The sequence below is a fragment of the Rousettus aegyptiacus genome, unplaced genomic scaffold (genome assembly GCF_014176215.1).
Source record: "Rousettus aegyptiacus isolate mRouAeg1 unplaced genomic scaffold, mRouAeg1.p scaffold_m13_p_13, whole genome shotgun sequence".
Lineage (NCBI taxonomy): Eukaryota > Metazoa > Chordata > Mammalia > Chiroptera > Pteropodidae > Rousettus > Rousettus aegyptiacus.
In genome coordinates this window covers 18797522-19364616 of record NW_023416288.1, presented here as the reverse complement: position 1 = coordinate 19364616, position 567095 = coordinate 18797522, and the positions used below count along the sequence as shown (strand labels likewise).

At 35.9% G+C, this 567095-nt stretch overlaps 7 protein-coding genes and 3 pseudogenes across 27 annotated transcripts; 6 read left to right on the top strand and 4 right to left on the bottom strand.

The window, feature by feature from the left end:
• The first annotated feature begins 44059 nt into the window (after window positions 1-44059).
• PDK4 (pyruvate dehydrogenase kinase 4) lies at window positions 44060-56142 on the top strand. The gene is made up of 11 exons (XM_016131464.2): window positions 44060-44446; window positions 45401-45542; window positions 46704-46775; window positions 46936-47120; window positions 47276-47362; window positions 47777-47854; window positions 49664-49740; window positions 51521-51619; window positions 51792-51902; window positions 52209-52322; window positions 53450-56142. Exons 1-11 carry the CDS (start codon window positions 44332-44334, stop codon window positions 53591-53593), a joined length of 1224 nt encoding a protein of 407 aa, XP_015986950.2. The 5' UTR covers window positions 44060-44331; the 3' UTR covers window positions 53594-56142.
• Window positions 56143-58111: 1969 nt separating this feature from the next.
• On the top strand, window positions 58112-58230 carry LOC118611069 (annotated as a pseudogene).
• A 27031-nt stretch (window positions 58231-85261) lies between these two features.
• ASB4 (ankyrin repeat and SOCS box containing 4) lies at window positions 85262-138176 on the bottom strand. The gene is made up of 5 exons (XM_016131466.2): window positions 137925-138176; window positions 128371-128670; window positions 95421-95911; window positions 89162-89275; window positions 85262-87703 (listed from the first exon to the last, which is right to left on the bottom strand). Exons 1-5 carry the CDS (start codon window positions 138109-138111, stop codon window positions 87515-87517), a joined length of 1281 nt encoding a protein of 426 aa, XP_015986952.1. The 5' UTR covers window positions 138112-138176; the 3' UTR covers window positions 85262-87514.
• A 23692-nt stretch (window positions 138177-161868) lies between these two features.
• Window positions 161869-218927, bottom strand: LOC107503328. The gene is made up of 6 exons (XM_036231056.1): window positions 218760-218927; window positions 217626-217737; window positions 213882-214007; window positions 190360-190443; window positions 181404-181538; window positions 161869-163428 (listed from the first exon to the last, which is right to left on the bottom strand). The coding sequence occupies exon 6, from the start codon at window positions 162751-162753 to the stop codon at window positions 161869-161871; it is 885 nt and encodes a 294-aa protein (XP_036086949.1). The 5' UTR covers window positions 162754-163428; window positions 181404-181538; window positions 190360-190443; window positions 213882-214007; window positions 217626-217737; window positions 218760-218927.
• LOC107507376 (serum paraoxonase/arylesterase 2) lies at window positions 186402-212306 on the top strand. 2 transcript variants are annotated; one of them, XM_036230367.1, is made up of 9 exons: window positions 186402-186542; window positions 194206-194276; window positions 200322-200377; window positions 204443-204608; window positions 205144-205270; window positions 206719-206919; window positions 209311-209392; window positions 210134-210262; window positions 210893-211478. In XM_036230367.1, exons 1-9 carry the CDS (start codon window positions 186469-186471, stop codon window positions 211049-211051), a joined length of 1065 nt encoding a protein of 354 aa, XP_036086260.1. In that variant the 5' UTR covers window positions 186402-186468; the 3' UTR covers window positions 211052-211478. The 2 variants fall into 2 exon arrangements, with proteins under 2 accessions (XP_036086260.1, XP_036086261.1); XM_036230368.1 differs by lacking the exon at window positions 210134-210262 and having other exon boundaries at window positions 210893-212306.
• A 279-nt stretch (window positions 218928-219206) lies between the features above and the next one.
• On the top strand, window positions 219207-245624 carry LOC107518821 (serum paraoxonase/lactonase 3). Of its 5 annotated transcripts, XM_036230373.1 has the most exons (10): window positions 219326-219437; window positions 220852-220925; window positions 224439-224494; window positions 224756-224809; window positions 228737-228902; window positions 233693-233819; window positions 237061-237261; window positions 238285-238366; window positions 238653-238781; window positions 242179-245624. In XM_036230373.1, the coding sequence occupies exons 5-10, from the start codon at window positions 228755-228757 to the stop codon at window positions 242335-242337; spliced, it is 846 nt and encodes a 281-aa protein (XP_036086266.1). In that variant the 5' UTR covers window positions 219326-219437; window positions 220852-220925; window positions 224439-224494; window positions 224756-224809; window positions 228737-228754; the 3' UTR covers window positions 242338-245624. The 5 variants fall into 5 exon arrangements, with proteins under 5 accessions (XP_036086263.1, XP_036086262.1, XP_036086266.1 ...); XM_036230370.1 differs by lacking the exon at window positions 224756-224809 and having other exon boundaries at window positions 219207-219358; window positions 220855-220925; XM_036230369.1 differs by lacking the exon at window positions 224756-224809 and having other exon boundaries at window positions 219207-219358.
• An 11520-nt stretch (window positions 245625-257144) lies between these two features.
• Window positions 257145-281112, top strand: PON1 (paraoxonase 1). Its single transcript, XM_016160862.2, has 9 exons — window positions 257145-257252; window positions 263882-263952; window positions 265406-265461; window positions 266656-266824; window positions 269666-269789; window positions 272612-272812; window positions 274112-274193; window positions 278037-278165; window positions 280708-281112. Exons 1-9 carry the CDS (start codon window positions 257179-257181, stop codon window positions 280864-280866), a joined length of 1065 nt encoding a protein of 354 aa, XP_016016348.2. The 5' UTR covers window positions 257145-257178; the 3' UTR covers window positions 280867-281112.
• A 1973-nt stretch (window positions 281113-283085) lies between these two features.
• Window positions 283086-541171, bottom strand: PPP1R9A (protein phosphatase 1 regulatory subunit 9A). 16 transcript variants are annotated; one of them, XM_036230363.1, is made up of 23 exons: window positions 541080-541171; window positions 537291-538915; window positions 403294-403426; window positions 397478-397598; window positions 389591-389695; window positions 374029-374164; window positions 370366-370428; window positions 369304-369369; window positions 352020-352175; window positions 338612-338665; window positions 335854-336083; window positions 334300-334396; window positions 334032-334203; window positions 318216-318373; window positions 317404-317701; window positions 306429-306515; window positions 305919-306006; window positions 305737-305820; window positions 294991-295189; window positions 292861-292980; window positions 291952-291975; window positions 290749-290931; window positions 283086-289386 (listed from the first exon to the last, which is right to left on the bottom strand). In XM_036230363.1, exons 2-23 carry the CDS (start codon window positions 538683-538685, stop codon window positions 289177-289179), a joined length of 4179 nt encoding a protein of 1392 aa, XP_036086256.1. In that variant the 5' UTR covers window positions 538686-538915; window positions 541080-541171; the 3' UTR covers window positions 283086-289176. The 16 variants fall into 16 exon arrangements, with proteins under 16 accessions (XP_036086256.1, XP_036086255.1, XP_036086257.1 ...); XM_036230362.1 differs by lacking the exon at window positions 541080-541171 and adding an exon at window positions 540186-540391 and having other exon boundaries at window positions 305731-305820; XM_036230364.1 differs by lacking the exon at window positions 291952-291975 and having other exon boundaries at window positions 305731-305820.
• Window positions 428475-428593, top strand: LOC118610906 (annotated as a pseudogene).
• Window positions 541172-566122: 24951 nt separating the features above from the next.
• LOC107518810 lies at window positions 566123-566677 on the bottom strand (annotated as a pseudogene).
• Between the last annotated feature and the right edge of the window lie 418 nt (window positions 566678-567095).

The window sequence follows — 567095 nt, the reverse complement described above, 5'->3', positions numbered from 1 at the left end:
TAAAAGTAGTTATGGCCATGCTTTTATTCTTGTGTGATGTGGTTACCTTTCTTTTAATTTGCTCAGAATTGTACAATTGGTGGAGAAAGTCTAGAATCTCCTCTATTTCAAACTGGAAGAACTCTTGGATGTATATTTAATGGTCATCTAGGGTGTTTGCAGTGTTGTATAAGCTTTTAGAGCATGTTTCTTAGCAAAATAAAACCAAAATCACTGAATCAAAGGCCTGAGTTTGATTCACAGTTATGGCTAATGAGGTATATGATACTGAGCAAGATTTTAACCTACTTTCAACCTTATTTTTCTTTCTATAAAACTAAAATAAAACTATGCCCTTCCTAATTTATTAAGACGCCATAGGGATTAAAGTATATTTCATAAAAAAACTCTTTATAAAGTGCAATATGGCATGCATATATAAAGTATTACTTTCTCTTAGAGAATGGTAAAAATGAAACAAGAACAAGGAATTCTTTGGGAACTATTGGTGTTATGCATCATTTAATAATAGGTTGGTTTTATTTCCCAAATTACTTTCTTTTGTTGTTCTGCTACTACCTTATTCAGCCCCTTAAGGGAAGATGTGCATGCTGTGAACAGAATTATGTACGGCCTGTTTTGTAATGCAAGTGAGAGCTCTATCTTCTGATTGCAACATTATAATCTCCCATTATAGCATGCCCTGTAAGTCATGCTGCAGACAGATGACAGGGCTGGATCCTCAGGTAATCTGTGACACTCTTCATAACAAGGTTACGCCACTCTGTTCTCAATGTGATGAGGAAAGGGGTGTCTTTAGCACACATGGTGCAACATTTCCATTAGACAGTTAGATATAATGATCAATAAAAGAAGATCTATTTCTGTTCTGTGAAGAAGCTTCTAAAAGGGGCACAATGAGCAAGACGTACATTGAACAAAATAGTAGACTGAGAACCACAGATGACATCAAACTAATTATTAAATAATATCTTACACTTGTACGGTGTTTTGGTGAAAAAAAAATAGAGCCTTCTCCTGAAAGATTTTATTAGATATTCCCAACATCCTCAAGGGACAGGTAGGCAAGTTATACTTATTCTGTTTTTACAGGTATTTAGAAGGATTAAATGATTTGCCCAATCTTATAGATATTTTCTGATTTCTACTATAGTTCTCTAACATTTCTGATTGTGTTGCCTTATTAAATTTTTGTCTTACTTTATCAAATGAAGTTTGTGACTAGATGAAGGTAATGTAAAGTGAAAGGAGAGACAAGAAGAAAATAGTAAAATAGTGTTCTTCAAAGTGCATAAAATTGTAATGTATTATTTACACATTGGTTTTGGAATGATCACCTAAAGTCGGTTTATGGCTTCCACTAGATATTTTTCTGTCATTAAAATTCATTTCATTTTGATCATTTTACTACAATCTGTATATAGGTACCTTAAGATGCTTTGAAATAAAAAGTATTAATTGCTTTTTTAAATGATTCACCGATAATCTGGATGCCTACTACCACAGTGTCGTACATCCCTCCATGTCATAACCCATGCTACTGTCTATGCCACTCCTACCCATTAACTAAATAATAAATCCATCATGCATGTGTCAAAAATTTATAATTAGTCTAGGTTCCTCATAAAAATTATCTTTTTCATCACTTGAGGAAACCTTAGGTTTTTCAACAGAGAAGGATCTCTTCAACTAGAGACCTGAACATTCTGGGAAACAGTGGTTTAAAAGTGTTGAATGAAAAAAAATTCAATGAATGAGAATAATATAATTCATAACTCTGGGACTCCTAAAACTAGACTAGGGGGGTGAGGATATGACAGGTTTTTTGTTTTGTTTCGTTTTTTGTTTTCTTTTAATCAGTCTCTGCTTTTTTCACACCTGGTATGGGACAAGTGCTTGGTAATTGTTTGCTGATGGTTGGTTAGATGAACAGATAAATTAAAGGTGACACACTCCAGGTGCATCTTAAATTTCTTTTGCACTTTTCAGCCCCATAATTGGCCCTGCAGGCCGATCTTGGGCATAATCATCAACAATTATCATTCTTTTTCACTACGCCTTTTATTTACCTTCCTGGCTCATTGACTCACACAAAAGCAATAAAGAAGATGGTAGCATTTATTAATTACAGTATAATTTATGTAACATCTTTATGACATACACAGGGTAGACATTGTAATCAATACCCCTTCAAAAATTATGAAACTGAAGCTCAGAGAAAACAGTGCAGCCAAGAATTTGGTCTAAGTTACCTGAATACACATCCTGATCTTTTCTATCAGATACTTCTCTGCTATCTCAGTCCTAGGATCCAGCTCTGTGCTTACTTAATTTATCTGCTAGTAGTTATATCATAACTAATGATGGGGTTTTCAGATTTAATGCTCCCAAGAGACCCTTAAAAATCAGGAAAATGGTAAAAAAATTTTTAAAAATTCGAAACTCAAAAAAAAAAAAAAGAATTCTAAAGGACAAAGGACAAATTAAAAGGGTAGATGTGTTTGGCCAGGGAAGCCCACCCAGTGCTTCATATTCTCAAAGTACTTTGTTGATTAACTTCTGTACTCTTGCATGTAAGGATGGGAGACAAAAACAAAACAAAACAAAATTGTATTTATCTGTTAATGTCGTGTGAAACGTCTAACCCCAGCCCCACATAGACATCCTTCAAAATGTTCTCAATAACACTTAATTTCAGAGGATCTTAATATACCAAAATTACATTTCTTTAGTTAATTTCTTTGCTTGTTTAAAAGTGTACTCTAATTTGAATTAAGTTTTTGCCCTGAAAACATGATCTACTCTAAATTTCAGCATTTTCTGTGCTTATAGAGTACCGTTGATAAAGGCCACTGGAAAAGGGTTTGGATTTATTTTTGTTTATTTTATTTCTTGCTTACTAGAGTCTCTCTTCATTTCATTTTTACTTCAAGGCAAGGTCACCCTGACTTTAAACTTGAATTTGGATTATAAAATCCTCAGGCAACACTAGGCATTATACTAGTTAACAAACAATATTCATTTAGTGCAGAAGTCATCTGCTCCCCACCCCGAAAAGGAAGGAGTAAGAAATTGGCAAAGATTTGAAAAGTGTGCTTCAACCAGTAATATGAGACATGCTTAAAGATAATTTTCTAGGTTTACATTCTTATGTTATGATACTAAAATATGGTTTTTAATATTTCAATATCTGTATTTTAATATAATTTGTGTTCTTTGTAGCCCTATGTGTTTTACTTTATGCATTTGAATATATTTTTATGAATAGGTGTCTGTCTCATATTGTTAAAGAGTCCGTGGCACAAAATAGGTTAATAACTCTTGCTTTACATGCTGGGGTCAAAAAGAAAAAAATAGCTCATTTTTCACACACTTACAGACATTTAGTAGCATAGACACAAAGGGATTATTTGTTGTGGTGGTGCAAAATTACTTTAAAATAGGTGGAGAAGAAATACAATGTAGAGATATAATGTATGTAAACTTAGTTTGCAGACCATAAAAGGGTTATGTAAATAATGGTGCTATTGTTATTACTATTAACAATATTAAAGTGCAAATAATAATATTTACTACTTCTCAAAAGCCATTCTTTCCCAAGCTTTATGAAGTTGCTAGTATTTAACTTCAGTGGAAAGAAAATTTAAGTTTATTTCATCTTTATTCAGAATAGAAATTGAATTATGAACTAGATATGAGCTAGTTCATATCTTTCTTCCCTATATAAGGCTTTTTTTTCCTTTCAAAGAAAGGGATTTGCAAATATTAATATGGTAATTTCCTCATTTCAATTCTGTGTTCCATATTCTGGTCTCTAGGAAAAAATGAAGAATCTAGAAAAGTATCATGTAATAATGTTTCTTTATTTTAAAAAATGATATTTTTAAAAACATGTATTTCTCTATTCTTACAATTTTCTCTCCCATATAAAGGTATCACATTTTAAAGTCACTGACTTAATTTTTTTCTACCCTCATTTCAAAATATGTTATGAAAGGAGACATAAATATCACTCTAGCCGAGAGACATTTCAAGGAGGAAATAGAAGAGTTGGGGAACTCTCTAAATTAATCTACAAATTTAATACAATCTATCCGAATTCCATTTGGATTCTTTGCAGAACTTGACCAGCTCATATTAAACGTCAGATAAAATTCAAGGAAACCAGAATAGTCAAAATAATCTTGAAAAAGAAAAACAAAGTTGGAGGGCTTATAATTCCCAGCTTCCAAACTTATTGTAGAGGAACAATAATCAAGACAGTATAGCACTGGAACAAGTATAGATATAAAGATCAATGGAATAGAATTAAGAGGTCAGAAATAAACCCATTTATCTATGGCAAATTTTCAACAAAGATGCTAATACCATTCAATAGGGAAAAAACTTTTTCCCAACAAATGATGCAGGACACCTGGATAGTCACATACAAAAGAATGAAGTTCAATCCTTACCTCATACCACATTAAAAAAAATAAATAAATAACTCCCTCAAAAAAAAAAAAAGAACTCTTAGAAGAAAGCATAGATGTTAAGTATAAATTTTTATGGCCTTGGGTTTGGCAATAGATTCTTAGATGTGACACGAAAAGCACAAGCAACAAAAAGAAAAATTGTTATTTGGACTTAATCAAAATTAAAAACTTTTATGCCTCTAACAACCTCGTTAAGAAATTGAAAACACAACTCAAGGAATGGTAAAACATATTTGCAAATTACATATCTAATAAGGTACTCATATATATACTATATAAAGAGCCCTACAACTTAATAATAAAAAGAAAACCCAAGTAAAAACTGGGTCTGAGTGTGGTGGACTGAAAACAGAAGAATTGGCTGAAGAATTGTAGAAAAACAATTCACCCCCCAAATGAGCCTCCAAAGCCTGAATTCCCTTTCCCTCAACCTCAGCAGAACATTGGACACTTCTACTTTTGTGAGAAGAACCAGAATACTGTAGATATGGAACTCCAGGTATAAATGAGGACAAGAATAAGGCTCTAGAACTGAACAGAAGTCTAGAAAGCTTGCTGGATTCTCAGAATACTGGCAATCAGGTTTGTACCCTCGAGCAGGAAATTAGCTTTCTCCCTGGAAAACCTGACAAACCCAAGAGAGAATTTGAGATAACCTCTCAAAATAGTCAGATTTTTGCTTAAGTGGAGTCCACTAGTCAGTAAGCTCATTCTTTCACATAGAAATACTAATCCTGGGGAGTTGGGGGAGGAGGGGTCCAACCAAAATGATGTACATCATAGAGGCCCTGTTCATCCCTCTGGCAACCAAATCAAAGTTGTGATGGAAACACGGAGCAACGGCAATGAAAAATCACCAGGGATCTAGATAAACAAGCCATACAACTAGGGAGAAATTCAAAAAAGCACCCTGCATTATCAGAAGGTAGAACGGGGAGAGGATGCAAGGCTGCCCAGTCTCCAGCAGCTGAGTGAGAAGGAGGCAGCGGCAGCAGCAGAAGCAGATGCCTCTTAAAGGGGCCACATCCATGAGCAGATTTTCATGGTGATGGACCTGCTCACTCTGAGCACCAGCGCCGATTTGGCTGTGTGCAAGGGGCACCAGGATGAATTACAGGGAAACATTGACAGAGTGTGGGCCAAGGCGATACTCATTGAGTACATAAGTGCCAGCAGTATCCATTATTCCCTGTTGATCTTTCCCCCTTACCAGTGCACTGGACACTGGGCAGACATAGCCGTGATGTCATCAAACTGACAACAGAGGTCGCTCCGCCCAGAGGATTCCCTGAAACTCTGCCTCCCCCAATTCACGGCTCCACCTAAGTCACACCCAGGTGTATTCTGTCAGTCAGGTGCCCCTTGCTGAGCAGCTCTTAGACTTACATTGGAGGCAGCTGACCTCAGTGTGCCCTTTCGAGGCAACTATAAGCACAGCATCTGTGGATTGCTTGCTGAATCTTAACAGGTGGTCCCAGAGGAGCAGAGGCTTTGGCTAAATTTGGCCTACTGCTGAACCTCTCTCAGGACTGTGCCACCTACTCACAAATCCACACTAATAAGACTGGGAGACTTAAGAGCTTTGCTTAGTACATAGAAACAGATACAGAATGGCAGCCAAAATGGGAAGACAAAGAAGCAGAAACCACATGAGAGAACAGAACAGAGATTCGGATAGAATGGAGTCAAGTAATCTAACAGATGCAGAGTTCAAAACACTGGTTATAAAGATGCTCAATGAACTCTCGGTTAAATTCAGTGAGAATTTCAACAAAGAGATAAAAAACCTAGAACTGGAAATGGAAATTATAAAAGGGAATCAGTCTGAAATGGAGAACACATTATCTGAGATGAGAAGTATATTAAATGGAATAAGCAAAGGAACAAACAGCGTGAATAAAGAAAGGATCAAATGCCCTATCTAGAAGACAGGAAAGCCAAGGACACTCAATCAGAATGGCAAGAGATAAGATGACAAAACTATAAAAATCATTTAAATAGCATATGGGATACTAATAAAGGTCCAAATAGCCATCTGATCAGTGTAACTGAAGAAAATAAAGATGTTGAACAGATGTTTGAAGAAATAATGATGGAAAACTTCCCTAACCTGGTGAAGGAAATGGACATAAAACCCAGGAAGCTCAGAAAATCCAAAAACCAGGGATCCAAAGAGGCCCACACCAAGACACATCGTAAGTCAAATGCCAAAGTTTAAATACAATGAAAGAATATTAAAAGCAGCAACAGAAAAACAGATAGTTACTTAGAAGGGGAAACCCATAAGACTGGCAGCTGATTTCTCAAAAGAAACTATGCAGGACAGAAGGGTTTGGCAAAAAATATTCGACAGCATGCAGACTCAGGATCTACAACCAAGAATAATTTATCCAGCAAAGCTATCATTTAAAGTTGAAGAACAGATAGAGCTTCCCAGACAAAAATAAGCTAAAGGAATTTATCACCACTAAGCCAGTAGCACAGGAAATGTTGGAGGTATTTCTTTAAGAAGAAAAAAACATGTATCAAAAACAGGAATAAAGAATGGTAACAACTACATTCCTATCAATAAGTACCTTAAATGAAAAGAATTAAGTGCTCCAACCAAAAGATAGAATAGCTGAAAGGATAAGAAAACAAGACCCCTACATATGCTGTCTACGAGAGACTCACTTCAGATTAAAAGACACACATAGACTAAAAGGAAGAGGATGGAAAAAGATATTGCTTTGATGGACCTAGAAGGTATTTAAGTCAGAGAGAGAAAGATAGCACTATATGATTTCACTTATTGGCAGAATCTAAGGAATATAAAGAACAAACCAATCAAAAACACACTCACAAATATAATGGATAATTTGGTGACAAACAGAGGGGAGGGGTGTTTGCGGGGCTGGGATAATGGGGTGAGGGGTTAAAGAAGTACAAATCAGTAGCTGATGGATGGTCATGGGGATGGGGAGCACGGCATAGGGAATGCAATTATCATAAATATGTTGGCTAGGCGGAGGGTCAGGGGAGGGAGAGAGCAATTGAGGGGATTGCGTTATAAACTATATAGATGTCTAACCAATGTACTATATACTTGAAATTAATTAAAATAAATAAAAGGAATTGTAATCATCAATTAGCTTTTTAGTAACTTGCTCCAAAATATATAAATCTAGGATCATCATGTATTTGAGGAAAATCTTTACTATGAACAATTATACACAAAAAAACTTCACAGTTATACACAAAACAACTATAAGTAATAAGCTTAAAGACATAAGAGGTAATATTTATCTATGAAATAAGAATAATATGCTTTAAAAAGGAAAATTCAACAAATAAGAAATTAGCCATGGAAATTCCAAAAAGATGGACAGAATAGAAATTTTAAAAAGTTCATTAGAAGCTTTGGAAGATAAAGATACAGATGGCTCTTAAAAAGTTTAATTGGAAAGATAAAGGTGTGGAAAATAGAGAGAAAATAAAATTAGAGTGTCAATTCACAATGTTTGAACTTCAATTACTAGAAACTCCATGATATGACACTATCAAAAAATAATAGAAGAAAATTCTCAAAGACAAAGGTCATGACTTGGCAAATTGAAAGGACTCATCTTGCACAATGGATAAAAAAAGGTACATCATTATGAAATTTTAGAACACTATTTTAGAACACTGAGAGAAAATCAAGAACAAAGAAAATGAGACCCAAGAACCAGAGGAATTGCACACAAGAAAGAGATGAAGAAAAGTTTCAGGATGATTGTGCAGATGACCACTAATCCACATTGGAAGAGGAAAGGGAGGTTTTCTTGGGATATCTTTAAGAAAAGAAAATGAACTTAACAGCAGCCAATGTGTGTGCCATATTTAGAAGAGTTTCAAAGTTCTGTCTGATAAAATTTGTGGCTGAATTAATAACAGATGCATTAAAAAAATAAGCGAATGTTTAAAAAGACAATCATTAACCACAGAGAAAGTACAAGTAAAAACATTACAGCATATGGTTCAGCTGTTATAATATTTACATATATGTTAAAATGTAAATGATCTAACCAGAATCATGTAAGCAAAGTAGGAGAAGGGGAAAATGGAAAGGGAGGAAACATCACAGCACTATTTGCAAGCCATATGTGTAATGCTCATTGACAAATGAATGGACAAAGAAAATATGGTGTATGCATACAATGGAATATTATTTGGCCTTAAAAAAGAAGGAAATCCTGCCATATGCAACAACATGAATGAAACTGGAGGACAATATGCTAAGTGAAATAAGCCACGGAAGGACAGATACTGCATGATACCTACCACTTATATGGGACATCTAAAGGAGGCAGTCTCATAGAAGGAGAAAGTAGAATGGTGGTTGACAGGTTTGGGGGAGGAGGAAATGAGAAGTTGCTATTCAATAGCTATAAGGTTTCAGGAATGCAAGATGAATAAGTTCCAGGGATCTGCTGTATATCATGTGCCTGTAGTTAACTATTGTACTTCATAATTAAAGATTTGTTAAGAAGGTAGATCTCATGTTTTGTGTTCTTACCACACCAATAACGATAACAAAGCAATAATAATAATAATAACTGCTTTAAAATAAGGTTATCATTAAGAATGAGGTCGTATGATTTGTATAATGGAAGATATTATTATTACTATTACTCTCTGACTTAATAATTTATCTTTATTTATTTGTCTCACTGATAAAATACTCACATCTTCTCTGCTGTTTGTCCTGTATAGACCAGTAATTCAGGTAAGTGGCTTCTATGGTTTTGGTAAAAAGATAAGTCTGAGTCTGCTTCTGCTTTTGCATTAGCCTTGAAGTTACCTCAAAGATTGACTGAGGAGGCATTGGGTAGACCAATCCCACCCCCAAAATATAAATCTCAGAAGATAGAAACTGCAGACAGAAGGAAAAGTGTTTGATTAGAATGATTTAAACAAGTGACAGAATGTCACATTTTGCTATGAATCAACACATTTTAAGAAGAAAGAAAAATAGGAGAGGCGAGTAACACAGGCAAGTCCTCATCATCCTTACATGGAAGTCAGTATATAAGTCTAAAACCGAAAAATAAAAAGCAGCAGTATAGGAGTGGCTTTTTTTTTAAAATATGATATATTATCAGTGGGTAGAAGGATAAAATTAAGTAGCTGTTTATAGAAAGATTTTTCTTTCAAAGGGAAGAATAAAGAATGGTTTCATGGAGGACATGTCTTTCTTAAATTTTTTTTGGTTCAAGAAACAGAATCTCAGCTGACTTGACAAAGCAAAAAATATATATATATATATATGTGTATATATATATATATTATATATGTGTGTGTGTGTGTGTGTGTGTGTGTGTGTGTGTGTGTGTGTGTGTGTGTGTGTGTTGGGGGTGGGGGGTTATTACAAGGATACAAGGGTAGTTCCTGGAACCTAAGTGTGGAAAGTACCAAGGAGTCAAATGAGGGAGTGGAAATGGAAATCTGGTGCCAAATGAAATAGAGGTGATTCTATCTAGCCATTCAGAGTCACCAGGTCTGCAATCTTTGCTTTTCTCTGTGAATCTACATTTATTTCTATTTATGAAATAGCTTTGTCTACATCTGCACATGGTGGCTGCAGAAGGACATCCTCTGCTCCAAAGCCACACCATCCAGGTCCAAGGAGGACCTCCGGAAACTACTAAAACTCTGAATTCCCATTTCAAATAACCAGAAGAACGGTTCTGGGTGTCTCAACTTTGGTTAGGTGTCAATTCTGGTTATAGTAGATTGGTAAGGGTAGAGGGTCATGTATAACAAAGCAGCTGAAGCCACTTTGTGGGCAGGGAGTAAATTCCAAGAAGGAAGGGTAAACGCTAGGCAGAAAAACTAACAGTGTTCAAAACATATTTTCAGGATAGTTAAGTTTGGGGTAAAAGAGATCTGAGAAAAGTATTCTAGGCAGAGGAAAGAATTAAAGCAAAGCAAGCAGATGTGGGTCCTGTCTGGATACCAACATGTATATGATTTTGTTTTGCTCACAGGGGAAGGGTGAGGGAATGCAATGCAGAATAAGGTTGGACACATAGATTCAACGAGCTGCAGATGAATTGCACTCTTCATCTTTGCCTGGTTAAAGTAGTCAGGGTTCTCTTTGTCCTTTTCTGATGATTGCTGTGTTCTGTACTGATAGATTGCTTAGAGGATTTGAAAACCAACCTGTTCAGACCTGTCTGCAAAGCTTAGGGAGGTAAAGTAGTGAAAGGTTTACATGAGCACCCAATCTGTCTCCTACGTAAGACTGACTGTACAAGAGAATATTTAATATCTTAAATCCTCAATCAAACTGGTCTCATAATTATTTTTCCAAGTGGAAAAATAAGTTTCTACCCAAATTTATACTTAAGCATATGAAGTACTTACGAGAGAAAGGTGATTTTCAGATGTCCAGTTTAATATTGAATCCCGATTGCCATTGCTTGACAGAGGAAATTATTTTATAAAAGAGTAGAAACATTTCCTGGAAAGATACAAAGGCAAATATATATATATATATATATTTATATATATTTATATATATATATATATATATATATATATAAAACAAGATTCTTTGACAGAACAAATAAAATGGACAAATATCCCCAAAGATAGTTTTTTGAAAAGGTGAAAAGGCACTAATAAACAACAGTAAAAATAAAAAATGATGCTTCAGGAATTAAAAAAGATAATAAGTAGCAATTATTAACAATTTTATGTGATGCATTTTAAAACTCAGATAAAATGCATAAACCTTTAGAAAAAAAAATCACTTACCAAAATTTACTTAGGAAGAAATGGTAAATATAAGCAGTCATACAACAATAAAAAACTTGAATCAGTAGTTTAAAATATTCTTACATAAAAACCAGGTCCAGACAGTGTTGTCAGCATTATCCAACAAATAGTCAAGGAAGAAATAAGTTTGCAAACATAAAAGGAAAAATAATTTTAATCTCATACAAACTACCTCAGTGTATAGAAGAACGGGCTATCTCTACACCCCTTTATTAAGTGAGAATAACTTTAATACAAAATTCAGTGAAGCATGAGAACAAAATTACAGATCAATTTTCTCATGAACACAGATACAAAAATTAGAATATTAACAACCACAACTTATTTGGGCAGAAATATGGCAGAGTGAGAGATGCCTCCAGATATCTCCACTTGAAACAACAATAAGCTGAACATTCAAACTCAACAAAAAATGCCCAAACTGCACACCAGCACGTCTGAGTGTGGGATCTGGGCATAAGAGCTACCACATGTCAGAACCCCTGGTGTCGGGTGGCGGGGGGGTGGACTGGGAGAAACAAAGAAGCTGCCTCTGGCAGCTGGAGCTCCATGCAGGCAGAGGGGGAGGAGAGAAGGTGTGGGAACTTCCCTGAACAGCCCTGCCTAGGACTGCTGTGAGTTCACGGCACTGGGCAGAAGGGCCCAGTAATCAGAGCAGAAGACAGAAAAGTGGGACAGGACCAAAAAGAAACAACAGTGATTTTTACCAGCCTCAGTTGCAAAACCGAGGCTGAGTTGCAGCCCCTACTCCCAAACCAGAGGGCTCCTCCTCCCATACCCTCCGAGACCAATCACCACGGAGCACTAGGGGAATCTGAGCAAATGCTACCAAGACCGTCACTGACACTGACAGGGACTGAAATTGAGAGCAGTGAGTGTGATTAAATATCTACCAGAAAAATTTTTAAAAGGCATTTTAAGGCTTTATATAAAGCAGGGATCAAAGATACTTAGACTTCACCTATTGGAAATCAAAAGAAAAGCACCTTCTTTGCATCAGGCTAAAGTGAGAACTTTATATAATAAACCTTCTTTCTTGAAAAACAGCAGAATACATTTCCATTAATGCCCAGGCAAAGAAGTAGTCCATTAAACGCCATGAACAACCAAGGTGACAAGGCATCTCAGAGAGAAAGAGAAAAATCGCCAGAAAATAAACTTACAGACATAGAAATATGCAATTTAAATGACAGAGACTTCAGGGTGGCACTTCTGGAAAAACTCAATGAGTTCCAAAATGAGTCATATCGACAATTTCAGGAATTAAAAAAACAACTAGATGAGCAAAGCAAGGAGATTGAAGCCCACAAAAAGAACAGAATAGATCTTCTGGAGATAAAAAACACACTGCAAGAGTTGAAAAATGAAATAGCAAGCTTGAGAAATAGTCGACCAAATGGAGGAAAGGATTAGTGATAGGGAAGACAGAAATCTTGAACTAAATCAGAAGGAAGAAGAGAGAAACCAAAGAATGAAAAATAATGAAAGAGAAATTCAAGAACTAGCTGATACCATCAGGAGAGGAAACATAAGAATAATGGACATTATTGAAGGTGAGGAAAAGCAGCAGGGACTAGAAAGCATTTTCAGACAAATAGTGGATGAGAATTTCCCAAATCTAAGGAATGAGCTGGAGCTTGGGATTCAAGAAGTCAACAGAACACCCAATTATCTCAAGCCAAAAAGGCCTTCACCGAGACTCACTGTATTAAAGTTATCAAAAATCTACAACAAAGATAGAATTCTCAAGGCAGCCAGGGAGGAAAAAAACGGTAACTTATAAAGGTAAACCCATTAGATTATCCTTGGACTTCTCAGTGCAAACCTTACAAACCAGAAAGGAATGGAATCAAATATTCAAACTACTAAGCGAAAGAAACTACCAGCCTCGAATAATGTATCCATCTAAGCTCTCCTTTAGATATGAAGGAGAAATTAAGAACTTTTCAGACATACTAAAACTGAGGGAATTCTCCACTATAAGGCCTGCACTATAGGAAATACTGAAAGGGATCAGTTCACCTAAAACAAAATGACAAAAAAACAATAAAACATAATTAGGAGTAAAGTTACTATCAGGCAAATAGAAGCAGAGGAGTGCAACCCTTACTAAGAACAGGATATTATAAGTTTAAATAATAAGAAGAGAATTCTTATAGATAGTAATGAATGTTCAGCATACATAGAAACAAATTGAGATAACAATGACTGAAAAGAGGAGGATTCAAAGATCCAAATCTGCAAAGGGGAAAGGAGATAAGGCACATGCAGAAGAAAATGGACGACTGTATATATATATAACTACCTTTTTCATATTTGTAATGGCAACCACACACCATAGAGTCTGAATCGAAGTATACAATATAAAACAAGAAGAATCAGAGGCAAACCCCACAAAACTCAACCAAAATAAACTAGAAATCAACTGCAAAAAAGAAATCAGGAAGAACCACAAAAACATGGAGATTAAACAACATGCTACTATAGAATAACTGGGTCAGTGAAGAAATAAAAAGAAAGATCAAGAGATACATAGAAACAAATGATAATGATAATACAACATATCAAAACTTTTGGGACATGGCAAAAGTGGTCATAAGAGGAAAGTTCACTCATTATATGCTTATCCCCAAAAACAAGAATGAGCCCAAATAAACAACCTAATGCTTCATCTTAAAAAAACTAGAAAAGGATGAACAAATGAAGCCTAAAGTCAGCAGAAGGAAAGAAATAATCAAAATTAGAGCAGAAATAAATGAAATTGAAAACAAAAACAAAAACCAATAGAAAAAATAAATACAACAAAGAGCTAGTTCTTTGAGGAGGTTAATAAAATTGACAAACCCCTGGCTAGACTCACTACAGAAAAAAGAGAAGGGACACAAATAAACAAAATCAGGGATGAAAGAGGGGAAGTTACAACTGACTTGCAGAAATACAAAGGATCATGCAAGAATACTATGAAAAAGTATATGATACCAAATTTAATAACCTAGAAGAAATAAACCAGTACTTAGAAAAATACAATCTTCCTAGAATGAATCAAGAATATCTGAAAAATCTAAATAGACCAATCACCAGTATGGAAATTGAAACAATCATCAGCAATCTACCAAAAAGTAAAAGTCCAGGACCAGATGGCTTCAACAGTGAATTCTACCAAACATTCAAAAAAAAATGTAATACCTATTCTCCTCAAACTCTTCCGAATAATCGAAAAGGAGGCAATACTTCCCAGCTCATTTTATGAGGACACTATTACTCTGATACCAAAATCTGGTAAAGATAACACAAAAAAAGAAAACTACAGACAAATATCTCTCATGAACAGAGATGCGAAAATCCTAAATAAGATACTAGCGAATCGAACACAGCAACATATTAAAAAGATTATACACCACGACCAAGTGGGGTTCATCCCAGAGGCACAGGGATGGTTCAACATATGCAAATCAATTAATGTGATACACCACATAAACAAATTAAAAAATATGAATTATATGATCATATCAATAGACACAGAAAAAGCCTTCGACATGGTACAGCACCCATTTATGACCAAAACTCTTAACAAAATTGGTATAGAAGGAAAGTGCCTTAACATAATAAAGGCCGTCTATAACAAACCCTCAGCCAACATTATACTTAATGGTGAAAAATTAAAAGCCTTCCCTCTAAGATCAGGAACAAGGCAAGGCTGTCCACTATTGCCACTGTTATTCAATATAACATTGGAGGTCCTAGCGAGTGCAATCAGGCAAGAGAAAGATATAAAAGGCATCCAAATAGGAAACAAAGAAGTCAAACTGTCACTGTTTGCAGATGACATGATTCTCTAAATAAAAAACTCTAAAGGCTCCACAAGAACACTACTAGAAACAATAAGCAAATACAATAAAGTCTCTGGTTACAAAATCAATGTTTAAAAATGCATAGCATTCCTATACTCTAATAATGAAGTGTCAGAAAAAGAAGTAAAAAAATAATTCCTTTTGCAATTGCAACAACAAAAAAAATAAAATACCTAGGAATAAATCTAATAAAATATGTGAAGGACCTATATAATGAAAACTATAAGACCCTATTAAAAGAAACCGAAGAAGATACAAAGAAATGGAGATTTCATGTTTTTGGATTAGAAGAATCAACATAGTTAAAATAACCTTATGACCTAAAGCATTATACAGATTTAATGCAATCCCCATCAAAATCCCATTGCCATTTTTTAAAGAAATAGAACAAAAAGTTATCAGATTCGTATGGAAGTACAGAAAACTCTAAGTTGCCAAAGCCATCCTGAGAAAAAAGGATGAGGCTGGAGGCATCACTCTGTCTGACTTCAAATTATACTACAAAGCAACAATAATTAAAACAGCATTGTATTGGCAGCAAAACAGACACATGGACCAATGGAAAGAATTAAGAGTCCAGAAGTAAACTCATATTTATATGAACAAATAATTTTCAACAAAAAAGCCAAAAACATACAGTGGAGAAAAGAAAGCCTCTTCAATAAATGGTGCTGGGAAAACTAGAAAGCCACCTGCTAAAGAATGAAACTAGACTGTTGTCTAGCACCACACACCAAAATTAACTCAAAATGAATTAAGGACCTAAATTTAAGACCCAAAACAATAAAATTCATAGAAGAAAACATAGGAACTAAAAGCAAAGGAAGTAAAAACTAAAATAAAAGAATGGGACTACATCAAACTAAAAAGCTTCTGCTCAGCAAAAGAAATTATCAACAAGGTAAAGAGAGAACCATCTGAATGGGAAAATATATTTGCAAGCAACACCTCAAATAAGGGCAAAATATACAAAGAACTCATACGACTCAATAACAACAACAACAAAAAAACAAATGATCTAATCAAAAAATGGGCAGAGGACCTGAACAGACACTTCTCCCTAGAGGACATACAAATGGCCAACAAATGTATGAAAAGATGCTCAACATTGCTAGCTATTAGGGAAATGTAAATCAAAACTACAATGAGATACCATCTCACACCTGTTAGAAAAGCTATAATCAACAGGACAAGTAATAACAAATGTTGGAATGTTGAAGAGGATGTGGAGAAATAGGAACCCTCATACACTGCTGGTGGGACTGCAAATTGGTACAGCCACTATGGAAAACGGTATGGAGGTTCCTCGAAAAACTAAGAATTGATCTACCATATGATCCAGCAAACCCTCCACTGGGTATTTACCCCAAAGACTTGAAAACCCATATCTGAAAAGACATTTGCACATTGATGTTCACAGCAGCACTATTCACAGTGGCCAGAACATGGAAGCAATCAAAGTGTCCTACCATAGATGACTGGCTAAAGAAGCTGTGGGACATATATACAATGGAATATTACTCAGCCATAAGAAGAGATGAAATACTACCATTTGAGACAACATAAATGGACCTCGAGATAATCATGCTAAACAAAATAAGCCAGACTGAAAAAGCTGAAAATCACATAATATCACTTACATGTGGGATATAAACCTAAAAGCAACAAGTGAACAGGACAAACAAACAGATACTCATGGACATGGACTATAGACTAGTGGTAACCAGAGGATAGGGGATGGGGGAGGAGAGGGGAGGTAGATGAGTTAATAGAGGTCAAATACATGGTGACAGAAACAAATCTTACAATGGAAGGTGAACACATAATGTAATATATATATGCCTTACTGTTCAATTGTTCACCTGAAACTCACTGGATTTTGTTAACAAATGTTACCATAAAAAATGAATGAATTAATTTTTAAAAAGTTATATTACTTTTAGTTTTTTTTTTTTTTTAAAGTTAATGATTATTTACACCTATAGCACCTGGTCTTCCTAGGTGATCTCCCATCCAAGTACTAACCAGGCCTGACCTTGCTTAACTTCTGAGATCAGCTATCCAGCTAGTTCAGGGTGACATGGCTATAGATTATGGACCATGGCTCCACTGGGATATGAACCCAGGACCTTCTACATGTAAAGCAGACGTGCTAACCGCTACATTATGGAACCACATACTACTTTTAGGCTTTTTGTAACATGTACCAAAACTTAAACCCGATACTACTATGTGGTTAATATGGTAGAAGTTTATTATTATTTTGTTGGGTTTGGCAAATAAATTTATATTTTATTTTTAAAAAATTGTTCAAGAAATCTATGAAGAAAATTATAAAATGATTGAAAGACAAAGAAAACCTATATATACATCATATATATCGATAAGAGGACTTGATAACCATAGAAACACCAATTCTCCCCAAACTAATTGATAATTTCAATGATATTCCTATCAAAATCCCAACAAACACTTTGTTGTATTTGACAAGCTGATTTAAAAATTTACATGGGAGAGCAAAGGGCCAAGAAGAAGAAGAAAAGAAGGTACTTACTTTATCGCATACTTAGAATTATTATAAAGACATGATAATTAAGACAGAGAGTTCTTGTCAAAGGAAAAAATAGAAAGTACAAAAACAGATCTACTCATATGTGGATCTTTGATATATGACAGAAGGTGTATATATAGAAGGTCATTGAAGAAAGAGTGTACGTTTCAAAAAGTTATCTTGGCACACCTGGGTATGTACAGCTGAAAAAAGTGTTCCTATCACACACTATATTTAAAAAATAATTCCATTAATGTCAACTGAGAAAGACAAAGCTAATTACATATTATCTCTATACAGGGAAAAATTTCTTAAAAAAACAGAAAACATAAAGCAAAAGTTAAATGCTATCATTTCATTCAAAATATATAAACATAATGAAGGAAAATACAAAAACTGAGAAAAGATTTTTAACACATAAAACTGAAAAAGATTAATATATAATGCATGTTTAAAACAATCAAAACCAAACCCAAAACCCCTCCAACCCTCCTGCGAATCATTTAAAAAAAAAACTACAATTCTATAATAAAGGGTAAAATCTTGAATATAAACTTCATAGATGAATAAATACAGGAAAGATGCTCATTTATTAGAAATGATGAAGTATGAATTCGAAGTACAATGAAATAATATCATATCCACAATAGAAATTCAAGTCTGGCAACATTACATGCTAGTGAAGACGTGGAAAAGGATGGATTTTATACTGCTGATAGGAGTATCAATAGTTGTTACAACTGTTTAGAATACAATATGTATTTTTCTACTATAATTGAAATGTGTATACCCCACAAACCAGGAGTTAACTCCTGGAAATCCATATTTATATGCATCTAGAGAAATACCCAAGAATGTACATAGTAGCACCTTTTACTATCTCGACAAATTTTGAGTAACTCACATGCGCATCAACAATAGCACAGATAAATAAGTTTTATGTTACTTCAGTAGATTACTATGCCCTAGTGAAATTTAATGAACTTCAGCTACATAAAGCAACATAATATTTTTTAAAAATTTGATTGAAAATATATATGGCATGATCCCATTTATATAAAGCTAATACGTTATTTAGAGATTCAAGGAAAAGGTAATGCTATTATGGAAAAAGTGAAATTATAAACCCAAAATGCTGGATCATAGTTATTTGAGAAAGGAAATAAGACACACGAAAAACTAACATTCTTGGCAATGTTCTGTTTTTTACTTAGAGGATAAGTGACTGTTGATTGTATTTATCCTTTATAACTTATATAAATTCTATAAATATATTTATATTTACTGAACATCTCATTTAAAAAACTTAAAAAAATTGTTTAAGTATATCAAGCAAAATAACAACTTTTCAACACTCTACCTACCATAGCACTGTCTGAGAGAGTTTGTGCCCTGGTCCTGGAACTCAACCAGCCAAAGCCTGTGACAGCAAAATCCCAAATGCAAAAACAAAGGCATTAAACCACTGTAGTCTGTCATACCCATTCGCCTCATCTAATTTCTCTTGTTTCAAATCTTTTTTGCCAATCCATCTCGCAATTATAAATTTAACATCCCACGTAGATTTGCCTACAGGGAGAGAGGATACCAATCAATAGACATGAGTCATTGGAGAACCTGATGTCTCCAATCCTCATTGTAATATAAAGCTGGCATTTTAGCTGATATTTCAAGTTCTGTAAACATCCTCAGGGACAATCTACGGCTGCTGAAGAGAAGATGGAGAGATGAATCATTCCAAAGACAAGTGGAGAGGAGAGCTGAGAAGGAGGCAGAGAGGCAGAAGGAAAAAGGTGTCATCCAAAGCTAAAATTCAGATGCCATCAATGAGAGACTTTTTTATAGGGGCACTTAAACTGATTTCAGGCTGAAATCTGAGTGTTTACGAGACAAGTATACAACTTATAAAGTATAAAGTATCAAATATACTTTATAATTTGCAAAGCAAGTATACAACTTACAAAGTATTAAGTACCATCATGGAAGACAGCATCCTGTAGTAGAAAAAGCAAATGTTTTAAGCATCAAATTTGACTCAAATATTGGCTTCTTCACGCACAAGGACCCTGAGTCTCAGTATATTTGCCTGAATATAAAGATAATAATACTGGTGATGATTAAAGATAATATACTGCAGCTATTCTCAAAGGAGTTTGGTAACATTGAGGAGCTTGGGTTCTGATGCCAGACTCCAGCCTGGTTCTGGCTCTGCCACCTTCAAGTTAATATTCATTTTTATCATCTATGAAATGAGGTGATGAAACCTACCTTGGGGATGTCATGAGACTTAGAGATAGTAAGTCCAATATTGACACTTAGAAGTGTTTAACAGAAGTTACAAAATATTATTGTTCCTGGATGCTGATTCTCTATTTTAAAAAGCAAGATCAGAGGTGACTGGAACATGGAGCCAGAGAGGCTCTAGGGACAAGGAGAAGGTACAGAATCAACAAAATGCCATTGGCATGAGCTGAGGCAGGTGGGCAGAGAGGAGGAGCAGTAGTCAATAGCCACATGGGGCTGGTTACGGTTAAAGTAGGTGGCAATTAGGAAAGAGACCGGCCTTGGGCTGCTCTGGTCATAGGCATCAGGGACTCAGATATGGCGACTTTTATCCAAAGATAGACCCCTATTAACTGGAAAGGAGAGGAGAAAGTAGCAGTACAGCCAGTCCATCGCAGAGAAACATGAGCAGAGATGGGGAATCAGGATAAGAACTCTGAATTAAATGTAGTTGAGAGGCAGATAAGATGGGGACTTTGATGGAAATGTGGCATACGTCATGATGTTAATCACAATTTAAAGAGGGAGGCCACAAGATCACAGCAAAGTCACGGTAAAGTCGGCTTTGGCTTCTTGAATGTTCTAGCCAGGCTGAAGAGCAGTCATATGCTGCTTAACTACATACATTCTGAGAAGTGGGTCATTAAGCAACTTTGTCCTTGTGCAAGCAGCATAAAGTGCACTTACACAAACCTAGATGGTATGGCCTACTACACACCAATGTTATACGGTATAACCTATTGTCCCTAAGTAACAAGCCTGTATAGCATGCTACTGTACAAAACAACATGAAATTCAACCTAGCACAAGAGAAATTGATGCAACCAAGTGACAAGGTGAATACAAGATGTATGAGGCTGCTGCCAGCGTAACATTGTTTACTGCTTTACAGCAAATTTTTTTTTGTAAGTAGAAAGAGTACATTCTAAAATAATGATAAAAAGTGTAATATATTAAACACATAAACCAGTATCATAGTCATTTTTTATCATTATCAAGCATTATGTACTATATATAATTTGTGTGTTATACTTTTATACTACTGGCAGTGCAGTAAGTTTGTTTACATCAGCATCACCACAAACTTGTGAGAAAGGTGCCACACTATATGTTATAACAACTACGATGTCACTAGGTAATAGGAAATTTTCAGCTCCATCATAATCTTATGGGAAAGTCCTCATATATGTGGTCTGTTGACCAAACCATGGTTATGTAGCACATGATTGTAATTATTCTCTCCTCTGAGAAAGGAATGTTTAGGAACTCTGGGCTGACCTGGAGCATAGTGTTTTCTCTATTCGCCTACCCTGTGGGTATAAGTTAATGTATGTTATCTGGTGCACTATACTGGGTACTTCTCGCATGACAGAAAATACTTATATGTTTTACAGGAAGAAACTTGTTCATAGCTAGAGCAAATTTCACCATGATAATCCAATGCAATATGCCTGTTTATACATTGCTTTCTCTCTGTTCTCACAAGTAACATCAACCTATCTTTGAGACAGGTAAGAGTACTATCTTAAAGTTGCTATAACATCATTTTCTGATGAGGACTTTTATATTTAATCTAAATGATACCTAGTCTGTTGGTATAATCACTAATTATGGGAAGAAAAACATGTCATACCAGAGGTAAAATGGATAAGCATGCAATACCTGACAGCCCTACCTCACAAGATTGTTAAGAAGATAAGATACCGGAGGTTGAAGACTGTGAACTGCTGTGCAGTAAGGTAAGGTGGAAGATCTGACAATGAAATGATAGCAAAGGCACTAAAATTCATTTAAAAAGAAGTCTTAATATCTGATATAGGAAACTTATTTTTTTTTGAGAAAAAATATATGAAAGTCTAAATACAAAGTATGGTTAGAGATCTACACAGAAATTTTATTAAGAAGAGCTCAGCCTCATTTTACAAAGTATAGCTACTTTCCCGAACTATTCTCTTTCTTAGAAAAAAAAAAAAAGTAAACTTAATATACATATATATAAGAAATAATAATACCTTCTTCAAAATAATTAAAACATTAGGAGCAGTGAAAACAGTCTTTCAAATAAGCCACGTTTACAAATCTCTGGATTGTTTAGGGAAACTGAAATTCTTTGAGAGTTCACATTCATATTCGCTTTTTTTTAAATTAAAGTATATTTGACATACAATTTATGAGTTTCAGGTGTACATAGTTAATCAACATTTATGTACTGCATAATTTTGTATCAATATTCATGTATCCATATTTTCTTAACTAAGAGAATAATGTTGACAGGCATATATCAATATAATTTTATTAACAATGATTGATTTAAATGTGAATTTCAAAAGTAAATAAATGCCAGTGATTCAGCTCTCCATGTCATTTATTAAGATTGATTGTTCCAGGCTTCTTATGATTCAGATGGAATGTTGGAACAGAGACCACTACACCATAACAAACAAGATAGATGAAAATCTCAGAGGCTGGCAGTTGACCTAATCCAAAAAAAGAAAAAGAAAAAAAAACATCTTCTGGTTCCACTGGTTGTTGCCAAGTCTCAGTAAAGGGCTAAGAATAAATATAGTACAAGAACAGAAAGGGGTCTGCTTGTCTTTCTGTTTGTGACTATTCAAGTAGATGAGTGAAAAAACTGTGAGCTGATCTCAGCCGATGGCTTAGAAGTCATCAGATTACTGACATCAATGCTCAGAATAGGACATGCTGTAGAAGCAGGAGTTCGTTACAAGACAAAGGGGAAAAGTAGACAGTGTGACCTGAAGAAGAGAATGAGGCTTGAGGCACTGTGTCAGGTCACTGAGGTAGGAAGAACACATAACTATACAAATAGTCCCAACCAGTGAGGCCCTGCTTGGACTCCAGTACGGTGGATTTTTCTGAAAGGGGATTGCATAAGAACTTAGTGGATGTTAAGAGGCACGTAGCAGCATCATATTCATATCAGAAGAGCAATGATCTATGTGTTCTCTGAGCCTTCGGCTAGGTACATTGTGTAATTTATAGACTTGTTTCTCTAAAGTCTGGCTAACAGTTAACCATTTCATCTCATTTAAGCTATATATTGAACATATTGTGATTTTTTTAAAGGCAAAAATCCATGTTTCATAATTGTCAGTGACTCTAGATTAGATATAACTAACTGCAACATGGTTCCACAACATTGATACACCGAATAGTTTTTTGCTCCTCACCCAGGGTCTATCATTCAGTTTTCCTTTCTTCTGTTGTCTTTTTCTGGATTTGGTATAAGCATAAAAATGGCCTCCTGAAATGGATTAGAAATTGTTCCCTCCTCTTCTATTTTTTGGAAGAGTTTATGAAGAATTGGTATTAATTCTTTAAATTTTAGGCTGAATCCACTAGGCCTGAAATTGTCCAGGCCTGGACCTTTTTGTGCATAATATTTTGATTACTAATTAAATTTCTTTTATTGTTATAAGTCTATTCGGGTTTTGTATTTCTTGTTGAGTTGGTTTTGGTAGTTTGTGCCTTTGTAAGGATTGGTCTGCTAGTCCAAGTTATCTAATTTATTGGTATATCAATGTTCATATTTTTTCCTTTCGTCATCTTTTATTTCTGTAAGGTTGGTAGTCATCTTCACACTTTTATTCCTGATTTTAATAAGTCAAAGCCCCTCTTTTATTCCTTGGTCAATCTAGCCTAAATTTTGTCAATTTTGTTCATTTTTTAAAGCACCAACTTTATTTCATTGATTTTTCTCTATTTTTTTTTATTATCTATTTCATTAATTTCTACTGTAATCTTTATTACAGGGAAAAAATGAGAAGAGAAGCATAAGCTATTTTGTTTCATAAACTAGTCTTATGAATAAAAATAAGCAAAGCTTCAAACTCATGTTATAGGAAACTAATTATTGCTTCAAACCATTCCTTAGATCCTCAAGTTCAAGTGCCTACTATAGGAGTCAGTTTATGTGTATAAGAATCTGGAATCCAAAGTCTGGGAGGAAGATCAAAAAATGTCACCCTCTGATATGCTCCTCATCGAAATCACCACATAATGAAACCAGGTAATCTTCTGCACAGGGAGCCTCCACTGTTTTCTCCCTCCCTAAAGTAAGTTTGTAAATGCTGTACTAATCAGACTAAGGTGCATTCCAGTTAAACAAAGGACTAAAGCAATCGTTCCCAAACCTCTCACCACTATTATGACTTCTAAAAATTTATTTCATATGTTTTACCGTCATGTCGGCAGGGTCTTTAAAAGAAAAGATTTTTGTCTATCAAATAAGCTGCATATGTATTAATAAGTAGTAACAAATTAATAAGTAGTAAATTAATATGTAGCAATAAGTAGTTTGTTCTGCCCATATTACGGTCAATGTTAATCTAAATACAAATGATTCAGTAGCAGCAAAGTTCATGATAGCATTATGAAATCACAGAAATTGCTATTAAGACTATAAGGCTTACAAACAAGAATAAGTAAGAATCTAATTCCTTAGAACATAGAATTCTTGGTTGCTTAATATTGACTGTTGCCGTGGCAGGATTCAACCCATTCAAGTCAACTTGTGCTCTCAGAATCAAATATGGCTCAACACTCTTGTCCCCAGAACCCTTACGATGTCATCAATGGCCAAATTAAACCAGAATTACAGTAACTTGGTTTTTGTAATATGGTAAACACACTGTTTAGAAGCTTTAGTCAGTTCCATGGTTCCCAAACTGTGTGCCAAGGCAGGCCAGGGTACTGCAACAAATTCACATGAGCACTGCAAGTTATTTTACATTTTCTAGGGAAACATAACAACATCTTTCAGATACCACAAAAACTATTACTATCAAGTTGTGTGGATGTAAATATTGAATAAGCAGAACTGTTAGGAATTTCTTTGAACTTAGGAACGCTATGAAAAAATTACCAAGTTGCTGTGAACTGAGAAAGTGTTGCAACCTCCGGATTATCTATTTTAGTTTTCCCCACAATCTTATTAAGAATAACTGCATGGGTTTCATTCGCCTTTTGAAGGATTAAAAAGAACTTCAAGAATTTTTCTGGCCTCATGGTCCTAACTTGATAGCTGGTAGACTAAGATCAGCAGAGCAAAAGTATATAGTATTGATGAATGCATTCTTCATGGTGAAACTATCATGGTGATACAGTACCTCCTGCCCTTGATCACATTTCCCAAAGAAATTTTCTAGAGGTAGATAATGAGCAAAAAGGGTCATTAACTTGTTGTGTCCCATTTGGGGAGATACTTCATTCATTCAATAAAAATTGATTCAGTAAATATTGTGTCTCAGACATGGTTGAACAAAACAAAGAGGTTCTAACTAATCTTTTAAAATAATCAGAATACTTAAACGCTCACAATAATGTCAGATAACTGTAAGTGCCCAGAGGAAACATAAAAGAGGGGATTTATTGTGTCAGAGGAGTACGGCACACTATTTTTAAAAGGATGGTCTGAGAAAGCCTCCAATAAGTTATCATTTAAGTAGAAATCTGAATGAAGAAGGAGAGAGCCACATATGTAATTGGAGAATGAGAATTCTAGGCAGAGGGTTCCAGCAGGCACAAAGGTTAAGAGCACACTTGGCATTCTAGATGTGAGTTTGTGTCTTTTAAGTTTGAGTTTTTCGAATTGAACTCTCAGATATTGGTTAACTTATAATATTAATTTTGTGAACCTTAAAAAGCCAACCGTCAAATTCACGCATGCCTCAGTGATTTGACTAAGATGCACATAACCCATTAGGCTTAGTAGAAAGAATTTTTTTATTTTTTTTAAATAACATCTTTACTATAGTAAGTTTCAGAACTGAATCTGAAGGATGGAAATGAATATTCCAATTCGTTAAGGCACTTTGGAAAAGACTTGTGATATCTTACCTGTTACATCATTTTTGTGAGTGGTAAGGTTAAAGGTGAATAATACTTTTTTCTTTGCATATGTTGTATTATTTATATTTTACTGAGTAATTTTCACTAATTAAGAAAAACATCAAAGCAATTTTTATACTCATTTTAAAAAACAGGTTATGGACAATACTATATATGTATTGGACAATACCCAAATCCTGTTTTTATATAAAAATGTAAAATGCATATATGTTACTGTGGGTATTTTTTTTTTTGGCGGGGTAAGGGAGAAGGTTGGTGTCTATATAGATATATATGTATACAAAAAGAAAACACATTTAGAAAAGCAGAGACCAAAATGTTAATGGTGATTATATCTGAATGGCTAAATTTAGGGTGGTTTGTAAAAACCATTTTTGTATCATATTTTGTTATTGAAGCATAACATACATAAATTCACAGGTGAGTTAATTATCCCATATAACTACCCCTGTAATCACCAACCAAGTAACAAAATAGAACTTGCCAGCACCCCAAAAGCCCCTCATGCCCTTCCTTCCATCCCTCATACTTTGACTTTTAGCACTAAAGTTTAGTTTTGACTGATTTTGATATTGAGATAAATGGAATCATATCATATGTACAGCTTAGGGTTTAGCTTCTTTTATAAAGCCTGTTTTTGTCAGTTTCATCAATTACATGTTTTGGGGAGTTGAATCATGCACAATTGTCCCAATTCTTATCCATAGTATCAGCGCACATTACTTTCAAATAACTTTATCTTTTGTCAAGCACATTCACATAGATGCGCATTTTAGTCTCACAGAACTCAATGAAGCAAGTATTCTTCTATCATTATCCTGTTTTTTGAGGTGAGAAAAAAGAGGCACGGGGAGACTATGCAAGTTGCCAATGCAAGTTGTCATGAATCATAGTTGGAGAGAGGAAGGATTCCAAGCTCCTACCTCTGAGTCTAGACCTCTTAACCACCAGCTAGAGAAAAATGTGCACAGCTACTGTCCTCTCACATATGAAGAATACAGCTCGACCTTCTGTGGTATAGTGTGACCTCCAATAGATTCTTTTGATTTAGAAAGCATGAATTGCCTATATGGCTAAGGGGGAAACACTGTGAAATTTCCCTTGCCCTAGATTGAATAAAGAAAAGAAAAATTTGGCTAACCTTAGCCTCTGAGTATGTGTGTTCCTATCCTCTTCCTGCCCAAGGATTGTAGTACACAGAATATATCATAATCTTTGCTCTTGCTAATCTCCTGCCTCTCTTCCCTTCCAATCCTCCTTCCTTCCTTCCTTGCCTTCTTCCTTCTTTCCTTCCTTCCATCAAATGCTTATTGAAAGTCTACCATGCACCGTCCATTATTTTGGTATTTTCCATTCAGCAGTAAATAAAACAGACATGGCTCTAGCCTGCTTGAAACTTACAGACTAGCAAACTAGGGTCATTTGTACACAACAACAACTAAAAAATCCCAAGTCTGATAAGTATTAAACTCTTGTGCAGTGAACCTGGCCCAAATTAAGAGGTAAATGTTTGATCAATGAATCAATGTTTGAATGAATAAACAAATGAAGAGATGGATTGACTGACCTTTAAAATTTTATAACTCGAAGAATCTTATCATAGCAGGATAATTAAATTTTTTTTCTAATTCCCATTTTCTATTGCTATATTGCTGTGAGTGAAAAATGTTGAGGAAGTATTAGGCTAAATCTGTCAGTCAAAAAACTTCATAAGAAAATCAATTAAGTAGCTCAAAATCATTTCTGTACTTTCAGAAAAAAAAAAGCAGTTGCCTGATGATATTTTTAATTGAATTCAGAAGCTATTACCTACAAGAACCTTTAATTTATTCTTACCCAGTCAATCGAAAACAATTTAAGCAAAGCAGAATCTGTTTTCTTCTAAGTTGCAACTGAGCTGAAAGCTGTCATGCCAAGTTTCACCCAGTGTGAATTTCAGCAGCTGAATGATAAACACCAGTAAAAGAAACCCTTTTCTAGAATGCCAGCAGGATTGCATTAACCAAGTTTATACTAGCAGGCAACAATCTAAGAAAACCAATATTCTGTTGCTAATTGCCCATCTAAAAGGCTAGAAAGGAAATTATGGAAAGATGCAATCTTCTTAATAATTCTCCCATTACCCCATCCTGAATCATCTTTACCCATGAAAGAATGAACATAGTAGTTTCAGAGAATCTCAATTCTCATTAAAGTGAGGAAAGAGAGATTGCCTCCCTAAAGAATGAGTTTAGGTATTCTATGCAAAAGCCTTACCCCCATATAGTAATTTACAAATGCAGTGGGTGAAAGTAACAGGGAGAGAAGATTTCTAGATGCTGAAGTTGTGGGAGCCATGGACCCCAAATTCATGTCCATAGCTGTCAACCATATTGCAAACTTGCCTCCACTGGTTCCTCTTTATATTCATCATAGGTAAACAAGACAGAAAAGCTTACAATCTATTGTGGGTCAGATGAGAAACAGGTATACAAAGAAACAAGATCATCAAAGATAATTGTGCCTTGAAGAAAATTTCCAACATGGTGATAGAGAGTAACTTGAGAAGCCTCATTTAACATGGTGTTTAAGAAAAGACTTTTCAGAATATTCTTCTGACCTAAGGTTTTACATGTTATAAATGTTCTATTATTTTTAAATCTGGCTTAACCATGCTCCTGTCATATTAGTTGCTGTAGACCACCAACAACTGGAAGCTTACTCTCTTTTCCAGACAACTCATGATGAATTTGTGAACAGGGAGGGAAAGGCAGTGGGCGAGGGAAGGGGGGAGGGAGGGTAGTCTTAATACAGAGGCTGAAATGAGCCAACACAATAATACAAGGATTCCCTCTACTTCCTTTATGACCCTGAGGTAGGCAAACATTCTGTAGAAAGGCTAAAAAAGCAAGAATGTCAAAGAAAAAACTGAAAACTTTAATTTCATCGACATTCAAAACTTCTGCTTTTAGAAAGACACCATTTAAGAAATGAAAAGGCAGACTATAGATGGGAGGAGAAAGCATCAAATATATATATATACACACACACATATATATATATATATATCTTCAAGATCTTATGTGTGTGAATACAATATATATGTGTATATAAAAATATGTATATGTATATATGTAACATACAGGACATATGTGTGTATTGTATGTCATATATATCGGGAAAAAGACACACCTAGAACATATGAAGAACTCTTAGATATCGATAAGAAGATAAACAACACCACTTTTAAATGGACAAAATGTCTGTACAGGAATTACAAATGGTCAATAGAACATGAAAAGATATTCAACACCATTAGCCATCAGAGAAGTACAAATTAAAACCACAATGAGATAGCACTTCACACCCACTCGAATGGCTAGGATGAAAAAGAGTAACCATACTAAATGTTAGTGAGAATGTAGAAAAACTGAAACACTGCTGGTGTACAAACAAACTTGTATACGATAATCATAAAAGTTTTATTTTTAATAGCTAACAACTAGAAACAGTTCTACTGTCTATCACAGACAAATGGATAAGCAAGTATATCCACAGAGTGGAATACTACTCAGCAATAAAATAAATGGACTACTAATACCTAAAACAGTGTAGATAAATCTCAAAAAACATCCCGAGTAATATCAGCCAGATGCAAATGTATATGCTGTATGATACCATCTATATGAGTCTAGAAAAAAAGGAAATCTAATCTCTAGTGATAAAAAACAGATCAGCAGTTGCCTACAGCCAGGGGTCAGAGTAGACTGTAAAATGGCACAAGGGCAATTTTGGGGATGATTAAAATATTCTGCATCTTAACTGTAGTGATGGTTACACAGAGGTATACGTTTGTCAAAACAATTAAAATGTACACTTAAAAGAATTACATTTTGTTGTATGTAAATAATAATAAAGTTGACTTAACTCAGTAATGTTGATTTTTAAAAACTAGCTTCTTTCTCAAAGTGATTTTAATGTTTGCTTGTAGCACATTATACATTACCATAATTATGGTTCTGAAAGTCCTATAGTAAATAAATATTTATTTATGCCATCCTTTCTTAACTTATTTGATCTAGGACTACCTAGTGGAACACAATTTGGGAAATGCTACATTAGTCGATCAATGTCAATATGGAGGAAAGTTTCTTAGAATTTTTAATCATCAATATGTATTTTAAATCTTAAAAATTGTGAGTTAGTGTGTAGCATTCTCCACATGTATTTCAGATACATCTTGCAAAATTGGTGCTCTATTACATTTCTTCTAAAAACAGTTTTCTAAGTTTCTTCCAAAGAGCTTGGTTCCTGACTATATTCTTACAGACAACATGGCCAACTGGAAAGTATGGGTTGTCATATTTTCAGATGACACATGTTAGTTGAAAAAAAAAAAGATAAGCAATGCTATAGAATTTGAATTCATTGAAATCTGTTTAGGCGAAGTTGATGAGATTTTTTAAGAACTCTATTTGGTTTGAGCATTCAGTTAGTTAAGAGTAGCTGTTTTGAGGGGGACAGAGGTTTTAGAGTTTTAACTAACAATAAACTCAATAAAAAAATAAGGTTGCAGCATCAAAATTCAAACCTAGACTTCACTATTAAGTGAATAGTATCAAGAACAGTAAGAAGAGAGGTGTAGCTGACCACTGTAAATCTATGATGGTGAAAGGTCTGAGAATGATGGCAGAGGAAGAACATTCAAAGTCTGAGAAAAAAACACACAGGCATAATAGTTATTTACCTCCAAGTATGTGGGGAAATTTGATGGCATTTAATTCAGGCATCTTGATTGTCACCTTCTAGGCCTATTCTTCAAAGCTCTAATGGCGCCTCAGTTGAACTACTTCAATTAAAATTAAAATTTATTCATAAACCCACAAAATGCAGGTTCAGAAAGGATGGAGAAAGCTCTGAGACAAAGCAGCCAGAAGCCCAGCAGGGGTCATGCACAAAAGAAATCTGTTACTGTCACTATTGATAAATGACCAGCACCTGCCCTTATGTTCTTGCAGTTACAGCACTCATTCAAGAATCAAAACTCCATTCAAGAACATTCAATGAGTTAGATCAAAATCATGCCTAGTCCTAGCTGAATTTATTTTGAGGTTTTCCAGAGAAAAGAGCTAGTAACAACGAGATGGCTATTGGTTTGGGACATTGTAAGGATGTCTCTGCCTGGAAAAAGAGTTTATAATAAATGAACTCTTATCAAAAACTCTTTCTCAATATGGGAAAGGCAACAATTACTCAGACTCATTCAGTGAGAACTTCAAAATCGATAATGGGTAAACAAGAAAATTTTAGATGTGAAATGCACCTTAAAGTTCATCTACAATAACACTTAATCTTTATTGACATGAAAACTGAGGCCTAGAGAGATTAAATGATTTTTTTTAGGGGTTGTCAATAAATAAGCACAAAAATAAAAAATGTCACACAGAACCCAGGATCTCCATGTCTTCAATCAATTCTTCTCTGCCATAAAATACTGCTTCCTTTTTCAACCAAGCAATCTCACTTAGTGATAGAAATATAACATTTACTGAGATTCTCAAGTCTACCCCCTGTTGTTAACAGAATTAGGGTGAACACAGGACACCGTGGTCACATGGGGAGAGGGGAGGAGGTTGAGGTGGGAGGTGGAGACAAGATGAAAAATCCATCCAAAGCAAAATGAATTTACTTTTCTGATGTGACCTCTCATTTACCAACATGTCCTTGGTTTTGACGCTAATCTTCCCTGCTAATTAAAGTTTCAGTGTTTAAGGAAAAACAATGGTGTTGACTACTCGAAAGACCTTAGGAAAATGTCACTGAGAAGGCAAATTATTTTTCTTCTGCTTGGTAAACTTTCTGACTGATGAAAAATCAATACTTCACCAATTCTTTCTGCAGGTGTTGTTTGTCTGACATGTCTCCTATGTCACCTGGAAACAACAGTTTAAACAGTACTTTAATGGGAAAAATTGCCCATAGCTCATTTGGCACTGCCGAAAATGGATTTGTAGCTGATTCGTGACTGATAAGATGTTTGCTTGAAACATTTTTTGAAGAACAAATCCATTATTCGTTTTCCAAAGTCCATGGAGAAATTAGCTTTAACTATTCTTTCGTTGCCAGAATGTAGCACATTTTCCTTCTTGAGCAAGAAAGATAAACACTACCAGTCACTGAAAGCAATTCTTTCATAAATCAAAATATTGAAACTAGTAAATTAAACCATTAGACAGTTTTCTCTAAAGGAAAGAGTACATATATTAATTTTTCTACCTCAATGTAGAGGGGGGAAAAAAAAGGTTTCCTTACACGCTGTGTTGAGATACCAAGATACAATGAAGAAATCTCAGTCATTCAGAGAGGTATATTTCTAATAACTCTATGGCCTCCCACTTCCTTTCAGATTGATGCTGAGTATAGATTCTGCTCCCATCATGAAACATAGCATACATTCACAGCCAAGGAAGCAGTAGAACCCAGAAACATTTGTTTAAAAGAAAATCAAGATAAAAATAGGAACGAAGAGGAAAGGACATTAAAAGAAAGAGAACCGATCCAAAAATTGAAGCCCCTCATTATTATTCTTTCTGTATTAATTTCTGGGTTTGTTCTCTAATAATAGCAACTCAGTGGTCTTCTATCCTGTTGCACAGCATCTCCAGTAGAGATGCCCCTTCCTCTCAGAGTCTGAATCCTACAGTTCAGCTGATTCTAGACATTATTGGTGACGGCCTGTTTCCCACCCTATAATAACAGATCAGAAGGGCTCTTGTGGCTCCCTTCTAGCTAGCTCAGGTTTCCCTGAGTGGAGATTGCATGGGGCTAGATTCCATCCAGACTTGTAAGCAACTGCCTTCTTTCTCATTTGAATTTCACTATTGAATTGACTCAGGATATTTGCTGGCCATGACTGCCCTTGATATCCCTGATGTTTCAAGAGGAAATAAATGCTCCTACGGAACTAATTCTGGGAACCATCTGGGAGGGACATTGTTTGCACAACACTTTTCAAAATAATGTCATGGCAGGCTTCCCAATTCACAGCCAGAGCATCTTGTGGAATGAGAAAAACTGTTTAAAAAGCCAACAACTGCTTTGAATTAGAACACTACTGTGGATCCTCAGGGCAGCAAAGCTTTTATTTATAGACTCTAGAGCAGATTCCTCTTACATCATAATCCAGATAGATCTGAAACAAAAGCTTGCCAACTGCTCCCCACCAAAAAAATCTCATGCATCACAAGCACACCTTATTCTTTATTTGATTTCATTTTTATTGCTGCCTGTGCCCCATTAAACTGATTTCATGGCGCAATAATTGACCAAGACCCACAATCTAAAAAGCACTGCTCTAGAATATGTAGAACTTCTTTGCCTAATCTGGAGTCATTTAGAACAGCCATGTTTTAAAGATTCTAAAGCAATGCTGCACATTAGACCACCTGAGATGCTCTATAAAAATTATGATGCCTGGGTCAACTAGAGATTCTGATTCAGTTGGTACCAAACATCAGTCATTTGTAAGAGCACTCGGGGTAATTCTAATGCATGGCCAGGATGAGGAATTATTGCTGTAGTCTAAAGCAACTAATAAGAAAACAGACAAGTTCCTTTATTTCAATACACTTTTAAAAAGAATCTCTCCTTGTAAAGTTATTTTACATTGTATAAATTTGCCAGTCAACAGGTTGTTTATCACTTTGCTGTATTCAGTATAGGATATTTAAAGTACTTCACAATCTTTGTTTTTCCACTTCACAGCAGAATTCTTAAAGGCCAGGAAGCCCTCGGGCTTGGCCTCTTGCCTTGGACACAAGGACCAGGGTGTATTATTACAGAGCTGCCTCTAGTCTGAGTGACCTTTCCCCTAGTGAGCTGTATTTCCATGAACAGAAACTAGATGTCTGAGAGCTGACGCATGGAAAGTGACTGCTGCTTCATAGCAGTTACCCTTCACCTACTTAACTTCCCTTGTTGACTCCCAAGGGCCAGGTGGTGCAGCCTCAGCTGTGAGTATAGGAGTGACCTTTCACCTACTTAGCTGGCTAGAGGCTCATGTCTGCTTACAGCTTCTGCAAGACTGGTTATGTGCCTTGTTCTTGAAAACTGGGTGAGGCAGAGAGTAACTTCATTTTTTTTAAAACAAGAAATGAATCTATGAATTAGTGCCATAGCTAAAGAAAACAATCCCTTTGTTCTAGTACACAGTACATTTTGAGGTGCCTATTTGTTGAAAGAAGGCGTGAGGCAACTCTACTGTCAAAGGGCGAAAGAAAGAACACAGAAGGGGAGCCCCACGCCCTTCCTCTTTAGACTCAGCACCAAACTATTAAAACAAATTCCCCTTCCCAATCAAGTATATAAACATGTCACTCAAACTCAGCACTGTCAGATCCTCAAGCTTATTTTCAAAACAAAAAGACTCTTGATGGGCACTCAGTTGCTTTCATATCTCTACTATGTATGGTGCCAGATGGATACTAGACTAATTGGGGGGATCACGTTGTAAATTATATAAATGTCTAGCCACTATACTGTACAACTAAAACTAATGTAAAATAATATTGAATGCCAAATGTAATTGAGAAATAAAAATAATAAAGATTACATTATAACTAATACGTGGTCATAGTGAAACACTTGGAAAATACCGAAAATTATCGATAAGAGAATTAAAATGATCCATAATTTCATTACTTAAAAAAAAAAATGAAAGGACTAAATGAAAAGGAGTGTGTATCTGTGTTATTACTGTTAAAGGTGAAAACAGTCTAGTTTTCTCTGGTAAAATCTAACCAATGACTACAGAAAAACATCAGTAGCCTTGAAGAAACAAGTGCCTGATTTGGGCCAGAGGACAAATAGGGATTCTTAGTTCTAAAGTGTCAGAAAGTCTAATGTAGAAAAGCCTTTAGAATTCCCAGGCCCTAGAAGAGTATGGCAAAGATTTTTGTTTAAACTGAGATTTAGAAAACCCATATTTTCTAGTAGCTCTGTGACTTAGGTGACTTAATATTCCTCTGCCTCAGTTTTCCCTTTGCAAGTGCAAACACTGGATTAAGTTAATGACATTCATGTTCGCTGTTGACAATCCTACTAAGAGGCAGTTCTTACCAATGGAAAGGGGAGGGTGGAGGCGGGGGTGCTCAGCAATCCAGAACTGTGAGGCTGCTTGGACGACCAGCTTAGGAGTGACAAGAGGTTGCACCTCCCAAACCTGATTAACTGAGCCACTGATCTCTAGAGTGCTGTGTCGAGAAGAATCCTGAGGCCAGACCAGACCAAATAGGAAAGGACGTTATCATTTCTTGGTGGTGGTGCCAACCACACTTGGAGAGGATGGAACTAACCACTTGCACAATATGTACTTGCTTAAATTAGTATTTTCAAGCAAACAGAAAATTTTAGTGTGCTCTCTGGGTATCTGTCCATTCACTGCTAAGTACACATGCATCGATTGAATTCACCAGGTAGTAAGGAATGTTTGTATAACTGACTAAATTTTTCTATTTTTAAGTGGATATTCAGTGGGATGTTGAAACAGTTTGACTGCCTTCTGCACTGGGTTAAGCAAAGAAATCACAGAAGGAAGTGACCTCTAAGATTTGTCTTTCAGATGACCTAGTACTGATTGTGTTGCTTTTATTACTTGGAACACCAGGAAAGATTGTCTAAAGCAGCTAGTCAATGCTACACAAACCAAGGCTGGACTTTAGCAAAACTTGGAGGTTTTCAAGTTTTTTATTTGGAGATTTTTATTTGGACTGGGTGTGTGTGTTTGGCTGGTGGGGGGTGAGGAGAGGAGCATGGAGAAAAGAAATGTCCTGTTTGAGAATCTCAGAAAATGTAGGAAATGATTACCAATCAGAGAAAAGGTACATGCCACAGAACAGGAAACAAAGTTTCAGTTAACGGTAGCTCAAGGTCAGTCCACTGAAGACAAAGAGCAGAAATGATAAGGGAGAAAAAGAGCTGAATGTGGGCTCCCAGGTCCGGAGTCTCCAAGCTTCTTGATATACCCCAGGGGTTAGAAATAGAAGGCAGGAGAGCAACTGACCCAATTCCCTGTCCTAAATCTGGTTTCCAGTTCGGTCAATAGCTTATTTTGAACAGATATCTGCCAAATTCTTCTGCCTGTTCTTTTGCTACATCTAATTTCATTTCAACTCTTCAATAACATTTATTTATTTTCCTTATGATTAAGAAGTAACACATTTCATTGTTTAACATTTGGAAAAGCACAAAAAAAAGCAAATATAAATACTGATAATTCTACCATGTGAAAATAACTAGTATGAACATTTTGAGATGTTTTCTTTATATATATTTTGTACATATAATATTCAAAGTATTAACCATGTATGTTTCTGCCAACATTTCTTATAAAACCATGATGCCCTCCCTCATTTGGGCAGCTGGATCATGGCTCACAGAAGAAGCCAAAAATACTTACATAAGTTTGGGAAATCTGCTTTAATGAGGAACTGAGATACATGTTTTCTTTTTTCTCAGATCTATAAAACCTATGTATGGTTTTTATGATCCATGCATTAACCTCTCTTGGGGTTTATCTGAGCTGTTGTCAAGTTTAGTTTAACTTCTATTCTCTCCTCCACCCCCAAAACCAGAGAATCTTTTCTAGTTTGAGAGGCACTAGTGGAAAGCTTGAGGTGATTTATTGCATATTTACTGTGCTTCAAATCCCTTCAAGGCCTATGCCTTTGAAATTCATTTTCTGCATCAAGACCCTGGGAACATAGCAAGAGTAGAAATGGCTGCATGGAAGATTAGGCAGACAGGCCAGAATCAGCCTTCTAGAGTTTCCCCCAGCCCAATGTGGTACAGTCACTACAGAGGGACAGATATGAAGCTATGGTCCAGTATGAAATGCTGCCTATGTACCTAAGAGCAGACGGAGGTCACAGAGAGAGAAATAGACCCAAGTAGATCTTTTGGATGGGGATAAGGGATGATGAAGCAGCACTTTATGTTAACTAACAATCTAGGACCAGATTTAATGAGAAACATCTCGGTAGATGCTAGGATGGCTAGATGACACCAAGCACTAGATGTCCACCTGCCTTGATATTTTGGGCCTGTATGAGCTCCTGGGGATATGGATGCAATCCTGAGAGAGAGAATGGAAAAATCTCACATTAACCAAAGGGACTTAGAATAGATATTAAACTGGTTTACATACGGTAAAGCGAAAGAAAATGTTTCAACACTTGCACACTTGGTATTTATGGACTGAAATTTGTACTCACTCAGTATATTTAAAATGGCTTAACTAGGGCTGGTTCACCCAGTGAGTGAGAGACAGAGAAGAGACAGAGAGACAGAGAGATAGAGACAGAAAGAGATAGAGACAGAAAGAGAGAGAGACAGAGGGAGAGAGAGAGAGATAGGGAGTTTTCCCAAGAGCATAATTATGATGTTGGACCATGGAGTCCACACTGGATAAGAGAAGAGAAAATATAAGATGGATGAAGGAAGGCAAATGGGAGTCCCAGTGAGTCTGAGGTATTGTGCTTGAGATAATAATTGAGTCTAATGCTCTAGGAGCATGTGAAGTGATATGGTGGGAATGGGATGATATTTTGAATGTGATGGTATTATTTTTGAAGACAAGTTCTAGGATGTGATCATGGAGACAGCTAGCTGTAGGTAGATATTGATAATGTGAAGAGATTTCTAAATTGAAGGGTGAAAGTGCAGATGGATGATTCACAGTAGTGTTGAAATCAATAAGAATGATGACAGGAATCATACTGGTAAGGAAGTAACCAAATACTTCATAAAGGACAGCAATAAAGAGGTATTGTGTAATATCTTGTTTTCCTGTGATTTTTAAAGGAGAATGAAAGAGTAATGTTTTGAATGCACAGAGGTCACAAATAATGTGTGAAAGGCAGAGTACACCTATCTCACCTTCAGGCCATGAAATACTTTGAGTTGAGATGAAAAGCCACCTATATGTAAGAGGTTGTATGAGACATGATGTCCTCAAGATATGGCAAGAATATAAATGGAATATTCAGAGAAGAAGTTAGGGCTTTAGGAAGTTTCAAGACAAATGCTGAGTTCCAGGAGGCCAAATGGAAGTGTTTATAAAAGGGCAAAAAGAGTGAGAGAGAGAGACTAGGTCAGATTGGGAGAATCCACAAAACAATCTGGAGAAGAAACTAGTCAAAGATGGATGAACTGAGGGGAATAATTCTCAGGTCGTACCTGAGTTAAATTGGCACTCGAAGCAAACTGGACTGGGCACTAGAAGCAAGCTGGGAGCCATGACAATACAGCATGGAGCCCAAAGGGCCATTTAGATGGACTATGCAGAACCAAACGGCTGCTGTTCGCTCCTGCATCTAGAAGTGTTATGACAACCTGGGGTAGAGGGATCCCACTAGAACATAAGGTTTAGGGAAGGCCTGGGTGCTTATTATCTCCTGTAGTGCTACCGTGTGATAAATAGGGGGGAAAAATCTCACAAGGAAAATAAAGATGCTTGTTCATTTATTACTGAGACAGAAGCAGTAGAAGAATATGAAGTAGATAAAGGTGAGAATGAAAGAAGTAATGAAGCAGGGGATCTAGGGTGGCTAGGGAAGAAATGGAAAACAGAAAATGAATGACATCATTAGCAAAAGGGATGGTGAAGGCAGAAGATTTACATGAGTGCCACAACAGGATTAAAAAGAGTGAAGGAATGAGCCAAATGGAAAAAGAAGAGATGGTGTGTTCCGATCAGGCAAAGGGAACTGATCTTCATGTTTTCAGAGATGAGGTGGTCCTCACTGATAATCAGGCATGTGAAGTGGCCATGGAAATGGGTAACAGAAATGTAGTAGGTGTCAAGGTCACTGGGATTAAAGAATTCAAGGAACTATGAGGATGGAAAGTTAAATAATTCATTCATCTGATCTTTGAAATTGCTTAGGATTGTACTGCTTTCTAGCTCAATTCTACCTTTTAATTTAATGACGGTAGGCCAAGATACCCATGGCCAGACCATCACTCACTTCATGGCATTTATATCTAGAAATATCCTTTCCACCTTACCCCCCGCAGACCTCCCACTGCCCAATCCTTTGCACTCTGACAAAGCAGTCACACGGGACCACCTGAACTGGCAGTAGCATAGTTAGCAACAGCAGTGACCTAGTTCCTAGCTGCCTCAGCACACTGTTGCTTCATCCTGTAATTCCATGGGAGAAGAAAGACATAAGGGCAAGTAAGTCCTGAGAAACAACATTTCTCAGAGTGGTGTATTTCATACACTTTCATTGGTCAAGAACTGTTACTGGCTCTAGCGTATAAAGCACTGAGACCCGCACCATGGAGAATATAATGTGGAAGTATAAAGCAAGAAGTGAGACTTCCTCCTTCCACACACCTCCAATATCACAACTGAGAGTTTGGCATGGTCCGTGTCATGCCAAACAATTAAAAAATATAGAGGATAATTTTCTAACATATACACTATCAGTCTAGATTCTCTAGTAAGCAGATGCTGAGATCAGAATACAAGAGAGTTTAGGGTTTCTTTGTTTTTTTTTTTTTATTGTTGTTGTTGTTTGTTTTAAATGTTTGGTAAAAACGAAAGCACGCATTCACCCCATCAATGGCTGTATAACATGTACCTGGAGCCATATTAATCTGCTATAGCAAAAATACCATGTCAAGCACAACAGTTGCCATCATGGCTAACGCTCCATTGGTTTGTAGTAGTCTACAGTCTTTCTCAACCCAATCCTCATAGATGAATTCAGTGAAGATATGATGGAACCACCATCGTTCTTACCAGGATATCATATTGTTTTACATTTGCTATCCTAGTCAGAGGCAGTTTCAGAGGCTTATAGTTGGCGTTCCCCACTATGACAACTAATGCTATTAGCCAGGTATGTAAATCTCAGTTATATACACATTCAAGAACCACAGAAATGACCTCTATGTAGGACTCTTACAATATAGGACTTCCGTAATGAAAAATGTTTGCTCTGGAACTCCCAACTGGGTTGCCTGAGGGATGGCTGGTGAAAGCTTAGCGGTGGGGAAGCAGTATTGAGTAGGGGAATCTTCTAGATTGTGGTGCATGTATGCTACCTGTGAAAGGAAATGGGACATAGGAAGCAGAACTGAAGAGTGTGGCCTCAGTTCAAACACTGCGTGGATCTCCAAGGTGGCGCAGCTGGATGCTGTCAACTCACTGTGTTCCTCACAACTCACAGACACTATTTTAGTGTATGGGTGTATCATTTATTTATTCATTTCCTCAAGAGTAGACAAGTCGTTTTCAAATATTTGTTTTTACAGGCAATACTGCAATGGACGATCTCGTACATATATCTTTACGCTCTCTGTTGGTAAAACTGTAAGTTTATAGAGGTGGAATAACTGAAATAATGAGGTACCTATTCTTTACATTTTTATAGGTTCTTCCAATTGCTTTCCAAAAAATTTGCCAATTTTATACTCCTAGAAATAGTATAGGAGAGTGTTCATTTCCCTAGGACATGCCAACACAAGATGCTTTTAGCCTTTTTTGTTACTTGCCAATCGTTATTTGCTGGTCTGATGGTGGAACAATTATATCTCGTTATCTTATTACTTTTTATTTTCCTACTCTCTCATTAGTTTGAGTATGTTTCCATATGTTTATTATGCATTCGATTATCTTCTTTAGTTAACATTTCATTTCCTTTGCTCACCTCTCATTTTGTTAAAGCAAACATTGAACATAATTGGGAAGAGTGGTAGGCCTGTATTTGGAGCTGAGATAAAAATTCTTTCCACAAAAAGTCAAGATGTGTTACCTTTAGCGTTCACTAGCTTTTTTTCTGATGACATTAGAACTACAGATGCAAAAAAGAATGAACTATTTTGTTTTGGTGTTGCTTTAAAGAGGGGAAGGATTTTGACTCTGATAAGTGTAAGGAGGCCAAGAATGAAAACAAAGGCTATTCCAGAAAGAAGTATTGTGCACAGGACAAAAGTGATATATAGCTGTAGGCCAGTAGGAGAGGGGAGCCTTATAAAGAGAAACTGGGGAGAGACTCTCCCCCATCTATCTTCACTTCTCAACAACAGCTTAATAGCCTTCGAGTTCTCACTTTCCCTTCACAAATAATGACAGCCACGACTATTTCCCCAGTGGTTTCTCCTTAACTCTAAGTGTTCCTAAACAAACTCATCATTTGTCTTCCTCCCTTCTCATGCCTACCCACCAAATCTAAGGTAGTTCTAGCCCCCTATAGTCTTCATGTGTATTTTCTTCGTAGCCCTTGTCCTAATTTAACATATATGCTTATCATCCATTTGCTTTTTGTAACACCTATTTCCCCAACAAGTCGATACTCTCCATGAGGCAACGGACGATGACTACTTTGTTCCCTGATGAAATAGGAATTTCTTAAACAATTGTTTGTATGTCCCATATTTTGTAAATATTTTCTCCAAGTCTGCTGATCATTTTTTAACTATAAATATTCTATAGTAAAATCTGTTTACCTTTCCATCACGACTTTTGAAGTCCTGTGATATATATTTCTAATTGCTTCCTTGGGATATGTTCCTAGAGGTGAAAAAGTTGAATAATCTCTTTAGGGTTTTTAATGCATTTTTTCAAATTGGACATGCCCACCCCTCTAGCAAAAGTGCAACCTGCATTTTCTAAGCTTTACCAGTGGCCTTGTTAGGTTTTGCGAGGCAAGCTGTATAGAATTCATTTAATATTAAGTAAACATGTCCCTCAAAATTTCAGAAATTGAATGTCTCAAGCAGAGATGCTGTACTCAGCACTGAGTACAAGTGGAAAACTTAGGTATTCCTCCCTGACCACTAGCACCAAATCATTTGATAGTCCTCTCATGGTTTATCTTTATGCACAGATTTGTCCATACCCATCGCCCCCAAATAATTCTCTTTGCTTTATTTCTGTAGCAACTGGATCATTTCCAAGATTTGTGGTCAGCCTGAAAATAAAAATGTCATTCTCTTTCCAGGTTACTCTCTAATCATGGTACAGGTTTTCCCTGGTATTCAAAAGTAAAGTGTTCCTATGAATCCTTCATATGCTGACATGGCAGAAAGCAAAGAAGCGATTACCATTAATTTATATGGAAAAATCTTTAAGCATTCCCAGACCCAGATAATAACCTACCAAATCATACCAAATAATTACATCCACAAACATCCAGTTTTACACTAAGTGTAACACCTTTACAAGCTTTCTTAGGCTTTTATGGTACCTTAGCACACATCTTACTAACAGATGCACAGAATAAATTGAGACAACGCACAGATGTTCACAGACACAGTTCAAAGCTATGGCAGCTTGATACTGAGATGCTGAATTTAGTTCCCAGGGAAGGAGCTTGGTGGTGCCACTTGCATTGCTCTGGATAGTGTTGCCTCCATGAAGCTTGCTGCAAAACAAACACTGAATGTTACTTTTGCTTTTCTCCCTTTTTCATAAAAGCAAAAATACTCTGGATTTCTTTCAGTTAAGGAAAAAACGTATAGGCCTTTTGTGAAAGGGAAGTGGCATAACAAACTTTTGAAAAGCGGGGAATGCCTGTGATACATAGTGTCTTAGCCAACTGGGTAAAGAACTTGACCTGACTGTTCCAGTTCAGCTACCGTAAATGTTGCCACTTATAACAACAGTTCCTATCAGAGAGAAATGACATTACAGAATGTAATGCTCTGTGAGAGTAACCTGATAAGTAGTTTTGGTTGGGATGACATGGAGAAAAAAGTTTGGTGACCTCAGTTCATGTTTAACCTTTAGCCATCTTTGTGAACATCATAAGATTTCACATGATCCTTAATCATTGCACACATTCAGGCGAATAGTGCTGGCTGAGTGCTCAATGGGATTTTCTTAAATTAGAACTGCTTGTAACGTATCATTTCCATTGACTTCCTGGGACAGATTAAAGAGTACAATTCTTTATAATATATATTTTTGCCTCTTCCAGATCCCATACACATGGTAAGAAAAAGCAAATACATACTTTCCTATTATTTCTGTTCTTAGGATGTAATCCAGGAAAAGAAAGAGATTTTTACCTTAAATTTATTTGCTTCATCGGAGAGTTTTATTTAATCTTTTGGCTTCTGGAACACATATTTTTTTCTTTATTGGGCTATGAGAATTTGTAACAAAGGATTCAGAATACAAAAAATGTAAATCATAGTGGTATCAAGAACCATCTCTAAATGGAGATGAAATTTGGAACTTTCCCTGTGCTTCCCCAACTGCTTAAGTCTGGCAACAAAGCAGGATAGGAATCACAAAGATGCAACAGACATGGTCCCAACCCTGATCTCTTTCAGGGGAGGAGGTTTTCAGAGAGGTACAAGATAAGAACATAAGTAGCTACGATATAATGTCATAAGTGACAAAGGCTATATTCGAAGGTCCGAGTGAGGAGAAACATCAGGGAAAAGATCTCTTGCAGCACATCGTTTATGCTGAACATTTAAGGATAGAAAAGAATGCTCTTGGCAAAGATTTGGATTAAGGACATTTCATACAGGGGAACTGAGCAAGCGAATTCTGTGATGTAGGAAAAAAGGTGAGTCAAATTTATCTTTTTAAATTTTGTTTTTAATTAACAGAGTTAAACCTCATGGAGAGAATATATTACCGGAGAAAAACAAAGTGATGGCCTTTTATCGCCGAAAGAAAGAAATTGTGTATTTGGGGCAGCTTCTCAAGATGTAGCAGAGAACTTGTGATTCCTAACTCGTGCAATTCCTAACTTGTGCTGTTGTTTTTTTTAAGGCTGTTTATTCTTCTCGACTGTCCAATGGCAGAGAAGCTCATACTTTTGAACACAGCTGATTGGCTACTGTAAAAGCCCCGCTCTGAGGGAGGACCAATGAGCTCCCGGAAAGCAGATTCTTGGAAATAGTTCCTGGCCCGAATGCATGACATTGAGACAGCCTCACACTTGTAAAAACGGAAGAATTTGGGTTGGCCTCCAACCCACGCGATCCCGGGCGCTGTCTCAAGTGACTGATCTGGAGCCCACCTACCTCCAGATGTCCGCATTGACCTCCTCCTATCCTCTTTACCTGTCACGACCTCGGGCACTTGCGCCAGGCCACTGGGCAGGGTCCGCCGCCGGGGGGCGGGGCCCAAAGTTCTGCATCTGAGCCAACTGGCGCAGTCCCAGGCTCAGGACGCGTCTCCAAGTCCCAGTGACTCCTCCCTGGTGGAGATGGGGGGAGCTTGCCGGGAAACACATAAAACCGCAGGAGGCAGCCGGTGGTGGCATGATGAGCACTTGAGTCTCAAGCCACTCACAGCTCTTCTAACTCACTGCCGGACTCCTCTACTTCGAAGCACCCCTGAACTTCAGCCTAGACCCGGGTGTACGAGCTCTACAGCACACCTGCCCTCCTCGTCCCCGCGCGCCCCGCTCTTCCTCGATTCCAGGTTCTGCTCCTCGCAGCGTTAGTGCTCAAGCCAGCCCCAGCTGCTGCTTGGCCGGTGGACATCAAGATGAAGGTGGCCCGCTTCGTGATGCGCAGCGCGAGCTCGCTGATTCCCCGCGAGGTCGAGCATTTCTCGCGCTACAGCCCGTCTCCTCTGTCCATGAAGCAGCTGCTGGACTTCGGTGAGCCGGGACGTAGGGCCCGGGCGGGAGCGCTGAGACTGGGGCAGGGGCACTGCCTTAATTTTCATTCCCGGTGCAGGGAGGGCTAGCTAGGTTCAGTGCTTAAAACTAACCAGAGTCTGCTTTCCTGCTAAACCCTGGAGCCTCGATGCCAGCACACTTTGCCTTTTCCTAGATCTACCTTCTTTCTGACAGTCTGTGCTTACAGGTCGAAGTCACTTGCAGCTCCGCTGATACTGGACGATTTGAGCTCATCTTTCCTCTTCTTTCTGACCAAAGCTTCCATCAAAATACGTTTTTGTTTTCAGTCAGCATTTAACAAGAAACAAGAAACTTTATCCCCTCGTGGCATAGTACTTCTTGAAGATTTCTAATATAAAAGTAGTCTCAAATTAATTGAGATTTTATCCTTTAACCACCCTCTACAGGATACATCTGCATTTCTAACAAATTTCTTCACCATTATAGTTTTCCATATATTTGCATTACTGCTGAAAATATTTACGAGCTTTCTGCAGTAACTTTAGAAGGAAAATTTCAAGGATTTAAATGTGATATTATTTATCACTAGTCGGGAAACATCACGACTAACACCCACGCTGGTTATCTTCTACTCCAATTTCATATCTAGAACTCTGTGAAAGATGTCTCATTGACATTGTGATGTTGACTGAACCCTGCACTCTTTTATGACTACTAAGAGCTGTGGGACATTCTGACTTCTTGGAAATGAATCCCTTTTAAAAAGAAAAAACAAGAATTCTCATACTGATCACTTAAAAAAAGGCAATGAAGAAGATTCTCTTGAATTATCTACAGACAGTAATCCAACTGAGGGTGGAAGTAATGTTATAATAATGTGTGTATTCAATATCATCAGATAGTTAATGCTATTGAAATAGACCATTTAGACATACTTGTTTCCAAAAACTAAATAAATTCTATTTATTATAGGTTCAGAAAATGCATGTGAAAGAACTTCTTTTGCATTTTTGCGACAAGAATTGCCTGTGAGGCTCGCCAATATTCTGAAGGAAATTGATATTCTCCCTGATCAATTAATAAATACTGCTTCAGTACAGTTAGTTAAAAGCTGGTAAGTAGTAAAGCATTCTGAAATGGTCTCTGATTTTAAGACAGTTATATAAATACGAATTCTAATATATTACCATCAAAATTAGAGAACAGGTGGTATGAATAGAAAATACTTTTTAAAGGTGTAAAGAACTTTATTAATTTATGGTAAGTTATTTTCAGGGCAGTTGTTAAGCTGGAAATGGACATTTTTACCTTGAAAAAGTATATACTTTAATATTTTTACTTCTAGAAGAAATATGAAAAATAATAGTTACAATTTTAGTCATATATTTTTAATAATAAAAGTTTGATATTGCATAAAGAATCCTATCTTAGAAGTAGATATGAATGACTACTATTTAGAGAGAGCCTAATCTTTGTTATACACAGATCAATTAACTGAGGAGGTGCTGGGTTCAAATCTTGCTTTTGTCTCTTCTTAGTTGTGGAATCCTTGGTAAGTATCAGTATCTTAAATTCTCTGTTCCTCAAGTCCCCCATCTGATACTGAAGAGAATGAAATATATGCCTCAACAGAATATTTGAGTGTAATTATATGATGTAATCCATTAAAGAGCACTTAGAAAAGTGCTTGGCACACAGTCAGCATTTAGTGTCACTTATTATCATCTCATTTTATAAATAGGATACTAAAGCTTCTAGAAAGTAGATAAACCAAAGGAGCAGATTTTCAGAGAACAGAGCCAGGATATGCACTGAAGTGGATATGCACCAGAGCTTCACCCTAATCCATTGACTGTACAGCTTTTTGTTCGTTGATTCAAGAAATATATGTGTTAAGTATATTCAACCCATAGTATTTACTGCTGCTTTTGAGACTTATATATGAATGAAGCAGGAAAAAATAAAAGCCATTCTTAAAAAGTTGTTTTAAACAACTTTTGCTATAAAAAATAAGAACGTTTAACAAACAAAACAGAAAACCAAATACAGATCTAAAATAGTTATAGAAAAATTAATTTTAAGTTAGAAAGTTAAAGAGTAAAGTTGTAGCTTTTCTTTTTTTAGGACATACTGTTTTCCAAATGTTTTGGAGTTTTAATTTTAAACATAACACGTATTTTGTCTTTTCAAATCGTTTGAAAAAGACATTCTATTTTTAGTTACTTGTATCTGACTGTTCAATTTTAAAACTTAAAGCACACCCGTTGCTTTATAGGTATATCCAGAGCCTGATGGATTTGGTGGAATTCCACGAGAGAAGCCCAGAAGACCAAAAAGTGTTATCAGAGTAAGTTCTATGCATTAGAATAAGTATCTAAATCCTATTTTTTCCAGACATAATTCTATGTTAAGGGATACATACACTTATGATACACTTATAATCTAAGGAATATAAGTGAATGAAATTTATTTGAACTTTCACTAACTGTAAATGTATTTTGGCTTAGTTTTGTAGATACTCTCATCAAAGTTAGAAATAGACACCATAATGTTGTTCCTACAATGGCACAAGGAATCATAGAATTTAAAGATGGCTGTACAGTTGACCCAATCACCAATCAAAATCTTCAGTATTTCTTGGATCGATTTTACATGAACCGTATTTCTACACGGATGCTAATGAACCAGCACAGTAAGTTAGTTCATCATGGTCATAACATATAGAGATGGGTGTAGAATACTCTTACTAGATATTTCACTATTTGTTAGGTCACATTCTTCATCAATGGTAGTTCTAATCATTATTATTCTAATTTTTATACCAATATTTTTTGTATTTTTCAACAGTTCTCATATTTAGCGACTCACAGACAGGAAACCCAAGCCACATCGGAAGCATTGATCCACAATGTGATGTAGTAGCAGTGGTCCAAGGTAATTTCTAGATTTTTACGTTTCCTTTATTGAGAATATACACTACGTGATTGACATATAGTCAAGGTGACTCTGTGAATAAATTTACATCCAAAGTGTTCCCTTTATATTTTTTAAATAATATCATGAAGGGAAAGGGTCATGAGTACATTTATAATGTTACAAAAAATCCAAACCTATAGCTAATGTGCCATATTTCTATGTTGTATTTGATCTCTGAAGTATGCATGCATATTGTTGGTATAGGTATAACTTAAACAGTGTCATACGTTTTTCTTCAATAAAATATTAAAAAGATATTTTTATGTACATAAACTTATACTCTAATGCACATTTTAGATAAAGAGTAATGTACACGCTGAAGATCACTTGGCACAACTTTATTTCATTATTATGAAAAAACTTGTATTCCAGATGCCTTTGAGTGTTCGAGGATGCTTTGTGATCAGTATTATTTAACATCTCCAGAATTAAAGCTCACACAAGTGAATGGTAAGCTATAAATAAAATATATTTTAATCTATGAAAAATTTAGTGTTCTCCTGGTATAATTACTTCTTGTAAATACAATGCAACTTTTGTGTTTCATTTTTCCCTTCTAAACTTGCCCAGAATTTGTACTTTTTTTTTTGAAGCCAAGTTCTCTTTATCTCAACTGGAAAGTTCCAATTGAGCATATTCAGTTGACAATTCATAAGGAACAGTTTGAACAAATAATTCGGAATTTAGAGTAAGTAACTAAGTTACACTATCTTAGATCAAAGAAAAATTGCTTACTACAGAATATGGGGGTAAGCAGAATTGGAGGCGGGGCAGAAGTAGGAGGAACCTCTTAGTAGTGGAGATACCATCCTAAAGAGGTTATCCACAAGATCTGGAAACAAAAATACTTTAAATTGCACTATAAGAAATAAGCCAGTTGCAGAAAGACAAATACTGCATGATTCCACTTATATAAAGCAGCTAAAATAGTCAGACTCATAGAAGCAGAGAGTAGAATGGTGGTTGCCAGAGTCCGGGGAGAGGGGAAACAAGGAGTCCCTATTTAATGGGTATAAAATTTCACTTACACAAAATTAGTAACTTCTAGAGCTCTGCGGTACAGCATTGTGCCTATGGTTAACAATACTGTAGTGTACACTTAAATATATAAGAAGGTAGATCTCATGTTGAATGTTCTTACCAAAACTTTCTTTAAAATCCACTATAAGTATATACCATTTCTGAAGCAGAACATACTCTTAACAGCCTTGACCTGAAAAGATGGTCTTCCCATATTGCTTGAAGTGATTGCATGACAAATGCAAGGCACTATTTTTATCTTATCCCATAGTTGCTTCTTAAAACAAGACAGTATACTGTAATTGAAATAACATTCTCCTTTCATTTCAAAGTAAACATCTTTTCCAAGTAATCATTATACACGAACAATGTTTGTTGGTGGTAAGAGTTAAAATCAAGTTCAAATTAAGAGTAGCCTAACTCATGGATTAGAGATGTGCAAGTGTAGCTGATTGCTAAACTGAAAATAAGAGTACAAATAAAGATTGAAAAAGATCTCTAAGCATTAACAGCATTGTCGCTTAATACTTGTAGATAAACTGTTTGAACCATTTGATGAAATAAAGAGGGGATCAAGCCAAACTTTGTATTTTCTGATTCAAACTTTGCCAAGGCCTGGGGCACCAAAGAATAATACTTTTATTTTTCTTTTCAAACGGTACTATGGGGTTTTTATTTCTCTGTTTTCTTTAGCCTCATGGTGAAATTTAAGTATATTTAGCCTGTTAGATTTAATGTTTGGGTGATAAAGACAGGAATAATCAGATGTGTTGTTTTCCCATGTATTATTGTGTAATTTCCATGTGTTACTTCAGTTTCAGGATGAAAATTATAGCTAGCATTAATTTTGATGTTATGCTGTAGACACATTTTTCTTCTTTCTTATGATGCATACAATTATAACTTTGAGATCGTCCAGTACAAAAGTTTTGGAAACAGAAACAAATAATCCATGTAATCTAATTTATGGCACCCCCATTGCACACTTCATCTGACTCACGGATTTGTAGAGAAATGCAAAAATTAATCATAGTGCACGAGTCAGCAACTGTAGTAGCATTTTGAAAATAAACCAGTTGTGTTTGCTGTTTAAGAGGGAAGGTTCTAGGATAGGATTTTGGGGTGAGTAGGATGAGGAGTATTCCTGTTTAAGTCCAAAATATTAATGCAATAGATATGGAAGTTTGTTTTAATTAAATATTTGTTTACCAATTCTAATGAGTTGAATTTTTTTTCTAGGAAAATTTCCAGGGCAACCGATCCACATCGTGTATGTTCCTTCTCACCTTCATCATATGCTCTTCGAACTATTCAAGGTATGACACTTCACAATAACTGCAGTTTTTCTGTTTTTAATCTACTGGTTACATTTCTATTTCCTTTATCATTTCTGGCTAAACAGGAGCCTCACTATTTTCTCCCAAGCATGCTTCTGTGCTCCTAACAGGAGAGTAGAATTTATGTTTGAAAGGGTACATAGAGTCCCTTGTAGCATCAATATGTATTTGAGAGTACACAGTATGATTCACGATGTCTCAATGCTCCCTATTCCCATTATTTTATCAGATGCCCAACAAAGCACTATTCATTCATTCATTTGTTAGGGAACGTCATGAGTGAATGCTTCAGGAATTGAGAGTTTGTTCCTTCCACCCCCACAGGCTGGTCGAATTCCAAATCCAGAGATTCAGGTCCAGAATTACTGTAGGTGGCAGAGCCCCAACCTGAGTCTAGAATATACTCAGAGGACAGTCTGTTCCTTCAACGATCTACTTTAATGTGCTTATGAATCACCTGGGTGTTTTGTTAAAAGGCAAATTCTGATTCAGTGGGTCTGGAGTGAGACCCGAGATTCGAATTTCTAATAGCTTATAGGTGATGCTGCTAGTCCAGTCCACATTCCATGGCAAGACTTCGGGGTAGTGTTTTTTAAACTTTCATGTGTGCTTTAGAATCACCTGGAGGGCTTGTTCAAACACAGATTCTTAGGCTCTCCCAAGGAGATTTTGATTTTCTAGGTCTGAGAATTTTCAGTTCTAACAAGCTATCAGAAGATGCAGATGTTAGCAGTCTGAGGTAGCCAGGTGTTAAAATCAAATCCTATCCTGAGTTCTAAGACCAGACTATAATTCTTCACTTTCACCAAAAGATAGAGAAATGCCTGAAGCTTTGTGATGATCCCAGGAATCCTTTGGACTGGGGAGGAAGAAGTCTAAAAAAAGTGAAATCTGCTTCTAATTCTGATGTAACTCTTCTCCAAACATACTGTTTCCTAACTCACTCTAATGTTAGTGTAATGAGGTAGTGATTATACTACAAACATCTGATCTATTTTATTTCACTTAATATTAGAACTTAATATTTAATAAAAACCAGAAAGCAGATAACCTACTAGAAGAAGGTTAGAGAAGAAAATGGGTAAAATAACTAAAACTGTATTTGTATGAGATTCGCCCAGTTATTTGAAAACTTGTTTGGGTTTCTTCTCTTTTAAAGGACAAAAAATACTTTTTTATTAATTTGATTTATTTTTAAATTGAGTGGTTCAACTTACAGAGCTATTTTGCCATCGCTGGTAAAAGTTAAGGTGATAATCACATGCAAATTGAAATTTAATTTAAAATTATTTAGTATCCTTTTAAATAGTAAGAACTTTTTTTCCCAGCAAATTTTATAAAAGCCAATAAATTGGTTCAATGATTCACTGTTCATTTGTTATGTGATAGTCTTTGGTGTTTGGATGTAAAATGTAATGGAAAGACAGAAAAGAGAGTGTCAGGAAATGGACTATAAAAACCAATTTCTGCATTTAAATTAAGCTTACAAATAAGAACTTAACAACTAGCAGAATTGTTTTTCCATTAGACATTATTCCCATGAGCTACATTACATGGTAAATGAATATTTTTCATTATACATCCTGTATGACACATTCATAAATAACTATTTACAGAGCTGTTTTAACTACTAAATTAAAAAAATATGTAAGTATTTTGAATTGCCCTCTGTGCTGCTTTTATTTTAAACATAAAAACTAGTTATTTATTGTCCTTCATTCTTTTGACATTGAATTCCTTATGGTTTTGTTTCCTTTAGAATGCAATGAGGGCAACAGTTGAACATCAAGAAAACCAGCCTTCCCTTACACCAATTGAGGTGATTGTTGTCTTGGGGAAAGAAGATCTTACAATTAAGGTAACCATTCTCTATTTTTCTTTTGCGCCTCTCTTGAGATAATTAGAGGGTCAATAATAATAAAGCTCTCTGCTTTGAACAATAGTTCAAAGTCACATTTTGACATTTTTTTCTGTAGACAAATGTACATTGTTTATAATGTGTAGCTCTGATGACTTGTTTGTTTGTTTAGATTTCCGACAGAGGAGGTGGAGTCCCCCTGAGGATCATCGACCGCCTCTTTAGTTATACATATTCCACTGCACCGACGCCTGTGATGGATAATTCCCGGAACGCTCCTTTGGTAAGAAGCATTGTAGGGCTAAGTTCACCCCAGCCACCTCGTTCTAAAGGTCAAATTAACGATTACAAGGAAATATTTAGGCAAGTTATTCAATTTAGTTAAATTGGGCAACATGGGGGATATGAGAAAGAATGATAAAGCAGACTAAAAATGGTGAAACAATTCAAAGGCTCTCTAATTGGAAGCAGAAGACGCTTGCCTAGGTTCCAGGACATCAGTATCAGGCAGGATAATAACTCCCTCCTACATTTTGTATTCCAGTGGTCTTGGTTGCCTCTTTACCAATAACCGATCTTTCCCTTCTAGGCTGGTTTTGGTTATGGCTTGCCGATTTCTCGTCTCTATGCCAAGTACTTTCAGGGAGATCTGAATCTCTACTCTTTATCAGGATATGGAACAGATGCGATCATTTACTTAAAGGTATCCTTTGAATTCAATAGAAAAAATCATATATCTGAAAAAATTGCTTCTTTTACAAGCCCCGAGTTCTATGGCCTATAATGAATACCCCAAACTGAGTTAAATGCAAGTCATTCTGTTTTCTCTTTGGTGTGTGTATATATACTATTTAATGTGTAACCTACCGAAAAGGAAGTGGAGCCAGGCTACCTGTGTCACTGAATTGTCACAAAATTGTTGCCCAATATGCACTTTAGTTTCAGATGCTGATGTGAATTTTTTTTAAACTCCTTTGAGGTCTGCGAGAATAGCCTTTCTTTTGTTTTACTTAAATTTGTGGGAAATATGTGCTAACAATACTCTAGCCTCAAAAACAACTGCTATCAAGATACTAAAGACTTTAAGCTGACCCTGTTAAAAATTCAGGGAAAGGAAAGCTGACTGCTCACAAGTTGTCACTGGGATGCTTAGCATTTCCTGTTTAAACTTTAAAGCTTTTTCTATTTCTGATAAAGTCTGTTTATCATTTGCCAACTATTTCAACTGACAATATATTTACAGATATCAGCAACTAAAATGTTAAGCTTCTCGGTTCCCATTCTTTGCCAAGGAATGATTTGTCAAATGATCTTTGGCCATCTGAAGTAATTAATGCATTTATTTCTTAAATGAACCAAAGTCTTCAAACAACTGGGAAAGATTAATAGATTTGGTATTTATAGTATCAGATTTTAATAGATTGGTAGTATCAGATTAGGAATCTTACTTTATCACAGATACAAGGGTTTTACTTGGAAAGAATAACTTTCATATTCAACTCTATCATATCAGTAATATCCAAACAAGGGACATGTGTAAATATTGAACACAAATTCTATTCCCTAACTTATAATTGTAGAAATACTATTTCATCTGCTATAGGATAGAGATAATATTTATTTTTTATTTTTCTTTTTTACAGTGCCTAACATACTGTGGGCTTTAATGTGCTCTTATTACTAAATCAATTAAAAGAATGTATTTGAATGTTTGACTACTTAGCTCTAAATTTATATTGAATAATATAATATATTGAATAATCTCTTCAAGTATCAATTATATCGTAAATAATTTCTTTGGTTTGACTTTTTTCCTCCTTCTCCTTTCAGGCGTTGTCTTCTGAGTCTGTAGAAAAACTCCCAGTCTTTAATAAATCAGCTTTCAAACATTATCAGATGAGCAATGAGGCCGACGACTGGTGCGTCCCAAGTAAGGAACCAAAGAACCTGGCGAATGGAAAAGTGGCTGTGTGAAGAGAGACACTCAGGACACTTTAAGGGATCAAAGTGGGTCTACAGCAGTGCTGCTTCCTGAATGTTTGCATGTGAACTCTCGTTCCCTCGAAAACAAACAACAGCAACAAAAACTCCTTGACAGGATACTGAAGGAAGAGGAACAAAACTCAGTTCTGTGACCCAGGAAAGCACAGTGCGGGAAAATAGGAGTTAACAGCTAGCCAGCTCTTTATTCTTTTAGCTTAGAATAATGCTTGGGTTTATATCAAATCCTAAGGAAGACAGAAGCTTCAATATCTTCTTTTCTCTTTATCAACAAGAATGGGAAAGGGAGTGAAGTGAAGATATAGGCTAGCGGTTGCAATAGACTGATATTTTAGACCTCCGGTTGACGTTATATTAGTATTTATTGATTATCAACTGTCAATTATAACAGCATTTTCAAAGGAGTAAGGCTTAGTTTATACTGTATGATTAGACATGAATGTAAATGTACATTTCGTGTAAATTTATATGCTCTCGAGAGGAAAAACTGGTGACTAAAATAGCATTTACTTTGAAAGAGAAAATGAGTTCAAACGTTTTATTCAAAGTTGCAGTCAACGCACTGAGCCTATGTAAAAACTCAGAAGAAAGCCTTTTCTGATAGATGCGGGGCCTTGATTATGCTGCATTCCCTGTTCACACTTCACATAATAAGTGAACACTTATTGCCAGGTGCCTAGTCTCTGATGAATTTTAAAATATGCACTGAATTCAGGATGTTGGTGGTTAGAGGGATTGCCAAAGTGATAGCAAAAATATCTTTTACCTTGTTTTGTTAATAAATGAAACAGTAAATTGGAAAAGCTAATGTTTGAGCAAGAAATTATACATTCAGAACCTAACTCAGTAGAAAGAGCTGTTCTCTACCCTGCAGTGGCGGTAATACAAAGGCATCCATTTTCTAGGCTTAAAAAGATGTAAGTTTGATATGCTAAATTATACTCTCTACACTCCAGCATTAACGTGTCTGTAAAAAAATTCTATTTAACAAATTGTTCAAGAACACTAGAATTTAAATACTTCTTGGAGTATTTTTAACAAGTAGCCTAGGAGTAAGAGGATTTCATGCCAGGATGTTTTCATTTGTGAATCATTGAGATTAAGCGCTAATGAATGAAAACTAATGCACATGGAACATTAGGGAGTTCAGGTATAATATGCAGGTTGACAGGGTCGTTGAGTACATTACTCTTAGAGAAGGAATAAGGAAAAAAAAACAAGAAAGGAAGGAAGGCTAGCTGGGAGGAAGGAAAGACGGAAGGAGGGAGAGTGAAAAGCAGGGAAGCAGAAGGCGGGTATCTTGCTTTATTCCCCACAAGTTATTTCAAGAAATGATCCACATTTTCATGGATATATTATTAGCAAGAAGATGAATTGGTGTCTTTCAAAACAGTATGACTTAATCAAATGGCTCTCTCACTCCTATGAGATATTAGCCTTTAGTGAAATAATAAACTCATCTGTGTCAAATTGACATTGAAACTGGGATGTAGAAAAAAAAGGCTTTTCTGCATTGGAAAATAATCAGTACTGTTTATGTGTTGAACTTAACATTTTTGTTTATAATTTTTTCATGGCCTAGTGTTTTGGTGCTTCTGGGAGTGGCCATAGAAGTCTCAAGCTATTTGTGAATTTCATTGTCAGATTTTATCATCAGAAGTCCTAGATAGTGACTTCTTCATGGTGGGATTCTGGCTTATGCATTTATTGATTATATAAAATGATTTGCAATAGGTTATTTGACTTTTCAGTTTTTATTAAAATTTAAATTTTTTGTGTGTGTAAATAATTGTATTTACCAAAGATTTAAAGCAGTCGATTAATTAACCCAACACTGTGAAATATCTTTAAAACACTAGAGGAAAAGAAATGTTGGTACCTCAATAGCATCAACTGTGTAAATGGAGTTCTGTAAAATAGAAATAGTCTACGTTGGTTTTTGTGAAATTTATGGAGGAGTTTTAAGATTCTAGTGAATGGATACTAAACATTCAGACCCACTTAAATTATTAATGTATAAATTGTGTTTTTGCCTCCAGGCTTTGTACAGAGAAATGTGATAATTTTTATAATAAATATTTTATTATAATAGTAGACATAGTCTTTTAAATTTTTTTTCTCAAATTAATGACGAAGTACTAAGAAGGATTTAAGGTAAAGGTTTTCCTCACTTTACATTCAAGCCTAATTTACATATTGGGTATAGCCTTTAAAAAGCGTTGAAAGCAACTTAAAATCCTAATTTTTAAACAAAATTTAAGTACTTTCTGGTGGTCCATAAATTTCTAATCTTCCTTTGCTTCCTCGTGTATACTCCAATACTACATAGTATAGTGTGTGTTTATCCACATGAATATATTCAGTAATCATTTTTACAGTGCACATTCTCAATACTTTTTGGTACTTTTTTTTAAAGTGTCACTTAAGGACTTTATTTACATAACCAAAACAATGGAGTACCAAAATAATTACCTAGATAAATTAGGTTTCCAAGCAACTTCTGGATTAAATAATATGAAAAATAATAAAAATGGGACAGAAATTAAGTGGTGACATGTTTTATCTTTGCTATCTTAATACTTTCTTTGCTAATTTAATCTTACTTTATCTTCAGACAACATCCTTTTTCCCACCTTCATAATGCCCTTATTTGTAAAATTTTGCAAATAAAAAAAGGAGGGGGAAGGGAGGTTGGAAGGAAAGAAGAAAGAGGGAAATTAGAATAAAATTAGTAGAATGAATTTTCCATAACTAAATTCTAACATCTTGTCAGAATATTGTATTTGAATAAAAAAATGCCATAAATCTGGGGCATTAAATCCTAAACAAACCTCTGCTAAAGCTTTCATCAAGGACTTTCTCTTTTATTTGATTTCTTGTCATGGAAGTACTGTACTATGTGTCTATGTGCACGCATGTAAACACACATTTTTTACCTTCAGACATCTGCACACACATGTAAACGTGTACATTCACACAAGACTTAGCAGTAAATTTCCTTGGATTAAGCTGCTTGGAAGGTAGGGAGTTCCTGCACTCCATTGGCTCAGAACCTTCATATTTCCATAAAAACTTCAAGACTTCATTCAAGTCCCACAAATATATCTTTTCGACAAAGTTAATGTGTGCACCCCAAAGGATACTAATTTTCAAAGTCAAGCAGGCTGAATATTCATCAAAAATATCCATGTACAGGTTTCTCCTAAATCTCAAACTTGGGTAGAAATAGTAGGAGAATTTGATCTTAGCTACAATGACATATGGAAAGAGGTAGAGATCATTGTGAGCTTGTAGCTCGGGCATTGACCTTGATAATCTCTTTATATATTTCCTTACTATACTTTCTGGTTCTGTACATACACTTAGTTGTGTAACAATAGTACAAATTACATGGAATCTTCAGGTCACTTTGGTCTGTCCCCTTGAAAGAAATGAGGGACTTTTATAATTTCACAGAAGCTTGTTGGAAGAAGTCCCTAAGCCCCCCAACATGAACACTTAGAGCAGTATGCTTCTATCTCCATTAGCATTCCATTCATACATAGCTTTTTTGGATTTTTCACTTTTTACCTTACATCATGAATACTTAGGCACTCAACAAACATTAATAAATACATGAATAACACATAAATAAACTTTCTATAGAATAGAATCCTTGGATTTCAAGGCAGATTGAAACTCTGTGTTAAATCAACAAACATCAAATTTTATAATATTTTATGCTTTAAATGGTATACAAGGAGTTTTACAATATTTTAGAAACTCTGAAATACTTTTCCAAACTGGTTAGATTGCAACTGATCTTTTCTTCTCCATTAGTGCCTTTGGCCATTGAAAATTATCACATATTTCAAAAGAAAGTGATGGGTAAAAGTTATTAGAAATAAGAAAATTTCTTGAGCAAATAGGTCAGTTTTTCAGATTTTATGACTTTTCTTCCTTCTTGTTTACCTTGGACTCAGATGAAAAAAATATTACCATTCATATTTCATGGCTGCTTAATAGAAATGAGCAACTGTCTTTTAATGAGATTTTTCAGTTCCTACCCAAGTGCAAATAAACATTTAATGCCACTCAAAACCAACAGAAATGTCAATAACCTTGAAAATATGTTGAGTTTATTAAATGATGTGAAAATAATGTTTTAGCGATAAATCCAGCAACAAAATAATAAAGTTTTTCAACAAATTATGAGACATCATTTTCATATTTACTGCTACCATTTAGTATAATGAAAATAACACTAGACGGGTCATCAAATGATGCAATAGAGCTAGAAATTATTTGTTAGCATACAGTTTTTATAAATGTAAAAGGATGGTTTAATCTCTCAGACAATAGCCTATTGAATGGTAAAGTCTTGAATTTTTAAATCAATTCCATTAAAATTATTCCTTTTAATGTGTTTCTAGCCCCAAAATACACTTTGATACCTGATAGAGTTGCCTTTAATTCAGTCTTTTAAATTCATTTTTAAGAATAACAAAATTTATCTACAGCCATGCCACCCTGAACACGCCCAATCTTGTCTGATCTCAGAAGTTAAGCAGGGTCAGGCCCGGTTAGTACTTGGATGGGAGACCACCTAGGAATTCTGGGTGCTATAGGCTTTAAAAAATAATAATAAAATAACACAAAATAAAATCATAAAGAATTACAAAATTTGTATGAAATTATAAATTTGTCATCTGAAAGTAAAATAAAAATTTGAAAACAAAAAAGAAAAACCTTATACCACATTTTTAGACATTCTCTTTACTTGTTTGAGTTTCAGCTTTCTCTTCTACCTAAATGAGATCTAGTTGTTTAAGGAAGGCACTTCTAATTCTAAAGTTTTTGAATCTGATGATTCTTTACTGAATACCCAGCCTCCAATTTCTCTTCAGTTCAAACTATCACTATCCAGCTCAAAATCTTTTGCTGGCTTCCTGGTGTTTAAGAATCTGATATTTACAGTTTTCGACATCATCAAACTTACAACCTATATCTTTCATTACTGAACTGGTCAGTACATTGTCTTCTAAATCTGGAACAAATATCTTCCCTTTTGCTTATTGTACATATGCTTGCTTGAAATGCCCTACCTCTTTTCTGTGTGTGTGTGTGTGTGTGTGTGTGTGTGTGTGTGTGTGTTTTCTTCCTTATATGCTGCTTAGCCTTCTAGGCTCAACTGAGGTTCTACCTCCACAGATGGGCGTCCCACTTCAAAGTGATCTTTCTCTCAACTTCCTACTCTAAACTCTCTCACAGTCAGGACCATTTTAATATTCATCACATAATTCCTAAGGATGCTAGTTAAATATTATGGAGAGATATAATGTCCAGAAACCCAATAGATTGTGTTCTCTGCAATCCAGGATCATGAATTATACATATTTACATAAAAACCATGATGTTAAGCTTGTCTTATGTATGGTAGACACTGAACAACATTTCTTGATTAATATATTTTTGATGAGTTGGGAAGACAGAGAACATTAATTGAATAATTTCTAAATGAGCAAATTATTCTATAGATCTAAAACTAAAGCAACCTATTTTAATATTTTTTAATTGCCCACATCATTTCTTTTCAATCTAGGAAAGAGTCATGTTTATTTTCAGATTAATCATAGCTGTAATAAATACATAAAAACTAAATTAAATATTTTCTTTCTGTCTTAAATCTAGGTGTTGCCCTCGTGGAGCTTAGAGTCCTAATGAGGGTTAAAGAGACACAAACATGTGAGAGTTGAATCATGACCAAAGATTTTAATAGCAGTTCAAATTAACAATGGAGGAGATGCCATAATTTCTAATATACATAGCCAGGCAAATGCACTATCATTAATTACTGTAGAAATTTAAAGAAGAAAAAGTGGCTTCAGGCTGAAGTGAATATGGAGAAAAAGGATGGCTTATGTGAGGAAATGGGAAGAAGACCATGAAGAAAGTGCCTGGGGAGAGCATGGGAAGGGCAAGTTGGAACTTAACTGAAGGTAGTTAGAATGTTTGCATGTGGTTACCTAGGGTATCAAGGAACCTTTTACTAGGATAGTAAAAGGATCAAAACAGTTTGTTCGCTAAAATCTTAAGATCATGTGCTTCACTGTCAGTTTATTTACAAAATACAGTGCAGCAATCAGCACGATTTTCTGAAATGAGAAATTAATTTAATATTCAAATAACTAAAGAGAGTGGTAAGTTGATTGATGAGTGAAAACAGTAGATTTTTACCTGAGTGTCACAGTCATCAGATTTGTGCTCTAGAGCCAGACTGACTAGGTTTCTATCCCAGCTCTGCCACTTAATAGCCATGGGAAGTTACATAATCTCTCTTTACTTGAGTTTTCTGATCTCTGAAATGAGGATAATATTATAGCATTTTCCTTATAGGGATGCTGAAAACATTAAAATGAGTCAATATATATAAAGCATGTATAATAGTCCTTGACACATAATAAAATTTATCTAGATAGTAGCTATTTTATCAATAATCTTATTTAACTATTAGATACTGAATCCTTATATTAAGTTTCTATATAAATAAATTGATAAAAATAAAAATAAAGTACCTTTCTTCAGATATGAATTCATACAGTGTGAGCATGAAATAGCAATGATGATAATAAATTATTCCCACATACTCTATTACTCAATCATGACACCACGGTTAGATTTTTAGGGGGTCAAAGTATGGTCTGTGACCCGAAACGGCTGAGCAAGGCTGAAACCTGTTTAGTCAGAAATCAAACCCAGCCCTTGACCTCTTTGGTAATACCGTCCAAGTAAAAGCTGGCTGAATGGTGGTGCCATGTGTTATCTAATGAGATTTATTAACTCTTTTTAGGTCCCTCTGAAGACACTGCACAAGGCTGAACTTCCCTGAACACCAAGGAAAAGCTAGCTCACTACACATTATAAATCGATACACTGAAGGCCCAATACAACACTTTGCCCAAAGTGTGCTCTTGGTACTTGTTTATTAAATGGATGAAAAGAGACTTAAGCTATTAAAGTAACAATTAGGTTTCAGTTGTTTCCTAGGCAGCCTCTTTGCCCTTCTAAATATCATATTTCACCTTGTGAAAGCAGACCTCCAAATGATAACAAAAACAAGTACAAAACATGAATTTTTAAAAGCCTTTGAAAACAGTTCCCTGGCTTGTTGAAAAGTAGAGAATATTTTCTTATTTTTTTTTTTAAAGAATGCCTGACAATAGTTCTTTCTTTGTAGCTAAAAATATATCTGTATTTTCAGTCGTACAGCATCAGATGTGATTCTTATTTTAGGGATAAAACTTGCCACTGAACTCGAAAAAAATGATTTTTTAAACAAAGATAATATGTAGGCTATAATGTTAACTTGATTTTTTTAAACTATAGTTTTCATTGGACAAAAAATATTTATGTCATGTATTAGAATATAAATTGGTTTCACTAGACTTCTCTTTCTTAACCCTTTTAAAATCGAATACTAAGTAGGCAAAAAAAATTCTATACAACTTATTATATGACAGGTATTTTTCTAAGGATTTAACATTAATTAATTAATTTTTTCCTTATAAATGAGACATTATATTATTAACTCCTCTGCATAAATGAACTGTTATTCTCAAATCTATGATATAGTTATTCTACCCTGTTGTAGAAAAATCAGTCTGGTGAGAAACCAAACGCCACTTGGAGAGTTGGAGAACTCAGTTTTATTACACTGGCGGTCCCAGAAGAGATAGCACTCTGAAGATCTGGGCCCTGAGCTCAGGGGTAACCTTACTTTTACAGGGCTTATCCGCATAGTTACAATTGGCATAGGCCGATTGGCTCATGGGATTCTCATACAGGAATTTATGCAACACATCCGTTATGCAGATGAAACAAGCAAAGGGGAGGGTGAGTCTTTAGTCGATCTTGAGGTCACCCTGCCCTTTGGCCTAGGTGGCAACCATGTCTACAGAAGTAGAACAAAGAGCTGATTACAAGGTTAGCCATTTGAGTAGAAAATTCCTCTTCACTCATTTTACAAGTGGGACACTGAGCCATAAAGAATCTAGTAAGCTGCCTCTATCAAGAGACAGAGCTGAGATTTAATTCAAGGTACTGTATACTCCAGAACCTTTGGTTTTAGGAAACAGTCCTTTGAGGAATGCACTTAGGACAGCAACAAATCGTGGTCGTGCAAATGAGTAACTCATAACTCATCTACAGGGGAGAGGGACTCTGCCACTGGCCTCATTGACACTGAGCCTAACCAACCAGCTTCAGGCCCCTGGATTTTTTCAGACAATATCAGCAGAAGGCCCATCTACTTGCAGAGGCATCTGAAGCTTGCATTGTTATGCAAACCCTCACTTTCTACTAACTGGTACTTAACTATTCTTCAGGCATTGAGGCTGTGGACGGAAAAAGGGGTTCTATGGAAAGTAACCTCACTGGGTGATCTGATCATAAAATTGTAACTGGGCAGATCATGATAAGTATTCATACTTTAAGTCAAAGTATGACTCAAGCAAGCCTTGTCCATTGTTTCTGAGCATCTAGTTTAATGCTTCTGAAATGATTCCTTTCAGATCCTTATTCTGAAGGGTGACCACCCTAAGAGAGCACAGAATCTCATTAACTATCCTGCAATCCAGTCCTTGCTTTGCTCTTTCCCACCTTTGTGCAATCTTCCTTACATCCCTACATTTCAAATGAATAAAAGAAGCTGAAAGGCCGTTAATATTTGGAACATTTGAGATTTTTCTCCCTGGCATATGTCATCAGTTTCGCTCAAATAAACTCTTACGGAAATTATCTAGAGGTTTGGACATTTCGTACACTGATAAGGCAATTCATTAACTTATTCAACAAGCAATCAACAAAACTTTCTTAAGCACTGCATGCTGCAGGAATGTAATGAATCGCAAGGATTTCTACGCTCAAGGACATTATAGTCTATTTGTGGATGTAGAAATTAAATTTGTATATATCGATATGTTTTGATATCTATATTGATTCACATTATCCTGAGAGTTAGCTACAATATTTCTGGGCCAAGGAGAAACTCTTTGTACTTACTTGTAGTAAAAACTGCATCAGTTCCCTTGGCCCCAATTTTTTCTGTTTCTTGGGTGATGCAATGAGAGCCAGATGTCATCTTATACTTACTGAATTCTATACTACAGATAAAGAACTCACCCCCAAAATCTGAGAGTTAATATAGAAGAGGGATGGCTGTCTTCCCTTTCTTCCTTCATGAGACACTGAGAGAAAACTTTGTTCCCTAGTCTATACAAACTCTCTACTGGGAGAAAATAGGAAGGATCCTATGTTCTTACTCTTTGGAATATAAGACAAGTTCCTCTGACTTGACAACTCTTGGACAGTCTTCAGGCTTCAGGGTCTTATCATCTTTTGAAACACATACTTCCAGAGAGTCAAGTCTCTTACTATCTATTCAGTTATCTTTAAATTTAAAGATCTGTCCTTTAACCCAGGTGCCCACAGAATCTGCCCTGGAAGACCAAACTATGCAGACATAAAAATATTCATAATTATAAATCTAATGACCATGACAAGTGAAACATTCAGAATGCTATGGAAGGGCAAAATAAGCTTTAATCTGCTCTATAGTAGGGAGGTGAGTCATAGAAGATATCCTTGAAGAGTGACCTCTAACCTGAGGCATGGAGAAGAAATCAGGCTAGTCAGCAAAATCCAGGGCTAGTGGTGATGGGGTAAGTGGAGTGCCGCACAGCACAGAGAGGGCAGCCTGTGGGATGATTAGGGCAGGTAACTAAATGGTGTTTCAGTGACATGGAACAAAGGCTGTGTGACTGAAATCTGGAGTAGAAGTGAAACTGGTAGCTAATGAAATCGGAGATGTAAGTAGAGACCAAACCATGAAAGGCTTAGTAAACTTCTCTCATCTCTTTTACATTCATGGCAATAAGAATTCATGAAAAGTTTTTAGGTGGAGGTAATGGCATGATTTCTGGTCATTTAAAAAAAATCAGTTGAAGCTACATCACGTTGAATGAATTTGATAGAAAACAGAAAAATCAGAGTGGGGGCAGTTAGCAGCAGTACCTTTGTGGCAGTAAGTATAAAGAAATGTAGTCAGATTTGAGAAATGTATGGGAGCTGAAGTAAATAGAGTTTGGTAATTGATTCGATGAGAAAGAAAAAATGGAGTATTGCCATAATCCCAAATTGAAGTATGTGGCTGGATGGTTATCCTATTCACTGAGAAGTAGATACCTTGAGGACAGGCAGGTTTCAAGATGGAGGTTATAAAGTTTGTTATTTTCACGTTGGCTTGAAGTACTTATGAAGCATCCAGATGGGCAAATCAAAGAGGCAATGAGATATGTGCAAGGTAAAATTCAGAAGAGAGATCTGACTTAGGATCTAAATTTGGGAATGGTCAACATAAAGATGGTAACAGAAGCCCAGGGAAATGGGTTCAAGAAGGACTTTGAGGTGAAAAGCAAAGGAAATATAGGAACCAAAGTATTTGTATTTAGCAAGCTGAGTGGAGGAATGAGAGGCTATGCAAGAGGTAAGAGAAAAATCAGAAGGATCCACGAAAAGAGAATGTTTCAAGCAGGAAGGTGGGGTCAGTGATGTGAATTAGACCACCTTTCTTCCCAGCAAAACCCCTGCAATTCTTTCCCATTTTTTATTTTTATTTTTGGAATAAAATCATAACTATTTGCTGTGTTTTCAAGATCTTGCCCTTATCTCCCTCTTCAAATTGATCTCCTACCACTCTTCCCTGACTTTCTACTCCAGCCACACTGGCTTTCTTGCTGTTCCCATGTTGGCCAAGTTTGTTCCCACCTTTGCATGTTTCTTCAGTCTCTGCTCTTCATTGAGTCCCTTCAAGAGGAAAAGATAACACCACTTTTCCCAGGACGTTGACCAGGCCCAGTTTTGTTCAGATGCTTTCTTCGGAATCAGTCAATGTAAACAGGGAGGTGGAAAATTTCAATTATCCAAAGCTGGGTCATATGCCTACCCACAGGGCTAGAGGAATAAGGTGTGGTGACTGTTGACCCAGTATGAACCATATAGACTGAGCAGGATAACATGAAATGGGTAGAGACATTTCCCCCAAAGGAAAGGATGGTGGCAAACCAAAAGAATGTTGCTACAGCAGGAAAGGCCGAGGACAGAGTAGGGGGTGGGGAGGAAGGTGGGCACTGGAAGGAGTGTTAGGCGCTAGGGGAACAGAGTAAGTTGTCAGTACATCATATTTTTGGTTATGAAGCTTATTTGTAAAGAAGGAGAAAGATGAGAGGGTCAGAGATTTGAGGACAGAGAATAGCTTTGAAACAATAGCAGAAAGTAGGAGGGTAAACTGGTAAGAGAATATATAGCAATGTCAATGGGAAGAATCTGTCATTGTGTGATTTTTTTCCCCCCCATAATGTATTGAATAGTCTGGATTAAGGGGTCAGTAAACTTTTTTTTTTTTTTGTAAAGGGCCAGATAGCAAATATTTTAGGTTTTGTGGACCATATATGATTTCTCTCACATGTTTTTTTTTTTACTTTTTTCTTTTTTAACAGCTCTTTAAAAATGTAAACCATTCTTATCTTCCTAATTGGGCTGTAGTTTTCTAACCTTGGTCTACAGGCAGAGAAAACATGGATGGTTACAATCATCACAGGTTGTGGATCTGTCTAATATGTAAGATGAATATAAAAATAATAAAGTTCAGAGCGTTGTGAACAAAATAATTAAAACTTAGAGTCCACTGGACATTGAAGTCACCAATCATTCATTCCTTATAAATAAATTCATTTAACTTTGGTTAGGTGTCTGTCTTATGCCAAACACAAAGCTAAGTTTTAGGGATATGATGGTAACCAAAACAGGCCTTCAAGGACTTAGAGTCTAGCGGGCAGAGGTTAATTTAAAAATAATACAAATATTAGTATAATTATACTTTGATCAGTGTAGAGTGTGCACAAAATTTCAACACAAGAAATTATAGAAATATAATATTCTTCTATTCTTCCAAGTCCAATTTAACCTGCTCTGAGTGTCTACGCATGTCAGACCGCTACCCTAAATCATTATGACTTACTCTCCCTTGATGGTTGTAAAACAGTCTAGGAGTCTTTCAAAGTCCAAAACAGTCAACTATGGTTCTTTGGCTTTTAAATTACACAGGTAACTACTATGTATCTGTTCCCCAAAGCTGAATGATGACTGTAGAAGAGAGAAAGAGGATGGAAGAGACCTCTGCCTGCTGTGCAAAGTTGGAACCTGTAGATCTTTGTTGGTGATCTCATAGAAATTTCCTGTGTATAGATACCTAGATCACTGAAGAAATCATCACCTCTACTGAATCTGCCTAAGGAGTCAGCTCTTTCTATCTCAAAAATTTCTGTTCCTTGTTTCCATTCCATCCACTCTTGTACAGTGTCAGAGGACTACAATCAATAGTCAAATATTTCTTAAACAAAAAAACAAGAGGAAGGAACAACACTATGCTCACAAATTTTTGATAACTTAGGTGAAAGTGACCAATTTCTTGAAAAACAAAAATTACCAAAACTCACACGAGGAGGAATAGATAACCTGGATAGCCTATATCCAATAAAGAAATAGAATTGCTTATTAATAACTTTCCAAAAAAAATGCACCAAGTACAGATGACTGCACTGGTGCATTTTACCAAACATTTAAGAAGGAAATCACACCAATTGTCAAACATCTCTACCAGAAGATAGAAGTAGAGGGAACACTTTCTAATTCATTTCATGAAGGCAGAATTGCCTTATAAACAAAACCAATCAGATAAAAAGGTTATAAGAAAAGAAAAAAGACTAATATCTTTCATGAGCATAAATGCAAAAATCAACAAAATATTACCAAGTTGAATCCAATTATGCAAAAAAAGAATTACATACCACAGTCAAGTGACATTACTCCAGATATGCAAAGCTGGTACAACATTCAAAAATCAATGTATTCTACCATACCAACAAGCTAAAGGAAAATAACTATGTAATTACACTAACTGATTGAAGAACAAAGTCGAAGGTTTCAAACTAACTGATTTCAAGACTCTAAAGACTCTAAAGCTATAGTACACAAGACAGTGAGGTATTGGTGAAAAGAAAGTACAGACACGTAGATCAATGGATCAGAATAGAGAGCCCCCAAAATAGCCTGATTGCCTTTGTCCGCCCAGGAGAAGGGATTGGTAGGCATTCATAGCAGCTTGATTCTTCATATAAGGATATTTTGTGCTGAGTCTTTGCTGCAGCACTCTACAGAGAAGTGAAAAGGGGGTCGCTAAAATTGAATGTTGATTTATTATGCTTTATTATATGCCCAGGACTGTGAGAGATATAAAGGAAGCTTAAAAATTATAACACAGCTTATATGTTCTTAAAAAATGAGAAAGCACAGTAATAATAGTACTTAGCTAGCACTGGATAGTGTTACGCTAAATAAGTAGTAACAATAAGAAAGTGAACATGTAATAGAGATAGATGTCATCAGGGCAGCTTCCTACTTGATGCTTTAAAATTTTATTTCCAGTTTGTTGGTTTATATCTTAACATGGAAAATTGATGAGGGATCCCTCCCTAAGAATTCAAATGACTAAAAGCTGAAAGCCAACACCTGTAAAATTAGAGGGTTAGAGAATTAATGAAGACTGGGGAACAACTTAAAACAGTTTCCCCAATGGACAGAGATTTATCTTGTCACACAGTTTTTATCTGTACTAAAGATAATGCAGGAACAAACAGATTTGTTTAGAAAAATGGTTTCAAGGGGAACCCAAAAAGAATTTTCTTATAGTAAGTGATTAACCTTCATAATTAAGAGACACTCAAATTTACCCAGGCATGACTCACAGTTTGATGAGATGGACATCAGAAAAACAGATTTCACAGGATGAAGCCACAGGTAATGAAGTCAAATCAGGAGTAAGGACACACAGGCAGGAGAAAATACAATTTCGAAATTTTGAGTATGGGACGTTTTCTGTCACTCTGATTTGTTTATCTAGCTCCATTCCCACCAAATATATTTTTTGAAGATTAATATTAAAAAATGCTATGACTTTAACTTTCTTTAAAAATATATATATCTCGATGTGCTACAACTTTAACTCTTAAGCCTTGGGTCCCATGTGTGCTGCTCCGGAACTCCCGTCGAAGACAACCATGAAGGTCCCTCCTCCCCGTGTGTGTTTCCAGGGGCTTCAGTCAAACAGTACCACAGCTGGGTGGCTTCAGCCACAGAAATTTATTGTCTCACAGTTATGAAGTCTAAAATTAATGTGTTGAAAAACTGATTCGTCTGAAGAGATGTGAGAGAGAATTTATTCTATGCCTCTCTCCTAGCTTCTGGAGACTCTTTGGCTGGTAGATGACTTTCTCCCTGTGTCTTCACATTCTCTCTCCCTGTGTTCACAGTTTCCTTTTTGATATGGACAAGTCATATTGGATTAGGGCCCACTCTAATGACCTCATCTTAACTTGATCATCTACAAAAATTTTATTTCTAAACAAGGTGACATGCACAGGTACTGGGAGTTAAGACTTCAATCAATATTTTTTGGAGGGGACACTGTTCAACCCATAACACTCACCATCATCCACCTCAACACTCACCAGAATGCAACTTTGGTGCCAAGAGAGTGCTTCTTAGGTAGAGCAAATCCAAGTGTGGGAAAGTGTTAGATGGAACAGAAACAGAAAGTTGCTGACAACAAATTCAATTTTTAAAACACAGGTGAATTGAAACTGGTGGATATCTATGGACTATCAAACCTCATGAGTTTGAAAAGTCTGCACCAAATTTTACCTGAAGTCTACAGACCTAAAATACTATCACTGCTATTTTGATACTTCTCTTTTACTGTTCCCATTTTCTTTGCAAGCCCTAGATGTGACTTTTAAAAAATTCTTTATTTAAAATATAGTATGAGGAAATTGGTCTTAATTCAACATAAGATTTTGTTTATCTTGGGGAAAAAGTCTGTTGCTTTAAAAGAAAATCTTGTTAAAGGTTTAGCTTTCTTTTTCACCCCCCAAAAGAGAAAGAAAATCACTATATTTATCAAAACTATGCTTCTAGGAAGGTAATGTAATTAAACCTAATTTATAGGAAACAACCAAAAGCAAGGAAAACATTGGACTCTTTAGAAAGTTTTACAAAACTTTATATACTTACATAAAGAAAACTTCAGAACTTAGTCCACTTCCGTCTTTTTGCCAGAAAAGGAAGGCATGAGAGTTGACATTGATTTTGCAAAAAAAGGAACCAAAGACATTTCCTCTTTATCAACCCACACTCATTTCTCCTCAAAATCTAGCTCAAAATATCACCCTCCACAGAAACCCATACTTCACTCATCATTTCATTACTCCTTATCCAACCTCATTGACTATTCATTCCTGAATGTTTTCTGTGACTATACTAATCTGAAGCTGTATATGGCTTCCCCCCTCCCTCAAGCTGTCTCTTTTCAAAGATGTATTTTCTCTGTTGCATTTAATAACAGAGCTCTACAATGAGAAAGTGTCCAGCATGGATGTGGTGGCAGAGATGAGATGTACTTCCACTCTCTGACCCTTTCCTGTGTTACAGAGACAACCACAGGCTCCAAATGGCATCACTCATGCTAAAGCCCACACACAAAACCTGGGTTTAATACTTAACCTAACTGTCAACTCCCCAGAAGTGTAATATTACCAGTGTAGAATTTTCTGGTCCACACTAGTGAGGTACTCTGTCACGTGGGCCCTCTCCATCCCTCCAGGGGAAGAGGATGCAACCTGAATGGTAAAGACTCCTGCCAGCCCCTTCCCACAAGTAACATGACCAAGATGAAAAAAAATCCTTTCTTTACATTTGTTAATAGCTCTTTGCCCAACTCTGCTTCCTATAAAAAATATTTCATTTTGGAAAATCCCTTGGACTATCTCTCTACCTGGCAAATTAGATGCTGCTCGATTCATGAATCACTTAATAAAGCCAATTAGATCTCCAAATTTACTTGGTTGGCTATTTATTTATTTATTTATTTATTTACAACTGCCGCCATCGGCATTTCTTCCAAGCCCACTTTACTAAAGCAGTCTCAGGCTTCCCAGGGCCAATGTGCTGCACCTCCCTCTGGGAGTCCTCCCTGCAATCAGACTTTCTCTCCTTGTATGTAGTTCTCTTTCCACTGTCCAGCCTCACAAAACAGTGGACTTGGTCTGGGTCCCATGCTTAACTACTTGGCTGATAAATAATTTATGCCAAGTCTTTAGTAACTAAAGAGGAAATACCTTGGATGTACTCAAATATTTAAAGATATCCTATAAATAGTACCTTAAATCAATATGGACTTACTCTAAAAATGGAATTTAGACACTATAGTAGCTTAATGGAGAAAAACTTTCAGAGCAAGACGATTTTAGTTAGTGGTTCAGTATCTGTTTTCGACATTGAAGAACTCCAGTACAATATACCATTGATTGTTAAGGACCGAAGCAACGATATTTTTGTTGGTATTGAGGAGTAGCAGTTTGCCAATCTAAAATATGCTTGTTTGGAACATCGATTATTTTAAGCTGGTTATTTTTTAAGAAAGGGTAGACTCAGAAAGAACCTTTGGCCCTCACCCTAACTACCCAAAAGGATTTAGATAGAGAACCAGCTCCAGGAAGAAAGTTATTGTCATAGATAATGCATCAACCTAAGAATTGTTCCAACCTATAGAGGTTTTTTAATAAGAGTTTATTTGAGCCATACTGATGACATATGCTGGGAAGCAAGATCTCAAATGCTCCAGAGACTAGCAGTTTTGGTTTCTTTTGTGCATTTGAAATTAAGGAGGGAATGTAAGGAAGATTACATGAAGGTGGGAGAAAAGCAAAGTTGGTATTGGATTACAGGATAGTTAAGATTATGTGTGTTCTCATGCTTTAGAAGGAGAGGTCTGAAAGGAGGCATTTCAAACTTGTGTTCATCTAAATGTACATCAATGTGGACAGCACTTGCTTAAAGCGAAGATAAGCATTTCACTAAAGAAATTATAGGCCTGGGGCATGACTACCCATGGTGACCTGGTTAGGAACTTATGATCAGATTACTCTGTGAGGCTACTTTCCATAAAACCTCTTTTGCTTCCATGATAACTGTAGTTAAATATGAACTAAGTGTGGCAGACAGAGAGGAACCTAGCAAGTCTGTTAGACTCCTCTCTGCGTCCCATTGTTTCTTGTATGCTTGGCAAGAATTTGTTTACCAAGAAATTATTCACCCCGGTTCGCTCCTTCTGATCTACCTGTAAATTGGACTTTTTCTTTGAAGTTCAAACTATTCCCTCCTTTCACCTTAGCTCAAGATGGCATACAAGCCTCAATGGCCCGCTTTGTCCTAGGCCCCATATTTTTATGAAACTCCCATATGTACACCTGTAATAAATTTGATCATTTTGGGGGGATGGCTCCATAGTGTAGTGGTTAGCATGTCTGCTTTGCACGCAGAAGGTCCTGGGTTCACGCCCCAGGAAGACCCACAGACCATACCCCAGGTGTGCAAGGCCCTGGGTGCACACCATGAGCGAGTAGGAGGAGACACCCCACCTTCAGAAATCCAGTTCTTAAGGGGAAACGGCAACATCCATAAGTCGGGAATGGAAGTGGGGGCAGGGGGGAATCAAAGAGGGGAGGAAAGTAATTTGGTTATTTCTGCAATTTATCTCATGTCGATTTGATTATTAGACCAGCCCAAAGAACTATGAGGAAAAGGAAGGGAAACTTCCCCTCCCCCACAGTGTGATACCGTTATTTCAATATTTTAAAAATCTGAAATCTGAAATATTTATGCTTTGAGCAGTACCTAGACAGTTAAATTTCTACAGGAGGCTTTATAATCTCTCAAGGTATCTGTGCTAGCAAGTGAAAAAGACTGGAACACTAACCCAGATTTTCCAAAATCAAATTCACTCCAGTTCTGCTTGTTAAAGAAGATTTCTTTTTTCTTTTTTCTTTTTAGCGGCCCCGAATATGTAAAATAGGAAAGCAACCTTAAAAGAGACTGCTAAAAAACAAAGGCTCAGTCTTACCCTCCAGATATCTGCATTTCTGACAGGGTCAGGTTGATAGGGAAAACAATCAGTGTCTAGTGGTGGAAACTTCTTATCTGTGGGATTGATTTGTTTTGTGTGTTTGAACAAAGGCTGTTTTCATAGAAGAAACTGAGAAACGGGCATCTTGCAAATTGACTGCTGAGCCTTCAAAACAAAAACTACCAATAAAAATATTGAAGTCTTTAATAAAAATAAAAATTTCTAAAAGATTGCTTTTATATTATCACTGAGACATGAGATTTGTAGTTAAAAGATTCAGAGAAAGATATTTGAGTTCAGTTTATATTTATTTCTTCACTATTTCTCTGAGTATAAAATATGCAAAAGTTTTTCTAGTAGTTGGAAAAATTTGCCCAAATACTAGAATTACCATCAAAGATCACGCTATTGATGCACATTTTTCTTAAGATCATACTTGCAAAAAAACTCAAATAATTGAATTTGTTTTCAATTTTCAAGATTGATTTTCTTCATTTTATGTAATGTTATTCCTTTTTTCCTGCCATTAATTCAAATTCGAATGATGATAGTATATATTTAGTATTTATGTTTTTAAAATTTAAGTTTCATTCAGTGTTTGTAATATACATTTATATAGTTTAAATGCAAAATATTCCAAATATTTAGTTCTGCTAATTAAAAATGTTTTTGAATCCAAACAATGTTTTAAACTACGAGTATTAATATCAGGATAGCAATACATTATGAAATAAATACAAAAATACCAGTATGTCATTCTGCTCAATAGTGCCATGATTTTCTATGGCTTGTCTTAATAATGCTGCATAAATGACCACCAGCTCTAGTTGGCTGCATATGCAAATGAATATTCAGTGTATTTATTTATTTATTTATTTTTTTGATGCTCCCTCTCCAATGCCTCTCTTCTTCTTGGGGATGTCTTCTGACCTTGCAACCTTGGAAAGGGGAAAACAGGTATTTCTCGAGCATCAAGTGGATGCCTAGCACTGTGCTACATGCTTTACATAATCATCTCGTTTAATTTTCCCAATTATTCAGTGTAGTATTTGTCACAATCTCCATTTTATACTTAAGGAAATAAACGCTAAGCAGGTCGAATAACACATGAAATATTACATTGCCGGGAGCAGTCTGGCTCCTTTGTGTCAAGTCTGGTAACCTCTTCCTTTATTTATTTATTTATTTATTTTTTTGGTTTTAATAATTTTATTTTTCAATTACAGCTGGCATGCGATATTATATCAGTTTCTAGTGTATAACATGGTGATTTATACAACATTTATGTAGCTTATGAAGTGATCACCCCAACACAACTAGTACCCCCCCCACTTCCTCCTATCTCATGCCACCAGGACTCTTGGTTTCCTCTGTGTACTGAGCCTGCAGCAATTGCTTTGTTTACGTACTTACACAAGATTTTTTGTTTTTAAGAACTTAAAGAAAATATTCTTCCAATAATTCAGTAGTATTTAATCTTTAACTAAATTGGAAGTGAGAAGAGAAGACCTTTATAATCTTCTTAATCACTGTTGGGGGGTGGGGTTGGGCGATGTCTACAAAATGACAAAAAAAGGCAAACACCGATAACAGCAAAAAGAATATGGTGAAACTGTCCAGAAAATATTCTGAGAAGCCCTTCATGAGGAAAAAAGAAACTTGATGATGTAATGAGCACATTATGCTTTTTCTTAAACCAAAGACACAAACAAAACATCTTATTTGTTATTGTAGTGTATGTAGATATTTTCTGAATATTTATTCTCTTTAGATGACTAAGAATAATATCTTCCATTTGTGGAGCACCAAGTGTTTACAAGTATTTTCAATTTGTCAGCATTTTATTGAACACTGTGAACTCAGCAGGGTTCAAACTCCACAGGATTTTTTTAAAATCACTTCTTTAAAACATACTCCATCAAATCTCCCCTTTCTGAGACTTTATGGCATCTCCAACAGGTGCCAGTTTTCTGACCTTTTCAGTTGTAAAAGATATACTCCAGCGCCATCCGCTCTAGTTTTTCATCAAATTTAAATGTCTCTCTCCTTCCCTAGACCGAGGGACAAACTGAGGCATTGGTGTGGCAAAGAGATGAGGCTTTTATTAAAGCTTCCCCTATCCCCTGCATCTTCTGGACCCCTTTCTATGAAGAGGACAGAGAGACAGAATTCACAAAGGAAGAAGAAATGCTTTTACTTATCAGCTGCTGTTGCGATCTCTGACCTCTTCCATAGCAGCCATCCAAATGCCACCCCTCTTGGGAGACAGCTGATGATCCTCTAGAAGGCCCTTTTAGGGGCCTGTTTGCTACATGGCCACTTCTCATAGGAAATCAGCTCTAGTGGACCTTTTCCAATTTCTCTCAGCCCCTATCCAGATATAATCCACCCTACAGAATTGCTGAGATCTCTTCTCTTAGTGAGTCACAGGTTAGAATGGGGTTTTTTCACAATAATTTAGGTCTTCCGTGGTGTCCACTTGATCTACAAAAGACTCATATGTTTTTTTTCTTGCCAGATAATGGAGTGTGTCTTATTCCCCAATTGCTCATTTTCTCTACCCTGAGTTCTTTCCCCGAATCTCTTTCCCACTGCTCAAATCAGCACAAAGCGCAGGTCAGCAAGGCCATTGCATAAATAAGTAGCCAACCGAAAAATGAAATTCCAGGGTCCACTTCTTGCCACGCCTCCCTCTATCTCTGCAAATCATTTATTCAGGATTTCCCATTGGCTTAATTTAGAAAGAGCACCCACCAAGAGTGGAAGGAAAAGACAGAAATTTCTTCTGAGGCTGAAGATTTATAATTCAATCTTTCCCCTAAGATTAAATTAGAGTAGAGGGTGATAACTGGGGCAGCAGAATGAATTTATCTCTTAATAAATTGCAATCATCTATTTATCCTCGACTTTAGGACTAAGTTGCCAATTCTGAGACAATAAGAAAAGTCCCATTCTGAATCCGATCACACGGACAGTGCATATGTACCCTACGACACTCTGCAAGATAGATAGTGTTATACTTAAGAAAGTGAAGCACAAAGAACGATTACTGTTATTTTATAAGGGCAGGAGAATTTCTATTAACTCATGTCATGTTTGGCCTCTAACAGGGCTTAAGAAATATTTATTGAATAAGTAAATAATATGAGTGACGAGCCCAAGATCGTGCATTGGAAATGTGAAATAGCATTCAAACTCAATTCTTTTTGACTGACAATATCTCTCTAAATGAAGTGTCATCCTCACACTAACATTGATTATAGCCACAATCCAGCGTTAACGGCTCCTTCAGTCTGACTCAGATATATCTTTCAGTGAAATATCTAATTTCTCTCCCAATATTAGAATCTAGTTCCATGAGGTTTCAAGCCAAAATCATGTGAAACCAATGATCAGGTCCCAAGCCCAGAATAAGTTTACCCTGCCTGGACTTGGCTTTCTATATTTTGCAGTTGCGTATGGTAGGTGAAATCTCTCCATGGCAGAATCTTTAACATTTATACTGATCATTCTCCCCTGAGCTTTTCTATTTTCAGTTGCTTAATAAACAAGAAGGATCTATGTGACATCTCTTAATTACTATAGGTTCTCAACTTCAGTGTGACAAAGGCTGGTTAGTTAGTTATAGGGACCTTAAACTCAAAGAGTATTATAATGGATGGATGGATGGATAAATGATTGGATGGGCTAATTGATTACATTTTAAGTAGTTAACACCATGTAAATGAATCTTGGTTAATGTCAATTTCATAAACCAAAAAAAGCAGTTGAATCTTAGAAACTTAAAGAACTAATGTAAACAGTTTTCAGACAAGAAGCTGTACCCTATACAAATACAGGGAATATATGAAAGACTCACTTAAAATATTTATTTAAAAACTGACACTTGATTCTTACAAGTGTTATTATAGAAGAAGAAATACTTTTAAATATTTGATTTTAGAGCTGAGCCCAGATAAAGACACCAAAGATTTAGGATATCTAGGGAAAGAATGGAGAGATCTCTAGTATTTCTGAGAGAAGATTTGTCTGCACTGTCTGAATTCCAAGTAACCTTTGCATTCCTTGCCAAAGCTAGAGCAGAGGGCTAACTTGGAAGGGCAGGAACTCAGACTCTGCCTAACTCTGTTTGAAATGGGAAAGCTTACTGGTTATTTTCCTTGGGTGCTGCCTCCAAGGACCATGGCCTGAGTCTCTGAGATGCAAAACAAATAAACATAGAAGGAACATATTTGCATTTGGTTGTATAGATAGCTTGATTACAGTTGTCCATAATACGTAAGGTTCTAATTGTCTGTAATATGTAGTGTTCTCTAGAAATCATTTAAAAACTAACCGAGGAGTTGAGAAGTGCAGGGGGAAAGTCTGTATGCTTGGTCTAGAAGGCTGGTGCAGTAAGGAGGGGCCATGGCAACCCAGCACCACACAATGTTCCCTGCTGAGGCGTGAGAGAGGCCTTGGTGTCTATTCTTGGCATTAGTCTAACTCTTTCATAAGTTTCTGGCAATCTTCCAGAAAGAACAGCATATTCCCTGCTGTTTTTTAAAGGGCTTCAAAAACATGTTTGTATGTGCAGCCCAGTAGGCAGGGCCTGGCTTAGTCACTCCCTGTCGCCTACTGCCTCTCTCTCTGGAGTGTCAGGAGGAAGTCTTTGGCTTAGTCCTGTTGCGTAAGTCCTCGCAAGCTGGACTGGCTCCAGGGTCCAGGCTGGGCCATTGCTGGTGTTTCTGTGATGCCCCTATAATCGGTGCAGAGATCAAGTTTTAGGAAACTTGAATGTTTCTGCAGACCGTGGTCCAAAAAAATATCTGTTGCAAAGAGTAAATATAGATTGAGTTTCAGCCAACCTTCTGTTATGGTTACAAAGACCTTCTTTGGAAATTTGCACCTGTTTTCCAGGGTTAGATCTTCTGCTCAGCTTGATTACTCACTTGTGGGAGCTAAGATAACACAGATTAACATCAGTTCTGGGTACTGCCAGCTTGAAGGGACTGACTCACTCTCTGCTCCCCACACTACCTTTTCAGAAGAGTGAAATTAGAACAGCAGGAGAGATTAGTCAGCCTGGTTTACGAGGCTTCTGTGGGAGCTGCTGAGATTTCCAATAAACAGAAAAGGGGTTATCAGAATGACCACGAGCTGCTGGGCCCTGTGGGCATGCAACCTAGGTCAGCTTGTCTGGACTCCAATAATCAAAATATTGCAGAGTAGCTTAGTGACAAACTTAGAGATAATAAAATTTCATCATTACAGACCTATTCTTATGGACAAGGTAAGGACATTTAAAAAATGGGGCCCACCATAGAACTTTCTGAAATCAAACTAGTGGATTTTCTCCATCTTCAAATATGTCCAGCACTTTCTCTATACACTCTTAACACACCTCTCTCAGTATGGGCTTGCACTGTGGTTTACTGAATGTGCAGTCTTATACATTCACCTAACCCCTAATATCTCTCTCCTGAGTGTTATAATTTACTGGACTTCTCCATCCTGCTGTCTCATAAGCCCCACAAACTCAACATATTCAAAATTAATACAGTATAGTATAGTGAGTTCAAAAGCCAACAAAACAAAACACATGGGTTTCTGTGTGAGAGAGATCGAGTTTGATTTCTATCTATACCTCTTAATTAGCTGTGTGATCTTTGACACGGGCATAACCTCTCTGATTCAGTTTAATTATTAATAAAATAAAGATAAAAGTATTTTCCTCATGTGATTGTAGTGAAAATTAAATGGGATTAAACAATAAAATAATTAGCACCATTATAATTGCCACATTACATTTGCCATAAATAATAGTTAAAAGGATGATGTAACACATTTAATGGTGAGTACAATATTTAATTGGTCAACCTACTATTATCATAGTCAGAACACAAAACACAGAATTTGAGAAGCCCAGAATAGAGCGGCAATTTTGACAGTAACTAGGTGACCTTGGTCAAGACAAATAACTTTTCTGATCCTGATTTCTTCATATATAAAATAAGGATGGTACTAGTAGCTGCAAATTGTTGGCTGCTATGTGTCAGGCGTTATGCTCAGCACTTTATAAGCATTGTAAATAATTACACAAAGATTTAACAATCATGTTAGACTAATCACTAATGAGAGATGATATAATATTTATTCATTTATTTAATAGTTACATTTTAAGCGACTATTAAATCTAGGAGTTGAGATGTAAAATGGAAAAATTGCAAAATATTTGAATAGGCAGTCTACCAAAAAAGACATAGAAATACCCAATAAGCACATTAAAAGCTGTTTAATATTTTTAGTCCTCAGGGAAATGCAAATCAAAACCAAAAAGACATATCACTACACGCCCATCGAAATAGCTAAAAATCAAAAGACTGACACCACTAAATTATTGACAAAAATGTGCAGCAACCACAACTCTCATATATTGCTGATGGAAGGGGAAAAATGTTTAGCAATTTGGAAAACTGCTGAAGATTTGGTGTCAACTACCTGGCATTCCTTTATAACATTAAATGTATGCCTACTGATGGACTTTTCTATTCCACTCTTAGATATTTACCCAAGCAAAATGGTAACACATCCACAATAAGAATTAAGCAAGAATGTTTATAACAAGTTTGTCCATTGTATTAGTCAGGTCTCCAAAGACACAGAACCAGTAGGGTGTATATATATTATACATAAAAAGAAAAGTATACATAGAGAGAAAGATTTATTTTCAGGAAATGGCTCATGAGATTGTAGGGGCTGGCAATTCTGAAATCTACAGGGCAAACTGTAGACCCAGAGAAGAGTTAATGTTTTAGTCATGAGTCTAGAGGAAATCTGGAGGTGTGACTCCTTCTTTCTTTGGGAACCTCAGTTTTTCTCTCATAGGGCCTTCAATTGATTGGGTGAGGCCCACCTATATTATGGAGGATAATCTGCCTCCATAATATGAAGTGTTATGAGTTTGAACCAGCTCAAAGTCTATTGATTTAAATGTTGATCACTTCTAAAAAATACCTTCACAGTACCATCTATATTTGTTTTTGACACATAAAATTAACCATCAAATTCATTATTACCCGAAACTGGAAATACTCAAATGTCTATCAACAGAATGGACAAACATATTGTGGTATAGCCATTCCAAGGAACATTACTAAGCAATAAAGAGGTGCAAACTACTGATACATGCAAAAATATGAATGACTCTCCAAAATATTATGTTAAGAGAAAGAAATCAGAACACAAAAGAGTATAGCATGTATAATTTCACTTCTATGAAGTTCAAGAACAAGTAAATCTCACTCCAGTAATAAAAAAAGTACAGCATTGCCTATGAGAGATGGGATTTCCTGGAAAGAGGCAGAAAGAAATATTCCGGGGTAATAAATCAGTTCTTTATGTTTATTAGAATATTGATTACACAGGTATATACATTTGTAAATATTTATTCAATTATATATTTAAAAGTTGTTTATTTTGCTGTATGTAAATTTTACCTTGCTAAAAAGCCTAAGAGATTATAGTTCCTTCTTTTAAGGAGGTGATATGCTAGTTAGGGAGATATAGGCAGGCAGATATTTACAACACGCTATGATGAGTGAGGTACTTAACCTAATTAGCTTATTAATGCTTATAGAGGAATAGGTGGTGAGTGGGCACTAGTATATCTTAAAGCAAACTAGATGTGTTAATATGTAGTTCAGAGTGAGAATCAGTGCTTATCAGTACCCCATGAGGGCTGGGACTTTGCTATTATTTACCTTTGAATCCCCAGTTCTTGGTACAGGGTTCAGCTCAACAAACATGTGTTGAATAATTCTTTGTTTTCTAAAAGAAAGAAAGAGAGAGGGAGAGAGGAAGGGAAGGAGGGAGGGAAGAAGGAAGAAAGAAACTTATGCCATCATCTGCCTTTTAATTCTTGCAGTTTTTTCTTTACATAATGCCTGACTGACCACGAGGCTGTGAGAACCTTGAGGCTAGATCCCAGAGATTACAAATGGATTTAATCTTGCCTATCAACTCTAAACACTTGACAGTGACAGTTTAGACACTGTGTTGAGGACTGTGAGGCTGAGTCTGAGTCCAACAGGAAGGAATACCTTGATTGGTCAGTATTGCCTGTCATAGGCGTGAGAAGTGAGATGCTGTACTTTTGCCACCCCAAGAGAGTTTCAATTCAAGCACCATGTCATATCTAAATATAGAGGCAGTACATGTTAAATGTATCAGTTATCCTTGTCCCAAGGCAGAAAAAAATATTTAAGAATTATTGAAAAACAAAATATCGACACATTGCAGGAGGGCCTATCTTGATTTGTTTTGTTGTGTCCAGTGTTTACCAATGGCAGAGTTCCTCCTACGAGCTGAAACACACACTGACAGCATATCATTGACTAGCGACATCCATGCATTCTCCTGACATGTGTTTGCTAGATATGTATATGTCTAAGGTTTTCTGGAATGTGTATACCTACCAGTCACTTACAGAAATCTAGAATTTAGCTGGAAAAATCAAGCAAGATAGGACTAAATAGTAATCACCGTTTATTAAAAGTTAGCCATACACTTGACATTGTATTCAGCCTGCTCAAGATATTTATTTACTCTGCCATCAACTTTACAATGAGGCACTTATTATCCTTTGTCACAAAGGGGGAAACTATCTCAGAGGAACTAAGTGACAGAGAGGAAGTGGAACTCTGACATAGCTGACTTTGCTTGTTCATCTGTGTGACCCGGAAGGAGATAGTATAGGACCCAGAGAGAAACTAACTACATTTTTTTCCCTTCCAGATTGTGTAACCATAGGATAGAAACCTGTGGTTCTAATATCTCTTCCTGATTCCTGGATCTCTTTCCGACAAAGGTCATAGCAGCTTGTTTGAAGGTGAAACCAGGAAGTTGATGAAAGTAGCCCACAGAATACATTTTTGCCTTCCTTGAGCTTTCCAGCTCAATTCCTTTCAAGACCGCATTTTGGAATTGAGAGCTGCCAGTAGCAGTTCCACAGCTCTGATTCACGGCTGGCAGAAAATTGTCCTATACTATCTCCTTCAGGCTAAACTGCCGAGAGTGGAGAACCATTAATGAAGTCAGCTTGGAATAGTTTGCTTCAGAGAGTTTGTGCCACAGAAAAATTCTTGTAGTTAAAATGCAATCAAAAACAAGACATTTCTCTGTCCCGTGCACACGAATGTCTTAGAAACTCTGTATGTTTACGTAATCCCTCACACAGCAGACATCTGTACCACCTGAGCATTTATTGAGGTTCAACTACGTACAAGACACTGCTTTAGATGCTTTAGTATCATTCATTTAGTTCTCCAAAGACCCTGTAAACCAGATAGTTAATCACTACTATCCAAATAAATAAAATGACATTTGGGCTAAGAAATTGGCCCAAGTTCACATAGATATTAAGTGGCACAATTGGGATTAAAATCCTAACGATTAAATTCCCAAGTCCATATTTTTTCCCCTGCGCCACACTGCATTGTTTTGCAGTTTTCCGTGATGTATCTTTATTGGAGAACTAGTCAAAGGTTATTTAGAAACAATTTACTGCTGCTGCCTAAGCTTTCCCTAATGGACCATCCTAAGAAGAAGCATGTCATTGTTCCTCTGACTTTAGCAGTATTGGGGTCCCCAGACTCCTGTAAGGCTGCCATTATGTCAATGCTTGTGTAAACAGTTTATCACTTGAACACCGCTCTGGCGAGAATTGTGAGTAGTCCTGGAACTCCAGATTTTGCCTCTGTTTCTTCATCCCCTAATGTCTGGAAGAAAGATTTTTTTTTTCACACAACTAAAAACTTCTTTTGATATTTAAAAAATGTTCTAGTAAATCATCCCACACGATTGGAGCGTTTTACATGAGAAGAAGAGGGTTAATTAATGCCATGTTTCGATATCTTTTTCACATCTAAATCTTCAGAATTGTATTTTGTATTCAGATTTTTTTTTTTTTTGCATAGAAGATAAGTTGAGGACAATGGTAAAGGCCATTGTCTGTATTAAGCATTATGAAGATGCTCTAAAAATTATATAATACCATACGAAGTACATTATATAGTTGCATCATTTTTACTACTGTAAAAGTTATAGCCTTGGAAAAAAGAGTAATTATGATGATAATAATAATAATAATATTCCATTGGTTCCCATGGTGCTTCCCAGCCCTGCCAACCTTATCTTCTATTCTCTGAAACAAATGTTCATCTTCTACTTCATCTTCTTCAATCAAGCATGTCTAATTGGTGATGGAGAATATTTGTATATTCTAGCTACAACCTTTCACTGAGGCTACTCATTTACCTTAAATGCCACCCCTTCCACTATTCTACTCTTTTCAAATTATAACCCAAATCCTACCTTTCTTAAGGTCACAGCTCAAGTCCACCTGCCTGATCACTGGTCCACAGTGACCTTTATCTTTCTTCAATGCCAATGGTGCTTATATTACCCAGGCTCTTGCTGACTTGGTACAGTCTCGTGTGTGTTTGTGCATCTGTCAAGATCCCTAGAGAAAATTAATTGCATGCTCAACAGGGGTGATTGAAGAGAATGTTATCACAGAGCACTTATAGAAATACAGGTAGCAAGGAATGATAAAATACCTGGGACAAAGGTAACAGGAGGAAGCCTTGACTATACGTAGGTCTGAGGGGACAAATGGAGGAAGCAGTTACTATAACCCAGAGAGAATAAGCAGCGTAGGAGAAGGGCTCCGAATAGGAGCCGTGGCCCTGGGGAAGTAGTTCAGACACTATCAAGAGGAGGTCCAGTGGGAAGCAGCCAAGAAGCGTCTCAATCTCTGTCTCCTGTCCTTCAGTCCCAGCTGATCTTACAAAGACTAAATTAACAAGGGGCCTGAGGGCAGGAGTACAGCTGATGCAGCCCATGGAAGTCATCCTGCCAGGATCCAGGGCAGGGGAGAGAGTTTGTGTTTAGAAGGGCAGTTCAATGTGTATGGTTTGCTTTCTGAATCAATTGATCGTAATCTCCATTGGTTCCCACCTCTTGTCAACCAAACACTGACTTTCAGGTTTCCCCAAACATGGAATGGGGCAGTGAGTAAACGTCTTCCCTTGTGACTCTGGGCAATGTCTGGACTCCTTGACTTTGAAAAGGTCCCCTGGTATTTATGTTTTACTTCGTTCTAAGATTGCCTCGCAAGTTCTATGATGATAATTTTGTTTTGCTGATTCCTCTGTGCTTCATAAGCACTAAGAATGAACCCACTGGTGTTTTTAATTTAGGAAGTACATGGTGGCATCTTTATTTTATTCCCTTGGCTGGATTAGCATATATTTGCATAGTTGTTATCCATTATCTTTGAAGTATACCTATATCTGAGAAAACCAATTACTCAAAAGAAATTTAAGCACACCTGATCCAGTGAGTGTTGTTAAAAGGAAAAAGATAGAAATCAACTGCTTCTTGGAAGATGTTTTTGCATATTTCATGCATTGCTTTTCACTAGTGACAGGTGTGACTAAAAATATGAAGAAGAGGAATTATCACTGAAATATAAGTTTTGAAAGGGATTTTTAATCAAAAGATGTATAACAGGTTGACAGAAAAATAGCTCAGTTAGAGTGTATCTAATTTTTAAAAAAACTGTATACTTTCTTACTTCTTAGTAAAACAAATAAACAAAAGCTTTCATCTACTGAAAGTGAATCTTGAATTGACTTGATATCAACACTTCTTCCTTCCACATTTTGCAGATAACTACACATTTATTAGTACTGAATAAATTCTTGAAAATGAAAGAATAATTGATTGAAATTCCCCAACTTCCCTTATTCATTCGCTCTAACGTGAAATAACCCTCACTGCCAAGAATCTCATTGTTTATACTCCTCCTGTTAAAAGTTAAGCTCTTCCTATTCTTTCCCTCACTGAAGATGGAAACAATGGATCAGCCCTCTCTGTCCACATGATAAATCTTCAAGTGACTCCATAGCCTTCAAGAAACAGTAAAAGGAGTCACTACATCCTTGATAAATCCACTTATAAGAGGGCAAATTGCAAAAATTAATCAATTTGCCTGTTTGCTATTTCTTCAACATCAATGTTATTTCCACCTCCATCCCCTATTTCAAAAAGTCCAGGAAGGTCAGGGACCTGGTTTGATTTGTTCTTCCATTCATTCCTAGCTGCTAGCAAAGTACCTGGCACATGATAGGAATTTAACAAATATTTCCAAAAGTGAACAGAAATTGATTATGTATCACCTTCAGCTATAGCTTCGTGCTACAAACATATTACCCCACGGGTAGAAACCTCTTCCTAAATAATAATGATTATGACAATAACAAGGATAATAATAATAATAATAATAATAATAATAATAATAATAATATACTTACTGAATGTCATGCTCTGTTCTACATGCTTTAATATATTAACAGTTTAATCCTCTAACAAGGTTCAGGACAGACTACCTCCACATATGGCACATGGCATACTATTTTAAGCTGAAAGAGTATGAGAAAGCAGCAGAAGCAGGGAGGTCACGCTGACACCATCCCTTTATCCTCTGGAACAGATCATAATACCTTCCTGCCCTCCCTGTACCTGGAGGAAAGGGGCATCCTTATCATCTAAGACAAAGGGATATCAAGAAAAATTCTAACAAACAGGCCTCAGATTCCCCCAGTTTACTACAATTACCTCGTACTCCTTAACCTATCCCATTTCTACATGACTGCCTACTCATCATCAAACCTAGCATTAAAATACTCAAGTCTAACTTTTTTTGAGATCTTTGTTTCCCTATGAAGACTCCTGTGTCACATAAAAATTTATATTAAATGAATTTGTATGCTTTTCTCATGTAAGGTCTTTGTCAGTTTAATTTTCGGACCCAGCCAGGGATCCTAAGAGGGTCAAGGAAAACGGTTTCTTTCCCACACCTCAAAACAATCATATAAAAGTCTTGAGGTAGATACCATTATTATTCCCATTTTACAACTAAAGAAACTGAGGCATGAAGCAAAGTTGTCATTTTCTCTAGATAATAGGTCAAATAAGGTTGAGAGGCAGAATATAAATCCATATAGACAGGTACTAGAGCCAAAATTCTTAACATCTAACTGTAAAGCATCTATTTAGACTCCTCAAGAAAGTGACAATGAATTCCTTACAGCTATTAGCTACAGTGTCTGTGCTTCAAGGAAACTGAGTGAATAACTGGATTCTTTTTAAAAAGTTTCCAATATGTGTCAGTTTAAAACTTTGTGAAGTTTTCACTGTCAGTTGAGTAACAAAAATGTAAGGCTCACTTGTTTTTTTCCCACACTGATAATCCACTGCAAATGATTTGTTATTTTCTTTATCCCTACAAACAACTTTTGACTGCTGTGTTTTTTATTAGAGGCCACTGGGTTCAGGATAGCTGGACAAAGTGGCAATGTAACACTAGATGATTAAAAAAATAGAACACAAGTGTCTAGATCTTGAGAAGGGGAGAAAACTGAATAGGTGGTCTCATATCAAAGATGCATCCACGTATAGCTTACAGAGAGTTTTTTTTTCCCAGGCCATTAAATGACTAGAAAGTAACAAAGGCATCGTGAGGATATGATTTCCTCGTTGCTGTTTCCCAGAATTGTGTGAATGGTGAGAATGCAGGGAAATGAAAAACCCAGGAGAAAAGAGATGGTGATAGGCAGAAGAGAATAATGACTCAGGACAATCGCTTTATTGTTATTAAAATGCTCTTGTTCTTACTGCAATAGCCTGCGTTCTGAGTTTACTTTTTGCTTTTTTTTTTTTGAAAGTATTATTTATTTCCAGGCACATCACCTCATTCTCTTTTTCTTTATAAAGGTTGAAGAAAGCAATTCCAAGTGTAGAGTTTGTCAGCCTAACTGTTGAAAAGTCAGTTAAGGAAAAATCTTCTCAGTAAATAAACAACTCAGGAAGATGAAAGATGACAGAAGAGCTTTATTTAAGTTATCTGAATAAAAGTTCAAAGATGAGGAAAAATAACCTTAAATCCATGAATAAACAATTCAAAACAAATAGTCATGTATTATATCCTAGATTAACACAAAATGTTTAAACACAAGCAAGCAGACTGAGAAACAATATTTCCTCATGCATGGAACACCCTCTCTCCTTGTTCTCAGCATCGATTTTATTACCTAAATTGTTGCATCACGAATTTTTCTGCCAGAATTTTCCTGAAGGTGGAGGGTAGTATGTACCTCTGCTCAGCATTCCAGTATGTGTTTTCACGACTTGATGTAAGCAACCTATTTTTGAAGGACCATGTTTTATATAACGGTTCATACAAATTCAGCTTTCTATTCCATAATATAGATCTTGTTTTAATGTAAAATATTTTCCTGAAAATTTCCAATAAAACTGATACTTCGAAAAGATTATTGTATACAACTATGATTTTTTCCTATGTGGCACCAGGAACACAAGAATCCCAGTTTAGAAGCACATTCTAAGTGGAATATTTGACATCATCTCTACTCAAAATTCAGGCTTCTAAAGTTAAATAGGCTAGAGAACCATGCAAATAAAAGAAACCTGTTCACAACTGGCAAAGAGATTTGTTTCTGCTTAATTACTTCTGCTCTGACATCTAAAAAACAATACCAAGTGATTAGCAAGAACAAAAGAGTGAAGCAAGTTGGCCTCCTAAACCACGAGGTCCAGTGGTTAATCATCTATATTTTTCTTTTTGCAAACCCTAACAAACCTAACACATATATCTTTACATTTTTTAAAAACTTTTACCATTTTCCAAAAAGTCTTTTTATTTGCTCTCTGTAGCCAGCCATCGCTAGCAAAGCGCTCCTCATTTTCTTGGTAAAATGCTCTGAAATGTCATCAGTCAGTCTGTTACTAAAAAGACCAACGTGATCAACTGAAAGGTCTTTCCCTTCACACTAAACAGGAAATCATACTAAAATAAAACAATATCTAGATATGCGGAGAAACTTAAAGTGACAAAATTTCCACTCAGGGCAGCAGGAGACCCCTCTACCTCATGCAGTCCCTTCACTCTTTACCTTCATACTTAAAAGAAAACCACACTTCATGTCAAAAACATGACTTTGAAAGACAAGCACTAAGAACGAGTCTGCACCTGTACTCTTGCCCCTGACATTTGACATGGCAGCTTCCTGCTTGTATGTCCGGATCCTCTGCTAGATAGTGAGGTCCTGGAGTGCAGGAGTCCTTGCTTTGGACTCACCATTGCATCTCCAGTCTCTGGCTCAATGAGAGTGTGTGGAAATGTCCACTTTTGACCCTTAAGTGGACTGGTCTTAGTTTTTCATTTCTAAGTTGACTCAAAGATCTTGTTTTGACTACGCTTATGAGTTTTCTTCACTAAAAATAAGTCAAGGAGCTCTGTGTGGGGATGTGGGTTTGCAAAACTACCAACAGGAATTTTTGCTAAGTAGGAATGGGGGGAAGATACCAAGATTAAGAGACCAATCAGAAAGCCTACTATTTTGCCCACTGAACGGTAATGTAAACTTATCACTGATAGGGAGATTGTCTGTGAGAAACTCTGGGTCCCATTTCAAATGAGATACTACATGAAAATGTTTACAAAAATATAACAGGCACCTAGTAATATATAATAGTTATTATTGTTATGTCAGTACTTTCTGGACACATTCTTGTCTTTGTGACTACTTTCACGTTACTTTGTATTTATTTCCCCTCACCACAAAACCCTAGAATTATTGGCACAGTATTTGTAAAGTGTTTTGAAATCCCTGAAATGTTATAATCAACCCAAGTACCATTTTATTTATGCAAACTGTGTCTACCCAAAGAGTCCGCTTAAATATCTGAGATTAGGAACTTCTGTCTCATAAGGCTTAATAAATGATTCCCTCTGGCTCTAAAAGCAAGTACTTTTTCAATGACAATGGGAGGGAAAGCAAAGGAATTACTCTGTGACATCTGTTGTGCAACGTTCTTCGAATGGCGCATCTCGATAAATGCATGAGAGTCCTTGGAGAGTTACTGCACACGCTGAAGAGAGAGTGGTAGAAATCCCAGTGTCTCTGAAAAGGCAGGGAAGACTAGTGAAAGTGAGAAAAGCCTCATTGTTTACATCTGTAGAAATCTACAATGATGAATTTAGGCCCAATTTTATACACAATGGCAGCTTTCTAGGATCTCTGACAGTAAGACAAATTAAACTTGAAATTGAGATGGGGAACTGAGGGGATGGTAGGTAAGGAGAGAAGAGACAGGAGAAGATATAATACTCTACGCTATAATTTAGAACTAGGAAATGAGATAAGATACACTTATGTGAACTGCCTGGACCAGTGTCAACCAAGATAGCAATTTTAAATTAATCTAAATATTATTGTAAGTCCTTTATGCGCCTATTTTAACACGTAATGAAGCTACAGCAACCTTTAAAAGGTAAGGTGGCTAATAAGTAGCAGAATGAGATTGTACCTAAACCGTTGTCCTCCAAGCTTAATGAGCTTTGCACTCTGTACCTGATATCCCTCCGAGTGTTTAAGACAGCCTGTAACTGCTCAGATCAAGAACAGGAGGCTGGGCAGAAGAACTGCTTTACAAAGGCAGCAAAGTCCATACGTAGAGTGAGGACTCAGCTTTGCCAACAGCTTTTCTGTGTGACCCATCACAAGGTTTTTAATGCAGTTGACCCTGATTCCAGTTTAGTCGCCTTCCTTTCCTTTGCTACCAGACAAGCAGCTCCAGCCACAGACTTGCTTCTTTAAATTTTCTTGTCATGAGTTAACACATCAGTTCCATTTTTCCCTTGAAACTTCAGGTTAGAAGCACTGACCCCCTGTGCAGTCAAAAATCTGTGTACAACACTTGACCTCCCCAAAATTTAACTAATTAAAGCCTAATATTTACCGGAAGCCTTAGTGATAACATAAACAGTCAATTAACACATATTCTGTATGTTATATGTATTACATACCATGTTATTACAATAAAGTAAACTAGAGAAAAGAAAATATTATTAAGAAAATCATAGGACAAGAAAATGCATTTACAGTACTATATTATATTCATTGATACATAAGTTTATACCATCTGTTTACAAGATGAAAATAATCTGTGCATAAATGGGCCCTTGCAATTCAACCTGTGCGGTTAAAGGGTCGACTGTACTCAATATTCTGCCTACTAACAGCTTCAAGATATTTAAAAGCGAATAAAATAATCTTCATGAAACACTTTAATCTTCTGGTAAAATTGCTATACGAGCAATCTCAAATGTTACTGTCGTTTAATTTATCTAAATTGAGAGAAAGAAAGTAAAGCTGCCAGCTCTATGTAATTGTTTGACTTGCCCTTAAATGGAGAAATCCCCTAAGGTACTTTCAAACGTTATGTACTTGGTGCGTCTGTATACTCTCATGCCTCCACTTTCACCAAAACCAAATTTTTAAATTAGAATTTTCTGTACTTCCACTGCAGTCTGGAAATATGTTATAGCGAAAACCAGACAAAGAGAATGGTTTCTTTACCTCCAGGTCATCATCCGGGATAGCCCTTTTCCACTTCACGTTCCACCTGATGTGTTCATAGGCGTTGACTACAACTTCAATTGCTTTGGGATAAGAATGGCAAGCCTGAATCACCTGCAGAGAAAGCACAGGGTTTCATTTGTTTAATGCACATATATGATGAATTAATTCCGTTCACAGAGACATCAAAAATTATGGACCTATTAGGCTCATTGGAGCCCGGAAATGCTTTTGAGAAGTCTCAGTGCCTTTGAGTATTCAAACACACTGCTGGCTCCCATGGGGATTGGAAGGATTAATAAAATCAGACTAATTTCCATCACCATCCAGGAGCAAGTGGAAAAAAAAGATGCTAATGAAGAAGGTGGAAGCCAGATGAAATGCATGCCCTGCTGTAGAGCCTTCACACTTCTCCAGCAGCTTCATCCTCCACCAGAATACCTCCAGCTTCTTCCTGCCAACATGGCCCTATTTCTAGAAGTTCTTTGAGTGTGGCCTATTTTCATTTCAAAGTGACTCAGCTGGCTCTCCACTGTGACCCACAACTAGTCCACAGGGAACCTGAACCTTTATCCCATCATCAGCAAAAGTACTCTTGGATTCCAGTTTAGTCACCTTTCTTTCCTTTGCTACCAGACAAGCAGCTCCAGCCACAGATTTGCTTCTTTAAATTTTCTTGTCTTGAGTTAACACATCAGTTCCATTTTTCCCTTGAAACTTCAGAAAACACATCAAGCTCTCTGCAGAGTTCTCTAAAAGCTTCTCTCACTGGGCATCAGATAAGGAGGAAGCTCCCCCTCCCTCTCACCAAGCTTTAGAAGGAAGGCATGCGTCTGCATTTAACTTTCTCCAAGGAAATGTTCTTCCTGATTTCCAGTCCTTCTCAAGTTTAACCTATTGTCATTGGGCAAAAGGTCAAAAACTGGTTTTCCCTACCTCCTGCTGTGGGATCTATGAAGAATCAGCATTTCTGATTCTACAGAAAATTTAACTCAGAGGATTCGAGGCTAGGCATATGGTTTAGGTGTCTGCTAGGAAACCGACAGCACAGGTAATTTGTCTCTAGGTATTTCTTACCACCTTTTCTCGCCAACACCACTGCAAACACAGAGGAGGTGTACCTAAAAGTTGCTCTTCTCTTACAATATATTTCCTACTTCTCAACAACTAGGGTTTCCAGATTTAGGAAATCGTAACGCAGGTTGCCAGGTTAAATTTGAATTTCAGATAGACAACAAACTATTTTTAGTATGAGTATGTCCCCAATACTGCATGGGACATATTTGTACTAAAAATTACCTATAATTTATCTGAAATTCAGATTTAACTGAGCATACTGTATTTTATCTGGCAACTCTATTCCCAGCTCTTACTCAGAGATAGTTCAGATTAAGTTACAGAAACAGGAAATAACTCATTCCTAGTTTAGTAGCCTAATTTCACACTTGGCACTTCAATTTGTACCTGGTATACTCCCATATATCACAAGAAGATAACTTCTTAACTTTCTTTCATTAGGGTAAAAAAAAAAAAAAAAAAAAAAAAACAGAAAAAATCAAGTCATTCTTAACCTCCAATCTTTACATGTATAAAATGCAAAGCTTCCACTGTTGTCATGAGGTTTTGCTGACACTGATTACTAAGTTTTCTGCTGACAGAAAACAGGTCTTACAGCGTGAAAGCTCCTTTATCCTGACAACTTCCCAGTTACCTTCACTGGCATGTCGGACTTCTTCTGGAACTAAAATCGCTGGACACATCTTCTTCAAGTCTCAGTAATTCTTTCACAAGGCAAAAACAACAACAAAAACAAGACCCTTAAGAAATAGCAAACTCTGAATTATCACTAGTTGCTGACTACAGGACCTCTGACCATTAAAGGAGAAAGAATCCAGAAGGGAGAAACTTCTGCTTCTTTGGACTGGCCTGAGAAACTGAAGATGCCCGTTAACTTCACTTGCTGTGTGACTCTTGGGCCTCAATACTCCCTTCACGGAAGAACAATTAAACAAAAAAAGCTCTTTCTACAGTGGTGGCAACTGGAGAGGCCCTGAGATACTTTCCCTCATTGGACCCCCTAAAAACATAGATTATAAACAGATTCAAGATAAATTTCTTTGCTACCCTTCCAAAGCAAGTGGCACCTGTAAGCCACTTCAGCAGAGAAATTCTAAAGCTACCTCTGCCCTTATAATTATATTGATATGTTTGTGTGTAGAAAAGTACTTAATAATCAAAAAGAGTTCTTGTACCCTAGGCCTTGTATACCGCCTTGTTCAACAGCGGACATCATCACCACCATCCCCAACCCCCACATACCTTTCCCTTCCCTCGAAAAATGGCTTTCTTGTCCTACAAAAAAATACCCAGACTCCCTGGAGTGTCACTTCCTTCTGAATTAGGCTGAGAGAGGAAAAAAAAAAAATCAAATGTTCTTTTGTATCCTGGAAAGCAATTGTAGACCCTATAATTCTTTTTCTCCCCTTATGTAATTTATACATTGGCTTTCAGTGAAACACACCCTCTACAAATGTGCTTTGTATTTGGAAGACAGCATCTTCAGCTCTGACCTTGTTCTTTGTAAATAAGGAAACCGAATTCCCCATCCATAAAAGAACAAATCACTTTATCTTCTGGATAAATGAGGCAGTCATTTACTTGTAGTAAAGATGACTTTCACTTTGGAAAGTCTGGTTGTGGAGTAGTTGTTTTAAATCACTGTGAAGCGTCTGCATAGTAAATTGAATAGTTTTTCTTTAGTTTTCCTTCGGAAGGAGACCAGTTCTCTTACTCTGTTGGGCAGCAACATATGTTGATAATACCAGCCATCCACCACGGTCACTTTTTTTGGTATGTGGCCAAACAGGAGGAACTCAGAGGAGCAAAACAGAACTGAATAGGAACATGCTAACGGGGGATAAAGTATTCCTTGGGACACATAATTGTCAGCCTATTTTACCGGCTAATAGAGCCACCAAATTAAGACTAGCAGAAGACACTCTTACTGTAGACTAAGAGTACATTCTGGTAGGAGAAGGGAAGGAGACACTTTGTTGAGCAGCACTACTGGGCTCAATGCTTGACATGCCTTATTTACATATTCTTAAAGAGGTTTTTTTTTTTTTTTTTTTTTTTAACCTTCACTTTTCAGATGAGCCAGTTGGGATGTGAGAGATCGAGGAACTTGTTCAAAAATCACACAGTAAAAGGCCGAGCTGAAACTCATAGCCTGGTTCCTAAGCCATCATCCCTAACCCTCCTTGCTGCTTCCTCTTAGGAACTGCTTTTGTGGAAAAGACCTGAGACCTTCCTCATAGTCATAGGACTTCTTATTGGAAAACAGCAATTCCGTTTAAAGCCTCTTGAAAGGGAATGAGGAGAGGTCTTTTCAGTTACTTTTGCAGAGACGTTTCATCCACAGTCAACTGGAAATGAGTTTCAGAATAAAACTCAGCAGTTAGTCTCCAGACAGCCTCACGCATTGTCTCTCCTGACCGGAAGGGTCGCTATGGTAAGTAAAACCCAGGAGCACTGACTCTGCCACTCAGCAGATATAGATAAAAGTACTAGTACACCCATGTGTTTAACGCATCTGGCTTTGCATACCACTGTGGAGACCCCCGCATTTGTCTCTCTGGCCAGGACCTTTCCCAGAACACCGGATTCACGTCAGACTGCCTGCTTGATATCTCCACCCGGATGACTAGTAGGCATCTCTAGCTTAATGAAACCCCTGATCTTCTCTTTAAAATTAGTGTCACCTGCCTTGTTCCTATCTCAGGAAAGGACCCCTGATTCTTTCCATTCCTTTGGCAAAAATCCTTAAAGTTATCCTTGGTTCGTCTCCTCTTATAGCCTACAAATAATCTATCAGCAAAACTCACTGACTCCCTCTTCAGAATATGCCCCAAATCTGACCACTTACCACCTACCATTTCCACTGTTGGTCTAAGCCGCCCTCATTTTAGGTTTAGATTATTGCAATACCTTTGCCCCACTAGAGTTATTTTTCAAAAGACTGTCAAAAATATCTTTGAGGAATATAAATCAGACTTTTATTTCCCAATTCAAAATCCTTCAATGACTTCCTCTCTCATTCAAAGTAAAAAACCAAGGAAATGACCACGGCCTGCAAGGTTATATATGGTCTGCAAACCACCCTCGTATACACCTCTCTGACTTCTCTTTCTCCTTGCTCCACTCTGGCTTCCTGCTCTTCCTCAAATACGCTTAGCTCTCTCCTGCCTCAGGATCTTTGCACCTGCTTTTCCTTACAATTAGAATGTTCTCTCCCCCATTCAGATTTTCATTCACATCACTCGTTCCTTCATGTCCTTATTTTTCTCTAATCAACCTTTGTAAAATAGCAAATATACAAACACTCAATAAAAGGACATTCTCTTATTTTATTTACCTTGCTTTACTTTTCTACACAGCACCTAGCAGATCAGAGTATATTTATTTTGTTCTTCCTGTCTCTCACTAGAGAGTGTATTACCAGAAGGCCTTTGTTGTTGTCGTTGTTATTGCTCTAGCTCCAGCTAGAACAGTGCCTGGCTCATAGTAGGTGCTCAGTAAAAATTTTATAAATAAATAAATGAATGAACTTGACCATTTACTCCCTGTGACTTTAGGAAAATATCTTAATGCTGTTATCTTTTAAATGACGATAATGCCAGTGCTTACCTCAAAAGTTATTCTAAAAATAAAATGAAATAATCTGTATAAAGCCTATTTAGAGCGCAACAAAGTATATTATTGTAACATTACAACTTATTATCCTAGACCTCCTCATCATAATCATTTGGAATTCTCTATAAAAACTTTATAAATTTCCAGGATATTATGAGTATTACATATAATTCTAAGGAGGAGAATGGCAATCTTCCATGAAAACACTGACAGCCAAAGACCCCTTGCTGAGATCATAGGATTCATTGAACTTGTCATATTCACATCTAAATGATCTCTGGGTTATCCATCTGGAATTTGCCCTGACTGAGTACACACCCCTTAAATTCTTTAGTAGAACTTTTCTTCCAACTGAGCCTCACGCTGTCAGGACTTCAGACTAGTTCCTGTTATTTTACCAAAGTAGAAGGTAGAATGTAGCTGTGAATTTAGGAAAACTATCAACTAGCTTTCTGTGGCCCTACATTAATTAGCTGGTTTAGACCTGAAACTCCTTTACTTCATATTAATTAATATTTTTGGAGTAGGATCCTAGGTATGGTGTTATTTGATTTAAGGTGAAATGCATTTTGATTTTCAAATTAATCACTATCATCAACCTAATGCAAAACTCTCTTTCATGTGCCGATAGCACCTTTTATTTTTCTACCCATCACTTACCATGGCATATTTAAATTATCTTTTTATGTGTTAATCTCTCCTACCAGAGTCTAAGCTACCCAAGGGCAGGTACCATGTCTTAGTCATATTGGTATTGTTAGCATCTGTTCTCTGATAGCCCATTAGAGACTGTCAATAACTTCTGTTAAAAATAAAGACTGTGCAGTGTGATATTGCAAGAATAGAGACTAGTACCAAATGCTCTAAAGCTGAATGTTGGCACTGCCACTGTGTGAGATCAGGCAAGTTACTTAACTGCTCTGTGTCTCGGTTTCTTCCTCTGTAGAATAGAGATAATAATATTATTCACTTCATAGGATTGTTACAAGGATTAAATGAATTAAATTAAGAAATATAAAATGCTTATAACTGTGTGCTTCATTAGTCGAATTCCTTACATGTAATAAATATAATTATTAGTACTTCATAGATGTTACCTTTCAATAAGCTAGAAAATTGAGTCGTACTTTCACATCAACTAATTTCAAAGCAAGCTCGAGCATCTTTAGATCAGATATTCTACTCAAGAGATGGCAAGTGTGTGCCTGTCTGACATCACTCCCCTCACCTGGTAGTGACTAAAGGTGACCTTCTGACTTCTCAACGCAGTCCCTCAGGAAGTCACTCCTACTTCACTGGTGTTCATACAGGGCATGGAAAAATTATCTGCCATTCATTCTTGTTCTCATTGCCCACTCTCCACCCCTGATTTCAAACAAACTTGGACTAGGACAAGATAGCTAGAGTTATAAGTGTAAATGGAAGGTCACATAGAACAGCAAAAGCAGTTCGCCCAAAGAGTCAAGCCTCAAATAACTCAAGTTACTTGGAGATTTCAGACCTTTGAGTCTCCATTACTCTGCCGTCTGCACAGTTCTCCAATTGGCACCTTGGGACACGGCCTCACCTTATGGAACTGTGGAGGGTATATTCGAGCAGCCCCATGGTTCAACAGTAGCTGGTAGCAGATCTCAGGCTGGGCCGCAGGTCGCACAGAGGTGACCTTCAGCACGTACTGGATGGCTGCACAACCATTGATATCCATGAGATTGGCTTCAGCGCCAGCTTCCAGCATCATGTGCATAAGCACATGGTCACAATTCCAGGCTGCCTTGTGGAGCGGAGATTTAAAGTCATCATCCCTGGCGTTGACTTCAGCATGGTAGTCGAGCAGCATGCGGCAGATGAGGTGGTGCTCCCGGCTGTACTCCTGCTCTTTAAAGCGGAGGGCCCAGTAGGTTGCAATAGCCAAAGGAGTCTCCATGTGCGCGTTCACACTGTCCACTATGGCCCCGTGCTCAACATAGAAGGCCACCAGCTCCGAGAGGCCGAAGTGGGCAGCTGTGTGCAAAGGCGTCTCCTCATCCTGGTTGTTGGTCTTCATGTTCACATTCGCTCCTAAAAAGGGATATTGAGGAAGTCAATTATTTAAACTTATTTTGCCATTACACCCAAGGTTCATTAAACAGGATTTTCCCTTTTAACTTGTGATTGCCACACGTTATTCTTCTTCCAGCTTCCATTTGTGGTCCCCATTGAAGCCACTCCTTTGAAACAACAGTGCCATCTCCTGGACAACCAGCCAATGTACCGGGGTGGGGGGTGGGCGGGGGTGGGGGGCGAGCGGAAGAGCACGCTGGAAGGCTGCCGCATTGTTGAGTTTTTGTCCTTACCCCCCGGTGGATCAGAAAATATAAAGTAGTTCTTATAACTAATAGCTTTTATCAATAAAATAGCAAATATCATCAGTTTCTTTGGTCACAAAATCATGTTTTTCTTCTCTTTCAAAGCAAGAAAACCTGAAAGCAAACTTTAGTTGTATGAAAGTTGCCCATGCCCTCTGAAAACTGACAATATTAGAGCCACATAAGTCGGTGAGGGTCTCTTGGAACACGATCATAGAAAAAGCAAAAATCACAAACACTTTGACCACCAAACTAGACTAAGTATCATGCTTTGCATTGAAAGGGATGGAAGCTAGTATAATAGAAATAAATACCCATTGAAAGACAATGATTTTGAGACTGTAACATATTCGATTTACAGTTAACAATGGGTATCAGGAATATAAAATTTTAATGCTTTGAAAACTCCTTAAAATTATTTAATCCCACCCACTTATCTAACACACCAAGGAACTGAAGTGAATTTTATATTTCTGATAGGGAATGTTAAGTATCAGAATGGTCAACCTGAGAAGCCAAAATTTTCCTTCTCTGAGTAATTTAATGGGATGAACAAAATGACCCCTGGGGCGGGGGGTGGGGCGGGGCGGGGCGGCTACTCTATTATCAATTCTACTGGAAATTTATATAGCTACTTCAAGTATAAATCTGTTAGAGACTCTTTATTATGATAACAATGATGATGATAATGATGATGATGATGCCAGCAACAAATATTTATTACTCACTTAACATGTGCAACATTCTGAACTAAATGATTTTCATATATAGTCTCATCGAATCTTCCTAGTAATTCTTCACAGGACATGCAATTTTTACCCTAATTTTGTAGATGAAATTTGCACTTAAGCTAATAACTACACCAAGCTAAGAAGCACTAGATCGAAGGTTGGAAAGCAGACGGCCTGGCTTCATACTCTCTTACTACTGTGCTACTCTACCTCATTAGTCTTCTAGGAGAAAATTTTTCTGTGTTTTACTCTCTTTCAATATTTGAAAACCTGAAAGTAGTTTAGGAACAATGTTACATTTCGTCAATTCAAAAAATCTGTTCACCACGTACTGCTTCTTTATGCCCCCTTTTTATGGCGTCCTCTGATCGTTTGGAATGTATTTGTGAAAGGCAGCACTCCTAAAAGCATACTCAGTATCCTATACAAAATCATTCCCCACCCCTCAGCCCCAGGGAGGTCTCCACAAGTACATCGCTCTGTAAACTCTCCGACTGTCCGTGCCTTCGCTTGCAGAAAGCAAGGTTATAACGAAAGAAAGTCATTCACGCAGCCGTCTGTTTCTGTGCTGTCAAAAGTTCCGGGTCAGGTCTCCTTTCAGATCAGCCCTTCTTTTCCCTGGAGTGAAACACAATAAATAAAAACGTTTCCCCAGAAGCCACAGGCAGGGTGCTTCAAATGCTGGAGAGTTTCCAGTAAGAAAGGGAACCAAAGGGCCAGGATGAAATTTTACAGGCCAACTTGGAACAAACTACATTCTTTATCTTTTTTTAACGTACTTGGACATTTACAATTGACTCTTGAACTCTTGATATGACTATACATGCTGTGCAGTTTCCTTTTCCGAATAGAAGATCCTTATTTTTATAGTAGTTGTCTTTCAGCGCTGTTACATATCCAAGGAATACATAAAATAGGATGATTTGACTACATTTTTATTTTAGATTATGTGATTTATTCAAGAAATTAGAGACCAGGAAATTTTTTTAAAATATTTTTTAACGCAGAAATACAATGTATTCATTCCCTAGAGCTGTCGTAATAAAGTACCACAAACCACCAGGTGGCTTAAAACAACAGAAATTTAGTCACAGTTCTGGAGACTGGAAATTTGAAATCGAGATGGTGGCTGAGTTGGCACCTTTTGAGGGCTTTGAGGGTGAAACTGTCTCATGCCTCTCTCCTAGTTGCTGGTGTTGGTAGGCAATCCTTGGTGTTCCTCGGCTTGGGGATGTGTCACTCCAAGGTCAGCCTCCATCTTCACACTGCGTTCTGTGTCTCTGTGCCTTCACATGGCTGTCTTATGTGTCTTTATATAGGACACAGGTCATACGACAATAGGGGTCCATCTTGCTCCTATTCATCTTAACTAATTACACCTGCAACAACCCTATTTTCAAACAAGGTCACATATTGAAGTATTGGGGATTAGGACTTCAACATATTTCCTTTTTTGGAGGGGCGAGGGAGAGGATAGAATTCAACTCATAATGTATAAGATGGATTACATGATATATAAAAATATCTATGTGCAGTTTAAAAAATACTGTAAAGCCATCACCCATGTAATCATATCCCAGGTGAAGAAATCAAACATTCCCTGACCCAGAGAAGCCCTCCATTTTCTTATATACCCTTCTACACCACAACTCCTCCATCCTGCTGATTATTCTGATTATTATAATTATGTCCTTGCATTTCTTTATAGTTTTACCACCTTTGTATATATCTCTAAACAAGATAGTTTAGTTTCATTTATTTTTGAGTTTTATATAAATGAAATAATAAACATGTATTCTTTTATAACTTGCTTCTTTCATTCAACATTATGTTTGTGAAAATAATCTATGTTATGATATTTAGCTCTCCTTTGTTCATTTTATTGTGTTCAGCCTCATAGCACAAGTAATCCACAATTCATCCATTCTACTGGTGATTGGGATTTCCGGTTTCAGGCTATTTTATACACTGCTGCCATGAGCATTCTCATAGATTCTTGTACCCTGGTGCTCATGTGGAAGGGTTTCTCTGGGTTCTACATCTATGAGCGGAATTGCCAGGTAATCAGGTTTACATATCTTCACCCTCCTTAGATGGTGTCAAACAGAAGGTGTTGTACCAGATTCCCCTCCCAAAAACCATGCCTGAGGGTTCTTATGGTGCCACATTTAAGACAACATTTGGTACTTTCAGGCTATTTAATTTTAGTCAACTTAACAGGCATGTTGTGAGATCTTGTTGTGTTTGAAAAGTTTGTTTTCCTAATTGACAATTAGATTAGCTACATTTTAATATTTTTTTTGCCCAACGTTGCCTTTTTCTTTTTACTATTACAAGTACTTCCATGTTGTTATATAATTATTTTAAATACTACTTTCAAATAACTAATACCATTCTATTGAGGAAGTTTACCCTGTAGCTGCTTGTGAAGATTTTTTCTCAAAGTTTTGATTTTATAACTAATGCTACAATTAATAAGATTTATACATAAATTTTAGGCTTATTTCCTTGCCACAAATTCCCCCAAAATAGTCATTAAGCTGAAACATAAACTATAGTAAGGGCCTTTATGAACAATTACCAAAAGTTATATTTATATCTCTCATTGACATGGAAGAGTGCTATTTCCCTCACCAGTGTGTCGTTATACGTTAAAAAAAAATTTTTTTTTTTTTTGCTAATTTGGAAGTAAAAAACGGCCTTTAAAAAAAATCCAACAGAGACTCCTGGACACAGACAACAGTTTAGTGGTTACCGGAGGGAAAGAGGGGAGAGGGAAGATAAATAAGGTTAAAGGGGGTCAAATATATGGCGATGGAAGGAAATTTAACTTTAGGTGGTGAACAAAATGCAATATACATATGACATATTATTGAACTGTACACTTGAAACCTATACAATTTTATTATCCAATGTTACCCCAATAAATTTAATTTAAAAAATTAAACTTAAAAAAGAATTTAAAAAAATCAGAATTCATTTGATTGTTAGAATTTGAATATTTTATTTTTAATTATTAACTAGTAGTATTTCTTCTTTGGTTAATTGCCGGAAGTTTGTCCTTTTATACACTGAAGCCTTTCTGCTTTGTTTACATTTATGTGAGCCCTTCATTAAACTATAGTATAAGCCTGTGCTATCATAATTGCTGTACATTTTTAAATCGGTTTATTTTGACTTTTCTTAAATACACTGATGTTAACTTTAGAAAGTCAAATTCAAAACAAACGAGGTTTTTTTTTTTTTAAGTATTAGAATGACCTGCTCCTCTCAGAGATTGCATAATTATCCAGATAAATCATAATTTAGTTTTTTAATAGATTTGAAAAACGTTTAACATTTTGGTGTAGACATCAATTTAGGAAGACTTCACATTCTTACAATGTAGAGTCTTTCCAGGCAGAAACATGGTTTCTTTCTCTAAAAGTTTTTCTCTATATTCTGTAAACTATAGTACCCCAAAATATGCAACAAATTCTCATTCTACAGGAGCAGGGTAAATTATTTCTGAGGTTAGGCAACTCTTAATAAGAAAAGGCTTTCACAACCTTCTAATTTATGCAAGACAGTCTCCAGAAGTAGTCTGGAATGACAGCAAATGGGACAGATAAAAATTTCAATTTTCACTGCTTGATAAAGACCGAGGACTTTTCAGATTTCATCTGTGGACAAAGGAAACAGAGATTTGCATGCACTTAGGAATGGGACAAAGATGGGAGATAGGATGAGAATTTGAACAGAAGAAAATGGGAGCTGGCCATAAGAAGTGGTGCCTCACCTGTCAGGCCAGGCCCAAGGGACAATATAATCCTGAAACCAGGATTACTGAGGGACATAGGACCAGTCAATATTAAATGTTTTCTGTCCTCCCATAGTGTATGATAATATCCTTTCATTCCTCTCAAACAGATAGAATCAATTTCATGAATCCTAGTTAGGAGAACTCACATTTCTTCATTTTTTCCCCAACAAAATTGAACTGCCTCCAAATGCCCATGGTTAAGTCGACTGATCATCGGTGCTCAGCCATTGTTGTGGCTCCATCTGCTGGGCTTTTTTACTCCCTACAGGCTATGAGCCGGCCCTCAGAGCCATCCACAACTCCCCCAAGTTCTGTCACCTCAAAAGCTCCATGATAATGGGAGCAGGAAGAGGTCTCTGCTACTGCACCTTCCCAGATGGTGAGGGACTCTGCATCCCCCATTGCATATCTCTGAACCAGCCCCAGCCTTCCTCCCTGTCCAAATGCACTTGATTTCTTGAAGATCTTGGGTGTGAGTGGGGAGATCAGCGGAGAGGTAGAGGATGAGGCCAGACCAGCACTTCTCAACTCTTTCAGACATGCCTTTCCTATTCTCCAGTAAAATCCATAGATAATAACATCTACCTTCACACATAATCTTTTAAAAGCAACTATAGTGCCTAGCTAACAAGTATAGGCAAATGAAAATAATTTCTAATAATTACCACTGCATAGTTATGATTGCTACAAGTAACAAAAATCAATTACATTGATTGAGTGTAAAATTCAATATGTCAATGACTAGCCTAGATGACATTATGTAGTGATTTGCTTGAATCATGTATAAAATCCTAACGGCTACCTATTTGAACTTACACAGATATCTTGTATTGTAATTCAAATACAACAAACATCATTGCCATAATACATGATATTCTGCAATGAGAAAAAAATTTGGTAAATTCTGCGTAAATCCAAGTCTAATTTTGCCTTGATATATACCATAAGTTGCATTTCTAGAAATTCCCATATTTATTTACAATTCAAAAGTATTTTGTTTATATTTAAAATGGAGGTAGGTTAGAAATCTAGTATTTCTACATCTGAATATCTATTATTACAGTAACATCAAATCTTAGATTTTTTTTACAAATGATGAAATAATTCGAACATATAGAAAAACTCAGAAAATATTATAACAGACATCTATATAGACATCTATATACCACTACCCATGTTTGACAGATACTATTTTTTGCCATATTTGTTTTAGTTTTCCTTTTTCCAAGATAAAATTTTACAGTAAAAACCTTACCCGGTTCTCCTTTCTTCCCTCCCTTTCATTCTCCACAGAGATAATTACTAAGTTGATTTTTGCCATTCCTCATAAACTTTTGTTCTTTAATGACTCATATGTTCATCCATAAACAATATGTATATGATTATTTCGTGTTCTTAAAATCTATTCAAGTGCTATCACACTTTTACAACCTATTTTGATCAGTCATTATGGTTTTGAATGGAGAGCTGATTTTTTTTTCCATTTTAACTGCTGAATAGAATTACATTGTATAATTAAACTATAGTTTAGCCATTTCTCTACTAAAGATAGTTGTTTTAGTTTTTCATAGTAACAAATACCTTTTAAATTGTGTAGGCATTTCTTAAAAGAGAGAAATAGAATTACTGGGTAGTAGTCTATGAACATTTTCAATTATATTGAATTATATTCATCAGCGGTTATATCAATTTATATCTCCATCAGTATAGTTTAAAGGTTCAACATTATTTCCAACACTTGATGCTGCCAAAAAGTTAATGTATGCCAATTAGATAATATGAAAATGGTATTCTGATTTAGTTTGCATTCCTCTGGTTCCAAGTGAATTTGATTGTTCTCATATGTTTACATACAACAAGATTTCCACTTGTATGAATTGTCTGTTCATAACCTCTGCCCATATTTCATTGGGTTATTTGTGTTTTTCTCATTTATTTTTTTGGGATATAAATAAAATCATTATGGAGAAAATGATAAAAACTTTATTAAAGGTAAAGAACTTAAATTTAAATAAATGGCAAGTTTTGTTATATTCATGGATAGAAAGATTCAATATTGTAAGGATGGCGATTTTTCCTGAATTAATCTATAAATTTAATTCAATTAAAACATTGTTTTCACAGAATTTTCAGAAATCAAAGAGCAAATCAATTTAGGGGAAAAAAGTGAAAAGAATGAGAAGGAAAGAAGAGATGACAAAGAAGGGGCGCTTACCCTGCCAGATAGCCAAGCAAACTGTAATCAAAGCATTGTGGTGCTGATGCATGCAGAGACAACTAGGCCAATGAAATATACTGTAGAGCCTAGAAACAAACTTACTTACAAAAAACATCTGTAATGACAGATGGGGCAGTACCAATCAGTGGAGAAATAATGAAGGATTTAATAAAAGTATTGGAACCAAAGACTGGCAGTGTGGTAAAAGTATAAATTAGATCGTGTGTGTGTGTGTGTGTGTGTGTGTGTGTGTGTGTGTGTGTGTAAAATTTCAAATAAATAAAAGGCAAATGAAAAGCTAAATAATGAACTTCCAAAATAAAAGTGTAGGGATTGGGATTGGAGGAGAGTGAGCAGTCATCCATATTCAGTTGCCATGTTTACAGAATACCCTTTCAGTTTACTAACCTCCAGGACTTCTAGATCCATTAGATCCAAACCTTCTATTAGATCTAAAACATTAGGGTGCTATCTTCTTGAATTTCCCACTTCTTGGACTTTCCCTCCACCAATCTACCTCATTTGTATCTCTCCGATAAACCCCAGTGTGTAGACAATGTTGCTGTTTTTCACTGTGCTCAGTCTTTCAGAGGCTGGAAAAGGCAGAGATCTGCTGAACAGCTGCTAATGTTTTTAGTTTCTGCTTTCCTTGTGTGTATCTTCCTTAAATATTCTGCATTTCAGAGCCCACCACCTCTGTCAGGGAGACACTCCCTAGATTTAAATTATTCCTTGACTCAGGAATGCACTGTGGTCTTCAACCTAATGTCCCAACATAAATGTCACTGGGGATTGGGTTGTCGTAGTTCTACATTTAAAGTGTTCCTTTATCTCTTATCTTCAGTCCAGCCCCTTTCACTTTGTGGGTTAGAAGAGGAAAAATGAGGACTTTTACCACATTTTCTGGTTTCCCTAGAGGTTTAACCTTTCCATACACCTTTGGTCCTAACTAGCCTAACATCGAACTTTTCATTTATTCTTTGAAATGTTCTCATCTCAAGACTCATGCATTTTCTCTGCAAATATTCTGTTTCTATACTGTGTTAGTATATAGAGACGACAGTGTATAAAATGATCAAGATCCCTGATATCAAATAATTTACATATAAGTTGAAAGATAGAAAATAAACACGTGAGTAAATATATGACAAGATAATTTCAGATAGTGATAGATATAATGAAGAAAATAAAACAGGTCGTAATGATAGTGACCATTAGGGCTGGCTACTGAGTAACCAACTTCTGACCCAAGGAGCCATGAATATCTGGGAGAAAAGCATTAAAGCCAAGGGAACAGCAAGTATGAAGGCCCAAATGGGGAAATAAGCTTGGCATGTTCGAGGAACAGAAAGAAAGAGGAAGAAAGATAGAAGATAAAGGTGAAGGTAAAAACATAACGTTGGACGTTTTAGGCCATATAAGAAGTTTGGGTTTTATTCTTTCCCCTTAAGAGTAATTGAAGTAAACTTTTGCAATTGAGCAGCTACGTGTCTTTAAACAGCACTGCCCACATGAGTGGGAACCAAAATATAAGGGAAATTACATTATCTATTTTCTTGAATAACTGTTTTTATAGCCTTTTTTAATACCATATTTTCCTCTTGGATTAACTTACATTGATACTTTGACATTATTTTTATTAAATAATAAAGCAAATGTTAAAATAATAAAAAGTACAAAAGAACTCGGTTGATAGTTATCCAGAATAAATGTATTTACAAAGACAACTCTTTTAACTATGTTTATTTTAGATCCTTTGGCAGTTACCTCTGTTCCAGCTAATTTACTTATTAAACTATTTATTATTAAATTTAGATAGTATTTTTTACTTTCTGATATCAAAGACAAGTTTTTATTTTTCCTAATCTTTCTTCCTCTTAATATTTGATAGCTTCATGTTTCAATTCTTCTGTCGAAATATTAAATTAAAACTTTCTTATACTTAAGTCTCTATCCATAAATTTATTATATCATCTCTTGCTAGCTGTCTTATAAAATAAGGACATCTCCAAGCTATTTTTCTCCTTTACTTCTACATCTCATTTCTGACAACTGAAATTTACGTTATCAAAGTTAAAATCATTATGTTTAGTCCTGTAACCTCAATCTAGTCTTCCATGGTTTGTCAGGGTTAATTATAAAAGTTTTTCAACCAATAAACAGTATTTAAATTATTACAACTTGGAAGTGAAGGTCATTTTGGCCTCTAACTAGAAATGCAGAAATACGGGCCATCCTGTGAGGCAGCAATCCTTGGTCAGGCTGGCTTCACACATGGCTCCTCACCTAGAAGGGCCCCACACTTGGATTAATGCTTTGCATTTTCATTTTGAAATTCCTAAGAATATATTTTAACAAGAAGCCTCACGTTTTCATTTTGCACTGGGCCCCATGAATTAAGCAGCCTGTTCTTCCCCCAACCTACACAGGAAAGACTAAATTAAATCCTGGTAGCCAGTGCATGATATATTATGAATGCCCTGCGCAAGTTGTTTTAATTAACTACCCACCACCAAAGAAAGGAGAAATAGTGCATTTGTAGCTGCACTGAAAAGTCTACCGTTGCCTAAAAGGTGCTATCTCAGTTAGAGCAAGCTGGGGTGCTGCAGTGGTGAGTGGATCCAGTGCTCAAGTGGGAAACATGGCTGAATACGTGGACAGCGTGTGTCCCTGTAGCACTTAATGGAAAACCGGAAACTCATCCCATTGTTTCTCTTATCTATCATTTCCTCCCTACTTCCCCAAATTTATTAATTTAATCTAGGGTTGATAATCTTTTTGTGTTTATTTCCAAAAATAATAAAAGGGATCTTTCTAAAACAATTTTGACTACTACATTTGATTTTCTAAACTACAGTTATTTTCATTTATTTCTAGGCGCTAATCAGGTTGCAGTGCTATAAATATCTGCTATCTTCAGAAGATGGCCAAGCTAGATTCTAGAAGAAGGACCTTTCCTGCTCTTCTTGTTTCTTCTCCCTTCCCCTTGCATCAAATCTGTAGGGGTTGGAAACCACCATCAGTGAGACAGATAAGAAGTAGTAGAAGTGCCAAGAGCAGAAGGAGAGTATGTACCCTACCTCAGTTGTACACTGTCAGTCTGCAGCAGATCAGCAAGAGGAGAGGGGGGCATCCTCAGTTTTAAACTGAGCTTGAATTATTAGCCCCAGATAATCACTCTTTGAACCGAGACTGACCTGTGAGACTTAAAGTGACTATGTATCTTTTCTTACCTAAGAGTTACCTGAGAAAATTATGGACCCACCTGAGTTTTCCTCCCATTGTAGGGGAGAAACTAGATCCTTTGAATAATTTAAAGAAACACTGAAAAATAAAAATAAAATTGTTTTATGAATACATTCCACATATTTTGCATGATCCAGTTAACAATCACGTGTGTCCAGTAAATTTTTTAGTCAGGCCACCTTTTGGGAAATTTCATAAGAACGCAAATACCTGAGACTATTTTTCCTTTGTCGTCCTATGTTAAAAATAATATTTAAAGAGTGTAGAATTATTAGGTAGTTTTCTCCATGATAATCTGTAAGTTTGATCTATTCTTTTCTAATACTGAACATTATGAAGAAAGGGAAGCTCACCAAATTTTGAGTTCTTTTACAGGTAATCTACTTATTATTTGTTCACCTGTTTGTATACTTTTATTATTTTTATTGCTGAAAATTTGATACGTAATTAAAGAAATATCTAATCTTATATATATACATTTATTTTTATTTATTTTAGCCAGGAACTAAACCTACCCATTCCATCTCCACATTAATGCATTTTTTTTTTTAGGCAAAATATCTTTTCTTCTACCCTGTTTTAAAATATTGGTCATATTTTGAAAGAAAGCAATTTTTTTTATATATCGAAAACTATAAAACCTCTTTTTGCTTAAAATTTTCATTGCCCACCAATTATCGAGTTATGGTCATTGATAAGAAATTTCCTCTCACAATTTTTTAAACCCCAATTCTCAAATGCATGTGTAAAAATACTCATAGATTTCTTTTTAACACCACCTTAAAAAATTACACTTTTATGAGATAAAACACAAGACAGGTGAAGAGTTTTTAGTCTCCTTGATTATAGTGGTCCCTAATATGTGTGAGAACATACAGAAACATGGATTATTATCATGGGTTATAATGGTAAGAATTCGAGAAGGAATTTAGCTCAATTTATTAACTTCAGGTAGAAGTTTATAATCCTCATTAGCTATTTGTTTTGTCAGAGATGTCTTCATCCTCATCAGCTTGAACTTACCTGCTTCAGTTCAAAACCACGTTTGTATAGGCTTTTGTGTAGGTAAAAGACAGCACATTTGTTCAGTGTTTCTTTATGAAAATATTAATAATGTCTGCTATTTTTCAAGTGTTCACTAGGAGTTTTACACACATTGTCTCAGTTGTTATTAACAGTGAGCATTCTTTAGGAACATCTATTATTCAAAGATTAGATGTTTTTCATATTCAGGGCTTTTCATTTTCTGTGTGTTCTGGGATTGTTTCTCAAGTCTGCTTCTTTGACAAGGATGCAATTTTGTGCAGTGTCAAGTTTGTTATTAACTGTCACCAAAGCATATTTTCAGTTGGCTGCTTTGTTCTAGTTTCAATTTTGCCCTTTTAATCTACAATCTATGGCAAATATATTTTCCTCTATATTATATAGCCTTGTCTTAAATGAAATCTTAAATTAAATACCATTTTCTCTAAGGCCCCATTTCTCTAATACATTCTCCTGGGTCTGGAGTTGAGAACTACCTTCTTTTAGATCAGCAATGGTGCATCTGAACCATTACATTTTCACTCTTGTGTACAACCCCTCATTCGTTAAGGTTTGTGTCACCCATTGAGATTACTCTTTATCCCTTCCTATCTACAATCTCAAACTCCCAGTCATCCTCCTGCTTTTGCTGAAGACACAGGTGTGCGACTCAGTCTTTTCTGTTTTTACTTCCATCCTGACATCATTTTCCAAAACCTGCAGATGGCCCATCTAACATATTTGCACTAACAATTCCTAAATCTTCTGGGGCAGACGGCACTACCATTACCAAATATCTTGATGCTGCTACAAGTAAGGGCTCGCTGCCCAATGTGTGTAGAAACCAATATTATAACACCAACCTTGGAGGAAATAAAAATAGCTTATATTGTGAGGTCCACTGGCAAGGAAACAAGAGACAAGGCACAAATTTGTCTCCCCCAACCAAGGATCAGGGTAAGATTTATGAGAGATTTCAGCACCGGATCTTCCTGGACAGTGGATTCTTCTCTTTTGAAAGGGTTCCCATGCTCGGGTTCCAGTCATGCCTCCGATATTTGGTTCCTTGGTGGGGAGTAGTTAAGGGTTCACAAGTGTTACTCCTAAATGGGGTATCCAAGGTTTAAACTTTGGTTCATGTCTGTTAGAAACAGAATAGGACCAATTTGAGCTGGTTCTGCTCTTATAATCCTTGCAGTGACTTTCCTGTTGAAGGCTTATACATCCTCACCCTGTTGAACCCAGTTGGAATTACTGGTTCTAGTTGCCCAGTTTTATCGCTAGCCTTCCCCTTAGCTAGGTTACTGAACTCTTCCTTGATTGCTAATATATTCTTAATTTTCCTTAAGCAAAGATTTAATCGGGATAGACTTAAATAATGCTGTTGTAAGAACACTCGAATGTCAGTGGTTTAATGCAATAAGCTTATTTTTCACTCTCATAGTCCACTGTAGTTCCAGAACCAATGTTCTCCATTTGATCTCTCAGGAATCCAAGCTACCTTGGTCTGTGACTTCACCACCTCTACCTGAGTTTTCCTCCACTATCACAACACCATTGGGAAAACATACTTTAAAAATCCTACATGGATTTTTCATTGCCTAAGCTGAAAGTGACTCTTACTTCTTTTGTTCACATGACATCAGGCAAAAGAGTCATATGATCCCACTAAACTGCAAGGGGACTAAATTAGAAAGTGTGGTTGGTCTTTCATGAGCCTGGAGAGGAAAACAATTAGATATTGATGAACACTAGTTATTTCTACCACAGCTGAATTGAGTTTCTGTGGGTTGCAGTAAAACAAACAAAAATGCTGACTGATTCAATGTCTACCTTTACCTTCTCCCCTTTTTTTAGAGAAGAGGGGTCTCCCCCTGAATTCAAGGCCAATACCACCATCTTTGTAATTGATCACGTGCCCAGCCATTGAATGTTGCTCCACAAATATTACCTTTACTATATATCCACCTTTTCTCTTCTCATCAACTTTTTGCTCCCATGTTATAAGTATACATACACGTCTTCCAACTTTTAACAACTATTCTTCCTTTGTAATTACCCTCCAATTTCTTTTGATGTTTTTTAGCTAAACTTCATTATATGAATGATTATATATCTGGTAAGAGACTTGTATCTAGAGTATGTAACTGTTACAACTCAATAATAAAAAGAAATAACCCAATTTTAACATGAGCATAGTATACGAATAGACATCTCTACAAAGAAGAAATATTAACAGTCACATGAAAAGATGCTCAATATTATTAGCCATCAGAGAAATGGGAGAAAAAAAGAACATAGTTTGATACCACCTTATACCCACTGGGATGGCAATGATCAAAAAGATAGATAATAACAAGGATGTGGAGAAATAGGAATCCTCCTACACTAGTGGTGGAAATGTAAAATGGTGCATTCACTTTGGAAACTTTATGGCAGTTCCTCAGTAAGTTAAACACAAGGTTACTATATGCCCCAGCACAGCAATTCCACTCCTGGGTATACTATGTCCAATAGAAATGAAAACCTATGTACACACAAACATTTGTACATGAATGTTCATAGCAGCATTATTTGTAATAACTAAAATATGAAAACAATGCAAACACCCATTAACTGGATGAACAATGTGTGTGTCACTACAATGAAATATTATTCAGCAATAAAAATGAGTGAAATATAAACACATTATTTCATTTCCTCATTTCAAAAAACATTGAAAACAATATGTTGAGTGAAAAAAGTCAGATACTGAAGGTTACATGTTGTAAGACTCCATTTATACAAAAGTCCAGAATAGATGAGTCCATGGAGACAGAAAGATTAGTGGTTGCCCAGGGCTAAGGGGCTGGGGAGCAGAGGCTGGAGGAAAATGGAGGGTGATTGCTAAAGGATATATATTTCTTGTTGCGGATAAAATGTTTTCAAATTAACTGTGGTGGTAGCTGCATAACTCTGTGAAAATATTAAAAACCATTGAATTGCACACTTTAAATCAGTGAATTGTATATAAGTGAATTATATCACAATAAAGCTGCTAAGAAATATGTAACCGACCTTGAGCTGGCCCCCCGGCTTCAGACCTATATGTACAACTACATTCCCGTCAAATCCATCTAGGGGTCTATTGAGCACTAAAATTTAACATGTCCCTAACTAAACTCTTTTCCTTTTTAATCCTGTCACTCATATAAGCTGTATTTCAATAAATAGCACCATTATGGCCTGAGCAAATCAAACTGAAAGTAAAAAATTCAACTTTCATTTCTAATTCTTCTTCATTCCCTGGTCCCTTCTCATCAATCACCAAGTCTTGGCACTATTACTTCTTGTTCTATTACAACTACCTAGTTCGTGCATTTGCATTTCTGCCATAGGCTCTTATACTCTCCAATTCATCATCTATAATTCTAAGAATAATATATTTAAATGCATATTTAAATATGTTACTTTAAAAATTATAGATGATGAATATTATCTCTCTTAAAATCCTGTGAGATCTTTCCATTTGTATGATACAGTCTAAGCTTTATATCATAAGAGACAAGGACGCCAGGGCTTCTATCTTACTGTCTTTTGTCTAACATTTTGCTTTAATTACTGAGCATCCTGTAGTTCTGTGCAAACACCCATATGCCTTTGCTTATGTTGTTTCCTTGACCTGCTATGACCTTAATTTCTTCTTTGACTGGTTAACTTCACTAATCTTCAAGGTCCACTGCCCTGTCTTCCAGAAAACCTTCCTTTACCCCAAGACTGTGCTACTTGTCTCTTCACTGTAAAAATTTTATTATCTCACTCTAGTAAATAACATATTTGGGTGTCTGCTTTCTCATTTAAAAATCTTTGAGAATAAATGCTTTTTCTATGTATATTAGTGTTCCTGGCGCTTGGTACATTTATTCATTTAACATATATTTATTGAGGTTCTACTATTTACCACTACTGTTCTAAGCTCTGGGAATACCATAGTAAATAAGAAGATAAAAAATATCCCTAACTTCATGGAATTTACATGCTAATGAAGAAGATTGATGAAAAAGTTAATTCATATACATACACATATACAAAATTTACAGGTCTTGATGTGTTATGAAGAAAAATAAAGCTGGGTAAAGTAATGGAGAATAATGAAGGAAGAAAATGACATTTTTAATGTAAAAGTTTTTTGAGAATGTGACATGTGTGCAACAAGGAAGTAAACCATCCGAACAGCAGGGGGAAGACTTTCCTGGCAAAAGAAACAGCAAGAGAAAAGGCTTGGAGGCAGGTCGGAACAAGCTGGACGTGTTCAGAAAAACGCAAAGAAGGCAAGCATCAACAGAGGTGAGTAGCAGAGGGAGTGGTAGGAAATAGCACTGGAGGAGCAAGCAGGGGTCAGACAGCGTCGGGCTCAGAGGTCACGGAGAGACTTTGGACCATTCTAAGTGAGAGAAGCAGCACCGAGGAGGGAAATGATTGAATTTAGTTTTTTAAAAATTTTTAAAAAATTTTTATAGTAAAGATCCTTCATGTTGGCTGTGTGCAGGGTAGACTATAAATAAGGGAAGTATGACAGCAAAAAATTATCGGAAGTCTGCTATTGCAGTCCAGGAGGAAGTAATGTGTTTTCAGTGTAGGGGGTTTGAGTCGTCCAACTGGAGAGGTGGCACCAACAGGTATTGTGGGGTGTGAGGTGTGAGGGAAGGTGAGGAATACAGATGCCTCCTAGGCTTTTGGCTTGAGCAACCGGAAAAACAGAATTGTCATTTATTAAGATGGAGAACAGGAAAGCCAGGACAGGAAACACAGTTCTAGTTTGAACATGGTCAGTTTGAGTGAAGTTGGGTTATATGTAGTGAGATAGATGAGCTGGAGTTCAGAGGAGAGAGTCAGGCTGGGAGGCACAAATCTGGGACCAGGCACCATTTGGTGATGGTTGAAGCTATGGCACCAGATAAGATTATGCAGGTGATTTTAGAAGGGAAAAGTGTGTCTTCAACTGAGACCTGGGGCCTGCCAGTGTTTAAACATGGAAAAGAGAAATAAATTCAGGCAACAAGACTTTAGAAAGGGCCAGTGAAGGACTAGAAGAATAGCTTGGCTATAAATGCTTATTAAACCAAGCCATCTTTCATATAGTCTGTTCTCATAACAAATTTCTTCTTTAACAGCTACCTGTATTTTTTAAAACACATTGAAAACATGAAGTAAATATCAGAAACTATTTCCTTCTGTCTCCTGAAGCAAATCTTTTTCATATCAAAGCTTATCTGTCAACTCCACAGAATATTGCTTCTTATCCATTGGGATACAGTCTTTTTCTCATAGAATCCATGTTTATTTTTATGTTTAATTTTAATTTATTCGACCTTAAGGTAAAACTATCTTTCTAGATGTGAACAATTCCAATGCTGGCACTAAGCTCAGTCACCTTATACTTATTTTATTTTTTATCTTTTTCATTCCAAAAAAAATTGATTAAAATTTAGTAAAGTAACCATAGATAAGACTGAATAACTCAGACTTTGGAAAATGTACTATTATATTTCTTTGCGCTTATCTCGTTGGGTTCATAAAGTCAGACCACATCTTATGATTGGGATGATGTTTGTGCTGAAGGAAATGAATGCTACTATTGTCATTCAACTGAAAAAAAAAATCAACCCTGAGAAGTTTCTTAGCTTTTTTTTTTTTTTTTTTTTTTGAGACCACCTAGGAGCAAAATTCCATCTTTTCTGGACTCAGAACAAGGGGAGGCCTAAATAGCCTAGAGGCAGAGGTGAATGGTCCTAGCCTGGTGGAGGCAGGACTGGAATAAGACAGGGAGACGATAAAGTATAAATTGGAGAGATACTCCCATTCCTGAGGCAAAATGAGAGGGGGGCAGTAGGTTAGCAGAAATCAATTACATGAGAAGAAATTAGTCATGCCAGAGTTGGCCTGCCCTTTTCAGTGGCGGCAGCACCACAAAGCAATGGTGATGAAGCCCATCTCTGGGGCCACCTGCATCCTGGACCATGAGTGAAAATTCCTTTAGTCCAGAGGGAACACCTGGATTCTTTCTATATCTAGTGGCTTATCGTAAAAACTATTGCTTGAATTAAAGTAAGTCCTTGCTGGGGATTCATATCATGAAAGTAGACTTAGGGGGAAAGACTTCCTGTTAATACAATCTGTAGAGGATTAGCATCGTTTAACCCAAGGGTACATGTGTGATATTGCCTATATACAAGCTGGTGAAACTAGAGTTATAACTACATAAAGGTTTAAGATAGTCTCTAAATGGAAGAGGGAAATTATTTCCTTTGGCTCCCTTTGCATTTCTGCCTTTATCTCAACCCATAATCTGCTTAGGTTTCATTGAGGCCATGTCCCCTTTAAACTTTGGATGGAATTAAGCAGAGGGCTTCCAAATTTTTTGTCTGTTTCTTGCAGAAAGGCAGCGTCAGAATCATCCTCTCCTGAGCTGCCCGGGTAACATTTCTTCCCTGTGGGCCAGTGTATTTTTCATAGTCTCCCAGTTGGAGTTCCTTTTATCATCTTTATACTTGAAAGCTCTGTAAGACAGGTAGTGACTAATCATCTGAGGATACAGGATCTTCTCTAATTCCTGACATGTTGCATGCTGTGAATTGTATTCTCAATGGATATAGATTGATAAAGCAGTTAAGAGGAGAGAGAATTTGTGCACGCCAGAGCTAGACACTGAACAATGAAATCAATCTCTTTCATTAACTCTTGGGGAGGGCATCTGTCCTGTTTGAAGAAGGTATAGTATGTGGCATCTCACCAAAAATGTATATCTCAATTCTTCCTCTTTGATAACATAATAAATAGAAATTTCTCCCATTTTTTGGTTTATAGTTTGTTCATATAGTTTACATAGCTGTTGCAAAAGGTTTTGGGTGGTTTTTTTGGAGGGGGGGGTAAGTTTTAATGTATTTTTCTAGATATTTAACAATAAGTAGGTCTATACTAGCCCAGAAGAATCCTGTTATGACAAAGAAGTCATAATATTGGTGAGACAGTCATTTGAAGCCTAGATGAAGGAGGAAAAGAAATGAAACTAGGAGAGGTTGGAAGACCTGGATAAAAAGGGGTATAAGGAACAAGAGTCACTATGACATCAAAGAAGTGGTAAGGAGCAACTGAGGGAATTATGGTTGAAAAGATAGGAAGTGAAAATATTGGCCCAAGATATAATCATATGAGTTGATGGTTGACCTGAAAGTTGTTAGAGGAGGTCAGGAGCTGTGAGGTTAAGTTTGGATTAGTAATCTATGTCAAATTGAAATTCATCCTGAATGATAGACATAAGGGAATAAACCAAATTCAAGAGACGGATGACCAAGTCCCTAGCAGGAAATGACTAAAATTATAGTAGATGACTATGTTTGTAATGGGAAGAAAATGAGTGTATTAGTTTCTTATTGCTGTTGTAACAAATTACCACAATTTTAGTGACCTAAAACAGCACAAATTTATTATCTTATAGTTTTTTAGGTCAGAAGTCCAACATAGGTCTTGGTGAGTCTGATGGTTAATTTTATATGACAACTTGGTTGGGCCACGGTGCCCAGATATTTGGTCAAACATTCTTCTGAATATTTCTGTGAAGGTGTTTTTTGTTTTGTTTTGTTTTGTTTTGTTTTAGGTGAGATTAACATTTAAGTCAGTGGACTTGAATAAAGCAGGTTACTCTCCAAAATGTAGGTGGGCCTTATCTAATCAGTTGAAGGTCTGAATGAAATGAAGATGGACCTCCATTGAACAAGAAAGAATTCTGTCAGCAGACTGCCTTTGACTTGAACTGCAAACTCTTCCCTGGGTAGCCTACTTGTTTATGCTGCAGATTTTAGACTCGTACTTCCATTATCTCATGAGACGAGTTCTTAAAACATCTCTGTCTCTCTGTTTCTCTCTGTCGGTTCAGTGTTTTTGGAAAACACTAATATAGTGACCTAAGGTCAAGAGTCAGGGAGACTGTGATCTTTCTAGAGTCTCTTTAGGAGAATCGGTTTTTTGCGTTGTTCAGCTTCTAGAGGCTATCCACATTTCTTGGCTCTTTGCCTCCTTCTCCCACCTTCAGAACCAGCACCGGTGGGTAGGGTCTTTTTCATATAAAATCTTTCTGACCTTTTTTCCATTGTTATATTTCCTCTGACTACAGCCAAAAAGAAAAAAAAAAGATTCTCCAATTTTAAGGAAATGGGCTAACTTGGATAATCCAAGATCATCTCCGCATCTCAAGGTCCTTAATTTAATTACATGTGTAAAATCCCTTTTGCCATATAAGGCAACATATTCATAGATTTCAATTAAAGTGTGGGCATTTTTGGAGGGTTGTTATTCTGCTTACTATAGGGAGATAGAATTTGCCCTCAGATGGGGAGCTGGAGGAATAATTGACATACACAGAGTTAAATGCAGTTCTTGCTGGACCAAATGTGAATTCCATTTCTAGCTATAAGCCCCAATTTCATTCTTCTAAACCAATATTTCCCCAAGTCTGTTCTGTGGCATATTAGTAATGTAAGATGTATCAAAAAAAAAGGCGCTATGGTTAAATAAATTTGTAGATTCTTTGTATCTTTGTATATTTACGATTCGCATAAACATATTAAACATTCTGAGAAGTCCTACGGTGCAGAAATCTGTCTAATTTAACATGCGTTTTCCCAAACTTATTTGACCAAAGAATTACTCTCTTTTTATACCAGAATCAGCACTGAATTTAATGGATGTTGGGAAATGCATTCTAGACAATCCAAACATTGACAGTGGGTAAGGAACCACACATGGAGATACATGAGCCCTTGTTTTAGTTCCCTAAAATCAGCTTGTATTATCATCAATATTCCCATTTAGTAAATGAGGCTGAGATTCAGAGAGGTTAAATCTTGCCCTCACTCATGTAGATAGTGAATGGAGAAGGGGAGTGGTCAGAATTTGAACTTAGGCAATCTCACTCAATTACCTTATGCTGTTAAGCACTATACTTGAATTTATCTTTCATCCATATTTGAGCACCTTGGGTCAAATACCACCCCTGATCTAATAGGCTGTGGTGAAGAAGGATTGATCCAGTGTTACAGAACATAACCTGAACTTTCCTTTCATCGGAGACTGTGAACGAGGCAGTTCTAGAAGGAGCTGAGTGAATGGCAGGTTTATTGACTGATACACTCAGTCTACAAAGGAGACGAGATTCACAGAACAGGGCAACAGGGTAGTCTGAAGACAAGTTACCTAACCGGCTGGATTCTAAGGAGCAATGAGAGGCAGCACCACCTAGTGGGAAAAGCTAAGCTCTGCATCGAGGTCCATCCATTCAAAACGGGTCTTACTACCAGGCAATTTGTCTACAGCTCAGTGATTTTTAACCTGCAAATGGGAATAACAGTATTAACTTCATAGGATAGTTGAGAGTATTAAAAGAGAATATGGATAAAGTGCCAGGCATGTAATAGAAATACCATATCCGGTTGTTATTATTTTAAATTATCAAGAACAAGCATAGCTTTTCTAGGGCTCTTATTCAATTTTTTCCTTTTGCCCCGACTCATGTTAATTCAACTTTGCTTTAAGAAATGAATTTTCTTCCTGCCTGTATTACGCAGTTCTTTAGTTGCTGTTTCCTTCTTAACTAGAGTGTCTTCGAGGGCTGCCGGTCTTCTAAGGCTGCTGGTGACCAATGCAAAAGTATGCTCTGGAGCCTTCCCAGAAGTACTTAGCTATCTGTGGCTCTAAGTGGGCTGGACTAATACCTCTTTTGACTGCTAGGGAGATGTTTTAGCTCAGGAAAAAGAGGGGTCCACTCTGCTTCTGTTCTCATTAGTTTTCTAATTAGTAGAAACTTCAGGAAGCTGGATTATGCTTAATTCTTAGCCTCCAATACTGGCGCTTTTGCCATGTCCAAGATTTGTGGGTTTTCTTGGTTAGTTTAATGGAAAATGGAGATGGCGGCCTCAGGCACTTATTCAATTTACCCATATTACCTCTAAATTTGGGCCCTTGAGTCTCCCTCTAAAATTATTTAGATTATCTTCCATAAATTATTACTTATGGAAATTACAAAGAAAACACTTGCATTTTTGTTTATAAATCTGATATCTTTTGCTAAATGGTATTTAAATTGTTCAAGGGATAATAAGACCCAGGCTCCTCTGAGTAAGAAACAAATTTGATAGATGCTGATAGGAAAAAAAAAAAAAAAACAAGTAGTGTAGGCTCAAGAAAATTTCATCCTTCAATTTCTGGTTTCCGAGGCTTCTAGTTATAAAACAATGATAACACACCCAGACTGAAAACTCACAGGGCAAGTCACATATGGCCTTTGATCAGAGAATTGAAAGCAGAGAGAGCCAATTGGAAAAGGAAACGGATATTGACTGAGGAAGAGAAGGCTGTAATTAACACCTTCCGGCTGGCTTCAGAATTGCCTGGACAACAGCAAGCAACTCAAATTTAAAAAAAAACAGGCCTAAGATAGTCATATAGATGAGACCAAAACAATTAGTATTTGGATTTAAAAAAATTGTTAACAGCTACATTTAGTGACAAGGATATTTAACTTGCACCTAATGGCTTCTATTTATTTTAAACCTTGTTATATCACATTGTTAGAGGTAGAAATTAGAAATTGATCAAAGTGTTGCTTTTAATTAAAGAGTTTAATTTTAAGGGAAATGACTTAATGGATTTTTAATATATCATTTTCAATCACTCAGCTGCATCTTTGTTAGAGCAATCTAAAAAGCCCAAATAAAAGCATTATACTTAGAAGGAAAATGTCAGCTTCTGTGTTGAGGGTCTGCTTTGCAACTCCAAACCTTCTATGTACTAGGAAATGGCAAAGTGGGGATAAATGATTGCTTTGGTGGCACCCATTTTGAAGGAAGCATTGACAATTTTTCACATATTTTAATTAAACAAAATTCTAATACACCCAGAAGTCTTCTCATAATTTTTTTCAAGAAAAACCTTTCAAAACATTTTATGATTATGATTTTTTTTAAGCAAATGGAATTCTAATACAGCATTTAAACTTCTTTCCTCAATAGCCACTATTATCTTAGCACGAACTTTTTCTCTAATTTTTTAATTAGCCAGATGTCTCAGAGGGATAAGCAGTGTACAATATTCAGCAAGCCACAGTGGGACAATCATGAACTCAAACCAGATAGAATTGGGTCTGCTTGAATGCCACCAAATGTGTGAACTGGGGCCTGATTTAACTACTCTGAGGCTTCTGATTCCTCATCTATAAAATAAAGAGAATAATATGTACCTCACATGGTTGCTGCAAGGATTAAATGAGACATTTTATTTTAAAATACCTGACACTTCACATCATAGATGCTTATTATACGTTACTTTCCTTTCGATTTTCCCCTTCATATGCATATATACTGGCAACATCAATTTCTTTTGTATGGAAAGCCCATGCCGTTAACTTTATTAGGCTAGATTTTCCATTAAGCATTTATCCTTATTCATTAGCTAGGAGGACTGACACACAAAGATATTAAATTATTTACTCAAGTTTAATGAATGAAATTGAAAACCTTTTTTCCCTGTTTAACATGAATGTGCCCTTTTCAGTATGCAGAGCTTTGTTGCATTTATTCAGAAGCTATCACTAAGTGCTTAGTTTGGAACACAGGATTAATGAGCCTGGAGACAGGGTGTTCGTCACCATGGCAACCAAACTAGCTTTGCCCTGTTCCAAGCTCAAAGAACCAATGGGAATGCGGGATGCTTAACTCTGGCCTGCAGTATATAGCTGGGTGTTCTTTTTCATATAACCAACTCCCCATTGCTGCTTCCAATTACTCCCTAATTCTCTTGAAAAAAGAAAAAGAACACCCTTGCTTCTTTGGGACTTCGCTTTTTCACCTGTACCACCTAATCTCCTTCCTGAATACATTTATTTCCCCAACAGTTTCCGAAGATTTTGACACCTGACTCACATTATCCTTTGCTACGCAAATTCTGGGTGACTAACAAACACAGAGTCAACCACCCAGTGCTCTGGTCACTCAATGTCTGGATGTCATTTTCTCCAGTGACTTTCACCTCCTCTCTGACATGGTGATTGCCCCCTACAGTCATACCCGAACTGAGTCCTTACCTTTAATTGATCTGTCTCTAGAAATTATGAACTCTTGCGTTCGAGTCTCTGACTGTAACTGCCTATCTTTGCATCTTGCTTCCATTGGAACCCCTCTCTGTGTTCTCTTTGTCCATTAGATGTACCTTACTTTCCTTTCCTGTTTATCTAGCTTAGTTTCGTACTCCATCATTTCAATATATCTTTTGCCAAAACCTGAAATGACCTCCAACTCTTCATTTCACTTACTTGGTGTTATGAATGAACCCAATGATCTGCTGTCTCAGTGCCTGCACCCAAGCAGCGGGGAGCTAGCTGTATGGCGACAATCCCACAACAAGCGAGGTGCCATCTGTAGAAGACTGGTACCACCACAAAGTCAAACACAAACACTCAACTGCTCAGCAATCCACTGTTTCTCTGCTTAACTTATTGTCCCACTCTTTATAATAATTATTGCAAACCCTTTTCACATCTCAATTCTTAAACCCCTCTCCCTCTCTCTTTATGCTCAAATCACTTCTAATTTTATATAGACAATACCTTTTGGATGGAAACATCTTTGAAGTTTTACTACCACACGTATTAACTCCCATCCTCTTCTGCCTCCAAGTACATTCACTAGAACAGGTATTTTCCTCTGTAGAGTCGGTCCCTCTATAAACTTCTCATAATCCTCACACTATAAATTTTCTTTCCTTTATCCTCTATCGTCAATGTCTGCTCCACTAGTAGGTTTGTCAATAGTTTCTGTCATCTAATAGAGAAACAATTCTCAACCTAATCCCCCTTTCATCAACCCTCTTGCCTCCTCTTCACGAATACTCTTTAAAAACATGTTTACATTCCTAAACAACCTTATTTTTAGTTAGCCATCCCCTCCATTCTGATTTCCGTACCCATCATGCAACAGATTGCTACAATCTCCAAGTCCTTCCATGTCACTAAATCTAACAGAAACTTTTTAAATCTCAACTTACTAAATTTCTCAGTAGTATTTGACATGTCTGACTTCTTCCTCCTTCCTGACATATTCTCTTCATATGATAAAAGAGACAATGAGTGCAATAAACCATAACCTGAGAGTCATTTTTCCAGTAATCGTGATGGAATTGCTCTGATTTAACACCTCCTCCCTAGCTCTAGCACTTGTTTTCAATTGAACTTTCAATAAAGTTTCAACAACAGTGACAAAGGCTGGTGGGAGTGAGCAATGTTAATTTCTTACAGGATTGGTTCAATGATTAATGTTACTTTCTTATAAAAATACGTTTGATAAGTAAGTAAGTAAATAAATAAGTGTTCAATAATCGACAACCAATACTATATACTATGTACTGGACCATGTTTAGCAAACTCTGGTCTCATGAAATTTATAGTTCAGCAAGAAAGGCAACAGTAATCAAGAAATTAAACTAAGAAAATAGTAAGTGCCACACAGGAAAAGTACAATGTGCTATGAGAATACAGAATAACTTAAGGCCCTAACTTAGTTTAAGGGAATTCAAAAAGACAGATCTTTGGAACTGATGTCTAGACTAAGGCCTTAAGTAGGAGTAGAAGTTAGCTTAGCCAAGAGGTGTGGGCAAAGCATTCTAGACAGCATTTGCACTACATTTGCCTTCTTAGCCCTTTCCCCCAACTTGGCACCAAGAATACTAGCAATTGGTAGACTTTTTTTTTTTTTTTTTTTTGAGAATCTCACCAGTGTAAGAAAAAAGATCTAAGGGTACTATGTCAGGGATACCTCAAGCTAAGGTCCAGCCAGGTCGCCTATAGTGAAGCTAGTACTCAGCTAACCCCGCCCATACAAATCAGCTGTTAGTCACCCAGTCTTAAATATCAATAGATAGCCAGGATTATAAAACAGCAAAGGAAAGCTTAGATAGTAGAGAGAGATGAGAGAGAGAGAGAGAGAGAGAGAGAGAGAGAGAGAGAGAGAGAGAGAGAGAAAGAGAGAGAGAGAGAATCCAGAGTAAATTTTCCAGAAAGTAAAGTATAAAGAAAATGTAGAATAGAAGAAACATTATAAGGCTTTAGAGGAGCAGTATAAAAGGTATAATATCTAAATAATAGCAATTCAAGAAAGAGGGCATACAGGAAACAGAAGAAAAGAATTCATACAGGAAATAATTCAGTAACATTTCCCAGAACTGATAGACATGCACATTTGGGGGTTGAAAGGACCCAGTACAATGGGTGCAAATAAGCCCACCAAGGCAGATCATCATGGAATTTTCAGAACACCAAAGACAAAATGAAAATTCTAATTTTCCCCAACCCTACCCCAGGGAAAGATGATAGGTCACTTAGAAAGAATGAAGAAATAAAATGGCTTCTGATTTTTCAGCAACAGTACTGGAAACTGGCAAACAATGGAGCAATGCCTTCATCATTCTAAAGGAAAATGATTATCAATCTAGAATTCTATGCCAAGTCAGAGTAGAATATAAATGCTCTCTGGGGTATAGGTACTTTCTTATACCTTTTTTCAGAAAAAGGATGCACTTATCCCAAACAGGCATGAAACTGAGATATATAAAAACCTAGGATCCAGGAAACAGGAAATTCAACATGGAGGAGAGGCAAAGAGAATCTCCAGTTGGGTGGGGAATGGAGATTCCAGGGTGACAGTAGTTGGAGCAGGTCTGGAGGCTTTTGAGTAGGTCCAGAGGGACTTATGTAAGAAAATAAGACTGATGAAATACCTATTGAATTGAAATATTTTCAGAAAGGATTAAAAGTTGGGGGGTGGGGTACATAGAAAATTAAAGCAAAAAAGTAAAACTAAAACAATTAACTCTAGGGAAAACAAAGATTGTGCAAAGAAGGAAAGGTGCCCTAGTTAACAGTGTAATGTAACTGCATCGTGAGAATGGAGGACAGAGAGGTATCTGGACGGGGACAGGCGGAGGGAGGAAGAGAGCCAGCTTTTCGTCTTCCATTATGATGAATCAATAGATGATTAGAAAACTGCTTATGTCGCTACTTATTCTCTTCAATTTTATGAATAAAGAAATGGTAGGGGTTTTTTTTAGCAATATGGAGATAAATATCAAACTAATCAGCTAAAATAAATGAAAGTGATTGCCTTTGAGGAGGGAGTAATCAAGAACTGAGTATTTCATAATAAATCTTGAATATGGTATCTTCTTAATGTCTTTTAACCAATTTTTATATTTCTTCCACTCTTTTGTTGAATATATTTTGTAGGCCCCTTAACTTTCTTACGATATAAATATATCTTTTGTTACATTATAATTTCTTGCCACTTGTTTCTGATATATAGAAATGCAATTGATTTTTGTATATTGATCTCAAGTGCTTTACCTCTGCAGAACTCAATTACAGATTCTCAACATATGACCTTAGATTTTCTGGAGGTTTTCATGTAGATAAACATATTGTGTGAATTAATGGCAGTGTCACTTCCTTCTTTCCGATCTTCATACACCTTATTTATTCTTATTTTCTCTTTGTGCTGGCCAGGACCTCCAGGACAGAACTGAAGAGATGTGGCAAGGGCAGCAAACTTGTTTCACTTCTAATTCTAAAGGGGATGTTTCTAAAATTTTACCACTAAGTGAAGCATCAACTGTACAAAGCACTGCTTAAGGCAATGCCTCCGAAAGTGTACTATGAATTCATGTGGGGCATTCTTTACCACACTGGAGTAAATGATGCCTGACTGGATATAAGAAATGACCTGCAAATGAACTTCAAGTCTACTCATTTCAATGCTTCTAGAAGCAGCGACCAGAAGACAGAACATTTTAGCGTCATTCTTTGCCATTTGAGCGAAGAGGGTCTCTGGGCAGATGGAGATCAAGAATTTTCTCGTTATTTACTGTTTCTATTACTTTTTATGCGCAACAAATGATTTTGCCATATTTTATAGTGACAAATCAATTTTATAGTGATATAAAGTTTCCTTTAAAATTAAATTTAGTAAGTAATGTCAATTTGAAGAAAATTAATTTTGCATTGTACAGGTGGTGTTAAGAGTACATTGGATGGGGCAAACATTTGTTTGCAAATGACTAGGACGATTAGATTTGTGCTTTTACAATGTATAACATACAACTGGAAAGATGGAAAGTGATGGGCTGGTAAGACAGATAGATGTCTGTCAAGCAAGCACATCTATATCTTGACTAACACAAAGTCCAGGGACATCTTGCCTTACAACGTTTGCATCATGGAATAGAAACTTTCTTAACATGTGAGTAACTTGTATCACTGTCACAGCAAGAAGCTGGGGACAGTTTTTCAAAAGGCATGGTCTCCTTTACATTGCCCTCATGCTACATTCAGCTAGAAAACATTTGAATTTTTATGGTTTTCCTGCAGTAACAGATGTTCCTCCAACTGTCAAGATTTGCTTCATACAGAGTAAAGCAAGCAGCTTTTATTTTCCTCTGTCGAAAGAAAATAGGTAGAAATAATATGCTGCTTTTCAGCCAGCTAAACCTGACCTGACTCTCTTTATTTGTAGGAAAATGCAGGATTCACAGAGAGGACATTTTCATTGCGGTAAATAAGCCATCTCAACTGATGAACACTATTATTCTAATACCAAGGGGAACAAAGGCCAGAGGATGCGGGGCATTAAGTAGAAAGGCCAACAGAAAATTAGCAGACACAATCCAGCATGGGGACAAAGCAGACTCTGCAACATTGAAAAAAACAGAGGAGAATCCTTTAAGAGAAAATTGCATGCACTTCTTTGGCCTCAATTAGCCTTTTCCACAAAGAGCACTTTTCCACGAAGAGCCCATTAAATAGCAAATGAAATTACATTGGTTTTCAGTTACCATGGCATTGGTTTTTCCTCTAATGGACTTCTCTGGTCCCAAGTTTAATGTTAGCCTGACTTATTTTCCTTGTCTGTAGGCTGTGTTGATTTTCTCTGTCCAGCCCTGTAGTGATGTATGTGACTTCTCCTAAAAGTGTCTACCACATAATCCAAGAGAGAGAAAACTCATCTCTTGGCTATCTCCACAGAGACCAAGAGGATAAAACTGACCAACAGCAGGATTTCATTAACCATGAACAGTTTCGATTTATTAGATGGCCGTAGTTCCCATCCATGTACTCAGGGCTCCTGGAGCCATTCCCAGATCAATCAGAAACCATTTACTGAGTACTTCCGATGTGCTAAGCATTGTCCAAAAGGCTGAATAATGAAAATTCAAAAGAAAGGATACAAGATGCTGTAGTCTTCTAGAGTTTCCAAACTAGGAGACCCTACTCCAAGCACTTACCTTCTCCTTTTCTCTATTTATCCATCCACAAAATGGGTAAGAGTTACCACCAATTATCTGGTTCACAATTTTGTTTTGTTTTTGAAATGTTTGCCAGGTACCACTCATAAAACCATTTCTTATCCTAGGAGTTAGGATCTAAACTAAAAAATTTCCTTTCTCAAGTTGATTTATTATAGCTGAGATTAGCTATGTCGAGTTTGACTCTGATAATTTGGATATTATTTTCCAATATGCATCATCATATATATTTTTTAGAAAAATAAGTTTATGCACTTCATACTTTCTTCTATAAACTTTTTAAAAACATCTTTCCATGTTAGTGAACATTCAATGTCTGTATGGTGTGGAGGTAACACAGTTTAAAATTTCTCTATTAGATATGTAAATATTTTTCAGTTTTTCAGTAATATAAATGACTCTCTGAGAACGAAAATCAGACAGTTTTTTTCTGTAACATGAAAATGTCTTCTTTCTTTCTCACAAGTTACTTCTTTGAATGTGTAACCTCAAAAAAAAGCTTGGAGATAATATCCAAAATCTGAATTTGAGGCCTTATGTAAACCACAGACCTGAGCCTAAAGTTCCAGAATTAGTCTCTAATCCTGGCGATGGACTTCCTGAGTTAAAGGAGGTTTCGAGCTTTTGATATAACTGTCCCAGGTGTGCCCATTAATGTTCCATTGAGAGTATGAAAGCATTTCCCTACGTGTTGTCAACATATGTGCTATCATCTTTCGTATCTTTATTAATGTAATAAACTATAACATAGCACTATTATTTTAATTGAAGTTTTACACATTACTAATGCAGGTGATCATTGTTACTGTCACCTTATACCATTCTAATCTGGCTTCGACACCCACCATTTCACCAAAACTATTTTTGTCACTTAATCTAATGAATATCTAATTAAATCTCTCAGTAGCTATTAGTACAACTGACACTCTCTCCTTGAACCACCTCTTTCTTAGTCCCTATGATGCCAAAGATGCTCTTGGGTTTTCTCCAATTTCAATTTTCAATCTATTTTACTCTCATTTCTTGGCTCTTTTCCATTCTGTTATTGTTTAAATGTAAGGATTTATCAGGGCTTGACCCTAGGTTCTCTTTTCTCTCTCTACACTATTTATACAGGTGATTACATTGATTTCTTCAACTTCGAATACAATCTACAGGCCAATAATTCCAAAACTTACAGTTTTAGTCCACAGCTCTTTTCTGAAACCAATATTTTTATGACAAGCACTCACTTCTAGATTAGAACTGATCCATGTACTCAGGGGTCCTGGAACCATTCCCAGATCAGTAAGAGACCATTTATTGAGTATTTCCAATGTGTCAAGCATTGTCATAATATAAAGACTTAATATAAAGCTACAGCAATTAAGGCAGTGGAGCATTAGCAATTATATAGATGGATGAATGGATGGATGGATGGATAGATAGATAGATAGATAGGTAGGTAGATAGATAGATAGATAAATAGATAGATAGATAGATGATAGAGTGATCCCATACATATTTGGCCAATTGATGTTTGACAAAGATGAAAGGTAATTCTATGGTGAAAGAATATTCTTTTCAATAAATGATGTCAAAATAATTGGACATCTAAATGCAAAAAAAGATGAACCTCAACCCTTACCTCATGCTATGTACAAACTATAACTCAAGATAAATAAATCAAAGACATAAAAGTAAAACCTGAAATTATAACACTTTAAAAAGAAAAGATAAAACAAAAGCTTTGTTTCTTGAATTAGTCAAAGGTTTCTTAGCTAGAACACAAAAAGCTCAACCTATAAGAAGTAAAAATTGATTCACTTTTAAGAAAATGAAAAGCCAAAGAATGAATGAAAATATTTGCAAACTATATATTTGATAATAGGATAGTATCCAAAATATATAAAGAACTCTCACAAATCAATAAGAAAAAAAGAACAATTTTCTTTTTAAAAAAGAAGCAAAATATATGAAGAGACATTTCACCAAAGTGAATAAACATCTGGCAAATAAATAAGACAAAAACACTCAATAATCCTGGTTTTTGGAGGATTCAAATTAAAATCATAATGAGATACTATTATATACCTACTAGAATGGCTGGAATAATTTTTTTAATCTGACATTACCAAGTTCTGGTAAGGATAGAGAGCAAATAGAAATCTTATATATTGCTGGTGAAAATGAAAAAAAAAAATGGTGCAACCACTTTGGAAAACAGTTTGGTAGTTTCTTATAAATTAACTGGGGAATGGATAAACTATGTTACATCTACACAAGGAATCTACTCAGCAATAGGAGGTCTAATTTACTGGTCAATAGCAACCACTTAGATGAATCTCAAATGCATTATGCTAAATGGGAGGAACAAGACTCAAAAGGCTATATAGTGTATAATTTAATTTATATGGCATTCTGAAAAAGACAAAACTATAGGGATAGAAAGCAGATCTGTGGTTGCTGGGAGTGGGGGCTGAGGGGATAAAAATGAGGGATTAACTATGAAAGGCATCAAGGAATTTTTTGAGATGATTGTGGTGATGGTTTCACAACTACATGTTTCTAAAACACAGTGAATTTTACTGTGTGTAAACTATATTTCTGTAAAATGACTTTAAAAACTGATATAAAGATCTTTCCCACATACATGCTTCTTCCTTAAGTTTCCCTACTGTAAAAAAAGAAAAGAAAAAAAAATGGCCGCACTATCCACTCATTTTCTAAAGCTGGAAACCTACAATTATGCTTGAAACTTCCTTTTGCTTTACCCCATCCTTCTCCAAATCACATATTACATATTAAAAACTCATCTTCTATCCAAGTTTGCCCATTAATGCTAATCATCATCCCTGATCAACTATGCTACTGCAATAACTTTTCAGATGGTCTCCCAGCTTTTATTCTTGGCCTCCTCCAACCCAATTTCTATATAAATTCGGAATGATAATTTTAAATTAAAATTAAATCATGTCATTTTCTTGCTTAAAACTTTTCAGTGGCCTCATTTTTAAAGCCCATACCTTGGCCTCCAGCCGGTCCCGTATGGTCTAAAATGTCCAGTGTCATCATGTGACACTCCCTTCTACCCTCCAATCCTTCCCACCCTACCCCACAACCATGATTCTCGCCTCACTGGCCTTCTTCCATTTGTTGAATATTCCAAATTGTTTTCTCTCCTAGCAACTTTGCACTTGCTCTTCCCTAAACCTAGACTCTCCTTTTTTCTAATGGCCAGTAACATCTCATTATAAAGGTTTGGCTTACATATCTTATCTTTAGAGAAATCATATACATTTTATAACAGGTCACTCATAACATTCTCTTTCATAGTGTTTTTGCTCCTTTCCCAATTTGCAATTTTATATTTATGAATTTATTTTGTTAATATTTATCTCACTTACTAGAGTATAAGCTCCTTGAAGGCAGAGACTATTTTCTCTTTTTCACTTACCTAACATATTACCTGACATGTCATAAGAGTGAAATAAATATTTGTTAAATGTGTAAATTAACAGGCCTCCTCAATTAAAAAATAATAATATGATTCCAATGAGCTCATCACTGAATGACCTAGGTCAATATAACATTATCTATCTATCTATCTATCTATCTATCTATCTATCTATCTATCTATCACCTATCTGTCTGTCTATCATCTGTATGTGTATTTTGGAAGCCCCCTGGATTATGCTTGATGCATGGGGATACCTACAACCTTGAAATAAGTAAGTATTCAAAACCATGAGTATGCAAGTGGATGACAGTGTCGGTCACCCAGAAAAGCTTACCTCTCCAAACCAACTGCTTGGCACAGAGAATGGAGCTTGGAGTTGTACAAAAGTGTAAAGCTGTGTGTCCACTTAAGGAGTAGCAATTGAGCTTTGCTCCATGGTCACAAAGGATCTTAACACAATCCAAGTTGGCCATTTCACAAGCCACATGAAGAGGGGTTTTCCCATTGGGTCTACAGTTGATGGTAGCATTGTGGTCCAGCAGCACCAGGAGACACTCCACATGACCAAACAAGACAGAGAGATGCAGGCCTGTTGCCCATGAAGACTTTAATTTATAACTAGGCAACCAATAACCTGAAAAAAAGAAAGAGAAAGAACTTTTAACTTCTTGGCCTAAGATTTTTGTGTTTTATGACAATTTTTACAAAGTATATTTTACTTTGGTCACATGTATAAAATTGGAGGAGGGAATATTTTAGAGGTTGTAAACTAGTAGCTGATGGGAGTACAAATGTTTAGTTAAGTATTGTATTTGATTGTACATAAATGGGACAGGTGCTCTTGAGATCTTACTGTCTCTACTAGTCTATATTATATTGTTCTTTTATTTACTTTATCTTCCTGGCTCTCCCAAGCATTTGAGTTTGAGACTTTCATTTATGCAATTGAACATTATTTTATATGGTGAGTTACATGAGGCTCATATTAAAGAATATTTTTAAACTTCTGATCAGTGTCTTGAATGATGCCAAAGGTGTTCAACAAGCTTATCACATTTATTCCATCACAGTTCTTATTTCTCTGTAGTTGCAATTGTTGTCAATCTAAGGTGTGAATATACTCGATGTCTTCAAAAAATTTGTCAAGCTAAGATTTTATTTGCCTGTTTGTTAGTTTATACAATACTCTTTTTTCAAAGAAGACTTTGAGGCAACTCACAAATTTTACATTAGACTTTTTAATTATCTAGAAAATAAGGGCAAGTAAGAAAATAAGGTAGGAAAATAAAAGAAGGTCAAGGGTAAGATAGATACACAAAATACATACTCTGGCTAATACACTAGAACTGGGTTGAAATTTGCCTTTGAACATTCTAACAGGAAATAAACAGGAAACATGATATATTACACAATTAACTATGCCTACAAGCTATACACAAATTAGTTGGTCAGGAGAAGCATAGTTGTTCCTAGAACTGAGATCTTAAATAAAGTTTTCCCATTTGTTGTTGAAAATATTTTTTTCCTCTCTCTCTCTCTCTCATCTCCCCTATTTCCTTCTGAGCTCTGACTTCTACACACTGAACCAGTCTTGTTTATCCAAGTCTTCAATGATTGCCATATTTGACAAGCTATAACAAAAATAACTTTATAAACCTTCTTTCAATGTCAATACCCAAAGCCTGGCACTGAGCTCACTATGAGTAGGAAATGGAAAATAGGTGCAGAAAGATAAAATATTGATGACAAACTAAAGATGCAGAGATAGCTCAACAGCTTAGAAGAGACTCTAGAGGTAAAACAACAAAATAAATTTTTAAAGTGTATAAATCAGAGGTTTGCTTTGAGGTTATAAAAATTCCACTATATAAGTACAAAGTAAGCAAGATATAGTTTAATGGTAATTTATTTGAGAAAAGACCTGAGGATTTGAGTTGGCAGTAATCTCAAAGAGAGCCAAGAGTGGGATGGAGCTGCCAAAAAGTTAATACACTCTTAAGCTACATTAATAAAAGTTCAGTGCCCAGAATAAGAGAAGTAAAAGTTGTATTCTTCACTGATTAGATGAGGTCAGAATAAATCTAGAATGTTGCAAATATTTGTAGGCACCAATGGTGATTATCGGGAGGGAACTCAGAGGATGATGACCACATTAACAGCGATTCTGGTGATCAGGTATCAACATTATCTCATTTAAGTGAAAAGCATTATACATGTGCCACTCCGGGGTGTCTATCTGACAAGGATAATCACTCATGTGTGAAATGCCCTATGAGGGACACTGTATTGCACAACTCCCAAGAATACCATTGCATTGAACTCTGTGAAGTATATGGAATTCCCAGGAGTTATGAATCCTGGCAACCTGGCCTGTGGAAAGAGCATGCCCTACACTACAGCATTATTCTTAATGGTTAACAGTTAGAAACAACTTCGATCTCTATCAATAAGAGCCTGTATAAATAAATATGGTACATCCATACAATCAAATACTATAGAGCCATTATAAAGAAGGGAGCAGCTCTATGTATACTGATAAGGAAAAAATCTCAACATATATTATTGAAAGAGAGAAGCAGGGAGCTGAGCGGAATGCATAATATGCTATCATATGTGAATATATTTACAAATACCCAGAACAAGAAACTGATTATAGTGGTCACCTCCAAGAACTGGGGGCTGGGGGACGAGGAGATAGATTTACTTGTCCTTGAATGCCCCTTTTTGAGCTTTAAAATTTAGTACCTTGCACATATATTATTATTTATAAAAATAAGTAAAATTGAATTATTGTCCCTCTGTCCACAGGGGAAAAATAATTTAAAGAGGCCATTTATAGGGTCATGCACAATGCTCATTAATCCTGAGGGAATGAATGAACCCAACCCAAAGTTTATTTTTTGCAGCCTATCCTCTAACCTAGACAGACAGACGGACAGAAAGACAGAGACATGCACACACACTTAAATTCCTTCATCCCTTTAGAATTATCGGGTTATTTTGCTTTCTCTTCCTCTCAACCTTTCCACTCTCCAAATCTGTTGTTTGTTTCCAAATTAATCCAAAGTTAATCCATACTAAGGTCTAATGGCCCACAGATGGTTTAAAGTGTGACCCTTGTAAAATCATCTGAACTTATGTAGAAATCTATATTCAGTAAATAGAATTAAATTCTAAGATACTAATTCGAGATTGTAGGCATAGAAAAGGGAAAGTATTTGGTGATATGGACTTTTCCTGGCAGAGACAAATAGTATCACAGATAGCCTGGCTGGGAGTATAAATCTCATGCATGTAACATGTGTGTGCACGCACACATAAGTAGAAATGCACACACAATATTTATAATATATGTGTATATATCCATTTACACATCTCTATTTAGCTATATACATTGAATCTGTGTTCCAAGCAGAGTTGTTAAGCTATATGCAACATACTTTTGATAATGAATGAATCACATTTAACACCAATATTTAAACAGTCATTTTAATACTCAAACTTTCTCAACAAGCAATTTGCAAAGACAGTCTCTTCTGTCTTGCTAAGAAGCTGGTTCCAGATCTGAAAACCCGAGTGTGTTTTGCCCGCCGATTAGCAGCAAATATTAAGCAGCTCTATGCAGCCCCTGATTGGAAACTCATGCGTGCTTCTGCAATGGGAAGAAAAATGATCTCAGAAAGGAAGCAGCAGAGAGCTGATTAAGAAAACACCATTTTGATGTAAAATCAAAGACACATGGAATGTTAACACTGGAGGGAAGATTATCCAGTCCAAGTCTTTCATTTTCCAGATGAGAAAACTGCCACTTTTTCAGCCTGCTAAAGCCATAAGTCTCCTGCCTTAGTCCAAGCTAATGGACTCAGGATATCTGCAATGCGGGGTTTCCATCTGTCTTTGTCTTTGTAAAAGCAGAGTAGGTTTGGCACCAATCCTGCTTCACAAATCACGAGAAAGAAAGGAAGATCCCCCAATTCACCTATAACATGTTACATTTCTGATATAAACATGCATTTGCTCATTGATTTTTAAAATTCCTCCTAAATTCCAAATAGCACCTAGAGAATCTTTCCTGCTCATTTATTATATGAATCAGCAGTCATCCTTGGCCTCTCAGTCAATCTCATTTTCGTCTCCTGTAATCATAATAATTAACTGGTAAATCAGGCTGAAAGAGTGAGTGCTACGTCCTGGAATTCGGCCAACCCCTGAATGGAATTGTGCCTACATCTCACCTCACCTAGAGGGGAATGTGTGTAGGTGGGTAGAAGCAACACACCTTGTCTGGTGCTCCTAGAGACTTGAATGAAGAAACAGCAAGAGGACAGAGTGGCGGATATAGATCAGGGTCTGCTAAAGTGTATCTTGAAGCTGGGTTGCAGAACTTTGGTGATGGTATGGGAGAAAAGGGTTCTGGATAATTCAATCCTGAGCATAGCAGGGAAGCCTGTTGCAGAGAGAGGAGCAGTCCATAGCCCAGAGGCTCCCGCATATAACCACCATCTTAAAATAAGGCTGCGGCCACAGGTCACTGTGTACTAAGTGTAGATATGAGCAAGAGTGTCCTTTCACCGTGCCTGAGGTAGAGCCATCTTCAAACACCACACTCATGTAGCTCCTATTAACATACTGTGTTTATGCTAATATGTCAAGAGATCTGAATCTGTCTTTCAAAATAAAACCACCAACAGTCATGGCATGACAGAAATACGATTAACTTATCAGGCAGATTCATTTTTTACACTCTCCCTTCTTTCTACAGCAGAATTGTCCCAGAACTTTAGAACCTAGATGTGATGTATTTTTCACATAGGTCTCTCAGAGGGCCACCTCTGCTCACTTCTGCAGAGGCCAGCTCCCCTTTCACTCTGTGTTCAGACTACACAAAGGATGGGATGAAGCAGAACCTGAGAACAAAGCCCTTGTGGGTGGAGAGTGAAGAAGCCGCTAATGTAAACCACTCACACTCTCTCCAGGTCTCCTTCCTTTTGCAGTGACGGCTCCTTGCAGAAGACCTCTGCTTGAGCAAGGAGCTTCACTGAAAAGAAGAGAAGAGAAGAGAAGAGGAGAGGAGAGGAGAGGAGAGGAGAGGAGAGGAGAGGAGAGGAGAGGAGAGGAGAGGAGAGGAGAGGAGAGGAGAGGAGAGAAGAGAAGAGAAGAGAAGAGAAGAGAAGAGAAGAGAAGAGAAGAGAAGAGAAGAGAAGAGAAGAGAAGAGAAGAGAAAACACAGATTCTTTCTTCTACGCAGAAATCCCACATAAAACTCTCAAATCCAAGCCACGTCAATGTGGATTTATCCTATCTACAGTTACTTTTTACCTTCCCATGACCATGACACATAATTTGTGTATATAATTTCCCCTTCATAACTTTGGAGATTATCAGCATGCACAGGATTTAGAAAGGATGTTGACAAAGCTGTTACTTTACAAATGAGGATAAATATCTTGCAGAGATTAAGTAGCATAAAGTGCCCATGGTTGCATAACTGGTACACACATGTCAACTCAAACTCTGGTCTCCCCCAAATCTTTAAGTAGCTGTTGATGATCTGAAGGCTATATGCAGTTCACTTTCAAACCAATATCGCTTGTAGGCAAAAGTTCTAAAGGAATTTTAGAAGTTTTACCCTTATAAAAATACGCAGACTAATTTTGTGTGTGTGTTTGTTTTAAATTGGAAACCAAAGAGAGATGTCTAAGTAGCTGAGTAGAAAGCCCCCTGGCTCAGGAAATCTGGTCAAGGGCAATGTCCTTGGGCCAGCTTTTGGAAGAAGGAGTGATCCTGCTCCAGTGTTTGTGGGGATGTACATATCTCTAGTAAACCTTCAGCTAAGCCTAGGCTTTGCAACAGTTATCAGCTATAATGTTATCTGAGTCCAAAGAACCCACACCCGAGAAGCCTCTGTTTTTACAGTCAAAGGTTACACACATTGCTCATGGCTGGATTAGCAGACATTTGCTCTGCCCGCGTCCATGTATTTACTCAGTCCTGGAGGATTATAGACTGCAGCACAATTCTTGGCTATTTGTTAATAGCTAATATTTTCAGGATAAATCTCAGAGTTTTCCCAGGAGAAGAAAAATAAGTAAGGTTGACATGTAAAATCAAAAAAAAAAAACCCTAAAATGATAATAAATAAGCATGAGAGCCAGTTTCTGGCAAAGAGGAAAATTAGGCGAAAAAGAGGTTATTCACTGAGAGTGGAAATAAGAGCTTTCAAGATATTTCGATGGCAGGTGCTACCTAGTAAAGGAAATAAAGTACTTGCCAGAAAGTTTTCCAGTGCAATCCTTCATTGGTTATTTTAATTAAAAATATGACTAGCAACAAAAGAACCTGTGGCTCCGGGCCATAAACAAGGTACTTAAAGTACATTACATTGATTAAAAAAAAGTCTCTGATTAACCTCGTTGAAGAGGGAATTTCATTTCAAAGAGGTAAATGTGATATTCTGCCCATATCGATAACAAGAGAAGACTCACACATCTGAAGGAGAATCGAGGTATGTAGTTCAAAAATCCTGTGGAAACAGTTTTATGGTTATTCATGGTGTTAATATGTTTTTTTGGAAACTCTGCTTTCTTTCTAAATACTACATGCTTGGCTCTCCAAACTTTATATCATCGACATCCCTGGACTATTCAACTATTTGTTGCATTTGACAGTTAAAAGGTTTTTCCCATATTTAACGTTTCCTCATGTCATTCCCATTTCAAAGCGTTTGTCTGGTAGATATAATTTTGCTTACTTGTTTTTGATTTTAAGACCCATACCTCTGCCATTTTCTAGATCTCCTGAATTCCAATTAGAATGTTTTTTTTTAACATTTGCTTTCCAAAGTGTGAGAGGTTTTTTAAATTAATAAAATATGATTTTTATCTGAACATTTGATTATTAAGTTTAAAATAACTTTAAAAGAATAAAGTGAGATTTCTCTAACTTGAAGAATCATTATTAGATGCTAGACTAGGCAGGACCCACAGTTGGAACCTGGAAGCTGGTTTCTAAATCTGCCTGTATCACACGTGTAAGAGAATCTGTTCAATGAGATTGGGAAGCAGAAGTGAATTTCCAGATGCCCTATTCTACCTTTCTCACAAAATCTATATTTTATATTTGCTTAGGAGGTCAACTTTTGATTATTGGTGTACCAATTAGATTGTGGATTTGGGGAGCAATGTTAAGATCCCAAGTTGATTTCTTCATCAATAAAGTTCTGGGTTGCCTTTCCAAAAATTATAAACTGACTGTTATACTGGTTAGACATACTATCTTCAGGGGAAAAAGTGCAGTCACTCTTAGAAATCCTGTAAAAAGTGCTATGATATGTCCTAAAAAAGTAAAAATGCTTTGGGATTAATTGTATCACTGTTGATTTTCTGTGGGACAATCAAATGTTGAATATTGATTACACTATTAATTACACAAGAAAATTTAAAGGACCCTTGGTATCTGTTATAGGTTTTATACATTGTCTTGCTTATTAAGCCAGAAATTACTGAAATCTGAATATTGCCACACTTTAAAAGCAAACAGATGATGTTCTAATTCTTCATCTGGGTGCTGGTTACACAGGTTTGTTTATTTTGTGAAAATTAATCAAGCTGCACACTTAGGATTTGTACACTTTTCTGGGTTGAGCTTTTCAAAAGTGCTTTAAAAAATCCAAAACTAATGCACAACGATTCAACGTACAAGAAATCCACTGTAATTTTAAAAAGCCTCACAAAGTTAAATCCAGCCACATACCCTTCAAGGCCACATAAAAAAGAGATCTCATTCCTTAAAATTATTCAAAAAGAAACTACCTCACACTAACTAACTAACTAACTTATTGTAGCCTCCTCAGCTGTTCCCTAGGAATTCCTTTGTGACTAAAGAAATTGATATAACCCCTTAGGTCTATTTTGCTTGGCTAGCAACCAAGATTCTATTTATTACTTCCATTCCTAATTGAAATACCAAAAGATTTGATAATTAGTCTGGAAGACATGTAAAAAAGTTTGTGGAAACTTTGAAGAAAGATGAGGCTTTAATCCAGGTTAAAATTGAAGAGACAGGTTCTTATACCCATTTTCACATCAAACAGAGAGCAAGTGTAATTACTCTCTATACACACGTGTATATAATTTCCTCCATAAACCCTAAAGATATGACCACAAATCTTATTATTTCTGTGCATACATCCACTTGGCATGCAAAAGAATGGAACTGTTCCTTTCCTTTCCCAGAGGGTGTAATTTGCTGTCTCCTTAATTGAAAGCCACATCCACAGTCTTAATACTATGAACACACCCATTAGCATGAATGAAAATTTAGCTCCGGGAGGACCATAGGAGTCAACTCAAATTGACAGAAAGAATTTAAAGCACATTTTCTTCTCAGTCAGTGGGGATGACACCATAGGAAGCAAGAGAAACAATACTCTTCTTCTCTAGAGCCTGCCACTGAAACTTCCTTTCTCACAGCCTCAGGACCTTTGCATGCTCAGGAGATGAGAAAAGGTAGTCTTAACAATGCAGGGTCAAATAAATTACCCATTGACTTGGACCTAAGTTATTTTACATTGGGCACAAATATAAATTTTTAAAAACCTTAAAAACATACTTAGCATTCAGAGTGTTTCACTGAAAAAAATCCATACAATGAAAGAAACCTAATTATACTGTATATACACTCTTTTAACAGAGCCCCCATCAACTATTTTTTAAAAAACAGACCTTTTCTTGATCTTCCAATCGAAATAGCAATGTTAACTTATTATAAAATCTTCAAGTTTTAAAAATGCAACAACTGGTCTCAATTATTTCATTCTTCCTTGAGAACTCAAAATCAGAATATAGTAAATGAATGTAGAAATATATACCATTAGCATTAGTTTCTGAAAAATGATGGTGCCAGTGATTTATATATGAATGGAAAGTATTTTAAACATAAAAAAGAATCGCTCTCTCCCTCTAAATGTCATACACAAGACCTTATCATCTCTTTTGTTTAAACAGAAGTGATGTTGAACATGGTGTTTGTTTGCAGTCCGCTCACCAGATGGCCTCGCTACTCAAGTTCCCCCGTTAACTAGCTGATTTGGGAAATCAGAATCTGCACTCTTCTAATTTATTTCTGATTCATTAAGCATGTATTCTAGAAAATCCCTTGATAAAAAGAAAATCAGTTTTAATTTTTGTTATCCTTAGTTTTTTTTTTTGAGGCAGATAATCTGTGTTAAGTATATCTACAATTTTGATCTATTATTCAAGGGGAAAAAATTAACTTTTTGGTTTTTCTGTTTTCAGCTTTTCTGCCTGAACTGAAAACTCATTAAAATGATGAGGACCATTAAGGTGCATCAAGACACAGCCTTACCCATTCATTAACCCTCCAAATGGGGGCAAAAATCCCCTTGTTCATACAGATGAACATAAAGATGTTATATCTTTAAGTGGCTGTGTTAACAGAGAGTTATTAGCCTGTCCCCAAGCTGGTCACACCATCTGGATTAGATCTGAGCCTCATGATTAGCCACAATATAGAGATATTTTCTTTACTCTATGTCATTATAGGCAGAAGAACAGTTAGAAAGAGAAGGAAAGTGCATTGCTAAATGTGATTGTCCAGAATTTCAAATTCTAGGCACAAGGATAGAGAAAAGAAAAAAAGAGAGAGAGAAAAGAAAATAAAAAAAAATATATGTATGTGTGTGTGTGTATCAACCCATGATGAGGTCTAGCTTAAAAAGAAAGAAAAGATTAAATTAGAAATATTTTTAAAATACATATTTAAAGAAACAATTAAAGCTACTGGTTTCGAGTGGGTGACTGATGTCGTGCACTAAAAAAAAATAAATAAATTTTCTATCAATTTTACCAATTATACTTATAACTTTACCTTGTTTGTAAGATGCCAAAACCATATTCTCATCTTCAACTTCAAAAACTGTGTCCACATCTATTTGCCTTTGGATTAAAATGGCCTTCAATTTTCCGAAGTCATTTGACTTCAGAGCTTCAAGGAAATTTCTCTTAACTATCTTGGCAGCTGCAGATTTAGTGATAGGGGTAGCGGTGCCGTCCATGCTTCCTCTTCCTCTGGAAGCTTTGTTGTGATTTATCAGGAGAGTGGCACCAAGCAAACAGGCACATGCTGGAGAGCCCACAAACTGTCGGCTAATTTTATCCCAAAGTTATGCTGATCCGTTCTATTTATATAAGGATCATTTCAAACTTCAAAATATCCTTCTTGGCTGTCACTGCGTTTTCAAGTCTTTTAAACTAGTTCTATACTAACTGATTCGTTGAATAATATATCCTGCCAATATGAAGGAAAACCCTCACAGTACATATCAGAGAATGAAATACCACTGTTAATTCTTATATGAGCAAAGTAATAATGTAAGATTTAAAAGCTCTTAATGCTTTTTTTTTGTCCTCGGTAAAAACATCTGGTGCCCAACTGGAGACCCAGGGTCTTGCTTTGATTAACCAATAGCCAAAAATAAAAATTTGTTACAGTTGCTGATACATGTGCTTCTGAAAACCTATAGTAATTTTGTAATATGAGCCTGTAAAATCAAGCATGGTCACACATATTCGAAAACAAACGGAAGGTTTTCAAGTGACCTAGACTTGAAAACTTTCAATGTCATTAAAGAAAGGGGGTGGGATGATGGTGGCAGGGAACTGTTTTAGTAAAAAGAGACTAAAGAGATGAAACAGCTAAATTTAGTGAAGAAATAAACTTTATTTAATCATGTAGTTTTTAAATCAGTTAGAAAACACTATATTGGGACAATTGTGGAAATACAAATATGGACTAGATATTAATTGATACTATAGAATTATTGTTAATTTTTAAATGTGTAACAAACGTATCATGGTTATGTAGACAAATATGACACATTTGAGGTAAATTGTCACGATGTCTTAAACTTCTTTTCAAATAGTTCAGAAATATAAATATAAATGTGTTTACATATATACACATAAATATATACATATAAAAACATGTGTGTGTAAATAGAGACGGAAAAAGCAAACTTGGCAAAAAGTTAAAAGTTGGAAAATCTAATGATTACTAATAATTATTAATATTAGATTAACATTTACATAATTCTGTTAATATTAATATAATGTTAATCATTAATATTAATCTAATATTAATCATTGATATTAGATTAATAATCTAATATTAATATTATTCTTAATATTAGATTATTCTTCTTTTGGCTTTTCTATAAATTTGAAAATTTTCCAAAGAAACCATTAAAAATTAGAAAAATGATGATAGTAATTTGAATGCAAAAAATTACATTTTATATATTGTTGGTGGGAGTAAAACTGGTGCATACTTTCAGCAGAATAATTTAGCAACATGAATTTAAAAAAAAGCCTTGAAATGATAATAATATTTGATTCTTAGAATTTACCTAAGGATATAAACATGGATGCAAACCATAACATCATTTTTCAACTTATTTTGTTGATGTGTAACATAAATACAAGAAAGTAGACAGTGACAAGTATACGGCTTGTCGAATTTTTACAATGCGAACACCGTTGTAACCAACCCTGAGGTTAAACCATAGAATACAGTGCTGTCCCCTTATTTGTGGCAGATACATCCTAAGACTTTCAGTGGATACCTGAAACTGTGGATAGTACTGAACCCTATATAAAGTATGTTTTTTCTATATATACGTACCTATGATAAACTTTAATTTGTAAATTAGGTACAGTAAGAGATTAACAACAATTACTAATACTAAAATAGAACAATTATAACAATGTACTGTAACAAAACTCATGTGAATGTGTTCTCGCTCTCTCTCACAATATCTGGTAACTGAGAAGGCCACTAAGTGATTCATGGGCAGGAATAGCATACTGTGCGGATACTCAGGACAAAGGGATGAGTCTCGTGCTGGGCAGGATGGAGCAAGGTGGCAAGAGATTTCATCACACTACTCAGAATGGTGAGCAATTTAAAACTTATGAATTGTTTATTTCTGGAATTTTCTATTTAATATTTTCAGACTGTGTCTGACCATGGGTAACTGCAAGCCTGAAAAGCAAAACTGCAGATAAAGTATTCTTGAAACCCCCTGTATGTCTCCTTCCAATCAAAATACACACCTGACCCCCAGCGATAACCATTATTTTGACTTCTCACACTGTAGGTGAGTTTTGCTTGTGTTTTTAATGTTTAAAATATTTTGTTAATACTCTTAATTTTTAAATCTTGAGGAGATAGAATTTCAAGCTTAACATAGTATAAAATATTTGTCTACAAAAGAAAACAATGGATAAATGAATAAAAGTGTGTGAATAATTACATTTTTATATAGTAACTAATAGTAAAAAAAACTAGAAGCAATCTAAAAGACTAACAGTAGAAAATTTGATAAGTAAATTAAGGCATATGCATATAGTAGAACATCTTTCAGTCATTATGACAAGGTATGTCTATATTTATTTAAAAATATCTGTGAGATAAGCAATTATAAAAATGAAAGAGTATGTATAGTATAAATATATATTTAAATGTCTATATATAGTCTATAAATATATATTTGTATATACTTATATAATTTGTATATGCTTATCTGATTTGTATTTGTTTATATAATATACAAATGTATAAATATATGTACTATATGTACAGACAGGAAGAAAAGTCTGCAAGCATCTATTCTCAAATATTATCAGCTTTTATCTCCTAGTGGTGAGATTATATCTGATTTCTTTTTTACCTCTTTCTTATCTTCCAAATTCATCTTCTGAATACAATGAGAAAATATTACAATTGTGATAAAAAAGTATTTCTGTATTAAACATTAATAAGGATACCTTATTAACTCAGAATAGCTATAGATTTACAAATCTCATGAAGGAGCTAAATCATTCTCATGTTCTCAGTGCCCAGTGTAAACGAGTAAGTAAATAATGAATGAATAAAGAAATATTCATTTTTATTTACGATGTCTTTAGCACTATTCTTGGTGGTAAATAAGAAGACATCATTTCTCTGAAGTCCACATAGGTAATTCAAGTAGACATATAGCATTTATTGATATGTTTTATCCATTTTTGACAAAACTAAGAGAAAAAAGGCATTCTCGGTAGAGGAAACAAAGAGATCCAGGATGATGTTTCATTATTGGAGGCTAATTAGTGCTAGAAAGGCCACTAAAATTGACTTTACTCAAAATGAAGACGACATTTCACAAAATGGGGAGGAGTGATTCTTTTTTAACTCTCTTGAAAAATAAAAGCAAAAATTACAGATTTTTTTTGTTTACTATTTAACAACATTTAGATTGATGGCAACTGTATATAATTTATAGAACCACACAATAAGATGTTTGTTATTTTCTGAGGAAGATAATTTTTCTGATCCAATTTCACAATAATATGAAGTAATATCCTTTACCTTTTGAATGACTTTGGTCAAACTAATGTAGAAAGGATCATATATACAAAAGTGCTCAAGAGCTTCACCAGTTTTGCCAATGGCCTCTCTTCATCCTTTGATATTTCAGTGATATTTGAACTCAACGTCTAGAGTTCCCACTGAAACACTAATGAAATCCTCATGTTTTCGAACTTTTCTTTCTTAATTATTAACATAAATAACCTTGCCAAATCCTCATTAGTAAATGGTTTTGTAAGTGATTTGGGGAGTTTGCCAACATTTTAATCAACATCATGAAGTCTTACCTCTTTCGTAAATTTTACCATTTCACTTTGTGATGAACATCAGATAATCAGAGTGAGATATGGACTCAACAGTGAAAGATATGTTCTCATATTTGAATTTGTCATTTTATGACCTTAGGGACTGAGATAATGAACAATCAGTTAATAGTCCCCATCATTCTCCACAGTCATAAAATTTTAAATCTAACCCTACCATTTTAAATGAAACATTTTCTGCTTTCAAAAATATACAAATTAATTGAGGCAAAGGGAGGCAAATACTGATAAATATTAAGAAGAAAATACCAGATTTATTTAATTAAATCACACCTGCTGGCTCACAAAGCAGTCCATTCCATTATTGAAAATTAGACTCCAAAGTTTCTTTATTACATTGAACCAAAATTTGCCTATTCATAATTTCTTCCCATTGGTCTAATTATGAACATGCAATCATACATTTATTTCAGACTCATCCTTGATGAAGGTCTTTCTCACATTCAAAAACAGTGTCATATCTCTCAAATTACATTTTTCCCCCTCAAATAGTGTTAACTGTTCACTATTTGGGGTGTTTTTCAGAATACTTTTGTCCTGCCTGCTCCCCTCTGAATCCTCTCTAGTTTATTGATGAACGCTCCTCTTAAATTTTGGTGTTCGACCGTAAATATGGTGGATGATACTAGGGACATTCTGCTTTTGTTGAAATTATATCAGGATTCTTAGGGGGCACTTTGAAAGTCTGCCTCATGTTAAAATTGTTATTCCTTCGATAAATACCTATTGAGCACCTACCATATGCCAGACACTTATTCTGAGCCCTGGAGATACAGCAGTAAACCAAATAGACAAAACAGACAAAACTCCTGACCATGTGGAACTTAGTATGTTGATGAATTTAAGTGGTAATGGAAGTCCTCAGATCTTTCCATCTTCTGTACAGTGGAATTTGTCACTAAGTTGTAATTCACCGAATTTTATACAAAAATAATATAGTTTGTTTATATCCAATTAATTGATCTGATCCTCCTTATGTGTTCTCTACCTTACTTATTGTCAAAGGAAAGGACAATTTAATTTTAATACAACCTAATATATTTAGTCTTATCCAAATATTTGGATAAAATTCTCTATTTTTGAGAGTTCTGACCTCACTTCTAAAATGGTTCCTGGAAATATGAGATATGTATAGAAGTAATATTCAAAATTCTAATATTTAACAACTAATATCAATTACAAGGGACTTTGGCCATAAATAACCAGTATGGCCAAAGAAGTGTTTACCAGAAATATCAGTCAGGAGTAATAATGCAACTTATATGACCTCATGAGGAAAGAGGGGGTCCTCAGATGGACTCATTGTCCTCTGGGCCCTCCCTGATCTTCATGGCAGAGTGGCTGAGTGGCTCCTTTGAATTGGACCTATGTGGCTGTATTCAAATTTCTGGCTCCCACCAATGGAGCATGTGTTCCTGGTCATTTGCCTCCAGTTTTGATATCTTCAAACACTGCAGCCCCTTGGCTATGTTAGGCCAATGTGTACTCAGAAACTGTGTCCTTCCCCACACTCACAGAAAAGCCATGAAGAACCAGTAGCTTGCCATAGCTGCCTTCCTGCCATCTTTTTAGGGCAGAATAGACATGGACTTAAGCTGGGGCTAGAGTTCTCCAAGGGGTCCACATTCTCCTTGATACTGGACCTCTAATCTCGGTGTCCTCAGACCTTCTCACCCATACTTGATTGCTTCTAAGTTCCTTCTCCCCTTTCTCGCTCTACCAAATTTCAACCCTGGAAGAAGTGTGTGAACAAGGATGAGAACATGCCCCTCAGCCGACCTATATCTCCTTTCATAATTTCTCAAGACTTCCAGTCTTCCTGACTAGAAGGGCCTAGTTTGAGACTTTTTACTTCCTCTTTAACGTTTCCTTTTTCTCCCTGGGTCAGCAAGCTTGTTGAGTTCTCCGTGGGAGGAAGAGTTGCCATCTTTGCATTGTGGAAGGAACTCCCAGATCCCGATCCTTGAGGCATGATCCCTGGTATAAAGGAGATACAGTGATTTAGAAAAATCTTCATTTTCTTAATGCCTGATTTTCACAACTATTTTCTTTCTAAAACTCAACATTGACATATAAACCTGATAAACAGCATATTTGCCCTGGGATACTCCCATATTTTCTTTCCTTGGGTTGATAAACCTCAAGACTTGGCCCTGAAGGCCAAAGGCTACAAGGGAAATGATTTAAGAATGAAATGGAAAAGCATTGCTTTAATATTTAGAAACATATTTATAATTTTACCTTAAAGAGAGGACTTTAATTTTTCTCACAGAAGCTATTTCGGTCTCATCTCAAAATTATAAAAATAAATAAATCTAAACTTCATGGAATAATTTGAGAAAACAGCAAATTTCCATGAAGAAATATATAAAATTGAGAAACTTATTTGTATTATTGTGCTAAAAACTCAATTATCGACCAATTTATCTGAGCAGCAGAGGATAAAACTAAGATTATTATTTGTATTTACAAAACAAATAGCAGCTTAATTAAATTGCCCATCAAAGTCATTCTAATATATAGGAAGTAGTTTGACCAATGCTAATAAAACAGATTTGAGCCCTACCTGCATTATCCAGACCACTGCTTCAACACACCATCTCTCTGGGCCTCGGAGGCCAAATTACACAGTGGCCATGTTTCACGCTGTCTATTCAGGACTGTCAGAAATTTCTTAAAAATGAAAATTCTCCATCCTGAAAGATGACTTTTTTTATTAGTATTTCACGACATGCCCACGACAGTGTCCTCTGTTCTTGGAACAAAATGAAGAGCTTTCTGACAAAGTGATGACGTTGTGGCAAGTGGCCTGTAAGATCCTCTTGTACTCTCTGGGGACCGTGGAGGAGGCACAGGCATAGAAGCCTGGTTGCTTGTTTTCTTGATTTCTGTGCTCAACACAGTCTAACCACTTGGAATATTTTCTCTGGAACACAAATAGTTTTGTAAACCCTTGTGGCATTTAAACATGGATTTGATGCTAGTAAGCCAACAATTATTTATCAAATAATGCAACCACAGAATAGAAATCAGAAGCCAAGGTTTCTAAAATGTTGCAAAAGTGTCTCGTAACAACAGGAAACCTCAGGCCTCCCTGACCTCTGCAGCAGATGAATTAGGATATCCTTGACATCATCTCACAGAAATGGTTGATAAAGTGGTCTGACGTCCCTTTCTTCAAGCTTTTGTACTTAACTCTGTCATGTAGCATCTTACTTATTACATGTCGTCTTATTTTGTTTGGTGTTGTTTTACTTTAGTGTTAATGCTTTGTATAAAAATAATTTGGGTTGTAGGTAACACCAACGACTGTAACTGACTTGAATGATAAAGATTTATTGGTTCACGGAATGGATTATTCTAGTTATAACATAGGTTTCAAGACGGCTCTGATCCAAGGGTATACCATGTCAACAGGGCCCTGCCAGGTTGGTGGTACCATTAGTAGCATAATTATAATTGTTATTATTTCTAGTTTAAAGGTTAGAACAACTAAGAACCAAGGACTGTGATTTATACAAGGTCACAGGCCAGATAAGTAACAGATCTAAGATTCAAGCCTACATCTTGAGAGTTCAAACCAATGAGCAAAGGCTTTTTATATGGTTTCATTTAGGTTAATAACAGAATTATATTATGCTCACTGAGTAACCTAGGAAAATAAATGTGCTTACATTTATCACTTCATTCAATAAATATGAATTGGAAACTTACCATGAGCCAGACATTATATTAGCTGTCTTTTGCTACATAACAAATAACCTCAAAATGTATTTGCTGAAAGCAATAATAATGACTTATTTCTCATGGTTTCTGTGGGACAAGAATTCAGACAGGACACTATGGGAAAGGCTAGTGGTCTCTGCTACACAATATGTGAGGTCTCAGCTGAAAGATTTAAAGGCTAGTATTTAGAACTTCTTTCCAAATTGTTTGGTCACTTGACTAACAAATTTGGTGCTGGCTGTTTGGTTCCTGCCTGTGTACTCTATAAAGCTGCTTGAGTGTCCTCATGATATGGCAGCTGGCTTCACTCAGAATGAAAAATCCAGAAGAGTGAGTTAGAAGCTGCAATGCCTTTTATTACCTAGCCTAGGAAGTCATACACCATCATTTCCACCATATTCTGTTGGTCACACTGAGCAGCCCTGATTCAGTATAAGATGGGGATAAAAGAAAAGCATGAATACAAAGAAATGAGTATCATTAGAATCCATCTTAGCTATCACTGCTGCTTTTTTCTCTGCAGATAAATGAAGAAAAATCTACCTTTATGAAGCTTGTATACTAGTGGAGAGGCTGTGGGGAATCAGATTATTAAAAAAAAAAAAAGACAATAAATATATAATTTGTCAGGTGGTAATACATGCCACAGAGAAAAGTGAATTAGGGAAGGTCTAGGGTTGCAAACAGCCTGTAAGTCAGTCACCCTTTGTACAGATTGGAAAAAAAGTGTTCTCCTTAAGCCAATATATAAGATGAAGCATCCTTCACTTCTAGCCTGGTCCTGGCTCAGTAAAGCTTAGGAGTGGAACTTATCAATATCCATTTATTTCATTTCTTCTAGTTCTTGAGCCCAAGGCCAATTCTTTCAAAGTTAAACCTAGAACAGCATCTTTATGTTTGCTGTGTGTCCAGTCTGATACATAGTAGTTTCTCAAAAATAACTTATAATTGATGATAGTTTTATATTTTCCATAGATAAGCAGTAAAATGCACATTTAATTTTATTTGTGGTTATTCAATATTAAAGTGGAGCAAATACAAAAAATTTCCAAACCATTAATATTAAGGTCAATTAGTTAGTCTCTAAGCCCACTGTATCACCCTTCGTATTGGGACACGGCCATAGGATTGTAACAGAGAATTAGCAACCCACTACAATTAGAACTATATTTTTATAACAATGTAGATCAATGCTGTGTGTTAAGAATACTATTTGGTAAGACTAATTCCCACATTTGTAAGAGTCAAATGAAATAATGTGTATAAAAATGCTTTGTACATTATAAAACATTCCAGAAGCATTGCAAGACTACCGTTGCTGCCTTGCTGCTGTTCATAACAGCGGGCTAATAGAACAGCACAACGTTCCTGAGAAAGACTAGATGGTGTTTCTGGAAAGGACCATTGCACTGGGAACCCACATGGTGTTCCTGCTCTCTTGATAATAATTGTGTGTTTCAAATAATTCAAAATATCTCTCGGTGACTCAGTTTTTTTTAAAGCAAAATGAGACCTACTGTACCCACTCTTCAGACTTTAGTATTTGTTTTGTTTTGTTTTTCCTCTTCCGGATATTGGCAAAGCTCGATAGTGTTTACAAAAGCAGAAGTCCTTGCTATGATTTTCTGAAAGTGGCTGCCTATCGCCCTTACTCACAGACAGGCTCAGGTTCCGTCTTCTACCAGTTGGGGGCGCTAGAAGAACTCGCAAACCTCTTCCAGTTCTAAAGTTCTGCAAGTTTATATTGGTGGTAATTACAAACCGGAAGTGTGTGTTTAGCATAAAATCTGTTTTTAAAAATCCCACAAATGGCTGAAATGGTTGCTTTGTATAGCAACAGTGCCCAGAGTCCTATTCGAGCACATCTTCCCTGAGAACTCTCCTGCGGCTTGTTATCTCTCTCTTTGGCATGCGGAAGCAATTCTTGCAACTAAAATCAGCGAACAAACTAGCTGTCTTTCAGGTCAGAGTAATTAAACTCAATTTAGAGTGAATCTCTCTGAGCTTTTCTGGAGCATCATGTTACATTGTTCTTTCAATTGTTCCCTGTGTGGGTGGCGGACGACAGCATGGCTGAATTGACTCAAGTAATAACCAAATACTGGTCCACCTGAATTGTGACAGACTATACATTTGATGTCATCGTTGACTGTGAAAGACAAGGTTTCTTGAGATAAAACATCTCTGCGCACACAGGGGCGGGGGTCTCAGGGGTGGGGCGAGGGGAAGGAGGGGGAGGCATTAACTCTGTGCTCCAGGTCTCCTAGCAACTGACCTGTATTTACATGCCCTTCTATCGCAGTTTAAACATCAACGCCAGCTTGTATTTCCATTCCTCACCTTTCACAAAATCAGCTCGAGGGAATAATTTACCATAATTTTGTCTCAGCAGAACATAAACCTCACGACTGTACTCCAAGCCGCTTTTGCATCTTCTTCGCAATTACGACAGATTTATAAAGCAGAAGGTGTAGTTAGGGAAGAAAATCACCCATCTCTTTCAGGTGTTAAAGGCATCAGACTATTCTGAGTTATGTTTTTGTAGTATTCTGGAACGTTCTGTAATACCTACAGTTCTTAGAAGCAAGTAAGCTGTCTCCTAATTGCTAAGATTCATCAATTTTATTTTATAGTTGTAGAGATAACTAAACCGTGAACGCCTACAAGATGTAAGAAAGCCATTTGTCCTGAAGCTGTTGCTGAGCATCACATTTAATCTCTAGGTTCTTGCAGAGAAAATTTTGCATGATGAGTCATGCAGACAAAGCTTCAGTTAGAGCTGAGAGGGATAAGGAGGAAGAGGGAGCGTATTTACAGGAAATCAGGGAAAATAATATACCTAAAGAAAAACAAGTCTTGTTTTTTTAAAGAACTTGTTTATTTGTCAAGAAGAATTACAGAATTATAAACTGAAAAACGGTTTTAACTTAAGTGTGTTAAGCCTACTTATTCAAAAAAGAAAGTGCTAAGGCCAGATAGTTTATGTGACTTGCTCAAGAGGACATATAAATTAGTGACAAAGTGGAGACTCCAACCTGGTGTCTTTTTTCGAAGTACATGATTCTGCCTCCTGCCAGTTCTTGTTCAATATCTCCTCTTCTTAAACTGACTTATCAGTGTGAAGACAATCTAGGCAGCCACCTCGGTGTACATGGAAAAGGTATTCTAATCTCCTTCAAGTGGATAAATTTATGAAATCTTTACAAATTTATAAAATAAACAATGATCAATGATTATCTTATATATGTATGTGAGATCTTTGACATGATTACCATATACTTAGAGGATTCGAAAGCTGACACCGAGTTCATCTTTTGGCAGATATTTTAAGGATGCTGTTTTAGAAATAAACCAACAAACACAGTTTCAAACAACAAAGCACATTTTAAAGCCACAAACATTTTCCCGAAGAGAAAATCAAAATTAAAACCATACTGCTAGTCGTCTTTTTTGAGCTGTCTTTAACACATCAGGCCGCTTGATGGCAGTGTTCCTCGGTAAATGAACCTGTGAAAACAGCTGCAGTAAGTAGCTCAGGAAAACAAAACAAAACAAAACAAAACTGAGCCAATGCAGATAAAACGTGATCCAGATGAAATCACAAAGAAAGATGAAAAATTGGGGGGTTTTGTCCATGTGAACCATATCTTTCCTGATTGTATTTTCCTATCATGAATTTTTCTGTTCAGAATTTGCCATGGGTTTATAATGTTGTAGAATGAATTTCAAGACATGAGTGGCTAACAAATAAATAAATGTAAACATTGTTTGGAGGGGGAGGACTTGTTCATTTATTCTTTGTTTTCACGCAATGGTATTAAGAAAAGCATACAAAATAATAAACTAAACATGTTTTGTACTGTGTGTCTTCAGATTCTTTCCAAAATGTTATTGTCTTAGTGTTTGTCTTTGGGTGTGGGAAAGCAAGAGGAACATGCTTCTCATGCTGACAGTTCTCTTCTTAGGCTGAAAATATTCCCTATAAGACCAAAGTGAGATTTCTTGAGTCTCTTTTAAAAAGGCGTGAAGCCACAGATGGAGGTTAAAGCAGCAGCTACTGTCAGTCAAGGCCCCAGGCAAGACTGTGAAATCAAAGATTTGTTCCCAATGATTCCCAGCTCTGTTCCTTTCTAGTGTCTATATGCTGCCCCTTAATATCTCCAGGAGGTAAAAGAGCTAAGCTCATCCTCTAGATCTTCCTTCTATTTCTTGATCTCTCTTAGGTGGATTTTGTATTTTAAACACTGGTTGTAAGCTTTCTAAAAATCTTTAAAAAAATGAATGCCAGTCACCTTCAGGGGAATATGTTGGGACAGGCATGCTGTGTACATCTACCTCACATAGCTAATAATCTTGGCCAAAAGCTATCCGATGATTCTCTGGCCTGGGCTGATAGCCCTGCTATTGCATGCCACAATTCAACAACTATTGACAGTTATTACTAGGTGTCTGACCCTATGATACATGTAACAAAGATGAGTAGGATGTAGCCCCTGGTCTCAGGAACTTATCAAAGAAGTTAGACAATACGGACTATACACAAGGCAAAACAGGATATATTGTGAGAGAAATGCAAAACACAAGAGGTGAGGGGCTGAGGCACTGAAGAAGAGAGAGTTCACGCCTTTTGGTGTAGGGAAAGTTGATCATTAAATACAGTTTATGATCTATTCTATTCTCTCGGCAGTCTGGATTATGAGAGTGATTCTCAAACTTTAAGGTACTTCTGGAAGGCTCGTGATATTACAGACGGCTAGACTCCGTCTCTCGAAGTTCTGATTAAGTTTGAGTAAGACCAGAGAATTTGTTTAATGCTAATATTGCCGATCTGGAGACCACACTTAAAGAAAAACTAATTTATGCGCTCTCTAGATTATTTGTCAGGTTAGAGAAAGTCACTGCATTCTACTGTAAAAATACCTCCTAAGTCCCTCTTCCTTAATTATTGTTTCTATATTTTGGTGATCATGAACATCAGGCATTTTTTTTTTTTTATCTTAAACGCATGCCTATCTAGGATAAAAACCCTTTTACTCTTGAAAACATGGTGTGCATAATGATATAAAACTGATTTTTAAAAATTTGTTTAGTCTTCACCACAGAACTCATTGATTCAAAACTGTATGCTAAACAATTATAATCAATTATAATCAGTTGGGGGGCTAGAATAACTTGGAATGTTGAAAGCAATATATAAAAACAATAAAGACACAGGGAAAAAATTTAAATGATAATGAGCAAATGACTGATTATTCAATTTGGTAAATTTTATTTCTTCAAAGAAATCAAAACAAGTTATTATTAAGTTCTATAGTCTATGTCCTTTTTAAATATATTTTCGCAAATGAAGAAAATTACAAATTACACACACACACACACACACACACGGCTGGGGCAATCATTAAATTGAGTAGCCAAGAAAAGCTAAAGGGCTAAAGTTCAGGAAACAAATACTCTTGGGAGCTAATGCGAAATCAAGAAACTATATCAACCTCACCACGTGGTCTTTGGTCTGGACCATATCAGTTATGGCGTGCCTCGACTTTTAAGCAGATTCCACATGTGAAAATCTAGCTTTACAAAAAAAGTTAGAATTCATTGAATGGTAAAGCTGGAAAGAGTCTTTGAGATCATTTATGACTTTATTGTATATTCGACGAGGTTAAATCTGAAGATAAATATATAAAATAAATGCCCAAAGCCTCCCAGTTTCTTCTTTCCATCTCCCATAATACCTAATGCCATAACCAGTGAGTAAACACCCTACCCTTCTCTCATTTCCCACACCATTCATGGGCAAAGACCACTCTGCTTCATTTGCTTACAGTCCCTCACTATTGTTCCCCATCTGTTGGCTCTGTCTCTCCAACAATGATTGCAAATGCTTCAAAAACAGGAGCCGCTTCTTCCTCCTCCTCCTGAATTCCCCTTGGATACATTAAGAGGCTAATTATTCCGTTGATACGTATATAAAAAAGGAATCTCCAAATTACAAAAGCATTCACAATAGGATCTGTATTCTATAGGCTCTTTCAGGTTGCAGAAGCAAGGGCGACCAATCATGCTTTCCTCGGTAATGGGGGTTTATTGTGAGGACGAACAGGACGCGGCATCAGCAGCTGCACACACAGTCAGGCCCCAATGGGGACTCCGCACTGCCTGCTATTGTTCTGGATGAACCTGTAGCTCCTGCAGCCCCACAGCTGCTCTCCTGACTTAACTGCTTACTCTTTCTGAGCCTCAGGTCCTTCACCTTATGAGTGGAGATGATAATAATAATACCTACCTCATTGGCTTGTTCTGAGGATTAACTAGGTTGACATGGGTAAAGCCCTTCAAGGGTGTCTGGGACATAGCAGAGGATAGAAGATGGTAGCCATCATAATTAATTCAGCATAATCCCACAGATCTCCTTGAAGATGAAGGTCCAGCCTCCCCTGAATGATAGAGGCGTGAAATTCCCTCTTTGTCTTCTTTGAGAAGTTGCTCCTCCCCCCCTCCCCCCACACACACATAGTTCCTGCTCACTGGTATCATTACTGCCCTGGTGGAGAAAATCAGCTCACTACCCTTCACATCAAAAAAAGCCTCAGGAGCAACGAACAATTCCATGGAAACTCGCCACTGGTGAGCAGTTGTTTATTCTAGTGCCAAACAGCTGGAGCATTGAGAGAGGAAATAGAGGACTTATCAGATTGGCTTCCTTGTACTGAGGCAGTTTGATTTTCTTTACAAATTTTGGTACATTTTGTCTTAAGTATGGCATACCTAAATTACACAAACACTATGGAACAGGAAATACAAATTTCCAGGGGGACATTTGTATGCATAGACCTCTGTTACCCTGCAGGAGCACTCCTTGGGGCCAGCTGCAAATCTTGCTGAGGTTAACAGTGTTTTATCTTTCTGCAAAGAGGGCCCCTTGTAGTTAACCCCTGCTGTTGAATTTGAAGCCTGTCCTGAGCCTTTTTGCTCCTGGCGATGCACGTGGACCTTGGCAGGGCATCATTAAAGCCCCTATTAGTGAGAGCTGACTGCTTTCCCCTGTGAGGGAAAGTATTAGATGGCAGCAAAATGCAAATCCACTAACAGGCAACTGCAGACTTAACAGCACTGCAGTTCCAGAGGGACCACAGGGAAATAGAATCTTGTCTCCCCTAGAAAATCAGAGCTATGAACTTCTCCAGATCGCTCAAGATCCCACACAGAGCTGGCTGCGTGATTTGTGGGGCCCACTGCAAAACAAAACATGGGACAGACCTCTTTGTTCAAAAATCGTTAGGACTTTCAAGACGGTGACAATAGAGCATTAATCCAAGTGCTGGGTCATTCAGAGCACAGGGCCCTGGGCGACTGCCCGAGTCACATGCCCATGAAGCTGGATCAGATTCCACGTGTCATTGAAAAACGGCACTTTCCATTGCGATTTGAATATATCATATGGCCTATGGGGACAGAATGTGAGTGCAGATACCAACCTTGTTTCCCCAGTTCCTCGGCCCTGGGGACAGCCGTGGAATGAGGGGATAATCAATATGGCATGTGTTGCTAAGTCCCCGCCTCATCTTGTTAATGATATTCTAAGCCCCCACCACCATTGCCACCGCACATCCACATCCCTCCCTCTGCTGTGAGTCTGAGGATACTCATACTCCCCCTCTGGTCCCTGCGTTTTCTGCTTTGTACCTGCGTTTTCTGCTCTGTATCCAGGTAAGGAGTCAAATGGCACAGTGCTTAAGAGCATAGGCTCAATCCCACTGCTAGTTGTGCAAACTTGAGCAAGTTATTTAATCTTTCTGTGCCTCAGTTTCTCCATGTATAAAAACTTGGATAACAGTAGTCCCTGCCTAAGAAAGCATACTACGTCAGCAGACATAAAATCCTTAAAATTGTCCCTGGTACACAGGAAATGCTCTACAAGTATTAGCCATTATTATTAACCTGTCACCCAATATCTCTGTTGCTCCACTGCTTTCCCCTGGACTCCTCAAGTTCACGTTGGGACATTCCTCTATCCAGACAAGAGGGCATCGTGCCAGGATTTCAAATTCATTAAGGGCCGAAAATGTAGACATTTGTTTTTATTTCCAAATGTAGTTAGATACGTACAGTCACAGAGAGACACCGACAGCACTGAAGGTCCTCTGTTAATCTTAGAACTATAATCGCTAAGCAGATATTTCAACTTCAGTGCAATGTTTAAATTCATTTTTAAATATACTGGGGCCTGACTAAATGGAGGGGGCCGGCTCAGCAGCGTGAAAGATCCTTGACACAGTCAAGCCTGACCTTTCTCTTCTTCCCTTTAGTTAGAAAGGCAAGAACTGGAATCCACATTGTTCTGCAAATGAGGGGGCCCGCAGGAAAGAGATTGGGAAATCACGTGGGCGCCGCCGGGAGGGAGCCAGAGTTCTGGGGATCAAACCTCACTCCAACGCCAGCCCTCTTTTCCATGGGCTAAATCACATCCGCCGAAGGGACCACGTGTCTGCTTTTTGTAGGCCGAGGTAGATATTGTACATTCTTTCTAAGTCATAGGGCTGCTGGGGAGTGGGGAAGAATATATACCCTAGAAAACACAGTGAGAATGGAGCCAAGGGGGGAAAGGAAAAAGGAGACTTTTCAAAGAGGTCATCAGGAACTAAATCAGCCTGCAGCTGAAAATAGAAATATGGCATAGAATAGGGGCTGAACATAAGGCACTGGAAGAAAACAAATAAAAAGTTGAGCTTACTTTATAAACAGGATACTACACAACGAGTTATTGTGTGAATTTCTTTCTGTTGTTCGGTGGTAGATTAGAAAGAATTTTTAAATAAAATATATAAATATCTTCCCAATGGGAGAAAAGAAAACCCTACGTTTAGTTTCAAAGGAGTTAATGGATGGGGCAGCGCTTTGCAAAGTCCTATTATGTAACTGTGAGCATTATCAGCCTTGCTGCGTATATTCAGTCACCACAGCTGCAAAGCCTGTTCAAACAGCAAACAGGAAATGAGAAAGTAGCTTCCACTGCAGCCTGGGCAAGGTTTTATCAGCCTCCTGGAGATGTGGGATAGACAGGAATCTTCAGCAAATCTGTGTCCCTTTTGATTTATAGATAAAAAGAGAATTTTATGGTGCAAGGTTTATAAATGTAGCCCTTGCAACACATGTTTGTTCTTTTTTTAAAAATTAATGGAAAGATAGTGTTTTATTTGCTTAGATCTGTGCGTTTTAAGAGTCTAAAAAATAAGCATGAAAGAGCTCTTGTTACAGTATAAAGATGAAAGAGAGTTGATTTCCTCCCATAGCTATTTCTTCAGTGTTTTTAATCCTGAAATGTTATTTTCTTCTTCCTCTTTACAAAATGGTGCCCAGGATGAAAACAAAATCTGTATTTAAATGTTTGCATCATATTTCCTTTGCTAGTCAAGAAATTGTGTGTGCCCAGACATTTATTGGCCAAATTACACTTACAAGAAACTAGAACAACTACCCAGAAATTGTGTTCTTGTAATTTGGGAAATGTATTTAAAATTAAAAAAAAAAAAAACAAAACTTTTTTCAAGAGGCTTTATGCATAGTATTAGGATGGGGCTACTCTGATTCAGAATCTGTTGCCATAGTGACCAACCTGGGTGCCTTGTGTGCTCTGTAAGGGAGGCTAGTGTGGTAATTATATAAACTGAAGTGCTGTTGAATAACCTCAGGAAGGCAGGACTGCCACAGTGTAATTTCTAGGAAACCACTATTTTAAAATTCATATATCATAATGCCTTTTTCTTTTATATGAAAATTTACCATTTTAGTATTTTCGCATATAAATCTGATAAGACTGATATAGTGGGAAATAAATTTACTAAATTATAAACATCAGAAATATGCCAAATGAACTGTATTATATACTAATGGATTTTTCCAACAATTCTATTTTTTTTTTGAATAGAAAATCAGCTATTAAATGGCTGTTAAATATGCCACATGTGACTTAGTCCTTTTCTTTAATGTTATATTGCATAAGTGGGTAATCGATTAGAACAATAAATCAATGCATTTTTAACTAAATAGTTAAATAGGTTACATGTAAAGTGTTATTAATACGTATTTTTCAAGGAAATATGTATTAAGAAGAGACATTCATACAAATTTTCTCATTCTTTTTTATATTTTACATCTAACATTGCTACATGTGGTGATAAGCCATCCTTCTAGGAGAAAGACCATTACTTGATACATAAGAAATTGGTTTCCAGTGATTATGTAATGTTATCAGTCCTTCATTAAACAAATAGTTACTTAATGAGAAAACTAGATATTTCACTTTGAATAAGTCTTTTCACTTTCTCAGTTCTTCAGTTTTCTCATCTGTATAATAAAAGTTTGTACCGAGGGCCTCTCCAGCTCAAAAATGTCATCATCTCAGAACTCACAAGATAAAATGTCTGTATATTAGTTGTTTAATACTTTTACTTCAAAGTAAGAAAAACTACTATTTATTCGGTACGATCATATCCTGACACTGTGCTAGACATTTTACTTATATCACCTGTGGCACTATGAGGTAGGTACTGTATTCCCATTTAATAAATGAAGAAACAGGTTACATAATTTGTATCTGTCCAACTCAAATTTCATGTAGTATGTATTATACCATGCTGCTCACACATCAGTGATGAATCTTCAAGTTTATTGATGGATGATTTTTTTATAATAGTAAAAAAATGGAAAATATGATTGTATGACACCTCAAAAACTCTGAGAGCATTGATACTTTTAATTATTAAAAAATTCTGGAATCAAAATGACAAAAGACTAAATTGAACCGTTACGGAATAGGAACCTCCAGACAATGGGATGTTGAAAGTGGACAGTACTTAGTGCAAGAACAATGCTAAAAATGGGACTTGGACATTCGTTTACTGCTCGTTAGTACCCACTTATGTCTAGTCAGACTCAGGTAATTAATCGTGGATTCAGGTCTGATCAATTGAATTTTATAAAAATTAAATGCTAGCAAAAATAATCACTGTAATGAGCACTTAAAATGACAGATGTGACTTAGCACAGGCTTTGTTCATTAACCTGAGTGTTTTCCATGCTACTCCTCTAAAAATGCTGTCTCTCTGCATGAGAAGATGAGGCTAATGATGCGACCCTTCAGGTGTCCACATTTACTTGCAAAACCATTGTGTATTCCACAGGCTCCCTTCCATTGCATGTATGGTCTCGTGCTCAATAGTTTTACATACTTTTTACTGAATCAATACTGGCCCTTTCCTGTTCTGTCCACAGAAGAGGCCCCATGCTTTATAACTCAGTGAATGCAATTCTGCCTCTTTATCTTGGGGATGTCTTTGCCTCAAGTCTCAATGTTATACCCCATCTTGTTTTTTTTTGTTGTGTGAAAGAGTGGTCTGATGACAGATTTCATTTCCCAGAATTTATTACCTATTGTGTATCTTGCAGTTCAGTCACAATGACCCTGTCTGCATGTAGGTTGAATGGGAGGCCCCACCCTGACCCAATTTAATAAAAAAAATAATGAGGCCACTCAAAGCTCATAGATGTGTCAGCACTATGAAAAGGGTCTATAATCAATGCAAATGTGATGTTTTCCTGCTTTGTGGAGCACAGAGGTTTGACACCCATCTCTTTTGCTGGATCAAATCAGCCTCCCTCTTTGCTTTGAGAATCTAATGAAAGGTATGGACTCTCTTCTTTCCTTAAAAAAAAAAAAAAAAAAAAAAAAAAAATGCATGCGGCTGGATAATTTATTGAAATGTTAATTGGTGGGTTGTTTCATGCTCTATTTTTACCTCAGCCCCCACTCCCTTTCCAAGAATGTGGTCAAGCCTCTTGAGATGTGAATGGTGCCCCTGAAGTTGCTCAGAGCATAACTTGCTAATCCATGCATGGGAGGCCTCCTGGCAAGTTTGAAAATCTTCATACTACCCAAGGATGCAACTGCAAGAGTATCAGTAATGACCAAGCTTGGATTTCCTGCCCTCTAAGGCAGACCGAGGGCTCGAGGTCAAGTTTAATTTGAATTAAAGTTTATTAAACAATGTGATGTTTTTTCACACTCGTATGTAGATGCTAAGTTCCCACCCTCCCTTTTAGTTCTATGTACCCTCACACACAATTTTTCACAGTATTTCTGAGGATTTGTGACCCATCCTACCTGTCCTAGGTTGTGACCCACAACCCATCCTACCTGTCTCCTTGGCGTCAATAGTGAGAAGTTTAACATTTATTAAGCACTTACTACTCAGTTTTAACAAAGACTATTCATGTATATTTCATGAAGAGGCATCAGGGATGAAAGGTTAAATAACTTTCTAAAGGTCACACTTGGTGTATTGATAGAGGCACGGATTGGATCCCGACATGCGCAGGGTAACGGTAAGCTACGCGGTTGCCACAGAGCCATTACTCCCAGATGCTAGCCTCAAGACTGGATTTTATTTCTTTTTCTTTCTCAGTTTCCTAAAGCACCCTTTAGAAATCCACAACCTGAGTCTGGTCATAATGTGCCGACTTCCCATGGAGAGATCACTCACGATTCACATTCTGACGTGTCAAGAGTCTCCTGCTGCATACCCTTATCTGTTAGACCCAGCTCTTTCTCCATGACACTGTCCCCACCTCTTAGAAGAACTGTGTGGCCTTCACTGGGTATTTCACTTCTGTGGACTTCAAGATTCCTTATCAGTAAAATGGAGATCATAAAAATACCTACAACACGAGATTGTTGTGTGAGTTACATAAAAAGAAAGGCACATTGATTACTTGGCATAGGGCCTAGTCCATAATAAGAATTCGACAAACGGCAGCTCATTGTTATAATTAAACTGCACTATTCTAACTGTGAAGACCTGCCCTCAGTTAACGCGTCTTTAAAAACAGACAAGGTAATGGGTCTTGTCTTTATAAGCCCGTGACTTCTTCCTTTGCATTCCTGTAGTATTTTGAACATATTTTATTGTTATGTTTTGGTTTCCATAAAAATTATTTTCACATATCTTTTTTCCCTAACTTTACTGATAGCATCATATTTCTTTGCCATCTCAGTATCTTGCACAGGAGCAAACACTTAGGCCAGGGACTCTAGGGGGTGCCATCCATATTGTATTCATTGTAAACGCACCTTCCCACGATAACTGTGACTTACTATGACCTGGGTATACCCAGAATAAAATACGGCTATAATAATAATGACTCTGTATGTAGGAATACTAAATATAAAATCGTATTTAAAATGGAACAGAAAAGAATGAAGTACTACATTTTCAAATATTTTTCCACCTAGTATCAATCTTTTCCCTCCAGCTTTATTGAGAGATAATTGACACATAAGTATTCAACTTTTTTTCTGATTTTTATAAGGTATTATTTAATTTTCTACTGTAATAGAATCATGGAATATAGTAGTATTCCTAAAGGTAGCATACATCCAGCCATCAAGTGTAATAAAGATTTTGTTGGATGTTCTTTACGGGATTTAATTTAAAATTCAAAATAAAAAAGTAAAAGAGTGGTTTGCTAATTAATAATTACGAAATATAGGTGATATTTAAGGCGTTGTTTTCAAGCACCATTTCCTCACACGCTAATTATAATTTTTATTAATTTATTAATCTAGGTTGTCCCAACCCGCGGGACTTGTTATTTGGTGGGGGCGAGGGAGACACAGCCTGTAAGGAAAAACGGGCGGAGAAAAAGGAGTGGAGGCAAGACAGTATTCTGATCAAGCCTCAAATTTTATTTTTGGATAACAAACATATTTATACGGCAAGAACAAAGGGGGGCAGGCAAAGGGTACCTGTTGCAATATGATTGGTCTTCAGCTGGTGGTGTGAGGAGCGGTAAGGACAGGGGGAAGTACGAGGTGGGGGGGAGAGCAGGAGCCTATCAGCACCTTTGGTGGTCAGCCAGTTCTTGGAAAGGCTTGTTTATCATGGGTTTGGTTCTCACAGCCTGAGGGCTTGAGAGACCAAGGGCGCAGCTCCCAACATCTCCTCCCTTTCTATTTTAGAAAGGTGGGCCTTAACCGAGTGGGGGAACATTGACCTGGTTCCTCCCGTGGGCTATATACGCCCATCTATTGTTGGCTCTTGGTATCTTTTGGGGAGGAGAGGCAGAGCCGGTTTTAGATTGTGATTTGGATACCAACCTCTATGCAAACCAGGTATGTTCTCAGGGAAGGACAGAGGGGACCCTCTAGTGGGTCTTCCCTTGCAGTAGCTTTGCATCTGCACCCATCTCGATGCCCATACCTTCCCTTGGTCTATCAAAGGTGAAGGTAGACATTCCTCTGTCTCTTATGTCGTTCCCCGTAGGGAGGGAGCGTTTTATCGCCACCCAAGTCTGGAATACCAAGGTTTGTGAATATCTTCAATGAGGGTGGAAAAGTGGAGGGCGGTGCTGGGGTCTTCAGGGGGCTCTTCGACATTAAGGCGGTGATAGTAAACTGTGAGAGATTTTTGCAGCAAAGCGTCTACTTGTTTTTTAACAAGATCTGTTATGCGTCTGAAAGCCCAGGGCCCAAAGGTTAAAAGAAGAAGCAAGCCAACCAGGGGCCCTAACAAACTGGGTAGTAAGGTGGAAAACAAAGGAGAGGTAGAGAACCAGTTTTTGTACCAAGATTCATCCTTTTCTCTCTGTTTCTGTCTGGCTTCTAAGCTTTTCTTGACTTTGTCTATGCTGTCTTGGACTAATCCTGTCCTGTCTTTATAAAAACAGCATTCCTCTTTAAGGGCGGCACACAGTCCCCCATCCTTAAGGAATAAAAGGTCAAGGCCTCTGCGATTTTGTAATACTACTTCTGAGAGGGACACCAGAGACTCTTTCAGGTTGTTGAGACCTTCTTGTAAGGCCTGGATATCTTTATCTATTGCCAGACTAAGAGTAAATAATTGTTGTCTTGTGGATATAATAGAGGCTATACCTGTCCCTGCACCGGTGGCTCCCAGGCCAAGAAGGACAGCGAGGGTGATTGCTGCTACAGGCTCTCTTTTTGAGCGCGGGGAGTCAGAATAAAAAGGAATTAAGTCTGTGGGGGGACGAATAGAGATTCGGGGTACTAGCATAACTACCACACAATATTCATGATTTTGCGTTAATAACAGAGGGACGATAGAGGGTGTTATTCCAAATGAGCAAGCAAAATAGGTTCCATTAGGGGCTACCATGAATTGATAGGAAGTATTAGGTGCAAGAGAGGAATTACAAATAGGACTTAGTTCAGGGGGGAGGAGCAAGTCGGAGCCATGAACACAAACGCCAATTCCAGACAACTGAGATAGCGTTTGCCCAGGAGAGACCTGTGACTGGGGAAGGCCTATCCAGCGCGTGAGGCCCGAGTCATTAGTATAAATGATTTCTTGAGTTATAATTGCGATGCCCTCATAAAAAGGGGGGACAGGTGAAAAACAAATCCAACAGGTTTCATAAGATGAATTTGTAAGAGATAAGGCTGTGGCATTTGCTAAAGACATTAGGGTGCTACCCGTGGAAGGTCCAGCAGGGGGTAGGCCAGAAATCCCCGTGGACAAAACTTGAACACCATCCTCTGGTTTTAATGTCATTGAGGAGGAGGCACAGAGGTCCATTCCTGAGCTCCCGGGTGTAGCTCTGAGGAGGGCGGGAGGTTTATTGGTTGGCTGTCCCCCGAGGCCGGCAGAAATGAAATCGGTTGAGGGGCCCGGGGCTGGCCCCTCTGGCCGTTTCCCTGACGGGAGGGCATTGGGTTACCGAATATGTCGGTGGTAGAGCGGCAATCCTTAGCCCAGTGGTATCCCTTCTTACATTTTGGACAAACTGAGGGGGGGAATGTAAGAGGGGGTGGGTTATTAGGGGGATTGTTAGGACATTGTCGAGCAAAATGGCCAGGCTGGCCGCATTTAAAGCAGGGCCTATGTTGATTTTGAGGTGCGTGGACGGCAGCTCCCACCGCGAGATTAACAGCCTGAGATACCTTGGAGGCAAGGGGGTCTATGGCCAGATGCATGGCTTGGGACATTTTAGAGGTGAAGGGATCAACGTCACGGCACATGCGCAACATTTCATCAAGGGTTTTATCTAGCGTCTTTCTGCGCAGCACCGCGCGGCAAGAGGCATTGGCATTTTCGTAGGCCAATTGTTTAACGAGCCTGTCATTAGAGGCTTCGCCCCCGAGGGTTCTTTCCGCCGCCTCTAGGAGCCTACTGACAAATTCGCTATAATCTTCTTGTGGTCCCTGAGTGATTTTTGTAAGGAATAGTCGCAGCCCCTGAAATAGGGAGTGCCCTCCAGGCCCCAAGCGCAGCGCTAGTGGTCTGGGCGAGGAGTGCAGAAGGGAACCTTCTCTGTTTAGCCTCCGCGGAACATTTTCCCTATCCCGCAAGTTTTTCAAAGGTCCAGGTGGCAGAGGGAGAGCGGGGGTCCCTGTGGTTAATGACAGCGGTAGACTGGCATCGTTCTAAAAAATCAGCCCGCCACGTAAGGAATTGTCCGCGGGTCAGTACCGCCTGGACTATCCGAAACCACTCGCTGGGCAGGAGCTGACCCCCTCGTGCGAGGGTTTCTAGAACCGAAAGGGTGTAAGGGGCATTGGGTCCGTAAGTTTTAACGGCCATGTTGAGTTCTTTAAGGTTTTTGAACTGAAGCTTATGAAATTCTCTATGTTCAGGGTTAGTCTGCTCCTCCTTCTCACTATCCTCCTCCTGAGCATGTTCACCCTCCTCTTCTGAGTCAGAGGCAGGGGCCTCCGAGGTAGCCTCAGAGGTGGAAGTGGGCGGCATGCGGGTGGAACGGGTAACCACGGGAAAGTTAAGACTCTTTTTGGGAGGTTTGGACGAAACCTTCAGGGAGGACTTTTGTGGTGGCGCGGTAAGGGTGACATTTTGGAGGGTAGCTTGGAGGGAAGTGAGTTCAGCCGTCATCTTTAAAATCTGCTTAACCTTAATAATCTGTGCCGAAAGCCTTTTTTCCGTCTCGGACAATGTAGAGGGGGAGAGCAGGGGCGGCAAAAGAGTGAGTGTGGGAGCTTGAGAAACATAAGATGGAGGAGGCCCCGGCAGGGCATAAGGCGACCATTCTGGATTATGGTAACGGGCAGCCTCATGTTCTAGCGTAGCAGCATCGCCGGGGTCGAGGGGGCTGTCCCCTGGGTCTTTAGCAATCATAGGAAGTGTCATTTGGACTTCCGAAGGGGGGTGTTCTTTGGGGAGAGGGGGGTACAAACAACCCGTGGGGGCGGTCGGTGAGTGATCGGTCATGTCTATAATCACAGAAGGGGGTTTAGAGGGGGCCTTGTCTTGAGGGAGAGAAGTAGTGGATGGCGCGCGGGAAAGGGGTCTAAGACAGTATTCAGCGACAGAAAGCAGTTGTTGTTTATCTGGGTCATCAGAGGCGGCCTCAACGATGTCTCATATTAGACCCCAATATGAGAAAACGGTGGCAGGGACCGCATCGGGCCCCTCCCTGTGGAGCTTATCGTTTAAGTCACGACCTACTTTCTGCCATTTTTTAGGGTGAATTTCAGGTCCATTAACAATGAACCAAGGGCAAACCTTGTCTATAAAAAGAAAAAACTTAATGAGATCCTTTTTCTTAACTCTAACTCCTCTTTCTCTAAGAGATTCTTAGGTCTCGAATAAAGACCACTTCTTTAGAGAGCTGGGAGCCCATGTCTCAGGGCGGGGGCCCGTTTGAGGGCGGGGGCCCGTTTTTCTGGAGACGGACGAGGGGAGACTTACCGAGGACGGGTGACTCTCATGAGCGGTGAGAGGTGTCCTCAACTTCAACTTCTCTCTTCTGTGAGGGGGCTCGAGCGACACACTTCGGCTTCAGGGGTCCGTCTCGGCGAGGGTCTCTACCTCGGGCCCCACGTTGGGCGCCACTTGTCCCGACCTGCGGGACTTGTTATTTGGTGGGGGCGAGGGAGACCCAGCCTGTAAGGAAAAATGGGCGGAGAAAAAGGAGTGGAGGCAAGACAGTGTTCTGATCAAGCCTCAAATTTTATTTTTGGATAACAAACATATTTATACGGCAAGAACAAAGGGGGGCAGGCAAAGGGTACCTGTTGCAATATGATTGGTCTTCAGCTGGTGGTGTGAGGAGCGGTAAGGACAGGGGGAAGTACGAGGTGGGGGGGAGAGCAGGAGACTATCGGCACCTTTGGTGGTCAGCCAGCTTCTCGGAAAGACTTGTTTATCATGGGTTTGGTTCTCACAGCCTGAGGGCTTGAGAGACCAAGGGCGCAGCTCCCAACACTAGGTCTAACAGAATCTTTAGAAATGGTTTACTTTTCATTACTAATGTTATCGTATTTATATTATATAAATGTATTTATGTTCAAATAATGTAACTCTAAATTAAACTTTATTTTCTGCTATAGGATATGAATTAGATTTTAATTTACCCAAAAAGATTTAACAAACGACCTCTAAATTCATACTCTCAACTATATAGTGAAGGACTGAACTGCTGTGAAGAAGTAATTAAATAAAACATTCTTATAAATATTGAAAACCTGTCAAGGTTTTTTTTTATTAAGCTACAAAATTCTTATCTGTGTTTAACGCACATTCATCAGGTAAAATAATTTGTTTAAACTATCAAATGCAAAAAGGCATATTTCCATTTTAATTAAAATCCTTACATGCCCACAACTGTCATAATTTACTTTTTTAAATTATGTTAATTTCAGTAGTAAAATAGTAAATGAGAGTAATTACTATAATGGATGATTAGGTTAAAGACAACTTACATCAACCCATGATTGCTTTTCAAAATGGTGCCTTTTTTCTACCTCAGTAGTTATGTAGAATTCACTGATCCTCCAGTCTTCCTCTGAAACTTCAGATAAATCTTTTTAGAAGTCTCCCTGAGGCTTTCCTTCTTTCTTTTTTCTCTGGGGCTTCTCACCTAAATTCTTTTTCTTTTCCCTTCTCATTCACATTTTACCTCAACTGTTGGCCATGGAGTCAACACAAAGCAATGATTTCCACATCAACAGCTGTCTGATTTTTCCCAAGCATCTTTACGCAATAGCTCATTTTGTCTCTTTGGTATGTGTATGTGTGAAACCAGAGCAAATGTTTTATTAATTCAAATTTTTTATTAATTCATGCATCTATTTTTGCTGAAGTTAGTGTTGCTTTGCATGTGCTTTTGTTATGTTTAACATTTAAAAGTAAAAAATATAACTATGTCTGATAAAGTTCTCAATGTATATAGAAGAACTATTCGAAAACAACCACTATGTCATAAAGGGACAGAGTAAAGTGACCTAAATGGGGGTGCTGCATCCACATCCCATTTTAAATGATAAAATAATGAAAATAATAAACTACGAGAAGCTACATGTACTTAATGTAACCCCTAAACAACTACTTAAAAAAAAAAAAAACTCCATAAAGAGATGATACTATAAATAAATCAAAATAGAATACTAAAAAATGTTTGCCTAGCCCAGAGAAAGACAGGACAGGGGAAACTGAGGAATAAATAAACAGAGGGAAAAAATAATAAAATAGCAGACACAAATTCTGAAATATCAGTAATTACCTTAAATCTAAATGGTCTAAACATATTAATTTTAAGGCAAAGATTAGCAGAAAGGATTTTTAAAAAACACATAACCGACGGTCTGGTAAATACCGAACTCACTTTAAATGCAGTGATATAAGTAGATTAAAGGTAAAAAAGATAGAAAAAATATAGCATGCCAACACTAAACAAAAGAAAGTCAGAGTGACCATTAATATTAGATAAAGTGGACTTCAGAACAACAAAAAGTACCAGGGACAAAACAAAATATTACATGATGACACAGGGGTCAGTTCACCAAGAAGATATAACAATCTTAAACGTTATGCACCAAACATGAGAGTTGCAAAGTGCATAAAGCAAAAATTTACAGAAATAAAAGGAGAAATAGAGAAACCCAAAATCATAGTTGGGGATTCTACACCCCTTGGTTAGAAATTGTTAGAAACAATAGAAAAAATAATGTCAGCAAAAGATTTAAAAGAATTGAACAATATCATCGACCAATGAAATACAACTGATAATCATAAGAATACTCCACACAACAGCAGAATACATATTCTTTTTTAAGTATGCATGGGACGATCACAAGAGACTATATCTTAGATCATAAAACAAACCTTAACAACTTTAAAAGAATTGAGATCATATGAAATATGTCCTCTGATTGTAATGAAATCAAACTAAAATTCCACTACAGGAAGATAACAGAAAAATCACTAAAACTTAGAAATCAAACAACTTCTAAATAATCCATGTGTCAAATAACTAGTCTCAAGGGTGATTTTTAAAACATCTACTGAATTAAAATGAAAATACAACATAGCAAAACTTTGATAAACAAAAATGAGCTGCATACTTACTGGAAGAGCTAAAATGAAAAATAATAGTGACACCATCAATTTCTGGAAAGGATCTGAAGAAACTGGATCTTTCATAAATTTCTGGTGAGAATGTAAAATGGTTCAACTGCTTTGGGAAACAGTTTTACAGTTTCTTCAAAAATGACACATGCAACTACCACATGACTTAGCAATTTATATTAAAAAAATAGGGGTTTATGTTCACACAAAAACCTATAGACGAATGTTCACCAAAGTTTTATTTGTTACAACCAAAAACTGGACTAAGTCCAGATGTCCTTCCAAAGGTGGATGGTTTAACAAACTGTAGGTCAACCACACCATGCTTCTCTTCGTGTAAAGCATCAAGCAAAAGCAGTGCCTGCCTTTAGACAGCAGAGGCACATGTAGGGGCCCCTAGGGCCTTAGGATAATGGTCAGTCAGTCAGGAGGAATGTGGAATGCCTACCTGAGTTTGGCTGTAGGTTTACCCCTATTAGTCTATTCTGCCTCTCCCCCAAAGTGATGAGGTGGTCTGCCAGTCCACTCCCAGCATCACACCATATGCAGATTGGAGTAAATTGATGGAGCTTTTCCAGAACGGCCTAACAGGGCATCACAAATGCAAAGATACACATATAACCATTATGTGTTGAGATACACCAGCATCATGAGAAAGAGGCGCAAAGCATAGAAGAATACACATATGAAGAAATAATTAACAGAGTAGGTAGCACTGGATTTTAGAAACACCATTATTTATTTTACACATATTTCTTGAGCCTACTATGTGCCAAGCACTTTTTTAACTTCTGGAAATACTATGGTAAACGCAATAGGCAAGGTTCCTACAATTATGGACGTTCTAATTTACTGATAGAGACGGACAACAACGACGACAAAAATAAAGTAAAATATCTGAGAGCAAAATATGTTTTGGATAAAAATAAAGCAGAATAAGTAAGGAGTGGGTAGGGAGAGAGAACATATGTGTGTGAGGGTATTAAGTGCTGCTTTGAATGAGGGCGTTAGGGACTATCTCTCTGACAAGGAGATAACCTTTGAACAGATATCTGAATAACGAGCAGAACAAGCCTTATAACACCCAGGGGAAGAACAGGGCAAGTAGCAGGAGGAGAGGATGTTTGTGTTTGGAGGGTTTGAAATATTGACAACAGCTTGGATACCACAGTGTTTAGAGTAGAATGTGCAAGCATTGAGGGAAAGATCAGAGAATCTAAAGGGGCCTGATCATCTAGAACGTTCTAGGGCATGATGAAGACTTATGACTTTAATTAATATAGCATGCTCCAAGAGCTATAACAGAGTATTTTAACCAACAATTCTTTAAAAGGGAATCAACCAGAAATCATGTAAATTAAAGGCTTCATCTTTGAATCATTTAGTAGGTGAGTAGGAGAGCAGATGGAACACACAAAAAGTATAAATTAATGAGTTGGAGGAAAAACCCAAACATTTTTTTCCCCCAGAATCCAGGACACACACACAATAAAAATATGTAAAGTAAGAACAGGAAAACAATCTATCCAGAAGATTCAACTTTTGTCTAATAGGAATGTTGGAAGATACTATTAGAAAAGTTATTTTAGGAAAAATTAAGAAGAGATAATATTCAAGACAATAGAAGTATATACTTGACAAATTCCACTGGAATCTTCAATTTATAAAAAACAGCACAAACTTTGTATCTAATAAAGATAAAAATGCTAATCAAATATTCATGGATCATTACAAATTGACCACATACTACACAATGGAAGAAGAAAATACAGTTGTTTTATAAGGCTATTATAATCTCAAGATGAAAATAAGGCAAATCCCACTGAAGAAATAAAATTAGAGGTCTGTTTAAGTTAAGAACATAGTGGTAAATTCTTAAATAAATATTAACAAATCAAATCTGGCCATGTATTAAAAAAGTGACCAAGCAGAGTTTATCTCAGTATATTAAGATTGTTTTACTATTTTTAAAAAACTGCATATGTAATTTACCACATCATCACATTGAAGTTAAAGCAATATGATTATGTCAAATGATCTAAGTAAAACTTTGGATAGATTTCGGCTTTCATTTATACTTTTTATATTTTTAAATATAGAAGATTTATTAAAGAAAGGCTCCCAAGAGACACCATTAAGTGAATAGAAGGACAGGAAAAGGAAAGAAGCCAAGGAAGGGTGTGAATTCATTGAGGTCCCAGCTTTGGCCTGATCCCAAGGAGAGCTCTGGGCATAAATTATTCCTGAGAGCATGTCCTTCTTTGAGGCAAGAAAACTAGGCTTTTGTATCCCTGAACCAATCACTGGCCTCAGGCTAAGTGGAATGATGGGGCTGGGTGGGAGATGGGTGAACATGGGCAACACAAATTTCCAGGTACTACTGGCTCTCTACCTGGACTGAATTGGCTCCAGTACCAGGTCACAGATGCCAGCCTTTGACTGTGGAGCACTTAGCTGAGGGCTGAGCACTCAAGAGTTTGGAAAAGAGATGCAAACGTATCCGGGGTGGAGCACTATTAGCATTTGCTACAATGCCACACCTCCAATATTGCCTGCTCACCACCAGGCACCAGTTAGGAGGGCTTTCATCATGTTCTGCTGCAAAAGGAAATGAACAGTATCTTCCGAAAGTCCCAAGAACAGCTCACTTATGCAGCACATATACTAAAATTGAAAGTCCCAAGATCAGCTTTTCATAATCCAGGGACATACTTCCTTGCCCCATTGGAAAGATGGAGGTGTCCCTGGGATGCCTCTGTAAGACTGAACAGCATCTCACTTGAAGATGACCTGGGCAACTTGAAAGCCGTGGAAGGCATACTTTTGGCTTTCCTGGTCCTTTTAGTTCAGTGATTTCCTGAGGCAGAAACTGGCAGATATCTGTGCACAGAGTGGAGTTCCAGAAGCTGACTGTAAATAGCCAAACATTTCAGTGAATTTGTACAGGGTTTTTTTTGAAGTCTATCATCCTCTTCTTGGTCTCTGGCTGGCATTTTACAGAAGGGTCAAGCCATAAATTCTTAAAGGTCCAGGAATTACTCTGTTCAGTGTTTAGGTGACTGGCATCTTCATTTATTCCTTCTCTGATGGCATTCTTCTTCTTTATGTAGAGCAGAATTTCTGACCTGTATCATTTTCTTTCTGAAGAACTCCTTTTAACACTTCTTGCATGGCAGATCTACTGACAAAAAATTCCCTCAATTTTTGTTTATTCAAGGACTTTATTTCTCCCTAACTTACGAAGGAGAATTTCATAGGCTACAGAATTCTGGGTTGTTTTTTTCCCTGTTGATGCTTTAAACACTTCACTCTTTTTGCTTGCACGGTTTCTAAGAAGTTGGATGTAATTCTTATCTTTGTTCTTCTATAGATTGATATTTTTTTCCTATGGCATTTTTCAAAATATTTTTTCTTTATCTTCGATTTTCTAGAATCTGAATAAAATATGCCTAGTTGTAGTTTTTGTTCTTTCTTGTTTTTTGTTTGTTTGTTTGTTTTCATTTGTCATTTATCCTCCTTGGTGTCCTCTGTGCTCTCTGCATCTGTGGATTGGTGTCTGACATTAATTTGGGGAAATCGTCAAGCAGTATTGCTTCAAATGTTGCTTCTGTTCTTTTCTTTCTTTCTTCTCTTCCTGATATTCTTTTATGTATATAGTAGGTCTTTTGTAGATGTCTCACAGTTCCTCAACATTCTGTTTTAATTTTTTTTTAGTCTTTTTTTTTCCTTTTCGGTTTTGAAAGATTTTATTGTCATCTCCTCGAGCTCAGCTTGCAGTCTACTAAGGAGTCTATCGAAGGCATTTTTTATTTCTAGTACAACGATTTTGATCTCTAGCATTTCTCTTTGATTCTTTCTTTGGATTCCTATCTCTTGGCTTACATTGCCCATCTGTTCTTTTATATTGTCTACTTTTTCCATTAGAGCCCTTAACATTGTACTCATAGTTGCTTTAGATTCCTGGTCTGATAATTCCAATATCCCTGCCATATCTAATGCTAGTTTCGATTCTTCTTCGGCTTTTTAAAGCTGTGTTATTTGTCTTTTAGCATGCCTTGTATTTTTTCATTTGATATCCCAGACACGATAGATATAATGAGTAAAAGGACCAGCTCTAAGAAGGTCTTTACTGATAGGGTGGTGAGCTGTGGGAGGAGGGGAACATTCTATAGTCCTGTGATTAGGTCTCAGTCTTATGGTGAGTGCGTACCCTGCGTTGGGAACTTCACCAGTGTTTCTAAGTTTTCCCCTCTCTTAGGTTGGACAGGATGCCCACTGGGAGCTAGGTATGTCCCTTCCCTCAGGTAGGAGCTAGGCTCTGATAAAACCCTAGCAGGTTAGGCTCTGGTAAAAGAATTTCCCTGAGGGCAGCCTTTGTTAAGAAGAATAGAATGCAATGGCTTATTTGAAAATGGTTACTTTTCTCCTCTTCTTGCTGGAAGCACAAGGGGATTTTTCTCTGATGTTCACTGTGAAAACCTGGTTGAGTTCCTAGAGGTAAAACTCACAAAAGTATAGAAATATACCACTCCATGACTGGGCACCCCCAGGAGTTTTTAACTCTCAGACTTGTCCATACTAAGTCTCTAGCAATTCATTAATTATTATAGCTCAGCTTCTCAACCATGGCACTGGCTTCTCAAAAGGTTTCTCCTCATAGGTCTCTGTTCCAGTAAGGTGTGATTCTCTGTATACAACTGTCTCTCTAATTTGAGGGTCAATAGTTTGCCTGGTGACCTAACTTCTCTAATGGATCTAAATAGAGTTCTTGACAATTCAGTACTTATTGTTAAGGTGGAGTGGTTTTCACAAGTGACTTAATTTGTGAAAAGGTAGCCACCAAAAATCTAAACCATATTTAATGATAGACTTTTAGAGATGTCCCAATTGAAATCATTTCTCTTCTTTTTATTTATTTTCAATGTATCTTGGAGGGCTTAGGTAATACCAAAAAAGGAATATAATATATAAATACTGAAAAAGGAGGAATAACTCTCTTTTTATTTGCATTTATATTATTTTCTACTAGAAAATCCAGTGTAATAAACTAACAAACTCTTAGAAGTACAAAGGTCAGTAATGCATAAAATACAAGATCCATTTTTCAAATGATATTTCTATATATCAATAAAACAAAGTAGAAAACACAATTTTTAAAAGGTTCTCTTTGACATAAGCAACCAAATCATAAAGTACTTAGAAATAAAGTTGACTTAAAATATGTGTAAGATATTTGTGGATAAACTATAAAACTATTGAAAGACATAAGACTTGAGTAAATCAAAAGTATTCAGTATTACGTTAGAAGTTCTAAACAATGAGAGAAAAGAATGTATAAATTGAAAGAAAGATTACAAATATTTTTTGTGATCAATAATATTGATAACTCAGAAAACTTAAGTTAATGTAAGAAGAAACTTGCAAAATGTCTTAGATTTTCAGCGAGGGAGCCTAGTTACATGTTCTACATGCAGAAATTAATATATTTCTTTTATCCACATAGTAACTGATCAAAAAGTGTTTTATAAAAAATAAATTGAATGATGAGTTGAATGGTGTTACCTAAAATTCACATCCACCCGGAACCTCAGACTATGACTCTGGAAATAGGGTTGTTGCAGTTATAAATAGGTAGGATCTTGAGATAAAATGATCCTGGTTTTAAGCTGGGCCTTAAATCCAATGACTGATATCTTTATAAGAGAAAGAAGAGGAATATTCTTGAGACATGAAGAAGAGGGCCACACAAAAATCGGGGCAGAGATTGGAGTTAGGCCGCCACAAACCAAGGAATGCTAAGAGCCAGCAGAAACTGGAAGAAGCAAGGAAGACTTCTCTCCTAAAGCCTTTAGGTGGTGTGTAGCCCTGTCCACACCTTGATTTGGAACTTCTGACTTCCAGAACTATAAAGGAATAAATTTCTGTGTTTTAAGCCACTGAGTCTGCAGTAATTTTTTATGGCAGTCCTAAAAAACTAGTACACCATTAATGATACCACAAAAACTCTAAATTACCTAGAATAAATTTAATTATAAATGTACATAATCTTATTGAAAAAAGTATATTTTTTACATAAGCACAAAAAAGTAGACCTAAATAAATAGATGGTAAAATTCACTATTTTAAAGATGTCAATTCTCTAAAAACCGATCTATAAATTCAGAATATTCCATGTCTAAGGTCAACAGGATTTTTTGTAAACTTTCACATGATAATTATATAATTCATATGGAAGCATGAATTTTTAAGAATAACCAAGATATTTTTGTTTTCAAAAGAGATAACTGGTCTAGAGCAATACAATTTATTAAATCAAATGTGCAAATCATATTATAAATCTATAGTGATTTAAGCAGTGTTTTATTAGCACAATAAGAAAAACATATTCATATAAAAAAAGAATAAAGACTCTAGAAAAGACCCATGAATATAAAAGAAAGCCAAATTGCAAAAGAATTATAATGGCAAATGAGTATCTAAAAATATACTTGGCTTCACAAAAATTCAGAAGAATACAAATAAAAAGGAAAACAAAATCCTTTTTTCATGCAACAGTCTGGCAAAAAAATAAAATATTCAATAGCATCACTTAATTGGTAAGGATTAGAGAAAAAAGTAATATCATATTGCTAGTGTGTTAATTGTTATAGCCACTCTGGAGGACAATTAGGCAGTACAGCAATTGATTCAAACTACATACATGTATACTCCAAGGCTCAGAAATCTATTTCTAGGCATTTACCCCATAGAAACATTTGTACTTATGCACAAAGAACCACATTCCAGATGATTTGTGGCATAATTATTTGATATCAAAAACTAGAAATAATCTAAATATCTATTGATTAGAAACAGTTCAGCTATGGTACAATCATGCAGTAGAATATTATGCATCAAAAAGTGAAGTAGTACTATAAGAATTAGTCACATAAAAAATATATAGAGGTGACCACAAGTTCAGAGATATAATTTAAATATCTATAAGAATTTAATGTGTCCTTCATAATAGGCAATATTGATGCATAGTACGGTTATGTGCCCCATAGATGATGGTGAACATATAAGATTAAAATGGAGTTGAAAAATTCCTATCACCTAGCTACGTTGTAGTTACAATGTCATAGTCCAATGCATCACTCACATGTTTGTGGTGATGCTAGTGTAAGCAAATCTACTTCACCACTAAGTCATATAAAGGTATAGCACATACAATTAAGTACCATTCATAATACTTGATGGTGATTATAAATGACCATGTTACTGGTTTATGTATTTACTGTATTATAATTTGTATCATTACTTTAGAGTGTACTCACTATTTTTATTTTAAAAATAAAGTTGGCCTTAAAACAGTATACCATGTTATGCAGGCAGCCTCATATGTCTTGGGTTTACTGAGTCACTTGATCACATAATTTTCTCTTGTACTTGATTTAATGTCATTTTTGTAGTTACCTGCTATAGAGGCTTGTACTTTAGGAGTAACAAGCTCTACCATATGGCCTAGTTTTGTGTAAGTGCGCTTTATGATGTTTGCATGACATCGACATCGCCTAAAAACTTATTTCTCAGAACGTATCCTGTTGTTAAGGGGTGCACGACTGTATATGATAAGAATTCAGGTAAAATTCAAGCGAACTCAAAGGTCTTTAAGTTAAACGGAAATGCATTTATTTATCTTCATCTTAGAAATGCAAATTTTAATCAAGTGATATTGCCAACTTGGTAGGATTTCATAGTCTAATCTGATTTAAATGATGTTGTGATGGTTAATTTTATGTGTCAAATTGGCTGGCCCACGGTGCCCAGATATTTGGTCAAAAATTATTCTGGATATTTCTAAGAAGGTGTTTTTCTGGATGAAATTAATATTGAAATTGGTGGACTTTGAGTTAAATAGATTACTCTCCATAATGTGGGTGAACGTCAACCAATTAGTTGAAGGACTTGATAAAGAAACACTGGCCTCTCCTGAGCAAGAAAGAATTCTGTCAACAGACTGCTTTTGGATTTGAACTGCATCTCTTCTCTAGGTCTCCATCCTGCAGGCCCATTCTGCAGATTTTGGATTTATCGAGCCTCCAAAATCCCATGAGCCAATTCCTTAAATTCTCTCTCTTTCCTTTTCTCTCTCTCTGTACATACTATTGGTTTTGTTTCCCTGGAGAACCCTGACTAATCCAATAATGACAGGACTCAAATCCAGGGATGTGAACTGTATCTGTGACCAGCCCACTCTTAAAATTATGCAGTTATTGGGTTTGCAACTTTTCATATGAGGATCATTGCATACCATCATTGTCACAGTGATCCAATTATATAACAATCTATATCCTCTATTTGTTACAAAACTCTAACAGGCAAAAAAACCCAAAAACAAACCAAAATTACATAAGAAAGTAACTCCAAAAATTATGTAAGTTGACATAATTTTTATTTGCTATGTAAGCATTTTTTGACCCTAAGAAAACTTGAAATTGAGAATATAAATGTCAAAGCAAACAGGTTTGTCTTTTTAATAATTTAGTGTTCAGAATTTTGCATATTTTATATTCTATACACATGTAATATTAAAATTTGGTCTAATAAAATAATAGCTTATTAAAACAACAATTTGTGTTTCTAATTTAAAATATATTATGTAATTTATTTAGGCTTGTGATTTTAATGTAATAGCTGTGTTTTGTAAAAATTAATGGAATAGTATAAAAATTTAAGAATCTCCTATTTATTATTTAATTTAGATAATTTTAAAATAATCTAAATTATATAAATATATAATTTAATATATTATGTTATATTATTTAATATGAATTTTTTAGCTGCTTGGGAAATCTTTGTTAAATGTAGAACATTAAAAAGAAATAGAATATATTACTTTCATGAATACAGTTTAAAATGAAGAAGTTTAAATAACTAATTTTACAAATTGGTCTTAATATTAGTCAAAGACTTGTTATGGTGATAGTTAAAATTTGCTATGATTAGAATAATAAGATTTGTAAGCTCTACCTTAAATATAAGATTTAGGTTTCATAAGCTATAACTTTAATAAACTATTAATTTTTAAAACCAATGATAACTCCTGAAGAGTATTTTCTATACCAAAAAACCACCCTCAAAGTACAAAAAAAAAGTTGACAATATTGTTTGGAAAACACACATTCAGATAATAATGCCTTATATTTCTATAGGTACATTTAAGAAAATAATAGACAAAGAAACGAATACATATGAAATTTGGAATGATGTTTTTCTTCAGAAAAAGATGAGGGAGATTTTATCAGTAACATTGAATATTTTGCCATGCAAAAACATTCACATGTTTCTTGTGTGAAAAGAAAATTCTTTACCAGTTTATGTGTATCTACTTTAGGTTCGATAATCAGGGTCAACACAGTACTGCGTACCGCTGACTTCCTATGTTGTCTCAGAACAAATCTGTGTCAAATGAAGTTAACTTTTCTCCTTTTGTATTAACACAAAGCCACTCTCTTATCACTACCATTGCCAACCTCTTTCCCACTCGAAAGGCTTTATATAATGGGCAAAACTAAAAAATGCAAACAAGATTCAGAATGTCATTTTGATACTAACATTGAAGGTCCAGTTGTATTTGTCAACATTACCATGGCAAAATGTAAAACATCTTATAATTTAGGGAATATCCATGGAGGAAGTAGGAAAGCATGCTTGAAAAGGGGCTTAGGAGTGAGAAGCTATGGACATACAAGACCATATTTCTCAAGTGTAGTCTGGAGGAAACACTTGTTATTTTCAAAAAGCCAAAGGTAGAATGCCTTTGGCGGTGCTAAGACCTTTGTTTGCTTACTGCAAAAGCACTTGCAGCCAGGTTGGATGTGAAATAGGATTTGGAGCGTGGTCTGGAAGAGAAGAGAGGACAGAGGGAAGGCTAAAATCCTAGGCATAAAAATTTTATCCTAGGGCAAAACTGGTGGCATCCCAGTACTGGAGCCAAGTGTCCTTGGATCAAGGTCCCTTTAAAATGGTTATCTATGATCCTGCATTGAAGAACGAAGAGGCAAAACAAAGTGGCATAACTGGAGCTTATACGCAAAGGTTTTTGGAAGATGATATTTAATTAAAATTACTGCTATCTGTTAAAAACTTGTACTCAGAAGATTTTATCAGGTTGTAAAATTATGGGTTTTAAATTTATTATTAACTTCCTTAAGAAATAGATCGGTAGTACATATTGCCTATTCTAGTCTAGAACCACACCCTGGTTAACAAGTAAGCAGATTATCACATTCTGGCTAACATCAAAAGAAGTAAGCAACTTACAGAATCAGAAGTTGGCCATTAGCATATCTTTGAGCAGATTACCACACCCTAGTTAACAGAATCAGAGTAAATCCTCAATGCTGGTTTACTGGAAAATTTTCCACCCTTAACATTCCCCACTGGTTTTCTAGGAGAATTCAAATCATTGATTCGTCAACCTGGAGCAGTGGGTAGTGAGCTCTGAGAACCATGAGTTTCACTGCCTGTACCCTTTTTTGACATACATGGTTAATAGTAGGTCTAATCCTCTCCTATTCTGTCAGGTTTCACCTAAAGCCATACAAAGACCCCCTTACTTTAGGATGGAGAGAATTAAGATGGTCCAGACTGGACCCTTGATAGTCTTATTTTTAGTGGATCCTCTGTCCCATGCAGGGTTCATTGTTCTGATGTCTGTGGTGGATGCGCAGCCTTGATTCTGGTATGGTGAATCCAATGACGGTGTCCAGCTGCCTTGATCGCGGTGGGTATTGTGAGAATGACAGAGAAAGGTCTGTCCCAGCGGAGCTCAAAAGAAGCAGGATGTACCTTTCTCACTCAGATCCAATCGCCTGAAGTGTGGTTGTGTGGCTGGACTGGATTCTGAGCAGTTGTTCTGGTGGCAGAGACCAGTTGGTGGGTCTCCTGCCATGCAAGATGGAAGGCCTGAAAGGCTTAACTTCTGTTAACTTTTCTTCCCCTAACTTGGTGAGGAGAAGTGGGAGTCTTCCAAACATTATTTCATAAGGCATGATGCCCTTACAATAGGGTGTGATTCCTTTACAGTAGGGGGTGCACCGTGCCCTTAATAGGGCGAAGGGAAGGAGGCTTACCTGGTTTTTGCCACTTTCTAGCTTGAACTTTGTTAAGGTTTTTTTCTAGGTAATAGTCATTCTTTCTACTTGCCCTGAACTCTGAGGCCTATAAATGCAATGCAATTTCCAATTGATCCCTCGCATCTTTGCTAGAGATTGGCTGGTCTGGGTGATGAACACCGGGCCTTTGTTGGACCCCAGTGTTATGAGCAGGCAAAATCGAGGCACTATTTCTGAGACTAATTTCTTTGCTATTACCTGAGTGGTATCCTGCTTTGTGAAGAAGGTTTCAGTCCATCCTGGGTAGATGTTAACAGTCTTGTTTTCACCCCACCACAGAGCTTGAGTCACTGCTACTAGTTCAGCCCGCTGAACTGAAGTTCCATGGTTTAGGGCTTGTGCCCAGATGACAGTCTCAGTGGTAACCTCTGCAGCCACGGCATACCTGACTCCTTCTGAGACAAAGCTACTTCCATCTATAAATAGAATAGCATTTGGATTCTGCCAAGGGTTGTCTTTCAGGTCCGGTCCGGTGCAGATGACGTTCTTTAGGACCTCAAGGCAGTCATGCAGGGTTTTGCGAGGGTAATCGTCAGGCAGTAGGGTAGCTGGATTGAGTGTGGTAGTTTTCAGGAACTCCTCATTCTGCGTCCTCAAAGAGGATGAGGGGGGCCTTATTTTTGGGGGTCTCATCTTTTTTCAGGGTACTCATTCTTCCAATGTCCCCTTTTCTTGCAATATGCACATTGGTCGTTTTCTAACCTGACTCTCCTGGGTCCATTGTTCACCCTGGGTGCCTGTTCTCAGCCTCTGACTTTTCCTGGCGTTCCTTTTGGCTGGGCTTGTTGCATGGTTGCAAGCAGGACCTTGGTCATCTTCTTAGTCTGTGCTATATCTACTTCATCTCTATTGTTGAATACTCGTTGGGCTATCTCGACCAGCTCAGACAGGTTCTTTCCTTCAAACCCTTCCATCCTTTGCAGTTTCTTTCTAATATCTGGGGCCAACTGATTGACAAAGGCTAAATTCACAGCCCTGCTATTATTAAGGTCCTCCAGGTCAATAGGGGTATATAACTGGTACGACTCTAAGAGTCATTCCAGGAACACTGCCAGTGACTCATCCTTAAGTTTGGATGACCTCTCTTACCTTAGATTGGTTAGTGGGTCATCAGGCGGCAGATTAGAGGCTCTGGAGTAGAAGCTGGTGACACCATTGGAGACCCTCCTTATCTTGATTGGTGTTGGGGTCCCAAGGTGGACAGATGTTTGGGAGAACATGCTGGACACAGGCTGGATCGGTGGAAGGCTGCCCGTTGGGCTCTAATACCGCTTTTGCAGCCTCTCTCAGGATCCGCTCCCGCTCCTCTGAGGTAAACAGGAGCTGGAGGAGTTGCTGACAGTTGTCCCAGATCGGCTTGAGAGTAAAGAAAATAGTCTCTAGGAGAGAGGTTAATTCCTGGGGTTTCTCTGAGAATGAGGGGTTCTGGTGTTTCCAGTTGTACAAATCACTGGTGAAAAAAGGGACATAAACCATGAATGGCCTCTGGGTTTCTCCCCCACTGGAGGGAGCCAATTGCTGGAGTGGGGCCAGGACTGCTGCCTGGTTCAACGAATCAGGGACAGGATCAGGGTCTTGTGGGGGCCAGTACACAACCCCAGTGCGGGTGTGGGGAGGACTATGGAGGGTTTCTGCTCCCTGTTAGATGGAGACAGGGCCAGGTCATAAAGGGAGTAAGGGGGAGGATTAGTGATCTCGGGGTCCTCAGGGGGTGCCTATAAGGCAGGCTAAAGAGGGTTAGATTTCTGTCTGGACGGTTTCTCTTTTTGCCTTTTTGGTGTGGAGAGAAGGACAGACTTGGAAGTCACCTTTGACTCTTGGCCGCAGTGGCAGTCCTTCAAGTACTTTGGGGCATCAGAAACAATATCAATCCACGCATCTATATATGGAGCCATATCAGGGTGGCCAGCATTTCCATAGATAATATTCTGCACCTGAAAGGCTGTTCGCAGGTTGAGTGACCCCTCTGACGGCCACCTGTTCCAAATGTAGGCCAATCGAACTGGCAGAACTTCTGAAGGTCAAAGGGAGTGACACTAGCTCTATAGGCTTGGGCTGATCTCCTGAAATCCTTAAAATAGTTAAGGAGGCACTGAAGGGGAGTAGGACGATTTGAGGAAGAAGCTTGACTCATGTTAATAAAAACAGGCGAGGTCCCCACAAAAGCCAAATAAGCCAGGGCCAGGATTAGCCTCTGACCTAGCATTCAGTCGGATGGGGCCACAGATGCCAGATCTAAGGAAAAAATTAAAATATCACACATCGATATATGAAGTAAACTTATGAAAGCCAAGGCAATAAGAAGGTAACAGTACATTTTGACCAGTCCAGACAGACAGATACAATACAGACAGACAAGAACAGTAACAGGCTAAGGTAAACCAGTCCAAACAGACAGATACAAGACAAACTACAGGTAACACAAAACACTAGCACCCTCAAAAGTCTGACGTCTCAGACCTTGACCAAACTAGGGAAGTATTGCTGTGTCCAGCCTGCCCTCCTGGGTGAGTCTGCCTGGCGTCCGGGGCTAAGGAACGTCTCTCAGCGGCCATCCCCTAGATGGGGCAGATCCTCGCCCAAGGTGGCCGGGGTCGTGGGTGTTAGGAGATCTCCCCCTTTGGAGAAATCTCGCTGGGGCCTCCAAATGTTGTGGTTCGCTCAAATCTAAGACCCACGGATCCAATTGAGATGAATTGTGAGCCTTTATTAGCCAGCTGGCGACTGACTCTCCACCACGCAAGGTTAGAAGAGATCAGTCCCAAGTTCCCACAAGAGGCAGTTTATAAAACCTAGAACCACATCCTGGTTAACAAGTAAGCAGATTACCACACCGTGGTTAACATCAAAACAAATAAGCAGATTACAGAATCAGAAGTTGGCCATTAGCATATCTTTGAGCAGATTACCACACCCTGGTTAACAGAATAAGCGTAAATCCTTAATGCCGGCTTACTGGAAAATTTTCCGCTCTTAACGAAGAAAACACAGAGAATTATGTTTTTGCCCTGGAAAACCCAAGAGGTAGAAAGAGGTGCTGGAGAAACAGATTGATGGCCCAGTAACATGGTGGGATAACTGGACACAAGGAGGAACTAGAACCAGAGAGAAATATCCAAGGATGAAGACTGGGAGCTAGAACAAGGGCATAAAATAAAGATACTTAATAATAACTTTTATACTGTTGATAAGGCTGTGCTGTGATGTGACTCTACTCCATCCCTCACCTACCTGAATCTTCAGTGCCACATGCATTACTAGTCTTACTGGTTCTCTGTAGATCATTAGAGGAAAGAGAAGGAAGTTACATACCATAAAGTGGAGGGAAGAGAAGAGATACAAGAAATAAGATACAGAGCAGAGGTGGAGAATTCTAAGTAAGCAAAAAAAAAAAAAAAAAAAAGAAAGAAAGAAAGAAAAAGAAAAAAGATATACTTGAATGTGGGTGGTTCCTGCATTTCATGCTGAGGAATCTTTGGAGTAGATTGTGTGAGATTGGGGTTCAATTTTGACTCTTAAGACACTCAGGTAACTTCAATTTCTTCTTACATAGAAGAGTCACAAGACTTACTTTTTAGGATTTTTAAAAATGTTTCAGTGCCAAAGAATGTAATAGAAGTCATTAGAAATGACACAGAAGGCTACAAAGAATACTGAGGACTTAATTTAGCATTTCTTCTCCATTTCTGTAATTAATCGTACTTCATGTAAATCGCTATTATGTTTTTAAATCATAAAGTGTTAAGTCAACATATATGATAACCACTATCTATGTTTGAAAGAAGAAATAGATCCTCCCCTTCTCCCATGCTAAAAGTGAGCTCATCTTTCCCCTAAGGCACTGGGGCAAATTCAAGCTCCACAACTTCTGTGAAATATAAAATAATAAAAAGAAAATGTACAGGCTTAAGAAGAAATAATGATAATAGTAAAACACTGCTCGTAGAAAATATTAATGAAAGGCAGAAAAGAAAACGACTCTCTAAAAGTAATTTCTTAAGATGCTCATATCTATTCTCCTAAAATAATACATATTGAATAAAATTTAAATTCCTCCCACTTGCCTGTGCTTTACACACATAGTTCATTAGCAAAGGGGATGAGGTTCCTGGAAATGGGAGTGTTAACTAAGTGAATAGTTTTCTGCTCTTTATAACATCGCCCCCAACAGAGATAGCTCTTGACATCTCTCACTGCTCATCACTGTCTCATCTCTGACCCCAACAATAGTTGCTTTCCACTTCCATTCATTAAAATGCTGGTTGTCCTTCACCAGGCTGCAGTCAGGTCATGATGTCCCTGACAGTGTTAGGGCTAGACTTAAAATCTGATGCTCAGCTGGCTAATCTTTACCTTTGTTCCTCAGAAGTTTCCTTTGGCTTTGAGTTTCTGTAAAACTGAAATCCACCATGATGCTCTTCCTTTGTTTCCTGTGGCAGGCCCGGTTTTATCATTTGCACTCCTTTTGTCAGACTGTATGAGTCAAAGCTGTTCACGAGAACAAAGAATAAATGGCACAAAAGGGTACTTAAAGGAGGAAATTGTACATTTTTTAGAAAACTCACCTATTTGAAGAAATTACCAGAATAGTTTTTCACTAGTTCTTATTGGATAAGAGTATATTGTCACTCTCAGAGCTTAGGGAAAATATACGTCATCACTGTATGCTACATTTCACATGGGACTTACATCCAGATATGTTATTTTAATAAAAATCACATTATAAAGAATCAGCGCTATGCAAAGTAGAATTAAATGGAGTTTGTGTGTAGTGAAAGGAAATGGTTTTTTGAAAGAAGTCAGACATCAAAACGGGATGAAAGAATTTTCAAAAGTGAAGTAACAAAGGGAGTGAACTAAAAAGATAAGAGATAGTGATTGAAAATGATACTTTAAAATCGAGACTTTGGAGGTGTAATCGCTGGCAATGGCAACATCTTAAAGTAGTACCTTTGGAGTAGTGTGACTCAGTAGGGTAGAGACAAGATCACTGGAGGGAAGGAGGTCATAGACCTGAAAAGTGAGGTCTGGAAAGGTTGTACACATGGATGTTTAAACCACCAAGAATATTGACAGTGTAGTATAAAAGAAAGTGGTTGTAAGCCAGGAGCTAGAACATTCTAGGACAGATGGGAAAGTGTGTCAGGGTTGGGGATCACTAATTAATACAGAAAGTTGAAGAGAATATTTAGAGAGGACGCTGAAGACATAGGAGATTTTGTTTTGACTACAAGTTCCAGAGGCTACAATAAGAGTTTTGGAAGTTGGGGTGGCGAACAGGGAGATGGGGGAAAGCACCCAGCAATATAGGAAGAGAGTCTGGAGGATGAAACTGCCCAGGAAGCCTGGGCTTATCATGGTGATCGCATGTCATGGTGATAAAGGCTTAATGAGATTATATAAATATTGGAAGTGAGGCAGTGAGTTTTGAATTCCAAATTACTGCTTGGAGATGCAGAACATATTCAATGAATGTTACCTGAAGTAAAGTATGAAAAGCAACCTAGTTTTAAAGACTCTCATTAGAGCTGACAGGAGATCAGTTTCTACAACTCACTGTCAGCTCATTCATCTCTGTTCTTTACATAGATAGAAAAGGAATAGCAATCCTATTATTTGACAATTAACAGAAGATATGCTAAGGGTGGAAATGGGATCTTAATACAAATTTTCTTATATTGGGTCACTCCTGTAGTAAACCAGGAATAAAGATTTTTAGATAAATTGCATAATTATTTTGTGACTAGTATATTACATGGTATTTTGTGTGTTTTTTTGACTTCTTCAAACAGCAAGTTCACATTGTTCAATGTTATTTTCTTAACCATAAATATTAAAAATATATACAACCATTTTCTATTATTGTATTTCTTCACATTTCAATATATTGGAATTCTCAGAAAATGGCTCGGTAGGGAAGAGGGAAGCAGTCTCCTTTACCCCCCAAGAAGCCCTACAGTGAAGTGTCTACAAAGCAGATCTTTCTTTTACTGATAGTAACTACCTTTTATAATATCTCTTGAATATATTTTTGTGTTAAAAGATTTGCCCCCTTTTTAAGACAAAAGTAAGGGGAGGAAGGAAATAAAAGGTATATGGAGATCAACTCCCCATCACATGGTACATATAATGGCAATAATCATGAGTCACATAATAAACATCGCACATAATAATACACTGCAGAGAACTTTAAGGAGTTAAAAGTACAATTGTGAAAGGCAGTCCACTGACAGTGCTACAACAACCATTTTCAGTCTGTAAATCCTTTGTTTCTGGTCCATGGTGAGATAAGTATGAAAATTTAAGAATGAGCATTTAGAAACTGTTATAGGCATTTGACAAAGTAATTTTACGTCTGTTGAATCAAATAATAAAAGATATGGGCTTGTATTATGTATGTCTGATTTTTTACTTCATTTTCTAGTAATTTGTTTTCATTGTACTTTACAAAGGCAAAGAAAAACCTGTCCTTCATTGCACATGGCTTGAGAAGGATTGACAAAAGGTATTATTATTTCTAAAATTTTGCTTAAGAACCATTAAATTTCTAATATAAACTAGTTATATGTCATTATTTTAGAAACACTGTTTCAAACAAGTGTAAGGAGTTATCAGCATACAAATAAGTTTCAGAACAAGTTTGTTTTGTTGGGTAATTTGGTTATTTAAGAGTCAGAAACAATTTTCCCGTGAAATTATAGAAACCTGGGGTTAAATACTTGGTGTGGCCTATAAACCCAGTTACATGGAAAAATTGCTAAGCTATACTATACAATTTAATAACTAATATGTACTATAAAAGTTAATAAAGTTTTCTTCATCCTCTTACAATGGAGAAGAAAGGCTTCTGATTTCCAAATCAGAAAACCTCTCTCTTACCCATTCGCTTGTGAGAAATGGCAATTCCTAGTGCTAACATAGTGGTCGGGGTGGGGGTTAGGAGGAGGCTACTTCTGCAGAAGATTTTTCAACAGCAACACTCAGAAAGAGAGAGTATGGAGCTACTTTTCACAGAAGGTAATGAAGGAATTAGGAGATCAAATTTGAGGGAACTCACTGATCACATTCACAAAATTAAACTGAGGTGTCTCCAACATTCTCTGACACTGAGGTTAGGTAGATTTCACTGGACTTGAAAGCCCAGCAAAAGTTCATTACCACAAATGCCTCTGTCATGAACATTGTTCCCATTGGTGGTCCAACACCAAGATGGCAACTAAGCTTCATCCTGAATTGAGGTCTATCAGTGGCTACCTCAGGAATTTTATGTCTATTTCGTTGTTGATTGAAAGATTGTGAGGACAAGGCTAAGTTTGGTGAGAAACACTGTTAGAATCAATTAATGATGTTTACCATAGGCAAAGGAAGAAGAAGGAGTCTGCCTAAGAGCTGTGTTTTGCTATCTTGAGTGCATCCTAAAAGATACAGATCTTCAACTTTTTAATTTCAGCTGAACCGGGCTGAATTATTAAGAATGTGACTTGACCAACAACAACAACAACAACAACAAACTTGGAATAGCAAAAGAGAAATAGACACAGAGAATAGATGAAGACTAGCACACAAGATAATCTTATTTACATTTAAGATTTCCTAATTTTGTGACTCTTGTGGGAAGACTTTGAAGTCTGGCTTCTGTCCTGAAGTCCAAGAGGCATAGTTTTATATCCTTGTCACTATCCAGAATCCTTTGGTAAAGATTCTCAGACCTAAGACAGAAGATCTGTCAAAGTACTAGGCCCACTTTTTAAGTCCTCATTCTAAATTACAATTTCATATGTGAGGTTCTTCTCTTCTTTAAAAATTGGCACTAAAAAAATGTCCCTAGAGAAGAGATCACACCCCTACATACTTGGGCATAGGGTAACTATGGCAGAATTCTTAACCAAAGTAGTCCCTGGATAGAATTCCAGGGGTTTTATGACTTTGGATAAGAGAAAAATATTGATTTCAAATGGAATTTAGCATGTCTCTCAACGGAATTCAATGAAAGTAGAAAACAAACCTCAAGAACATTAGCAGTATTTGTGACTTTGTCACTAATAGAAAGTTATTTTCATTATTTCATTACAGTTTTGCAAGTGTCTTAAAATAACATATACATTCATCACTATTTGAAAGATGCTAAATCTTGTTTATAATGCATCACATATTACATGATTGTATTCCTATAGCACAAACTTTTACAAGAATATTTTGATTACTGCTTTTGAATATAATTATTCTCTTTAGCAATCTTGTGTGTTTTATTGTATGCATTTATAAATATTATTTTGAGAAGATGTCTGGAGGGGCCTGTGACAAAAGGACAACTATTTAGCCCTGTATCTACCATCCGATATAATCTCATATTCCCTAGAATTGAATCTGAAATACATACACGCACAAGTAGAAGAATAGCATTTAAGAAACTTGTGTCTACTTTTATTTACTGGTTGTTTATAAAACCGATATTTGTTGAAAAAGGGCAATTGTGACCTTTCCTGCCTGCATACTGCAAGGTGGCAAATAAACACTGGCAACCATGAGAAGCTTATTTCAGGCATATTCACTTAACTGTAACTGTCTCAATCCGATTGGGTAAATTTTCCTTTTAAACTTTTTTTCTTTATTCAAGTTATGATTGTTCAAGGAAAAAAGAAAAAGAAAGAAAGGGAGATAGAAAAAGAAAGAAAGAAATAAAGAAAAAAGAGAAAGAAAGAAAGAAAGAAAGAAAGAAAGAAAGAAAGAAAGAAAGAAAGAAAGAAAGAAAGAAAGAAAAAGAAAGAAAGAAGAGAGTGAGAGAGGGAGGGAGGGAGGAAGGGAAAGAGAGAAAAAGAGAGAGAGAGAGAGAGAGAGAGAGAGAGAGAGAGAGAGAGAGAGAGAGAGAGGAAGCAAGCAAGCACTATTCCTATTTACGTAAACTGAGTTTAGATCAAAAAGAAGCATCCACGTCCTTAGGGCTCTAGTCTAGATGAAACATTACTAGAAATAGGATGTTTCTTTCCACCCATCTAATTCCTGTTATAATAGTAGTGATTCCAACATGAAATCCACAAGACATGACCCAGTATCTTTTCTCATAATAAAAATGATTTTGAAAACTTTATAAGTTTCTTTCTTACTGGAATATGGAGTAAAGACTGTCTTTAAAGATTAGGAAAATGATAAAAGTACGTGAGGGACCTAAGTTTCTTTTGGCAATGTTTGTTTGGGAAAGGAGGTGAAGGAATTTAGAGTTTCACTGTCCCGGGGAAAGTGTCTGGGGAAGCAGGTTTGTGGTGACAAAGTCGGGGCCTAGGGCGGAGCCGCCGCGTCCCTAGGCCGGGCACCAGGCTGGCCGGGAGATGGGGAGGAGCGCGACCCCGCGCGGCAGGAGCCGGACGCGGGCGCCACTCACAGTGCTCCCCGGCCAGGCCGAGAGAGGAGCTTCTGCACCATGGGGCGGCTGGTGGGTCTGAGCTTGCTGGGGATAGCGCTGGCGCTGCTGGGCGAGAGGCTCCTAGCGCTCAGGTAGGTGGTGCCCTCTCGGACCGAGCCCTCCACCGGCACCTCCCCGGCCCGCAGGTCCCCAGACTCAGGTGGCCGCGGGCTGCGGGAGAGGGCGAAGGCCGCGGAGGGCTTCTCAGCGCCGGGGACCGTGGCGGGTGAGGAATTCCTGTTTGCTCTGTTCCCCAACTAGCTGAACCCCTCACTTCATCTCCAGCTTCCAGCAAAACCCAACAGTTTGGGCTGAATCGCGAGACTTGCTAGAAAGTTTTTAACTTCTGCTTACAAAGTTCTGCCTAAATTGACTAGCAAGTGCTTTTGCAAGTAGACTCAGGGACAAACCTAGTTCTTTAACTTGAAAACAAAATGATTCCTCATGCGTTGAAACTTTAATTGTAAAGATTTGTTTCAGGTCATTTGAGCTGCTTCTCTTTGTTGTGCAAAACAGCCTCCCTCCTTAATAAAGTGGTTCTCCATCTCTTCCCTGCATAGTTTGAGAAGCTCTCTAATCTTGGCGCTGGGATCAAACATATTTGAGATATTCAGCTACTGTTCTTGCATCTCTTCTTTATTTGCCTCTGCACCCAGGAACCCTGAAGCCAGAATGCCAAACAGAACAAGCCTACTTCATCTCACATTTTAGTTATAATGAATAACCATGGGTGGATAGACATCATAGTTCCTAAATTTTAACCCATTCAAATTTTATAAACTTCATGCAAAAGAATTCTGGACATATCGAACGCTTCCTATGTATGATGTGTTTTCCTAGGCTCCTCTAATAGGGTAAAGCACAGTCCTCACCCTTAAGGAGTTTACCTTAAATCAGGGTAGGAGAGAAATAAAACGTATAAATTTGGTGTCTGAGGCAGGTACAACCAACCTCTACAGGGTTAAAGAGGAAAGATTACATTTCCTAAAGGTGGAGTTCAGGAGAAAGAGACTTTGGACACTGGCCTTGAAGGATGGGTGAAACACATATGGAGACGAAAGAGGCCCTCCCAGGTGTAGAGGGTAGCATGAGCAAAGGGAATAAAGTGGGGAAGTTTGGAGACTAGCAATAGGACGATTTGAAGGGAGGATAAAGTTAAGGTATGAAAATAGTAGGGGCGGGGAAAGGATGGAATTTTTAGACGGTTAAATATGTTATAAAATTGGGGCCTGCTTCCATAGGCAAAGGAGAACTCTTGATGTTTGTTGTATATTTTTGTTTGTTTCTTTGTTTTAAATAGGAGCGCTATGTAGAGATGACCTGAAAGGATGGATTGATGTAGAGCAGTAGCTCTTAGTCCTGGCTGCACAGTAGGGTCTGCTGAGGCCTGGTGTCTGGACCCTACCTCTCGACATTCTGCTTCAGTCGGTCTGGGTAGAGCTCAGCCTTGAGTATTTTTTATTTTTTAAAAATTCTCCTGATAAGTCTAATATGCAGTTGGAGTTGGTAAGTTCTGGAATAGAGAGCAAATTTAGACATGGAGGAAACTAGTTAAGTTATTGTAGTAGTTTGGAGAAAATAACAGGGGTCCAAACTCCAGAAATCCAGAAATGAAGGGGGAAGTCATAGGAGATACCAGTTTTCGGCCCTACTGTCTAGGAATTTTAGTTTCACCTGCAGATAAAGGAGACAGGAGAAGGAGCAGTGTGCATGCATCCCGTAGGGTGGGGTGTGGTTAGAATTAGAGTAGGCATGCTTACAGATAGGAAATAGACATGCTGACCTAATTTCCTAATTTTCTGCGGAAAAATGCCCAATCCTCCTCCGCAGAACATTTTGAGTTGGATGATTTTATATGATCTGACCAGCTGTCAGTTTCAAAGGCAAGATCACTAAAATTCATGAGCTCATTAAGTTGTCCCTGAACCTCAAATCTCCAGTGTTTCTACAAGTTGAAGTTTTCTTAGTTAATAATTCTTTTTGTTATTAATCTTAAGGTTTTATATTAAAGCCCTTTAACTGATCAATGTTATCGTTGCAAACCTAAGAAAAAGGAAATAAAGCTAATTTACATAGAATGCACCTGATAGGTAATTTACAGTTTAATGCATCTTTTCTTTATAAGACTTGACTATAATATACTTTATTAAGCAATGACTTTACAGGGTGGTAACTTCATTGGACAGTTGAAGCCTCAAATCTGCTAATGTGAGAGTGTTGAGATGAGTGAGAGGTGGCTAGAGTTAGCAAATAAAAATGCAGGATGCCCAGGTAAATTTGCATTTCAGATAAACGATGAATCTTTTTTTTTTATAAGTATATCCCATGCAATACCAGGGACATACTTATACTAGAATATCATTTATTATTTTTCTGAAATTCAAATTTAACTGGGCATCTTGTATTTTATCTGGTGACCCTATGATTGCAGAACATCAAGGACCTACTTTTTACAGAGTTTGGTGGCATGCTCAAATGCACCGTATTTCTCCTTTCAGACCCTTAAAATCTATTTCGAAAAGTAGCATGTTCCCACCCCTCCTTAAGGAAAGGCTCTTCAAAAACTGTCTTTTTGTTTGTTTGTTTTTTGCTGTAATCTGGGGCCTTCTGTTTCATTATTCTATTTTTTAGAGATGGTACTTCAGCACTCAAGTTATTTCTCTCCCCCACAGTGTCCACTTAAATTTCAACTAAACATGAATAATTTTTTAGCATAAGTATGTCTCAGGTGGAAAAATAGAATCAGAGTTGTTTCTTTTCCTTCCGAACTGTAATTGTCTAAGGTTCCTACAACTTTTCCCCTCCTCTCTTACTGAGCAATGAATACACAAATATCCCCAGGCCAGTTGCTCCTTGTTGCCAAGTACATACCTTTAAATAAATCACAAGACTTGAATGCATCAGAAACCTGTATGTGAGCAGGAACTCCCCCAAAAAGTTCTGCTTCTTGCCTCACACTTTTTATCAAGAAGCTATCCAATCTGCTTTTGAATATTTCTCAAGGGTCAGGCTTTTTTCTTAAATCACCACGCTTATTATTTATTGTGGGACTGCAACGTGCTGGTCACTGTGTCAGAAGTGTCAAATATTCTTTATATTAAACCAAAATGTACATTTACTGACATTTAGAAAGTAAAACTCTTTTACATTTATGACTCTTATACATGTAAAAACTGAGGCTGGGAGAAGCTAACTAGTTAGTCCAACAGGTAATTAGTGCCGAACCTGTACTCTAAGCCAGGTCTTCTGATTCCAAATACAATTTGCCCCAGCTCCCTACCAGCCTCCTAGCTTTTCTGACATTGGAATAGACTTTTCCCAGCTTCGTGTGCCTAAGCACAAATTCTTGGTTACTAAGTGCAAGCATTATAGGGGGCCCAAGGGGTAAATTCCAAAGGGTTTTACAAGTCTGTATATAAAAGATAAAGCCCCCGTTTGTCTGCATTTAAGTCTGTATTTAGAAGATAAAGCCCCATCAGTAGCTTGTAAACTCAGAGGCAGTGAGATTTGGGACAAAGCAATGCTTGGTAGTAACAGACACTGTGCTGCAGTTTGCTCAAGATATGTCGGTGCCACTGCCTGGTGCCCTCTTACTGCTGCCACCCAAGATGGCAAGCAACGGCCCCTGTCTCCTTCCACTCTGGACGGGTAGCGCTGTTTCCCGAGTGAAAGAAACATTGATCGATTTAATGGCAATGCTTTGTGGCCAGATAGCCTGACTATTAGCTCCACTATTTACCTGAGACCTTAGCTTTTTATTTCACCTTTCTGTGTCTCAGTGTCCTAAACTATAGGATTGGGATAATAATACTACCTGTTCCATAGTGGGACTGTGAAACATAAATGAAATCATTCTTATAAAGTGCTAGAACAAAGCCAGACACACAGTAAGTGTTCAGTAGAAGTTACCTGTGATGATGGTGACGTGCGAGCAGGGGTTCTTGGACTTTTTATGCCGTAGATCCCTTTGGCGGTTTGATGAAGGTTTGACTTCTTTTCAGCATCATGTTTGTAAATGCACAAAACAAAACACATAGAATTACAAAACAAACTTAAATGCGATTTAAGTTAATACTAATTTAAATACTTGAATACTGTTGCTAAACTATTTTTAAAATCTAATGTATGATATAATAACATGGGCTTCTTTATTAAAGCCTTAAAGAGATCTAGAGGTAAGTGAATATCTAACAGTAGATATTTTGAAGTAGCAATGAGTATAAATGGTATTTTGAAATGTTTAAAACAACTGATATGTGATATAACAATGTCTTTAATTTCTATTAATGGCAGTGTTAAAGATACTAATAGTAGAAAGTTATATGGTTTGTTGCCTATATTCATCATCAATTTCAGTTAGAAGTTTACATTAAAAATGTATTTTTCCCCATTCAAATTCATGGATCCCTTAATTTTACCCACAGACTCCTTGAAGGTCACCGGACCTCAGATTAAGAACCCTGATGTACACCTTTTTGGTGGCCATCATTTGGGGGAATGATCGCTAGCTAAGCTAAAAGTAGGCAATGTATATTCTTTCCTGTATTATGCCTATCATGTACTTGTAACTGAAAGGAAAATAACCAGATTTTAATGAAAAATAGAAGTGAGAAAAACAAAATGATCCTAAAACAGAGAAGGCAAATAAATAGCTTTCATCTTAAGTGTCCATTTTAATAGGCTGGTAGTGTTTGCCTGGAACATTGTGTCTGAGGCTAGCTCTGGGTTACAGGGAAGCATGCTGTGATTGATTAGCAATATCTACATGACAGCAGAGTGGCAACAGCCATGCCATCTCTGACCTGGTCCATCTTAAGCGTGCGATGGACATATACTGTTAAGGGTCAAATAGGCTGTAGCAAAATATCACTTATTTGTATTTGTACCATTTATCTTTTTCTTTTTCTTAGCATGAATGCATTTAGGCTTATTGATTTGCTAGTCTAAAGAAGTTTGTATAGCTCTCTCTTGTATATTCTCCAAACTTCCTAGATCTATTATCATTTAGGAATGCTTTAAGCTGCAAGGACATACATCAAATTAATGGTAGCTTATACAAATAGGGGCTTATTTTTCTCATATGATTAAAACTCTGTAGGTGAGTCATTTTAGAACTTGCCCATTGATTCAATCTTATATTTTTGTTCTTAGATTCTTTGCTAATGGCTTCATGATCTCAGACTTGCCATGTTAAGGATGCTGACTAGTTGTTGTAGTCCCAGGCACTGTATATGTGGTCACATTATGAAGTAGGAAGACAGAGTGACACCACTTAGCTCTTTTCTTGTCTCTGCCTTTTCTTTCAGAAACAAAAATATCTTTCCCAAAAGTCTGGCTCATATGATTATCTCTAAATACAAAGGAGTCTGGGAAAGCAAATATTTGGCTTGCCCGCCTCTGCAGTGGAAAGGGTCAAGGAAGGAAGTGGGTGAGAATGGTTTTAGGTTTGTCAGCTGATAGGGTTTGCCATCCTGAAATCCAGAAGTCCATCAGTGAGTAGGGAACGAATAGTCCTGCCACGCAAAAACAAAAACAAAAACAAACCTAGCAGTTTTCTACTGAAAGAATTTGAAGCTGTTGATGGGCCACAAAGGATAGAAGCAAAATCCTCTCTTTTATAAAGAAAAGACAAGAAAATATGATTGATTAACTAGAAGTTATGCACACTTCTTATTTAACTTCAGTTTTAAAAACAATCAGTCTGCATATCTAGAAATGGTATTGTACGATTAAACCAAGATTGTTGACCTATTAGCAAAGTGCAAACCTAAGTCCCTTGTGCAAACCTAAGTCGACTCTGAAAAATACCCCGTATTAAACTTTCCAAATACATCTGAATTTTATTTTATCCATGTAGTTTATCTCTGAAAAAGGTAGATGGTAATCATCATTATCACTGTTTTCATATAGTCAAATGGGCATAATAGTAAGTTGCATAAAATTGACACCCAAATGAGTGTTACGGAATCTTGACGAAAACTGCTGCTGTGACCTACTGACATATCTACCCCTTTTTCTGGAATCATATAATGTCTGCAGGACCTCAAAGGTCATCTGGTCCCATCTTTGTTTCATGGATAAAGATGGTCGAGGCCTTTAGAGATGAACCGACTCGTCGACGGTCATGCAGTCTTATTGCTAAGACAGAAACACAGGTCTCTTCGCTCTTTACTGAGAAAAGTACAAGAGCGGACGAGAGCACTGCCCGTGTGTGGTAGCTCCTGGCTGGGAGCTGAGCCTCAGGGGAGTTGCTTCGCCTCTGAGTCAGTTTTCTAATCTCTCGAATAGGGATACTGGTCCCTACTTTTTAGAACTGTGTTAAGAATTAAGTGAATTCATTCATGTAAGTCGCACAGAATTGTGGTAGAATCTATACATTTTGTTGTTGACTTCCTTTGACCACCCACGATTATCAGCAACAGTATCCACATCACTAATATTACTGCTGTCGCTGCAGCAGCCTAAGTATACATGTTTTCCCCTTTAAATCACTGCTGCAACTCGTAAATGTGAGAGATATTGTATGTTTTGTTGCTTTTTTATATTTTATTTATTTAAAATTTTTGTTTCATCTATATGTTTTACACATTTTATCCATTTATTTTTATTTCACTGCTTTATTGATGAATCGTTTCAAGAAATTTCAGTTCTTGAAATTTAAGTTTTCTAAGTTCTCTATTTGAGTTCTATGATTCCACACACATATGGATTGACACTTTAATTAGAAACTTTATATAAGATATGCGTTGACAACATATATAGTAGTTGCCGCCTCCTGTTGGTGATTCTGTGTAACCCGGGCCTATGCTTTCATCCATTTTGTTGAGAAACCAGTAGGCTTCTCCATATTCAGTGTCTAGAAGTCAGAAGCTGTCAAGGATGTGAGTAGGAGAGAGACAAGTGGCAAATTTTACTTTCGTCTCTTAAATGATTGGATATGTGAACCACTTAGGAAAATGTAAACTGCTCTGCAAGGCCTATTATTATTTATGAGTGTAGAGAACAGAAAGAGAAGGTGAGACAATGAGAGAAGAAAGGCGGAGCCTATAGTCTGTGGCCTTCAGAACAATAGACCCCACATGCCTTCGCCCAAACACATCTCTGCGGCCCTCTACTCTAAGGTAGAAAGGGGGAAGATACTTTGCTAGAGCTCAACATTTTCTCAATATTTCTCCACTTTGGTTTTTGTGACGCAGCCACAGCAAGTAGTTTTGCTAAAGTGGGTGGCGCTTTCTCACCCCAGTAAATATTATCCTGGAGACGGGACCTTCTCCACTTATTTCTTAATAACTATTTGTGGAGTGTCTTCTGTGGCTCTGAACAATGCCATTTTCTGTTGGTCCCCTTCAGTCATCATGTCATCTTGCAGAAGGTCTGAGCATTTCTCAGCTCTCCTGGGTCCTCAGAAGTGAGACAGGGCTCCTGGTTCTGCATCTGGAGTTCTTTCCACAACACTGGAGCTGCGAGAAATGTGACCCAGTGCCAGGTTTATATTTGCAAAGGAACTTGCATTAGAAGTTTTATTCGTTGAGTTATTGATTTTCTTTTACAACCCATGTTCACCTGTAGAGTTTGTGGTATATATTTTTATTTTAACTTCATTTATGTGCTGTTTATATTCCTGCTTTTGTCTTTCTCTCTTCTCTTTGCTTTAGATTTATGCTTTGTTTTCTGTGTGGCTAATAAGCCTCTTTAGACCCTTCCTGCAACAAAACAGGGAAAACATAAACAGATAATTTTTTTTTTTTTAAACAGGAATCGACTTAAAGCCTCCAGAGAAGTAGAATCTGTAGACCTTCTAAACTGCCACCTGATTAAAGGCATCGGTAAGCATGAGAAAATGTTCCTTATACACCTTATATTTTTTGGCCGCCAATGCTCAAAAACTAATTTATAATACTTTGGCATGCACTTACTGTTTATCAAGGGAAAAATCACATTAGAGCAACAAAATCTCTCAAGCAACTTCTTCTGATCTCTTGCACCCTGTATTTCTTCTCTCTTACTCTCACTGTACTTTATTAATCATTTGTATAATCCTGTCCCGGCCCGTGGGACAGTCAACAGGGACCCTAAGACAGAACGGGGAGGGGAGGGAGACAAGACAGGCTTTCTGATCAAGTCTCGTTTATTAAGGCTCGCTGCAGGCTTATATAGGGCGTGATCGGGTGATGTTGCGTTAGCGGGGCTGATTGGCCAGAGGCATTCAGGAGATACTGTGTAACACAAAGGGGCCGGGCGAAAAGACCCACGAAAAGTCCCTTCGGCGGGAAGCGAGGCAGATACATCCGGGAGGCTTACGTGGCCTTGGCGGGAAGCCCTGCTGAGCAGCCATCTTCGGCCTGGCAGCCGTCTTAGTCAAAACAGCCCCCGACATAATCCTATGTTTATTGTTTTATTTCTTACTTGCTTAATGACTTTTCTAAACTGTTTTTGTAAAATCTGTATTCTTTGTCATGTGTGGCCACCAAGATCTGTGTCTCATTAGCTTAGTAGTCAGCTAGTGACGGTAAGACAGAAGGAAAAGAAGTTGTAAAATGGAAAGTAAAATTTTCTCAACAAAATCTCTATCCCCCACAAAAATAACCTGAGATGAAGTGTCTTTTTTATTCTTTCTGATATTTCCAATCCAAAACAAAACAAAAAACCAGGTACAGGTATACCTCAGAGATATTTGTAAAAAAACAATAAAATGAGGTATCCTATATATGTATATACATCCACATCTATTTTTTCACAAGTGGTAACTTAGTATAAGATTATATTTGTCAACCTGCTTGATTCTGAATGCAGTGTAAACAGCATTCCACATCAGCACATGTAGGTCTACCTCATTCTTTTTAGTATTAGCACATGCTATGATTTATTTAACTAATTCCCTCTTAATGCACATTTGGGTGTTTACAGTTTTTTGCAAGTACAAACAAATAAGTGAACATTGTAGTAGATATAGCTCTTGTAGGATAAACCCTTAACAGTGGGATTGTTAGCACATATGTTTAAAGTTTTGATAGTCTTTGCTATATTGCCCTCAAATTGGCAACCTGCATAAACTGAATACCTCATATTTGATGATTTCACTTTCATGAACCCTATCGGTTTTCAGAAGAGCCTTTTCCACTTCAGAGTTTCTTTCCGGTTCTAGAGTTGCCTCTCCTTTACACATCTGTTTCCCAGGCTCTCTGTCTCTTTTTTATCTGTTACTGCTTTTCTACTTCTCCCAGTCCTATCTCCTTTCACCTGGACTCCTTGGCTTCCTCTTTCTGTAGCTTCTCTTTGTTTCAGTTGCCCACACATTTGTCAGGAAGATACAAACTCAGTATCAAATACCAGACTGACTAGAGATGTGACAGATAACACAGAAAATTCAAGGACTAACGTCTGGAATCCCAAGAAGCTCAGCCATACATCCCGCCTTCTGGCTGCCGTCACAAAAAGTCCCCTCAGAATTGGTCACTAAACAAAAGCCAGCTGGCATCCGGGGGGGATGTCGTACAAAATTGGGAGGTTGAGTCAGTGATCTCTAAAGTTACTTTTGCTACTGAGTTAATAATTGTCAAATTATTAAGCAGCCCTTGGCCTAGTGAAGTCCATCTTCCGTGAATTCAAATCTCAGAGCAGACAATAGGGCACAGCCTGGTACATTACAGGACAGATTGCCAAATGTATTACTGTTACAACTTACTGGGATGAAGGGTTCCTGGGAGAAAAACAAGCCCAACAACATTTGTATTCTGAACAAGCGTCTGTCTGTATTTATGACCTTTATGTTGTGACGTGTGTGAGCTGCTGTCTGGAATTGGAAACACTTCACTCCTGTGAAGTGTTTAATGCCTCTGAGGCACTTCAAAAGGCAGCAGAGTGAAGGCAATGAGTGATTAGAAGCACATTTGGGATACATTTTTAGATCTAATTAGAATTGTGCCTTTTTTTCTTTCTTTTTTTCTTTTGCTCTGTGGTTAGCACACACTGTATGAACATTTGTTGAATGCTATGTTATTGATGCATAATGGTTAATAATAGCTTGTGGTTATATGTTTTTAACAACAGTTGCTTATTCAGTGGTCTTTGATTACAAGGAATAACAGTGGGCTGGGCGCATGTTCTCTTATAGGCAAAAACAACTCTTATGATATGCAGCAAGGGTAGAGAGGGTCTCATTTTTAATTTCCACTTTGAAAAGAGTGGTAGCCATGTACTCAAGGTCAAGGAATCCCTCCAAGAGGTAAGACCACTTTCCCTTTGCCTCTACTTCACACACACACACACACACACACATTCACACACGCTGCAATGCTACATTTACCATGACTGAAAATGAACTCTTTGCAACTCTTGGGTGCTTTATGCATATCATATTGTCTTATGTATTTCTTTTTTAATGATAATAATCATCTACCACATATCATACAAGATATGTACCTTCTGTGGGACAGAATGTTAGTTCACCATGTATTCCATTTTTGTGTTCCTTCTCAGCCTATCTTATAGACAAAAACTAAACTTTGATGCACCCAAGATTTGGAAAAATTTCAATATCTAAATAATAAAAATTATAATGACAAGAGCTAGTTAACTTTATTTGAGGCTTAAAAGTTTAAAACATTTTCTAAATGTCTTTGAAAATGCTGGCATTCAGAGTCCTGAACTAAAACAAAGTTTTGAATGTGTTGTCTCTTTTGAGTTAATTAACAACTTTATATACTTGGCAATCAAGATCTTTATAATAATTTCTGCTTAGGAGATTTTAAAAAATACCATTAAAGTTTGAACCCCTTGTAATCAAGTACTTTACAATCTATAAATAGGAAGAACAAAAACCCACTGCTATGAGACATAGGTATCTTTTTTCTTTTTTCTTCTTATAAGAGATAAGGATCCAAGGCTTGGAGAAGTTAAATAACTTTTGCAATTCTCTTCCTGATATAGTATTATCTCCCAGAGTGATTAACACACATACCTGACTAGCGAACAAAAAAAAGTAGAAAATAATAGGCCACATTACATATTGGATACTCTATTACATATGGTAAATACTGATTTGTTGCTATGACATTATAGTAAGTAACTTAGAGAAGAGATAAGTTTATTTCTTCTTACATGACAGTCCGAAGACAAGCAAATGGCCTAGAGTGATTAGAATGTTCTAGGTGTTCTAGGTGGTCATTCTGGTACAAAGGGCTGATGCACCACAACTCTCTGCAACATATTGTTTCCATCTTGGTCCAAGACGAGAACTCCAGTTGTTGCCATCTCCCAGGAGGAAGGAGTAGAAAGAAAACTTACATGAATATTATTTTTATTTTATTTTACCTAGTAGTTGCATCCATCCCGTACTGTCACATCCATTAACATAAACTTAGTCAAATGACCTCATCTACCAGTAAGAAAGGGTAGGAAATGTCTGTAGCTATGTTGCCATGTGCCTGTAGCTGAAAAGGAAGAAGAGGAGGATGGAGGCTGAGGAGCACTTGGCCATCTCTGACTCAGATCTTTGCTAAAGGAATAAGAAGGGATTGAAATCAGATGTACTGAGCTAGAAGACTTTCTAGGGAAAGGGGGTTTTGAAAGAGGCTCTGAAGAAAAGTACAGGTAATGAATCAGTGAAGATCTGGGTGAGAAGCATGGAAGCAAACATTTTGGGGGGAAAGCCAACATATGGAATTGACTGCAGTTGAATTTACAAAGTGAAGTGTCTTTAGAGAGGAACCAGAGAATGGTTCTGACAGAAAATTCATGAGATGCTAGGTTGTATTTTTTTCTATGTGCTTTTAAGTCAGAACAAAAGGACTCGAGTCCCAGCTTTCCAGGCTGTGACCTTGAAATATTTGCTTAAACTTTCATAGCCTCCATATTCTTTACTCTAAAAGAAGAGATAATGGTATTGCTTCCTGGGGTTATGAAAGTTATTTGAAATAATGTATATAAAGTAGTTACAAGGAGCCTGGTGCTTGGTAAACAATATGTGTTAGTAGCTGCTACTACTATTAGTACTACTACTACTACTACTACTACTACTACTACTACTACTATTTTTATTATTGGAGAAAAAATTTCTTCAGTATTGACTTCCCTTGCAGTAATCACAACAAAGAGGTGATATAAGATGATAAAAGCCTACTGTAGTAATGGTCATAGAAGTGAAGATGGGAGATTAGGCTTGGAAAATAGTCTAAAGATAGCTACAGATAAAGTTTATTTATTTTTTTCTTGGTATTAGGCAATAGGATTAAGCAGAAAGAAGTTACCATATAGTTGAAATGAAAATATCTTTTAAAAATATTGTTCTTCTTGATTATTAAAACAATACTCTTTGTGGAACATTTTAAATAAAGAAAAATATAAAGAAGAAAATGAAAATCACTCATAATCCTACCATCCAAAGAAACATTGTTAATTTTTTCCTATATATCTTTTTTCTATGTGTGTAAGCATGTACAAATTGAAGTGAAAGTGTCTAAAATAATTTTTCGGGAACAACAAATTTTAAATAATTGAGCTTCTACTAAATGGATCCTGAAAGTAAAACTTGGACTAGAAGTGTGTGTGTGTGTAGGGTTCCCCTGGTCCCTGCTCGTTACCAGTTGAGAACCACTTATGGGACTAGAGTCTAGTGGTTCTTATCCTTTGGGGGTATAGTATCACAGACCCTTTTTTTTTTTTTTTGGTCCCTTTTTACAGAAAATTTCTCACAAATACATACAGAAGATATTGCATGGAATTTCAAAAGTTTCATAGACTCATTTTCCTTCCTTAGGGATCCACAGACCCCTGGTTAAAAGCTCTTCCTCTATACCATGCTTAAGCTGATGTATATCTCCTTTCAGGCAAGTGGGTCATCTTTACAAAGTGAAGTTCTTGGCATTTTTATTTTCTTTTATTTTTCTCCACTACAATAGAGCCAGCAACACTGAAGGCAACCAGCCAAATACAAACTCATGAATCAAAACCAAAATGGCTGTATAGATACTGTTTGTTTTTGACAAGCTAGAAATAATCTTGGTGAAATCCTTTGGAGAGGTCTTGCAGGGGGAAGATTGAATTTGAAAGATTCAAAGAATGTGTCATGATTTGGCTTAATCTAAGCCATTTTTATTCCTCCTTTCTTGTGTTTGGGTTTATTATCTATCTGCAGAATTTACACAGTGAGACCCCTGGGGAGGTTTTATGTCTAATTATTTGCTGTTCTTTGTAAAGGGTACTGCAGACAATCAATAAACAATCAATAGTAATAGTAGACTGCCTCAGAGACAAGGGTTAAAAGCTTTAACTGGCTTATGTGCACGGTATTTTTTCATTAATTTTCTTTTGCTAGGTTTTTTGCCCTGTAATTTAAAGCTTAAATTTAAAGATTAAATAGAAAGCTTTCTTTGCTTATGAGAACAAGCAGACATTGTTTTTTAAAGAGGGACTATGTAATCCCAGGTGTTTTTTCTCTGTTAATGAGAGAGATGGCTGTGTTTGCTTCAGATTGAATGAGCAGAGAAAGGGACAAGGCTATTTGCATGGTTAACTGACAATGAGCCCTTCATTCTGAAAGTAATATTCCCCTGATGTCAATTACTTTTGTACAGACATCTGGATGTTTATCATAAGAGTGTACAGATGTCAACTTTTTCTGTATTATTGCTGGAAATGTGGTGATTACTTGACTTTGATATGAGTAAACATAAAGTATCTAACATTTAAAGTCAAAAGTTCACTGTAGGAAGGGATTTAGACTGACGTTTATTGAAGAGAGTAGTTCCTTGGAAAAAAATCAGAACCATTCCTAAAGATACAGACACTGATAAAGTAAACAAAGTCCTAGTTATGCTCTATTTAACAAATAAAATTTGAACATGACATTTATCTATTTCTTGAATTTGCAGAAGCTGGCTCTGAAGATATTGACATACTTCCCAATGGTCTGGCTTTCTTTAGTGTGGTAAGTACCTTCTTCCTTTCCTAGCCTCAGTGGAGAAGGTATAAGGGAATTCGAGGAGTACTGCAGAGAAGTAACTTCTAAAATTTTTCACTTTCAAAAATGTGTTCTGAAAAAGACAGGTCAAACAGGACCTTAGAAAATTTCCTCAAACTTAGATAAATGTAGAGATGAAAAAGTTTTTGCCAGTTGGTTTATTGCTTTTTATGACCCCACTGCATGGTATTAAAATATTCCAATGCAATCTGTGTTTTAAAAGTTTGTTATTGAAAAAGATATTTTGGGCATTATTGTAAATATTTGCTTCTACATTATACTATTTTAAATACAACCTCTACCGTTTTTTTCATTAGACATTCAATTTTGAGCTAATATTCTTGCCATTATTTGTTTTCAAACAATATACCAATTTTTCCAGACAAGGCCAATGCTTTTTCTTTCTTTCTTTCCCCTCTGAATAGCCTATTGTAAGTGGAAAGTCATCAGCTGAGTTTATACCCTTCATTTGTGCCTCAATTCTTATAAACTGGAAAATAATAACCTTTCTAGGCATACATTAGAAAAACTTTGAAGTTGATTAACTTGTGTGATGCCGGCCTACACCAATATCCACTGTAATTGGAAAACTATGTGAGTGGGCCAATGAAGAAGTTCTGACCACCCTCCTTCCCTGGCTTCGACCAAGGTGAGGGTCCTCAGTGTCTTCATGGGTTCGATTTTTCTTAAGGAAGAAATATCCAACTTTGAAGGTAGCCTGTAATTATCCTGTTTTCTCTCAGTATCTATTATTTTCTGAGACTCAGGAGGGATGTGAAAAAGTTGGGGATGCTTTAGAAGAGAGTCACAACACTAATAAAATAGTTGTCAGACTTACGAGAAAGGTGAGAGAACTCAGCTTAGATGAGAATGAGAGTTAGATCACTCTGCGGGCTCCTGATGGTTTTTATATGAAAGACTGTGAGCAGCTGGTTGTTACCACTGAGGTCAAAAACAAATACTGTGGGCTTTGGCAGAAACACCAATATCTATATTAAAATTTTAAAAATACAGTTTAAAAAAGTTTCATTTACCTACACAGAATGAGTAAAATGATATTTCTAGAAGGACTCTGAGTTTGCTTAGAATTAGAAGCACATGCTTGTACATATGTCTATAGGCTTAGGAAAAAACGTTAGGAATAATAGTCAAAGATATTCATAACTAGATATGCAAAAATCCTTAGTAAAGTTGAAGGCAGTTGCTTTTTTATTTTCATTTTAATTTTTTGCAAAGGAGGTGTTCTCAGAGATTTGTGTAATCCAGAACTCACCTGTTTCAAGATTTTTTTTCTTATAGGAATAAATCTGAATTAGGAGGAGGTCTCCAAGCACATAAATGTATAGCCATTTCAGCTGAGGGGCTTATTACCGTCAAAGTGATTTTTAGCATGTTACAGAATTTCTTCTGTTTTTTTTTTTTAATGTATCCTTTCTTGATTATATGACTTTCTTTTCTTTTGTCAAATTTAAAAACAATCCCACTTTACTGCCGTTTTGTAATTACTCGGCATTGTCTCTACTATTTTCTAGAATATGCTCCTTTCTAAATGAATACCTCTTACATCATGGCAGCTGTTTGTTCTTCTTCCAATAATTTTAGCCCATCCAACCCATCCTGTACCATAGTTATGAGTTTGACAGTCACCTCAAAACTAACATCACACTTAATGAGGAATTGGATGACAGAAATTCTGAACTATACACTTAAAAATGGCAAAGATGGTAAATTTTGTTATGTGTATTTTACTGCAAGTAAAAATAAAATAAAATTAAAAAAAAGAGAAAAAAACAGTTTGATTTGAATGATAGGGAGAATTAAAATAACCGTGAATAGTTATCACCATCCCTGATAGAGCTATCTATGCATGGAAACCATGCTATTATTTATGGGGTATTGATAAAGAATAGAGATTATTAACCACTGAAGTGGCACTACCAGGAGCAATAGCATAATTTTAGTTTATTCTACTTACTGGGCCTGCCAGCCTTAATGTTATATAATTTTGATAGATTTTTTTTTTTTTTTAATTGGAGAGAATTTCTGCTGTGTCCAGCTCTGTGCATAAAGTGAGACTTTTTGTACTGTTAAATCTGCATAAAGTATGACTTGCAAGATTTAAAAGAGAAAGTCCTAGATTATTTCAGTGAGTGCCAAAAAGCATTAAATAAAATACAATACTCATTCCTGATTAAAAGCTCCAAGAAAACTAGAAATAGAAGGAAACTTGCCAGAAACCTACAGCAAACATCATTCTTAGTGGTGAAACAGCTGCCTTCCCACGAATGTTTAGAAAAGGAAGAAAATGCCCCGAACACTGTAGCCATCAGTAATCTACTAGTTCTTAATAATCCATAAAGTGAGAAAGAGAAATATGAGGTAGAAAAGAAGAAAAAACTGCCATTATTTTCAGACAGGGCAATTACCTGTTTTTTAGGCAATCCAAGAGATCGTTTGAACTAACAGGCTATTAGACTTAGGAGGAGAGTTCAGTGCAATGGTTGGATTCAGTATGTACGTATAAAACTCAGTGGCTTTCCGATGCAATAGGAAAAACCAAATAGAAAATGTAATAGTAATAATATTATTATTAATAACAAAAATTCCATTGAGAATATCAGCTAAATTTCCAAAGTTTACACAGAAAAATAAATGAGCAGAAGCATGTAAGACTGTTGTATAAAGGTAAAGCAACGAGTGTGGGTATGGGGACTTGTGAGATGTATATATACATATATATATGTATATATACATATATACACACACATATACACACACATATACACGTACATACCTATATCTAGCTAGCTAGCTATAACTCATGTTTTATAAATAAAGCTATAGTAATTAAAAAGTGGCACATTGGCACAGGACTAAGCATGAGTCCCCACACAGACCAATATGTAAACAAGAATCTAGTACATGATAAAGATGAGATTTGGAATCAGTGGAGAAAGGACACACTATATGCCATTCACTAATCCAGGTCCTGGGAGTGGAGAGTGACAGCTGTGGTGAGGGTGGAGTCAGGCTGCCATTAATATACGCATAAGTATGTATATATGTCAAATGTCACGAAGTGACATTTGGCACAGATTTAAAGAAATTGAGGGAAGGAACCCAAATCTCTGGGGGAGAAAGCACTCCTAGGCAGAGGGAAAAGCGTGTGTAACGGCCCCAAAGTAGAATGTGCTTGGTTTGTTTGAACGACCTCTAAGAAGCCACTATAGTCAAAGCAGCACAAATGAGGATGAGAGTAATAGGGGATGAGGGCACGGAGATGGAGTGGGCGGGGTGAAGGAGGGTGAGCAGGGCAGAACATATAGGGCCTTTAGACTATCACGGGAATTTTTACTTTTAATCTGAGTGAGATGGGAGTTTTGATCAGAGATGTGACATCATCTGACAAAATTTGGATACTCATATGAGACTGCATTTCTATAGGGAGTTAAGGACAGAGGCAAAAAGGCCAGTTAGGAGGCTATTGCCATGATCGTGGTGGTGATTTGGACCAGGGCAGTCAGGAAGGAAGTGGTGAAAGATGTTCACATCCTTATGAAGAGTTATATTTTTGAGATAAAGTCAACAGGATTTGCAGATGGATTATCCGGATGTGGGATGTGAGACAAGGAGAGGAGTCTTGACTGACTCCATTCACCAAGACTTCTGGCTTTGTAGAAGCAAAGTGCAGGCTGTGGGCTTGAGGGTCAACAGTCAGTATGTAAGCTTTCACTTGTCCCTGCCCTCAACTCTCCTTGGTATCCCCGAGTCCACCAACTTTCTAGTTACCCTCTGAAGAGACGCTGCTAGTCTTTTGCCTCAGCTCAGAAAAATCATTTATTATTCGTCTTTCAGCTTTTCAGCTCCCAATTATTAATTATTCTATTGTCTCCTCTCTGCCCTCATTGTGTTTGTAGCTTTATGCCACCACTTTTAACCATAGTCTCTATTTGTCATTTATTTATAGTTCCCACTTTAGTCCATAAGAATACTTAAGGCTTTATTTTTAACTTTTTCCTCTATTTTGACAAGGGTCTAAAATATCCAGGACTCCACAGTTTTGCACCGGATAATCCTGGCGGAATACTAATGATGGATCTAAAAGAGGAAAACCCAAGGGCATTGGAATTAAGAATCAGCCGTGGGTTTAATTTGGCTTCATTTAATCCACATGGTATCAGCACTTTCATAGACAGCGGTAAGAGCTGATGAGCCAACATCAAGAAACTTATAATAATGGTTTGTAAGTGCCTGTGGAAAAGAGATTCTTATCATACCTGTCCTAAGAGAAGAGCAATTTACTCATGAATTATTTCTGTATTCTTCATACAAATAAATTGATCATTTGCCTCTTCAGCTAACAGTAAGTTATGCTTCCTTTGAAATTTCTAATAGTTAACACCTAAAAGAACATTTAGCTTTCATAACCTTTTCATATACCTATGACCATTGCATTAAAAAAGAGCTATATTTCTGAATTAAACTATAAACAAATTATTCATGAATTCTGTATGTGGAGTGGGAAACATTCTTTTTTAAAGGTCAGGGGACCAATGATTAGAAAAAACACCAGACAAACAATGATGAGAAAGACAGGGAAGAAGGATGATCTGTTAGGTCGTCTAACAGCTTAGACATTCAACCTTTCCTTGCCCATGGTATTTAAATGTCAGTCTGCCCAGAGGTCCTATGGTTATGTCTTATAAATTAACTCTGTTCTTTCATTTTTTTAGATGACACAGTTTATCTTTTTGTTGTAAACCACCCAGAATTCAAGAATACAGTGGAAATTTTTAAATTCGAAGAAGAAGAAAATTTTCTTTTGCATCTAAAAACAATAAAACATGAGCTTCTTCCAAGGTACTTAGTTTTTTTGTTCACTCTCCATTTTATCGCTAGCATTTTCAGATTTTTCCCACGGTGGTGGGGAAGAGTTAACACACATATTTGCGTGTGTGTGTGTGTGTGTGTGTGTGTGTGTAGTTTCCTTGTAAAGCAGGGAAAGTCGATGTCCCTCATTAAATAATTCGTGTTCTCTGCGGACTCCCTTGAGAAATGATGAGACACTGGACTACAGGGGAGCTGCTCTTCAGGGCCATCTGAGAGTAAAAGACAAACCTCACTATTTTTCCTGCTTGTCACCCTCTATCTCAGATGACACATCACCCAACTAACAATGATACCTCACCTGCCAAGGAAGAGTAGCCTGCTTTACATGGAGTTTGTATGCTTTGCACAGGACTGATGCAAAGTGCTTTCACAGGGTTAGTGGTATCTGTGAGCTAATGGCCCTGCAGATTGGAGGGATTCAAATTGGAAGTCTGTCACTACCATTTAAAGAATGCAGAGCTGGTTGATAATGTGACTAAATGAGAATCATGTGTACCTCCCCAACTCAGCTTGCATTAGTCTACTGCTTCTTTAAAGTTTGAACTTGATGAATATTTTTAATTTCTACTTTCCTATCTAGAGAAGCATGTAACTTCTAATCATTCTTCCAGAAATGCACTTCATAATAAATAGGAATGTAAATACCACCCAGGCAGCCTCTGCATGATGGAACTCTTTTGGAAAAAAGGGACCCACCTACCCTGTAGCTGTTTTTTTAATTTAACAAAGGAGAAAGCAGTGCTTTCAGAAATTTTTGCACTGGGTAATTGGAATTTAAATTTAATAACACCCTCACCTAACTGGTTTTAAAACATAATTGTCTTTAGCATATAAATCTCTCACCTGAAGCATTGTACTACGGCAAAGTCATCATCCCTCTCTCTGCAAGTGTTACTGAGTGCCTATTCATTCTCAGCTGGTTGGCTTTGTGAGTCAGATAGAAACTGAACAGTCAACCTTAGTCTAATAACTAAGCAGAGAAACTCAGGAAAATCTGGCAACTGAGTAAATGGAAGTTTGGGTAAATGGAAGTTTGGGTAAACGTTATTGGTGTCCCAACTAGCTCGCCAGCCAAGGAGGCTCAATCCAGCTCTATACTATAGATAGCTGTGTCCCTATATGTTGTGGTTGCTGTCAAAAAATATACTTTGGCACCAAGTTTCTTTTTTAAAATAATAATCTTACCTTACTTGACCTGTCTTCAAATTACCTGGTACTATACAAAATTGTTTTTCGTCAGATGATATTAAAGTAGATTGTATATGCTGATAGCCATGGGATTTTAGCTGAGCTTTTCCTGGGAAACCTCTTACCAAAAATTTAAAGCATCTATTGTGTAAACCTTCTGGATACCTAATCTTTAATATGGATACCAACTGGCTTTTTATTTTCTCTCACATGTTATTTTTCTCTTTCAGTGTGAATGATATCATAGCTGTTGGACCTGCACATTTCTATGCCACCAATGATCACTATTTCTCCGATCCTTTCTTAAAGTATTTGGAAACATACTTGAACTTACACTGGACAAATGTTGTTTACTACAGTCCAAATGAAGTTAAAGTGGTAGCAGAAGGATTTGATTCAGCAAATGGGATCAACATTTCACCTGATAAAAAGTATGATCCCTTATAGAAGTAGCTTCATTTCTTTTCAGTCATGGTCATGGGCCAAATGCTTTTTTCAGTGTGGAAATAGCTTACTTAATATTTTTGGTCTATGATATATGTAATATTTATATATAAGTGATATATTATTAAATATACATAACATTTATATAATATGTAATTATATGTACTATATATTAATATATAAACATGTTTACATACAATATCATTGTGGAATTTAAATTTAAAAATGTAACTTAATAAAATGGGATCATACTTATGTATACATTTCAAATATCAGGAAGGTGTTTTCTTTTAAATAAATATATCTTGTTTTATTGGCTGCATATAATTCTATTATAAGGATGATTCTCAACTAATTTAACCAATTCTCTGTTGATGAATATGTAATTTATTTTTTTCTATATAAAAACCATTTTGTATTTCTCATTTACTACTGAAACTTATCTAAATATTTTTCTGAGAAAAAACTCCCGAGGGTAATACAATGGTTAAATCTTAACAGGCCTGAGTTCAGAAGCCAGCTGGACGCTGGCTAATGTGGTGTTAATTTGCACATTTGTACAAGCGTTTCTGTTGAACAGACCCTCAAAATAGATCTACTTGCTCAAAGAATGACCCATTTAAATGTTGACTTTAATAGATATTGCCAAATTACCCTTCAAAATTACGCACTATTTTTATATATCCAACCACAGCCTATAGAAAGGATGTTAAATTCTCTATTAACTTTCTTTTTACTGCCTTAGCACACTGAACAGCTTATACTAGTACAAAGATAACATGAAATAAATGTCATTCCTTGACAACTAAATGCCTTTATTTTCGTGACACAATTTCTTCTTTCTTCTTGATTACAGAAAATGAATGTGTAATCATTTAATTTAAATTGTTTATAACTGACCCAATCTAACCTCTCTGGCCAAACCTGTTTTCTTCCCAACTCTAATCTTTCTGAGAATCAAACTTTCCAATCATTCAAGCTAAAATATATAATAATAATAATAAAACGGGCTTCAGCTTGAACTCCTCTTGCACTATTCCTATCCAACCCATGAGCATCTCTGTCAGTTCTACCTGTGCTTCAATCCCTCACTCTCGCCCCTTTTCCTCTCCATTCATAACTGTCTGGTTTAGTTTCTCATCCTCTCTGGCTAGAATATTACACTTCCAACTTGTTTTCGGTCTGCTTCCATTTTTTTGCTGCTGTTGCCAATTTTGTCTTTCCATATTCCACTAGCCTTTCAGAGCCTCCAAAAGAGGGAGCTGTGTCTGCTTCATCTTTGATTCCTCTTGCTGAGCACTGCCAGGTGCAAAGCAAATGCTGGGTAATTGTTGAATGGAATTGATCACTTGTTATTATGCCTCTTTGTTATTCTAAATATTCAGTGAAACCCAATTGCTTATTAAATCAAGGCAGGCTAAAATTGGACTTTCTTTAATAGGCTAACAACAACAACCTCCCTTTTCCACCATTTTCATACTTTCCATGCTTTAGACGAAGAACGTATTATTTTGCAAACATGCCCCTCTCATTCTTGCCCCTGTGCCTTTGCTCATGTGTTTTCTTCTGTCTAAAGGTCATATTCTCAAATCCAGTCTCCAGTTCCATATCACTGCAAATGCCCCTTCCTTTGTGAACCCTTCTGTCTTCTTAAGAGTTAGATATTTCTTTAGCCTCTAGACCTGAAATAGTTCTTAAGGTACCAATCATGCTGCATTATTTGTTTAATGTGTACAAACCAGTCTGATTCTACCACACTATAAACTTTTCAGGAAAAAGACTGTGTCTTCTTAATGTTTGTATCTGTCACAATATTGAGTTCATGGCTTTACATATGATAATTGCTCAATAGAACAGTTGCCGTGAAGCAGTCAATTCAATGAGTAAAATTATCATAAAGTAGTCCATCAATTTACCCTTCTTAGATGCAGATTGTTCTGAATAGATATTTAGCTCTTTTAAAATTCTCTGTATGTTAATAAATATTTTACTAAATATTAATGAGATTAATAAATATTTTAGTGAAATGTGTTCTGTAACATGTAAATAATACCCAGAAATGTCAAATTATATTGTGGAATATAAAAACTTTTTTTTGTACCAAACATGTGTTTTATTGTCCATTCAATAGCAGATATCAGACTTTATATTCAAAATGATGTCCTATATTATTTTTCCTTACAAGCCTTTTGAAAAATAATTTAACAATTCCATGATTGTTGTAGCGAAATTGAATTGATTTTGCAAGCTTACTTTGTAAATACAAATTGACTTTTATCAAGCATTCCTTGAGGGAATATCATTGATTAACTTCTTGGTAGGTTATAATGAAGCTTTACATTGTCATAGAGCTCTAACCAGTGATCCTTTCTGCAAAGGTACATCTATGTTGCTGATATATTGGCTCATGAAATTCATGTTTTGGAAAAGCATCCTAATATGAATTTAACTCAACTAAAGGTAAAATATTTCTTTTTATATATAGTAGACATTATTATACTTTGAAATAACATAGTTATACTATAACATAGCAATACCTTACTTAGAAAAGAATAGGGATGCCAATATTACAATTCTGAGTTTTTAAATATTCGCGCCTGTTAACTGGCCGAGTCTCCTGTTGCTGGCAAGCGTTAGAACTGGCTGTAATTACATGCAGCAGTGGGTTGGGAGTGATATTTGTCTCAGATTTAGATCCCATTTTCTGAAGTACCGATGGCACCTGATGAATTCCAATAAGAATTTTGACAATTGAAAAGACTAAGATGAATCCTGAAATGAAGATTTATGCACATTGTCCATTCTTTCAATAATAAGTGAAGATGAGAATTGGGTTCCACACCATTATTATTTTCTTCCTGTTTGACAACACATTTTAGATTGATTAAGAATTTCCCATTTTGCTTGGAATGAGTTCTTTGAGCTAACTGATCATTGTGCATCTTTTAAGGGAAAAGGAATTCCTTTTTTAGAGAGATTGATTATCACCCTAACTTTCTTAGTTTTGAGAGAGATAAAAAGTGACTGTGAACCAGTTTTTTAAATTTATTTTAAGCAATATTGGTATTAAAGGGGTGGAAGCATGGAGATGTATGTAATTCCCGCCCCCCGCCCCATGCATAGAGGCAGGGAAGGTTAGCCCTAAATTATTTAATCAAGTTTCTCATGCCATTTAGGTACTGACATTTTTTCATTTGGAAGGTACTCAAGTTGGATACACTGGTGAATAATTTATCTATTGATCCTTCCTCGGGGGACATCTTGGTAGGCTGTCATCCTAATGGCCAGAAGCTCTTCATTTATGACCCAAACAATCCTCCTTCATCAGAGGTTTTTATACTTTTAGTTTTTCAGTCTTAATTATTCAAGTCTTTTTGAACTAATAATACAATAAACTGTCACAGGGAAGGATTTGTTTTGTTCTTTCAAGCCAGTAATACAATAAACTAATGTAGTGGTTTTACAATTGCTTTAAGCCAATAATTGGCAAAATTTCACATTGTTCAAATACTTTTAGAAAGGCAATCTTTCGATGTATTAAATTATGGTTGCAACTAGTCAAAAGCATTTTTATAAAGACATGTGCCCTCCCTATGTGGTATACTGGCAATTTTTTTAAATACCTGGCTTATTGTCAGCTCACCACATGACATTACTTTTGTTCATGCTAGAAGTAGTGTGAAGGTAGGCACATTAGTGTGAAAGTACTGATATTAGCACTCAATTACTATAATAGCCCTATATCCTGTGTTGGCATGAAATAACAAGATGGTTTAAGAAAGTACTTTCTTTGAAGGTTTAAGAAAATACTTTAATTTAAACATTAAAAAGATTGGTAACTGCTATTTTTCAGCAGCATGTCCTCTTAATCATTGTGTCATTGTGGAAGACAGGAATTAGTGGTGGTTGAGTCACACGGATGTATAGTGGTTCCATATTAATCCTTTGTATCTCTGATAGGTTCTCCGCATCCAGAATATTCTATCAGAGAAGCCTACAGTGACTACAGTTTACGCCAACAACGGATCCGTTCTCCAGGGAAGTTCTGTGGCCTCAGTATATGATAGGAAACTGCTCATAGGCACTTTGTACCACAGAGCCCTGTATTGTCAGTTCTAAATTATGCTTTTGGTATGCAAGTGTGCTAACTTCTCTTAACAATTGATTTTCTACGCATTGCTAATTTGAGGGATTTAACCAGCAAAGTTGACCCAGAAATGTACGAGAGACTCGTATAGTTAATTTTATTTCAGTAAGGAACGGTCCCATTAGTTCTTACAGCACTTTTGACATAAAAGGAAACTGAACCATTTTTTTTAAATGCCAAGTAAAGAAGAGAGAATACACTTTGCACAAAATAAGCCTTACCTCTTTCTTCCAACTGCCAGAGTATACATCCCACTGAAACAGGGTAGACCATATCTCCTTAAAATATGCGTGACCTCAGCTCCAACAGTGACTACTGTGACTACTCAGAACTACTGATAGATGATATGTTTATGTGTTTTACTTACATCTTTGTTTACTATTAAAGACTAACTAAAATTCAAGTTTTGTCTATGCTTCATTTTCAAGGCGTGTCCTCAGGAGGAATAGGAATGAGGTTGCTTCCACGTGTGGTTTCCTTGGGACGGACAGTCATGACATTGTTAATTTCTCTCATTGAAAGTTGGATGTAAATGAGCTCTTTATTTGAATAAAATAAAACAATCAATTACATATGGCAGCTCAAATTCTCAGTTAGTATGGGGTGTTCCATCAGCTCTCTTCCTTAATGGGAGTCTACTTTGCATACAAGGAAGAGATAAAAGGTTAGAGCTGGAAGATCAAGGCACCTCCTCATTGAACATAACTATGAACTTCATCAGGAGAGATGAAGTCCAGGGCCACATAGTTAATCCTAGTAATGCTAGGATCAAGGCCAATGGTGCCTGACTCAAAAAGGATAGTTCTTTTCACTCGCTATACCTCCTTTAAAACCATCTTAAGCCCTGGAAAGAGACTTTCATGTGCCTTATCAAAGTACTTTACTTCACTTCTCATACTCATCCTCATCTTCAGCATCATTATCATCAAAATATTTGTCAATTATCATGTGGCAGACAATGCACTAAAAATGGTCCATTATTATCTCATTTAATCCTAATTACAGTCGCAAGGGAGTAGGTATTGTTATTATATCACTGTTAACATTTCACAGATGTTCAAAGTCACCCTCCTAGTAAGGGGTGGCTCTCAATCTATTTCTGATGCCATAGGCTGTGCTATCACCATCACTCACTCTATATGAAGCTACTGCCATGGAACAAATGAGGATCTTGTTATTTACTCTTTTTCTAATGTAAAGTTTCTTCTGTTTATACATCAGTTTATTGCTGATTTTAGACAAATCATTTAAATAGTTTTTAAATGTAAATTGAAGAAGTATTCTTAAGCTAGGCCTCTGTTTACTTGGCCTGTGTTTTTATTTATGTTTTTAAATAGTCTATTACTAACATATTTTGGAACTATTTCATGCTAAAATAATTGCTGTTTTTTTGCTCTTTCCATTGTCTAGAGGAAAAATGTTAAGTCATAGATGAATAAAGCAAGTTTAAAAATTATTCACTAGAGATCCAAAATCAAGAAACATGTTTTAAATTTTAAATTATAATAATAACTATCTTAGAAGCTACATCCACAAAAAGTATCAGACTACAGTAGGAATAAAATAAACTTGTTTTCTATTGTGCTTATTAGAAATTTTATTTGGGCAAAAGTAAATACGTTATTACTCACATGCGTTACTTATCTTAGAATCTCAAAAAGAATTTTTAAAATAAACTCTGCCCTCTCTTTTGCCTCTGTGGGCCATGAGGGATTCTATTTGATCTAATCATAAGTATATTGTGCATTTATTTATGGTGCTCTTACTGTGATTATGTATTGAGTTCAACCATTTGATTAGTTATTAAGAGGTAAAGTTATTCGAAAGGACTAAAATTGCAATTGGGATATGCCACCACTACATGGGGATAGGTCTCATAGAGGGAGAGGGGTGTGTGTGTGTGTGTGTGTGTGTGTGTGTGTGTGAGAGAGAGAGAGAGAGAGAGAGAGAGAGAATTCTTTTTAACCTGAGATCCTGTTCAGTGACAATAAATATCCTTTTGGTGTTTTACAAAACCTCAGCTTCTTTACAATAGCTAAATGTGAACACAAATACCTAATACAGGGAACAAGGAAAATGAAATGTAAGCTATAATACAGTAATTTTTTCTCATATCGTATATTGATAAATTACTAATGATAACTAATCTAAAGCTGAACTTTTTTCTAGGGTTCGATTTGCTCAGTTCGAACCCTTTCTTGTAGTCACAACCTACCTAGGCTGGGGAATGTCTACTTGGCAAAGAAATGAAGAATGAATAAAACCCAAAACCATACCACCCCCATTCACTTTTCTTTGGCTACTTGCAGTTTTCATCACTCACTTGGCTTTCTATGAAAGGATTTCTGGGTATGAGAGAAGGAGGCTCGAGAGAATCCCAGTGGCTGTCTCATGATTTTTAAAATTTTTATTCCATAAAAAGAGAAGAAAAGAGTCTAGTCTAATTTTTATAGTTGCAAAGAGAATAACTTTCAGTTTACTTTAAAATTTTTCAATATGTTGAATTGCTTTTCTGTAGTCATTCCTGAGCTAGGCATTGGGATACAACAGTGAATCAGATGCAAAGCCTGTATTATAATGGGAAATTCAACAAATGAGAAAATAGATGATGATGATTAAATAGATAAATAACTACATATGCGACTGGTTGATGATAGATGATATATAGATGATAGATAGATAATAGATGAAAGATAAATGGAGTGCTGAGAAAGAACTAAATAAAGAGGCGTGATTAGAGAATAATTTGGAGAAACATACACTCTCCCCACCACATGCAACTTTTGAAAAATTTACACTTACAGAAAAGTTGAAAAACTAATTCAATGACTGCCTGAATGTCCTTCAGTTATATTCACCAATCACGTTTTCATTTTGCAACGTCTGCTTTATCTTTCCAAATTAGATGCTTTTATTCTTCTGAGCCACCTGAAACCAAGTTGGAAATATCGTAAAACTTCACCTCTGCATGCTTCAGCTTGCATCTTCTAAATATAAGGACATTCTCCTACATGACCACAGTGTTATCTTAACACCCAGGTGTCAGGTCCAGGAGGGCCCTTTCCCTTGCCCCACGGTAGTGTGGGAACCAGACCTTATAATGTCAGAATTGGCAATGCTACATGCTCACCTTCCCATTTCACTGGACTTTCCTCCCTTCCCTGCCCATTTATCGGCCCGAAATATTCCCATCTTTGAAAAATCCCACCTCAAACCCCATATAAATGTCAGGTCTCCTCGCATTTGGGGCTGACACCATCTTCAGCTCAGCCGGGCTGTCAGCCACTCTGCTAAAATAAACCTTGCTTAACCCCATTCGGCCTTGTGCCTGCCTCCTTTGGCAAACCTAACACCAGGAGTATTAGCCATGCTTCTACCATGCCATTTAATATATATGATCCAAAGTCAAGTGTTCTCAGTTGTCTCAAATGCCTTTAATAGTTTCTTTCTTCTTCCACCCCCACCCCTGCCCTAATCCAAAATCCAATTTACATTTGTTATGTCTCTTTACTCCTTTTAATCTGAAACAGTGGCTCTATCATTCTTTTTTTTTTTTTTCATGGCACTTTCAGTGCAGGCAAGATGTCTTCTGGAATGATCTAGATTCTAGATTTACTTGATAGTTTTTTCCTGGAGTATTTGATTCATTCAACATTACTTATTTTCCTGTAAATTGGAAGTTACTTGAAGCTTGATTAGATTCAGGTTAAACAATGGACAAGAATAATTAATAAGTGACTTATACTTCTCATTATATTGCATCAGAATAGATAATTCCACTATTTATGATGGTAAATGTGAATAACTGATTAAGATGGTGACCACAAAATTAATAAGGTTAATTTTTCCTTTCTTTCTATAAATCCGAGTAAATATTCTGTCCCTAAAACCTTTCGCCTATTTGATTTTAGCATCTATTAATGATTCTGGCCTGAATTATTATTATATTGGAGTTGCATAATGGAAATTTTTCAAGTATTTCTAGTATTAATATTGGAATGCTCTATTCTATTAAACATTTTTCTCTGCTCTTGATCCCTTCTTCTCACTCTTCTACATTCTTTTTTTCCTGGAAATGGTTTATTATCAGATTATAGAGAGCTATCTTTTAATTTTTTTCACAGATTTCTACCTTAATTTCTATCTCTGAAACCAGGATAATATTCATTTTGTAGGGATTTATTTAAATGATCTAATAAAACTGAAAGCCTCTATCACATTCTCTTTCCCAGTGACTTAAAACCCTACATGGATCAATCCTGCAACATACAACTTCTTAGCGCCTAGACTCCATCATTCACAGCTCTTTTCTCAGCTCTGCCTCAGCCCCATATTCCCATGTCTATATCAGAAACTTCCTCACCTTGGAAACCTTTATTACAAGTCTTGGACTCACTAACAACCACAACCTGCATTCTCAAGTCACTAGCTCAAGTAGCGCCATTGTTCTAAAATTTCTGAAATTGTTCCAGCCTCAAATCCATTAACAACCCCTGGCCCAGAACTTTCTCACCCTCCAACAATTCCCTCTCTGCATAACCTCCCTCCTTGTCCAGTTTAGCTTCCTTCCCTTACTCATTTCCTTGAACATACTCTCAACCTCTTTTGTACCTCTCTTCTATTGTCTTATGTGGAAAAACTCAAAAATTTATTTTCTTTATACCCGCAGCTGAGCAGCTATATGTTGCTTCATAAAATCACAAAATAACTGGATGGTTTCTCTTTAAACTAATGTCAAATCTCAGATTTGTTACTCTAAATGCCAGTAATCTTGCTTGGTTTCTTTAGCAGATTAGCTTTTCTATTCCCTGAGTTAATAATTACATACCTTCTCCTTCCCCTCAAAATTTCCACAACCCTCAACTACTCACACATTTACCTGAAGGCCTTGTCTTATAATTCATTGAGAAAATAGACGTAATTAGACATGCTATCCCTCATATTTCCCCACTAAATCTACAACTCTCACTGTATTTGCACCAATCTTCTCCTCGCCCTACTTTTAAAGTGGACTAGGTGTCCTTGCTATATAAGTTTAATTCTTCTAGTTGTTCTTAGGATTTCATGTTTTCTGTTATCCCTTCTGTCTTCCACTTTATCGAACTCTCTGTACTGATTCATTTTCATCAGTTCAAAGATATACTAATTGCATCTCCCATTCTATGTATGTATGTATGTATGTATGTATGTATGTATGTATGTATGTATTTATTTGTCTGTCTATCTATCTATCTATCTATCTATCTATCTATCTATCTATCTATCTATCTATTGCATCTCCCATTTAAAAAAACAATACTCCCTTGACCCTACACTTCTAACCACTGCATCATTTCTCTGACCCTAAATGTGATATGTCCACAAAGTTGACACTCTTTCCTTCCAAAGGTGAGCCTAATCCACTACTCTTTTAGAGTGGGCTGGATTTAGTGCCTGACTTCTAAAAAATAGAAAATAGCAGAAGTGATAGTATATGACTTCTGAAACTCTGTCAGAAAGAAAAGACATTGAGGCTTCCTCCTTCCTCCTTTGCTCAGATCACTCACTCTGGAAAAAGCCAAGAACCCATTCCATTGGTGTGAGGATGCTGGCTTCCTTGTTCTGATTGTTACTCTAGGCAGAGCAGGAGCTGCATGTACAGTAAGTCTTGCTGATCTATATATTTTGCCTTCGCCATAAATAATTATCTCTCATATCACTTGAACTAATGAGTGAATTCTCTAAGTAAGTGCAGGTTTAGATGGTGACACTTGCTATGGCTGTCTCCAAAATTGGGAATTCTTTAATGCCAACTAACCAGGCTTGGGATTTGAATGACTAATTATGCTGTTCAAATGATAACTTAATCACTTCAAAGGTTTAAAGTTAATATGCATGCACATGTACACGTGTGCACACACATGCACGCACACATATACACACACTACCCCTCTGCCTAAAGTGAAGAATTTTAAAACAACTTATAGATGACACAGCACTCTCAACCCAAGAATATGCCTCTTTCCTTACTCCCTTCTTCATGTTATGCTGGGAGGCAGCAAAAATAGTGATATGGAACATAAACTCTAGACTCACTTGACCTGAGCTCAAATGGAATCTCTGATACTTCCTAGTTATGTAACCTTAAGCAAGTTGACTAGCCTCTCTAAGCCTCACTTTTCCTTATTTGTAAATTGAGGGTAATAAAAAGTAATGTGACAATAAGTGATAAAAAATGCTTAGCACATGAGATAATTATTACTATTTCAGCATCCACTCCATTTCTTTTTGTTCTCTTAAATATTTTTTCTCCCAAGCTCACATCTTAAGTACAAAGTTGTGTGACTGGCACTGGAAGACCCAGGTATCAGTGAGATGGGGGTCTCTCCCCACAATGCTTCTACACCTTTATGTGGAGGTTCAGATTTAATAGATGGTTAATGTTTATTGACATCTTACAATGTACCAAGCACGGTGTTGAACATTTTGCACTCATCATAACATTTGATTATCAGTCACCTGTGATGTTCTTTTACATAAAAAGAATGCAGCAAGAAAGATGAGCACCTTATGTAAGCTGGATCCAAACCTGGGCAGCTTGAGCTCCAAACACTGCATGCACATCTTCACCATAGCTCCTGGTCCTCAGCTTGGGGGCGTTCCTCTTTTCTTCATATCCCTTGTGAAAATAGCATTAAATTCCTCCTCTGCTTGAACTCTTTTCAAATTAATCATCTTAAAAATAATTATCTTATTAATACAACTCTAAATGTCACAGTGTTCCCTTAGTACAGCCCTTCTTCTCTAGCTTTAATAAAGGCAGCGCAGCTAATGTCACAGGCTCTGGAGACAGACAGCCTGACTCTGCCACCCATGAGCTGTGTGACCCAAGACAAGTTACACAGCCATTCTGTGCCACAATTTTCTTATCCATAAAATTGGAATAATGTTACCTACCTCAGAAGTTGTTAACGTAGGCAAAGTTCAAAGTGCAAGGAAAGGCACATGGTAGGTGCTACATAAGAAGTGGACTTTACTATGATGCCATAATTATGTATTCATACTATAATTATGTATCCTGTGGGTCAGGGATCACTTTTTCTTTTTTTAGTATCTCCAGGTCTGGTAAATCCTGTTCTCTCAACACATTTTACTCAGTTAAACTCAATGGAATTACTATTTTTTTCTGTTGGTCAATAAGAGATCGTGCTTTAAGATGTTACTTTGCTCTGCCAAGTTCCTTAGTCTTCCCCATCCCCAGCCCTTGTACCACCAGCCAGGTTTTCATTAGGATTGCGGGATGTGCATTCTTCGCCTGGTAGGAACTGAAGACCCAGAAAAAAGATCAAGGACTCTCGAAAGTCTAACCTCCAGGAAACAAAACAAAACACAACAAAACTATTGTCTCTTCCTCCCTACTCTGCTCATCTTACTGTCGCCTATTCTATTTATTTCTTTTCTTTCATTTTTCTCGATTTTTCTGTATCCCATTAATAATGGAGGAAGATACTGCTATTCACGAATCCATCCAGTTAACAAATTAAACTGGGCATTCACTATATTTAGCAATCTGAAGCAAGGTATGAGGTTAGGAGGTAATGTCCTGTGCCCGGAATCTTGAGAAGGGTGAGTTACAGCTCTTTGCTTTCATTATCTTCCTAGTGTCTTGGGAGCAATTATCCGTCTCTTATTAAGTCTTACCTTCCAGAAACCTCAAGTTCAGGCTCTGAACTCGAGCTTCCACATTCAGTCTATTTGAGGAGCTGTTAGAATTCTGCAGCTTTTAAGGTTCAGATTTCCTCTATCCATCAACAGGTATGTTCTCGCCACAGCTGACATGAGAACATCAGACTTTACCTAGGGCTCCGGATTCCCTCTCTGTACTTTGAGCCTCGGAAAAAAAAAAAAAAAAAAAAAAAAAAAAAAAATCCCGTGAGTCAAGGTTTCACCTTGAACCTCGCATGTAAAAGTGTCCTTACATCTCCTGCGGTAGGGTAGTCTTGAATACCGCGCATAAGGATGATCTTGAACGTGGAGCGACAGGGCGGGGCGGGGCAGGGAGGGGCAGGGCTGGAACGGGAGGGGTCTGGAGAAGGAGCACAGCCACAGCGCCCTGGCCCTATATGGTCCCGGGCTAACACCAATCAGAGTAGAGCCATAAGCCTACCTGCCCCGTCCTCTGCCCGTCGCCCTCTGAGTGGAGTCCGCGCCTGCTCGTGGCCACTGGACACCCGGATCATGGGAAAGTTGGTGGTCCCGACCCTGCTGGGGGCAGCCCTGGCTCTCATCGTGGCGTTTGGGTGAGCCAGTATCTTGAGGGATGTTTGGCTATCTTTCCTCTTCCAAGTTAAGTTAGGAGCTACCGGCGCCGCCTTCCTAGTGAGTAGGAATGAGCAGTTTTGGAAGCTCACTCCTCAATCCCCGCCCCAGCAAACCATCCCCTTGAGAAGCACTAATGTCAAAAGTGAGCTGACTTTCTGCCTTTCTTAAGATAGTAGAGCAGAAATGCCCCCATTTATTTTCTGAAAGTCGTGCCTCCCCACCCTCTTCTAGGTTTCTCCCAGCATTCTGCTTCTGCAAAAACTAACTGGGTTGGAAGCGCTGGATTTGGAGGAAGGGACCAGGCTACTGTTTATGGCTGACTCTGACATTGCTCAGGGTCACTTATACTTTGAAGAGTACTGGGCTGCAGAATTTACCACAGATTAAAAGAGCTGTTCAGATAGCTGGGGAATGAGAAAGAAATGCAGATCACAACAGGCATTTTGTAGGTATTTGACTTGTGGAACTGGGAGATCGATCTAGTTGGTGACAGACAGAAATATCTCAGGAAGAGTCCATAATGGGCTAGGAAGAAGACAGTTGATGATATGCATCTTTGAGTAGATCTAAAGCCTCTGCTTGCCTTCAGTTGTCTTTAGGGTGCTTTTATCTCTAAGTAAATAAAATCTGGTTAACACCTAGATCTATTCAGGAGCCTGATGCCTTTTGGTAATACTTTCTAGCTCATCTTGAGTATTTATTGTTATATTTGCTGCCAGTGTACTCAAGTGAGAGAATCATAAAAAACAATAACTATAAGGTAGATTTAAGACATTTTTTAACGTGACAGTAAGATAAGTCTAAGTGTAGAGTCTTCCTGAATACGATTTAATAAAATTTTAAATTATTCCTGATATTTAAAAGAATATTTTGCTGCGGAAACAAGAACACCATATTGAACAATAATGTGACCAATTGTTTATATTGTGGTCAGTTTAATGAAATTACATGCTTGCAAAGTAAGTCAGCTTAAAATTTTAAAAATGATAAAGTTAAAGAAAAGACTACAGGGTTTGGATATTAGGAAACCCTGTTTAATTTGGGGAAACCGGTTTGGGGAAGGGAGTTGCATCAAAAGGCAAGATCACAGTAGATTAAGGGGAGCTAAAATGCAGATTTATAATAGACAATATTTTAACAAATTAAATAATACATCTTGTACATTTAAATTGATAATACTGTACAATTTCATACTATTAAATATTGTCATTTATTTTGGCAGCAAAGCATTGTTTGTGTGTAATTGCATTTTAGTCTTTCAGTAATAACTAGGTGAGGTTAGCTGATATAGGGGCAGTACTTACATAATCTTCATATTATGTAAATAAATATAAGTAAAAGGTGATGCCTACTCATTAAATCATGCACAGATGATCAGAAAGAGAGTTAAGGAATATGAAGGTAATTAAAATGCATGTTTAGACATTGATTGTGGAAGTCATGCATTGATTTCCAGTGTTTTTATCTTCAGTAGACAAAAACTTAATGCATCTCGAGAAGTGGAGCCAGTAGAACCCGGGAACTGCCAACTTATTGAAGGAATTGGTATGTACATGACATAACCATGAGGGGCCAGTACAGTTTCTTGGTCACTATCCACCTGAATGAGGCTGCCAGCTGATTTAATTCCCTGCTACTCCTTAAAACCTCGTACTGAAGCTTCTGCCCCATCCACTTTATGCAAGCTACCTCATCCTACCTTTTCAAGGGCACTCTTAAATGTCAAAACATGTGGCTTTTTCTCAGTTCTTTTCCTACTGAGGTCTCTCTGTCATTCGAAGGAGTCATTGACTCATTTTTGGCCAGTCCCTTGCGGAACTCTCCTCCTGTTTCTTCTGTGGTATTTCACTTTCCTCTCTGTTTTCTTCTGTTGCCTGTCTTCTTTTCTTCTTTCCTCTCCTTGATAATATTCCTGGCTTCAAGTGTACCTCCTTCAAAATTTATCTGCAAGTAACAAAAGGAATAGGACTTAGCCCTTACCCACAAGAATCGCATGGCCTGCTGAGATGTCTTTTTAAAAATTAATCACAAATCCATAGCTTGATCCCTAACCTTTCAAATGGCAGGCCTTCTTTTCCAGTCTGAAATCTACTTTATTCTACTTAACATTTCTGGTATTTTCTCCCTCATACTCCTACCCACAACCAGCTCTTCTTCTAGACTTCTCCTATGCATGATACCCCATTCTCAAAGAGACTTAGTTCACGATCCAAGAACCATTTGTTTTCCCCTCGATCTTCACTGTTCCACATGAGACATGTTGACATTAACTTCCTATATGCCCCAGCAAAGGGCTATCTGGCTTGTTGCTGACCTGACAGTTTATTTGTACTCCAAGCCTCCCATTTTCTCTGACTCTCATACCACAAAAAAAGGTCTCAGCTACATTCTATGCACTGTTTTGAGAATGTGTTCTTTCACTCTCTCGCCTTTGCTTACAAAACTCCCTCCATTGATTTCATCATCTCTGCTTGCTAAAATCACTGGCAAATTTCTCTCTTGCCTCTGAATTCTCACACCACCTTGAAAGTCTGATTCACTTATGACACCTACACATGCTTTGTTCTATAGCTGGCGGTGTTTTCTCTTTTTCTCAATATCGGATTGCAAAATCCCTAAGGTCAGGGACTGTAACTTATTTATCAATGCGACAGGATGACAGCATAGTTTACTGTGATATGGTTTATAATATACATACATATATATATATATATAATCAGAAAAAATAAGAATCCTTTTTGATTTTGAATATCATCAAGGAGAAGGAAGAAGAAAGAAAAGAAGAAAGACAAGCAACAGAAGAAAGATGAACTTTCTTTTTTTTTTCCTTTCAATTTCAGAAAAGTTCCCTAGCCTTGTGCCCCTGGTCTTAGAGGAGGTTTGTGCTGCCGGCTAGAAAGCAGAATTTGCTGAAGACAAGCTCCTTCTTGACTTTCGTTTTCTGATTAGGGAACTAGCATACAGAAGAATAAAGTTACTTCCCAGTAATCTAGAAAAAGTGGGCAGCAGGCGCATACAGAAGAATAAAGTTACTTCCCAGTAATCTAGAAAAAGTGGGCAGCAGGCCTAGATTATGAGCCAGCATGGTTTTCTTCTATGCCTTGTGATCTCTATTGTGTGACACTGCATTTGTTATCTACTGACAATATATTTTTATTATGAATGCTTCAGGAAAGTACAATAGCAGCAGAAAACAGAAACTCTGAGATCCAAAAAGGTGAAATACTACTAAGTAGGGCTGACCAAAACAAGGCAGGCTGGATATTTAAGTAAAGATCACTAATAAGACAATATGCACAAGACCCAACTATTTGATGAGTGAATGGCTTTATGAAACAATGGAAAACCACTACAAGATTTTAGGTAGGGTGTGGTAGGCAGTAACAGAGTTGGGAGGAAATTTTGATTTGTATTTTCTTCAGACCTAGAACTTTGTGGTTAATTTTATTGGTGGAAGAAACTGTCTCTTTTTGTTTTCCTTCCCAATAGTCTTTCTGGGTAGAAAGGAAGAAAGATAAGTTAATTCTAACCTCCAGAAATCATATTTCATAGATCATCTCTTCCCAAGGCTTTTAAGGATTGTTTTAACTAGTCAGTTGTTTGACTGCCCTTGGCATCTACTTAAAACTGCACTTGAAATCTAAATAGCTTTATTAGGACTGACCCTGAGCAGGACTATCAAGTAGATAGCCACTGTGTTTGGTGTCTTCCTATTCTTTTCTCCATACCCTTTCCCCTCCTGCAGCTTCCTGTGTCTCCAAGATATAATTCTATTCTGTAGTAGGTTCCATTTGTTTTCTTAGCTGGATGTCAGAACCTTCTTTCCAAGATGTGATATGATGTTAATATTAATTAATAGTAATGCTTCGGCATGACCCTTTCTAAGGGTGCATGTAGGATATCCCTCTCTCTATGTTGTGTGATTTCTCTGTAGTCTCTCCTCAGTAGCTTGAAAGTTGCCAGACTTTTTACATTAGGTTCAGAGCTCTCAGGGTTCCCAGGGTTCCCAAGGTGCATGCCGGGAGAGAGAGAGAGTAGAGAGAGAGAGGAGAACAAGCAAAAGCTATAACTGTGATTTTTCATCCATCCTGTGGCATCACTTCCACCTCATTCTCATTGTTAAAATAGTTACAAAGATCTACCCAGGTTCAAGGGGAGAGAATATAGACTTTACCTCTTGATAGAAGAGTATGAACATCACATTGTGAGAAGAGTCATGACCATGATACATATTGATTCTACTATATTTGTAAAATACAGTTTGTCACACTAGATAGCCATTGTTTTCATCTTTGGTCCAGTCTACTAGGACCATGTCATTTGTCACTCTATCTCTCTACTAGGAGCCATTCAAGCCCCTTTTTCATCCTGGTCTTGGTCATAACTTACTTATTACATGCTTCTCAAAGAAAATGCTCAAAACCAGCTCTCAATGGAAAGACCTCTGAACAACTCTTTCAAATTCTTAGACCTATTGCCTTTGCAACAGAGCAATTACTTGAATCCCCCAATATGATTAGATAATAATAGTTGTTTAAGCCTCAACAACAAATTAGAAGAAGAGAAATACTTGGCAGAGAAGAGAAATCTTCTGAGAAATGTTCACAATAATTTTCCAAATGTTATTGCTCAGTCTGTACATCAGTCTTCCATGGGGAATAAAGCTAAATCTCTCAGGACAGACCCTAGAAATCATTATTTAAAGAATAAATCTAGGTTATCAATAAATTTTACAGTTATTTCTTTTTTTTCTCTTGAGATGAAATTCAAAAAAGGAAGGAAGGAAGGAAAGAAGGAAGGAAGGAAGGAAAGAAGGAAGGAAGGAAGGAAGGAAGGAAGGAAGGAAGGAAGGAAGGAAGGAAGGAAGGAAGGAGTTCGCCTTGGGTTTTACTGTAGAGTAGCATGGCCTGTGGTATTCTTGAAAGTTAATATACTTTTCCAAGTAAATAGTTGGAAAAAGTCAATGTAGTTTCCAAAAGAAGTTCAAAGTTCTGACTATGAGATTTATTTTTTAAGCCTTCTAACATACATTTTTCTAACCTTCCACTTCTTTTACAGAAAATGGCTCTGAAGATATTGATGTACTTCCTAGTGGGCTGGCTTTTATCTCCAGTGTGAGTATTGTCCATGCCCCTCAGACGTTCATGTCAATAGCTGTGTAGCAGCACATCAATGTTGCCTACTAGAGCTAGCTGCCTGATGGGCCTCTGTACACTCATTCCACCTGTGGGTAAATCAGTCAACTGAAAAAGCCAAAACCAGATTCTGGAGGGCTAATCAGGACACCACGGGAATTCCCAGGCTTGCTCCCTGTGGGCAGTTTCATACTCAGTAGGGTCTCAGTAAATGTATATTGATTTCCATTCAATTCCTAGACTAATCTCCAGATCTGTCCAGTTGCTGTCCATCCCCATCATTGCCATATTTGAGTGAGTATCAGCTTCTGATAGTCATCTTCTCACTAACTGGTATTCTGTGTTTGGAACTCGCTAAATATTTGTGGTTGAAAGTTAACCATGTCATGCAATTCAAAACCCTGAGTACTTTCCATCTGGTTCTTTTAAAGCTAATTATAGAAGAACCTGAACCTTATTCCCAATACCACTTTTATAGGTCTGGAACGATTTTTGAATTTTAAATAAATTTATATGTTGTGAAAAAGTAGATTGATTACATTTTTAATATGAATTTTGATTTCTGAAATTGCATGTCTTATTGTTCCATTTTGTACAATAAAATATTCTCAAATAATTTTGGCCAAAAAAGGGCATATATAATAACCCTTAATGGCTTGAATTTCTAAATTCTTAAATATGCACAGTATAGTCAGGGTCTCATTTGTATTTCATATTGCTGCTCGTGATGGTATGTGTGGAGGTAGGAGGTGGAAGAAGTTTTAGTCTTTAGTTTACCATAACCAAAGATAAAACAAAGTTGTCTAGAAAAGCTTTTTCTTTGTTGACTTGAATTTTCTATTGTTAATTTAGATGTTCAGTGTTATGCCAAATAGACCTATCAAAATGACTATTGTATAGCTAAGAGATTTCTTTGTTGTTAGGAGATAATATTTGTAGGTCCTATTGTATTCTGCTTTTCTAGTTTTACTCGAACTAAAAGTACGGAATTAATGATATACAGAAAGTAGAGATTTTTTTCACAAATAGTTCCATGAGAAATGTTAACACAAAGTTTTAAATAATGGAGCTCTTTGTGTAAACAAACAACTCATACTTATAGGGTAAGGGTAATGTTCTTTGCTTATTTTTAAGCAATCTTTATGACTGTAATAAATTCAAATTCTTGTTATTCTTCGTTTCTCAAGTTACCCTTTATTCCCATTCTAAGACATATTTGGAAGCTGCTGATTTCAAGGGTAATACTGTGTAATAGAGAGTTTTAGTCTATTTAGAGGTACCAAGTAGGCTATTTGCTTTTTTACCAGGTCCTTGAAATGCTTCTCTTTGCCCGCAAGGTTACTCCCTTCTGCACATGTTATCAGCTAACTTTTAGTTTTCCTTGAGGCCTCTTTGTGGTGGCACTTTAATTCCTGAGGAAAGTCTTCCCTAAGACTCTCTTGCTGAGTGAGGTGCTTCTTCTCTGGTCCTTCGGGTTCCCTGAGTACAGGCCCTTACATACCACATCATATCTGATGGTCTCGCTTGGTGCTGCCTCCCTGGATTTTAAGCTCCATGAGGCCAGGGCTTTGGAGTGTTGGTGCTAAAGTATTTAGTGAATACATGTGCTGGTGAATGAGGATAGTTAGAAGATTTTTCAATGTCTGTCCACACATAGCTGTAGTCTGTTGGGGAAAATAAGATGCCTGTACCTCCAGTGATTTTCACAATTTTCAGTGGTAAATGATTTCAAAAGAATTTCTTGCAGTCACTTGCTACAAATTCTTACCCAACTGTCTTAAACAGAAAACCAGATAAATACCAAACCTTTACTAGAAATGTTTCATTTATCATGACACTTAATCTAGGCCACATTTTTTACAATGGTCTGCTCTTAATGGAGAATAGTAAATATGAATGAGAGGCAGGATTCAAGGAGAGCATGTCGATTTTGGTTTTGACAATTTGACTTTGAGCTGCCCTTAAGAAGAAGTTGAGAATTCAAGCTAGAGCTCCAGAGAGAGATTACAGGTAAATGTGTCGATTTAAAAATCATTGGTATAGAAGAAATACCTGAAACTTTATGAATAAGATCTGCAAGGAAAGAGCATATAGCAAGAAGGAAAGAGATGAGAACAGGAGGAAGCAGCAGGAAGAGAAGTAAGACTTCTATCCGAAAATTTTACTTTTGTTTTTTTTGAAAAGAGATAAGGGGGTATACCTATTGCCAAATGCCACAGAGATATAGGTAAGAGAAAGTAGTTTATCAAATAAGATATTTTGGAGGCCATTATTATGACCTTTACAGAGGCATTTCTACAAACTGGTAGAATACTAATTTGGGGCAACTGAGAGCTGGAGCAAATTAAATTAGGTAAGAAGATCAAATGATGTTTCCAAGAAATTTGACAGTGAATGGGAAAGCAAGATAAATGCATGTTTGAAGAAGTAGTAAAGTTACAGGAAGATATTTTTCAAAGAAGGAGAAATGAGCAATTTTTTTTAGGCAAAAGAAGAAAGCATTGGTGAAAAATATAGTGGTAAAGTAAGAGAGAAAAGATGTAATTTCTAAAGACTGACCCTAGAGAATAAGGAACAAAATAAACAGCAGAGTTAAGAACAGAAGAAGGATACTCTTTCATTAAGTAAAGAAGGAGAACGGAAGAGAATTGATAAAACTGAAAAATTACTGAGACAGAAAGTGGGGAATCAGAGGAAATTCACATCAAATGGCATCGAGAATAAATAGGAAGAAAGTATAGGCTCTGGAAAATAATGATATAAATTCTGAATAGATACTTGGAGAAATGTAATAAATAGATTACCTATTAGAATGAACAAAAAGATTGATAAACATCATTGAATGTATGGTTAAAGTTGGGGTGACTTTTTTCAATCTGATTTTAGTCTAGGCCTTTAAGAGGTGGACCAGGGCAAAGGGAGTTGGCAGGAAATTTGATAAGGAGGCAGTAAGCAAAGGGGGTGGCTCCCTGAGAAGACAGGCTATTGGTTGATGACACAAGATTTGAGGCCTGGAAACAGATGTTTGTGACTAGGGGCATGCTGACCTCTTCTCCAGGTTTGCCGACCTAAGGAGAACTTAAGGAGAACTTTAGTACCTTCTCCAATGCTCTGCGGGGGTGCTAGTGTTGTCTGGGGAGAAGTCAGGTTTCCAATGCGATGTAGGCATAAAAGGACTGTCCTAAGAAAAGCTCAAAGATGTGGATTCACTCTGCCAGGGGTGAGATGGGGGGCAGTGGAAGGACCAAGAATAGTATTTGTGTGTGTGTGTGTGTGTGTGTGTGTGTGTGTGTGTGTGTGTGTGTGCGCGCGCGCGCGCGTGTTTATAAGAAAGGGAGGGGAATGGGAGAGAAACAAAAAGAGAAGGTAGAGTGGGAAGGAGAGAATTTAAATTGCATGTTAAGTGGAAATGAGAGTACAAGAAAAGATACAAGGTTGTCGATATTGATGTATATAAGAATAATGGGGAAGGGATATGGGGAGGAAGTGGGATGAGTTTTGTAACTGGTGTAGAATAACCAACCTCAAGATTTACCTTTGTGTCATTCAGGAGGCCTATGATTGGTTGATAAACACCCAATCCTTCCACTAGACAGAGCCACTGTCTCAATTACTGAAATGAACTTTTTGCAGTATTTGGAGAAAAGGATTCATGTCCACATTTTCAGAGATATTTATAGAAATAAAATAGGTCAGAAACAGTCAAATTTCTAATTGGTTCTCCTATGTTAATTCTTGGCTTATTCTAGTGTTTGTCACTACAAAATATGACGAATGTAGGGATCAGAGCAATACAATGAAACCACACACCGCTTCTCTCTGCTTTGAGAAAGTTAGTTATAGAATATCAGGACTGGAAAGAATCTCAGCCATCATACATTTTAACTTCCTCATTTTATAAATGAGGAACCCGGGGCACAGATAGGGCAAATAACTCACACAAAGGAACACAGACTCGTCTCTTGCATTGTACTTTTTAGCTAAACCCCTTCTCTCTGTATTAAAAACTGACTTTGGGTTATTCCTGTATTTCTATTCCCAGTGGTTTAGATGGCATTGGTAATCTCTCACATCAGGTAATGGCAGCAGGTGGCAGAGTGAAAGATCCCAGAATCTAAAAGAAATTTAGAGCTTTAAACATTTCTCTTAGGCTTTGAGATTTTAGCTTCCATATGAAAATGTTGTCTTAATATATATATACTTATTCTGTATTTTTAAAAGGGATTAAAATATCCAGGAATGCCAAGCTTTGCACCCGATAAGCCAGGACAAATCTTCTTGATGGATCTGAATAAGCCAAACCCACACGTCCAGGAACTAAGCATCAGTAACGGTTTTGACAAAGCATCATTTAATCCACATGGGATCAGTACATTCATCGATGAAGGTAAGCCCTGAATGCTTAAGAATAGAGGGAGATGAGGGAAATACGAGCCACTCATCCCCAGCTACTCAACATGTATGTGAAAGGAGAAAAATGGTATTTTATTATAAAGATATGTATTTGTAAGATAATAAATGTGTATCAACAGATTTTTAAACATTGCATTAAGGAAGGGATATTAGAAGTGGTCACTCTCTCTTCCTCCTGCCCCCTTTTCTTTTCGTTTGATCATCAAAAATAATTCACATGTTGGTCTCAGAAATCAAAACTAAAAGCCCTTTAAAAATAATTGTGTGACATTAAAAAATGTAACATAAAAGAAAAATTGATAATTAGACTTCATCAAAATTAAAAGCTTTCTGTATTAAAAGACACCACAAAGAAAGGGAAGAAACAACCCCCCAAAACGAAAATATTTGCAAATCACAAACCTAATAAGAGGCATATATCCAGAATATATAAATAATTCTCATAACTCAAAAGAAGACAACGTAAGAGATTTTAGTAGACATCTTTCCAAAAGGATATGCAAATGGCCGATAAAACATGAAAAGCTACTGAATATCCTTAGTTTTTAGGAAATGCAAATCAAAACCAACATGAGATACCACTTCACACCCACTAGGATGGCTGTAATTAAAAAGACAGACAATAACAAACATTGGCGAGGATGTGGAAAAATTGGAACCCTCGCACTTTGCTGGTGGATACTAGATGGTATAGTCGATCTTGAAAGCAGTTTGGCAGTTCCTCAAAATGTTAAACATAGTTACCCCATATGATCCAGAAACTCCACTCTTCAGTATATACCCAAGAATATTAAAAACAGATTCACACAAAAACTTATACACAAATATTCATAGCGGCATTATTCCTGATACCCAAAAGGTGAAAATAACTCAAATTCCCACCAACCGATGAATAAACAAAAAGTGATGTAGTTATATAGTGAAATATTATTCAGCAATAAAAAGAAATGAAGTAGTGAGGCATGCTACAGTATGAATAGACCTTGCAAATATCATATCCTAAGTGAAAGAATTCAGTTACTAAAGGCCGCAGAGAGAGTAGTTCCATTTATATTGTGTCCAGAAGAGGCAAATTCATAGAGACCAAAAGTGGTTGGCGGGGACTGAGGGCAAAAGTAGGCTGTAGAGAGTGACAGCTAATGGGTATGGGGCTTTTCTGAGGGGTGACAAAGATGTTCTGGTAGTAGATAGTGGTTATGGTTGCCTAACTCTGAATATACTACAAACTACTACACTGTACATTTTAAAAGTATGAGTTTACTGGAAGCAAATTAAATCTCAAAATAACTGGTAGAAAACAAATAGTTATTAAGATATTGCATTTGCTTTAAAACAACAGTTTCCAATATATAGTTTTTACTTGTTGATAGTCCAAAATTCCTGATTTATTTGAATTATAAATATTCGTGGATCCACAGAGCATGTAGAAAATGAGAACAGTGAGACTTCACTAATGGTACCTTCATGAATGAAAGGCCAAAGGAAAGTGCAGCAATTCAGAATTTTTAAAGAAATGGTCTTTTAATTTTTCCAAATACATACCGAGTTATAATGTATTGTTAAGTATAAATTTGCTGGGCTGATTTAATGAATAAAAAAGAATAATTATAATTATTTCTTTCTGCTTATCCAATTCTTTTGGTCTGCACCAACACAGACTTTTTCAATTTTAAATAAATGAGCATCTTTTTAAATGCTTGAATATTATTTCATTAAGTAGGTTAAATGTCCCCCTAAAAACTTATATATGCTATTTATTTGCTCAGCAAGGTCTTCTGTAAAAGATAGCTATACTGAACAATTTTGTATTGCTTTATTGTTTACAAAGCATTTTCACATATAATTTATTTATTTCTCAAAATAAAATCCTAGACTCAACCTTGACACTTTACCTCTCCCTGACCCATTCAGTCAACTAGTTAAAATATTCTGTCTAATTTACCCCTCAATTACCTCTCCACATCCTCACATCCCAGTCTAAGTGCTCAACATGTCTTTCCTGGATTCTGCAAAGACCCTATGACCTCACCTTCTCTCTTATACTACCTCAATTCATTTTCATAAGCAAGAGTTGCAGTGTTTTTTTTTTTTTTTTTTTTTTAATGTGAATCTGATCATGTAACTCTCTTCTTAAAATTCTCCATATTGTGCCCATTACTCTGAAGAGAAATCCTAAATCTCCAAAATAACCTGGGTTCCTTGGCACTACCCTTACACATTTTGGCATCTGGATGCTCTCATCAGCCTCACTGGACATCATTCTTCCCCTGACTCTCTGGACCAGCCACACTGGATTCTCTATAGTCCTACAAAATGCTACATGCCTCAGTGTCTTTCAATCTGCAATTCCTTCTGCCTGGAATGTCTTTCCATCATTTCTGGCTTACTCTTCCTCATCATTCAGGCCTCAGTTTAAATGTCACCTTCTCACAGAAGCCTTCCCACCATCTTGTCTCAGGGTACAAACCTTGTTATATTTCTTCTCGATGTATTCCCCACCCCCCTCCACTGCTCTTTAATTCGCTTCCCCTCTCCCACACTTCCAGCCCTGACCTATGGCTGTTGCCATTTTCCCTTTAAGAAACTGGATCTCTGAAGGTGGGAGGACCCTCCCACACACTCACAGCATGCACCTGGGGCCTGGTGCACCCGGGGTATGGTGTATGGTCCGTGGCTCCACCTGTGTGCAAAGCAGACGTGCTAACCACTACACTATGGAGTCACCTCCTTCTTTTTTTTTTTTTTTTTAACATCTTCGAAATGGTAATTAATATTTTTTATTAATGTTAAAAAAACCCATTCTTTCCCTCTCCCATAATTTCTCTATAGTGAGTTGATTTTCATCTTTAGACCCAGCCTTAACTGTCACTATAAAGGCAAGTGCCCACTCCAGTATTCTTTACTAATTATTTCCTTCCCATTTTTTTCTACCATGTAATCAACATAAAAGCATATGTGACTTGTTCTTTGCTGGATTCCCAGAGTAGGTTCTCTATGAACATGTGTTAAGTGAATAAATCAATGAACCCTATGAGACAAGTAGGTCAGATATTAATGCTTGGTTTTATAGATGGAGAAATGGAGTTTAGAGAAATGCAGTGAAGTGTGTTTTCACTTGTTATTAATAAATGGCAGTTCCAAAGCTAGAACCCAGATGGTCTTATTTCTAATCCTATGTCCTTTCACAGGAAGAAATTAGGGCTCCAGGCTCTATTTAAATCATTTTAAAGTCACCACTTTTTTGTCTTATACCCAACTAGACATATGACGGTTTACTGAAGAAGGTGTAATGAGTGATCAGATTAACCTGGAGCTATTTTATTTCATGAGATAGTGTTATAAATGGAGGTATTTTTTGTGGGTTTTTTTTGGTGGGGTGGGGTATGTGTATGTGTTTTTGTTTTTCACTGCAGGTAGGGATGGGTAGTGGGGGTTGTTTTGGATTTTGTTTTTTTATTTGAGATGGGACCAGTTTACAGTTTGCAGATTAACCCTCAGGCATATAATTAGGCTTTCAAAATTGAATATATGATGATTGATATTTTTTTTTATTAGTCACCAAACTTGATTATGTATTTAATTCATAAGGCCAAAACATTACAAATAAGTTGGCATGGAATTAGAAGACAGAGAAGAAAAGTATTCTTACTAAACATTGCTTATATGTAAGGAGGGGTCCAATGGAGCCTAAAGAAGAGATAAAACCAAGGCAACACATATATAATTCATGTTGTGTCCAGTAAGAGTATTTGGCTGAAGGACCATGTGGGGGCTAAAATCCAACTGAGTTCTGCTTCCCAAATCCCCTGCCCTGAAATAGAGCTAGATCGACCAGAAGAAGGATTCATCTGTGTGGGACTCCCTCTCCTTAATATGAGTCAAGGGGCCTATGTGTTTCAGAGGCCACTGCAGGGCCCAGACTTGCTACATTGTGTGTTTGGAAACCCTGCCAAGGGAAGGAATAAAGGAGATGAATGCAGGTTGAGCCCTGCAGAGGGAGGATGGAGCTGGACGCTTTCAAACTCCAGAGCCCATCTGACCTAGAGCTCCTAAGAAGTCAGAAAATACTCTGAGAAGCCAGATTACTACCCTCTATCCTGTTCACAGCAGTTCATATTCTGATATGAAAACAGGTAGTTGAACATTCTTGAGGTTGATAATATTCAGAGTGAGCTAGTCTATTTTGCATTTATATTTTCACAACATGTCCATTGGGCCCACTGAATATTGCTATTGAAACCTCAGTTAGTTGACTTGTGTCAGAAGCTAATTCTCTAGCTGGGAACTGTTGCTTATTTTAAGATATTCACATAGCTCAGACATTTCTGGAATATGTATTGAAATGTAGGCAATTCTCACATAAAAGAATTCTCTGCAAAACTTTGTTTGCTCACACCTACTTCTCTTGCTGAAGGGTCATCCTGGGAAACCACTTCCATGTTTATGCACCACAGTAGATCTATATCTTCCTGTAGGAGAAGGTATGAAGATGAGCTGAGGAGATAATTGCACAGAAACATCTGGACTTGGCTCTGCCACTTGATGGTGGTAAAATTGCCAACAAGTCATTCACTTTCTGAGTTTCAATTTCTTCAATTAACTGGAGATTCTGGCATGTGTCTTACTTACCTATCAGGTAGACTGTGGGGATCCAATTCAAGATGTATGAGAAAAATCCTGAATGTGACCAAATTGTACACCAAGACTAATAATAGTTGCCCTAGAAGTAAACTTCTTAGAAATTATGCCTTTTTTCTACTTTAGACCATAATGTGTATCTTTATGTTGTGAATCATCCCCACATGGAGTCCACTTTGGAGATATTTAAATTTGACGAACAACAACGTTCTCTGGTACACCTGAAAACTATAGAACATGAACTTCTAAAAAGGTATGAAATAAAAGTATTTTGCACTTTTATTTATTTTGCACTTCTGCTGTGTGCTTTGTTTTCTTTGGTTCAGCAGGCTTTCTTCAAGTTTTGCAGAATTTTTTTCTAAGCTTTCTAAAGGTGCCCATGGTGACATTGTACAGCACCTCACTAGAAATTGTTGTATTCAGTGTTGAGTATCTTTATATTCTCCAACTTTTTGAAAGCATTTTAATCCTATAAAGGTGCTCAATTAGATTCCCACCTCTAATTCCATCCTCTAGACCACAACAATGCAATACCTGTTATGAGGCTCTCTTTAAACACCTACACTCATTTCGAGTTGTCCTGGTAGGTTGTATTCTGAGAGCCACACCCACTGGGTGTTATAACCAACCTTCAGATGGTCTATTCCTTTGTTCAGTGAGAGCTTTAAAGTAGAATTTGAAAAAAAGCCTGTGGGCACATATAAAAATTCACATTTATTAAGCTTTGATTATGGGCTAGATGCTGTACCAAAATATTTAATTCTCACAACGGCCTTTAGTAATAGGCATCAGTAAACTGACACTTAGAGTTTTGGATTAAGTAATTTCCCAAGTTATATAATTTGTAAGTGGTAGAACCAGAGTGTAAAACTATCTGTCTAAATTCAAAGCTGAACTCTCAGCTTCTCAATAAGAAGAAACGTCTTTCTTACTGCATTGAAAAAATATAGTTTGTAAGGAGATAGGTTGCCTTTTTCAAGGCTGTAACAACCACTAAAGAAATTTCTTTTATAAAATGGGGTCAGCACTGAAATACTGATTCCAAAACAGTAGAGGTTAATCTTTCCATGGGACAGAAACTAAAAAGAGAAAAAGGAAGTTCACCCTCTTTTCTTTGTTCTCTTTCTCAACATTGCATAAGAATTTTTCCCATAGAACTCGGAGCAGTAAGAGCAGAGGGCAGAAGAAGTAAGAGAAACTAAAGTTATTGAACTCCCATCACTCCCTGGGCCAGGTTATGAGTTACAGTGAGGACGAGGACTGCTGTCGAGTGACTAAGAGACAACAAATCACTTAACCCGTGCTTCCATTTCCTCGGTAAAATGAGGGCTCCCTTATTGACCTGACTACCTGACCGATGACTGTGAGGATCAAATGCAATAGCACGTGACCTCACAGGAATTGTTCCTCAGAAAACACAGCCTGAGGAAAAACTCCACAGATGACTACTTGATTAGGGCCTAGGATCCCAGGATGCAAAAGTAAGACTAACCTGATGCAGAAAAAGGATTGTTAAGGGTTAAATTTGTTTTCCTAAAAATATGTTGCAATGTTAACCCCAATACTTCAGAACATGACCTGATTTGAAAACAGGATCATTGGCAGATGTTATTAGTTAAGGACCATCATATCGGTGGGCCCTTAATCCAATATGACTCATGTCCTTCCAAGAAAACAGACAGATGCACAGGGAGAAAGACACATGAAGATGGAGAATGAGATTGGAGTAATGCATCCACAAGCTAAGGAATACCTGGAGCTACTAGAAGCAGGAAGAGACAAGGAAGGGCCCTACCAAAGAAACTTCAGAGGGAGCATGGCTCTGTCAACACCTTGATTTCAGACTTCTAATTATAAAATGATGAGAAAATCAGTTTCAGTTGTTTTATGCCACCTGTTTGAGGTACTTTGTTATGGCAGTACTTCTAGGAAATTCATATGTGAGAGAGTCTATAGCAAATAGCTTATCAAGCCAGCTGCTGCTAAGTGCATGGGATTGTTCTCCAATAAGCAACATAAGCCTCATTTCAGGACAATCTGGCCAAGATAAGAAAAGGTGAAAAGTTTAACCACCATCCCTATCTCGATAGTGAAGGGTTTGCCTCACGGGGTATTAACTCCTATACATTCCTGGTTGTGCATGTCTAAGTTATGTCTGGTGATATGCTGTGCCTTGATGTCAACCTGGAAACCCAGCAGTGGAACCAAGAGGCTCAGAACAGGCATGAGATAAGGCTGCACCGTGGAAAGTCTGTCAGATCCCACTCATAGCTTTTTGAAGTGGCGCCAATTGGAACAGGACAGGCGATGCTTTGAGGATCTAAAGAGGACATCTAGAAGTGCCCTGATACACACATTGACCTAGCATTTTAAGGGGTAGGACAAGGAAACACATTGTGAGGGAATTTAACTTAATCTATGGGAGCAGGCATGCTTAAGCTGAAGACCCCAAAAGATGAATAGCTCGGTTACCTTGGGAAAGTTCGTATACATCAAAACCTCAAAGTATTTCCTGATCCATCCAAATTTTTCTCTCCCAATTTAATATATATATATATATATATATATATATCCTTTTTTAAATGTTTTTTTTTCAAGTTACTGTCTCCTTTTTTTTTTTTCTAAAAGGGAAATGACTTCATTGTTTTATAATGTTCTAAGAGTAAGACTTGCTTCATTAAAAATTTTTTAATAGTATTGATGAACATAAATAGGAAAAAATAGTACTCATAATCCCACCTTCTCAGAGAAAATATAAAGGTCAACATAGCCTGTGGTATGCTACAATAGTGGAAAAGAAAAATCCTAACATCCTTAGTGGTTCAAAACCATAAAGTTTTGTTTTCTCACTTATGCTATGTATCTAATGTAGGTGATCAAGGTACTCAATTTTATATTATCATCATGAAGAGCCTTAAGAAAATCACACTGTCATCATCAGAAATGATGCTAATTGTGATGGAATAGTGAGGGAAGCATGATGGATCACATACTGGCTCTTAAAGTTGTCCCTTCAGAAGACTTAAAATACATCACTTCATTTCATTGCCAAAGCAAGTCACGTGGCCATGACTAACACCAAGGGCATGGAGAAAGCTAATTCCAGAAGGAGGAGAACCAGAACTGTTGGTGAACTGCAACACTACAACTACCATAGATAACCATTATTAACATTTATTTCAACAGATTTGAAATTTGGGACTTATTTGTATATTGATTTGTTTTCACTGACTTCAGTGGAAGGGAGGAATGAGAAAATAACAAATGGTAAAAGAAAAAAACACATCAGGGCAATGAAAAATCATATACTTTCTGTGGATTTCTTTAATTCATACTAGTTCATGTATACTTTTTCAAATTGATGAATATATTGGTCTTGTAGACATCTTGTGATTTTGACAGCAATCACTATATTTAAATATTCCATGGGTTTCTCTCTCTCTCTCTCTCTCTCTCTCTCTCTCTCTCTCTCTCTCTCTCTCTCTCCATTTTAGTGTGAATGACATTTTGGTTCTTGGCCCAGAACAATTCTATGCCACCAGAGACCACTATTTTACCAAAAGCTGCTTGATGCTATTAGAGATGTTAATAGACCTTCGCTGGACTTATGTTCTTTACTATAGTCCGAAAGAGGTCAAAGTGGTGGCCAGAGGATTTAATTCTCCCAATGGGATCACAATCTCACCAGACAAGAAGTAAGCAAGTTCTTTTATAATTTTCTACCCTTCACTCCTAGCATATTAGTGGACTCCTTCCCTTAAAAGGTGGTTACTTCCTTGGGCTTAAGTAGTCAATGTATATGTGGAATGATCAGGCGTGGCCAGGGTTTATACTAAATGTGTGATCTTAAGCAAACAATTTGCCCTCTTGCACTTCAGGCTCCTCCCCCCTCCCATTCCCCCCGCCCCCCCACCTAGGGAAATAAGGGATTTGGACTCATGGATATAAAATCCTTATTCCAAATTCTTATGTGACTCTAAAAACATACTTATCTAACACACTAAAAATAATAAATACATAATAACTCTGGTTTTTATGAGGCTAGAAGGTCTTTAACCACTTATATTAAGTTCAGTTATTAGAGAGAGAAGCCCACATTAGATCAGGCACTGTGATTGTATGCTTCAGACTTACTGATGCACTATATCAGGCTTTTCTATGAGAAAACATTATTTTATGCAGTATGAAATTTTAGAGGAAGTACTCTTAAAGTATTTGAAAATAGAAAGTTTTTTAAGTACCATAAATATTAATATATAAATTTGAGATAATAAATAGAGATGATCCCCATGGAAAACAACTCTAAGTATTTTTTCATTTTTAAAAAATGATTGTGATTCAGGTTCATGGTCACCTGGTTCTTATTTTCAAAGACTAATTTTTGGAACCATAGACTTTTTTTGGCTTTATAAGAGGTCCATTTACCTCCATTCAATTTAAAAACTAAATCATGACTCCTAAGTAATGAGATTGAGCCTATATGTCATCTAGAAACACCAATTTTATTACTCTATAGTCATATGTCATATTCAAAGCTTATTTAAAGCACTTAAAGAATATTAAAAATACCACTTTATTATCTTCTTTTACTGTGGTTTAGAAAGGCATTGCAATGGAAGTTTGAACTATTGTGAATTTTTATACCTCTTCTTCAAAACAAAATTTAGCATCATCCCTAAAAGCTACTTGTTTAAATGTAAATGTGATTTACTTCACAGGTATATCTACGTAGCTGATGTAGCAGATAAGAACATCCATGTAATGAAAATACATGATAACAGGGATTTAACTCTACTGAAGGTAAAAGTATCCTGGCTTGCCCACACAACACGGCCTCTTACATTAGCTCCTCAACTTAACCTAGGAATATGCTCCTTGAATGGAGAAAACATGGCTTTTTTTTTTTTTTTTTTTTTTTTTTTTTTTTTTTTTAGATATTGGTGAGAGTGTGCTTGCATGTCTAATATTTAGTAGCAAAGTGCCCCTTAAAAATAGCAGTTTTGGGAGCTGGAGGAAACTGGTAGGAGATAAGAAGGTAGGGAAAAAAGCCAAAATAATGTCTTCACTACTTCTTCTTTGTTGGAAGGTAATACAATTGGACACCTCAGTGGATAACTTAACTGTCGATCCTGACACTGGAGATGTTTTGGCAGGATGCCATCCTAACGTCATGAAGTTAATATTATATAACCCTAAAGATCCGCCACAGTCAGAAGTAAGTAAGTTCCTACACTTCTCTTAGCTCACAGGCAAAGCTGTAAGAACAAACAATTTGTTGAAGTGACTTGGAAGAATTTAGTGGGTCACATGTGATGTTCCAGAACTGAACACATTGTACATATGAAAAGAGTAGAAATTTTGTCAGGATGAGGAGATATGGCCCATTAACACCTTCAGGTTACTGGGTGTCAATTTTTAAAAATTTATTTACTATTTTGAGTGGGGGTGACATTGGTTAATAAAGTTATGTAGATTTCAATTCTATAATACACGTATAATTGTATAATTCTATAATACATCATCTATATATTGCATTATATGTTCACCACCCAAAGTCAAATCAATCTCCTTCTGTCACCATATATTTGACCTCTTTTACCCTTTTCTATTTACCTACTCCTCTCTTTTCCTCTGGGAAACACTATACTGTTGTCTGTGTCTATGAGTTTTAGTTTGGCTTATTTGTTTGTTGCTTTCAGTTTTATAGCCCACATATGAGTGAAATCATATGGTTCTTGACATTTCCATCTGACTTGTTTCACTTGGCATAATCTCAAGATCATCCATGTTGTCACAAATGGCAGTATTTCATTTTTCTTATGGCTGAGTAGCATTCTATTGTATATATGTGCTACATCTTTATCCAATTGTCTATCAAAGGGCACTTTGGTGGTTTCCATGTCTTGGCCACTGTGAATAATGATGCAGTGTCATAGGAGTACATATATCTTTATGAATATATGTTTTCAAATTTTTTGAGTAGGTACCCAGAAGAGGGATTGCTGGGCCATGTGGTAGTTCTATTCTTAATTTTTGAGGACCTTCTGTGGTGTCTGTACCAATTTACTTTCCCACCAGCAGTGTATGAGGGTTATTTTTCCCCCACAACCTCTTCAACATTTGTTATTACTCGTCTTGTTGATAACAGCTATCCTAATAGGTGTGAGGTGGTATCTCATTGTGTTTTAGATTGGCATGTCCCTAATGGCTGGTGAACTTGAGCATCTTTTCATATATCTGTTGGCTATTTGTAAGTCTTTGTGGGAGAAGTGTCTGTTCAGGTCCTCTGCCCACTTTTTAATTGTATTGTTTGTCTTTTTGTTGTTAAATTGTATGAGTTCTTTATGTATTTTGAATATTAGCTCTTTATCAGAGGTTTTTGTAAATATCTTCTCCCATTCAGTTGGTTGCCTCCTTGTTCTATTTAGTTTCTTTTGCTGTGTAGAGGCTTTTTAGTTTAATTTAGTTCCATTTATTTATTTTTGCTTTCACTTCCCTTGCCTTTATAAAATCCTCTCTAAGACCAAGGTCCATAAATTTAGTACCTATATTTTCTTCTATGCATTTTTTATTATTTCAAATCTTATATTTATGTCATTTTGAGTTAATTTTTGTTTATGGTAACAAATAGCAGTCTAGTTTCATTCTTTTGCATGTTTCCTTACCAGGTGCCAATTTAACATCAGTGCTAAACAATGTGTCCCATCCTTTAAAGGGCTATGTTTGCCTCTGGGAATAATGGGAAAATATGAGCTTAATTATTCACATTGACCCAGATTGCCATATCGTATTCTCAGTCAGGATATAGGCTCAGAGCAGGCTTTGACATTAGGCGAAGAGAGTCATCATATATGAAACCATCTTCTATCACTGTACCCAACATGAAATTCAGATAAAAGAGCTTAAATATCTCTAGTGTCAAAACAAAATTAATTTACACCACTAGGTTCAAATGTATATGATAGTGTTAAAGAACGTCTTATTTTAAAAATGTTATTCTCTTTAAAATCTCTTCTAAAACAATAGCATACACCATTGAATTTTATATGGCATTAAAGACAATAGTATAAATCATTGCATTTTCTATAGCATTGAACTTAAGAATAAAAAAAAAATCTCAAGTGGATTTAAATACAGATATAAATTCTTGGCAGACATACTCTGAGAGGTTTATTCACAAAAAGTTATTAAGCACTTAAAATATATAGACTCTGTTTTTGAGCTTAGAATATATCCGAAAACAGAGCAGGTAAATTCTATGGGGGAAATTCTATGAGGGAAAAAATGTATAATAAAATAAAAGGGATCAGGATTGCTGTGAACAGGGGGATGGACAGGTCCTATTATTAAATACAGAGATCAGGGTAAATCTCATTGAGAGGGTAAGTTTTAAAGAAAGATATATGTTTGAATCTAGGTTTGGAAAGATGGGAAATTGAGATTCAAACCCTAGCCTGGTAATTGGCCTAGTGGGTAATTAGAACATACTGTTATTTCTGCTTCCAATATTGTAGTTCTTCAGTTTAAAAAAATCACTTATCTTATTAACATGTTAGTCACTTTTTTAAAAAAAAAAAGCAAGAAATAAAAAATAAAAGTCCCCAAAAGTGACACATGCAACTATTCTATGAATGCCCAACAAAGATGCTTGCTTAAAGAGAATAAAAATACAGTCTATATGTTGATTTGAAAATTGTTTAAGATCTTTGTCATGCCTCTATTTTCAAGTTCAATAATTTATTTTAGATAAGACTTCTTTCTTCACAGTCACTGATACCCTTTACTTTGAGTTGAGGGTAATATTTTCTACATGAGTTCCAAGCTTGGCTATTTTCATGTAACAACCTGAGATAAAACTGTAGGGTCTTTTTTAAGATAAAAAGCCAAAACTCAAGTGAACGCTAATTGAAGAGGTCAATATTGACTCATAACTTATGAATTTCTAAATTGGTTTTCTTTCATTCCTATCATGTTCTGTTTGAGTGAACTCCATCCAGGCTATTTGGGAACTGCATACTTATATATTAATGATTAGCAAACTAAATAAAGTGTGTTAATCCTGGGGATCAATAATAGTACTAAGCAGTGGTGTCTCAAGTTGAATTCAAAGTATACATTCTTTATGCTTCCTAGCCACTTCTCAGATGTGATAGTGATGACTACTATCCTACTGGTTATAAGGCGGGATTGGCTTACTACTGGGTGTCTTCTTTTCATTTCTTCCCGTGTTTCCCTTCCTGTGCTATAGGCCCCAAGCACAGAGAGGCAAAACCCTTTGCTATAGGCAAAACCTTCCCCTGTTTGTTCCAGAATTAGATAAGCATATCCACTGGTTCCCACTTCCCTCTATAGGAGATGTCTGAACTATCAAAATTGTGTAAACTATCTGTGGAGGGATATGGCTAATGTCAGATAACTAGTCCAGTTGACTGCATAATGTCATTGGAACATTAATACTTCCATCAGAAGAAGGAAAAATGATTGAAGATACATAAATTTTAGCTTGTTGATTTCTGAAAAATACATTAGTCCTGGAGTATATGGGAAGGAAAAAGTCAGCGACAGCTGTTTTTGCTCATTTAGTTCACTAACAGTTGACCTTTTCTTGACAGGTACTTCGCATCCAGGATATTCTGTCTGAGAAGCCCAGGATAAACACTGTATATGCCAATAATGGCTCTATACTTCAGGCCAGCTCTGTGGCTTTTGCGTACAAAAGGAAACTTCTCATAGGCACTATATTTGACAAAGCTCTGTATTGTGAGCTCTGAATATCCAGATGCCAGATATTCCAAAATGTCTACCTGTTTGGTAAAAGTAAACCCCTAATTCTAGGATAAATGGAACTGTAAGTAAATGATGACTATCAACAAAAGCGTGCCTGGCTTTCCTTATGGTTAGAAGTAAAGTGGCTGAGAGATTATATAATATCTACCAAATTACAGGTCAAAATAGTGACAGTACAATAAGAAGCCAAATCTCTCAACTCTTTTTGTCTACCTACTTCTTCTCACTATTCTTTCCACAATAAGACGTGTGGTGAGTGAGGTGTTCAGTTCACCTACGGCTCCTTGATGACTGTTTGGCAAAATTACCTCCTCCGACTGTGTCATGTTCTGAGCCTCCTGCCGTCCAGACCAGGAAAAAAGCTAATGTCCAAATATTTACAATTCCCCTTCTCTTCCTCCAACTGTGTTAGGCATTGATAATCAAATGCTTGGCCCATGGATAAAAGCAAGAATTGGAATTATGAGACTGCCCAAAGCCCTCCTCCAACTTGCATTCTCTCCAGAACAGACACATGGGGAAGTTTGACAGAGACTGGCCTCACTTAAGGCAAGCAGGGCTGATCTCTTCTTTTGTAATCTATCTTTATTTGTACAGGAGTCCGCTCTTACTCATGGTTTGCTTTCCATGGGTTCAGTTGCTCATGGCCAACCACAGTCAAAAAACGTCAAATGGGAAATTTTAGAAATAAACAAAAGTTTTAAATTGCGTGCCATTTTGAGTAGTGTGATAAAATCCTCAGCCATTCATTCCTTGCCACCTGGAATGTGAATCATCCCTTTGTCCACTGTATCCATACTGTATATGCTACCTTCTCATTAGTCACTTAGTAGCTGTTTGGGTTATCAAATTGGCCGTCATGGCATCACAGTGCTTGTGTTTAAGTTACCCTAATTTTACTTCATAATGATCCCAAAGCCATTCACATACTTTTATTATGGTGTATTGTTACAATTGTTCTATTGTATTATCAGTTATTGTTTTTAATTTCTTACTATGTCTAATTTATAAATTAAACTTTACCATAAGTATGTATATATTGGAAAAAAACATATATATAGGGTTCGGTTCTGTCAGGTTTCAGGCATCTACTGGGGTCTTGGAACATTTACCACAGATTAAAGGAGTCTACTGTAGTGATATCTGTATTTGAAGTATTGTAATCAGCTTGGCTCTGAAACACGAGATGGAGCCTCAGGACTGTTACCTTTGATGGTTTTAAACTTGCTCTTCTGGTTATTGAACAGCGTCTCATAGACTTGTCCCTATGGATTCAGAAATGAATAATATGGTTCTGGCTAAAAGACCGTCTCAACCTTGATTTGATAAGAATGAATAGAAATGTCCCTTTCTTGGTCAAAAACCAGGATAGCCTTTAGCAAATCATTAATGGAAATCAGCATAGCCAAGGACTCTACTCCCTTCTCTTTTTGTGACTTTTATTGGGAAGTGGTTGGTTGATTTTTTTTTTTTTTTTTGCTCTTCTGGAAATGGAGAGTTGGGGAGACCTTTTTAATTCCTAAAGAACGTTGCTCAGTTAGATATACTTTGCTAGAAAGTTTTGTAGCAGGGTAACATTCTACCTTTTAGCCCATGTAACCCTTGTGATTAAACAGTAAGATGTTCCCATTGCTTCAGGGGAGAAATGACTCAGCAGAATGTTATAATCAAGTCTCAGATTTTAAGTTTCAAATGCCTAACTATCAGGTGGACACTGAAGAAAATAACAACTAAGCATTTAAACAGTTTTGAAAAATATAATAGTTTTTTTCCCTATTCCTAAACTTTATACCCACTAGATTAGATAAAGTTTATCATATCTGGGGTTCGCAGAGAGTCAAAGATGGAAAATCTAAGGGCATTTAGATGTTGGTGGGTTTCTGAGAATTGGCCCTGCCCTGCCTTCTCTCCAGGCCAAGTTAAGAAAGGTTCTATGTTAAAAACCCCCAGAGAGATTAGGAGGATCTGATTGCTAAGGGGCTGATGTGCCCTTTCATAGGGAGAGCCTAGGAAAGTCACAAGGCTCTGGGGTTCCCCTTCATGTAGGCATCCCCATCTTCCTGTGATTATCTTGTGTTTTTTCCTTCACTTAGCTTGTGAAGCAGAGGGATTGCCCCTCACAATAAATGCTGCATTTAGACGATTCATTGTCTTCTCTTCCCCAGATGAGATGTGGATGGTGATACTAAGGCGATGATTAGTGGTACTGACATCAGGAAAAAAAAATAAAGATAAGAACAAAAACTGATGTGGTAGACAGCTACGATGTGGGCCCCCAATGATCTTACTTCCTGGTATTCATCCCCTTGTATAGTGCCCTTTCACATAAATATGGCTGACTTGTATAATCGATAGGATATTCTAGAAATGATGATGTGTGACTGCCAAGACTAGGTTATATAAAAGCATTGCCATTTCTATATTGCTCACAAAAACTGCATCACAATAAAAAGTTTCTAATTATTTTAAGATGCTAAGTTCTAGGGTAATTTGTTGTGATAATTAGTGAACTAATGAAACAGCAAACCACATATAATGTAGAGATACAACAAAAGCCAAAAGTTCATTTTTAAAAAGAGATTAATAAAAAGTAATACATATCCTTAAAACTTATCAATAAAAATAACAGCTTAGTTATTCAATATCAGAAATGAAAAATAAGACATGCAGATGCTGTGGACATTAGAAAGATAAAAAGTGGAGTTGATGAACCACTTTATGCCAAAAAATTTGAAATTTTGATGAAAAGAACAAACTCCTAGAAAAAAACACAACACTATTAATTAGGGTAAGGCTAAACTACTCTAATATAAAGTACAAAAAAAATATAATGCCTCAAAAAAAAATGTTTATTACTATTTCATTTTCCAGTTCTCAAGGCAGTGCATGATGGGCAGCCTCCTTTGATGGCGTCATGTAGACCAGTGGTCAGGATATTATAAGAAACAGAAGGGATCTTACACTCAAACAGGGCTTTCAAGGGAAGTTCTTTAAGGGACTACTGACAAAGGGTGGGGAGGTTAAGGGAAACTAAAAAGACACAGTCCAACACTTCAGTGCTGGCAATGGAGTGGAAGAGATGGTCAGAGGAAAAGGTCAGGGACTCTTCCAAACTGTGGGCTTGAAAGAGCAAGGGGTGGAAGGAGTTATTACAACCAGAAGAGAGTAGAGAAAGCAGACACTCTTCCAAGAGCTGCTGTGGTCACTGGTAAAGGAAGCAGACAACCTGTGACAACTCAGCAGAGAGAACAGAGGGTATAAATACCTTGACTTAACTCCCTGATATTGGAGCCTACAAAGCCTTTAGGACAGTTGCACCGAGTGGATCCTGAGCGGCAAACAGCCTCATCATGTTGCTGCACCATTGTTTCGATGGCTGTAGTTATCTGAATGCTGGAAGCTAGGTCACCACCATGTCTGTGTTTCATCAAACTGGAAGGAGATAGAGGATTGAGGACACCAAAGAGAAATACCCAATGTCATAAGGCCCAGGGCCAGAAATGGTAATCATTTTTTTTTTTGCTTGCTTACCCGTGGTAAAAATTAACCACAAGGCTACACCTAACTAATTGCAAGGAAAAATGGGTGATGTATTATCACTGGAGAGATCTATGTTTAAGGACAAAGAAAGGATAAATTTTAGTGAATAATCAGCAAACTGTGCCACAGTTTTTAGTCTTTGGCCAACAAATATTTATCTGTGGGTATTGTAAGAGACGCCTACAGTCCTGGCAGGATGCCTGGTGCTTAGAGCAACGAGGCCGTCAGAAGCAGATGTGAACTTGCACACAAGAACACATTGCAGGGAGGCGCACACGCCTGACCAATTCTGAGACTTCTTGCTCTGAGGACTAGGAAAGGATACTTTAGAGGATAAGAAAAAGATATTTGAGAAGAAATAGCTGAGACCACGGTGGTGGCTTTGAGGTTGAATCTCGGAGTTAGCTGTAGCTTGAATTTACTAACCTGACAGTAACTATTAATAATCACGAAGCTAGCATTGTAGTGAAACTTAATAAAAAGCCATGGAGACAGGGGTGCTAGCATTGCCATTCATCCCTTCTCTCTTATCCATGTTAGTAAAAGCATTTCCAGACTCCGACTCCTCTTCCAAACCATCTCCGCAACATGTGGGTGATGATTTGACCTTTGCATTAGGTCCAGACACAGCTGCATATGGCAGCCTAGAAAATAAAAGTATTGCGCCCCGAACATATCCAATTACAATGGTTGAATATGAGCAGAATAATTATAATAAACATCCATAGAAAAAGAAAGGTAGAACAGAATACACTCAGCAGTGGCTGGTCCATAGTAATGAGATTTTCCACCAGACAGGAATTGAGAGATTTTTCTGTCTTGGCAATGGTGTACTTCCCCATGTCCTCTATGATTACAGATTTTTGGGGAATTCTACCTAGTGCACCATGCTTTAAGGCCATATCTGACATAGGTCTTGGAAAGAATATGTAATTTTGGTAGCCTCCTTCCTACAGATGTAGGTCTGAGAGCCTGAGGACATTTTTAGGGCACGCTTTTGGTTGCTTTTGAAATTTAAGTATCTTAGAAATTTGATAGGGTTCTGTGTCTGTTTCCAGTCAATGCCACATGCCAGCACTAACACTTGGTTTTCCTTTGGAGTATAGTTTTTAAGCCTATTTTACTTCCAGATTTCCCTGTTTACAAATTTCTCTCTCCAATTTAAATGCTATCCCCTTGGTGGCCAACTGAATGAATGGGGGAAAGAGGCATCACCATAACTATAATCTCTCACAGTGCTGGATCCCTCAGCTTTCCTAATTGGGAGACATTTCGAAAGGCTATCAGCTGTTGCAATCTTATTCTTGCTCTTGCAGCACAAAACCAAATTTCTAGACCTTCTCTATAGCCTTCAGCTTTATGACTGATAGCTCTTACCTAAGAATGTAATTTTCCTACTGTCCTCTGTGGAAAACATCAAGGAACAATGAAGACACACCAACGTTCTATTTACTCTCTGGGTAAGTGGCCAACCTTTCAAGTTACTGCAGGACATGGTTAATTAAATATTTTGGGGATGACATTACAAGAATCTCCAGCTTTGCAGCCTGCAATATCTGTTTCCTTAACTCTAGTCTAGCTGCATATTTAATGTTATTTTTAGAATCCCCAAATCTAGGTTCAAATTCCTATATTTTTAAGGTCATGCTAAGTGATTGTAATAGGTGACCCCAAATATAGGGGCTTAAAGAATACAGACATTGCTGAAAGGTAGTAAATCATAGTGGGTAAGAGCACCAACTAGGGAGCCATTTTCTGGATACAAATCCCAGCATTTACTAGCTGTGCATCTCTGGCCTTCTCTACTTCTCAGTTTTCTCATCTTTAAAATTGAAGTTAATAAAAGCAACTGCCACCAAGGATTGGTAAGAGGATTAAGGATTAGTATATGTAAAACTCTGGAACAGTGCTTGTTACGTGCTAGTGTTTTATAAATGCTTGTTAATTATATATGTGTGTGTGTGTGTGTGTGTGTATGTGTGTATATATGTGTGTGTATATATATACACATATGCACATATACATATGTACATATATATATTCTCCGTCACATAAAACAGGAGTCCCCAAACCCCAGGCTACAGACCAGTACTGAGCCACATAACAGGGGGCAAGCGGCAGGCGAGCAAGCAAAGCTTCATCTGTATTTGCAGCTGCTCCCCAGCGCTAGCATCACTGCCTCAGCTCCACCTCAGATCATCAGGCATTAGATTCTTATAGGAGCACCAGTCCCTAGTGCCAAAACTGTTGGAGACTGCTGACATAAAAGAGCTGTTTTTGAGATAGCACAGTGTAAAAATTTTGATCCTTGTGGTACTTTAGGGATCTAGCAGTTTTCATGTAGTTGCATGTATTCTGTAGAGCATTATCATCTTCATGATCAGTCATCATATTAGATTCTATCCCATGGAAATGGGAAAAAGAGTGTGTGGAGAAACACCAGATGTCTTCAGGGACAAACCTGGAAGTGGGACAAGCTGCTTCTACTGACATTCTATTAATAAGAGCATAGTCATATGGCTATACCTAATTAGAAGAGGGGCTAGTTGGGTAACCTGGTGCCCAGAAAGGAGGGATTTGAGTAGGTAGCTAGTGTCTACTAGTATAGTTCCTTAAACTGTCTCAAGAAGTATTTGAAAATATTATAATTCTAAACCAGTAAACAATTCGTAATAAAAAAAAATCTTCACATTAAGAGAAATTAATACCTAAAGAAAAGCAAATGTTGATAAAGTTTAAATGGATAAATATAACTTGTAATAAATTCATATAATGAATACTATACAGCAATGTATACCACAACTAGAACTACATGCAATGACATGGATAAATTTCACAAATAAAGAAAACACAAATGAATACAAGTGTATGATTTTATTTGGGGAGACTTTCAAAACAGGTAAAATTAAACAATATTGTTTGAGGATGCATGCATAAGTGGTTAAGTTGGAATAGAAAGGCAGTAGTTATCACAAAAGTTGGGGTACTGGTTGCTTCTAGAGAAGATGGCGATTGTGGTCAGTGAAAGACACATAGAAAACTTTTGGGGTGCTGCAATATTATATTTGCTGGCCTGGATGGTGATTTACACTGATATTTCATTTATAATTATTCTATAATTGTACATATGTATTTTATAAACTCTTAGATATGTATGACGTATCTTACACTAAATTTTTCATGCATATGGAAGTGCTAAGTCAACTTCAAAAAATAAAAATAAAGAGCAGAGATAGGCCTAATAATAAAAACAGGTTAGTATTTGGGAAAAAAAAATAGATAAATGGAATAGAGATCTTTGAGGAATTACTATAAGATTAAGTTAGCAGTACCAATTTATAGGGAAAGGACATTTGTTTAAGAGCTCACACTGGAAAAATAGATACTCTATGGAGGGAAATAAAACTATGTTCTACTTAACCTCACTAGTTAACTACCATACAAGAGCCCATAACCTTTCGAGTTAATAGAAGGTAATGTAAGATAGTACCTTATGACCCAAGGATAGGGAAAGACTTCTGAAACAAAATTTCAAAAATATAAACCTAAGACAAAAAAAGTTGATTGAATTTGAGTCATCAAAATTGAGGAGTTCCATTCAGGGAAGGTCACCATTGACAAAGATAATAGACTAATATCAGAATGAGAAATATTTGAAGCATTAAACTGACAAGGTATTATTAAGCAAAATATATTAGGAACTCTTAAGAATACAAAGTAAAGGTAGCAACCCCAAGGAATAAGGTAAATGGTATGAAGAGGCAATTTAAAGAAGAGGGGAAAAATGGAACACATGAAAAGATGATAATCTTTAGTAATCAGAGAAGTCTCAATTAAAACAGCACTCTTAAATTACTTCAGATCATTCGACTAGCAAAAATTAAAAGGCACAATATTGCTAAGTGTTGATGGGGAGGTGGGCATATAAGCAACCCTACGCATTGTTAGTAGCTGTGTAGATAGTTGCAGCCACTATAGGTAAGACCAGAGCTCAAAGAATCATAAGAACTGAAGGGTTCAGAGCCATGTCTATAGCCAAGGTCCATACTAGCAAAATATGTTCGCAATATTTCCTCTTTCCTCAACCAGTTTCAAATTTTAGTCTTGTTCAAGCCATTCTGATTTACAGACACAAAATTATATCCTGTACTGTGGCTTCAAGAGAATTGGTGGAATATAGATTCTAGTTCCTACCTCTGCAGAACAGGAAGACACACTGGTATTTTATAAAATCTCTCTACACAATTCTAATATGTAGCCAGGGTTTTAAAACACTACACCCAAAGGATATTGGAAAAGAGGTGGAAAGTGCTGATTTAGTGTTCCTGCCACATTATCACAGAACACCTGGTGCACACTTGGTATCATTGATGTACTTGTGTTCATATTGTTTGCCATAATACTATAGGAATTTAGCAAGAAATATAGCAAGAAAATAAATCACCTATCTTTTGCCAAAATTCATTTTTCCCATGCAATGAGGTTGTTCAGGAAAGTGATTTACTGAAGATGTGAAAGACCATAATTAGCACAGTCAAGGACAAGTCATCCCATCGAGGAAAACCAAGAGGAATGTGTTTCAGTAGAAGCAGAGAATGTAATGGAAACTTTTAACTCTCAGTTTTATACTTTGCAGAACACACATAGCAGAAAAAATTCAGTGCATCGGGGATGAGTTTGGGAACTGGTGAAATGAATATTTACCACAAAATTGTGTCAGTTGAGCTCTAGGCATTGCCCACTGGAAGATCTCTGTGGTTTCTAACACCTGACTGGTGAATCACATAAATTTGTAGAATATAATTGGTTCCATTAAGAAGTAAAACCTAAATAAAGAGCAGATGAAGCATTCTGTAAACTGTAAACAATTTCCACTACAGAAAAAAAAAATAATGGCTTCTGCAGTGAATCTGAAGATTGTCTGTGGGTAGAATGTAAACTCAAGATCTTCATAAAATAAATTGCTTGTGAATAAATTCTAGAGAAACTTACTAGTATTCAAAAGAATCAAATTATCTGTTAAAAGTCACACACAATACATACATAATAAATGGAAATTATAAAGTCGTACATGCCTACCATGAATGAATTTAAACATTTAAGTCTTTTGCCTATTTTTATCTTGCTACCTGCCCCACTTACCAGGATTTTTTTTTGATAAGCGCTCTCCCAATTAGTCATTTGCTTCTGAAATCCCCCCTCAACCTCTACTTATAAGGAACCAGACACAGACATTCAAAAGTACTTCCTTGGCCCAAGCGAGAAGCCACATACTCACTTGCTAAACCTCTATGGTAGTTTGGATTACTAACTACTGCCTAAATAACCTGGTTCTCTTTTTGACGTGCTACCCTCAATGGGCTGATGATACATATCTGTGCTGTTGAACTCATAAGTGGCCATATGACTTACTTTGGCCAATGAAATGTTGGTAGAGTAACCATATGACACTTGCAGGTAGAAATTTTAAGAGCCAGTATATATTTCACTGTATCTCTTTTCTCTTTGTCCCCAAGATAGTGATGCTCTAGGTACAGTCTGCTGTGCCAGATTGGATCCTAGATTGATGATGATAGGAAGCAGCACTGCAGTCAACCTGCAACAGACACATAGCATGAGTGATAAATAAACCATTTTTGTTGTAATCTTCTGTTTATCATGCTGCAGTAATTCATTCCTTTTTGTTTATTGTGTATAGTATTTTACTGTATGAATATACTACAATTTATCCATTCAACTATTGATGAACATATGTTATATTCAGGTTTTTTAAATATTATACAATGATCTTTTTGTACAATGTGTTTTAACGTATATATATAAACATTTCTGTTGGGCATACATGCAGAATTAGAAATTCTGGACAATGGAGTACACTAATGTGCAGCTTATTAGATACCAATAGTTTTCCAAAGTGGCTGTACCCACGTACCCCTGATTCATAAGGCTGGAGAGTTCTGGTTGCTCTGCTTCCTCGACAACAGTTAATAGTGTCCGTTTTTCTTTTCTTAATTTTAACCATTCTGATAGATGTATAGAAATATCTCATTGTGATTTTCATTTACAATTCTTAGATGACTAATGGAATTGAACACCTTTTCCTATGCTTAATGGCCATTTGGAGTCTTCTTTTGTGCAGTGAACTTTTGGCTTTTTAAAAATTTTGGTTGATATCATTTTTCTTATTGATTTGTAAGTATGAGTCCTTTGTACATAACAGTATTGAAAATATATTCTCCTACTTTTTGTTAAGCCTTTTCACCATCTCAAACATATCTTTTGATGGACAGAAAATTTGTAATTTTAATGAAATTACTTTATTACTATTTTCTTTTATAGATGTGACTTTGTGTGTTCTGTTTAAGAAACGTTTACACAGGTTATGAAGTATATTTTTGGTCTTATAAAAGGTTTATTTATTTATTTTCCATATTTGGATTTATCATCTATCTGAAATACAATTTGGAGTATCCCATGAATAGGGATCAAGATTTATTTGTAGCCACATGTATATTATATCCAATTGATACATTATTTATTGAAAAGAAAATCCTTTCCTTACAGTATTTCAGTGTCACTTTGTCATAAATAAGATGTCCATAGATTTATGTGTTTATATCTTGACTCTTTATTCTGTTCAACTAAATTACTTGTCAATCATTGCACCAATATCACATTGTTTTAATTATAATATATTTATAATAAAGCTTGCTTTTAGGTAGTAAAATCCTTCAAATTTGTTTTTCCTCAAAATTTTTATGGCTATTCCTTACTCTCTGCACCCCGATTTAAATTTAGAATCAATTTGTCAATTACTACAAAACTTCAGTAGGATTTTGATTTGGATTGTAAATGTATAGATTGGCATTGAATGTATAGGATAATGGGCATTAAATTTTGAGTCTTCTAATAATTGAAGTTGGTATCTGTATTTGTTTAGATCTTTAGTTTCTGTCAGTAAAGTTTTATAGTATTCTGTGTAGAAATTTTTTATAACTTTTGTTAGATCCTTAGAATTTAGTAGTTTTATACTATTATAGATATTACCTTTTAAAAATTTCTTTTTTCTAATTATTGGTTACTATACAAAAAGCTATAATTCTGTATACTGACCCTATAGCTACCTACCTTGATAAATTCACATATTAATTTTAATAGTTTATTTGCAAAGTCTTTTTGATTGCTTATCATGTTGTCAGTGAATAATGAGTGTTTCAGATTTCTTTTCCAGTCTTGGTATCTTTTATTTCTTTTTTTTTTTTAACTTCTAGTTTAATGTTGAGTACATGTAATAATAGTGAATATCCTTATGTTTGCAACTTTTCCCTTGTGATAGCTATTCTTTAACTGATTAAGACATTTTCATGCTATTTCTAATTTACTAACAGATTTTAAATACATAAATGAGTATTAAATTTTTTAAATGTTTTGTCTCCATCTATTGAGATGACCATATTATTTTTGCCTTTATCTTATTAATTACGTGATTGATTTAAAGCTTTAAGTCAAACTTATATACTGGAAATATACCCTACTTGGTCATAATATATTATCTGTCTATATTTTGTGAATTCTTTTGGCTAATATTTTGTTTAAGATAATAATGTCCATGTTCATGATAATTATTGGTCTGTAATTTTTTTCTTTGTAATTAACTTGTCAGGTTTTGGTTGCAAGGGTATATCGATTTGTTAAAAGAGTTGAGAAAGAGTTTTTCTGTTCTTTGGAAAATTTGTGTAAAATTTAATATTTTTTTCTTCAGTGTTTGGAAGAATTCACTCATGAAACTGGGACTGAATATTTTAATTATGGATTCAGTTTCTTTAATAAATATGAAAACATGAAGATTTTCTGTTTCTTCTTGTGTATTTTTTCTAAATTTAAGAATTCATCATTTTCATTCAAATTTGCAAGTTAGTGGAATATAATAGTTCATAAAATGCTTTAAAAATATCTTTAGAATCTGTGGTAATATTCTCATCTTCATTACTTATATTTACTATTTCTAATTTCTATCTATCATTCTCTCTTCCTCTCTTTCTCTCTCCTCTCTCATATTCTCTGTCAGTCTTTCTAGGAGATTATAAACTTTATTGGTATTTTCAATCATCAACTTTTGAGTGTTTTATCTTCTCTAAGTTTTTTTTATTGTGGTAAAATTTATATAACAAAAAATTCACCATTTAAATTTTTTAAAGTATGGAGTTCGGTGACATTTAATACATTCACAATATTGTGCAATCATCACCACTATCTAGTGCCAGAATATTTTTTCTGCCTCAAAAGGAAATCCATACTTATTAAGCTGTTACTCTCCATTACTCTCTTCCCCTAGCCCCGGTAACTAGTAATCTGCTTCTTGTATCTGTGAATTTGCCTCATCTGGCTATTTCATATCACACAGTATGTGGCCTTTAGTGTCAAGCTTCTTTTACTTAACATATTTTCAAGGTGCATCCATGTTGTAGCATGTATCAGGACTTTATTTTTTTATGACTGAATAACATTCTGTAAAACAGGCATTTTCTCTTTAAATTTGTTTTCTATTTCATTGATTGCTGGTCTTTATTATCATTTCCATACTTCCACTTTTTTTTGAGTATTTTTGGTTTCTGAGATACATGCTTAGATAACTGAAGTGAAGTGGCATATTTCTGTTCATTTTTGCTTCATACACGGTAAGGTTCTTTTTCTAGATGAACATAAATTTAAGATCGCATATACATTTGGGCTCCTACATTTCCTACTAGATGACTGGATATAATGACATTGGTCCCATCCCATTTACCAGAATGTTGTGAAATTATGTAGGTGAGAGCCTACACTTGGATAGAACTTTATTGTTTGCACTGCAATTGCTTTAAATCTTCATCGCAGTTTCACAATATTGTCTCATCTATTTTACACAGCATAACCACAGAAATTATCTCCATTTTACAAATGTTATTTCTGCTACTATAGTGTTTCAGAAAGTGACCACGAAGCCAGTATTCAAAGAGCAGTGTTTTTCCTCCCCGCCCCCTATCTTTCCTAGGTGCCTCATGCCTCATGCAGAATTGTGTAATTGGGGTTCTTAGGACATGGAAATTTCACATTTTCAGACACTTGAGAATGTTGCAACTACTGCCAATAAGGTTCGGCATCCTCTAGAGGAGAAATGCCAAGTGCAGCCACCAAATCAACCCTTATGTGCCTGCACAGAATTAAATTTTGCAAATCGGGCTCTGGCTCTCTGCCAATGCATTGACAGATTTTACTGAATACTCTGTGCATTAGGGTTTTTGTTGAAAAATAAAAGAATTAGCAGATGCATTTTTTACCAAATATATTCATTGCACATTTGAACATGTGCAAATAAATATTTAGAACATGAGGACTGAGGGAGGAAAGTCAAGGTGATATCTGAGTGTTCTATGAGAGCTTTTATTTTAGGGTCAGGTTATAAATTGCTGATGATAAAAAGAAACTATGTCTTTAAAAAACTCCATTGCTTCCCATAAGTTTAAGTTTTTCATATTTCATGAACTCAACATACTGTTTTTTACATATTTTAACAACTATGAAATAAGAAATTATTATATAATTGATAGTTTCTTAGAATTCAGTTTAATTGATAGTTTTTGTCTTTCTTAGTGATACATAAAATAATGAAATAAAGTAATAAGATAATAAAAATAAAGTTATCATGTATTTAACACTAATGCCATTTTAAAGTCAATAAAATATAGTATATTGAAGTATTCCAGAGGCTCCTGTAATGGTTTTCAAATATTTCTTCATTTATTTATTCGGCAATATTCATTGAGCATTTAGCCTGTGTTAGGTGCTGTACCGGCATCTGGGCTATAACAATAAACTGGGCATTGTTGTATGAGTTACTAGTCTAGCAAGAAAAACAGAGAAGTAACAGGATGTTAATAATAAAGAAGTAACATGTGCAAAGAACTTCTGAGAAGGGTATTTAGGAAATAGAAATCATGTCTTGTCGAACTAAATTCCAAACTGATGCCTGAAGGAGCAAGTAGAATTTGGTCATATCAAAACCAGAGAACAGAGACGTTATGGGGTGGGGGGGAATGTCTCAAACAAAAGAGTAAGTGTAAAGGCCCAGGGCAAGAGTTTCGAAGAGAGCAGATGAGTTCGAAGTAATTAATAGCCCATTGAATATCTTTAATTACTCAAGAGTTTTCACTTTTTTTTTTGTTTGTTTGTTTTTAGACAAGGATTCTTAACGTTTAGCCAGGTAGGACATCATGGGCTTCAGCAGGGGTAAATGAAACAGCTGGAGTTGAATGTGAGAGTTTTCTGGATGCATGAGTCCAAGGAAAGAGTTTACTGCATTCACCAGTCTCAAAGTCGGTTGGGTTCCTTCAAAAAAAATTAAGAATCACTGCTCTAAGATCTCACAGAGTCAGAAAGCAAATTGCAAAGGATATTCTATAATTTATACAATAAATAAATTGGTAAGTTAATAAGTTAACTTGGTCAGAGGAGGAGAGAGTAGCCTCTCTTGTCTACTCCCCAGTCCACCCTTTAATTCCCGTTCTTCCAGCCTCCCCTTCCTTAAATAGTAGCTCAGTTCTTCCTATCCCCCTTCCCTGCTTTATTCTTCTCCATAGAATATGTGCATTATCCACTGCACTGTATATGCAGAAGTGATATATTTCACTATTTCTGGCACACAGCAGGTACTCAGTAAATGTCAGCGAGTGCCAGAATTAATGAACACCAAGTGGTGTTCACAAACGAGGAGTTTGTGCTGAGAGAATGAGAGAGAGCGTCATATCCAGATGTTTGAAGGTGACAGTGGTATCCTGCTGAGAATAAAGTTAAATCTTAGGGTTACCAGTCACAGCCCTCTCTTCCTTCTGTGCCTTTTCTGGCTGAGTTACAGTGATCAAGTTTCTAAACCCCACTGAGCAACAAAGATTAGGACTTCGTTGGCACAAAGTGAGCTTTCATTAAAGCTTGGCTCTCCTTTCTCGCGGCTCTCCAATTACTCCTACCTGCTTATTCTCCCCTTATTTCCGGGTCTAGGCAGCTGTTCTTAGATTTCTCTTTTTAAAGTCCTGGGGAGCAAACAGTTCTTGGCAGCAGGCAGGCACTAACCATGAGACCTCGACGTCAGGTGCGACTGGCCCGCAGGGCGAGCAGAGGTCCTGCTCTTAGAAGCCAGGAGGGGCTGGGCAAGGCTGATCCCTGGACTGCGTGATCTTCAGGTGCAAGCAGGCAGTTCTCCCCGTGGTCTGTGCTTTAGCTCATTCATTGCTGGTCTGCCCAATGCCATGGCAAAGCTGCTGGTGCTCACTCTCTTGGGGCTGGGACTGAAACTCTTCAGGGATTACCAGTCCTCTTACGAGTAAGTTGGGTTGTGGTAAGGGCTGCCACTCCTGGTCTCCCCACCTCGGCCAGCTCCAGGACAGCACCAACGCTCCTGCCACAAAGTGGAGGAATCTAGGCTCTTAACAGTAAATCTGCAGGCAAACGCTGGGTGCATGTCCCGCAGGGGATTCGTAAATGTTTGTCCAATTTTCGTGTGCCACTTGAAAACATCTCCTTGCTCATAGTCTGAGAGACGGGGTAAGGAGACTGTTGTCAGTGGGGTGAGTGGCCACACTTTTGGCATACACGAATTAATTTTTATGGAGATCCGTGTGCCTAGACTACAGATTCACTTCTCAACCTCTCTTCAGAATAGATAACCAGGCTTGGGGAGGAAGAGTGGGAAGGGGCTGCTATTGTGTGAATTAGGGAAAGGAGCCTCCACAGTGGCTGCCGGGCCATGGCACCAACCTCCCCGATTTGAAGCCATAGGAAGAGAGACAGAAACTTGGCCAGTGGAACGCAGCCGGTGGGAGCAAATCCCTCTGCGCCGGTTCTGTGAGCTCCAGTGGGGAGCTGGCATTTGACGTGGTTGGTTTTCCCTCCAGCTCTGTCCCTTCCATTGTGGGACCTTAGGAAAAACCCTTTATATTTCTAACATTGGCTACTTCAGTAAATATAAAGCAACTAACACTGTGCCTGCGGCATAGTATCTTTTCGATGAACGTTAGTTCCCTGCTTCCCTTTAGGTATTTTATATAGTGTTAGATACTATATGAAGGGGAGGGAATTAAAAATGTATGAGTTCTCCTGGTAACATTTTACAGGGGTTCAAAGTCTAGAGGTCATCTAAGATTTAGTCAATAAGAAATACCTTGTTATTTACTTTGAAGTAAAACATTACTAAATATCAAATTGAACATTCTAGTTTTTTTTTTTTTTTAATTATGTAATGTAATGGACTGATTGGAAGCTTACATTCGGAATAAGTTTTTATAAACTTTTTTTTTTGGTCTTCTAATTGTTGGTTATTTTTTTGGAATCATAAATAGAAAAAAGTAAGAAAATGATATGGGGTTTTAAATCATGAGAAAATGACAGTTTTGTAGATTTTTATTAATGACGATACTATTTGCTGCCAAAGGAGAATGTACGTGTAATTTTGTACCACCATAAGTGTGGGACGTGGTATCATCCTAAGATGAAAAGAAATGAGGTGAGCTGGAACTATCTCATATCCTATCTGGGCTTTCTCCTTTGAATTCTCCATTTCCATCTATTCCTGGGTTTGTTCTGCCCATACTATCCCAGTTGTCCCGTATGGAGATATATTCCACAGAAGTACAGATCTGCCAGGAGGGAGTGAGGGTTTACCTTCTCTAATTTACTCTAAGAATGAGGACGGTATATGTATATGTTTTTGTGTAAAAGTATAGTTTTGCCACCCCCCTCCAAAAATGTGTCTCTCTCAATATGAGGTCTTAGCTTATTTTATTCAACATTACTCTTTCCCCAAATCTGTTCCTTGGAACACAAGTCTCAGGAACTGCTCCACAAAAAAAAAAATGGGTTTCTCAGACAAATAAATTTGGGGAATGTTGTCTATTTTAGCCTTCTAGAGATTGACAATACACTCTGGTATATTGAAAGCTTTGAAAAGTCCTTAAGTAAGAAAACATGATTTTTGCTTTGTTTAAGCCATCATTTCGCAGACTTATATGCCCATGACCGCCACTTCCTTTTTTGGTACAATCCATGAACATCTGGGATGGTTTGAGAAGGGAAATTCTATACCACTGACTCGCACCAACACTTAGATTTTACCCTGAAGAAGTCAGATCCTGGCCTTGGGCAGAAGGGGAAGCTCATATACAGAAACAAAGAAATTGTCAAGGGCAAATGGTTTCTGGGCCCCAAGCCTGATTCTGATTTTTCCGAGAAGGACCAAAGCATACCATGGTCATAGCTGAACACAACGTCATTCTCTGCGAGTCCCTTTGTTGGCATTGCCTGTGGTTTTCTGGTGTGGAGAGGGTATCTGCAGGAGACATTTTTCCATAAGGATGCTGCAGTGGGAAGGCCTGGGGTCTGGTTCGTAAGTGAGAACTTACCGTTTTTACATTCAGCACCTGGATCCATCGAGTGGAGAGAGCCTCCATCCTCCAACTTCTGGCTATAATCAGATGACTGAGATGGGAAAAGGAAAGTGCCAGTGGGATGGACTTCTGGTTTGAGAATGGAAAGAGGGCTAGAAGAACAAACATAGAAGCAATGCAGGGCTGGGAGGATTGGTGATTACGGTAATGGACGATGGCTGTAGAGCTTCCGGAGCAGCCCAGACAGAGGAAGGGAGGAAAATTGCATCCATCTTCCAAAAGGCCTTAAAATCTTGCTACTCAAAGGCCTATGGACCAGATGCATGAACATCACCTGAGAACTTTCTGGACTGGAAGAATCTTAGGCTCTGACCCACACTATGGAATCAGAATTAGCATTATTTAACCTACCCCCCAGGGGATTTGTATGCACTTCTCTAAAGCACTTTAACTCCTGCATCACTCCTGTTAAAACCAGATCAAAAGATCCTGGAGGATCAGTAAAGTGCCTTTATTTCTATTTTCCAGAGAAAGTCCCTGAGTCCCAGAGAAAATCATGAATCCAACTGATGGAGAGAAGGGCAGAGATTATGTTGAGAGGCCCATATCAGAGGCAAGCCAGATCTCCAGAGTGGATACATTTTTCTTCTTCAGAGATGGGTGTGCAGGAGCCGGCCAGGTTCACAAGAAGTTATATAGGCGTGGGTTGGAGAGAAGCTGTGGAAGGTTGAAGGGGGTGCCCTGGGACCCTTCTCTGATGCTTCCAAGCTGATAGCAACACAGAGGAAGAAACTGAGGAAGCGCCCCTGGATCAAGAGTTTCCTCGCCTGTCTTTGTAGTCCACTGCCTGTAGCCTTGCAGATGTGCACTGCTCAGGTCCAGGGTATGGACTGTGTTGTTAACAGTGCCCTCTGGGAGCATGCAGTGTTGCAGTCCAGTGTTTCTGCTGCAACTTCTCTTTCCTAAATTGCAGTAATACGTGAGCCCACTGTGCTGCCCTTCATTAAAAGGAGACTGCAACGCTAACCTTAGGCCACTCGGTGCATTCCTGCCAGCCCCATTCCCATACCAGGCGACACACTTTCGTGGGAAGAGGGCAGGGGTAGATTCTCATTTCTATAACTTTCAAGTCACTTTACCATTCTGAACCTGTTTCTCTACCTAAAAATTATGGGATAATAATACATATCACGGTAGAATATATATAAAATCTGGCACATAAAAGGTGCTGTGTTAACTTTTATTATGCTATCTGCTATCTCAAAAATCCACTGATGAATGATCCACCTAATGAATGGTACTTAGATATATATTATTGCATTACCTCACTGTGACCCTAGGCTAAGGACAATGGCTCTCCAGCCTCCCCTATCAATGCAACCAAAACCATCTTCTCCATCTGATGCCCTAACCTACTAGCTCCATGAAACAATTCAGTAAATATCATTCGAGTACTCTCTCTGTGAGTGCTGCGTTTATGCCAAAGTCATAGGGATAGATAGGATGCAGGACTCACAGATTTCAGAGTTTACTGTGAAAAACAAGACCCAAAAAAACCCCCAGGTAACTATAAAACAATATGGTAATAGACTTGATAGATGTATTTGTGAAGGGTCAGGAGGATGAGTGAAGGTAGAGCTGTAGAACATCATGAGTAGAGCTTTTCTTGGTGGTTTAGGGGGTGAAGAGCATTCTAGGTGGAGGGAAAAGCATGAGCAAATGAAAAGAAGTATGTAAGTGATATAGAGAAATAGGTCGTTGGTATCATGACACCTAATGTCAAATCTCAACTATATCCTTTTAAATAAATGATCACAAGCAAACTACCTAACTTTTCAATGCCTCCTCAGTTTTCTTACCTATAAAACAGGTAAAATAGTAATCTTTGCCTCAAAGACGACTATGGATGTTAAATGAGGAAGTATGTGTGAGAGCCCTCACAACAGAGTGTGGCACATAGTAGGCCCCACTAGGGAATAGTAAATAAATGAAGAGTGCCCACTGGCAGAAAGCAGACTGATTAGGGTGAGTCTGGCTCCAAGGAAAGTTCCAAAATGGATTTCATAATACATAGCTAAAGATTATCATTTCTTTTTATAATGAGAAAGTACATATTTGTGAAGAGTACTTCCCAGCAGGGAGCATGTGATCTCTGGCCAGAGTTCAGACGCTTTTGAATCAGGGACACCTCTCAGACATTATACTTTATTCCTTAGACCTGGAACATTCTGACTTAATCAAGCCCTTGACAAGGTATTTCCTAATAATTGAGAATAAGATAGAAAAATATGAGAGGATTATAGTAACACAGAAGGAATTTTCTTCTGGTGCTCCCTTTAGCTTTTAACCAGTGCTATCTGTAAATTTTACTTGGGTAGAGGATTGAATGTGAGCTTTGCATTTATACTTGAGTTCCAATCCCAGCTCAGCCACTTCATAACTTTGTGGCCTTGGGAAGCCACTTAATCTTAGTTACCTGTAAAACAGAGAAAATAATACCTCAGGGAGGTGTTTGTAGATTAGATGAAGGTATACACAATACCTGAACTGCAGTAGCAATGATTACCCTGTTGAGATACGATTTGTTTGGGCCACAGATCTGAACTCCTTACCTACCTTGGACTCCTTTTAACTGTGATCATTCTACATTTTCCAAGTTAGAGGTTATCTTCCATGAGAGGAAAGCCTGAATTAGAACAGGAGCTGACTAGTTCTGCTTTTCTCTTCTCTCTATGAACCCATCGTGTTAAATGGAGCTTGAGAGCCAGGCAGCATGCTTTTTATTCTGGTGGGGTTTTGATGCTAAGAAAAGCTACTTTGTCCATCCTTGTAACCTTTCAAATATCTTGGCCCATTCAGCAATTTCGCATCCTTGAATCTCTTCTTCCATGCCTCGTTTTGCACTGTCTTTGGCTAGACCTTCACCCTTAACATCTTGTACCAGTCCTTTGAGTTGCTAGGAGCATTATATAAACATTCACTGAGTTTTCTCTAGACCAGTGTTTTTAAAAATGGTGGGTCACAAAAATCCATATAGTATATCATGACCAGCATTTTAAATAAATGAAATAGAATTGAATAGAAAAGTTAAGGCTATATCACACACATGAGGGTAAGTAATCCTTTGTGAACCTTATTTCAGATGGGTGTGGTATGTGAGTGTCTGTTGTATGTTTCTACTTAAAAATGCTTTTCCTGATGTAAGTCTCAGTCTGAAAATTTTCAAGCCGCTGCTCCATCACTTTCCTTTTTACTTCTTTATTGTGAATTTTTGTGATGGTGTGTCCGATTACTATTTTGAGATACTTTTTAGTTTCTCAGATTGTGGCGTCAGATTCCAACCTTCCTCTGAAGTCTGCTTTTTAAGTTCATGTCCATCATTCAGGAAACCACCAGCTCCTTGCAGGCTAGGCCTTCCTCATGTCTGGATAGCCGGTACCCAGACTGGTGGTTCTCTACCCTGGTCGTGCATCAGGAAGCACTGTGGTGTTTTAATAAAGCTAATTAGTGGACCTCACTCTTGGACTTTCGGATCAGACCCTCTTAGAAGGTGGAATTGATAGCCAACGGTGTGGTAGTAGAAACAGGCTACAATTTTTTTTTCCCCCGAATGAATGACAAGAGACCAATCGCCCCCAAATTCCTATCGTTTTGTGCCATGTTGGTAAGAATTTTAGCCAAAGTGTCCACTCCCCTCTAGTCCATCTTCCTCCTTCTGTTAGACTTAATTTTCAGTAGTGCAAGTTTATTTCTCAGCCTGTCTCTCTTAGCCAAATAAGACTTCCAGGGATTCTCGGATAAGTGTTGTTGCTCACTGTGACTGTGACGGTGTATTATATGGTATCATTAGTTATCAAAATAATGTTTATTGTTTAAATCTCTAGGCTGTGCTGATGTTGTGGTCCATTTCTTTCAAACGCCGCATCAATAGCTTTGCTCTGCTCCGGCAGCCTGCTGGTGCTTCCTTCTCACATCTGTCCTTTTTTCCTTTGTCCTTCATTCCAGTGTTCCCCTCGATGCTGATGCACTCAGATTTAATAAATTGCTTTTGGGTGTGTTTGTGTGAAATGCTTTTTTAAATGCTGGCCTTGGGTATGATTTTCTGAAGTTATAAATCCTTTTAAGCTTACCTGCATGTTTTCAACCAACACAGCCGGAAACAGATGCTCAGGCCAGGCTTTGGAGTCAGACTGGGCAGATGGGCAGGAGACCCATCTGTCAGCCACCCTAAAACATCAATGGAATAAATTGGAACCGTGTTGTTATTTAACCCAAATTTCCACATAGGACTCCTTACACAGATGATGAAATAGTTCCTGCTCCTGCCAAAGTGCACAGAGCCCTGGAGAGAACATTCTGTATCTTCTTTGTGTATCTATCCATCTCTGCTAAATAAGTACTAAATATTGTGGTAGATCTACTTACCTGCCAGAATTCCAGGGACCATTAACTCTGGGTTAAAACCCAAGCGAAGTGCAGTTATGGAGAACTTTATTGGCAACTTACCTTTGCAACCTAATTGTGATTTCTGACTAGTTTTTTGTGTGTTTTATTCCTTTTTCTCCTCCAGAACACGACTTCATGCTTTTCGAGAAGTAAAACCAGTAGAACTTCCTAACTGTAATTTAGTTAAAGGAATAGGTAAGTGTGTAAAGGAGGAAGTATCTCATTTGAACTTGTAGTATTATGTTGCTATTTATTTAATACATGCTTAATTTTATTCAAAAATAAAACTATGAACCAGAAGAGCATTATTAAGTCAGTAGTTAATTTTCAATAAATTACGTGACTTTTGACTTCACTAACATATTGCCAAGGTTTTGATAGTTTTTGAGTTACTTGTTCTTGTTTGGTCAGCTTAGCAAAAACAATAGAACAATGTTTGATTTTTATAGTAATATAACTTCATGAGGTGACAGAGGAGAGACAGAAAGAGAGAAAGCAAGTAAAGGGCAAATTTTTAAAATCCATCACACATCTTTGCAATGATGCAAATTTTCTCCTCATGAATCTGTCTTTTAATATCGGGGAGGACAATTTTCCCAGAAACTCTCAGCAGATTTTTCTTTAGATCTCATTAGTCAGGGCTAGACAATAGGCTGATGATCTAGCTGCAAAGGAAGCTGGGAAAGTCATTATTGGGCCTCCATTGTGTGAGCGGGCCTTGTTAGCATGTAGGCAGGGAAATAGCAGCTGGTAGGCAGCCGACAGTCTGCAGTCTGCATTTAATTCCAACCAACCAGCTTTGTTATTTGAGGACAACTTGTTTGAGATCCATACTTTTGTTATTTTGTTTGTTTGTTTGTTTAGAATTATTTATCTCAGTTGCCCTAAGGTTAGAAAGGCTAGACCAGATGCTCTTTATTCAGTTAGCATTGATAAGCTTAGTTTGGTATCTTATAGTGTAATTTTTTTCTAGAAAACAAATATGATATTGATATTAAGTATCACTGGATATTTGAAAAACAATCATCTCCACTAAGAGTATCAATACAAAAATCAAAAATCTCATTTGCCTCTAGACTCATTGAAATATTAAAAATTTACGTGTACTTAAAGTATCACTAACTTGGTGGTATTTAGTGATATTTATAATTAATAATAAGTGCATCTCTGCATATGAAACATATTCCCATTTTAACTGAATTTTTAGAATTTAGTTACACTTCCAGTATAGTTTCAAAGAGTTTGTTTGATTTGAAACTTAAGTATCAATATACCTTGGTAGTTTACTCTGTCTTTAAAAAAAACAGCAAGCTATTTTCAAATTATCATAACTTTTGTATATTTCACAAATTTCCATGAACTTTATATAAGAGATTTCAGACTCTGAGGAAAAAGTTCTAGTCCATCATTTTAATACAAATATATTCAGTGTAAATTTTAATTGTACTTCATTATATTAATGTCTTAATTTTTATACAATCACATTATTTAATTGGAACAAATAAATGAAAAAATTAATTATTCTGCACCTATCAAAGAAAGCTAAATTTGTAACCCTAGTTTCAAGTTAACAGTGATTAAGAAAAGGACTGCTAGCTTCCTGCAAGAGTGTGAAACAGGCTGTGCTCCCTCTTCTCTTTTCTGGCAGAAACTGGGTCCGAAGACTTGGAGTTACTCCCTAATGGACTGGTTTTCATTAGTTCTGTAAGTGTTTTCTTTCACTGAAGCATTTTCTAGAACCAGTATCTTAAGTTTTTTATTTAAGCCTTCTATATACAAATACCTAAGTTCAAATAAAATAAAGTCATATGGTTCAAAAAACAAACTGCATATACTGGTGTTATAATTACCATCATATGTGTTCTCTGCATATTTATATTCTTCTATGTACATTGAACTCATATTATCTTATCTTGTATTGCAGCAATTTGTGATCCCAATGGGTTAAAGATTGGCTTCCTGGAATTCAGCTGTCTATCCCTTGAAGCACTTAAGTAGTGTACTCAAATATTTGTTGAATTGAGTGTATGTTTATATATATATCACCTCACATGTCATTGAGATTGATTTTTACTTTTTTTTTATATACTTCTCACAATAAGCCCTTTAATTTAAAATTGCCGAGGGGTCATTCCATAACTTTCAAACTTTGAAGAGAGAAGCTAGCATGTTTGCGTAAACCCTCCTACATGCAAACTCCTGCGGCAATAATATAGCTCCAAACAAAAGCAGGTGACAATCTAAGATAATAGAGCTGATAGGATCCCGTATACAAGTCATCCAGCCAATAAAAACACTTCGCTGCTCGTTGTAATTTATTTAGCCCTGTTTTCTCTTATGAAGATGGAGAACTAAGTCATTCTCTACAACAATGTTTTGCAAACCTTCTTTAAAGAAACTGAACACATTTTTTAAGCAAAGTTAGGGGACCCAAATGTCTAAAACAAATAAGAGCTGTGTTCTAATTGAAGGCTAAAGAGTAGTTCCATGGCTCACTAGACTTCCTCCAAACTTCTGTGCCCGAGATGCTTTTAAGGAACCTACCCGGGGACAGTCTAAAAAACCATAACCAATGTTCTCTTTGTATTCCTTGCTTATATCATTGAAGCCCATTAGTAAATGTGCCTTTGGTCTGTTTTTCCATTTTTGATCTTTCTCTTGAGTTGGTAGACACATATGGCTTCGCTGCCGGTGCCTATGCATTGTGTTGAGATTGCCTGGTGGAGCATGTGGCTTCTAGAGCTCCCAGGGGCCTATTGCACAAGCCAGCTAACAGGCTTCCCATGGGGTCTTGTGGCATGAAGCGGACAGAGTGAACCAGTGTCCCATCTGCCACCTGCATCAGCATTTGAAGTATTTGTAATGTACCTATTTTTTTTCTCCTCCATTATTTATAAGGGGTTAAAATATCCTGGAATTAAGTGCTTTGAACCCACTAAGCCTGGAAAAATACTTCTGATGGACCTGAATGAAGAAGATCCAACAGTGTTAGAATTGAAGATCATTGGAAATACATTCGATTTGTCTTCTTTTAACCCTCATGGGATTAGCACATTTATAGATGAAGGTAACAATAGTTAATGTTTATTAAAAACAAAACCAAATTAAAAAAACAAACAAAGAAATGTTAATGTATGAATATTTCTTTTTATCCAACTAAAGTATAACTATAAATCATGTTCTTATTCTGAATTTTAAACTTATCCCTATCTTAATTAGTAATAATATTTTTATTACCTAAATGTTTAAGAATGTTAAAATATTTAACATTTGTAAAGCACCTAACTTTTTAAAAACACTACCAACATTCACATTATCCCTATAATTACTGTAGTAATAATATTCAGCCCCAATATCATTGGTTTTCTCATTTTAAACCATTTTGCAGATCCAGACATTTACAGGAATAGATTTTTCTAATGTAAGGCATCTGTAACCTATAGGTTCACTGACAGCAAGTCACCATGGTGAGCTTTCCCTTAGTCCCATCAACTTCAATGGCTCCCTGTCCTCTGGTTCCTGTGTTTAGTCTTAAAACTGTTTCTCCACATTTTAATATGTTGCCCCCATCCCGTATGCTTTCATCCCATTTCTTCCTGTCTTTTTGCAGTTATTTTCTTGGTCTCTACATTAATGGTTAACCCCAATTGCATACAAAAGCACATGGGGAGTTTTTAAAACCCTGATGCCCAGGCCCCAGTTCCAAGAGACTCAGTTGATTTGAGGGGAACCTGGGTGACAATACTTGTTAAAAGTCCTTCAGGTGACAAAAACGTAAAGACCATGTTTATACCCATGGCCTCATTAGACAATCCTTTCTTCAGTCTTTCTTCCAGAACATACCCATGCAGTGGCTGCAACTGCTGCCTTGGAAGTCATCGCTAATGCCCTTATTAACAAACCTCTCTCTCTTCCAGCCCTTCTGCTTTTCTTCTTCCTTCCTCCACTTTTTCCTTGCCCTTCCCTCTCTTCCCCTCCACCCTTCTTCCCTCCCTTCCTCTCTTCTTTCTTTTCTTTCTTCCTTCCTCTGCCTCATTTTATTTTGTTGACCACTTTTCCCTGAAAGTGAATCGCTCCTCCTCTCCGGTATTCCAACACACTCACCTATCCTAGTTCTGATCCTACTGTGGGTTTTCTCTCCTGCTCATTGTTTTGTCACGCACTTCAAAGTCTCTGAGCATTCTACAAAGGACGCTCTTTCGCTTCCCCCTTTTTCCCTTCATTTCAGAAAGTTCAAATTTGTCACAACTAGAACTATGCCTGCTTTCTAAGAGAACACCCCCAATGGAGGTTTTTTTTTTTTTTTTTTTTTTTTTTAATCAGCTCTTCGGTTCCATTCCTTAGGTTTCTAAATACTTCCATTGAATTTTTCTCCTAAAACCACTTTAAACTCAAAATATCAAAAACTGATTTTCCATCCTTTTATTTTCTCTTCTACCCCCACATAACTTCCCTTCTTTTGTATATAACGTAGGATATATTTTTCCTTTTCAATAATCTCTTTATGCATTTAGCATTATATTTTCTTTTAAAAATATTTTTAAGTGCAAAGAAATATATTGTTGGGTGTGTATATACTCTTTTAAATAAAAATGGGGAAATACTACATAAATATTACAGAAAATAAGTTGCTTTTGGATTAAACACTACATCACAGACTCTTTTTCATGACAGTGCATTTAGAACTACTTTGCAATGGTTGTCTAGGATTTGTCCATATGGGAGTACCATAATATAGTTTATCTGTTGACTCAGTCTATTTCCACCTTTATGCTTATTGCAAACAGTGGATGCTAAAATAAACATTCTTGAATGTATGTATCTTGTGAATATTTCCTTAGGATAAATTCCTGGAAGTAGACTCTGTTGTGTAAAACATGAATTTGGGTTTTAATCCTTGTTTATGCTTGATTTCTTATTCCCTCATTCCTCAACCATCATCAGGGGCTTTGGATATTTCATGTCAAATGCCTCTCATATCTCTTTCTGCCTTTCTTCCTGGTTTAGTCTCTTCTCTCCACATGCCTGGATTACCAGGGTAGCCTCAGGTCATGTTACTCCTTGACTCAAAGCCCCCTTGAGTAGAGCCTGGATCCTTACCTTTAACCCTAACAAGACTGACTTGGGCTCTCTACCTCTATGGCTTCAGCCCTCCACTCTTTCTGTCACTCACTCTACTCCACTACAACCTCAGTATTAAGTGAATGTGCCATTGTTTGTTGAATGAAGAATCTCCTAGCTGGCTTCTCTGCTCAAATTGCTTCGGCTCAACCTACTTAACTTTGCATTGTTTTTCTTAGAACACCAGTTTGGTCAAGGTTTCCAAAGACTTACTGTTTCTTAAGGAAAAGACTATAATCTAATTTCACTTGCCAACTCTGATCATACCTTCTTGATCACTTATACTGGTCTCCTTCATGTCCCAAACTCACACTGACTCAAGAAATCTTCCCTTTGATACTCTCTCTCAGGTGTTTTGTTGTTGTTGTTGTTGTTGTTTTAATGGCTTTTATCATCATACACGGAGCAAATTATACCTGAGCATGCCTTCTCATATTAGTCTTTCCCATCTCTTTTATCTCTTTTATTTCAACTTCACACCTCACTGATATTATTTGCAATCAACAAGCTCTTTATAGTTTTAGTGCCAAGCACTGCTCATTCTTAAGTTGAGGATATATTTCCCCCTGTGGAGTTTGGAGTTTTTTGAAACTGTCACTGGTTCTTCCTTTAGCCATTTCTCTTTGGAACAATCACAAATGTTTCTCTTTACAAAGAGATGAAACTATTCCATCTGCCTGACACCCTAAGTACTAGTTGGAGGTGGGTTGAAATTGCTTTTTGAAGACAGAGCTGACAGCTGAGAGCTCAGTTAATGTTTCAAGTTTTGTTTTTAATCTCTTCTCAGATAATACTGTGTACTTGCTGGTGGTGAACCATCCAGATTTGAAGACCACCATTGAGCTGTTTAAATTTCAAGAAGAAAAATCACTTTTGCACCTGAAAACCATCAGACACAATCTTCTGCCTAAGTACTAAGATATATCATGTTTCTATTTCCCTTTATTCTTGGCGATCATTAACCCACTTTTAGTTTTTCTTTCTGACTGGGAGCGAGGGAGATAATGACTGTTCAACTCTCGTTGGTAATGATTACAAACTGCTCCAAATGTTCTTCTGTAGAAACTTTTGAGGACCCAAGCCCCTCAGAGAAGACATTCTCTTTGGTCCTCATTTTCTAGGCTGGCTGGATGCTATCTTAGAACTTGTGGCCTTTAAATGTCCTTTTGAGCCTTTACAAAGAAAAAAACTCTGCTTTTTTTTTCTCTGAAAACAGACATTATTTCAAACCCAAACTAGTTTCATAGATGAATTCCACATCTAGAGCTTGTTTATTTGCTACTAATTTATTTTTATTCTTATATTGAAAGAAACAGAATCTTACATGTTTCTATGAATTAGAAACACATACATACCTAAGAGGAGATCTGAAATCTGGTGACTCGAAGACCTTCCCTGCATTGCCTTTATTGCTGTTGGGTAGCAAATCATTTATGGAAGAGGAGTTCCGTGGTAACACTCAGCTCCTTCCTCAGCTCCTTTACAATGTAACATGGAAAAATTGTAAACCTAGATTTCTTTTAAACTGTGTGTTATTTACATGCAAATACCTAGCAAAGCACCTGGCACATAGTTTGTGCTCGGTGTTACCAATGCCCCTTCCTCTCCTTTCTTACCTGTGTTTTCGAAGATGAGGAAACCGAGATTGAAGAGAAATTGAGTTACTGAATGAAGGTCAATCAACTAAATAGTGGCAGAGTAGGAACTGCGGCCCAGATCTTCTTCTGCGTCCCTAGGAAGAATTAAATGAAGGTTCACAGAACAGCTTTTGATGAGAGAGTGTATTTATACATTCATTCTACAAATTCTACTTTTAAAAAAGATCAACTTAATTCGGTTGTATTATTACACCATTTTGGATTTTAAAAATTTATCCCAGATAACACTATCAGCTAGAATTTTAATTCATGTAGCTTGGTCTGGAACTGGTGCTCTGAGCCACTATAAAATAGTAAAAACTTATTTTATTTGTTTCACTATCTAATCTTGGAAATCTCAGACTTGTCCAATTTCCCAGGGTTAATGTATTTTTTTTTTTCTGTGCCACTTGTAAAACTGTTGGTCTTTGACAATGTAGAATCAAACTGAAAGTAATCATATTAACTAAAATTCTGCTCTCTCAACTCAAGAATTAGCCATATATATTTTCTGCTTGTCTGTGATGGTTGTTTATATCATTGTTTATAGCAGTTATATTTGAATTACTAATGTATTATAGCTTAAGCATCTTATTATTAATAACATAATGGTCATTATTGGTCATTTACTATGTGTCAGGCATGGTGCCAAGGTTTTTACATTCATTTCATTTTATTCTTACCCCAGCCTTTCAGAGTATAGCGAGAAAATTGAGGTTCAGAGTTTAGTGACATGATGTAGCCCCAATGTCAGGATTCAAATGGAGTCCATCAGGTTTCAAAGCTATTACTCTAAACCATTCTGCTCTGCTCCTTTGTATGAAAAACAGGAAACGATTGTATAGCATACTAATTTCAGAAATTCGATTTTTAAAAAGAGAGGGGGAAATCCAGGTTGCAGTTTTATGCCCAGAGCCTGTGCAGACTAATCATAAATCCTGAGACCTTCTTTCTCATGTAGCTATAGTAGCTACCATGATTGATGGTTTGGACTGTGGCAGGCTCCCTGCAAAGCACACAACAGGCATTGTAATTTCCATTGCAACTCCACAAATTAAGATTCTGATCCTTAGTCTTATACTAAAGAGCTGTATGACTTTGGGAGAATCATTTAACCTCTCTTTACAGATGAGAAAACTGAGGCTTTGTACGCTTATCTAACTTGCCCAGGAGCCCAGAGCAGTGTCAGAGCTGATCTGCAGGCCATTACACCCTCCATAATAGAGCAGAGATAATTCTCTCCTAGATAATGGCCCCAGGGAACTTCTGTCACCTCAATCAGCAAAGAATGACTCACTTATGTGTTCGCTGTTGTACCTATTAAAGCAGAAAAATAGACTCATATATCTTAGATTTTCAGTAACAGAGAGAGAATCAAAATCAAAATGAAAAAAGCCAAAGCACCCTATTTCTGGGCGTTCTTGTTCATGGACAGTTTACTCAGTTTAGAATCATGAAACTTGAAGGCTGGAAGTGACTCTATAGCTGAAAGATAGACCAGTTCATCTCATTTCCTTTTACAGATAAGGAAACGTGTGAAATGATTGGCTTTTTTCATAAACCACACAACTAATAGCAGCAGAGCTTTAATTAAAATACAAGTTGCAGGCATTTTTTTCCACTACCTATTCTATATGAGAGTAAATGTTATGTGAGCATAAGTAAATTTTGCCTTGATAATAATTCATGACCTACTTTGATGCTACTGAATGTAGTATATCTGTGTGCACATGCATGCGTGCACACTCACACACACACACACACACACACACACACACACACACACACACAAACCATAGCACTATTTTTAAGACACAGTTAATAGACTTTTATGTTATATTGCTATAATAACTGCTTAGGGTTTCTTAAAGTAATTATTGTCTTTGAAGATTGTATAGGTGGGACTGATTTCATATTAATTCTCTGCTCTAAGAGCTAGGCTAGAGTGAAGGCTCCATTTCACATATGATTTTAGGAATAAATATTAATAAATGCCAAGACAATCCTGGAATGCACAATATTTTCATCTTTATATAGCTGTATATGTATATATCATATATATCTGTACATATCATATGTGTGTGTTTGAATTGCAGTTTGAATGATATTGTTGCTGTGGGACCCGAGCACTTTTATGGCACAAATGATCACTATTTTATCAACCCCTACCTGAGATCCTGGGAATTGTATTTGGGTTTAGCATGGTCATATGTTGTTTACTATAGCCCAAATGAAGTCAAAGTGGTGGAAGATGGATTTGATTTTGCTAATGGAATCAACATTTCACCCGATGGCAAGTACGGAAACTCTTTAAAAATGTCACGCATTTTCCCAGATTCTCATTAGATATTTTTTAGAACATATCTCCTTCTAAATAATGTGGTATGTTTTAAGATGTTATCCTAGTAAGAAGACATTAGGAAAGATGTAAAATATCTTAATTTCTCAAGGGGTAAAATTTATTGAATTAGAATGTTCCATTTTATGAAGACATATTTTTAAATTTCTATTTTTTTGAGGGGAAAAGTACATTTCAAGAGGGCGAATAAGCATTTCACATTACTAAATAATACTGTGATAAGTATTTAATATTACTAAATAGCTTTGCTTTGAGGGAAGATGTTTTTAGTGTATAATGAGATTTTTTGTATGTAGGTTTATATCAATAGTACTGGTTTATGACGAGATAAAGAACTTGCACCAAAATATAAATCAAAGCACTGCTTTCTTCATCAAAAAAGTGTTACTATGGGAGGAAAGTCAACTTAACTAAGCACTGTGCTTAGTGATGTAGTTGATTTACTTTACTATCTGGTGGTCACCCCTAAACAAATGATTGACAGACCAGAATTATTCTGGTGACCACACTTTGGTCAACATTGTTATATATATGAAATCTATGTCTCCATCCATCTATACCCTTCCTAATCTTTCATCACCACAGATTCCAGAGGGATAGTAACATTTAGGGAAAGAAAATTGGACAGCTTTCAATTATTCATATCATCCCCAGTCTTCAAAAATAGAAGATAATCAAGGAGTCATTTCTCCCGACCACGGGTCTTTATGATGGGCATGGCCTTGTACTTTGTGCAAAATACTAAATCCATAGAGTCAGGAAAGAAGGGAGAAAGGCATCTCTTAGACTCAGGCTAAGAATCTTATATTCTCTCACACTTCCTCTGGCTTAAAATAAGAAGCTGATTGTTAAAAGAGCTTTCCTGCAGCCTGCTCAAGAGAACGCACTATCTTCTGAAATGCAGAACCTGGGGCTCACCACTGTATTGACAAGCTAAGAGAACCACTGTAATGCATTTTGCTCTTGGTTCATAAAAGTTGATGCTAGGGTTAAGCTCCTTCCCTGCTGATCAGGACCAGCTAGGTTCCTTAGAAATAGCTTTATGATTAAAATTCCTTTGTGCACTGTAAACTCATTAGTTCTTTCAGAATTTTATGTTCTTTGGAAAATGAGATAGGTTCCATTATTCAGTCTCTAAGCAAATTTCTTCCCTAGAAAGATTTATCACAACTTCACCGTCAACTTTTGAACCGCATCACTTCAAATGCTTTGATGTAGCTCTTTTTTTTCTTTGAAGGTACATCTATATAGCTGAAACGATGGGTTCTAAGATTCATGTGTATGAAAAGCATGCTAATTGGAGTTTAACTTTATTAAAGGTAAGACGTATTAACACTATAAGTTTACAGAGTGATAATTAGGTTCTAATTGATTTGTGAAATTAAAAGTGAGGAGAAAAGACTTGTATAATTGGAGTGGGTGAGAACCAATTTTTCACTCCTTTATGAAGAATCATCATCATCATTTGTGTTTGTTGTTCACTTATACTCAGCTGTGGAGTGGGAAACAGCAGACCACACATCTCACCAAGAAACTTTGATTCTGCTTTAGTGAATTTTAACTTGGCATTGTGTTCCTAGATTTTCCTTCCTCTCTTCCTTCCCTTCCCTTCCCTTCCCTTCCCTTCCCTTCCCTTCCCTTCCCTTCCCTTCCCTTCCCTTCCCTTCCCTTCCCTTCCCTTCCCTTCCTTTCTCCTGTTCTTCCTCTCTCCTACTCTCTCTCCCTTCTTCCTTTCCCTGCTCATTTCTTTCTTCTCTCCCTCCCACCCTTACTTTCTTTTCTCTCTCCTTCTCTTTCTCTCCCTCTCTTCCCCATTTTTCCCTCTGTGTTGATGGAATAGCCAAGAAATAGCCTCGACTTGTATTCAATATGACAATGCTCTCCACAAAGCCTAAGGCCTCACGGTGGCCACTGTGTGCCCTGGCAGCCCATCACTTTATCTGCAGCCCTTGGCCTTCTACGCAACCTCTCCTGCCTACATATTCCTGGAATTTGTCTGGCACCGTCCTGTGTCAGGATGGGGCACTGCTCCCTCTGCTCAGGTAATCTTTCACCAGATCTCCATGGCTGTCACTTCATAGCCTTTCAGATTTTACTAAAATGTCACCTCAGCGACGTCTCTCCTGGCTACCTAATCTACAGTTGCAACTCTGCTCTCCCTGTCCCCACAGTTTTATTTTTCCTTCAGCATTTATTACTAATATACTATATATTTTATTTATCCTCTTTATTGTCTGCCCCTCCCACTAGGGTGTAAACTTCACAAGGATAATTTTTTTTCTATTCGTTCCCAGAAGAATTTCCAAAATCTAGAAAGAACTCAACAAATACTTGTGAAATTAATATGATAAAGCTAGGTGTACTTCAGGGGTTCCTCTCTTATTCTTACCAGTTCTGATCCGGTTTGAAGGTTTAGGTCAAAATAAAAACACAAAAGAGGGGAAAAAGAAAGCAAGAGGGAACTGCATCATGAAAGTAGCCCCCTGCTTAAAAAACAACAAGACATTGCTCTTTTGCCATAACCGCCCACAGCATGAAGTCCTTTCACCAGGCGTTGTGTGACTGACTGTTCCTGTCAGTATATCCTAGGTACTGTCACAAGGGGCTTCACTCAGAGAAAATTACCTTGAAGCAACATCAAATGTAACATTATGTTTGACATTAAAAATCATTGGCAGAGACAGTTTGGTATTAGCTGAGGTAAAATGGAATTTCCACACTCATACTGGCTGAGGGCATAAACACGAGCTCTGGCAGTTGCGACACATATGCTTCTGTAAACTGAAAGGTAAAGAATTTTGTAAGGACAGAAACCAATCCAAAACACATTCAAAACACCAATATTGAAGTGCTGCTCCTGCCAAGACGAGATTGAGAATGAGGCTTATTTCAGGTTTGGCTCCCACTTTTGGCATCAGATCATGCCTATCTCCTGACATAACAACTTAGTTTAGACTACCCCCGTGACTGTAATGTCATTCTTCCTTTTGAAGAATCATATTAACTAAGTCAGTTAATTAATATCTGGAGGGCCAAGAAATTTGATGAACTCAGACAGATCCTAAAATTTTCAATGAGATGTGTAGGGGTTTATGTTCTGTCAAAGTATGGTCTATACATACGATGGAATATCATTCAGCCTTAAAAAGGGATGAAGTACTAACAATGCTACAACACAGACGAACCTCCCTGGACATTACACTAAGTGAAATAAGCTAGGCACAACGGGACACATATTATAGCATTCCACATATATGAGGTACATAAAATAAGCAAATCCACAGACAGAAAGTGGAACAGAGGTTTCCAGGGGCTCCTGGAGGGAGGAATGGGGAGCTATTGGGCAGGGTTTCTGTTTGAGATGACTGAAGGTTCTGGAAATGGATAGTGCTGATGTTTTTTTAACATTGTGAATATACTTAGTGTCACTGAATTGTACACTTAAAATTGGTTAAATTGACAAATTTCATATTATGCATATTTTATCACAATAAGAATAATATACTCCACCCCCCACCTCCCAAAAAATATCCAAGGCGGCCAATGAATTACTGCCACTTCAGTGAGTTTAAATTCTCTAAACCTTGAGATATTTATTAACAGAGTTTTTCCCAAAGAGAATAATTTATTAAGTTTCCTTGACCAAGAACGCAAAATTTTCCAGTTGGCTTTGTGGAAGTGTGAAATGTGGCATGTGTGTGCATTGCGGTGAGTTGGAATTGCTAGGAATTACAGATTTGCTTGGCAAGAGCCCAGCACAGGCTCCCGGCTGAGCCATCACCATTTCCTTGGCAGGAACCAGGTATGCTGCTTACTACATTCGCTCCAGCTGCTGAGCTCCTTGCAGAGCACATGGTAGGAGCTCAGGAGTTGCATAGTGAATGAATGAGACCCCAGGCTTCTGTGCCCTTATCTCACTCTCATCCCAACTCTCATCTCTGCTGGATTTCACCTGCCAGGGAATTCATCAGTTGGCTATTATCCCTTCCAATGATAATAGTAGAACCTCGAAACAGCAATTTCCCTCACCTAAAGAAATGATCGTATCAGAGTAGAACGTCTGACCCTGTCACAGGTGCGGGCTTGGTGGGTGAAGAAGGCCTGGAGTTGATTTTGACCAGAGCGTGTTTGGCCAGCCACTGCTTTTGGCCGGCCTTGCCTGTTTCCAGGGTAAGAAGGAGTGATAGCTCCTCACGAAGATGAAAAGGAGCTCTGTCACAGTGCTTGAGCCCTCTAGTCCCTTCATAGATGTTGGAGATGGCTCTCATTTTGAGTAGGAAGCACAGGGCAGCATTGGCTCCCTACAGTTCCTGCCCATGTTCTGGCCTTTGGAATGAGTCACAGTCAGTTATTACAGGGTCTCTGGGCACTGAGGTATGCTGGCCTCTGTTTGAGGTACATGGTAGATACAGCTTCTCCAACTGAGAGTGAGAGGTAAGCAAATAGATGTGATTTCTCTCCAGTCAAGAGCAGCCAAGATGATGAATGGTGGAATTAAGAATCGTTGGTATTATTTATGATCCTGGTACAAAGCCTCGACAGCAATTTGTGCAGTCATCACATGCTTGCAACTTATATTTAGAAAATAAACAGCAGAAGAACAGGGAATTGAATAACATCAGGAAACTAAAGAAGAAACTTTTCCCCAGTCCAAGGCAAAAATTAGACCCTGGGTGATCATTTGTCCTCTAGCAGCACAGCCTATGATTACCCACTAAAGAAGAGCCTGCATTTCATTGATGTTCTCATCAGAAATGAATCGACATTTCCTGGTTGTTTTCTGAATGCTTATAAAAATATCATTTGCACGTGCCATTTTGAAAACAAACTATTTTATGCTGCACTTAAAACTTTTTTTCCTTCGGTTTTAGGTTCATGCGCAGATACTAATTCAAATGATTTCATGTAACTTTTAATAGTCTTTTTTGGCTTTCTGTATCTTCTCCTTCCCTCATCTGTCATGGAAACTGAAAAAATACCAGCATGGGTGGAAAGCTAGAAGAAGTCCCTGCGTGCTACCAAAATGGGCAGAATTGTTGTGTCCCTGGAACCAGCAGTGTGGTCACCGGGACAAGACAATAGTTTTGTCTGACATATTGCTCTGCCATCTCTCAATTTGTTTTTTAACTTTCTGTCTTTTGTTCTTGTTTTTAATTTGGAAGTCCATGGTCTTTAATACACTGGTGGATAACATGTCCGTGGATCCTGTGACAGGGGACCTTTGGGTTGGATGCCATCCTGATGGCATGAGAATCCTCTTCTACGATGAAAAGAATCCTCCTGCATCAGAGGTTAGTTTGAAAAATCAATCAGATCAGCGACTTTATTGCCAGATGTTTTTCAGTTGAAGACTTAAATCTTAATTATGTGGGCAAATAAAATGTGGGGCATGGATAGATGATCCAAATGATCAGATATAAAAAAGAATTTGAATTTGGGAGGCATTTTAGTCATTTTAGGCAGGAGATAGATGGTACATTTAAATTGAGAAGATTTCATAAGGACACGACATACGAAGGTGTGGGCAGAGTGTAGGGAAATCAACAGGGGATAACGTGGTACCCCAGGGCTGGAAAGGGGACAGGAAATGGTTACCAGAAGCCAGAACAAGAAGAGCTGTGTGTGTGGAGAAGGGTCTTCTGAGAGAAAGTTGGCCTCTGGTTGCGGGATGTAGCCAACCCTCAGGGAATCGCAGGGAGGATGCCTGAAGAATAAGTGAGTCCTCCCAAACCCCGCTGCTGCTGCTCCTTGGTTACCCTAACTGGGAGCTGGAGAGCAAGGGGCTCTCAAAGTTGGCCTTTGTGCACACTTGGGCAGAGTGGAGAGTGGACCTGGAAAGCTGGGTGAGGATAACCAGCACTAGACTACTGGGCTCTATGTCTTTATGGATTGAATTTCTCCAACTTGGGAATTATAATAGTTTAAAAAATATAATGCATACCAGATTCCTATGGTTTCATCATTTGTTTGTTACTTGCCTTCCTATTCAGCTCTCCTTTCCTGTATCTCAGTATATGTAAAAGTTAATGCAGTGGACCAATCCTAAAGCACAAATGGCCATCCTCTAATCTTCCCTACAAATAGGAAGATAAATCATGTGCTGGAATTATTCTGGATTAAAAGATCTTTTCTTCCATCTTAGCTATAGTACCCAAAGACCCTATTTGTGTCTATGGTCTTTACTCATTGAACTATTTTAGCAGTGCAAATAAACTCACTTTGAAACTCACTTTGGCGAGGCATTAGAACTTTTGCTATGATTTACCTGGGATTTCCTAGTTTGAGTTTTCAGTATTTATTAATCATGTTCATTTTTACATCCAATATGTGATATTTTTGACACAGTCTACTGCTATGTATTCTTTTTAAGGCATAGTTTTCAGTCTCGCACACCCTGCCCCCAAAACAGAAAAAAAAATTTTTATATTCCTAAAAAAAGAACAACCAAATGTGTATTTCCAATTATATCATGGCATTTCATACCTTTTATTTTTAGGATAATTGTGATTATGGTGAATGGCAATCCTTTGTGGCTTTCACTAGTTCTGAGCTGTTAGGATTGCTATATAGTGTGTTTAATAGAATTGAAGAAATGTAGTCCATGGTGTGTGTTCACTGTTTGGAACCCAGAAGAATGTTAGATTCTAATTTGTTTTTGCTTGTTTAGCTCACTTGGTGAATGTGAGCCACTTGCTATAGCATGGACTTGGTTTGCTGTTCTGGAAAAAATACTTTGATGATGGATCTGGTAAAGAATAGCAAAAAGTCCATTATCTAATGCACAGCCCTATGGAAGAGTGATTTAGTTTTATTAAAAGAGGTTCATTTACTTAAAATTCACCATCAACTATTTCTCATTAAGAAACTGCTACATTTTAAAGCTATGATAATTTTCAAAACATCTGTCTTCAGTGCCAATTATTTTAAAAAGTTCATTTTAAATGCTCTCACTAATTCTTTAATATCCATGCACTGGCCTTCCTAGTCTGCAATATTTGGTGTTTTCGTATGTAGGTATCCTTTCTTTAAGTCATTATATTCTAAAGCTTAAGAATAAAAAGTTAAAAGGGAACTTAACCTAGTCTCATCTGATACAATAGATGAGAAACAAATGGTAAACAGAAGCTCCGAACCATGACCCTGGACTCCAGACTTATGGTGTGCTCCTTATAGTAGGATGAATCACATGAAATAGTCATTTTATCAGCCAAAATAGTTAAATATCGGCTATCACATGTAGCCAGCCTAACATACTACTACACTGTTGTTAATGATACAATTATATTTCTGCCCAACTAAATGAAAAAAGCTAAAATTATAAAATCTTACATACAAGAGTTGGAACCATAAGTTCAGCAGAATGTTTGGTTGAGTGTGGTACAGAGATATGTTCTTTTTTGGGCCGTACTTTTCTTTTGATTGACAGCATTTAAAAAACAAGAATTAAACACAAACATCCAAATTCCTAGTTTATCTGAAAATACATGAAAACTATCCTGAATTTCACCATGGAAATAAATTGACTATTCCTGAGTAACAGCCCCCCCCATTCACCATAGTCCCTGCTGCTCCCTAACATCTCCCACCCAGACTGTGCTACTCATTTATATTTCTTGCCTTGCCTCTGTAGGCCTATGTGTCACCACCACTGCTTAAGATCACCTGATCAAAACCTGTCATTATGCCAGTGAGGAAACAGGTGTCTTATAGAGTCATTTTGGAACAAAATATGATTTACCTAAAGGTTGCCTCTTACGGAGAAATGACCCCATGTTTAAAGTTATATTTTAAATGACTTAAAAAAACGTTAACCTAATGTTATTTCTTTGATAGGTGCTCCGAATCCAGAATATTTTAACAGAAGAACCCAAAGTCACACTGGTTTATGCAGATAATGGTACAGTGTTGCAAGGAAGTACAGTTGCCTCTCACTACGAAGGGAAAATCCTGATTGGCACTGTGTTCCACAAAGCTCTTTATTGTGAGCTCTAATAGGCCGATTCACACTCATGCCATGGTGAGCCCATCACTTAACTGCTTGCCACGTTCAATGGGTCACAGAGATCTCATCCGAACAATGAACACTGACCCTAAATTAGGACATCATGTGGGATCAAAGTGCTGTTTAACTGGGAACAGATACAATATGTAAATCTTTTTTTGAGAGGATGATATCAAATCAGTCTTGGAATACTTGAAAACTTAATTTACCAATAAAGTTCTTTTTGATGAAATGAATGAAATTGTCATGTCTCCTGTCAGGTATTAAGTAATGTAGCACTACATGACCCCAAAGGTACTTTCCCTGAAACATGTGTTCCCTGAGCACGTGTGAGCTTATGATTGCCTCGTCTTGTTCAGAAAACAGGAGAGCAGGATGGCCTCATGGGTCATCAGAACTCCAGTACTCACTCAGACTCCCAGTTCACGTGCCCAGAAACTAGAGTGCATAACTTTAGGTGCTGCTCCTTACGCGAAGCCATTAGACATACGCATAGTCAGACTTCCTTTATGTTTCTCCTTCTATATATGACATTCTCAGTAAATATAAACTTAATACCCTAACTCTCCTTTTGCTCTTGCTTATTCGATACTCCTCTAGCAAATGACACGTACAAACATCTTAAAATCCTTGAGTGTTATCATACCCAAAAATTGTGTCCCTTATCTCAGCACAAATTGTGTACTTTAGTTCCTTTGTCCTGATAAAAGGAAGAAATTTCTTCACTTAAGTGATTGGATAGAAAATGATGCCCAAAACTGATTCCAGTAAAGCCAGGTGCCTCCAAAGACAAAACTGTTGTAGAGGTGATGGTGGTGGTGGTTCTTTTTCTATTCTAACTAGCTGTGGAGGCTAAGAAGATAATGATAGAAAAGTAAACAAAAAATAGAAAAGATCAACAATCTTTGGCTATCTTCTGAGGAGCGTGACTCGGAAAAAAAAAAAAAGATGACTTTATCATTTTCTTATAAAAGCCATATGAAAAGGTTACCTATCTTCATTTGTCTGTTCCAAAGGTATGGGCTTCCAGGCTAGATTGTTTCTTTGAGATGTTAGGGCAGTCATGTTAGAAACAAAATTTTTCTAAGGCATTTGCCACGATGATGGTCTGGCATTTGGGGAAAAATGTTTTGGTGATAAATTGAGAACTGCTGACAGTTGAAGATCAGTGCCTTAAAATAATAAACAGGAACATTTTGTTTAGGTAGAAAAACACTTTCCTCACATCAGGATAAGAGTTATTTTTAGTCACGATTTCGGGGGGCATGATATCATGTACCCTATGAGTGCTCAGTTATTCAGTGATGCTCTTCACATCCCTTGAAGCTGTATTCTCTGAAATATTGTTTTGAAACTATCAATGGCTATGGTGCTTAGGTCAAAGAAAGCCACATATTTCCTTTAAAAAGAATCACTTGGTATCATCAATAAAACCACCATTCTCTGTTTTCTCTTGCTCTTGACAGATTAAGCAAATTCACACCCCCCACCCCAAGAAAAATCTATCCAATTTGACACAGTTTATACTCAAGATCATTTAAAGTGTCACCTGCTTCTTTTTGGTTAGGAATTTCTCAACACATTCCAAGGAGAAAACAGTTTAATTCATTTATTTTGTGATGCTCGGATCTCAATTTTTTGCATTGTTGAAGGTTTAGTCATAGGTAAATTGTGTGTGTGTATGTGTGTGTGTGTATGAGAGAGAGAGAGAGAGAGAGAGAGAGAGAGAGAGAGAGGAGAAATTAACACTCCTCATTTGTTATATTCAAGTCTTGTGAACATTTAAGATTTTAGAAATAAAACTGTTGATGGGAATCCCATACTCTGGCATGGCCTCTTAGCTTGCTCCGCACTGTGAGAGGTCCACTGCTTAATGGACTTGTCTCAGATTTTTTCCTGGCTGATAGAAATCAGAAACTATGGTTGTGAAGTTGCAACGGGAACAGAAAGATGGGCAAGGAAGCTGCTAGAGGAATCTTTGATCTTTTAACTTTATGCCCAGTTTCATAATTGTGCTTTCAATTGTAATTCTAGATGACAATTTATACTTTACAAGGGCTAAAATTTATTTTTAGTTTTATTTCCATGGAAAATGTGCACTTTGCTCCTGATTGATAGATATATTTTGACAGTTAATACAGGTTTACCCAGTCTAGGCTTGTTTTAGTTGAAGGTGAAAATGAAAGAGGAAAAAAATTACTTCGACAGATCTCAGTATTTCTTTTTATTGCATTCGTTGTCTAACAACAATAATACTCATTGGCAAGAAATTTATTTACACTAACAAATTAAATTTAATCACAGGTATTTTTAGATTGGTCAGAAAACAAAAGAATATTTTGCTTTGAATGCCTCTGAAAACCAAAGAGAAGGAAATGTTTGAAATGGAACAATCTAGAGAAATACATATTAACCAAGCACGAGAGAACAATTCAGACGTGGCACTATTGTCTCTTACATGCAAATGATCAGACACCAAAATGTACAAATTAAAAGTTTCAGATAACATGCTATCCATATTTATTGGACTTAAAATTATTTTCAAACAACTTTTTTCCTTTATATAAAGAAAGATTAAAATAAATCAACTTCTTACAATGGAACAGAATTCATTCTCTTTCTTTTATCATTTTTCAGCTGGCCAGATTTTGTTAGTGATATGTAGCAGGTGTACTAGTGGTTTAATTGCAATACCATTAAAAAAATATAAAAGCAGTAGTGATGACCATAAATAATATTAAGGAAAACATATACATAAATATTTAAGGGACTTCACTAAGCACTAACTAAATCTGATGTTGTTGGAGGTGTTATCTAGCCTCTTAATGTACACTTTTTAAGGTAATTTAGTTATTTTTGGCCAATTGTTCTTTCATGGATCAAAAATTAAATCCTTAACAGAAAACCTGGATGTGTGAATAAAAGAGCTGAGAAAAACAGACATGTACACCTTCCAACAACATACTCACACTCACATCCACTTGTGTGATATTTGGCAATGACCTAACCATGCCATCACTCCACAAAAGAAGAAAATAAATGGTCATGTGATGGCAACACTGCCATCAGAGAGCCAGTAGTTAGTGGCTTACGCATCACAGCTACCGAATATGTCATATTAGAGCATGAGCGAATGCACAAGAACACACAGTGCAATTTTTAGCCAAGGAAACTGCAGTTCGCAGTTGAAATGCCCAAAGCTGCATAAACTTCTGAGTTTCAACTCAGCAATGTGCAATCTTGACATCAAAGCATTAACCAAACATTTGAGGAAATTTTATTTTACTAAAACGCCAAGTCTCGAATAAATCAGTTTTACCAAAATATATAAACATGTATAAGGATAAGCGCATTTAGTAGAAGAAATACATTTAAAAAAATCTCTCAAAATCTTATGAGCCATTCAATGTATACACAACACAAAAAAGTGGAAATAAGGCTATGATTACTGCTTGGGGTCCTAACTGACATTATCAAGTTCCATACACAATATCTATTTTTTTATGCCATGTCATTGCGGTATGTGTGTGTATGTAAGGTGGGAGATATATTCACACATATGTAGTTCTGTATATCTACACGGTTGGCATGCACGTTATTGAGAAGTTGCCTCTTGTTCTTTTATCCTTTATCTCTTACTCATTTTTGAATCCCTAGCAGTTTGGGGGTTGAGACTGGGGTAGAGCCAAGGACTGGAAATCATGTTTCTTTTCTTCCTTACTCTGCAGGGCTGGAAGCAGGTCTCGAGCTATGCTTGCTCCACACAGTGATGTATATGAACTTTCAAGTAACAACCATGCCCTCAACACATCCACACAGACACCCATGGACAAGTACTTTAAGACCTTCTTTTTAGCATCAGGTAGAACTCGATGCTTTCATTTTCCAGGGAGAAATAGATTTGGTGGGCTTCTCCTTTGCCCTCTGACTGCTCAGTTGGCTGTATTCCATGCTGTTACTTTAAGTGATTCAAATACTACCTACATACTGCATGGTATTATTTTTCCTCCCAGTGTTTTGGACCAAGACTCAATTTCCCAAGACTTTAAATACCTAAGACAAATGTAAATAAAACCTGCCTGCAGACCCAGGCTGTTTGACAGGAGTGGACTGCTGCAGCACATTTGTATTTCTTATAACACTGCTTGCCTTAGAAATTCACTTCCCACCCCATATTGCAATGGAAATCATTTTAGTAGAAAATACGGACTTTTCATTTCTGGACTTCATCTTTATATACTTAGCTTCAGAACAGTGTACAGGTAGATCCATTGATTAGAGGTAAATTTGAAAAGGTATTTTTTTTAAAAAATCTAGGCTTTTCTTTTCCATTTTATGTTTTCATTTGGAAAGCATTAAGGACTTAGCATTAAGTAGGTGACATGAACCCTAGTGATCACTGTCCCCCAAAGTGAAATGCCCCTACCAGCAGCTCTATTGGGACTGTAAATTTACTCAACTGGCATTTGGTAATTCTTAAATATCTCGGTCTAATGAGGGGGCTACAATACACCTAAAGTGCAGACATTTCTTTTAGAATAGTTGGGACACCTCCTATTAGAATCTTGAATACTTTTGTTAAATACTGCGTTTCCTCTCTTGAGCCTTGGTCTATATGGCCTTTAACACTTTCAAATGAGTTGAATATCCATATAAATGAAAGTTTTCATCTACCCTATAAAATATAATTTTAAAGCACATGTTAATCCAATTATACAAAGAACCTAGATAAGAATTCTTTGTCTTCAGCAAAAATCATAAAGGCTAATCAAGGTGCTAGATCAAAGAGGCAGTGACTATTTTTGTAGCTTGCACCTGAGGTATCTTCAGATTTCAGACCACAGATGACTACAGGATAAAAGGCGGTGGCAAAGGTTAATTTGGTCCCTCACTCATCCTCTTGCCGCTTGGTTCCCAGCAACGACAAAAGAGCACCAGGTAAGTGTTCCCATTTCGTGCCCCTTAAAAACTGAGTCTGGCATTAGCACCCATCATACTGTAACTGTGAACTGTCATGGGTTAAAAATGCTTATGTGATGTTGAAGGTGGGAAATCATGTCAACCTCAGCTAAATCCATGTCAACCCCAGGTAGCATAGAATAGCTTTACTGTCATTACACTTAAGGTAGGCTCAATCGGTGTGTTAGAATGGACAAAATTCGGCCCTAACATAAATCACTCAGAAGTAACTTCTGCAAAGTTCAAGTAAAAAAAGAATGATAAAACTATTACGTAAACTATGAGTTACTTTAAGAGAGACAGTCTTAAATAATGTAATTCTGTTACAAAGCTTAAGTCCTTTCATGGAAAACTCAGCTCATACAGCGCTCCCTAGCCACACCTTGGCCTCACCACACATTCTCTGTTCCCCAAAGCATTACCTATACCCCAAAACACTTTAGGCTATTGTTAGAGTCATACAGAGCTGTTGTTTAGGGAATATAGTTCCTACTAACCACATATTCCCCTTTTGATTCATTTTCTGATAAATAAAAAACTGCAAAGTCTTAATGTTCATGAAGCAACGATTCTGTGTTAAATTGTATGGACACTGAAAATCATTAGCATTAGGTAGGAATTGTATAAGACACTGGGACCCCGATTAGATACCATGCACTATAGTCAGTAAAAAAATAACAATAGGAAAACAAAATGCTCACAAGATCTGAGGTCCTTCACTTTGTTTTCATACTCTTTTATAATCAGTTTACATTTTATCCTTTGTTGGACAGTCAAATCAAGTGCCTCTTATAATATCAGCAGTTTTAAGTAGTAATGTTAAAAATAACTCATTAAGAACTAAAATTACTATAACTTAAAAAATCAAGATAGTTATAACACAAACTAAATGATTTGAGGAATAATAACAATTTGATTAATAATAATATTGTCAGTTGGTCATTGACCTAAATATTGGAAGTGTACGAATAAATTTAAAACAAAGGATAATGCTTCTAAGACATTTTAGAAAATGCAATATAATAGATGATAAATTATGTGCAGAGACTGAGATTTATAGACATTTCCAGTATATACATCCATTTTCAAATATTACCAAAGTGTAAACATAACTTAAGATAACCATCCTCCTATCTCCACTCTTAAAACGAATACAGTTAACTTTCCAGTGTGATCCAGACCATTTTTTTTTTTCCCAAAGATAACCAAAAATGTGAAAAATTTACAATAGCAAGCACTGGTATTACCACATTTTGACAAATTTAGCTTTTGAGTATTAGAAAAGATTTGCTGGATTTTATAGTTCATTAATAGTGGTCCCTTGTTTCTCATGATATTAATAAACAGCAAAGCACCACGCCTCTCAAAATATTAAGAGAGTATCCTGTATGGCAGTTCCATCATCATACCATAAATGAAAATAGGAAAATATACATGGTGACTCTGATAATTGTAAAACACAATGTTACTTTATGTTAGTTTTTCTGAGGACTGAACGAATGGTCTGTACCTAGTGACAAAAGGACTGAAGCTTAACAGACAATACCCTGTCACAGAAAACGGAACAGGCCTTAGGGAAGGAACAGGATGATAAATATCTACTTGAGACGATTCCAGATTTTGAATATCGAGACAAGTAAAAAAAAACCAAAAAACAAAAAACAAACAAAAAAACCACAATGTTCTAAACAGAGATGGAGCTATAAGGGTGGGAGCCCCTTTACACTGTCTGCTACCTGTAACCTCCAAAAGCCACCCCACGAAGCGCTGCGTACGTGACGTTTCCAGTGGAAGATATGGATGGAGACGGCCTGTGTAGTCTTTCAGGAAGGAAAACACTTGTCTGAGAATTTGTCTGTCCTCAATTCTCATTGTGAAACTCGTCCCTTGGAAAGTGGATGACCTCATTTTTAGAGCCAGTGCAACAGGGAGAACCAGATACATGAGCATAAAGAGCAAAACAACAACCAAAACCAATCCATGGTTTGAAATTTCTCAAGACGGGTTTATTTTGTCCTCCTCTGCCCCAGTCTCCTGTACTTGAATTAGTTTGATGAAATACCAAAATCCTTAATATTGGCTTTAAAATATGCATAACTGCTAGACTGCACCCTATGCACCATCTTAAACTTTAAGTGTAAAGAGGCAATCTCTAAAGAATGGAAGAGAATGGCTCAGAAAAACCATTTGAAGCATCTCCAAAATGTAACCGACAGCTCTCCTTTACGGTAACATTCTATGTGCTCAATAAAATAGCTTCTCTGGTCGAATGTCAATCAAATCTAAATTTTCTCAAACTGGTATTTCAATTTTTCTTAAAAGGACATTTGTTAAAATGCTTACTGTGCCCACTTGGGAAATCTTGAGTAGAAAATGTATGATGAGTGCCTGACTGTGTCATAGTCATGCTAAAGACTGGCCAGAACGTTCCCCAGGAGAGGAAACCAGAAAATGTTTGTCTCCTTAAAAATCAATTTCCTGTTCAATTTGTTGGGGAAAAAAGGAATTGTGCTGTGTGTATCAGTGTTGCTGAAATACTGAACACGCAGCGGTAGCAAAGTAAACAACAGATCTCCATACCCCGCGGCTGTATTAATGTCTGACTTTTTTTCTTTGTTTGGCTAAATCTGGAAGATAAATGTTACTCTCAGAATCCCAAGGTAATACTCACATCCACATTCATAAGGCTTTTGCTTCCTTCTGGGGTTAACAAATAACTATAACTCTTTTCTCTCTTTCAGATGCCCAGCAAGCAGAACGATTTGCTTGCTTTCTTGCCATAGCAGGTAATCATGGGGCAGGGCACCCACATTTCCACAATGGGGCTGTCTCACTGTCCAGACACAGAAACGAGGGGGAACTTTCCCCACACACTGGAGTTGATGCTGCAGCCCAGATCTCATGGCAGAGTGGTGTTCTCCGCCATGGTGATATGTGCAACTTCCCATGTCAGGATCCCACACTGAAAATTCACGGCACCCCATTAACAACACTGGGGCATGTCACGCTCCTATTGGGCAGCGTCATGCTGGTTCTCCAAGTGGCTCAACCCACTGAACACAATACAAGATGTTGGTAAGTGAGAGAAGAGAGAAGAAACATAGCCGCTTTGCATCTCTCACAAATCACTCCTTGGTTCGTTAATCAACTAAAGGTGGCTTGGGATTATTTCAGTAGGTTAAGAGAGTGTATTCTATTATTGTAGAAAATGCAGTTATTCAACACACAGTTCCCCAGTCTGCCTAGAGCACATTACCCCTGTCATCAGTTTCTTCTTCATCTTCCGGAGGAGAGCAGGGCAGGAAGAGGTGGAGATGTCTCCTGAGCATCCCTGCCCTCCGTTACGGCTCACCAGCACCCTCTACTGTAGCTGTCATCTTTTCCGTTTTCTTGGACTTCCTCTGCATTTGCTCTTGTTCCTTCCTCCTCAGCTTTTCTCTTTGTTTTTCCATTTTCTCCTGAGCCTTCCGAGCCTTCTCTAGTGACACCTTCATTTCCTTGAGTTTTTTTTTGACCACTGCTCGGTCCTGGGATGATGTCATTCCAAGAGCCTAAGAAGGAAACATATAGAAAAACTGAGTTTGAAAACCAAAGACCTCTCTGCTTAGGATGTGGTCAATATCACAATATGATTAAATTAGATAATTTAATTAATTTAAATTTAAGCATCACTGAAAAGGTAAAAACTGAGGAAGATCTGATACGTTTGCCAAAAAATGTACATACTTGGGGGACTAAGCTTTATTTGTTCTTTTGTTCTTTGAAGTCCCTAGCACAGTACACTTTAAATCTCATTAAGTAAATGTTTTCTAAATTGGTAATTAATGAGTGCGTGAATAAAAAAAAAGGGCACAATTCTGCCTCTCTAACCTGTAGGCTGTAGAAATTTATAGGCAAAAGTATTGCTAAACTCATCAATATATTCAAAAGATAGGATTGGGCACCCGCTGCCACAGAGAGCCCCAAGAAGGGCAGGAGGAATTGACATGGCTTCCTTTCTGCTAAAGTATTCAATTACAATGAGGACCAAAAATGTCTTTGGGACCAAATGCTCATGTCAGCATGGCTAGCCGTTCTCTCCCTGTAGGCAGACCTATAAAAGAAGCTTGATTGTAATGAGAAAGTTGCTCAATGAGCTTGGAATTCAGAATAAGAGGAGTCAGTTAAATGTTTCATGACCTTCAGAATCAGCAGCAGGTTGCATCCATCTCCCCATCAGGGACGGCCTTGTCAATGGGGCCTTCATATTCACAGGCTGTTGATTGATCTCTAACCTTTTCAAGACTATCAAGAGATACTCATCTGCCAGTCAGCCCAGCAGGGGGCTCAGCTTGAGGGTGGAGAGCTGGCTGTAAGCTGTTTGCCCTCTTTCCACAGGGATGGGTGCCACCTCAGTCTCTAAGACAGGTGAACTGGACCGGTGAAAATGAGAATATGATGGAGGGGGAGGGACGACATGGCCTGCGCATATTTGGAGAATAAAGTTCTGGGGAAAATATCATCCCAGTTTTAGAGTGGTGTGCAGGGAAGAGTGGCAGTGGGGGAGAAAGGAATAAAGGGAAGATCCATGGGATTTGGGTTTTAACTCTAATGTGATGAAAGAGTCCACATTGGCCATTATTAAAACTCACACTACATAGGAAGTAAGTAGAGTTAATACATGGACCATGTGTTGTCAGGTGGAAGCAGTGGAGCGAGTCACTGGCTCTCCCTAGTGGCCTACTATTTAAACCCCTGATGACTTTCCAAAACTTCATTTATTACTAGGAAATAATTCAATGTCCTTTCTGCTGACTGTTGACAAGGATTACCTCTCAGATATGCAGAATGCTCTTATCTAATGAAAACATGTTAGGTGCTATGAGTAATACAAATTATACCTGATAACCTAACATATGCATGTAATTCTTTACCTTAAGTTTATTGCCATCCAACTGCAGGAGCTGCTCTCCAGTGATGTTCTGGGCACTGAATTCAGATACATACTGCTCCAGACTTAGGCTCATGAGCCAGTGAGAGACCTGCTGCACACTCCATTCAGGAACGGCCCGATTCTGACACTGACCGTGTTTGGGAGACTGTCCGTCATCAAGGATCTGAGGTAGGAATGTCACGCAGGGTTGTTAAAGGGCTGAGATGCTATGGCTCAGCATGTCATGTTACGCTATCAAAAAGAATTTCTTGCCTATTAGAGCCATATGTATTTTTAACCATAAAGTAATAAGCTAATGTCTGTAGCACACATACACAGTTATTATCTACATGTTTTTAGTTACTCGGGAATTTAAAAATTCCCCTAAATACAACATTATCAATGTAAGAAGTTTAATACTAAAAAAATACAATCTAATGTTGTAAGCTTTTACTTTAAAACACTTTGGAAAGATTATCAGATGGAGGAAACAAATGTTTCATTAATCTCTGTAGGCAATGCATCACTCCGCATTTATCCTCTGATAAGACATTAGAGATATGTAAAATTACATTTAAAAATATTGAAGTATCTTTCACTTAGAGGAGGAGAGCATTAAACCCTCAGGTATTCTTAAGGGAAATTTCAAAGCCATTATTTCATTTGTGCAATAAGCAAATTTATGAGGAAGGTAGGGCAGCAGTATCTACAATTATTTTTTAATAAATGAAAGAACTGAGACTCAGAAAGTCTACAGATCTGCCCAGTGCACAATATTGCTTTAAATAGTGCAAAGGGCAGTTGGTTCCTAGAAACGCTAAGCTGAGAGGAGAGGAAGATAATGATAGGTCTTAGGAGGAGAGACAGAAGTTGCCTCAGTGACCCACGGAGAAAACACAGAAGAGACGGGAAAGCCGAGATGAAGGGAAAGAGGTGAAGCAGAGTGGTCTATGTCAGGTAACGGTGATGGGGGATACATCGCGGGACTCTGGAGGTGGGATCTGGAGGTGCCCTTGACTCAGGAATATCTTTTAAACTGAGACATAGACAAGGGCAGAGAGTAAAACCACTTAACACAAGGAACTCCCCCAGTACAGAGGAAGGCGCTCTTGTATTGTTTGATTTTTAAATCATCTGCAAATAGAGAAAAGGTTCAAGTGATACCAAACAAGCCACCACACACAGCCCACTGATAATAGCTCACCTCATCATCTATCATATCCAGGCTCTGAGTGAGGGAGCAACAAAGGAATCAAAGAGAAAAGTGTTATAGAAACAAGACACATAACATATATGGTACAAAGTTTTAATAAAATTAAAATCATGCCAAGCCTGAAGAATATGGGCATAAAAGCTTAAGAGAAAAAACGTTTTACAAAACAAAAATCACGTTAGAAATAAATAACTAAGAATAAATATTTAGAGCAAAAATATGTTTACTTACAATGCCTCTCCCCATCCTTTCTACCCTAATACTAATATTTCTTTCCTCTATGTATCTTTTGGGGGCACTAAATTAATAACTAATGCAATCTTCTGCCTCTCTTGTAAACATTAATCTCCTGAGAATTCGTAGCAATGCTATTTGACTCTGGCTTCTAAATTAGTGGTTCTTAGTAATCCTTCCTTATCAGGGCTGTACCTGGCTCCTCTCCACTGCACTGGTTCTCAGTCAGGGGCCATGCCCAACTCAGAAGGAATGTCTGAATCTTAGGGCAGGGGTGTTGGTGCAGAAGGTGAGGGAGAAATGGAATGGACAATTTGTAAACTCCATGAGATTTCTGAGCTGCTTCCTATTTTTGCTCTCCAGTGCCTACCTCGCACCTCCATACATCTGTTGAAAGTCATATCATTTAAATGAGAGAAAGGTTAAGTATATAGTAAGGGAGGTCTATTTAAGGAAGGCACTTAAAGGGGCTGAGAAACAATGCTCTATTTTTATGTCGAGACAGAAAAGGAGAGAAATCATGATGATTTCATATCAAATATGAAACTGTGGTCCTGATGCTCTACATGCAAAAATCTACCTTAAAAAAAAAACTTTCCTGGTGATAGTTCATATGTAAAGAGTATGAATGAGAAGGCAGTTCTGTTTTAAGTGCCATGCGCATACCTCATCTGAAGACAGTGCTAAGGACTGAGAGAGCCCTGGTGTTTTGGGTTCTGCTCCTAGGCCACTCAGGTCTGCCGAACTGGTACTACTGGGACTGAAGTCATCATTGAAGGTAAAATTCTGTAAAAACAAATGAAGTTCAGTGTGAAATGAGCACCATGAATGAACCTGAGGCAGGTGTGTTGCAAGTTCTAAAAAGGTGATTTTCGGTAATCTTAGGAGAAATTAATTTTTGGTTTGGTGATGACCTTCAATTTAGGCAGTGGTTGGGAACACTGTGCCTTTTGAGATTCATATGAAATTCTGGTTGCTTTCTCCATCAGATGAAAGGATAGGTGTTTGGAAGGAATGCTCTTTCAATCTCTCTTCAAGGGTACAACATCCATTATCCTCTGCAACTGCTCAGAGGAGTAATGTTAATGAGTCTATCTTCTTTGACCCTAATCGTGATGAGTAACAGTGTAAGTGAAAATAGAAGATGGTGTGGAGGGCCTGAGTTATGAGGAACAGATGGCAATCCATATTAGAAAGGTGGCTTGAGCACCTCCTGGGAGGGATCGCTTGCTGGTGGCTGTGACAAGTATGGTGAGAAACGGCAGATCCTCTCCTGGATGTAACCTTCAAGATAACACGTTCTGGGGGAGGTCATACTCTGACACTACACTAGTTGTTACAGGCTAAAGTACAACACTCACATGGCATCAGCCAAGTACCGAAGGGGCTACAGCACAGATACACATTCCCAAATATTCCCCTTGGGGTAGGGGAGGTAAGGAGTGTATAAATAAAACTTCTCTAGAACTTCGTTAAAATCTTCAGTGGATATTAAAGTCAAATTAATCCACAATGATGACATAGCTGTATTTGTGAAAACACATTTGAACCAAATCCGAAGTCTCTCCAGTGTAAGATAACGGTAGAATTATTCAAAAAACATTGATACAAATCAAATTCAAACACTGAATATTTTCAAGGCCAAAGTGGTCTATTGCTGTCAAAACGTCTTTTCTAATTCTAGAATGACTGGCTTCCCAGGGATTCTAAGCACTTGACCAACAGCATCTTGTTTCATAGTCTACTTCCTTAGAAATCGGACTGTTAGTTTTCCATTATGTTCCTTATAGTGGGTTTAGTTGGTTGTCAAGAATAAATATGATGCCAGAGGCTGGAGAATTCAGTACCAAACAAACTCCAAGGTTTGCTAACTCTTTAGAATAGGAGACTAAATCAGAGCACATGGAGCTAGGGTAGTAGAACATTTAAGCAGGAGGACATTCAACACAACGCGTTACCATTTCATATTGTCAGTGGAGATACAATCCCAAACCCTGTTAAAACCCCGTGAGCTGTTGGACTTCAAGAAAATAATTAAATTCAAGTAACATTAATCACACGTTTCTGTTTAAGAAAGAAAAGTGAACACATATAAAAGGAGACCAAACAACATGTGAAAGTTAGCCATTGTATGTGTTTCGATAAAGTGTTAGATAAGGTTTGCAGCGTCATGCTGGAAATAACCATCGTGCATTTAAAAACAAGTAGCATCCATGCATACAATTCTTAATTCTGCTAAAGCTAAACAACTCTTGTGATAAAATTACAGCAGTCGTTTGACATGGAAGTTTGATTTAAAAGAATAAATAAATAAGGGTGCTATGTCAGCATTGGTTTGTTTTAAAGAGATTCATTTAGATATACTGAACACATATTCGGTCCCAAATTTATTTGTTTTCCAGTAAATCATGAAAAGCGCAGCAAAAATAGTCTTGCAATGTAATTTAAGGTGGAATACTTGGTAAACAGATCTATCATATTGTTCCTTGGTTCAAATGCATCTTTCCCAGCATGGCTTAACTGTCAAACTGAGATTAAGTAGCAATATGTGAAAAGACAGGCAAATCAAAGATTAACACAATCTAGAATGGAACAGTATTAAAGACGGTGATGGTTAAATGAGGCTTTCTTTTTCCCCACACAGGAAACGCCATGCATTGTCTACTGCAGTGTTATCACACTGGTTTCTCAGATCCAGTGCACACACACAAGTTGAGAATGCTTTCCAAAGACTGAAGAGAAAGAAGAGATTTGGGGTTTTCTTGTTTTCTTTTTTAATCCATGTGTTTTTTCTACCTTGGACCCTTTTTTATCTGAAATTAGAGTTTCAGGAGAAGGCTGGAGGGGACTTGTAGGTGAAGGCAGGTTTCTGAAGGAATAGGATCCTTTCCAGCTTTCATTAAACCACGAGAAAGGCATGCAAGGTGAGCGAGGGGAGGCCTGAGCTGCAGAGGATGGCTTCGGTTTCCAGTGTTCCAGCCTGCCTCTGAAGATCCTGTTTATAAAAAGAATTGGGTGTGTTAGACAAAGCAAGGGCAGATGGAAAACTTACCGAACTTCTTCTTAAGGGACACTGAATATAGTTCAAAGTAACAGTTTGAGAATTTGTTCTCCACACAGCTAAGGGTAAAAATTTTGCACTTTTGACTAGAACATTAATTGTTATCTTTTTTGCTTCCAAATGGATTCTGTAACAATGATCAACATTTCATATTGTTATTACCATGGTGAATTTTTATGAAACATGTCTAATAAATCTACGTGGATGAATTAAAATCAGAAGGACGCACATAGTCTTTTAGGAGCTACTATGAGGTTAGTCGTCACAGTATTCCCTTTATTTGGGTCACATATCAGTGCCTCACTGCTAGTGACATTTAGCTCATAACCAGTATTCTTTCCTGGCCTCCCTTGAACTCGTGTTCCCCAAAGTCTAAACTTCAGAAAATTATATATTTAAATAGTTTGGAAATTTCAGAGCTCATTTTGAGCAGAATACACACCTCATTGGTTTTTCACGATCATCTTAGTGCTTTTTCACAGGAGAAACACCGAACCTGAAGTCATAATACTCTTATTAATACTGGAGGGCGAGGGTCTATCACCTCCTGAATATATAGCCTTGGGCCTTCTCTCAGCCCCTGTTTCCTCATCTGTAAACAGTGGATATTTTGTATATCTCACATGTGGTTAAGAATTAAATGAGATAATATATGTAAAAGTGCTTTGAAAACTGTAAAAGTATAATGGTCTATGTTTATTGTTTAACATTTAAAAGACTCAAAAGCATTTGAGAACAAAGTTTGAAATCAGGTATTCTTAATATCTTGCATATTTATATTTATGTTTTGCTCTGAGAAAAATAATTATCAGGAGTTGTGGCAGGAATGTGCATCTTGGAAGAGGTCACCCTCAATATGTCCGAAAGACATTTGATGTGATGCCTACCATTTGCTAGCTTTTGATGTCATGGCCATAAAGAGATTCTCTTTCAATTAAAAGAGCCTCAACACCATGGCTAGACAACTAATGTCCCACATAGATACTAAATTTCAATCTCCTGATATCTTATTTCAAATATTTTGAAATATTACAAATTTACATAAATAACGTAACTCTTAACAATTCTTGTTCATTTCCAAAGATTACCGTGAGAATCAAAGGGGACATAAATGTAAAAACATTTATACACTCTAAAGCAGTATATAAATGTAAGAAGTTAAGAATGATAAGAATGCAAGAATGTAAGAATGTAAGATTGTAAGAATGATAACTAAAGAGAATGGAGAAGTCAGTGATGTTTCGTAGAACACTGACACCTTATAAGTTGAATGAGCACAACTGTTGGTTTCACTAAAGATCCCAAAAGACCTGATGCTTTTAATGGTGCATTTCTTTAAAAAAAAGGGGGGGGGAGGGGTAGAGAGTCTGCAAGGGTAGTAGTGAAAGACCAAACAGAGATGTGTCAATCTTCAATTTCATCCTAAAATTTAAACTAAAAAAATAAAAACAATTTGTATTCTTAAATCCATCTACTTACTATCAAAAGATAGAATAGAGAAGTACAATAACTGAACATGAGAAAGCATGAGACAGGGTGGTCTTCTGTAAGAAATGCTTTTATTCCTGGGTTGTGGACCAGTGCAGTGTCTCCCAAACAAGTCTGACAAGAATCATTTGGGGCAGCTGTTCAAATGCAGATTCTTGGACACTCAGACTTACTGAATTAGAATTTGGGGATGAGAAAGGAAGGAGTTGGTCTGGAATATATTTTAACACATATCTGAGCTGACTCTTAAAGTTTTTAATATCTGTATGCATTAACATTATTCTGAATGCAAATATGAGACTTCTGGAACAGAATAGGTTATTATTTACTTACAGAAAATTACTGTGCTGGTTCCCCATCCCCTAATTTCCTCTCGCCCGGATGACATAATGAGAACCACCTGTCAGCTTATACTTGATCTACACTGTAGGTAAGAAATCTAAAAAATATGTATCTGGATGGTTATTTAGGAGAAGGACAGCTGTTCCCCTCTTCCCTCTGACAGAGGGAGAGAATCTTATCTCTTGACTGTAAACAAATTCAACTTGAGAGGGATCTTGGAGCCTTTGGAAAGTAATACATGTCCTAGTGGGAGATAAGACTAGTATCTCTAGCTTCACAGCCTTGGGAATGTCTCCACCGAGATGGGCCTCATCTGCCTCTTCCCATCTCCACTCCTTGAAAATGTAACTACATATCTCTGGGGAGATAAATCTCTGCAGATCTAATTTATCTGCTAAGGCCTGTGTTTTAGCTCAGGTCCCATGTTACAGTAAAAATGCTCACACAGCTCTAACTGCAGAAACATAAACATATTTTCTCTGCAGTCTCACAGTCCTGTAATTGGGCATCATTGAGATAAGTAATGTTTATTTTCCCCTTTGGTTATAAATCAATTAAAGTAAAATGGGAAATTCTGAGTTCCATCCACAATTCAAATAAAGTATGGCCGTGCTTCGATATATGGTTACTGTTTTAAAGTTCATAAATAGGCCATTATTAATGACATATGACTAAACAGTCTCATTCCCAGATGCACTGCCTTTGTAACAATGTTTTTAGAACAACCACCAACACTTTGTTTTTTTTTTTTTTAAATAGGAAATAAGAATATTGTTACCTAATTTTTGTTCTTTTAAGGACTTTTTGAAAAGGACTCTTGATAGTTCAAATCCTGGCTAAGCAATACTTCGAACAAAATCTGGAGACCACATCTAAACTCTTTGATAAAATTCTCACTGCCAGGAAAATATCCAAGCCTGATAATTCCAGGTGGAGTTATATACCCAGCACAGAAGACAGGCCAGGCTGGGAGGCCAAACGTGAGTGTGATGAAAGAAATCATGGACGCTCAGCCTTAGGTGATATCCAGAGGCTTTCTTAGATAACAGAAGATAATAGAAAGCATGGAGGAAAAGTCCACAGAAAACAATGCAAGCTCACTTCTAAGGAGATAACCACATCCTCTCAGCTGCATACCACCAGGTTCTGGGTTACTTTGAAAAGTATTCTCCAGTTCTCCCAGAGGTCTGGCTGTACCCTGCTGAGGCTGTATCTTGTTCCCCTCACTTTGTGTATCCTTGACTCTAAAACTCCAAGAACTGCTGTAACCTTTGTGTGTTTACCAGTATCCACAAATAACTGACAAGTGGTATAGTTCTATGTGCTTGGACCCAGAACAGAATATTCATTTAAAAAAGTAAACTCTCCATTACTCTAAATCATAGACCTATCAGATTACTAAACATGCTTTCCAGAATAAATACCATTTTTCCTCCAAGAGAAAGTGAACTCTTGGGCCTATGGAAAAAACAGAGAAGTTTTGGTAGTAGTTGTTCTATTACTGACCACTCTTACAGTCTGTAACTTTGTGGAGAAATATGTAAAGATTTACGTAACAGTCTTCCTTCTCTCCTTCCTCCCTTTTCTTTCTTCTTTCTTCCCTTCCTCCCTCCCCAACTTTTTTTTGATTGATGGCAGGTCATGGGCTAAGGTGCATAAGCTCCATATAGATCCTTAATAATCTTTGTGAAAAATCAAGATTGGTAGAAAATAATTTCTAGAGGATCAAATAGGCATGTGTCCTGTACTTCCTTCACCTTCATTTTTTAGCTTATACATTAATGGCTCATTATCATTTTTGGAAAAAACTGAATTACAAGTCACAGCTACATATCTGATTGTTTTATTATTAGGAATTGAGAGAAAGAATGGCTTCAAATGAAGTCTCTGTAGTCCAAAAATAAGGTATGACAGTGCTCATTTGGGGGTGGGGGTGGGGGATGAGGTAGGGGGAGTGACTGCTTCCTGGCACTTAAATGGTTTATAGTTAACAACTCTATAGAGCAATTAACTCACTTAAGTACATCTTGAAACCAGTTTCTCCTGGGGATAGCACCCCTAAATTAAATCTCTCAGGTAAACATTCCATGGTGATTTTTGTTGGTAGGCTTCAAGTACAAGGTGTATGAAGTATTCAGAATCTAATTGGATGTCATCGAAATATAATTAGTAGTTCAGGAGCTGCCAGAACAGAAAAAGCATAAACAGAATATAGAATTCAAACAAGTAGTAAAGGAGGTTAATTGAAGAAAATCAGAAAAACCAGAAGGGTTGCAGACATCAATTTACCCATATCAGATGAAGCAATTCTGTGTGGTTCTAACATCCATCAAGAAGATTGAAGTTGTAAAGCCAGCCCCTTCTAAAGGGGACCTGGAGACCCTAACGGATGACAGCTATGACAAGCAAGTGTCCATCCGCAGCTGAGGCAACCACCTGGATGTATCCTACTTCCAGATCCTCAGTTATGGCCTAAATCTCTGCTCAATAACCAACAGCCCATCTGAGCTGGTCACTGTACAAGTGTTCAAACTTATGCCGGGGTTCAAGACATGCTACCTCGAAATATGACACCTTGCTGTAATGAATATTTTAAGCTGAAGGAATCTGAGAAACAGCAGGTGCAGAAAGGGCTCTCTGATCTCCCCATCCACCCTGATGCAGGTCATCAAACTCACGTGAAAGGGTCCCTCCCTGTGCCCTTCCCTAGACCAGGAGGAAAAGCTCACCCTTATTTCTGTAGATGGGGGACCCAAAGAGGAATCTAAACAAACGAACGCACAGGCCTTGCTAAGTTTACCCTAGTTCACTATCCTCATCTCATATCTTATTGTCCTATCACATTTTTCTGTGACTTTTCATTCTTCATCAAACTTACCATAAAAATGCTCAGGCTTAATCCCTTCTTTGGGTCTTCATTTCCTTAAGAAGTCTTCTGTATCACAGAAAATTTATATTAAATACATTTGTTTGCTTTTCTCTTGTTAATCTGTCTTCTGTCAGTCTAATTTACAGGGCTCTGGCCAGATGACCTAGGAAGATGGAGGGAAAAAGACAATTTTTCCCTCCCCTACACTCATCTGAGATAGAGAAACTGTTCTCTTAGTGAGTCTTCCTCATATAGGGAAGGTTTAAAATGAAATCCATATTATCAAAACAAAAATGTTAAGTTTAAGAATAATGTGTTGCTTAGGATTTAAGAAAATGTGTATTATTAAAAATTTGAAAAACTTAACTGCTAATTCTATCTCAATATATTTAAATGGTTTCAGATTTAACTGATTAAGATGTAAAGACAAACAAACAAACAAACAAAAAAACCCCAAAACAGGAATATTGGGATGTTCAGAGTCACTGCAGTTATCACTTTATTGTATTTTTGAGAGTTTTTTAAGAATGGAAAATTGCTGACTTCTTAAAAATTCAAGTTTGTCACATTTCAGACCTTGAAGAGTACTTAAAAAAGAAAACTGAATAGATTAAATTTGTAAATGCAGCTAAAAATAGGACAATTATGAAGAAACAAGTCTGTATTACCAAGACTAAACTAACATTCAAAGGTCTTTGAAAGTGACTGCTTTTATTTTATACAAAATTTTACTAGATGTATAAACAAAATGACAAGATTTTTAAGTAGAACTGAAACAAACAAACAAAAAAGCTAGGTTTTCAAACTGGAGACTAAAAATTCCTCTTAATGTATAACTCAAATAATCCTCTTTTTAAGAACAAAGCTACGTTTGGACATGAAAAATATCAAGTGAAGGGGAGAACCCATAGAAGTTCTAGTGCAAAAGTTAAGCATCCATAGGTGTTTTACTGAGTTTCTGTCATATTCATGGCCACAAAGTGGCTCAGTAATGTGTGCCTTAAAACTTCCTAGGTTCAAATTACTCTGCTTTTCTCTAATGGCCATTCTCTGCTTGCCATTTACAAATGCATTTTTGTTTCATTTTTTTTTTTTTTTTTAATTTTAAAGGACAATTCTGGCTCCCCCGTGGGTGCTTCTGTGGACCAGGTTTGGGCAGAGGTGAGGTACTTTCTCTTCCTGCACATGTGCTCAGCCCGCTCCTTGACTCTGCTGAAAGGGTGTGTTTCCACTCCAGCTCAGGGGTGGAGGTTCTGCTTGTGCTAACAGGCAGAGCTGCCCTCCAGGTACTGGTCATGGGGTACGATCTCAAACTTACTGTAAAGCCAGGATTTATCTAAAGCTTCTTTGAAATGACATCTATGAAGAGTTGTCTAAACTATAATCCGCATAGCCCAGTCAATCTTCAAGATATTACCGAAGTCGCCCTTGGATGAACAAGACTGCCAGCAGAACAGATCTAGAGAATACTTTGTTTTATATTCTTGTGATCAGAATTTAGATAATTATGATAGCCGTTTAGATTTATTAAGAGCTTAGAATGTGCTTAAATGTGATTCTCTTAATACTCCCAATGATCTGAAGAGGCATGTGAGGCACGTATATGTTTCTGTTTTACAGATGAGGAAACTGAGGCGCAAAGAGGTTAAGTAACTTGCTTAAGATGTTAAGTGCTGGGATTTGAATCAAGGCTCTTAACCACTTTGGCATTATGCTCTTGGCTTTTACCGAAGGCCACTGTTATACTTCCTATGAAGAAGGTATAGTTGAAGATGTCCTATTTTAAGTAACAACCTTACTTTTTATTTTGTCTTCTTTTTCCCCATCCGAATTTACTTTTAAAATAAATTATTTTGTATCATATGTACTTTTGTATATAAACAAATTATATCTGGAACAAAGAGAAGTATATATAGATAAAAAATAAATAAGAATACATGCTAATTTATAGAACAACTAAATGAGTAAGAAATCAAGAATTTGTTTTTCATAGACTCATATGGGGCAACACTATCCAATAGAGATATAATATGAACCACATTATATAAATTAAAATTGTCTAGTAGCCACATGAAAAAAATTTTAAAGGTAAAGTTAATTTTTATAATATATTTTATTTAACCCAAAATATTATTACGTGATTCCAATACTGATTACAATATTATAAAATTTTTAATAGGATATTTCCTTTTTTTTCATACTACGTCTTTGAAATCCAGCATGCATTTTCTCCAACGATGCATCTCAATACAGACTAGTCACATTTCACGTGCTCATGTTATGGGTGGACAATTTTCCAGTAAGCCAGCATTAAGTATTTACTTCTGATACTGTTAACCAGGGTGTGGTAATCTGATCAAGGATGCTGTTAACCAGGGTAATCTGATCAAGGATATGCTAACGGCCAACTGTTAACCAGGGTGTGGTGATCTGCTCAGGGATGTGCTGGTGGCTATATAAACTGCCTCTTCTGGGAGCTCGGAGCTGATCTCTTCTAACCCTGCGTGGTAGAGAGTCAGTCACCAGCCGGCTAATAAAGGCTCACTATTCATTTCGATTGGCTCCGTGGGTCTTGGATTTGATCGCACCACAGCACTCAGTGGCCACATCTGACCAGAGCCTACCATATCCGATAGTGCAGATAGAGATGGATGGGGAATTAGAGACCAAGCAGCTTTAGTCGGCTTCACTTATGTTTTGTAGGAAACCAAGGCCCAAGAAAGTCAGATTTACCTATGGCAAAGTCAGGATGAATACCTGGATTCCAGGACAGCGCTTTTCCCACTGTTCACACTTTTAAGGTGAATGCAGATTTGCTTCCACCTGGATTTGCTTCCAGAAGAGTGCCATCTCCCTTCTCTGCCATTTCCTCACAGCCATCACCTCGCCTTGTTCTAAGAGACACAGATCTGCTCACAGGAGCCTTCCCCTTAGTGACTAAACTGAGAGCTTCTCCCATAGAGATGTAAGGCAGACAATCCATCGACACCAGTGGCTACTGAACTAGAATTTAGGATTGGATTTTATTTTACTCTTTGGTGTGTACTTTAAGGGATGAACAAGCTCTGACGACTAAGTTTCCTACTTTTCTTATCTGCTATGTTACCTGTTTAAATCTGAATGTTCACTGAACACATATTTGAAAAGGACAGAATGAAACTATATTTTTTGTAGGGTTTATTTATTATTATTTTAACTTCATCTATTTGTTTCATGCTGATGATGTATTTGAATCATTATGTCTCCACAAGGAACACAATAAATTCTTTACTCTTTGGGGAGGACAAAACTAAAACCAAGACCAAACTTAGCAAGTCTTACCTCTTTAACATCCTATAGCCTCAGGTTATAACTGAATAAATGACCTCCTTACATTTTATAATCTTACAGGAACTGGAAGAAAGGACTAACAGATAAGATTACCAATTCATTACTGAATCTTCCCTCCTTTTTCTGAGAAAGTCTCACAGGGGTGATGAGTTTATTCCCAGCTCTTCGCAACTGCAAGAGGACCTTGCAGTTAATCCTGTCTATCACCTGCCTGGCATCAGAGTCCTTGTGAAACCAATTCAATTGCATTAAGCAACTACTCAGTAGTAACTGTTCTTTCTGGAATATGTTTTACACAGTTCTGGACCCAACGTCAGTCTATATGGGAGAACAGAGGCTGTTATGATGAGATGTGATTAGTGTTAACCAAATCACTGTGAGAGCTCACAAATTATTATTATTATTTTTTTTGAGAAATAGAAAAAGTCCCTCTTCTCTGTTCTACTGTTTCAATTACATAAATTCCTTTCAGTCCTGTAAAAGTTCTACTGCAATTAGAAATAATTCGACAATTATGATTCTAATTCAAAAGTATTTTGTAGTGTTGGTACACATGGAATTCTGTGATGACTGAAGCAGAGAAACTCCAGAGTTAAGGTTTTAAAAATATAGAGCTGGCTAGGCAGCCAAGCTAGAAGCTCAGTTGGCTACTGATTCAAAAGTTGGCATTAGCTACGGTGAGGCAGCATGCTGATGACAGCCAACCCTTACTACCCATGATTTTCATCTGGAATTTATACAAGGTGGTGATACTCTCTACTATGATGAAATTCAGTCGAACCTTCTCGCCCCTACTTAATGCCTTTGCTTACAACCCTTTTAGCCTCAAAGGTGAGAAGGAGTGACTGACTCAGAAGTCACGGACGAAAAGGAAGACACTGTGCCTTCAGAGGTATCTGAGTTTCCCTTCCACCATGTTTTTGGACACCTCTCTCTTTTAGACAGTTTCATTATTTGTTGTTTTATTCCTTTAGTATTTTGATAGTTTTCTATTCCTAACTTTAATTTAAAAAGTAGTGTGTTTTGTATTTCTCACTCCAAAACCACACAAAGGTAAAATCTCTTTTGAGTTACATTATCACCTTATTTTTCCTGAGATTTTTATCCCCAATATAAACAGAACTTTCTATACTTTTTCCATTTTGCAGTATAAAGGAAATCCAGACTAGCAAAAATAATTAATTTGGAATTCTCTCTACTTATCCCCCATCCTATTCTCTTATAATCTCCGGGAGAAGGTACAATTTCTCACCGAGTTGTATGCCAGAAAAGAGAAAAAGAAAAAAGGAAACAGCAGGGGACAAATGATTTTAAAGTATTCGATTCTTAGCATTTTGTCTGTTTCTTCCTTAGTATGCTTGTGAGATAATTCCTAAATTTCAAAAAGAAAAAACATCATAAGATGCATAAGTAACTGGAGGTGACATGGAGTGTTGGAAAGACATCTAGACAGTAGGCACAAGCCCCAGTTAATTGGTATTTATTGCCTACTGCATAATCCTGGGCTAATCAATTAAATTCTATAAAGGTCAAGTTCTTCAATAAAGTATGGTATTATTATAAGTCCTCCCAATCTTATTATAAAAATCAAATGAAAAGATAAATATAAAACTTCTCTGTAACTAGCAAATAATAACAGCAATAAACTGTTATCTTTATTATTATTTTTTTAAAATACCAGGTACATTTTAAATGTTTTACATGAAAACTCATTTAATCTTTATACTAATGCTATAAGGTAGGTACTGTTATTACCCTCATTTCACATATGAGAAAATGGAGACACAGAGGCTAAATAACTTGCGCAAGATTTTCAAGCTGAGAGCTCTGATTCAAACCCAGGCAACCGGACTTCGGAGCTCTCTGCTTTACTGTTTCCCTATACAAACCTAAGTTTAAAATGATATAATCTGAGAGTAAAATTAAGATACTTGACAACATGCTGTACAAAGCTCACTCCTCCATAGGAAAGTCTTAACAGAACAGTCAGCGTAGTTGATAGGACCTGCAAGCAATTAAAGAGCGAAGTCTAGCAAGAGGTGGTGGTCATTTGCACACGCATGTGGACAGAACAGGCCTGAGGGCTTGTAGGTACTTAAATGCAAAATTATCCTTTCAGAGTTCACAAAAGAAAAGATACTAATATTGTGAGTAGCCAGGCAACAAAGCTGAAATATGTCAAATTGCTTTAGCATATATCATATATATTTATGCTGTTTTCATTTATGGATGCTGTTCATGTGACCATCATTCTAAAATGAAACCAATGGATACATCCAAGGCCAGGTATAGGCTTTAAGTGGAGTATAACAAACATAAACCGTGCAATTTTTCTTTCACCTCTAGGTATATTACTTCGGGTTGAATACACTGACTATTGATTTTGGTTACTGGAAGGGGGCCCAAAAGTTTAGACAGAGAGATAAATCTGTTTTTAATCACTCACCCATACCTGCTACCTGGTGAAAACCTGCTGGCTTCTTTTTCTTTTTCTTTCCATTTCTTTCCCTTGCTGGAATTCCTTCGCAATGGAGCCCTATAATGACAGCATACAGTCAGAAAGGAGAATCAGACATTTTCTCCTTTAATCCTTCTTTTACAGACGGCTTGCATTTTACATCATGAAGTGCTTACCCCAAATCCACAAACTTTCGCTTAATTTTTCCTCCTTGCACCACCAATGAACTGGATGCCCTTACTGATTTGGGGCCTTTGGCACCATCTAGGATATATACATATGTGAAAAAAAAAACGATTATTATTATTACTATTTTTAAAGCCATGAGTCAAATGTCAGTGCATCTCTGAATCTAAGGGATTTACCTCAATTTCTAACTGTAGAAAATAACAAATACCTTTTTTTTTTTTTTTTTTTTTTTTTTTAAGCTAGAGGAAACACAGCTATGTGGAGGAACATCCTCATCAGGCCAGGGGACGTCCTGTTGGACTGAGGCCGAATACCAATCACAAAGAGCTTTAGCTTCAAATATACTGGAATGAACAATATAAGGAAAAACAAACACCACCAAATCACCCTTTAAATTCAAAGAAGGGACTAACACGACTTTTCTTTTGTTCCTTCTCTGGCTTCAACCCTTTGGTTCAAACGCCTGGGGTTCTGCTCTCCACGCCTTTTTTTTTTACCTTTGGGTTTTAGTGCCTTCTCACAGGAACCCAGCCAGCACCCATATCTCCCAAAGCCAGTGCAGAAGGAAAGCCATCCCTGAGAATCTGGGAGATTTAGGGAGAAAGTGAGAGTCAAAGCATTCTCTTCTGGTCTCTCCCTTGCTAATAGCCTATGGCCAGTTCTAAGACAGAGAAAGGCAGAATATAGGAGAGGCTGCTTAAGCCAGGGCTCAGCTGTTAGACATTAATGTCTTTGAAAGGTTCTCTTTTGAAGATGGGTTGGAACACAGTGTGGCTGGCCTCCTGTGATTCTGAAGATGTCAAATGCTCCTGTTTGGAGCAGAATGATCTTTGCCTTTCTGAGTTATGCTGGCACTCTAAAGGGCAGCAGCTGCTGGGGATGGGGACAATCGAACCGATGCCAAAAACCAATCAACAGAGAGGTCAATGTCAAATGCAGGCGCTAAATTCCACTGGTGCCACTTATTCCACCTTGGACCACGCAGATAGCTCCTAAGGTCCGACTTGGAACTTTATTAAGCAAAGGATGCTATTTGATGCAATCTTTCAGCATACCCAGTTATCTGAGATGTTATTTTAAATTTGATGCGTATTTGAGTGTGATGCTACCTTCCTAATTGTCTGTTGGTGGTGTCCGTGTGTCTGTCACTATTTTTTTTTAATTAAAAAAAAAATCAGCAACTTTCTGGCCTCAAGTATAATGAGAAAAGTCCTCCTCCAAACAAAGCGTTCAATTTACCATGTGGGTTAATTTTGCTTATAATTTTGTTTATTTCTGAAGAAATTTCTAAATACACGTATTTACAAAACATGAAATGTACATATAGCCCTCATTTAAGAATCTGTGTTCAAAGCTCTAAAGAAACACTGAATGTTGAAAAACAATCTAAGGATTTTTAGTTATCATCTTTTCATGTTTTCAGTTAATGATAATCAGATTACAATAATCGATTCCTTGAAACATATATAATAAAGTGCAAGAGTCAGAAATATGTCCATGTCAAAATCTACTTCCAGCCTCAAATATTTATTAAGAATATTTGTATCATTATTCTTTGGGTAACTGAATTAAATAGCCACAGACGTGACACAGACACATAAAGAAAATCCATAGACATGGCACAAAGGCCTTCTGAGGTGATTTTGCTAATGGACATGAAAAAAAAAAAAAGCAGAATTTCAATTTTCTTAATAGAACCCAAAGAAAAGAAAGTACAGGACTTTTCCAGATCAATCCTAAAGCAACTCTTAATGGCTAGGACCGTGCAAAGTTAAAAAGGAGACTGACAAATTATTTTCTGAATTAGAGGTAGCGGGGAGATGTTTTAACGAGCGGTGAGAGGACGAGATGAGACAATGTACACGAAAACACGGTGTAACCTATTAGTGTTGCAGTTACTGGACATCTTGGGACTAAAAGCCTCATTCTGCATCACAGAGCCTGCTGCTAGGCAACCTCACGTCATTATCTCACCCACTGGCCAAAGTGTGTTCCAAGGAACACTTAAACGAATGCTTTCAAAAGGCCAAAGAGGCAAGATTATGTAATAATGCACTTTCCCATTTTAAATCAGTCAAGTACGCATTAATAGACATAAGAATTTCTAGTCTGCATAAAAACCAACACTGGATTGTTATGATATCAGAAAAAGAAATGTGACATTTTTGTTTACTTAGTTATTTAACTTTATGTAAAATTTCCATCGGGCTTTTTGAAATCTCTCCACTACTACCTTCACCAGCAATTAGGACATTGGCGACTTAGTCTTCATTTTCAAAGGTAATGTAAGTGGTCTCATGACAGGTAAATACTAAGACTTCATTCTAAATACTAAGTACTTGGACTTCATTCTCCTCAATCTCACTGCGACAAGACCCTTGACTACCTCTCCCTTTATTGTGGGGACCCCCAAGTCTACCTCCCAAGGCCTGGCTTCTTTCCTGAGCTCACAACCTCCTCTGTCAGAAAATGAGCAAATCATCTTTCTCCCATCGTGTTTATGATTTTCTATTTTTTATTAATGACAAGACCATATTTTCTGAGGCTTACAACCCCTGTGATCAGTTTTGCCCTCCTCACTTTCTTCCCCCCGTATCTAGTCAACTTCTGTTTCAAATGTTCTTGTATCATTCTTTTCTGCCACTGTGTCTTACTCCTCTGTAGACGGGTAGTCGTTCCCATACCAGTGTCTTTTCCTTTTGCATTCCTCTACTCAAACATTTTGTGGTTTCTTAGTAAGGTAAGCTAACTAAAGTACTTAATTTCTTAGCAATAGACTTAACCTACCTGTTTGATTTTCTGTGTAACCACTCTAACCCGCATAAACAAACTGCTTCAGGCAGCTGGGGTGGCCCCATTCCTTAAATTCACCTTACTTGTACCTGTCTCTGTTAATGATATCTCCTTGCCTTATAGGCCTTCCATATCTGTTCTTTTTGTTTTTTCAGCTCTTCAGTGGTTATTCTAATTGTATGTTCTTTGTCAAGTCTTATTTACCAATCTTAGCTAGATTAAAACCATGCCTTCTTCTGAACAATGATAAAATTTACTCTTTCTATATGTATAAGGCCTAATGCAATTAGTAATAATAAATGAATTCTATAAATATTTCTATTTGCCAGGACATTAATTCAACAAATAGGTTTGAAGGTGTGTTCTGTGTGCTAACAGCTACATATAAAATTAGAATAATAATCTCCTGAAATCATGAATAGAAAACTCATTGTATTTAATTTACTCTACTTAACCTTGTCTGAACAGAAGTCCATTGCTATGTAAGTCTAGAGACCAAAACTTTAGTATGAGGCTATTCTGGAAGAAAATATGTTCATGCCTTCTACTGCCAGATAACTTGTTTTACAAACCTCTAGAAATAATCTTTTATTCCCCCTAATTTTAACTGAAATGGAGTTAGGTGTTTATTATTTAGCCAGTTAAATGAGACTCCTTCTATATTAGTTTTAACCGAGGTCCCACAAATATGACAACAAAATGATGACTTGTGAATGCAGTATTCACATGATTTAGAAAACATCCAACTTCAATGACGTGTTTGATAATGCTAGAGTATTATCCTCAGGATTGTAATCAAATACAGCTATAACTTAATGATTACCTTTGAACTAACTTGATAGACCAAAAGTAATATTACTTTTTGAAAAATCTGGATAAATGGCAGCCAATGAGTACGACATTTTTAGTTTATCCAGCAATGCTGAGTGAAAGGAAATATACATTTAAACCAGAAGTCAGCACCTTTTTATGTAAAGGGCCAAATAATAATAAATTTAGGTTTGTGGGCTCTTGTCTCTGTCACAATTATTCAACTCTGCTGTTGTAGCATGAAATCACAGTATGTAACGGAATGAGTGTGACTGTGTTCCCATAAGACTTCATTTATAAAAACAGGTGGGAGCTGATTTTGGTTTGATGATCTCTGTTCTAGAAGGCCTACATTGATTATCTAGAGAGATACTTATTAGTTTATCCAAGAAATTTATTATGCATCAAATATATGCCACATTCTTTGCTGGGGACCAAGAATACAAAGATGAACAAGATGAATGAGAAAACTCTGGCTCACACCTTACAACTAGATCACATTATTATACGCAACATGATAGAAGCAGAAGTAACAGTATGAACATTTCTGTGGGATCAGAGAGAAGAAAATAATTCACTCTGTCTGGGGTTGGGGAGGGTATACTAAGGGTTCACGAAAGGTGGTAAGATTTAAGCTGGGCTCTGAAGAACCAGAATTTTCCTGGAGTGAAGTTAAGTAAGAAGGTAAACATGAAGTCTAATTTGTCACTGTAAGTATTGCTAAACCCCATTCCAATTCTTTTACTGATGAGCCAATGAGTTGTAAGAACCCCACATATAAACACATACCCACACACATACACACACACACACAACATGGGAAATCAGGTTAACCATACTTAACCTCTCCTTAGTCTAGGTATGCATAACAGATTAGTTTCATTTAGTGCAAACTAAAGGATTTTACAAAACATTATTCTCCAAATTGGGTTTTTGAGGACAAAAGAAGCTAGATCCTACTCTATTAATCTATATTGTGTCAGCCCCTGCAATGTCATAAAAATGAAAGCATGGAGTTTTCCTAATGATTGAACGACATTAAGGTCCATCTTGGGAAACAGGTAGGGGAATCCTTGAAAGACAGGAGAAAGCTGTAGCAATGCTGCTGCTGCAATGAAACAAGCAATTCATCAGTCAGCCCGGCCTAATGAGCACATTCCATATACACAGTTACTTTTATTCTAATTTCATGCTCACTGAGCAACTTTCTGGATTATGAACCTACCATTTGGGAGAAAGAGCACAAAACAAATGAATGACGTTGGTTATTATAACAGCTGTACCTTCCAAAGTAAACCAGAAAATTAGTATTCTGGTTCAGAAATTAGTGTTTCCTAAGTTGAAACAGCACAAATAGGTCATTCTTAACTTGATTAAATCTGGGTGTGTTATTGAATTTCAGGACTTAGAAAACTATGGTCTGGAGTCTTGACGCTCACTGACTAGGAACCGGCTACTTTCTGAGAGTCAGCTGGCTGACAGGTCTCCTTGACACCTTTCATACTCTTTGTTGGGGACCAAGAATACCAAGATGAACAAGATGAATAAGAAAACCCCGGCTCAGACTTGAGAAATAGATCACTTATCATACACAAAGTGACAGAAGATGCAACAGAGCCTGAGAGTGGAAGGCAAGAAAGTATAGGGCTTTCCTAGTTGTTGGTGGCAGTGGTTGTGGGGTGTCAGAGAGACAAGGTATGTCACAAAACAAACAGGCAAGCAATCGAAGAAACAAAGAGAGCAAGATTGCGAGAGGTGGGGGCAAGAGAGGAAGAGGGAGAAAGGAGGCAGATAGATTCTAGTCTACAAACTCCATTAGGGAAAGGATGGAATCTTTTTACTGTGTAATCAGTCTTTAGCGCGATGCTGCTTAATAACTATCTGCTGAAGAATACATGAATAAAATAATGTCAAAGAATATGAGAGGTATAGAAAACTCTTGAAGGCTGGAAACTTTTATAGAGGAAAGGAAAGAATGTGAGGCTCTGCTTTTATCCAGTCACAATTAACACCTAACATTGGTTATTGCACTAGTGATGATTTATAAAGTCAGTACTTTATAAAACCTCAAGTAATGGTTTCTTCCCAGTTACCCTGAAGTACAATCAGCCCAGGAAAATCAAAAATGGGAAAGCTCAAGTTCTTGGTCTTTGGTGAAGAAACTACCCACCCCCTATCTCCTGGTTCAGCTTACTATAGCTGGGAGGTTTATCTCAAAGAAGTTATAGTAGCAAACAAGGGAGACATTAGGGAACAGGATGTAATTTTACTGTTGATTATTGCCAATCACACTTTATTGTGCATTACTGCTAAGGGACTGCAAAGCACAATTTACATCCATGTCATACTTCCCCAATCTGAGAAGAAACATCTGCTGACTTCGAAGATTCATAAATCTATCAGAGGTAAAAGGCAGAGAGAAATAATCTAGACAAGATTTAGCCAATTTAAAAAATCTTTGAGTCACATTTCACATGTGGGTGATCCACTCCTTGACTATATGTAATTTCTTTCAAAATAGCTAGTTATACCTAATAAACTCACTGGACCACAAAGTATTAACCAATATAGTTCCAATGCTTCTGCTGTTTTACCTTCATATGGACCAATTAATGTCTATACATATTTTTCTGAAGAGATGATAGAGGTTTTGACACAGTATATTTCTATAAAAGTGTGATTACAATCCACAGTTTAGGTTAATCAATGAGAGTTTTTGAAGTTTTTGTTCTTTGGGAAGGGCAAAATCACAGTGTGAATCTTCCCCCAACCTGACAACCATTTTTGATGAATTAGTGGGCTTCACATATTTTCTCTTGCCTCTCCACTAGTATATTGTCCTCCCTAAGTACTTAATTTTTACCTCAAAATTTTTAGAAGATCTGTGCTTTGGACTGGTCTGTGGAAGATAATTCTAGCAATCAACAGGCCCAGGAAAGGATACCAGGGGAGATCTCAGATATAAAGCTATGGTGCTTACCAAGAGCTCCAAAAAAGAAAGAGCCCCACAAACAGCTGTAGTTCTATGTTCACCATATATTTGTAGAAATATTATAATTTTTGACCTGGTAGAGATAAATGAGTATGGACTTTTCTAAAATGTCATGATGTACAATCATACCTGCATTGTAGGGATGTACCCCACATCACAGCTGGCATTGGTTGGTGGAATTCTTCAAAAGTTGTGGTAATTCAATGAGTATCTAATTTAAATGATCATTTCTCTGATCATTAATGAGGCTGATTATCTTTTCATATTTTATATGCGATGTAGATTTTCTTTTCAATGAATTTATAGTTTATGTCCTTATCCTATTTTTGACTTAAAAAAAATTCTTTGAAGCTACTTGTATATTAGAGATAAGATCTCTCAATAACTTTGTATATGTGGACTTTTCTATGTTTGTTATCTACTGAAATTGAGAGTATTTATAAAATAGTTGCAGTGTATTAAGAAAAGAAAACCAGTAAAACAAACACTCGTTTCATTTGTCATACCACCCCCACTGCTGTTTATACTCTCGAAGGCCCCAGTATGTTCTTCCCTATTTCTGCTCCCTGATACTCCCCCTCAAGTAATTAACTTTGTCTTTCCCATTCATAACCTCAATGTTTTGTTTGTATCTCTAAATAACCTACTAGTTTTTTTTTTTAAACTCTACATACACAGAATTATCTGTAGTCATCTGTAATTTGCTTTATCCTCTCAATGCCTCGTTCCAGCAAGTCACCCCTGTGGTGACATTTCAGTGGAATTTATTCATTTCCGCTCCTGCACAGATTCATGATAGGAATATACTGCAATTTATTTGTCTGTTCTACTGGTGATTATTACCAGTTTTTGGTTGTTTCCAGGTTTTGCTATTATACAACGGGGTTGCTATGAATACTCCTGTACATGATTCTTATAGACAAGGACAGACTTTCCCTTGGATATCCTGCTGGGCCAAAGGGTAGGCACATTTTCAGCTTTACTAGGTAATGTCAAAGAGTTTGTGCCAATTTACACTGCCACCAGCAGATACTCAATTTATGGTTGTTTCACATATTTACCGGCATTTGGTATTATCAGACTTTAATTTTTTTGGCTATCTTTAATTTTGGGGGGAGGTATAAAATGGTATCTCATTTGGTTTATTTCATATTTTCCTAGTTACTAATGTGGTTGAACACCTTTTCATAGATATTATGGCCATTTGGTGTTCATTTTCTATGAAGTGCCCATTCAGGACACTATACCTTTTTCTCCTCTATTATTTGCCTTTTCTTAGTGATTTATAGAAGTTACTTACATATTCTGGATACTAATCCTTTGTTAGTTACATAGAAGTAAATATCTTCCCCAAGTTTTTGGGATTCTTTATTGTATCTTTTGAGGAACAGAAGTTTCTAATTTTAATATCATTTGATTTTATCAATCTTTTCTTTTATGGTTTATGGTTTGTTTTTGCATCTTGTTTAAGAAAACTTTCTCTATCCTGAAGTCAAAAAATTTATATATTTTTCTATATAGTCTTGTAAAAGTTTTATAGTTTTGCATTTTCCATTTAAGTCTTGAATCTACCTTGAATCAAATTTTTGCATGGTATGAGATAGAGGAAGAACTATTATCTATAATTTTAAAAAATATGGATCGCCAATTTCCCCAGAACAATTTATTAAAAACTGTTCTTTATCAATCTACCCATCCACGCAGCTGTCATAAGTATGTGTGTATAAATTCTGCTTCTAAGCTCTTTGTTTCATTCTTTAGTTTATTTGTATACCTCTGTATAAATAATATACAGAATTAAATAATTCCAGGTAAGCCAAGATCCTCAGCCTCCTTCTTCTTCAAGAGCTTCAGGTATTCTTGGCCTTTTTCTCTTTCTTATAAATTTCACAGTCTGCTTGCCAAGTTCCACAAAATGTCTGTTGTACTGAATCTCTAGATCAGTATGGGCAGAAATGACATTTCTTTTTGCTATTCAATTTTTTGAAAAAGAAAAAATTTTTACAGTTAACAAATATGTATCTACTGCTTAGATTCTATCATTTTCATTTTAGGATATTTGCTTTATCATATAGCCACCTCTCTATTTACCCATTAATTCATTAATTTATTACTGTATTTCAAAGCTGCAGACACTTTACCCTTATACACATCAAGGGACTGATTTTTACATATTTGTTTAGTATTTTACTACTTAATCTTATAGATGAACATTCACTTAATCCTCAAATAAAGATATTTTTGTCTTTTCTGTAACAAATTTATACTGATTATTTAGTTTTCTGCAATTAGAAATCTCAAAAATAATGTTAATAATAGTGATGATAGTTGGTGTTTACGTCTTATCCCTACTTTTTGTGCAAATGGCTTAAGAGTCACTATTCAATATGATGTTTTGTGGTTGATTTTTGGTAATGACCAATTATGTTAAAGTAATTTTTTTCTAATTCCATTTTTACTTTTTGTACTGAAGATGTCTGGAAATTGTATCAAAGTTACTTTCCACTTCTATTAATGTTATAACACTTTACATTTCCCATGTTGATATGATGATTTATATTGTTAGATATTTTTAATGTTAAACCAGCCTTATATTTCCAGAAATCAATCCTACCTGATTTTGGAATATAATTAATTTTCACTCCTGGATTCCATTTATTAGTATTGTATTTTCAATGAATCTATATGCTAAGATTTTCTCTTTTCATGTGATTTTTACTAGTTTTAAGACTCTAGCTACTAAAATAACTAAGACACATCCACCTGGAATAATTAATATAAAATAGAGCTTATCTATTTTCTTATAGGTTAGACAGAATTCAATTATAAAACCATCTGGGCCTGGTGCCTTTCTAAATGAAAGCTATAAAGATACATTTTATATTTTTGTGATTATTGGTTTATTCAAGTTTTCTTCTTCTTAGACCAATTTGAGTACTTTATATTTTGATAGAAAATCCTCCATTTCCTCTAGCTTTTCAAATCTATTGCCATGGAGTTGGCATACTATCTTTTTTTAAAAAAATAATTCTTTTAATCTCTGTACCTCCTTTCTCATTTTTAATGCTGTGCCTTTTTTGCTTCTCTCTCCTCTTTTTTTTTCTTAACCCATCCTTCCATGGGGATATTCACTTTTACCTGGTTAATTTATACACTTTTACTGCATTTGGCTGGGGCGAAGAGGAGTTAAGACTCGACTTTCCATTTTAATAAAAATACATTGAGTTTAGTTTATCTCTTCTTCATCCTCTCCTTTCTATTTTGGTTTCGTCTGTTCTTTTCTTATTATTTTGAATATTTATTTTCAGTATTTGTTTTTAACAATAAAAACATTTAAAACCACACATTTTCCACTGCGTATCATACACTCTACCAATTCAATATTTGAAAATTAATTCTGCAGAAATAAAAGCATTAGCTAGCTATAAGAATATAAAGCTCAGGGTTGCTTGTTATATCTTTTTTTTCACAGTGGTAAGCAAACAAGCAAAAAAACACTCCCACCAACCCCCAATACAGCTTAAATGTCCACCAATACTGTAACACTTGTCTAAGTTATACTATAGACTCATTGCATAAAATTATCTCATTATTTAAATTGTTGTATATTGCCCCAGAGGGGCAATTTTATTGTACATAAAATATTATTATGTGTAAACCAAAACTGCAGAATAATGTCATTTGTAGAATTCATTTTTGTAAAGACACAAAATACAAACACCAAAAACTATTTGTTTACACACACATGCATCTGTATATATATATTTATGTACATTTTAGACGTGAAAGATAATACAGTTGACCCTTGAAAATCATGGCTTTGACTTGCATGGGTCCATTTACATGCAAATTTTTTCCAATAAATAAACAGCCGGTCCTCTGTATCTTCAGGTTTTGTATCCACAGATTCAACTAATCATGGATTAAAAATAGTATTTTTGATCTGTGATTGGGAATCTACAGATGTGGAAGACCAAATGTATGCTTTGTTCTATGCATTTTATATAAAGGACTTGAGCATCCATGAATTTTAATATCCATGGAGGGGGAGGTCCAGGAACCAACCCCCCACAGATACTGAGGGATGACTGTAGTTAAGTTTTGGAGGAGTCAAAAGTTATACACAAATTTTGACTGCGCGGGAGTCGGGGCTCCTAGCCACCACATTGTTCAAGGGGCAACTGTGACCCCAACCTACTTGGTTGCTTTAAAGGAACACATCAGATGTGGTAGAAGAGAATGAACCTATTATTGTAAATCTCTGCATCATTTAACTTGTTTAAACAAGAATTTATTACTTCTAAAAATTAAAGCATATTATTAAAATGAGAAAAGGCCATTGACACTGCTATGCATTTCTGGTATTAACTTTAGGAGCTTATTTTAAAATTTATTAATCTCCCTGCATTATCTTTATCATAGCTTTTCTATTACATTCTTTGCAATATACATCATTACAGGGAAAAATTATTTTAAATAAAAACCAATTAATGGGTTAAGACCTATTATCACTTTCAGTTTTATATCTCCCTATATATATTTCTATATAACTATTGTAGTTCTTATTAAAACTCTGGGTTGCTATTCTACAAAATCTCTAGAAAGCCTCCTGAAGAATTTCCTTCAATAGTACACTTGTGGAGAACTGGAGCAATAAAAATACTAACCAGATAAGAAAAAATAAAAAATAAAATAAATGGAAGGGGGGCGGTATTCTCTTATTCCATAACACAAAAGGAAAGCGACATTAGTTACTAATTGTGAGAAGAAAAAGGATTTAGGATCATGAGAAAAAAGCCATTCTTATGGTTGCACAAATTGAGGTGTTAGTGAAGTTAGATAAAACAAAATAAAAATAACAAAAGAATGAACAGTACCTTTTCCTTGTGATATTTTCTTGGTGGTGGCTTGATGGTGATAAGGAGATTCTTCCAGATTGTGATCAGATTTTGAAGGAGAGGAGAGTGAAGTATCACCCCATATGGAGGAGGAAGGTTCCCTTTCTGGGTGTAGTGGTCCTTGAAATTCAGCTATGTGGTCAGCCGAGAAGGGCACACTGCCAGCCACTGAAGTGAGGGACGGAGCACCAGAATCTGATTCTGGAGAAGAAATTCTCAAACCCTTGGGCAGAAGTGATTTGGTAATATGCATGTGGTTATAGAAACTGTTTGAAGGCTGTTGGTATAAGAGATTATAAAGGGGGTTATGCCATGGAGCATCGCTTCCATGTAATACTTACTTTGATATAAGACCAACTTTTTTTTAGTAAATCCCCATGAAAACCGATTTTTGTTTGCTGGTTTACAGATGAGATTACATAGTTCATAACAACTCACCATATTACCATTATAACTAATACAGACACCAAAGACAGAGAGGAAACAATTACTTATACATTCATTATTTCCCACTAGGTAAAATCAACAGCTGAATATCAAAAGCACCATCACAAAATATGACGATATGAATAACGCTCTTGGTTAGTTCACTGAATGAGTACACAGAAAGAATATGAATTACAACAATATATTCAGTTAAGTAAGAACTTAAGAGACACAGAAGTGAACTATTCCAGCCATTTTCAACTAGGGCATAGAATATAGTTGCAGAAAAATCATTATATTCCATAACCTGTAGGAGCAAAAATACAGTGCAACACTGTAAGTCAGAAAACAGTCCAGGTGCTCACCTTCCGCTCTAGACTGTCCTCTCCATCTGTTGAACTGACACTGTCATAGAGTCTTGTCCTAGAGGGCCTCTGGCGTCTGTTCTTCACAGAGAGCTGGGCTCGGGTTTTCAGCGCTTTTGAATCCAGGCGCTCTGTCTCTGGGACTGCTTCATTCAAGTCTAAGAAAGAAACGTTGCAAAATAATCAGGGAGAGAAACCTTTGAAGAGGATTGACAGAGAGACTGCAGATATTGATAACAAAATCTCAAGGTTATCAGTTAACACCAGGCAAGAAACAGGTTGTCAACCATGACAGCCTGATATCCCATAGGTAACAAAGAAATCAGGCTGATCTGGGAGAAATATACCAAGCCTAGGGGAAAAAGCCAACACTAACCATGACCAAGGCAACAACAAAAATCTAACATCAAAAGAGCATAAAAACTTCCTACAAGATAATTATAAAAACCACTGATTTGTATCTGTTTATGTGTATGTGTGCTGGAGTGTTTGATGAACAAATATACAAGAGGAGAGCATATCAAAGTTGGGAGATCTTAGAAATCAAAGACAAAATCCTATAAAAATCAGGAGCCAGGTCAAGCATAGGCAACAAAAGGTGACAATCAGCATAAATTTGCTATAGCAAAATTTACTAGTAAGACTTTATCTCTTTACTTTTACCTTTTCAGAGTGGCTGTCATTAAATAGTCATAATGTTCGAGGAATTAATAATTAAGTCCCCTGTATTTAGTTATTAAAAATAAAGCAAATGATTGAGTTGTAAAAAATTAATACAAATTGATACTACTAGACTAAAACAATTCCTTACAGTACCATTCCCAGGAAATTCCTTTTCATAGCATTAAGACAGGTTCTAAATATATTTATTATAAAACCAAAACAAGGAAACATCTCAGGTTGTACATCTCTTACTTACGGAATTTAGCACCTGGCATATGGGTCTAAGAAATAAACATATTTTTCCCCAGAAGATATATTCATTGAATGACAATATAGAAGGTTTTGAGTTTTCATTTCTTGTATTTGAAAGAAAAGTGAATATTAATAAAAATCAGACCATTCAGGTGTATATAAAGGATAGCTAAATATTTTCTAATTAGTTGTCTATTTTTTACATGTCAATGGAGAAAAAATAATCTCCTTGATCGCTTTAATATCCTTCTTCCAAAAAAATCTAAACCTGAGGCTACCCAGTAAAAGTTCATTAATTGTGATAATTGGGAATAACCTTATAAGCTCTTGTTTACATACAAAATCTAGAAACACCAAATAGATGAAAGCAATAATATAATTAGATACATTGCATACGTGCGTACTTTATGAAGCTTTTCTATTTCATATTTGGACTGTGTGTTCTATAACACAAAGCACTGTCACATACACCATCTCATGTGTACCTCACCGCAGCTCCTAGGGACAAGTATGCTATTTCTTCTCCTAAAGCGCAGACAACTTGAGTAACTTGCCCTCATCTCCGTAGCTAGTTGATGAGCCTCCATGATTATTCTAGTTTTTTTTTCTATTTTTTTTTGACTCCCAGGCTACTATTCTGTGCATTTCAATGTAGGTAGTGTTAAACAAATTATCAGAATAAGATTTTAATGCCATTAGAGTTCAGTGTTTTCAGCTGTAAATCACATATGGTGTGATTAGTCTAGGAAATTCACTTCGATAGGCTACATATGAAATATTATCATTAATCTTCCACACGTGTTAAGAGAGCATGAAAGGGAAGACTATAGAAAAATGATTTCTCAGATGATTTCTTGTTTGGTTGATTTAATAACAGCTTTGATTACTTGGTGACAAAAAGACCTAAGGAGGAAGCTCACTCTATTTTAGTAAATATGGCTATTTTTGCAATAGAATCCTGGTCCTGGCAGACCCAGCATAGCACTCAAAATCCAGGATTGCAGTAGTTACTCAATCTCTAGGTACTAAACAGATAAAGTGAGGGAAGCAGAGAACTACTTATTAGCAGTGTTTAGAGTATAGAGAATTTATTCTGGGACTTCTGGCTCCATCACTATTCAGTAATTAGTCTGGTACTGGTGCCCCAAGATGGCAATCTGGTATATCTGTTTTAATATCAGTTAGCACTGACTAGGAGAAAACCACTGAAGTAGTCACATTAAATACGAAGTCAGCCAAAACTAGAAAAGCAGTGCCTTAAATCCATTATCCAAGTGGCCAACAACACATCACATCCAAATAACAATTTCCGAGTGTCTGAAAACAAAGACCTTGGGGCTACTTTACAGTAGTGACCCATGGATTACAAATCAGTTACTAATATTCCATCCTGCAGAAAAAAAAAATTTTTTTAAGTAAAAACTGGAAAAAAAAGGTATGTAGCTGAGAACTTTCACTTCGACAGCTCTTATACCAGAAGGATGTTGGAGAGTGCCCCAGGAGACACTACAAGTAACATCTCCCTTCAGAGCATTAGAGGCGATGTATGAAACAGGAGTAAAATGTGTACCAGACTTATGCTGCTGAGTAACCAGAAGACTAATCTGTCCGACTACGGGAAGCCATCTTTTTCTATCAGGTCATATAAGAATCAGGATATTATAATTCAAGAGAACTGTAGGGATCCTAGGCTGTCTTTCTTCCTCAGATAGGAAAACCAAGGCTCAATAGTTACCAACTTGTCTACTAACTGTATCACACAGTTAATCTGTGGGAGGCAGTGAAGAGAGTTCAGTCTTCAGAAACCTCACCTCCTTCTAGAACATCACTCACAAGTCTGAAAGTAAACTTCACAAGTAATCTGCCTTCTTTAAATCCTCCTTTTTAAGTCTTACTTTTCGTTCCAATCAAAAATACACGTCAAGGGCCAACTTTGCAAAATTCCCAGAAGCATACAGCACCAGAGAGGGGAGAAAAAACCCAGGGATTTCAATTGGTTTTATATTTATCCAAGAAATAAAATTCTTACATAAAAAAATGTAGCTGTCAGTTTGTGGATGGTGATGTGGCAGGAGAACTCCAACTGGCTCAATGTTTCTAAGTTATGTGCTACTGAATGTAAGGGCGTAGGTGGCCATGTTCTCTCACTGTCATTCATTCTCTTCAGAGATCTTAATCAATAGCATAACACTGCTTTTATTAACTCAAGACTCTGGGTTCTTCTCCTACCTCTTCTCTCCAGTGTATCTTGCTCTGTTGTCCATAATAATCAGAAGAAAATTTCCATTCCCTTTCTCCTTTCTTCTCTATTCTTTCTTTCAGACCCTCCAATCTCTGAAATAGCCTATCCCTGACTCAAATTCAGCCAGAAATACAAAAGAATAGCAGACTCAAGTGAATCAATAAATACAGACAGACAAACACAAAAAAGATATAAAGTAGCTAATGACAGAGCAATTTCGAGTGGGTGGGACTCCTCTTCAATATACCTTTATCTTAAAAAGAATAGTTTCAATATTGCTTCGAATTGGATCCTTTAAAAGAATTTAATGGATTCGAATATGATTTGAACAGTTGTTATGAAAAAAGGTTCTGTGAAATTAGGATATTATATATCATATTACACAGAGATCGGTTCCCTAAAGTAATGCTGTGAGTCATTCAGTTTTTTCACTAGATTGACGTTATTTTTGACGTAAATGGAATGCTGCCCACGGATCAGATATAGACAGCAAGGAAAGCAGGGGAATGGAACAGCATAACAATGGGGTCTGCTCTGCATTCTTATGTGCATTATTCTCCTCAAAAACAGTCAGACCTTATACAGATCACACTGCCTGGCTTGTGCTATTATCAACTGAAATGCTGAGCATAATGAGACACTTGGTGACATTTTAAAACTTGAATGCTATCTGCATATCATTCACAGTCACTGCAAGTTCATAAAAGACGGGCTCATAGGGCTTTGGGTTCATACGTACGGCATTCAGAGGCATGCCACATGGCTCACAGGGCAGTGTAAAATGGTTAACATGGGGGCAGACCTGGGGTTGGTCTTCCTTGAATCCATAGTAGTGGCTCTGCCACTAAATCGGGCAATTTGCCTAAACTCTGTCCCTCGGAATCCTCAATGGCAGAATGGGCATGATAATAATGTAACATAATAACAACTGAATTTTTATGAGGACTAAATGCATTAAAAGATATACAAGTGTTTAGAATAATGACTGATACATCGCATTCAGTAAATGTGTTTACTGACATGCAAAGGTTAGCAAGAGAGTCTTAAGTGACTAAAGCGAGTTGCAGATTAATAGGTATATACATCTTAAATATTTTAAAACAGCAACATAAAATATATTCTCTAATGGCAAATATATGCATATAATTGCATTTAAAAAAACCAGGAAAGATACACTTCGATTAGGTCTGAGTTTACTGTTGAATGAACTATACATTTCATTTGCTAATCTTTGACAAATATTAAGGAATTCCTTTTTTTTGTCATATAATGTGATCTCAAAACTATCTGTATGGCCGTTGAAGCCTGATTTGGTTATTTGTTTTAGTGCAGTGCTTTTCCAATGCAGTCTGATACCCAGCTTAGCCTCCCTTAGCTTAAAGTCAGCTTACACCCCTCTTCTCAGAGGGCAGTGAGGCCCACATTCCACTTTCCATATCCTAGCAGTGACTCTTCAGTGATGCCACTAATTGCCCATAGAGGGAGTGGCTGCAAATAGAAAAAAAAAACTATGTGAGAAGACCTAACTTCCACTGTATATTATTTGAAACACTTCTAAGAGTTGCTTGATTCAGACTGTGACAGGGCACAGAATTTAGATTTAGACAACAGGGAAAGGCATTTAAACATCTTAGGAGTTCTTCAGTGTCAGATGTCTTTAGAATCTGATAGGAAAGATCTGCATAACCTAAAATTCAAAGAAATGTAGAATCTAACCCATGGGCAAACTGGTTGGGGACTGCAGGCTTCTGTGAGGACTATGAGGTCATAGGCAAAAGTTGGGTCTAAGAAGGTGGGATAATGTAAATGTCCTCTTCCTGCCATTATAGTGTCTTTGACAATAAACAAGCTTCTACATTTTCACTCAAAGTTGACTACAAGAATCTAATCAGTTTCTCAGTCAAAAATCTCTGGGTATTAGGAATCCCATCTACAATAATTAGGCAACTCCTCAAATTACATATTTTGATATAATAGTTTCCTTGATAAAAAGAAAGAATTCGAGTCTTATGTCTTTGGTAGAAAATACCCTAAGTTACCTAAGATGACAGCTGTTGGCTAAGGAAGCCATGGGAAAGTATCTTTTGACAACAGTAAGACTTAGATATGTACAGCATTAAAAGATTTAAGACAACTTAGTTCACAATACTTGCAAGTGTAATGTAATGTATAAGAATTTCTTAAGTACTTGTGAAGACTCTCAGCTGCTAGTAATAGTACTTAAAAAGGAAATTAAACATAACAAATTTATAAATATAATTTTAAATGTTTGTAGATGTTCAATTAGCTAAATTTATAAATAGAAACTAAATATTATTCCAAGTCCCTTAATAGTGATTTGCACACCAAATTTAAAAAGCTAGGTTTTTCATAACATAACTTGAATAAGTCAATTTTAAAACCAAAATAGAGATCCAAATGACTATTTTTATGCCCCCGAGCCCTTCTGTTTCATCAAAAAACTCACAAACAACAGAGTTTTTCGGTGCGTCTACATTCTAATGTTGCTTAAGTTTCCTCATAAGTAAAATTTCCTGCAGATCTCAGACATAATTACTGTACCAGTATGGAAGTAGCATATTACTTCATATCCACCTAAAGGAACTCAGTTAAAAACTGATATTAGTGACCCACATTAATTAAAAAAAAAATAAACCTTAAGGATCTAGGCACTATAACTACTAAAACAATATGGCTGGCACACTGTTCAAAACCATATACACAAGAGGATTTTCTGGTCCTAATTCCAGAAATAGCTGTTCGTCATTGAGTTTTAACATATAGATGCTGTAAAACACCTCACAACTGATCACATTTTCCTCTCGGCTGATAGATAACTTAAGTGAAATCTGTGGCCCACCACAGCCTATAAGAGCCCACACGTGTACTTCATAGATGAACCACTCCATGTAGCATCTTATCCTTTCTACATTTTATATCCCTTCACATCCCAGCCTCTTCTTTTAGTTTACCTTAGCATAACTATATAGTCTCATCCAATCTGTATAATTAGAATTCCATGCTGAACAAGCACATATTTATAAAATGCAAGAAACATTTCAAAATACAGTTATCTTGTAAAGTTTTCTTGAAAAGGGGCTATATCCCACATTGGGTTAAAATTGTCTTTATTCCCAGAAGACCATAATCTACCTTACAGTACAATTACAAGAAAATTAAATGCAAAAGCCAAAGTAAAATATAAAGTAGCCCACTTTTCCTAAAATTACAGAAATTACTAAGCTTAAGTTCATTCTGACAAAAATGACTTTTTTATCAAAACTGTTTTTGATAGCTTTCTATATTAATACACACCTTAGTATGACTAAAGAGTCTGGTGACTTCTGTGAATTTATACGAAGATGCAGTGGAAAATATGAACCAAGGAGAGTTGTCATTTTGTAACTAAATACCTCCTTTTGAATACCTTGTAGATTTGGCAAAAAAACAAGTCTTAATGACTTACACACAGATAGATGCAAAACTTGCACAACACTTGACAGGCAATTTAAGTGCTTTGTTTTTTGAGCAAGAGGACAGATTTGGGCTTTAATGACATGCCAGAAAACAATCGATAAGTATAGATTTCTCATTCGTTTGTCTTGTTCATTAAAATTTTCCATAGTGATTTACTGGGAACGTTTACCCTTTAATTAGTGCAATTCAATATCTCATGGTCAAAATTATTTATCAGGGATTAGTTATTGAAAATAATTTGTTCAGGTAAAATGAAAATTGTGATTTTCAAGCTTTCTTGATCATGAATTCAGGTATTTATATCTACCCCAGAATCCTCCCTCTACCTCCCAAATGAGAGCAACATGACAGCATGGAATAATTACCTCATTGCTCTATCTAATGCTGTTGTGTGAGACACTCCAGATAATGTGGTGCAAGCATTCTCTTTCCTTTTAATGACTTTCCATTTAATGAATTCTGGATTTAATCATCCCTTTAACCTTATTTTAAAATTCTGGGTTCCAATATTAAAAGCGAATACTGAATGTACTCTCAGACTCTATCGAGAAATAAATCAGAGGCAGTGGTAGGAGTCTGGACTGGCCTTGTAGCCACAAGTACCTAAAAAGAGCCACTAACACCGAGGGCTCAGGGAAAGGCAAAAAGGACAGCGGCAACTCACGGTTACAGCCTCAGCAGAAAACAGTATCTCCGAGGAGACCACTGGCTTCAGGGACTTCCTTGGTGTAAATGTCCACCTAGTGCTCGCTTTTTTTCTTTTTTTTTTTCTTACTAAATCTTAAATTAATAGTTTTAAGCCTAAAGAAATTTTTGTATTTTCTTCCTCATTCTTATCTTTCAGTTATACTAGTTAAAACTTTCCTATTTTAAAATATTTTATTTAGACAAAAATATATACCATATATGTAAGTCACATAGAAAAAAGGAAGAAAAAAAGACACCCATGTACCTACCATCAAGCCTAAAAAGTAAAATTTGTACTTTTGAAGCTCATTCTATGCCCCATTTCAAATTGCAGCTCCTTTTTTTCTCTCCTAGTTATTCCACAAGAGTATCCCTAAAGAGTATACTGATCAATTTTGCTTGTTTTTTTTTAACTTTATACGCACAGTAATGAACTGTGTATTATGTTCCAAAAATCATATTTTTTGTTGTTTGCTCAACATTATGTTGAAAGGTATGATGACTAGGATTGCTTTTTTACTACAGCTACAATGAACAACGTTGCTGTGCATTTTTGAACACGTCTTTCAGTATGCACTGGCAAGTTTCTGGAGAGCGTACATACACACAGAAGTAAACTTATTGGGCCAAAGAATTTACATATTTCCCATTTTACTGAATAATACCAGACTATTTAAACAAAAAATAGTTGTGTGAGTTTACTCTTTTCCCTACATATGCTAATAATCACATATTACTGTGACACTATCTTTACCAATTGTTTTATTTTACAAGTGAGGTTGAATGGTTCTTTATGTTCAGCTACCTTTGAGTTTCCTCTTTAGTGAACTGATTGCTCCTGTGTTTTGTCCATTTAGTTCTGTTTTCCTAAGACCAGTTTGAGTTCTTAGTATATTCTGGATAACGACCCCTTTTCTTGGTTATATGGGCTACAAATATCTTCTCTTAGTTTTTGGTTTCTCTTTCCATGTTCTTAATAGTGTCATTTGAAGATCAGATTTTCTTAACGCTACTGATGTCAAATTAATCAAACTTTTCTTATGATATGGAATTTTTGCACCTTAAATCATATAAACATTCTCCTAGATTTTCTTCTAGAAGGTTTATGTATTGCTTTTCATATTTGAGACTTTAATCCATTTGGAATCAATTTCATAAATGATATGAGGTCGGATCCAATTTGACTTTGTCCCATGTGAATGGTCAATTTTCTTGGCACCATTTTTTAGTTCATCCTTTCTCCACTAATCTGCAGTGCCAGTTCTGTATTATTTTCAAACTGACATAAATGGGTCAGTTTGTTTCCAGACTCGGCTGGTCTACTTGTCAATTGCTGAGACTATACCATGCTGTCTTAATCACTATTATGTTACAGTGAATCTTGGCATCTGAAGGAACAAGTTCCCTCAACTTGTACTTCTTCAAGAGTATCTAGACTATTCTGGGCCAAGTTGTTCTTCCATATATGTTTTAGAAACAACTTGTCAGGTTGAAAGGAAGGAAGGAGGGAGGGAAGGAAGGAAGGAGGGAAGGAAGGAAGAAAGGAAAGAGGGAGGCAGAGAGGGAGGAATGGAAGGAAGGAAGGAAAGAAGGAAGGAAGGAAGGAAGGAAGGAAGGAAGGAAGGAAGGAAGGAAAGAAAAAAGAAAGAAAGAAAGAAAGAAAGAAAGAAAGGCCCTGTTTAAATTCTAATCAAAATTATGAAATGTATAGATTAATTTGGCATAGGGGTGTTTTTATAATACTGAAGCATCCTACTGATTTACATAGGTCTTCTTGAATGTCTTTCCACAGGTCATGAGTTTCTTTTGTTAAATTCATACTGGCTAACTTATCTTTTTTGTTGCTATCATAATTGGTATCTTGTAAAAAAAATTACATTTTGTTTGTTAGAATGAATTGATGTCTAATGATTCTTAGAGCTATCCACCCTGCTAAAGTCTTTAATTCTAATGATCTGTAAACTCTTGAGTTTTTTTATGTATTCAATTTTATTATCAGTGAATAATAATTTTGCTTCTTTCTTTTCATTCTATGTCATGTGTATATACATACATACATATATATATATACATACATACATACACACACATATTTATCTCTTTTGCTTGTCTAGTACTTGCTAGGACCTCTAGGACAACACTGAATAGAAGTAAGAATAGCATATTTAGTGGTAAAAGGTTAAAGGTATTTTTAATTTTAAAGAAAATTATTGATTTTAACATTTCACCACTTCTTATGAAGTGGTGAAATGTTATAGACTTTTGTCAGCCTCAAATCAAGTTAGGAAAGTTCCTTGTATTTCTAGCCTAATAAGCTTTTTATCATGAATAAGTATTCAACTCTATTTGTCTTCACCTAATGAAATGATGATATATATTTTCCTCTGGTTAATGTGTAAAATATATGAGTTTTCCAACATTAAACTAACTTTGTGTTCCTTAAAGAAATACAAGGTGGGTATGATATATACAAAATACATTTCTGGAGTCAGGATTTATCTTTGTGAACAAGTAGATTATTTTTTTCTTAATGTAGAGAATCTTGGGCAGCCAGTGTTATTCACTCTGCTTACCTCAGAATGAAGAACTCTATTCCAGAACACGACTGTGTTAGATAGTTTAAATCTCATAAAAACGTATTAACTCCATCTCCATATTCACTGTTTGTTAAATATACAGATCTATACTCCATTAGATACACAGAAGACCATCCTCAAGGCATTTGCCAGAGAGTAAGACCTTTAACTTATTATTGCCACTCAATATTTATTAAAAGTTCATTTAAGAACTTCAATACTTATGGTACATCATAGATATATTTGTTTGTTTTAAATAAAAAACAAAACCCTAACTCTTTGAGGATTTTTTTTATCAACTCTTTACTCAATAATACAGGTCACACTGCAATTTTGGAAGAATTTTTTTTTTTTTTAATTGTAGTAGGGACTCATTCCCAAATAAAATAGTCACTAACTTCACATGAAACCAAGAATGAGTTGTTTTTAATAAAATGAAGACAGGCAATAAGGCTGTCAGGCTGTCCATTCAATTTCAAATACAAGTTATAAGGTATAGCCACTGATATTTTTTCATGTTTAGAAATTTTTTTCTATCTTATTCAAGAAAATGTTTTTAATCATGCCAATAATAAAACTTATTTGGAGATAAAAAAGTTTTTTGAAGAACCAAAACAGTTGGATGAATATCTTAATAAATATTTGGTCCATCCTCTCCTGCAAATATTCTAAATGATATCTGTAGGTATCCACAAAAATAAGAAGAAAAGTTAATATAGGGGAAAATAAATTTTAAAAAGTTCCCACTTGGTTAATTCAAAAGAAGGCAAGAAAATAGATAAAATAACAAAGAAAGATGATTTTTTTTTTGGTATAATAATAAGATGTTAGATTTAAATTCAACATATTGGTAAATACATAGCAACTTTCTAAATTCATCTTAGAAATAAATATTGAGAAAAATTTTTTAAAATAAGATTGAGAGACTAATTAAAAGTAAAAAAACTATATACTACTTACAAAAGACATAGAAAATCTGCAGTAAAAGAATGGGGAAAAAAAGATGTACAAACGCTAACCAAAAGAAAGCTAATATAGCTCTTCAAATATCAAGCAAAGTGGACAATAAAGTGAATTACATAACCAAAAGAAGAAACAGAAAATCCACAATTTTAGTGTGAGGTTTAAAAAAAAAAAATCTCTTTCAGTAACACATTCTAAAAGTTTTGAACAGAGTTAACAAATTCGACCTGACAAATATATGACAGAGCACCTGAGCACTGAGCTAGGTCAGCAGAGAACGAGGTACCATCATGCTAATGAGCCCAGTATGCTTACTCCGAAACCCAGGACTTGTGGACATGTCCATAGAACTGATTTAAATTGCTTTTACTGAACACTACATTGTATATTTGTGTGATGCCTTTAGTCTACACTAAAGGTCACTGTGAGAAACTGTCCTAATACAATCATCAATCCATCTATTTGAAAGGATGTTATCAATATTAATATTACTGCTTGTTCCAAATCATATATTATTTGTACCAACAGTTACACTTCTCTTGAGCAGATGGTTTTTTGTTTGTTTGTTTGTTTTTTATCTTATGATCATTGTGAAATATGTAATGGACAAGGGTTTCCATTTCCTTCTGGCAACTAGAAAGCTTAGAGCCAAATTAAAGGCCTAGCGTCCGAAAGAGTGTTAAGTATGTCATATATACTTGCATCATTTCTTTTTCCACACTGCCCTCATCCTTATTATTCTCCCTTATCTTGCCACCTTCGATTCACCCTAACCTGTCATATAGAAGTGTCTAAGTTACTTCAGACAGTACATGAATGAAGTATAAGACTTTAAAAACCAACGGGTGGGAAAAAAGGCAGACATCCTTAATGACAGTTGGTTACTTCCCTTTGCTCTTCCCAATAAAGACTTTATTTAAGTCTGAGTAAATTCCACAGAAGTTATTCAACTAAAAAAATAAATAAATAAATCAAATTCCATAAAAACCAATAAGGTAACAACTGGGTCACAACAAGCAAATGCCATTTGGATGTGGCCTGATGACCAGAGAATTGGCTAGCTTGACTATCTAAGCAGACTCAAGAGTTGTACTGACATGTCCACAAGTCCTGGGTTTGGGACTAAGCATGCTGGGTTCAGGATTCAGGTGGAGACTACTATTTTAGGGATCAACTTTTGGGAAATCTAGTGCCTTATTAGAGTAGCCAAACCATTCTGGGGAAAAGGAATAAGGGAAAAGAGAGGAAGCAAGATGGTATTATTTTCATATCCTTATACTCCTTTCTTCTGGATACTCTTAAATCACCTGAGAAGCAGCTAACTAAAAGACATCTGGGATTAAGTAATTAATTCCAGCCACATTCTACTCTGAAAGTCTCGACTTTCCTATAATCTGCCATCTTGAAATTTAAGTGTTTTTCTTCTTGCTCAGTTGTGGCCAGAGCTAAGGAATAGTAAGTAACTAAGGGTAAACTGCTTTAACTAATCCTGAATGCTCACATGTTGGGAAAAATAACATGCAATATCATCTAACTGGTGGCCCACTGGCTGAGTAGATGGGTATGAGAAGGAAGAAGCACTAGGAAGTAACAGCCAAACTTCACAGGGATCCTTGGACTAAATTTACAAAGCTACAGGTACCCCGGCTCCTGTTATGCCTTAGAATTGTTAGTGGGTCACAATGCTTATGGAATTAAGTATAAACTCTTTTTCAGGCATTCAAAGCCTCCATTTACTCCAAGAATACCCTATGGCATAAACTTTAACATAAGGCCCCGCCTTTCAAATAGCGTCTAAAAATCAGGAAAAACTTATTCTAATTTTATTCATTTTCTCTTCTTCAAATTACCTCTCATCTCTTAAAATGTTTATATCATCTATTCATTTGTCTCATATCAAAATCTTTATCTTCCACAACCTTGATCCTACACACCTTACAAACCATATACCTTGTTGTATACTTAATAGGGCCGAACACCACTCTTTTAATTAGTAATCACCCTTCCTCTTACAAGTCAGAGTGCCACCAAGCTTTTGGTCTTCAAAACATTTTTTTTTTTACAGGTATTGTACTTAGTTCTCACCTTTCAAGATAGGAAAATCCATAACCTGCCCTCATACAATTTTTACCAGCATTCCTAGTTTTTCTTTCAGAAATATGTACAATCTTTCTTTAACAAACAGGCTTTAAAATATTTGAAGCTGAAAACCGTATCATCATAAAGATCCCGGAATATCTGGAAGCTTAGAAAGAGCATGTTGTTTAAGTGACTTTTATAGGTAATCTAATCAAACTAAGACTACAACCTTTTTTTTTTTTTTCCTTACCAAGATCTCTCTAATATGACTGTTCTCTGCTCTTAGTCTAATCCTGACTTAACTAGCTGGGAAGCCACAGACATACCTATTTATTTCAGGGCACTTGAATAAGGTAGAGAACTCTTATATAGACCAGAACTACTTGGTCATTAACAAATGACACACACAAAACACGGCAATAGGGCAAAATCATTATTTTTCACATCCTGGAACACATAAAATAATACTTGACCAGCACACTAGAAGGGACTTAGGGTTTATCATGGCTCTTGGTGAAAAAAATAATTGTTACATTTGCTTTATATAAGAAAATTATTAGAACATATTAAATAATAAACTTGTATGTATAATCAAAAATTTAATGAGATACTTGAGTGGGCTCAGTTTGGAAAGCAAATCAGACCTGGACAGTCCACAGAAGGTGGGGAGGCAGAGGACTGTGTCTAAGGGGTAGGAACTAGTGGAACTGACAGCATCCGCTGTACCATCCCGTTACAAAAAGGTATGTGTTTAGGGGGAGCATCCTTAAATGCCAAATGGCCTGTGTTTGGTCCACAGTTTTATTTCCTTTTCTAAACCTCTAGTACTTCAGCGTTCCCTAGCAACAGAAGCAAAGGATCAATTTAGAAAAGTGCTTTCCAGAGCATTGCTGTCTAGCTACTGACCGAGCCATGTAGTTTGTGTGATCGAGCAACTGCAATTCAAGATTTATCACTGACTGTCCTCAGCAGCAAAACTGGAAGAGCACCGCTTGATGTGTATACTACTAATGTCTGAGATGACTGATTCTACCTCTACTGCACAAGCATGCACTGGTTTCAGGAGGAATTAGTAGTCTCTGCATCTCACTGTGAATGGGCAGTGTTGCTAGAGAAACTGATAATTATGTGGCAAAACGGAAGGCGTAGAAGAGAAAAAGGGTTCAGGAGAAATGTAAAGTTTTGATCCAAATCAGCATGTTAATAATATAGTTTGTTGATCTTCTGTAGTCATATAATTTAATAAATACCATTAATTATATGTTTGACAAGATACAGATTTCTCAATTGAATGAAATGAACAGAAAGGAACTAGACTCTGGAAAGCTACTGGTTACTGATCATACTTCATGCATGCCACAGCAGGAACACATATTTATTATCATAAACTACAATTAATTTTAAAAATCAAAATAGTCAAAGACAAAAAAAATTGATTTGATTTCTGAATTTTTTCTTTAGAAATCAATCTTGCAGAGATGTAAATATTGTAATTCTATAAAAGTGTAATAAAATTGCTTCTCCCCACCCCACTCCCCGCCCCCGGCCCCACAGACTACGCCATATAGCCTCAAAACGCTCATTAATGTGGACAAAAAAGAAATGTTACTATTTTTATATTATACATAGTAAAACCACCCCCGAGAAGTTGAACAACCTTCCTGAAATCACAGCGCTCTTTAGTTAACGGTGATGCTGGAGCTAAATACTCTAATTTAAGCTGCCCAGGGGGTGGTAATTACAGATTATATCTTATTAAGGGAAAATCCTGCAAAAAGATATAGACTGAAGTGAATGGTCTCAAATCTCTACATACTGCTTTAATTTCAAATGAAGATTTCCAGCACTTTTAATTTTTAAAGGCCAAGGGTTTAGTTCTAAAAGTTATTGATATGATCTCAACATCTGTTTATCAGGACAGGCTCCTTGGAGACATTTTAATATGTGAGATTGATCATCAAATAATTAAATGACTTATCAGTAAACAGAGTTTCACTGAGTGTCCAGCCACTGCCTGGGACTTGTCAGCCCTCTCATGACAATGCTGCTGCACAGCATTCTTTCATTTTCTCTTTTTCTAAGAACTACCAGGTAGCTATTATTCATTCATTCATTCATTCATTCATTCATTCCCTAGGTAGCTATTTTAAAAGATGAAACCGAAAGTTTTATATCCTGGTGTGTATTTATCATTATAGGTTCTTATGCATTTTCTAATTTAAAAATATACTATAGAGGTTAAAGTGTTCATTCACATTCACATACAAACAAGTTAAGTATGAGTGTGTGTGCGCATGAGAAAATCAGTGATTTATTTATGGTTGGTGTGTAAAAGAAGACAACCATTTATATAAAAAATATTTCCAGCATTTCTGGTGTTATTTGGTCTTTGACAGTAAAGAATGAAAAGTACATATATGACACCAAGTTTGTAAAAGCACAAAACTTATATAGAACTTCTTAAGTCAATGAATTCTAAACGTTGGAAGTAGGCAGTCAGCCTTCTGATGCCATATAAAAGATCTTTAGTGGTTTAAAATTTTTAAGCCTTACTCATTAATACATTAGTAGTATAGCTCACCCTAGATGGGATAAAACTATCACTTTAAGGTATTATATTAAGTTTATCAATATGCACTGGTTTAAAAATAATATTTGGCTTATCTTAAATTGGAATTTTGTTATTTCTTTACACTAAAACTTTATTTTTGATAAAACGAGTGCTAAATGATAAATTTCTATTCTGATAAGCCTTTTCTTCTTTCCCATGGCAGGAAGGCTTTTTCGACTTTTAAATCTCCGGTTAAGAAAAAGAAGACTATTACGACTAAATTGTATAGTCATGAAGAGCGATTTTTGTGGTTAGGTTAAACTAACCTTGACTTAGGCCATCTTGACAGGAGGTCTGTTTGACATCCAAATTCTCCACACTATCTGCTTTGGAGACTTCGCCGAGAGATGTTCTTCTCTCAAAGATGTTGTTGTTATTATTAACCTGGGTCCCGTTTTGCTTCAGTAGCCTGAACACCTCAGCTTCCAAATCTCTAATCTGAGGAAAAATACATCCATTTATAAAACCAGCAATCCTCTCCAAGTGCTAGGCAAAACCATCCTACTATTTGGTGGCTTTGAGCATGGAACTCACCCGTACTTGCAGGCCTTGGACTTCCACGACATGAGCTTTTTCCAAATCTTCTATTTTCTTTCTTTCTGCTTCCTGTCTTTTGATGAAATCTAGTTCTCTTAAGAAGTAAATAATAGATCTGATCACATCAAATAGTCAATAAATGAGGAAAGATGTGAACATTCTTATTGGAAGCAATAAACTGCACTGATAAATGACTGAACAGCTATTTAAATAAATAAAAATCGCAGAGAAAAGGTATATAATAATGAAATCAAATAAAACATTTTAATGCATTGCAAAGTAAAGTGCTTTGCTTCTGCTTTTCATTTGTGGCTCCTGATTCTAGAGCACCCATACATAATTAGACAGGAGCTTATGAACTAATGACCCACCTTGGGTAATTTAGTGGTGATAATTACATGTCAGGCAGATATAATTCCACATTTACAAAATAATATATCTAGCAAACGGAACTGGATGGTAAGAGTTTTAAAAACATAATTATAATAAGATCGTTCCCTGTGACTGACAGTGGAAAGGGGTTGGGTGGGCCAGAAAAACTGAGGGAGAACTGTCTCTTATACACCAGAGAATAATATGGAAAGAAGGATAAATATCTCCATTTTGAGAGCCTGGAATATAATATAGAAATTTAGCAAAACTTATCATAAAATTTTACATGAAATTTAGTTAAATATGATATTTTTGACAAGAAGAGTTAAAATAGTAATGTACTGAATTCACGATCACAAAGAACAATTTCCCCTTTTTCAACAATAAACTTTTTATAGCAATCTGTTTTAAATATTACAAATATTATTTCCAGGAAATAACAGAGCTATAATGAACCTTACACATATTCTTAGCTTCTAAGGCTTGGCATGGAAGACTAGAAGTACTGGCATTACTTCTTACTGTTTTCGCTAGCCAGAAGTAACTGATGAAAAATATCCAGCCAAAATCTCCCTGGTCAGCCTCCCTGAAATTAGACCAAGATCCAACAGATGGAAGCAAAGCGGTGTTATCTCAGAAAGAGCTGCTGAAATTCAAGAGCAGAATGTGGTGATGGTCTCTCTCACTGTGGTGAAGTGCCGGGGCAAGGGGTCTTGCTAGTCAAAATTTAAAGTATCTATAGTGGGAAAATTCTGAAGTTACTGAGTGTAACAGAGACAGAAAGAGCCTCAGCAAGGCCCCCACTGCTGCTCTGCGTGTACCATGTCCAATAGTCATTCTGCATGAATATAGTAGCGCTTCTTGCTTCTGAATCACCCAGATGTTTCAAAAAGAATAAAGATTCAAATGTTTTAACAGTTACTATCAATGATTAACTATCAAAAAAAAATTCATGAGGTGACTGGTAACCAAAAAAAGGTAAAATAAACACCATATAATCTCCTATAAAAAATGACAGAATGATTTCCAAAACTTAATGCCTATTTTTGCTTTAACTATGCTTTGTAGAGAGATACCTCTGAGGCCATCTTTTCTATCCCACTAGATATTACCAAATTACTGAATATAAACCTTCTTTAAACGCACACAACTCTTCTTTAGTTATTAGAAGCTGCTTACTTTTGTTGAAAATCCTTGATCAATTTCTTTGCCTTGTTGTATTTCTTTTCCAAGGCCTGATACTGGCTTTGAGTCTCTTTGAGGTGTTCATTGACTGTGTGGCATAACGTTTGTGCCTCGATCCAGTAGCTCTCCAACTTCAACATTCTTTCTTTATTCTCTTCTATATTCTGTTGGAGTTGGTTTTTTTCTAGTTCCCACCTCACTTTCTCATTTTCTGCTGCTTGCAGCTAGACAAAGAAAATGTCAAGGCAAAGATAATCTAGGTACTTCTGTAGCAAAAATCTCTTATATTATGATAGCATGTTTTGGATTAAATTCAATTGTTACATATACTCAATCACTAAACAACACGAGATGAGAAGAGTAAGTTATTATTTTCATTATTTCATAGATTATAAAATGGAAGTCTTGAAAAGTGAATTGTTTTGTCCAAGGTCACACACATGATGAACAATAAAACATGGGTTTGATTCCAACTCTCATGATCTTTCCATCACACTGCATGGTATGAAATTCTCTGAGCAGTAAACAACATTTGAGAGTTTGATTCTGACCAATGATTTTCAATATGCTTTCTTTCAGGGTTTTTTGTTTTTGTTTTGTTTTGTTTTTACATATAATTATATGTAACTAAATTAACTAAAGAGGGAGAAGAGAGGTAAACTGAGAAGAAGAGAGGGGCAGAAGCACTGTGTGGCCTTCTAGTTATGAAGGGGACTCTGGAGTCATTCAGTTGAGATTTGAACCCCAGCTCTGCCACTACAGGCAAGTAACTGAAGTTTTCTAACAGCAGTGTGCTTGGAACAGCCCCTTGGGCATAATAATATGATAAATGTTAGTTATTTTTAGTTTTTATCTTTTTTGATGATATTATTACATCTTTTATTTCAATTGACATGCATAGTCTGTAGCTCATTATTTTGCTGCACTGTTCTGATGCTTATAAACCCCAATCTTCATAAAATTATAACGACTTTAAATAAAAATATAAATTATTGATAAATTAATTTAAATCTCTTCAATGGAATGAAAAGGCAGCTACTTGTGGTTTCTGCTTCTAGAGACTCTTAGGAATAGATAGTATACTAGCCTAATACCCTCATTTCTGTAGAAACTCAAGGCTGATTGAGCCTTTAGGCAATGGGTCAAAGGTCATTATTCAGACTGTCTGATCTTTAAATTAGTGCTTCATCTATTTCACATGCCCCCTTTAAAGTTCTAAAGGATGCAGTCATTATAAGCTATCAATTTTCAAAATCTAAGATATTCCAAAATCACAGAGCATTCAGCAAATGAAAAAAAATATGTGTTTTATGTATATTTTAAACCACATACATTGGCAAAACAGATTGCAAAGTAAAAAAGTAGTCAAAAACATTTCAAAATTAATAATTCTGTTACCACTATGGATATAGAGTCATAGTAAAGTAAGCTATTCTATGGATATTATCTGCTACAACAGTAATGAGAAAAATATAAAATATTAATTTCTAGAATTTTCTAAATTAAATGTTTAGTCTAAAACATAAGCTTTGTTAAAGAACTTGAAATCAAATGGGAATCTTTTTCCCTGATTGTAACCAACAATTTTTAAAAGTCTTCGATTCTTCCATTCTAAGCCAAGGAACAAAAGCAATTTAAAACAGGACTGGTTTGGACTGGTTTTTCCTGCATCTTTTATTAAGCAGTGTTCTGTGCTCGAAGTTGTTTATTTACCAACCACTACTAATTTAAAAATTATTATTCACAGAGCTTGGCTGACATCATGAATGATGTATAGACATGTTTTGACTAAAGAGCTACAGAGTTATTAGCTGGGAATACCATTTAACCAAAATAGCCTTGCTAATTCATCTCCATTTAAAACACATGGAAAAAGCAAAACAAATGTTCAATGTGAACAGGAAAACAGATCGTAGTGGTGGGGGAGGGATAATGTCTTCATTTTTAAAAGACAACAAAAACAATAAAGAATATTGTTTTAAAAGTAATTCGAAAGACCTTTTTAAATCTCTGAAATTACATATTCGATAAAACTAAACACAATTATAGGAATTTACCAGTACCTACAATAAAAATGCCCTTTGAATCTTGCATTATATTATATATGAACTAAAAATGTACACACCCTTTCATCATGACCTATTTTTTTCCACAAATTTCAATAATGTGAACTAAACAACTAAAAATTTCCAATAGCATCTGGTACCTAAGAGCAATTATTCACATATCATATTAAATTTTACAGCTTTTGATTATTAGCAATTGGAAATATTTTCTATAAAAATAATGTTCTATGTTAGAATATAGTTCCTGATGAATAAGGTAAAAATAAATTATTAAACTCATTCAAAATAAGATAAACAAAGAGAAAGAGATACAGTATAGTAGCTTGTGCTTAAGGAATTAGTGGTCAAAACAGAATTTGGATGCTTGAACCATTAAACATGGTTTTGTTTTGTTTTGTTTTGCTTTGTTTTTTGAGGAAAACTCAGAGGGAATCGCATAAATATAAATATGTATTTTTAAAATATTGTGCTATTTTCACTGAGGGGAATGGTGGTGCTTACCTCCCGGGGGTAACATGCTCTCACTGGCAGGTTTGTCTATGTGTCTAACAGTGGAAATGAATCTCTCACATCTGTATTCTTTGAAATGCACGGGAACAAATCTTTTAGTCTTAGGGTTGAATTTTTCATAGCATTCGAAGCTTAAAAAGTATAATTTCAAACACCATATATTGATTGGTGCTTACCTTGGTCTTCAATTTTTGAATCTCTGCTTCTGTAACTGCATGTTTGATTTGCAACTGAAAATTGAAAAGAAAAAATTCTGAACTAAGAAAGTGTATCTATATTTTTAAAGCCTTAGTAACTAGAATAATATCACATTACATAGCAGAAGGCCTAGAAAAGTGCTGCAATGCAGCAGGTTGTAAATTAAAATGTCTAGGGTGTACAATGACTCACTAGGTGTAAACTGATTAAACACAGGGTTTATGGCCTACACTCCCTAACATCAGATTAGGTTATAAATTTAATTGCTCAGGGACCAAAGAGAAGAAAACACATTTCCTTGCCCCCTTAGCAGCTCTTTTCCTTTATGATCTGAGGGAGAGTCAAGGAATTGTTTGTTTCCTTGCAGTCTTGTGGAATGAGCAGCTTCAGCAGGCAAAACGGCCAGTGGCCCTGTGAAGATTCGATTCCAGACCTGGAAGGGAGGTGGCGCTATGGTACCGCGAGTCACGCGCACGCTACGCTGAGCAGCTCTTTACAGCTCCGGCTGCTGCTGCAAAGGGAGACAAGGATGATGCAGTTCCACAGCGAAATCTGTGTTTATTTTATTTTTAATTGCAGGAGAGGTAAAGATCTACATTTCTGTCCTCCAAAGTATCTACTCCTATTGAGGACGTTGACCCCAAAAAGCTTCAGCTATAGTTCATTAGCCTGAGAGCCCCCATTTATATTTATTTTGCATCCCCCCTCCCCGCCACTTTGCTGTTTTTGTTTTTGTTTTCTGTAAAGGAAGAAGGACAAAATATTCAGTTCCTTAAGGGATGAATAAATACACCAGCATTTACAGAAAACAATTTATGGCTTGACAATCTCTTCTCTGAAATCCTCAGGGCCAGATGTTTTTGGAATTGAGAATTCTTCCAATTTCAGAAAGGTAGTAAGATGCATTTTTCATAAATTGAGTATACCCACGGCGGGGCCTATGGAGACAGTCTGTAATCAAACACATGAATATTTCTGCCACCAAACATATACCCCCACTAAGTGAGGTGTATAAAGACTGTAAATAGCGTCCTTTCAGTTTCGGTTAGGTTTTACCCCAAAATGAGTTTGCCACAAAATTACTTTAAAAATCTGTTTTCAGACCATTTTAGATTTAGAATTATACAAGAGGGGCTGTGAATTCCTAATATTACTGTAATCAAATAAGTCTAAGGTCTTATCAGAAAAAAAGTGAGTTGGCCGACAGAAGGACAGAGACAGGAACCTTCAGAAATTACAACAGCTTGGAAGCCTCGGCTCTCACTTTGGTTGGTAACCTGCATTTCCTTGGTTTTTACCTGGCTAGTAGGGGCACGTTGGAAGGATGAAGAGGGAAAGAAGTCAGAATCATGGACAGGTTTATTCAACACCCTTAGATGCTGATGAATAAAAGCCCAGAACATGAGGGCTCCCGAGCTTCTTGCAAAATGCTCCCTCCTTGATGCTTTCTGGGCTCCCATTGTGTTTAAGGTCCTGTCATCTACGAGGCTACAGCTCTGCTGCTGCTCACCGTTCTGAGGGGTGATCTTGAAACACTTTTCTTCCGTTCTCACTTTCAGAACTAGTCACTCCTGCAGTCTCGCTGATGTGACTCTTGCTCCTTTCACCCTCACTGGTTCCCAGGGGCCTCTGTGCTCTCACAGTCTCTAGTGAGGAAGCATCCTAGTCTGAATGAATCTTTTGGGACCTGACAATGCCAGGCAACCCAACCTGATATGCTCAAGTGCGGGCCCCACACTCAACACACAACTGCAGAATCACAAATCCTAACACTTCTGGACTCAATTGAGACTTGGAAAACCAGGACTCATAGCTGAAAACTGACCTGGTTGAGTTCTCCCAGTGAACTGCTATTAAAAACAGGACTTAGAACCTGGATCTTTTAGTTTCTAATCCAGAGCCATTTTCCTTAGAAAATAAAGACTAATTCAATAGGCATTCATTAAAGAGCTGCTATGGGCAAAATGCTCTGAAGATAACTCTTCTTCTAACAAATATTAGTGATAATCTACTCCACCAATATAAACTAAAAAATGAAAAATGGCAAAAGTACTTAGATATTAGACATGATATATTATTTCTATATAAAATAAATATATACATGCGCGCACACACACACACACACACACACACAACTATAAGGACTTATTTTCCATGGAGACCTTGTACTTCGGTGGGAACACACTTGAGCACCCAGCAAATCCATGTGTCTAGGTGAGTTTGAAGTATCTGAAATTGTTATTGACAAGGAGATCCACTCCTTGTTCCTTCTATTATGTGTCCAGTGTGAAGAGTACAGCAGGTCCTCGAATAATGTCCATTTCATTCAACATTGTTTCATTATAATGATGAGATGCCCTAGGAACTTAACTCGTGGTTATAACAATTAGCCTGTTGTAAAATTGTTTTGTTAATCATTTCACCATACTTCCAAGGACCTACTGAGGATGTTAAATGAGACTTAACTGTAGTTAAATCAGACTGCTTGAATTCATCTCAGGTCTATCATCTACTAGCTATATGATTTTGGAAAATTACTGAAGCTCTTTTACCTTCATTTTCCTCACCTGTAAAATACAATTCCTCATGGGTTATAACCTGCCTTATCCTAAGATTAAATGAGATAACCCGTGAAAAGCTTGTAGCACAGTGGCTCACATAGAATCAGCCCTCTATAAAGTTAGCCGAGGTTAAGAAAGAATGATCAGAAGGACTCAAATATGATTACCCCGACTCTACTTCTTAGTTGAAAGTGCTAAATGCTGTAAAATGTTACGTCTGAAATAAACTGAATGCCTCTGGTTCTATTTGAAGAGTTGCAAGAAATCGAAAGAGAAGTTTTTATGATGAACTCTGCAACTATGAGGAAGTTCCGGATTTTATTTTCTCAGTGCTTAACTCCCTGTAGAGTAACAAAGTATATAGCAGGCAACTTGTTGAGACTGGATTTTCTTTGCTTAATCGCTGTGGCCTCTAGCAAGCTGCTTCTCAGGGCCCACATGAAAAATGAGAGGGCTAGATGGGACGAAGCCAAGGCCCTTGCCAGTACTACAGGTCTGTCATTTACGAAATGAAGAGCCTACAGATGGTTATCATGGTTACAGAGTCTAGAAATTCTTGCCCCAAGCCAGCATTTTCATTCCTATGAATGCAATCACTAGATTAATTCACTGATGTGTGGGACAAACCCAGGTAAAGCTATGCAACAGCCAGGTCGGTCTTCGGTTATCCCGCCCTCACCAAAATGGGGAACAGAAGAGAGCTGAACTCAGCAGTACGGCGAGAATGCTGACAAAAAGCCTAGAGTGTCACTAAGCACAGCCAAATTCTTAGACACAGGAAAGCAGAATAAAGTGTGTAAATTCAGACATGATTCAGAAGGTGGACAAAAGTTTTAGTGCAAAGTTTTCTTAGTACTCATAAGGCCTTAAATTATAGATGTTATTTTAATCCTGTATGCACATTATAAGAATTTCTACAAATCCTTCATTATTAACAGAAAAAGCATCAAAAATAAACGAATCAAACTCTTTTCATTTTGGAGAGGAAAACACTATGTTTTATTAGTAGCTTAAGTTGCAGAGCTAACAAGCATCAAAGCCAGGTTTTACAAATTTCAGCCCAGGGTTCTTTCCATTAATGCTAAATTTCTTACATTTGTAGGACACTTTATCTTTTTTTTTTTTTTTTTTATCACCTTTTTCACTGCAAGCAAATCTGTGAGGGGAGCAGGTCACTTGATGTTAACCTCGCTGGCCACATGGGGAAAGAGGCTCAGAAGTTACGTGGCTTCTTCCGGTTCCAGGTTGTAGTTTGGAAATTAGCCCAGGTCTGGTTCCCTCTGTTTCTGCCTTCACCATGAACCTAATCTGAACCAGCTTTGGGATACATTTTTCACTTAAACCTCACAAAAACCCTGGGGCATGTGTCACCATTGTCACCACCCGGAAGAGAAAGTATTAGTCTGGCCATGGATCGCTTCTGGCAGTCTCTGGGATTCTGACACCAAATACAAAGTGGTGCTCAATCCGCTGCTGTTATTATTTGCGGAGTTTAGGAAAAAATACATCATTCATTATTCATCCAGCATTTATTGAATGGCAGTATGTGCCAGGTGCTATGCTAGTCAGTCACTGAGGATACAAGAATGTGACACAGAACCTACCTTCAAAACACTACAGGGAGATTAATAAATACCACCTCCCGAGAGAAGTTCCCAGACCTCCCTGAGTGAAACTCCAGAGAGAACCCACTCACAGACGGCCTGAATTGTCTTCTGTTCCTACATCCAGGTCAGATGACCTCTGACTTCGGCCTATTTGTCATATCTCCCAACTGTGGACCCCTCCTTCCAGGCTAAGGGGGCATGATGGGGCTGAGATACCTCTATTTCATGAGGAAGAGAAAACTGCTTTCCAAAGAGTTGAAGCGACTTGACAAGAGAAGTACATCTGGTAAAAGGTTAAGTTTTCTTATTTTAGAGCAGTTCTCCTTCCACATGTTCAATAACCTTTCCAAAGTTCAGGTGCGATAGTCTGCACATCACCCCGAGACTGGCATGCTGAGTGACTATGGGGGGAGCAGGTCAACAAGACTAGTTAATTGAAACAGAGCCTGCAATACCTGTTGGAACTTTGGGCTTCAGAGAATCTAGGACTAGAGAAAAGAACTGGGAAGGGAGGATATGAATAAAATCGCAGGTCACTGTGTTCAGCTTACAAGATGGATCTCTTTCATCTCTTCTGTCATCGTTAACATAAATGCCATAGAGATCCACCCCAGGACTACAGTACAAATAAACATATGCATTCCTACAGAGAATAGTAGCTCTCACATGACATTCTGCAGGTGAATCTGCTCAGCATATTTTCTGTTTATTACTTTCAAAAAGATGAATATAGAACATGTGCTTCTATCACTGACTCGATATAATCCAAATATAACTGCACTAGAAATAGAAACATCCTTATACAGAAAATAAATAGTAAGATTGAACTTTTACACTCTCTTCACTTATCCTGTGCAAGCATGGAAAACATTTTTGTTAAAAAAGTGAAAAATATGACCTTTGCAGGAATGATTTTAAGAGAGCTCGAGTATTAGAGATTTTACAATCAGATAAGAGCAACATTGTCTGCTCTTACATGATTGCTGATATTTGCATAGAACTTTATAAAGTGATTTCAGCATTGGAATCAGAATTTTTACAACTACCTTTGTGATTATTTGAAGTCTATCATGCCTAAAACAGTGTACACTGCACAAAAGAAGGAATCGGAGCTGTTTTTGCCTACACTTTGGTGCTGTTAAAATGAAGTAATGCCATCGTTCTTCTTAATTTCTGCTCAAAGCTTTATATTGGCACATATCTTTATATTAACAAAAGTGGTTTTTGTTTTATTTTCAGGGCATAACTTATGCAAAATTAGCTGAAACCAGCTGCTTGAATATCATAATCTAATCTGAATGACACCGCTAATTGCCACATATGTAGTGTAGGGTGAGACAGTCCAACAAGGTCACCCTCTAAGTAGGTATTCATCAACTGATGATTAATGATGAAGGTGCCGGATGCGGGTGACAGCCTATAATTACAGTTCCTTTTTAAATAAATATCTGTTTACTGCTAAGGAGGCAATATTTTATAGCTTCTCTACATGTTAATGGAAAGTGCCATAAACTTTATTTTATTATCTTAATGCATTTATATCTTTTCTTAGATTATTTTTTGTAGATTCTCTATAATTTAAGTAAGTAAAATAATGCCATTTTTATACTTCATTTTTTCCTCTAGACAAATATAGAACTGTTTTTACAGGGTGCTAATACCCACGACTCCTAAGGAGGAGTGAACAGGAAACAGTGGATAGTTTAAATGGGACCTCGTCAGCAGTTTCTGATTTAGCCTCTTCCTCCTTCCCATGAAACTTCCAGTGAAATCACATTGAAATAAGAAAAACTCACAACCAAGTGGACGCTAAAACTTCAAACGATTGTTATTAGAACGTGAAAGAGTCATGAAGTTGGATTAAGAAAAACCTCTCCACGCTTCAGTCCAGAATGAGGGGGATTCTTGGTGCCACCTCACCAGCCAGTCGCCTAAGAGCAAGAGTCTGCCCTATGTGACAAAGTCAGCCAGCCTGAACTGTCCTTCCCAGGGACTGTCCTCAAACCAGCTTCTCTTACTCCCTCAGTACTCCACATTCAAACAGGAAGCAACTACTAGAACAGAATAAGAAAGGAGGGAGATGGCTGATTGATGGTGCCACATTGCATATTTTTAGCCGCAGACCTCGGAACTAGAGCAACATAGTCAGGGGTGAGCATAGTAAGTGCTTTGATAGACAGCAGAAAATAATCTTCTTCTTGTTGTTGTTTTCCCTTTAACTAGAAAACTGAGTGGTAAGATTTGGAAATCTTTCACCTTAGTACAGAGAACTACACTAGATTATGGTCTGCCAGAAAATAGCTGCCAGGGGCACAGAGATATGTCCTCCTGATGTGGGTCTGAAAATAGTATTCATGATCACTAATGTGGATAATTACAGACTAACATCGAATACCAAGGATTTTTGTCTCGTTTCAAGATAAGTAAAAATGGAAAAGGCATCTGATACCTTTAGATCAAGCTAAAAAAAATATCGACTTGAAAACTCAAATAAGTAAACCTGTAAAAATGATGTCATCTGTAAGTTAAAAGAAATCTTAAAGTAACCTTATGAAATACCAGGATGAAGAGGAAGTGAAAAAGCATGAGGATTGAACGGAAAGTAAGAAAATTAAAAATTTAATAAGAGAATTAAGTCATGTTAGAGGAGCTAAAGGTCATAAATGAATTTGAAGTTAATAGCATATTTAATGCTATCAAAAATGGAGTCTCTGATATGAGTAAATATTTGAGAACAATCTCAGACAAAAAAGAAAACAGAAAATACAAGGCTAAAATAATACAAGCATTCAGATGCCTGGCCGGCATTAGACTTCTCCTTTATAATATATAATGTTAGCCTGAAACAATGAAGCTTGCCTTAATACATTTTCAGGAAAAAAAGGTTGGGAATGAAAATATTAAACCCAGCTAATTATCATTACGGTGATGATAAACAGAGCGTCCCATTTGCAGGTCAAGAAACTCATAAAAACTATATCCTACACGAGCACTTAATAAATTACTCTATGGTACATTCTGAGAAATAAGGAAAGATCCAGAACTTAAGAATTAATTAGAAAATTCTGGTGTAAAAGGAATAATAGGTGAAACTGAGTAAACCGAGAGTATACCTCTATGTCGTACAAATTATTACAAAGCTAACTGAAAACATGTTTTAAAAAATGTGCCGAATTTTAACAAAAATCTTGTCTTAGAAAATAAAGTTGTATCAAAAACTTCTATGTGAAACATTTAAATGGTATTGTTTTGTTCTTAATTTTGAAAGTTACAGAAACAAGAGAATACTTGTTAAAAACATGAAAAACTTTCAAGAGACAGAACACAGATGTTTCTAAATATTTGGGGGGAGGAATGAAGATCTGAAGCAGGAAAACATCACCAACTAGCAATGGGAGTTGACAATCTAATTAATCTTCGTCTTCCATACGTGGCCAGGGTAAGCCTATATCTGCGGTAAGTCAGGGAGCAAGCAATCTACTCTATTGCCCTGAGGTTTGGATATCTTGGCCACTAACTTACACTTCGGTGCACTATGATAAAGCAGCAGCACCAGAATCATGGCGAATTAACATGAGGGCAGCCCTGATCCAGAGTTAGAAAGAATTATAGGTGAGTAGGAACTAATTATTTTGTGAAAGGCATGCATATATATATATATATATATATATATATATATATATATATATATATATTTAACTAAAACTCCTGAAATACCAAAAAACTGGAGAGGGGAGGAGAGACAGAAGAGGGTATGCTATAGCTATTATTTTGTGAAATGGTAAAGACATAGCTATAGATCTGTTTTGTATATCGCTAGGTGAAAATAACTTCAGGCAGAGTCAGAGTTACTTAGCGGTAATCTCTAAGAAGAAACAGAATATAACTTAACTTTTAAGCAACTGATGAAAATTAGATGTATCTAATGACAAGTAGGTGAAAAGACACAGAAAAAACAAGAAGGTGGCATGGAAATGGTAAAATATAAAATAAGTCAGTAGATATAAATTCTAATATCAAAGTGATTAATGCAAATAAGTTAAACTCACCAATTAACTAGCAAAGACTCCCAGGGTAGTATAAAAGTAAGATTTAGGGAAAGGTTGACTAAAGGGCACACATTTGAATGAAAGAATATGGAATAGCTAAGAGAAAGAGAGAAAAATCAGATGCTATGAAGCAAATATGAAGCAAAAGAAATTTTTACTATCAGACATAATAGAGATTGGAGTAAATATATCATAAGAGACAAGAGAGATGTTACAATGAATCAAGAAGTTGTAACAATCCTGAATATATATGCAGCTAACAACAAAGATTTAAAACATATAAAACTACAACTGTTAGAATTATAGGAAAAAAAACAGTAGCTTGTGATTTTAAAATACGCTATTCAGAATGAGAAGATAAGAAGATAAAACCTAAGCCATGCTTATTAAGAAATGTGTTTGTTTTATTTATCTTATTTATATAAATGAAAAAAACATATAAATTTCATACCTGAACACAGCATATGTGTGCTTTTTGCATACATGAGGAATACTTAAACAAAACTGTTTATGAATTAAGCTGCAAAAGAAGTCTCAAAAATTCTAAACAGCTATCATATGAAATATCTTTGCTGACCACAGTGTGATAAAATTAGAACCCAACAACCAAAGGATAGCAAAATCAAGTTCCCTATGTCTAGAAAGTAAAATATACCACTAAATAATTTTCGGGTTAAAGAGGAAATCCCTTGTCATGTTGAAGAGAAAATAGATCTAAGTGACAATGGCATTATTAATGTAAAAAAAAAAAAGTGACATTTAGCTAAAGCAATATTCAAAACTTTAAATATACTTACAGACTGCAAGAGTTATCAAAAATAAATGTCATATGCACAACTGATTAATATGAATAAAGAAGGATGAAAAGTGAAGATATTGGTAGGAAATAAGTGTTTTTAATTAAAAAATAGGAATATAAAAATATTGCAGACAAAATTCTAGAAAAACAACTAAAATAAAAATATTAAAAGAAATGAAAGCATAAAGAGTATTAATTATAGATATGAAAGATTTCAGCATTTAAAAATTATATTATAAAAATATAAGTTAATAAATATGAATGCCTAGAGGAAATATATGAATCCTTGAGAAGTGCAAAAATATCACAATTGGCCCAAGAAAAACTTAAAAACTTGAATAGAATAATATCTGTTATAAAAGGTATCAAAAATCTTCCTCCACAAAGGCACAGATGGTTTTAAAGCAGAGTAATAACAAATTTTCAGGGAACAGTAATTTCTACCTTATGCAAGTCATTAAGTCTCTCTTAGTAAAGTCATTTCTGAAAATAGAAAAATAAAGAAACCTTAACTTAAATCAAAGCTAACATAACTTTTGTGGCAGCTTTTGATTAATATCCTCTAGTCGAGATTTCTGTTACTCATAGGTGGGTGCTTATGTAACTAATAGAGGGGACTATGAAATTTAAAAGTCAGAAAAAAAAGATGAATTAAACATATATATTCCATAAGCTTTGATTAAAAGAACGTGATAAAATCTGCTACATTTCTACAAGTTAATTTATTAGCTTAATGTAATTACAATAAAAATTACAAAGATGTTCTTTCAAAGAAATTAATAAAGTGATTCATATGTTTTCCTGAAAAAGTTTAAAAGTAAAAGAATTTCTGAAGATCTGATAGATCTGATTTATTCCATCAATGTTTAATATATATTCTAATAGTATTTCTGCAAAGAATAAGAAAACGGAACAGAATATGAAGACCAAAAGCAGTACAGAGTGTAGGCATACTGATTCTGTAGCTAATAATGCTGGCCCTCCAACCAGGGGGAAATGAGTAAAGAAGCATTTAATAAAAGTGCTAGCCATCTTGTCAACTATTTGGAAAAATTAAATTAAGATACTTATCTTGTATTATACAACACATTTCAGTATATGCTTGATAACATTCATTCACCAAATATTTAGCCAGTAACTCTATGTTGAGGACCGCGTAAAGACTGAGGATACAAGAGTGAGCAAAAACAGAGGACTGTGGAGTCTATGAGGAAGGCACGTAACAGGCCAAAAGCAGGACTCATTGAGATGTCAGTGTGAAGTGCTGTACCCTAATAGTACAACATGTACTTTTGCTTGAAATAATGTAATTAAGAGAACCTTCCATAATATTAGACTTTGTACAGACTCCAATACAACATGAATATCCACTCTACTTCACGTTTTGTGCATGATCTTATGAAAACTATTTGGTGCTACACAGTATTTGGGTACTATGTTAATCACATAAATTTAAAACTGTGAGAGTGGTACTGTACCAGATACAGTTACTTTGTAAGGATGCCACACAGGTGATACTCAGTGGCAATCCCCTGAATATATGTTAAATATAAAACAAAAGAAAATCAACGAATTATAAGTGAAATGATGTGATATCTGTCTGTTCTTGAAAACCAAAATTAAAAGAAAACTACAGATTTGGTTACTCAGGCTAAAAATAAATTGGTCATGTTATACCGAATGGGTCCCAATAATGCAGCTGAACTACACAAAGGTCAGCAGCCATTTTCTGGAAAAGGGCAGATAGCAAATAATTTAGAATTTGCAGGCCATACGGTCTCTGTACATCTACTCAACTTTGCTGTTATAGCATGAAAGCAGCCACAAATATTAAATAGATGTCCGTGGATATGTTTGAGTAATACTTTATTTACCAAAAAAAAAAAAAAAAAAAAAAGGCAGTGGGCTAGATCTGGCCAGTGGGTCACAGTTGGCTGATTCTTGGTCTGAATCACACAGTTGTCCATTAGAAACAATATTTATGAACACTGAGTCCTTGGCTCAATTCAGAAAACGAAGGATGTAACCTACCATATACTATTTCTGCTTTTTAGGCTCTTTAGCTTCCATAAAAGAATGTGGACCCTACTTCCTATTCAATTATCTTCCAAAGAGTAGAGGCCACAGTCACTCATCTGACAACATGGAAGAGCTACACCACAGGCTTTTGTCAGGGTACAATACCTTGACCTCACTGCCTCAAAGTTGGATTGAGAGTTACAACATTCAAGGAAGATTTCTTCAAAAACAAAGTCCATCCACTCTTTTTGATAATCTATATTATTGGGCCACAATGGATCCATGGAGAAACAGGTACCTAGATGATACTTCTTCCTTTCACTCAGCCACTTCCTACAGAAGAACTTTCTTTTTCTGTAGTGCTCTTTGGTTTAAAGATATCAGTTAATTTAGAAAGCCTTTATCAGAAATGGTCATAAGGTAGCCGTCGCTACCCCTACTATAAGGAGAATTCTGAGTTCTCTGATCATTACACAATATTGTACTTCATTGTCACTGAGAGATTCACATCTAATTTTGAACTGAGAACAGTCATAGATCACCTAAAAAACCCATGCGTTTTGCCTCAAGAACTCTGTGAACTATGTAAATGGAAATGGTTCGAGCTAATAATTATAGCTGAAAGAGGAAAAGACATTCTCAATACACAAATAACATTCTGTATCAACCAGAAAAGCCATTCCGGTGGCCGCTTGATATTTAATATCATACGTCCCCTAAATATTCATATTCTTTGACAATAATTCCAGTGTGAGGAATTATCCTCAAGACAAGTACACAGATATTTATTACAGTATTACTTTTAATAATAATTTTTAAAAGACCTGGAAATGAAGAAAATGTTCTAAAACAAGGAATTAAGAAGTTAAGTCATTAAATATCCATAAAATGAAACAGCGAAGAAGCATCACTTTTGGAAGAATAGTTGATGACATATGCGGAAATCCTAATTATACAAATTCAAGTATAAAGAGTAGGAATTCAACACAGTACACATTGTATAATCTCAAATACCACAATATTGGGATTATGAGTGCTTTGGTATTTATACAAATCTGTATTTTCTAAAACTTATAATAAGCTTAAGTTTTTTGTTTTGTTTTGTTTTTTAAATAAAAACTTAAAAAGCACATTTGCTTTGATACTGGTCTCACAAATACAAATTTGTCATATGGAATTAAAAAGGTAAGTCATTATATCAGGCACATTTAGGCATAAAATCAGAACATAAAATAGACCTACTTATGATACATCAAAATTAGAGATCATAAATAGAAATTATAAATAAAATTAGAAACTATAAATCTGCAATTATCAACCTTGTTTTTCATGTCCAGGACCATGTGTTTTACCAAGTCCCTAAAAGACTTGAAACCAAAGCCTCAGTGTTTCAGGGTTATTGTGGGGAGGCTGTAAATAATGAGGGGCTCATCTTCAACCATGGAGGATGTCTCCTGAAACAATGAAGAATAAATAAACTGCCTGGGGACCCGTTCAACCCTGTTTCTGTTTTACACGTTGGGGTTGGTGTTCTGGGCAGTTGTTTGTGTAGTCATGTGCATTTGCCTAAAAACCCATTCTTGGCTTTTTCTGACAGCTTCTGCCTCAGGAGCACTGACCTCTTTGGATTTCAAGACTGCATCTTGCAGACGCACCTGCCTAGGTGTGGCTAATGGGAGGCGTCAGCAGGATGAAAGAAGGGGCCAGGTATCTATCACCTTGTCCCCGGAATGTAGTTTTTAGCAGTGACTGCAAACTAGTAAAGCTGTGGATATCGAATGACCCTCCTTCAGAACAGGCAGTCTCTTTCCCTCTTAACCATTAAGCCAAAAGACAGTAACAGCTTCCTGTTATCCAGTCCCTGAGCATTTCGCCATCCCCTGGTAGTTCTATGAACTCTGTACAGACTTCTTTCTCTAAACTTTCTTCACTTAAACCATCTGGGTATGTCACTGATTCCTGTTGGGACCCTGTCTATTGAAGAAAAAAATAAGAAAACTCTTAGAAATCACTGCCTTAGAGGAAAGCTTATCAACCAAGTCCCAAAATTTCTATAAAATTAAAAAAATATAATCTGAACTTATCATGAAAACTGCACACTTAAAGTATAAGCCTGAAATTATGGAATAGAGAAGTTGTAAGCTGTCACGAAGACAACAAGCATTTAAATTAGACTGTGGAATGAGATCCACTTAAATATTACCTTGAAATTCAAGGAGATTTAAGTCAACCTATTTTGAAGGCTCTATTTTAAAAACTGATTATTCCGAATACTTTTTTCAAACAAAAACATGTACTTAATAATAAAATGGACAGATATAGAACACTATTTTTTCAGATCAGCAGCTTACCTCTTTGAACTTGTGACTGAGCTTGCTTGTGTCCAGGTCTGATGGGGAAAACATGTCCTCATTCTCAGGCAGCTCAAAGACTTCAATGGCCATGTCACTGCCGGGAAGAACAGGTCCTACCTCATCTTCCTCTTCATCTGTGGCATATTCTCCTGTCTGAAAGGAAGGCGATTTCAGAAATCCGGCTCTCTTTGCCTCAGATGGAGGTGGGTTATTTGAAAGTATTTTATAAAAGAGAAATAAAACATGTCACCAAATGGTAAAAGTGTAAGTAGGCTTTTAATTCAAGCATGCCTCATGCAGCCAATGTTATAAACACATGTTAGTTTAAAGATTCAAAGTGACATGTCTATGCCATGTGTAAGTGCATTTCTAAAAATCTAATAGCATCAGTAGCATCTTTAGTATAGCAACAAAAGTTGTTTTCAATCTAAATATTTGATGGCTTCATTAAATAAAATTATGTTGCTAAGGAAAATAATTCCCTTAAATTATCACCTGTGTGAATAAGTCACTCAATATTGGGACCAGAAAGGAAGGGGAGATCAAAAGATTCACGGAGTTGGAAGGCATCCTAATTAAGCCTTACAAAAGTTTAGTAGATTATTCACCTAAGCTTTTAGAGTTCAATCAGTTCCGTTTCGTTTAACTAATGTGGTAGTTAACTAGTAACCTAAAGGATAATCCAAAGGTTTCTAATTTATAGCCCGCACAGGTATCTTGCCTTACCTGCAGAGTACTTTGATAAATCTTAGTATTTTGTCAATGTTAAAACAAAAATCAAAAAAAAAAAAAAATTACATAAGATTCTAGATTTCCAGTTTTTCTTGAAGATCTGGCATTGTAGCATGATGACAACTGGCCACAGTCAGCAATGGTTGCCCCTTTCACATGGGTCACACACGTTTTAATACACCACGACTTCTGTAACTCCACACTGTTCTATGCTGTTAGCTTTTTTCCTTCATCATGCCCGCAGGCCTCTGTATCTTAGTTCATGACCCCTGGAATAAATGTTCTTCCTCGCCACTAACTTCTTTAACATTATTAGAAAACAGCTCTTCTGGCAACATGAGGCTACAAGACACTATTTCAAAATAACTGTTTGAGATCTATACCTTATGATATAATTTAAAGATAAATCACTGACTCATTTAATTCATCTTTGTCCCTTCAGGTAGTTATATCTAATACATAAAACAGATAGGAATTCATATCGCCTTTAAAAAACTTTCATAAACAGTGTGCTGAGTGATCTATTCCTTTGATTTAAAAGGCTTAGCACCTGACTGCTGCTTTTTCTTTTTGTTCTGGACTATGTTCTTTTTGCTAAGGCTGAAACTATTTCTTTTACTATGTTTGCACATGAAGAAATATGGTCATTAACCTCAATGTAATAATTCCTAATGTCTGGAAGACCATTATTGAATTACAATTCTGACTTCTCTTTTTCTAGTAAAACATCTATAGTCTCCTTGTATGTTTCATTCTCTGTAACAGTCTTTGTACCCGGACTCTGATTCTCTCCAAATTCTCTCAAATTGTAGAGCCCAGAGGTAGACACAATTTCTAGCAACGAATCTGAGGACCAATGACCATGATGAACAAACTGCCTTGGCATCTTTCAGACTCTGCTTCCCCACAAGAAGGCTATTATCACGAAGACTTTGACTTTGTGGCGTCTGTGCACAGAAGTAAGCTCAGAGCAGCGATTTTTCAAAACGGGTTAAATGTTAGTTAGAGTTTTTATTTTTTCCAAATAAAATCAAAGATTCTTTGATCAAAAGGGAAAGAGTTTGATGGCCTACATCTTGATCCTATATAGCTCCATAGTACCTGGAGGTCTAGGACTCTTTAGAAATGAGTCTAGAAAATGTCTGTACTATAAATACCATTCCAAGTGTCTTTTTGGCAGTGGTTGGGGAAGGCAGCTGAAAGATGGGGGCTGCTTGGTTCTAGATAACTTTCATTTGTTGGCAGAATTAGATCCTACAAAACTTAAAATAACTCTAATTCCAGATTTGGTAATAGGTACTTTGTAAATCCCAGTGATATTAATCAATAGGAAAGTAGCAAAGCTGATGAATGCACGATCTCAATATACCTTGGTGAAAGTTTTGATTTAAAGATATAAAACTAGGTGCTTGGTTTTAACCCTGTAATTGCAACTAGCAGCACAGCCACGTCTTTATTACAAAAGCCTAAACCAGGTATATACAATTTACTTCTATATCATCCATTTGATGAATACCATGAATGACTTAATAAAATCTTAAGCTAAATTTAAAGTCCAAGAGCAAGCTGGCACATTCTAAACGTTAAGAATTGAAATGGACAATTCAATTTTCTTTTGCCAGCTTGAAAACAGTTTCTTCTTTACTATGTGTAAGGCAAAGAATATAAATATGTGCCCAGAAGGGGGCCTGACATATATCACAAACTCACCAAAAAATTTTTAAAAGAATAAATCCAAGAATGCCAACTGCATTCACTTGGTAATATCTATAACCTCTTAAGGAGGTTTTCAGTAACATCAAGAAAATGCACTGCAAAGTTATTTGTTAAGGGGGCAGCATTTTGTCACATTTGTCTTATAACACTCTACACTAACTAACAGGATTAGGGTATACACGACACATGCAGTTCTTACCTCGAAGTACAGTTGTGGCTTTGTCATCCATTTTAGTTATCAAAATTATCTTCAAAAATGTAAGTTATTAAGATTTCTTCCTCTTGATTTTATTTTTCGACTTCATCGGTCTCCTTTCTTTCTCAATACCCAAATTACCTGTAATTCTGCTAAAATTCTTTTTATTTTTCATTTTATCTTTTTATTCACTGTTTTTTTCCCCCCTTCTAATTAGTCTTATAAGCATCCTGAGGACAAAACTTTATGTTGCCATTCTCTCTTGCTGATCATTTACCATTCTACCCTGAATAGGCTATAGAATAAAGAATGTATTTACTATGTAACCTCATAAACATTTAGAAATTACAAAGCTACATCTGGTAGACTAAGAATAATGTGTTCTTCTGATTCTTTTATCTTTATGGAAAATGAACATCACTTTTACAGTTAATCTGCAAGTAAAATAAATTACATGGAATCATATGTCAGCAGAATTTTATAAACCTCAAAATTAAATTGGACTGAATCTGATGTTTATACAGGAAGAGAGACAATGTATAAAAAAAGCGATTACTACAGCAAAGTATTTCCATTGGTATCCAGCTCCTTCTCTTTATTTCTGGCCAGATTCAACATATTTCAAGTAAAATTCTTTGTCACAATGTGCAAATCCACTTTAAATGAGGCAAGAATAGCTCTTAGTGTAAGAACTGACAGAGATAGTAAATGTTCCTTTTTATCTCCTTGTCTGCCTTCTTGATTAATAACTTCTACTTTTAATAGCCCCTCCAAAAAAAGGCAAAAAAAAAAAAAAAGAACAGCAATTATTTTACAACTTCCTGTATGCCCAACACTGAACATTTCTTTAAATCTGTATGACAAAAGTATTACAATACCATCTTAATTTGAGGAAACTGAGACTGAGAGACTTTACCCAAGGTCAATTAGTTATGTTCTTGAAGCTACATCCAACATATTCCAAAGCCCATGCTTTTTCTCTGATGCTATGCTGCAGTCTACAGGAACTAAAGCTTTGCAAAAACACAAACACACAAAAACATAAAAATACATTCCTTTACCAGAAGGAATGGCAGAGAGAGGAGGGGGAAAATAAAAAAATAAAACGTTAAAAAAATACATTCCTTTCATATTTCTCCAACCAAAACTCTAAGTGCATAATCTTGTTGTATTGAGATTCCCCTTCCACAACTTTGAACATTACCATTCAATTCACTTTGAAGATTTCAATGAGTATCTCTAGTTAGCCCCAAAGTTCTTGTCCTCTTCCCTCATAATAGGCTCACCCAGGCCAAGTGCAGAGCAGGATTTAAAAGGAAGTCTGGCCTATCGGTCTGCTAACTGATGTTTCATGCACTCTTTCTTAAATAAACCAGAACTACAGCATACAATCTGTAGCATTACCGCAGTGTCATAAAGTGTATGAAAAAGACCTGCAAGGCAAAATGAGTGCAAAATTCCTCTAGGTTTTTATGGTTTGTTTCTTTTACATTTCCATCTCATATCAAATTTTTCCTGACTACCAGCCTCTTACTGAATTTTCCCTAAGCATTTTATCTCATTTTCATAGACATGACTTCCTTTATACTTATATTCCATCAGAACATTTAATATTTTATTAAAATACATAATTACAGTAATAAGTACAGCTGACCCGTTCTGCCTCTTTGTAAACACATATAACTTTTGACTGGTGGGCGGGGAAACGTGTAGACATACTAGACCCTTGAACACTAGGGAGAGCTGTAGATCTCAGTTTAGGTTTTACAGAAGAAACAAACAATATCTATTATGCTGGTGATTTGGTGAAGTGGAGACTGATTAAAGAATCTTGGCTTTGAAGTTGCATAGGCCTGGGTTGCTCTGTGATAGCAAGATTGTCACGAAGTTAAATTAAATGGTGCCTGTTAAGTGTTTAGCATAAGTCTGGCACATGGTAGGTGCTCAAATTAAGGAACTGCTGTGGTGGTAGAATAATGCTACATCAGCAACATGCTAAAGCTGCTCCAAATCCATCTGGTAACCACACAGTTGCTAATAAGTTTTATTCTGGTCAGTATTAACATACTAGAAGACCTTGCCACTTGAATCTTTTATAAGGAAATTGATCACTTCTGAAGTAAAACTTTTCCTTTCCCTAAACTTGGTCTTCTTCTCATATCACCAGCTTCTACCCAAGACCAAGGAAACTTCTAGGCCTCTGTCCTCACTTAAATGGATCCCCTCTTACCCCAGTGATCCAAAATGAATACCTATCTACACAGCACATCCTCTGAGGCTGCTGCCTTAAGATTCTTCTAATCCACTCCTTTACGTTTCTGCTATGTGCCTCATATCACTCATGAAACTTTGCTTTTTTTATACCTGTTTTCTCCCACGAACTTCTTTCAACTGCAAATTCCTTGAGAGCACCAGGTATGATTTATTCCTGTAATCCCAGTGTGGCCAGCACACTGCTTGGCATATAGTAGGCACTGAAGAAATGTTTGCTGAATAAATTAATACAGTTTTAGTCACATCTGCATAGCACTGCAGAGCCTGATTTTTCTGTTAATTCTCAGCTTTCAAGTAAGAAATATAGTGAAGCACAGCTGCAGCTGGGGCCTAAATGACCCTTCTGGGGATTTTCTCTTGTTGTTAAGTTCAATCATTAGCAGTAATTTTTGCTGTAGCAATGTTTGCTCTGGTAAATTCAGGGAAACTAAATGGTGGTAATCATAAAAATAGCCTTAATTACGCAGTTTTTGTTGGAATTTGTTTACTGGATTTGAATTTGGTTATGTATATTTTCAGACTCAGTTCTGTGAAAGAATAGAAGACAGTTGCTTTTTCTCTGGAGAAGAAAGACCTCTAACACTTTAATGTTTAAAATTCCCAAGTCTGCGCCAACCGTCCAGATGGCTTCCAGCGAAGTGGCCCCTTCTTTGCGAAGGCCTCTCTTTTTGTTTGCTGTCAACTGACGTCTGTGTGTCCTAGTTTTGTAACGTTAGGCCACTTAGTCTCTTTTACCATCATCTGCTCATCTATAAAATGGGAACAACAGCACCTTCTTCATGAGCTTGGTGGGAGAATTTCCAGTCGTGATATAGTCCAAGCATTCATCACAGTGCCTAGAATATCCTAAATGACTAAATGGCTTTCTGACTCTGGTACTGTCCCCATCCCTGGTTTCTCCAAACCGATGCCACAAAAAAAGAACATGGGCCTTGGGGCTGGAAAAACTGGGGCCCCAAAACAGAAAAAAACAATGTCATGGTTGCATGATAGTGAGCAAGTCATTTGGCTTGTATTTTCTGTGCTCTCCTCTTCTATAAAATGGTGCAAAAGATCTCCATCTCAAAGGACACTGAGAGGATCCAAAGAAACAAAATATGTAAAATACCCAACATGCTTGGCCCATTTCTCTTCTCATTTATCAAATCATTTGAATTTTTCTCGCCAACTTTTGTTCTCAGAATACTTTCTAATATTTCAGTCCATTCTTACTGTCTAGTCACCAAATCAAGAAACATCTAAAAATCTGTATCTAGGTTACTGATACAGTAATGAAGGCCTTCTCGTTCCCTGCCTTCGGGTGCTCGGCTCCTCAGGTCATTGGTAATAATGCTGACAAATTAGTCTTTTTAAAAATTCTCAGCAGAGTTAAGATTTGCTTATAAAATCTTTTCTAACAGCTCAAATTCATCTCTCCTTTCTTAAAAATTTTTAACAATTGTGGTAGACAGTTCACAAAGTAGCATTTGATTTTATAGCATTTTAAAGCCTTCTTTACTTTTTTTTTTTTTTTTTTTTTGCCCCCCTTCCTTTTAGAAAATGTACTCCTCAAAAGCAGGGACTCTATTTCCCACCGTGATAGGCAGGCTCTAAAATGACCCCTGCTAACCTCTTCTTCCTTGACTCATGCTTTTGTACGATCCCTGCCCCTCAAAAGTAGGCTGGACCTAACAACTGACTTCTAACAACCAGAATATAACAAAAGTGATGGGATGTTACTTGAGATTAGTTTACAAAAACCAATGTGACTTGCACCTCTTTTGTCCTCTTGCTCTTAAGAAACAAGCTGCCATGTTGTGCATGGCCCTATGGGAAAGGTCCACATCAAAAGGAACTGACGTTTCTGGCCAACAGCCAGCAAGGGCCTGAAGCCTGCCAACAGTTACATGAGGGAGCCTGGAAGTGGATCTTCTGTGTCCTGCCAACAGCTGTGAGTGAGCTTGGATGCAGCTCTTTCCCCAGTTGATGACTGCAGTTCTGGCTGACACCTTATTTATAGCCTTGAGAGAGATCTTGAGTCAGAAGCATCCAACTAAATTGACCCACAGATAATGTAATGTAGAAATTACTTATTTTAAATTGCTAAGTTTTTGGTGGTAATTCGTTAAACAGCAATAGAAAACAGGTACCACGATATAGAAAAACAGGGAAGTGGCTTTGGAAATGAAGTGAATGAAGGCCGGGAGGATTCTGCTGGGTACGTTAAAGCAAGCCCAAACTGTAAGCGGAAATCTGGAAGGGGGGTCCTCGTCATATAGTGGCAGAAAACTTAACAACATTCTCACCTTCTCCAGGAGAAAGTAGGAAATGTCCTTCATGAATTGAGTGATCTAGCTAAGTAGAGTTCCTACCAAAGTGTTGAAGGTGTTGCCTGATTTCTTCTTGCTGCTTTTAGTAAAACATAACCAATGAAAGATACATTGAGAAGACTGTTAAAAAGGAAGGACCAAGACTTAATGGTTTTTAAAGTCTTGATTCTAAAAGTAAGAAATGGCTTGCAAACCAAGCTCAAATCCAGGGTACTGCCAGAACATGGTTTAAAAATAAAGCAGACGGTGCGACCATAAATCTTTTGTTAAAAATTCTCATCTTAGGAAACCTCATGTTTTTAAAATGGGTGGTAAGCAAGTCTGCCACTTGCCCTAAAGAGAGACACTATCTCAATTTTCCAAGGCTGTTCACTATACGTACATCATTGAAGAGAATATCTGAAACAAAGGACACCAGTACCTCTGCTCATAAGGCATTCAGAAGTGAGACCCACGGGAGAATTGTCTGCAAACAACATCCACCCTCATTTCTACACCATCTTGGCTTCCGGCGACTTTTCCTATGAGTGTGATATTCTCTTGGCTACACTAACCAATGCAACCAAGAGTGGGTAGGACCAAATCCATCCTGCCAATCTCAGCATACACTAAGAGTACTATTAAAAGAATTCTAAGCAGCAGAATTAGTTCAAACTGCAGTACTGAGATCAACAATTTTCCCCAGGCTTCCAAACCCTACTGGCTAAACAAATTCCATAAACCATCAAGGTATACTTTAAAAACCCACGTAGCTTTCTCCTTAAGCTTTTTTACTGACCTTTCCACTTGGTCTGAGGTCTTAATTAATTAACTAATTAATTAATTAAAATGTACAATTAGATTTACCATTCAATATTATTTTATATTAGTTTCGGGTGCACAGCACAGTGTTTAGACATTTATATAATTTACAAAGTGATCCCCTCAATTAGTCTAGTACCCACTCAGCACTACACCTAGTTATTACAATATTATTGACTACATTCCCTATGCTACACATTCCTGTGACTATTTTTTAACTACCAATTTGTACTTCATAATCCTTTCACCTTTGCCTAAGGTATTAATTTAGATATAGTACGGTATATCTAGACTCCGCAATGGCCCACAAGAAGAAAATCTAGGGTTCAGGGCCGTTCTATTATTTATCCATAACAAGCCTGGCCAGTGAGTTGAGGTTGACCCGAATAACTTCTAGGATTAATGTGGTGTCATCGATGAGATCACCTAAATTCAGGGATAAATTTTATACCACCTTATCTAATTAAATGAGTCTGATGCTAAGAACATTGCCCACAGGATATATATAAATAATGTCGGCTCTCTCAGGAAAGCAACCCCTAGTATTCAAAGAAGCCTCACTATGAAAGGAATCTCTAGAGTCATCTGAGGCTAGTTGATCTATTCTTTAAATACATGAAGGCCTCTTATGATCACTCCTAAGGTACAGCTACATAAGCAGCCCAAAGGGTTTGATTAATTGCCACAATTTGTTTCCACGGTTTCCATCCCAAACTTTAATCTGTTAGTCTGTAATTTTCCAAGTAACAGACCAAACAGTTAGGTCATTGACAACAGTTCAAGAGTAAGTAAAAGGAAAACAAGGTCCATGTAAGGGAGTACTGGCCAGAGCCACAAGAATGGCCTCTAATTCTGCTGATTGAACAAAGTGCCCAAGCTCATTCTGGGGTGTGGAGAGATGCTGTTGAGGTTGGGAAGCAGTAGACAGCATTAGACAGCTCAGTTGAACCATCACTGAACCGAGCGCAGGCATTTAAGGAAACCTCTAGAAACTAAAGGCCTCACTGAGCTAGAGGTCTCTTTTCTGGAGGTGGAGTGGCAGATGAAGTTTCCCCGAAATGGAAAGCTGCTACTCATTCATGTAAATCCAGGATGCCACTGGCCAAACTGGCAGCTTTCTTAAATCTATCGTTCCCATTTGACAAGCACAGTCTGTTGGGCCCTTCCAACCTCACTGCTCAGTGCCTTCGAGTTGACTGAGAACAGTAGGCGAGAAAGTCACAGAGTCTTCATGGGTCAGGCAGTTTCAGTTTCTGTAAGAGCTTAGTAGAAGGTTAATAGTTGCTCCCTTTCCTTTGTTTGTTTGTTTGGTTTGGTTGTTTGTTGGTTGCCACATCAGGCGCGTGGTGTGGTTGTGTTGGAAAATGGCCCGAGTATTCTGGCAGCCATTAAATATTTAAATAAGCTGTGATTTCCCTTCTCTTCCTGGGATGCTATATTGTTTCTGTTGGACCACCTGGGAGAAAACAGGGAGAGTGATCTACATGTCCTACTATGATGGCTCTACATGTGGCAATGCCTGGCTGGGAGACTCTCCATTGGCACTAGTGGAAGAAGTACAGGTATGTAACACATCAGTTCCATTATCCATCTAACAGTGGAAGCCATAACAGCATTACCTTGTATCTGCACAAAGGGTCCCATCTGCAAGACCATTTTAGCTTCCTTTCCCACTGTGAACCCTGCCCAAATCACCTAAGCTGAGCTGGGGCATCCTTTCTCACTATGGGATTGGGTCAGGTAGTGGTCTGTGAGCCAGTATTTATAGAACCATAAAGTTTGGGTGCCTCCCCTCCTAAAGCTCTCCAGCACGCTCAAGGAGTTCAAATAGCATTTGGTCTCTCCGGAGGACAAAGAGATCTCAACCTGACTCCTAGTCATCTTTCTCCTTAAAGGAGCTGAGGTTGGGATAGAGAGAAAAGCATCAAGGGGCATGGAGGCAGAAAACAGTTCTGTGCCAGTAATAAGGTATATTCGGTTTGAGTTTTGAGCAGTGCAGTGGTTACTCATGTTTCAACCAACTCCCAATGTCCACCTAAAGCACTATATAAGTTGAGTCATCGTTTCTGATGCAACTTATTTATTTTGGGGGAGTCTGACTCATCAGCCATAGTCTTGACATCACAGCATGGACTCAGTTATGGAGTCCATCTCAATCTGGAGTCCATTTACAAATCTGGTTTGAACATAGGAAATGGGGAAGTTTTCCAACGTGGTGAGGCTGCTGTTAAGAATTTTGGACAGTTTCTCATTCTCCGGAGTGTTATTTTCATCAAAATTATAAACCAGTCTGGACTCAAATATTCACCTATGGTTTCCCACAGGAGTTTGTCTATCTCAAAGAAATCTTCCTGACAGGACCAATATTATCATAGAGCAAACAAGACGCACTGTAAAAAGCTCTGAGGTCTTCTATTGTCTGAATGAATCTAAAATTGGCACGATGAACTGCAGCACAACTCGCCACTCTTCCTTGACTAGCATCATATGCCTCGCCCCATTATCGTTCCAGTGAGCCAAAGTTCTAAGGATTTACTTGCTTCTGACCATGGCAATTGCAAATTTCTTCCTTTCATGCTCGGTGTTGGGTGCATTTCTCTGTAAGCGTTGTCTGAACAAGGTCAGTATCTTCCTCTAACTCAGGATGGGTCTTTCTACTAGCTGATACAATCAATCATGACTCTTATCCTGCTACCTCAAGCCGCAATTTCCACAGAGTAATGAGAAGAGGGAGAAATAATGCCCACACAAGTAGACATGACAGGAGAGGAACTGAGCTTGGTAGACTGCATCTTTTAAAATAGGCAGTAAGTATTACTGTCCTTACTCTAGGGTGAAACACTACTTCTATTTTCTAAGACTATTTATACACAAACATTTGAAAAGATGGTCCAAATCAAAGGGCGGTGAATGCCTCAGATATATGAGAGCCCTATGAGAATTTTTTCCTAGTTATTATTTAATGCAAAAAAAAAGGTCTAGAAATTCAGCTGATTTTAAAAGTTTCTACAGTATTGTTCAATTTACTTTTACAAAGACTTGCCAACCACTATTCTGCAGATAAATACTCTACTCTGCAGATAAACTGGTCTTCTTGAACACACCCAGTATTGACCCAGTTTCTCAATTATAGAAAACAAATAAAAACAATAAAAACTGTCTTACAAATAAAAATTAAAACCACAAATCTCATATTTATGCTTTTACTTTGTATGTCTGTAGTTGTGATGATTCTTTTACTCTATGGTTATCTGGCCTTTTTACAGGTTGTCTTTAAAATGATTTAAATTCTTTACCATATATATTTATTGTTGCCACAGAAAAATAGCAGGCTTCTTGGGAGTGTAAAGTACATTTTTTTATGACTCAATATTCCCAATTCGATTCCTCTTAATAACTGTTACCCACTTACTTGGACACAAATGCCATTGTCTTTAAGTCCCTGATAAATTTATTCTATATGAGGAGGGAACCAGTGATCCCTATTTATCCCACTGAGATGTAGAACTAAACAGTCAACAGACCAAAGTAGACCTCTGTAATTCAAGTGTCACACTGCAATTTCGAGTTGGCAGACTTCCTTGAGTTTCATTTTACTTGCCAAGGAAACAATGAAGCATTTATTCCAATGCCAGGAGAACTGCGAGAAGAGACTAAGAGATTCGTATTTCCTTGCAATTTAATCTGCAGAAGAGAACAACTACAGCGACCAAAGTGGCACATGTTATTATTTTAATAATTCTGTAATTCTGTAATTCATTGAATCTTGAAAAATATGACATGTTCATATAAAAACTGACTCAGATGATAGCAAAAATGAAGTTTTCGTTACAGACTTTATAGTGAACAAAAAAGTAAAACCAACAAAAAATGTCATTGATGGTATTTCTGTGAATTATCTATGGATTAATAACAAATATAATCTCAACCTTACAATTTCCTTTGAGGGAGAATAATTCTACTCCTTTCTTCATTATGGTTATCTGGTGGTTTGTGGCAGCAATTTCTTCTTACAAAATCTCTGCAAGACCAGGACTCAAAGGTATTTACATCAGATTCCCTGGCATCTTTAAACTGGACAATTCTAGCTTTGATTGCATCTAACCTCTTCCCACGAACTCCCATAACCCTCAACGCTTCACAGTACATATTCTGTAAGTCTGAAGTTGGGTCGAGAAATCTGTGATTTTAAAGAAGTACCATGAGATTCCCATAATTGGGGCAAGTTTGAGACACAGGGTCTTAAGTCCTTTTATAAGTCCTTGGAGAGAAAGAACTATGTCATATTCATTTTTTTTTATTCACATAACTGCTAAATATAAGCAGTTTTACAAGGCAGATTTTAATTTTTTCATTAAATACCGAGTTGACACAAAGAGTATTTATATAACATGTAGAAAATCTAATGAGTAATGATTAAACCACCACCAATGAACTAACAACCTAGTTCAAGAAAAGGAGCAGTATCACCACGTTTTAATCATGGTCCTCTGTGACTACCTTTTTGATTCTATTTCAGTAGCTTGCCCTACAGAGTAATCCTGCTGAATTTTATCATTCTTAGTTTTCTCTAGTTTTATTGTATTATAGTATAACTGGACAATGTGTCATTTATTTTTACATAATTTTAAACTTCGTATAAATGAAATCATAGTTTGTATTCTTCTGTGCCTTTTACTGTTAATAGTATGCTCCTTAGATTCCACCACTTGTTAGGAATTACTAAAATCTCTGTATCTTATTCCACTATATAAATATACAATATATTTACCCTTTCTATTGTTGACAAACACGTCAGTTGTATCCAATTTTTTCTAATATTATATATGTTCTTATAGCTCATGTATATAAGTTTACTAAGTGTTTACTAAGAAATAAAATTGAGTAAATTTACTATACAATGCCAAACTTTTTCAAAGCAGATGAACTAATTTATATTTCCATGTACAGAGAATAAGAGGTCCTTTTACTCCACATCCTCATCAAAACTTTTAATATCCACTTTAAATTTATTCAGTAAGTATAAAATATTTTATTTCATTTTTAATTTTCACATCGTGATTGCTAAGATGGTTGGGCATCTTTTCATATATTCACTGGCCACTGACTTTTCCTCTCTTACGCCATGACTGTTCAAGCCAATGGCTGCCTATATGTAGTCTTTCATTATTGGCTCATAGAACTTTTTATATAATTCATTTTATTATTTCTTTCTCAAATATTTTCTTCCAGCTTCTGGTTTGTCTTTTTTGCTTTCATAAAGGTATTCTTTTAATGAACAAAAATTTTTAATTTTAATGTAGTCAATTTTCTCAATCCTGTATGGGTTTGCAAGATTTCTTAAGTATCTCATGTAAAAAACCATTTCTTACACTAAGGCCATAAATATACTCTTCTACACTGTCTTCTAAATTTTATAGTTTTGCTTTTGCACTAGTCAATCCACCCAGAATGAACTTTTGGGTACAGATTGAGATGGGGGATGCAATTTCAGTATTTTTTCTTCATTGAAAAGTCTAGCATTTCTCAATTCATCTAGAGTGCTATTGATGGCATAAACCACATTTTCATATTTGTAAGGGCCTGTTTCTAGGCTTGGTGGCCAACATTCCATTCTTTTGCTCCAGGGTCTAAACTGCTGCAGTTTAATAATAAATATCTCTCTTTCAAGACATGTGAAATGTCATGGTTAGTTCTGAGCATTTTTCTTTCATACATGTTTTTGCAATAGCTTGCTAAATTCTCTTTTAAAATTCTTAAGAATTATTTTTGCTGGAGTTACATTGAATGTATAAATTAGAGAAAGTTGACTCAATTAAGCTATTGAGTCTTTTAATCCATGAGTGAGTTTTACTTGTCCTTTTATATAAGCTTTCTTTAATATATTTCAATAAAGTTTATTCTCCTCCATGAAGGTTTGCCTATCTTTTGTTAGGCAAAGTCTTGCCTTTTACCAAGGTCGCTTATAAATTATATTTTCCCTTTCTAGATATATTCAAATAGATGTTATATTTTATATTAATTATGTATCCAGCAAACTTACCAAAATCTTATATTATTTCTAATAATTTATCTGTAGGTATATTTGAGGTTTTCTAAATAGACAATCCCATCACATGTGAATAGTAACAGTTTTATTCCTTCCTTTCCAATCTACTTCTTGTAATTCTTCCTGTCTTCCAGTACAATGTCAAATCCAAGTAGTAACTGATTTTCAAATGTTAAACCATACTTGCATTATTGGCAAAACACAATGTAGCCATAATCTCTTTTACATGTTATTAGATATGGTTTGCTAGTATTTTGTTGAGGATTTCTTTTAATCCATGAGTGAGATTTTTATAACTAGAATGGGCCTATAAATCATCTTTTTCATCATTTGGATTTGGTACCAAGGTTAAACCTCATTACCTTATACAACTTACACTATTAAGGTTTTATTTACTGATTTCCTGGTATCAGAGTTGTACTACTTTCATATTGTGTCTTCTGGAATCAGTTTGATATGACCAATAATAACTTGGATCTTATCTATTTTCTTTCTTTCTCCCTTCCTCCCTCTCCCACTCTTTCTTTAGCTGTTCGTTTCCTATGGTGATTTAATTCCCTGTGAATTTTGTACTTTGAAATCATTAAGCTTGTATTTCTTGAAACATTAACGTTTAGGCTTTGATTGATGGTTGAGTGCTTCAAGAAAAGATATGGGGTTTTTTTTTGTTTTTTTTGTTTTTTCCTCCTGAAGAGTAGCATAAACTCTGGCTACAATGATCAGTTTCCCAGAGAAAATTTTTTCTTCCCTGACACTATTTTCCCATGCAGTACTTGAGGTAGAAGATTAAATTTATTTTCCTCTTATACAGCAGTGATGTCCATGCAGTTCTAGCTTTATGCTGAAGTTCTCTAATTAGACATCCCATTTTGGATGGGCCCTGAGCTTTGTCTACTATAAGTCAAAGCAATACCTATTTACAGTGTTATCCTAATATATAGAACACTAGGATAAATATGACATTATGAAAAGTGAAAGAATTCAGACATAAAAATGTATGACTACGATTTCATACATATGAAACTCTAGATTGATACAATTAGTCTATAGTGTCAGAAAGCAAACTGAATGGTTGTTTTGGGCTGAGAATAACTACAGTTCTATAGGGAACTAACTATTTGAGGTAATAAAAATGTCCTATATCTTGATTGTGGTGATTATTTATCAAACTGTTAATCCAAACACATTTAAAATTAGTGCATTTTATTGTACATAAATTATTACTCATTAATTTTTAATATTTGAAGTAATAATAAAAACTACCAAATTATACAATTAAGAGCTGCATATTTTATTCTATGTCAGTAAAATAATCTTTAAAACTCCTATAAGAGCTGAAATTCCAGAAATCAATTAAGAGTTTTTACCACTGCCCTTAGTAGCATCAGTATCAATTTAAAGTAAACAGAACCTTTATCAGAGCTGACAAACCTCCATGATAAGGCCATTAGTCCTTGGTGGGGTCACTATTTAGTATTTATTGCTGATGAAATGTACAGTTGTGCTTTCAGAACTTTATCTCCCACCTCTAATCTTACTAGGTTTGGCATTCAGTGCCATTCTTCCCTTATTGGCTCGGATTATGGTCCCAACTAATTTTATTCTTATTTAACTCTACTCTCCAATTTTTATCTTAACATTCTTTGAGTGGCTCAGTTCGGTTCAATATCTTGGCTTCCTCTCATCTATGGATGTGCTCATCTATGTATGTATTAACAATCAACCAGCTATTTAAAACCTGTCATTAAGAGGTTATAAGCTAGTGGGGGAAATTTATGGGTAAATAATGATGGGGAGAGGATACACATGGTGCTACTGACTCATAACAAAAGGGCCCCCAGCCCAGGTGAGAGAATCTAAGGTTTCTGGAGGAGATAGATGAAACCAGAGCCCAGAAAGATGAACAAGACTAGTGGGCACACAAAGGCAACCACGAGTCGGTGCAGAGTATGGCATTCAAGGTAGAGAACACAGGAGGGGAAGCAAAGGCATGGGGAAACCGCAGGGTCCCTACGGCCCACTGGAAAGCAGGCATTTCTCAGGCTAGTAAGGCCCATTTCTTACTGTCCCTTTTAGCATTTTAGGATTTTTGATAAAAAAGAAAAAAATTATACTCGACTTATATTTTTAAAGTTGAAAAACTTCTGCCATTTGTGTTTGTTTCTACGACATCCGTTTCACACTGCAAACTCTGTAGTTGATCATTTTAATACAGAATTGTTCTAGCATGGTTTTTAGGAAGTACAAAGTCTATACTCAGAAGAATTTAATCGCATAGAAGAATTCGATAAAGTTTATTTTTTTTATACCTGGTTCATGAATAAATAGCACCACAATGTGGTAATTGGAAGAAAACACATTCAAATCACTTGCATTATGATAAAATAAAATAAAGAAAATGAGCTACAAGATGACATTATTTAGGTGAAGTTTTCTATCCTAACTTCTATTTCCCATTGACAATATTCATCTTCTGGTCTGTGCTTAATGTTATGATGTTTCGACATACAAATACTATTTCTAAAGAGGACCTTACAAGCAGAGGAGGATATCTACTTCCTAGGGATAGTGTGTTCTTCAGTCCCTCTAATTACCATAAATCAGTCTCCCTTTTAAACATACCTGATTTCCATTTTTAAGCTCCTCTATCTCTGTTACTGGCAGCTAAAGATAGAATTATTTTATTTGTAGTGAAATACCTTTTTCGATATTTTGGTATGTGCACCATATAAATCATGCAAAAAAAAGTACTACAATAATTTAAGGATACATGCATTCAATTTTTGAAAATAATTAAGAACTTGTATCAAAAAATTCTTTTCTTAAAAAAAGTCACTGGATTTAAAGACAATATAAATCGCTGTGTACATTGTATTGTATAAACACCATACAGCCCTGCTGTTTGATACCTTTTTTTCCTTTTAATATAAATTACAAAATATTTAAAGTGTTAGGGGTTAAAAACACCCATGGTTAAATATTAGGAAGTGAGTCCAAATTGCGGAATCTGAGCCTAAAATATGTGCTTTACTTCAGAAGAATTATTTTTCAAATGGTAATTTTTCCAACTATTACTCAACATAAAAAACACACAGTGCTAGAGAAGTTCTTCCAAGCATAGAGCTAGTTAATAAGACAGAGAATATTTAATTTCACACATGAAGCAGAAAGGTACAGATAAGTATTTTCCATCAGAAAACAAACCTTAAGGAAATAGTTGTTATTGTTATTGCAGTTGCCAGACACTTCTTGCAATTCAGCCACAGTGTTCTAAAATAGTTGACAACAAAAATTAAAGAAGGTTTTTTCCCCCCCACTAAAAAGAGCAGCCTATGATAAAGAATAAAAAATAAAGAATAAAAAGTTCCAGTGCCTGCTGTAATGCACACTTTTGAGACCTAAGAGAACGCCCTCACTCTTTGTTTCTCAACATTACAAACACAGCATAAAGTCAATTCACATTATTAAAAGACTATCCATAATAAATGCAATCTCTTGTTCACGCAACACAAGCTGTTTTCAACCACGAACAGCAAACAGCATGAGTCAAATATAATGTTATCCCTTTAACGTTTATCATATAAAAATTTTATTCTTGTAAATCTTTTAACACTTATGCAAATCATAGCTTCCATGATTTTTGTCTCTAATTATTACATGTTAACACAAGCAATAAAAATGCATACCCATGTAGGTAGTTGCTCTAAATTGTATTCAATATTTTAAAAGATTCTAAAAAATTAATATTGTCATGGCATAGTTATAATGATATTCATTTCCAGTAATGAAAACAAATTATGAAAGATTACATTATATTTTAAGACAAGGGCCTCCATTTCTAGAGTGAGAATTAACAGTATTATGAACTACTGCCTAAAAAGACTTTGGAATGCCACATATAATCTAAACTTTAAAATGTATTAAATATTATATTTTAAAAGGATAAAGAAGCAAAAGCAAAATATCATAATTTTAAAAGTGCATGTGTAATATAGCTCATGTCAATGTGAACAACTATATGGATTTTCTAACTCAAGAAAGTGGTAGAGCACCAGTTCGTACTTTATTTCCAGTCTGAGCCCACAGCATTTCACATTGCAAAATGGTTGTTGATAGAAACAGCTACTCAAAATATATGTACATGAGCCACAGTACACAAAACATATACCAGAATTACGCCATCCCCACCACTCAAAGGCCAAACACTGATTGTTGTGAAGTATGACAGATTTGTTATTGAAAGTCTAGTTGAAAAATTTACCATACCCCCAGAATTTCGTGAGATAGTGCTGACTGTCTGAGGGGTTTACTGAAATCCTCCATGGTTACCTTTCAGATTGTTTAAAAAAAGAAAAAAAAGAAAGAAAAAGAAATGAACAATAATTCTATTAAATCCAGAAATGCAATCACTTATCACAAATCTACATTTAAAATGTTTCAATTGTTTAGATTTATATCTCCCTCTTTACAGGATCTCTGTTTTTTTTGTTGTTTTTTTTTTTGGGGGGGGGGGCCTTTGGGCAGAGCCATTTAACATTTTTGTATTTTTTAATCAGAATGTTATGGGAATGAAAAAAAACGGGAACGCAACTTAAAATTGAATTGGCCATTTGCTAGTTTTAAACTTTTTTAATTTAAATACTTGGAGGAAAAAAAGACCCCAAAAATGCAGAAATTAAATTTGGAGTTTATCTACATATTTTAAATTCTTTTGGAGTATGACTTATAATTTTCTAAAGCATTAAAACAGATATATCTAAGCACACACAATACATGAGATGGTATTCTTAATCCTAAATATGGTTCTGATAGAGGACAACTGTACTTCTATAATTTCAGGATATATTTCTCACATAGCAATGTTTTCCCTATAGGCAATTCAAGCAAGTAACTCCCCTCTGTCAGTGTGACAAGTTCCAAGTTTTGGATGATTTGACCAAAACCAGAAGCTATCTATTCTTCAGTAAACGATGCTGATCTAAGTGCTGGCTCTGGAAAATAGTTGGATGAACTTGGCCGTTCTGCATTTAATTATAGGTTTTCCTGGCTGACCCAGAGAATGTCACAGGGGATACTGTCAAATAAAAATGAATCTAACTTTGAAACCACAAGATGATTATATAAATAATAAGAAAAGTGAGAAACCAAGTGATTAATTACAAAATTAAAGGTTAAAAAAGATATGTACATCAATAAATTATTTAATTACATATCAAAGTAACTAAATTTTTTCAAAGACTACTTAGTCATTGGATAACTAGTATTGGTTCTCCTGATTTCTATTATGTCTTTTGGGTATTTTACCTTTTATTAACAGAGAGAGGCAGTAAACAAAAAATAGAGACATAAAACGCAAATCACTTTAAAAATGCTCGGTAGCATTAGTAAAAAATAAATTTAAGTCAAGTAGGTAAATTAAAGTGTTTAAGCAGGAGTGGATTTTCATCATTTGTACAGCTTTCATCTCTCCTATGCACAGAAAATGAACAGTTGGTTTTAGCTGGGCACAGTTTGTCCAGGAGGTGTGTAACATACACAAAAAGGGAGAAACTTAAGTCAGAAAGGATCAAGAGAGAAAGACAAAGGAAAAAGCTCCTTGAACAGTTCAATAAAGTGAAAATTACTTGGAGTAACAAAGGAGCAAGCACCTGATTTCTGTTTCTCCAACTGGCTGACAGAAGTTTAACCTGAAGCTAAACTCTATTTTGGGGGGAAAATATTTGTATATTCAATAATTCTTCCCTTTAAGCCCTATCTTCAGGATACTTATAGATTAAGTATTTGCCTAGAGTAAAAAATTCTCTAAGTATTCAGTTACCCTATTATTAGAAATACAGAACAAAGAATCACAGAACCTAAGTATTACAAGAAACTCCATCACACAAAACAGGAATCCTCTTTCCAACATCTCCTGTTACCCAGTTATCCTGTGTGTACCTGAACATAGACAGAGCCTTTCGACAGTCCACTCCATTCAAAAATAGAAGTGTGTTGGAGAGTCCAGGCTTTGGAGCCAGGAAGACCCTACTCCCATTCTAAACCTGCGAACTACTAGCTGAACCACTAGAAAAAGCCTCAGTGGTTGCATTTCTAAGGGGGGGGGGGAGAATTTGTTTTTATTAAGTTTACATAAAATCATGTGAGAAAGGTAACTTGCTAAGTACCTGACACTGAATATTTAGTTATCCCCACCCTTACCCCTGAAAACATCTGCTCAGGCGACAATCAATTTTTCCTTCCTTACAAACCAGCAAAAGAAAAAAAAATCCACATGATGTTCTCCTAAGTATAAATGTTGGAAGGAATTTAGAATTTTAACCCAATCTCTGTGCTTTACAACCAAAGACACTGAGACCCGCAGAGACTGAAAAGCTTGGCCTCCTCACCTCTCACCACCTGACGATACCTACATTCCCCTGAACCTCAGATCTAAATTCTTTCTAGCAGGGTAAGCAGGTAAAAACCATATTGGCAAAGGATGTTTCCACAATCCTAAAATAGGCTTGCAGCCAAAGCAAATCAGTATCTCTGATAAAATAAAATACTAGCTCAGAGAATCGAAAACTAGGTAAGATGAAAGTTCAAATATTTGAGGAAATCATTTTTTTAGTTTCTAAATCCAAGATTATATTTTCCTATGTAATATCTCACTATACTGAAAAATCCTCGTCATTTCAAATGAACTCTGCAAGTGAAAAACTAAATCGACTAAATAGAATTCTAAGAAACTAATTCATATGAAGACTTTCTAACGTTTACTCTTTGATCAAAAGTTAACTGATGCATCATTTTAAATTTCCTGCTATAATAAGTGGAGAATACATCCTCATTATACTACGAGCACATGAAAGATTAATATACGTTTGGGTTAAACATTCCAAACTAAAAATACATGAAAAATATTTGAATGTCTGTTTATTAATCTTCACTACATACTGGCTAGAAACCAAAAAAATGCTGGACAAAGAATATATTAAGAAGAACAGAGGATGAACATATGAAGTTGTGCTGTCCTATCAGCTGGTATAAAGGATATTTATTTTACCTGAATATTTACTATGTTTATGGAGTATGAACTACTACAGCTCAATTGTTGATGAATCTTTTGACGTGCCAATATGAAACACATGCATGTTTAAAATAAAGCATGTTGTCTCATTATATCAATGTATGTTTGGCATTTACATTAGAACTAGCCCAGCATCTGTATTATATTACAGCACACAAGGGTTCTGGACAGCCGTTTTCACTTGGGGGTTAGCTTCTATTCATTTACTTGATCTTCTGCAGAGAACAGGATGCAAAATTACTCCAATATGTATTTCTCTATGGAATATGTGCTGGTGGAAAAGCTTTGTTCTGCATTATGTTAGCACAAATCACAGTGAGCAGATCCAAAGAACTTTTTCTTCCTGGAAAAGAAGAAAACCCTGAAAACACTTAGCAATTTTTAGTACTTTTCTGTGTATATTTGTGTATGTATGTGTGTGCTTTTTCACATAAAATGTTTACTGATATTTTTTCTTTTTTCGGAAAAGCATTATATGCTTATCGTAGAAAATCTGGGAAAAAAATGAAAAAAACCATAAAGCAGAGAGAGAAAAATCACCTAATTCCAACAAGAAAGATGGCTATTATTCACATTTTGGTGTTTTTACCCTTTTTTGTTTCAATGAACTTCTTTTAAAGGTGTGGTAAAAGATGACCCCTTACTAAAGTTTTCATACTGCAAATAGGCTATCATTACTTGACTCATAAGTGAATACCAAATGCAAGTAATATTCTTTTTCCATGACATTGAACGTAGACACATTCTCCTTGAGAAACTGCAAAGAACCTATCATTCTGTTATATGGTAAAGAGAGTTTTATAAAGTAGCCACGTGAGGAGAAGAAACATAAGAAAAGACCGTTGGCAAGGACTACTTACCTCGTCATCGTCGGCATCATACTGTGCGTAGTGCTGCTCAAGCAGCTCTCGCTGGCGCCTTTCTTGTTCCAGCGTCTGGCTTATCAACTGGGCAACCTCACTCACTTGTCCTGGTTTTTCTCGCCCAATAACAAATCTATAGAAGGGTAAAGAAAACTAATATAGTTAGATTCTCCAGTAAAATGGAGTGCTAAGAAAAGTAACCAAGCTTGATATCTCATCAGGGTCCCTCGAGCCTCAAAAAAAAAAAAATAATAATAATAATAATAATATCATCTATATACTTTAAATCAGTGGTCCCTAACCTTTGTGGCACCAGGGACCGGTGCTCCTATGAAAATCTAATGCCTGATAAGCTGAGGTGGAGCTGAGGTGGTGATGCTGGGGATCGGCTGCAAATACAGATGAAGCTTTGCTCTGCTACTAAGCCTGCAGAGCTCACCTCCTGCTGTGCAGCCTGGTTCCTAACAGGCCACAGACCAGTACCGGTCTGTGGCCTGAGGGCTTGGGGACTCCTGCTTTAAATGGTAGGCCTGGGTAGCAGGAAAGGTTAGCTGAGCAATTAACAGTGATTTTTGCAGACACAGCCCAAAGGAAAAGAAAGGAAAAAAGTAAAGGACCATTCAAAAATTATTATCTTGGGAGAAAAAAAAAAACAGATGTAATACATTCTATAGTACTTTACACATTTTTTGATGCCCTACATATGGAAGCAAACTCATAATTTCCTGTACCATTGAACTTAAGAATCATTTCCACAATAATGTTCTCTTTATAATGCAAAAACTGCTTCAAAACTTTTTGAGGTATAGTATACCTTAGGTGGGTAAATTATATATAGAGAGAGAGGCACTATTTGCTAAGTTACTGTAACTTTGGAGGTAAGAAAGAAGGGGGAAACAAATGTAGTCATTTTGGTTTTAAAAGAAAAAACTAAAAAAAAGAGGTGGTGAATTAATTCACTTTTTTGAAGAAAGAGATGGTATGAGGAAACATGTGGCTTTAGGTAATAAAGGAACTAAGGTAAATATCTGTTGATATTAATTACTGTAAGAAAAAAAAAGTATAAAGAAAAAACCAGGGAGGTAATTTATTACAAGCTATAGTCGCTTATGATAAATCCTCATTAATACTATGTGCTTTGCTCAACAAATTAATATTCGCTTAACATCTTTTTGCACTAATATATGGTTATATTTTCTAAAAATACAAATAATAAGTATTCATATTATTTCCATATATCATTTAACATCCTTATTTTGGATGTGACTCTCAGTTGTCTCTATACTTGATGCTTTCCTATGATAGTGGTGTATTCAATTATATTTTAAATGAAATACTCCAGCATTCTTTGTACAAACACGCTAAAGATCCAAATTTTTATATTTAGATGTTAGTAACTGTCTTTTAAGAAATTTTTTTAAGTTTCAAATAGTACTTACTTTGATATTATGTTTGGAATGTTTGGATGTTCATTTATCATTTGAGTTATTTTCCTTCGGGAATCAACTGTAAATAGCATTTACAAATACTAACATTTTTATCTTTATTGAGATATAATTCACATATGATAAAGTATATCTATTAAATGTATAGGTCAACAAATTTAACAAATGTATAAACCTGTAATCACCACATCAATAAAGATATTGAACATTTTCATCAACCCAAAATATACTATTTCCCTTTCTAGTGAATTATCCACATGAGGATAATTCATATATTTGTCTTTTCTACAGTTTAGTATAGATGGAATCAAAAAGTGTCTGGTTTCTTTGGCTCATTATAATGTTTTGGAGATTTATCCATGTTGTTCTGAGTATCAGTAATTCATTCTTTTTTTTACCACACTGAAAAGTACTGTACCAGATGTGCTATATTTGGTTTGTCTATTCTTTTATCGATAAGTATTTGAGTTGGATTTTGGATATGCTGAGCAGAGTTACCATAAACATTTAAGTGCAAGTCTTTGTGGGGACGTAAATTTTCATTTCCTTTAGACAAATAACTAATAGTGGAATTGATGTCATATGTTAAATGTATGTTTAACTTTTAAAGAAATTCTCAAACTGTTTTTCAAAGTGGTAGTACAACTTTATAGTCCTAGCAATGCATGAAAGTTGAAGTTGCTTTACCTCCTCACCAATACTTAGTATTATCTTAAAATTTTATCCATTTTACTGGGTATCTAGTTGTATCTTACAATGGTTTTAATTTCCAATGCTCTGATGACAAATAATTTTAAGTATCTTTTCATGCATTTATTGACTATTAGTATATCCTCCTAAGTGAAATGTCTTTTCAAATCTTTTGCCCATTTTTCGGAAAAAACTGTGTGTATGTGTTTGATTTATCTATTCTCCCCATCTGTGTTTTTGCCTCTTAATTCTCTTAATTGTCTTTCAAGGAAATCCAATTTATCGCTTTATAAAAGATTTATGCCTTTTGTTTCTTACCTAAGATATCTTTACCTCATTTAAGAGTGCTAAGATTTTCTCCTATTTTTATTCTTAAAGAGTTAATCTTTTGATTTTATATTAAGTGTATGTTATCCTCAAATTATTTTTCATCCATGATGTTTAATAAGGGTGGAGTATCATTATTTTCCAAATGGATAACCAGTTGTTTCAACACTATTTTTTAAAAAGACTATTCGATACTGCCATTCAATTACTCAGCTACATTTGTTGAAAATCAGCCGACTATATTTGTGGATTGATTTCTGATTTTCCAATCTACTTCACTGATGTATTTATCTGTGTGCCAATACAACAAACACTACCTCAATTTCTATATAGTAAATCTTGAAATTAGGTGGTCTGAATTTTCCTATTCCATATAAATACACACACACACACACACACACATATATTTTTAACTATTTGGGCTATTCTAAGTTATCTGCATTTTCATACAACTTTTACAATCAGCTTATCAATTTCTTTTAAAAATCTCACTGATGTTTAATCTGGGAATATTATGAATTTACAGATCAATTTGGGGAAAACTGGCATCTTAACAACATTGAGCTGTCCGATCCATGAACATATTGCATTTCTGCATTTACTTAGCTTTTCTTTACTATAGGGTTTGTTTTCTATAGTGTTCAGTGTAAGGTTGTTTCCATAGTTTGATAAACTTATCTCTATTTCATTTTTTCAAGTTATTGTAAGTGGTACTGAGTTTTAAATTTCAATTTCTAATCGTCTGTTGCTAGAGTATAGAAATACAATTAATTTTTGAATACTGGCCTTGTATTCTGTGACTTTGTTAAATTCACTTATTAATCATGGTAGCTTTTTTATAGATTACATAGCATTTTCCTATATAAAAGATCATATCCACCACAAAGAAAGACATTTTTATTTCTTTCTTTCCCACTTATTTATTTTGTTTGTTTGTATACCTATTTACTTATAGCTTTATTGCACTGGCTAAGATCTCCGGTGTATGTTTAAAAGATAATGTAAGAGTTGACATCTTTGTTTTTTTTCCTGATTTGTTTCATGATTCTAGAATATGGGTTCTGGATTACCTAGAGACACACAGGTGATTTCATTTGGAGATATTATAGTTTCTATGATGGACGGAAGATACATAAAGTCTTTAACATGTACAACTAATCTAGAAATATCTTGAATTCATTATATTTTTGGTAACAATTTAAAAGTCAGAAATCAAGTGTAGGAATATGAAGTTATTAAGAAACTCATATCCTAGGATGGTACACTTTAGTAAAATCTAGATTGATCTTTTTTATCTTTTTTTTCAATGCATAATAGAGTGGGGTTTGAAGGAGTATCACTTATCTATTATAAAGGTGACAGAAGATTGAAGGAAGTAATTAATGTACAAAGTACATATTAATCAAAACAGTAGCCGAACTCAAAGTAAAAGATAAATTAGAATTCCCATTCACTTAAGCCATTAATTCTTTAAACTCATCTGAGAATTACACTGTCAGTTCTTTTAGTTTAAGAGTTTTCCCTAAGAATAGAGAAGTTTCTTTCCTCTCCAAAGCAAGTCTTTAAAGTTACTTTGAAGACAGTTCAGGGAGAGGAAAAGATAAGATCCGGTCCACTTGCGAAATAGCTGAAACCATTGCTGCTGATTTTAAAGATGAAAGAAGGACTCTTAAGAAAGATCTTGTGAGAAATTTTAAAGCAGAAAGAAAATTTTAAGTCTAAATTATATGACACAATTAAAATTGTGTAATTATATACTAAATTAAAACTCCAATATAATGTACAAGTTTCTTCCTATTCTCAAAACATGATCCCTAATTCCAAATTAGAATTATTTATGGATGCTAAAACTAAAAACTAAAAGGAAAAAATACATATAATCAAAGTTTAAGAGAAAATAAGAATTGTTCCATACTGCATTAAAAAAAACAGCATTTTAAATCATGAAGGCATAGTTGTCCAAAATCACAACTTGGCTTTCTTTCTGAAAGCACCCGTACAATTTAATATTATTCGTTATTTGCACAATATTAGTTCATATTCAAAATCATTTCACAGTTTGAAGTGATTAGTAATTGCATATAAAATAGACAATTCATCTCATGAAACTCACTTTTAAAAGTTTTATGTTAAAGTAAACATCCCTTCATTCAGATAGGTATGTTGGGTTATAGCACCTAGCTGCATACATCTTTAAAGTCTTGTAATCCACTATAATTTATAGTACATATTTACAATAATAGAGTGTTATCTTGATAAGTATGGTCCACAGGAAAAACAACCAGAACTGGAACTAAGCTATTCTCTATGTCTTATTTTCCTCATGTTAAAATTAGTATCTATTCCATATGTCTAAAGGAGTGATAAAAAAATAAAATATGGTAGAGATATAAAAGGACTCTAAGGCACTATTGTTACTATGAGGAAACTGATAAAATTTCCCATTTGAAAAATATATAACATTAAAATTAACTTGCTATAGATGTTCTTAAATGTTTGGTCAATATTTAAGCTGTCTTTATAAATACATCCTATAATAGTACATGTACAAACTACATTTTATAGAATTCAGTAGAAAATGTAAAAGTTAAAGTAAGGTTATTTCAATTATGGATTCACAGTATGGATATGCTGTGATAGTATAACTTAGGAATTAAAAGGGTCTGTAAAGGGGAAAAATGGCTTTGATGGGACAAATTCACTGAAACGTAAACATGACTTACTAGCTTTGGACCTTAAATATTAATATTTCTAATCCTTCATTTCCATATCTGTAAAATAAATAACTTTATTTTAAATTTAATTTAAATTTATTATTATTATTTATGCCTACAGCACTTGGTCTTCCTAGGTAGTCTCCCTTCCAAGTACTAACCAGGCCTGACCCTGCTTAGCTTCCAAGCTCAGACATCAGGCTTATTCAGGGTGACATGGTTATAGACCATGTACTAAGACTCCACTGGGGTGTGAACCCAGGACCTTCTACATGTAAAGCAGATGTGCTAACTGCTACACTATGGACCCACATCCAAAATAGATAACTTAACAAATAAATATTATATAATCCATACAAAAAGCTTAATAAATTACCTGGTGCCTACAGTGTTTAATAAATATTTGCTGTTGTTTTTTCTAGGTAATATATTAATATCTAGATACAGTTGGGTACATTTAAAAGTACTAGCTGCACACACTGCCCCAATTACCTCTTATTTGAATCACATTAGTTTTGAAAACAGAGTAGGCTTTTGTGAGTCGACCACAGAAAAACAAAAAAATCCTCACACTAAAGTATACTCTGAGCACATTAATTTTAGTCATCACATAAAATATAAAAGTATGGATTACATGATTACTTTAAATTGAACTTTTAAAATATTCAAAAATGTAACAATTAATAAAGTGCAAAAACCAGTCTCTCTAAATACGTGATAAAATAAATTGATACTTATATAGCTATGATTTTAGACATTATTTTCAACTGAAATGACATACATGTAATCAAATCAGCCTGTTTCTAAACTTAACGATGCTTTAAGAAAAAATCTTTTTTCTTTTTACTTTCTAATTTTTTTTTAATTTTTTGCTCAACAAGGAATGGTTTGATCTTATTTTTTTGCTATAAAGAATGAGATAACAGAACCCAATGGGTATTTAAATTAAAAACTAGGTATTTTCTAAGATTGTAATTGACATATAATTGCAAATCTAAATCTAAAATATACAATTAAGGTTTATGTTTTTAGCATGGCTTGTTTCTTGTTTAAAATGGTCATCTTGTTTTAATATGAAATATTTCACTAACAACTGCCCCCTTTCCCCCTCAGGCCCTCAAGCTGGGCTATAATAGGCAAAGTCAGATAAATCATTTTTTTCCATTGCATCTATTATTATCAGAGCAAGAAATGTCCATGTACTGTCCTTCGGAGTTTAGATAACAAGATTATATGGAATCCATTTGATTAGTTTATTGAATTCTCTGGTGTGCTATTAAAGAAAACATAAACAGCTTATAAAACGGCATTTACAATTTGCTTACCTGAAGTCATAAAGATCCTACATGTTCTCTGTGAATGATGAGAGGTAATGTTGAAAAATGATTTAAGAGTGTTTTATTATTCAGACAAAAGTTATTCTAGTAAAACATTAAAAAGGTACACTATCCATGATCCCAAATCCATAGTGGCTTCTCCTCCTGTGGGCAAGGGGGCAGTCTTAGGAATAATATAAACACGAAATCCACAAGGATTGATGATTTCCATGCAAGTGGCAACTCCCTCACTGCCTTCCGTTATATACAACTTTTCATTAGGCACAATCACAAAATCGCTTTGATAAAAAATGATAATCTCGGTTTCCCCTTGTGCTGTGATAGCAACAAAAACTCTTATTAAAATGATGTGAATGAAGTGAAAACATTTCAAGATTTGATGCATTTCAAATGTAAATCTCAGATATGCCAATGATTTTAAGTAAAAATTTTTAAAAACTTTCATATTTAGAAATTAAGCACCCAAGTGTGAATCCAAAATAAACATGTGCATACCTATAAAAAATTCGCTTATCATTCATTTAAATTTCCTTTTGAATATTATAACCTCTTCAAAAACAGATAGAGAGATATTTAAGATGCTCAGATTTATTTATTTTCTATTGTGTGTAACTGCAATTCCTATAAAATCCTGACCTCTAGGAGTGGAGTACGGCACAATGTCAAAGTCATTAAATACATATGCCAGGGACAAAAGTAAGATGAACACATAGTTATTGATCATAAGGAGCATGAACTTGCCAGAAAGCATTTAAAGTTTAATGTGAATGGTGTTGAAGAGCAAACATCATTTAGTAGAAACTTCTCATGGGGAAGCAGTCTCTCTCCCCTACCATTACTTTGCTGTAATTGCTGTCTTTCAAGAGTAAAACAACTGTCTGGAGTTTAAAAGAATACCTAATCCCTTTTCCAGAGTTCATTCTTTCAAATGTTTTACAGTTGTGTTTTTAAAGTTTTCTATTTTTTTAGGCAAAAATTTATAGAATCTTTACTTTTCTAAATAGAAGGAAAAATGTTTAGACTTCGCACTATTCTGGTCAGTCTTTCCTAAATAATCTCAAAATTTTCAGAGTTCTTCTTAAGATAAGGTATTCAACATTAAAAAAATTAAATTGTGGTATAACATGAATCTGTCTATCCATCTATCTGCCCATCTGTCCATCCATCCATCCAACTAGTTATTGATCACTACATATTAGGCAATCTCTAAGATGGATGGACCCAAGTGACTCCTAATATTCAGGTCTTGTGCAATTCTCTTCCGTTGAGTGTGGGGGAACTTGTTGATCCACAATTATCAAATAAAATACAGAACTGACAGCATGTCACTTTGGATATTAGGTTATGAAAAGATGCCAGATTCCATCTTGGCTATTCTGCTGGATCACTCCCTCTGGGGAAGCCAGTTTCCATATTGTAAGGCAACACTGCAGAGAGGTTCTCGTGAGAGAGCTGGGAAGTGAAGCACGGAAACTGTGAGACAATAAAAGTTTGCTGCTTCAAGTCACTACACTTTGGAGTAATATATTATGCAACACTAGGTACATTAACTATGTTTGGCACATAGAGCTTATGAGCAAGACAGGCAAGGTTCCACTTTAAGCTACAGACTCCTCCCCCAAAATTAATTTTTAAATGTTATATTGCAAATCCATGGACTATGGAAAAGCACTCAGACATAGATTTTATATAGATATTTTTTTTCTGGTAAAAATATCAATAATAATAAAGTAGATTTAAAATAAAAGTATATGGTACAATAAAATCTACATATTGCTACAGAAATTCATTTTATTATACCTGCCTTTTTTAAAGAGATTTGGCCCTTCTTTCCAAATCATCATCATCGATATAATTAGTATGGTGCTTTTCAAGTTAAATATAACTATTATACATTTTAATAATCAGACTTTACGAGGCTAAATTTATACACAATAAAATTCACCAAAATTAAGTTGTATACTATCCTGAGTCTTGACAAATACATATACAGTTGTGTAATGAATACAATAACCATGACACAGAACATTTCATCACCTAAAAAATGTTCCCTCTCTCACCTTTGCAGTTGAAATGCAATTCAAAGGCTTTTGTGTCTGGCTTCTTTTACTCAATATAACACGTATGTGAGTCAAACATGGTGTTGAGTATATTGGTAGTTTGCTTCTTTGTATTGCTGAGAAATATTTCATTGCATGGTATATAATACAATTTGCGTATATCAATTTATCAGTTAACGGATATCTGAGTTGTTTTTAGTTTTCAATCATTAAGAATAAGGTGCCATGAATATGCAAATATTGAGTCTTTGGGTATATATAGATTTTTATTGCTTTTAAGTATGTAGCTAGACTTGCTGGCTGGTGTAGTAAATGTACATTTTACTTTATAACAATCTGCCAAACTGTTCTGTAAAGTAGCTGTCCTATTTTGCATTCCCACTGGCAATGAATGAATGTTAAAGTTGCTCCACATCCTCATCAATGCATAGAATTATCAGTCTTTTAAATTTCAGCCACTCTAGTTGGTGTGCAATAGTGCTCACTGAGGATTTAATTTACATTTCCCCAATGATTAATGATGTTGAACAGCATTTCCTGTGCTTAACTGTATATCTTCCTTGGTGAAGTGCCTCTTTAATTGATTTGCACATGTTTAATAGGGTTATATATCTTCTTATTGAACTATAAGAGTTTTTCATGTCTTCTAAATAATAATCCTTTATCAGATAATTGTTTTGCAAATATTCAGTCTTTAGCTTGCTTTTTAATTTTCTTAAGAGTATTTCTTAAGAGTATTTTTCAAAGAGTATTTTTAAATTTTGATGCAGTTTATTTTATCATTTCCTTCCTTTGTGTTTCTTGCTTTTGTGTCTTAAAAGATCCTTGATTAACCCAAGATCATAAATATTTTTGCCTGTTTTCTAGAAATTTTATGGTGTCAGCTGTTGTACTTCGGTCTATGATCAACCTAGAGTTGACTTTTATAGACTGTGGGAGAAGGTCAAGTTTTATTTTTTTTTAATGTGGTTATCCAATTATTCCAGCAACAATTGTTGAAAAGGCTATAATTTCCCCCACTGAATTTATTTTTTTACATTAGGCAAAAATCAATTGTTTATGTCAGTTTAGGTCCGTCTATATTGGAACTCATGATTCTGTTCTATTAATCTATATTTCTATCTTTATGCTTAAACAAGACTGCTGTGATTTGAGTAGTTTTCAGGCAGTGAAAGTCCTTCAACTTTGTTCTTTTTTAAAAAAATCTCCAGATTTAGGAAAAAGTGAAATCTTAATAATATTAAGTATTCAGATCCATAAACATGGTCTATTTCTTTGCTCATTTAGGTTGTCTTTATTTTGTCTCAGAAGAATTTTGCTGACATCTTCAACTTATTATGTCAGATTATTCTTAAGTATTTCATGTTTTTGATGCTATCATAAATGTTACTTTAATCTGAATTTGCAATTCTTTGTTGTTGCTCGTATGTAGAAATAGAATTGAGTTCTGTATGTCGACCTATCTCCCATCACCTTGTTTGACTCACCCATTAGTTCTAGTAGCATCTTTTGTAGATTCCTTAGGATTTTCTACATAGATGACCATGTCATCTGTAAACAAAGTGGTTTTTACTTCTTCCTTTACAATCTATTTCTTATTCTTGCCTCATTGAACTAGCTATGACCTCCAGTACGACGTTGAAGAGAAGTGGTGAGAGTGGACATACTTGCATTGCCTTTAAATTAGGAGGAAAGCATTTGATCTTTCACCATTTAGTATTAGCTATAGATTTCATTTAGATGCTAGTTATCACGCTGCTGAAATTCCTTTATATTTCAAGTTTCCTGAGTTTTTTTCAAATCATATCTACTGAGATGAGCATATGATTTTTTCCCATTATTCCATTAGTATGGAAAATTATATAGGCTGAATTGCAAGCATTAAATCAACCATACATTCCAAAGATGTCACTTGACTATAATTTATTACCCTTTTTATATATTCCTGACTTCGATCTGCTAAAAATTTAAGGATTTTCCTATCTATATTCATGAGGGATATTGATGTGTAATGATTTTTCTTTTAATGTCATTTTCTGATTTTGGCATGTTGGTTATGCTGGCCTCATAAAAGAAGCTGAGATATGTCTCCTCTTCTATGTTCTGGATAAGTTTTTACAGAATTGATGTTATTTCTCCCTCTAATGTTTGGTAAGATTCACCAATGAAACAATCTGGAACTGAAATTTTCTTTGCTGAAAAGCTTTAACTCTAAATTCATCTTCATGTATCCAAGACTTATATAGGCACATCCAAAAGAACAAAAAGAAGAGACTATTAATGGTTTCCTCTGGAGACTAAGACATGGAGTAAGAGGAAAAGAATACTCATTTTTTATTTTTATACTATTGAACAATTTGTTTTTGTTCATGTGTGCTCATTTCTTTCATTCAACTATTTTTAATAAATGAAAGAGGAAAGTGGCACATAGAGAAAATTATAAAAATTAAAAAACACAAAGATTCAAAAGAATAAAGTTATTTTACAAATTCATATGATAAGATTCTGTGCTTTTCTTAGAAATGCCTATAAAATTGACTCTTGGTTTTCTAGCAATCTACATGAACATCTAAGACGTGATCAGAAGAAAATACTAATAGCTAGTATTTCATTTAATTCTAACTTTTTCTATGCATTCATTTAAATACATAACATGTATTAACTCATTTAATACTCAGCACAATGGGTTAGATACTATTCTGATGTTAATTTTATATATGAAGAAACTGTGGACGAGGGAGATTTAAACATTTCCATAAACTCAGACATCTGACAAGTGGATAAGCCAGAATCTGAATCCACGAAGTCTGGCTTCATGTAAAAAAAAAAAAAAAAAAAAGGCAATTATAGAGAAAGAGAATATTTCCTGGTACTAAGAGAAGAAATTAATATCAATGAATATATTAAATATTATTTATAGCTTTCAATAGAAAAGTCTTCTATGATTTTACCTATCTGTTACTTCTACTATAACCCAAAACACATTTTTCCTCTTGTCCGCCAAGATACAACACAACAGAGTGAACCAACTGTTTTAATTTGAGACATCTCCGGCCAAAAAAAAAAAAAAAAATCACAGAAGACTAAATTCCATATCCAAAAATAAATAAAAGGTAGTTTTATATAACTTCGATTTAGTCTGTAAATATCTAGTGATTCCTACTTTCTTTCTGTAGGTATACGACCAGTAATTTTCATCTTTTGAACTACTGCCTGTTATTTTTTCTAATAACTTTATAATTTCAGTTTAAAATTATTTTCTCCATAACTAAACATGGGTCAACAAACATAAGGATCTTTTCAGGATCTCCAAGAAAAGCATAATTTAGTATGTGTTAACATATACATAAATTGTGAATAGGTAGATGAACTTGCTGATTCAAATGAACTGAATCTAAACTACCTAAATTATTTTTTATATAATACAGGATCTGACAATGAGAATAAAACTTTATTCTAACTTTTAAACTATATTACACTTGGAAAGTTACATTCTATCAACCACCAAACACATTAAAGGTTTTTTAAAAACTGCTACAAATTTTCTTCCTAGGTTTTCACCAGGTAACATTGAAATATACAATAAAGACACACTCAATAGTATGAATCTAAAGTCAAAAGTCAGAAGGACTCTAAAGTAAATGTGTTATGCAAATGTATTATATAGCATGAGCTAATCTAGACCCATTTTAGATAGACCAAATGCTTATAAAGCTATGAAATGTATTAACCAGGGATACATAATACTTTGCAAACATGGGTCCATGAGTTGTTTCAAGCAAGACATACCAACCTATCAAAACTGTTTGGTAATAACAATTGCATTTATTATTTGTACCTGGATTTGGTGGAGTCTGGGGGTTTACAGTGGTTAAGCTGGTCATGTAGTAGGAATGTACCTACATGACCAGCACTATGAGAGACCCCTACCACACGAAGACTTAGGGCTTCTTGCTACCAAAGTGCTTCATGAACATGTGCATGGTGGTTTAAAATTTGGAGATGAACAAGTCCCAGGAGACCCAGTGGACGGATGATAAAGAAGGGTATGTCTGAGTCCCCCACACCCGCCCCTTCGATGCTTATCTTTCTCCAACTGTTACCCTTTTGCATCATTTCTGAGTACAAACTATGAGTCATGTGAGTACTTTTCATAATTGATAAAAGTAATTAACACGATAAAGGCACAGTGCTCACTGTCAGGACTTAAACTAAGTGATATCAGTAAAATGAAGGAAATAATAATTTACCAAGGCTTTGAGCCAGGCCTGGGCTGCCCATACCCAGGGGCCAGGCTAGTTTGAGCTGAACCACTTCTTTGTAGTGGCCTAATATGCTTTAACTCATATCAATGACATAGGATTAAAAAACATATATATCTCTGGAAATTATCACATTAAAATATTTGTATCATGAGGTCTCTTGTATGTTAAAAATGGCATATTAACAGGGTCTTCATTAGTACTATTAGTTCATAAACTCAGGTAGAGCAATTCAGTTTAATAAAACAAAGCAGTCTAAGAGGTCAGAGAAAAAGGATTCTCTGTGTGGGTAAAGTTGCAGAACTTCATTGTGTGATTTTGATTCATATCCACACACCGGCACCAATTTCATGTACATTTTCAAGAATTAAATAAAAATCCTGATCTCTAATTCTTAAAAAATAACCTGCCGCCCAACTCTGTTTCGCTTTTCTCATCACCACTAGCTTATGTTTCCCCTTCCTGGCTCTTTAAAGCCACGAGTTCCAACAATCCTGTCCAGATCCGTGCTTAGTAGTCAGAAAAATTCAAACTAAGTTTATTAATTTTTCGGATATCTTTTTTTTAAAAAATAAATTTTAGTGACCACTGAATGTGGTAGCTCATTCACCAATGAATAAGAAATACAGAACACTACAGATTTTAAACCTTCAGCTTAAAACAGGTTATTAAAAATAGAGGTCTAGTTTTTAAATTCCATTTTTATATTAATACTTTATGAAGAACTACCCACATAAAATATATTTAGGGGAATTCAAATATTATTTTTAATAAGTTAAAATTGAGGAAAGACTTTTTTCCTTACATTCAATTGATTAAGATCCTGGGTTACATTATTTCAATCGCTTAAGACCCAGATTAAATAATTTGAGGGAACAAAGGTAGCTAAAGGTCCCATTTTAAAATCAAGATTTTTGCGAAGTGAATGAGGAAATAAGATCAAAGTAGAATGATCTCTTAACCTAAAGTCAAAAAAGTGGTATGAATGATAAGTGCACAAGGAAGAAGAGATAACCAGGAGACAGTGAGGTCAAGGAGGACTTCTTGGAGGGGAAAGAATCTGAAATATGTTCTTGAAGATAAGCGGGTTCTAAACAGAAGAGAGTATTTTAAACAGAGAAAAATGACAGAGAGAAAGGCACAAAAAAATAATTCACAAGTCACATTTGATGGATGATGACTACACTGGTATGACTGCACCACAGCATGAACCCAGGGACAGGTAAGTGATAAGATCTGATGATGAAAGATTTTTAATACCAGGATAAAGAGCTTAGATTCCGCAATGAATGGCGGTCCCCTGAAGGTTTCCGAAGAGGAGAGAGACATGATAAACGCAGAATCACTATTTCTACCCACAGATCTTAGTTGTACTACTAGGGTTACATAAAATGAGTCAATTCCTTTTTCTGATAGCCCTTCATATATTTGAAAACTGCTATTATGTTCCTCTATTAGGGGTAAGAATGAAGGCTGATTCAAGGGAGAGATTGAAATCAGGGAGAACAGTTAAGAAGCCTTTGGCAATTTGTGCAATGCTTGAAATGATAACAGCAGGAAATTATGAAGAGAAAGAAAGGATAGCTATAATTTCATGTAACTACAAACTTTTTTCCAACTGAGAAATGTTCTTATAAGTTGAATGTGTATTTTATTTCACTTTTAAATTCACTTTAAACCCTAATGGGCAGTTTCAAAACCAAGTTCTATACTGACACAGGAAAGTGCTTCAATAACAGACAGCAATCTTCAAACACAATTGCATTTACTGAGGGGACAGTATAGTTTCTCCTCTACTCTTTCCAATTATTTTACATATTTTCTCAGGACAATGGGTATTCTTGAAACAGTGACACAGCACCCATAAAACTTGCTGAGGTTGTATTTCTTAAATATTACCTTTGGCATTAAGGGGTGTTTCCAACTGAAAAAGTATAAATTCTAAAACTTAAACTTATGCTTATGCAACATAAAATACGCTGCAATAAAACCCTGCTGTTACCCCTTTATAGCAATATTAACTCATCAATATTTTCACTGTATTTGTCAGTTTCATTTTGGTGGTGATAACACTAAAATACTTTCATAATTACAGAGACTAAGTAATGTCCCCTTATGTGTTCCTTCATAGGACTTATGGAAAAGTATACGATATAAACAATACTATATTAAAAAAAAAGTATACTATGATCAAATAAAACAAATTTCAAACCTTGACCTCAGTTGGCTCAAGACTACTTTCTTATTTTCTAATCTATAATTTTCAGAACCCCAAGTCTGGATATAAATTTCAAGGTTCAAAAGAATATGCTTTCTGTCCTATTAAGTTAGAAAAGTTATAGCTTGCCGAAGATTAATCCTGCTTGATTATTTAAAACAATTAAAAGATTTTAAAAATCCATCCATCAACCTCAAAACACTTAGCCTGCTTGTCTAAATAATATGTATCATTAGATGTATGATCACTAACATAGCTCAGTAATCAACAATATTGATTCACACTGTACACTTCATATTGTCATGTCTTTCTAGAACACTATAATTTATAGTTTTAAGTTAATATTTAATGAACTAATTATGATACAGAAGGAAAAATTAAAAACTAAAGGCAAATTTTAGCATTCTCCTTGTAATTACATATAGATATAGGTACAATTATAGAAAACCAAAATTCGACAAAATATTAAGTTACCAAATTGTACATATCTGAAGCCACATATTTACCTGACATTACCCTTGGTGTTTCTGAGGACTGTTGCAGCAAAATTCTGTGTGACACCCACCAAGCTGATTCCATCCACTTCCACAATCTGGTCATTGACTTGTATTCTTTGGGAAGAGAGAGAAAATTGCCCGCAATTAATTTTTCTGATAATACACTGCCATTCACAATAAATTCAATAACAAAATACTTGATCTTTAAGATACTCTTATTGATACAAAATTTGCCTTTTATATATAAACTCTAGATCTTATTCAAATGCTTAATTTTACAGAAATTAATAAAATCATTTCATTGGTTTTTAAGATTAGTTTGGGGAAAACTGACATTTTACCATATTGACTCTTCCCATCAATAAAAACTGAGTGCCACTATAATTACTCTGGACAAGTATTGTATATACCATGTGTTGCTGCCGTGTGTTAAGACAAGTTATTCAAAGCTCAAAAATTAAGAACAAAAGGAGGACAACTTATCCTTTCAATGTCATGTAGGTGCATTGCTTCACAGAACCAACTAAGGATAATTTGGGAGAATTTATTTTAATTGATCCACTGTTTAAAACTGATGAAAAGTCCTGGACATAGTAAAGTTGCATTTAAAAGTTAATTTGTAGATTTTTGTCCTGAAAAAATTCAGATTCTTTTGTTCTGTTAGAAAAGATAATCCCATAAACCATAGTTTATTTCCCTGTAGAATATTAACTAGTTTTATATCTAACTTAACAATGTTATCCTAATATTACTTTATTAACTTGTCTTTAAATACCCACTCCTCAAATGTTCTTTGAACCACATTTACCATTTTATCAGTTCTCTTAGTGAGTTGAATAAAGCCTGATATATGTTCATTTTATATTTATAAAAGTCATCTTTTTAGTTCTTGACCCTTAGCCTGTAATAGTTTTGGATGTTCGACCAAGATGCCAGAACAGATTCACAAAGACAATTCAACTGTAATACCACAGAAATGTACTTCAAGGATTAAGACCAGACATTTTATCTTGGTCTCCAAAGTGATTCTAAAGCAGCAACAAAATTTCATCTTTGCTACCATGTTTTCTTTTTCCCCTCTAATTTAGTACTTAAAAAAATTTTTTTTCTGGTTCTTCTCCAGTTTAATTCTGGATCAAATTTGCACTAGATAGTGATAACAACAACTAATTCCCCACTGGTAGCAGCAACGATTAGGAGTATCATTTTATAATCTGATCATTTGAGGCCTCTATTGGGATTATAGGTATCTATTAGTATCACCATGTGAGAGACGATAAAGAATTTGAGTTGCGATCCTTTAATTTCTTTGTCTATTTGTGAGTTTAAACTATTTCATTAAAAAATTTAATAAACACTAGAAAGGAAAATAGCCCTTTGAAATCTTGACCAGTGGGTTTGTGTTTCTTTGATCTCTTGACCCGTTTCTGAGGCTGCAGAGCCTGAGTGGCTATAATTGAGAGAAGACATCATGTTGCACTGTGTGTGGATGAAATATGTTCCTAACAGGAGTGTGTTTAATAAATTAAAGAAGCGATAATCTAATTGGTTCACAGAGAATCCTAAGCACTTTCATAAATCTTCTAGTATCTAATGAAAACTTTAAACATGCTAGACATTTGAGAAAAAAAATCCTTAAAAACTGTTAGATGCTCAGAAATATTTGTTTAATGAGAGCTCAAGTTCATGTAATAAAAGTGAGTCTTTGACAAATAAGGCTAATGTAATAATTTTGGTTTAAATACACAGCTATTTTCTCCATGATTTTGTGAAATGAATTTGTATTTTCATGAAGAGACTAGTTAATCTGAACTTCCTAACATTCATATATGAATACTAATCAGATAAACTAACAGTTCTCCTACATAAAGTTTAAAAGCATAAAAAATACAAAATTGTGTTCAACTAAACTGAATCATAATTCTCACACTTTTATATCAATAGTACTTATGATTTTTAGATTACCAACTTAAAACATGATTTCCAAGATTCTTAGTTATCTCCAAAACCTTGGTAATAAAGCACAGCTTTAAATACTGTATATAATGAGCACTGTAAAATTTCTGTTGAAAACAGTAACTCAAAACCACATGTATTAATTCTCCATCCTTATATTTTTTTTAAGAAAATGTCTTTTTGGCTTTGGTTTATAGATTATACATCCTTGAGTCCAAAACCTATAGTCTAGTTATTTTATGGTTATGCACATGCATCTTTAATAAAGAACAAGTAACTATAATGCTTCAGTCTAAAGGAAAAGTTTTTAGGCCATTTCCATAGTCACTAAACAAAATGCTACCATCAGCTGTCAAATTAGCATGCGCTGATTTTAGATACTATGTTAAAATTATAAATGTAATATATGTTCATGGTTAAAAATTTGGAAAATGTGGAAATATTTAAAGAGGAAAATAAAAATGTCATGTAATCCAACCATCTAGAGTTGACCACTATTAAAATTATGCTGGCGAAATTCCTTCCAGATTTTTTCCTTTGTATACACCTTTGTTTACTTACTTAACAAAATTAGGATAATATAAAATGCAGTTTTGTGAGATTAATACTTTTTTCTTGATGAATATCAAGATAACATTTATTGAGTGCTTACTATATGCTAGTCTGGCAGTGTGTTACATGCTCTTTACGCTTTGTATCTTATTTAATCTTGCAAATAGCCCTGATTAAATATATTAGAATTATGATAATAATTATGATTAGATTTCTGTTTTACAGATAAGGAAGCACTGGCTCCTCTTATATATTCATAACAAATAAGTGGCAGAACTTGGCTGAGAACTTCGGGTATCTGACTCCAGAGCTTACACTTGAATAATACATTATGTTATATCACATCATGAAATACTTTTCTACAACAGAAATTTAGAATACATTATGCTGTAGTATTATATACGTAAGTCTCTTACATATTGTTATACTAGTATGTTGTTTCAAGGTACTGATCAGGTTAGTATTTTTATATAAATATCACTGTGAATATCTCTGATTATTTCTTTGAAATTACTTGCTAGGAGTGGAATCACTGTGTCAACATGCATTACATGTTAAATACTAAATTGTCCTTCAGAAGGTTGTTCAATTTGTACTCCTCCTAGTAGTGTTGAAGAGTAGTCTACTGCACTTGCATTAAAAGTGAATATTGTGTTAAAAAATCTTTTTATAATCTGAAACATGAGACGTTATTTTTAAATTTTAATTTGTTTTTGTGCCATTTAAAATGTTTAATGGATATCTGTATGTCTTTCTCTTTTTTTGTAAATTATTTTCAATTTGCTTTTTTCTTGTTACATTTTTTACAAATGTGTTATTATCTGTTCTTTTAGTGTTAATCTCCACAAATAAGTGGTCCACACCAACTGTCTTCATTTCTTAACTACAAAGAACTTTCTCCTCTTGTCCTCCAATCTGCTAACAAAAATGATAGAGTACAATAAAAAGAATTACAGTGCAACTCTAAACATAAACACAGTGAATTTCTCTATTTAGTTTCTATCCTTAATTCTCTTTAAATTTATTGCTTTGAAAATTATTTACCTCCGTTTTTAGATATCCAGTAACTTTTTCTTAGACCTAATCTTCTTAAACTTTTCAGTCTCATATTATAATCGCTGATTTCAAATGACTGACTCACTCAGAGGAATTTCCAGTTCTGCAAGTTCCATTCATGGTAAGGGCCCTAATACAAGTGTATCACTTTTAATCTTTATATCATACTTTGACTGTACCATTTCTATGTTTAGCTATGTTTAGATACACAAATACTATCGTGTTACAATTGCCTGCAGTATTCAATACAGTAACATGCCATAGAGGCTGGGAGCCTAGAAGCAGTAGGCTACTCCAAATGACCTTGGTGTGTAGTAGGCTATACCATCTAGAGTAAGTGCTCTATGACAGTTACACCACAAAATCGGACTATTCTGGGGCTTGTTTATTTACTGACACAATGTAACTGGCAAGGAGAAACAAAAAAAGAAACAAACTGAAAAAAAAATTCTACCTCACAGGGTAAGTAATGTTCAGTAACTGATGCTAGATGAACAGGAGACCAGCTGGGGCAACATTAATAAACTTCGGTCCACGTAGTCTTCCCCAAAATGCTAAATAGGGAGTTTCTAACTGTATATGAACATACAAACATGTCAAAAAAGGCTTCTTCTGTTGAGGTAATAAAAGGAAAAGAGAGAGAAAAGAAATTTCTACATATATCCGCTATTTAACATCCCTTGAAGGAAGTATGACTAAATCTTAGATTAAATTGAAGTAGTTTTCTTAAATAAGAGCATTTTTAAGAAAATAAAGCAAGCTAGAAAGGTATAATACTGACTTTTATCTGCTTAAAGCTAAAAGGACTACAAAGAACATCTAATCCAGAACTTTAATTTTGTCCACAACTGAAGTCTGAAGAATAACTTCCCTAGGTCACATGGAAGTAACTTTATTACTTTTAGTGATAGTTTATAATATATGTAAGTGTTACATATTCTCTCTCTGGAAAAATTAAATATTCCAAATGATCTAAAATCCCAAAAACAGCCAATATAGTCATCTAACATTTTGGTGTGTATTAATTCTAAGTTTTGGGAAGAATGAGAGAGAGAGAAAAAGAGAGGGAGGGAGAGAGAAGTTGGGCGGGGGGGTTGCTGAAAGAATGAATAAATAGAAAATACCTACACAAGAATGGCATCACACTAATCATAATGTTTTGCGAATCCTTAAATACAATATCAATAAGTGTATATGACATAACTTTTTAAGAATTATTATTGACTGGAGGCAGGACATGATGCCAAAGAATAAGAAAGCCTCAAAACTTTCTAAGTAGACTACATGAGTCGGGAGATAAATATCTGGCAAATTTTTAAAAGTACTCAAAATGTTCCTTTTGTAATTGTTTTATACTGATATCTTTTAAATAGTAAACAGTTAAACACTGTGCAAATGAGCACACCGGAAATAGTGGAAATAATAATATAATAATTTAAAGGATACAAACACTACCATAGGTCTAATGAGAGCACTTATTTTCGTATACAGATATATCTTCAATTTTCATATACATATAAAAGATATGAATTGAAAGACCTCTAAAATCCCACTGACCTCCAAAATTTTATTATTCTATATATATTATCCTATGCATTTTGTATATCTTTCTAGTTTTTCATGACTTCCCATAACTATTTTCTTAATAACTTTCAAGTTTATTCCTACTTCATTCAAGAACAGTTTCATAAACTGTACCATGAAAGGTTTTTTATTTATATGAGTTTATTTAATACAACAATGTAGATAACACTAAGTAATTTTTTTCAATATACCACAACTCTAAGTAGAGGGGATGAAATTAAGACTCCCGGTCACATGATCTCAAAGATTCTGTTCATTACATTGAGTTACCTTTCTTAATATATTCATTGAGGTATTTATTAAGCATCTATTATAACAACCATAGAATTACTATACTATGAAATATTCATTTAAAAAGATTGAGGAGATGCACACCATAACTGATAAAGCGAAGATCTTGTGTTGGTGTAAATATTAAAACGACACAAAATAACAGATCAGCAAATAGGTGAATAGAAAATCAACCTAATTTTTAAAATGAGTGATGGAAAAACAAATAGATCTGCTTTTAGAACAACAGGAACTAGATCAGTGCCAAATGCAAAATTTTCTACCTTTTTGTTTTTTAATTAATCTGTATTTAAGTTTGGCTTTGTGGCTCCTTTACTTAAGAGGGATGATGCATAATAATTTAGTATTGCTTGACTACTAATAATATGAATTATTTCCCATCGCTTTAGAATGACTTAAATTTTTCATGAAACTTAAAGAGATGTTTTAGCTCACTTGGAAGAAAGACTCTAAATTAATAATGTTTATTGCTACCATTATGTAATTCACTGAAGGAATAAAGAGGTTACTTCCACAACTACTCTAAAATGGAAGAAGATTGTTAATAAATTACTTTTAAACACAAAATGTGAATATCCCACTTTGTATTAAGTGTGGTACCTATTTAGTCTGCTGAACATTCACTCAAAAGATTCACTTCAGAACTTCTCTATTCTAGTACTGTGGGAATACAAAGAAAGCTACTGACCAAGATGTAGTCTCTAACTTTATGGAAAGAGATGATACCCAAGGTGTGGCTTTGTATTTTAATAAATCAATCTAGTTCCCCTAGGGAAATATCTGTGTACATCAATATGTGTTATTAGGATTACAAAAGAAATAATGCTACTATGAGTCTCAGCAGAGATTCACAAATGATTTTCGATATGCTTTATTTCTTGAGAAGATGATTAAATGACAAATACTTAAACCATAAAAAAAAAAATCAAAGCCAGTTATTCATGTTCCTAGAAAAATAAGATTTTTCTTTGAATTTGGCACTCATATTTTTGGGCCTTTTATTTATATCGCCAATTTTCTGCTTCAACTCCAACCTGATGCACCATCCTAATGGAGCCTAGAGTAGAGAGTAATCAAAATTTGTAAAGATACTTGTAGCTTGAGATGATGAAAATGAAGACAAAACAATGATCTGATGCTTGGCATACATCTAAATTGTCCAAGGTGAATGTTTAAAGCAGAGACTGCCAGACATCTCTCCTAGAGATTTTAATTCCTCAGGTTTAAGTTCTGCTCAAGAACTTGTGTTTTTAGACAGAACACTATTTGAAAGACATTGATCTCCTGAATTACCTTCAGTGCAGAATTAGAGTTCCTATTCTCCCTTCCACCTCTGTCATTTTCAAAAATTCCAGACCTATTATCGCTTGTTTGATATTTCTGGGGTAGGTATTTTTTTTTTTTTTTTGACAATTTTATGAGTTTATTTGAGCCAAACTGACGACATACATGCCAGAAACTCAAGTGCTCAGGAGATAACAGTTTTGCAACTTCTTTAATGCATTTCAAATTAAGGAGGACAGATAAGGAAGGAAAATGACGTGGAGATGGGGAAAACAAGGCAAGAATTGGATTACAGCAGTTAACAAGATTACATGCTCTCGTAAGGGTTAATACTCCCTTCCAGAGGTATTACTTCTACTATTTCAAAGGTGCTTTTATCTAGATGCAAAATAACAAGGGACAGGGCTTGCTTAAGGCACAAATAAACCTTTTACTTATATGCCTGGGGTATGACTACTCACCATGCATGACCTGCCCAGGAATTTATGATTAGATACCCTGTGAGGTTAATTTCCACAGAACCCATTTTCTCATCCAAAGTTTCCCCGGTTGGTCATAAGTCAATCTGAAGGATGTATTGATAACCAACCTTTTGATTGGACACTGTGGTCTCACGGTGCTAGGAAGGCTCATTCTTATGAAGTCTTAGTACCGATGTCATCTTGTTGACCACTGGGGATGGGGTAATACCAAAACCATGGTATCTGAGTTGAGGCTGAATTTTTCCCAGAAAGGGAAAGGCAGGTAAATGGAAGGCAGTCAGGTCTCATGGCCTTCATTGTGAAAAAACACTGTGGATCATTTCCTGTGAACTATCATAATCCGAGGCTTGCCTTCTGTCTCATTTTTCTGTAGCTGGCATCTACTATAACATGTTTTAATATTTCTGAAATGAAACTACATGCTGATTTCTAGAGTACATATTCTTAAACTATGTACACCCATGTTTCTCCTCACTTTCTACCAGATTGATGAATGGACAGGTACATCCACCCATTTACCATCAGCTATTCTGCCGACAAATCAGAAAGTAATTCAAGAGTTTGAATATTTTCCACATATAAGACGCACTGAAATTCTGTCCTAAAACATCAAAAGAAGAAAGCTACCACTGGAAGAAATTCCCAGAAAAGCGTCCTAGATTTTAGTTATTGATGACAGTACTTCGCTTACCTGCCATCCCGCTGTGCAGCACCCCCATCTGTTACGGTTTTGACAAATATCCCCAGCTTTTCAAGTCCAGCATCTGCTCCAACACCCATTCCAATAATACTTATACCAAGTCCATCCTCATCTATGAAAAAGAGGGGGGGAGAAAAACCTTAGTGTTACACTAGTCTGCAATTAGCTGGTTAGACCTATTCGCTTTTTTAATTTTGTTCTTTATGAACTCTATTATATGCTTGCCTTGGCAGAATTTTTTTCTACGCTGGGGAGCAAGGGCGTCAAAAAAGACCCTACAAAAGGCTCATGACTTTAATGTCACTTTACTACTGCAGTTGGATATTCCTTGTGATCCTAAGAAAAGGTAATTATTTGATTATTGAGGACTCATTCATCCTTAAAACACAGCCTCTCTAAACAACATAATATTTTAAGCACAAAAGCATACACACTCAAACACATCTATTTTATTTATTTGTTTGTTTGTTTAGAGGGAATAAAATTCTTGAGTCATATTTTCTTTCCTTCATAAAAGAAAGTATATTTTATTATCTTTTAGTCACTCTGAGGGCTCGTCTGATTTTATTCCCATTAGTTATCCAGTTTTCTTCTTTTTGCCTGATTTCACAAAGAACTCTTTGGAGTTCAGTAATTTTACAATGTATCTCTAGGTTGACCATTCTGGCTCAACTTTTCCTGGCTGAGCCATAGATATTACTTTAAATAAATGTGATCATAATATATCTAGAATTTCCTCTTTATTTATGTGGTCTTCTTTTCTTTACTTGTTTCATATCCCTATTCACATTAATAAAATCCCATGTGTCTTTCAGTACTGTTTCTGTCCTACCATACAAGAATATAATCATATCAACAACTAGTTTGTATATATGTTTTTTCCCCCTTCCTATTTGCTTTACACAAAAAAAAGATCATATTATACCTACTCTTCGGCTTATTTTTCAAATTCACTAATACCTCACAGATAGCCACTTACATAGCCTTAGATCATCATTTCCTGTGAACTATCATAATCCGAGGTTTATGACTGCATAATATTTCATGATGAGATGATATCATGATATACCTAACCATTTCTCTACTGATAGGCATTCACTTTTGTTTCCATTTTATTGGCCTTGTGAACAATACTGACACCTTGTTTTTAATTCACTTACAAATCATGTGTTTATCCGTATTTCCATGTGTCCTTTCTATGAACATATATATTTTAACATCAATGATATAAAAGATACTCTATTTTGCAATCCACAGTTTTTAGGTAACATTCAAAGTTATTTTCTGATAGCTCCAAAGTCTTTGTTATTATGTTGTATTAGCTGCATAAAAAAGTAGATACTAGCTAATTAATTGTGGATTATTAAAGGAAACCTGGCTCATGTACTCAACAGAATGCTGATGCTTTTTAAAAACTTTTTAACGATAACCTTTAATATACTGAGAATCCATAATTAGTATTCTTTGGAATATGATTCATCTCATTGATTATTCCTTGTCACCAATTCAGCTTTAAGTATTCTGAGTACAACTACGACTCAAAATCCTGCATCCTAAATAAAGATGTTTAAAAATATGTCATTTGGCAAAAGTGCGATTCGTTTGCTCAGTTGCATGCTAAAGAAAGCTTTATAGAGTGTTCTCCCTGGAGAAACTGTGTGATGTGATCCCCAGCTGCAGGCACTCCCCACACTGGTTCCGGGCGTGGGTGTTCTCCAGTGTGAGCACTTCAGTGCTAATGTGTGAGTGATGGCTGGAGACTTTCGTTCATTTCTTACATCTAGAATGCTTGCACATAGATGACTTTCTATATTCATTTCATTTTAATTGTTCATCAAGGGGCTTCCTCTTGCTAAAAATTTTCCTCCACAGAATCTTTTTCTTGTGCACATGAAGGTTAGATCTGTGCTGCAGGCTCTTCCTCACTGGTTACACATAAAAAGTGTCTCCTCCCCTACATGGGTTCTCTAATGTACATAAAGATTAGCTGTAGGGCTGAATTCTTGCCCATGTTCATCATACGCATAGGGTTTCTCTACAGTGTGAATCTGTTCATGTTGATGAAAGAATGAATGATGACCCAAAGCCTTCCCATCATGTTTATATCCAAATAAGTCCCCCATCAAGTGTGTTTGCTGTTGTGTTGTTTAAGAGATGATCACCATAGATTCTTCAACATTCAATACTGTCATAGAGCTTCTCTCCTGTATGAAGTCTCTGGTGTATATTAAGTATTAGCTGAATTCTTGCTCACATTCATTGTATTTATAGGAGTTTCTCTTTATTATGAATTGCCATGTGTGATACTTTCTCACACTCAATATATTCAAAGGATGCCTCTCAAATGTTGATTTTTTGTACTATCATGCCATTAAATCGTTTCTTTCTGCAAATATCCTGCATGAAAATTGCATTTTAGTTTTCAAATCCATTTTCCCTGCCTGGATTCAGGTTTTAGTAAAATTTATCTTTCTTCTTTCCATAGTGCCTCTTGTTGCACCAACTGGAAAATTATTTAGATTTGTAGATTTGTAGAGCTAACAACCTGATTGTGAGAAAAGCTATATTAGTTTGAGCCAGTGTGTAATACCTGAAAGATGGTGATAATAAAAGTCAATTAGAGTACAATCAACCCACAGACACCAGAGAACTAATCTCATCTCTGTACAGCTTTCTCTGAGATATGTCTGTTAAACATTGGTGAAATCCAGAGGCACATACTCGAAGCCACTGATTCGTGTGGCTATACTGTCAAGAACCCAGCAGCGACCCTGTCTTCATCTGTACATCTCTTGGGAATTGGCAGGGTACTAAATAAGCAGAGCAGCTAGGAATAGATGGAAAAGACTGTGAGACTCTGTTATTACAGAAAATGCCATCACCAGGCTCTGGAGCTCAGCTTATTTTCTCTCTCAGGAAAGAAGCTCATGCTGGTTTGGCATTCTCCTCATTGCTGGTGAGATTTGAGATTTCATTCAGATGAGTGTGGGTCATTAGATTTCCTTTTCAGTAAACTGACAATTTTTCTACCGAATCTTACTTGTCTCTTTTTTCCTGATAATTTAAAAAGATTCTTAGCATAATATAGACATTAATGCTAAATCATCTATAAAATATCCTTCCCTCAAATTTATCACTTATCTATTAGCTTTGACAATACTGCCTTTAAAAGCTTAAAATATGGATAATGTAATTGGTCCATCTTTTCCTTTATAACTTCTGGTTTTCCATTTTGGTTAAGCCCCTCCTCCCACAAGCCTAGATGCAATATGTAGTCTTATAAATTTTCATTAAATATCTCTATTATTTCATTTTTAATATTTAATTATTTAATCCACATAGGATTATTTTTATATATAATGTAATAAAAATTAAGGTGTCCAGCCTTCTTTCAGATAGATGTTCAGTTAAGCCAGAACAATTCGTAAAGCACCCTGTTACTTCTAAATTAGAATAGGATACATGTCATATATCAAATTCTCTTGCAGACTAATATCCTTCTCTGAATTTTCATTTTCATTCCACTGATCAATAGCTACGTGAATACAATTTGTTGTGATAACACAATTTGTTCTGAATACATTGTATTCAGATATTTGAGAAGTTAAATCATTTTGCATTCTTTTTCATACTTCCCTGAGATCTATATTTTTCCATATAAATTTTAGAATTATATTATAGAATCCCTTTTCCCAATCCAACTCTCATGGCAGTTCTATTTGAATTGCAGTAAATTTATTTAAATATTTATATGTATCAGAGATAGAGTATAGGAGAGGCTTTACTGTATTAAGTCTTCTCATCCAAGAATATGGTATGTCTTTCTATGTGCTTAGATCTTAAATCTTTGAAAAATATTTATATATCTCTAAAAAACATGTTTTATTTTTCCTGATTTTGAAATTTAAACAACTGGAATAATATTGAATAACCTCTTCTGTGATGTGCTTTCCTCATCCTTCAATTTCATGTTTGTAGGAATCATACATACTGTTACATGGGACTATGGCTTTTTCATTTTTATTGCTAGGTAATATTTCATTTAATAGATATGTTATAATTTATAGACCCTTTTCTAGCATTGATGAAAACTCAAATTGTTCTCATTTTTTGTTATTATAGGCAATACAATGGCCTATAGCCAAATGTAGCTTTTTTTTTTGGTATGGGTCATGAGCTAAGGATAAATTTTATAAATTTTACATTTTTAAATGAATGAAAAATGTAAGTATCACTCTTACACTTTTAGATCATATGAAAGTGTCTGTTAATGGGAATAGTTAAGCCAGTCATGTTTAGCAGGACTGGTATTCTTTATATTTGCTTCATCCAAGCAATTTTATGCTTAATACTACTCACATAGTTTTCGACTCTTTTCCCCTCATTCTGCTGTTTTCAACAAGTTGCTCATCATTTCGTTCCCTCCCTGCGAATTGGGATGTATGTGCATAATGTATCTTTTCAATCCTTATATATCAGCACATTTCTTTCTTTTACCAGGTAAACGCTCTCTGGGATGGATGTAGGATTCTTAGATCACCATCCTTTTCTTCTCGGCTGTGTGTGAAATTATATGTATGTTTCTCCACTTTCAGTGTTACAGATGAGAAGTCTGCTGATAGTCTAATAATTTTGCCTTTGCAAGTACCTTTGTTTCTTTGTTTGCTTTAATTTTGGTCTGGTATTTTGTAAGATTTTCATTTTATGTTTGATGATTAGGAGTTTTCCAAGCCTATGGTTAAAGTGTTAAACTTTTTTTAAGTCCTTGTAACCAACCGGCTAAGCCCTTTCAAACATGAGGTTCAGGTCTTTTTTCAGCTCAGGGAAATTTCTTCTATTATTCGTCTAATATGTCTCTCATTCTCTGTTGTTATTTCCCCTTCTGTTATCTACAATTTATATGTTGGATCTCTTTCATGATTTTTCTTAGATTTTCACTCTGTCATTTGAACTTCTGGGGTCACCAGTTTGATCTCAATAACAACCATCCTTTCCTCTTCAGTTCCTCTACTGAAATTTTTACTTTTTTTTAATCATTTCATTGTTGTTATTGTTAATTTGATTTAAAATGTATTTTTAAAGCCATACTTGGATATCCTTATTTGGTTTTTTGTTTGTTTCCTTTTTGTAATTCAAACTGTCACGGGTGCCCAACTTAACACGATGGCGAACATGAAATTCTCTGGTCCAACAGCCTCCAGTTGCTACAGCAGGCTGGCTGTGAGTCTAGGCAGCAAAATCAGGAGGTGGAGCCCACCCGCCTCCATTCTCCTTGTTCTCTTTTAGCCCCTTACCCCTCACGGATGAAGAGGATTTCACTGCCTCCATTCTAAAATCCATAATTTTCTAAAGGCTCAGCATTTACCACATCTACACATTTGGAGTCTAACCATGACCACTCTTTCTCCACCAAAAAACAAAACAAAACAAAACAAAACAAAAACATCCACCTGCCCTAAGTGCTCCCTCACAGCGGCTCTCTGGGCTCTCACCTGCACCCACCCTTTGCAGGAGTACCAACCAAGCGTCAGGCCTCACTCACACCTCCTTATTCCTAGCTGCCATCCTAGCCACGTAAAGTGGCTGGCTTTCGGTTGGGAGAGGACAGAATCTTTCAATCCACCATCTATACAGTATTTATATCAACTATTTTTGAAATTTAATAATTAAAATCCTCCATGAGAATTAAAACTTGACCCAATCTTTAGGGGATTGTGGGGAAAGCTATACTTAGAAAAACTAAAGTCATTTCTGTATACTTAACATAATAATATAATAACATAATAAACATTGTAGAGCTCATATACCTTTCTCTAGTTCCACTGGGAAAAGTTCCAGCTTTTCTACACGCTTTTCAAGTTCATACTCAGCTGAAGCGGCCACAGGGTCAACTTCATCATTTCTCCTGTCATAGTCTTCATTGGAATATGTGCTAAAAACCTGTAGGAAGAGGTCAACAAAAAGGTGATTCTCCAGAAAGGATAGCTTTCTTAATAAAAAAAAAAAAAAAAAAGTTACTGCTAAGTATCCAAAACTACATTCAGTTAAACATCTGTATGATGAATTTCATCTAAACAACTGTGTGGTTTTTAAAACCAATTGAGATGCTAAGAAAAGGAAAACTCAATGAGAATAAAAATAACTTAGTAGTTTAAAATATGTATGAGTCATTCTACCACTTTTAATAATTTGGGAGACAACATTAGCCAAAGAATATCATTATTTGGATAGCAATATTCATCGCTTTTTATAGAATCAGAGGATATACCATTTTAGCTACAATGCTCTGTTGGTTCCTGACAAAAGTAACCTGATATGTCTTGAAGCTACCTAAGCAGACACCACACTGAACCTGTTTCATGCTGTGACCTAAAGAAGCCCAAACACTGTAGTGTGTGAGTAATATAACTATATTTCAATCATAGAATCATTGAAACTGATTTTTAGTCTGTACTGTACTGGGCTGTGTTAGGGTCTCGTTTGTTACCTCTTATTTTACTTACACGTAGAGTTAAATTAAATTCTCACTGAAGCTTTCAATGAAATGACTACAAAAATATAGCTCGAGAGTGATAGAACGAATATGAAGGACATTGCCAGCTCTTTCTTTCCCACCTACGTCATTCAAAAGACTACTTCAGATGCAGCCATCGGAAATGTGGTTGTCCTTATTTCTGCTGGAAATAGGTATACAACCTCTCACTTAATACATTAAAGAACATTTAAAAGAAATGTACGATTCATCAAGTCCAGGTAATATGTATAATCAAAATGGACATTTTCAATTAAATGCAACAATTAAGCACCTAAACTGTGCCTGAAAAACTCCATAATGTCTCCCCAAAAATCTTAAAATCTAAGAATGAGTCATTTAAAAATATATATACATAAAAAGCCGTAAATAGAAAGCAGAACAGAAGGTCAGAGATGAAAGAAATCAAGTCTATTGCCTTTGCAGCTGGCCCTGCTAGTCCAGGTGTGCTTTACATTCACACTATGGAAAAACTGGCAACTCCTGCATGCTATATATGGTAACCTATAAACCAGGAATACATATTGCATATATAGAAGCAGATGGAGTGTGGTTTCTAATGGTATATACTTCACAAAATCATGTGATTTATAGGATTTATACCAGAATAAATTGTGTTTCTTCCTGACTTTCAACACGTTTTCATACTCTCATGCCACTCACTGAGTCTCTACTGCATTTCTCTACCATAATAAACATTCCAGCATCAGAATGCATATTCCTAAACCATGGGGTTTGTACCTTTTTTATTAGTCCTTTCATAAAATATGCTTCCTATGCCCCTTGTATAGGACCCTCAAATGTTTTTCTTAAATTGTCAGATTTATGAGTTTCTCTTAGACAGTTCTTTTCATCTTTCACTTCCCTTATATATTTTGGTAATCACTTATTCGTGTTTATTCATTCAACAAAAATTCAGAGTATGAACTCAATGCCAGACACTGGAGAGGCACAGTCTCAAGTAGCTCACAGCTTAGTAGGAACACAGAAATCAAAATAAACAACTACAGTATAATGTGATAACTGATATAACAGAGGAATAGACCAAGTAATTCTTTTTGTTTGTGTAAGAAAAGGAAGCACTTCATAAAGAGGGAAATATTTTAGTTCCAGCTTAACAAAGATTCATATATTTGAGTGCAGAAGAGGTGGAATGTATATTTCAAATATAAGACCCTAGATTTAAAAAAAAAGAATCTGTATCTATCTTTTAGAAAACATTAATAGTTGAGTGGACTATAATGCAACATGCCTAGGGGAGCAAATTTTAACAATACACAAAAAAAGTTAGCCAGATCTGTAACTGACAGACACATCCTAGAAACTACTGGCAGATATATGTGAAAATTATTCTATTAATATTTGCCTCTTGTCTACTTCTGCTAATAGGTCCAAGTATACAATTGCAGAACAAGGATTTAAATAATAGTCTGCAACACGGTTCAATTTTGTTAGTACATACTAAGTGAATAAATAAATGTGTGTATACATAGGTATGTATATATGTGTATATGTATATGTGTATATCTGTAGATATATATATATATGAAATGTAAGTATAAGAGAACTGTTTCGAGTAAATCAACACCTTCTTGACTTGTTTCAGGATCTCAAAATATTCTGCTATTAAATGTTCTTCCCCAGATTGGTTTATAAAGTTCATTTAAAGGTATGCTAAAATCAAATGAAACAAAAAACTATATGACTACATATTGGCCACATATATTACTATATCTAGCAATCAGATGATTACATCACCATTTCTGTAGAAAAGAAATAATGCAAGATACTTTTCATTTTCAGCTTGCTTATAGTCTGGTAAATTATGTGGGCACATAATGAAAACCAAAAAAAAAAAAAAACTGAAAAAGGAAATCCAGAACTCATTATTTGTAGATTAAGCTATTATTTACTTGGAGAATACAAGAGATTTAACAGAAAGTCTATTAGAACTAACGAGAGTTCAGTAAAGTAAAATTTAAAAATATATGTACCAAAAAAAAAAAAAACCCACAATAGCTTTAGAAAGTATAATTGAAAAGATCGGAAACTATAAAATATCCAAGAATTACTGGTTATAAATTTGCAAAAACATCCTTTTCTATAAAACTTAACTGAAGAATAAAAAAAGCTCTGAATAAGTGTAACACTATACTACATTTCTGTATTAAAATCTATAATATTGTACATCTGTGCTCCTAAATTACTCCGAACGTCAGTTTGTCCCATTTTAATTTATGAATTCCAGACAATCAAAATTAAAACATTTTTTATGGAAACTAACAAGTTGTTTGAAAAAGAAGAATAAGGGTGAAAACAGACCCTATCAGATATTAAAACATACAATAAAACTTCATTTATTATGGCAATAGTTTTGGCCTCAGGATAGATCTATTTTTATACTCTATTCTGTTCCACTCCTCTACTTTTCTATTCAATAAACAGTAGGGAAAGAATGAGACAGCTATCTCAAAAACATTCCTAGTTTGTATTATTAACAAAAGTAAAATCCAGACTGATTAAGAACAAAAAATAAGCTATAAAGCTGTTGGGAAAAAAAAGGAGAGGGGGACGATGCTTAATAGGCTCAAGAGAATCTTCTTACAAATCCATAATCCTAGAAATACTAAAGGAAATGAATAAACTATCTAATTAAACAGTCAAGGATACATATGATGTGTGCGGTACATTGCACATGATCACACAGTAGTGACTCTCTTTTCCTATATGGCAAGTAGAAAGTAGTGGTGAACATCACACACCACCTTAGATAAGAAGTTAAAATTAAAACCAAGATAAAGCTGGTAAATGTCCCATCTCTCCACACATAATCTCTGTACAAAAATACAATGGACCACTATATCCCAGATTTTATTAAGCATTAGCTATACCTTACAGAGATGAACAGCGAAATGCTTCTTAAACTATGTATTTCATAAAATTAGGTAGAAATGTGTACCACAAAACTCAGGCTTCCTAACTTTTCTGTACCAACTGTTTTGTTATAATCAATGCCAGAGCAGTGAGGTGATGTAGCATAACGCTCCTCCTGGAAGGTATCTTCAGTTCAGACAGTCTGTTAGGGGAACTATTTAACTGTTTCTTTCATGTAAAAAAAAAAAAAAAAAGAAAAGAAAAAATTGAAGTATCGCTGTAACTGATGTTTACAAAGGTGATAATTCTGTATAATGGCAGAATTTGTTATTGAGTCTACCCCAATACACTGATTCCTACAAATAATTGTGGGTGATCTCCTAGAGATATTGAATTTTAAGTACTTAAAAATCTATTGTCAATAACTAGCACTAATATAAGATTAAATAGATTTTACCCTGAGATTTCGTTGAGTTAAATTACTGTTGTATACATAATATTTCATTTCTAAGTAGTCATTCTTAGTAAGTGAACATGTGTTCTGTAGTATGGATCATCTAAAAGAAGGAGCTACATGAACATCAGGAAAGTTAGGAAATATCTATACTTTTTAAAAATTTAGTTGCAGATGGACATTTTATGATTATAAATCCACTGGGCCAAATGAATGCTCAAGGTGAAATAATATTTAAGGGAAATGGCTTTGAGAATAAAAGATAAACGGATGTACTAGGTAAAGCTAAGGTCTATTTCCACTTAATTAAATATGTTAACTTATTACAATTAAGGGAACTTTAAAAAAAAAAAAAACTCTAATCCTTGTATTGCTGCTAAGAGGTGAAATTTTCCATTTGTCCCAAAAATTTAACCGAATTTTGAAACACTAAGAACTGCGCTGTTAATACACCCTTGCTACGCCCAGGCCTGAGATATCACAATGACAAGGGCGGCACCAGTTTTGTTCTACAATTCTTCTCGTTAGCCTGTCCTTGTGGATTGATAAGAAATGGCCACTGGCACACACTCAGACCTTAGAGAAAACTCGGATTCACTCAACTGTCCGCTATGAAAGCGAGAGTACTAAGAAAGCTGGCTATAGTCTACTTTCATAAAAAGTAGACCCCAAAAGAACAAGGTCTAGAATGGGTATATCTTTTATCATGTAATTGGAGAACAGGAAATGAAAGTCAGAGAATCGGGTGCATCCCTTTGGCTCCTTGGGCATGAACTTGGGGACGGATGTTGTCAACGTACATTTATTGCCCACACGGCCTTGTAAAAAAGCGCACCGAGCTAGCCAGTAAAAGACTGGAAGTCTGGGCCGAATCCTGACGCTTATCTTCTGACTGAGTTTAAACCCTACCCATCATCTTCAGGTATAACTTTCTTCATCTGTAAAATGACGTACTTAAATTAGATATAGTACCATCTATGGCCATGGCCACCCTGAACGTGACCGATCCCGTCTAATTTCAGAAGCTAAGCAGGGTCAGGCCTGGTTAGTACTTGGATGGGAGATTACCTAGGAAGACCAGGTGTTGTAGGCGATTTATTAAAAATAATAAATAAATAAATTAGATATAGTATCTTCCAATTTGAAAATACAAAGGGTGTATACAAGGGAGGCTGAAATAATACCAGAATTCTGGTGAAAAAATACTTTACCAGTCCATGGAAAGTATTGTGGAAAATATTCTTAAATAAAAAATATACATATGCTTTGGAAGGGGGGGGGCGAAGACTGACTTTTTTTTGAGCATTCATTATGTACTTAATAGTAAAATTAATTATTTACTTAATCTTGCTTAATCTTACCAACATCTCTATAAAATATAAAGAGGTTATCACTATAATACATCTATTTTATAAAAGTGGGTGTATTAATAGAAATTCTCAAAATAATTACAAATATAATTGAAGAAAAACACTCTGCAGGCATAGAAATTGTCACAGATAGTACTGAAACGAAGAAAAAAATAGACTAAGAACCATTTTGTATTTCAGATGATTATTTAGCCTGAAGATTTAACTTAGAAGCTTTAAAGTTAATGTTTAAATGTTAATCGTTTTAAGAATTCACCAATTTATTTGTTTTTCTTTTAAATTTTTCTCCAATGTAATTTCAAAAAAGAGTTAATCTCTATTTTTGAGGGAGTTAGGGGAAGTCAGAACTGAATGCTTACATTCTGATCTGCTTTCATAAAGCTTGTAGTTGAGCAGGGCACATAAACCATCTCAAAAATAATTAATGTTGGAAGCTAATTATTCTAGTAAAAATTGGATTCCTTCTTCCATGTATTAGAATTATCTATCTTTGCCAGGTAACTTCACAGCCTTTTACTGTGGGTGGGGTATACTTTCCTGCTACAGTGATTTTGGGATGGGTGAAATGACTTGCTTTGGTCAATGGAATGTGGAGGGAAGTAACGGTGTACACGTTTTTAGCAGAAGCCTGAAGAAGCATCCTGTGCTTCCACATAAACTCCTGAGCTCTTGTGATCCATGAATAACAGAGCATTAAACAATAGCTGCTTCAGCCTGGGTCCCAGAATGAAGATAAATGGAGGAGACCTGAACCTGCGAGGAAGCCTGGGGTCTAGCCTGGCCCAGCTTAGCCACGCTTAGATCAACCGTCCTGCAGCCAACCTGCACCCCAGGGGGCATGAGAATACACATTTCTCATAAGTCACTAAGATTTTGATATAGTTTGTTTTCAGCAAAATGTGACTAATCTAGTTCTCTAACTCTCGATAGCAGGAGTCATTTTTCATCTTTTCAAACTGTAGAATATTATAACTGAGTAAAGAGAATTAATGCATTGCTTCAAAGAAACTTATCTGACTACACTTGTACAAATTAAATATCATGCAGATTTTTTTTAAATCAATGCTAAAAACTTTCCGACAACAAAATATACTATTATGAAATTATAAGAAAAGTCAAATATTAACAGAAAATATTGCCAAATATCAATATGAATATCAATAATACATAAAAGGCTTTATCCACTCAAAGAACTGCATATACAAGGAGAGGAAAATAAATTGAGGCTTCAACGAAGAAATACCTATGCTCAATAAATTATGTAAAAATGCTCAACTTCATTAAAAGTTAAGCAAATATAAATTATAACAAAGAAATACCATGCAGTCACCCATAAGAATGGTTTTTTTAAAAAAGGAACTGTAACATCCAGGGTTTATAAGAATGTAGAAAAAGGAACACTCTCAGAAAAGCAGGGGATGAAAGCATAATCTGAAAACGGCTATCAAGATTTTAAATGGAAATACCTTTGACCTAATAATGCTACATCTAAGTATTTACAGAGATATTTGGAAGAGTGAACAAAGATGTATGTGCAAAGAAGTTCATTACAGAGCCTATTGTATTAGCTCAAAGAGGGAAACTATCCAAATGTCCACGGAAAAAAAATATAAATGTCTTAATCGTGACATATACAAATATGTAATTTTATGCAATGATTTAAAAGATCTATGTTGACGTAAAAGACTCTGAAATATATACACTAAGAAACAAAAAAAGCACATTGTAGATATGTCTGTTCATCTATATCCATCCATCCATCCATCCATCCATCCATCCATCTAATCTAATCTATCTATTGTCCCAATTGGTATGATCCCAATTTTAATCTAAAGACCTCCTAAATTCTCTAGTTATATAGCTCTTGCCAAATTGCAAAACCACTCTAAGCCTGTTTGCTAAGGTACTCTGACAAGTATCCTGCATTTGCAAAATGGCTATTATAATAATAATACCAGCTCCATAAAGGTGTTATAAAACGAAATGAGATAATCTGTGTAATCGTGCTTGCTTCAATATGGAGTGAGGGAAGCTTTCCCAGGCTAATATGAGAGAAAAGTATTTCCCCTGATACCGACACTCACCTCATCCTCTTGTTATAAATGTTCTGAATATCTCATCCACTATGATGCTTAATGCTCTTGAAACAAAAATCTACATAATTAACTTGATATTACAATGTAGACTAGCTGCCAAATCCTGTGTCCAGAGCTATGCACTGTCATTATCTAATGGCTCATCGCCTGCCATGCTTTGTTTTCCCTTGCCCAGGAAGAGCCTCAGAGATTAAAGGAAAGTCGACCTAGGTAAATACTTCGCCTTTCATCAACAGGGTCTTTGTTGTTTCAGTATTCTTATAATAGTTCTACCATGTTTAATTATTACTGTAACTGCTTTGCAAAAATATGGAAAGTTAATTAATCAAATAATAATCGGAGCCTTGTCATACTATCACTGCCATACAAAAAACTCTAAAGGCCAATAACACCCTGGGACGTATATAATATTCAACACCTTCAATATTCACAACTATCACAGTCATTTGGGGGTAAACATAACATTCTCCAAAGATTCTAAATAGGTGAGGGCTTTCTGCTGCATATGAAAGCATTAGCAAGCAGGATATATACATATATATATATATATATATATATATATATATTTTTTTTTTTTTTTTCAGTTCAATCACCTTCACATTGTTTCTGTGTTATCCAACTGAGAAAAGCAAACAAAAAGATGTTTAAATTTAAGACTTCTTGTTTTGGAGCCAACAAAGGATATTCTGTTCCTTGATCAAAAGAAACAAAACAAGACCTTGTCCCTTGCTTGGCAGCAGAGGCAATCTTGCGGGGGGTAACAAGTTTACAAATCCAGTTAGCAATGACATTTCTGACCCAGTAACCAAAGGCTATGAAAAATAAAGTTAAAATTAGCGTATTATAAGACTTCAACTAGAACCATTCCCTTTCCCATTTCTAATCATTCAAGCTACACTTTTTCAAAATCAGAGCAATACTTTTTCAAAAAGGAGAAAACAACTTATTTCCTTTGCTTCCTTATGGCATTCTTTAATCAACGCAAATCAAAATAAGGGATTTTTCTGTCAATATTGACCAGGAGGAATCTCCTACAATGCTCCCACAAGGTCTCCGTTCCGCCTTTCATCCGGGTTTCACTTCATCTTCCCGACACATCAAGGATGGAAAAAGTTACAGGTGCTAGCATGCTGCGTTTCAGGTGATGGGCTGGCACGGCATGCTCCTGGAGATAAGCCAAGCATTCACATGCTTCCACAAATAAGCCCCACTTATCACAAGCTTCCTTGGTGCAACACTGACTCACCTTCGCATGATTTTAGCGGCTCTGCTCAAGAGACTCTAAATTGAAACTACGAGAAAGCATAGAGAAGATAGCCCTTATCTTGAAGTTCTAAAAAGAAATCTGGTGATAAACCATTTTCAGAAAGGAGGATCCTGACAGCCTTAAAACAATGTATAACCAGAACTTCAGCTCCCTTTCCTTCCCCCAGAACCAAGGCCAGTTCACTGATTTACAGAATCATTTTCTTAATGCCTAGTGTGTGCCAGGGAGTATATTAGGTCCTGTCGTAAACCAATGTAAACCAAATTGAATTTCACAACTATCACAGTCATTTGGGGGTAAACATAACATTCTCCAAAGATTCTAAATAGGTGAGGGCTTTCTGCTGCCTATGAAAGCCTTAGCAAGCAGGATGTTACAAATACAGACTCACAGCTCTATCTTATAAGCACAGTAAAGTCCCAGATGTCTGTCCTTAAGGTACTATGACAGGTAACCCACATAAAGGTATACTTAAAGCAGTTGTGACAATATTCTACAATATTATGTCTAACTTTCTAATTTGATCACTCAACAGAACCCTACATATTATAAAACGAGACCAAATGCATTGGATGTTACTCCAAAAGCTGTTAGCTTGCTGGCCTTCTCTGACTCGAAGTTCATTAATATAAAATATTTCTGAGGCTAATCCACATATTTTTAATGTCACTCATTTCACCAATTATTAGTAACATCCTTAAAGTTAATAAACTTTTTTGTGTAGATTTAAAGTACCTAGCTCTGGAGTACAGACTTCTAATTAGGGTCTTTCAAATACTAATTAACTAATCCTAGAATAAGGATTCATGATTGGTGTACCTGGAATGCTAACTGAAGGCTCCTAAAACAAAGTTATATCCATAAATATTGTGATATATATGCTGAAGTAATTGGAAGTAAGTTACAGACAATATAAACCTTTATAAAAATTATCTTTAACTCTTGTATCAACTGATCCAGTAAGGCAGAAAAAAAGAGACTGCTTATTTTTCATATTTTCACATGAGAAATTTGAAGCTCAGGGAACAATATACATGGCGCATATGAAGATAATTAAGGAAGACAAAGTATATAAGGACAAAAGGTGTATTTCACTAATTGTCAGCCCAGTGGTTTCATGGATAACTGAAGAACAGGAAGTGGACAAACATACTCTACACAATGGAACGGAAAAAGCAGGCTAGTTCAAAAGACAGCACTGAGAAACTCGTATCTGTCAGGGTTCTCCACAGAAACAGAACCAAAAGGATGTGTGCAAATGTAGATGTGTACCATATACACGTGTGTGTATGTGTATAATTACTTTTGTTTTTATGGTAAGCTAGATTTATTTTAAGGAATTGGCTCACACGATTACAGAGGCTGACAAATCCAAAATCTGCAGGCCAGTAGTAGAGATCCAGGGAAAAGCTGATGCTGTAGTTCAGGTCCAAAGGCAGTCTCCCAACAAAACTCTCTCTTCTTAGTGGGAAGTCAGTCTTTTTCTAGTAAGACCTTCAACTGGTTGGATGAGGCCCACTCTGATAGAGGGCAATTTGCTTTACTCAAAATTCACCAATTTAAATGTTAATCTCATTCAAAAACACCCTCACAGAGACAGCTAAAATAATGTTTGGCCAAATATCTAGCCACCATGGCCCAGCCAAGTTGTCACATAAAATTACCATCACATATCTCTTAAAATAGAATATTCTCTGGTTCCAAAAACTAGTCTTTTGACATCTGACAAAGATGATCATATCTTGATAGTGTTTTTTCTCATATTATCTGGAGCAATTTTCTATATCCCCAGACTTATTTGTAGAACGTATACAAAATCCATGATAAAATCGAATATACATTTTTGTATTTTCAATGGCACCAACAACTTCATAATTTTAGATAATCAACGACCAAATATGGAAGGTGTAAACTCTCCAAATTTAGAAAACCAATGGTTGACTCTGTGGATAGTTATATATATACGAAGACATTTAAAGAAAAAATACTTCAACCTAAGTGGAGTTTTTTATTAAGGTCAAATATACAGAAATTATCAATGAAATAAAAAGATTAGATTTATTTATTATATTAGATCTATCTCTTAATTGTGGCAACGCAGAATTCAAATATAATTAGTATAATTTAGCTGTAAATATATGTTGTTAAAGTACTTGAAAAGTTTTAAAAGTCAGTTTAATACTTCTTTGCAAAACAGTTTATGCCATTAATCAAAAAATTTTCATCCTAAGTAAATGTAAATTTAGCTTATTCTAAATTTAGAGAAATTCTAAGACAGTTAAGCCCAAATTAGTTTGTTTTTCCGGTAGGCAGTTCAACAGAAAACTGAGTGATCTCACTGTTCATGTTTTTCACAGTATTTTTTAAATTATCATAAACAATTAAACATATCTGTGAGAAATTAGCAATGTTCTCTTTCAGCTCAACCAGACTTTTTGTTTAAATTGGAGACACATGCTTTACAAACTGACAACTAGTGGCCAGCATGAAATAAACTGGTGGCCTCTGTCCAGTTTCCACTGGACAGGTGTCATCATCACAGAAAAACTGAGCTAGCACCAATGGGCACCTTTTTTTATGGTGGGCGGGGGGCGAGGGGGAGGGGGTCATCTCCTGAGAGAAATAACTGACTTCTCATTCACAGAAGTTAATACTCTTGTACAGATGTAATGGAATGAGTTAAGTGAGTCAGTGTCTGTTCTAGTATTTGTCTTAGCAGTTGATATTATTTATTTTTTTCGCTGCCAAAGCTAGCTGTGTTTCTAAAGGACTATGGAGGGAGATTATCTTGAATTGTCCGAATAGAAAAACAGATGAAGGGGAGTACTACGGTACGCATGGGTGATGAGGTTAAAGAGGAGAAAGGGGACACTGGCCGCACCTTCTCTTGAGGCTGAGAAGCAAAAGTGAAACTTTCCTAAGGCTTAGAAGTCCTTTAGGTATAGAAATTTACACTCTCCCATGGCAAGCACGGGAGATGACCTCTGATGGGAGGGCTAAGGGGTATCACGAGAACTGAGTGTTAACCTCTAAGGTCTTGGGAACCTTGGAAAGATCACTTCTGGCCCAATATGTTGCCTAGAAACAAAGTAAAACGGCCTTGAAGAGGACTTGACCATTTGTTCAAGAAGCTCATAGAACAGTCTGAGTTTAAAGGATAGGGACTCCTAAGATAAAGAACTCTGTAAAACTCCAAGAGTGGCAGAAGAAAATGCAAAAACGTAAATAAGGCTGAATTAAGAGCCAAACAAGTGGGTGAGAACCTCAAGAAGGTTAACTTTAGTCCAGAGGAAGACAGTAACATGATACAAAGCATCCTAGTTTTGGGTGAACTAAAATTGCTTCCTACTCCTCAGATGAAATGGGTTGATGGCCAGACTCCACACACCAATGGTGGTGATCTTTCATGTGTCAACTTGACTAGGCTACAGGTTCCTGTTATTTACTCAAACACTAATCTAGGCATTCCTGTAAGATATTTCGTAGATGTGATTAAAATCCAAAATCAGTTGACTTTAAGCAAAGGAATTTGAGTTAATCTGAGTGGGCCTGATTCAAAAGCCTGAAGAGTAGACAGAGCTGAGGCTTTCAGGAGGAAAAGAAATTTTGCCTGTGGACAATAGCTTCAGCTTGTTGCAGAGTTCTACCCTCTCTCTCATTTTAAAGGCTTGCCCTTCAGATTTGGAATTGTTACCCAGCCCTTATATTTGCATAAGCCAATTTCTTGCAATAAATCTCTTAACATTTATCTTCTACTGGTTCCCATTTCTCTGGTTGAGCCCTGACTAATACACCAAAACTTCAAGTCTTCATCACAGGACAAAGCATGAATATTCAGAGTACTGACTTATGAAGCACTGACTGTGGCCCACAGGGGCTTATGAAATCAAGCGAATGGGTCATGAACAGCACTGAGAAAAGTTAAACAGAAGAAAATGGAATAGAAAACATCAGTGGTCACTACAAGTAGAGTAAGAATATTCATTATACTTTAAAAATTTCAGTTTCAAATAAACCCATGAATATAAACATGTGTATGTACCATGTCTTAATGTAAAATGGTTATGATTTAGAGACTACAGAAACAGTACACTTAAGAAACAATTTTAAAAAAATTTAATCCACACAGAGAATTCCCATTTAATTTACATTCTATTCTAAAAGTCAAAATAGGCAATACAAGTTTCTCAAACTACTGAGCCCATGAATGACAACAGATGCGGAAATAATCACCCTTCACACTTCCTCTCTATCTTGAGCTACTGATTCTTATTTCAAATTCTTATTGAGCTCAGTGGTTGGACTGTGGTCAGTACTAGGAATACTTGATCCATCTTAGACCTGTGACTATAACTAACATAAGAGGTAGAATAGAGGGATGAGGAGGATGCTATGGGAGCACATAGTGGAGACATGTAAGCCTGCCTGGAGAAAGGGGAGGAGTGGTAAGCAAGGATTCCCAGAAAGATCCTGAAAGCAAAGACTTCAGGCAGTTACGGTTAGTATCAGTGAATAACAAGGGGGTAAGGGAAGGTATGTGGAAGGCTTTCTTGGAAAAACAGTAACGTGCAAGATAGGAATAAGAGAGAAGAGCAGAATTACAGAACAGGAAGTAATCCAATATGGCCAAAATTGGAGTGGCAAATGAATGATAGCAGATGGGACAAAAGTGTGTAGGGAGAGCTTTAAGACACATGGTCTGTTGTGTAAATATAATTCACATGCTCAAACCCTGAAAGAGAATGAGAATTCATGAATAATGCTAGAGGGGACCAGAAATGGAAGAAGAGAACTGAGCTAGAATTTCTAGGGATTCTTTATCTTCACCCCTTTCAGAGGGCTTGGTGGAAGCACAGGCCCTCGAGTTACTAAGTGACTGTCCCCAAAGTGTACTTTGTGGTGTGTGGCCAGTTGGAAGGAAGGCAGGAATACGGCACTCTGCCCTTGCACAAGGACTAGAAAGCAAGAATGAGCAAAGGCATCATCAGTATCGGGAGGAACATGAGTAAACCGAGGTACTGAGAACTGAAGTTCCTCTTTTGAGGTCAGTCAAGACAACAGAGGCATGTGAGGGACAACAGCAATGGAAGACCTACCTCTGCTGACTATCTCTGTAATGTTTTTAAGGTGAAATTACGTAGAAATCACGAAAGGTAAAGGCCTCTTTATAATCCTGCACTTAACTAGTGTCTAGTGTGCTGGTCTCTGGAAGAGAATCTGTTCACCACCTACCTGGGGTCAAATAATAAACAAAGGTGAACAATTTTCTAAAATCTCAGGTTCAAATACTGACAAGGCTTCAAAAAAAAAAAAAAACTTTTTTAGCAAGTATTTCTAGCACCAACTAAAACCTACATAACCAACTGAAAATTTTAATTTTCATAAAGGTCATGAGTAAAATATGCCTAATTTTTAAACTCTGCAAGCTGAGGCCAGACATCACATGGCGGGGGAAAAAAACTACAAAACAAGACTGAAACACAAATAACCCATTGTTAGAAAATGCATATATACACGAGGACACTGATGCTGTAATACAAGGCTGAGCTTGTAATCCTAAGACTAGACGCAAAAGGAACTCTTCTGGACGGCTGTGATCCAATGTTAAAATTAATAATGCTACCCGCAATACAGGGAAGACTCTGTTATAAACAAACTGTCCCTTCTATTTAGACTCCTCCAAGAACTAGACTCAAATGTAACTGACTGATTCTGGATCATCATTAAAAAATGTCAACATATGTTACATCTACAAATGCCTCCCTTATTTATAGGCAAAACCTAAAGGGCAGGAGTGCTTTATAGTAAACATGATAATCAGCAATCTTTGTCAAAACATGTGGAGGACAGTGCTGTCACATTATTCTCGGTGTCTGAGGTGAAAGCTGCCATCATTCTTATTACCACAGGATTAATGGTCAAATCTGGGAATCACTCACCCTTGAATCACACTAACTTTGACCTCATATATCTTGTAACAGAAATAATTGCTTTGTGAATACCATGTGAACTGCTGTGCTTTTTAAATTCAATTGTCTCCACAACCTCAGAAACTGTCCATAAAAAAGAAGATGCCAGTAAAGCCAAGTGGTGATTTTTTAAAAATAGGTGAACGCTCTGTAAACAGAGAAGATACAACAATCACTGCTACCTGGATCCCCGATTGCATAGACAGTCCACACTTCCGGACCGGTTTGATGATTTCATAGCACCTGAAACTCAAAGTGCCCCCAAACAAAACTGTCCTCTACCTCCTGTAAGGTCTCGCCCATTTAATGATGACTGGGTCATGTGGGCTTGAAAAGGCAGTCGGTCATAAAAAAACAAATCTGCCTCTTCCTTTCCCCACACACACTCCTGTTGATTCTCTTTAAAAGAATTCTTGTTCTCTCCTTCCCATTCCCCTGACTGCTCAGATCCCTAATAACTGAATTATCCTGCAACATATTCATTGATTTCCGCTCTCCTACAACTTACTATACACCGCATCTAAGTACCACTCCTAAAGTGTGTTTAAATCATGGCTCTGTGGGTCAGGAACAGAGTTAGGGAGATGAGATTGGGGTGGGAAATAAAAAGAGAGTGAATTTATAAGTGATAATTACACTTTGTCTGCATAGCTTTTCTGTACTTTCCAATTTTGTAATGGCCAAGTATTGTTTTCTAATGGGGGCGGAGTGGGGAAGACACTCTAAAATGCCTCTTACTGCTCTCAATCACCTCAAGAATAAGTCCAAATATTTCAGAACGGCATCAGAGCTCTCCAAGACCTGCCTCCAGCCTAAACGGCCAGCCTCTATCCAACACTACTTCTTTTCACTCCCTTCATTCTCTGAGGAGTAGGCAGCAGGAATTTAAAAGTATTTCAATTGTGGTTAGACAGTGAATTTAAATATGTAAATATATAAAAGTAGTTGGCTAGTTTTGTAATCCTGAGTGAGCGGCGCCTGTCCCTAGGTAATCTAGAGGAGCAGATTTACTGATTAAAATCCAGCTGTCAGTTTTGCATTCTGGTCACGGTGGTCTATGAGAAATTTCACTTGATGGTGCCTGTCCTCTCTCAAACCAAAAAGAACCACAAACAATCAGTGTGTGAGTGCTCAAGTCTACCAAAATCTGTTCCCATGTCATCTCTACCTGCCACACCGACATCAGGAAGGTAAATGAGTGTGCCTTGTGTTCTAAATTTTATGTACTCAAATGACTATTTGTCTCTTGTGACTTAACTTGATGTAGTCAAAGCTCTTAGCAGCAAAGTTGAACACAAAAGAAAATTGTACCTCACTCTTTCATTTTGGAAGAAACAAATACGCTGTTTTAAAATATCAGACTCAATTTGTTCAATACTTTAGAGGCTCATTAGGACAACATCCTCCAACATTCAATCACTTCCTTCTCCAAACTCCCTGAGTCTTCTATCAGCCATTAGTACTTATAGCCTGCCTTTTATTTGGTAATATTATATGCATTTAAATCATATCGTTATCTAGCATCTTCAACATAAGACTAGTGTCTTATTACCCACTGCACTGCCAACATTTGACACTGTGCTTGACATAGGATACCAAGTCAACTGATGTTTGTTGATGGAACTGCCTTATAAGGGAGACTGATAAATGCATTTCTTTTGGAAATTCCATAACTAAAACTCACTTGAATAGATGCTCCATTCATTTATTTAAGTTTTCTAGATAAGCTGGCAACACAAGCAAAGGTATCTTCCTCACTGTCTAGTCTACCCTGCTGGCTTCCACTACACGCTCTAGCATTTAGGGCACCAAGATTCTGGCAGCAGGTACAGGCAGCATAAAAATGCAACACAGAGAGTCAAACCTTAATGAAAAAGTAGTATCAGACCCAGGATAGAAAAGGCTGATCCTATGGTAGTTGGGCCTGTTCCACTGCTGGTTCTTTCCACACATTTCTTACTGTGTGTGTGTGTGTGTGTGTGTGTGTGTGTGTGTGTTTATGCGTGTGTGTATGTATATCAATTAGCTCCCATCAGTGATACTGAAAAGAATATTTCAACAGAGAGCATCAGGTAGACCATGAGGAGAACCTACCTACTCTGTTTACAGGCAAATAGCAGACCTGAATGAACCTTCTCCTCAATTTTGTTCAAAAAGATCTAAAGAGAGAAATAATGACAGGTAGGTAATAATGATGAAATGAGAAAGAGAAGGGTAACTGTAACTACCATCGAGTGACTCTTCTGAGATAAGTGTATCACATGAATCTCATAATGGTTCTATTCTGCAGATAGGTAAACTTCAGGCTCACAGATGACAGGTAGTTTGCCCAAAGATACATGAAAATATCTAAGAGACAACCAAAAGCCAAGCTCGGGTCTGGCTGAATTAAAAGTTCAGGCTCTTTACCCCATTCCATATCACTTTAAAAGAGGAAGCATTATTAAAAACACCAAAATGTAAAATAAGCACCCCTATATAAACACACACACATACACGCATACATACCACACAACTGCAAAGGGCTGATAAATAGGGGGAAAACTTCAAACTTACTAGTAACTAAAGAGATGCAAAGAAACTATTTTTCATTTACAAAGATTTAAAACCAGGGAAAGAGATAGATGAACTGTTGCTCTGTAATACACTGTAGATAAAGTGAACTGGCATAACTTTCTAGAAGGCAATGTGTTAAAAATCTTTAAAACTATATCTATTAGTATCAATTGACCTAATAGATTCTAAGGATTTAATCTAATGAAATCATAGATATGCATAAATATTTATGTACGCTGACACTAATCACAGTATTATTTACAAAAGGGCGAAAAATTTAAAGCAATCTAAATGTCCAAAAAAAAGGAAGAATGAATAAATAATGGTATATCCATAAGATGCAACTCACCAATGCTTATGGATGTACCATAACAATCATGCTCTGTGAGACTGCTTGATGATACAAAAAATGTTCAAATACGTGGTATGCGAAAAGATTAACAGCACATGTGCACACACAGAACATGAATGATCCTGATCATGTATATACATACAGATGTAATAACTTCTGGATACTAGGATTATAAATGATTTTATTTTCTTTATATTTTTCTGGATTTTTATAAAATATAAGATCTTTGGTAAATAAAGAAAAAATATTAAATGTTATTTTAAAAACATTCATTACTAAACCTTGAATGATCGATGAGCATAAGGCTTTCCACATACTGTAAAAGGAAGTTTGCCAGGCTACATATTAATTTAAAATATATTGTAATAGCACTTCCAATGTTAACTAATATAGTGAAAGGTGATACCTGCAATGATGAGACTAAGGAACAAAAAGACCTTGGGTCTTATAAAACTTAAATGCAATATAAAATCATTATAATTTTTATGTAATAAGCATATTTGTGCTAAGCAGTTTAGAAACCATGCTCTACAGCTAAGGTATCACTGACCAAAAGAAAACACATTTGTGAGTTTTGACATTAAATACTAAACACAACCAAAGCCCAATCCTTGATAACAAAGATCTAGATCCCATTTCTTATCAACACAGCTTAGTTACTACAACGCTCTGGTTTAATTCTGAGAATATGCTATATGAAGTCAACTGTATATTCTCTCCTTTTAGACATCTGTCTCTGTGGAAAAACACTGCTCATGCTGAGCAAAAAAACTAATATAAGCTTCAGTTACAGTTTTCAGAGCTTAGTTCACAATGGCTTTGTGTGTGTATGTTTATATGGAATGATTTTTTTCAGCATATGAAAACAGAAGGCTGGTCCCTTAACATCTATAGATAAGTATGCCATCCTAGTTAGTCTGAAGAATAATTTTATTTAAATCCCAGTAAAATTATAAGTTAGTTTAGTTCTGGGGAAAAAAATCGCTTCTGATGCATACAATCACAGAATTTTACAACCAGAATGTATTTTGGCAATTGCCCAAATAGGGATGCAAAAAAAACAACACACGTGCTATTCTCAACTCCTTCTTGTGACAGACTAACCAGGTGAGTAACGCGAGCTAAGACCGGCCATCTTCCCAGCATCTTCAGTGCAGTCACCACTAATTGATCAAGTTATGGGAAGGAGAAAACAAATGTATTTGCCATATCTGGTCTAATCTCTTATTTAGTTTCAGGAGAGGCAATCCAAGGTCACACAATCAACCCTGATGTTAGGACAATAATTTCCAGATGTGTCAGAGGGTATTCTTGATACTACCTTGTATTTCTTCAGAATGGCTCTCTATAAAAAAGACAAGTAGCAAAATAAGTCCTTTCGCAAGAACCAAATTGAGCCCTCCTCAGAAAACAATTCCAATTCAGATGTGACAATTATACTTCACATATAAGTTTTACATGTAAAAAGCATTTGAAAAAAATATATTAGAAATAACAACAGTTGTTTTAAGTCGGCTGAATTATTGCTTTATTATCTTTAATACTCTCATATTTTAGTTTTCTATACAAAAAAATGGGAATGAGGAAATCACTTAATTTTCTATTGAAAAAGCAATGCATTAACATTCCTACTTATAAATAGATGTTGGCATGGTGAGTCAGAAGATCTGCTCTTCTACTTGCGTTATCTTAAGTAAGTTGACCTTTTTAGGCCCACATTTTCCCCATTTGTAGAAATGAGAGGAGTGAAGTAAATGGTGTTCAATATCACTTTTACTCTGGAATTCTGAAACTTTACCTATAATAAATCCAGCATAAAATTCCATTAAATGTTTTCCAGTCTTAGCGATGCCACTGACCAGGAGAAAAGGAACCACCTTTACCCTGGCTTTACTTTTCATGGGGAGAGACAACAATTAGTGTATGTCCCCAGCACGCCTTCAACTCATGCATACCACCTGGGCTGGTTCTTTAGGGGTAAGAAACTAGGCCTCCATTATCTTGCTCTTCTCTTTTGAAAAAGGGCTGTCTACAGAGAGCCTACATTCTGGTCCGCTCCTCTGTTGAAATTTTCAGGCATTTTTCTTGGGCTATGGTCTTTCAGTGCCAGCAGGGACTGAGTGGGTAAGTCTAATTTTGGAGTTCAGAATTTAGGAAGCCCACTGTTCCTGCAGATCTAAGTTAAACCCTCATGCCCAGTATTCCGCAGGGAATACTTCGATCTCTATGGCTATAACTTTTATTAAGTTATCTCCCAAGCAGTCCAGAATTTATCAAAGAAGAAGAATTGTTCAAGCTCTAAACTTCAAAACAAACAAACAAACAAACAAACAAAAACAGTTTGTTCCAGAACACATGCAATTATTAGTGTAGTTGGTCCTCTTCTATCTTTAAGGTCCCCTAATTGCACAGTTTTCTGAGTACTTACAAACTTCAGTGAGACTTCTAAAATTTAAAGTTAGAATGTATGTAATTCAAAATACTGTTTTGTTTTGTTTTTTAAAAATCAGGCTCTTGCCACCATCCATTTAAGCCTCAAAGCAGAAATGAGGAGGATCGGATCCAATATATTCCACCTCCTTAAACTGCTTGAGATTCTTTCCTCCACAGTGACAAATGCCCTTCTCATTGATGAATCACATCGATTATTACATATCGATTTTCAGCTACTACTTGTATACCACGTAATCACCCCACACTGTCACTAGAGTATTCTAAAAACATGAATTTTATCAGGTCTCTGCTCTGCCAAGAATCAAAAAAAATTTTTTTCTTTCAATTTTTAAAACCTCCAATGGTTTCTCGACCACAGAAACCACCAGATAAAGTTCCAACAATATAACAGATTTTACAACATGTTTTTAACATTCCCTCATTAACGATCTTCTCAGCCTCTCCCTGACATGCTTGTATCAGTCCCTCCAGTAATCTCAAGGTCTCAAACTACTTAAAATGACAGGAATTCTCTTTCATGATCCTCTTATCCATCCTTAAAAACAGCTTGACCTTTAAGATTCAATGTAGATCTAACTTTGTTTATGAACCTTTCTTGACTGACATAGAGTTAGGAGTTTTATCAAATCACAGCCACAGAGAAGACTTGGGATTACAAAACACTGAGAATGAAAAGAAAAAAAAAAATACAAAGCCCAGACTTTACTGAATTTATCTGAACATTGTGTTGTGGCACACCTGTAACCATTCTAAAGAAGTGTTCCACAGGAAACACAAATATATCAGATCACCTATCCCCTTACTATAAATATTGTTTCATTTTTACCATGAGTCTTTCACACATTAGAGCCTGTGATCTAGCAAAGTGACTGTCCATATTAGGGAGTCAACAGTACTATGACTAAAGGAAATTTATTTTATTATATTTGTATTTTGAGATTAGAGTTAGGGGACTAAGATATCTAATGAGCTACAATTAATGTTACATTTCAAGAAGTAAAGCATTTATCTTTAAATAAATTACTGAGATCATGCCTGATAAGAGAAAGAGAAATCCACAACACATCACCAATTTCTCAATGAGATAAAAGTAAACACCTGGTTCCATACAGTCACATCTGCATTATGTTTACTTCTTTGTCTTAAAGAGTGAGAAAATGTAACAGAAGGCAGATTCACATTCTCAGCACAACTATAAGTGTGTTAGGTGACTTCACAGAACGAAATGAGATTTGGTCAGCCTTACATTTTTGGCCGTCCATATTCTAAACTTCTTTTTATGAACTGAAATAGCATTTTCATGAATTTCACTGGCTTCTTCTATAAAGTATCAACTTCTTTAAAAGTTATGTTCACTATTTTCCTTGATGTTATTTTAACTGCTCTTAAGCTGAAGTTCAAATGTATTACATATCCCTTTGTGAATCTCCATATTTTAGTGTGTAAATTTTATTAGTGAAATGCAGTACAAAAGCAAAAGAGTAAACAAAAGAATGTTTGGTCTAGTACAGCAAAACTAGGAGTAGGTTTTAGGAGAAATCTTTATTTCCCATTCTATTGTTTAGAACTGTCTAGAGAGGGCCCTTGGTGATAATCAACTTCTTATACAAACAAACTTGATAGCTGTAAATGCTGCAAAAATAATTCAAATATCATTTTGATAATAAGAAGACGACAGGCTGAAACAAAACACCACTTGACACAGTAATTAAAATTCTTCTCCCAGTTTTTTATTTTCACCAAACAATTCCACATTTTCTAGTAGTTTCCTGAAAGCCTTCCGTTACGGTACTGTGTCCTAGGTCTTTTGCTAATTTCCAAATAAGTGCAAACAAGAATTCACTGCCAAGATCAGGAACATTTTCCATATTCCTGGATTCTAACTGCCTGGAAATGTCAGGGTCTAGGCAACAGATCCCTCCTATATGTGGAATTCTAACCTACCTCTCCAAATGCAATCTAGCACATGCACTCTTCTATCCCTCTGCAAACTCATCTGCAGGTCAACAATCAGAAAATGAAGGCAGTATCTCATACGCATTTACAGGGATGAGGAAAGGTTAATATGAGAGTGACATTCGAAGGGTACCAAAATTAATCTTTACAAGACTTTATTTTTCTAAATTGTAGTATAAATCTCTCTGCAGACCTAAATGGGATTACTAAATTTAGGTTAACTCCTGTTGTATTTTAATATTATTATTGTTATTACTGCCTTATTGTTCAATTTCTTTTTCACTAATTAAGGATAACCTAACCTTAGGTTATCCCTTCTTAGATAAAAGAGAATGAGGGCTAGTATAAGAAATAATCAAAACATACAGGAATAGAGTGTCTGGGATTGTCCATCTTTAACGTTGACATCTGTAAATATCTCAAATTTAGTTTGTGAAGATATCATTTCAGGTATAGTATAAAATGGTAGAAAGAAAACCTACACCTCCTCACCCCCAAAAAACACACATACCATAAGATTATATTAGGTTTTAAACTTATTTAGCCAAAATATAGGCTATTAGAAGCAATGTGACTAGACAGAAAGAAATAAATGCAAGTGTCACAGTTTAGATCCCACTGGCCCCAAAGTTCCTTAGCAGGAGGCACAGATGCTAACACAGGATAAAGTTCTGCTAGAACCAAGAAGACATTTCTTGCTGTACTTTAAATTTAGAATGTACATCCCCGCCCCCGCCAAAAAAAAAAACCCAATAAGCTTCCACTTAAAGGAGTATTTACAAATAGTGAGCACCAGTAGTTCTTGAGGCTGATTCCGCATTAACAAATCCACACCCATTTTGAAGATGGAAAGCAGAGAATATATCCAAGGATCTCTAAACTACATTATATTCCACAGTTTTCCAGGATCTCCAAATGCTCAAATTCACATGGCTTTCTCCTCTCCCCTGACTTTGCACTATGATTTAAAACAGTTTAATCTGAATGGTTCAGTTGGAGTTCAGTCTAAAGAACAGTACTGCAGACCCATTTCACACACAGTCCAAGAAATCTTTACTATACTTTAATAATCGACTTACACTTATGTCCATGATTATGACACAATCACCCAGTTCTGATTTGAACCACCTTTAAAATATGTATAACGTCTTTAAAGAGATAAGAACCCTAAACTAAATTTCCATACCGTTTTTGCTGTGGAAATGCAAGGTCCCTTTCTATACTTCTAGAATGTGTAGGACAACCTGTTTCATAGTCTACTTCAAATCATACTAATGTAAGATATTAACCATCCAGGAACTGGGTGTGAAGTACATAGGAATCCCTCTGTACTATCATTGCAAGTTTCCTACAAATCTAAATGTACTCTAAATTTTTTAAATTATTTGCGAAAAAAGAGTTGGGGAAAGAAATCGGTCACTTACATGAAAAAGAAAAGGTAAACAAAGATAAAAATACATTAAATTCCATCCCTACCTCATATCGTATGTAAAATCAATTCCAAAAATTCCAAGTGGATTAGTGGAGTAAAAACATAAGCTGAAAAGCAAACTCTTAAAATGTTTAGATGAAAACAGGAGATATTTATGACCTTAGGAAAGTATCTAAAAATGACAGGGAAAAAAAACTATTACATATTAATAATTATTACTATGTTTAAATTCAAACTTGTGTATTATAAGATAACATACACAATATAAACTGGGATAAGATACTGATCAACTGGTATTCAACATATATTTTAAAACTCATAAAAATAAAAATAAAACAAATAGAATAATGAGGGGAAGATGTAAACATAACTCACAGAAAAGTAAAATCTAATGGCTAATACACTCATGACAAGTAATCAGAAAAATACAAATTGAAACAATGAATTTCATTTTACATTCATCAGGTAGGCTATGTTTTACTGAGAATGTGGAACAACAGGAACTGGTGAAGGATGTGCGAGTGGGTACAGTCCTCTGAAAAGTAATCTGGCAACAGACGCTGAAGTTAAGAATACATATACCTAAAACCTAGCTAGTCCACACAGATGAAACCGGTATGGAGAAACATTTGCTTGCATGCATATGTAGATATGTACAAGGATTTACATAGCATTTTTTTTTGTGTGTGATAATGATAAACAATCTTAATGTCCATAACAAGAAAATAAATTCTGGAATAGTCATACTATAGAATACCTGTACTAACTATATAGACTATCACTAAATGAGTTATAGCTGATGTATCAAGAGAAACAAACCTCAAAATTTTTTGAGAAAAAAAATTACCAAAGAGTGCATTTATTTGATACAATTTACATACAGTTTAAATGCATAAAATAAAATATTATATTTATGTTTTTTAAAAATAAATATGTTTGGTAACTAAAAACGCCAACTTCAGAAAAGTGATTACTTCTGGGAAGGGCTGCAAAAACGATTTTATATTGGATGACGAACACTGTGAACATCAACCGAGTCTGTAATATTCTACTTCTTTAAACAGAAAAATACGAAGCAAATATAACATTAAAATTTTACAAAGCTTACTAATGAGTGTCCAAGTTGTCACATTATATATTTTCGATATGTTCAAAATTCTTTATAATAAAATTATGTAAAGACAAAATTTGATGGAAATAATTTCTTAGTGAATTTTAGGCTATTTTCCCAAGTTTTCACTAAAGTTTCTTTGTATTTCAACTTGTCTTTTTAATTGTTCTCTTCCCTCAGGTACACATCCTTCATTTATCCAGTAACAGCAGACTGTTTCTGTCTAATCTGACCTTAAGAAATCCAAAATTTCCTCCTAGACTTTTTTTAACATAGGCTTTAAATTTTGTCAGCTCATTAGTGAACAGTAACCCATTTTTCTTCTTTTATAAACTGATGCCTGTGGCATATACATGCTACATAAGTGTGAAAAGTTTGTGTTTTGTTTTGTTTTGTTTTTGAGGACTTTAAAGATATCCTAGCTTTGTTTTCTAGCTTTTGCTGTTTCTGATAAGAAATCTGCTGTCATTTTTCTCTTTGTTCCCTTATTTGTAATGTTCCTGTTGTCTCTGGTTACTTTTACATTTTCTTATTATCATTCATTGGTTTTAAACATTAGGATTATGTCTACAGCCATGCCACCCTGAACAAGCCCAATCCTGTCTGATCTCGGAAGCTAAGCAGAGTTGGGCCTGGTTAGTACTTGGATGGAAGACCACCTAGGAAGACCAGGTGCTGTAGGTGTAAAAAAATTTTTAAAAATAAGGGATTGTAAACTGACAAGATCTTTGCAATCTGTGAGGTCAACCAAGGGTTACTTTGCTTAAAAATAAATAAAAACAAACAAACAGTTGGATTATGATTTTATATTTCTTGGTAGCTGGGTTCTTTGGAGTCCTTGGATCTAGAACCTTAGAGTCTTTAACAGCTTTGGAAATTTAAAAAATTTTCAGCATTATTTCTTCAAAAATTTTTTTCATTCCCCACCTCTTTGCTGTAATCCACTCACACTATATTTCTTGCTCTTATTTGTGGTGGTGACAGGTGGTGGTTAGTGACTTTTCTAAATGAATTCTATAGAGTGTATATTCTTTGTGCTGTATGGCCACTCTGCTTGGTTAGCTTAGTAGTTAGCTAACAATTAGACAAGATTTCTTTAATCTCATGGAACCAATCTGTCTCCCAGTCTTTGCAGCAGAGGTGTGTGTGTGTTGGGGCACACTTTCAACACCTTGTAGACAACTCTGCCTTAGCCTTCACCCCGGCTTGCTCAGCCTCAAATGTTGGCCAAAGCCGAGAGCTTAGGGCTTTCACAGGCATTTTCTGAGCATTCTCACTGCCCTAAACATGTGCATAGCCTTCCAGATTTCCAAGAATATGTCAGAATTTCTTCAAAGCCCCCTATAATCACCTTATTCCCCAGCTTTCCTTTTAAACTTTTTGGTTAGCCTACTGTTTGTTCCAATGATATCTACCACTTAAGGCAGCAGGAATGTTAAACAATTGTTCATGACAAATACTCCACTCCCCCCAAAGAGACTGTTTGCACTGGAAGAGATCTGAGTTAGGTAAAATAAAGACAAGCTTTGTGAGCAGGGTGTTCCAGAGAATCGCTGGACAGGTCAAATAATGACAGTTCTACGGAAATGGGGTTTTGAAAGATCTCTGACACCATATGGCCTCTCACATGGCTGCCAGGTTATAGGGGGGTTGGGCAGGGAGGTAAGAGAGCAAGTTAAAACACCACAAAGCTTGCTGTTCCTACTGAGATCCAATTTTCCTTGAATAAATGCTTCATGATTGCTGCAAGCCTCTGCTTGAATTCCTTTCATTAATTTATGAAAAAGTTGATCGTGACCATTTTTGCCAGTATTACTTTTATGGAGGAGAAGATTTTCAGAATCTTTTCTCCACCATTCCAACTAATATCACTACATATATATTTGGCCACTTACGTTACCTCACAGTTTACCAGGGCGGGACCCCCCCTACCCCCTCCCCCCGGCCACCAGTCTTTTTTTTTTTTTCCTCTCTCATTTTGGAGAGATTCTACTGCTGTATCTTCAATTTCACTAATCTTTACTTGTCAACTCTCTGACGTGCAGTTAAAGCCACATATTGCATTTTTCATCTCAAGCATTCCATTGCTTATCTCTAGAAGTTTAATTTGTATGTTTTTTAGAACTTTCATATCTCTACCTCATACTTTCAATCTTTTCTCTAACATCTCAAAAGGAGGGAACACAGTTGTTTTTCATTCTACCTTTTGTGTCATTTCAAGGTCAGTTTTTATTTTTATTTTTTCTCCCCATTATGTCCCCCCACCCCACCCACCGCCACTCCCTGACTTCTTCGTGTGGTTGGAAATATCTAATTGAATGCCATACATTGGAAATCTTAGATCCTTGAAAACTGAATATTTTTGTAGTTTCACAAATATTCTCGAATTATTTTTTCTGGAATACAGTTAAGTTACTTGGAAAGTGATACTTTCAGGTCCTGATTTTAAGCTTCATTAAGAAGGAAGGGAGCTGTATTTAGTCTGAGTTTAATTTTTTGTTTAATCCTCTAAGGAGGTGAGACTCTTCTTTGATACTCTAACCTGTACCTAAAGAATTATGAGGTTTTCCACTCTCGCTGTTGGAAATAAGCACCATTCAACTCTGGATGTAACATTGGGCACTGGCCCCTCTCTAATCCCTTCCAGTGTTTTATTTTTCCTACTTGGGGTGGCTTTCTCACACGCCTGCGCTGATCAGTATTCAGCTCATTCACTGAGCTCACTCCTCTGCCCTGGGGACTCTTGCTGTCTTGGTTTCGCCAGACTCCCTGCCCCGTCACTTCATCTCAGCGTCAATGCCAAGCTCTGCCAAGGTTCCACGTAACCGCACGACGTTCTGGTAACTTCAGGTGAAACCGGGCAATTGTAGGCCTCGCCTTGTTCTTTCCCATTTCGAAGGGGTTACTGTTCTTCACTGCTTGATATCAATGTCTTCACTACCATTTTTTCATAGTTTTCCATTTTTGTTGTTTTGAGAAAGAAGGTAAATCCAATCTTTGTAAGTACATCATAAATGGAAGGGGAAGTTGAATTTATTTTTGAAATGAACTTGGATAAACCAACTTGTATTCGATTTTATTATTATTTAAATTTGTCTTCAGGAGATGCATCTGAAGGGGAGCAGAATATGCCACCCCGAAATGTACCACTTTGGCATGTGAATTGGTTAAAGCTAAAGTCAACCAAGACCCTGCCAACTCAAGAAAATCTTTATCTCTTTCTTAACTACTTAAAAGAATTTAGATAGGGGACCTGGCCTATCAGGAGAAAGAGAAAGCTATTACCAGAGATAACTTTATCAGAAAGACCTATCTGCATGGCAGAGCAAACAGCTAATTATCAAATGCCTGCTCTTCTTATCTTCTGTGAATTCTCCTCCTTCCTGTTGGTGTCTTAGGCCCCTACTCACATTCCTTAGCTCAGGATGGCACATAAGCCTCCACTGTCCACCTTGTCCTTATCTTTGGGGCTCTCGTCCATATAAAATTAAATTCGCTTTTATTCCTGTTAATCTGTCTTATGTTAATTTAATTATTAGACTAGCCAAAAGAACCTAGAAGGGTAAAAAAGAAAAAACAACTTTTCCTCGCTTATATTCCTCTGCATAGCCCGTACCGAGGGTCCGTCACTCCCACTGTCCTTTCCTTGGTGTGTCACTGCTCCATATAAAAGCATCGAGAAACATGCAGGGACTGGTTCAAAATAAGTACATTGCCTTAGTGAGCTTTCTCAGGAGAACGTGTTTGTGTTTGTGTGCATTTGATAATGAATAATGGTTAGCCAAGAGATTTATCAACAAGAAGTTGATATGAAGACTGGTATGAAGATTGGTGCTGAACTTCAATCATTTATATAGAGCAGAGTCAGCAAAATACAGCTCACAGCCTGTTTCTGTACAGCCCACAAGCTAATAATCGTTTTTACATTTGTAAAGGACTGCAGAGAGAAAATAAAAAGAATAAAACAAATAATATATGACAGAAACCATATGGGTTCCACAAAACCTACAATATTTGCTATCTGGAACTTTAAAGAAAAAATTTCCTACCCTTTATATAGAGAATGAAGACTAAACAATTCTGTTAATTACTAATAATATATAAAATAAATATCATAAATATTTCCTACGTAAAAGTAAAGTCAAAGGAAAATAATTTGTGTTCCAATGGAAATTATGCATCTTACGTAGCATATACCTGGGTTAATGAATTTTAGTCCCATTATTGTCTTGGGCTATTTTGTAACTATTTGTAAATTAAAAATAACTGGTAGAAATGTGCATTGTGACCTGCCTGATGGTGTTTTAACTGACTTCCTATCCCCTACAGAAAAACCAGTTTTGCTTCCATTTGCGACTCATCTCAACAGTTCTTTACCTCACATAAATCCGTGCTGTTCCTTCTCTGAGCCTGTTATAACATCTACTTGGTTCCCTCATGTCATACAAGTTAATTAAATTCTTTAATGACTGTTCATTATTAAATCTATGTAAGACATGATTTTACCTTTTTCTGAAAACTCTTTCTTAAAACAGTAAAATCGAAATTATGACAGAGAAGTCAAGGGTAAAAAAGGAAAATGGAAGTTGTCAGAAAGGAAATTTTTTCTCTACCCTCTTAGGCTCTGTGACTGACGACTAGAATTTAAACTGATGAAGACATTAACTAACGGGGGACAAGGCAAACAAATGTCACTGATGTCTTTAAAGGCATGGGGGACTCCAAACAGGTGATTAGTCCTGGGGGCTTATCAACCATTTCACCAAAAGGGAATAAATTGTGGAGAAGTGACTAAACAACAACAAAAGGAGGGGTGGGATTGGGGCCTCTAGATGTGGTAAAGTGTGGGAAGGTGACTAGGAAATGTATGACAGATAAGGGTTTTTTAGCAAGGTTTGTTAAGCAGACTCAAGTCACCTCCTGTGGTAAGAATCATTCTCCTCTTCTTGGTACAGGAAAGTAGGGGCAGCTCTACAAATGAAATTTTATTTCACCTTTACAAAGGAAAATTTAATCCCTGCTTTTAAGCAGAAAAGGGAAGCGTTGAGAGCTTGTTCCATGTCTGCTATTTCTCAGTTGCCTTCGGTTCAAAATAATCTTTACACCATAGTGGCACATTTCAAGGTGGCATATTCTGATCCTTTTCAAAGCATGCTGATATCCTCATATTCAATTAACAAGTTGGTAATAGATAATCTATTAATTAAAACTAATCACAGATTATATAATTTGAATTTTTAAAGGTCACTACTAAGTGTAAATAATAAAAATTATGGACCATAAAACAAAGACCAATACAAGGCAACATATATATGCCTTACTGTTAAATTGTACACCTGAAACTTATTGAATTTCATAACTAATATCAACATAAAAAAACTAAAACAAACAAAACACCAAAAAACAAAAACCAACAACAAAAACAAAGACCAGAAAACAAAGAAAGCAATGAAAACAAAACCTATTATAAAGCCGGTAAAATCACAATGAAACATCTTGTCATAATAATAATTGCTTATGGAACAGTACGTTATTTACATGAAAAAGAATTTTAGACCAGATTAAACCTAAAAGTCAACTATATTTACACAAAAGGATCCTTTAGAATAAAGTCACTCAAAAAAGTTGAGTGACACTTTTTAGAATGAATTAACCAGCAAAATGAGACAAAAAAAAGAAAAGGTATAAACACTGAAATAATGGCATAAATATTAGAAGGAAAGAAATATAGCTATAATTTGCAAGTGGTATAACTAAAAAAAAATCAAATGGAAAATATTAGCAACATAATAATTAAGGAAGGAGTCTGCTTATAAAACTAATATATATAAACTGAAAGTTTTCTCATATATAAACAATGACAGAAAATCTAATGAGAGAAAATATGTCATTTATGATTACCTCATGAATTAAGTCTCACTGAATAGGATATTAAGTATTAAGTCCCACCGAACTTATAAACTCAATGGATCCTCACTGAAAATAACCTACAGATTTTATGGTACTTTTATTTTGAAATATGACAAAGCTTATTTAAGTTCTGCAAGAAAAACACACTAAAGAATGAACTAAAAAAATTCCGCATAAAAATAGTGTTGGGGGAAGATAGATACAAGAGAAATTTTAAAGTACAGGTCTTTCAATAACATCGTTTAGTTCAGAGCCATTTCTTTATAAGTTGATGAGATGCCTTATGAATTTAACTCTTTTTTATATCAATTAGCCTAACATAAAGCTAGTTTCATTATATGTAATTTCACTTACAGTTGCAGAACCTATCAACAATGTTAAGTGAAGGCTTACTGTATTACAATTAAGATTGCTTATTACTAATGTACTAGCAGACAGATTGATGAACAAAAAAGAGAGTTCAGGAAGAACCAACTCAAATATATGTATGTGTGTGTATACACACACACACACACACACACACGCATATATATATTCATATATATGTATATGTATCAATCAGGGTTCAATCCTAGGCGATACAGCTCCAGATACCGTGCTTTTAACCTCAATGACAATGCTTATAATATATTTGTACTGGCCAGTACAGGCCGAAGTAACATCAATACGCAAACTAAGATTAGTTTGTGAAATGAAGCCTTCTTAGAATAAATAATGTAACTACTTTCTCTTTCATCAAAATACTCTATTAGTGACATTTTTTTCAATTATTCCCTAGAGGCCTCTTAGGGTCACAGCCTAACGATTCTCTGCCAAGAAATCTTACTGCCACTACTCACCATAAAAGTTTCCATGGTTCAGATAAATGCTTTTACTCTTTTTTCACATTAAACTTTCAACTCTGCTTCATCACAATAACCTACTACTTGACCAGTCAATTCGCAATGGAAGTTTATTTTAACAATATTTGCAAGACTGCAGCTGCAGCCTTGCAGTCACCCATCTGCCACCAAACACCCACAGCCGCTACCGCTACTAAGCAACACTCCCCCTTTCATAAAAGGAGAAACACAGCTATAAGGACTTTGTGACAGCAAAGCCTGTTGTAGATATTTAAAAAAAAAGAAAAAAGAAAGAAAAAAATTTAGTGGCTCTGCTTGAAGCAAAAAAGGGTAAAGAAAAATATAGTTTTATAATCATAATCATATGACAATCATAGCTGAAAGGGGAAAACACATCACTCATCTATGAGCTGAGCTGCTCCTATTTGCAGAAGCAAGAAGGACCTGCAAAGGACATTTTTGGTTCTCTTGCACACCAACACATAGGAAACTGGGAAGCTGGGAAGCTGAGGTTTGTGAATTACCTCATGTCCTCTCAAATGTTGATGGCCATGAGCTTTTCCTAAACACAAGGGTGAGAATTTGAGCCAGAAGACATTGGTTTCTGCATTTGTATAATAACGGACAAAGCCTTGGGCAGAATGCTCCGCTCACCCTGAAAAGTCATCAAATTCATTCCCCTGAATCCAAGCACCCTGTCAGCTGTGCAAAGGAGTAGAATCTTTTCTATCTTCAAGATACACACAACTGCCCTTGTCAGAGGGAAATGAGAACCAAAACAATTACCAGAGGATACAAGCTACTGAGACTCTCTTCAATTAAACTGCCTTGGTGGTTTAATTAAAAAAAAAAAAAAAAAACTTGGGTCCTAGTGTAGCATCTTTCATGGTAATCCAGGTTTGTTCAAATCACTAAGGTATTTTAAGCAAATTCTATATTCACTAGCCAAGTAGGTCACTGTTTTTATTTTTAAAACCATTAATTTACAAGCCATTTTCAAGTACACTGTTCTGTATTTATAAAGTTTTATTGTATCTTGGGTAACAGTGACATTACTCTGCAGCATGTTGCTCCTAGAGACAAAGCCACAGCTTATTAAATACCAAAGAATGCTGACGACTCATATTTTTAAAGGCCTGCTGTATTTTTTAAATTATTTTATCACATAAATGACAGTATTCTAAACTGCAACTATTGGACTATCACCTACAGAATTTCTCCCTATTTGCTTATTATATACATGTTAGCTCATATATGTTTAAAACTTCCTGTTCATTTCCACTGATAAATTCCCTTTGGAAGCGTTGGATGGAGCCCTAGCACAAAGTCTAAGAAAGCAAAAAAGGCCTCAAAATTCCAGGTGTCCTTTTTTGTCCAGGTATTTTCATTGTCTGAACAAAGGACTCTCCTTATAATGCAAATGTGCAAATGATCTTTTTAAACCCCACATTACTATAGGATTCTGTTGTAATAAATTTATATCTCGATATACATATTTAAAGCTGAAGGTGAGGTTTCTGTGTACTCCCTCACCGCAACATATCCCAGCCATTACCACTAGCTCCCAACATTCCTGTGTCATCTATCCCGCAAACTAGAAATATCTCCTCACCTAACCACTGTACATTCACAGACTGGATAATGCTGGGATCAGTGGAATATTAATATTCATTTAGAGGCCTCATCTGGAGAGTATATAGGCAGGTGCTGTATGTATGAGCTTGATGCCACATGCTACAACTTTATGTTAAAGTCATATCTAAATTGGAATACAAACCCTGTATAGCTAATCTGGGTACCTGACCCAGTGGAGTTTCAGTGGGGGTCAAAGTACCAAATTTCTGAAGTTGCAAAACCACACTTAGATGATACCAGCATCTAAATCTAATTTTAAGTTGTTGGAAAAGTTTGTGAGTTTCTGACTTTATCTCTTTAACTGTGGCACATAACAAACCAAGACTGAGCGATTCCCTTACCTAATTTATGTAAACAGCTGATCTCACTTTACAGTAATGAAAGGCCCTCGTTTGGCACAGGTGAAGGGGGCACGGCCTGGGTGATGATTAGTCATGGCCACTGCGCGTTTCTTTTACATATCTGCTCTTTATTCGTTAGTGTCCAAGTTCGGTTCCTAACACGTATCTCAATCCCTGCTCCATAAAGAAATTTATATAAATTTCCAACTCTGCCCCCACCTCTCCGTCAAACTGCATGGTTGCCTTGCAACCCCACTGTCAGAGGTGTCCAATGTGAGACGTTCAGCTTACCTAGACACTTCCTTGTCAGATACTTTTCTGACAAGAACTAAAATACTTGGATTTTAGTTTCTTAAGAAACTGACACATTAAAGGCTGGGCTTTAGCCCAATGAGGCCTGAAGGCACCACGGCACTGACAGAGCTGGTGTTCTAGGGTCAGACTCATGCCTTCTTCTGTGTGGGAGAACTGGGGATGATAGACTTAGAGAACCGCCAGTCTGTGTACTGGATTTTTTTTTTTTTTTCAATTTCCTAGGTAATTTCCAAGTTGTCTGCTAGATCTCTCTCAGATTATAGCTTCTCCCTCAACTTAAACCCTCCCAACATCAGAGGCAAAACACCTCAGTCACATTGTTCAGAAACTCTCTGGTGTTGGTGTACCCTCGCCTGCTTTTCACAGGTCAAGAACAAAATGGCTGAATGAGGGGGCGGGGGTCTAGAGCTGGAGCCAGGGTCTCTACAATCTTGAAAGGACCCAGGGTTCACTGGGAACAAAGGGACTAAATAAAATTCAAATTCAAGTCTGAGTGGTGAAGTACTTAAGCTACACAATTATTTTGTAGGGGCTAATATATCACAATTTTCTTTCCTTAAAACTTACAGTTAACGTACATAAATTCTGTCATGTTCAACATCACACAAAAAGCTAATCACTTATGTTCTAGGATTAACAGATACAGAGCTTCAGTAATAAAACATGAACTTCAGGATTACGTTCAGCACTCAGACCATATGCTTGGGCAGTTTAATCACATGGCTCAAGCCTCTCTGAGTTCTGGGCTGAGAACTTAGAGCTCATCACTATGTTGTTATTCTCTTGTACTTCAGAAAGAGTGGGGTTTTCATGAGAATTAAAAAGCTATGATAGGTTTCTCTGGGACTTTGTAAAAAAAAAACATGAAAGGACAGTTAAGAAACTAATAAAAATAGTTGTTTATAAGGAGTGAGGTGAAAAGAATCAGAGGCCTGGGATGATTGTGCAGCTAATCCTAAGTATACATTTTTATAAAATTTCGATTATTTTTAACCATGCAATATCACCTACAAAAGTAATGAAAAGAGTGAAAAATAGGATTGTAATCATAAAGGAAAAAAAATACAGAGATGATACATGAATAACTAAAGTCTGAAAAATAATGTTTGATATAAGAAACTTCTGCCCCGCCCCACCCCCCACTTTTTTTTTTTTTTTTGCCTTTGATAAAGCCAATTTTCCAGTCCTCTCTTATCTGGCTTTGATGGCAGCTTCATACAGTTGACAATTTCCTCCCTGAAAAGTTATTTGGCCCTGACTGTCGCATCTTTCCTGTCTTCTTCCCAACTCTCTAGCAACTACTTCACAGTCTTCCTTTCAGACCCTTTTCCCATTTAACCCAAAGATAAAGACTGCATTCCGGCAGACACTCTGGTAGGCAAGCCTCTCTTCTCAGTTTATACTCTCCTCTTAAGAAGTCTCACTTACCAGGTTGATTCCATCTCCAGCCTAAAAACATATACCTTCTGATATATGTTTTTTCTTTGTCCAGAAAAAACATCTTACAATTCTTTGCATTTTTTTACCTTACCCAGAATAACATCTAATACCTAGTAATAGATCCATTAATAGTCCAGTTAATTATTTTAGTTTAGTCTTAACCATCTTTTTTTTCTTTTTTATAAGCCCACTAAACAGTCCAGATAAAAATAGGACTTTGGGAAGTAAATCTATAGAAAAACAAAAGTTTTTTTTTTTCTTTTTAAAACAATCCTTAGAGTACCACTTAAAGGTACTTAAGAGCAAACACTATTGTCAATTGTTTCCAGTACTTATTCACAGGGTCACTTTGAGCTTACTAAATCAGAATCTCAGGGTACACACTTGAGAATACGTGTTCCTAAACGTTTTCCATGAATTTCTAGTCCTCAGACAGGTTTCTAACCACTGCTATATGTATCTCACTAATTGGCAGGTATGGTCACTCCAGTATTCGAGGAAAAAAAAATAAAGTATTTTTAATTCCAGATGTACTACCCATAACTAAAGTTCCAAATGAGAAGAAAAATGGATGACTGAGAAGAAGGAAAGTGAAATAAGTTTAAGAACAATTGTTCAATATAATTAGTTTCTCTTCAATACCCTACTGAATGGGTATAGGAAAAAGAAATCAAATGGATTCTATTACACATACGATTACTTTCAGTATAACACTGAGTGAGTAGAAGGGACAAAAATGAATAAAGAAGGGAGTTATTAACAAATGAGCTCACAGAGACTTAGAAAATAAATAAAATACAGGGATGGTTTTCCAAGTTTTAGAGGTTGTCCGAGCTACCTGTATTTATTTCTTTAATGTACCTAAAATTCATTTGCCAGTTCCTTGTTGGGAAAAATGCCTCAAGTTCATGAAGCAAACCCATATTAAACCTCTCTACCATGACCATAATTTCTTATAAACCACCCTAGAGATATAGAATATTCCACATCTGCACTAAATGAGACACAAACCACTAGTATTGATATTGTATTAAAAACAAGGTAGTTACTACTAAACTATAGCGTTTGGCTATATGGATTATTCAATTACTATGGAGACAGTTTAAATTTCCCGTTTTATTTTCTTTTCTGTATTCTTTGCTTTTGTCCATATTCAGAGAAAAAAATCAATTCCATATAACTATGATTTGTGGTATATCTAAAACAGCTGTGGCAGAATGTAGTATTTGAAATCCCTCAAATTATGTATGTGCAAAGATTAAAATTCTTGGGAACAACAACAGTAGAAAAAGAAGAAAAAAAGAAGAAACTCAGCATGAAAGCCAAACATATTCCCTAATGAGCCTTTTGATGAAGTCATAAATTCCTTTTTCTTTTCTAAGTCTCCAAACGATATGTGTCACAGAGAGAGGATCAAAATTTAACAATTTTTTTAAAAGCAGTATATTGCATTAGTAACTTAATCAACATTTATATGTAATCTGAAGTTGTCTCACAAATTTCAGTGATGGTGCGTCTGATTATTTTTAGAACTGCCCTGGCTGAACTGCACAAAAAATGTCCAAACATAAATATTTCATTTAGATTTTGGCCTTTGCAAGATTCAGTATTGTATAAATCCAATTTTTCTTAAGAGCTGCTGCTACAGCAAATACCTGCAAAAATACACTGGTTAAAATATCTGGTTTAAACAGATCAGTGATAAGTTTCACGAGGTGAATTGATATTATATACAGCTGTAAATACCATTAGTATTACTTCAGGCAAACTTGGCTATCACCAAGCAACCTCTGGGAATATGGTAATATAATGCATGCAGTATTCGCAAACTGAAAAATGCAGCAAAATCATATGGAAAGAAAACCCCAGCATTTTGTAACGCCATAAGCTCACCATGGCTAATAAGAATGAAACACTTCATTAACCTCAGACCACTGTGAGCTCCAGGGTTTGAAGTAACCAGTATTAAAAGGGAGGAAGAAAAAAGAAAAAAGAAATAAAAACCCCTGCTACGCTGCTCAAAGTATTCCACTGTTATACTGAAATTATCTTTGCATGACTATGAACCAGTGTTAATTTCTTGGGGAGTCGGGGAGGGTGCATACCACATAAATCCCATGGTCATAAACTTGTTCCTAGATAATGAATGATTACAGGGCAATTAGCGAATTGACTAAACTGTTGTCATTCCAATTTAATTGTTTAGATAAGAACTTCTTGGACCATTAAAGTTCTATAGCACACAAATTCATAGGGTATCAAGTGTACTGGATGATAAGAAAGTCAGCCTTTGGGAAATATACAATGTATATGCAATTTTAACAAGTATAACTGAGAACTTAATATTACTAATAGTATGTGTAAGGGAAGAAGTATGACACGAGTCTTGTCTTCTGAAAGCTTTTGAATTTTTTTATGATGAAAGCCCATTTATATACGACAGTTAAATAACAACGCAAGTTCATAAATAACTGCTTTAACACCTTTCTTGGGTTGCTTTGGATTCACTTTTGTAATTATGAAATAAAAATTTAGAATATTATTCTTGGCACATGGCAGGTACTCAATAAATGGACACTAGAATAGGTGCGCGATGTTTACGTAACAAAAAATAAGTGCAGAAGTTTTTAAAGTATGTTGAGATTAAATGTGGGGTATGCTGTCTGGAAAGGCTTCCTGGAGGAAAAGAGTAGAAGAGCAGAAGAACATTCTAGGTTAGAATGAAAAAATGTGTGTGTGTGGGGGGGGGGAGGGAATACAGAAATAAGTGTATTAATAAAAAACTGAGGAGAGGGACATGAGGAAGAAACTGACATGCAGAGTGTGACTTCGGAAAATCCCAAAGATTGGGCTGAGACATGCGGTTGTTTTCAAACAGGCTGTGGGAGATCGCAGAGGATAATGGTAAACATCTCTTCCAAGGAATAGTAACCTATGTTTGGTGAGACAGGTATAGAAAACAAACACGTGCGATGCCACTATAGCACTCTAGGAACAAGTGATGAGGCAATAGAGTTGGGCGTCAAGCAGCAGTAATAAAACTGATATTGGAGATGCTCCAAAGGAAGAATTAACAGAGCTGAGAGGCTTAACTCCACCTCAAGAACATAAGAGTCGGTGGAGTTAAGATATTGCTAAGGATTCTAGCCTTGAGGTCTTAACAGGAATGGAGAAGTTGGAAATGCCAATATTTTAAGTTGGAGAGACATGGAAAAGGAATGGCTGACACCTTCTGGTTATAAAAACTCCCTAACAATTTGTATAGTTTTTTCCCAGACATTTGTTTTATACTAATAATAGTGAGATGGGCAATGCAAATGTTATCTCCACTTAACATATATAGAGATTGAGGGTTGCGGCAGAGGAGAAGGAGAGTCAGCAAAAGCTTAGTCCAGAGATGAAGTCCTCAAATCCTCTAGGAAGAAATGGTTGCCCAGTCACAGAGCACAAAACGCTTACTGTCTTGCTCTAATTTGTTTCTTATCAGCTTCTTGGAAGTAGTTTTCATATATGCATTAAGCCTAGTGCACAGGACATAGTAAATGCTCAATAAATATGTGTTGGCTCAGTAAAGAATTTACAAAAATACCACTTCCCACTTCTGTTTTTATAAATCATGTAAACCAAATTTTAATAAGTTAGTCCTTTTTGCCTCTAATACCAAGGTTCTTTTCCCAAAATAACTTTAACACCATGATATATAATTCATCAGGAGTGGATCATTTAAGTTGTAATAATTAACTTGCTTTACTCATTCAACAAATGTTTTTGAGCCTTACATACCAGGCACTGTTCTAAGCACTGGAATATGACAATAAAGAAGATAAACACAAACCTTTTGGGGGAAAGACGGACACAAAAGTTAACAAATACACATACACACAACATTTCAAACAGTGTTAAGTGCTATGAAAAATAAACGCTGGTGTACTGGGAAGGAGAAGGGCTTGTTTAAAAGGATAGACACAAAAGGCCTCCCTGATGAAATGATATTTGTGCCAAGACCTGAATGGTATTTGTGCCAAGATAAATGATATTTGTGCCAAGAAAGAAGTTAGCCATGTGAGGATCCAATGCCAAAGTGTTTCTGGCAGAGGACGGAAAGTATAAAGACTCTAAGGCAAATACAAACCTAGACTAGTCAAGAAAGAGTGAAAAGGCCGATAAAGAGTATCGGAAAAAGCGGTAGATGAGGCGGAAGGGGAAAGCAGGGACCAGAGAGCCAGGACCCAGAGGACCTTAGAGTTCAGATAACTATGTATCCTAATTTTCCCAGGACAGGGATAGGTACTCCTGTTCCTCAGATGCAATTGGTAATAGCACTTCTTTTCACTCTCAAGAGTTCCGATTTCAATGATAAATTGAATGCTCACCTTAATTCCAGGCAACGCAGGGTAAAGACTTAGAATTAAACCCCAAATACTATGGGGAATCATTGGAGGAAGACATAATGAATTAATCTAAATGATCAATATATCATTCTAAAATGTGATGCTTCTGTACTTATCCAACATAAGCAATCTATATATGCTTATTGTAGATGTTTTTTAACACTCTCTGTCATCAGATTTATCTTTTGGGGCTAAATATAGTTTTGTGATTACTCTTCAAACTTTTCCTATCTCCAACATATCTAAATGAGCTGAACTATCTATACCTCTGGAGAACTGTCTGTAAGGTATTTTGTTAAGGCGTTTTCCAGAACATCGCGGCTCCCTTTCTCTATGCTTACTGTCTGATGCCCAAAGAGAACAGCTGATAAAGCTTCTGAAGTTTGGTGAGGGCAGCAGAAATCTAAATGAGGAAAGGTCCTGTGGCCTGCTCTACAAACCACAACATAGGGCAATGTGGCGAGTGGCTCATAAAGAGGTTCTGGACTGAGCTGCCATCGTTACAGCTTTAGAGATCCAAGTTGTCAGGAGCTCTCTCCAAAAAGCGTGTGCTAGACTTGATTCCCACTCACTCTCTCTCCCACCACAGTTTAAAAGTACAATTAGCAAGATTAGTCTTTCCATCCAGTTTTCAATATTGCTTTCACCATAATGTATTTTTATTTTTTATATTTTGGTCTTGAAAAATTTTAAAACGTGTTGAGTTTTGCTGCAATATTTCTTTCATGTAATGAAGGAAATGCACCCAGGCTCAGTTGTATTGTGAGAATATGTGGATATATTTCTTTAGAGTGAGGTTCAAGTTCTACCATTACTCTACTCCCGATTCCCTCTGCTTTGCAATTTTCTAATGAGCACATACCAGAGTCTTCTTGGTAAGAGCCATAACCCATTTCTGTTACCTTCCATCAGATTTGATTTCATGAAAACTTTAATTATTGTGTTGGCTCTTCTTTCAACAATATGATACCTTACATCCATCTCAATACATAGAGACTCAAACTTTGAAAAACATTTTAATGGGAGCATGAGGGCAGAGGAGAATAGTCCCACTAACCCTACTAAAAAGCAATGAACTAGTTTCTATGAAGGCATCATATTTTATTATGCACAAAGCCTGCTCTAAGGGTTTAGTCAATAATTAATTAGCAGAGGGGGAGATGAGAGAGCAAGCAAGCTTTTGCACTTTTCCAGAGGAAAAATAATGAGAACATAATGTAGAGCAGGAGTAGCGACAAGAGAAAGAAGTGAAGGTAAAAGAAATGTTGCAGATTTAGAATTGATGACACTTGGCAAATGACTGGACACAGAAGGAAGGGAACGGGAAAACTGAGAATGACTCCAAGAGTGCTGTCCCGAGTTCTGACTATTGGTTGACTCCAATAACCGAAATTGGAAAACCAGAAGAAAGAGTAGGCTTTGGAGAGAAGGCACTGACAGGCCACCCATGTAGAGATATCTAACGGGAAGAGGGATATTTAATGACTTAATATTATATAATTCTATACTATAAAGGCTAAAATATGTCTATATATTCACCTGCTTTTAACACCCCTGGTTTGAGAATCAAAGGACAAAAGCCACACTAGAAAATTATATACAACATAACACTTTCAAACCATAGCTCCCTCTCTCAAAAAATAAATAAATAAATAAAACCATGGATGCTAAATCTTGTGAGTATTAAGTAACTACATTAATTCTATAAACATCTGAAAAGTTCTAAGTCCAAGAACATTGATCTGGGAGAAATTGGCTCAAGTATATTACAACAGAAAAAGAACAAATGGAGAAACTATATAATAGTTGAAACATGAATTTTTTGGTATGCTCTTCACTGGCTATGCTTAGCAAAATATCTGAGTTCTGAGATTTTCAGGAAAGGATATTTACTCATTTAATATCATACTCAATGGTGAAAAACTCAAAGCTTTTCCTCTAAGATCAGGAAGAAGATCAGGATGTCTACTTTTGCCACTATTATTCTACATGGTACTGGAAGTCCCAGGCACAATGATCATGAAAGAAAAAGAAATAAAGACATACGAATTAGGAATGAGAAAGCAAAATTGTCCCTACTTGTAGATGATATGATTCCATATATAGAAAACCCTAAAGACTCCACCAATACATTATTATAAATAATAAACATACAGTAAAGTGGCAGGATATAAAATCAGCATACAAAAATCCATTTCATTTATATATACTAACAATGAAATATCAGAAAAGGAAATGAAAAAAACAATCCCATTTATAATTGCAAAGAAAAAAAGGATAAAATACCCAGGAATAAACTTAAAGGAAGTGAAGGACCTGTATACTAAAAACTATTACGCACTGTTGTAAGAAACTGAAAAAGACACAAAGAAATGGAAAGATACTCCACGTTCGTGGACTAGAGAATTAACATTGTTGAAATGGCCATATTACCTAAAGCAATATACAGATTTAATGCAATCCCTATCGAAATCTCAATTGCATTTTTCACAGAAATAGAACAAAAAATCCTCAAACTTGTATGGAAGTACAAAAGACCCTGGATAGCAAAGCAATCCTGTGAAAAAAAGAACAAAGGTGTGTCACACACCTGACTTCAAACTTTACTACAAAGCTACAACAATCAACAGTATGGGATTAGCAGAAGAACAGATACACAGACCAATAAAACAGGATTGATAGCCCAGATGTAAACCCACACATATATGGGCAACTAATATATAGGAGGAGCCAAAAACATCCAATGCAGAAAGAAAAGCCTCTTTAATAAATGGTGCTGAGAGAACTGGACGGCTGCATGCGAAAGAATGAAACTAGACTGCTGTCTGACATCATACGAAAAAAAAATAACTCAAAATGAATTAAAGACTTGAATATAAGACTCTAAACAATGAAATAGATACAAGAAAATACAGGCACTAAACTTATGGACCTTGGTCTCAGAAAGGTTTGTGTGAACTTGACCCCACCACAGACAAGGGAAGCATAAGCAAAACAAATAACTAGGAACTACATCAAACCGAAAAACTTTGGCATAACAAAGATACCATCAACAAAAGAAAAAGGCAATCAACTGAATGGGAGAAGATTTTTGTAAATGATATCTGCTAAAAGGGTTAATATCCAAAATATATAGAGAACTTACACAACTCAACAACAAAAAAGTCTGATTAAAAAATCAACAGAGGACGTAAATAGACACTTTTCCGAGGAAGATATACAGATGTCCAAAGGTTATATGAAAACATTCTCAGCGTCGCTAGAGACAAGGGAAATGCAAATCAATGCCACCTCACACCTGTTAGAATGACTATTATCAACAGGACAAGTAATAAGAAGTGTTGGAGAGGATAGGGGGAAAAGGAACCATAATGCACTGCTGGTAAACTGGTACAGCCACTATGGAAAACGGTAAGGGGGGTCTTCAAAAAAATTAAGACTAGAGCTTCCATATGACCCAGCAATTCTTCTTTTGGGTATCTACTCAGAAAATCTGAAAATATTTATTTGTAAAGATATACATACCTCTATGCGTGTTGCAGCAGCATTAATCACAACAGCCAAAACATGGAACGATGGATGATTGGATACATATACAGGTACATTTACACACACACACACACACACACACACACACACACACACACAATGGAATATTACTCACCCATTAAAAAGATGAAATATTGCCATTTTCAGCAACATGAATGGATCTTGAAAGTATCATGCTAAATGAAATAAGTCAGATGGAAAAGGACAAGAACCATAGGATTTCATACATATGTGGTATATAAAAGAAAAAGCAACACATGAACAAACCAAACAAACTCACATGTATAGACAACAGAGTAGTGATTACCAGAGGTGAAGGGGCATAGGGGAGGACGAAGCAAGTAAAAAGGGTTAAATAGATGGTGATGGAAGGAGACTAGACTCTAGGTGGTGAGCACACAATGGAGTGTACAGATACTGTATTATATAGTTATATGCCTGAAATTTTTATAATATTATTAACCACTATCACCCCAATAAATTTAATTTAAAAAACCATTAGCCCATCTTCCATTGTTCTAAGCAAAGAAAGAACTATAAGCTCACTGTATTTTATATAAGGAGTAGTACAGCAGTAAAAAATGTATCTTTAATAAAAAGAGGATACTCTAATTACTCATCCTCATCAAATAACATATCTGACAAATGTTTCCCCCAGAAATTTCTTATGAGTACTGCTAATTCTCTAAGTGCCAACTCGAGTACATAAAAAATCAAGAAAATTAAAACCTACTGCAAAGTTTTGTAAATGTTGATACCTATAAAAAATGACTCAGTGAAGAATTTTCAGAAACATTAAACACCATCGTTTTTAGAAAAAAGTTTTCTGTTATGGTTTTATGATGTGCTATTACTTTGTCATAAATGTGTAATTTTCAAGCACTGAGAAGGAATTAGACTTATTTAAAACAAAAAGAATTAGGGTCAATAAGATGACATAGGCTGGTATCATACTTAGACTACTCTGAGCAAAATAAAAATCCTTTGGTGAAAATGAAAAGGCAGAAAGGACCCATGTCGAAAACAACAGGTCACCATAGTAGTACTCGGAAGAACTTGTTCTGAAAGGAAAGTCAATGTCAGGGCTTCTAGGAAATATGGTAACATTTGACCACGAGGTAAGAACAGGCAGGATAAACTCTCTAAGTAGCTTTCTAGGAGTTTAATAGAAATGCAGGTGGATCCACATAAAAGCATTACGCACAGGGTTGATGGTATCACCCAAAGATGTGATCATTAGAAAGAAGGCCAAAACAAAGAGCCATTTTTAGCAAAGACTCAAACTTCTCCTTCAAACTACGACAGCCCTAAGAGTGGCTACACATGCTCTCTAAAACTTGGAATCCAATAGCAAGAGTTTGGACATTCATTTTCAAAATCTATAACTTCCACAAATCCATCGCATGATAGTGGATGTACTATTAGTGTCAGCTGACTGAAAAGGTATAAAATGACCAAAAGGCTACTATGAATCTGATAATTGTATCAATAAATTCACATTTCATTGAACAAGATTGCTTCTACCTACATTTGGAAAACAGCAATACATATGTGAGTAACAAATTATCAATTCGACCTATAATTAACACTGAGATTTGTAGAACTCTAAAATTCACCCACCACACAAACACAAGTTGGAAATCACTGGCAAAGCATATCCCAGAGGTTTCCTTAAAAAGTAGAGATGATGCAAAATAGGCTGCTATAATAATATTTCTATTATTATACTTCTTGTATAATATTTGTTTATCTTTCACATCCAAGTTTTTCAAGTGCGCTCTGAGGAAAAGACTAACCTATTTATCTCAAAACCCTGTCAGTCACATAATTTTTTGAATGAGCACTCTAAAATTGATAAATGAATGTGCTATATCACAAGAAGTCATCAAACAGATTTAATGGATGCTAACTACTAAGTAGGAAAATGCTCCTTTCATCATCTTAGCCAATAAAAAATAAATTCAATATCTGTACTACAGCTGGTTTTATGTTAGACTTTTTATACTACCTTTTAATACACATTTTGTTTTATGCAAAATTAGGTGAGGAATTAAAAACAATGAAGTCTTTCTTATTCTATTAACACCTGTTCCTTTTTAAAATAAATATTCAAATGGAAAAATATAGCTAGTTTTTTTTCAATTTGATCATAAAAATAAAAACTATTTCTAAGAAAAAACAGAAAATATTAACCGGCATCCCTTTATACTTACATTTTGTTATATCTGTTTAGCCTATAGAATACATTTTTTAAAAAACTTTCAAACACCTTCTATATGGATTACTTCCAACTGTCAAAGCCCAAAAGAATAAAGCTGCCTTAACAATGTGTCCCCTTTATTTACTATGTCTCATACCACAATGTAAAAAGATAAAGTGGTCCTCAATGAATCAATCTCCATACCTAGCAAAAGTAATCCAAAAGGAAAACCGAAGACATCTAAAATAACCTAGTGAGGTTAGGGGAATCCTTCAAAATCTCCTTCCTCGGTTTCAGCAAAAGTAGAGCCTGAGAGAATGCGTACTAAGAATAGCCTCTTGGGGCTGAACAGGAATGTCAGTTTGGGTGCTCAACTATATTTACAACAAAGCAGTATCAGAAACATTCCTTACTGTGAATAAACAATGAGCTCATTCAAAACAGAGACAAAAAGATCCTAGGGAACTAAAGCAATTATGGCTCAAAAAGAGGATTTTTAAAAAGGAAAGGTTTACAGTGAGTTGAAAATGATAGTTAAATGATAGATTGCAGACTGAAACTATACTGATGGCACTCTATAACTGACATGGTACAAAATAACTAAAAAAAAAATGTATTTTAAAAAATGTGTTCTGAAAAACTCAATAATCCCCACTGATATGTTATTCATTTACACTATGGAAGTAAAAAGCCATTAAAAAATAATACGAGATAACACGTTGACTTTAATTTGGGACCGTAACGACTATACCACCAGTGGAGGTAAATGTGAAATAACTCCCATCTGCTGCCAACACTGGTGTGCATTACACAGCACCTGGGGGGCTTGAACGGGTCCTTCCTCGCTCTCCTGAATTCCTCCATTGTTGAAATCAACAAATCCAGGAAAGGCCAGCACCAAAACCTAGATATACAAAATGCTTTCAATTACAAACATCACAATCCATTTGGCTTAGTGATCATGGATGGCTAGCTGGAGGTCATTTTTTCTCTGAGTAGGAAAAAGGAAAGAAGACTTATTCAATTGAGTTAGTTATAAATACTCGGAAATAATTTTGGAATTGCAGGGTCAAAAAGACCCAAACGTTTGGATTTTATTTGAGGATCTGTGGGCTTTTATTTCTGGTCTAATTTAAACCAAGATGATGGATTATTTATAAACAACCCATTTCAAACGTATGAAAAAGAGGGAGGTAAGAAGTCAGTAGCAAATAAACAAAGCTGATGTCCCCATAATCTGGAATGCACGGCAGAGAATCCTAAAGACTCCATCCAATTACGACCCATGCGGGCCTCCATCTTTTTTTCTAAAAAACTATCTTCTTAGAAAATGTACATATTAAGGAAAAATTTAAATAGAGTGGAAGAGAAAAAAAAGTGCTTCATACGATGCCTCAAAATCTGATGTTATGAAAATAAAAGAGTACAAACGGTTATAGGCAATGCAAAAGGTGAGCAAGTGATCGCCTTTTAGAAAAAAAATCTGAAATATTTAACAGAAACAATACCCAATTGTAATGTTACTCAATTCTGAAAATTCTACAACTTCTTTCAGTAGCCTGACGCAGTATTAAATAACCCCTTAAAAATAACAGAAATTGAATTGTTTTCTATTGCTGCAATTCAAGACCATTTTCTTCATTTGATTTTTGAAGAGACATAGTATGTGTCAATAAAAAATATTTTACATGCTTGAAGGAATTAGTTATCTTACTTGATTTTATAAGGACAAAATAAAGTCTCAAACCTTTCTAATTTTACTTTTAGGACCTATTTCTATTCTTATCACCCTGTTCCGCTAACAAGAAATTAATCAAACTATATCAAGCTCAAACAATAAAAGATTGTTAATAACTTATTTATTGTACAGTCCTTTACAGTTTTTAAGCCATTTTCATATTTTTTTCTTTTAGCATTAAAATCGTTTGAATTAAAAACAAAAAAGACATTATATTCCTGATCTTTCAAATGATACTGCTTACATTTTTTTCTTTTAAACTTCACTTACTTACATACCTTAGAGGAGACAGAAAGAAAAAAAGAACATGCATGTTGATGAACAAGAGTTAAGGTGGAAGAGAAGGAAGTGGAGAAAAGTCACTTCAGGTGGCCTCAATCTTTTCAGGAGGTGAGACTGATGGATAAAGTGTGGCTTTCAGGATTTAAGGAGAGAGGAAGTAGTTTAAAACAGCCACTGGGGGACAGTGACCGGAAATTAACTACAAACAACTAAAAAAAAAAAAAAAAAAAAAAAAAACAGTAACTGCTTCATTTCCCCCTCAATTAGCCCAAGGCTTCTTTTGGTGTTTCTCTTTCTATTCAAATTTTAAAACACACTGAAAGCCTCCAGCATGTTATTTTTTCCTGAGAAAAGTGGAATTTAAATCTTGTCCAGGCTAAAGAATGATTCACCACATCTTACCTGTGAATTACTTCAAAAGCTAAAAAAATTAGTGAATAGGAGCCTTAGGTATTTAAGGACAGAACTGGGGAGAATTATTAAGACAAAAAGTAGAATTAGGAGTAGAAAACAAATGGCTTGGGGCAGTTTGTAGTAGGTAGAAAGTTAAGTCCATGTTTAGAAATGATGTTTTAACAGTTTATTATTAGAGGAATATATCACTTGTAAATTTTTCATTCATTTGTGCTGTGTGCTATGTATTACTGTCCAAAGTATTTTAATTTTATAGAAAGTAGGAACGAGGGTATTTATTTAGTAGTGCATGCCTGTTTTTCCTCAGCACAATTATTCAAGGCAGAAGTTAAGTCTTACCATTCTGCCTGTATTATCCTAATAAGGTACTACTAATTACCTCACAGCAGACATTTACCTCCACTGAAAGAGAACCTGAGGGGAATTTAAGTCTTTCTAGAATTTAATTTGAATCTCATTCCCTCAAGTGATGGAACTATCACGAAGGAATATAATCATATAGTTTTTAAAAGTAAAGAAGAAAAGATTTAATTTAGCAGTCTTATTTTTTATACATATTACCGTGACTGCACAGTAGCAAAATCCCTATGTCTCTAGCTAGGAAGGAAAAACATTTTTAAAATATGGTTCTAAGTTTGTGAAATTGTATAGCAGACAGAGTATCTAAAATGTCTTAACAGAACATTTTTCAGCAAAAATATATTTATATGTATTAGAAATATAATAATTCCAAACTGAGAGTTATCAGCTAAACAGTCTAAGACTGTTTAAAATTTATTTCTACATGTGAATAATGCTTTTAGAAGCATTCTATTTTGGCAGTTTGATATCTTTCTCTTTTTCTTGATCATGAATAACATAAGACAATCTACTGACTAACATCAATAAGAAGTTCTACTTTATATCAAGACATCATATGGTTCCCATTATTACATACTTGTGAAGTACAGGTAAGTTATACAGGCAGAGATATTTAGAGATTACGTAATAAAGAGAACTGACACATTGCCAATATCTAAAACTTGAACCACAATGTCTGGTTTAATTTTCAAGAAATCATAAACAAAGCATAGCTTTACCAAAATTTGATATTTTCATTTGATGAAACTAAAAATGGTGAAGATATCTCAACACAAAAACAAGATAAGATAGCATTCTTAAATTCATTTGATATAAAAAGTTTTCTAACTAAAAAGACATGCCCTCTGACTCCAAATAAAGTATATCAGTTTCAAAAAAGCAGTAAGCAGCATGAGTAGGAATTTTAGGGTTTTAAGCCAAATTTCAGAAAGAGATCGATTTCACTGCCATGACGCATTTGTATCATGGATTCCCTAAACACTTTCCTCTCCTTCTCCGCTCCTAATTCTGCATCTTCTGAAAGTCAATAATTATGGTATAATTATAAACTTCAATGTTTACGCATAGGCATATTTCATGCACAGCAAGACTGGGAACTCCATGGGGGCAGTAAGAGTGGGCCTAGGTACCTGCCTTCGCTGACAGCCCAGGTAACACCTGCTACTCACAGGCTCAGCCACACCCAGGCATAGAACAAAATGGAGCCAGACCCAGATGCCTGCTTATGGTCTTCTACTCCTAAGCATGTATCATGTGACTTGGCATGCACTTTGACCTCTAACTACACAGAGGTCCTATGAAAAGAGTTGTGATCTCCATTTGCAACATCCAGGCTCCAAAACTGGCCCTGCAGCCCAGGTCCTGGAAGTCTCACTAAAACATAATATATAATAACTATAATTAATATTTTTGATACGTCATACTTCAATTCAGAGTGATTTAGTAGTCCCTAAGGACAGGACATTAAATACTCAATTATCCCTACTCTAGTAAAGCAAGACCATTCCAGTAACAAGAAATTTCAATAAGAGAATACTCAATGAACCACAGCTTTAGTGACAGAAACATTATCAAGTACACATTCAGATTTTAGGATGACAAGTGGATAAATGTAAATAATATTTTAGAGAGGCTGTAAAAAGTAGAACAAATATTCATAAGAGATGAAAATCCATTTTTCTTCCTAACTCTGCCAAATAATCCTACACTCATATTGTTAAAATGAAATATAACTACAAGTAAAATAAAACTGTACTCTCTAGAAGGCTTTAAATTCTGCCAATGCATGTTTCCAAAATCATGGTTAAAATCTTTTTTTCTCCTGAGATTAAGAGCGGAAAGGTTTTTCCTCCTATTTTTCTGCATGACAGAGTCTCTGCAGATTATAAATAGACACAGAGGATCTCTCCTAAAAATCCTGGAGAAGAAATCAGCATTTTGAGAATCATGTACTAATGCATGTCATGACCTCAGATGCAGCTGGCCTATTCTCTATGCTCGTTACCACCAAGATGACTTTAGTCATGCTCTCCCTCCTGTTCCCATTTTCATAAATTCACATTCTTCATTCAATCACAGCATTTCCCAAACTGTACTCTGTAAAACATCAGAGACCCAGGAGACGTTTAAATGGATATTTCTGTTAAAAAAGTTTGGAAAATATTTCATGAGGTATCTCCTCCCAGAAAACAGAAAATATAGTTTGGGGCAGAATGTGCAGGTCCTTGAAAGACAGGCTAAAAGAGGTAGATTTTATTCTGCCAGCAATGAGAGAAGCATAGAAGAGTTTAAGCATGGACGAGACAGGATTAACTGTTTCATGGAGAATGTATAGGATGCTGAAAAGATGGTACTGGGGGAAGAGTGGAAGGATCATCAACATAATCATGCCACGCAGGCCAGGAACGAGGAGACAACTGCAGAAACAGAGAGGAGAGGGCATGCTGAACACCTTCTGCAGAGAATGAAAAGTGCCTCGTGGGAATTAGATGGGGCATGAGGAAAACGGCAGAAACGCAGATGGCCTGAGTTCTCTAGTACGACTGTTCTCACAGGGAAATAGAAGGTAAGAGAACCTGAGTGAGGGGCAGATGAACATTTAAATAGATGTGAGGAAAATGATGAAGGTCAAGTTTTGGGTCAACTCCTATGGGCGACAGAAAAGGAAGCCGACTACTTAAGTAAAAGAGCTGCGTATCATCATTCCTGAAGCTGTTCCTGATGCACCCGGACAGCCAATGCTATCTTTTCCTCCCCTAAGTCCCCTATAATGCTTTTTTTGGTACCTCCCTTATGATAACTTTAAAATCTGTGTTATTGTTATCAATATACTTTTTGTACCTTCCTCTACTAGATCTTAACTACTTGATTGGGGAACAGGGAGGTTATTAAATCTTATTTAGCCTGTAGCATCTTTCATAAAATATGACATTTAGCAGGTATTTAAAACACTCTTGTTAAACAAGAGTGTTAAACACCGTTCATATTTTTCTTTTCATTTCAATTTGGGAAGCTTCTATTGACCTATCTTCAAACTCACTGATTCTCTCCTTAACCATGTCAAGTCTACTGATGAACTCACTGAAGGCTTTCTTCATTTCTGTTATAGTATTTCTGATTTCCAGCATTTTCTTTTGATTCTTTCTTGGAGCTTGCATTTTCATTCTTATATAACCGATCTATTCTTGCATGTTATCTACTTCTTTGATTAGAGCCCTTTACATATCAATCACAGTTAAACTGGATGTCTGATAATTCTAACACCTGTGTCATATCTGAGTCTGGTTTTGATGATTTGTCTCTTCAGACTCTTTATTGTCTTTTGGCATGTCCTGTCATTTTTTGTTGAAAGCGGGCATGTTGTATTGGAAAACAAGAACTGTGTAAGAGGCCTTCAGAGTGAGGATTTATATTCATCTGGCCATGAATTGCATTGAGCTTGATGTCTGCTAAAGCTATAGATGCCAGAGACTTCGAATTCCTCTAGTGTCCTTGTCTTTGTCTCCCCTCTTGACCTGAGGCTTCCCTACATATTCCACCTCAGAATAAGTCTGTGTCTTATAGTTCCTTCAGCTGTAATTCACTTATACCAGAGACCCATTAGTGTTGTGGCAAATCTGTGGGTGAGAGGTAGCTTTCTATAATCTTCTAACTCAATTTCAGAATTTTAGCAAGGCTATGTCTCTGGCTGGTGACTTTTACAAGTGTTTCCTCTTTAACGGCTTTCTCCTACTTCCTTAAGAGAGACAGGAAGGCTACAAGGGGCTAGAGAGGAATGCCCTACCCCCTGCTCTAGGATAAGGATCTGAGTCTTTCACCCTAAAGTCTTTCACCCTAAAGAGTTGGCTTTTTTGGAGAAGGCTGTAGGTGTATTTAATGGTAATTACTCATCCTCTTCTCCTGTGAGAGCCATGAAGTGATCATTCTCAGATCTTCACTGTGAGAACCCACACGAAAGCGCATGAGCATGTGAGGACTGGGATCCGCCCTAAGACTGCAGCTCCCAGGTGTTTCTACCTCACACCAGCGAGTTTTATCAAAATCACTATTAAGTGTTACTGCTTCAGCAGCTTCTGTTCCAGGTAAGCAGATCCTGGCTAACGCCTCCGGAGACACCCATCTCCAGATTCAGGGTGATGGTTTACCCAGCAACCTCAGTTCTGTGATGGGAGACAGCAGTTTTTAAAAATTTATCCAGCTTTTTTTCCTGTTGTAAGGATGGGAGTGACAATTTCCAAGAACTTTAAATGTCAGAGCTGAAACTGGAAGTCTCAAGATCCACTTTTCACGTAAATGCGGTGTTAAAATACACACACACACACACACACACACACACACACACACAAAGAGGTGAGGAAAGAAAATGCATGTAGAGACCACATTCAAAGCTGCTAATGAATGATAACAACTTAAGTGTATTACAACAGTGCAAACCCGGTATTTAGAGTCAGAAGCTCTGGCCTTGAGACTTTTCAGATGCGATACATCACACATCTTCCGTTAACACCTTTCATTTTAATCCAATCAAAGAGACAGAAAATCACTTTTTGGTCACAGCATATACAGGTGTTATTATTATAATAACCCAGGTGGAATTTTAATTTTAAAAGAAGAGTGACAATGCTTTATATTTTTGAATGCAATCACTAATGAAAAATGTTTAGACAATGAGGCGAATCAACAGTCTCCCTTGTACAGGCCTTTATCACTGTGCTTCTGTTTCTTTGTTTCACTGCTGCTGTCTGTGACTCTTCCCAAAAGAGCCAATTTTTAAGTTAAAGAAGGATAAGCAAAGACAAATTATCTTAAAATTTCTACTTATGGAAATTTTCAAACATATACAAAAATAGACAAAAATAATGGACCAGTATGTACCCATAATCCAGTCTCAATAATTATTATTTTTGCTAATCTTGCCTCATCTCTCTCCCTCTTACATTTTTTTTTTCTCCAGAATATTTTAAAGTGAATCCCAGATAACACAGAAATACTTCAGTGTGTGTCTCTACTGGATGAGACAGTCCATTTACTGGGTACAGAGACTTTGTTCTAATCCCCTTTGGGAAAAAGTAGGCTCATTTCCTGTATAGGAGTGACAGATGCACTTTTTTTGCCACCAGTGTTGCTGTTTGGAAACCCAAGCGTATAAGTACAAAAGTGTGTGTGTGTGTGTGTGTGTGTGTGTGTGTGTGTGTGTGTGTGTGTTAAGAAATCGAAGGGGTGAACCGATTTGGCTCTTCTGCACTGATCTCATCTGCCCTTCTACTTTCATCTAGAGAGCTGGACAGGTCGATAAACTAAGAACATTTCTCTTGTACTCAGAATTCTGGATGAGAACTAATTCTGTAAATGGAAACAACTCATCAAAGATGATGAAAACAAAATTGAGACACAGGCCATTTTCCTGCACCCTTTTGGCTCTTTCAAACTGCAAACAAAAACAAGGAAATGTGAGGTTCTGTACAGAGGTGCTAACAGCGGCACCTTCCAATTTTCTGGGCGTCAAGAGCCACCACAGCAGCAGCAGTTTAATTCTGGCTTCCTGATTCCTGGATTGGAGCTATAGAATATGTTCATAAACTCAGAGCTCCAGCAACAGCCTCAGCTGTAAACAGCTCTTAAAGTGGATCAGTTCTATTCTCTGTGTAAATCATTCTAGTAGGAGCAGCCAAGAATCCATCCTTTATATCTTAAATTAACTTTATAAACATCTAACTCTATTGTATTAAATATCTTCCTGTTTATAACACATGTTGTTTCTGTTTCTTGAACTCAATCTTAACATATACTATTTGATATATCAGTGCGTCTATGGAACTGATATTTTTCACAAAATTATGTGATATACTAATTTTTCTATGTTACTTCTCCCATTTAAAATGCCCTTAAATTTACATTCACTTTTCGATTAAAATTTCCTTACTATTCTATTCCATTAATTAAATAAAATGCTGATTGCAACGTTTTAGATCTACTTCATAACCGACCCATGGGCTGTAAGCCTCAGTTTAAAAGACACGGCTTACGCCATAGTCTTATTAAGAGCTGTGAGGATATAGTAGAAAATCACAACAGCATTAACTTATTTTTCTTTTATTCCATCATAGGATTCATGGTGGACAATAAGGAGTTTTTCCAGCTATCATTTTATTGACCTCTACCTAATTTGGAGATAGCTCTCAGGCACAACTAAGAAAGATCTAAAAACAAACAAACAAAAAACAAAAAACAAAACAAAAAAAAACACACACACACAAAAATGGGGAACAGAGAACAAGGAAAGTGGTGTGACTAACATTTAGGTTTTGGGGAAAACTGTTCTTGATTTAAAAGAATGCAAGTTTTTCATAAAATCATTTTCTGAAAGCTTTCATTGACCAGTCTTTTTTATTATTATTATTAAAGCAACCTCTAGAAACCATACGCAATGTTTGGTTTTTTCCCCTCCATCTATTCATTAGTCAAACAGAAATAAATCTAATGGGGACCAATGGAACTTTTAAAAACTAAGCATCCTTAAATCTTGTTATATGAATAGTGAACTATATTCAGTTTTTAGTTCTTGATTCCAAAACCAATAAAATCACAGCAAAATGTTAAATGAATCCACAGATCTCCGAGGATAACAGATCATAAAACTCCCACAGATTTGGCAAGGTGGCAGTCACTGACAGAAGGAGAAAAGATATATAAATATAAGCTAAAGTTTCACATTTTTCTATCCTAAAGAATTGAGCTTTATGTAAAAAGTAGGGTTCTTAACTACAAAATATTTTTCTATGTTAACAGACAGACAGTATTAATGAGTACTATCTTCATAAATTATGATATATATCCTGCCTTCTATGGAAAAAAATTATCTGAATTAATTTGAATCATAAAACTCTGTAGAGTTAAGCATTTGATTTTAATGCTTTAAATGGAAATATTTCCAAATTGTGTTGTCTTCTTTCTCGCTTAAAATAAAATGAATATTAATTAGTCTTATGATGCTTCGGCTTTCTCGTTATCATAATCAATTACCATCCCATTTAGAAATACTGTGCTGCCCTCAGGAGCTCTTGATATTAAATAAAATGTTAAAAGTGAAAACATCATGGACATTGGTTTTAGACACAACCTGGTTCAGATCAAGGTACTCGTAACTTTCTAGCCCTGTGATAATGAGCAAACTAATTAACATCTCTACATTTGTTTCATCTTCTATACAACAGAAACCATAATGCTGTACTCATAAGACTATTAAAAGATTTAAATGATTATATGCAAGAGACTAGAGTAATGCCACTAAACTATAAAATCAAATATGTTACTCCCATTTAGAATATTTTTGAATGACTGATACAATTGTACAAACAACTGATAGGTAAGTGGGGCACTCTGTAGAATCAAAGAGCATAAACTTTCAGAGTGGGAAGCACATAATAAGGTGGTAAATTTAAACCTTAAGGTGAAACATATTTAAATAAATGTTTTTGCAAATTGCATCTTGTTAAATTTTATCCTGTTTGTTGCTGCTATAGATATAACTAATTTTTATTTTAATGTTGTATACCAGAAACCTTGCTAAAAAGGAATACATCTATTAGAAGGCCTTTATAAACTAAAGATAAAATTATAAAATTTTACTGAGACATTTAAGAAGAGATATAAATGAAGAGATAAATCATTTATATTGTTCTATGAATTCAATGTAATCTAAAATTGCAAAATGGTCTTTGTGGAAATTGACCAGCTGCTTCTAAAACTAAAATGAAAAAGGCCAAGAATTAACAAGGCACTCTAGAAGAAGAATAAAGTGAGATATCTATCAGATAGAAAGTTATTATAATAAACAGCAATTAAAACAGCACAGTACTGTTTCAGCAACACAAAAACAAAAACAAAAATACTGGGATAGACTAGAGAATCTAGAAACATGAAGAGTTGGCTTAGGACAAAAGTAGCACTTTTGAAAGAATAGTCTTTTCAATAAACAATGTTGAGACAATTAGATGTCCATATTAAAAAAAAAAAAAAATTCCCCTCACACTATCGGGAGCAGGGGGGAACTAAAAACTAAAAACAAAAAACTTCAGAAGAATTTTCAGGCCTTAATGTAAAAGACAGAACTGTAAAGCTTTAAAATATAAGAGAATGGATTTATGATTTGGGGGGGAGGAAAAGATTTCTTAAACACATACTAAAAGCATTAACTAGAAAGGAAATAATTAATGAACTTGACTAAATTAAAAATAATAAACTGTTCTTCCACAAAAAATATAATAAATTGAAAAGACTTGATATAGAGTGAGACAAGATACTGTAACCCATATAAACAACAAAGGGTTTCCAGTCGAATTCTATGCAGATGTTCTACAAATTGATAAGACAGACAGACAGTCCATAGACTGAAAAAATGAACAAAGGACTTGAACATGTACTTACAACTAGGCGAAAGTAAAGACCAAAGCGAACTATTTAGGGATACATATAAAAATTGAAAACTAATTTTATTTGGAAAAGAACAAAGTGCTTACCATTAAAGTCAGGGATGATGGTTACCTCCAAAAATCAGAATGACTTCTAAGGTGATGACAATATTCTATTTCTTTTTTTATCCCCCAATATTCTATTTCTTCACGTGGAAGGTGGTTACCCGGATGTTTATTTTATAATTATTCATAATTATATATACTGTATAATTATTTTATACACTTTTGTGTATATGCTATATTTTGTAATAAAACCAGATTTTCCTCAGTGTATTGAAAGATTCAGACCAGATGGTGACAATTTTCAAGATAATCCAGGCTATACACCCCCAAAAAAGGTTCCACTTAAAAACCTAACTTCTAGATTCAGATTTTCTAGAAGTTCATTTCATTTTGTTGTTCTAGAGTCAGAGTGACCATGTTGTCATATATTACTTTCTCCAGAGAAGGTCACATGAAAGAGGTATCATTTGGTCTGGGTCTACTGGGTGAGATTTAGTTATAGGTAGACTAGGGAAAGGATTCAATTAGTTCTATTCACCCTATCAGTTTGAGGAGTAAATCTTCCTGAGTGAGCTTGCTTCCTTGGTTACCTTTTTTTTCATTTAATAAAAAAACAAAAACAAAAAAGGATTATGCCTTAGTAAAAATGCCAGTATCGAGTTTTCTCTCACTGGTGATATATTTCACAACATACATATTTGAGAAGAAGTCCATAGATCTCCCCCACTGTTATCTTAAGCAACAAGGAGAATACAGAAGATATCTTTGACTGACTATGTAGGAAAAGTGGCAAGTTTTGGCTCCCCCAGTGTAAACAATGAACTCAGATCAGGAACCAAGAAATCCTAGACCTCAGTTACCCCAAATTTCAATGGAAAACAGTAACTTCCATGCTACATATCTTGAAGGCTATATATCACAATCGTTGCCAAAGTGATCTCGGGAAGACAGACTAGAGTGTCATTGCTTCTTAACACAAGTAAGGTACAGAAGAAATAATAGGAAACACATCAGACATTCTGGCTCTCCATTTGCCATCTGGGTGACTGACCATATGTGAACTGAACCATTCTGGTTCTTTCCCCAACTCTATAATTATATGTAAATTAGCCTTTCGAAAACTATACAGTATCTAGGATTCTATGCTTTCTTAATACTGCTTTTATAACAAACCTAATAAATAAAAATTCAACATTATAACTAAGATAAATTAAAATCGACACCTTACAAAGAAGTTCAAAATAAGGTTTCTTTAATAGCTTTAATAAATAGCAATATAAGCTCTGGGAAAACTAACAGTTTATATATACCTTCCTAAAAGGCAGCTAATGTTATATTAAGTTATACCTACAACACGTCTCTCAGAGCTAATTAAAAAATTACATTTAAATTACATTTAAAATGAGGTATAATGAATCCAGTTTTAGATATACATACTCAGGTGAACTTGAGGCTGATATTCAATAGCTACATACAGGTTTCTGTGCTACTTGGCCAACAGCTGATATTTAACAGGGAGCCCAAGGGCCACTTTCCCATAGACGTTGCCCAATACCCTCAGCCAGAACCTCTGCATGGGCCGCCTGCCCTGAAGGCCTCACAATTCCACAACTAAAGATGTAATCACTAGTGGGGCAGGGTGCCCCCAGCATGCTGGTCCAGTCCTAACATCTTAGTTCCTATGCCGTCCATACTGATTGTTGAGTATTCAGATAATTAGTCAAGGAAACTAGAAGTAAGTAAAATATATCTTTTTATATTCTAAAGGAAAAACAAGAGGTTAAGTGGTTTTGATATCAAATTTTACTATTTCGTTGGTCGAATTGATCAGATTACTGGCACCTGGAAATTAAAAAATTTCTTGATTACCAGGAAATCAGATATCTTAAAGCACATGTCAATCTCATTCCCTAATCTCAATCTGTGCAAAAAAGAAAAATTTACAAAAATGGTTCTCAATGAAACATGTTAAAATACACAGTTTTTCTCTAACTACAGTCTCAGAGAAACTTAAATGGAACAGTTACTGGCTTTCTAGAATACTACCAGATGCAAAAAGGTTATCAGTTCAATTCAATTTACTGACTGAACAGTGAGTTAAGATAAATAACATTTGAATAATGTTTTTATTTTTAAAAAGTCTTTTCTAAATACCAGCTCATTTTGAATCTGACCATTTAACTTCAGATATATGTTATCTCTATTTCACAAATGAGGAAATTGATGCTGGATTTAAATACTGAAACACGACATTTTCCTACATAGGGCTAGGCACTATGTACAGCATAAAAGAAGCCTCACTAAAGGACATGCTCAGAGAGATAAGATAAAGAAACATCTGAGAACGGATAGATGACTATGGACCCACTGTCTCATGGTCATTACCACTTTCACCTTCATACACGGACCCTTAAGAAGCTATGGAGAAAGCCCTAGTGCCCATACCAGCCACGATGTCAGTTCTAATTCAGTAAACTATGCATCAGAAATAAGAAATCAAATACATAAATAATTTTCCAAAAAGAAAATATAATGAGTAAGAAAGAAAAGACATGCTTCAAAATAGGATTTTCTTCCCTGGAATTTGTTACATAAAACTCTCATTTAAAAATTAATTATAATAATTCCAGAAGTACCTAACTGCTTACTAACTGTACTTTACTGAACTTATTAAAAAAAAATTTATTTCACTTTACTTACACACATGGCTTGTTCTATAATTTCTTAAGACTAAGGAGGCCTTTTGGGCTCTTTTCATTCACCAATGACTGAATAATTATCATTTCAATATGTTGTTTTCCTGATCTTTTCCTAAATCAAAATCTGGTCTATTTTCAACGGGCTCAAAACCTGCTTACATTTACAGAATACTAGAAAGTTCCACCAATGTGGGACTTACTAGCAACAAATAAATAGTAGTAGTAGTAGTAGTAGTAGTAGTAGTAGTAGTAGTAGTAGTAGTAGTAGTAGTAATAAATTTCAACTGATGTTTTCACACCATCCTTTAAAAACTGGCTTGACCATCCCTGAAATACTTCCTCATCCTATGAAAAAGATTTGTGGCAGAGCAGTGTGAGAAAGGAAACTATTTAGTGCAAAGAATACAGAGAGCCTCTATATATTAACATTTAATCAATACTGCAGTGTCTAGGATGTAGTCTAGAGCTTACACTCCAAAAGGCAAAAAATATTAAATGAAGCTCTTCAAACAGAGAGACTCAACTGTGATATATACACCCAAAACAGGAGCTCTATTTTCTTTGGCTTTTTAAAAATAACTTCTGAGAATTTCTTCTAAGACCAACCCGTAAATAGACTGTTCACACTGACCTCCTTGTTTGTCCAAGCATGGCCTAAAGAGTGAAACCACAACGTTTGGTCAGTAAAGCTATCTTCCTGCTTCGGGCTCCACTCAAAGAGGGCTATTATATCACTGCAGCCCTGATACAAACAACTTCTGTAGGTGTTTCATTTCTGTCACCTGGGAAAGTCTGTCTATGAAATTTATTGTATTAAACAGGATGTTCTTTATGTAACAAGAATGTTAGAGTAAAACTTGAAGGAATATTCTAAGAGCATTAAACTTCATAAAAAGCATTTTTCCTTAATATTAAAAAAGATGTTTTTTCTTGATTCTCTACATCCGGCTCTGCATTCTAAACATTAAAAAAAAAAAGTTGTTTTTTTGATTCTCCACACCCGTGCTTCACATTCTATTTAGCCAAGTGGACACACATTCTTTCCCCATCCCTTAGGTTATCGAATACTTGTATCATATCACATGATTTCTAATTAAAACTTACCTGGAACACTACACATTGGCATGTGCAATTACATTAAAAATATATTAATAAAATTGGTTGGGTTAACTTTAAAATTCCCTTGAGCAAAGCACGAGATCGCGCTTCTAAATCATACCAAATACACAGTAAACAATATAAATTCATTTCTATATAATAAAAATCATTTTTCTTACATTTCATTTATATTCCTGATTATAAATACTAGCAAATCCAGACAGACTGGGTTTTCATCTTTGGGTGGCTATTTTCCAGTTATCCATCTTTGCATGACCACATTGGTCTAAAATTACTTAAAATATTATCTGAAAAAAATTAACATGATCTCTATGATTAGATATTCCTGATCTCTGTGGTGTTCTTTTATGAGTTGATTCTGAGTCCCAAAGGAAGAATTTATTCACAATCACAATTACAAGATTTCAGTGATAGAAGAATCTTTGGTGATCTGACGCAACCCTAATTTATAGTTGAGGGAAATGAGATCAATTGAAATTACATTACTTTTACATTATCCTCACACCTAAATGTGCGGAACAGCATGGACCTACAATAAATATACAGGTAAATCACTCTTGAGGCCACAATCAAAAATACATGAAGCAAATAAAAATGTAGCTTTTTTGTATAATAAAGCTGAACTTAGAAAACTGAATATTCTAAGGAATAAAATATTTGATTTAAAATCAAGTCATCCTTTTTCAATTTTATTGAGATTTAATTGACATATAATGGCCTACGCATATTTAAAAATGTACAAGTTGGTGACTTCTAACCCATATACACTCATGAAACCATTACTACAATCAAGATAATAAACATTTCTACCAGCTCCAAAACTTTCTTGCAACACTTATAATCTCAGGCTAACACTGATCTACTTTATGCCATTACTCTGTTACTTTATGTCATCACAGATTCATTTGGGCTTCCTAAAACTGTATATAAATAAAATTACATAATATGTATTCTTTATCTGGCTTCTGTAAGTGCAATTATTTTAAGACTCATCCAAAATGCTGCATGTATGGGCTGTGTGTTCCTTTTTACTGCTGAGTAGTAGTCCGCTGTACAGGTATGAGGCTCTTTGTTTATTCAGTCGCCTTTGTTGACCTTTGGGTCGTTTCAACAGGTTTGCAAATAGGTTTGACTATTACAAATGAAACCACTATAAACATTTATGTGCAAATCTTTGTGTGGGCAAGTTTTCATTTCTCTTGTGTAAATAACTAGGAATGGAATGGCTGGCTTATAGGATACATGTATATTTAACTTTTTAAGAAACTGAACAACTGTCTACCAATGTAGTTATATCATTTTATATCACATTCATATGTACGGCAATGTATAAAAGTGCCAGTTACTTCACGTGCTCCCCATTCTAGGAAAAAATGTGATTTAACTTTGCATTTCTCTGATAACAAATTATTCTGGTCATCCTTTTATGTGCTAATCGATCATTCATATATTTTGTGAAGTATCTTAACAGCTGTCTGCTATTTTTTTAATTGAATCATTTGTCTTCTTATGATTAAAATGATAGAGTACTTTATATATTCTGGACACAAGTCTTTTGTCTGATATATGTTTTGTAAATGTTTTCTCCCAGTCTTGACTTTTCGTTCCCTAATTAATTTTCTAAAGATAAAAAGTTTATTATTTTTAGAAAATCATATTGCTACGACTTGCTGTGTCATACCCTAAAGTTTCAGAGTTTAAGTTCTAGCTCTGCACAGGGAATATATATTTCTTCTAAAGTTTTAATGAAAAGAGTTGTAATACGGTGTTTATGAAGAGTAGCAACTACTGAGGCTTATAAACAATCTGTAGTTAAAAAAGTTTTGGTTGTTCTAAGTTTTTGAGCTCATATAAATTTTACAATCAGCTTGTTAGTTTATAGGGAAAATAAAGATAAAAGGATAAAAACACATATATGGTGATTACTTTTGAAACATTATCGTAGGCTCTAACTTGATTGCTAAGTTTAAAGCAAATCAAAAAAATAAATAGCATCTTTATTTTCCCCTACAATCTGTAGTTCACAAAACAGACCATAATCTGCCTTACAAAAGGAAAATCATACTCACTCTGAAAAAGACCAAGCTTGCCAAAATTTTTCAGATGCTTTTACTTGTAAGATAGTCTAAAACTCAACCTTGTAAAAGAATGTTCTATTGTAATTCTCACATTTAAAAGTATAAAATTAATTTCAACATACTTAAGTCAGATATTAATATATGAATGAATCTCATTTTAAATTTAACAATATTTAGCATGAGATATTTTGGATGTAATATGCTGATATGAAAAATATCTTTAGAGAAAGGCTGAATTCTGAAAGGCAGTATTGTTATCTTGAAATTCAGGCCAAGTATAAAAAGAGTTCTATTCAAAGAGGAAAATTCTCTTCTCACACCGCATTTCTATTAGGCAGATCATCCAATTCATCATTTCTGTCCACTTGCTATGTGCAATACTGACATCGGTGGAACTTGTGTATTTGTATAATAACATCATATGCAACCAAATGCAAAACATCAATACAAGAATATTGTTCCCTTAACAAAAATTTGTTTCTCTTCGAATTTTGAAAATGTTATCTGTTATAGCAACAGAAGGCAGAAGCTCAGAATGAACTTCTTTTTTAAATTTCCCCCAAAGTCTCTGTATATATATATTATATATTGTACATGTATATTATTTCTACCAACGAAAGGTATTTAAAATATAATCACTCTGCAATTTGATGAATTTCTTCCTGATTAAAATAGTTTATCTTTTTAAAGAGTACATGAGATTTTTTTAAAAAGATATACTTTATGTATTTTAAGGTAAACCAAAAGAGAAGCCAAAAACTTCGAAAACCTACTAACTAGAGAAGATATTTGCACGTTGCTCACAATACACTGTCAATATTAAGTAACTACACTAAAAGACACAAACTTTAACTTAAATAATATACAACTTAACCTCCTGCTGCTCGCTACAAATTCATTATGAGTGGGATTCAGTGACAGAAACCAAAAAGACAGAGTAAATTAAAAAACAAATTCCCTTTTATTTAAAAGTAGACATAATTATCAAACTTCCAAAGAAAAAATTAGGGTAAATTCAGAAGTCAGATTACATTTGGAAGAAGGTATGAAATTTAGTATCTATAGTCTTTGATATTTACAGTCTTAGAACTGTTAACATTTTGTACCATCTGAATAGTACATATAGTACGCAAAATGCTAAATGGTTTTGATAAGCTCTCTAGCATGCAAAGGTTCTTAATAGGATATATCATTCATTAAATGAGTGATTTAATATAAAGGTCTGTTTTTCTTATAATCAGATAATTGCTGTCCACCTGACCACACCTATAAAACCTGAAGGGCCATTTACCTTATCTGGCAAGGAGCACTGCTTCTGTCCTCCTCCCTACTTAGCTGGGCTACTTGGCCTACTAAGGGAGGGAGCCATATGTCATGTACACTATTCTAGCCTCTTTATGTCTAAATAACCAGGATCTTTCGAACTTCAGCAGCTAATGAGTATATATTTATTTCTCTCATTTCTCGCTCATTGGCTCTCAATGATTCTAAGCTCTCAGTTACTTGGTCAACAATTCTAAGCCCTACCTACTTGACTGTCAGAAGCCCACTGTTTGGCAGTGTTACACAACTCCCCAGTATTCTCCGGAATCAAAAGGAGCATTGCAAGAGTCCATGCATTACTTCTGATTTCTACTCTTCAACACAAGTCATCTAGATCCAGCCCTGATGGGCCTAGAGAGGTGCTCATCAAAGGGGCACCAATAAATTCTCTAATACTTAGATGCTGGTAGCATTGGAATCCACTGTAACTTGTTGAGAGGTAAGAATTCCAGCACACCTGAATGACTGCTAGAGAACAATGCTATAGTTCTTGTGAAGAGACTAGGCAACATCCTCTTTGTGTGTGGAAAGTATCCACCAAAGACATTAAAACCATTCTCATTCAGTTCTCCACTGGGGTAGGTGTGACCATAAAACCAAATTCTCACCAAAGAAAGAATAAATAGAGTATGAGCAGAATTTATATGTTTAACTTCCAGATCATTGTTTTTAGGTGAGCAGAAGTGACTCTTCCACACTCTTACCTCTCCTGCCTTCTGGACAACACCGAAGCTCACAACGGCGATGATGACTCCATTAGATGAAAGAAGCCTCAGTTCCTGAATGAATGCCATGCCAACCTGAGGCAGCCTGGAGTACATGTGAGTAGGAAATAACCTTTACTGAACTAAGCCATTAAACATTTGGGTCTGCTACTGCAGACTACCTTAACCAAAACAGGATACCACAGAAAGGTTGATTCTCTCTCATCCATTGTCCCTTCTTGCAATTTATTCTATAAAGAAATCTATGCAGAAATATATAAGGACTCTCTATAATGCATTGTAAAAGTTCATATATCAAAATAGCAACCGTTGGGGTGGGGGACTAGATTTCAAGGTTTTTTCCCCTAGGAAATCCTTTATGTAAGTAAACCAGAGAATGCAAACGTTAACGTGGGTGGAATGGTACCATCAAAATATACCCAGCCAAGGCATCTGACTTTCAACTAGGCTAAGCCTATTGCAGTAATTAAGAAATTTGGTCCTCACAACAAAGCTATGAAACAGATATTATCTCCATTCTACAGAAGAAAAAAACTGAAGCTTGGTTTCCACAACTTTGTAACAGCCACACACAGAAAACTAGGCATGGAATTTAAAACTAGTAGATAAACAAAACTAACTCTTATTTATACTATACTTAGATTGCACCATATTTCTTCTCCAAGTTTTTAAGGATTTGTTGGTACACAAAATAAAAGTACACACACACACACACACACACACAACCCCATAAAAGTTACCATTTAAGCAGAGTATAAAAAGGCCTTGAAATAAAGTTTCTATTTCAATTCAGTAAAAATCCATTTTTTTTAAATATATTATATATAATCAGGAGAGACACATGTGTGGTTGTCAACCAGAATTTTGGTCCCCAGATGTCATCTGGCAATGTCTAGAGATATTTTTGATTGTCATAAATGGGGGGAGAAAGTGCCACAGGAATCTAGTACGTAGAGGCCCAGAACACTTCTAAGCATCCTACAATGCATAACAGAGCCCCCCAGGACAAAGAGTTGTCTGGTTCAAATGCCACAGAACACAGGTAGAGAAACCCTGCCCTAGAGCAATTTACAATCTAGGGCAAAATTCTACACTCTAATGAAACGCCTAAAATTTAGGATGACCATTCAAAGAAGATGGCTCACAAAAGACAGAAGAGTAGACTGTGTATTTAAAACACACATCCACATGCGTGCACACACATGAATTAGACCTTGAAACATGATTCTCAAAGGATGGGAGAAAGGCACAGTGGTAAGGTAACTCAATTGTTGAAGAAGCAAACCTTGTCTGACCATATCAGAATTGAGAAGGGGGAGGGTTCTGGCAAACTACTCTTTATAAGTAGTCACTTTTACTTTTTCTCAAAAGGTTATCGGAAGACATTATCCTACTGAATGAAAAGGAAGTGACTTGTGTTATAAGAATATTTTTAAACATCAGTTGTAACTGGTTGTATTATCTTATTTAGGGCCCTCTTTTCGAAAATCAAAGGCATAAAACATTTTGAGATTTCAATTTATTTTCATCCTTACATAAACTGCGAAACTGAGCAAGTATTTCAGATCTCTTAATGGGCCTCTTGGCAAAAATTAACAAATAAGGCTACTATAAAAACCTTAAGGGACCAAACGCTTAAAAAAAATCCTCCATAAAAATACCACTAAGCTTTTTACAAAACTATAGTCTATAATCGAGACGCTAAAAATAAGTCTAGATTATTTCTAAGTCCCTTTTCATCTCTAAAATTGTATGATTCTGTACATCATTAATTTTTTGTTCATCTTTACGTGAGAATAATTTATGCCAGATAAAAGAAAAAGGTAATTATTTTTTCTATTAGCATCTGTTCATAGAGGAGGAAATAATTCACAAACATTGTGAGCTGGTAAGTTTATAGCTCTTATTTACACAGGCTATTATAAAATAGAGCCAGGGTATTTTTCTGAACCAGATATCTTTTAAAAATTCTATATCAACTTTTCTGGTAGATGTTGACCATAGCCAGATACTAGTATATATCACATTTTATAATATGAACAGTCCTAAAATGACCTGAAATTTGAGTTTTTGAAAACAAAATTAGGTTTAAACTCAGTAGGTAATTTTAAAGCATCATGTAGAAAACTTTTTACACAGTTGAGTACTTTTAAATGTGAATGAAATTCTTTGATATATTTCAAATCTGTGATCATATGCCCTGGAACATTTTTACATCTTAAACTCTTATAAAAGCTTATTATAAGAGAAAGGTTCAAGTTATTCATTTTTTTAACTATAATTCTCTATAAATTAATTCATAAATTATTCACAAATCATCAGTTGTACTGTCTTTAATAAACTGTAAAATGTTTCTATATTTAGCACTGTGGAGAAAACTATAAATGGATCATATAATTACACGGTAAATTAACAAGAGTGAAAAAGTTAAAAAGTAAATAAATGACTTCATCAAAATTTTAAATGTTTAACTTTCATTAAGGATACAATAGTGAGCAAAACAGACAAAATTCTTGTCCACATAGAGCTTAAGAGTCTAGTGGCCTGGAACCCAAACAACAAAACCCAATCCTAAATACTTTACTAACAAAAGAGTACGTTTCCATAAAGATTACTTCAGTCACCTCTGTTCTAGAATAATCAAAAATTTTTACTCAATTGTGGGGAAATTGTATTCCTTTTTTGTCTACAGAGATACACCCATCAGATCTGACAGAATAGGTACTATCATCGGTGGGAAGAAATTATTTCTAGTGTGGCCTTCCGTTAAACATGGCGGTGTGCCTCACCAACTGTTGTGTAAAATGGGTATTTAACTAATGATGACAGGGTAGCAATACTTAACAGGACACCAGTTATAGTACATACTGCTCCAGATTATGGCGGGTGGAGGGGAGAGAGTGAATTTAGGCATGTAGTGTCCTAAACTGCTATTAACAAGACAGATCTCTATTCTTTCCACAGTTTTTAAATGATTCCATAGACACAGGACTCGATAAATATGTATTCATAATTTAGAAATGTGTAATTAGGTTTATACAAAAAGTATAGCAGAAATGGGATCATGACAAAGTGAGCTTTCTTTAAAGATTTTGAACTCTTCTCACAGGTGTTAAAGGAAACACAATAGAACCCAGAAACCCGGGTGTGTCCTCTCCCCTCTTCCTCTAATAGTTTTTTCTTTTTATTTATTTGTTTGTCTGTTTGTTTGTTTGTTTTGGCTCTTGCTTTTTAAAATAAACTTCTTTACAAAATTATCAGTGATTTCACTGTCATAGCTTAGCCAGAAAGCAAAAAGGAATGCTTTTAACCTTCTCTGGTTTGAATTGATACATACACTCAGATCTGTTCCATTCATATATTTTTTTGACAGATTATCTGATACTCTTGGCACCATAATTTTTTTTCCTAAAATACTAAAAAAGGTAGAAGGTAGTAAAGTTTTTACTCAAAGTCAAACAGAACACCAGAGAAGCACAAATAACCTATCATTCCCTTTACTCCTGGCAAGAAATGCTACCACACTGCACACTCAGCCATGTGCCTTCATGCTCATTATGCAAAATCCAGGTCTTCACCGGCTCCCTGGCCTTGATCGCTTAGAATAAGCACAGATGGGTAGCTAGTGCTAACAGTCACTCCTCTCTTCCTTTTTCCCCTTCCAGTTTCGTATAAAGACAAACGAAAATTCAACTGAATGTTCCAGGGCAGTGGTTCTCTATCCTGAGTAAACATTAGAGTCACCTGTGGAACGCAACTCTTCCCAAGCTCTACTCCCAACTCATAATAAACCAGAATCTCTGGGGATTGAGACCACGTTGGTCATTTTAAGTGCTCCAAGTGATACAAAAGAATAGCCACAGCTGAGAACCAATATCACAAGTCAAACAAATCAGAACATATTTATTTGGCCCAAGTTTGGGACTAAGAGTTACCTCTCCCTGCTTTAAATTATTTCTGTAAAAAAAAATTTGTATAAAAATTAAAACCAGAGTTTCTCATCAAAAGAGAAAATTTTTATTTGAATATCAAAAGGCCAAACAAATATTATATTTTTGTCTCATCAGAGTTTTCAGATTGAAGGAATGTACCCTTTAAAAGATCATGTTTGTACATTCACATGGTAGGCTTTATTTCTAAATGATTTCACTTGGAATCAATAAGAAAACTGCCCCCCCTCCACCCCAAAGTACAGAATAATGGCTGAGTAACCATAATTTGTAACAACAGAACCTGGAAATTGAATTTTCTTCTTCATTTTAGAGAGAAGCATGGACTTATACCGTATGCATGAGTCTTGATATTGAGATATAAAAATAATTACTCATATGTTTTTCATAACAAGCTTGACTCTTACTGAAAAAATAAAACCATTGTTTAGTCACTAAAAAAACACCTTACTAACATAATCATTAATGAATTCTAAGAAGAAAAAAAAATAATTTTTAAAAGGCAATTTTCTGCTGATTTTACTCTACATTTTTAAACACACGTCCTTGACATGTATCTGATGGGGCTTTTTAATATGCTACGATAATACCTACACTCCCCAGTCAGAAGGTCTCATGATCAGGTTCCCAGACATGCATCTACTAGATACTATTGCAGTGTAGCTACCCAAGGAGTTATGAGGCTAGCCCTGCCTTTTCTAGACATAGCTATTACAACTGTCACTAACAGAATGTAAACATAGAGTAAATTCAGATGAACACTTTCATTAGAGTATAAGGATGTCAGAAGTAAACAAAGTATTTACAGGTAAGTTAGACACCCATAACGCTATTCTCAGGTTAATCTCAGGTTGACAACTTTCCATGATTTCTTTCTGATCCTCCACTGCTTTGTTTTTCTGAGGAGATATTTCCTCTTTCACTTTTCTTTCCTGTTAGATCATTCTACTTCTGCTCTTAGGTTATATAATAGTTTTCAACTCCATGTAGTTTCTATTAACTCTGGCTTCCAAGCAGACAGGTCCATCACAGGTCTAAATTGCTCTCCTCAATTTCACCTGAGTGTTCATTTCAGTGAAGATCTCTGGGTTCTTCTAATAGGAATGCCCAACTAGACTTTCCTTTAATTTCAGGCACCTAGCATGTTTCTTAGGTCCCCTAAAGCTAAGCTTACTCTAGGTATCCTACCTAGACACCACCCCCCAAAACCCCCCTCCCAACTCTTCCTTCCTCCCTTCCCTTCCTTCCTGGAACTTGCAGGACTTGGATGAATTCCCAGATAGTTCATAATCCTGACTTCTGCTTCAAAAGCCTTCTTAAGTGGACTTACTACTTGCAACATATTAGACCTTCAGTGTATAAAGAAGTCCTAACTGTAATATCATAATTTTTGTAGTAATAGTCATATATTTAAAATTCCACACTCATATATTTTTAAACATGTATTTCTGGACAGTTTGGAGCCTCCCCTTATTCACTGGGGGTTAGCGATTTTCGGTATAAAATATCATTTTCACTCCCACAAAGTTTTTGGAAAGGCTAGCTATTTCCCCTTTGATAAATCAACATCAGTATCTACCATAAGATGAGGCCGCTTTACAATCACCACAGACAGTGAACTTACAACAAAGTTCTCTTTTCTAAAAAGCATGGCTTCTGATGTTCACGAATACCACATTTCAACTTATTTTGTCAATAATTAACTTTTAGAGTAGACATACCTGAATTAACTCCACTTAGAAAGAACACTGAAGTCTCCTTTGTTTTTCAAATATGCCTCAGGAAAATAAGAGCTTAATATCAGATTTTAATGGACTTCTTCATCTTCATGCATTTAGAAAACTTCCAATGTAGGTAGTGTCAACTTTTAGAAGGCAGTATTAACTTTTAAATTGATAAACAAAAGAACATTAATCAAAATATGGGGAATATGGAAATGAAGATAAATAATTAATTGTAAATAAATAAGGCTAACGCATCAAAATAAAATTTGTGTTTCAACTGATTTTGCCAAAATCTCTCACAGCATTTTATTCTCCTCACACAAGAGTCCATTGTGAAAGTTACATGGCAATTAGATCTATTAGGAATCTCAGAACTTACTTATATTCAATGTATTATGTGACTTAAAGGTTCTTATTCACTGCAAAGTTTAATACCCCCAACTTTCAACTTTTCTGCCTTTATATACAAATGAAATCTTATCACTGTGATGGTAGAAAAGACCATTTTGAAAAGCTTCAAATTTTCTATCCCAAAATATAGAATAATTTTTTTTTAACTTTAAATAGCTAAATTTTAATTATAATGCAGGCCAAGTTGTCATTTTAAACAATCTTCCTGAGTTCTGATGCGATTACACGTCCAAATTTAAATAACATGGATCCCCTGAGACATGTGAATTCCAGACTAGTCTCCCATCAGTCAAAAGTTTTATCGGTAAAACATCGAATTACCATCATAGTAATAACAGATCTGGGAATCACTGTTTCTCACCATCTGTTTGTATCAGAAATAAATCGTTGAATTAAGGATGTTAAGGCACAGGGCCCTAGACAAGAGCATTATAATTAAACAACTTAATATACAGATGACAGACAGGTGATAGATAGATAGATAGATAGATAGATAGATTGATAGATCAGAATCAATCTCTGAAATTATATTATCTGCACTAAATAGTGTCACTTCCTTATCATTTTCTTTAATCAAAATTGCAAGTCAATTCTAATAAAAGATAATTGAAGCAAATAAATAATGTCACTTCTTGAAACATAATATCCAGAGACGGTTTAGAATCAGCAAATAGAATACTAGCCTTGCAGTACTAACCCTGGAACTTAACTAGGCGTGCAACTTTGAGACAATCTATCTGCATCACTTACTTTACCTTCCTATCTAACTTACAAAGAAGCTGAGAGAGCAAACAATATAACACACACGAAATCCTTTCCTAAATTGCACTGTCTTTTGTAAATTTAAGACATAATCAGTCAAAAAGCTACAAATTGTATTACAAATAGGTGTGAAGTTTTCACCTGGGAAAGGAAAAAAATTAATCAATTCAAGCTATTTAGGCTATAAGAAGGGTATACAAGAAAGCATCAACCACTACGTTAAAAATATTAAGTTTTAAAAATCAAAATTCCTAATCAGTGTCAGAAAGGAAATGATTACTAATACATGCAAAAATCCACCTGATTTTATTGTGGTAGGTTAATTTATTCATTGGACAAATATTCATTGAGCCCACAATAGTCACTACAGATATGTCTCAAATCTCTTAACTTTAAGACTAAACAACAAAGACATAATGCCAAATTATTTGGTGTTTCCCTTTGATTTTCTTGTTCAGTGAGAAGGGAAAAAAATAAGATAAAAAAGCAGCAACATAATTCTTCATTATTAAAGTCTGGCTATAACCAGTAGACTGAAGGAGTGAACTAATGCTGAATCTACCCTCCCTGGCTACCTCTCATCCATCTCTGGTGATTGTCCCACTTCTATACTATAAAGCACACTAACAAAGCAGTGAATGAATGCAAGGTGGCTTTCAGGATGAAATAATTAAAGTGTAAGCTCTTGCATTCTGGTTGCAGATGGCCCCAGGTGCACATAAAGCAGATTTTTGCCAAGAGATACAGTGCAAGCTGTTGATACTCTGCTTCCTTCAGTATGAAAATTTCCCCAACAATTCAAGGTCACAACCAATGATCTACTATTTAGAGTTCAAAGTACAGCATTCTTTAGAATACAGTCCAAGTAGTTTCCAGATTAAGTATCATAACCATAATAACTGAAGAGAAGGAATAAAACAACTATATGTGACCATCTTCAGGTGAAGTTCCCATTAAATGGATATACAAAAACCTAACACATTGACAAAGCAGAATTAATCAAAATGCTGGACTGGTTTTAAAAGAAACCTCCTAAGGCTTTTTAAACAGAAGTTACATTCGTGACCATGTGAGCTCAATGTGCAACACAGAGGTTAATGGGATACGTAGTTCTCTGAAAATCTCATGCTAAAACAGCTCAAAATCAAAGAAACTTTTTTTTTTTTTTTTAATTGAGCTGACCTAAGGAGAATAAAACACTGTCTGAGTTTGGATATGAGGTCTTATTTCAAATGGCAGAAAAACTCACATGAGCAAGGTAGTTTAAGATTCATTACTTTAGGACAAAACATTTGACCCTTTTAGAAGTTAGTTTCCTCACGTGTAAAATGAGAGGGGTAAATAGTTCACTGGTCTTCAAATTTTATTTTCAGGAGTACCAGATTGCTTCAAGGTTAGGTGGAAACCAAGCCAGCACCAAACCTCACTTAAATGAGAACAGATGATGTTTTAACTATTTTCTATATTGGGGTCTTGCGTGGAATTTTATTTGGGAAAAAAAAAGAGGGGGAAGGGCTCTGCTGCTGAAAAGAATTACTCAGAAAACAACAAAAATAAATAACCTCTATTTATTTAAAATCAAGACTGCAATAAATACTTCTATTAAAAACAGAAACTGTTCCACATCTGCCATAAAATAAGTAGAACTGATCATGCCCTCTCACCATAAACAACTAGAAAACTGTAAAAAAAAAAAAAAAAAAACCATTTTTTTTCAGACAACGAGACAATAGGAAGCCCAGGGCTATGATCCATTAGTGAAGAAAACTAGACAAATGAGTGACACTCTTCTTCCAGGAGGCACTTTCCGTAGCAGGGTACAGGAAGGGGACCTCCTGAAAGTTAATTATGGAAGTCTAGTTGAGGAGACAGAAATAAGATTTGGGGAAGACAAAAGAGGCTGGAGTTTGAAGGGCAGAATTCCAGAGAGTTAGGAGCTTGGCAGAGAAAAAGGTCCCAAAATCTGCACAGAGATCCCTTGAGTCTAGGACTGACTTATTAAGATATCCATATGTAGGGAGAAAACTCCATGAGGTTGGACTAACTTTTAGGGAGCTGTAAACTAAGTAATTCCCAGTGGTCTCACTGGCCTGGGAGAACTTTGAGTTCCGATAGACATCAGTGGACAGACTCATTGAACACCCCAGATATTAAGCAGATACCCCAGAGGGGTTTAGTAGCAGTACTAAACTAGCCTACATGAAGGTGTAACAAAACTTTGAAAAATGCCTCAAAAAAATCAATCTCAAGCACACTAACTTAGCTGCCACCTGAAACAAATTTCAAAAACTTTAAAGAAACACAAAATCTAGTCACTTAACAGCATTATAGTCATAACATCTGACATCCAATCAAAAAATTTCAGGCATGAGTAAAAAGATTAATATATAATCCATTAATGGAGGGAAAGGGGGGAAAAAAGAACAGAACAGATCCCAAAATGCAAAATTAATAAACTTATTAAACAAGAACACTTTAAAACACTTTGTATGAATAGACTTAAGTATTTAAAATAAAACGTGATAAAAGGAAAGTGGAAAGCATAAAATGGAACTTACAGAGATAAAGAAAAACGTCTGATATAAAAAGATCATTAAATTTAAAAATAGTGATAGAAACTAACAAAAACTAAAAAAAGAAAAAGAAAGGACTGCAAAAAATGAATAGAGCCTAAGTAACATGTGGGACAATATTAAACAGTCTGAAATTAAAATCAAAAAGGGGAGAAGGAAAGGTCAGAAAAAGTATTTGAGGAAATAATAGCCAATACTTTTCCAGCCTTTTATAAAAATAATAAACTCATAGAAGAAGCTCAAGCAGGACATGTGCAATGAAAACCACACCCGACTACATCAACATCTTGTTACTGAAAATCAGTGATAAAGAAAAAAATCTTAAAGCAGCTTTAGGAGTTCTTTAAATAGTCTACATAGGAGACTTTTATCAGATATGGATAGCAAATATTTCCTCCTAGTCTCTAGTATTCCTACTCATTTTTAACAGTACCTCTGATGATAACACATTAATTTTTATCAAGTCCAATTTATCAATTTTTCTTCTATGCTTTGTGTTCCTATGCTCCGTATAATAAATCATTTCCTATCTTCAAGCCATGAAAATATTCTCCTACGATCTCCTATAATTCATCACAAATTAATATTTGTATATATCATTAGCTAGAGGTCAAGGTACATTTTTCTCCAAGATATATCCAGTTGTTCCCACCAGAGTGAAAGCACCATAATTTATGGGACATTGTGTAGAATACTCAAAGGGCCTTGCTTCACTAGTGAAGAATAATGATGAGTCATGGACTAACTACTCTTGTACTGTCCAACAAATATTTAAAGAGCAAGATCAAAAAAAATCAAATTGTTTCCAAGTAACTTAACTGCATCCTAATAAAAAAGCTCAAATATATTCATAGAAATTCAAAAGTATCTAGCACTCAATAATGTCTGGCATTCAATCAGATTTAATAAGTTTGAACCAGGGTGTTGAAAAAAATCAATCAATTGAAACCAACAAAAATTTTAGAAATGACAGATAAAGACATGAAACCATCATAACTATAACAAATAGTCAAAAGTTGAGTAGATGAGTCATACAAGAAAAAACTGTTAAACCAGACTTCATAATTAAAAAGCTTCTTCTATCCAAAAGACACAGGAGAATAAAAGGACAAGCCACAGCCTGGGAGAAAATATTTGCAAAATCATGTATCTGATAAAGGGCTTGTATCCAGAGTATGTAAAGAACTGTTAAAATGCAACAATAAGAAAACAAACAACTGAGCTTTAAAAATTGGAAAAATATTTCATCAGACATTCACACAACAAGATATATGGACGGCAAAAAAAAAAATGGCTCATTAAAAGATGCTCGATATCACTAGTCATTAGGGAAATTCAAACGAAAGCCACAACAACATTCTACCACACACCTATTAGAGTGAAAATTAAAAAATTTAAATTTAAATTAAAAAGAAAAATTAGAAATACTGACCATATCAAGTATCGATGCAGAACTAAAGGAACTGGGATTCTCATACACTGTTAGCAGGAATGTAAAGTGGCACAGCCACTGTGGAAACGGTTTGGCAATTTCTTAAAAAGTTAAAAATACACTTACCATATGATCCAATCAACCCACTCCTAGGTATTTACCCCCCAAAAGGTGTATGTTTATACAAAAACTTGTATACATGTACTTCATAGGAACTCTATCTGTAAGACTCCAAGTGAACAGATAAACAAATTATAGTATAACATGAAATAGAATCCTATTCAGCAATAAAAAAGAATGAAGAATTGATATGTGCACAAGATGGATAATTGTGCTGTACAAAAAGGCAGACCCCCCCTAAAAAAGTACATGCATGCTCTATAATTCCATTTATACAAAATTCTTGAAAATACAAACTAGTCTACAATGGTGGAAAGCACCTCAGTAGTGGTCTGGAATGGGAGGGAGCGATTACAGAGAGACTCAAAGAAACCTTTGGATGTGATGATATGTTCATTATCTTCATTGCTGTGATGACTTGATAGGTATAACATTATGTTCAAATTTACCAAATAGAATTCTTCAAACACATGAAGTTTCTTGGATGTTGACTATACCTCAATAAAGCTATTGCAGAAGAAATCATAACTAACCAGGCTTTGAAAAGCAAAGGGGAAAATGAGAAAGAGATGGCGAACAACTACAATTTAGCACACACTTAATGATTTATGCAATATCTGAAGTCTCATACAATGTTAGTGCTTAAAACAACCTTGCATCTCACTTGGCTCTATCATCCCAATTTTGCACTGAGAAAATTGAAGTGCAAAAAGCAAGCTCCTGTCATCACAAGAGCCTTGTTGTATTTATTTTTGTGTTCCCGCCACCCTCGCGAATTACTAGTCACAGAAGGGGAACAGAACAGGCCTGACCTCCTAAATACAGTGCTTTTTACATTATACCACTTGGCCTCTTAGAATTACTGGGTCCTTTTAGAATTATGAGACATTTTATTATGTGTAAAAAGACTGATTTAAGATATATCCTACTATAAGATCTTAACTAAAATTTTTAATGTTTTGATTAATCAAATGCTTTCTAAAGCACATCTTAAAATGGATCAAGACACAGCCTTTTTCTAATTATTTTCAAAAACTTTAGAATGCAGCAGAATCACCCGGATAGCCAAAAAGGTAATCACTACCTTAAGAGCAAACTCTACAGTACACCACTCTAAGAAAACTGGGAATGAGAAAAAACATTAGTGTGCTCCAATGGAAAATATGGATTTTGTATTGCACACCCTTCCTTGTTAGCTGATTCTAGTCTTTTGTTGACTTAGAGTTATTTTACAACTCAAAGTAAGTTGTAGATAAATGTCACAGAAAACTAGAGCAATGCAAATTATTCTTGTCTAAGAACGGAAAAGGTCAATTTCTCTGACCATTTGTAAATTCACTTTAATATTCCTTTAACACCATACAAATCTGCATTTTTTGACTTCTCCTTTGAATCAGTTATAATATCTTGTCTGGGTCTCTCAATAATGATTTCAGTAATGAGTTAACATGTGTTCAATACATACTTATAAAACTGTTATATATCTATTATGACAGTGATGATTTTAGCTCTTTTTGAAACTTTAAGAATGAGTTGTATAGTACCTATGCTAAAGCAGTGGTGTTTTCAGAGTGGTACCCAAACCAGCAGCATCAGCACCACCTGGAAATTTGTCAGAAATGTAAATTTTCAGGCTACATTAAGACCTACTAAATGAGACAATCTGGGGACAAGGACAGAGATCTTTTCTAACAAGCCTTCGTGGTGATTCTGATGCAAGCAAGCTAAGATTGAAAACTCTACGCTAAAAAATTACTTAAAATTGAGATAATTATGTTTTGGGGTTAATTACATTTATTTTGATTGTTTTCCCTAATAAATTAAAGAGATCACATATTTGTTAGTTTTATAAGGAAGTAAATAACTTAAAAGATGTAATGCAAAGTTAAAAGTACTGAAAAGCTAAGCACTGAAAAATGTGGCTAAATCAGGAGTTATGCAATATTGGAAATTCAGGTTAATACACCACCACCTGGGTCAAGGTAGTGAAGCAAAATGTCAATCACATCAAGATGTCAAGGTAAGGAAAAGTACAAAGACTTGAGTTACAACTATTCTACTTTACACTTAAAGAATGTTTTTTTCTCAACATGTATTATTACTCATAATTTTCTTGCTTTCATTTTTAAAGGCTTTTTTTAAAGAGCAGTTTTAGGTTTACAACAAAATTAAGAAGGGACAGAGATTTCCCACTTACACCAGCCCCTACACATGTATGGCCTTCCCCATTACCGATACCATTCATCAAAATGGTACAATTTTTACCAAGGATGAGCCTATGATACACATAGTAATCACCAGAAGTCCGTAGTTCACCTAGGGTTTACTCTTGGTGTACATTCTATGAGTTTGGACAAATGTATAATCACATATATCCCCCATAATACCATACAGAGTATTTTCACTGCCCTAAAAATCCTGTGTTCTGCCTGTTCATCTCTCCTCCCTCCCCTCATTTTTTATAAACAGAAGTTTCTCATTTCACTTTTCCACTGTTTTCAACAAAGATTAAGAAAACGTAAGAGAAATAAAAAGAAATAACTACCTAAATAATTCAACTACTACTCGAATCCTGTTTATATATTCAATAAGAATTAGTTAGCCTGGCTTTCAATCTAATCAGATCTGCTGGAAACACTCATCTCTTCAATTCGCTAATTACTTAAATACACAGTGTTACCATTTGGAAACATTAAGAAATAAAAAAAAAGAACTTACAAAACTGTTGAGCTGGCCTCTTATCCAGCAATTTAAAAAAAAAAAAATGAATAGGTTTCTTCTTAAATAGTTATGAATGTCTTAAATACTGGCGTATAAGAAGACACAAAAGTTCTTTTATCAAATTATAAAGAGCCTTTAATAGTCTTGATTTTTTTATTTGTTTTAACTGAATTATTTCCTCCAGAGTTGTCATATAGACATTTGGGCTGTCTACATATTCCCAACAGATGTTTCTAACAAAATTTTCTGATATTTTAATAGTAATGAAATACGAGTATCAGAAGGTAAGAGTTCCTCATCTGGAAACACAGATGACAAATTCCTAGGCCTGCTGCCCACAAGTGTCCAGGGTAATGAACCTCTGACCCAATTGCTAGTTACCTATTTTTAAAATTCAACAAACAAAAACTTACATACAGAAGAATGTGTTTCTCATCTTTAAGCTAGGATAGTAAATAATTTAGAATACAAGGGAGCTGCACTTCAAAGGACAACTAACGTTTCATAAGAACAAAGCTAGATATCTAAATAACAGAAATGTGTGTAATGGGATGAGGAGCAATTGATTAAAAAGTTAAGTTTGCAAATAAGTCAAAAGGGAAAAAATATTCTAAGTGTTTTCAAAAGGTAAGAATATTTTTAAGAATTTTAAAAATGGCTCATATAAAAATGGTTTAAACTTCATTGTGTTAAACATTTTTACATGACCCATGTTGCTATAACAATTTGTGTGTATGTGTATGTGTATATAGGATATATATACGTACATATATATATGTATGTGTATATATATCCCTTTTAATGATTGTATAATATAGCATAGCATTCTGGGAAGATATCTAAAATGTAACACTTTAAGATAAGAATGGATAGATGAATAGATAGATAGATGATAGGCAGGCAGGCAATCAGGCAGACAGATGGATATATGGGTACGGATAGGTAGTATGTTCACTAGTGTAAATAATGCCACAAAGAACATCCCCTTCTTTTTGACTTATTTATGTAGGGCACACTATGAGAAGTAGGCCTACTAGCTCAAAGGATAGGAATACGTCTTGATTTTTACTGAAGAAAATGCTTCTTCTGCTGTCATATTAATGTAAAAGGAGAAGTACTTTTTCAACAGCTAAGATACTGTTTTCTTAATAGTATTTGATTTCCAAATCTTCAACTATTTTTGTAGTTTCACTGGATTTACAATTTTTTTCCTTCAAAACAAAGTTTGAAAGGCTGTTTCTCTGTTGAATAGAATGAACTACTTTATTTAACAGAAACACCCGAGGCATAGCCAAAGCTAGGTTTAAAATTCAATTTCTAGAAAGACAAATCAAAATATCTAAAAACGAGGCACATCCTCTTTTAAAAAAATATACTTTCTATCCAAAAGTCAGAATCATGAATCTCATCTCTGAATATCAATATTTTACTCCATTGTGATAATTATTTTAATTATTTTGCTGTAAGAGAGCATGAAATCAGGTGGGCAAGAATACTGGGGAAAGGAGAGAAAACAGACCAGGTCCTTTTAGAATCTGGGCAACAGAACGGATTTAACAAAAAAGAGGGTAAAAATCGTGGTAGAGTTGTGTGTAACCATGAAAGAACATATCTATCACATCTAATATTATTCAACTGAAAAAAAGGAAGAAAGTTTTCTCCTTACCCATCAAGCTTGATCCTTTGTATTGTCTACCTGCTGACCTCAAGTTAGTTTCCAAAGCTTTAAAAAACTGTCCAGTCCCTCTTTCACTGAAAATCTAAAAAGGGCTATCATTATCCCTCTATAATATCTCATTTTTCTCAAAAGTTTCTCATATACATCCATCCATACACAGCAACACTATCAGCTATTAGAATTAAATTGGAAAATATGAAAATTTTATGATTACGTTTCATATACAAATGTAGAGGGGGAGCTTGGGGAAACATTCTCATTCAAAAGAAACCCTCCTCTATAATAATTCATAACAATCTCAATTGTTCTTCATGACTGCTATGAAAATATAGACATCGCTGTAGAAAAAAAACTGAAAATTGTATTAGAGTATGTGTTTATATATACGTAATTACAAGTTAACCATGGCAAACCACCTAAGATGAGGATTTTATTTGAAAATACTAAACAGAAACTGGAGGCTGAAAAGAAAATTATCTGTAATACAAAGTGAAAAATACCCAAAAGAAAATTATCTTTAATAAGATTTTTAAACATTGTACATTAGACCTCCCGCCTAAGAGGGCATATGGAGAAAAGACTACCTTACCTGAGAAATAATATCTGTTATCTGGGACTCAAAACCGAGGCTTCTAGCTCCCATTTTCCTTCTTTCAACTACACATAATAGGATGATTAAAAACTGTGAACAAACAATCATCTTCCATTCTCTATGACAGTTCCACAGTAATTTATAAATACCTATTTACTTGTTTATTATCTCTTCCACTACACTGGAAGTTCCTTGGAGCTAGAGATAACCTCTGGTTTTCCACCTCAGAATAACCCAGTGGATAGTTCAGAGCCTGATGCACAGTTGCCACTCAGTAAAGATTAGTTGCACGAATAAATGATTCTATCTTCAGCATTTACAAAATTATCTAACAGTGAAGATCACTTTCGCAGGATCAGCGGGCTTTAAGTAAATATCCAATGCTTTTACCACCATTCTCATAAGAACAAAAAAAAGTTATATGTCACAGTAAAGCATTCCAGAGCTGTGGAGTGACCTGGAGATCACCTAGAGCAGAATTATTCAAATAGCCAGGTGTGAGCCCGTAATGGGTTATAAAATCAATTTAGTTCATGTTCAATATTTTTTAATTAGTTAGAACAGAAATATGCTAATGTATTGCACAATATAAAGGTAAATATCTCATGAAACTTTTATATATTACATATTACATACTATAACAAATTATTAACAAATACATGCACATACACATACACTCACATAAATGTGCAAGACCGTGCACTGGGTTAGAGTATAATGAATTCTTACTATGAGTTATAAGTTATGGTCAATTTTTTGAAAAAACTTTGATCCAGTCAATTACACCAATGGTTCTTCACAAATACTAATTTTCAGATCTATTATATGTAGTACTTTACAGGTAAGTACTACAAAGTATTTCAAAGCCAAAAGATAATAATTTTTGCATTGTCAACCAGTATAAATCATGTATAATTATTATCTTCCCCTTATTAAATAATTGTGATTTATGCCTATATAATATCAAGTTAGAATTTGGCTTCCACTACTTTAATAACTGGCTATAGGATACAGAAGATAGCTGCACAGTTACCATTCAAAACAAAAACTGAGTAATGAGCCTGATATTTCCTCTGCGGAAAATTAAGAGGTAATAACTATATATGGTTCAATGAGTATTCAGAGATTTCCCATGGAGTGACCTTGATAATAACAGATTACAAGTAACTCCAAGTCAACTGAAAACAGCTTTCTAAAAAAAAATTTTTAAGTCCACATTATCTAGATGTAACCTAAAATTATAGTCAACCCCTTGCATTCTCTTCTGTAAAAATGTAAGGGTGATTCATTCACATCACACGTCCCATTGACAGACCTCCAACGAAATCCACATGAGGTGGCACTGATTGATTCATGGCTGTACTGTCCTACGAATGCTCACTGACAAAGATATGTGGAATATGCCTGGCAATTATTAAACAGAAATTAAGACAATTTATCACTGAAAAACTAAAAATTTGATCTGCAGTCACAAATACATGACAGATTTGACTTATAAAATAATAGGAATTTGTTCAAACAAGCAAATTCTAAAAGTAAAATGAAACCATTTCTTCCTTTAGGATTTGTCCAGAAAGTTTCATGAATTTGACTTAACTCAAATTTTGTCATTAAAATTTTTGATGTTTGGGAAATAAATTCCTCTCTGAACACCTAAATCAAATGAACTGAAAAATGAATTAATCTAGAATTTCTATTAACACTGAAAAGCTGAAACAGTATTCAGAATTCTTACACTGGGTCATGACTTCATTCTAAATGACTGGTATTTATTTCAGAGAAAAACACCCAGCAAAAATTTTCTGAATGAAAATGATTGCAGCCCCTTAAAGAAGACCATGACGGAAAAAATATTGAAAAATGAAGTAGCAATGCAGAATTTTTAAGCAACCTCTGAGAAAAGGAGTAAATATATACGAAAAATACTATGCATACCTAAAATTATTTATCAAGCCTTCAGAAATCTATCGAAAGAACCTGTAACGTTTAGTCATTCTTTCACAATCATTTATGCTTTCAACTGCCATTTACATGCCATACAAAAACTTAGTTTATTTTATAATCATAACTTGATTAAAAACATGCAGGCTCCATATTTACTAGGTAGCCATAGTTTGGCTTTTCGGTACAATTCGATTTCAGGTAAACTGGAGCAACTTACTTGCCTAGATTATTCCTTAGCAAAATATTCTATAAGCAACCATTATTGGCCAAGATCAAGGATACAACCTAGAACTCTAGGTGATGTCGCCCAGACACCCACCCTTTCCAAACCCTCAACATTCATCAGCTTTGCATCACATTTGAAGACTATTAGGGCTAAACACATCATGTTCTTTATCCTACTTCAAGTCAGTCACCACAAAAAGCCCAAGGAGCCCAAATCATCCCTTGCCCCCTGGTCTCTTGTCTCTGGTATGCTCTCTATATTCCCTGATCTGGTCCCACCCCTCATCCTTTCTCAGACCCTGAAACATGGCCACTATGCCCTCTGCAACTCACTGTTTGTCAACTCACTTTCATTTCTCTCCTTTAAATTCTCTCCTGAACCCACCCAACGCAGGCTTCAGTCCCCACTTCCCATGAATATGACTTGTCAGAAGTCACCAATGTCCTCGGTGTTGCTCAATCAATGGTCAATTCTCATATTAGTTGAACTATAAGCAACATTTAAGAGAACTGATCATTCTCTTTTTCTTGAAATACTTTTTAACTTGGCACCACCCATCTTGGTTCTTCTTGAACTTCAGTGACTCTTTTTGTCTCCTTTATTGATTCTGCATTTCCCCAATCCCTCAATTTTGGAGCGCTCCGGGGCTCATACTTTGGACTTCTTCTCTTTTATATCCACTCTCTAGTGACAACTGCCAAATTAATATCTTCAACCCAGATTCTCCACTGAACTGCCTATTGAATATCTCAATTTAAATGCCTAACAGTTACCTCAAATTTAATATGTAAAACGATATTCTTTATCTACCCCCAGCACCTTAAGGCTCCCATCTCCTCAGTCCTCCTCACGGTAAGGAAAAGCAATTACACACTTTCGGTTGCTTAGGCCAAAATCTCTGCTGATATCCTTGACTCTCATACATCACAGCCAATCTATTAGCCAAGTGGGAGCTCTACCTTCACAATGTATCAAAAGACACTATATATTTACTTATTCAATTATTGTTTACTCTCTGTACTTGCAGCAAGAACATACGCTACATATGGGAAGGGGCCTGTTTTGGTCACTGCAGTATACCCAGTACCTAGAATAGAGCCTGACGCAGAGTAAACACTCGAAAATATATGTGGAGCAAATAATTAAACGAATGGATGAGAGGTTCCAGATCCTCAATTCTACTCAGAACAGTAGCAATCCCATCAAGGTAAAACATTCCTTAAGGCTGAAACTAAAACAGCCTTAATCATTCTTTTACAGAGTCTCTTTTATTTAATGAAAAAATTCACCAACCATGACCAATCAAAACGAAATATGGATTAATAATAAAACATGTTAATTATAATAGATGTAATTTATTATAGATGGTTCACCAAAGCTCAAAGCATTAAAATCCAATATAACAAACAATGCTATAATATTTTACATGATTTTATGTCAGTGATAACTTAGTAGGTATTTTCTTTTTTTGCCCTGGACACCAATCATCCTTGCCAGATAAAAGATAATTCCCAAACAAGCTTTAACATGAATGAATAACTTAGTAATATGCCTTTATAATGGGGAGCGGATAGCTGTTTATGAATGTACATACAGCTAGTCAATTACTGGTTCCCAGCTTGACCAGCAACATCTGAGAAGACCCTAACCCAGCTAAGCAAAGATAAGCTACTTCTTTCAAACTGATTTGGGATGTTTTTTTTTTCCCCACAGAAACAAAAATATCCACTTAATAAAGTGAAACTGTAGTTAAAACTCACAGTACACTTCGGGTTAAAAAAGATTCGGAAGCTGGCCTGGGAACATCGCCAGTATTTTTTTATACTATTTCAGTAAGAGGGAAAAAAATGTGTTCTGAGTTCCAAACAGCTGCCTTACACATAAACTTCGGAAACATAACTGGCTCATATGCTGGAAACTATCTGTATATAGGTTAGGTTTCATGAGATTCATTTTGGCCCATGGCATTCCTGAATATGTTTAAGAATAAGTCGCTTTGTATTAGGCCTCTTCCACTCAGACGGAGCAGTTTCGAAGACCTCTGGTTTGTCCAGAGGTGAATGAGCTTGATTACCATTCTATAAAATCTGCACCAAAGCCAAAAGAAGGGCTTTAAGCTAGCAGGCTACTTTTTTCCCTCTATGAATGGATTAGACTAAACTTGCTTTATCATAGTGATTCATATCAATTTGGCAGTTGAAGGACAATGTCACTACTTACTTAATTTAGAGACCAGAGCAATTTATATATCCAAACTCTTCTAAACAGTACGACACAGTATTTGTTTTCCAATTTAAGAAAAATTAGAACTAATTTTCGAGAATTTCAAAATACTAGCTAAAGTTATCTGAAAAGCTTTCGGGGGTGGGGAGGGTTCAAAAAATAGGTTAAGAATCACTTATAAACGGGGATATTTCAGATACTATAAACATAATAATGATGTCAATGCCGACATTGAGATCGGTTAAGGAATGGAGGGCACAGAGCCAAATAAGTCACTGACATATTGTCACGGATTAGTATTACAATAATTAATATCGCATTATTTATTTAATTATTTTAATGTGCCCCAACTGAATAGCTCAAACAGCTGTCTACAGTGGTTGAAAACAGTGTAGCTATGTCAAGACAAGCTTGACTCTGCCAAGCTCTATATGTGTGTGTGTGTGTGTGTGTGTGTGTGTGTTCATACAGACACACAAGCACACAACTCCCAGGAGTTGAAAAAAATGAAACAAGAAATGTCAACATTCTTTTAAAAGAAAAACAAGAATGATACTGGGTTAAGCTGACTTAAGTAAAGAGATCTGTCAGTGCCCTGGTGTTTCTGAGGTAAATTAATCAGAAGAAAAGGTCATACATACTCTTGCTCTTTTTCCAACACCCTTCCTCTTGATACGCCATCTACACTCACAACCAGAGAGATGCACTCTAGCCAATGCAAAAACCTATTTTTACAATACAGCTCTTTCCACTTGAATGTCCTACAATCAAACTCACTGTGGCATATAAAGGTCAACTTGTCCAAAACCAAGCTTGCTATTTGCCTCACAGAATTACTCCCTTAATTTCTATTCCTTCATCTGCAAAAATCCCAGTATCTCTGGCTGGACTTATTATTTGCCACTGACATCAGAATTACTGAGAGTACCTTACTCATCCTTTCAAAATCAGGACCTCAGAGGATATTTGTTATCTGGGAATTTTTAACAAGCTCCTCAGGTAATTCTGATGCACATTCAAGTTTCACAACATCTACCTTGTATTTGTTCTTAACCCATTCAGTTTATTCAATATCACATCCTTCCTCTCTCAAATCCTATTGCTACCAGAATCCAAGATCCGAAAACCACAGTCGATTTCCTCGATGGTGTCAACAATTTCTCAAATTGAAATTTCTAAAACACCATTTTTTGTTTTCTCTGCTCTATAACTTGACTTCATACCATAATCAAAACTCATCTTCCTAATTTTTGAGACTCTGTACAATCTGATCCCAAGCCATCTCTCTTTACTCCAGTCATGAACCAACCCTCATTTAAAATATAATCCAATGACTGTACTCATCTTAGCCTGACAAACTCCACCAACTCAACTCCTCAAAATCCATAATGTCCACTCCTCTCTCATCTATGCATCCTTCAAAGAAAAGCTTAAGTCTCAAACTCCCTGGCTCTTAACCTATCACGTTATTGCAATTGCTGTCATTTTTATAGCTTTCTACTCACTCCACATCTCCTACATAGCACTTTTTAAAAACCCCTCTCTCAACAATAGCCAATATTGGTCTTTACTGTCCAAATCCCAGGGCTATCCCATAGGGCCCCATCAACTACACTAAATCAGTTAACCCCAACTGTCCCCAAACATGATTTTATTCAAGCTATTCTTCTGATCTAGAATGATCTTCTCCTTCCATTCCACCATTCCAAAATCCTATATTTCTTTCAATACACAATACAAGGCTCAGCATCATTAGTTTAAACAAAGAGTTTGGTCCTTTTTAACTATAAAAATGTATAATCTAAGATATAAAATACTTAGTAAACAATAACCAAAATACAAAAACACATACATTATTTTTATGATGTACTGAATCTATTTTTTAATTTATGTTTTGTGACGGTTCTTTGTTTTTACAGCACTTAAGGGACAAAAATCTCATAGTTAAAGAAGTAATTAAAAGCTCACCATTGTTTTAAATAACAAACAGGCAGGAACTGTAGTAATTTCTTTTTCAGTTTTTTTTTTAATTACACTGTCAAGGAAGTAGTTATTTTCTCACCATTAAAAAACTATTTCACTGGTCTTTATATACGATGGATGAAATAGGAAGAACATGGAGCTTGAAGTCAAAAAGTATGTAGTAAATTCAGAATGGGATAACTTTTTGGCAAGTCCCTCTATCTCTCTAATAGTCACTCTCTATCAGTAACATGGGAGTTACCTAGCCCCACGACCACCTGGCCCCATGACTTAGCAACACTTTACGTTCAGATCATCAAAAGCCTAAAGTATTTCAGGTGCTCTAAACCTATCTTCAGGAGTGATCTTCCTCAGGGCCAGGCCAGTATATATCTATTGCAAATCTATCTAACTGACCATTCATTTTCTTCTTGCTCAGAAAGGCTAGTTCCTGAGAAGAAAAAACAACTATAGGAAACACAGCTGGAACAAGTTAGTATCCTAGCCATTCTGCTAATGCTAGAAAAATCATAAATCTATTATTCATGGAATAATGCTTAGCTACTTGTGACAAATTGAAGGTTGGGAAAATATTTATACAAAGGGCCCTCATAGCAGCTCGGTCAGGGCCAAGATAGAGGTCACTGCCAGAGAATGAGCAGGCTGTCACATTTATGGCAAAAAAAAAAAAAAAAGAATCTTAGCATAAGTTAAGAATATATTGCTTTAACTAAGAAAGGTTGTTTCTCTTCTCTTTGTTCTATGTTTGATTTGCATCAATGTAATAAATCATGAACGCTGAGGTCAATGTGAATCTTACCTAATTATAAACATGGAACTAAAACTTAGAAGAGACAAACTGCCTAATTAAAATAACAAGACCCTGAAATAATGTGCACAATGCCAAGGATGTAGGGGGAAAAACCCCCAGAAAACTGCATTTATTAATTAAAATCAAATGTCACTCATGTCCCACAGTCATCTTCAGTGTGCACCTTCTGTGTGCATATTATTTTAAATCAACCCATTATGAGACTACAAACTAGGTAATAAACTGCATAGCAATATTTAAGAAAATATCATAAAAGGAGTTTTTAATGACAGAAGGCTTCTTTCAAGGCAGAGCTTTAAATCAAGTTTTAAAGGAAATGATGGCTGTAAAAGGTAGAAGAATTTAGGAGGAGAAGAAAGAATTCTTATACTCTGACCAGTTTTAAAATCCTGTTAAATTTCAATTTACAAACAAAGTTCATTGAATTTTTCTTTTCAATAGCACCAAAAAGGTTTTTAAAATACTTCAACTAGATTATTCTATAAGTTAGAATGATTCTCAATACATTTTTGGTTAATGTTTTGTTCCATTCTCCAGTGATCCAAAATCACTTGCAAACACTCCTACAGGAACACCACCATGATTACGACAGATTATCACATACAGAGGATCCAAAGTTATAAAGCTTCGCTTGCTAGCTACAAAGGAATAGGAAATGTAAATTCTCATTAAAAAAAGCAAAACTCGACAAATGAGATTACATCAAACTAAACAGCTTCTGCACAGCAAAAGAAATAATCTACAAAATGAAAAGGCAACTTACTGAATAGAAGAAAATATTTTCGCACCACATATCTAATAAGCGTTAATATTCAAAATTATATATAGAGAACTCATACAACTCAATAACAAAAATCCGATTTTATAATGGCAGAGAAATGAATAGACATTTCTCCAAAGAAGACATATAAATGTCTAACAGGCACATGAAAAGGTATTCGACATAGCTCGTCATTAAGGAAATGCAAATAAGAAACCACAATGAAATATCAGTTCATATCTGGAATGGCTATTATCAAAAAGGCAAGAAATAAGCGTCGTGAGGAAATAAAGAAAAGGGAACCCTGGTACACTGTTGATGAGAATGTATATTGGTGCTACCACCATGGAAAATGGTATTAAAAACAGAACTACCATCTGATCCAGCAATCCCACCTCTGGGTATATATCTAAAGGGAATGAAAACGAGATATCGAACAGCTATCTGCACTCCCACGTTTATGGCAGCATTATTCACAAGAGCCAACATATGGAACAACCTAAGTGTCCATCAACGGATAAATGAATAAAGATGTGACACACACACACACACACACACACACACACACACACACACACACTGGATTATTATTCAGCCATGGGAAGGAAGGAAATCATGCCATTTGCAACAACATGGATGGACCTTAGGCTAAATGAGGTAAGGCAGACAGAGAAAGACAAATACTGTATGTTACCACTTATATGTGAACTCTAAAGGAGTCGAACTCACAGAAACAGAGAGGAGAATGGTGGTTGCCAGGTGCGGGGGTGGAGAGAATCAGGGAGAAGCTTGTACAAAGGGTATAAACTTCCAGTTAGGAGATTTATAAGTTCTTGAGATCTAATGCAAAGCACTGTGATTATAGTTAACCATACTGTATTATATTCCTCCAAGTTACTAAGAGACTAGATCTTAAAAAAAAAAAAAAGACAACTGAATTCTCTCATGCTGATCTCAAATAGTTTTGAAGGTGACTAGAAAAGTTCAAGTAAGTTTTGAAGGTGACTAGAAAAGTTCAAGTCAGAGTTCAAGTAGCTAAGAGTTATTTTAAGTTTAATCAACTTGTTTTACATTCTTCTACAATACGAAAAATAACTAGGCAATGAGTAAGTAGTAATGGGAAGAAAACTGTTCGTCTTTTCTTGCTTGGCCTACTTTAATGATTCATTTACTCAAAATTTTAAGCACAAAATGATTACCAAGTACTTTTGTCATAAAAGCCATTTAGCCATTGATCCCCTGGCTGACTCCTGAGGGTTGCTTAAGTGTCATTTCCACCAAGATATTTTCCCAGACGTTCCTCCCCCAACCCCTGGCCCACAGTGGGCAACGTGCACTCCTCAGTGGTCCACAAGCACTCAGTGACAACCACCTTCCTTCAGGCATGTGCACTGTACTGGCTTCTAACTTGTGATTTACAAGTTCTGGGTTGTTGTTTTTTTGGGTTTTTTTGGTCCCACTTTCCACCTTCCTACTGGCCATTGATCTCCCCTGAAGGCTCATTATCCCCAAGTCCTTGCACAAATCTGCCAAAGAACAGATACTTAACAAACGTCTGCTGAAGGAGAAAACACATGCGGAAAAAGAGTTTAAGAGTTTAAATAGACCACAGAGATCTTACAGTTCAACTCTCACTTGCCATGTAAGAAATTAGAGGTATAAGTGGTTTAAATACTAGAGCCAGGATTAAAATACTCATTTGCACAACTTAAAGATTTTTCCTGATGTTATAGTTCATTATATACAGAACATGATTTATTTTTAACAATGTCAAATTAATGGTTTCAAATACTCACTATATACTTCTAGATACATATCCAAAAGAAATAAAAAAAAAAAAACTATGTCCCTACACAAACTTATACATGAATCTTCATATCAGCATTATTCATAATAGCCAAGAGGAGGAAAGAATCCTAAATGTCCATCAACTAGTAAATAGATAAATAAATATGTTATGTGTTTTTTGGCCATAAAGTCATTATTTGGCCACAAAGCATAAGTATTGCTACATACTACAACATAGATAAACCTTGAAAACATTTTGCTAAATGTGAAATAAACCACACACAAAAGGTAACGAACTGTATGTTTATATAAAATGTACAGAACATAAAGATCAAGACACAGAATGTAGATTAGAAATTGCCTAGGATTGGGGTGAGATGGGGCTTGGAGAACCCTTGGTATAGGGTTCCTTTCAGGGGTGATGAAAATTTCTAAAATTGATTGTGATGATGGTTGAGTAACTGTGAATATACTAAAAGCAATGTTATGGTATGTGAACTCTATCTCAAAAAAGCTATAAAAACTAGTAACTGTAGTTGAAAACAGATTTATCTGGCACATTAGAATTTGGAAATCCTCCTTCACAAACTTTCATTTTTTGTTTCACCAATAAAGGTTAAGTCCTGCTTAACTGGTAAATTCATTTCAAATGCCTAAGATGCCATTTTTACATTATTAAAAAAAAAAAGTACTTACATTCAAGTAAGTTTTGATATTAAATATATTTTATTTTAATATTTTTAGAATTGGTTGTCCATGTAAAAGCTATGTGGTTCTGTTAACCTGAATGCTTGATTCCCTAATCATCTTGAATAGAAAGATTTGCTATATTTAAATGACTTCTATTTGAAAATGTTAAATGCTGAGAATTTGTACATTCAAAAGTAAATCGTTTCACTGATAAAGCATATATGAAGAGGAAGAAAATCAAGAAAAGGAAATTTCTTTCTCTAAGAGCTACTATGTATTATCCTGTTACTCTGTGGCAAATCTTCTGCCTACACTGAAACCCACATAGGTGCTGTGTTAATATGCTAGCTTGACTCCAGTGGGGATGTACTTCGTCCTTTTATGCTCAAGTCACTGACACTGTAGTCACTGAGACTCCCAAGGTCAAGCCTAAAAATTAAGGTAGATTTCATTGCATTCAAGGTATATTTGTTTTTTAGGTTCTACATGTATCATTTCAATGTATTTTTTAATGTAAGATGGTTTTGCTAGCTATATGTCTGAATTTTTGATGAAGTATTTTTTTACTTGAATACTACACACTTATAAATAGAACTCTAGATTTTCTCCTTATAAGGAATAAGTTCTACATTTCTTCAAACAGAAAAGCGAATTTTTCTTATGAAGAAGAGGTTAAAGAAATCCAATGTAGGATCATATGTCATAAACTCCAATACAGAGAGAAAAAACTCTTTTGAATATCTATAAAACCATTAAGTGGATTTTTTTTTAAAACCCACTAGTTGCAACTGACAACCCAATATAATAATATCGAACGATCTTGCTTTTATCATGAAGCTCTTTAAAATCTAAGCACAGCTAAGCCATTAAAGTTGACAGTATGTACTTAATGAAACAAATAACAGATATCTGAGCAGTGGTACATTTTTATGATTTATGAACTTTAGGAACAGTAAATTGCACAGAAGTAATCTGAGAATGAATTACACATAAACCAATATTTTTTTAAAAAAAAAAACTCATTATATATAAAGGATTGATACCCAAGCAAACTGTACCTCCAAAAAACGCCCACTCCTAATAGTTGAAGAGATTTAAATAAAGACTAAGGGTTTAGTTGATCTGCAGTGAATCTCAGAAAATTCATTTGGATCTAAAAGATTCCATCCTAAAGACCTGAAGATTCAAAAAATAGATTTAATATATCTCTCGAAAGAAAAATATTAGGCACATAATAAGCATTCAGGTACTTCTGTAATAATCAACAATATTCACGAATTAAGGCAAAATGAGCATCCTCCAACATAGTGACTCCCAGGCTCTGCCAAATACACTGGCTGTACCAGCAAAAATCTGTTCTAGGCTATGTGCTGAAATCACAAGCAAAGCAAGTGTTAAAAGGCTAAGGCAAACATTTTTCAAATACTTTAACGCAAACTTTAAATAGTAATTTGCTGCCAAAGAGGCCATTTACATCCAAATTTGGTACTATTTGCTACCACAGTGGATACAAATATTTCAAAATAATTTTTGCAAAGGGGGTGCCAGTCATTTCTAAATTTAACCTTAACTCTTTAGAGGCTCCAAATCTCTATAATCAGCTAGAACTCCTAAATCTACCTAATTTTATATTTATAAGGAACCTCATAGTCTTCCTTTTTGTTTAAAAGATTATAAAGATTAATCCTTCTATTCTAAATTAGGCTGAGGTAAGTGACTCAGGTTATTCATTTTTAAAACTTACTTATTAACAGAATAGGCATAATACCTGTCCAATCCAATCCACTAGGTTATATTAGAATAATAATATACTAATAGTATTAGTCATGGTACCATTTTGAAAAGCAAAAGCATTTGATACAGCTAAAAGATACACCAGTTATATTTTTAAAAAAATGAATTACACCTCATAAGGTTCAAGCTTCTCTTTTAGATGTCAAGGAGAAAAAATATTTCTTCTACTCTTGTTAAATTCAGTGATGGTAAGCCTGCAAATTAAACTAACAAAAGATAGACTAACAGAAGCAAAGCACACAATTTTCATTAACATTTTATTTTTTAATGGAAAATCACAGAAAAGTGAAACTCAAAGAAGTGGTTAGACTCAGGGGCTTATATACCATTTTAACAAACGAAAGGGGGTTTGAGATTTCAAGGGACAATAAATTGTTGATAAGTGACTATGAAATATATGGGGAACATTAATGGAAGACAAGGCCTATTTTTAAAAGGTTTTTTATGCAGACTCTCAAATCTGGTAATGAGTCACTCTCTTCTTCGTCGTACAGGAGGGGGGAATACCTTCACAAGGGAAATTTATGCCATGCTTTCAGGTAGGTAATGGGGTGCAGAGAATGCTTCCTGCCTCTGTTTATTCAATTTCCTTCAGCTTGAAATAATCCATGTGCCAAATTGACAAATTTTGGGGTAGCACATTCTAGTCCCCTTCAAGGGCAAAACTGGCTTTATTGGTCAGCTTTGTTTCCTATTAAGCAGAGAACGAAGAGATAACAAACCACCTAGGAAGACCAGGTGCTGTAGGCGTAAAAAATAAAAAATAAGGGATTGTAAACTGACAAGGTCCTTGCAATCTGTGAGGTCAATCAATGGCTGCCTCAGAGAGAGAGAGAGAGAGAGAGAGAGAGAGAGAGAGAGAGAGAGAGAGAGAGAGAGAGAAAGAGAGAGAGAGAGAACACAAACCAGAGCCAGGAAGTTACTGAACTCAGGTGATTATTGGGGACCAGAAGCATCATAGTATTACTCAACTCTCCCCTTTACCTGTTCAAACTAATTTACATAGAGAAAAGGCCACAGAAACTTACAAGTGGATGTCCACTCTATGGAACATGCATCTTTCCCTGCCAACAAGTAAGACTACAAAACCAACAGGGACAATTTAAGAAATACATTGAACATTGCTTTTTCACTAAGTACATTAGCATGTAAAACAAGCAAATGTGAAGATGCATCAACTAGGAAAAACACATTTTTTAAAACAAACACAATCTTCATTTTATTTTCATTGATCTTCTGACAAAGCAGGGAGAGGATCTAGACACAAAACAGATTTAGATTCAAATTCTGGCTCCATCACTTAACAGTTTTAGGATCTCTGACAGGTTGTTAGCCTCACTGAACTCTACAAATAAAGACACTTTATGAGAAACTAATAATACCTTCCTGGCAAGTATACAGTAAGAATAAAACGAATTTAAATTGTATAATATATGTAACACACCTAGCAAAGTATAAAACAATGTTACAATGTTATTTCCTTCATCTTCCACTTTCTCAAGAAATTTCATAGTTCTCTCTTTATCTTTATTTTGACCTAAACCAAAAGGAACAGAGGCCATCGTTTATAATATAAAGGTATCATAGGATTAGCATCCATGTACCTTTTAAGAGTATTTTCTTTTCCCAGCCCTACTACAGAGGACATACACAAACTCTTGAATAAGGGTCAAGAGGCTAAGACAGTTCACTGATCATTTCTACTTCTTATCATTAAAATGACCTTGGAAGTTATGACTGAACGAAATCTTGACAGAATGCCAGCATTCAATCAGATATTTTTAATCAGTAAGATTTTTGTGCTGCGGTCAGACAGAAAGAACATTTTTTAAAAAGTTAGAGAAGTCAATCAATTTTCAAAGTTCTTTAAAGTTTGATGAAAAGACACTGAATTACCTTATGAGCCAAAGAAATACAAAATCCAACCAAGTACTATAGATGGCGTTCCATACATGAGTAGAATAGGAATGTGGGCTATATATATGATTAAGTAGGGACTAACTTAATAGGTCCTTGTCATCTATAAATAAACTTTACGAAATGAAGGAAAAAGAATGTGATAAGTTTCCTGCTCAAATTCCTCATGCAGCCTCAAGCGGTTGAGAAAACTGCTTGTAATGAAAGGTATAATCCTGAGGAGATTTAAAATTAAATGTAAAAGTATTTAGGAGAATCAAACTCATATCATTATTATTTTATGATAAGAAGTTCAATTATATTTTAAGTGTCTAACACTTAAATGAATTTGACCTATCAGAGTGATAGGTTAGCCTTATAATTCCAATTAAAATATAAAACAGAGTAACTGTTCTAGACCAATGATTAGAAGTAGAAACCTCGCTTGTGGTATACATACTGTTGACATACTTTGGGAACTTTAGAGTCAACATATTTGTAAGCTTAATTTGTAAGATGTAAAAGAATTATGTTGGTTTGCAGAAAAGTACTTAAATCAAATATAATAAAGTTTGTAAAAGTGGTTTTCAATGACTTACAGTGTTTAGGTTTATAAATGTGACTAAATATGATTCAAAACCTTTAAATTGTTAAAATTTCATAGACTTATAACAAGAATAATATGATCTACAAACCAAACTTATAAGCCAAGGTAAAACTAAAAATTTCAATCTATAACTTCAAATAATTTTTAAAATAGATATAATTCTTGGATAATTTTTTCTGTACACAATTACTGTGCAAAGGAGTACCAAAAACATCATAATAAAGAAATCAAATTAAATGGCAAGCTTTAAAAGTGGCTACTTCTATTGAATGGGAACTCATAGAAGAAGAATCCCTTCAATGATAGGTGGTTAATAAATACCGAGGGATAAGTAAATAACTCTTTCTAAAAGTAAAATGAAATATTAATCTTGACACACTTTGTGCTGTTTCATTTATATTCCACCTAAATCTAGACTGTTCTTTCATTATCACAATCTAGATTTAGTTTGGATAGAAATGAAAACTTTAGTCTACTTTCTAGTGGTTGTGCATTAACTATTCTCATTAATTTTATTGTAGTTTCTCATTAACCATTTTTCCAACAATGTAATCTGTAAAATATGTACCCATGTCCATCCTTGGTATTTTAAGCCATACTGCTATAAAAGCCCTGATGGGAATTTTGGCAGCAATACAAAAACGTCTCTTTTCTTTGAAAATAACCAAGTCAATTTAAAAAAGAAATTTTTTATACAATCTAGGATTTTAGCCAGGTTTCAATTTTTATGAATAGAAAGAAATGCATAATCAATATAACAAGGAAATGCAATAGCAAAGCTTAATTTAATATTGCTGATGACTTAATGAAACTGTATTGACCTCAGAGCCTTAATTTGATATGGCCGTTTGTCATAGTTTAGGGCTCAACTACCCTTTATCACATATTAACTCCTACGGTACCATCGTAACAAATAACAACAACCAAAAAAAGGTTTGGATGAGAAAACGTACACATTCAGTTAGTGACTATTTCTGAGCATATGTCTGGTGCCAGACACTCATCCAGGCCCTGAGGATAAAGAAGTGAATGAGAGAGACAAGGTCTCTGTTGACCTAGAGCACAAATTCTAAGTGAAATAACAGAAAGAGAAAACATCAAGTATTGATAGGTTATCCCATGGGAATGAAAGAGTGTATGATAGGACCTAAGAGGCTAATTTAAACTGGAGAAACAGAAACGGCCTCTATGCAGGTTAAAGTTAGGCACAGTGACCTGGATGTCAGATACCAACCACGCAATATCTGCAAGTAGGGAAGTTCAGGCCAGACAGATGGCTAGTTCAAGCATGCAGGCCACAACATCTGGAGCCAAATTTATAAACTCCTTTTGGCACAACGGTCACAAAATTTACCTAGTTTCTACTATGTTCTTGGCAAGCGCTGGATCTACTGAGACCAGCGACCACATCTTAGACTTCTTTGCCCGCAAAGTACACATTATGTTCTGCCTTCTGCACAGTTCACACTTGTGGCTGTTAATGATTACTAAAAATTAAGGGTCTAACAGCAACACCTCACCCACTGGGCCAGTTTTCTAATCTAAAAGAGGATGTTAGCTGCCTATAAAATTTTTACCCAGAAATCATGATAACAGGCCTCTCATATCTACAGATGCATCCTCATAGCTACTTGGTCAAAGGTAGAAAGAAAAAGTTATACTTGCTTTACTCAGTATGGCTTACTTCCTACTGTTCCTGTTGTTCCGACAAAAAGAGGTATGATGAAAGGGTTTCAGCAAAGTGGCTTAAGTATGGTATCTCAAGGCCAACTTTCAACTACGAATGCTGGTCTCTTTGAAAGCAGCACAAAAAGTAATAATACAGATTCCTCTGCTTGTTAAAGGATGAAAGTTTGCTCCCAAATTTTACACAGCTCCTTTCAAAGGTAACAGACAATATATGGAAAAGGAATTAAAGTCAATTTAGTTTTATTGGATACCAAATTTATGTACAGAAAAGGTTAAAAATGAGGTGTATACCATCCCAATAATAAAATAAACCCAAAGCCTAAATAAACATCCACGGTAGAGAAAATCACAACAATATCCCCTTCCCTTTACCTAATCTTTGGAACCCAGGTCTATCCACCCACACTTGACGATAACCAGACTGTCACACTTCCGTCTGCCTCCTGATCCCTCTCTTTCTAGAATTCTGTCTTTCACTCGTCCATCAGTATATTCCCCAAGAACATTCTTTTCTCCTTTTCTATCTAGCAGAATCACTTCTTTTCGAAATTCCTCTTTCCTTAAGACATAGTCTTCCAAGAATGTTGTCGATAATATTGACAAGATTGTAGTCAGAAACACAAAACTTTTTAAGAGATGAGGAACTCTGAGGTTTAACTCTTGTCAGGTACGATAACTGAATAGCTAACCAGAGTCCTGGCTGTCTTAATCCTTTACGCTATGAATGAATGAGGCAGAAACTGTCTTTCCCTTCAACCATATGATGTATTGCTGAAAATAGGTCCTCTCTTAACAACTAAAACTTCCTGCAGTATAGTTTTAAAACAAAGAAGGATATAAGGAACCAAATTTTCTACTTGTTCCGAAATAGGACAAAGAAAGTCTGTGATTCTATAGTCTTAATTATGCTTAAAGAAACAAAGTGTATAATGATCATTAAATTTTGAAAGATCTATTTAAACATGATAGAAACCACTTTGGTGTTTAATATTTTATTTGTGAAAAGTAAAACTAATCGTGTATACTAATATCTGGAAATAAAGAACTACAAGAAAGTAGTTATCTTATAATTACCTACATATTTGCAAACACAGATACATGAAAATTCTGAGTCTAAACTTTAATGCCAGCTCATCTGACTGATTTATCTTCAAACATTGATTGAAGCCATACTATGTATGCATTGCAGACAAGCACTGATCTTGGGACTATGGAATGAAGAAAGGTAAGATTTGCCTTCAGAGGGCTGGCAAGTTATATATACACACTTTTATACTTTAAGTAAAAAGTGGATATTCACACTTATATAAGCCAGAAGGTATAAAAATTCAGAAGAAAGAAATATTACTCAAAGATACCAGTTTGATACCAGAATTATTTGAGAAAACGTATCTAATGCATGCACTACTCTCACCTGCCTTTATACTCATGGAGACAAAAATGCATTGTTTTGGAAAACATTTTTTTACAACTACTGCATCAATTTATAAAGTTTCCTACTACTAAATTTTAACCGGTCATACCACAGTGTAACTTCTGCCATCTTACAAAACTTAATCACTGGGTAGTAACTAAAAAATGAAAGAAATTAAGCAATGTTTCAATCCTGTACAAAAATAATCCATTTGGTCAAATTAAATTTGACAAAATAATATGAAATGCAAAATGAAGAATAAAATTAAGAAATTATGAAACCAATTTTTATATACAAAATAAAAGATTTACAATTCTACTTTTATGGCACACAGTTAGTGATCATATTTTTGTTTAGAATAAACTACCACCAGAGAATATTAACACTCGATATGCTTTTAATAAAGTACCTTAAAAAATAAATAAATAAAAAGTTTTCTTACTCGTAGCCTATTTTCTCTTGAAATTCTGTGTAACAAACCAACTTTGTCCTTTCTGAAAGCCCACAGGTACTTCAGAACAGGGATTCAGATACCAACGAAAGGCTGTTCTGGGAAATGAGACATGTCTACTGAAATGATTGGCTTGAAAGTTTATCCAGGAGCATTCACTGATGGAAGGAATCCAACCAAGCTGGGGGCCAGTAGTAACTGGAGAACACAGCATAGGGAAACAGGATAGAGGGAGTTTAGCGACACCATGGCAGGTACAGGCTGGCAGGTAGGCAGGCAAGCCTAGCAACAGACAGAGAGATCGTAGGTAAGGCTGCCAAGGTACCACGAAGGCAGAGAACCACACACAGGAAGCAACGCAGGTACTCCCATTCTACAACAGGGGCAGAGAACACCTAATCTTTCCAACTCAAAACAATACCATCCCCAAAGCCTAACTAAGTCAGACTGACTCAGAAAGTGGGCCAAGTTTATGGGAGCTTGGTAGAATTTGGAGACACCTAATCATGTAAGTTATCACAATGTCAAAACTACAAATGGAGAACTAAACGAATAAAGAAATTCTAATTCCTATTTCGCCATCAAATAAGCACTGATTTTTAAAACCATAAGAAACAACCCATTTGCAAAAAATGAGAATATACTGAGAACTGCCATTTCCCTTTTTGGGAAGAAAGTGAGTGCCCAGACAGTTAAGGGAACTAAAGAAAATTAACGTAAGTCAAGTTCAGGTATTTTTTTAGGACAGCAATTAGAACAAAAAAGGAAGTACGATCCAGTGGGAATAAAATATAAAGAAAGAAAGAAAGAAAAATAGGAGAACTATTTTGGGCCAACTCTGAGATACAAAAACATTCTGAATCTCCTACAGGTTTTTCTTGATTATCCCTGCCACAGGAGTACAGGGCTATGGATAACACAAACAAATAGATATTACAAAAATCGTTACACTTCGATATACATTTTAAGAGTAAAATTTTTACACTAAATTTGTTTCACTACAATAGGAATCAGATAGTATGATAATTAAATAAGCATAAAATTTCAGACAAAAAGTATGGAGGGGCTTAATCTCAATAATCCTTTATTAAAGGAGGTACACTTGAGGGAAAAAAAAAAACTAATCTCAGAGGAAAATTTGAAATACATAAATAAAAAGTGAAAAAAATTAAAAACCGGTATGTAAATTATACATAAAAAAACAATGATTGTAGTAACAATAATTTACCAAATTTTATGTTTTTATAAAGACCTAAAATATGGACAATTTTGTAAACATAGGAAGAGAAGTAATAAAAATTATTTGTATGGTTTAGGAGGGGAGTGAAAATACTAAAAAATTTAGGCTTTGTTAAGACATAACATATACACGTATACACACAAATGAACCAATTAAAAATATAACTTTCAAACTGGTGGAGAGTACAAAACAGGTCAGAAGGAAAAACTCAAAATTTCACCAAAAAAGAACGAAAAAAAGAGGAAAACAGCAAAAGTGGAAGTATAAACACAAAATGCTCAAAATAAACACAAATCTATTAGTAATCTCAATAAATCTAAGTAGACCAAATCTCCGATTTAAAAGAAAAGTCTGAATTTTTAAAAATCCAATGGTATGTCGTTCATCGAAATGGCTAAAAACTAAGGACACAAAAAGCTTGCAAGTAAAAACAGAAAAAGATATACTGAGCCTACAAAGGAAAGCTGATATAGATAGCTATGTCTGTATCAGATCTGTTATGTCTGTAATAGATCTTAAATAGAAATAATAAAATGACATACAGTGATACACAAAGAATGATTTTTAAAAATTATAAGGGAAGACATAACTCAAAACTTTTTATATTTAACAAATAGCTTCAAAATATGTAAATAAAAAAGTCAGTGAGAGATTTACACAATTCTCTCACTACTAATACATAAAGCTAATAAAATGCTTAGCAAAGATATAAAGATCAACAATCTAAGTATCGAATTTGTGTTAAATGTGCATCTATAGAAAACTGTTGTCATAAATTGTCATTTAAAAAAAAAAAACGCTAACTCCTTTCAAGCATACAGGGAACAGCTACAAAAATCGGCAGTGAATAATAAGTCTTAAAGCCAGTCTTAATTTCAAAAAGAATAAGTATCATATAGACCATATTCTCTTATCATAACACAGATTAAGTTCAAAATAAATAATAAAAACATAAATCGAGGAAACATGCAGTAAGAAGTTTTTAAATACATTTCTAAATAATTTGTGGGTAAAGAAGTGATCACAATAGACGTCAGAAAATACTTAAAAATGAATAAGAAAACATACTAATATAAAAATGTAAGATTTATCTAGAGTAAAACATAGTCTTAAAATCTTGTATTAGAAGGAAGAAAGACTGAAAATTAATTAGCTAAAAATCAAACTAAAAATTTACAAAGAACACAAAAAACGAAGAAAATGGAAGAAAAAATAAGTAGCAGAAATTAATAAACAAATAAAAGCAGATCAAAAGAGACATAAGTTGCTTCTTTTGAAAAGACTAAAAACGCCACCTCCATAATAAGACAAGTTAACAATATTAGGATACAGCGGAAATACTTTTAAAAAGAGAAAGAATATTATAAAGAACTTTGTTAAGAATTTTAAAACTCATAGACAATTTCCTAGTAAATGCAACCTACCAAAATTGACACAGAAATGGCTGTAAACACAAGTGCTAGAATCTTTAATAAAAATTAATGAAAATTGTCTAACAAACAAAATGCCTATAGAGTCTTACAAGAAACCGAATAAAATACTCCAGGAAAAGATCGATCCATCATTACATAAACTATTTCCAAAAAGAGAGCTGCTCCCATGTACCAGTATGAGACTGATACAAACCTTATACTAAAACCAAGCAAGGATAACAGAAGAAAGGAAAATTACAGGGCCTATCTCACTCACAAATACTGATAAAAAATACCTCCCCCAGAAAATATTGGCCAAAAAAAAGAAAATCAATCAAATAAAAATATATAATGGTTAGATTTATCCCAAGAATTCAAGATTGGCTTAACATCAGAAACATCTATTAATATAATTAAAGGAGAAATCCTATATGATCATATAGACACAGAAAAAAAAAGTTCCATTAGTTCAATATCTACTTAAAATTTTAAAAACCAAACAACAAATAAATGGCAACTGAACAGAATTTCCTTAACCTGATAAAGGGTATCTACTAAAAAATTAGAGCGAATGTCATATAATAAAATATTAAAGTAATTTCCATTAAAATCAGGACCAAGACAAAAAAATCCACTACCACCACCACCTCTGGTCAATATTTTAAGGGAGCTCCAAGTAAGACAAGAAAAAGACGACCAAGGTATAGGCTTAGAAAATAAGAAATAAACTGTCATTATTTGACTATTATATGATCATCTTTTAAAAAAAATAATCTGCAAGCAAAATGTTTAAGAATAATTCAGATGGTCATTAGTCATATGAAAAAATCAACTGCCTTTCAATTCATTAACAAAAATGAAAGAAAGTGATACAACAGCAACGAAAAAGTTTTTAAACAAAAGTTATACGATAACTTGTAAAACTTATATAATAAAGATATTAGAAGAGACTCAAGGAAACAAAAATGTATAGCCAAATACCTTTTATTATCACAAAAATTCTCTCAAACTTGATGTATGTAGTCAATGAAAATTGAAAAAAACATTTTCGAGGCATTTCACAGGCTGATATAAAATTGTACAGAAAAGCCAAGGCTAACTAAGATGAGTAAAGCCACACTTAATGAAGAACAAGGTTGGGGAACTTGCACGATGTGATATTGAAACACAGAGACTGGTAAAATGAGTCTGTGATTGATGTAGAAATAAAGACGAATCAATCTTTAGAACAGAAAAGAGATCCCAGAAACAAAACTGTTCTTACATGGAAAAAAACATCTCAAAGAGCTTCCATAGCCCATTAGCCCTGGCTCTGCATCTAACTCTCTGAACTATATCAAACTATATAAAATGTAAAAACATCAAACTTTCAACATACACTATTCATACTCCAAAAATTATAAGTAGTAAACTCACTCGTCTTCTCTTTTTAAGTCAAAATCTTTCAGGAAAAAAATAAATTATTGACAATAAGTGTACAGAGGCAGAACAGTAAAGACAAATACTTTGCATAAAACTTGATTAATTCTTTATCGTACAATAGAAATAATCTACTTAAACAAAAATGTTTGGGGGTTCGCAATAATTTTTCTGTAAAGGAGTCTTGACATCAAAAAGTTTGAGAATTCAAGAACCATGTCTTTTACATTTTAAATAAAACTTCAGCTTAAAAAAAAAGTTTGAGAACTTAAAAAAAGGGGGGGGGAACGTACCTCTTAAAAGAAGACATACGTTTAGGGAGAGATAACACATGTCATTTTGAAGCCTGGACTACCAGAGGAAGGGGTCAGGGGAAGGTAAATTGGAGGAAGAACGTCAAAAAGTACAAACTTCCAGTTATGAAGTAAATAAGCACTAGAAATGTAATGTATAATACGATCACTAAAGCTAACAGTGCCATACGATACGTATAGCTGACCCTTGAACAACACAGGTTTGAACTGCACAAGTCCACTTACGCACTTACTTTTTTCAATAAATACTATAAATGTATTTTCTCTTCCTTATGATTTTTTCTCAAGCTTCCTTTATTGTCAGAATACAGTGTATAATATATAAAGCATACAAAATATGTCTTAATCAACTGTGTTATCAGTAAGGCTTCCAGTCAACGGTAGGCTATAGCGGTTAAGTTTTTGGGGAGTCTAAATTGTATGCAGATTTTTGACTGTGTGGGGAGGTCGGCATCCCTAACCCCCACACTGTTCAAGGGTCAACTGTATATGAAAGTTGTGAAGAGAACGAATCCTAAAAGTTCTCATCACAAGAAAAAAAAGTTTTTTTTCTCTTTCTTTGCTTTTTCTTTTTATCGTATCTATATGATGGTAAATGCTACCTAAACTTATTGTGGTGATCCCTTAATAGTATGTGAAGTCAAACCATTATGCTGTACACCTTAAACATGCACAGTGATGTATGTCAATTATGTCCCACTAAAAATGGGGGGAAGGGAAACAACTCATACGATTCTGCTGAAAATTAAATAAAAGTAGCATACATAAATCATCTATAAAACCGGAAATAGGCAGGCACACATTTTCCCTCGGTTTTTAAGAATTTCTTTTTGAACAGGCTAACCTATCTGAGATGTGCTTAAGGAAGCAAAAAGAAAAACCAGTGGACCATTCTTGGACCACAACCTTAAGGAAGGGCTTCCAAGGAGCATTAAGGTTGAAGTCACCCAGAGTGTTCCCAGAGAGCTTTAAAACGCTAGTTTTAGAGGGAAAAAGAAGTTTTCAGAAACTTTGTTATAGTACAGATGTCACTTTAGTTTGAGAAGAGTCTCAATACATCTTTTTCATATGGAGTTTTAAGCTTTATTAAGAATCTCTGTATACTCTTAGTATCATATCAGCTTTCTGATGACTATAAATTTCCAGAATTAATGGTATGTGAGCCACTGATCTAGTAAAATAAAATAAAATTAATATTCAGACTAATGAAACAAAATGCAAAAAATAAATTCTGTATTTATACAAACTTCTTTGTTAAGTGAATTTCCCTTTATAGTGCTTTGTGCGCATTTCAAACAGATTACTAAGAAACTATTTAACAGATTTAAACTGTTTTAACAAGACAAATTTACATCTTTATTGATTCTTTTCCTCTAAGGTTTCCAAATTCCAAAACATACGTGCATAAACATTTTAATCTATTCCAACCGGTATACTTTAATAGGATTTTATTATCTTTTCACTGTGACTAAACAGCAAGAGGATGTTTGTGAACGGGGCATAAATATGAAATGATGAAAATGGCAGTTTTACACCAATTTCATACAGAACAAAAGATTGGCAATTTTTCAGTGAACTGGGACAAGTACAATGAATCAATTTAAATTATTTAGACACCCTCCTTAAAATATGTCCCTCCACTCCCATAAAATGTTTTTCTCAGGGTTTCCAGACTTAATTATCCAGATAACCCTTGCTGTGTTCATTTGACCTTAAGAATCCCTGTCTTTTGTATATGTCATGAAAATAAGCCTCACAACCTCCACTTAAGAAGGCATAATCATTCTCATTTTGTAAGCGGAAAGAAAAGCACCGGAGGTTAAATAACTTACAAGAGGTTACTTGAGCTTGCAAAGAACTGACCTAAATGCTTTTACTACCGTTCTGCTCTGATTTTTCTTATATACACGCATATCTTAATGAAACTTAAGTAAAGGCACATATGTTATGTAAGGAAAGGCGATCAAGGCACTAATCAGATCTTTAGAAACAAGTCTGCCTCTTAGTCACCATGTGCTCTCAAAAAGTATCGTCTTAAGCAATTTTACTAACACAGACATCACAGACCAACTCCAAAAACCCACTGGAACTGAGTGGAGAACTGAACTTAGAATCCAAAGTCTGATGGAGATTTTCAATTCTTTTGGATCCCTAGAATCTAACTATCCATGCACATCTGAAAAGCATTACCCTCACTGCCCTAATGCAAACAATTAAAATTCTACAGTAATTCTCAAAATCCTCTTCAGAGGTAACTGGAATACCGAATCCAGGCAATCTGCTATTTTGAGAAGAATCAGAGAGCACCAAAAAGTATAGAAAAGTAGCTACAGAAACTGCCCTGAAAGAGGATTGAGATTTCTAAAACTGAACAAATCTGTCAAAAAAATAGAAAGAAATGTTTTTTATCATTAGGTCATCACTCAGGTTTTAGTCAAAGTTTAATTTTAACTGCAGGTTTAGAAAATGATAGGCCCTCTTTCCCCTTAAGAAAAAATTAGCTGACCTAAAGAGCCATGAATCAACTCCAAGGAGCAGTATAAATAATCTTTTTTTTTTTCCCTAACGGAGCACACTCCTACCACTATAGTCACAACTATTTCACCAACTATATGTTAAATGTTTAGTTAGGTGCATAGAGGACATGGTGCTGAGCACTACTGGTGATAACATCTGGCATTATTTCATTCAAATATCACAGAGAAGTCGAAAGGGGCAAGTGATCAAAGCAGGCACGTGAGCGGCAGCGGCCGGGCAGGCTTAACGAGGAGGCGTTATTGAAAACAGACGGAGTACAAGCAGGGCGCACATATACAAGGACGGAGGCAAGCATCTTACAAATGAAGGGAACAATCTCAGAAGTGAGCAAACTTACAACATTTAAGAAACGTATGTTCCAGTTTTATTAAAATGTAGACCATGACGTGGCCTTCACTGATTCTCTCGTAATCACACCCCACTGCAAGAGATCTGAACGTTCGATATATATTTCAACCTCTTTTATAAGCTATCACTGTCTATCATGCATAGAATAATTAAAAATTCATAGGTCTATCTCTTAAAATGTCAGAAGGGAAACCAGCCTACCATTGTGTCTGAAACACACTCAGTAAATATTATCTCCACCCATCCCCCGGCGTCTACCACACTGCCTTGCACCATGATAGTTTAAACCTATTAGTAGATGAAGCAGATGCAAACAAAAGATGTACTTTGAAAACAGATGTTGAGTAATATAAATAAAAATGTTTATAAAATAGTTTTGTCAGTCTATTAATAATAGACTACATGTTCTACCCCAAACTAGCCCAAGAATAGTAAAATAATGAAATCTAAAATGCCAGATCATGTTGTAGCTCACCTGGACTCAATGTGAAAAATTCTCAAAAGTCAGGGGTTTTTTAATGAAAAAATTAATAGTTTTCATTAAAAAGTTATTAATAGTTATTCAAACATGAATACTTAAGCCAAAATCTTGTCAACATATACTCACCTAAAGAAACTACCACAATTTCTAAGTCAGCAGTTGCCAAACTTGTTCTGTAAAGGGCAGATGATAAATATTTCCAATTTTATTGGCTATACAACCTCTGTTGTAACTACTCACTCTGCCTGTAAAGTTTGAAATTAGCCACAGACAATAAAGGAATGGCATGGCTGTGTTCTATAAAACTTTATTTACAAAAACAAACAGAGGTCTAGATCTGGCCCAGGGGTCATAATTTCCTAACCTCTATCTTAAATTATTCAATTATGAGGATTGCCTTTTAATATAAAAGATGGTTCACTCATTCCCAGATAGATTCATACTCTTTTAATGCCCCCATCCAAGTCTAGGAAGTGGCTGTTTCCTGCTGCAGAATACAGAAAAACTAATTTGAAGCTCGAATTAAACTATTAGGGAATTATATAGCCTAAAAACTGACTTTTTGCTATTAATGGTTTCTGAGTGATTGGCCCAGGTTAAGAATCAGATTCTTATCTGACTGAGAATAAGATAGCACTGGGGAAAATAATATTTGTTGAGTTTATGTAGCACTTATAAACTAAACCATATGTATACATTTTTGTGAAATCTACAAAACCATATGAGGCAAAAATTATTCCTATTCAGGTGAGAAAACTGAAAATCAAAGAAAGTCACTTCAGCCCAAGGTCACATAAAAGAAGTGAAAACTGAAATTTAAATAACCAAGTCCATGCTCTTTCCAATGAACTACTTTGCATCACTAAAAATTCAATGATATTTTCTCTCATTTCCTTGACTACTTTAAAAATAAAGATAGCACTCCAACTTTTATCATCAAGATTAGTTTTAAAATAATTTTAAGATGCATAGAAATTAAAATCTAACTGTATAAAAATCAAGATTTAAATGAAAATTAGGTTTTCACACCTGCCAGCCTACAAAAGCTTATCAGACCCCCAGATATAAGTGGCTTTTAAGTTTTGGAAATGGATCCACCTAGGGCAAAAAAGGAAAAGAAGTTGCCAATTGAGGATTGATCATTTAGGTGTCAAGTTGTATTTTAGGAACCTTTAGATAAACTCTTTGCTGAAATATGCGAAAATATTCATGCCTTCTTAAAAAGAGTACACTGAAGAGGTTCAAATTATCAATGAATCATGTTATCCCACCTGCAGGTGCACCAAAACCCAGGCTAAAGATACACGTAAAGATACAATTCCAGTGTCGCTATTCACTGAGGTTTAGGACACGTGGACACACATGCACGCACGTGCGCACGCACACACACACACACTCACACAATCTTGTTGCCTATACACACTCTCACCACAGCACCTGTTCATGGCAAAACTGATCTCTGCTATGCCTTTGTTACTAACCCTATGTCTGCCCCACCTGATCTCTGCACTAACTTCCAAATGCCACTGCTTTCTCTTTTTTTTTACTCCTAAAAATATAACTATTATTGGTAACTAACCCCATTGCATCAATCATTAGGCTGATGATTTTATACAGTGTCTTTATTTTTTTAATTGTCTAAATATATAGTTGGTATAAATCTTATATTGATTATATTAGTTTCAGGTGTACAATATAGTGAGTCGACATTTGTTTAGCTTAAATGTGATCACCCCACTAATTCTAGTAATCGTGGGCCATCACGCAAACTCATTACAATATTATATTCCCCTTTGCCTTTTTCACCCATCCCCCCTGCCCTCGGCTCTGGTAGCCAGTTTTCTTTAACCTCTGCCTCTACTTCCATTTTATCTTCATCCTTGGATGTTACTTCCCATCCTGCTATTTTTCAATTTTAAAAAATGTTGGGTCTTTCAGAGATAACATCAAACCAAGTGGAAGACACTTATCTTTCACTCTTTCTGGCAAAATGAATCATAGTGAGCATGCGCATAATGTAATCTTCAAGTTATCAGCTCTTCTTTGATTTCACTGTTGCTTGAAGAGGCCTGTTTCTTCATCATGGAAGTCTTTTTACGGCCTACAGAAGATAGGGGCTGGGCAAGGTGATTTGGGGCAGAGTTAACACTCCAGCTCTTCAAGTTTCCTAACATTGTTTTTTTAAGTTTCCTATTTATAAAAGTTTTTTCTCAATTAAAAAAAAAAAAAGCCTATTTCCAATTTCCAAATTATCTGAATCCACCACAAATCTTGTATATAATACCCTACTTTTTAATTGTGCATTCTGGTCTTTAAGAAAAGCAGGTTTATGTAGAGAAAGATAATATAATAAAGTTAATGAAGGCATCTGGAGGGATTCGAAATCAATTTCAATCTTGTGTTTATGAGCTATCATCTTTGCTCACAAATCAAGGGAAGAGAAGGAGAATCTTCAGAGCAACTAGGGGTGCAATAGAAGGGAAAAGAAACAGTATTGAGGGGACGCTGAACATCTGGATGAAATGGACTAGGCACAAGTTGACTAAGTTTTAGTAAAAGAAAAAGGAGAGGCTTCGCTATACCTGATCCTCCTGAGTGAATGGAAGGAAGAAGTGAGATATGACTATAAGATATCAGGCAAATTATCTAACCTCTCTGAGATGCCAATTCTTCATATGTAAAATGTAAATAAAAGTAGCCTCCTCAAGGTATTATGAGAGGCTTCAATGCCTAAATTGCCTAAAAATCACCTAGCATAGGGCATGACCCATTGGAAGGGTTTAACTAAGGTTAGTCATTACGATTGTCATGGCTCAAGTTCTTTTCTGTACAAACTCTGCTAAATCAGGACCTTCATCTATTCACGATTCGACAAATATTTATTGAGCAGTTGTTATGTCCAGGCACCACACCAAGTGCCAGTGGCACAGGAGTGAACAAGATAAAGCTCTGAAACCGTGGAACTTGGCATTAACAATCAGGACAGGTCAGGGTGGGGGAGGAAGCAGAGAGACAGAGGATTGCTGGCAGGCTGTAAAGCCAGTGAGCTAGCCACAACAGGATAGAATCCCTTGAGCCTGAACACAGGGTGTGCTCCCGATCAATGTTTACCTAACTGATTAAATGCTAAGTACACCATGTATGCTCAAGAAATATTTATTCTGTAAACTGTAAAAATATAAATATTTTTTATCCTTGGTCTTTTGTTGATTGAAGTGCTCTATAGTCCAACTGAATATTGTGCAGCCCATTATTATTATCAAAATCTTGTCTCTGCCAAAACTCCATGTCTTAGAAGATGAATATTTCTTTTCTTCACTTGGAACACATAGAAAAAAAAAATAAAATAAAAAGGGGGTAACCTGAATGTTTATATTAAGAAGCAAATTGTCCAAGTTTAATTTTCCCCTGGTTCATTGATTCACGTAGTCTACCCACTATCTACCCACTAGGTGCTGGTATAGTAACAGTATGTAGATAACACTTTTTAGTTTAGAAAGTACATTTACATATTCATTTACCAAAACAATACTGTGAAAAGTATTATTATACCTTTTCCTAAATGAATTGAGACTGAGAAGAGCTACATGTACATTGTCACATAACTAGTAAGCTCTGGAGCTGAGTCTCAAACCTAGATCTTCTCCCTCCAAACCCATCATCCTCTCTACTACACCTCAAAGCCTCCACAGTGATTCGTCTGTATCATACACCAAAGAATTCCTGGTTTAACATTTGCTCATAAAATTCATATACTTTTTTCCCACCATTTGGGGAGGGGGGGGAATCACCATTTATTTCTCCCTTGAACAGCATAGTAGTAGTATATCCACATCCTACTTGTCTAAGATTATACAAGAAAATACTGCTAAAACTCTTCCAATCCCCAAAGCTATATACAACATGGCAACTTTCAGTTTTGTACCCCAAAAAGGAAAACTAACTTAGAAAAGAACCAACTGATTTTCTCTCTCCCAGATTGTGTTCTTGCAGATAGTTTTACTGTTTGTTCACAACCTGATCTGATGAAATTTACATGTTAGTTTAAAAATGAGTACGGTCAAGAAGGATGAGAACCAGGGCCATTTCTGATGTTTTGACAAGTGTAATCTAACTCACTTTGAAACAGGTCCAAACAAGGAATTTTTTCAGATAAATCATATGAAAAAAGATAACAGAGAAAAAAGTACTTGCAATACTAACAAGAAATCATTAACAGTGGTAAATTAGGAGAACTTTTCTCCTGGTGACAACAGCAATGTCACAGTCACCAAACATTCATCCCAAGGAGAAAAATTTGTGGAGATGGCAGATATTTCTGAATGGCAAAAAAAAAAAAAAAAAAAAAAAACTAAATAGTAATTGTCTAAAATGCCTGAAATGCCTGTCCATTCTAACCACCTTCTGCTCCCAGTGGTAGAGAAAACCAGAATGCAGGCGCTGTCAGGCCAGTTCCCCACCAGGGGAAACTGAAAACTCTGCAAGCAGCGGGGGAAAGAAACCAACACTTCCCTGTGCCTACCATGTACCAAGTCCCATGTCAGGCATTTCACATTTAAGAGCTCCTTTAATCCTTCCAACAACCTATCTTAACATATAATAATACCATCTTCATTTTACAGATAAGGCAATGGGGTCTCATAGAGTGGTACCAGTATACCACAAAGATGTTTTCAAACGGCTGACTCCCAAATCTGTATCCTTTTCGCTCCACCACAATGCTGATTACATAAAAGTTCTCATCCTCTGATTTCTAATTAGGAGAATTATCTCAAGAGACTTGTAAAACATTTCATTCTGTAAGAAACCATACCTGTGTAACTGGGTCATCCCAGGCTTCTGAAACTTAAGTTGCAGAGAACAGAGGAGCTACTCTATATGTTGACAACTCTGGATATCAGGAGAGCTATGTTGTCATGATCCAAAGGCACCGGAAAAAATTATTGGACTGTTAGAGAAGTCTATGAGATACAGGCCAAGAATTTAAAATGGAGAAGGTGGATAATGGTTTTCAAGTTTCAAGTTCTGTTCAAATTTATTTTTAACAACTGTGTGCTCAGTGCTGGGGATGCAACGATAAATAAATAGCAATCTGTGTCCCTTCAGAATGTCCAGAGAAAGGGACAGGCTCATACTTTCAATAAAATATGGTTCAGTACTGTGCTAGAGGGATGAACTGGGAACTTTGAGTGCTCAGAGGAGATACACGTAACCCAGTTTGGAGGACAAAAAAGAACTCTGAATATCACCATTTCTAGGAATCTATCCCGCAGTACTACTCACATACGTGCAAAATATATCAAGATGCTATCTGCAGCACTGCATGTAAAGGCAAAAAAATAAAAAAGGAAATAGTCAAAATCCATCAACAGAGGAAAGATAAGCAATAAATCATACCTATACAAAAGCACTATTAAAAACAATGGTACGAAAACATGGAATGACTTTATAATGGCTTTAACTGTCATACTATTAATTGAAAAGAGAAACATGGAGACAAAAAAAAAAAAGTCCTATTTTTACTTTTATGCATGTAAATTTATTCAGCTAATACTAAGTATATACATGAACTGAAGAGTCTAAAAACTGCAAATGAGTTTCCTACGGTCAAAGAAGCAATTAATGACTATGAGCTGGTCATTCGCTAAACTGAACATATTACAGAATTAATGTTTTACCATTTGGTAATAGTTCCCTTCAGTAATTCTAGAATTCTTACTAATTTTGAGTTGTTAGGTTATTCTTAGAAATGAACATATATACATGGTATACTTTTTTTTATTCTCCCTTACTTAATAGAAAGTTTTATTAATATAGTGATCTAAATAACTTTAATATTATTTCAGGGTAAAGTATTTTCGAAGTTCTTTTTCATAAGATCTTTGCTCGGATCTTTGCCCCATGTTTATAAAGCCACATAAATGTGTCCTCCACAAATAATATAGTTCTATTCAAATCCACAGAATAAAGAATGAAATAAGACAGAAAATAGTAAGATTAAAAACAGAAAAGTCCTTTTTCCCGGACCTCTAGTATTATAAAAGAACTAAGAATGTTACTGGCCCAAGCCTGATTTGGAGTTAAAAGCTTTTCCAGGCACAAAAAGAATAAGAACTAAAATTTTTGTTTAGATATAGAATTAAGGAAAACTGATTTTAGAAACTGCAAGAGATCCTAAAAAGGTCATCTAATGGACTCTCTCATTTTACGGAAGAGGAAACCGAGGCCATTTATAAAAGGCTCACTCATAGTGAATGATTACCAGTACGAGAACACAGCCAGGAAAACATGAGTATCCTCACTCCAAGTCCATTGTCTTCTCTGGTACCCTCAGAAACACTTAAACCTAGTTATTGAAGTAAACTACTTTAATTTAGGCTTAATTATCAAAATGGGCTATCTCTAGGGGGTGAGATTACTACTCAAATCTCCTTCTCCAAATACAAACACAGCCTAAAATGTTTACTTTTATCTATTATTTAAACAGTAAGAAAATAGAATTTTAAAATTTTTCTGGCCATGTGATTACCACAAGACAAAATACAGCATGCTATATAATCCAGGCTGATTCAGGAGACTGAAATAAAATTAAAATTCAGAATCTCTGGTTTCTATAGATAGCAAAAATGGTCTACTTATTACAACAAGCTTTGCTGAAAGCTGAAGCTACTTTGTCATAGAAGTACTTTCATTAATTTAAACACTTTTATCATAACCCAACAATAATTATTATAAAATTTCAAATTTCAGGGATAATCATTGAGGGAAGGAGGGGGGAAACAGTAAAACCAACCAAAATTTTTAAATGCAATGTAAGGCAAAAATTGTATTTTAAAAACTGTACAACAATTTTTCCCAATGCGTGTTCCATGAGTCATGAGATGCTAAATGATATCATGGAACAGTAAATGAAAAAGAATAAGACAGGAAGAGAATTTTTTCAAAAATGAAACAGTGTGGTCTCCTTGGAGCCTTGCATAGGCTCATAGTCTTGTGATTCTCTAAGAAAGCGCTATGGTAGAAACTTTCCCAAACATATTTAACTATGGAGATATTTTTTTACAGCACTCCCTAAAGAACTGAATAAAACACGTCTTCAGGATATGCCACCACATCTTGTCCACTGACTCTAGATTGTACAAAGCGCTGGCTCATTGGTGCTCTAAGAAGAGCTAAGAAAAAGAAGAATGTTTAGGTAGTAACTCAGGCAATGAAAATTACTTCTCCACAGAAAATGTATGAAAACACAAGGTATATTATTGATGAGCACGCAATCTGTATGTCTTAAAGCTCAAACCTCTGCATTATTCTCGTACTTTATTACATAATGTTGTTAAAACTGTAGCTAATCAAAACATTATATTCATTACTCCAGAAACACGTATTTTAAAAAGATAATCTACAAAACAAGATAAAGGGCAAAAAAGTGACAAAGATTCAGATAACAGACTAAATAGAATATGAAGGTACTGTGAATTGCTGACTATACTCATTTTGAAGTATTTTCTTAACTCTGCAATGACTCTGTTCTAAAAGCAAAGGCCAGATCTTCTGATAAAAAAAAATAATTTATAAACATGAGGGCTAATACTTGGATGATAAAACTCAGAATAGAGCTTAGCAGTTAAGGTTGAGAAGTCCTCAAATTTATACCACATGTTAGGGATCTTGAAAGGTCACATCAGAGGAGATTAAACACGGACAATATGTTCAAAGCAAGTGTCTGATGTCTAAATTGTTAAGGGTGTGCTGCTGTGACTCACTTATACTTACTGAGCTGTCAGGAAGCCTGACACAGGAAAGACACATTAACTCACTGATGGTCGAGTGCTCTAGTCTGGATATAAAATGTATATCCAGTAAAAGGCCGAAATGTTCCCCAAACAGAATACTACATTCAAATTACCCCTGGGCCATCTTATAATTACCCTGATCTTGTTGATTTAGAACTCTGCCTCTAGTTCCCCATTTGTTAAATGTGAACTATTTCGTAGACATTTTTTAAAGACTAGTCAATAAAATAACATTAACATAAAAAAATTTAATGTTAGAGTTTTATGTGTCTCAAATTGAGAATTTTAAACTTACTTTGATTATGCTATGCAATGATACTCAGTTCTAAACTCAGTTAAAAGCGTTTATAGGAAAACTATTTTCCAAATAGGGTAAAAATACAGAAGGAAGACAGCTTGTCATGAAGGACCTATTCTAAAGACTGAGTCTTATATCAGTCAAGAGCACAGACTCGAGGGCCAGACCATCTTGGCCACATGCTGGATCCACCCATAAACTGTTGGCTCTGTGCTCAAACGCCGTGTCTAGGTTTCCACTGCTGTAAAGAGACTGGCTATCCTAACTATCTAATGAGTTAACACAAATAACACCCTCTGAGTAATACCCACCAGGTAAATTTTATCTATTTTTATTATTATCATCAACATGATGATGTCTCATGTAAAAACTTCCTTTAGGAGCCTTGTGGCTCCTAAAGTAGACAATGCTGTTTGTCCTTAGCATCAGAAACATACGACCGTGTATATCTGCTGTTCCTTGCGACCTACAGGATGTTTAAGATCACATGCAAGACACAAACAGAGAAGCAATTCTGCTGATTTATAATCTCCACATTTGGGCCCCTCTTTGCTTTATTCCTGATTAGTTTTTTAATTATATTTTCTGGCTGTAAATCACTTGGAATCCTTTGTGAAATCCAAGCACAAAATTACAACAACAACAAAAAAAACTTCTAAACTTAAGTTTTCAAGTAAGAAAGAGATGTGTTTATGTAAGTAAGCAAAACGAAATGAAAAACAGTAGAAAGTGTTAGTAGAAAAGGAAACTAAAAAACAGTATAGAGGGGAAACCCCAAAAGTAAGATTAAGAAATTTAAATATTAAGTAAATGGCAATTGAATGACAAAATTATACTTATCAACTTAACTAGGGCGTCTAGACCTTACAAAAATTATAACCGATTTACGTTTAAAATAAAATCAGATTCAAATTTCTGTTGCTGAAACAAACACAATTTAGTGTTGTTAACTAAAAGAAAAAATTTGATCATATCGACTTCAACCATATGATGTTTATACATAACAAGCCACAAAAGAGCAGATTCAAGGGCTCCAATTACTTTCTCATGGGAAAAATTAAATCATATAAAAGGAAAATATCAAAAATAGAAATGCAATGGGAAAAAATAAAAGTTACACATAAAACAATTATAATTATATAAAAATCGCAGCAACATATTTCACAATAATCATTTTAAATAAAAAACAAAATCTAAATAAATAACGAATTGAAACACCAATTCTATACACCCCAGACTGCTAGAAGGGTACACAGTATAAAGATGCTTGAAATTAATAAAGCGCCTCCTCCACTGGCAAAAAGAGTTAATGTCATTTAAAGAAATAACACCTCAAGTATTTGTTCCCCTCTCATAAGCAATGTCATACATTTAGGGAACAAATCCCTCCATGAGAATATGGAGAGATGTCTAAAATATCGCCATGTCGAAAGAAAACACACAACAGATAAGTATATGCAGTATCACAAACCTATAAAATACAACTAATCCTCAAAGTTATTCCAAATTAAACAAAGAAATGAGATGGCTTCACAATCTATCCAAAATGATATATACCAATTTACAGAAAAAGCCAATATCCATCATCGAGGTCATTAGGTACTTGAATATCTTCATCTTCTCAAAAGAGAGAAAAAAAATTTTTTTAATTTCTCCAATTTTTCTCTTAAAAACGGTTGACATGAGATTCATATAATTCTGTGTGAAACCAAACCACTTATTGCCATAGACTTGCAACTCATAGGCTTCGTTAGTGTGTACTGAGCTCTGAAAACCAAGGCATACACTCATATAACAAAACTGTGGGTAGATGGCTGTAAAGCTGCAGTCATTCACAATTAATTTATGAGCACCTAATTTGAGCCATAGGCAATAGAGACTTAAAAATTACAAAGTCATGAAGTTTCCTACCCTTAAGGAGCTCACTATCATGTGGATTAGTTAGTTGAAGCAGAATAACAAAGGGATCTTTAAAAGAGATGTTTGTGAGATGAAGCGCAAATGCCTTTCCTAGATATGGGGAGGGGGTAGGGTGAGCAGGTACTCAAATACTTGTTTGAATGTTGCTAATGGATAGCACACCTACCCTAGGAACCTACAACAGCTTTTTTTATTTTTTTAACTGGAATTAAGATTGTTTCTTGTTATTCTATTAGACTGAAGTGTTCAAGTGGTTAGGAAAATTCCTTCAATTATAAAGAAATCCTAGGTGGTGACAGAATAGAGACAAAAAGATTAAGCTAATATTTACTCAGGTGTTTTACCTGGGGGCTGTGAGCACTATACCTCACTACTTTGCTCTATGATGCCACACTTCAGCTCCTCTGAGTTCTACAGGTTAGAGGACCCCACCATGCTGATTTTCAAATATAAGCACACAGCATTAACCACACTGGGGCTGTCTCCAATGCTGCTGAGAGAAGGGAGGAGAATGACTCCCACTTCAATTCTATTATGATCTCTCTGCCTGTCTACCTAAATTCAGTGATGACTTAAGCAGCATTTTGATATTTTACGTGCTTCAGTGGCATTTATTCAACTAGTTCATAATATTTTAACTTCAACTTGTATTTCTGACTTTTCAGAGAGGGAGCAGCCTGTAGTTAAAAACTGAACCATAATAAATTTATCTGTTAATTGCTTTGTAAATGTGCACATTTCAAGTGGAATCACGGCAAACTATGTCCCCAGAGAATTTCTTTCAGCTTTGTAGTTTGATAATGTAACTTTTCTTAACTAAAGCAGTGAAATTTTCCTACATGATGGCAGGACACTAAATATGTGCATAGAGATGTGTGTGTGTGTGTGTATGTGTGTGTATACACACACACACATAAATATATAAATCTCCAAAGGCAATCTATGTGTGTGTGTGTTTTATAGTCAAAGCTAATTCTTTCCTGACTTTTAATCACATAGTCACATATTTTGTCACACGGTGCTGTTCTACAGATATGTACTGCACTCCTAACCATCTGTTTCACAGTTATGCAGTACCAGTCACACAGGAAATCAGATGGTACATGTAGATGAATCAAAACCCTATTACCCTTCCTGACAAACAAAGCATATGCCCCAAGTAAATTGGAATCTCCATCTCCATCTTAGTAAATCAAGAACAGCATAAAAAAAGATGTACTATAATTATTATTGGTAGAGTAGGTGGTTAATTTAATTCATGAACTGTCACAATTAGTTCCTCCATCCCCTTTTCCCTTCCTCTCAACCACTCCTACCTATATTTCCAAGGTCAAATGCTGTGAATACATATTCTCTCAATTTTAACGTAGACCTAAATTTAACTTCCAGAATTAACTCTCTATAACTTTGCCTCGGTTCTAATAAACTTAAAAAACACCAAATTCACACTTCAAAACAACGTTCACAAAAGTAAGGGGTCTAATTATTCAGGTAGCAAATTAAGAATTATATGAGATTTTACATCTATAAGAGACTTCAAGAATGAAGATCATCTAAGCCAGCACTTTCATTTTAGAGAATTCAAGGGGAGAGTTAATACCAATTCAATATTTTTGACTCAATTTACAAAATCATAAAGCAAAATATAACAGCAAAAAATCCAAAGCATCTTTCAGTTGGTAATACTGATTTGCTTAAAAATAATAATAATAACCCATTCTTTCTAAGGAGGGCCAATATTAAGATCTACTTCTAGCCACCCCTGAGATACAAAGGTTCAAGCACAAGCATTTTCCAGCTTATATTATTACAACAGCAAATAAAACTAAACTTGCCTTTAAAACTGGCTACTGCCCAGCCCAGCACCTATCTCCAGTGAAGTAAATGCCAAAGCCAGGACAGCGAAGACTCAGCAGCAAAAATTCACTGAAGAAGAAATAGCCATGGAAACAGCTACTCCCATCAAAACACTTTCAGAGGCACACGTTCTCGCACACAGAAGTGGTATTTTAAGAACCCACAGTCTAATTCATGCAGAAAAATCCCCTAAAAGGAACATTAACATTATGATTGTGTTGGTTAATATACCTGGCACTTGCACAAACTTTCATTGTATGTTCTCTTGATTCATTTTCATGACTAATTTTAGTATTTTTATAAGGTGACATCTGTTTCCAGAAACAAAATCTCACTGTGTGCCATTAAGCCAACAGGAAAAAGATTTTAATTTACAATGACCTGTCAAAAGGCTATTGCTTGAAATGAATTAGGCCATAAATAGGAGTTAACAGAACACCATCCGAAGCTCCCCATGCCTTCAGAAAAGAAAATAAACATGACATCCTACTGATGAGTACTTATTTTAGCAATGTAAAATAAGGTTGAAAGAAATACTATTTCGGTCTACTGCTGATTTAGAATAATTTTCATGTGTATTACTCTGGGGCCTTTAGGATCATTACAGATCCATCATATCAGAGGGAAAAATATAGCTAGAAAAATCTGCAAAGGAAAAAAAGAAAAACTAGCTGACAACACAAAGTAGTTCTGCAGAAGGCACCAGCAATCTGCACACCTGACTGCTGCAGACAGATACAGTAACCTGTGAGGCAAGCACAGCACTGGTTCTGTCAGGCCCTGAACTCTGACTCCACGTCTGCCGCCAACTTTATACACAGCCCTAAATTACTATTATATATTTTAAATGGTCCAATAGTACTAATCTACTTGATCAGGAATATCTATTAGTCAATATCTTTAATCTCTGTGCCTCTTTTACCTTCCTTGATTAGAGGTGCTTTTCACCCAGTCTCAATCCATAGATATCACCAGCTGTCTTTGGAATTATTCAGAGTTCCTTTCTTCACCCATCAACCCCCCGGCAAGGTCATTCATTAAACCTCTGTATTTCTTTAAATCTTCCTTATCTTCTCCTTTGAGCTTTTTCCCAAACACTATTTCTCAAACCTTATTCCTCCAAAATGTAGGTCTGCTCCATCGTGCTGCCTACGAACACTCTCATCAGGTCTTACCCCCTTTTTCCAGCCTCACAGCACCCAATGGCATAGATAACCTAGATCCAACTCTCAGATCACCACACAGCGTCCGCTCCAAGGCCCCCATTAGTTTACTCATCCTATTTCAGAAATGATGGCTCAAAGACAATCGACTCACTCTTTATGTCCAGCTAATTCCTTTACCATCTCTCATTTGCTAAGTATCTATTGTAAACCAAACACGAGGCACGGTCCTTTACAGAAGCGATTCCCAACCTTTTTGGCACCAAGGACCAGTGCTTCTATGAGAATCTTATACCTGATGATCTGAGGTGGAGCTGAGGTGGTGATTCTAGCGCTGGGGAGCGGCTGCAAATACAGATGAAGCTTCTTCACTACTTCGTAGGCAGCTCACCTCCCGCTATGCAGCCCAGTTCCTAACAGAACACAGACCAGTACTGGTCCACAGCCCAGGGGTTAGGGACCCTTGCTTTACAGGGAAGGAAAAATACACAGATGAGTAAGAAATAGTAGCATACGATTTTTGCACTAAAAAGTTAATTTTATAAAAATCATCACCTCTCTTCATAGTCCATCTTTCCCCAGTCTGCCCTTTGTCTCGACCCCTATTCTTACAAACATTCATCAGTCTTATCCCTGTTCACTCGGACCCCTGCACACCCACCCCATGCCCACTTCCACACCTGTCCCTTCAACCTGTCTTCTAATCTCCATAGAGTGCTCTTTCTGATACACAAATCCCACTAACACTTTCCTCTCTCAAAATCCGTTCCAATGACTGATACATTTTCAGAAAAGTATACAAACTCCTAAGACTAGCCCAAAGTAAACTTCATGATCTGTCCTCATCTTACTATGTACCAAAAATATTAAGCTACTTTAAGATCTGCAAGATAAGATGTTTTTCTCTGTTCTGTGCCTTCCCGCTGCCTTGCACACCTGCCCCTTTCTCTGCAAACACTTACTAGTCTGAGTGCGTATAAGTATTTTGCTTGTTTATTAAGTAAATAAGTATATATAAATAAAATACAAATACACACTCAGGCTAACTTCTCAAATGTGTGTGATTATTATTCATCCCTTTTTATTCTGAGAAGAGCCACAGTTTGAACAATAGATTATATATGGTTACCTTCTATATATAGCTGTATCACACTGCTTATCACACTATCCCATAAATGTTTTCTTCTCTATCTCTTTCACAAGAAATTTCTTGAAGAGCAAGGACTTATTTATCTTAATACTCATGCTGCTGAACCCAAAGCTCAACACATATTAAGTATATTCAATAATGTTTGTTGACTGTTATCAATCCATTCAGAAGACAATACTTCTCTAAATAACAGTGGCATAACCAGTTATTTATAAATACACCCAAATAATAAGTGATTTATCAGCCTTGACAATTCCCACACAATAATTATAGAATGTCGTAATCATGTTAATCTCAAAACAGAAAAATATCAGCAGTAATAACATCACATTTGACATACTGGCTCAATCTATTCGAATAACATGAGGAACTTTCCACAGTGTCATATGTTCTTACCAACATCACCATCACTAAAAAGTTATTTTTTTTTTTACAGAACACTTTTTTTGTGTGTCTCCAGAAATGTACATAACTCAAAAAAAGTTACTGTTTTTATTTAAAAGGAAAAACGCAGAAAACAGTTGAGCAGCTCTCTTCCTTAAAGTGCCATTCGAAGCTATTCCTGCTGGGGGGAAATGATATACTTTATGTACATAAACAAAGTTACCCAAACAAGCAAAGCCACTTCATATTTCAGCCTAATAACAACTGCCAGACAGCTTCCAGATAATGTAATTCATGGAGGAAACACAGAGACAAAAAAATACGATTTCAAGACCTTGGATTATTTGTTCCCATGAAGTTTATTACTAATTACTTACAAGTCACTGAGAAAAATGGAAAGCTGTTTCCTGGATAAATCAAAGTCATATTCAGCAAGAGCTTACTTAGATAATAAGACACTGACTACCAAAATAATTACAAAATTATAACTTAGCTCTGGATTTAAAACCAAGGACAATTCTAAAATCAAAATCAAAGGTATAGGTGGGGCAGAAATGATCCAAATAAAGGTAATTCCTCTCTGATGACTGAAAAGAAGAAACCACATTTTAATAAATAGATCAGGAAATAAAAGATGGGAAGAGACTAAATGGTAAGAAACAATTCAATGGCTTTCTTTAATTAAATTTTCAATAATTCCCATGTAAGAATACAGATATACTCACGTATTCAAATTACCAAAGTTGTGGCAAATTACTGCAATTTCTAAATAAGGAGCTTTACAACTTTCGTATGGAGCCTCAATTTTTATATTTTCTTGCAGCTAATTATAAGCTTGAGCAATCACTCAAAGCAGAAATAAAGTTAAGGCAAAATGAATACTCTCCCCCTTCCACTCTCACAGCCCTATTTCATGCAACCATACTTTAATGACTGCTTCTGGTTACTTATAGACTGTCATTACTTTACAGGGTAATAGATTGAGATTTCCTACATCAAGAGAAATCACAACTGCTTCAGCAAGCCAGCGCAGGGGCCGGAAAAGATTACAATCTGTAATGGAATTATTCAGCTTTCATTTATAATTGCTAACTTGAAGGATTTTATCTATAAATAAATTATATAATCATTATACATGTACAACTATTATCACTATCATCTCTCTCTGGGCCTTCAGATGAGGGAGGGCAGAAGAGGAAAGAGGAAGAGAAGGAGCAAGGGGGATGGGTGTCAAAGGCTACTGACACTGTGTGCCTACTATGTGCTAGGCAGTGTGCAAATCCTGAAGACACGACCATGAAACAAAATCCTGCTTTCAAAGTTTAAAACAAACTTTCTTGAGAAGATCATATGTCAGCAGGATCTGAATCCAGGTCTGAACCCAAACCACATGATCATCCTACATCATGCTCCAAGAGGGAGAACCTCTCCGGCAAGAAAAACAACTCCTCCACTAAGATATGTGGGAAAATGGAGCTTTTTTTCCTGAAACAGCTTTGTAGGGTACAACTAAATGAGAAACCCCACCCCCTACTCTCACACACACACACACACACACACACACACACACACACACCCTATTGGGTCTGTTTCTCAGGAGAACCCTGACTAATAATATATTATTACCTAAACATTAAATACAAGACATGGAAAAAGACACCTTCAAATGTATTTCATGTCAGTATTTACATTTTATTTCCATCATCCTCCAGTGAAATGGATAACTCTTCTTAGTCAATAGTTCCTTTCTAAATTAAGGGTAAAATTTCCCCAAGATATTAAGAACTAAAAATAACTTCAAAACTTAAACTTCTGACTGCTACATCTGCAAATGGAGTAATCTCCTGAGAGCTCTCCAGTTCCTTACACATACTACTCACAGAACTCATTATTCAGAAAAGGGGCCCACGATATAAAAATTCCACAAGTATCATCATCTCCAATGGAAAAACACAAGTCTGACCGCAAACTTGGTTGGGTGCACAATAATGTTGCATTTTTTCCCTCTAATTAATCCTTTTAATTATATACACACATCTAAGTATTACTACTCTAAACTCGGTATTATAAAAAATACAAATAAAATTTATTCACCATATTACAGTAAGGTTTAAGTATACCTAATGAAAACTGATAATGTAGCACCATATTACATAGTAAGGCAATTTAATTAGGACTTCATCAGAGCTAAAAAATGCCAAGTTGCTTAAAAGTGTAAGATTTGTCAGTTGATCTAATTAGGCCCGAAGAAATACTTTAAATTTCTAATTTCAGAAAACTCTGCCACCCAGCAGAAATATTTTTCTCATCATTTATAAACTCCAGCATTTTCTACCAAAACTTTTCAAAGATGGAACACTACCCAATGTATGAGACAAACTGACCCTTTGACTCTAACTAAAAATATTATTATATACTACCTTATAGTCTAATCATACATCAAATAATTGTCTTTTCAGCTAAAAGTTTTGTTAAGAACAATAACAGGAAACTACATATTGGCTGATGTTTGGGAACAGGAAATATATTCAAAAGGACACTGTGGAGGTCTAGAACTCAAAATCCTGTTTTCACTGAGTGCTTGCAAATGTTTTCATAGGATTGCATATAGGCAAGATACTAAACTTGATGACTCTCAACTTATGAGAGAGAAAGCTTGCTAAGGCTCAATAATTTAACAGATCAAAAAGAAGGATATAATCTCACATTGGAGAATTGTTAGGCTTTCTTTAAACAAATGTTATTTTTAGTAAGACTATTCATTAAAATATTTTTCATATCAAATCCAGAATATATGCCTGTTTTTAAAAGCGTATTTTACGTAACGTGCTAGGATATCATATATACAACAGTAACTCAAGAAAAATATCTAACACCTATACAAATGTTATCATAATTTAAAATACATTGGAAGGTCTTCCCCGCATAATACTTTCAAGCTTAGCCACAAATATAGGATCAAGTTTACCATGCATTAAAAAGTGGTTGCTTAATGAATTCAACTGTCAAAAGTTCACTCATTTTCTTAAACTAACACTTTCTACAGTATTTCATAAGTTTATATTCTTCAACCAAATTTTTTTTCTGTGACACTGACGTCCAAAGAAAATTACATTAAAAATTAATGAGACTCTTGGACAATATTAAAAATCTGTTTTTGAAAACTTCTTGTTATTACTGATCATCTCAATTGTGACCTCATCATCTTTTTTATATACTTAAAGGAGTGACATATGCTCACTGTAAAAAATTTAGTAAATCCAGAAAAATATAAATAATTTTTTCAAACATCACCTTTGTTCTCTCCATCCAGAAATAAAGAGTTAACATTTTGATGTTCAAATCATGATAAAAATGTATATTAAGTATATAACCAATCTTTTTACCCTATATTGTATTATAAAGTATTTCTCATCTTTAAACATTTCATAACAGTTTTATCCTATTACACTATATATCATAATGAATTTAACCACTTCCCTGTTATTGGATCCATGAGTTCTGTTAACTTTCTACCAAGACAAATAAGATTTTGATAAAGTCCTAACTATCATTGACAAAACAACCACACCTAGAACTCATGTCCAAGAAAGGCCTGTAAACACATGAAAACATTCTAACACACCAAAAAATCAACAGAATACATGGAAATTACGAAAGACATTTTTCATCTACCAAACTGGAAACGTATGAAGAAGACGAAGTTGTGACGCGGGGACTGAGAAAACCATCCCGACGCAGCGCCAGTTATAAATGCGCACGGCCTTTCTGAATAATAGTTCAGCCAGCATGTATCAAGGGATTTAAAATACCTTAACCAATAATTTTATTTTTAGCACTCTATCCTAAATAATCATAAATAATTTTAGATGCTGAATGAAAAAGTTGTATGTAGGGATAATTTCTTGTTAATGTTTATTTAGTGTTATGCACAGATAGCAAAAGTCAATGAAGATCTGATTTACATCATTATCATTCTTATATTCTGCTTTCCCTATCATATTAAGAATTTTCATTCCTGGTTCAGCTTTTATTTTTAAGGATTGTTTGTGTGTTTGTTTGAATATTCAGTGCTCGATCTTAAAATATCTAAGAAGAAATGGGTACTTTGGGTATAGCCTATAATATAATAATTGTGTCATAATTTAAATTATTGTCCTTTATTATTACCTACAGAATAAACTTCTAAAAATAAATACATTTTATGTATTAGTGCACAAGATGATAGCTAAACACCTACAATAAAGTTTTGCCTTTGCCCCTGAGGAAAGGTTTCTTTCAAAAAAAAAAAAAACATATCAGTAGATTCCTAATAAAAGTGTGAATTCATATCTTTTTCCTCTTTTATGTAACAACTTTGTACATCTATTTTATCTGAAACAAGTGCTTAGTAAAGAAACCTATCAATACAGCACTGACTCACAAGTGGATCTTAAACTCCAACCAATAAAGTTGTTTTTCTCTTTTCATCTACTGAGGTCCATTACAGTGGAAGAAAAACCCTTCAAAAGCCTGAGCGGGCGCCTCTGACTGAGTACTATTTAAAATCCTTGTATTCAAGATTAGACAAAGTTTCCAGTATGAATGTACACTCCATGAAGTTCTGTCCTGACATATTTTTGAAAGGAGCACAGAAATAAAAAGTAATTTTAGGATGAGAGCTCTGAAGTGGATGAAAGAGAAAGGTGCTCCTCACTACAGAGGGACTGACTCAAGGCACAGAATTTCTCAGTTCCTTGGGGCCATCCATGCCAGTCCAAAAGCATCAAGGGAAAACCACCAAATACCTACTCTGAAAGTCTCTTGTCTGTCACTCCTGGAAAGAACCCTCCATGGTCATGACTCACTAACCTTTTTGGCCCTCACCAGCCATTTTGTGTCCCAATCCGGTCATTGTATTCCAGCTGGTACAGAAAATAATTTGGAAGATGAGCATCCCTGGAATATATCTCATAATCTGACTTAAAAAAGAGAGAAGCCTAACATGTGTGTGAACCATTTCATTTAAAACCACTTTCCTCATACATAAACATATAAGGAATGAATTTAACTCTACAAACTTTTTTGAAATCCCTCTGAAATAAATTAAATAGGCAAAGAACAAAACTTTCCTCCTCCTGAAATATTAAATTTCCAGATACCTTTATACTCTGCCTATTTCATTGCCCTTTTTGTAAGGACAGGTGCATAAGAAAGCAAGAGCAAATAGGCTGAAAAATTAGAAATTGTGCAAAAAAATTATCAATATCTCAATCATGTTGAACTATGCTGCAAAGCTATTTCTAGAACAAAAGTGAGTGAAGCAATTAATATGTCAGCAACTGTATTACAAAACATTTCTTTCTTTATTCTTAGGTTCCTCAGCAAGGTGTTTTAATATATAGTTCAAGAGATACTTTCTAAATTCATTATGCTCTAAAGAGCCTCTATAAAAATGTTCTCCATTGAATTTAACATTTTAATCATTTTAAGTTTTTATAATAATCAATAGCATGAATAACATTCTCAAGGGCAATGTAATATAAATTAATTTTGATATTTCAACAAAAGATAGCCAAAATTTTCCCTTTGAAATTATAGCACAAATATTTATGATAATGTTACTTTATAAATATATTTAAGAGATAAAGAATCACAAGATGTCGAAGCCGAAAAAGGGTCTTAGTGATAAATTACAAGTGACATAGCCTCGATTACAAATAAGAAAACCAAGGCCTCATGAGGCAGATTTGTCCAAGTTTACAAAATATCAAGTAACTCTTGGTGTTACTTTCATCACCAATTAAAAATACTTAATAGTAATAATATATAATATGCTTTAGTAGATGACATGCGATAAACTAAACACCTGCCCCAAAGCACTCATCTCAGAGATGGTTATAGTACAGATAATAACAAGTATGGCATATGAAATCTACATTGAAATGTTAAAGGATGAGGAGAATTTTAAAACAAAGAGTGAAGTTCGTCTATGAACAATTCCAATCAACATAAAAAAATCACGAAAGCAACAGCATAAGGGCAGTAGGCTGGAAATAAGCATCAGATAATTAGGAAAGGATAAGGGTCCATTCATTCTATAAAAGACCAACGTAAAGATGAAAACCAGCATTAGCACTATTTGTGCCTCCTAAGATATATTCTGCTGAAGTGAACATTTAAGCGTCATCAATAGCAATTTCCAATTACATGAACTGAGATACAGTATCCCAAGTAAGGAAATTATTCCAACCATCCTCTTTGCTACATACACTATTCTTCCTCAGTTTATAAATACATATGCTTATCCTTTCCTGGATCCTGTTGTCTCCTCAGCTTTTTGTCTTCTTTCTCTCCCTGAAGTTCATGAAAGGGAAGGCAGTATTTGGTGCTCTCACAAATTGTCACCCAATCTTTACACCATGTCACCATCCAGAAAATTCTTTTGCCCTTGCTCTCTACACTTTCCTATAGTCTGCCATCCTCACAGTATCTCAAATTTTAACATATCTCAAGACAGACTCATTGTGTCTCCTACATTCCTTTTAAAAAGCATGCCCCTGATTTCATTCATATGAAATGTCCAGAAAAGGTGAATCCATAGACAGAAAGTAGATTACTGTTTGCCAAAGGATGCTGGAAGAAGGGGAATTGGGAGTGACTGCTAACAGGCACAGGGTTTCTTTCTATGGTGAGGGAAATGTTCTAGAATTAGATAATAGTGACAGCTGCACAACATTGTGAATCTACTAAGAACCGGTGAATTGTACACTTTAAAATGGTGAATTTTATGTTATTTGAATTTTACAATAAAAAATGCAAATTAAAAATAAATGAAAATAAGTACGTGCATGTGTGTGCACTCACACGCACAGCATGTCCCTCCTTCTAACTTTCCTTTCACCTTGCAAAATAACAAATACCCCACAGTGGAATTATTCAGGCTGAAGCTGAACCATCATCTGTCAGCAATCTGCTATTGAAAGGCTAACTGAAGTGAGTGGGAAATTACACTAGATTACCTTTAAGTATTTTTCATCTTTAAGTTGTTATGTGACAAACCGAAATGAAGAGATTAGAACCAGAGAAAAATTTTTAAAGTGACCAGGAATAAAAATTATAAAGCATCACTTGAAAAGTTTTCTTCCTATTTAAAATGAGAACTGTAGAATATAAGGAAGCAAAAAAACAAAAGTGAAATAGATCCAAAGAGGTAAAGCATAGAAAATTATTTTAAAAGTATTAAGTTAGATAACAGCACACAAAAAAAATACTTGGAGTTTAATATAGCTATGTTTGTTTTGTCTACACAGAATTTATCCTATATCTAATTGTATTTTTCTACAGAAATTCCGAAACCTCTTTCTTCCTCAATGGTGAAGAAAATGTTAGAGAAAAACAAATGCAGATGAGATTTAAATCAAATTACTGCTGAGGGGGCATGTAACTGAGTTAATAAGGTCAACAATATCTGGATAACATAATAAAGTTATTTTCCCTCAAATTCAGCCTCTTACCTTCTTAGTCCATTAACCTAGCAACTAGTGTCCTTTGTGATAAAGTTTAGAGGAGAAGACAAAATATTATGGATGATACAAAAAGCGAGAAATTTTAAATCTACTAAAATAAATGCCAGCAAATGTCTATATTATTTTGACGTACAGAAGAATTCCTTACTACATGCTGAATGACCAACGTTCAGTGAAAACAAAAAGGTATTAGTATACATACTCGATATTATAAAAGGAGTTCATTCAATGAATACTCATTATTCGATTTTACACAGCACATTAAAATATTTGACATATTTACATGGTTATGAACTAACTATGTAGCTTACAAACATCCAATTTTAAAAGGAAGTCCAATTTAAATGTTAAAACATCAAAGTTATCCAAATAAAAGTAAGTTCAATAAGATGACAATCCTTATACTCTCTCTAGAAGTTTATTAATTTAGGCTTCCAAAAAAATGAGAGGAATGGAATTTCTGAGTCTATCAAGAACTTCTTCCTCCTATCTTTTTATAATTATACACTTAGACCACACTAAGAGTCTAGGATAGGATTTTTAATGACCCAAACTCCTTATGAATTTAGGAATCATAATCCAAGTTGGGATCCCAAAACAGAGAGCTCATGCCTTTCAAAAGTTTACACCTGTTTTGTTTTCAAAGCATGTTATTCCACACGACCAGGTATAGTAGACCCATCTGGAAAGCAGATTTCTTAAATGAGCTACCCCAACATTTTGGGACCAGCCCTTTCAGAAGCCAAGAGAATGTACTTCAAAATCATATTCCAAAGAGTAGTCTGTTGACCAGAAGCACCAGCACCGACTTAAGAGCTTGTTAGAAACGCAAACTCTCACCCCAGACATACTGTTTTGTAAGTTTGCTGTATTATTTGGGAATCATTAAGAATGTTAAATTCTGTTATAAGGGTTGAGAAATTTATAAGAGGTGATAAATTTTGATTATCTCAAGTTATTAGCTTATGAAGGAGGCAACATTCAGAGGCTCAATTAAGTATACATAATGAGAGCTTGTAGGAAGAAGGCAAAATTCGTGCCATGTGTTAAAAATGAGTAAGTTAGTAAACTGTAAGACATTCCGAAATAGAAAATATAATGGAACAAACAAGAGGTTTACTTGTAGATAGAAAGGGATGGAAAGATAAAGTTATTATCATGCCATCTCTGGACTGACAGCTACATCTTCTGCATCTCTGCCACCCATCGAGGACACTCAGTATGGTCCTATTCTGTACCCAAAGGTGCTCTATCCAAGAAATGCAAATAAAACCCATGGCTCAGTGGCAACCAAACTGACAAAGCTACGGCTGTATCTAAGTGTACTTGTCCCCACTCTCTTCAATACAAGCAAGTATGTATCGTTAGCCCAGGGCATCACTAGTCTGTGAAGTGCTTGCTCAAATACCAACTATAGTCCTCATAACCACACCATCCTTGGGGAAGGCTGATGTGAAAGAAGGGCTGGATATATGAATACTGCGTACCCAGCGTTCAGGTAGCATGGTCCTTCCAAATTTGTTCACACTGGGTTTTAACTTTCTTCTTGCTTCCCGCTGTGTGTTTTAGACTGATGTGATAAATCGTGTGATTCAAGCATTTTAATTTGGTTGATGAGCCTGTCTATTCCAAAACCTCTGAAATAGCTGGTAGAGAGTACTTAGAGGCTGACCAAGGATGGTAATTGCCCATGAAAACACCTCCTGAATCAGAAATCCACATTTGAAAAGATCCCCAGGTGATTCATATGCATATTAAGTTTAAGAAGCACTGAGCAAAGACTGTTAAAAGCTCCGCAAAGACAGAAATTTGGATCTCAGAACTATGCTCTGAACACCATCCTGAATAAAAGGCCTCCTGTATCCCCTTACAACATAGAGCCCCAAATGAGGGAGAAAATACTAAGAGAACCATTTTCAACAACTGTCATGTAAGGTTTAGAGAAGCACTGCTGTCTTTGGCGATTCTCCTTTGAACCCTATTCTGTGAAGCTCTACACAGTTTGAGGAAACACTCAGAAAAGTATAGCACAATACACCTCAACATTAACCCTGTATTCTCCTTCTTGCTGGGAAGAAGAAAAATACCCTCCTTCAGATAGACTGTCTTTCAAGAACACCAATCCAAAGGACATAAGGCTACCAGAAACAGAGGAAGGGTTATGACTTCCTTAATAAGGCTGCAGTGACCTTGGAACAATCATCCAAGAACGCGATTGAGCAGAATAGCCTAAGAAGCATTCCTAATGGGCTCTATATACACTTCCCACCTACCAGCAGTTTCTGACTTGATCAGGATCAGTCATTATACGTACTTACTACATTTGCATCGTTCCTTATAATAAGGGCTCAATAAATTTTCTGAATTAACAGGAAAAATAATGAAAAATATCATCCTTTCCATCCTTGATTTAGACAAACTTAATTAACTCAATCCCTTGGTTTTCAGAAACTCCTGAGTGTGAAGGCATTACTCCACATCTCAAATTAGTATAGGTCATAACCCTCCTTCATCCCATATCTCAAGGTTGGATTTATATTTCTTATTATTAATCCCATTTTAGTTTTCCAGGACCTATGAAACATACATCTAATCATTAAGAAACAATCCGACAATTTCTAAAAGTCATACAACAATTATGTATAAGGAATACGCTACACAGGAAAGATAAGCTATTATTTTGATGTTTTTCTAAGTCCAGATTTAAGAGCAAGGGGAATGTCTATTTAAAATATCTACAGAAGAATTGAAATAGAAACTGAGCACATCATCACAGACACAAGATCATAAATAAGATCAAAACAAAAGGCTAAAGGTATTGAGAATATTTATCCTAGTGAAGAAAAGGATGAATATATAAAAAGTATGTAAAAGTTTTAAAGATCATTTCTGTAAGGAATATGCTCCCTAGTGCTTCTTATAGAGTGAGTGTGTTAAAATTTCAAAGAAAAAGATTTCAGTTGGAATTCATAACTTCACATTCCATAAATAAAGCTTTATAAAAAGAATAAAGAAACACATATGGAATGGTTGAGTGTATTCCCTTCCGAATGATCTACTGGCTCCTGTTCACTCCATGCATCTAGTACAGCCAAGGGCAGTTAACGTATTCATAGGACATAGAGACATAGACATTTCAGTACAAGTTTTCACACTGTGTTACATGGGTTTTAAATACCATGTGTTTAAGAACGGACTCTACAAGCTCACAGAAGAAAGAGGTAACCTTATAAATTTTTGTCTCCTGCAGCTAACATCATGAAAACAGACACATGATAAGCCTTCAATGAATACTTACTGAATTTAGTAAAGTATATGACTCTCTGAGGCAAAAATCTTAATTGGAGGTTAAACACTAAGATCACCACCACCACCCAGTAGAAAAGTAGCTCTCAAAATTTCCAAGTGAATCCACTTACATGTTAAACAATGGGAACAACAAGAAAGTAATTGTCTTATTCATTACAAAAGGCAAAGAATGAATCTTCTGTTTGCAAACTTAATCCACTCCAACTAGTACTATTAACTGCCCACTAAAATGCCTCCGGGCATTATCTCTCTGTTTCACAATCTTTTGCTTGATCTATGTTCTTGATAAAATGTGTTAAACTAAAATGTATGTAATCAATGTCATTCTTTGTTACATGAAATACACAGCATCTTTATTGCATGAACATTAAACAGCAAAACACTAATTGTTATAAGCAATTGTAGAAAAAAATTACTTGAATTTCAAAATATCACACTCAAAAAGCTGGTCTGATCACATATGAACAGCCATATTTCAATAATAAATCCTTTAAAACCATTAACTGTGCAGTTATATTTTGGGTGGCACAGGACCCAAATAAAAGCTAGTACCCCAATTGGCTAAGTGGGTAGCATCCTACTTGATAAATTTTCATAAGCTGCCATCCCCCATTAGGAAGTCAGTCACTGGTTTTAACAAACTCCTTGAAGAGTTCATTTAAGTTATTCTTGCCTTGCTTGATGTGAAACAATTTAATCTAACTGCTTTCTTCCTAAGGGGAAGAAAGATGATGTTCCAAGGGGTGCACTTGTAAAGGGGACATAAACAATCAAATTTAGGAGCTCACTAAAGAGAGAGCCTGGAATTGGGGGGCCAGGGAGAGAATAACAAGGGAAGGTGCAAAGAAACTTAGCTTACTCAGAAACTAGAGTCACATCTCTAGTTATTTTAAACACAGTTGAACTTGACATGGCCATTTTGATTCAGAACTTTTGCCTTCCTCTAATGAAATGAAAGTTTGCCGGCTAACACCTGTAAAGAATTCATAGGTGATTACTTTATTTCAAAATAGTATTGTATCATTAAAGCAAGGTCAGATTTCTCTTTGCTATGTAAACTACATCTCCTACAGCCTTATATGGCAGTGTCATAAGATAAAAATGACAATAGACAGTGATCTTAGCTTCTGAGGAGAAAATTTTAAGATACTATATCAAATTCCAAATAGATCCACAAATATGTTATATACACAGTGTGTAAGCTACACAATTCTGCCACTGCAACCCTCCAGGTTCCCCTAAGAGAGCACGTCGGAATCTTAGGACGGAGCTGGTGGGCAAGTGCACTTTGAAAAAACACTCCAGGAGATTCTGATACTCGACCAATCCCCTCCTACCCCTACTGCCATTACCAGCTAATAGTGCTTCACCACCCGCTGCTGATGTACTGTGCTATTCTTCTACACCAAATGTTAACTAAGTGAAGTCGTTAGAACAGAGCATCTGAATTCAGTTGGCATTTATCCAGACTCTAAGAGGTAAAAATAAATCCATGAATGGCAAGTCAATTTAACTTCCTTTTGGAAAATTTCATTTTAAAGCTACAGATTGAATTCTGAACTCAAAGCTATGTACAATCATAGCTTTCCAACTAAGGTATTTAAGGCCACTAATATATTTCCATGAATCAAACCTTCACTATCAAGTAACAGTACAAAAAAAAAAAGTTCCAACATTCCTCACAATCCACCTGCACGGAAGTGATAACTCAAGATTTTTTATGCAAGGAAATAAACAGTATTATTTCAAGGTTACCATAACTCTCCCATTGTACATTATACCTTATTTCCTAGTGTTCAGATTCAGAAAAATGTTGTTATTTTGGATACTCTTAGGTAAAAATAGTTTAAAAAGTCATTCTAGTTTGAACAAACACTTCTGGTTTTCAGTGTTTATATCATTCACTCTAGTCCATTGGAATGTATCTCACAATCCCCAAACTTCTTCAACTTTACTATTACTCAATACAGGTTTATGCAACTATAAAACACATTAGAAAATATGGTGTATATCTCTCAAACTCCAGACTTGTAAAATCACCTGATAACATGTATATATCAACAACTTTGAATTCCTTACAGTTGTCAAAATCTACTCTGCATACAGTTAGGCCCAATTACTAAGAAAACTTAGAGAAAACTTCAAAAACAAACTGAGAAAACATACTTACCTTAATAGGAGCACTACTAAACTTAATTTTCCTATTTACTGGGATATCTTCTTCTTCTGGCAATCCAACAATTTCCGAGTATTCCATGTCAGGCTGATAGTAACTGTTTTCATCACTATCTTCCTGCTCATCCTGTTCAGTGCCTGTCTCTCCCCAGTCTGAATTATACCTGGATCTCACCCGATATACATTATAGTCACTGTGCATGTAAACATGGGAACTCTCAAAATTATTTGAATCTTCAGGTACTTCCTTCCCACAACTGGATCCAGAAGCATCAGGAGAGGTAAAATCACCACCTGCAAGTTCTTTCTTCTGTTGCATTGCTGCCTCATTCCCAACCAAATTAGCTTTGGCATCTTCTAAAGGTTCATTTCGTGGTGAAAGGATGTCAGACTTTGGCATTGCCTTATCCTCAGCACAAGGTTCTTCAAGAATGTCTTTGTCGATTCTGTCAGGAGTCTCTTGGTTAGATGTGGAGTCCTCGGCTTCCTTGCTCTGCTGTATCTCTTCACTGGGCATCAAAGCTAGAGAGGCGCTTTTCGAAACCACTTCTGGTACTAGAGTTGTAATACTCTTCTGAGCATCCTCTGAATCATCACTGTGTTTGCTTGGAGAAGACCAAGAATTAGAATCCTTAAGGTGACCAAAGGTGTCAAGATTTGTAACAGTTACAGATGGTAAATTCAGGGGATAATGCCCAGTCACTGAGTATTCATTGCTTTCAGCCTTCTCAGAAAGGATGGCACTGGGGGAATCAGTGTTCTCAAATACTGCACTCAGTTGACTCACAGTTGGGGAGACAGCCTCTGTCCGGGAGCTAAGGCTATCCAAAGAATCAGTACTGCCTCTGTTGGACTTCGAACCACCCCATTCATCCTGAGGTTCGCTCCCTCCAGCTTTCTCTTTCTTTGGGGAATAACGGTTGTTTTGTCCTGATTCATGCACACTTCTCTCAAACAACTTCCGAGTTTCTGTGAACTTAGAATATGAAGGGCCATCGTACATTGTGTCAAATCTGCTTATTCTTTCTGAAACAGAGGACTCCAACTTCACAACTGAGCCATCTGTTTTCTCCAGAAATTCTTTGGGCTTCATTCTTCTCTGAGGAGATGAAGGTCTACCTTTCCCCCTTGTTTTGGCAATGACTGCAGCATTCTCATTGGGTTCCATACCCATTTGCATAAACAGATTTTTAATTCTGTTGACATTGGAGCCATATTTCCTCCCCCTGCTCTGCTGGGAGCCCTCACCTTCTTTTGTTTTTTGTTCCCCATCTGACTTGGGTTTGTCAAAGGTACTTTTCAGTGCCTGAAACTCAGTTCTATATGCATTCCTGTGAGGAGAGGCACTTCTGAGAGTGGTTCGTTCACCAGAAGACTCGGTTTTCAACATTTTTACTTCAGGGTGAAAAGCCAATGTTCATAATGATGAGGGAAAAAAAAAAAACAACAAAAAACAAACAAAAAAAAATACCTCTCTTCTCTAATCACCAGTATTTGGTCAAGAAAAAGTATCTCTCAAATGGCATACTGGGTCAGTGATCCTCCCAACAGGTGTATTAGGAAATTATTCAGTCAAGAGTTACACAAAATGGCTTTTTCAAAGCAAGACTAGAGGTTCATCTGTAATAGAAAAGAATGAATTTCTGAATTCATTTACTTATTTGAATTTAGATTTAGTCAACTAATACATACTTTTCTTTTCAAAGTAGCTCCAAACAGTGGAAAATTACTTATTGAAAGGGGAACTTCAAAGCCAAGGAGTTAACAGTTATAACTCTGGTCTTTGGTAACACAAATGTTTCAAACACAATTTGGAGATATCACCAAAATTACACTTACACACATACAAGTTACACAATAAGTACACTTGAAAACAATACTTTAGACCAAGTTTTGGTTGCTTTTCTGAATGAGCTTAAAAGAAATCAGTGCATACAACTTTAAGATACCATCAAACGGTCCAGAAAAAAAAAAAAAAAAAAAAAAAAAGAGCTTCATTGGGGACTCTCTACATCAGGTACAACTCATTCTTTCTGTATAAGTGCAATTAAAAGTTTGGAATCTATGTTTACAAACTCCAAAACAAGCCTATAGAGGTTTATGTCCCTCTTTCTGGTCCAATACTCTCATTTACAGCATCCCCAAAGCAACACTAGTGCAATTTCTGACCAAGACAAGCCGAAAAAAGTTTCTAAATGTCAATAAGTTTCACTCCAAGTCCAGTTATATCAAATATTTGTAAGTTTACTAAGGGTAGATATTAATTGTAGCGTGGGATGTAGAATATCAAGGGAATAAATTCACGAGACTGACGATTAAAAAGCAAATGACCATGAAACTTATCATAGCCCTAATTTTTTTATTCCTACTTGCCTCTAACTTAACACAAGCTCAAAATGCAACGCCAGTGCTGGCTTGCTGTTCTCCTCCAGCCCACAGTTGGAGTTTATATCAATAGGCCAGCAATCAAATACGTCAAGATCTTCTGAGGAGCAGACAATGTACTTTTTACAGATTTGTTTTGTTTGGTTTTGGTTTTGGTTTTCCTTTTTAATATTAGGCCGAGCCACATCTCCCTTAAGCACAATCAATCAGCTGAGGAAGCACACACTTTCACTTAAATCGTCTCCGAACTCGGATCCTGGCCCAGCACGCATGCATGGCCCATGCAAACAAGAAAGGCTTCAGAGTGTAGTGCCTGGTTTTTTGTAAAGCATCGACAATCTCCTTCTGCCCTGACATTTGCTTAAGCCTTGTACACCCTCCCCTCCCCCCTTCTCCCCACTCCCTCCCCCGTCGATTCGAACCCAAGGGGGCGGGGGCGGGGGAGAAGGGGCCGCCGGGGATTCAAAACCTGCCCTCACAAAAGACAAACATAAATAACACCAACTTGAGAGGCGGCGGATTCCCAAGCCTGGTTCGGGACGCAATCCCTCGGCCCCGGGGCAGGGCCGGGAGAGCAGGTGACGCCAAGCGCTACGGTAGGAGGTCGCAGTCAAGCTTTGTGCCAAGAAGCACCTGAAGTCCTAACACATTGGCTGCGGCTCCCGGCGGCTGCCAGGCGGATCCCAGTGTGGCACGGGGAGAACCGAGCTCCTTGGCCACATTACAAAAAAAAAAAAAAAAAAAAAAAAAAAAAAAAAAAAAAAAAAAAATTACAGGGTAATAATCATAAATCCCTTTGTTTTTCCTCCCAATGTGCCAGGAAACAATAGATCCCACTGATAATGCCTCCGATCCTCAACCTATCGCTCCCAACCACAACCCACCCCCACCCCCAGCCTGCAACTCAGCCTTTGTACATCCCGATTTTTTCCCTCTCCATCTCCACCCTCCCCTACTCCTCGCCCCGCGCACAGCCTCCCCCTTACCCGAGCGGGAGCCGCCGGCGACGGGAGGGTCGGGCGGCCGCGGCTCCCACCCCCTCCTCCGAGGCGCCCCCGCCCCCCGGTGGCCGCGGCTCGGCTCGGCGCCGCTCGGTGCCCTCCACCCGCTGCTCACGGCGCAGCGCGCAGGGCGGCTGCGGCGGCCCCCACGCGCGCCCTGCCCGACGCGGGCGGCCCCGGGAGGCGCGCGGCGCTGCCCAACGCCACGGTCGGCGGGCGGCGGCCGGGCCGCGACGCGCTCGCACACTCCGGCCGGCCTGGGGCGCGGGTCCCGGCCGGGAAGGGGCTTCGCCCACGTGCGGCCACCCGCGCCGGGCCGTTTGGCCGGCTAGGGAGCCTGGGTGTAATGGGGGAGAGTCCGCGGGGGTGAGGAAGGCCTGGGGTAACAGGTGCCTCACCTCGGCTGATGGGATTAACTCTAGGGCCGCAGAGAGAGAGAGCCCGGCAGCAAAATCCCAGGAGAGGGAGAGAGAGGGAGCCTCTGGCGGCCAACCGAGGGCAAAAAGCACCGGCCCGAGGCAAGGCCGCCCCACCCCCTAGGCAGTGGGCAAGGGGCCTCTCGGGCCTGGGGCAAGCCTGCCCTTTGGGGGCCTGACTGCCTTTCTGCTTGGGTTTTGGTTCGGCAGGAATTGGGGTCTCGAGCTGCCGCACCGCTGGAGCCCCATAAAGTGTACAGTTAACTCCATGACCCCAGGGCATCTAAACCACCAGGCCATTCACCAGGCCTGGAGGCCTTCACCTAGGCCCAGATCCAGTGTGGCCTCCACCTAACACCCACCTTGACCTTAAGGCTCCACTGCTAAAAGGAAAGGGATAAGGAGGTCGTCAGACACTCTTGGCAGATGTTTTTCAGACCATTCTTTAATAAATGCTCAGTATCCACATCCTTTCTACCAACCCCCTCCCCGCCCCCGCCAAATACTAGAAGTTTTACAGCCTTACTGCAAAATATAAAGTTGATCATGACAGTCAATGTAGACCTTTAAACCAATCCTCCTGAAAACTCTATGGAGTGAAAACTCTTGAAGGATAATTTTTCAAGAAGGTAAAAACATGACTCATAGAAATATGAAATATATGAAATAAAGATATGTCAGAAATGTTATTTGACTCATTAATTAGGGAACCAGCAAGATACTGCAACACATTCAAATGAGAATGTGAAAAACAGACTTTTATGAACGATCAGGAAAGAGGCAAAACCGGTTAATATTGTATAAGGCACTAAAATATAATGTTTTGAATTATCTGTTCTACAGGTAGTAATCAATTTTGTCTCTAAGGAACAAAATAATTTTACATTTCTGGAAATTAGAACCATGTACATTACCATAAATTTCTACGGTTTATAGATTAGTGAAATAACCTAGTAAAAGGCAGTCAAAGGCGAAGACTACTGCAAAACCAGAGCGCTCTGCAGTCCTGCAGATAACATCCAGCATTCCATTGAAAGGGAACTCGGTAATCTTTTGCCCATTTCAAAGTCTTACGCAAGTTTTTCCAACAGAACTATCATTATCTGCATTTTACAGACAGGAAAACTGAGGTTTAGGTTTTGTAACTTACCCACAGCTTTATCAGCTCGTAAATGGTTATGGCTTGATAGAAACTCCGGCAAATCTATACAAAGAATCTGTACTCTGGGAGCAAAATCTTTTCTCGCTTTATTTCAAAAGAGCTTTCTTTGTAGCTACTCGATTCTATGATATCCTTTATTTTGAACAGTGAATTTTTTTCTTTTCAAGTCTCACCAAATTCTGGGTGCTTTCCCAAAAAATTGGCATTCTCTGTCTACAAAGTAGATGTCACTTCTATAAGCATAAACAGATGTAACAGGCAATGTGAGGGGGCTGTGGTTCCAGGCTCCACTTTTGGAAAGAACATTTGTGCTGTCTGGGATAATTTAGTGGAAAAGTTCCTGTCATTTATTTGTAGTATGGAAACCATGTTTTTTAGAAGAATAACCTAACTAAATGGAGGAATCTAATCACTGAGTTCTGTCTGTAGAAGAGGGGGCAGAGCTGGCAATAAAATCAGTCTTACACCTCTTTGCAAAAAGGTGACTCATACAGAAAAGCAGCCTGAAGAATTTGGTTGGTTTGCATTTCATTTTTTTGAAATGTGAATCTTCTGGAAAAAGTCATACTGAAGGAATCAATGACATTCTTAAAAATGTAATGCTGATAATTTAAGATTCCTAGATTGCCCATGATCTACTTTCCACTTCTAACACATCTAAATGCTTAAAGGCTCTACTAGGCAAGTACTAATCCAATACATGTGGCTATTTAAATTAATTAAAGCTAAATGCAATGAAAAACTCAGTTCCTTAGTCCCATTAGCCACATTTGAAGGACTCATTAGCTACATGTGGCTCGTGGCTAACCTATTGGACAGTATAGATACAGAACATCACAGAAATTTCGATTAGAAAGTGCTATCCTAGACAGCATTTGCATTTCTATACATTAGGACAGATATAATGACTTTGTAAAGGTTAAAACTTAGTTCGATACATCATTAATGTATTGGGATTTTTAGGTCATAAGTTTTGCATGTTCTTGTTGGGAAGGGGAAGGCAGTATTACAGTGCAAAGGTGAAGTTTAGGACAGACAAGCAATGCATCCAAAATGCAATGTACTTGGAGGAGGTGTTGATTTTCATACATGATTTCTTTCATAAATTATATAGAATATTGTAGGCTATTATTCTGATTTCCTTTGTAACCAATAATATGATAGTAAGAATGGATTGTAAGATTAGTTGATAAATGAAATACACAAAATGTGTTCTACTCTGTTTTAGAGGATTTCTCTATTTTTGAAGTTTTTATGATGGGTATTCTGTGGAACTATATAAAGAATTAAAATTTTCATATGTGTTAGTGAAAGATTGGGTACAGTTGTGAAACTAAGCTTAAATACAGCCTGAATGAAATTTTAAGAGTAAGAAAAATTGACCAACCTTAGCCTGAAGACTGCCTGTCGCTCCTAAATTTATAGCAGGAAGGTACTTGGCTGATCGTTAATAGAAGTTCATAAAGGGAGAGAAATGACTAGAACAAAACTTAAAGGACAAACCTTTAAATTTGTCTAGAATAATTTATGGAGTAGGCAAAGTAATGAAAGAGTAGTTCCGATAGGTAATTTTACACATAACTTTAGTATTAAAGGCTATTTACCTATGCTTACCAATATTAATACAAAAAAAACATGTTGATAGTGATAAGACACTTTACCAAAAGTTTCATCGTAATTGCTTATCTTACATTTGTAAATATCAGAGAGCTTTGTTGCCCTCAGAGCAGTCTGATTTTGTGATGCTAACTATAAAATTAAGACGAAATCAATAAATGGATTTTGTATTCTAGAAGATATCATTCCTGTACAAATAAATGGAAAATGATTCAGCATGACTTTCCACATACATTCATGGCTTGGGCATGCCTCTGAAAATTTATGACATAATCTTGGTCCATTTCTCATTCTACAATGCATCCAGTATCTTGGCTTTTCAGCCTAAAAGTAGGCTCATCATAGGTTTGGTTTGGGTATTTACTTTTATTCACTGCTACAAGTAATAACTTCTTGGAATTCCTGAAAGTCATTTTTAAGTTATTATTAACAGCTTAGCTTTACAATAAACCACAGTAGATTTACACAGTGTGCTTAGACCAAAGTTACGCATCTTCTCTTTTATTTCCTTATTTTTACTTTATTTTGTTTCCCACACAAAATACAGAAAACCAAGAGTTTTATTGGTATGATACTTTCATTACTATTATTGCTTCTAAGGTTGAAACAATAGCTGTTATAACCATTCTTTTTAGTTTTCAGTTTTATTTACAAATTGCATATTTAAAAACAAGCGTGAGATATTTATCTGCTTCTTCGGAAGCCCAGTTTACTTTCAGCAGAATAGCCCCTCAGGCAGAAGGAGTCTAGTAGTGAGACTGTCTGCCAGTCCTCCACCCACAGTGTGCATCTGAACTTTAGCGTCCTTTGGATTGGTGTGTTGCCTACTCCGCTTTAGAATAACTTATTATTTCAACATCAAAACCAATGGGAGAGGCGCGGTGATCTTTCACTGAGAGAACAGTTAGCAAAGTGTCAAATTGAGATTCAAATTGAAAACATTTTACTGTAGTTCATATTCAGGACTCTTTTACTCTAGAGATACTAAACCTAGTTCTTGAGCTATATCATAGAATAGCTCTGCTTTACATACAACTGGTGGGGGAAATAGTTTTTCAAAACACTCTTAGTTGTGAAAACGTGGAGGGTAGAATCAAAGAATAACAAAGGTATCTCAATGACTTCTCTATTTCATGGAATTAGCCTTGGTGAATTAATTATTAAGGTAAATAAATAAATTCCCCTTTTTGTCTACAGTTAAATAGATTTCTGTAGTTTTCATTTCTAGTCTAGTTCTAGTTTAAAAATCTCCTTAAGAAGGTCCATTATAGTCCCACCTTGTACAAGAAATAATAAAAAATTTTCTCTAAAGTAGTTGTACCTTTTCCATAGAGTTTAGTCATAATCCTAATGTCCAGCATAGGCTCTTATTAATTACCACTATTTTAATACATAGTTTCAAATAAAGTTTGAAAATACATCACAATGCCTTGCATGTTTATACACCATTAAATTTTTGAATTGGATGAATAATGAACAAGTACTTACCTGAATCAGTGGACAGATCTTGAGCAACTAACGCTCTTGGTCTTGTCCTAGTTCTTGTCACCCAACGCTGTGATTATATTTGGAAATGTTGATGGAGTTAGTTTATTCTTGATTAAGTGACTACAAAGTTCTTCACTCAACTGATATCTTTGATTAGATTCTAAATGTGTTGGTGATTCACATATTTCCTGGGCTTTTATGTATTGTTAGAAGAAAAAACTTTCCAACTGAAATTTTTTAAGATTTTAGTTTTCTAAAAATATATTTATATATTAAAATAAAAAGACCAGTTAGTCTACGAATCTTGTGTCTTAATCCTGCTCTTGATGTTTGTTTAATTGAGCAAAACACTATCAAATTCTACAGTAATAATTTTTTGGCCTACAAGACAAGTGTTTGTTCCCTTATACCAAGTTCCTTCTTCAAGAAAACGATGAGCACCATGATGGTATATGTCTGTGCAAAACAAAACAATATGCTATTTATTTTCCATATTAAACTTGATGAAACATGAACAATAAACATCTTTTTTATTTTGTGAATAAACAGAAACAGCACAGTGAATGACAGAAAACAGTTTAACACCTAGCTGGGTTCTCAAAGGAACTGAAATTCATATTTTATGGTAATGAGAATAGAAACAGATACCTCAATGTGAAATGAAATTGAGCTGATGTTAATGAAAATTTTAGAAGTGGTTAGGTAGTATAGTCTCTAAAACAAAAACAAGATATCGTCTTTGCTGGGAATGTAAATTTGACCCATTGTAGCTTAAAGGGAAGAAAACTGAATTTTTTTAAAAAAATTTGCTGTTCTAAAATATAATGTGCTAGTCTGACATTATTTTCTGAAGCCCGAATAATTTTCTTATAAAAAAAATTACATGTATTTGAGCACACTGTGCTAGAATATAATTTGTGCAGAGTATACATATTTTGCAGATTCATGAGTTGAGCTCATCTCGAGGGCCTCAGAAATTAAGCAAGGCCAGCAACATACGATCAAATGATAAACTACCACATACTAACCCAAAGACGAGCTGGGACAAGGCCAAATGAAGCATTTAGATACATAAACAAATAGTTATCTATTATGTGATGTAGTTTTATTTTCAGAAAAGCAAATGCACCTTTAAAAATCTAACACTAAGCTTACAGGTGACCCTGAGATACTCTTGGAAGACTGTTGACCCAGAAATTTACATATTTACATATAGGCACAGTTTCCAAAATATTTGTAGATCATCATCACCTCATTAAAACCGTTCTGATGATTTCTGTGAGATTTTCAAATTTCAAGGTAATTGCATACTATGATGACTTTCATTTTGCTTTACATGCAATTGTCTTCAACTGTAGAAGATAAGTCTTCTCTATAAGATTCTAACCATATTTTTGAGTATGTAAAACCTAAGAAACATAAGGAACAAATAATTCAGAAATGACCAAGAGATTAATATAAAGAACAAAATGTTTCCAATAAGTTACTATTTCGTATGCTTACTAAGTAAAATTCAAATACGCAATTGATTTTGAATAGTTCTTGGTAGGATTTAGATATTTTTAAAAAAGTAAACCGCCTTATATATTAATTAGGTTCACGAGAAACCAATTATGTGGCCTACAAAATTTTTATTAAATAAACTAATAAAACTCCATGATATTCTTTGCTCATAGAAAGTTTGATTATCTGGGTCTAATTCCCTGGCATAGTGTTAGGCATGAAAGGTGATAGCTATCTTTGTCTTTGTAAGTGATGCTTGCAAAGGAATATAAGACAACATAAATTATATTGCAAAATTTAGAAAATATTTCTCTTTGTTAGTGGGTTCTAAACCTTTTGTAAAAATCAGAATCACCTAGGGAGCGTGACCAAATTCAGATTCCCGGGTCCTATGCCAACCTTCCTGAATAAACACCTCTGAGGGAATCTGGTTAACTTCAAATTGTTGTGCGGTTGGACTGCAGAAGGATGTTTGGGACACACTATCCAGACAATGTAACACATTAGAATCTTGAAAGTTGTTGATGTCTGGTATACATCCAAAGTTCTCACTTCTGAATCATTATTTGGTGAATCCTGTGTGATGGGATTGTCATGTATGTGAGGAAGCTCCTGGGACCGTGAATAGGAGATATCGGAGACCATATCTCCCATCTTCCCTGCTGTGGTTTTGCATGTCTCCTGGCTTTCTGGTTAAGATAACAACTACAGCCATTTGCTTTATAGTTACTATCCTTTTGTCTCTCTACATTAATACAAGCATTCTAGAAAAACATAAATATGGTACTCACATTTCCAAGAAGTAAGAAGTCTTCGTGAGTCCCTCAGCTCAATTTTCCTCTGACTTCAAAATGATCTAGAAAACGTTTAGTCTCTTAGAATATGTTTAAATTTGAGAGTACAGTGATATGTTAGCTGCCTTTGTTGAGATTTCAGAAATATCTTGACCAGCTAGTGGATACTTTTCAGAGACACCGAAATTCTAATTCCACCAGAAAATGGCGAAGTTTTGGAGGAAGCCAAATATTGATCATGTTTTCAAAAGATCATTTCAAAAAAGGTAATATCATGACTCCCATACATATCTAAAATTTTATTTAATTCATTAATGAGGAAACTGATAAGATATTACGACCAGTTCAAGGGAGATTATTTAAAAATACATACACATATAGATCATAAATATTGAAATTAATGTGTAAATGGAGCAAAAATAACCTCTTCTCCAGTGGAAGAGTGAGGGCAACTGAACTTCCACCTGACAGAATTTATAAGACCATAAACAAGAATTATCTTACATTATCATTAGCTTTAGAGAGTTGTAAAATAGTTCAAAGACAAAGACTAGAATTAGATACCTAGAAAAATATGATTTAAACAATGCATAGTTTTTTATTGAAGTGTCAGGGCCTCTATAAATTTGTTCTTATGTACAAAAACTTGAATTGACAGTCTTTGGGCTATACATAGGAATGTTCATAGCAGCTTTATTAATAATAGGCTAAAAAGCAAAAGCAACACAAATGTCCATCAAATGATGAATGGGTAAATAAAATGTAATACAGTTATGCGATGGAGTATTGTTGGCAATGAAAAGAAATGAAGTACTGATACACACTACCACGTGTCTGAATGTGGAAAACATTACATTAAATGAAAGAAGTCAATCACAAAAGGCCACCTATTATATGATTTCATTTACATAAAATGTCTAGAATAAGCAAATTTATAAAGATTATTGGTTGCTTAAGGCTGGGACTGGGGAGCTTAATGCTGGGGAGTAACCGCTAATGGGTACAGAGTTACTTTTAGGAAATATAAAAATGTTCTAGAATTTGTGGTGTTGGTTGCAAAATCCTGTAAATATACTAAAACACATTGAATCGTCACTTTAATGGGTCAGTTGTACAATATGTGAATTATATCTCAATAAAGCTGTAAAAAAATCTTTTGGGTATAATGAAGTCCACAGCCCCATAACCAAATGCATAGGTCTAGTATGACTCCCATATTTTAAATGAAGTTAACTTTATTGACTATCATTGAATGGTTTTCTTAAAGTACTGGATATATAGGTTAGGGATAATTCATATTACAGCTTAAGAATTACTGAGCAAAAATTAAGTGGAATTATTCAGATTTTTATAGTTATATGAGAATCTGCACATGGTAGGAAACAAAATTAGAAATAAAAAATGTATTTCATCTAAGTATCAAAACATTAGATTGGTAATTTCACTTTCTACTGAAGTTCACAGAATCTCTGTGACATGGATTGAGGTTAACTCTATGTTGCTTAAAATTCTTTTTTGAATGCAGTGAAGACAAATGAATATGTATAGAAATAAGGAAATATGTGAGGTATTCATGGGCAAATAAACTCTAAACAATTGGTTTTGTTTGTTGTTGTTTTATTTATTTTCTGAAATATCTCTCAATAAGTCAAAACATTTTTCTACACATAAATAAGTATATCAGACAATGTCAGTGATTTTTAAACAAATATGTCCCAAATTTGAATCCAAATAACTCTTATCTCAAAGCAGTCTTTCAAGTCTACTCTCAGTAATGAACATCGTCATTCTTTGAAGTAGAATTTGACATTTATAAACAATCTAAAGTCAGATATAGTTAAATATGATATGAGAAATGAAGTAGTGAATCCAGTTTTATTAAGTGCTCACTGACTGGAGCAGAAGCCAGTTCATAACAAAAGAGAAATTATGAAGGATAGTTTTTTAGCATTATTTGAAAAAGCATATTTTGGGAAGGGGACAGCACATATTTTGATGCACAATTTGTGTTTGCAGTATTGCATTTTAATCGTACCTCATTATGGTCATAGCTACAGGTTAACAGTGTTCTAGCATTTATTATATAACAAATAATTTACAACCAAATAAAAACAATCACTGTTTACAATGTAGTAGGTAATATTATACAGCTTTATTATACAATAGAAAGTTGTTCCTAGCACACAGGTTAAAATGTAGAAGAAGCTAACACATAGTATCATCTCAAATCCAGTTTTCATTGGTAAAGTGTGATTATCTCACAGTCAATTTTCATTGTTAAAATTGTGATATCGTCTTCCAAATATACAACAAAGCTGTCAGTTTCACATGTCCTGATTTCAAAACATATTACAAAACTACAGTAATCAAAATAGTATGACACTGACAAAAAGATATATAGACCAATGGAACAGAACAGGAAACCCAGAAATAAATTATTTCACATATGAACAAATAATCTTTTAACAAAGGTGCCAAGACTATACAATGCGAAAAGGATAGTCTCCTCAACAATGGTTCTGGGAAAACAGAATATAAAGCTGTAAAAGAATGAAATGGGACAGTTATGTTATACTATGTATAAAAATGAACTCACAGTGGATTAAAAACCTAAATGTGAGTGAGACCTGAATCTATTAACTCCCCAGAAGAAAACATAAGGGAAAAGCTTCATGGCATTGAATTTGACCATGATTTTTTTAATATAACACTAAAAGCATAGGCAACAAAAAGCAAAAACAGACAAATAGGACTACATTAATATTAATTTAAAATTTTTTGTGAAGTAAAGAAAATCAACAGAGTGAAAAGGCAACCTATAGAATAGGGGAAAATACTTGCAAAGGGGTTAATATTCAGAATATATAAAGAACTCCTACAACTCAACAACAAAAAAAACCAAACAATTCAATTTAAAAATAAGAATGGGACATTTCTCCAATAAAGATATACAAATGGCCAACAAGCATGTGAAAAGATACTCGAAATCACTACTCAACAAAAAATGCAAATCAAAACCACAATGAGGTATCACCTCACACCTTAAATAGCCGTGATTTAAAATAAATAAATAAATAACTAAATAAAATAAGTGTAAGTGAGGATGTGGAGAAATTGAAATCCTTGTGCACTGTTGATGAGAATGTAAATGGTACAGTCGCTATGATAAAACAGTATTGAGTATCTTCAAAAAATTTTTAAAATAGAATTATTATATGTATCAGTAATCCCACTTCTGGGAATTTACCGCAAAAGAAAACCTGAAAATAGGATATTGAAGAAATATTTGTACACTCATGTTTATTGTAACACTATTCACAGTGCCCAGGTTGTGGAATCAACCGAAATGTTCATCAATAGAAGAAGGAATAAACAAAATGGGATATACACACACAATGGAATATTGTTCAGAAAGTAGAATGGTAATTGCCAGGGGTTAGGGGAAGAGGGGAAAGGATCGTGTTCAATGGATATAGAGTTTCAGTTTTGCAAGTTGAAAAAGTTCTAGAGATCTGTTGCACAACGATGCACGACAATGTACACGCTTAGTACTACTGTACTGTACACCTAAAGAAGTTGATAAGAAATATTATGTGTTTTTTACCACAATAGAAAAAAATGTGACTCCATTGCCACAAGGTGAATCTATAATAAAGAAAAACAATTTTACATGTAGGATAATCCCTGGAGAATGATCAAAACCAAGATTAATTTTCAGAAGATAATTCATACACACAAGTGTACTTTGCCAAGTTTCACATTTCTAGTATTACAAATATTTCAGAAGTTATGGAAATTGCTTTCTTTCTTCTTTTTTTTTTCCCTCAGGCACTTTATTACTTAGCTGTGTTATAAAATCTAATTGTCATGTACTTTAAAAGTATATAAATGCTTAAACTCTTTAAACTTTGACTTTCAGATTCGTAATTACAGATCCTACTTCTTACTTTACCAATGCAGAACAAGAAGTCAAACAACTATTGCCTCATGAATGCAGAGGGCGTTTTAATTCTGACTCCATTTCAGGAATAGGTGGGAACACATTCCAGCCTGAACAAAAGTGATTTTAGCTGGTCCAGCCTAACTTGGATTCATCTTTACTCTGATGAATGAAATACCATCAGTTTTCTGCCATGAAGTTAATCCCCAGAACTTGAGCCCAAGAAGGCTCCGATTTCTGTTAAATTCTGTAATTCCCATGTCACTGGGATGTACCCCTCCCTACTTTGAAATTTATATTCCTTTTCTCTCTTCTCTATCATTCTCACCAGACAAGTAGGAGCAGTATATCTAGTTAAACTTGAGCATCTATAAATGACAAATACATGTTCATTTCACTTTTTTTCACTTTAGCCTAAGAAATCAGGTTGAATTTCTTTATTCATTTAAAAAGCAAATTGATAATACATTTTATTGGCCTAATAAAAAAATTAAGCAGCTCAGTCATTGGTCTGAAACTTTGCATTTAGTTTCATTAAATGTTAGTCAAATTTTAAAATACTTATTGTAAACTAGGCTGAAGTTTCAAAAATGTTGAAACCTTTTCTATTTATTTAGATGTATACTAGTTTATAAAACAAATGTAAGAAAACCAGGGTTTTGCTAATAAATGTTTAACTGACTCTCCACAGGAAATAGGGAAGCCCTGATTATAATATTTGCCAGTTTTCATGGTGTGATTACTCTAACCATGACCGGTTTCAAGCTTCCAACATACAATTCTTGCAAATGTAACAATCAGCTCTGATAGGCCGGGAAGACCAGGCTCTAATTTACCACTGAAGAAAACCCATATGTTATTTAGAAGAATATACAGATGGATAATTAGTTATAATAAAATAATTATGGATTAATTTAAAGAAAAAATTTTTGTAGTCAATATTTGAGTAAAATATATATATTAAAATTTGAGCAATGTGTTGCTCCAAGTCAAATATGAGATTTAAAGTATTTTTGAGATATTTCTTTTGTATAAATTCATAAAAGGCATATTGTGACAAGAGTGGATTATGCCATTAGCAACAACCTCACTTTTATTTAATAATATGGTTTGTCCATTCTTGTGTTTTTTAAAATCCTGAAACGCAGACGGATGGCATAAGTGAAAAAGATCATTCAATAAAAGCAAGTGTCTGAGAGATCCAAATAGTTCGATTTGAGCCTTGGCTAAATTTTGAATGTCTAGTCTGCTCCAAAGATGTTTTAAAATGTAGGTGTTATTATTATTCAGGTTTGGTGAAGCCAACAGATCAGGAGATGATTGCTATTGTTCCCAAGAGAAGAGAGCACACCGTGCCATGCTGGGCCACACAGGGAAGCACCAGGGCAGGGCAGGAGGCAGAGGGAGTGGGAGAGAAACTTGGTAAGCGCCTCTGTTGTATTTTTTGTGGGAAGAAACAGGTGAAGTGGGGTAAGCTTATTTAGAATCTGGCTAGTTTGAATAAATTCACCAGGATCTTGGGTGTAAGGGCTGTCTCTAGTTTTTTGGTACCTGCTCCTGGTGTGATTGGGGCAGGGAAATAGTGGACCTAAGTATGAGAGCTCTGTGAGAGCCCAAACAAGGGGATTTTTGAGGGTGTGGGTGGGCTCTGGATTGGTTGACTTGCATTTGAAAGGGACTCTCAAGGATGTATCCATTATTATTGCTAGGGATTATCTCTCCCTGGGAGGAGCATTCCCTCCAGGGTTGGTAAGGTCCCAGGTATCAAAGCACAAAAATACAGAAAATAAAAAGGCTTAATAATACTAATGGAGAAATGTACTTGAAATACTTCCATCACTCTTCCAATACTTTTTCCCCTTATTGAGATTATAAGAATTGAGCAATAAGCAATCTAGGACATATTCTTTGGTAGGAATTTAAAATGAACAGTCTATTTTGCTAAAAAAGGATGGATTGATATGCTCTGAAAATCAATTAATTGTCAAAGTAGAAATATTTCTTCTTATAAAAATTAAGTCCAGCAAGAAAGCACACCTTTGAATAGGAGGCCAGACTGCATCCAACAGAGATGAGCCAAGGGTCTATTTTTGGACAAAACCAAGGTTTTCTTTTGAAAGTAATTCTGAGTCTTCTTAGTGCTTAGATAATTGGATGAGGAAGACCTTGTCTTACGTTAGAGAGAACAATACATCGTCATAATCATTTTTGCCTGAGAAATACTTACAGGAGGTAATACATAAAATAAAGCACCCATAAAATATCTGATTTTTGCAAGCACCATAATGCTGAATGCACAGTCTAAGGGTAGGTGTTTCTATTTGAAAAACTAAGTAACACCATACTCTGGGTATTAAAGAGGCAGCTATTCTAATTACTGTCAACATGAGGTGTATTTTGAACCAGTGTAAGAGCTGTTAGAGATTTTTCACTGGTGTTCAAGATATGTGGTTGGCTAGAAAGACTGTATAGGTCTTCCTGCCCCTTGGTGAACAAGGTGTTAGAATTTACCATGATCAATGGTTAACCAGTTAACCATTTAATATTAGCCAGTTAATCCTTTATTGATTAACAAGTAATATAAGATCTTTAACACTATGTGATTACAGTTGAATACAGGACTGTTTCAAAATGTTAAGTCTGGGGTGCCATTCAGTGCATTCCAAACTTTAAAGTGCACACAAATCTTGTTCAAATGCAGATCTCGTTAAAAACACGATTCGGTAGGTCTGGAGTGGGGCCTGGGATCCTGCATGTCTAACAAAATCCCTCCTGCTGCTGGTGCTGCTGTTAGTGTAGACCACACCTTCACTATCACGGGTATAGACCATAGATTTTGGTAAATTCTAATACCCTGTTCTTGAAGGAGAAGGAAGACCTATCCAGTCCTCTCAGCCAACCACATACCTTGAACATCAGTGAATAATCTCTAACATTTCTTATGCTAATTCAGAACATACTTGGTGTTGATATGGTTAGAATAGCTGTCTCTCTAAAATCTATAGCGTTACTTAGTCTTTCAAATAGAAACAACCTACCCCTAGACTGTGCTTTCAGCATTAGAGTGCTTGAAATTTTAACTCACTTTTATATTACAGTGCCTCTGCTAGATCACTTGATGTAAACTAGCCTCTTTCTTGCTCTGAAACTCTAAACTTGATCCTCCCCTTTCCTTTCTTCCTTGCTTCAAATCTGAAAGTAAGTTTTCTTCTTCAGCACCCTTCCTCATTCTTACTTTGAATTGTGGCTCTAGTGTCTTTGCTTTCAACCCTGGCTGTCTATTGCACAACCTGGATAACCCCAGAACAATTATCTAAGAATTTCTGGGAGTGGATCTCCAAGTAGCTGTCTTTTGTAAACCTCCCTAGGTAATTTTAATATGGAGCCAGGGTTGAGAATCATGAATCTAGTACAATTATTCTCAAACATAGCTATATGTTATATAAGCCTTTGAAGAGCTTTTAAAAACACTCGGTTGCACCCCTAAAAAGTCCTGACTTGATTGTTCTGGAGTTTTGCCTGAGCATCAGGATTTTTAGGAGCTCTCCAAGGGGTGCTAATATGTCTCAAAATAGAACTCGCCTTGGTTCTGTTTACCCCAACTTCCAGGCTTGGTTAAAATAAAAAGCAGGATGCCTAGCAATCTCTTTTACATCAGGAAAAAGGATTCCATTTACTTTCAAGACATAACTTACAACTCATTACTCAGACTTTACTCAAAACCTGGTAAATGTTATATATAAGAATATTATTGCTGTGTCATTATATATATTTGCCTAAGATACACTGGTGGAGTTCTTACGTTTTAAACTACATAACAATCACCTAGGATAGTTGTTGACAATAGAGATTAGAATCTCTAGAGGTAGGTGGGAAAGAGGGTTAATTAGTCTGCATTTTTAAGGAGACACACAGTTGATATTGACAGCATTTTTGACATTATGGTGAGCACATCATGATAGTGGAGATGGATGAATAAATAAGTGTTGGGTAGTCATCTGTCTATATGGTGTTGTATGAAGTTAAAAACATCAGGATATGCCGCCCCAATAAATGCACTTTGACTTAAGGATTATTTTGAGCTTAAGGCAACCATAAATTTCTATTTTTGAAAGTGTTTCTCCCCCTCACATAACCCCTACCTGGAAGAGAGCAACTCTTTTCAATAAAATTGGGAAGTCTACACCCACCTAGATGAGTTTGCATAAAACAAATCTTACTAAAATAACCCTTATCCTTTAGTTACATAATATGTTTCCTAGTCACTTCCTATAGTTTATTATCCCTTAAAGCCCAAATCAACTTTCCTTTGTTAAAATGGCATAAAAGCCCTCAAGTTAACCCTTTCACTTATTTTCTATGAACTCCCATGCATATAAATATTAATAAAAATCATGTGCCTTTTCTCCTGTTAATCTGTTATTCATTTGTTTAATTCACAGGCCTCCAGTACTGAACTTAAGAGAGTAGAAAAAGAAAGTTTTTCTTCCTTGACAAGGTTCCTTCACATGTGAGGCTTCCCTATCCACCAATACCTAATTTTCTGGACTGGCTATGGTGATTATAATTTCTGCTCTGGAATAATTCCTAAAATAAGAGATCTTTTTCCCAAATACAAGTAAAAATGCCAGTATCGCTATTATCTATCACTGTTGTTTGATGCATTTCTTCTAAAATACATGATATGTAGACATAGAGAAATGAAACTTAGGTGAAAAATAAGTTGTATTTTGAAAACAATAAAGTCAGGACATTCTAAAAAATAGCACACCAACAGGAAGAGCAAGGCTAGGATGGGAAAATCTAGTCTCCATCAGACACCTGGGGTAAGGGACAGGCATAGAAGTCATGGGGGGGGGTGGGTAGGAGAATAAGTGAATAGAGAAGCATCTGTTGTAGTTTGGAGAAAAACAATAAAAAGGATTAGGAGGGGGTGAGGAAAGATAAGCACATACATTTATCTACATCAATATTTGGCCTTTGGCTAAATAATAACTACCATTTATTAAGGGCGATGCTAGACACTTTACTAAGCGTGTTACATTGCCTCTTACATCAATTCCTGCAATTCCTCTATGAGGTAGGCTGTGGTTTCCTACTTTGTCTGGAAATAAATCCTTTGAAAGTCAAAGAGCTTATGTAATCTTCCTAAAACCATTAATAAGGAGCAAGGATAGACTATGAACCAGCCTGGTACAATTCCAAAGCCCCCTCTTCCCCTTAATATCTTCCATTAAAAAGAAAAAGTCAAATTAAAGTTTTATTGTAGAAGAAGAAAAACTAGCAGAATCTGAGCTCAATTTATTTTAAACATAGTGATTGAGTTAACTCATCAACATTCGCTAAGAATTCATGAATTGCTAATGGTCGTGGAAGTACTATCACCTTTGCTGATGTCTACTTGAAAAGAGCTCCTTAATTTAACTCCCAGATATTTAAACTTTGGGCTTCTCAGAAGCTTCATTTAATAGAGCTTGACCTGGAAATTGGCCCAGAGCTCTAGATAATAGAGGTGGCCAATACCAAGAAAACTTATTTCTTGTACTACTAAACATCAGAGCAAAAGGAAGACTGTGGCTGAGTACATACTGCTCTATTGATTCAGCTTATATGTTGTGTAAATTATTAATGGTGAGCATATATTACCATAAATATAGAAAACAACACAACAACAAAAATTTCTTTGAGAAGTAGCTTTATAGACTGTACAAGACGATAGAAGTCAGATGCTCTGACTCCCTCTATATTGCTCCTCCCCTTATTTTAACATTAATGGAAATGAACAGCTCTAGGACATTAGAAAAAAGCATGTGAAGCTGATACCCTAATTAGAGACAATTTGAACTAAACAAAGTACATTGTGGCCTAGACTGCTTCATAAAATTGAATAAAAAATGAAAGGGAAAATAATGGCTAGTATGTATAAGGGCACAGGAATATTTACCAGATATTGGTTATGTAGGAATTATGCAAAACTGCATTTTCAGTGGTCCAGAGGAAATACAAATAAGTAAAAAGAGAAATATGAAAAAAGAGAAACTATGAAAAGGAAGAACTATTAACATTAAATATCTCATCTTCCCAGGGCAAAATAAATGTATTATATCAAGCAAAGGACAAAAATAAATATGAATTATGTCTTTCAGTTAAGTTTTAAAGAAGTAATCTCAAAGATAATGTATTAATCTTCCTTAAGTAATTATCATGATAATTCACAGGTTGCATTTTTTTTTCTTTGATAATCTTTACTAGCACACAGAAAAACCAGAGGGAATTCTAATGAATCCCTAGGCTTTTATAATCTGTATAATAGATATTTAAATGGCCTCACAGATCATCTAATACAGTTTATTAGTAGTATAGTCCAGAGAATTACCTAAGTCAGAATCAGTTGGAATGATTAATAAAAATGCATATTCCCAGAAATCACACCAAAAAAAATCAAAATCTCTTACAGCAGTTTGCTAATTTTGAGTGTATACAATGTTTTCTTTACTCACAAACATCACAGGAGACTCACATAGGAATACTCATGCTTCTTCTCCCATGCTTTCCCCAAGCTCAGAGGACTTGGTTCGAGTACCCACTGTTATGGATTAACTGTTTGTGTCCCACCCACAAATTCATATGTTGAAGTCTTAAACCCTAATTCACTGGTCCTAGAAAGTGAGGCTTTGGGGAGGTAATAAGATTTAGATGAGGTCAAGAAGGTAAGGCCACCATGATGGAATCTGTGCTCTTATCTGAAGAGGGAGAGACGGGAGCTTCCTCTGTCTGCCTATGAGGACACAGTAAGAAGATGACCATCTGCAAATCAGAAAGGAAACCTTTACCAAGAACCAAATCTGCTGGCACCTTGATCTCAGACTTCTCAGTTTCCAGAACTGTAAGAAATAAATGTCTGTTGTTTAAGCCACCCAGTCTATAGTATTTAGTTATAGCAGCACAAGCTAAGACATTCACCCTGAGGTTAACTTCTGTGTGATTTTCTGTAACTAGCACATGTTTTTGTCTTTCTGATTATACTGGATGTCCATAAAATGATTATTATAAAATGGATTTTTGTTGTACCTATTCCTATTTCTTATCAGTGGGAGAATGTAAACATTTTGTAGGAATAAAACATATAGGCATTTGGGATTTAAAAGGCCTGTGCCTGTCAGATTTTAAGTTTTAAGAGGTTCATACATATCCCTAAAAATTAATCATCTATGATCTTTTACACATTGCAAGAGACACAGCCAGAATTTAAACTCAATCCTAGCTCAATACTTTTTCTTGTTGTATATGATGCTAACTCTAACAATATTAAAGATATTACACAAGTTATGCCAAATAAAGATAGTATTATGGTATTTGAATTAAGAATGATTACAACTATGAAGGCCCATTAAGTTGTTTTTAATTCAAGTGAATAAATTATTTAAAAGATTTTTTCAATGTTTCAATAATTACAGACTAGAACGGTTCTTAAAAATGATAAAATATGACCTCCTAATTTTACAGATGACAAAAAGAAGAGATTAATAATCTGATGCTTGATTATAAAAAATGTTGACACTTTTAGTTGCTATAAAAGACTAATGAAAAAGATAGGTAAATGAATTATTATTTATTTTTTGCTAATAAAATATATCAAAAGGTTATTAATAAAAAAACACCCCCACTCTACTGTCAAACTATTAATTAAAAAAAAACACCCCCACTGTACTGTCAAAGTATGACATCTAGATTGGAAATACTTCTCCAGGCTAATTTAATGTGTTTACAAAGAAGATCTAGATCTGTTGGAATGAAGAATATTGATATTCACTTAAGGAGGAAAGGTTTTATATTAATGGCCATAATAAAAAAAAAATCAATGATAGGCCATAATAAAAAAATCATCAGAAACCCTTTGTGTTAATGACTATAATAAAAAAAAATCATGTATTACTTATTAACAAGGAGTGATGTTCACAAAAACTAGGGATTCATTCAGCAAACATTTGTTAAATATCTACCATGACTCTGAATGTACGAGAACATCTAAAATTCAGATAGGAAAGAGAAATGTCAGAATAATGATAAAATAGAATCTCATGTAGATGTCTCTTGAAGAATATATCGAATGGGGCATTACTAATAGTTAGTAGCTATGGCCTTACCTTTTCAAGATCCTTTGCACATTAGCTTATTAATCCCACTGGGCAAAAATAAATATTTTATTCCTTTTAAGAGTCAGCAAGAAAAATGAGGCCAAAAAATTATGTGTTTTACTTATAGCAAGTAAGAGAGTAAACTAGTGTTAAAAAAATTAAAAAAAAAAAAAAAGGCCCACCCAAGGAGTATATAATTCCCTGAGAGAATCTACCTGTTCTTGACTTTGCTATTTTACTATTTGATTAGAGTACAGATAATACTGTGAATGGCATGATAACTTACAGATTTTTATTTGGTAGAAATGGTAACTACAAAGGTTATGATTAATTTGTCCTGAAGGACATTAACTAGTTTGTATTTAACGTTTTCCCCTCACCACTCTCAAAATGTCTATAAGTAACACGTTTCTCAAAATGGTCTTTGAACAAACTTTATCATCTTACTGATTCCCTCATTAATAACTTAATATATCTATGACAAGTATTTATTATTACATATTTGTATGAGTCACTTTTAAATTTTTTGATATTATACTTTGACAACATGCTAATGATTCAGATTTACTGAACTCCATAAATACGACATTAAAAAATGACATTATTACTTTGAATTAAAAAATAAAATGCTCTCCAACTAATTCAGCAACTAGTGATTAAATATTATTTGTGTTCTTATAGCATTGTCTGTGACCTTCATTGTATATTTACTATAGATTGATGACTTTTTTCTGTGTGTAGTCTCTCACCCTTTAGAATATCACCCTTGTTTGCATCCCTTAAGATGAAAAATAAGTACGTATGATAGAGTATCAATATTTGTTTTATAAATGAATTGAGTGAAATAGGTAATACATTAATGTGCACAAAGCGAATATGTCCAAATTGGTATTTGCAAGTAAGTTTTAGACAATTCTAAACAACATAGAACTGAAATTGGCTGCTAGAGAACTGGAAAAGAGAAATGGTAAAATTTACATGTTTCATATACCTGTGAGTCCATACAGCCAGATTAGTTTGAAGAATAATTTAAGATTTCAAAGACAACAACAACAAAACTTATAAGCACCTATAACAATGTACTATGTATTAATTAAAAGCTGAGTGAAAGAACAAAGAAAAGAAAATGTGAACATAAATTTTAGGTTGGAAAAGTTGTCTCAGAACGACAGATGCTGATAGATGTAACCAGGGTTCCATATTAAACACTGATCACAGTGAGGGTTAAAGACTTCCTTTCTAGGTTTGTTTCAACTATGTATAGTAAGGACAAGGAAAAGCTAAAAAAATACAAGAAATAAAAGGAAGCAGAACTAATTATTTCTTGGCTTTCAATATCATCGTATTGCTGTTAGAACATAAACATTCTAATTATCCTTTTTTCCCCTGTCCTAAGCCCTGTATAAGTATAAGTAGTTTCATATATTCAATATATATTATCAAATTACCAAGTTTTTGCAATCTTCAGTCAAAAAGTTCATTAGATCTCATTTCTTCCTTTGAAATGGGTTAGAAGGATAGAAGTGACTGGATAGAAGAATATTTGGTAAGTGGTCAGAGTACTGGAAATAAAATTAATCATTGATAAACAGTCAAAATGATCTTCCAAGCATTATTTTCAGAATAGGCTGTACATAGCTCTCAAATATAAAACATTCACAGCACTAATAGAGGATGACATGCAACACAAGATATCAGGCACATTTAACTAAAAAGCCTTCATAAAAATTTCAAGTAAACAATTGTTTTAGAGCCAACAAAAAATCTGGTATAGTTTTACTCATTTCACGTTTGCTTTTTCACAAAGGCATGGTTTTTCTAGTGATTTGTTATAAAGCCAGTTTGCATGCTGGGAATATTCATAACAGTTTTGCAATTAGCTAAATATTTGTACAGTTTTATTACAATGTTGACTTTTGTGAATTTATTGATTAAATATCTCCCCTGCAGCATTTGCTCAGTTTCTCCTTTAATTTCACAAATGTCGTCAACTTACATTTTCCATAGTAATGCTAAAGAAAAGAAACACTATTATCTTGGAAGAGGATCCAGGAGTGACTAAATGTTACTCTCATACTGTCACATTTCAACCCAAAAAATAGTGATATGAACGAGATAATTTATGGATTTGGCTGAAAGGCAGGAAGCTGATAGTGTGTGTAGGTGTGTGTGCATTCATATGTGTTAATATCACACTTGTCCAGAATGATGAAAAAGAGTTATGTCATAGGGGATACAAATGAGTGTAATATTCTGGATTCCAGTTAGGGGAGTAAGATGGAAACAGGAAAAAAGATTGACCACTTGATTCAATCATTTGATTTGATCCCCATCAAGAATCTAGAAAAATCACTCTGCTGATACAAGTAACTACATTGCTACCAATTTCCTGTTGTCAATGATCTCTCTTGCAAGCACAATGCCCACAAAGTTTGAGTTAAGTTTTATTAAAAGTTAGAAAGATTCAGTTGATTTAATAACAATTGTGTGTTCTAATGTTTTAGTCACAGAATAGGGAATCTTCAGCAAGCTCCAGAGCATGTCTTATTTCACCAGTCGCAGTGACCTCTGATGCCCAGACCTCTTTACTTGATGGCACTATCCCATCTCCATCATCTCACCATCGTGACAATTATTGTAGGATCTCTGTTGTCATTACTGTTCTCTGCCTGGCAGCCCACCACTTCCTGGTCATCCTTTGTCTTAGACATCCAGGTTTTCTACAATCCTTGCAGGTTTATTTAACAAAAACGGAATGAACATCAGTATTTGCTAGGCACTTAGCAAATACTAATATTTGCAAGAAAAACAGAGATTTGCAAGAGAAACTTCCAAGAATTCTTTTAATCCAGCTGATGTTCTCAGCAATTCTAGTTTATCTTACATTTCTAGTATTTGGGTGCCAAATCTATCGGGAGCTGCCCCTTGAACTAACTCCTTGTTTTATAATTCAACCCCATCCACAAACACTGGACTCAGCTGGTGGGGAGAGTGCGGGGTTCACTGTCTTTCCAAACACCACCTATCTCTCACTCATTCTAAATCTTAGAATGATGGACAAGTAAAATCAAAGCTCTATTTGAAAAGAACAATAACATTTACAAAATTCTATTGATTGTAATTTGAAAAAAGTAGATAAAAATGACCAATATCAGGAATGTAAGAGGAGACATTACCTATACATCCTACAGATAACAGAAAGTTATAAGGGAATATTATGAACAACTTTATGCCAATAAATTCAGCAACATGTATTAAATGGACAAGTTCCTTGAAAGACATAACATGCCAAATCTGACTTGAGAAAAAATGGAAAATCTGATTGTTTTTATCTCTTTTAAGTATAAAGAAAAGTCTAGACTCAGAGTGCTTCAATTGTAAATTTAATAAACATTTAGGAGCAAAATAATTCCAATTCTATACATTTCTTTCACAAAATAGAGGAGAAAATTCTTACTACTATTTTACGAGGCTAGCATTACCCTCTTACCAAACCAGATGAAAAAATCACAAGAAAACTACAGATCTGTATTCTTTGTAAGCACAGTCATAAATATCCTTAACAACATATTAAGCCTCTTTTGGTTGGATGTGATTATTTAACTAGGTTAGGCTAATGATTATGAGTAGGATCTCATATGTATGCCACTTCTTTGTTGAAGCGTTTATTATGGATATAAAACTCCAAAATGATTCCTTTCCTTCCCCTATACTCCAGAGGAGTGATGTAGTAGGAGTTCCCTGGAGTGAGGTCGTGGCTAAAGTAGACACTCCAGTTGATGTGCAAAGGACATTTTGTGTGAGAAAAACAGACAAACAAACAGAAACACCTTTATTGTGAGAAGACATGTGATTTTAGAGCTGTTTATTAGAGCAGCATAATCTATACTATCCTGACTGATAAGCTAGGAGATGTGCATGTATGCTCATTCTAAATATCAATTTTGTTATACCTATTTCAACGTTATTGTGGCTTGTTAATATGGGTTTAATATATTTTAAATACATTTCTACAAAGTTAGTGAAACGTGAGGTCATTATGGCTCTGGATCCCCAAGAAGACATGGTGAAAAAGCTTAGAATGAAGCAAAAAGAGATTAGTGTGAGCTTTTAATTGATTCTATGAGACTACATAATCTATTTTACTTTCTTAATATTTCTTTTACTTATTCTTCTTGTTCTTTCTCATTATTCTGTGTAGCTATTGCCCAAAGTTCAAATTTTGCTTTATTGTTTTCAATCTCATTTCTGCCTTGATATTTTATCAATTTATATATACTTCCTTCTCTAAGATATCTTCTAAGTCAATTTCTACATAAGGGACATTATTCCTAAATATGAGAATTGAAAGCTATATTTCTTATAGCCTCCTAGTTACGTTTATTGATCCTCATCACTCATGGATTCCATATTGGCAAATTTGTTTGCTCACTAAAATTTATTTGTGACCCCCTCCCCCCCAAATCAATTCTTGTGTCATTTTTGTGGTCATTCATGGACATGCACAGACTGGTAAAAAAAAAAAATGAGGTGTCTGGCATGCAAGTTCCCAGCTGAGGTTGAACAAGGCGATGCTGTGCCTATTTGTTTCAGCTCTCATACTGTCCTTTTTGGGGTCTATTTAGTGTCATGACCTTTGCTTTTTTGTGTTTTTGTTGGTGATTTTGCTGTTCCTAAGGGCCCCTAAGTATAGCGTTGAAGTGTTGACTAGTGTTACTAAGCACAAGAAGACTGTAATGTGCCTTATGGAGAACGTATATGGTTTAGATAAGCTTTGTTCAGGTATTAATAATAGTGTTATTGGCTGTGAGTTCAATGTTAATGAATCAATAACATATTTTAAATAAGATGTCTTTACACAAAATACACATAAAACAAAGCTATGTGTTTATCAGTTGAAAAAATGTTGTGATCAGATGCTACCAAAATCTTTCTCCTAGGAGCCATGGTTTTGTAATCATTAATGCAACACTCATGGGAACTTTATAAAACATAACTACCATGAATAACAAGATGACTATTTCCTTTGTAGAATCTTTTTGTGTTTCACATAAAACATGCTCAAAAAAAAAAGTTCGCACACTTCTCAACATATAAAAATGTTTCTTATTTTTTAAATTTGACTTATGACATATACTCAATAATGTTCACAAAGTACACTAATCTTAAAGATTTAAATATGTTTTTTTTCTACACATATACGCTTGTGAAAGTACCAACTAGATCAAAATATAGAACATTTCATTAAGGTTCTCTCAATATCCTTTACCAGCCAATATTCCCAACCTTAGGAAAGCATTCTTCTGACATTTATTACCATCTATTTTTTTGGTCTGTTTTTTGAGTTGCATATAAATGGAATTACACATGTACCCTTTTGTATCCAGCATCTTTTGCTCAACATAATGCTATACTTATTAATGGTGTATTCATTATACATTACCGTGTAGTATTAAATTGTATAAATTAATCAAAATACATTCATCCATTTCTCGGTTGATAGATGTTTGGGTTACTTCTAGTTTTAGGTTATGAAGAATAAAATTACTTTGAACATTCTTGTGCACATATTTTAGTGGACATATCAACTTATTTTTAATGAGTATATACCCAGGATGGAAACTGATGAGTATTCCTACGTAGATGTAGGATTAGCTTCACCAGACATTGCTGATTTTCTTAAATCTTTAGTTTTCCTCCCATCAGCTATCTATAAGAGTTCTAGTTGCTCCACATTCACCAACACTTACCACACAGTTTTTTAATATGTGTTTTAGCTCTTTCAATGAATATATAATATTCTCTCATTGTAGTTTTAATTTTCATTGTCCTGATGACTAATAACATTGCTTTTAATGATATTTATTAATTAAATTAATTAATTTGCTGGGTTTTTGTTTTCTGTTTAAGAAATATTGTGTATTCCAATGTCATAAAAGTATTCACCTACTCCAAAAGTTTTAATGTTTTATTCTTTTAATTTAAGACTTTACAATACGGGTACGTCTATGAGTAATCAATTGGTCCAACATTATTTATTGAAAAGACAGTCTATTTGCTTTTGAAATTTAAATGAAACTAATCCGTCTCAAATCAATTGGTCCTTTATAAATATATTTTATTTCTATAAATACATTCTATTATATTTATACAACATAAATATAATCTATTTCTATCTACTTTTCTATTCTTTGGATTCTTTGTCTCTCTTGTACTATTATCATACTTGCCTTAAGTTTTACAGTTTTATAGTATTAAAACCTAGTTCTGTATGGTTTATATCTTTGTCTTTTTCAAAATTGTCCTGATTATTATAGATCTTTGTCATTTTCTATATATATATACACTTTTTTACTTTTATTAGAATTTATTTGATGCTAAATTTACTTCCAGGCCATAAGTTTTTGTTTCTTCAGTTTCTTCTGGAATATCTTTTTCTTCTGTGCAACCTCCTGTTCCGGTTTAGGAACAATCTTCTCTTTTTCAGTAAGGATCATCTCAGTGTGGCAAGGAGAGCTCTTGTAGGGGTCAATCTGCACATGAGCTCTGTAAGTTCTGTGCCACATCTTGAGAGCTTTGTTTACCTGGATGTGCTCAATGATTGGGCAGTATACATCTGAACCCTTAAGTTCAGCATTACTCTCTGCATTTTTAAGCCTGTGCAGCAAGAATTCAGCACTCTTTTTAGACCACCAACCCTGAGTCCAGCCCCACCGTTTGGCCTGGGCACACCTATCAACTCTGGCATTGTAACCACGGAATGGCACACATTGCTTCTATAAAATGACTTCCTTCAGATACTTGGTGGCTTTTCGGATATGCGTACCCTTGATGGCCTGGGCAGTTTCACGAGTGTTTCTAAAGTGAACATGAAGATTTAAACCTCTTGATTTGCATGATTTTGTGGGGTTTTCTGGGTCAAGTGAATAATGATCCATTTTCGGAGGTTTCCTTAGGCCACTGATAGGCAGAGCTCCTATAAATTTTTTAAAAAACTTTCCAATTTCCTTTGGAAATTTTTTTCTCCTGAGATTTGGATTGGAATTGTATTGAATATTTAAATAATTTTGCTAAGAACAAAGATATTAAAAATATTGTCTATGGATATTTATTAAAATATTTTATAAAATTATTCAAATAGCACTGACAAAGCCATAGAGAATTAATTTTTTAACTTATTTTATTTATTATGTTTTTGCATGGTTAGGGTTTTCTGCAATAAAAAAAGTTGAAACCTGGGATAAAACACAAGCCGTGGAAGTTAAATATTAACAAAATAGATAGTAAGAAGTTATTCAAAGAGGTATGAGTTTTCATTTTAGGGGGATATGTCCTAAAGCCATGGAGAGAAAGTAT

Coding starts and splice junctions, on each gene's coding strand:
- PDK4 (XM_016131464.2), top strand. CDS start 44,332: ATGAAGGTGGCCCGCTTCGTGATGCGCAGCGCGAGCTCGCTGATTCCC. Junction 51,903..52,208: donor ATTCCCGGAACGCTCCTTTG/GTAAGAAGCATT, acceptor TTTCCCTTCTAG/GCTGGTTTTGGTTATGGCTT. Junction 52,323..53,449: donor ATGCGATCATTTACTTAAAG/GTATCCTTTGAA, acceptor TTCTCCTTTCAG/GCGTTGTCTTCTGAGTCTGT.
- PPP1R9A (XM_036230362.1), bottom strand. CDS start 538,685: ATGTTGAAAACCGAGTCTTCTGGTGAACGAACCACTCTCAGAAGTGCC. Junction 306,516..317,403: donor GAAAATATCACAAGGAAAAG/GTACTGTTCATT, acceptor TAAATCTCCCAG/ATTCTCAGGGATGGCTTTCC. Junction 289,387..290,748: donor TGGATGGCAATAAACTTAAG/GTAAAGAATTAC, acceptor TTTCCTTCTTAG/GCTCTTGGAATGACATCATC.
- LOC107518821 (XM_036230369.1), top strand. CDS start 219,297: ATGGGAAAGTTGGTGGTCCCGACCCTGCTGGGGGCAGCCCTGGCTCTC. Junction 219,359..220,851: donor GCTCTCATCGTGGCGTTTGG/GTGAGCCAGTAT, acceptor TTTTATCTTCAG/TAGACAAAAACTTAATGCAT. Junction 224,495..228,736: donor GGCTGGCTTTTATCTCCAGT/GTGAGTATTGTC, acceptor TATTTTTAAAAG/GGATTAAAATATCCAGGAAT.
- LOC107503328 (XM_036231056.1), bottom strand. CDS start 162,753: ATGACCGATCACTCACCGACCGCCCCCACGGGTTGTTTGTACCCCCCT.
- ASB4 (XM_016131466.2), bottom strand. CDS start 138,111: ATGGACGGCACCGCTACCCCTATCACTAAATCTGCAGCTGCCAAGATA. Junction 128,671..137,924: donor TTTGGCATCTTACAAACAAG/GTAAAGTTATAA, acceptor TCTTTTTTTCAG/GTTATTGGTTGCCTAGTTAT. Junction 95,912..128,370: donor CAAGCAGTTGGTTTGGAGAG/GTAAGCTTTTCT, acceptor ATCCCTTTTTAG/GAGCGAATGTGAACATGAAG.
- PON1 (XM_016160862.2), top strand. CDS start 257,179: ATGGCAAAGCTGCTGGTGCTCACTCTCTTGGGGCTGGGACTGAAACTC. Junction 266,825..269,665: donor TAGCACATTTATAGATGAAG/GTAACAATAGTT, acceptor ATCTCTTCTCAG/ATAATACTGTGTACTTGCTG. Junction 274,194..278,036: donor GGAGTTTAACTTTATTAAAG/GTAAGACGTATT, acceptor TTAATTTGGAAG/TCCATGGTCTTTAATACACT.
- LOC107507376 (XM_036230367.1), top strand. CDS start 186,469: ATGGGGCGGCTGGTGGGTCTGAGCTTGCTGGGGATAGCGCTGGCGCTG. Junction 186,543..194,205: donor GAGAGGCTCCTAGCGCTCAG/GTAGGTGGTGCC, acceptor TTTTTTAAACAG/GAATCGACTTAAAGCCTCCA. Junction 200,378..204,442: donor GTCTGGCTTTCTTTAGTGTG/GTAAGTACCTTC, acceptor TATTTTGACAAG/GGTCTAAAATATCCAGGACT.